Source organism: Pseudophryne corroboree, chromosome 5, assembly GCF_028390025.1.
Source record: "Pseudophryne corroboree isolate aPseCor3 chromosome 5, aPseCor3.hap2, whole genome shotgun sequence".
Taxonomy (NCBI): Eukaryota; Metazoa; Chordata; class Amphibia; order Anura; family Myobatrachidae; genus Pseudophryne; species Pseudophryne corroboree.
In genome coordinates this window covers 334,191,246-334,767,961 of record NC_086448.1, presented here as the reverse complement: position 1 = coordinate 334,767,961, position 576,716 = coordinate 334,191,246, and the positions used below count along the sequence as shown (strand labels likewise).

Genomic DNA, 576,716 nt, shown 5'->3' with positions numbered 1-576,716 from the left:
CAAATTAAACCTGCATCATATCTGCAGCGACAATTGTGCTGTCATTGACACACAATGTGACAGGAAAGATTGGCACAGGCCAGAAACAATTGTTTGTTTGTTATTCAATCGTTAAAAGACACATTTGTAAATTCTGTACCTGATAACATGCAGCAGATAGGACAGAATGCATAGCAAGCTATGTTAAATCACTGTATAAATATCTGTGATAGTCATTGTATGTATTTTTGTTTGATTCATAGTAATCCTGGCAACCTGTATACAGAATGGTGCAAGACTCCAAAAAGACTCCAATTTACAAGGGAAAAGGTCTTCATTAACCCTTTCATCGCTGCTATCCAGCAAAATCTACATAGCATCCCTAAAGACTGATATATGGACAAATCCTCAAGGAGTTTTCCAGTTTCACAAGAAAGGGGAAGGTTTTCATTAACCCTTTCATCACAAGTAATCATTACTTGTCTTTCAAACTACATGTACACTCCCACAACAGTGTACAGCACATCTCATCACTGTGATTATACAGAACTGTCTCATCCCTTCATATACCTTAATCACATATATGTAAACATTTGTCTGAGATATATTTTATATCATTGCATATATACCTTGTAAATATTTTATGTTTTTTTTATATATTACACAATAGATACTACCTATGCTTCCTTCGTAAAAGCTTCAAAAGTAATTAAATATCTAATACAGGATGGTATACCACGTTATAACAAATTGGGCCGAGATTATTAAGTGGGATGAATAATTCTCTTAATAAAGACTGTCACAAGTCTAAGATAATTATTTGTAGCATAACAGGGTCACTGTATATGCACATGGCTGCATATAAAATAATATTGGATGGAATTAGATATATTTAAAGCCATTCCTAAATGATATTTAATATCTGTTTGAAGCAAAATTATATTCATTTATTGTATTGATAGGATGTTACTATATACACATCAAAAGCATTTTAAATAATTATTAGTCAAAATATAGGTAGGATAGAAAACGCCTTTATATGGGTTAAACTGGTATAAGTTTATGTAAGATTGAGATGTATAAATAGGTACAAGGTAGAATAAGGAGATTTAAGACTGCATGGTAATTTATTCAGTGAGGAAATACAGAACAGAGTAGGTGTACTACTCACAGCCATTTGTGGTACTATTGCCCGAAGACAATTAAGACCTACTATTAACAAGCAAGGAAAGAAAGAAAGAAAGAAAAAAAAAAAAAGACTGTTTCATATATGCCTGTTCTATTCAAAATCACAACCTGTTTGTGCAAAAGCAATATGGACACTGGTCACAACTGCGGCATTGGATAAACGCAAAGGAAACAGAACTGCTAAAGACTGTATAAAGACTATTACTATTACTGAGGGTCGTCACAAGTACTGAATGTTCAAGACACAGCACTCGACGTACACAGCCCTCTGCCTCAAACAGCGAAATGGCAAGCAAAGGAGCAGCTGCTACGAAGAATTCTACTTCTAGTAATGGTGCAAATGTTGCAAACGCAAGGCCATAATGCAAACGCAAGGCATCTCCAATTGCAAGCAAACCACGCAGATGACAGTCTTATCCCAGTAAATTGCTACATACAAGAACAGCAAAAATGTCCAAACGTACTGATCCAGATACAGAAAAAAGGTCTACAATTGGGCTATGGTATTCCAAATGTCTGTAGAAATTAGTTTTCCTCATGAATACTGAATAAAAACCTCAGTTTTGTCTGCTTTAGTTAAAAGTAGAATAAGGTTAGGTAAGCTAAGAATTTTTAGAGATTTTTAAAATCATAATGGTTATTATTATTACACTTATGGTATATATTATGGTTACAACGAAAGTTATGTTTGAAGGAATATTTTGAAATGTATTTGGAAGCAATTACGCTAGTTTAATGTGTGGCCAATCAAAAGAATTTCTCATGGCCACAAGGGGGCGACTGTTGCCTTATAGGTAATTGTCTGCACTTAGTATAATATTAGGGCAATGGATATTGTCTGAATCAAAATATAATTCATTATAAATAGGCGATGTTACCATAGTGGACAGTATACTGGATATATATAGTAAGGAATAGATATGAAATAAGTTTGAATGTATGAGGTAATGTTTAGCTGATTTAAGAGATTAGGTTTGTGTATGTGTTTATATAGATATACTGTATATTTGTGTTTTACAGCAAGATGGTAAAAAATAGTGTAGGGAACAGGTTTATTCTGCTCTAGTCATAAATAAGGCCAGAGAGGTTACAGTAAGATCAAGAGTCATTGTAGAGAAAAGGTATTAGGCCATAAATGATAATAGGTATGTGACAGAGCTCTGTTGGTCATTGGAATTCACAGGTGTGCTTACAGTAGATCAGAATCTACTGGTTTGTCTATTGTCCAGTGAAGGTTAAAAGCTAGGGAGTATAAATTAACTACTATGAAAAGAGATCACATCCATTGATAAAACATTGTGTAACCGACCCCAGGAAAACTTGTCAATACAACAGAACTTTGGATGAAAAGACATTCCAGATTTTACAATACTATACTTGCTTAAGGCAGTGTGGACACCACACTTTTATGACACCATGCCTCCGTGAACAGGACACGACAGCCCAGTTCAATGTTTGTTTTATTACACCTTGGAATCTGACAAACCTATAATTACCTATTCCATTGGAAACTATGAGAATATGATAGTTTGAATTGGTAAAATATGAGATAAAAGGACCAGACTTGTAGTTAGGAGTTAGAAGGAAGAGGGAGAGGGAGAAGAAGAAGGAGAAGGAAGGAAGTCAGTCAGGAGGAGAAGTCATGGAGAACATGCAGAAGGAATGATTCTTGGGATGGCAATCTTTAACTTGCAAGTATACATTTTATGTTAGCAATTGAAACTGTTTGTGAAACTTATGTCATGTTGTTTTATGTTATGTAACGAAGGAAGCATATATAATTATAATTAGTATATATATCACTACTGTGTATATCTTATTCTGTACGATTTGATCTGCCTGTAAATAAAGAATCATATAAAAAGAGCGGTAATATTCAAGCTTGAACTCTCTTTAAGGAATCTTAACTTAATAACTTCATAAGTCATATGTATAAGGACTGCATATATGTATCAGCCAATTAGTTTGTAAGCCTGACATAATATATTTGCAGATATATATGATAAATGCATATTAATTGAAATATATCCATATATTAAATACCATATATGATATATTAAATATTAATATTCATAAATATGATTCCATAAATCAATATCAGTTACCACCCAGAAACACCCACTTCCTGTCAATCATTCTCCGATCAACAGTGCGACTGAAAAGCTTCGTTCGCCCGTGAGTAAAATAGCATAGTTTTGTGTAAAATTGCTTAGCGCGTGCGCCCTGCGGTGCATAGGCATACACAGAACTGCCGGATTTTAGCCTATTAGCAATTCTGCTAAAAATAACAGCGAGCGAACAACTCGGAATGACCCCCATTAATGGGTTGATTCTGAGTTGGGAGTAAAACTAAAAAAAAGGAGTAACTTTGCACCTGGACAAACCATGTTGCCAGGGGCATATTAAGAAAGGAGGGTGCCTACGTGCAATCCCCATCTGAACACCCTCCTCCAGGGCTGGACTGGCCATCTGGCACTTCTGGCACATTCCAGAAGGGCCGATGGGAAGGTTGGCCGATCCGGTCCCTCAGAGAGCCGGGAAGGCCACGCACAGCGCAGCCTCCGGCTCTCTGGTTCAGCCGCCTCTACCGGTCTCCATGGAAATGGGGGCATGCCGCGAGTCCCCGCCCCTGGGCTCATGGCGCGCCCCTTCCCCCAGCAAGCGTTGCCATAGTAATGGGGGCATGCCATGAGTCCATACCCCCAAGACTCATGGCATGCTCCCGTAAATCATGGTGGCGCGCCCTGTGACAAGCGCGCGTGCCCCCGTGACGAGCGTGCGTGCCCCCGAATGCCCGGACCAATTTACATCCCCAGTCCGTCGCTGCCCTCCTCTGTAGCCAGCAGCGCAGTAGCTTCTGAGCACTAGGATCACTAGGAGACCCTAGCGCTATGCCAAAATCAAGTGCACATGCACAGGACCCGGAAAAATGGTGCGGCAGACATTTTCCCAGTGATTTTGCTACTGTACATGCGCGAAATGCCGGGAAAATGTCTGCGGCATAATTGCACTGCTACCACCGACGTGGGACTCCGGAACTGTAAGTATTCAAAACACGGGTGCAGGGTGTGCGGTGTGAGCCTCACTGGACCCAGGGGACCATGTGTACTGCACACCTTGCACCTATTATAGATATGCCCCTGCATGTTGCAATGCAATGGGTGCAAATACATTTATTTTTGTTGTCCATAAAGTAAATACAGGCTGTTTTCTCAAATAACACACAAATGCTGGACCATACTTACCAAATTTCTGGCTGCCACCTTGTAAAAAATGTTTATGTATGCAGCCAACTTGGGGCCTAATTCAGACCTGATCGCAGCAGCAAAAGTGTTCTCTAATAGACAAAACCATGGGGGTCATTCCGAGTTGTTCGCTCGCTGCCGGTTTTAGCAGAATTGCGATCAGGCTAAAAACCGGCAGTTCTGCGTATGGGCGCTAAGTAATTTCACACAAAACTAAGCAATATTACACAGGGCCGAGCGACGCTTTTCAGTCGCTCTGCTGATCGGTGAGTGATTGACAGGAAGTGGGTGTTTCTGGGCGGTAACTGAGCGTTTTCTGGGAGTGTGCTAAAAAACGTAGGCGTGCCAGCCAAAAACGCAGGAGTGGCTGGGGAAAATAAGATTTTACTCACCGATAAATCTATTTCTCGTAGTCCGTAGTGGATGCTGGGGACTCCGTCAGGACCATGGGGAATAGCGGCTCCGCAGGAGACAGGGCACAAAAAGTAAAAGCTTTTGGACCTAGGTGGTGTGCACTGGCTCCTCCCCCTATGACCCTCCTCCAAGCCTCAGTTAGGATACTGTGCCCGGACGAGCGTACACAATAAGGAAGGATTTTGAATCCCGGGTAAGACTCATACCAGCCACACCAATCACACCGTACAACTTGTGATCTGAACCCAGTTAACAGTATGATAACAGAGGAGCCTCTGAAAAGATGGCTCACTACAACAAAAACCCGATTTTGTTAACAATAACTATGTACAAGTATTGCAGACAATCCGCACTTGGGATGGGCGCCCAGCATCCACTACGGACTACGAGAAATAGATTTATCGGTGAGTAAAATCTTATTTTCTCTAACGTCCTAAGTGGATGCTGGGGGCTCCGTCAGGACCATGGGGATTATACCAAAGCTCCCAAACGGGCGGGAGAGTGCGGATGACTCTGCAGCACCGAATGAGAGAACTCCAGTTCCTCCTCAGCCAGGGTATCAAATTTGTAGAATTTAGCAAACGTGTTTACCCCTGACCAAGTAGCTGCTCGGCAAAGTTGTAAAGCCGAGACCCCTCGGGCAGCCGCCCAAGATGAGCCCACTTTTCTTGTGGAATGGGCTTTTACAGATTTTGGCTGTGGCAGGCCTGCCACAGAATGTGCAAGCTGAATTGTACTACAAATCCAACGCGCAATAGTCTGCTTAGAAGCAGGAGCACCCAGCTTGTTGGGTGCATACAGGATAAACAGCGAGTCAGATTTCCTGACTCCAGCCGTCCTGGAAACATATATTTTCAGGGCCCTGACTACGTCCAGCAACTTGGAGTCCTCCAAGTCCCTAGTAGCCGCAGGCACCCACAATAGGTTGGTTTAGGTGAAACGCTGAAACCACCTTAGGAAGAAATTGAGGACGAGTCCTCAATTCCGCCCTATCCGAATGAAATATCAGGTAAGGGCTTTTATAGGATAAAGCCGCCAATTCAGATACTCGCCTGGCAGAAGCCAGGGCCAACAACATTACCACTTTCCATGTGAGATATTTTAATTCCACCGTGGCAAGTGGCTCAAACCAATGTGATTTTAGGAATCCCAAAACTACATTGAGATCCCAAGGTGCCACTGGGGGCACAAAGGGAGGCTGTATATGCAGTACCCCTTTTACAAAAGTCTGAACTTCAGGAAATGAAGCCAATTCTCTCTGAAAGAAAATCGACAAGGCCGAAATTTGAACCTTAATGGACCCTAACTTTAGGCCCATGGACAGTCCTGTTTGCAGGAAATGTAGGAAACGACCTAGTTGAAATTCCTCTGTCGGGGCCTTCTTGGTCTCGCACCACGCAACATATTTTCGCCAAATACGGTGATAATGCTGTGCGGTTACATCCTTCCTAGCTTTAATCAGGGTAGGAATAACTTCATCTGGAATGCCTTTTTCCTTCAGAATCCGGCGTTCAACCGCCATGCCGTCAAACGCAGCCGCGGTAAGTCTTGGAACAGACAGGGTCCCTGCTGAAGCAGGTCCCTTCTTAGCGGCAGAGGCCACGGGTCCTCTGTGAGCATCTCTTGAAGTTCCGGGTACCAAGTCCTTCTTGGCCAATCCGGAGCCACTAGTATAGTTCTTACTCCTCTCCGTCTTATAATTCTCAGTACCTTGGGTAAGAGAGGCAGAGGAGGGAACACATACACCGACTGGAACACCCAAGGTGTTACCAGAGCGTCCACAGCTATTGCCTGCGGGTCCCTTGACCTGGCGCAATACCTGTCTAGTTTTTTGTTGAGGCGTGACGCCATCATGTCCACCTTTGGTTTTTCCCAACGGTTCACAATCATGAGGAAGACTTCCGGATGAAGTCCCCACTCTCCCGGGTGTAGGTCGTGTCTGCTGAGGAAGTCTGCTTCCCAGTTGTCCACTCCCGGAATGAACACTGCTGACAGTGCTATCACATGATTTTCCGCCCATTTCAGAATCCTTGCAGCTTCTGTCATTGCCCTCCTGCTTCTTGTGCCGCCCTGCCTGTTTATGTGGGCGACTGCTGTGATGTTGTCCGACTGGATCAACACCGGCTGACCCTGAAGCAGAGGCTTTGCTAGGCTTAGAGCATTGTAAATTGCCCTTAGTTCCAGTATATTTATGTGAAGTGAAGTCTCCAGGCTTGACCACACTCCCTGGAAGTTTCTTCCTTGTGTGACTGCTCCCCAGCCTCTCAGGCTGGCATCCGTGGTCACCAGGATCCAGTCCTGAATGCCGAATCTGCGGCCCTCTAGGAGATGAGCACTTTGCAGCCACCACAGAAGAGATACCCTTGTCCTTGGAGACAGGGTTATTTTCTGATGCATCTGAAGATGCGATCCGGACCATTTGTCCAGCAGATCCCACTGAAAAATTCTTGCGTGGAATCTGCCGAATGGAATCGCTTCGTAAGAAGCCACCATTTTTCCCAGGACCCTTGTGCATTGATGCACTGACACCTTTCCTGGTTTTAGGAGGTTCCTGACTAGCTCGGATAACTCCCTGGCTTTCTCCTCCGGGAGAAACACCTTTTTCTGGACTGTGTCCAGAATCATCCCTAGGAACAGCAGACGTGTCGTCGGAATCAGCTGCGATTTTGGAATATTTAAAATCCACCCGTGCTGTTGTAGTACTTCTTGAGATAGTGCTACTCCGACTTCTAACTGTTCTCTGGACCTTGCCCTTATTAGGAGATCGTCCAAGTAAGGGATAATTAATACGCCTTTTCTTCGAAGAAGAATCATCATTTCGGCCATTACCTTGGTAAAGACCCGGGGTGCCGTGGACAATCCAAACGGCAGCGTCTGAAACTGATAATGACAGTTCTGTATTACGAACCTGAGATACCCTTGGTGAGAAGGGCAAATCGGGATATGGAGATAGGCATCCTTGATGTCCAGAGACACCATATAGTCCCCTTCTTCCAGGTTCGCTATCACTGCTCTGAGTGATTCCATCTTGAATTTGAACCTTTTGATATAAGTGTTCAAAGATTTTAGATTTAAAATCGGTCTCACCGAACCGTCTGGTTTCGGTACCACAAACAGTGTGGAGTAATATCCCTTCCCTTGTTGTAGGAGGGGCACTTTTATTATCACCTGTTGGGAGTACAGCTTGTGAATGGCTCCCAATACCGCCTCCCTGTCGGAGGGAGCTATTGGTAAAGCAGACTTCAGGAACCGGCGAGGGGGAGACGTCTCGAATTCCAATTTGTACCCCTGAGATACTACTTGCAGGATCCAGGGGTTCACTTGCGAGTGAGCCCACTGCGCGCTGAAATTTCTGAGACGACCTCCCACCGTACCTGAGTCTGCTTGTAAGGACCCAGCGTCATGCTGAGGACTTGGCAGAAGCGGAAGAGGGCTTCTGTTCTTGGGAAGAAGCTGTCTGCTGCAGTCTTTTTCCCCTTCCTCTACCCCGGGGCAGATATGACTGTCCTTTTGTCCGCTTGCCTTTATGGGAACGAAAGGACTGATGCTGAAAAGACGGTGTCTTTTTCTGTTGAGAGGTGACTTGAGGTAAAAATGTGGATTTCCCAGCCGTTGCCGTGGTTACCAGGTCTGATAGACCGACCCCAAATAACTCCTCCCCTTTATACGGCAATACCTCCATGTGCCGTTTTGAATCCGCATCACCTGACCACTGTCGCGTCCATAACCCTCTTCTGGCAGAAATGGACAGCGCACTTACTCTTGATGCCAGAGTGCAAATATCTCTCTGTGCATCTCGCATATATAAAAATGCATCTTTTAATTGCTCAATAGTCAATAAAATACTGTCCCTATCCAGGGTATCAATATTCTCAGTCAGGGAGTCCGACCACGCCACCCCAGCACTGCACATCCAGGCTGAGGCGATTGCTGGTCGCAGTATAACACCAGTATGTGTGTATATACTTTTAAGGATATTTTCCAGCCTCCTATCTGCTGGCTCCTTAAGGGCGGCCGTTTCTGGAGACGGTAACGCCACTTGTTTTGATAAGCGTGTGAGCGCCTTATCTACCCTAGGGGGTGTTTCCCAACGAGCCCTAACCTCTGGTGGGAAGGGATATAGTGCCAATAATTTTTTAGAAATTAGCAGTTTTTTGTCGGGGGTAACCCACGCTTCATCACACACTTCATTCAATTCATCTGATTCAGGAAAAACTACGGGTAGTTTTTTCACACCCCACATAATACCCCTTTTCGTGGTACTTGCAGTATCAGAGATGTGCAAAACCTCCTTCATTGCCGTGATCATGTAACGTGTGGCCCTACTGGAAAATACGTTTGTTTCTTCACCGTCGACACTGGAGTCAGTGTCTGTGTCTGGGTCCGTGTCGACCCACTGAGGTAACGGGCGTTTTATAGCCCCTGACGGTGTTTGAGACGCCTGGACAGGCACTAACTGAGCTGCCGGCTGTCTCATGTCGTCAACAGTTTTCTGTAACGTGCCGACACTGTCACGTAATTCCTTAATTACGGCCATCCATTCAGGTGTCGACTCCCTAGGGGGTGACATCACCATTATAGGCAATTGCTCCGCCTCCACATCATTTTCCTCCTCATACATGTCGACACACACGTACCGACACCCAGCACACACACAGGGAATGCTCTGATAGAGGACAGGACCCCACTTAGCCCCTTGGGGAGACAGAGGGAGCGTTTGCCAGCACACACCAGAGCGCTATATATGTATAGGGACAACCTTACAATAAGTGTCTATCCCTTATAGCTGCTTATATCTGTTATTTTGCCAAATAAGTGCCCCCCTCTCTTTTTTACCCTGTTTCTGTAGTGCAGGATGCAGGGGAGATTCTGGGAGCCTTCCTACCAGCGGAGCTGTGTGGGAAAAATGGCGCTGTGTGCTGAGGAGATAGGCCCCGCCCCCTTCACGGCGGGCTCTTCTCCCGCTTTTTTCTGGAAAACTGGCAGGGGTTAAATACATCCATATAGCCCAGGAGCTATATGTGATGTATTTTTTGCCAAATAAGGTAAATTCATTGCTTCCCAGGGCGCCCCCCCCCCCAGCGCCCTGCACCCTCAGTGACCGAAGTGTGAAGTGTGCTGAGAGCAATGGCGCACAGCTGCAGTGCTGTGCGCTACCTTATGAAGACAGGAAAGTCTTCTGCCGCCGATTTATGGACCTCTTCTTGCTTCAGCATCTGTAAGGGGGCCGGCGGCGCGGCTCCGGGACCCATCCATGGCTGGGCCTGTGATCGTCCCTCTGGAGCTAATGTCCAGTAGCCAAGAAGCCCAATCCACTCTGCACGCAGGTGAGTTCGCTTCTTCTCCCCTTAGTCCCACGCTGCAGTGAGCCTGTTGCCAGCAGGACTCACTGAAAATAAAAAAACCTAAGTATACTTTTACTTCTAAGCAGCTCAGGAGAGCCACCTAGATTGCACCCTTCTCGGCCGGGCACAAAGATCTAACTGAGGCTTGGAGGAGGGTCATAGGGGGAGGAGCCAGTGCACACCACCTAGGTCCAAAAGCTTTTACTTTTTGTGCCCTGTCTCCTGCGGAGCCGCTATTCCCCATGGTCCTGACAGAGTCCCCAGCATCCACTTAGGACGTTAGAGAAATGGGGGAGTGGCTGGCCGAACGCACGGCGTGTTTGTGACGTCAAACCAGGAACCAAACAGTCAGCAGTGATCGCAATCTAGGAGTAGGTCTGGAGCTACTCAGAAACTGCAGGGAAATATTTAATAGCAGAACTGCTAACCTTTCGTTAGCAAATCTGCTAAGCTAAGATACACTCCCAGAGGGCGGCGGCCTAGCGTGTGCATTGCTGCTAGAAGCAGCTAGCGAGCGAACAACTCGGAATGAGGGCCCATGTGCACTGCAGGTGTGGCAGATATAACGTGCAGAGAGAGTTAGATTTGGGTGGGTTATATTGTTTCTGTGCAGGGTAAATACTGGCTGCTTTATTTTTACACTGCAATTTAGATTTCAGATTGAACACACCGCACCAAATCTAACTCTCTCTGCACATATAAAAGAAAATATATCGGAGCGCTTGTGATTATGTGGACGCACACCTAAAATGAAAAAATAAAATAATCATATGTTTACAGCTCTTTTAGAAATATTTTTTTTAAATATCCACATGAAACAAGAGGTTTCCTTTAATAGCCTTTGATAGAAGGTACTGGTTATTTCTAACTGTCCCTCACTATTGTACCGGTGCGGCGCTTAGCTGGTGCTGGCCGCTTTGTACTACAAGCTGCTTCCCGGCTGGCGGCTTCCCTCAGGCGTTAGGTAACGTCTCGTGCTGGCCGTCTTCAGCGGGCAGCTTCTTTTCTGTAGCCGATTGCAGCTGGGATCAGACGCCTAGACCTAGGCGCTGTGCTGTCTCCTGCTGGTTCCCCCGTTCCTCCCGTATAGTTAGATTCACTGGCTCCAGGATCTGCATATGTTATATTTGCCCCGGGTGTAGTATGAGTGGCTGGCGGCCGGGATCCCGGGGGCCAGCATACCGGTGCCGGGATCCCAACTACCGGCATACCAACAGCTGGGCGAGCGCTAAAGAGCCCCCTGTGGGCTTGCTGCGCTCGCCATGCTGCTGACACGGTGGCGAGCTGCGCCTGCCACGCTATTTATTCTACCTCCAGGGGGGTCGTGGACCCCCAAGAGGGAGAATATGTGTAGGTATGCCGGCAGTCGGGATCCCAGCCGGCGGCATACTGAAGACCACCCATTTGCCCCACCTGAAATGCACATGGTTTTGCCAATTAGAGAACAATTTTGCTGCTGCGATCAGGTCTGAATTAGGCCCTTGGATGCATAGAGGGAGAGTAGTTTGGGAGGGGAATCTATGTTTGTGGGTGGTGCAGGGTCGCGGAGAAGCGAATCGCGTCATCTCCCCACCACCTTTTTGTTTTTGTTTTTTTTGGGGGGGGAGGTTTTCAGGCAGATCCAGGAAGGGTGGGGGTTACGGCCATCTGGCCATCTCTGGGAGACTTGCCTTCTCTTCAGGGGTCGGCAGTGCCACACGATTTTCAGGAGCCTTCCGGCCATACAGGCAGAGAAGGCAAGTATGTGCTGGGGTGTAGTATGGCTGACCGGCGGTCAGGAGACCGCCGGTCAGCATACCGACGGCGGGGAGGGGCGAGTGCAGCAAGCCCCTTGCAGGCTCGCTGCGCTCGCCACGCTGCGGGCGCCACAGGTTCTATTCCCACTCTATGGGTGTCGTGGACACCCACGAGTGGAAATAGTCCCTGTTGGTCGGCATGCCGACCATCGGGATAGTGAGGGGTCGGGATGCTGGAGGAGGTCATGTGACTGTCGGTCTCCCGACCGCCGGTCACATGAATACCACCCATGTGCTGGACTGGTATATTTTTCACTGAAATTTAGACTTGAGTTTGGACAAATCAACCCCTATGATATATATTTTTTTCTCATTAGAGTGGAAAGACCACATAGCAAAATATGTCAAAGGGAGCCTATTGTTGTGTATTCACTCTATGTACCTGAACATTTATTTGTTAACAGAATATATTATTGGTGAATGTTTTTTATTTATTTTGTTTTAGTAAAATCAGAAATTAATAATAAAAAATATATAGATTCTTTTAAGATTGTTTTTTTTTGTTTGTTTTGTTGTTGTCATATTTATCAAAATAAAACTGACAATACTCACAGCAGGTATAAGAGGCTTGTGCTTGAAGAACATCTGCAGCCACGGAGCAGGAAGATATGATGAGTCCATTATCAATACTGTATTTTGTTTCTGTCAGTGAAGTATTTAAATAATTACAACAATGCACTTGTCTATTCTAGTACACGTTTGATTGAACCAACTCAACCAGCAGATTATTATTTTTGTGTAGGGGGAAAGTTGGAAACTTTTCCTTCAACTGAACGGTTTTCAACACTGTCCGCTTACTTCTGTAAGTTAAAGAAAAAAGACATTAAAGAAAAACAATGTTGGGGGTCCATCTAACTATCTAACCAGTACTTGCACTTTCAGCCGGGAAGCGGTTAACAGTCGGGATCCTGGCAATCTCAATACAGACGCCGGAATCCCGACAAGCTGTGAATTGCCGACGCTAGAATACCGGCGGCACAGGCTATTCTCCCTCTGTGGGTGTCCACGACACCCATAGAGGGAGAATATACCCTATATCCTGTAGCGTGGCAAGCGCGGTGAGACCCCAAGGAGCTTTCTAGCGCTTGCCCCGCTGTAGGCATACTGGTGGCTGGGATGACGCTGTCGGTATACTGACGGTCAGCACCCCCCGGCCGATGGTATATCATGCTGAATCCTTTAAGCCTAGTGCTGGTTACCCCAAATCAGGGGAAAAGCAACTTGAGCCCCTACCCACCCATCCCCGATTTCAGTGTAACTAACATCAGGTTTTAAAATCCTGAGCTGGTGGAACCATAAATGTGGTAATGGCAATGGAGGTGTCCCGCACAATGATTCCAGGCAGTCCCAGGTCAGTTTGCAACAGGGCTGTTTTTTCACAGGGGTTCAGACTCCACTTCTTGACCAGCATAATCCTCAGGACCGTAGGCCGATATCTTGGAATCCACAGAAAGGGGGTGGCAATATCACAATTGTAGCCGCAAATTGCCCTTACCTCAGACTGGGGTGACGGTTCATCTTTCAGCAGGACAACGACCCTAAGCACACAGCCAAGATATCAAAGGAGTGGCTTGAGGACAACTCTGTGAATGTCCTTGAGTAGGCCAGCCAGAGCCCAGACTTAAATCCGATTGAACATCTCTGGAGCATACCTGCCTACTCTTCCGGAACGACCATGAGGCTCCTGAAAATCGGGTGGCGCTCCCGGCCTCCTGGAAGAGTGGGCAAGTCTCCCGGCCGAGCGCCCACCACCTGCAACCCCCCCGCATCCACTAGCAAACCTCCGGCGGCGCAGTTCAAAGTGGGCGGTCTGGGGGTCAGAAGACGTGATTCGCATCATCCAGGCCCCGCCCCCTGTCTTGCAATGCCAATATTATTGGCATTGCTAGACAGGGGGCGGGGCCACAATGATGTGATCATGTGACCATGCCCCCAATCCCTCCCCTAAATGTCATCCTCCATCATCGCCACGCCCCTACTGCTCCGACCAGGCTGCCTCCTCGCGGAGTGGGCAGCCAGATTGTCGTTAAGTATGCTCTGGAGAGATCTGAAAATGGCTGTGCACGCACGCTTCCCATCCAACCTGATTGAGCTTGAGAGGTGCTGCAAAAAGGAATGGGCAAAACTGCCCAAAGATAGATGTGCCAAGCTTGTGGCATCATATTCAAAAAGACTTGAGACTGTAATTGCTACCAAAGATGCATCAACAAAGTATTGAGCAAAGGCTGTGAATACTTATGTACATGTGATTTCTTAGTTTTTTATTTTTAATAAATTAGCAAAAGTCACAAAAAACTTTTTTCACATTGTCATTATGGGGTGTTGTGTGTAGAATTTTGAGGGATAAAGGGAATTCACTCCATTTTGGAATACGGCTGTAACATAACAAAATGTGTAAAAAGTGAAGCGCTGTGAATACTTTCTGGATGTAATATATATACACTGCTCAAAAAAATAAAGGGAACACTTAAACAACACAATGTAACTCCAAGTCAATCACACTTCTGTGAAATCAAACTGTCCACTTAGGAAGCAACACTGATTGAAAATCAATTTCACATGCTGTTGTGCAAATGGAATAGACAACAGGTGGGAATTATAGGCAATTAGCAAGACATCCCCAATAAAGGAGTTGTTCTGCAGGTGGTGACCACAGACCACTTCTCAGCTCCTATGCTTTCTGGCTGATGTTTTGGTCACTTTTGAAAGCTGGCGGTGCTTTCACTCTAGTGGTAGCATGAGACGGAGTCTACAACCCACACAAGTGGCTCAGGTAGTGCAGCTCATCCAGGATGGCACATCAATGCGAGCTGTGGCAAGAAGGTTTGCTGTGTCTGTCAGCGTAGTGTCCAGAGCATGGAGGCGCTACCAGGAGACAGGGCAGTACATCAGGAGACGTGGAGGAGGCCGTAGGAGGGCAACAACCCAGCAGCAGGACCGTTACCTCCGCCTTTGTGCAAAGAGGAACAGGAGGAGCACTGCCAGAGCCCTACAAAATGACCTCCCGCAAGCCACAAATGTGCATGTGTCTACTCAAACAATCAGAAACAGACTCCATAAGGGTGGTATGAGGGCCCGACGTCCACATGTGGGGGTTGTGCTTACAGCCCAACACCGTGCAGGACGTTTGGCATTTGCCAGAGAACACCAAGATTGGCAAATTCGCCATTGGCGCCCTGTGCTCTTCACAGATGAAAGCAGGTTCTCACTGAGCACATGTGACAGACGTGAGAGTCTGGAGATGCCAAGGAGAAAGTTCTGCTGCCTGCAACATCCTCCAGCATGACCGGTTTGGCAGTGGGTCAGTAATGGTGTGGGGTGGCATTTCTTTGGGGGGCCGCACAGCCCTCCATGTGCTCGCCAGAGGTAGCTTGACTGCCATTAGGTACCGAGATGAGATCCTCAGACCCCTTGTGAGACCATATGCTGGTGCGGTTGGCCCTGGGTTCCTCCTAATGCAAGACAATGCTAGACTTCATGTGGCTAGAGTGTGTCAGCAGTTCCTGCAAGACGTAGGCATTGATGCTATGGACTGGCCCGCCCGTTCCCCAGACATGAATCCAATTGAGCACATCTGGGACATCATGTCTCGCTCCATCCACCAACGCCACGTTGCACCACAGACTGTCCAGGAGTTGGCGGATGCTTTAGTCCAGGTCTGGGAGGAGATCCCTCAGGAGACCATCCGCCACCTCATCAGGAGCATACCCAGGCGTTGTAGGGAGGTCATACAGGCACGTGGAGGGCACACACACTACTGAGCCTCATTTTGACTTGTTTTAAGGACATTACATCAAAGTTGGATCAGCCTGTAGTGTGTTTTTCCACTTTAATTTTGAGTGTGACTCCAAATCCAGACCTCCATGGGTTAATAAATTTGATTTCCATTGATCATTTTTGTGTGATTTTGTTGTCAGCACATTCAACTATGTAAAGAACAAAGTATTTAATAAGAATAATTCATTCATTCAGATCTATGATGTGTTATTTTAGTGTTCCCTTTTTTTTTTTTGAGCAGTATATATATATATATATATATATATATATCTGAAAGTAGAGGAAGAAACAACAGAGCGCCTATAGTGTAGTATCCCTTGAATTAGTTTTTGTCACACGCAAGAATAGTATTGCGTACCGGATTACGGCTTGACTCAATGCCTATCGGTCCCCTGGTCTTCTAGTCCACGTCTCTGTCGGAGTCTAGATAGAGTCAGGAGAAAGGGAATCGCTATATAGCGTAGTAATTACTTGGAAATTGGCATCAGCTGTTACGTCTCACATAAAATTAAATGCGTACCAGATAGAACAATAATTTATGCATATCAGTATCAATACTTAAGTCCCGGTCCTCATCAGAGGGTGATGGTCATCTGGGAACCTTTAGATGATATAGTAATGCTCCAATCAATAATTATTATAGAAAGTTCCCAATTTTATTAGGTATACAGAGGTTATATATATATAAAAAAAAAATGTAAAATGGCTTAGCTTTCAAATGACATAAGTGTCAGCAATGGTAGGTCAGCAGGTCAGTAGTTCAAGTTCTCAACGCGTTTCGCCCAGCTCAGGGCTTCATCAGGAGATTCCAGCATGCTGTGGTGAGGTCTTACTTATACCCACAGCAATTAGTGTTCAATTATGCAAATTACTTCCGGTTTGCGTCATCGGCGAAACCGGAAGTAGTAATCTACCTATTGAAATTTAACAATGTGGGGCCCCAGTGAGCATGTATCAGTGTATGATGGGCAACATCCTAATATTACTCTAATTCGCTGCACAGATCCACAGATTTGATTTTTTGCACTATCTCCCTATGTGCATCGGGTTTCTCTGTGGATCGAGAATACTCGTTGTACAGGCGGGGATAGTTTCCACTACACTGCTGCTATTATATGTCTTTTTAATATATATGTTTGTTGCACTGTGATACGTCTTCATTTTTTGTATTTTTTGTGTGTGGGGGTGTAGGGTTCAATCCCCTGTCCGAGAACCCTGGGATCAGCTCAGTGTCAGCTGCAGTAATGTGACCGGCTAGCAGTGACAGCCGTGGGGAGGGTCGCGCGTCTTGGAACGCAGGCTTCCTGTCCCGGGTGGAACGCAGGCCTGTTGTTTCCACGACGACGTGACCACTTCTGCCGGGGGGATGTCACGCTCGTCGGGTCCCAGCTGCGGACGCTGGCCAGAGCGCGGGAGGCTTGAACGGTGTGGATTGGAGCCAGGGGGTTTAAATTGTGGGTAAGTTTGTGATTGTAGTATCTGTCTTATCTGCTGTAAGGTTCTGAGGACGGAGTGCTGTCCCCGAAAGTACTCAACTTCAATACAGATTTGTTCTTTGCTCACAAACGTCGACTCTGAGTGCCATTTCTTATATGGAGTTGTAAATTGGACTATGCTGCACCAGGGCATGCTGTTCAAGTTAAGTGAGTGCCGGCAATATATGGATGTATGTGATTGTGCTGCATAGCACATGTTGCAGGGCACCTGTTCTGTGTATACCGCTGTTACCCTCTAGAGACTGTATTCCTCTATCTACACTGTGTTGGACGTATCTATTCTGATTGTTTGGTGAACTTGCTGTGCTGATGGAGCCGGATATAGCGAGTCCAGCTCCTGCTGACCATGCTGGTGGTATTGGAGCTACCGCGACCCCTTTGGGAGAGACTTTTAGTTTTAGTAGCATTGAAGTGGAAAGAATTTTGTCTAAAGAAGTGTTATCAGTGGAGGATGTGGCGTTTAATGCGGATGACATATATCGCCAGTTATTGAGGTTAAAACGCTGTGAAATTGATTTTTTTGCTGCATAGCATTTCTTTATCTGACTATTACAGAGACCGGAAAATCCCTCGGGGGTTTAGGGTGAAAAATGTCCCCACAATAGGACGTAACAATCCGGACTTTGTCCGTAAATGGGTTGCCATACTCAATAAGTGTGCCTTCGACCTCATCATCTTAGTGGTGGAAGAGGCTAATAGAGAATTACATAGCACAAGACAGAAAATTGCCACCTATGAGAGGGAGCATAAGAATACGCTGGAGGAGGACACCAGTTGCAATTGGCTGCAAAGACTGGAATCCCAGTGTGATCAATACCGTAGGGAGCTCCTGAAATTCAAAAGGAGTAAAAGGTTTGCAGTGGATGCCGACTACGATGAGAATCGTGTGTATAATTGGCTGGGTGGGGGTGGCAGTCAAGGTAATTCTATTTCCTTGTCCAAACGTAGACCATGGCAGAGGAATAGATCTAATCAACGTAATACTGATAATAGATCCAGTACTGATAGTGATTTTGTGGTTTCCGAATCCGATGAGGGTAACAGGTCCGGTGCAGTCCCTTTAGGTGCAGCAAAAAAGGATACGTCAAAGACCAAAGACGACCTCCCACCCGCAGGGGTGGCCAGAACCAGAGGGACCAGAAAAGTTCAAGACAAGAAGAAAACTTAATCTTCAATCTCTCGGATAGGACCTTGAGCCCGTTAGAATTACAAGTTCTGAATAGGGGTCTCAGTTTTGTACCTACAAATTTCTTTAATGAATTCAATTGGAAACGGGATCTCCATCAGTTTTCTCGCAAACTGAGACTTAAAGAACATTTTCATGGGAAGCAATTTGATAGTGGTAACCCAGTCTTTTCTTCGTTTTTGAAAAAATCATCCAGATCTACATTTGATCCGGTTTCAAATAATCCATCTATTAGAACATTTAGCCGATTATTGGATGAATCAGTTAATAAATTTTCTCAGGTACCACATCAAATTAAACCTAACTTATCTAAATCTGAGTTTAGGGCTTTACAACAACTTAAATCCTATGAAGATATTACGATCAGACCTGCAGATAAGGGGGGCGCCATAGTCGTCCAGAACCTGGGGACTATAAGAATGAAGTTATGGCGCAACTTTCAGATCATTCTGTTTACAAGAAATTACAGAGTGACCCCACTTCTAAATTTCAGAGCGAGTTATTTGCCATTCTCAAAGAGGCAGTTCAAAGTCACAAAATTACCAGTAAGATCTGTTAAGTATTATGTGTGAAGTATCCTAGAGTCCCAGTACTCTACACGATTCCTAAATTGCATAAGGATAGCCAGAAACCCCCTGGAAGGCCGATCATCTTGGCCAGAGACTCTTTATACACGAATGTCTCTCAGTTGTTGGACTGTGTACTGCAACCCCGTCTCATGGCCCAGGACACTTTCCTCAAAGATACTACTACCTTTTTGAAGCTCTTAGATGATTTCCAGGATGTCCCACCTGGAACTCTATTGTGCTGTTTGGATATTAGTAGTTTGTACACTAGTATTCCTCATGAGGGGGGTCTAGATGCCATGAGGGGATTTATACAGTCTTGTGTTCCACAGGGGGAGTTTGATCATGCCCTGTTTATGCAATTGCTTGAGTTGACGTTATGCCGGAATTATTTTATCTTTGATGGTTGTTTTTATTTGGAACTAAGGGGGTGTGCTATGGGTTCTCCCGTAGCACCTTCCTATGCAAATGTGTTTATGTTTGCGCTTGAGAGTCGGATGTTCTTCCGTAATAGCCGGTATCGGGGGAACATCCTACTCTACAAGCGCTACATAGACGATGTGTTCCTGTTATGGACGGGTGGTCAACATGAATTTGAAAACATGATGATGGATATTAATGGGTTAGACACTCCAATTAAGTTCACGTATACGTCAAGCAGTACGGATGTGAACTTCTTGGATGTTCATGTGATACTATCTAACAGTCATTTTATTACAGAGGTATATACCAAAGCGACCGACAGAAATACGCTACTGGTAGCATCCAGTCACCACCCAACGGCTTTAAAACAAGGGTTACCACTCTCCCAAATGATGGGAGTTGCTCGCATTTGCAGTAATGTCGCTACGGTTCCTTTGGAACTCGACAAAGTTGTTGATAAATTTTTGGCTCATGGTTATGAGAGGGAGACCCTTTTGGCTCAGAAGTCTAGGGTGTTGAATATGTCTAGATCTGAATTATTAAGCCCTCGTATGAGGAATCAAGACCAGATCCTGCCTTGGGCTAGTGACTATACAGTGGCAAGTCCGATAATTGAAGCACTGATAATGAACTCCCAATGTTTAGGGGTAAAAGACCAGTGGCGGCCTTTAGGCGAGGTAGCAACCTCAAAGATCTTCTTGTCCATACAGACATTACAGGTCGTAATCTACCACAGACCCCGAATGTATATAGGAAACCCTTTGGGTGCTACTCATGTAACGACTGTACTACCTGTCGCTTTATTGTTCCATGCACCAAGTTTAAACATCCACACGTTGATAAGATGTATGATATGAGGTTTGTTCTAACCTGCAACATGTCGTTTGTGGTGTACGTGGTGGTCTGTCCTTGTGGGTTATTCTACGTAGGACAGACCACGCGTAAGTTCAAGGAACGTATGAACGCGCACAGATCAGCGATACGTTTATCATTAGCAGGCAAGGAGATTGATCAACCGGTTCCCCGTCATTTTAAGCAACTTAAACATAAATTAGAGGATATTAGATATTTCATGATCGATCATGTCCCAGAATCACTCCGCGGGGGCGATAGAGCCAAGGCTTTATTGCTTAAAGAATCCCGTTGGATTGTGAGGTTGGGTACTATTAAGCCAGGGGGCCTTAATGATAAGATAAACTGGAAAAGTTTAAATTAGCTTCTGTGTCCCTTTTTTTGCTGTATGATATGCCCCCTCTCATTCAGGTGGGTGTCTGTCCATGATTATTAGTGGCATACCTGGGCAAGGGTCGTATGAGTAGTCCTTTTGGTGGATGTACAGGCCCTGTACTTTTGTCTAATATCTCTGATTATTTGATTTTTTTGCACTATCTCCCTATGTGCATCGGGTTTCTCTGTGGATCGAGAATACTCGTTGTACAGGCGGGGATAGTTTCCACTACACTGCTGCTATTATATGTCTTTTTAATATATATGTTTGTTGCACTGTGATACGTCTTCATTTTTTGTATTTTTTGTGTGTGGGGGTGTAGGGTTCAATCCCCTGTCCGAGAACCCCGGGATCAGCTCAGTGTCAGCTGCAGTAATGTGACCGGCTAGCAGTGACAGCCGTGGGGAGGGTCGCGCGTCTCGGAACGCAGGCTTCCTGTCCCGGGTGGAACGCAGGCCTGTTGTTTCCACGACGACGTAACCACTTCCGCCGGGGGGATGTCACGCTCGTCGGGTCCCAGCTGCGGACGCTGGCCAGAGCGCGAGAGGCTTGAACGGTGTGGATTGGAGCCAGGGGGTTTAAATTGTGGGTAAGTTTGTGATTGTAGTATCTGTCTTATCTGCTGTAAGGTTCTGAGGATGGGGTGCTGTCCCCGAAAGTACTCAACTTCAATACAGATTTGTTCTTTGCTCACAAACGTCGACTCTGAGTGCCATTTCTTATATGGAGTTGTAAATTGGACTATGCTGCACCAGGGCATGCTGTTCAAGTTAAGTGAGTGCCGGCAATATATGGATGTATATATATATATATATATATATATATATATATATAAAACGATTCAAAGATGGCACTCCACAGACTTATTACACAGGCATGAAACCAAAACGTACTTTTTGGTTTCATGTCTGTTTAATAAATCTGTGGAGTGCTATCTTGAAATTGTTACGTTGAAAGGATCTGCAAGGCTCTTTTTGGAAGTGCACCCGGGCATATAATGGATTGAGTGGAGTACCGGCTTTCTTTTATTTATATATATACTAGCTGAATACCCGTACTTCGCTACGGGTTGAGGATGGTAAATTAGAATTATAGTTGTTTGTTAATTTATGTTGTTTGGAGATCTAGTATATAGGCATATCTTGCTTCCCTGACCCACTTTGTGTAGTGGCCGGACCCCTTTTTGGTCCCCCAAGGGACCCTGCTCTTCCCACTATACAAGTCTGTGGCATCTTGCTGACTCCATTCCCCTCCTCACATCATGTCAGTGCCCCTGTGAAATGATCAATTTATTTACAGTTTCTTATATAGCACAGCACATTATGCATCTCCTGATATACTCTGTGCTGCTGGGGGACCTTGCTACTTCCCCTATTGTCAAAGTCGGAAAAATATCATGCTACATGTTGCCATATATTCACCTCATGCGCTTGCCCGCTGCACGTGCACATTCTCTCCCGTGCGTGCGGATACTCGCAGCTGCGTGATGGCGCCTCCTCGGCCATGCGCTCGAGCGCGTGGTATGTGCATTTACGGTAGAGTTTGTGTGCGTCTAGCGGGCGACTCAATCATTAAATAATAAAACCAAATAGTATGTTTTATAGATAATGTTCCCCTTAATAATAACTGTAAGTTTGTTTAATGTAACTGGTCGCTGGACAGAGAAATTCCTCTTTGCATGATACGAAGGGTCAGACAGGGTTTGAGCAGTGGTGTTTGGTACCTAACTAAAGAACATTTTATTAGGAACAATCCGGTGCTGGTTAGGTAAAGATTAATCGCTCCTGCGTATAGTTATGTCTATTAGTAGTTTCTGGACACTTACTATATTTGCGGTTCATTATCCATGCGGCGGGAATTCTCAGATTCCCTCCCACCTGAGCAGTTTGATATAGTCACAGCCCACCTGTTCAAACTAACCTATGACCTTTTGTTATAATGTGGAGGGACATTCCTGTGTCCAATGAACAATAAGATTGTAGGGCCCTTTGTAGTACACTGTATGTTGTGTATATAAGGGTCACTGTCCCCAGACCGGCCAGTACTCTCTCTCTCTTCAACATTTATCTCTGATAATTGGAGGACTGGATCCGGTTGCGCTAGCGAGTGTTCCCCGTATGGTATGTTTCTCTGTGGCCACTTTGTTACCCGATTTTAATGTTAGCCATTCATTCTTAGTCGATGTAATTGTGTTTGCGATCGTTCGCTATTGTGTATATTTCTGTTTAGTTATTCTGTTAGATTTTAATGTTAGCCTGTAGTGTATGAACTGTTAACTGTTATTTTTCCCTTTTGCTTAGTTAAATATTGTTAGTAAAGGTGTTGGAACCTTAGCAAGGAGTGTGTCTCACCATTTGTTATCAAGGGTTGCTGAGCATCTCAATCGCTCAAACAGCTAGCTTACAGACCAAGGTTAATCAGTGTTATATCATTGCAGTATCTCAACACTAAGATTTACAGTATAAGCATACTCTGTGTAAGGTTTAAAAGGTTATTATCTGTGTGTACGCTCGCTGTGTGAATTCCATACTCACAGCGCAGCGTGTGTACGTAACTTGCGTACCACGTGCGAGGTCTTTGTACGCAAATAGCGTACGAAGTGCGTAGCACGTGCACGAGGGACAGCGGCCATTACGGCTTCACGATATTAGTAAATAGCTTGTGTTCCAAGGTATAAAATCAGCTTTGTCAATTGGGGCCTCGTCCGTCCTCCACATATCCGCACTAGCAAACACAGACTTTATCCGTCAGCAAAGGGCGGGAACGCAGTATCCCTTCGTATCCGTATTGGTGGTGAGGGATACAGTGGTGCTGACTAGATAAGCGTCTGTTACGCTACGCTGTAGGAGTGCTGGGGTGGAATCCGAAACCGGAAGGTAGGAAGGTAAGAACAAAACGCTATTACTTTTTAAAACGGTTTATTTCTGTTTTGCGTACGTACACACACACACACACGCACGCACACACCTACATTTTTGCGACTCACTCTCTTGTTGCCATTAGAATCGATTATTAGAGACGTGCTGAGGAAATCTGGTGTTATTTAGTTGAGATTATAAAGGATAATTTTTAAGGGAATAATTGTAAAGGACACGCACACAGCATAGTAAATACTGTGTGGTGTACGGTAAGCGATTACAGTTGAACATCGTTTACATTTATAGAAGCGTGTTAGTTGCGTTGCTGTGGGCATATCTGGACTTTGTGCATACGTGTCTCGGGCAACGTGCGAGATTACGTACGCAACACAAAGGCATACGCACGTGGCGTGTTTACGCAACGTGGCGTACGGATACGCCCACCGAAACTCAAATCACACGATAACATTGTTTTAGTGGGGGCGGTATAGTATAGCCACCTGATAATAGCACAGGTTTGTTCAGTTTCCAAAAAGCTTAGTTAAAAGAGAACCTTCTTCTACTGCAAAACCCAGGGATTGAACTACTGCCTGTATGAAAGGAATTTCTGTACAGAAAGATCAGTGTGTATATGAGTGAGTAGGAGTGAGTGTGGAAATAAAGGTATTATTTTGTGAACCCAGAAATCGGGATCCCGTCGGAGACCACATCAGGTGAGTGGACACTTGGTGGCGTGGGACTGGCTTGCCCGCGTTAACATTATACAAGGTAAAAGGAGCAAGTAGTATCCGCAGACAAAAGGACTGCGAAGGTTTAAGCGCAGCCCGGGGGGGTTTGCGTATTACCCATATAGATTGAGCTCCGGCTGAAGGTTTCGCAGCCTAAACAACTGATTCCGTTGGTCGTACAGCGTATAAATATTAAGTTACTTATGCGCAGTGCGACTGGACCGCACGTAATTGTGTGCATTAGTTTGTTACCTTGATACCCATTAAAATTTACTGTGGGATCATAAACGCTATTTGTACATTCTAACGTGATTTGTGTAGGTTTTTGTTATTTTAAAGGAGTTTCGCTGTTCACTCAGGAAATCTCCAACAACCAATACTTACTGGGGAGGGTAGCATACTCCCACACGCCCCAGTAAATAGAGGTTACAAAAAGATCCCGCGGATTGGGTACGTCCAGTGGTGGGCACATTGCTGGAACTCGTACTGGCCAATTGGGGCATAAAGTGAGTGAAGGCACTAGTTGAACTTTCACCGTCGCCTTACCGCGGGCAACTTGGTTTGTTTGTAAGGATTCGCTGAGACAGCAATATCTGCAAACAATGGGGGCCAGTTGTTCAAAGAAGGGACGTCCAACAAGGGTTCACGTTGGTATTTGTTGGCCCAAAGGGTCAGCGCGGTATATAATGTGTGAAAAATACGGATCACACACACAGGTATTTTGCAAAGAATGGGAATGAATGACAGAGGATGATGGGGAGCAGTTTCCCCGGGTAGGCAGTTTGAACCCTGAGGTATTGCAGAATCTAAGAAAAAGGATAGGCCAAATAAAATCTGCAAAGCAGAGGATTAGACATTATGATTGTTTACAGGTATGGCAACAGGAAAGTGAAATACAACAGGAATTAGCTCAGAAAGCAAATTCAAATCCTGGTAGGAGTCTGATAGCAACGGCACCACCACCGTATATAGTAGGGGACAAAGTGGCTGCAGAGAATGACATGCGGGTGTACGATAAGGGTGCACTTAACCAATGTAGTAATGATAAGAATAAAATGAAAGTTAATGCAAATGTTGATACTAACGCTAACCCATGCAAGTTGTATCCCATTTTAAACTTCCCCCAGGAATACGACCAGGAAGATGAGCCCACTACGATTTCAGCTCTCTCTCTAGCGGCCACCATAAACGATACTTCAGTGGGCATCGCCCAACCAGTAAGAGTGGTATCAAAGGCACATAGTTCAGGGACAGGTGAGGTTGTATCTAGAGGTAAGTACGGCACTGTACAATATGCTGAAACTGTTGCACCACCCACTGTAGAATCAACCCAGAGTGAAGTAATTAATATTAATCCTGTTAGAGTGATAGCGGTCCCCAATGGGAAGACCGACACAAATGGGGTCACACCCATCAGGAATATTGCAATGCACTGTCCCTGGTCCCGAGCAGAATTAAGAACAATTTTGTCTGAATTTCCTGATCCCAGAAAAGATTTAGCTGCATGTCAGAGGTTCATTAAGGACCTGGGTAACTCCACTGAACCCAACAACAAAGACTGGCGGACACTACTGAGGGCATGTCTGCCCTCTAGTATTGACCTTGTGAAATTTATAGCTGACTGTAAATTAGATGAAGAAGTACCCCTTACGGATGAGTATAATCAAGATAATGTAACCAGGATCAATCTGCAGCTGGGAATATACTTCCCAGCTGTGGTAAAATGGAATAAAATTTTCTCCATCAAACAAACGGAAGGAGAAACTGCCTCTGACTATTTCCACCGGGCACTGGAGGAAATGGCTAAATATACTGGGATCGTGGAAATTGAGGCAAATGTACACCATAGAGAGGTAGCGGTGTCCGTCTTGATGGACGGTTTAAAGGAGGTATTAAGGAATAGGGTGCAAACCACTCAACCTAACTGGAGAGGTATGTCGGTGGCCGCCTTAAGAGAGACTGCTGTTGGGCACGACAGGAACATCACAAGACGCAGGGAGTCACAGAGTGATAAACTGATGGCTATAAGTATCCAAGCCCTTACAACAAGGCCGCCTCAGTCTAAATCTCAGACCCCTGGTGGTAAGCCGCATATGGTAAAATGTTACAATTGTAATAGGGAAGGTCATTTTGCACGTAACTGCACCAGTAATCCACACAATGCATATAAAAACCCTAGACAACGACATGACATACGAGATTGGGATCAAGGACCGCAAAGACGGAGATATGAGCCACACGCAGGGGAAACGAGAAGGTATCCCCCAAGAAGAGACTGGCAAGTCTCTGATAATTCCCATTTACCTCCTTCACAGGTAATAGCTGCCAGCGCAATGCAGGGAGTTCACCACGCACCATAGGGGTGGGGCCACACCTGTAGTCTGCAGCCAGTGAAATTAATTGCGAGCCTTGGAAATGAACCTGAGGTCACAATTGATGTAGCTGGTAAATCTCTAAATTTCCTTGTAGATACGGGGGCGGCCAAGTCAGTGATAAATTCGACCGTGGGCATGAGAACCACTGGTAAAACAATTCCAGCCATGGGAGTAATAGGAGTAGTGCGACAATACCCTTTAAGCAAACCAGCAGAGATTACGATAGGGCCTTTGCATACCAAGCATTCTTTTCTGCTGGCTGCATCGGCTCCGACTAATCTCCTAGGGAGAGATTTACTGTGCAAAATGGGATGCGTCATATACTGTACTCCTGAAGGTGTGTTCTTGGACATACCCGAAAACCACGCTCAGGAAGCGCAGGATATGCTAGACTCCCCAACAAGATTAATGTCACACACTGTTGTTGTAAATAGGTGTCCGTCCAAGGTAGAGGAAATGATTTCCCAGATACCGGAATCACTTTGGACCAAGGATGGACAAGACACTGGATTGATGAGAAACGTAGCCCCAGTAGTTGTGCAAGTAAAAGATGGTAGGATAGCTCCAAAAATCCCACAATACCCTCTGAAGCCAGAGGTGGAGTTAGGAGTTTACCCTGTAATAGAGCGCTTGCTACAACAGGGCATTCTGGTAAGAACGTCCAGCACTGCCAATAGTCCCATCTTCCCTGTTAAAAAGAGTGGGGGGAGGGGTTACAGATTAGTGCAGGATCTAAGAGGGATCAACAAAATAGTTGAGAGTCAATTCCCTGTAGTGCCAAATCCAGCTGTCATCCTTATGCAAATCCCTCCCACTGCCAAATTTTTCACTGTGATTGACCTCTGCTCCGCTTTCTTCTCGGTACCTCTGCACCCTGACAGCCAATACTTATTCGCATTCACATACAGAGGAGTTCAGTACACTTGGACTCGATTACCACAAGGTTTCATAGACAGTCCAAGTATTTTCTCACAGGCCCTGCATGATTGTTTACAGTCTTTCCAACCAGAGAGTGGATCAATATTGATACAGTATGTGGATGATTTACTGCTGTGTTCAGATTCACTGGAAGCGTCCCTGAGAGATACGAAACAACTCCTGTTTCATCTTTCAGACACAGGACACAAGGTTTCCAAGGACAAGTTACAATTATGCCAGATCCGTGTGAAGTATTTGGGACACTGTTTAACACAAGGACTGAGACACCTTACCGCTGATAGAATTCAAGCAATTCGCGACATGACCCTGCCACAAACCCAGCAACAGATTAGAACGTTCTTAGGAATGTGTGGGTATTGCCGTAACTGGATCCCAGGTTTTTCCATACTGGCCCTACCTTTGCAGGAGATGGTCTCATCAAGCAAACCTGATCGGATTTCGCACACAGACGAATCCGAGATGGCATTTGAGAGACTCAAACAGTGCCTAACGCAGGCACCGGCATTAGGTATGCCAGACTATGGGAAACCCTTTGAGCTGTATGGAACAGAGAGTGCTGGGTGCGCAGCAGGTGTCTTAACCCAGAAGCATGGTGATGCCAGCAGGCCGGTAGCCTACTATAGCGCTCAGCTAGATACGGTAGCGCGATCCCTCCCCACATGCTTGCGAAGTGTTGCAGCAATAGCATTGCTAGTCACAAAGAGCGAAGATGTAGTGCTAGGACACAACCTCACAATTCATACACCACATGCAGTGTCAGCCTTACTGAATTCGGCCCAAACCAGACACGTCTCATCAGCGCGGTTTACAAGATGGGAATTGGCATTGATGGCCCCCGTAAACATCACCATAAGGAGATGCAGCGCATTAAATCCTGCAACGTATCTCCCAGGTGTGCCTGGACAGGCACAAATGGTGGAGGATGAGAGTGATGGTGAAAGAGGATTTAATACAGGAGATGACACGCATGATTGTATGGAATATTTGACCCAAAATTTCACGGCAAGGCCTGACATCAGTGACAACCCACTGGAAGATGTAGATTTTACTTTCTACACTGACGGTAGTTGTCACAGACAGACGGACTCGGGAGACTTGTGTACTGGATACGCAGTCGTAGATGACCAAGGTACCATAGAAGCGGAACCGCTAGGCCCACCACACTCAGCACAAGTTGCTGAACTGGTTGCCCTAACCAGAGCATGTGAATTGGCTAAGGGCAAATCAGCCAATATTTACACAGATTCTAGGTACGCCTTCGGAGTAGTCCATGATTTCGGGGCCCTATGGCGCCTCAGAAATTTCATGACGGCAGCTGGCACACCCGTAGCGCATGCAGCCCACATCAAAAGACTTCTAACAGCGATACAGGAACCCGACAGAGTGGCTGTTATCAAGTGTAAAGCTCACACATTGTCAGGAATCCGCATTCTCCATTGCATCACTTCCAGTGAACAGGCGTCTCCTGGCTTCAGTCCTCTGTTTTCAGAGTATTCCCTGTGAATTGGACCTGTGGAACTACAGGTCCCAGCAGTTCCAGTCTTCAGTCTCCTGCAGCCCACAGCTCACTGTGCTCCACCTAACCAGCTCTATCGTTTGGTAATCACTGGTTTCAGCCAGCAGCGTGGAGTACACAGTGATTCTAGTTAACCAGCATTAACTCCCGGTGCACTACTGATCCCAGCCAGCAACCAGCAGTGCATTGCATTAACTGTCTACAGAATCATTCTCCCGGTTAATCACCATCTGCAGTTAATTCTCAGCTGATCTGGGCACCCAATCCGGGAGGGTGTGTTCTCACAGAGATTCATCCTATCATCACAGAGCAAGGTGTATAAACTCCAGTTCCTAGCTCATTCACATCGCCTTGGACAACACGTCACATCCCGTGAACAGGTGGCTCCTGTTTGCAATCCTCTGTCTTCAGAGATTTCCTTGTGTGTTAGACCTGTGGAACAACAGGTCCCAGCCGTTCCAGGTTCCAGCAGTTCCGGTGTTCCTGTGGAACTACAAGTTCCAGCAATCACTCCAGCTCTCCTGCTACATTCGGTGTGTCAAGTCTCCAGTGGTTCCCTGTGTTCCAGTCTCCAGTGGTTCCCTGTGTTCCAGTCTCCAGTGGTTCCCTGTGTTCCAGCCTCCAGTGGTTCCCTGTGTTCCAGCCTCCAGTGGTTCCCTGTGTTCCAGCCTCCAGTGGTTCCCTGTGTTCCAGCCTCCAGTGGTTCCCTGTGTTCCAGTCTCCAGATCCCCTGTGTTCCTGGATATTCTCCTGTACCTGTTACTTCCGTGGAACTACAAGTACCAGCACCAGCAATACCTTTCTGGCTTCACACCTTCTACATCTGCAGTGTGCTCCAGCCTACAGCAGTAGAGACTCCCTCTCCAGGTGCATTCCGTCATCTCACCTGTGATTCAGCCTGCATGCTGATTGTGCACTTCCAACAGCACAGTGAACATTACCATCCAGTCTCCTGCATTTCTACCAGGTTTGCTACCATCATTTCACCTCTGCTGGCTCCACGTTTTAATTACTCTGGTTCCATTTCTGCATTACAAACTCTGCCATAGACTTTCAGTTTCAAACCATACTATTCCATTGCCATTACCATTGCCGTTACCATTGTCATTTCCATTGCATTCGTTTGTTTACTTTCTGCTGCATTATTATCTGGACTTTTCTGTTATTAATAAATCTACATTGTGCACATGCGCAGAAACCCAGTACTGCCTCCTCACTTCATTCTTCCATCCTACCTCCACTGACCCACTAGCGCCCCCTCCGGGGACACAAACCAGACCGAACCTGACAGTTTGTCCAAGGCCCATGGACTCGGATGGTGGTCAGAATGTGGGGTCAGGGGCCTTACAAAATCTGGTCTCCCGTTTGGATGGTCAAGAGGTGCGCAGCAGCAGATGTTCCAGTTCCTACAGGGAATGTCTATCCGTTTGGATACTTTGCAACAATCCCTTCCAAGTTCTGTTGTTTCTCCAGTTCCTGTTCAAGTCAAGCCTGCTCCAGTCATTTCAACTTTCCCTGCACAATCCGTTCCTGTGGATGGCTGTTGCTCAAATCAGTCCTATGGCAGTCCCTTCACAGCGAATTCTCCTGAGAGAGCGACTTCCTCCTTTGAAAGCTTCAAGACTCCTTTGTTGTCTGCTGTGAACTCTGAACCACTAAGCACTCTTTATCATCTATTGGAACAACTTCAAAGTCTCCTAACAAAAATCATTCCGATAATGCCTGAAATCCTGAGTGGTGCTTTAAACGCAGTGAAGAGTACTGCTCAAAGTATTGAGACTAGTGCGACCTCCGTGTCAACTTTTTTTCAAACTAAAGTCTCTCCTCTTGTGCAAAGAGAGGGCAGATTCCAGAGCTACCCGCGCTCCAAACTCACGGAAGCTGAACGCCGGCATCGCAAGCAGCTTCACCTCTGCTTTTACTGTGGAAGTCCTAGTCATCTTATTAAGGACTGTTCCTTCCGCAACTCAAAAGTTGGTGACAGGTCCCAACATCAAAGTGTTTTCACCTGCAAACCTTCCAACGTATCCTCTGCAGTTTCAAGTTCCTTTACCCGGGACAGGAGTGTCCAAAAAGTATACGATTGGGGTCCTGTGACAAATAGACCCAATCCCAAGTTCAGAAATCAACAGAGACTATCTATGTTACCCATAACTAAAGTAGTTTCTGTGCCTACAGCCCGAGAAGGGGCATCCGTGCCTACAGCCCGAGAAGGGGCATCTGTGCCTACAGCCCGAGAAGGGGCGTCTGTGCCTACAGCCCGAGAAGGGGCGTCTGTGCCTACAGCCCGAGAAGGGGCGTCTGTGCCTACAGCCCGAGAAGGGGCATCCGTGCCTACAGCCCGAGAAGGGGCATCCGTGCCTACAGCCCGAGAAGGGGCTTCCGTGCCTACAGCCCGAGAAGGGGCATCCGTGCCTACAGCCCCAGGTGGGGCATCTAATGTTGTGACCCCAGAAGGGGTATCTGATGTTCAGGTTCCAGAAGTGGCATCCGGGCATGCAGCTCAAAGAAGTGTGTCTGATCTATTAACCCCAGGAAGGGTCTTTAGAGTTTCAGCCTCAAGTGAGGAATCCAGGGCCAAGATCCCAGGAGGAATTCTTAAAGTCACAGATACAGACATGAACTTTTGTTTGCCAACTTCAGAGAGTGCTACCAGCTCAGTACCACTCCAAAAGGGATCATCAGAACATCCGGATTCTGTCTATACAGAATCAAGTGTCAATGGACCTAGCCCGGTTCCAGCCGTCGGTCCAAAGTCTCCACTGGTTCCAGCCAGCCTGAGTGGCGCCAATGATGGGCTACCTCCTTCGGTTCCAGCCGATTCCAGAATCCTCGGAGCAAATCCGGTCCTATCCGTCAGTCCGAGGACTCCACCGGTTCCTACCGCTTCAAGCTCTTCCGGACCCAATCCGGTCCCATCCGTCTGTCCGGATCAGCCTCCTCTGGTTCCAGCCAGCCCGAGTAGCTCTGTTTCCAATGCTGAGCTACCTCCTTCGGTTCCAGCCGATTCCAGCATCCTCGGATCAAATCCGGTCCTATCCGTCACTCCAAGGACTCCTCCGGTTCCAGCCAGTTCAAGCTTTTCTGGACCCAATCTGGTCCCATCCGTCTGTCCAGATCAGCCTCCTTCAGTTCAAGTCAAGTCAAGTAGTCCTGTACAAATCCCGGATCCATCCATTTGTCTAAAGTTGCCATCGGTTCCTGCCGATTACAGTTCCTCTGAACCCGGTGTGGTTCTCTCCGGTGTTTCAAGTAAACAACTCCTGTCGCTATGTCCAGAGTCTACAGTTCTTGCAGATATTGCAGTTGCCTCAATCCAGATGGAGGCTCTAAGCATCTCACCCCAAGATGAAGCTTCTAGCGTTCGGTCAACCTCAGCTCAGAATTCCCGTCGGTCAATCCAGGAGATGACGTCCTCTCTCCACCCTCGAGCATTTCAAGTTGATTCTACTCCTGCTTCTGAATGCTTATTTCAGTCCTCAACTCTCAAGTGTCCTACATTGTCTTCCGAGACTTCAACTGACATTCAGCCTTCCAAGTGTCCACCAGATACAAAAGCTCCAGTCTACTTTGATGGTGACTATGCTCAGTTTCGTGCAGTGGCGAGCCAATACCTCGCTTTTACTGAGTCTGAACCTTCAGTGACTATTTCTCCAGCCAATGCAATCAGATACTTCCTCCTGTTCTTCAAAGGTAGAGCACTGGACTGGGCGAATCCTCTCATTGAATCTAAAGATCCGCTACTGAGTGATCTTCCCGCTTTCTGCGAAGCCGTAAAACAGGAGTTTGCTCCAAAGTTTATGCATTCAGAGTCATCTGGGCATTCTGGCCAATTTGCCAACAGTTTGTCTACTGCTAAATCCTCTCCAACATCTCTTTCTGTGCAAGATCAGGATACATTAGACCAAGCTATTAAAGATTTCCAAGCTGTAAAGTCAAGACAAGGTTCTCAGACTTCAGATTTGAAAGTTGCATATACTCCCGTGTCTCCATCCTACAGCAACACTTCTGAAAGTGAGTTTGTTGATGACGACTCAAGTTACTTTATGGGGGGTTCTATACTTCCGAGCTATGCCTTCTCCCAGGAAGAAAATTCTGTCTCAAATGACCATGAATGGTCTACTTGTTCTGAAGATGAAAGTTGGGAAGACTTTTGAGGACCTCTGCTTTTGTGTATTCCTAAGCTCTTTTTCAAGGATCCTCCAAGTTCCAGCGTGGGTGTTCGGTGCCCACCCATAAAAGGGGGGGTACTGTCAGGAATCCGCATTCTCCATTGCATCACTTCCAGTGAACAGGCGTCTCCTGGCTTCAGTCCTCTGTTTTCAGAGTATTCCCTGTGAATTGGACCTGTGGAACTACAGGTCCCAGCAGTTCCAGTCTTCAGTCTCCTGCAGCCCACAGCTCACTGTGCTCCACCTAACCAGCTCTATCGTTTGGTAATCACTGGTTTCAGCCAGCAGCGTGGAGTACACAGTGATTCTAGTTAACCAGCATTAACTCCCGGTGCACTACTGATCCCAGCCAGCAACCAGCAGTGCATTGCATTAACTGTCTACAGAATCATTCTCCCGGTTAATCACCATCTGCAGTTAATTCTCAGCTGATCTGGGCACCCAATCCGGGAGGGTGTGTTCTCACAGAGATTCATCCTATCATCACAGAGCAAGGTGTATAAACTCCAGTTCCTAGCTCATTCACATCGCCTTGGACAACACGTCACATCCCGTGAACAGGTGGCTCCTGTTTGCAATCCTCTGTCTTCAGAGATTTCCTTGTGTGTTAGACCTGTGGAACAACAGGTCCCAGCCGTTCCAGGTTCCAGCAGTTCCGGTGTTCCTGTGGAACTACAAGTTCCAGCAATCACTCCAGCTCTCCTGCTACATTCGGTGTGTCAAGTCTCCAGTGGTTCCCTGTGTTCCAGTCTCCAGTGGTTCCCTGTGTTCCAGTCTCCAGTGGTTCCCTGTGTTCCAGTCTCCAGTGGTTCCCTGTGTTCCAGCCTCCAGTGGTTCCCTGTGTTCCAGCCTCCAGTGGTTCCCTGTGTTCCAGCCTCCAGTGGTTCCCTGTGTTCCAGCCTCCAGTGGTTCCCTGTGTTCCAGTCTCCAGATCCCCTGTGTTCCTGGATATTCTCCTGTACCTGTTACTTCCGTGGAACTACAAGTACCAGCACCAGCAATACCTTTCTGGCTTCACACCTTCTACATCTGCAGTGTGCTCCAGCCTACAGCAGTAGAGACTCCCTCTCCAGGTGCATTCCGTCATCTCACCTGTGATTCAGCCTGCATGCTGATTGTGCACTTCCAACAGCACAGTGAACATTACCATCCAGTCTCCTGCATTTCTACCAGGTTTGCTACCATCATTTCACCTCTGCTGGCTCCACGTTTTAATTACTCTGGTTCCATTTCTGCATTACAAACTCTGCCATAGACTTTCAGTTTCAAACCATACTATTCCATTGCCATTACCATTGCCGTTACCATTGTCATTTCCATTGCATTCGTTTGTTTACTTTCTGCTGCATTATTATCTGGACTTTTCTGTTATTAATAAATCTACATTGTGCACATGCGCAGAAACCCAGTACTGCCTCCTCACTTCATTCTTCCATCCTACCTCCACTGACCCACTAGCGCCCCCTCCGGGGACACAAACCAGACCGAACCTGACACACATATAGCCAAGACCCGGTATCACTTGGTAACAGCCGAGCAGACGAAGCTGCTAAATCAGCAGCTAGCAACCCCATACAAACAGACAGTACACAACTGATGGTATTTAATACTGTAAACACACAGAAATTGTGTGAAATGCAAAATTTGTGTTCCCCAGAGGAAAAGGCAGTTTGGAGGTCAAAAGGATATGGCCAGGAGTCCTCAGGACTCTGGACAGATGGACAGGGTAAGCCAGTGGCACCCAGATCATACCTTCCAAGTCTAGCGGAAGCGGCACATGGGCTGACTCATCTAGGCAAAGAAGGAATGTGTAAGTTGGTAAGAGCTTATTGGTGCGCCCCAGGATTTTCTTCCCATGCGGGTAAAAGAGCGATGACATGTCTCACCTGCTTGAGGAAGAATATCGGAAAGGCAATACCGACAGAGCCATCCCATATCCCTCCGACAGATGGCCCTTTTCAGGTAATACAAATTGATTTCATACAATTGCCACCTTGTAGAAATTTAAAATATGTATTGGTCTGTATTGATGTGTTCTCAAATTGGGTTGAAGCATTTCCCGCGGCCACAAATACCGCTGTATTTACTGCAAAGAAAATCGTGCAGGAATTTGTGTGTAGGTATGGTATCCCTAGAATCATTGAAAGTGATAGGGGTACCCATTTTACAGGTGAAGTCTTTCCAACAATGTGTAAGTTGATGGGAATTAATAGTAAGCTGCACACTCCGTACCGCCCCCAGGCGAGTGCGAAGGTGGAAAGAGTAAACAGCACTATTAAAAATAAATTGAGCAAGGTAATGACTGAAACAGGACTGTTATGGCCCGAAGCTTTGCCAATTGTACTATACAGCATCAGAACCACTCCCAGGTCCCCTCTTAATCTGTCTCCTTTTGAAATTCTGTTTGGTCGACAACCCCATGTTATGATTAACCCCCAGGATGATTTGAAATGTAACAATGAAGTAACCGTAAAGTATTTGGTTAAGATGAGTAAGCAATTGAGGAATCAGAATGATAATCTAAAGTTGGTGATTCCTGATCTGCCAGACAGTAATTGTCATGACATTGAACCTGGGGATTATGTAATGATACGGAATTTTCTACGCTCAGGTTGCCTTATTGACAGATGGGAAGGACCATATCAAGTCTTATTGACCAGCACAACAGCATTAAAGGTTGCCGAGAGAGAGACTTGGGTCCATTCGTCTCATTGTAAAAAGGTCACTGACCCAGAGGGGTCCCGTGATAAAGAACAGACGGTAGAGGTTGTATCACTAGAGTGTCTGTTCGGGGAGGATAGAGACGACACCTGAGCGCTGAGAATAATAAGACCGGAAGCTTGTCGAGACAGATTTCTTTTTCCCATTTGTTATTTTCTCCAGTTCCCACCTCCCTCCTATTTCCTTTCCCCTTTCTTATTTTTCTCCTTTTACTCCTCTAAGATGAACTTGCCCCAAGAGACTGTGATCCGGATTTTCCTGTTGACCATGATGTTGACCAGAGCAGTCTGTTTCGGTGAGAGTACCATGGAGGTCGAGAAAGGATCTGGAATGGGTTCTGATGACCAGGATGCAGGCGTAAATTTCCAAGAGCAACATAATCTCCGAGCAAAGGCGAGTATCAGAAAACGATCTGGTAGCATTGACAATAGAAGAAATTGTAAAGGATTGTTAGCTGAAGAGAACTGCATCTGTAGGCATTGTGACAATATAGTTGAGGATGGGTGCATCAAGAAGTGTCAGTCCAGTTTTAATGTCCACCTGGACCGGCATCCATTGAGTGACTATCACTCCTTAGTGGGTAAAGTGTTAAACCAGACAGACTGTTGGGTATGCTCTCAAGTACCTCAAGGTCATAGCAAATCAGGACTAGTACCATTCCCTTTAACTGTAGGAGAGGTACTTGAGCTAAGTGGTGGGAGGACGGTGGACAAGAGGTTTAATATCTCTAGTCCTCCTAGTTTGAAGCTCCACCAATATCATGTGGATAGGTCCTTAGTGTGCTTTAACATTTCCAATCCCCGAAAGCCGGGAAATTGGGAAGTGTCATGGAGTAATCAAACCATGACCTTTTCACACAGAGCCGACAGAATGCCCATAGACACAGAACTTATACGCCAGATAGCCGACCATGGAAAATATTTCCGGTATAGGTACACTCTAGGAAGTAGGACCATGCGAGTTGGAGAAGTATCACCAGGATACTGTGCACATATCATACAACCTGATACGTGTACTAAAAAGATGGGAGAATTAGGGTTAGGAGATTTCACATAGAAAATTTGTAACATGGTAATGTCATACTCCGTCCCATATGTTCTCCCCGATGATGCATATTTCATATGCGGGAGGAAGGCGTATAAGTGGCTTGCCCCAAACTCAGAGGGATTGTGCTATATTGGAAAAGTACTGCCTGAAGTAATGACTGTATCCCATAACAAAATGAAAGATATTCACCGCAGTGTCCAAGCTCCTTATACTCACACTCATTACGAGCACGTCGTTAAACGGCACCTGATAGAGAGGACAGAGCATTCAGCCTCTGATCTGATCCATGAATCCACCGGGATTCAATTCCTACTCGCGTTAGATATCACTCGTACCGCCAGAGGAGTGGTAAATTATAGATACATATCTGCGCTTGCAAATTTATTAGACAATATCACCGAAATGTATGACGACACATTCAGGTACACTGGGAAAGAGTTACAAGCCTACAAAACAGAACTGGTTCAGCATAGGATGATTCTTAATTACCTCACAGCTGTGACAGGCGGGTATTGTGTTACCCTAGCAACTCAATATGGAATAAAGTGTTGCACGTACATTACAAACAGCACAGAGGACCCAGCCGAGGTCATAGACCAAAAGATGGATGACATTTTACAATTAAAGTGGGAGTTTCGAAGGAAACACAATCTCACACTTGCTGCTGTGGGTAATGAGCTGACCAGTTGGGTGTCATGGTTGAACCCACGAAATTGGTTCTCGTGCTTAGGAGAATGGGCCCAAAGTATTATTATGGATGTAGGGAAATTTCTTTTGTGTATTATGGGAGTCGTCATATTGGTTGGCCTGATATTTAGATGCGTTCGGGTTTTAACGAAGAGTAAAAGTAATACCAGGGTGATGAGTCTAAGGAGCGAGGACACTGTACTAACAACAACTAATTTGATTTATGACCCAACGATAGAGACAATGTTGTGATGAAAATGTGATTCCACGGTCCGTTTCTTTCACCCGTTTCTCCTTTGTTTTCCTCCAAGGCACGAAGACATCCGCTTGGAAGAAGAATTTGACAACCTCTTTTATACAGACCATTGATGAACTATGCTACAAGCCCCAATTTCCCTAGTGACTTTAACTTTTACGATTACCCAACACTTTAGAGACTGTAACTTTATGGACAATGGAACAACTTTTGCTCGTTATTTATAGCAAAAGCACCGAGAGACATCAGACAACATGTACATCAAGACAAGACGTCAGACAAGACCTCAATCGGCGAATGCATATTAAACTCACATAGTTTACGACTGCATTTATAATAATTGCTTCTTATCTTCACCTCTACAACCTTCAGGTAATGACACACATAGTCGATAGGGAATATAGATACAGATATCAGCACTCACATATCCCCCCATTCATGTATCATCAACTAAATGTGCTCCCCCATTTGTTGCAACCAAAAGCCGAAAAGAGCTCGGTAAAGTTTGACAGCCCATCCACAGACCCGTAATACGGGATAAGAAGGAATTCAAATGTATACTTCGCAATACCTCGAAGCTTGATTTAAAACACGTACGGCACAATGATACATGACCCCTCAAACATGGATTCATACACACATGCTTCTACTATCTCACTAGGTCATACTTTTTTCCCACCTGCTCCTCTCCTCCCTTTACCCAATCATAAAATGGTATTTACATTATGACATATATTTTTCTTTTTTTGAACTGTTTTAGGAAGTGGCAGTTATTGATGACTGCCAAAGGGTGGACTGTCAAAGTCGGAAAAATATCATGCTACACGTTGCCATATAATCACCTCATGCGCTTGCCCGCTGCACGTGCACATTCTCTCCCGTGCGTGCGGATACTCGCAGCTGCGTGATGGCGCCTCCTCGGCCATGCGCTCGAGCGCGTGGTATGTGCATTTACGGTAGAGTTTGTGTGCGTCTAGCGGGCGACTCAATCGTTAAATAATAAAACCAAATAGTATGTTTTATAGATAATGTTCCCCTTAATAATAACTGTAAGTTTGTTTAATGTAACTGGTCGCTGGACAGAGAAATTCCTCTTTGCATGATACGAAGGGTCAGACAGGGTTTGAGCAGTGGTGTTTGGTACCTAACTAAAGAACATTTTATTAGGAACAATCCGGTGCTGGTTAGGTAAAGATTAATCGCTCCTGCGTATAGTTATGTCTATTAGTAGTTTCTGGACACTTACTATATTTGCGGTTCATTATCCATGCGGCGGGAATTCTCAGATTCCCTCCCACCTGAGCAGTTTGATATAGTCACAGCCCACCTGTTCAAACTAACCTATGACCTTTTGTTATAATGCGGAGGGACATTCCTGTGTCCAATGAACAATAAGATTGTAGGGCCCTTTGTAGTACACTGTATGTTGTGTATATAAGGGTCACTGTCCCCAGACTGGCCAGTACTCTCTCTCTCTTCAACATTTATCTCTGATAATTGGAGGACTGGATCCGGTTGCGCTAGCGAGTGTTCCCCGTATGGTATGTTTCTCTGTGGCCACTTTGTTACCCGATTTTAATGTTAGCCATTCATTCTTAGTCGATGTAATTGTGTTTGCGATCGTTCGCTATTGTGTATATTTCTGTTTAGTTATTCTGTTAGATTTTAATGTTAGCCTGTAGTGTATGAACTGTTAACTGTTATTTTTCCCTTTTGCTTAGTTAAATATTGTTAGTAAAGGTGTTGGAACCTTAGCAAGGAGTGTGTCTCACCATTTGTTATCAAGGGTTGCTGAGCATCTCAATCGCTCAAACAGCTAGCTTACAGACCAAGGTTAATCAGTGTTATATCATTGCAGTATCTCAACACTAAGATTTACAGTATAAGCATACTCTGTGTAAGGTTTAAAAGGTTATTATCTGTGTGTACGCTCGCTGTGTGAATTCCATACTCACAGCGCAGCGTGTGTACGTAACTTGCGTACCACATGCGAGGTCTTTGTACGCAAATAGCGTACGAAGTGCGTAGCACGTGCACGAGGGACAGCGGCCATTACGGCTTCACGATATTAGTAAATAGCTTGTGTTCTAAGGTATAAAATCAGCTTTGTCACTATATAACTCTGTTTGTGGGTCCGTGCTACCTCCATTCCCCTCCTCACATCATGTCAGTGCCCCTGTCACATGCAGCCCTGTCCTGCCTGACATATCATGCATCTCCTAATATACTCTGTGCTGCTGGGGACCCTGCTCCTCCCACAATATAACTCTCAGCATGTGGCTGCCTGCTACCTCCATTCCCCTCCTCACATCATGTCACTGCCACTGTTACATGCAGCCCTGTCATCACTGACATATCATGCATGTCCCGACATACTCTGTGCTGCTGTTCCCCCTATTCCGGAGTTATGCTGTCTGCTGATATACCCTGTGCAGCTCCTCCCCACCCCCCCTTCTTCATGACCCTCACCTGGGTGTGCAATGTGTGCAGGGAGGGGATGCAGGGTGAGCAGTAGGAGTGCATTGTGTGTGAGAAAGGGGTGCGGGATAAGTGGTACTGTAGAAGAGTAGTGTGTGCAGAGAGGGGGTGCAGAATGAGGGGTGTACCTGTGCCCAGCGTGGGAAGCCCTGCTACCTGCAATGCTGAGGAGAAGAAATGTCGGGGAAGTGGAGGAGTAGGACAGCGCTCCAGAAGGTAAGTAATTATTGGACTAATTAGGCAAATTTGAAACTTCCAATTTCTTAATTAGTAATTGAGAGGGGTGTCCAGGAGGTTACAAAGCAAGTCCCAACAATTTTCCCTAAAAATAAGGATTTTTTGGAAAAAATAGGATTTTAATTACCTACCGGTAAATCCTTTTCTCATAGTCCGTAGGCGATACTGGGAATCTATTTAATACCATGGGGTATAGACGGGTCCACTAGGAGACATGGGCACTTTAAGAAATTGATAGTGTGCGCTGGCTCCTCCCTCTATGCCCCTCCTACCAGACTCAGTCTAGGAAACTGTGCCCGAGGACACAGATATACTTTGAGAGAAGGATATAAAAGGACAGTGGTGAGATTCCGAACCAGCACACACAAAACAAGAGGAAAGCCATGCTAACCAAACTTGAAACCAGGAACAGCAACAGCAACAGCTGAACCAAACAACATTACTTAACCAAGTAACAGTGCAGGAAGAACAAAGCACTGGGCGGGTGACCAGTGTCCCCTACGGACTATGAGAAAAGGATTTACCGGTAGGTAATTAAAATCCTATTTTCTCTTACTTCCTAGGGAATACTGGGAATCCATTTAGTACCATGGGGAAGTACCAAAGCTCCCAAACCGGGTGGGAGAGTGCTGAGGTTCCTGCAGAACTGATTGACCAAACTGAAGGTCCTCAGAGGCCAAAGTATCGAACTTGTAAAACTTAGCAAACGTGTTTGAACCTGACCAAGTAGCTGCTCGGCAGAGCTGTAAAGCCGAGACACCTCGGGCAGCCCCTCAAGAAGAACCCACTCACCGAGTAGAGTGGGCCTGTACAGATTTTGCCGTGGAATAAGCATGCTGGATAGTGAGCCTGATCCAGCGTGCAATTGACTGCTTCGAAGTAGGACACCCAATCTTATTGAGATCATAAAGAACAAACAGCGAGTCCGATTTTCTGTGACGAGCTGTTCGTTTTACATACACCTTCAAAGCCCTCACAACATCCAAAGACTTTAAAGTAGTAGAGGTGTCGGTAACAAACGGTACCACAATAAGTTGGTTGATACGAAAAGCAGACACCACTTTAGGAAGAAATTGCTGACGTCCTGAGTTCAGCTCTGTCCTCATGGAAAATTAAGTAGGGGCTCTTGTGAGACAATTCCCCCAGTCTTGCTGAAGGAAAGGCCAACAATGTGATGGTCTTCCACGTAAGATACTTAAGTCTACCTCCTGTAATGGTTAAAACCAGTCCGATTGGAGGAACTGCAACACCAAATTAAGGTCCCAAGGTGCGTGGGAGGCACAAAGGGAGGTTGGATGTGCAGAACACCTTTCAAGAATGTCTGGGCCTCAGGGAGAGAAGCCAATTGTTTCTGAAAGAAAATAGACAAGGCCGAAATCTGGACTTTTATGGAGCCTAGACGTAGGCCCACATCCACACCCGACTGCAGAAAAAGCAGGAAACGTCCCACATGAAGTTCCATCGCAGAATATTTTCTGTTCTCACACCAAGAGACGTATTTCTTCCAAATACGGTGGTAATGTTTAGACGTTACCCCATTCCTGGCTTGGATCATAGTCGGGATGACCATATCAGGGTTCCCTCTCCTGGCTAGAATCAGCCGTTCAACTTCCATGCCATTAAACGTAGCCGTGTTAAGTCTTGCTAGACGAACTGGCCCTGTTGCAGAAGATCCTCGCGAAGAGGTAGAGGCCACGGATCTTCGAGGAGCATCTCCAGAAGATCCGCGTACCAGGCCCTTCTTGGCCAGACCGGAGCAATGAGTATTGCTTGAACCTTTTCCCTTTTTATTCCTTTTAGAAATCTTGGGATCAGAGGAAGTGGAGGAAACACGTACACCATCTGCTAGACCCATGGAGTTGTTAGAGCGTCTACTGCCACTGTCTGTGGGTCTCTCGACCTGGAACAATACAGCTTGAGCTTCTTGTTGAGATGAGAGGCCATCATGTTGATTTGGGTATATCCCCACCAACGTGTCAACCACCTGAACACTTCTGGGTGAAGGCCCCACTCCCCCGGGTGCAGGTCGTGTCTGCTGAGGAAGTCTGCTTCCCAGTTGTCTACTCCCGGAATGAAGACCGCCGACAATGCCACGGCGTGTTTTTCCGCCCAGAGGAGAGTTCTTGACACCTCTGACATTGCTGCTCTGCTTTTCATTCCGCCCAGTCGGTTTATGCACGTCACTGCCGTCACATTGTCCGACTGGACCTGAATGGCCCGATCTTGAAGAAGAGATGAGGCCTGCAGAAGGGCATTGTATATAGCCCTGAGTTGCAGGATGTTGATTGGAAGGACGACTTCCTGACTTGACCATCTTTCCTGAAACTGCACCCCCTGGGTGACTGCTCCCCAACCTCTGAGGCTTGCGCCTGTGGTTAGCAGAATCCCATTCTGAATCCCGAACCATAGACCCTCAATTAGGTGAGAAGTCTGAAGCCAACACAGAAGTGAGATCCTGGCTTTTGGTGACAGACGGATCCTCTGGTGCATGTGAAGATGCGATCCGGACCACTTGTCGAACAGATCGAGCTGGAGGGGTCTTGCGTGAAACCTTCTGTACTGAAGCGCCTTGTAAGAGGCCACCATTTTCCCCAGAAGGCGAATGCACAAATGCACCAAGATCCGGGTTGGCTTCAGGACATCCCGAACCAACGACTGGATTACCAATGCCTTTTCCAATGGAAGGAACACCTTCTGAGACTGTGTGCAGTATCATTCCCAGGAAAAGAAGCCTCCGTGTTAACTCTAGGTGAGATTTCGGTAGGTTCAGAATCCACCCGTGATCCAGGAGTAGTCTGGTTGAGAGGCCAATGCTATACAACAACCGCTGCCTTGATGGTGCATTGATCAGAAGATCGTCCAGGTACGGAATTATGTTCACTCCCTGTTTGCAGAGTAGAAACATACGACAGACGGATCCTCTGGTGCATGCGATCCGGACCATTTTTCCAACAGATTGAGCTGGAAGGGTCTTGCGTGAAACCTTCTGTACTGAAGTGCCTCGTAAGAGGCCACCATTTTCTCCAGAAGGCAAATGCATAGATGCAAAGATATCCGGGTTGGCTTCAGGACATCCCGAACCATTGACTGGATTACTAATGCCTTTTCCACTGGTAGGAACACCTTCTGCGACTCCGTGTCCAATATCATTCCCAGGAATGGAAGACTCCGTGCTGGCTCTAAGTGAGATTTCGTAAGGTTCAGAATCCACCCATGATACTGGAGAATTTTGGTTGAGAGACCAATGCTGTCCAGAAGATTATCCAGGTACGGAATTATGTTCACTCCCTGTTTTCTGAGGAGAAACATCATCTCTGCCATCACCTTGGTTAACACCCTCGGTGTCGTGGAGAGACCAAATAGCAGGGCCTGGAACTGGTAGTGACAGTCCTGCAGTGCAAACCGTAGATAAGTCTGATGAGGCGGCCTGATCGGAATGTGAAGGTATGCATCCTTGATGTCCAGATACACTAGGAATTCCCCCTCCTCCAGACCTGAGATCACCACTCTCAGAGACTCCATCTTGAATTTGAACACTCTTAAGTATGGGTTCAACGACTTGAGGTTCAGAATCGGTCTTACCAAACCATTCAGTTTCGGTACTACAAACAAGCTGGAATAGTACCCGTTGTTTCGCAGGTGGGGTAGAACTCGAACAATGACCTGAGTCTGTACCAGTCTGTGAATGGTGTCCTGTAAGGTTTTACTTGCCTCTTGTGAAACTGGTAAGCCTGATTTGATGAATCTGTGAGGTGGAAGCTCCTTGAACTCCAGTCTGTAGGCATGATCCCGTCCAGACGTGACTGAAGAATTTTAGCCGGGCTCCCACCTGACAATCTTCCAGGCGTCACTGTCCACCGTCATGCAGAAGGCTTTGAGGAAGCAGTACTAGAGTTCTGTTCCTGTGAACCGGCAGATGCTGGTTTGCATGGTTTACCTCTAGTGCCTCTGATGGCGGTAGAAGAACCTCTGGCCTTACCCCTAAACTTGGCAGTCTGAATGGACTGCAGATTTGGTCCTGAGTAGGCCTTCCTAGTTGGGGGACCTGCAGAAGGAAGATATGTAAACTTACCCGCCGTAGGTTTGGAAATCCATTTGTCTAGTTCATCTCCAAATAAGGCCTCCCCTGTGAAAGGTAGGCCGTCCATGGCTTTCCTGGAGTCCGCAACCGCAGTCCACTGATACAGCCATAGATCCCTGCGTGCAGACACTGCCATAGCCGTAGTAAGTGCATTAAGCAAGCCTATTTCTTTTATGGCTTCCACCATAAAGTTTGCAGAGTCCTGTATATGTTGCAGGAGCAAGACAACCTCCTCCTGAGGTAAGGTGTTCAAACCCTCAATCAGATTACCTGACCATTTAGCAATGGTTTTTGTAATCCACCCACATGCTATAGTGGGTCTTTGAGCCACCCCAGCAGCTGTATACAACGATTTGAGCGTAGTCTCAATTTTGCGGTCAGCCACATCTTTTAGGGAGGCTGCATCCGGGACAGGCAATACAATTTTTCGTGAGAGCCTGGATACCGATGCATCCACTATTGGTGGATTTTCCCATTTCTTCCTATCGTCAGGAGGGAAAGGGAAAGATGATAACAACCGTTTAGGGATTTAAATTTTTTTTATCAGGATTAACCCACGGTTCTTCAAACAGGGTATTTAGTTCCTTTGACGCAGGAAAAGTGGCTGAGGATTTCTTCTTTATATTAAAATAAGCTTCCTCGGTCTCCTCTGTCACTTTATCAGGGAGATGCAGCACCCCTCTGATAGCCTCTATGAGAGCCTCTATTCCCTTTGACAGAGTACCATCCCCCACCTCTGAGTCCACATCCCCCTCCTCCATGTCTGACCCCTCATCTTCCGAGTCAGACTGCAGGACATGGGCCAAAGTACGTTTTTGTGGACAAATGGCGAGGGACTGAGACGCTAGATTGGGTACTGAGTCTTTTTCATCAACTCATCTATACACTGCCTTAAGTATTGCGTCTCTTTCTCATTTCGAGATAATTTAGTAGAAATGGAGGAAATCATTCCCCTAATGGAGCCCATCCATGCTGGTTCAGCCCCACTAGCCTGTGAAGGGACACTACACTGAGTACACACTAATGAACCCCCTAGGGAAGAGGAACACTGTGCCTTACATGAAACACACTCTTTGTCTGACATACTGTATAGTAACAGCACGCACACAGGAAAAGGTTAAATGCACAATGAACCCACAAAGAGCCCTTCCAGGGAGACACAGAGAGAGTCTGGAGCCAGCACACAGCGCCCTTATCGCTAATGCCAAGCTTAGCCGATATTAGGGACTTAGTACAATAATAATTGCCCCCCCCCCCCCCCCCGCTATGATGCTCTGGTGCCGCTGAGGTAATCTGGAGTCTCTCCGGAGGAGCTGCGCGTCCCTGTCAGTCAGCGTCTGTGTCAGCTGCAGAGGGAGAATGGTGCTGGTGAGCTGCTGGGTCTGCTCATAGTGAAGCCCCGCCCCTTCAATGGCACGCAGTCTTCCCGCTCTTTTTTTATACTGGCTGTATGTTTCTATGTGCATAAAATGGAGACAGACTCCTTTTATGGCCTTGTTGACAGTCTGGTTACTGTGTCCACTGTTCAGCATCTGTACACAGACGGGAGACGCAGTCCGCCCCAGTTAGAAGCCGTGCATCTCCGTACCCTCATGCCGCCATAATGGCCGGTGACCAGCTAACCGGAACGCTGGGTTAGTACTCACCACTTTTCTGTCTTCTGGCTCTGTTAGGGGTGGCAACGTGCTGCGGGAATGTACTGAGTCTGGTAGGAGGGGAATAGAGGGAGGAGCCAGCACACACTATCAATTTCTTAAAGTGCCCATGGCTCTTAGTGGACCCATCTATACCCCATGGTACTAAATGGATTCCCAGTATCCCTTAGGACGCAAGAGAAATTGGATTTGCTCTGGTGGTGCTCCAAAAAATTGAATGGTGCGGGGAAAAAAGTAAACCTTATACCTAATTGAATATCAAAACTGTCACACATGTGAAAAAAAACCTGCGATGCAAGATTTTTGGAATTTGTTCCCAGTTAAATATGCTCCAGTACCTGTCAGTGATGCAATAAGGGCATTGACATTGCATCAGAATGTCTGCAAGTATGGGCAGTCCCATCAAACATAGGTGGCCATCATTTGGCAATTTCTACAACTAATTGGAGAGGAAGTACAGATGTAGCTATGCTCATTCATCCTGTGGCTTGGTCGCATGGGCACAAGCACCGTGCCGAGGTGCGGGTGTGACTTAGTAAGCCGAGCTGCAGCTTAGTGCACCGCCAATGTATTCCTATGGGCGCACGTACTTAGAGACATGCACCTGTCCTAAATGCGGGCACACTTGCTGCGTGTGGATTACCACAAATACAGCAAGCTGCAGGCTGGATGAGCGTGGCTACATCTGTAGTTTAAATTTAGTGCAATTTATTTCAGACTGGGTGGTAGAATGTCTTGTAAAACCAATAGTAAATTTCCCCCACAGTAACTATAATTGGTCATTTGTAAAGTCCACTGTTCAGCTGTACACTGTAATAAATATGAAGTTACCTTGTATATTAGCCTATATAAGTAGTCTAGATTTTTAATTTTTGACCACATTGCTACACATCTTGCTACACTTAAAGAGTTCAGTGGGTTACTTGCCGAGTTGCCACCCTTAGTGTGGGTACATATTAGATTAGGTCATCAGTGACATAGCCACACCTGGTGTTCTGCACGTCAGATGTGCTGACCCGAAAGACGACGGCATACTCCTTGATGCGACCATTGGGGGTAATTCCAAGTTGATCGCAGCAGGATTTTTGTTAGCAATTGGACACAACCATGTGCACTGCAGGGGAGGCAGATATAACATGTGCAGAGAGAGTTAGATTTGGGTGGGGTGTGTTCAATCTGCAATCTAATTTGCAGTGTAAAAATAAAGCAGCCAGTATTTACCCTGCACATAAATAAAATAACCCACCCAAATCTAACTCTTTCTGCACATGTTATATCTGCCTCCCCTGCAGTGCACATGGTTTTGCCCAATTGCTATCAAAAATCCTGCTGCGATCAACTTGGAATTACCCCCATTGAACTATGTATCACGGGGCTGCACGAGCCCCGCAACACTCCAGGGTACCATGCCACCCAGTGTGGGTGTACAATGTTGAAGGGAATATATAGACCAGGCATTCCCAACCATGGTCCGCAAGGCACACTAACAGTGCAGGTTTTAGTGATATCCAGGCTTCAGCACAGGTGACTTAATTAGTTGCTCAGTTAATTTGATTTAACCATCTGTGCTGCAGCCTGGATATCACTAAAACCTGAACTGTTGGTGTGCCTTGAGGACCATGGTTGGGAATGCCTGATATAGGGGGTCATTCCGAGTTGTTCGCTCGCTAGCTGTTTTTAGCAGCAGTGCAAACGCTAAGCCGCCACCCTCTGGGAGTGTATCTTTGCTTAGCAGAAGTGTGAACGAAAGGATCGCAGCGCTGCTACAAAAAAAGATTGTGCAGTTTCTGAGTAGCTCGAGATTTACTCCTAGCTAGCGATCACTTCAGACTGTTTAGTTCCTGTTTTGACGTCACAAACACGCCTTGCGTTCTGCCAGCCACTCCCCCGTTTCCCCCGCCACTCCTGCGGTTTTATCTGGCATGCCTGTGAAACTACGTCGGCTTTTGTGAAAGTACGACGCGCTTGCGCAGTGCGCACCATACGCATGCGCAGAAAATAGGATTTTGGTACTTACCAGGTAAATCCTTTTCTTTACATCCATAGGGGGCTCTGGAGTACTCTTGGGATATGGACGGCTTTAGCAAGAACAGGGCACTGAATATTTAAATTTAGAACTCTCCTCCCCTCCATATCCCAGAGTACCTCAGTGTTTTTTATTGAGCCGAACAGGAGCTATAGAGAAGTTGACAATGGAGAATTACATATAACATAACGGACAACAATAAAGTTGACACATAACGTTACTGACAACTAAACAGTTGACACCATAACCGATAGAACTTAAAACTTTGAACCAGTCGGTGAGAATGTGTTACCATAAGATCCCCTGAACTTACCACAAACCAGGTAAAACTGCTCTGGGTGGGCGTCCAGTGCCCCCTATGGATTCAAAGAAAAGGATTTACCTGGTAAGTACCAAAATCCTATTTTCTTTTTCATCCACTAGGGGTCACTGGAGTACTCTTGGGACATACCAAAGCTTCCCCCGTGGGCGGGAGAGCTGTTTGGCACCTGTAACACTAGGCGGCCAAAACTAGATGCTGATGCCGCAAACGTATCAAACTTGTAAAAGCGCACAAACGTGTGCACTGATGACCATGTAGCCACACGGCAAAGCTGCATCGTAGAAGCCCCACGACCATCTGCCCATGAAGTTCCCACAGAACGTGTTGAATGAGCTGTTATTGATCTAGGCGGCTGTAACCTAGCATGAAGGTAAGCCTGACGTATGGTCAGTTTAATCCATCTGCTTAGAAGCTGGCCAACCCATCTTGGCAGCATCATAGAGAACAAACAACATATCCATCTTACGAACTGTAGACGTTCGGGATACATAAGCGCATAGTGCGCGTACTGCATCCAAAGTTCCAGAATCTTCTGTTAACACAGGAACTACTATTGGTTGATTGATGTGAAAAGATGACACTACCTTTGGCAAGAAAGCGGGATTCGTCCGAAGTTCCGCTCTGTCATCATGAAACACCAAATACGGTGGCTTGCATGACAAAGCACCCAAATCTGAAACACGGCTTGCCGAAGCTAAGGCTAGGAGAAAAATAGTTTTCCAAGTGAGAAACTTAATATCCACTTGTTGTAAGGGTTCAAAATATGAAGACTGCAAGAAATCTAAAACCAGATTCAAGTCCCATGGCGCTGTAGGTGGAATGAATGGAGGCTGAACTCTGAGTACACCTTGCAGAAAGGTGTGTACAGACGGCAATAGAGCCAATCGTCTTTGAAAGTAAATTGACAAAGCAGATACCTGCACCTTTAGTGTAGATAAACGCAGTCCTCCATCTAACCCCGTCTGTAGAAATAACAAAAGACGAGATAATTTGAAAGATGATGTCGGAAACTTCTGAGCTTCACACCAACCTATATAGGCACGCCAAATTCTGTAATAATGAGCTGCCGTAACTGGCTTCCTAGCTCGTAACATGGTTGGTATAACCGATTCTAGAATGCCCTCTTTCTTAAGAGGGCGGTCTCAAAAGCCACCCCGTCAAACGCAGCCGCGCTAAATTGGGGTAAAGGAACGGACCCTGTTGTAACAGGTCCGGACGTAGTGGGAGTGGCCAAGGATCGTCTGCGAGTAGTCCGCGGAGATCCGAGAACCAAGCTCTCCGAGGCCAATGAGGCGCCACTAGTATGACTGTGGCGGACTCTCTTTTGATCCGTTTTAGCAACAGAGGGAGCAGCGGAAACGGTGGAAACAGATACACGAGGCTGTACGGCCTTGCGATTGTGAGAGCATCCACCGCCACTGCCTTTGGATCTCGTGTTCTGGACACATACTGGGGCGTTTGGTGATTGTGGTGAGATGCCATCAGGTCCACTTGAGGGTAACCCCACCTCTGGACCAACATGTGAAACACTTTTGGATTTAATGCCCATTCTCCTGGATGAAAATCCCGACGGCTGAGATAATCCGCCTCCCAGTTGTCCACTCCCGGAATGAACACTGCCGACAATATCAATTGGTGATGCTCGGCCCAATTGAGGATTCGAGCTACTTCCCGCATTGCCATGCGGCTTCTCGTTCCTCCTTGTTTGTTGAGAGATTCTGGAGCCAGCACACAGCGCCCTTATCGCTAATGCCAAGCTTAGCCGATATTAGGGACTTAGTACAATAATAATCGCCCTCCCCCCCCGCTATGATACTCTGGTACCGCTGAGGTAATCTGGAGTCTCTAACTCTTTCTGCACATGTTATATCTGCCTCCCCTGCAGTGCACATGGTTTTGCCCAATTGCTATCAAAAATCCTGCTGCGATCAACTTGGAATTACCCCCACTGAACGATGTATCACGGGGCTGCACGAGCCCCGCAACACTCCAGGGCACCATGCCACCCAGTTTGGTAGAACACTGCTATAGAGGTTTATACACAATACACATTCTATTAGACTCCTGCATATGCTTTAAGAAACCTGTAATTACTGATATGTAGTTTGAATTATTACAGTTTTCAATATTTGTATACTTTAGGCTTCTTTCAACTATAAGACATGTCTGTTCTAGAAGAATGTTAAATCTACAGTCAATGATCAACTAAAATACAAGAACACTTTACTCCATGCATTCCAGTTTCCTGCCACAATACAAAAATATACTGGTAGGTTAATTAGCTCCCAAAGAAAATTAATGTTAGTGCATATGTGTGTGGGTGTACAATGTTGAAGGGAATATATAGACCAGGCATTCCCAACCATGGTCCTCAAGGCACACTAACAGTGCTGGTTTTAGTGATATCCAGGCTTCAGCACAGGTGACTTAATTAGTTGCTCAGTTAATTTGATTTAACCATCTGTGCTGCAGCCTGGATATCACTAAAACCTGAACTGTTGGTGTGCCTTGAGGACCGTGGTTGGGAATGCCTGATATAGGGGGTCATTCCGAGTTGTTCGCTCGCTAGCTGTTTTTAGCAGCAGTGCAAATGCTAAGCCGCCACCCTCTGAGAGTGTATCTTAGCTTAGCAGAAGTGTGAACGAAAGGATCGCAGCGCTGCTACAAAAAAAGATTGTGCAGTTTCTGAGTAGCTCGAGATTTACTCCTAGCTAGCGATCACTTCAGACTGTTTAGTTCCTGTTTTGACGTCACAAACACGCCTTGCGTTCTGCCACCCACTTCCCCGTTTCCCCCGCCACTCCTGCGTTTTTATCTGGCACGCCTGCGTTTTTCAACACACTCCCTGAAAACGGTCAGTTGCCACACAGTAACACCCACTTCCTGTCAATCACTCTGCGGCGAGCAGTGCGACTGAAAAGCGTCGCTAGACCTTGTGTGAAACTACGTCGGCTTTTGTGAAAGTACGACGCGCTTGCGCAGTGTGCACCATACGCATGCGCAGAATATAGGATTTTGATACTTACCAGGTAAATCCTTTTCTTTGAATCCATAGGGGGCACTGGAGTACTCTTGGGATATGGACGGCTTTAGCAAGAACAGGGCACTGAATATTTAAATTTAGAACTCTCCTCCCCTCCATATCCCATAGTACCTCATTGTTTTTTACTGAGCCGAACAGGAGCTATAGAGAGGTTGACAATGGAGAATTACATATAACATAACGGACAACAATAAAGTTGACATATAACGTTACTGACAACTAAACAGTTGACACCATAACCGATAGAACTTGAAACTTTGAACCAGTCGGTGAGAATGTGTTACCATAAGATCCCCTGAACTTACCACAAACCAGGTAAAACTGCTCTGGGTGGGCGTCCAGTGCCCCCTATGGATTCAAAGAAAAGGATTTACCTGGTAAGTACCAAAATCCTATTTTCTTTTTCATCCACTAGGGGTCACTGGAGTACTCTTGGGACGTACCAAAGCTTTCCCCGTGGACGGGAGAGCTGTTTGGCACCTGTAACACTAGGCGGCCAAAACTAGATGCTGATGCCGCAAACGTATCAAACTTGTAAAAGCGCACAAACGTGTGCACTGATGACCATGTAGCCACACGGCAAAGCTGCGTCGTAGAAGCCCCACGACCAGCTGCCCATGAAGTTCCCACAGAACGTGTTGAATTAGCTGTTATTGATGTAGGCGGCTGTAACCTAGCATGAAGGTAAGCCTGACGTATGGTCAGTTTAATCCATCTGGATAAGGTCTGCTTAGAAGCTGGCCAACCCATCTTGGCAGCATCATAGAGAACAAACAACGTATCCATCTTACGAACTGTAGACGTTCGGGATACATAAACGCGCAGTGCGCGTACTGCTTCCAAAGTTCCAGAATCTTCTGTTAACACAGGAACTATTGGTTGATTGATGTGAAAAGATGACACTACCTTTGGCAAGAAAGCGGGATTCGTCCGAAGTTCCGCTCTGTCATCATGAAACACCAAATACGGTGGCTTGCATGACAAGGCACCCAAATCTGAAACACGGCTTGCCGAAGCTAAGGCTAGGAGAAAAATAGTTTTCCAAGTGAGAAACTTAATATCCACTTGTTGTAAGGGTTCAAAATATGAAGACTGCAAGAAATCTAAAACCAGATTCAAGTCCCATGGCGCTGTAAGTGGAATGAATGGAGGCTGTACTCTGAGTACACCTTGCAGAAAGGTGTGTACAGACGGCAATAGAGTCAATCGTCTTTGAAAGTAAATTGACAAAGCAGATACCTACACCTTTAGTGTAGATAAACGCAGTCCTCCATCTAACCCCTTCTGTAGAAATAACAAAAGACGGGATAACTTGAAAGATGATGTCGGAAACTTCCGAGCTTCACACCAACCTATATAGGCACGCCAAATTCTGTAATAATGAGCTGCCGTAACTGGCTTCCTAGCTCGTAACATGGTTGGTATAACCGATTCTGGAATGCCCTCTTTTCTTAAGAGGGCGGTCTCAACAGCCACCCCGTCAAACGCAGCCGCGCTAAATTGTGGTAAAGGAACGGACCTTGTTGTAACAGGTCCGGACATAGTGGGAGTGGCCAAGGATCGTCTGCGAGTAGTCCGCGGAGATCCGAGAACCAAGCTCTCCGAGGCCAATGAGGCGCCACTAGTATGACTGTGGCGGACTCTCTTTTGATCCGTTTTAGCAACAGAGGGAGCAGCGGAAATGGTGGAAACAGATACACGAGGCTGTACGGCCAGGCGATTGTGAAAGCACCCACCGCCACTGCCTTTGGATCTCGCGTTCTGGACACATACTGGGGCGTTTGGTGATTGTGGCGAGATGCCATCAGGTCCACCTCTGGACCAACATGTGAAACACTTCTGGATTTAATGTCCATTCTCCTGGATGAAAATCCCGACGGCTGAGATAATCCGCCTCCCAGTTGTCCACTCCCGGAATGAACACTGCCGACAATATCACTTGGTGATGCTCGGCTCAATTGAGGATTCGAGCTACTTCCCGCATTGCCATGCGGCTTCTCGTTCCTCCTTGTTTGTTGATGTATGCGACCGCCGTCGTGTTGTCTGGCTGCACCTGGACAGTCTGCGACCAAAGCATGTGCACTGCTTGTCGTAGCGCATTGTAAATTGCCCGGAGTTCCAGGACATTTATAGACAGCAATCTTTCGTGATCCGCCCAAAGACCCTGGAGCTGACAATTTTGAACTACAGCTCCCCAACCTCTGAGACTCGCGTCTGTCGTTAGAATTATCCAATTCCAGGTGCCGAACCGTTTCCCTGCGGTTAGATTGTGTACTTTGAGCCACCAAAGTAGAGATACCCTGGCCCGTGGCGACAACCTCACCCTGTGGTGAATCTGCAGATGCGAGCCCAACCACTGTGCGAGCACATCCAGTTGAAAAGGACGTGAGTGAAATCTTCCGAACTGAAGCGCTTCGAAAGCCGCCACCATTGTGCCTAAGAGGCGAATGCACAAATGTCCCGAGACTGTGCGTGGCTTGAGCACCAATTGTACCAGATGACGAATGACCTGTACTTTCTGTTCTGGTAGGTAAATTCTTTGATTTACCGTATCGAGAATCATACCTAGGAATTGAAGTCGTTGAGACGGAATTAGATGTGATTTCTTGAAGTTGACAATCCAACCGTGCTGAACTAGTACATTGTACGTTAGCAACTGTCAAAGTCAGAAAAATATCTCTATGCACACTACCATATTTGCACCTCACACAGGTCCGTGCTGCGCATGCGTACGCTCTCCCGTACGTGCGCATACTCACAGTCGCGGGCACCCGCAGGCGCACGGTATGCGTATTTACGGTAGAGTTTATGTGATCGTAGCGTGCGACTCAATCGTTACATATTTTCACTATATAATGTATTTTGTAGATCATGGTCCCTTTGATAGATTCTGAAAGTTTGGTTAATATAGCATGTTCCTGAACAGAGAGATCCCTCTTTGTATTGTACGAAGGGTCTAACAGGGGTCATACAGTGGTGTTTGGTACCCATCGGAAGAGTATTTAAATAGCAATATTCCGGTGTTGGTTTGGAGCGGATTAATCGCTCATGCGAATAGTTATGGACATAAGAAGTTTATGTCCATTTACTATTATTTGTTCTTATTTAGTCATGCGGCGGGAAACTCAGTATCCCACCCACCTGAACAGTTGGAAGCAGTCACAGCCCACCTGTATGAATCAACCTATGACCTTTTGTTATAATGCGAAGCCGAATTCCTGTGTCCAATGAACAATGAGATTGTAGGGACCATTGAATTGTATTGTGTGTGGGGCATAAATAGGCAGGCCGACCATATCCAGTTCACTCTCTTCAACGGTTCTCATTGCTGATAATCGGGAGCTGGATATCGAGGCGCATGCGATCGTTTCCCCTTGTGCGTAAGTGTTTCTCCGCAACTATATTGATCTTCTTGTTATTGTGGGCCAATCTCTCTCAATTTCTCTCTCTCTCTCTCTCCTTCTCTTTCTCTCTCATTTTCCCTTAAATTGTATTGTATCGTATTTCCTGTGTAGTTATCTGGTTAGGTAGTCTATGTTATATTGTAGTGTATGACTTGTATTGTGTTTAACTCTTTTGCAAGTATAGCATTCATAATATATATTTTAGGCGTTGGACCCTGAGCACGGTATCTGTGTGTTTCTTATAGTATTAAGTATTCTCAGAGCGTCGGTGACGCTCGAACAGCTTTAAAGGTAATAAGGTTATACTGTGTTGCATTTACACTCTAACATTACACAAAGGTTTTACTGCACAATACACTGTTTATGGTTTAGATACAAAGGTTTAATATAGTGAGCGTCAGCGCCGCTGGTGATCTCCTCGTGGTCCCGAGCGTCCGCTACGCTATAGCGAATCATTACGTTAGTCAACAGCCAATAACGTGCCTGCCTGTGATCTCTTGGCCGTGAGTGAACGTGACGCTTGAGCGTCTCGATCACGGCAAAGCGATTGTTACGCAACTAGCGTACCCTTACGGTACTTCATACGTAAATAGCGTACAGTGTTCTTAGACCTCATAAAGGGTATTATATACGATAAATATTTAGCTTTATCAATTGGCGGCTCGCCCGTCCTTCACATATCTACACTAGGTAATTTCAGCAGACATTATCTAGCAGCAAAGGGCGGGAGATCATATTCCTCGTAGTGCTGTTTGGATAAGCGTCTGCTTCTCTTAGTAAAGGGTGCTGAAGGAATCCGGGAACCGGAGGTAAGAACAAAACAATAGTGTCTTTTTAAAACTTTATTTTTCTGTCTTGCGTACACACGCACGCACACATATATATCTGCATTTCTTTTTCATTTGTGTATTTTCGTATATCACTCTTCTGTTTGCCAGTTTTATAGTTGATAAACGTGCTTAGAGAGAGTTGTCACTATTTCATAGTTTAAGAGTAAAGATAATATAGTTAAAGTATAGACAAACACACAGCTGTGCCTGAGAGACAAGGCGAAGTCAGTGTGGTGCGTGGTAGATGATAAAGGATCATCTACATTGATAAACGTATAAATTGTGTTACGGTGGATCTTTGCTTTGCGTACACGTGTCTCTAACAAAAGACTGAGACTTGCGTACGCAATCCAAGGGCCGACGCACGCAGCGTATATTACGCAACGGAGCGTACGGGTACGCCCACGTAACTCAAATCACAAGTTTTTTTTTTTCCTCTCCTCTCAACGCGATAAGTAGCGCCACGCGGTAAATAACGCCAGGCGATAAATCGCACAAATTTATTTTAAATTCGAAATTTAAATTAATAGATCCTTCTCCTAATTTGTAACACATCTGGTCTAAAGAGAAATTTCTGCGCAGAAATAGAAATAGAAACAAAAGTGTACATGTGGTGAGTGAGTGTGTTGTATACAATTTTACAGGTTGAACCACAAGAAAAGTCGAGTTCTCGTGAGGTACATGCGTGTAAGTGACGTACATGGTGGCTAGGGAGGCATCCCTGGTTAAAACATACAATTTGAGCATTAGAGTGTAGCAGACCAGGAGGTCATACTGTAACAGACCAGGAGGTCATAACAGACCAGCAGGTTCAGGTACAGCAGACAAGGAAGTCCGCTATACAGTCCACAGGCACAACACCAAGAAAGGGTTGGTGCAACACCCATATAGGCCATATAAGCTCTGGCTGAAGGAATTCGCAGCCGAAATTTTCGATTCCACTGGTCGCTCAGTACATAAGATTAGTTGCTTGTGTACTAAACGATTGTACCGCACGTAATTGTGTGCATTAGTAAACCTGACCGGTACTATTTGTGTACGAAGGTCATAAACGCTATTTGTACATTCTAACGTGATTTGTGTAATTTTTTTTATTTTAAGGGAAGTTCGCTGCTCACTCAGGAACTATCCAGCAACCAATAGTTATTGGAAAGAGTAAGTGTTCTTCGGAGCACCCTCACAGGTTCCAGTAAATAGAGGTTCAGGTCGCAGGGGCCCTAGTTCGAGTACGCCAGCACCATATCGGTGTGATCAGGTCGTATTGGTCGGCGTGGGCGAGTGAGTGGGGTACTCGGTAAACCGCCACCGTCAGCCTATTTTGGACATTTGGTTTGCATAAGGGTTGGTTGAATAAAGCAACACCTTCGAACTATGGGGGCCACTTGTTCAGGTAGGGGGCGATCAACCTCGGTTCGGGTTGATTCAGTGAACCGACCAATTGGGTCGGCAAGGTATGTAATGTGTGAGAAATACGGAAGTCACACAGAAGCTTTATGTGATGAATGGGAGAGAATGACAGTACATGACGGGGAGAAATTCCCAAGAGTAGGTAGCTTCAGCACAGAAGTGTTAACGAATTTAAGGAGAAGGATATGTCTCATTAAATCAACAAAGAGACGAATCAAACATTACGATTATTTGCAGTTGTGGCAACAGGAGGGTGACATACAGAGAGGATTGGCTCAGGCGGCGGGATCTGGCTCAATCAGAAAACTGATAGCCACGGCCCCACCGCCACCATACATATCAGGAGAGAAATTGGTTGCGGAGAATGACGCACTAAGGTGTAACACACAAACACTTAGCAACTGTATAAATGTTAAAGATAATGTTAACCAATTAACCAATGCAAGTATTAACCCGTGCAAGTTGTACCCTGTTTTGAACTTTCCTCAGGAGTGTGATCAAGAAGACGAATCAGCAACAATTTCAGCGCTCTCTCTAGCAGCCACCATAGCAGAGACCACAGTAGGCACAGCTCCACCCACGAGATTAGTAACAAAGGCCCCTAGCGGAGGGATAGGTGAGGTCGTATCTACAGGTAAGTACGGCACCATACACTATGCTGAAGCCATTTCACCACAGGCTGTAGAACCCACACAGAGTGATGTTGTTAGAGTTACTCCTGTTAGGGTAATAGCTGTTCCAAATGGGAAAACTGACACATCAGGAGTCACCCCTGTGAGGAACATTGCCATGTATAGCCCATTTTCCCGAATGGAATTAAGGACCATAGTGTCAGAATTCCCTGACCCTAGAAAAGACTTAGTTGCCAGTCAAAAATACATCAGAGACTTAGGTAACACTGTAGAGCCCAACAATAAAGACTGGCAGATATTGCTGAGAGCATGTTTACCCTCCAATGTTGACGCAACTCAATTTTTAGCTGATTGCGGATTAGATCAGGATGTACCTCTTACAGATGTGTACAACAAAGATAATGTAAAAAGAATAAACTTACAGTTAAAAGAGTATTTCCCAGCGGTAGTCAGATGGAACAAGATATTCTCCATTAAACAGAAGGAGTCAGAGACAGCTGCAGAGTATTTTCACAGAGCATTATCAGAAATGGCAAAATACACAGGCATAGAGGACATTAAAACAAACATAAACCATCGAGAAGTAGCAGTATCGGTACTGATGGATGGTTTAAAAGAATCATTAAAGACTAGGGTACAGACCACACAACCATGTTGGCGAGGTCTGTCTGTGGCTACTTTGAGAGAGGCTGCTATTGATCACGATAGGAACATCACCAGACACAGGGAACAACAAAGTGATAAGTTAATGGCCGTAAGTATACAGGCCCTGACCACAAGGCAGCCTTTGATTGTATCACCAAACCCTGTGGGTAAGTCAAGTGTGGTTACTTGTTATTCTTGTCATAAACAGGGACACATGGCACGAGATTGTAGAGTAAAGAATGTACGAAACTCATACCAACCCCCTAGACAACGACACGACACACGACATTGGGAGCAAGGTCCGCAGAAACGGAGTTATGAGCCACATGCAGGGGAAACAAAAAGATACCCCCCGAACAGAGACTGGCAAGCCTCTGGTAGCTCCCAATTAACTCCATCACAAGTAGTTGCTGCCAGCGGGATTCAGGGAGGTCACCATACCCAATAGGGGTGTGGCCATACCTGTAATCTGCAGCCAGTAAAATTGATTGCAAGTCTTGGAAGTGAACCAGAAATTGCAATCAATGTAGCTGGTAAATCATTAAACTTTCTTGTAGACACAGGGGCGGCCAAATCAGTGATAAATTCGACAGTTGGCATGAGGACCACTGGTAGGACAATTCCAGCCGTGGGAGTAACAGGAGTAGTCCAGCATTACCCTGTTAGCAAACCAGCAGAGATTACAATAGGGCCTTTACATACCAAGCATTCCTTTTTGCTGGCTGCATCGGCACCGACCAATCTCCTGGGAAGAGACTTACTGTGTAAAATGGGGTGCGTCATTTATTGTACTCCTGAAGGTGTATTCTTGGACATACCTGAGAATCACGCTCAGGAAGTACGAGACATGTTAGACTCCCCGTCAAAATTAATGTCACATACCACTATGACAAATAGGACTCCCTCCCAAGTAGAAGAAATGACATCTCAGATACCAGAGTCACTTTGGACTAAAGATGGACAGGACACTGGATTAATGGCAAACGTAGCTCCGGTAGTTGTACAAGTAAAAGACGGTAGGATAGCTCCAAAAATCCCACAGTACCCTCTGAAGCCAGAAGTGGAGTTAGGAGTTTACCCAGTAATAGAGCGCTTGCTACAACAGGGCATTCTGGTAAGAACGTCCAGCACTGATAATAGTCCCATCTTCCCTGTGAAAAAGAGTGGGGGGAGGGGTTACCGGCTAGTGCAGGATCTAAGGGGGATTAACAAAATAGTTGAGAGTCAGTTCCCCGTAGTGCCAAATCCAGCTGTCATCCTAATGCAAATCCCTCCCACTGCGAAATTTTTCACTGTTATTGACCTCTGCTCCGCTTTCTTTTCGGTACCTCTGCACCCTGACAGTCAATATTTGTTTGCATTCACATACAGAGGAGTCCAATACACATGGACTCGATTACCACAAGGATTCATAGATAGCCCAAGTATATTTTCTCAGGCTTTGCATGATTGTTTACAGTCTTTCCAACCAGTGAGTGGATCAGTATTAATACAGTACGTGGATGATCTACTACTGTGTTCTGATTCATTGGAGGCATCCCTGAAGGATACGAAACAGCTCCTGTTTCATCTATCAGACACAGGACACAAGGTTTCCAAAGACAAGTTGCAATTATGCCAAACTAAGGTAAAATATTTGGGACATTGTTTAACACAAGGACTGAGACACCTGACCGCTGATAGAATTCAAGCAATTAGAGACATGACTCTGCCACAAACCCAGCAACAGATCAGAACATTTTTAGGAATGTGTGGGTATTGCCGTAATTGGATCCCAGGGTTTTCCATTTTAGCGTTACCTTTGCAGGAGATGGTCTCCTCAAACAAACCTGATCGGATTTCGCATACAGACGAGTCTGAGGCAGCATTTGAGAGACTTAAACAGTGCCTAACGCAGGCACCAGCATTAGGTATGCCGGACTATGGAAAACCCTTTGAACTATACGGAACAGAAAGTGCTGGTTGCGCGGCAGGCGTACTAACCCAAAAGCACGGTGATGCCAGCAGGCCAGTAGCATATTACAGCGCTCAGCTAGACACGGTAGCGCGATCCCTCCCCACATGCTTGCGAAGCGTTGCTGCGATAGCATTGCTAGTAACGAAAAGCGAAGACGTCGTGCTAGGTCACAACCTCACAATTCATACACCACATGCAGTGTCAGCCTTGTTAAATTCTGCCCAAACCAGGCACGTCTCATCAGCGCGGTTTACAAGATGGGAATTGGCACTAATGGCCCCCGTAAACATCACCATAAGGAGATGCAGTGCATTAAATCCTGCAACATATCTCCCAAGTGTGTCTGGACAGACCCAAAGGGTGGAGGATGAGAGTACTGGGGAAGGAGGATTTAATACAAAGGAAGACACTCATGATTGTATGGAATATTTGACCCAAAATTTTACCGCAAGGCCTGACATCAGTGACAACCCACTGAAAGATGCAGAACTTACGTTCTACACGGACGGTAGTTGTCATAGACAGTCAGACTCGGGAGACTTGTGTACTGGATACGCAGTCGTAGATGACCAAGGCACCATAGAAGCGGAACCGCTAGGCCCACCTCACTCAGCCCAGGTTGCTGAACTGGTCGCCCTAACCAGAGCATGTGAATTGGCTAAGGGCAAATCAGCCAATATCTATACCGATTCTAGATACGCATTCGGGGTAGTCCATGATTTCGGAGCCCTATGGCGCCTCCGAAATTTCATGACGGCAGCTGGTACACCGGTAGCGCATGCAGCTCACATAAAAAGGCTTCTAACAGCGATACAGGAACCCGACAGAGTGGCTGTTATCAAATGTAAAGCACATACATATAGCCAAGACCCAGTATCGCTTGGTAACAGCCGAGCAGATGAAGCAGCTAAGTTAGCAGCTGCTACCCCCAGACAGACAGACACCACACAACTGATGGTATTTAATACCATCAACACACAGAAGTTGTGTGAGATGCAAAATTTGTGTTCCACACAGGAAAAGGCAGTCTGGAGGGCAAAGGGATATGGCCAGGAGTCCTCAGGACTCTGGACGGATGGACAAGGTAAACCGGTGGCCCCCAGAGCATACCTTCCATGTTTAGCTGAGGCAGCTCACGGGCTGACTCATCTGGGCAGGGAAGGGATGTGCAAGTTGGTAAGAGCATATTGGTGTGCCCCAGGATTCTCCTCTCATGCGAGTAAAAGAGCCATGTCATGCCTTACCTGTTTGAGAAAGAATATTGGAAAGGCAATACCTACAGAACCATCCCATATCCCACCTGCCGGCGGCCCTTTCCAGGTAATACAGATTGACTTCATTCAATTACCCCCTTGTCGAAATTTGAAATATGTACTTGTTTGTATAGATGTTTTTTCAAATTGGGTCGAAGCATTTCCGGCGGCCACAAATACCGCTATGTTTACTGCTAAGAAAATTGTGCAGGAATTTGTATGTAGATATGGTATCCCTAGAATTATCGAAAGTGATAGGGGTACCCATTTTACAGGTGATGTCTTTCAAGGAATGTGTAAATTGATGGGAATTGATAGCAAGCTGCACACTCCATACCGTCCACAGGCGAGTGCGAAAGTGGAAAGAGTGAACAGCACTATTAAAAATAAACTGAGTAAAGTGATGGCAGAGACAGGATTGACATGGCCAGAAGCTTTACCCATTGTACTGTACAGCATCAGAACCACTCCCAGGTCCCCTCTTAATCTGTCTCCCTTTGAAATCTTGTTTGGTCGACAACCGCATGTTATGATTAACCCTCAGGATGATTTGAAGTGTAACAATGAAGTGACTGTAAAATACTTGATTAACATGAGTAAACAGTTAAGGAATCAAAATGATAATCTGAAGTTAGTGATTCCTGATTTACCAGATAGTAATTGTCATGACATTGAACCTGGGGATTATGTAATGATACGGAATTTTCTACGCTCAGGTTGCCTTATTGACAGATGGGAAGGACCATACCAGGTCTTATTGACTAGCACTACAGCATTGAAGGTTGCTGAGAGAGAGACTTGGGTTCATTCGTCCCACTGTAAGAAGGTCGTTGATCCAGAGAAGTCCTGTGATAAGGAACAGACGGTAGAGGTTGTATCACTAGAGTGTCTGTTCCAGGAGGACTAAGGCGGCACCTGAGCATCGAGAACCACAAGATCAAAAGCAGTTGTCGATCCCCTGTTCCCTTTTATTGTTTTTCTCCAACTTCCCATCCCATCTCCCTCAATTATTTTTTTTTTCCCCCTTCTCATTCTTCTTCGTCTCCTCCTATAAGATGGACTTGCGCCAAGAGACTGTGATCCGGATTTTCCTGTTGACCATGATGTTGACCAGAGCAGTCTGTTCCGGCGAGAGTACCATGGAGGTCGAGAGAGGTTCTGGAATGGGTTCTGATGATAAAGATGGAGGCGTAGTTTTCCAAGAACAACTTAACCAACAAGTAAAGGCGAGTATCAGAAAACGATCCGATAGCATTGACCATAGAAGGAATTGTGAAGGATTGTTAGCTGAAGAAAACTGTATCGGTAGGCTCTGTAACAATGTCATTGAGGATGGGTGCATTAAGAAATGCCAATCCAGTTTTAATATCCATATGGACCGGCATCCATTGAGTGACTATCACTCCTTAGTGGGTAATGTGTTAAACAAAACGGATTGTTGGGTATGCTCTCAAGTACCTCAGGGTCATAGCAAATCAGGGCTAGTACCATTTCCTTTAACGATAGAGGAGGTACTTGAGTTAAATGGTGGGAGACCGGTGGACCGGAGGTTTAATATCTCCAGCCCTCCTAGTTTGAAGCTCCACCAATACCATGTGGATAGGTCCCTATTATGTTTCAACATCTCCAATCCCCGAAAGCCGGGAAATTGGGAAGTGTCATGGAGTAACCACACCATGACCTTTTCGCATAGAGCAGATAGAATGCCTACAGATACAGAGCTTGTACGCCACATAGCCAGTAGAGGAAAATCTTTCCGGTATAGGTATACCTTAGGAAATAGGATTACTAGAGTTGGAGAGGTATCACCAGGATACTGTGCACATATCGTACAACCTGATACGTGTACTAAGCAGATGGAAGAATTAGGGTTAGGAGATTTCACATGGAAGGTGTGTAATATGGTTATGTCCTACTCCGTCCCATATGTTCTCCCCGATGATGCATATTTCATATGCGGGAGAAAGGCGTACAAGTGGCTTGCCCCAAACTCTGAAGGATTGTGTTATATTGGAAAAGTACTGCCTGAAGTAATGACTGTATCACATGACAAAATGAAAGACATACACCGTGGTGCCCAAGCTCCTTATACTCACACCCATTACGAGCACGTTGTTAAAAGGCACCTGATAGAGAAGACAGAGCATCCGGCCTCTGATCTGATAAGTGAATCCACCGGGATTCAATTCTTAATCGCGTTAGATTTCACCCGCACCGCTAGAGGAGTGCTGAATTATAAATACATTTCTGCGCTCGCCAATTTGTTAGATAATATCACTGAAATGTATGATGACACGTTTAGGTATACTGTAAGAGAACTTCAGACTTACAAAACAGAACTGGTACAGCATAGAATGGTTCTCAATTACCTCACAGCAGTGACAGGCGGATATTGTGTCACACTGGCAACACAATACGGCGTGAAATGTTGCACATATATTACGAATAGCACCGAGGATCCGGTCGAGGTCATAGACCAAAAGATGGACGATATTCTCCAATTGAAGTGGGAATTTCGCAGGAGACACAATCTCACTCTTGCTGCTGTAGGTAATGAGCTGACTGGTTGGGTGTCATGGTTGAACCCGCGAAATTGGTTTTCTGGTTTAGGAGAATGGGCTCAAGGAGTCATAATGGATGTTGGGAAGTTTCTCCTATGTATCTTAGGTGTTGTCATATCGATTGGATTGATATTTAGATGCGGTCAGGCTTTAATGAAGTGCAAACATCGTACAAGGGTAATGAGTTTGAGGAGTGAGGAAACTGTAATTCCAATGGACTTGATTTATGACCCAAATGTAGAAACAATGATGTGATGAAAATGCGATTTCTACGGTCCGTTTCTTTCACCTGTTTTTCAGTTTTCTCCAAGGTAACAAGACCCACTTGGACGAGGAATTTGATGAGCCGATATACAGACAACAGAGGGATTAAAGAAGAAGTTTGACAACCTGATACATAGATTTTTGATGAACTATGCCATGGATCCCCAGTTTCCCTAGAAATTTTAAAATTACGCTAGCCCAACACTTTTGTAAATCTATGGACATTGACAGCTTTGCTCGCACCTTATGAGCAAAAGCACAAAGAAGACTGCATTCAACAGACACCAAACAAGACCTCAATCGACGACTGTACATTTACCTGACATAGAATACCACCGCATTTACCGTAATTATGTCTTTTCTTCATTTCTACAACCTTCAGGTAATGACACACATAGTCGATAGGGAATACAGGCACAGATATCAGCAATCACATATCTCCCCCATTCATGTATCATCAACTAAAATGTGCTCCCCCATTTTGTTACAACCAAAGCCGAAAAGAGCTCGGTAAAGTTTGACAGCCCATCCACAGACCCGTACCACGGGATAAGAAGGAATTCACATGTATACTTCGCAATACCTCGAAGCTTGATTTAAAACACGTACGGCACGATGATACATGACCCCCAAGCACGGATTCATACACACATGCTTCTGCTATCTCACTAGGTCATACCCTTTTCCTACCATCTCCTCTCCTCCCTTACCCAACCATGTAAATGTATTAACCCCTAACATATATTTTTCTCTTTTTGAAATGTTTTCAGGAAGTGGCAGTTATTGTTGACTGCCAAAGGGTGGACTGTCAAAGTCAGAAAAATATCTCTATGCACACTACCATATTTGCACCTCACACAGGTCCGTGCTGCGCATGCGTACGCTCTCCCGTACGTGCGCATACTCACAGTCGCGGGCACCCGCAGGCGCACGGTATGCGTATTTACGGTAGAGTTTATGTGATCGTAGCGTGCGACTCAATCGTTACATATTTTCACTATATAATGTATTTTGTAGATCATGGTCCCTTTGATAGATTCTGAAAGTTTGGTTAATATAGCATGTTCCTGAACAGAGAGATCCCTCTTTGTATTGTACGAAGGGTCTAACAGGGGTCATACAGTGGTGTTTGGTACCCATCGGAAGAGTATTTAAATAGCAATATTCCGGTGTTGGTTTGGAGCGGATTAATCGCTCGTGCGAATAGTTATGGACATAAGAAGTTTATGTCCATTTACTATTATTTGTTCTTATTTAGTCATGCGGCGGGAAACTCAGTATCCCACCCACCTGAACAGTTGGAAGCAGTCACAGCCCACCTGTATGAATCAACCTATGACCTTTTGTTATAATGCGAAGCCGAATTCCTGTGTCCAATGAACAATGAGATTGTAGGGACCATTGAATTGTATTGTGTGTGGGGCATAAATAGGCAGGCCGACCATATCCAGTTCACTCTCTTCAACGGTTCTCATTGCTGATAATCGGGAGCTGGATATCGAGGCGCATGCAATCGTTTCCCCTTGTGCGTAAGTGTTTCTCCGCAACTATATTGATCTTCTTGTTATTGTGGGCCAATCTCTCTCAATTTCTCTCTCTCTCTCTCTCCTTCTCTTTCTCTCTCATTTTCCCTTAAATTGTATTGTATCGTATTTCCTGTGTAGTTATCTGGTTAGGTAGTCTATGTTATATTGTAGTGTATGACTTGTATTGTGTTTAACTCTTTTGCAAGTATAGCATTCATAATATATATTTTAGGCGTTGGACCCTGAGCACGGTATCTGTGTGTTTCTTATAGTATTAAGTATTCTCAGAGCGTCGGTGACGCTCGAACAGCTTTAAAGGTAATAAGGTTATACTGTGTTGCATTTACACTCTAACATTACACAAAGGTTTTACTGCACAATACACTGTTTATGGTTTAGATACAAAGGTTTAATATAGTGAGCGTCAGCGCCGCTGGTGATCTCCTCGTGGTCCCGAGCGTCCGCTACGCTATAGCGAATCATTACGTTAGTCAACAGCCAATAACGTGCCTGCCTGTGATCTCTTGGCCGTGAGTGAACGTGACGCTTGAGCGTCTCGATCACGGCAAAGCGATTGTTACGCAACTAGCGTACCCTTACGGTACTTCATACGTAAATAGCGTACAGTGTTCTTAGACCTCATAAAGGGTATTATATACGATAAATATTTAGCTTTATCACAACGCATGTTGGAGGAGCATCTTTTGAGCTTTGATGAGCAGATCGTCCAAGTACGGAACTATTATCACTCCCAGGGATCTGAGATGAGCTATCATCACAGACATCACTTTGGTGAATACCCGAGGCGCTGACGAGAGGCCAAACGGTAGAGCCTGAAACTGGTAATGGTTCTGCCGTATCGCAAAACGCAAGAACCTCTGATGAGGTGGCCAAATCGGAATGTGTAAGTATGCATCCTTGAGATCTAGCGCAATCATGAATTTCTGTGGCTATAAACCTGCAATTACTGACCGCAGAGATTCCATCTTGAATCTGTAGTAAGTGACGTACTGATTGAGACCCTTTAAGTTCAATATTGGCCTGACGGAGCCATCCGACTTTGGTACCACAAACAGACTGGAATAATAACCCTGACCTTGTTGGTGTACAGGGACCGGAATCAAAACTGCTGAATCCAGCAGGGACTGAATGGCAATTTGCAGAACTGCCCTCTTGTCATCCGACAGAGGCAGTCCTGTCTTGAAAAACCGCAGTGGCGGAAGACAGTCAAACTCTATTTTGTAACCTTTTAACACTAAATTGTGGATCCACCCATCTGTGGATGTATGGAACCACGCCAAATGGAACGTCTGAAGGCGTGCTCCCACATTTGGAGATACGAGATGGGCTGGGAGCCCGTCATGCCACTGGCTTGTCAGTGACCTTAGCGTCCTGATGACTGGTGTTGGTTTGTTGGAAACCACGTCCGCGACCGCGTCTACCAGGCGTGGCTGTTCCTCTACCACGGCCTCGAAAGGGCTGAGGTCTAAAGTATTTGAACGCCGGGCCAGAGTATTTCCGTCTAGGTACCGTTGGAGGCAATGGTTGGAAAACAGACTTTCCTCCCGTGGCCTCAGAAATCCATTTGTCCAATTCAGGACCAAACAACTTCTCGCCACCGTAAGGTAACGCCTCTATACCTCTTTTGACCTCTGCCTCCGCTTGCCAAGAACGCAGCCAGAGTGCTCATCGTGCTGTAACTAGCGACGATGAAATGCGGAAAGTGAGCTGACAGACGTCAGTAGAAGCTGTACATAGATACTCAGCAGCTTCACAGATTTGATCAGCGAGAAGTATAAGGTGATCGTCATGTAGGGCAGACTTGAGTTCTGTTATCCATACCATTAGTGCCTTAGTTACCCAAATGCCAACCAACCCAGGTCTAAGCAACACTCCTGCTGCTATATACATGGACTTTAGCATAGCTTCTATTTTACGGTCTGAAGGGTCTTTAAGCGTAGTAGCAGTTGGTATTGGTATGGTTCATTTTTTTGTAAGTTTTGACACAGACAAATCCACCATTGGCGGATTCTCCCATGTACATGTCACAGACTCTGGAAACGGGTAACTAGACTTAAATCTGCGAGGTATAGAAAACCGTTTATCTGGATTCTTTCGTGTTTCTACTAACATCTTATTAAGAGATTCCGAAACAGGAAAACACATTGGAGATCTCTGTCGTTTAGTAAAGACGACTGCATCATTTGTCAGAGGCTCCTCAGTTTCCGTAAACTTCAGAGACTGACGCACCGCTCTGATGAGATTATCAATGCCTGGGCTGTCAAAATCTTCACTATCTGACTGCTGGTCTACTTCGCCCTCCACACCCTCATCTTGTGCAGTGAGGTCTGGCATAGAATCGTCAGAATGCAACATAGCAGAAACTGGTAAATCATAAGTCAAATGAAATGTATCCCTTCTACCCAAAATGGACTTGGACTTTTGGCAAGGCTGAGACCCCTCCGGTAGTTCTAGCGGTCTCACCCTAGACTCAGATCTTGCCGCTTCCTGCTCTTGTCGAGCGGCGGCCAATTCTGATTGCAATCCAGCCATGACATCTGTTAGCATAGCCCATGGAGGGTCCGGTACTGAAACCGGAGCAGAAATTGTATTCGTAGCTGAATCCACAAAACACACTGTACATGTGGTAGATCCATCCGGTAACACACTCTTACAGACCTTGCAGTGAAACTGCTTTTTAGTTTTTGCTGGTGTCTTACTCATTATGCAGACAGACAATACAATACACAGAGACAGACAACTTGCACGACTCAGTAAAATAGTACTAAGGTGTGTCTATATAGATATCTGGCCAAGTGCAGTGCACGTGGCCAGTACTACATGAAATCTGCTCCCAAATTCCCACTAACACCCCTGCGCCTCCGGTGGAGTAGAGATGTAGGACAGGAACGTTTTGGAATCACAAACAGGAAGAACATGAAGCATGGTTAAAATGGCCCCCATGCCATGTTTACACTTATAATCACAGTACAGGTTATAAATTGTAAAAACATATATAACCTGGAAATATGCTGTTTAATAACAAATCCTGTTAATAAAGGCTTAATAGCCTATGCTTCTTATAACCAATGCAGCCTTTCATACTGCTGCTGCTATGGGTACAGTTCTCCCCCCCGTGCAGCTGCGCTGGGTGAGAGACTTCTTCCCCCCCCCCCGTGCTCCGTGTACCGCTGTCTATTCCAGCGGGGAGCGGGTACACGGAGCCGGGGAACTTACAAGTAACCGGGTAGCGGGAGCCGGGGAGCGCGCTCCATAGAGCCGTGGAGCGGCAGCTCTGGAGTAGAGAAATGCGGCCGGCGTGGGCTCTGAGCGGCGAGGCTGAGCGGCTTTGGCGTCCGCTCACAAGATCAATTAGCGGCGGCGCGGGCGGCGCACATAGCAGCGGGCGGCGCCATACAGAACAGTGTCCCCACACAGCGGGGTGGCAGCGTGAGCTGACCGCCCCGTCCCTCAACATACCTGGACGCCTGTGGTGACGGGCTATGACGGGGCTTCTTCTGCAAGCTCCGCCCAGCCTTTCCTGCAGGTTGTCTGCACGTGGCTGTGAGGGTGCTCTGTAGTGAGGACCGACATGCCAGTAGCTGCTTGTAGCAGCTTCCACTATCCCGGACCCACGCCTGTTGGAAGGGGGGAAGGGATGTGAATAAAGTTGTAAAAAGAAAAATCAAAATAAAATATTCAAAATAAGTGTGGGAGCTCCACACAAGCCTTGTTAGTGCGTGAGCACAGAAAAAACACTGAGGTACTCTGGGATATGGAGGGGAGGAGAGTTCTAAATTTAAATATTCAGTGCCCTGTTCTTGCTAAATCCGTCCATATCCCAAGAGTACTCCAGTGACCCCTAGTGGATGAAAAAGAAATGCAGATTTTTTGCCTGATCGCTGCGCTGCAAACAACGGCAGCTATCGATCAACTCGCAATGACCCCCATACACTGTAAGATTCACTGGGGCAGCGACTGATGTGAATGGCCTAATATTCTCTGTAAAGCGCTGTGGAATATGCGTGCACTATGGCCCTCATTCCGAGTTGATCGGTCGCAAGGCGAATTTAGCAGAGTTACACACGCTAAGCCGCCGCCTACTGGGAGTGAATCTTAGCTTCTTAAAATTGCGACCGATGTATTCGCAATATTGCGATTACTAACTACTTAGCAGTTTCAGAGTAGCTCCAGACTTACTCTGCCTGTGCGTTCAGTTCAGTGCTTGTCGTTCCTGGTTGACGTCACAAACACACCCAGCGTTCGCCCAGGCACTCCCACCGTTTCTCCGGCCACTCCTGCGTTTTTTCCGGAAACGGTAGCGTTTTCAGCCACACGCCCCTGAAACGCCGTGTTTCCGCCCAGTAACACCCATTTCCTGTCAATCACATTACGTTCGCCGGAGCGAAGAAAAAGCCGTGAGTAAAAATACTTTCTTCATAGTAAAGTTACTTGGCGCAGTCGCAGTGCGAACATTGCGCATGCGTACTAAGCGGATTTTCACTGCGATTCGATGAAAAATACCGAGCGAACAACTCGGAATGAGGGCCCATATAAATAAATAGTAAAGCAAGAAATAAATATGGATTCTTTGTTTTGCTTGATGGGAAGTTAAATGCAATTTGTAATCTAAAACTTACTTTGCAGTTCTGTGAGATCTCTCCAGGCAGCTGTGTCAACAGTGAACTGTCAGTTTTGTAGAGGACAAAACTGTAATAGGATGGTGTCCTCACTTCAGTTTGGTATGTTGAAATCAAGATTTATATTACTGTAATAGACAGCAATAGTGATGAGACAATTTCCTTGTACTAATTAAACAGAATTTCAAAGCATTGATGATTCAAATTGCATCAACAAACTCCCAGGCTACCAAGTTCATTTGGGAGGTGGGCTGCAGGTGGGAGACTAGGAGTCTAACAGACCCTCACTACTAGAAGAGTTGGCGATATGCAAACCTTCACATGACCATACGGTGGATGGAACTTCCCCTAATGCCAGGTACACACTAGAGTGACGGGGATGCGTTTCGATGTCGGAACGAATCCCTGTCAGCCCGGATTGTGTGTACACACTGGGGTGATGCTAATGAAGGTCAGAACAAACATGTTCCATCCCTCATTAGCATACTAGAGGATGCTAGCAACAACGCTTGTTTTTTTGAGCAGAACACACAACCAAGCGTCCATCGCTAGTGACAGCTGGAGCACGCAATCATGCATACACACTGAGCAATGTAGCCAAAATGTTGTTACGAAACAGATATCGTGCCTACATCGCTCTAGTGCAGGGGTGGGCAATTATTTCAGCTGGGGGGCCGCTTAACACTTCCAGCGAATATTCGAGGGCCACACAAAAAATACTCAAAAAGAGTCCCCTTTTTACACATTACGGCAGACAGCGTGCCCTTTTTTACACATTAAGGCAGACAGCGTGCCCTTTTTACACATTACGGCAGACAGAGTCCCCTTATAACACATTACGGCAGACAGCATCCCCTTTTTACACATTACGGCAGACAGCATCCCCTTTTTTACACATTACAACAGACAGCGTGCCCTTTTTACACATTACAGCAGACAGCGTCCCCTTTTTACACATTACGGCAGACAGCGTCCCCTTTTTACACATTACGGCAGACAGCATACCCTTTTTTACACATTACAACAGACAGCGTGCCCTTTTTACACATTACAGCAGACAGCGTCCCCTTTTTACACATTACGGCAGACAGCGTCCCCTTTTTACACATTACGGCAGACAGCATACCCTTTTTTACACATTACAACAGACAGGGTGCCCTTTTTACACATTACAGCAGACAGCGTCCCCTTTTTACACATTACGGCAGACAGCGTTCCCTTTTTACACATTACAGCAGACAGCGTCCCCATTTTTACACATTACGGCAGACAGCGCCCCCATTTTTACACATCAGCTTAAGCACTGATCCAGGGGCTGACTGGACAGGGGGTTTACCTGTTTTTCACACTGGCAGACGATCCCCGCTGTCCGATGGTCGCGCTGCTGCTGGCCGAAGTCACTGCTGCTGTGGCCTCTGCCTGCTCCTGCTCCCACTCGCTGCCCGCCGCTCCTGCTTACTTGCCCGCACCCCCCCCCCCCCCCCGGTGCCGCCCGGCGCATAACAGGGGAAATACCGGTCAGCTGACCCTGTGACGTGACTGGGATTTCCTCAGCGGCGCCGCATCTGTGAGCAGTATAGCGCAATGACAAGCGGCTCAGCCTGTCGGGCCGCTTGTCATTGCACTCTAATGGGGCACAGCGGGCCAGGCAGGATCAGTCCGTGGGCCGCATTCGGCTCACGGGCCGCATGTTGCCCACCCCTACTCTAGTGTGTACCCGGCATAAGACTTAAAGCAGATTTCCCTTTTTAATACTATCTCTGGGATCCAGGAATTTAATAATTCCTGCGTTTCTATAATGGGTGCAGTGGGAGCGGTGCACACGGGCCCTTGAGTCCAGAGGGGGCCCACACCGCAGCCATTCTTTTAATACTCACCCCTCCGGAGTCCCGCACGGACGTCACCGGCACTGTTAAAACCCTGTGAAAATGGTGCAGCGGCCATTTTCACGGAGTTTTGCGCATGCGCAGTAGAGAAATCTCTGGGAAAATGGCCACCGTGCCATTTTCCCGTATATCTGCGCATGCACAGTAGAGTCTGAGCCCTCTAGTGCTCAGACTCTACAGCGCTCCTGCAGAGAGGAGAAGGCCCGTACGGAGGAGGCAGCACACGGGCCTCCTCCTCTCTTAAAGCGCCCCTGTACAGTATATATAAATACTGCGCAAAGGTTTTAGGTAGGTGTGGAAAAAGTGCTGAAAAGTGAGAATGCTTTAAAAAATAGAAATGTTAATAGTTTAATTTTATCAATTAACAAAATGCAAAGTGAATGAACATAAGTGAAAACTAAATCAAATCACCCTTTGCCTTCAAAACAGGATAAATTATTCTAGGTACACTTGCACACAGTTTTTGAACTCGGTAGGGTGGTTGTTCCAAACATCTTGGAGAGCTAACAACAGATCTTCTGTGGATGTTGGCTTGCTCAAATACTTCTGTCTCTTCATTTAATCCCAGACAGACTCGATGATGTTGAGATCAGGGCTCAAAAACCAAAGGCTAAATATAGTTTGTACTATAATTGAAACTACTGAGGAGGAAAGGGATCTAGGAGACACTATTTCACATAATTTAAAGGCAGGAAAGCAATGCAACAAAGCAATGAGAAAGGAAAGTCACATGCCTGGTTGCATAGGGAGAAGAATTAGCAGCAGATAAAAAAAGAAGTAATAATGCCCCTGTATATGTCATTGGTATGGCCCTATCTGGAATACTGTGTCCAGTTCTGTAGATCATGGTGGTCATTCCAACCTGTTCGCACACAGCGTTTTTTCACTGCGGTGCGAACGGGTGTGGAATGCGCATGCGCGGCGGCCGCAGTGTGTGTGCGCGACGTTGCCCTAGCGACAGGAGTTGCCGGGTTACGTCGTTGCTACCGACCAAAGCGGTCGCCTAAGAAGATTGACAGGAAGAAGGCATTCCAGGGCGGATCCGGACCGTTTGGAGCCGTTTTCGGGGAGTGGTGAATAAAACTCATGCGTGTCCAGGACAATGGAGGGCCGAGGTGTGACGTCAAAGCCGGGCCCATCATTGCTGGATCCATCACACAGGGTAAGTATGTCCAGGGCTGGTCTACTTCTGCTTGAATTTTTTTTTGCTTAGTAGGGCTGCACAAGCGTTCGCAGTCCTGCTAAACTAAAATACACTGCCCCATAGGCATGTTCTAGTTGATCACAGCAGCAGCAAAAAGTTGCTGGCTGCGATCAACTCGGAATCACCACCCATATCTCCAGAAGGATGTAAATACATTTGTATATTTAAATACATTAGAGAGCATACAAAGAAGGGCAACTACATCATAAAACTTACCTGGAAAGACTAAAAGATCTTAACATGTATAGTTTAGAGCAGAGAAGGGAAAGAGGGGACATGATAAAAACCTTAAATTATACCAAAAGTTTTATCAAAGTACAGGAGGTAAACATTCTTCTAAAGAGAAGCATTAGAACTCAATAATTAAAAGAAAAATTACTTCACAGAAAGGGTAGTGGATAATTGGAATAGTCTTCCATCAGAGGTGGTAGAGGCTAAGACAGTCGAGTAATTTAAACACCCTCAGGATAGGCATATTAAATATCTTTAAAAAGAACTAAGCATCAAAAAGGGTTAAGATTACCGACAGGATAAAAAAAGGGGCAGACTAGATGGGCCAAGTGGTTCTTCTCTGACGTCAAATTCTATGTTACTGTTGCCTGCAGATACTCATAATTGTACCACTCTCCAGCCCTTCGGTGAACAAACTGCCTTCAGTTACAACCCAATAATTCTTAAATTTTGACTCATCAGTACAGATCACTTGCTGACATTTTTCTGCACCCCAGTTCCTATGTTTTCATGCAAAGTTGAGTCACTTGGCCTTGTTTCCACATCGAAGGTATGGCTTTTTGGCTGCAATTCTTCCATGAAGACCACTTTTTGCCAGACTTCTCCTAACAGCAGATGGGTGTACTTGGGTCCCACTGGTTTCTGCCAGTTCTGAACTGCTGGCACTGCTGAACATTGTCGAAGTCAAAAATATTACATACACATCACATACAAACAGATGGGTCGCTGTGCGTGAACATACATGCAGCGTGAACAGTGATATATGGTAGCATACGCATGCACACAGACAAGCCACAAAGATATATTCAACCACACATAAATTAAACATGTCAAGCACCAGACATTATAATGTATTTATATAATAGAGTTTAACATCAGCTATATATGTATTATTGGAATGGAATATGATAAACATTTCATGCTTGGTGTCAAAATGATCAGGGGAATGAGTGTGTTGGAATGAGTGTGTTGGTTTGATGGCAGTGGGTAGGTTGTAGCACATTGCAACAATTAGTTATGATTGAATGTATGAATATGAAGCCACAATTCAAAAGGGAACAAAGAACTTCCTGAAAGACAGCATGGCTAATCTTTATGATGGCATCTTCAAGGCTGGACGTTGCTTGCATATGAACTGACCAATGACACATCATGAATGAGAGATCTCCCTCCCCTGGACCAATAACAGAAGACTCAGTCCCAGACATGTACTTCCCCCAATACACAGTATATAGGTATTTCCCCTCACCCAAGAAGTTCTGTTTTTTGTTGCTGTTGGTGCAGATTCAAAGATGGAGCGGACTGTGCATTGAGCAAGGGATAGGGTAAGTATGTTGGCTGTGATTGATCCTTATGTAACTACAACTGCTTCTTTTGTAATTGTAACTCTGTAACCATATATATACTGTACATGTGTTATATTGTATGCATACCCTTTTAATATCAAATATATATATCTCTGAGCGTTGGACCTCAGTAATACAATGTGTGCGAGTGCTTATTTTCTCTTAAGGGATGTAGTGTTTGCGATGTACAGCGCACTTTTATCGTATATGGAAATAAGATGCGCCTTGCGTCCGCAGCATATATTAACTCTGGCATTTTAAATATTTATTAGAAATAATCAGTAATTCTCAACATCTTCCAATTTCAAAGGGAAGTAAGCATGATGTGTCTTTCATAGTTACATAGTTATATAGTTGTTGAGGTTGAAAAAAGACAAATGTCCATCGAGTTCAACCTGTATTATAATTTTTATATTAATTAAATGCTGTATCCCTGGATATTTTTTTCCGCTAGGAATTTATCTAATCCATTTTCAAACTTATTATAGTCCACCATTACTACCTTCTCTGGCAGAGAATTCCAAATCCTTGCTGTTCTTACTGTGAAGAACCCTTTTCTCCATTGAGTATGGAATGTTATTTCTTCTAAACTCAGGGGGTGTCCTTGTGTCCTATGTAGTGTTTTTTTGATAAACAAATTGTTTGATAAATCCTTGTATTGTCCCTTAATGTATTTATAAATATTAATAATGTCCCCTCTCAGTTGCCTCTTTCCTAGTGTGAACATATCTAACCTTTTAAGTCTTTCCTCATAAACCAGTGCCTCTAACCCCTTAACCAGTTTAGTGGCTCGTCTCTGAACACTTTCGAGTTCCAAGATATCTTTTTTATATATATTTTTCATCTGATACACTAAGTTTCCTTGGCCGAACACTGCGTCTATGGTCATCAACGTTGCTTATTTCATTGTGCTTCAATGCTGAGAAATACAGGCAGTTACTTAACCATCATGCAATACCATCAGGGAGGTGTCAACTGGCTGCAAATTTATTCTGCAACAGGACAACAACCCCAAACATACAGCCAAAGTCATTAAGAACTATCTTCAGTGTAAAGAAGAACAAGGAGTACTGGAAGTGATGATATGGCCCCCACAGAGCCATGATCTCAACATCATCATGTCTGTAAGGGATTACATGAAGAGATAGAAGGATTTGAGCAAGCGTACAGCCACAGAAGATCTTAGTTCTTCAAGATGTTTTGAACAACCTCCCTGCCAAGTTCTTTCAAAAACTGTGTGCAAGCAGGGCCGGATTAAGCCTTTTGGGGGCCCGTGGCACCTAAGAGAGGGATCCCTCATATCAACACTGCCTCCCTGGTGTTGTGGTGCCCGCTGTATGTGTGCCTCTTCTTCCTGCACCTCCATGAATTCAGCAGTGCAGGTCATATATATATATATATATATATATATATATATAGATATATAGATATCTATGTATATAGATAGCTATCTATATGGATGGATATATCAGTCAGTCCAGCCTCCCTCTCCCTGTCACCAACCTTCAGATGCACAGCGCCAAAGTCTGCTTGTCATCGGCGCCAGCGGAGTAAGGGAGTGAGTGAGAGCAAACAGGTACAAGTTACTTCTCTCCAGGCTCCTCCGCCGCAGCAGCTCCCTGCGCTGCTTTGGACAATTGCGGCGATGCTGCTGAGTGTTGATGGTGACAGAGCTTGGAAAAGTGGAGCTCGTCCCTGTGCAGCAGCTCCGGTGAGGGGACACCTGACAAGGAGGGCCCAGGGTTACTGACCCCCTAGCCCAGTGGTTCTCAACCCCGGTCCCCAAGTACCCCCAACAGTTCATGTTTTCCAGGTCTCCTCACAGGATTGCAAGTTAAATAATTTGATCCACCTGTGGGTCTTTTAAATTGTGTCAGTGAGTAATGAATACACCTGTTCAACTGCTAGGTGACCTGGAAAACATGAACTGTTGGGGGTACTTTAGGACAGAGGTTGAGAACCACTGCCCTAGCCCACCCCCTTCCGGCTCGATGTGTGGCTCGGCTGCCCGCAATCTCCTCTCCCACCACGGGCCGTCTCCTTCCTGCAAGTCGCACAGGCAGTCAGAGAGCTGGTCACTGGAAGTACAGCACATAGTAGGCGCGGCGCTGTCAGTATGACGGCTGCTAGTACCTGCTGTCACGGCTTTGCAGATCGGTGTTTAAGGACCGATCTGTAGTGTGCGGCGGGGGCCCTCTTAGATTGGGGCATCGGGGGACTTACCCTGTGACCCCCCCTTAATCCGGCTCTGTGTGCAAGTCTACCTAGAAGAATTGATTCTGTTTTAAAAGTGTCACGCTTGAGGGTTGGATCTGGCTTGCTCCAGCTCTTGCTCACAGGGGCCGATTCAGATCTGATCACTAGGCTGACTTTTCTCACAGCCTACGATCAGATCTGAACTGCCCATGCGTATGCACCGCAATGCGCAGACGTGATGGACTGCAGCAACAGGGATCACCCATAAGCGACGGGATGGTGCGAAATTTCTGAATGCATCTGCGATCGCAAGGAGATTGACAGGAAGAGGGCATTTGTGGGTGTCAACTGACCGTTTTCAGGGAGTGTCTGGAAAAACGCAGGCTTGTCCAAGCATTGGAAGGGAGGGTGTCTGGCGTCAAATCCGGTCCCGGACAGACTGTAGTGATCGCAGCGGCTGAGTAAGTCCTGGGCTGCGCAGAGACTGCACAAAATCAGTTTGTGCAGCTCTGCTACACATGCGGTCGCACACTTGCACAGTTAAAATACCCTCCCCCTGTAGGCGGCGACTATCCAGTTGTAGGGCTGCAAAAGTCGCTGCCCAGCGATCAGGTCTGAATTACCCCCATAGAGTGATACTAGATAGTGGTACAGTAGGTTGGCACTGGAGAATTATTTTGGTGACTTGGAAGTGGATTGCCCGAAGGTGTGCCGGTTGTATGGATCCCGGCGTCTGTCTCTTGACTGCCGGGATCCCAACAGCTGGGATGTCATACTGATCCCCATGGGGTTATTACCACTTCTCCATATGCATGAAAAGGCATTGCATGAAGAAATCACAGATTTCTCCAGAGGCACATTTCTATTCTCCTAATAATGCTGCTGCCAGGGTGTACTGTCAACTTGCTAAGCGACAAAAGCTCATCTTTTCATCACTTATCAAATAACACTTATTAGGGTATATTTATTAAAGCTGGGAGAGAGATAAAACATACTTGCCTACTTTTGAAACTAGTTTCAGAGAGATTGTAGGTGTTACCAGAACGCACCTCGCTGCGCCGACTAGGGGATGTGTCATGTTCCGCATAAGTGCGTGTCTAGCTCCACCTATGGGCGTATCTATTTCCACTCAGGGGTGTATCCTGCAGTTGAAGGTGAAAACTATGTAGGGCAATGCACTCTGGGAGACCAGTAACTGAATGGAGGCAGAACAGGACATCTCAGAAGACTCCAGTGTATCACTCAGACTGGGAAAGGGCTGCGGTGGTGGGAGGAGCTTTGTGCCATTCTTATTCTGTGGATGAACAATATCTTGCTTTCACCTTTATAAATTGTTAAACAGCGTACAGAAACAGATGCAAGTGAAGCAACTGGAAGTGGAATGAAACTGCAACTGAACCGTAGCGGGAACCAGAATGGAACTGGAATCGAAGTGGAACTGGTATATAATTGGAGCTGGACTGGAACTGGTTGGTGTCTGAAACCAGATGGTGACTGGAACGAAACCAGATGATGACTGGATTGGAGGGGGCAGGTGACTGGACTGGAGTCAACAGGTGACCGGACTGGAACCAGTGTGGCACTCTGGGACTGGGCTGGAAGCAATATGGCACGCTAGGACTGGGCTGGAACCGGTCTAGCCCTCTGAGACCAGGCTGGAATTGGTATAGTACTCTGGAACAGGCTAGAACCGATATAGCACTCTGGGACCAGGCTGGAACCGATATAGCACTCGAGGACCGGGCTGGAACTGGTATAGCTGCAAAGTTCATAGAAGCTCAGTACAGAGCTTTTAGTACAATCTGTTTTTTATTAATGAAGAAAAGCAAGCATACAGCTGAGACTGTCAAGGCTGCAAATAGATACACACAAAGAACATGCAATATTCCATTGAACATAACTGTACAATCATAAATACAGTTGTCAGTATAAGAGCAGAGGATAAACAGGTAACATCAATACAACCGTATGGAGAATATTGATAAAAAAGAGAGAAGTAGGGAAGACAAAAGAAAGACAAAGAGAGGAAAGCAGAAGACAAAGGGAGGGGGGTAGGGAGCATGCTATGACGCTGACGAGAATCAGACAGGGGGGGAGGCAAGGTGGGTCTGGTAATCAAGTGTATTTTTAAAGGCCAACCAATTACTCCAAGTAGCGGTGAAATTTAACGAGGGTGATTTCATAAAGGACGACAGATCGTCCATTAACATATAATTGTCAATCCCCTGAAACCAGCGGGAGATAGGAGGGCAGGAGGTGGTTCTCCAATAACAGGGTATTATTGCTTTTGCAGCGTTCATCAAATGCCGAAGCAGTGAGGTTTTATAAAGTGAGATAGGCATCTCCATCAGGTTAAACAACCAGAACTCGGGTGTGTTGGGCAGTGTAAGGCCAGTGATTTTTGAACATACAGCACAACTCCACCATATGTGAAGAGGGGTGCCCGGTTCCTGGTTGCAGTGCCAGCAAGTGGAGGGTATGTTGGGATGCATCTGGTGAACCTGTACTGGACATCTATACCAACGAGCTAAGACTTTGTATTGGGTAGCTAGCACTTGGAGGGAAGATCAGGTAGCAAAAGTATGAGTAAAGCTACAGGTCCATTGGTCCTCCGTCAAATCTCTATGCAACTCGCTTTGCCAAGCCGAGACATAAGAGGGATGACCATCAGTCGCAACAGTGAGACATAAACAATACAGCTGCGATATTAGATGCCTAGGGGGGTTAGGAGTCAGGCATAAAGATTCAAATTTGGTGGGGGCATATGACAGAGCGCTTTTCCCAAAAGAATAAATAAAGTGTCTAGCCTGCAAATAAAACCAAAAAGGTATTAGCCGGGAGGCCATATTTCCGCTGGAGATCTTCAAAGGAGCAAATGCTAGAATTTGCGACCAAGTGGCAGATACGTGATATACCCGCATTTTACCAGGAGGGTAATCTATATGGCGGCATACCAGGGGGGAAATCAGGGTTGTTAAACAGGGGTGTAGATAGAGGAGTTCCTGATTTAAATTCCAAACGGTTCCTATATCTTTGCCAACAATGGAGTGTAGGGCTCAGAGTAGGGTTTGTAAGGCGAGGGCATCTAGACATCCACGGGATGACACCCGATGGGACAGGAGCTGCGTGACCCATGATAGGTGGCCATTGTTTCACAACAGGAGACTTGGACATCTCAATAATCCTAGCAAGGTGAATGGCATGGTAGTACATTAGAAAGCAGGGAAGCTGAAGGCCACCTTGAGCTCGGCTTCGAATTAAAGTGGCTCGAGATATGCGGGGTCCAAGCGATCCCCAAATGAATCGACCCACCATGCTCTGTAAGTCCCTAAAAAAGGAAGACGGTATGGTAATCGGTAAAGATTGTAGTAAATACAAAACTTTAGGGAGAACACTAATTTTTGTTACATTCAATCTACCCAACCAGGACAGCCGCAGTAGGGACCAATTTTGAAAGTCCACCTTAAGTTGTTTCAAAAGTGGGGGGAAATTAAGTTGGAACAGGGAGTCGGTATCAAGAGATAAGAGGATCCCTAGATATTTTAGCTGGGTCGGATGCCAGAGGAAAGGAAATGAGCCTTTAAGGCCGTCTACCATAGAGGGGGGCGCTGAAACATTTATTGGTACGGATTTTGCATAGTTTATTTTGAAATCAGAGACATGACTGAATCTGCTAAATTCATGCATAAGGGCAGGGAGAGAGGTCACCGGAGTAGTTATGGTAGCAAGAAGATTGTCAGCAAATAAGGCCAATTTATATTCGGAGTCACCAAGCCGGAGACCCCTGATATTCTCATTTGAGCGGATCGCCCTCGCCACTGCCTCCATACATAAAAAAAAAACAAGGGGAGATAAAGGACATCCCTGATGTGTACCATTCTGAATCACAAATGGATCCGATAAAGCCCCATAAACACGAACTTGCGCGGAGGGATTGTTATAAAGAGCATGTATCCTATGCAAGCAGTACGGCCCTAATCCTAGACGACGGAGAAGACCCTCCATGAACTGCAAATTAATCCTATCAAAGGCCTTCTCCGCATCTGTGGACAAAAGAATCATAGTCTCACCATCGCGGACGGCGTGATGGATAAGGTCAATGATTTTTGTTGTGTTATCCTTCGCCTCCCGTCCCCTCACAAAGCCCACTTGGTCCCCATGGATCAGAGTCGGCAAGAAGGAATTCAGCCTGTTAGCAACCCTTTTAGCATAGAGCTTGATATCATTGTTCAGCAAGGAGATGGGGCGATAACTGGAGCAAAGAGTGGGGTCCTTCCCCTCCTTGGGGATTATAGAAATATGTGCACCCAAAGATTGGGGGGGAAACACAGTCTCAGCGGTAATTGCATTATATGCTTTCAAAAATAGTGGCATGAGGGATGACTGGAAAGATTTATAGTAGCTCACTGGGAAGCCGTCCGGGCCCGGGCTTTTCCCAAGAGGGGTAGCAGAGAGGGCTAGTTCCAATTCCTCAATAGCAAAGGGCCGTTCAAGAAACTCTACACCATCACTTGATAACTGAGGGTAATCTACAGAAGAAAGATACTCATTGACCGCCTCCACAGATGAAAGGACGTCAGATGGAGATTGGGCCTGTCTTAAGTTATAGAGATCCATAAAGTAAGATTGAAAGGCCCTCGCTATTTGCGGAAAGGTATGGACCCCACTTCCCTCTGAGTCTTGAACTGAGTGGACATAAGACTTTTGACATTGAGATTTCAGGGCTTTTGCTAACATAGAGCCGGGTTTATCACCCCATAGATAAAATTTGTGGCGGTATCGCTATAGTTCAAATTTGTTTTTTCCCTGCATACGTTTTTTAAATGCTAGTCTCGCCTCAGTGAGATCACGCAGCACCTGTCCATCAAGCGACTGCTTGTGAGACAGCTCCAAAGATTGGATACAGGTCAAAAGCAGCCGTCGTTGAGCCTCTTTGTCCTATTTCAGCTGGGAACCCAATTGGACACATTTACCTCTAACTACGCATTTGTGTGCCTCCCAGACCATAACAGCGGACGTATCAGGCAAGTCGTTAAGGGAGATGTATTCAGTAATCGTTTGGAGTAAGCTGTCCTTAAGTCGTGTATCATGGAGCAAAGTCTCATTAAAATTCCATGACCACGGCCGTGCCTGGGTAGTAGGGAGACAAATGGAAGCAAATGTAGGAGCGTGGTCCGACCAATTAATCTGGCCGATACAACTATCAGTGAAGAACTGCAATTGTTTATGGTCCAATAAGAAGAAATCAAGACGAGAATAAGAAGCATGAGGGGTAGAATAAAAAGTGTAGTCCCTGACTGTGGGGTGGTGTAATCTCCAAAGATCAACTAACTGACTATCGTGTAGAAGTTGACGTACCCTACGATGGTCCCTGGAAGAATGATGCAGAGGCCCAGTAGAGCAGTCAAGTGCGGGGTCTAGTGTCCAATTAAAGTCTCCCCCTAGTAGTAAACAACCCTCCCTCAAAGGCTCTAAGAGTCGCATAACCTTGGTCAAAAACTTCCTTTGATGTTGGTTGGGTGAGTAGACATTAACCAGGGTATAAACTTGGTCAAAAATCTTACATTTTAGAACCTGGCATCTTACAGCTATTAAGACATGGTGGGAAGTGTCTGAGACAACTAGGTGACGAGATAGGAGTATGGCCACACCCAAAGACTTACCTAGAGGGTTATCACTACAAAACCGGTGGGGAAAATTACGGTTTCTAAGGGTAGGGGCAGCGTCCTGTTTAAAATGAGTCTCCTGCACAAAGGCCACGTCAACCCTCTCCGAGTAGAGTTCCCTCAAGAGAGTAGAACGTTTTTCAGGGATATTTAATCCTTTGACATTATAAGAGCAAAGTTTCAATGTCCTCGCTGTCAATGAGGCCATGGTAGATTGGGAAGGAAGCGCGGAAGATGTACAGGAGAACCCATTAGGAGATGTAACGAAAAATGGAGAGTCGACCCCACCAAGGGACCACAAGAAACAATCAAGCGTGAGAAGGGGGACGGGAAAAGGAGAAAGGGAAAAAGACAGACAGAAAGAATAGAAAAAGATAGAATCCAAGAAAACATACAAAGAACAACAAGAATCAAAATAAATGGAAAGCACAAATGTCCGCTATTGGATAGCACGGGTAAAACCTGTTCACCCATGAACCAATAAAAAGGTGCGGACTGACCCAACTGGGGCGTGACAGCTGCGACCACCACCCAGGGCTCCGAGAGCTACAATAGCTACAAAACAATAAACTAACGATGGCTAAATCCTGCAAAGAAAAGATTAATACAAAGTGTCCTGCTGGGGGTAAACCCAGAAGCAAAGAGCGGCATGTGAACCATGAAAAAAAAAAACAACAACAAAAAAAAAGGCAACACAATATAAGGGCAAAAACATGGCAAGGAGAAAAGACATTAACCAGCATGAACAACATAGCAAAACCTAATTGCCTAACGTATAAGAAACATACGCAGAAAATACTTAGTTCAACAGTCGACGTGGCTTCAAACCTTATAAGTAAATCCTGGAGCAAACAGCAGGAAGGAGTCCAAGAACTTCATACGGAAGAACAACGGCATTCAGGTACCCGGGGCCTCCGGGAGAGATTGTGGTGAAGCCTGGCCTTTCTTAGGATTGCGGACTGGTACCCAAGGTGCCCGCGCTGGAGGAGGTGTAGGAGGATCCAACCTACAATGTAGTTGTGTCCATTCTGAGAGGGGAGGCTTGTTGATGGAAAGGGCAGAACAAAAGCGATCCAAGTCATCCGGAGACTGCAAGCTAAGAGTACGACCTTCATGAGAGGCTTGGATGCTCAAAGGAAAGCCCTAACGAAAATGAATACTCTTGTGCTTTAAGGCATCCGTAAGCAGTTTAAGGAGCCGTCTGTGCTGAAGGGTATTCCAAGACAGGTGTTAGGCGCCGGGGTCCGCTCGTCTGCGCGGCCCGGCGCCTAGCAACTAGGGAAGCCGTGCGCGTACAGCCGCCGGCTCCCTAGCAACGCTAGACGCCGGGCGCGCTGAGCCGCACGGACCCTAGCAACGGGGACGCCACTGGCGGACCGCGTTCCCCGTTGCTGGGTCCTGTTCAATTAATAGGTGCACCTGATCTCTGGCCGTGCAGCAAGGCAGCTGCACGGCATTCATTCTAATCAGCTCTGTCAGCAGCTGATTGGAGGACTCCTGTTTAAATACACTCTCAGGGCTTCTCACAGACGCCGGTAATAGCTTCCTGCATGCTGTCTTTGTTTGCTGAGAGTCTGTTTCCAGTCTTGCTGTATCCGGTCGTTCCAGTCCTCTGAAGTCCTGTACTCGGGAGTTATCATCTCGTCCCTGGAGTCCTGACCGATCACCGTTTAACATCCAGTGGTGTTCGTGAGTCGCGGCTCTGCCGTGTGTAGTGGCTTGGCCGCTTTACCCTTTATTATTTGTGTTTGGAGCATTTTGCAGAGGGTTCCGCTTCCACAGGTCCACTCTGGTATCCGGCGGTGCCGGGTAGGAGTATTGGACAAGTGGATTTTGGTTGTCCTTTTCCCTGGCGGTTTTTCCGCACATACCTTAGGTTTTTTTAGTTAGCTCGTAGCCCCTGGCCTGTTGTTAGCTAGAGGTCCTCTTGTTATCATCCTGCCTCGGATTTCCCTTTGTCTCTCATTAAGACCGGGGGGCATCGGAGTTGGGCAGACATAATCCGCCCTTCAAACGCGGCTGCCAAGAGCTCAAGAAACCATAGTCTCGCAAGGGATTTCCGATAGCACGGGTGAGACAACAGAGTTAGGGCGCCAGGGGCTATTATTCTTTCCTGCTCCCGTTCCCAGCATTCCATTCCAGTGCTCCGGTCATTGTCATAAGATCTCCTCTGGCCAGGAGTGCTGGAATCATAACATTATTACCGGCCATACCAAAACTTAAAATTAAACAGGGTTTAATTTTTTCTTATTCAGTTTTGTGAGAGTTTATCGGCCTCATGAATCCTACAGGTTTAGGGCCAAATCCTGGTCAGCTCTTAGTCAGCCAGATTCAAGAACTTACTCAGATGGTTCAGGAGCTTTCTCTTCGGGTGAAGTCGCAGGAAGATCTTTTGCGAGCTTCCCCGAAGGTAGTTCCTGAACCAAAGATGCATTTGCCTGACCGTTTTTCTGGTGATAGGAAAGAGTTTTTTAATTTTAAAGAATCCTGTAAACTTTATTTTCGTTTAAGACCGATTTCCTCGGGTACTGAATCTCAGCGGGTCGGGATTATTATTTCTTTGCTCCAGGGGGATCCTCAGACCTGGGCATTTGGTTTAAAAGCAGAGGATCCGGCATTGTTGTCAGTGGACGCTTTTCTTGGGTCTTTAGGGCTCTTGTATGATGACCCTGATAGAGAGGCATCCGCTGAAAGTCAGTTGCGCGCTCTCAGACAGGGTAGAAATCCTGCGGAGGTTTATTGTACGGAGTTTCGCCGTTGGTCAAACGACTGTGGCTGGAATGACCCAGCCCTGCGCAGTCAGTTTCGCCTCGGCTTATCAGAGTCTATAAAAGACAGTCTCCTTCAGTACCCCGCTCCTGAGACTCTCGATAAGCTCATGGAGCTTTCTATTAAGATAGATCGTCGTCTCAGAGAGCGGAGGGCTGAAAAAGGAGCACCTGTAAGGTCAAGTCCGTGTGTATATTCCATTCCTGAGGACGTAGAGGAGCCCATGCAGATGGGTCTCTCCCGGCTGTCTCCTGAAGAAAGAGCCAGAAGGCAAAATTCTGGTCTTTGCCTGTACTGTGGGGGTAAGGGACATTTTTCTCGTAATTGTCCGAACAAGTCGGGAAACGCTTTGACCAGGTGAATTGTGAGGGGGTTCACCTAGGTCTGCAGCTTATCTCCTCGAATAACTCCCTTTTAGTCCCAGTTAAAGTTTCCTTTGGCAGCCTCGGTTCTTCGGTGTCGGCTTTTGTTGACAGTGGAGCTGCAGGAAACTTTATGGATTTAACTTGGGCTAAGGCCTTAGGCATTCCTCAGTTACCTTTGGGTAGGTGTGTCACCATGCATGGCTTAGATGGGAGTCCACTGTCCAATGGGGTTATTTCTCTCCGTACACCCCCTGTATTACTTACAGTAGGAGCTCTACATTCTGAAAAAATCGAGTTCTTCCTTACTCATTGCCCAGCAGTTCCAGTAGTTCTGGGTCACCCTTGGCTGGCCTTTCATAATCCCACCATTGATTGGCGGTCGGGGGAGATTTCACAATGGGGTACCTTTTGTGATAGGAAATGTATTACGTTTCCAGTCAGAGTAGCAGCTGCCATTCCTGAACTCATTCCTGTGGAATACCAGGAGTTTGCTGATGTGTTCTCCAAAGGCAATGCGGACATTCTGCCTCCTCATCGGCCGTATGATTGTGCTATTGAGCTTATTCCTGGTGCCGCATTACCAAAGGGAAGATTATATGCTTTATCCGGGCCAGAAACTGCGGCCATGAATGATTATGTTAAGGAGAGCCTAGGGAAAGGATTTATTAGACCATCAAAATCTCCTTTAAGTGCAGGTTTCTTCTTTGTGGTGAAAAAGGATGGCTCGCTTAGACCTTGCATTGACTTTAGAGCCCTGAATAAGATCTCAGTTAAAAATACTTATACTTTGCCGCTGATATCTGTACTCTTTGATCAGCTACGTTCGGCTGTGATTTTTTCTAAAATTGACCTTAGAGGAGCGTACAACCTCATCCGAATCAAATCTGGAGATGAGTGGAAGACGGCCTTCAGTACTCAGTCAGGTCACTACGAGTACCTGGTGATGCCGTTCGGCTTGTCCAATGCTCCAGCAGTTTTTCAAGACCTCATTAATGATGTGCTCCGTGACTTCCTAGGGAAATTCGTGGTCGTTTACTTAGACGACATCCTGATTTATTCTGAATCAATGGAACAACATGTTACCCAGGTGCGTCTGGTTCTTCAGAAGTTACGTGAGAATCATTTATATGCCAAGCTGGAGAAGTGTGAGTTTCATGTCACGGAGGTATCTTTTTTAGGGTACATTATTTCCCCTCAGGGATTTTCCATGGAACCAAAGAAGCTCCAGGCCATCCTTAGTTGGGCGCAACCCACCAATTTAAAAGCAATTCAGCGCTTTTTAGGGTTTGCGAATTATTATAGGAGGTTCATTCATTCTTTTTCTGACCTGGTTGCTCCCATTGTAGCTCTGACAAAGAAAGGAGCGGATCCTACCAACTGGTCGCGTGAAGCAGAGTTGTCCTTTCGGGCCTTGAAACAAGCCTTTGTCTCGGCTCCAGTCCTCAGACATCCCAATCTGGAATTGCCCTTTGTTGTGGAGGTTGATGCCTCGGAGGTTGGAGTGGGGGCTATCCTTTCTCAAAAGGATCCGGAGTCTCTGGAGTTACATCCTTGTGCCTTTATGTCCAGGAAATTCTCCTCCGCTGAATCCAACTATGACGTTGGTAATCGGGAGTTACTGGCGATAAAGTGGGCTTTCGAGGAGTGGAGGCATTGGCTGGAGGGAGCAAAACATACCATTTCAGTATTGACTGACCATAAAAACCTGCAATACATCGAATCAGCTAAGCGGCTTAATGCCCGGCAGGCACGTTGGGCTTTATTTTTTACTCGTTTCAAATTCATAATCACTTTCAGGCCTGGTTCCAGGAATACCAAGGCTGATGCCCTGTCACGCAGTTTTCTTCCGGTTCACAATAACAGTCCTGTTACTCCCATACTTCCATCTTCGGTCATTTGGGCAGGCCTCACACAAGATTTATTTACCCAGTTAAAACAGCTTCAACACCAAGCTCCTGGAAATACTCCTGCTGGTCGTCTTTACGTCCCTGAGTTTTTGAGAGCTACTGTTTTGACTGAATTCCATGATAACAAAGTTTCCGGGCATCCAGGAATCTCTAAGACTTTGGAGTTAGTCTCCCGCTCAGTATGGTGGCCTGGTCTTTCTAAAGACGTTAAGGAGTTTGTTTTTTCATGTCAGGTTTGTGCACAGCATAAGGTTCCCCGTTCCTTGCCTATCGGGGAACTTATGCCCTTAAATGTCCCTCTCAGGCCATGGTCTCATATTTGCATGGATTTTGTGGTAGACCTTCCCCTTTCAGCCGGATTCCGAGTCATATGGGTGGTAGTGGACTGTTTTAGCAAGATGGCTCATTTCATTGCTCTTCCCCGACTGCCATCTGCCCAAGGGTTGGCAGTTTTGTTTCTCCGCCATGTTTTCAGACTTCATGGGTTGCCTACTGATATTGTTTCTGATCGGGGTCCACAATTCATCGCACAATTCTGGAAGTGTTTTTGTGCTTCATTAAAGATGAAATTGTCGTTAACATCCGGTTACCACCCACAATCCAACGGGCAAACCGAGCGAGTTAACCAATCATTGAAACAGTATTTGCGTTTGTATTCAGCCAAACTCCAGAATGATTGGTCCGAGTTTCTTCCGTTGGCGGAGTTTGCTTACAATAATTCCTGTCATTCCTCCACTAAAGTGTCTCCATTCTTTTCAGTTTTTGGTTTTCACCCCAGAGCTAATTCTTTTTTTCATCATTCCTCAGTCTCCCCGCTAACCTTAACCTCCCATCTCAGAGCCATTTGGAAAAAAGTGCACCTTGCTCTCAGAAAAGCGGCCTTTCGAGAAAAGAAATTTTCTGACAGGCTCCGACGTCCTTGCACTTTTAAGGTGGGAGATAGGGTATGGTTGTCGACTCGTAACATCAGGCTTCGACAATCCTCGGCTAGATTGGGACCCAAATTTATTGGGCCATTTCTTATTATTAAAAGAGTCAACCCAGTTGCCTTCCGGTTACGTTTACCAAGATCTCTTAGGATTGGAAATACGTTTCATTGCTCCCTGTTGAAACTATACGTTTCTTCCAGTAGATTTCCAAGGAGGATCTCTCAGGGTAGATCTCCGGTGGATGTACATGGACAACAGGAGTTCTTGGTGGAGAAGGTTCTCGATTCCAAATTGTCCCGGGGCCGGCTTTATTTTCTGGTGCACTGGAGAGGCTATGGTCCGGAGGAAAGGTCTTGGGTCTTGGATAAGGATCTTCATGCCCCGAGGCTCAAGAGGGCATTTTTTCGGGAATTTCCTCGGAAACCTGGCTTTGGGGGTTCCTTGACCCCTCCTCAAGGGGGGGTACTGTTAGGCGCCGGGGTCCGCTCGTCTGCGCGGCCCGGCGCCTAGCAACTAGGGACGCCGTGCGCGTACAGCCGCCGGCTCCCTAGCAACGCTAGACGCCGGGCGCGCTGAGCTGCACGGACCCTAGCAACGGGGACGCCACTGGCGGACCGCGTTCCTCGTTGCTGGGTCCTGCTCAATTAATAGGTGCACCTGATCTCTGGCCGTGCAGCAAGGCAGCTGCACGGCATTCATTCTAATCAGCTCTGTCAGCAGCTGATTGGAGGACTCCTGTTTAAATACACTCTCAGGGCTTCTCACAGACGCCGGTAATAGCTTCCTGCATGCTGTCTTTGTTTGCTGAGAGTCTGTTTCCAGTCTTGCTGTATCCGGTCGTTCCAGTCCTCTGAAGTCCTGTACTCGGGAGTTATCATCTCGTCCCTGGAGTCCTGACCGATCACCGTTTAACATCCAGTGGTGTTCGTGAGTCACGGCTCTGCCGTGTGTAGCGGCTCGGCCGCTTTACCCTTTATTATTTGTGTTTGGAGCATTTTGCGGAGGGTTCCGCTTCCACAGGTCCACTCTGGTATCCGGCGGTGCCGGGTAGGAGTATTGGACAAGTGGATTTTGGTTGTCCTTTTCCCTGGCGGTTATTCCGCACATACTTTAGGTTTTTTTTAGTTAGCTCGTAGCCCCTGGCCTGTTGTTAGCTAGAGGTCCTCTTGTTATCATCCTGCCTCGGATTTCCCTTTGTCTCTCATTAAGACCGGGGGGCATCGGAGTTGGGCAGACATAATCCGCCCTTCAAACGCGGCTGCCAAGGGCTCAAGAAACCATAGTCTCGCAAGGGATTTCCGATAGCACGGGTGAGACAACAGAGTTAGGGCGCCAGGGGCTATTATTCTTTCCTGCTCCCGTTCCCAGCATTCCATTCCAGTGCTCCGGTCATTGTCATAAGATCTCCTCTGGCCAGGAGTGCTGGAATCATAACAACAGGTCAGGGAAGATTTGGACTTTGGAACCACTGAATTCAATTCCGTCTAACTTCCTCGCCTTTGCCAGTATATCCTCCTTGACATGGTAATAATGGAGACGACAGATAATATCTCTGGGAGCTTCAGAGGGAAGGCCTTTTGGACGCAGCGTGCGGTGTGCGCGATCAAAGAGAATGACATTGTCCGGTTCAGCATCAGTGATTTCGTTAAAACTCTTGGTGAGCACGTCCACAATGCCTGACCCTTGTACACCCTCAGGGATGCCCCGTATCCGAAGATTGTTTCTTATCCCCCTGTTGTCCAAATCGTCCATACGACGCTGAAGTGCCCGGAGTTCTTGGGCATGTGTAAGAACAGTATCTGGTAAGAATCCAAATCATCGACATGGTCTTCCACGTCCGACACACGATGAGTCATTTGGAAAAAATCGGCTTGAAGTGCTGAGACCTCTGCCTTAACTGTAGCGCTAATTCTCTTTTCCAAATCCAAAAAGTCAGATTTCGTAGGGAGATCCTTTTTGGTAGGAAGGGATCTAAGATGTTTTAAGAGATCGACCATGGTGAGTTCCGGAGAAGCATCAGACCCACTCTGAGGCAACGACGCCATGATGTCGGCTGTATCAGCAGGAGAGGAGTCAGCAATGGAACAATTATCGTCGCTCTGGGTGTCGTGTCCAGGGACAAGGTAACGGAGTAAATTAGACTGTGAGGTTGCGGATGCGGACGACTTGGTGTGAGACGTCCGCCCACTTTTCCTGGTTCTTCCCATCAAAAAGGAGACGTCCACATACGTAGTGAAATACAGCAGGACTAGGCGCAGGTAGAGCTATAAACAGAACATTAGTATATATAGGAGATCCCGGTCACGGCCACAGGACGCCCCGCCCCATACTGCGTGGGTGAGTTAGGGGGTCATGGCATTAGAATGAAACATGAGTGTCACAGCTGGAGCAAGGAGACATTGCACCGGGAATGAGCAGTAGTAACAAAAAAAAAACAACAAAAAAAATGGTGCTGTTGTAGGGGTCTCAGGGTATGCACATATCTTCTGGAGGGTGATAAATCAAATAAAAAGGAATATTTAGAGCACCACAGAAACAGTAGTAATGGAGGAGATCAGAGCTCCAAATCTTCAAAGTATCCCTGTAATCCCCTGCAAGAGGCTGGCAGGGGTAGAGCACAACAGAGCCTGGAGGGAGTTCAGGGAAAGCATGTAATCAGGAGCAGCAGTGTTTTGCAATGTGGTGCTGCAGTAGGACCAGGAGCAAGAGAGTGTGGGGGCCTGCAGTCCTTGAGGCAGGGCTCACCTGGCACTTTGGAGATGAGGAGAGCGAGGAGCGCACCGGATCTCTGCAAAGATGGCCGCCGGGCGTCCCGCAGCTCCGTCCAGCCACTGAAGATCCAGGTGATTCTATGCTGCGGGTGCAGGCTGGGACAGCAGGAGACCTCCTTCTGGGACGGCCAGCGGCAGCACAGATGCCAGGAGAGAGCCGCATCCTGAGATCGCGGCACCGGAAGTACACGCCTGCCCGGAGAAATCGAGGTCCAGAGGTAGGCTGCAGTCCGCGGGAGCGCCGGAGCTGGCTCCCCGACTCCGCGGCACAGACCAGACCTCACCAGGAGTGCAGGGGAGACAGGGAGGGCGGCAGCTATAGGAAAGGCACCCAGGGAAGGGAGATTTAAAGCCTTTAAAGTAATAGGCTGCAGGAGCCCACAGCAAACAGGACTGCTTCCCTCAGCAGCCAAACCACGCCCCCCTCAGTACAGAGCTTTTACTTCAGGAGAAGAGATGGTTGTACTGGCCTTTTGTGCTAGTCAGGAAGTAGAACTTATAGGGCTGAGCATGAGGTGATTGGATGCTTGGTCAGCTGGTGTTAGAGCAGTGTCCGAATTGGCTATGGAGAGTCAGCTGAATTCTTCATGGTTGTGTCCCTGCCTGGGTTTGGAGGGAACTCTGGAGTTCAGTCTGTGAGTCTAGATAATGAGTGAGAGCAGAGTCTGTGGAGAGACACACTTAGGATCAGGGCCGGTGCTAAGCTGTTCGGCGCCCCCCTGCAAACTATACCTTTGCACCCTCCCATACTTTGTTGCATACTGAAAAAGGGGTGTGGTTTCACAAGGGATGGGTGTGGCCACACAATAGTACCCTCATTTCAAATAACGCCACACAGTAGCACAATCGTATTCACATTACACCGCACGTAGTAGTGCTGCTTATAATGCTGCTTATACATAATGCTCCCAGTAGTGATGCTTCTTATACACATAATGCGCCCTGTAATAGTGCTGCTTATACACATTATGCCCCCAGTAGTGCTGCTTCCACATAATACCCCTTGTAATAATAACAACCAAGGTAGTAGTGCTACTTATACACATAATTCCCCACAGTAGTGGTGACGCTTATACACATAATGCTCCCAGTAGTAGCGCTGCTGACACATAATGCTCCCTGTAGTCATGCCACTTATACACATAATACCCATAGTAGTAGTGCTGCTTATACACATAATGCCCTCAGTAGTAATGCAGCTTATGCATAATGCCCCCTGTAGTAGTGCCACTTATACACATAACGCGCACTGTAGTAGTGCCGCTTACACACACAATGCCCCCTGTAAGAGTGATGCTTGCACGCGTACTTCCTCCTGTAGCAGTGATGATTACACACGTGACACCCCCTGTAGCAGTGACGCTTGCATGCATAACGCCCCCTGTAGCAGTGCTGCTTACATGCATAACACCCCCTGTAGCAGTGACGTTTAGACACATAATGCCCCCTGTAGCAGTGCTGCTTACACGCATAACACCTTCTGTAGGAGTGACACTTACACACATAATGCCCCCTGTTGTAGTGATGCTTTTACACCTAACACCATGTAGAGTGGTGATTACACACATAACGCCACCTGTAGTAGTGACGCTTTTACACATAGCGCCCCCTGTAGTAGTGACAATTACACACATAACGCACCCTTAAGTAGTGACGCTTTTACACATAGCGCCCCCAGTAGTAGTGATGATTACGCATATAACTCCCCCCGTAGTAGTGATGCTAACACACATTATGCTCACACAGTTACACATACACATACTTTATACATACACACACAGGTACACACACATACACATATATACAAACATACATACCCAGATACACATATATACACACTTTTACTCACTCACTCTCTTTCTATCCACTTACCTAAGGAAGTCTGGCTGGCCGGAGCTGTAGCAGCTCATCCTCCTATGTAGCAGGCTACAGCCTGGTCCTCTGTAGATTCGCCCCTTTTTAGGCCTCACACACTGCGCTGTATTAGAGGACGGGGAGAGGAGGCTTCATGCTGAACAGGGATGCAGAGCAGGGAGAGCGCCTCTCCAACCTACTTAGAATCATACATTCGGGCTGCTTAGGATCATACACAGAATGCTGTGCAGAGGTAGCATTTATAGACTTCACTGACAGCTGTGCACAAGGGGGGTCATTCCGAGTTGATCGCACGGTAGCAGTTTTTTGCAGCCATGCGATCAGATAGTCGCTGCCTAAGGGGGAGTGTACTTCAGCTTAGCAAGATTACAAACGCTTTTGCAGGGAAGCTGTTAACAACCTGTTTGTGCAGTTTCTGAGTAGCTCTGAACTTAGTCACTGCGATCACTTCTGCCTGTCTGGTCCCGGAAATTGACGTCAGACGACCGTCCTGCAAACGCCGTGGCACGCTTGCGTTTGCCTCAACACTCCCAGAAAACAGTCAGTTGCCTCCCAGTTACGCCTTCCTGCTGTCAATCTTCTAGCGTTCACCACTGCAAACTCCTCCATCATAGCTGCCGTCGCTGCCTAGCGACGTCCGCCCCCAGGCAACGACGCGCCTGCACATTAGAGGCCACGCGCATGCACAGTACGGACTCCTTCGCACGGCTACGATAAAAAGCAGTGTGCGACCGGGTTGGAATGACCCCCAAGGAGCAGAGAGACCAGCTGCTGAACACAGGATCCCACAGATACTCACACAGGGGAATTCTCATACAGGTGGCTAATCAGCAAGTAACACAGACTACAACTTGTGAGCTGCAGGAGTGATGGCAGAGGTAAGACACAAGACATGGGGAATTTTGTCAGGATTGTGACAGAAGGCAAAGGATGGTAACACCAAATATTGATTTGGTTTAGATTTCTTTTCTGTTCATTATTTTTGCATTTTGTTAATTGATAAAAATAAACTTAACACTTCTGTATTTGAAAGCATTCTTACTTTGCAGCATTTTTTCAACACCTGCCTAAAACTTTTGCACAGTACTATAAATATATATAAGACACAGGAGATTCAGCGCTCAATAAATCATGTAAATTATATTGCTCGGTTGCCTTCTTCCAAAGCAATGTAAAAATTCCAAAATCCCAGAGGATACAGACAGCAATCGGAGTCTTCTTAATAAGAAGCTTTATTTCTCTATCTTTCAGGGGACATGGCTCTTTTTGTCAGGAGATAGAATACAAATGCACAAACAGTTCACAAACAGTTTAAAAAGCACCCACACGCAGGTAGCACATCTGACATGAGTGGCTGGTTAGGCACACTAGAACAGATACAAAGGATTATAAATGAAAGTTCTTAAACAAGAACTGGAATTTTTGTGATCACCCCGCAAGCGAATGTTCAGGGACCTGCAGTAATTACGAATACCTCTGACTGATTGACAGACAGAGGCGTTCGCGGGGCGTCAACGCTCCATTTCGAATTAGACGGAGCACTGCAGGGGTGGCGGTGGCAGGGAAATGGGGGTGCAACGGGGGTCATGACGTCGGCTTTATCGGGGCGGCTACGTGTTGTCACACGCAGCCAATCCAATCTGAAAAATGGTGCCGGGCTTCATGCTGTTGCAGCCAGGCTGCGCCGGCAGGAGGCTTCCATAATTTCTGCAATCACTCTGAAATTGCGATCGCATCACAATTTAAGTATGATCGCAGTGGATGGGCGGCGTACAACATTCTGGACGGCCTTGCCCTGCAATGGGCAGCCCCTAGCATGCTAAAAAGCAGAATTTGCAATCCTTATTGAATGAGGTCCTCTGTTAGCTAAAGTTATGCATCTTGTTTAAAGTTGCAGTATATTTTGAGACCACTAGATGGTGCTTGTATAGGTATATGTCAGTGGTTCCCAAACTTTTTTAATCATGGCGCCCTAGAGCACAGGTTCTCAAACTCGGTCCATGTTTTGCAGGTCACCTGTACATTTTTAAAATGTGACCGTTGGTGATACACAGTGCACCTGCTGGGTGACATGGAAAATGTGAACCGTGTGTGGTCCTGAGGACCGAGTTTGAGAACCACTGCCCTAGAGTATCAGAATTTTTTTCACGGCACCCCTAGGCCAAAAGCTTATTTGAGAATTTTAGAAAACAATAAGTAAATTATGTTTATGAGCTTAAAGTGGTCCTGGGGAGGTGGTGGAACTCACCCCCCCCCCCCCCCACCCCAACTCTGAAGGGATTGTTGCAAAAAAAGGGGCATGGTCTCAAAAAAGAAAGTAGAAGCTACCCCCAGTAGTTATGCCCCCAGTACAGATGCCCCCAGTAGAAGCTGCCCCCCGTTGTTATGCCCCCAGTAAAAGCTGCCCCCTGTAGTTATGCCACCAGCAGAAGCTGCCCGCAGTACAGATGCCCCCTGTAGTTATGCCCCCAGTAGAATCTGCCCCCTAGTAGCGCCACCTTCACACACTAAAAAAAACCCAAAAACAAATAAACCACACAATACCCGCTCCTGCTTCCAGACCGCTGACCTCTGTCTGGTGCCCGCTCCTCTAAACTATGGGAGTGACATCATGACGTCTTTCCCATAGCGCCGCACAGCCGCACACAGCGGAAACCAGAGCTCAGAGTGAGCTCTGGCTGCCGCTGAGGAGAAGGTGTCGGCGCCCGCTGGTAACAGAACCTCAGCGGGCGCCCGACATCTTCATGTGGCTCACATTCTGGGTTAGGTGAGCTAGAGGAGGCAGAACTGCGTTCCGTCTCCAACTGGAACTGACGGAACGCAGTTCTGCCCCGTTCCGGCTCACTTTAAACTCTGTTTATGTGTCATCCTTAGTTTCTTTAGTGTGTTGCAGGACAATATTTGCTTCTGTTTGTCCACAAGCACTGGTTTTGTCTATTACTTTGACCAAAAATAGTTTGAATTGGTCCAGGACCACTAATCCAAGGCACCCCTGCTAGTGTCCAGAGGGACCCCAGGGTGCCTAGGCACACAGTTTGGGAACCACTTGTATATGAGCATCTAAGTGTCAGAAGAAAGGAAAAATTCTTATAAAGGTAATATTTGAAAATGTTGAAACTGATTGGCTAGAGATAAGGATAATAGGATTTTAATTACCTACCGGTAAATCCTTTTCTCGTAGTCCGTAGCGGATGCTGGGGTCCATATTAGTACCATGGGGTATAGACGGGTCCACCAGGAGCCATTGGCACTTTAAGAGTTTAACACTGTGGGCTGGCTCCTCCCTCTATGCCCCTCCTACCAGACTCAGTCTAAAAACTGTGCCCGAGGAGACGACATACTTTGAGAGAAGGAATTACACAGATAGTGGCGAGATTCATACCAGCTCACACAACATACAAATCCGGCCAACATGCCGGAAAACTCAGCAACAGCTGAAACAGTACTTAAAACAGTAAAGAACGCAGAACTTACCTAGAAACCAGGCAGTACTGAACAATAAAATCTATGCAGGAAACGAAGCACTAGGCGGGCGCCCAGCATCCTCTTTGGACTACGGGAAAAGGATTTACCGGTAGGTAATTAAAATCCTATTTTCTCTTACGTCCTAGAGGATGCTGGGGTCCATATTAGTACCATGGGATTTACCAAAGCTCCCAGTATGGGAGGGAGAGCGCAGAGGTTCCTGCAATACTGCTTGACCAAACTTGAGGTCATCAGAGGCCAAAGTATCGAACTGGTAAAACTTAGCAAACGTGTTCGAACCAGACCAAGCAGCAGCTCGGCAAAGCTGTAAGGCTGAGAAACCCCGGGCAGCCACCCCAGAAGAACCCACCTTACGAGTAGAGTGGGCCTTAACCGATTTCAGACACGGCAATCCTGCCGTAGAATACGCATGCTGGATAGTGAACCTGATCCAGCGCGAAATCGACTGCTTAGAAGCAGGACACCCAATCTTCTTGGGATTGTAGAGGACAAAAAGAGAGTTAAAGATGGACAAAGCAGAGATTTGGACCTTGATGGATCCCAATCTCAGGTCCACATCCACTCCCGCTTGCAGGAAAAGGAGAAACCGTCCAAGGTGAAACTCCACCGCAGGAAATTTTCTAGATTCACACCAAGAAACATATTTCCTCCAAATACGGTGGTAATGTCTTGACATTACCCCCTTCTTAGCCTGAATCAGGGTAGGAATGACTTCACTCGGGATACCTTTCCGAGCTAAGATCTGGCGTTCAACCGCCATGCCGTCAAACGTAGCCGCGGTAAATCTTGATAGGCGAATGGCCCCTGCAGTAGCAGATACTCCTGAAGAGGTAAGGGCTTTGGATCTTCCAGCAGAAGATCCAGGAGATCCGCATACCAAGCCCTCCTTGGCCAGTCCGGAGCAATGAGGATTGCCAAAACCTTTGTTCTTCTTACCAGCTGAAGAACCTGTGGAATCAGAGGAAGTGGAGGGAACACATACACTGACTGGAACACCCACGGTGTTACCATTGCGTCCACCGCCACTGCCTGAGGGTCTCTTGACCTGGAACAGTACCTCCCCAGCTTCTTGTTGAGGTGGGAGGCCATCATGTCTATGTGAGGAACCCCCCACCAACCGGTAACCTTCTCGAACACCTCCGGATGGAGGCCCCACTCCCCTGGATGGAGATCGTGTCTGCTGAGGAAGTCCGCTTCCCAGTTGACTACACCCGGAATGAAGATTGCTGGCATCACTACAGCGTGCCTTTCCGCCCAGAGGAGGATTCTTAAAACCTCTGACATTGCGGCCCTGCTCTTCGTTCCACCTTGTCGGTTTATGTAGGCCATGGTGGTCACGTTGTCCGACTGAACCTGAACAGCCCGATCCTGTAGAAGGTGTGCTGCTTGCACAAGGGCGTTGTACACGGCCCTTAGCTCCAGGATGTTTACTGGGAGAAGGGATTCCTGATTCAACCACCTTCCTTGGAAGGTTTCCCCCAGAGCGACTGCTCCATAACCTCTTAGACTTGCGTCCGTGGTTAAAAGGATCGAGTCCTGAATTCCGAACCTTCTGCCTTCCAGAAGGTGCGGAAGTTGAAGCCACCAGAGGAGTGAAAACCTGGCTTTCGGAGACAGGCGTATCCTCTTATGCATGTGTAGGTGAGAGCCCAACTACTGGTCCAATAGGTCCAGCTGAAAAGGGCGAGCATGAAACCTGCCATACTGCAGAGCCTTGTAGGCAGCAACCATCTTCCCCAGAAGGCGGATGCATTGATGAACCGATACCCGGGTAGGCTTTAAGACATCCCGGACCAATGATTGAATCACCAATGCTTTCTCCACTGGGAGAAATACCCTCTGCACTTCCGTGTCGAGGATCATTCCCAGGAAAGACAGCCTCCTTGTCGGCTCCAGATGGGACTTTGGAAGGTTCAGGATCCAACCGTGCTTCCTGAGCATCTGTGTTGTGAGCTCGATGGATCGCAACAACCTCTCCCTGGACGACGCCTTGATCAGAAGATCGTCCATATATGGAATTATGTTCACCCCCTGCTTGCTGCGGAGAACCATCATCTCCGTCATCAGCTTGGTGAAAATCCTTGGTGCTGTGGAGAGGCCAAACGGCAGCGCCTGGAACTGATAGTGATCGTCCAACAGTGCCTGATGCAGCGACCAAATGGGAATGTGGAGGTAAGCATCCTTGATGTCGAGAGACACCAGAAACTCCGCCCTCCATCAGTCCTGAGATGACAGCTCTCAGAGATTCCATCTTGAATTTGAACTCCCTGAGATAAGGGTTCAAAGATTTAAAGTTTAGAATAGGCCGTACCGAACCATCCAGTTTCGGTACCACAAAAAGGTTCGAATAATAACGCTTGTTCCACTGCTGAGGTGGAACTGGAACAATGACCTCTGACACCACCAATTTTCTGATGGCCTCCAGAAAAATTGTCCTGTCTGCCAGCAGAGCTGGCAAGCCCGACCTGAAAAAACGGTGAGGTCGGGGATCCTGAAACTCCAGCCTGTACCCCCTGGACACTATATCCAGGACCCAGGGGTCCAGGCCAGACGACACCCAGACGTGGCTGAACTGCCGCAGTCTTGCCCCTACCTGACCCTTCTCCAGGCCTAGCTGTCCACCATCATGCGGAGGACTTAGGGGTATCAGAAGCGGGATTCTGGGTTTGGGAACTTGTGGGAGCAGGTTTCTTTCCTTTGGCATGACCACCCCTAAAGAAGGTGTGTGAAGGCTTGTTCTTTCTAGGCCTCGCAGGCCGAAAGGACTGTGACGTGGCTGGCGTAAAAGGCTTCTTCGTAGCTGGTGCAGCTGAGGGGAGAAAAGGAGACTTACCCGCGGTAGCCATGGCAATCAACGCAACCAGTGCCTCCCCAAAGAGAGCCTGACCTGTGTAGGGTAGGGACTCCACGCTCTTTCTGGATTCCGCATCCGCAGACCATTGGCGTAGCCAGAGACCCCTGCGAGCCGACACTGACATGGAGGAGATCCCCGCAGCCATGGAACCCAGGTCCTTCATGGAATCCACCAGGAATCCTGCAGAATCCTGAATATGGCATAAAAATAAATCAACGTCACCTCTATCCAGCGAAGCCGACTCCTCCTGCAGAGTTATAGAGCACCTGGCAATAGCTTTTGCAATCCAAGCACAGGCGATAGTAGGCCGTAATATAGCCCCTGAAGCCGTGTAAATGGATTTTAGCGTAGCATCCACCTTGCGATCTGCCGGATCCTTCAGCGCGGTAGATTCTGGGACTGGCAACACCACCTGTTTGGACAGCCAGGAAATGGAGGCGTCGACTATCGGCAGGGACTCCTGTTTCTTTCTATCCTCCACTGGGAAGGGAAAAGCAACCAAGACCCTCTTAGGGATCTGAAATTTCTTTTCCGGAGTTTCCCAGGCTTTTTCAAAGATAGAGTTTAATTCTTTGGATGCCGGGAAGGTGAGGGGGGCTTCTTATTATCTGTAAAAAATGCCTCCTCCACCTGTTCAAGAGCTGTGTCAGAAATGTGTGTAAAACATCCCTTAGCTTCGATCATCAACTGAACCCCCTTAGCAAGTGATGCTGTCCCACTGGACACATCCCCGTCACCGTCTGCATCATCAGAGTCAGTGCCTGTGTCATCCTGCATAAGCATTGCAGGTGCACGTTTCTGAGAATGTACCGCAGGGGACACAGAGGAAGCAGTATCAGACCATAGAAGATTGCAGGACCTGAGTGGCATGCTCAGTCCTAGCAACCCTATCAGAAATCTGAGAAATAGTCCCCATCAGAGAGACTAACCAATCTGGCTCTCTGACTGGGATCTGCGCTACAACAGTGCAATCCTGATTACATGGAATGGAGTCCTCCTGGGAAGACAAATCCTCTGCAGCGTATGAAAGTGTCCCTAGACATGTTGTCACACACACCAAACACCCCACAAACACACAGGGTATTTACTAGACAAAGTTTCTCCCCCAAGAATGGCAGTGAGACACAGAGATTGGAGCCAACCCCCACAGCGCTATTATAGGTATAGGGAGACCCTAACCCGCGCTGACTGTGTCCCTTAATAGGAGACACAGTCTTTACACAGCCTCCTCTCCCTTCTACAACCCCCTGGTACCATACAGATTGTTGTAGGTGCTCTGGAGGGACCTGGACATCCGCTGGCGCTGTCTTCCCGCTCCTGAAGATTATACTGGCCTGAGGAAACTGTTCTGGCTGAGATCCGCGGACCCCGACAGGCAGGAAAAGGACAGTGTAGGGTAATGTGCAGGCGCTCCCACCCGTTAGCCGCCCTCTTCACACTGACCCCCCGCTTGCAAGGGGGGACAGTGACTAACTCGCAAACTTCTGCACTCTGAGGGGGTGGCGGCTGGCTGCCGGGGTGAGCGCTCCCCAGTGGCGGGGCGCAATCTATCCCCTCTGGGGCTCTATGTCCAGTCAGCGGAGGCAGTGGCTCAAGACCCCTCAGGAAGGACACTGCTATCCCCTCAGTCCCTCGATGCAGGGAGGCTGTTGCCAGCAGCCTTCCTGTAAAACACCAAACTCTACAAAAAAACTTTTCTAAAGAAGCTCAGTAGAGCTCCCCTAGCTGTGACCGGCTCCTCCGGGCACATTTTCTAAACTGAGACTGGTAGGAGGGGCATAGAGGGAGGAGCCAGCCCACACGATTAAACTCTTAAAGTGCCAATGGCTCCTGGTGGACCCATCTATACCCCATGGTACTAATATGGACCCCAGCATCCTCTAGGACGTAAGAGAAATAAGGATTCTACATTCTAAATAGATTTGTACATAGAGTGTGATATGGCATTGTAGCCAGACATTTTAGCAATACCTGCTGGCCTGGGACAAAATTATAGTTTTCCAATCACTCAGCAAACATTATTTTTAAAAACAAAGGAATATATATTTTAAACTATTTCAAAGTCTGACTTTTATAAGTTCTCATCAATATAAATAAAAACATAAGCTTATCAAGTGCTCACCAACCTTTTCCCTATAACACAGCAGATCCTGTGCTCCTGATTCTCTCTCTCCTCCTCACAACAGCTCCCTATTGCTTTGTAGACCCCATTAGAAGCACTAAGGAAGATGTAATGGAGAAGCCTGAAAGATCCTTTTTTTTTTTCTTTTCGGGATGAGATTTAATTTTCAAGCTTACTGTTTGCAAACTAATTGCATGTCAATGTACAAGGTGCAATCTATTTAATAAAGGAACAAATATCACACTTATAACACAATAAGATTAAACTACTAAAACAGTAGAACATTAATATAAAGATTCAGGGTCCTATGTATCGCAGCACTGCACGTCTTTGGACCCAGTCGCTTACAATGACATGCCTGCATCTGCTTAGCCACTCCCCTGTTACTCCCAGGAACGCCCATTGAATTCTACAGACCGTGCATACGATCCTGTTCTGCGTCTCTGCATCTCTGCTAACAATCAGGAAGCATGCGCTGTGAGACTGGGATGCATTCGCAGACTTAAAACAATGTTCAACTGCATACAGCATTGACACAGAATCAGACCCATACAGCCAGATGTGTTGAAGCCTGAGTTGGCTGGAGGTGTGAGTTCCCAGCTGAACTTGGATGTTTTAAAGCGGCAATCATGTACAAGGCAAAACCATGCCTTTACATGAGACTTAAAAAAAAAACTCTGAGATTGGCCGGGAACACACACCTTCGTCCAGAGGCGGATTGGCCATAGGGCTTACAGGGAAGATCCCCGGTGAGCCGACGCACCCGCGGGCCTGTTTTGTTTGAGGACATGTGGTCCTATTTATAGACATAATGAATAAGATGCAAAATTATTTGCATATATGAAAATTTCTTTGCCACTTAGCCTGTGATTGCAGATGATCTAGTGCAGTAATTTTCAACCTTTTTTTACTCGCGGCACACTGAACAATATTTTAAAATTGCCAAGGCATACCATAAGTTCCCCACAGAAAAAAACAAAACACACACATTGGCCCTCACAGTAAAAAAAAAAATCCACACATACATTGGCCTACACAGAAAAAACAATCACATTGCTCCCCACATAAACCATGTTGCTCAATACAAAAATCCTATTGCTACCCACATAAATCAATTACATTGCTCCCCACAAAATCATGTTGCTCACACATAAATCAATCACATTTCTTCCCACATAAATACTATTGCTCCCCACATGAATTATTCACATTGTTCCCCGCATAAATCCTTATTCTCCCCACATAAATCCTATTGTTCCCCACAGGAGAAATAAAAAAACAAATATTAGCCCCTACCGGTCAGCTGTCCTCCTTCCTGTCCCTCAGTGGCGGGGGTTGTTCATAGTGGATTGCTGCCAATACTGAGCAGCGGGCAGTCGGGCAGGTGTGAAAGTGGGTGGGCAAGTAAAGCTGTGTATGCAGGCAGGAACCGGAAGATGTGTATGCAGGCGGGTGGGCTGGCTGGGTGGTGAGATGTGGCGGCCGTGACCTATGATATTACACCGCCGCGTCTACAAGGCATAGGTCACAGCCGGAGCACGACTAATCCTCTGAGAAGAGCCCGGGCTAACAGTTCACTATGAAGGTGCAGGAAGCTGCTCTGGCTCCGCGGCACACTTTGCAGCTGGTCGCGGCACACTAGTGTGCCACGGCACACTGGTTGAAAAAGCCTGATCTAGTGTATGCTGTGTCTGCCTGCTTGGCTGACATATAAGATTGAGTGAATAGTGATTGGGATACGCGGCTGGTGTAATAAGCAAGACAATATATCTTTCTAAAGAATTATATAGTTTCCTAAATTCTAAAGGCGTATCCTATAATGTGCTCATAATATTTAATTTTATTTCCTTTTAACTTCCCCCTTGATGCTGGACATGTCCACTATCTGGAAAGTCTTGGGGGGAGGGTGCTGCTGCCATGGCCCATCTAGACCTTACACCTCTGGTGCTGCCCATGTGGGGCCACTAGTACAAATTTTCCAGGGCCGCTTTTTGTTCCCAATCCGCCCTTGCCTTCGTCCAACTTGGACTTTATTACATCTAACCCATAGGGCGAGATTCTAATGTTTATACAGCTGACAGCCACTAGATGGTGTCAAACAGAGCTATTCTAATGTAGCTCTGTTTGGGCACGATCGGCTGCCGGCGTCTACATTTCAGCTCGCACCAGTCAGGGATGGCGAGCTGAAATGTGTAAAAGTGATCCGTGATCTGGGCACTCAAACTGAACTTTTCCCAATCGCGTCCATTAGTTTAATCAGGTTTAGCTGCTTTATGCGGCTAAACCTGACACTAATGGGCACAGTCAGCGCGATAGGGGACATCAAATTAATATTGCTCCGGCCATCTCCCGTTACTTTAGACAGGAGATCACAGTAACATAGTTTCTGAGGTTGAAAAAAGACAATTTGTCCATCGAATTCAACCTGTTTATGGTCTCCAACGCGGTATTATTTTTAGGACTAAAATGATCTATTGTGAATATCGCCGTTGTGTTATTTTTTCTCTTTTGTTAACGATAGTGCGCGATCTACCCACCATAACCCTGTATATCCTTATCCATTAGGAATTTATCTAGTCCATTCTTAAAAGTATTGACCGAGTCTGCCATTACTACTCTCTCAGGCAGGGAATTCCAAACACGTATTGTCCGTACTGTGAAGAAACCTTTTCACGTCTGTGTGCGAAATCTCCTCTCCTCTAATCTAAGCGAGTGTCCACGTGTCCTCTGTTTCGATCTTATCAAAAACAGATCCTCCGCAAGCTCTGTATATTGTCCCCTTATATATTTGTAAGTGTTAATCATGTCCCCTTTTAATCTCCTCTTTTCCATCCCCTTAATCAGTTTGGTCGCCCGTCTCTGAACCTTTTCTAGTTCCAGGATATCCTTTTTGTAGTATGGTGCCCAAAATTGTGCAATATTCAAGATGTGGCCTCGCTAGGGATTTATATAATGGGAGTATAACACTCTCATCTCTTGTATCAATTCCCCGCTTAATGCATGCTAATACCTTGTTTGCCCTTTTTGCTGCATTCCTACTTTGGGTACTGCTGCTAAGTTCTATGTGAACACCTAAGTCTTTTTCCAGTACAGAATCCCCTAATTCTACCCCATTTAGTGTGTAGGTGGTATTTTTTTCTTTGCTACCAAAGTGCATTACCTTACACTTGTCTGTATTGAACCTCAATATCCATTTGGCTGCCCTTGCTTCCAGTTTAAATAAATCGTTCTGAAGAGACTCAGGATCCCCCACCAAATTTATAACCATACAGTTTGGTATCGTCTGCAAAAATTGACACCATGCTCTCTAGACCTACTGTTAGATCATTTATGAACAGTGCTTAAAGTGGTCCTAGAGAGGTGGTGGAACTCACCCCCCCTCCCCACGGCGCCCATGTAATAAAGGTATTGCTGAAAAAAAGGTGTGGTCTCAAAAAGAAAGGGGCGTGGTCACACAATAGTAATAATGCCCACAGTAGTAGCACCCCGTAATACACATAATGCCCACCGCAGTAGCGCTTCTTATACAATGCCCACAGTAGTAGTGCTCCTTATGCAATGTCCACTGCACTCGTAGTGCTCACAGTGGTAGTGTCCCTTATATTATAGACCCCATAGTAGTGGTGCCCCTTATGCAATGCCCGCAATAGTAGTACCCCTTATGTCCCCAGGAGTGATGCCCCTTATGAAGTGCCCCCTTTACAATGCCCTCATTAGTAGGGCCCCCAGTAGTAATGCCCTTAATGGTAAAGTCCCTGTGTAGTATTGCCCCCAGTAGTAATGTTGCCTGTAGTAATGCCCCCAGTTGTTTAGCCCCCTGTAGTTTATCCCTAGTAGTTATGTCCCCCAATGCTAATGCCCCTGCAGTTATGACCCCAGTAGTTTACCCCCCTTTAGTTTAGCTTCCCATTGGTAATGCCCCCAGTAGTTTAGCCCTCATGTAGTTTGACCCATATAGTTTAGCCCCCAGTAGTAATGCCCTAAGTAGTTGAGCCCCTGTAGTTATGCCCCCTGTAGTTTGCCCCCAAGTAGTAATAGCCCCCCTGTAGTTTACCCCCAAGTAGTAATGCCCCTGTAGTCATGCCCCCAGTAGTAATGCCCCTGTAGTTATTCCCCCAGTAGTAATGCCCTCCTGTAGTTTGCCCCCAGTAGTTAGCCCCTTTGTAGTTTGGCCCCTTGTAGTTTTCCCCCAGTAGCTTGCCCCTTGTAGTTTGCCCCCAGTAGCTTGCCCCTTGTAGTTTGCTCCCTTGTAGCTCGTCCCAGTAGTTTGCCCCCTTGTAGATGGCCCCCAGTAATAATGTCCCCCAGTAGTTGCTCCCCAGTAGTAATGCCCCCAGTAGATATGCACCACAGGAGAATGCCCCCAGTAGATGCACCTCAGTAGTAATGCCCCCAGTAGATGCTCCGCTACAAAAGAAAAAAAAACAGACAAAACACAGACCATACTCACCAAGCCCAGCTCCGTGTCCGGCCGCTGCATCCCTCTGGGCACCCGCTCCTCGGCACTATGGGAGAGACGTCCCAGTGACAGCGCCGGAAGCCGGAGCTCAATACTGAGCTCCTGTCTCTGGCTGCCGCTGTAGTGAGGGAGACAGGCGCACGCTGGTAACACAATCTCAGCGGGCGCCCGTCATCTCCCTGCAGCAATGGGGACACATCGCCGGGTTAGGTGAGCCTGAGGAGGCGGAACTGCGTTCCGTCTCCAAGTGGAACTGAAGGAACGCAGTTCCACCCCGTTACGGCTCACTTTAACCTGTTTATGAAAATGTTAAACAGTAGTGGTCCAAGTACAGACCCTTGTGGCACACCACTAAGTAGTTCAGTCCAATTTCAAAAAGTTCCATTTACCACAACTCGCTGCTCCCTATTATCTAACCAATTTCTAACCCAAGTGCATATTGTGCTCCCTAGCGCCAGTTCTTGTAACTTATAGATAAGTCTCATGTGCGGTACTGTGTCGAAAGCTTTAGCAAGGTATAAAAAGATTACATCCACTTCCTTACCCTGATCTAGGTTCACACTGTTTCAGAAAAGCCTAGTAAGTTTGATTGATGTGATCTATCTTTCACAAATCCATGTTGGTTCCTATTAATAACCTTATTGGCTTCAAGGAACTTCTGTATACTATCCCTTAAAATACCTTCCAGTACTTTCCCCACTATAGATGTAAGACTAACTGGTCTATAGTTACCCGGTTCAGATTTACTTCCCTTTTTGAATATTGGCACTACTTCCGCTATACGCCAATCTTTTGGAGTGAGTCAATGAAAATCAAATATAGGGGTCTAGCTAATTCGGAGTGTAGCTCCATGAGAACCCTTGGGTGAATTCCGTCGGGATCAGGTGATTTTGTTAATTTGTTAACTACTGGAAGTAGTTGTTGAATCAGTATAATCAGAGTGCACCTCATTACACAGGTTTTGTTCTACATTTCAGATATAGTTGCATGACTTGTTTTATGCACTAAAAGTCCTTTCTGAAACGAGGCTTCAATTTAACAACTGAAATGTATATTTACTTCAGAAATATGATACCACGGGGAAGCTGCAAGAGTTGCTGACACCGGGCCAGTGTCAGAACAGGAGACAAGCGCCCCAGCAATCAAGGCTCAGAGGGAGCCACAGATCAAGAGGAGCACCACACGGTCGCCGATTCAGGTGAGAGGAGGTTCAAATGAGCGGCAGAGACTGGGGCAAGTAGGCACCAGGGATAAGCAGAAGAGAGCACTGGAAAGGGTGTTTTAAAGTATGCCTGGACAGGAACTTGGGTCAATGGCGTCATCCCCCACACACACACCATTCTAGTTCAGGATTTTGATACCAGGGGGAAAACTGAGGGCAATGCTGGAGCGGACTGATGTCAGAATGGGAGAGATGTTACAGGTGTTCTCCATTGCTGAACCTGCAGAAAGTGGGTCCAGCAATCAAGGTACAGAGGAAGCCATAGGTCAGGAGTAGCATTGCACAGCCATGGATCCAGGCAAGAAAAGGTCCAAACAAATGGAGGCAACTGAGGCACAAGCAGACACCAGGAATAGTCAGGAGAAAGATGTCTAGATAGGGTGTTATAAAGAACACCTGGACAGGAGGTCAGGTCAATGGCATCCATACCTCCTAACAGTCCCGATTTTCTCAGGACAGTCCCGTTTTTTTGGGACTGTCCTGCTGTCCCAGCCGCAGGCTGCAGTGTCCTGCAGTGTGTATGTGTGGGTGAAGCAGGGGGGGCGGGGGAGGGGGGGAGGGGGGGCAGTTGGGAGGCTCCTGTCACTCACTGCTCTGCCTAGCAGAATAGCGGTGAATAGACGCAGTCTATTCACAGGAGACAAAGGGATGGGAAACGGAGGCGTGGCTCGCGATCATGGCACTCCTGCAAAGTCACGCCTCTTTTCTATAGGTCACGTAAACATTTTGGACGGTTAGTTCCATGTTCTTATCTTCCGATGTTGGGAGGTGTGGGCATCTGTTCCCCTCAGCCATACCCCTCTAGTTCTCGCATTTGATAGCGCACTATAAAGTAAATTGCATAACGAATGCCATAAGCGTGCGCAGCACATTTTATTAGTGGCTGCACCACCGGAGGGGCGTGTCTAGCACCGCCTATTGGGCATGGCTAGCAACAAATTTTGGGTGTGGTTAGCACTATTTTACAATTAGTTCAAGTGGGAGAGCATAAGAATGCAAAAATAAGGGGGAGCCCTGAATGGGATGCAGGCATTGGCACTGGCATGTGAACAAAGTTAATGTTACATAAAGCATTTTAACTGGATCGGTATTATATCCACATACAAATATATATAGATTCACATAAAATAGATTAACATAATATACATTGAAATATCCAGCGCCACATAAAATACATAAAATATTTTTTTTTTTGAAAAGCCAGATCTTAGCGGAGGTAGGAAACACAGCATTAGGATGATTTGTGTCAGTCTTTGTAGTGAATAAAATACTGACAAACTTAAGTGTAACATTTGCAGCATATCACTAAGCAGCTTTACAGTAATTTCTAGTTACCTGAGTGATGCCACACCATCATCTCCTGCCTGTGTCTCTCTGCCACACTATCATCTCCAGCCTGCATCTCTCTGCCACACCTTCTCCTGTCTGCATCTCTCACCATCCGCCTCACTTTGTTTCTCTCAACCTTCCCCTTCACTCTATGCCTCTCAGTCTTCCATCCTTCACTCTGTGCCTCTCAGCCTGCTTCCTTTTCACTCTGTCTCTCACATCCTCTCATCCTTCACTCTGCATCTCAGCCTGCTCCCCCTTCACTCTGTGCCTCAGCCTCCCCACCCTTCTCTCTATGCTTCAGAATGTTCCCCCTTCACTCTGTGTCTCTCAGCCTGCTCCCTCTTCACTCTGTGCCTCTCAGCCTGCTCCCTCTTCACTCTGTGCCTCTCAGCCTGCTCCCTCTTCACTCTGTGCCTCTCAGCCTGCTCCCTCTTCACTCTGTGCCTTTCAGCCTGCTTCCTCTTCACTCTGTGCCTCTCAGCCTGCTCCCCCTTCACTCTGTGCCTATCAGCCAGCTCCCCCTTTACTCTGTGCCTCTCAGACAGCTCCCCCTTCACTCTGTGCCTCTCAGCCAGCTCCCCCTTCACTCTGTGCCTCTCAGCCTGCTCCCCATTCACTCTGTGCCTATCAGCCTGCTCCCCCTTCACTCTGTGCCTCTCAGCCAGCTCCCCCTTTACTCTGTGCCTCTCAGCCAGCTCCCCCTTCACTCTGTGCCTCTCAGCCTGCTCCTCCTTCACTCTGTGCCTCTCAGCCAGCTCCCCCTTCATTCTGTGCCTCTCAGCCTGCTCCCCTTTCACTGTGTGCCTCTCAGCCTGCCTCCCCTTCACTCTGTGCCTCTCAGCCAGCTCCCCCTTCATTATGTGCCTCTCAGCCTGCTACCTCTTCACTCTGTGCCTCTCAGCCAGCTCCCTCTTCATTATGTGCCTCTCAGCCTGCTCCCCCTTCACTCTGTGCCTCTCAGCCTGTTCCTCCTTCACTCTGTGCCTCTCAGCCTGCTTCCCCTTCACTCTGTGTCTCTCAGCCAGCTCCCCCTTCACTCTGTGCCTCTCAGCCTGCCCCCCTTTCACTCTGTGCCTCTCAGCCAGCTCCCCCTTCATTCTGTGCCTCTCAGCCTGCCTCCCCTTCACTCTGTGCCTCTCAGCCAGCTCCCCCTTCACTCTGTGCCTCTCAGCCTGCCTCCTCTTCACTCTGTGCCTCTCAGCCTGCTCCCCTTCACTCTGTGCCTCTCAGCCAGCTCCCCCTTCATTCTGTGCCTCTCAGCCAGCTCCCCCTTCACTCTGTGCCTCTCAGCCTGCCTCCCTTTCACTCTGTGCCTCTCAGCCAGCTCCCCCTTCACTCTGTGCCTCTCAGCCAGCTCCCCCTTCATTATGTGCCTCTCAGCCTGCTCCCTCTTCACTCTGTGCCTCTCAGCCAGCTCCCTCTTCACTCTATGCCTCTCAGCCTGCCCCCTCCTTCACTGTCTCTCAGCTTTCCCATTCACTCTTTCAGCCTGCATCTCCCTTCCCTCTTTCTGCGTCTCTCAGTATCCTCCCCTCTCCCCCTCCATTCACTGGTAGCTTCCCTCATCTGAGCCAGCGGACAGTGAGGCCAGGTGCCGCATCCCTCGCTCCAGTAGTCAGACAGGGCGGGAGCCGTGATATAATGCCGGGCAGTGTAGTAGTGAGAGTGGCAGGCTCTCCGGAAGCAATTCAAATGCGGCACCAGCCTCTAGCCAATCAGGAGCCGCGGTCCGGCAGCCAATCGGGAGCAACGGTACGAGAGCTCCGATTGGCTGGGCGACCGGGAGCTGCATTTTAAGTGCCACCGGAAAGTCTGTCACTCTCGCAAGTGCCCGTCCATGTACTCCGCTGCCACCAGGGCCCCCTTGTCGGTCAGGGCCTGGGACAATAGTCCCAACATTTGTATCTGCTTGTGGGGGGTGCCAGACATTAGGTGGTGCCTGTGTGCACCAGGCATCCCCCCCGTGCGCACACCTATGCAGAATGCAATGGACATGATTTGACATCTCCAACTGCAAATCTAACTTTCCTCATATAAGACATGCACTTTCTGCTTCAGTATACTGTGCATTCTGCTGTACTGAATGTAGCAAAGAATCTTTTCTTATATCTGCAAAGAAAATAGTTTTGGGCCATATTAATAATTTTGCACCTCATGTGGCCAAACATTTCTTCCACTCACTGCATCAATTATTTTCTACCTAAGCAAAAGTAATACCTGTACTGTTTCAGTTAGTATTATGTTTTATTTGTCTCCAACTGTAGCAATCAACAAGTGGACATGTAACACATAACTAGTCATTTCAGTTGTATTTGATGCGTTACATGTCAGTTTGCCACTTCTGTACAATAGACTAATGAATAACATAAGCAAATTAATATGGAGAAAAAAAAATACATATTTAATAAACCTCCATTAATTCTTCCCTTAGCATTCTGATTAAACTTGATCAGCTGGTGAAATATGCCTCTGACTGTATTATACACCTTCTGATGTTTACAAAGATATTAAACGTGGGTACATAATTACGCAATATGCCACACATCGTAATGACCATTATACGTTATGCCACACACCATAATACCCATTATACATCCCACCCTATATTATAAAGGAGAATAGAGACTGCATTTACTAAGTATATTAGCCTGACCAAATAGGCTTTTTCTGAATACTGCTTTTTGGAGTGCTGGGAATTGCTATTCATAATAACAAATGCTGCTACCTTAACATCTATGGGGGTCATTCAGATCTGATTGCTAGGCAGCGATTTTTGCTGTTCTGCATTCAGATAGTCACCGCCTACTGGGGGAGTGTATTTTCGCTGTGCAAGTGTGCAATCACATGTGTAGCAGAGCTGCACAAACTGATTTTGTGCAGTCTCTGTGCAACCAAGGACTTACTCAGCCGCTGCGAGCACATCAGGCTCTTCAGGGCCGGAGCTGACTTCAGACACCCTCCCTGAAAACGTTTGATCCCGCCTGCGTTTTTCCAGAAAACGGTCAGTTGCCACCCACAAACGGCCTCTTCCTGTCAGTCTCCTTGCAAACGCCCATGCGAATGGATCCTCTGCAACATCCTGTCGCTGACCGGTAATCCCCGTTGCAGCCGGGTGACGCACCGGCGCAGTTCAGATCTGATCACCCGCTGTGTGAAAATGCACATCAGCGATCAGATCTGAATGACCCCCTATATAAGTAGCTGCTTTGTTGATACAGCTTAAGACTACCTTTTGAGCAGAAAAGTAACTGTGCTTTATAACAGTTGTAGAATAACCAGAGACAGATTTAGACCTCATGGGACCCTAGGCAAGATACCGGTTTGGGGCCACCTCCCTCAAACAATCCATAGGCATTCATGTACCAAAAATGCCTTGGTACACGCTCAGTCTACCGATAATTGCCCAAGTCCATGAACAATGGCATTGAGCACAAATCTGAATAAGGCCCTAGGTCTTTTGGTAAACCGACCACCCATATACAGTGGATGAAACCATTTTGTATGTCCAAACATTTCTCATCCTATCAAAGAACATCGCTTAAAGAACACTGTCACTAGTTCTTAATAAGTCTATAGGCTGCATTCTCAGGATTACTGATTCAAGATCTTGTATTTCTTGGATTGGACAGGATCTAGGTGTATAGATGAGTGTGTAATGAAGACTGCAATTCCACCTTACACAGCACTTGAAAACTGTATACTCTGAGCCTGGCTGAGGCAGGTGAGTGGAAAAGAGAGAGAGGCAGGCAGCAGAGGCTGGGCTGAAACAGGTGAGTATAATAGAAAGAGGAGGAAGTGTAGGCTGTGCTGAGGTAGGTGAGTGTAAGAGAGAGAGAGAGAGGAGGTAGTATAGGCTGTGCTGAGGTAGGTGAGTGTAACAGAGAGAGGAGGTAGTATAGGCTGTGCTGAGGTAGGTGAGTGTAAGAGAGAGAGGAGGTAGTATAAGCTGTGCTGAGGTAGGTGAGTGTAAGAGAGAGAGAGAGGAGGTAGTATAGGCTGTGCTGAGGTAGGTGAGTGTGACAGAGAGAGGAGGTAGTATAGGCTGTGCTGAGGTAGGTGAGTGTAAGAGAGAGAGGAGGTAGTATAAGCTGTGCTGAGGTAGGTGAGTGGAAAATAAATAGAGACACGCAGCAGTGACTAGGCTGAGGGAGGTGAGTGGAACAGAGAGAGATAGAGATGCATGCAGCAGAGGCTGGGCTGAGGTAGGTGAGTGGAAAAGAGAGAGAGGCAGGCAGCAGAGGCTGGGCTGAAACAGGTGAGTATAATAGAGAGAGGAGGAAGTGTAGGCTGTGCTGAGGTAGGTGAGTGTAAGAGAGAGAGGAGGTAGTATAAGCTGTGCTGAGGTAGGTGAGTGGAAAATAAATAGAGACACGCAGCAGTGACTAGGCTGAGGGAGGTGAGTGGAACAGAGAGAGATAGAGATGCATGCAGCAGAGGCTGGGCTGAGGTAGGTGAGTGTAATAGAAAGATGCATGCAGCAGAGGCTGGGCTGAGGTAGGTGAGTGTAATAGAAAGATGCATGCAGCAGAGACTGGGCTGAGGTAGGTGAGTGTAATAGAGAGAGGAATGCAGCAGAGGCTGGGCTGAGACAGGTGAGTGTAATAGAGAGGCATGCAGCAGAGACTGGGCTGAGGTAGGTGATTGTAATCAGTGGTGCCGAGGGAGGGGGGGGGGGGGGAGAGGGTACAAATTACCCGGGCCCAGATCTGATGGAGGGGCCCAGTGAGAGTCCAGAAGGGGCCCAGGCCCCCTCTCCCTTACCTGGCGGCAGCAGCAGCTGCAGCTCTTCTCCTCAGCCCAGCACACGCAGCTATGTACTAGGCTGCAGTGTGGCAATGGAGGTGCTTAAAATAGTATTTTTTTCTAAGGGCGCTTGACCACACCTCCTGTGATTAGGCCACGCCCCCTTAAAGTACCTGGGCCCGGCTCTCGACTTCCCTAAGTGTATTAGAGAGATGCATACAGCAGAGGCTGGGCTGAGACAGGTGAGTGTAATATAGAGATGCAAGTAGCAGAGGATGGACTGAGGTAGGTGAGTGCAATAGAGAGAGGCATGCAGCTGAGGCTGTACTGAGGTAGGTGTATAGGCAGCAATAGTAGGAGCAGGAGGGCATGGAGAGTCAAGTGTGAGGGTGTCAGTAAGAACAAGATGGGAATTAGTAACACGCAGGAGAAGTCTTATCAGATGAAGAATCAGGTGTGTGGCAGCAGTGCTCTTCGAGCGTGCAGAGCCAGGTGTGATGGGCGGGTGTGTAGGAAGTTAGTCGCAGTGACTCTTCTCACCAGCACTGCCTTGTCCTGCTCAGTGACCCAGCTCCGTCTCTTCCAGCCGAAGATATTGCAAATGTTGCTGTAGCCGGTCTCGCTTTTCATTCCTGTTTCCAGGGCCTCTGTGCTCCAGTACTACCAGCTTCTGTAGTGTGACATCATCCTTCGAAGCATGCTGGGAAATGTAGTCTGTGCTGGATGAATGTCCATCCACTGCGGTGCCGCCTCTATGGGCGATAGATTTGGGTGGGGTGCGTGTGTTCAAACTGAAATTTAAATTGCAGTGTAAAAATAAAGAAGCCAGTATTTACCCTGCACAGAAACAAACTAACCCACCCACCTCTAACTATCTCTACACATGTTATATCCATGGCTCAGCACAAATGGTTAAATCAAATTGCATAAACCTAAAACCTGGACCGTTGGGGTGCCTTGAGGACTGCGCTTGAGAACCTCTGCTTTAATCACTGCAGACTAGTTAAAACTTTCAGTATATATGCTGTGCTGGTAACTGGACAGCATTCAAAGATGTGTAAAAGCAGTAATACAGTACCTACAGTAGTGTGTGATTATTGCTTTACACATCTTTTAGTGCTGTTTAGTATCCAGCATTGATAATCTATTTAGAAAGGGCATCTAAGGAATTTGCTTCTCTTTAACGCAGTGCCTGGACCAATTTTTGTGTGTGAATAAAAAAATAAAAGTATATACTGTGTGTATATATATATATTTCCAGTTATTTATATAGCGCACACATATTCCGCAGGGCTTTACAGAGTCTATTTGCCCAATCACATCAGTCTCTGCCCCAGTGGAGCTTACAATCTATATTCCCACCACATGTACATGCATGAGCACACATTCAAACTAGGGTTAATTTGTGTTGGGATCCAATTGACCTACCAGTATATTTTTGGATTGTGGGAGGAAACCGGAGTACCCGGAGGAAACCCACCAAGTACGGGGAGAATATACAAACTCCGCACTGGTAGGGCCATGGTGGGAATCAAACCCATAACCTCAGTGCTGTGAGGCAGTAATTCTAACCATTACACCATCCATTTTATATATATATATATATATATATATATATATATATATAGTGCATCCAGAGAGTATTCACAGGGCTTCACTTTTTAAACTTTTTGTTATGTTACAACCTTATTCCAAAATGGAATAAAAGGAGATTTATGGTAGACTTACCATTGTTAAATCTCTTTCTGTGAGGTACACTGGATTCTACAGGGAATAACATCGGGATGTAGAGTTGGATCTTGATCCGAGGCACCAACAGGCTAAAGCTTTGACTGTTCCCAGGATGCACTGCACTGCCTCCTCTATAGCCCTGCCTCCAGGCACTGGAGCTCATTTTTGTTAACCAGTCCAATGCAGTAGCAGGTAAGAGAGACGGTAGATGTTAGTCACATAGAACCACATTCTAACGACAGGAGAAGGGACCAACGGCTAATGCCGTACAAACCCAAAGAAGCACCCTGTGGAATCCAGTGTACCTCGCAGAAAGAGATTTAACAATGGTAAGTCTACCATAAATCTCCTTTTCTGCAATGGGGTACACTGGGATTCCACAGGGAATAACATTGGGGATGTCCTAAAGCAGTTCCTCATGGGAGGGGACACACTGTAGTGGGCACAAGAACCCGGCATCCAAAGGAAGCATCCTGGGAAGCAGAAGTATCAAAGGCATAGAACCTGATGAACGTGTTCACAGAGGACCATGTAGCTGCCTTGCACAATTGTTCAGCGACGCGCCATGGCAGGCCACCCAAGAAGGTCCAACCGACCAAGTAGAATGGGCCTTGATAGCAGCAGGAGCGGGGAGACCAGCCTGCGCATAAGCTTGTGCAATCACCATTCTAATCCATCTGGCCAAGGTCTGCTTATTCGCAGGCCAGCCACGTTTGTGAAAACTAAAAAGTACAAAAAGGGAATCTGACCTCCTGATAGAGGTAGTCCTTTCCACGTAAAAACGGAGAGCCCATGACACATCCAAAGATCTTTCTTTGGAGGACAGACCAGAAGAGATGAATGCTGGAACCACAATCTCCTGGTTAAGGTGAAAAGATGATACCACCTTAGGCAAATAACCAGGGCGAGTTCGAAGAACAGCCCGGTCACGGTGAAAAATCAGAAAGGGTGGACGACAGGATAAAGCGCTTAAGTTCGACACCTTCCTAGCACAGGCAATAGACAACAGAAATATGACCTTAAGCGTAAGGCATTTAAGGTCCACAGACTCAAGAGGTTCAAATGGAGACTCTTACAGAGCATGTAAGATGACAGACAGATCCCATGGAGTCACAGGAGGGACATAGGGAGGCTGAATCCGTAGAACACCCTGAGTGAAAGTGTGAACGCAATTTTTCTCTGAAACCACACCGACGAGGCAGATATATGAACCTTGAGGGAGGCCAGATGAAGGCCCAAGTCTAGGCCCTGTTAAAGAAAAGCCAAAAGTCTAAAAGTTTTGAAAGTATATGCATCATAATTCTTAGCAGCACACCATGTGAAGTAAGAATTCCAGACCCTGTAATAAATCCGAGCCAAAGCCGGTTTACGGGCTTTCAACATAGTTTGATTAACCGCCTCAGAGAATCCCTTTGCTCTCAGGAGTGATACTTTAAGAGCCATGCCGTCAAAGCCAGTCTGGCCAGGTCCGGGTAGACACAAGGGCCCTGAAAGAGAAGGTCTGTGCGTTGAGGAAGTAGAAGAGGACGCTCTATCGAGAGAGAAAAAGGTTACCAATGGTGTCTGGGGCGCTAGATTCACTGGTCGTGCTTAGGTGGATTGTGAGCTGAACACGTGACTCTTAAAAGAAATGAAAATGTACACATAGCATAATACTGTATCACTGATTTCTAGTGATGTTGACACAATAAAGTTGGACTCGTACCAAAAGATGGATAAATTATGCTTTTGATGTGAAATCAATCACTGTAATGTCCACACAATGTTGCTCACACTTCACCCAAACGGTACAAAACCTCCCAGGTACACTCAAAATGGATGCATATATGGGAAGAAAAGCTCCATATAGTGTGATAACGTAACATAAATATGTCAAATAGAATGAATATTATGGAGACTCTTACAATCCAATAAAAGTTTTAAGGCACAAATGGGTCTCTTGATTATAGAACAATGGACACCGTCAATGGCTTAAAATCCTCATCATCCTGAGAGTTAAGGTTCACCCCGATAGGTTCCCCGAAGATATATGAGGAAAAAAGGGCTCCAAATAGTGTAACACCATTTATTTAAAACACAAATAAAAACATGAACATGGGCTGGTAATGGACTCTCACCATACAAAAGATGTTTCAAAGGCAAGTTTAACAGAAGATGGCCAGGCGTCCCCAGGAATCGTCATCAAACAAGCAGGTAAGTCGTTCCAATCACCGCCCAGTACCTCCACCAACGCGTTTCGATAACTAACTGTTATCTTTCTCGAGAGACCCCACAGGTCTGAGAACCAATGCCTTCTGGGCCACGCTGGAGCGACTAGAAGTAGTATTCCGCCTTCTTACTTAAACTTCTGTATTACCCTGGGCAGGAGTGACACTGGAGGGAACACGTATGGCAGCCGAAAGTTCCATGGAATTGCCAGTGCGTCCACGAACGCTACTTGAGGATCCCTTGTCCTTGCTCCTGAAAACCGGAACCTTGTGATTGTGTCAAAATGCCATCAGGTCTACATCTGGTAGGCCCCACTTGTCCACTAGGAGTTGAAAGACTTCAGGATGAAGACTCCACTCTTCGGCGTGCACGTCCTGACGACTGAGGAAGTTCGCTTCCCAGTTGAGGACTCCCGGAATGAACACTGCCGATATGGCTGGCAGATGGCATTCCATCCATTGGAGGATTTTTGACACTTCCATCATTGCCATGCGACTTCGAGTGCCACCTTGATGATTTATGTACACCACCGTGGTGGCATTGTCCGACTGTACTTGAACAGGCCTGTTCTGTACCAGAGGCAGGGCCAGAGTCAACGCATTGAACACTGCCCGCAATTCCAGAATGTTTATCAGGAGGAGTGATTCCTCCCTGGTCCACCGACCCTGGAGAGAGTGTTGCTCCAACACCGTGCCCCAACCTCCGTTGTCAAGGAGGACCCAGTTAGAGATCCAGAAAGGATGGCCCCTGCTCAACTGTTGGTCTTGTAGTCACCAGCTTTTGTGCTGTATTGGATAAAATTCTGATTTTTTCCTGAATATATTTTTATTATCCTGTTCTATATCAAACAACTTCACTATCTCATTGCCCTCTTGCTCTAGTTCTAAAAGTATCCCCAGAGCTACTTGATCTGTTGTATCCAAAAGGATGGGAAACTGATTATCCTCTTTATTTTTCAATATTTTATTTGTAAAATATCTTTTGCGACACAGATCCCTGGTAAACCTGTTAAGCTCAATAACTAGTACTTTATATGATGTTTTAGTATATATTTTTTTGTTGTGTGGGACGTGTTCCCTGCAATATATTGATATAGAGTCTATCTAGCTGGCTACAAAAGAGCATATATGCATGTACACCTGCAGCACACCTGCCTTCTATAATAAAGGAGAGAAGCTGATTGGAGGGAACTTTGTTTAAATATAGGTGTGCTCAGTGTTGGTGATTACCTTCTGATGAAACCGTTAAAATTTTATAACGGAGAAACGCGTTAAGGGCACTCTGCTAAGTGCTTTGAAAAATCCTTAATCCGGACCGTGAGACAGACCATATTGCCGCAAGCCCGGTTAATCAGTGTCACTGTGACCGACTGCAAAGTCTACCGTGCTGTCTTGAGCTCTGGAAATGAGAGGTCGGACGGCTCCAGCCAGGGAAATCCAGCGGCACGCTGCCGCAGCTGGGTGCCGGAACACTTGCCTATATCACACACTGGACCTACAGGCTTTGGTAAGGAGAAGCAGTACGGCATTAACAGGGAAATCTCAGCTACATGGTACTGCAATTAAGCGTTACGCATTGACATACCACGTTCTGCCTGTACAAACCGTAACAAGGATAAACTGAACGGTTGCACTGTGGGAGTGCAGCGGCAAGTCGCCACGGCTTTGGGCTGCTCCTCGATAAGGGTGGACGTAACATCTAGGTCGTGGAGAGGTGAGATTTAGCCCTTTATTGACTATCATTAATCCTGAGCTATGGTACAGTAGATGTGACCGTGGATGAAAGGACTTTTTCCCTGTGCGGCATTTTGAGTCTGTCAATTAAAACATCCACAGTCTGTTTATAAACATCTGATTAAGGGAGAATATTGCTGCTTTTCTCCCCCTTTATCTGAACACCAGTTGTTATTTTCAAATTATTGCTGCTAACAAATTTAATATCAGCTGTTGTGGATAAAGAATCTAGAACACACCGGTGTGGGACATTTAGATACAATTTAACCACAAAGTGGAAACTACAAGGAGTGTCTGAAGCCAAAACAGATAATGAGAGGCAGCTGCCAATAGTTATAACATCATGAACTGATATATTATCTATCAAATGATATCCTCCCTTGTAGCAATGTTGTAGCAATATTAATTACATTGGCCCTCATTCCGAGTTGATCGGTCGCAAGGCGAATTTAGCAGAGTTACACACGCTAAGCCGCCGCCTACTGGGAGTGAATCTTAGCTTCTTAAAATTGCGACCGATGTATTCGCAATAATGCGATTACTAACTACTTAGCAGTTTCAGAGTAGCTCCAGACTTACTCTGCCTGTGCGATCATTTCAGTGCTTGTCGTTCCTGGTTGACGTCACAAACACACCCAGCGTTCGCCCAGGCACTCCCACCGTTTCTCCGGCCACTCCTGCGTTTTTTCCGGAAACGGTAGCGTTTTCAGCCACACGCCCCTGAAACGCCGTGTTTCCGCCCAGTAACACCCATTTCCTGTCAATCACATTACGATCGCCGGAGCGAAGAAAAAGCCGTGAGTAAAAATACTTTCTTCATAGTAAAGTTACTTGGCGCAGTCGCAGTGCGAACATTGCGCATGCGTACTAAGCGGATTTTCACTGCGATGCGATGAAAAATACCGAGCGAACAACTCGGAATGAGGGCCCTTGTTTCAATAGCCTTTTTAGCAACAAAATGCTTAGGTCTATGTACAGCACCGGTAAGAGTGTAAATAGACTTCAGGCATCCCTCCACACGCTTATCTGTCAGTTCCTTCAGTGAGGTGACAGTGGTGACAGGCAGAGTAGAGGACACCACAAGACGGGCGACATGAGAGTCCACCAGCGGTGGAGTTTCCCCCTTGTTGCTCAACTCCGCAGGGATAGGATAACGAGCTAGCATCTTTTTAGACAGGGAAAACTTATTTCCTGGAGAAGACCAGGATTTCTGACGTATGTCAATTAAGAGGTCAGAATGTGGTAAAACTACTTTAGCAACCTTCTGACTTTTAAACTTATCAGGTTTCTTAGATGTAACAGGAGGCTCAATGTCATCATCAATTTGAAGAATCAGCTTGATAGCCTCCACAAGGTCAGGAACATCAACCTGGGTTGCAGATTTCTCATCAGAAGCAACTGTATCAGTGTCTGACGGATCAGTATATTCCCCATCCTCATCGGAAGAATTATCCAAAATATTTGTGGATTGTGAGGAAGAAATGGCCCGCTTAGAGGACCTCTTGGCCCCAGAGGGACGTGGGGTGGACTTCCGTCTAACCAAAGTCTGATTTAATTGCTGTAACTGGGTAGACAAAGTATCCGCCCATGGCGGATTAACTACAGGGACAATATGTGGCTGTAATGGCATGAGACGCGTTACAAGCGTAGTCAGCATATTTGAAAAAGCTGCCCAAGGTGGGCCTTGATTGACTACAGGTGCCACAGATGGACTGGGAGATGTATGACCCCCAGTGCCTGAACCAGCAGCTAACACTTCCCCCACTGGTGAATCTGTGACGACAGCACTGCATGAGGCAGGAGCGTCCGCGGTTGTCCCACCCTGTGTAGCAGACATCATGTGGGATGTAGCCTTAGGATGTTATAGTACAATATAGCCAGACAAACACAAAAAAACCCAGCAAAAAATCGCCTGTGTTTTGTGACAGTAAATACAGAGAGCACAAATAGAGGATTTATGTGGTGTGGGGTGACTGAAAAACACAGTGAGAAATACAAACAGTATACCCTGTGTAGCTCTATATATTATATGAGACCCTGATGCACCTAGTTCCGCAGGGTACAGAATATAGTTATATCAGACGTGTGATACACAAGAGTGGAATCCACACAGCAGCTATAGGCACACTCAGTCACAGGTACAATGCAGGAATTATCACATATAACAATAAAACTGCACTGGACTAGTAATTACATATAGGTAGGTATGTATACAGATATTACAATGCACAGTAAACACTGGATGTACATCACAGAATACTTGTACTAAATATTCAGATAGCAGTACACTTGTTCTTAACTAACACTGTCTAAAAGGACATGTAGAATACTTAAGTGTCTGTAAAAGCACAGCGCTGATGATACAGGCGGCTTTACAGAGGAGACAGTGCCCAGCAGTCCCGGAGATCAGCCCAGCTGTGTAATGGCGCCAAAATCTCTTCATGGAGTGAGGCAGAGAGAGAGAGAGATGCAGCTCCAGGGCGAAAACACCAGCAGTAGATGGCACCTGGTACTGGGGGAGGGGCTACAGGTCAGCACCTTATCCCCTCTGCTAGACTTCACCAGCGGGTACTGTGGAGCCTTTTGCAAATGGATTTTAAAAAATCCGACCTGTGCTCCTTGCCCTGGTGGATATAGTGGGGTCCCTATGCGGAACAGTGTCCACACCATCGGCGCGGTCCATCTCCTGGGACCGTGACCGGATCGCGATTTACCTTACCTCCCCACTTCAAGTGCAACCACGCGATCCTGGAGAATAACAGCGGTGGTGTGCCTGAAGAAAACCGGTGTGTCTCCGCTGCAAATACCCGGGAACCAGGCTGCAGGAGTATGCAGCGTTGCTGAGGGAGGTGATGGAGCTGCAGCATGTCAAAAAGACATAGAAAGTGCTGTGGCCCTTGAAGTCTTCTAAAAAAGCTCTTTTCAGGGCTGCCTAGCGCAGCCCCACCTGTTAGTGACCTGCACTACAGGCACCAACTTACAAACTGAGCTCCAGTGCCTGAAGGCGGGGCTATAGAGGAGGCGGTGCAGTGCATCCTGGGAACAGTTAAAGCTTTAGCCTGTTGGTGCCTCGGATCAAGATCCAACTCTACACCCCAATGTTATTCTCTGTGGAATACCAGTGTACCCTGCTGCAGAAATTTATCCCTCAAAATTCCACACATAATACCCCATAATGACAACGTGAAAAAAGTTTTTTTGAGATTTTTGCAAATTTATAAAAAATAAAAAACTAAGAAATCACATGTACATAAGTAATCACAGCCTTTGCCATGAAGCTCAAAATTTAACTCAGGTGAATCCTGTTTCCACTAATCATCCTTGAGATGGTCCTACAGCTTAATTGGAGTCCACCTGTGGTAAATTCAGTTGATTGGACATGATTTGGAAAAGCACACACCTCTCTATATAAGGTTCCACACTTGACAGTGCATGTCTAAGCACAAACCAAGCATCAAGTCAAAGGAATTGTCTGTGGACCTCCTAGACAGGATTGTTTCAACGAACAAATCTGGGGAAGGGTACAGAAAAATATCTGCTGCTTTGATGGTCCCAACGAGCACAGTGGCCTCCATCACCCATAAATGGAAGAAGTTCGGAACCACCAGGACTCTTCCTAGAGCTGGCCTGCCGTCTAAACTGAGCGATCGGGGGAGAAGAGCCCTAGTCAGGGAGGTGACCAAGAACCCGATGGTCACTCTGTCAGAGCTACAGCATTCCTCTGTGGAGAGAGAACCTTCCAGAAGGACAACCATCTCTTCAGCAATCCACCAATCAGGCCTGTATGGTAGAGTGGCCAGACGGATCCACTCCTTAGTAAAAAGCACATGGCAGCCCGCCTGGAGTTTGCCAAAATGCACCTTAAGGACTCTCAGACCGTGAGAAACAAAAATCTCTGATCTGATGAGACAAAGATTGAACTCTTTGGCGTGAATGCCAGGTGTCAAGTTTGGAGGAAACCAGGCACAGCTCATCACCAGGCCAATACCATCCACACAGTGAAGCATGGTGGTGGCAGCATCATGCTGTGGGGATGTTTTTCAGCAGCAGGAACTGGGAGACTAGTCAGGATAGAGTAAAATATGAATACAGCAATATATAGAGACATCCTGGATGAAAACCTGCTCCAGAGCGCTCTTGACCTCTAGACTGGGGCAACGGTTCATCTTTCAGCAGGACAACGACCCTATGCACACAGCCAAGATATCCAAGGAGTGGCTTCAGGACAACTCTGTGAATGTCCTTAAGTGGCCCAACCAGAGCCTAGACTTGAATCCGATTGAACATCTCTGGAGAGATCTGAAAATGGCTGTGCACCAGCGCTTCCCTTCCAACCTGATGGAGCTTGAGAGGTGCTGCAAAGAGGAATGGGCGAAACTGCCCAAAGATAGGTATGCCAAGCTTGTGGCATCATATTCAAAAAGACTTGAGGCTGTAATTGCTGCCAAAGGTGCATCAACAAAGTATTGAGCAAAGGCTGTGAATACTTATGTACATCTGATTTCTTAGTTTTTTAATTTTAATAATTTTTCAAAAATCTATGTAATGCGATATATATATAGGCCCCCTGTACTGATTATAAATGGGAAATGTGTAAATGTTTAAGGGGAATGTAGTGTTGTTCAGTACTAGTATTGTAACATTGTATATGAGTGTTTTGTCATTGGGTATCCACTGAAGGAATGGATGCTGTAGTGGAGGTACAAGGGCCCCCTTGCATGTGGGGACTTGAGAGACTCTTCTAGATGCCCTCGAGAGGAGATCGTTGGGGGAGCGCGAAGAGAAGGGGACCTAACGGTTCAGCCGTGAGGAAGCTAGAGACTGGTGACGCAGAGACCGGAGCGTCTAAGTACCTTGGTGAGCGGCTGGGCCGGAACAACGGAGCACGAACACTGGCATACGGCTATACCGCTGCAGCGACCACGGCATCAGGGGACCCGGAGTCGGGGAAATAGCGGAGGAGAAAGACGGACTCCCTACAGGAGAAACATCCATCAGAGCCGCCCAGGGGGAGGAGCTATTCAACGGAGGTCTTCTTTCCACTGATCTCTATGCAAGGAGGCGTGAGTAACCGCTGAGAGGCCGCCTATTAGGAGGAGGACCCCATAGAGATAACCACCCTTCCTCAGTGTCAGTGTCAGCCAGCATACCCAGCCGAGGGAGAGAGACATATAATATCTGGGGGAGAGTACAGAGCACCCCAGTGGTACTGCTTCACTGCACAGAGTTATATATATATGTTAGCAGAGGTACAGCAGCCTATACAAAAGTTACCCCTGCCAATCCCCTATGGCGGATATGATATCACAAGTCACCCTCTGAGTGAATATTGTAGGGAGATTAGGACTCTCCATCCATTAGATTTTAATGCCTAGGAGGAGCATCAGCATTGGAGGTAGGCAAGGAAAGTGAGCCTCGGCCAATAGGGTACTGAACTATCCACCCCGATTGGGGTCTTAGAAAAATATAGCTCTATAGCTCTATACTGCCTAGCTCCACCTTATAGGAGAACGTCCATATTGAACTCATGCAACGGTATATCTATGCATGGCATTATTTAGATTGAATTGTATAGTGGATACATATACAACATCCCGCCCCGAGAGGATCAGCATTACAGGTTTGGAGATATACAGAGAGCTGTCCAGATCACTTAGGTGACAGTTGATATTTATTACCCTGCAGGGGCCAGTTCACTGACGGATACAATAGGAGATCTAGGAGAACTTCACCCTTTCCTATGACCACCCTATGGAGATATAATTATAAACGTCAACACACAGGAAACAGCTACTACTTAACATATTCTACAGGGCCCCAACGTGTGCACCAACGAACCATGCAAGTGTAGGGGATGGACAGAAAACTATTGTTGCTATTGCACGCGTCTCAATGATAAAGATACTATTCGGGTCACGGGTGTTGTTTCATGTCTAACCTGTTTCCTATGTTTTTTTTGTAGTGCATGCAGAAATTAATGTATACACAGATAGTATAATATTATTAACATGTACTGCGAAATAGTTATAACTGTGAAAACCAAAATATACTTACTAATTGCGGATTAGAAAAGTGATAGTATGTTATTCATATTTACTTAACTTACCTTTATATCGGAATTCCGGAGAAGCTCATTAGAACGGGTCTGGAAGACAATGGTAAAGAAATGAGTGGATTGGAGAATGGCGCCCTTCTATCTCTACATAAAATGTGATCTTTATAGATATAAAAGAGTAGGTCAACGATATACGTTCCTTTATGTGGCTTGTATCATCAGCATGTATTATGTCAGATTCCTCTTCTATCCACACAGCATTCTTTCTTTTGTTCAATTTCCTCTCGGATAGTAGGAGAACCGGTCAAAGTTCTCAAACTCGCATAGATGTAATGGCAATCACAGGCAGCCACCCGGGTTAACAGCTCCCTGGAACCGGCAATCACCCTCGTCCACAATCGTCTGGATAGTCCTCCTCACAACACCAACGCGTTTCAGGTCTATTCCAGACCCTTTTTCAAGGTAAGTGTCTTTATTGTCTGGAAGACAATAAAGACACATATAGGTAATGTTAAAGGGAAAGTATATGCTGTATAACCCTTGCTGTATAAAACAAAATTAGTATAACTTCATACTAAGGGCTTTCCCAAGCTAGCCCACCCCAAAATCGTTTGGGTAGAGGCACACCTTAGACTTAATTATTGGTACCCTCATTTTTCTTTGGAGTCAGGAGTAGAGGGGTACATTTGGAGGCACTGCTGAGATATTAACTACCCAGGATCCCCAGGGTACTACCCCAATAAAGGAAATATCATGGAAAAAGTGACCAGTGCTGATATTTATAGGTGGTGTCGGGAGAAGGGGGTAGAACCCTCATGCAGTTTTGGGTTAGCAGGAAAACTGTCTATGGTCAGTGATAAAACCGTCGTTCGGGCTGTAGGACATTTATATGGCCTCAGCCATCCCTGCCCGGTAGATCGGTGGAAAGGGCAGAATGGAGACACATTTGCTCTGTTGATGAGCAATAGACACCCTTTAGATCCAACCTTAATACCAAGTATGTTGGTAGTGGAGGGTGTCCCCGGAGGCAAGATTCAGTTGGTATGGCCGAAGAGTATGGAGGAAGAAGCTACGTCTGAGGAAGATAGGGGTAATGGAGTTTCAGTCACGGGGGAGTGCTCCTACACTACTAGAGCTATGAAGGAACCCCCTGAAAGTACAGTTGAACCCCTTGGGACCGGGGTTGAGACAATGGTGGATAAGATGGTCAGCCAACTCGAGAGATGGCACTATGAAGGTGGCTATCGCCGGTTAAGGATTTTCTCTGGAATTTCACCTGTGCCAGCTGGAGAAGAAACCTATGATACCTGGAGAGAGGCAGCTATTCAACACTCGGAGGAGTGGCAATGCCCTGAACATATTAAGAAGCAGCGTATAGTAGAAAGTCTTCGGGGACCCGCTATGGGGGTGATCCAGGCTACTCGGCGCAGTAAATCGACAGCTACACTTCAAGACTATATTGAAGCTTTAGATTTTTCCTATGGTACACTAGAAGATGTAGGAGATCTGCTATCAAGATTGCATCGTACCTATCAGGAGCCAGGGGAAACACTGACTCAGTAGATTTACAGAGTTGATAGGTTGATTTACAAAATTGTGGAAAAAGGCGGTATTGCTAAGGAGACAGTGGATGAGAGCCGAATGAAACAAGTACTGAAAGGAGCTCTGACCAACAATCCAGTGGCACAGCGGCTTAGGTGTACCCGTACGTCTGGGCCCCCTCCCTCATTGACCGAACTAGTAAAGGAAGTTAAGCTAGAGGAGGTGCAGACAGAGACTAGAGAGAAAACAATCAAGAGAGTTAAGGCTATAATCCCTGCTCCAACTCCTACCGTTGTAGATGACAGATTGTTTAAATTACTAGAGGACCAAAATAAAAAAATAGATCAATTAATCGCTCTCCAGAGCCAAGCCACATCTAGGCCCTCCTGGCCCTCAGAATCGGGTATAGGAAGGAGTTGTGGAAGGGGCAGTCGAGGTCCCATAATATGTTATAGCTGTGTACAGCCCGGGCACAGATCGTTTGAATGTCCAGTGACGGTAACAGAAAGGAAAGAAAGATCACAGCAATTTGGTCGGACACGAAATGACCAGTTGGAAAACTCCAGCAGGAGTACTGTGAACCCCTCACAGGCTCCCCAATAATAAATGTGCGAGCAATGGGGAGTGCCCAGTGGTCCGATACCATCCCTGATCGATTAATGGGGCAGGCACCACTAGTAAAAGCCCTGATAAATGGCCGTGATTGTATGGTACTGATGGATAGTGGGTCGCAGGTATCAATCGTAATCGAATCATGGTATCAGGAGAATTTGTCGGATGTTTCCATCCAACCCCTTAGTGGGCTCACGGTCTGGGGTCTAAGCGAGCAGAAATATCCATACTTGGGCTATATTGTAACCCATATTACCCTAGAACCAGGACTCATTACACCAAATGAGTCTGTATTACTGGTCGCCTTGGTCTGTCCTGATTCCCCAGGGGACAATGGCCAATTGTCAGCTATCGTGGGAACCAACACTCATATCAGGCCCGGCGCTACCCGCTCAGCGAAGGGATGCAGTGCAGGGAGGCGCTGGGACGGAGAGGCGCTCCCCATGCTCTGCATCCCTTCCCTGCTGCGCCGTCCTGGCGCCCCTGCTGCTGCTGCTGTGTCTGTCACTGTAATGACAGTCACTGGCAGCGATGCCTGCAGCGTGAAAAGCCTCCTCCCTCCCCTCCCCTCACCTGTGTGACAGCGGCTGTGTACGGGACGGAAGGGGGCGGGGCTAAACGGGATGGAAGGGGGTGGAGCTAAATGGCCCAGAAGGGGCGGAGCTACACGGACCAGGCTGCTGTACCGAGGGAGACTGGCTTAGGTAAGTAGAGGGTGAGAGAGAAGTGTGTGTTTGTATATATGGTGGGTGTGTATGTGTGTGTGTGTATATGGTGGGTGTGTGTGTGTGTGTGCATACGGTGTGTGTGTGTGTATATGGTGGGTGTGTATGTGTGTGTATATATGTGTGAATTGTGTGTGTGTGTGTGTGTGTGTGTGTGTGTGTGTGTGAGGTATGTCTGTGTACGCACACTTTATGGATGGTAGTACTGGGGGGGCATTACGTATAATGACGCTATTACTGGGAGGGGGCATTACATGTAAGGACGCTACTACTACTGGGGGGCATTTTGTGAAACAACGCTACTACTGGAGGGGCCATTACGTATAAGGACGATACTACTACTAGGGGGGAATTACGTATAAGGACACTACTACTACTGGGGGTGCACAACGTATAAGGACGCTACTGCTACAGGGGGGCATTACGCGTAATGACGCTACTACTACTGGGGGGGCCATTACGTATAAGGACGATACTACTACTAGGGGGGAATTACGTATAAGGACGCTTCTACTACTGGGGGTGCACAACGTATAAGGACGCTACTGCTACAGGGGGGGGCATTACGCGTAATTACGCTACTACTACTGTGGGGGGCATTACGTATAAGGACGATACTACTACTAGGGGGGAATTACGTATAAGGACGCTTCTACTACTGGGGGTGCACTACGTATAAGGACGCTACTGCTACAGGGGGGGCATTACGCATAATGACGCTACTACTACTGGGGGGGGCATTACGTATAAGGACGATACTACTACTAGGGGGGAATTACGTATAAGGACGCTTCTACTACTGGGGGTGCACTACGTATAAGGACGCTACTGCTATAGGGGGGGCATTACGCGTAATGACGCTACTACTACTGGGGGGGGCATTACGTATAAGGACGATACTACTACTAGGGGGGAATTACGTATAAGGACGCTTCTACTACTGGGGGTGCACTACGTATAAGGACGCTACTGCTACAGGGGGGGCATTACGCGTAATGACGCTACTACTACTGGGGGGGGGGGGCATTACGTATAAGGACGATACTACTACTAGGGGGGAATTACGTATAAGGACGCTTCTACTACTGGGGGTGCACTACGTATAAGGACGCTACTACTACTGGGGGAGCATTACGTATAAGGACGCGTCTACTACTGGGGGCGCACTACATATAAGGATGCTACTACTACTGGGGGGGCATTATGTATAAGGATACTACTACTACTGGGGTGCATTACATATGACGCTACTACTATGGGTGGGGCATTATGTATAAGAGGAATAAGATTGTGCTACATTGTGGCGTAATTTTAAATGGGGGTACTATTGTGTAGCCATGCCCCTTACTTGTGAGCCCACACCTCTTTTCCCGGCGCGAATATGGGAGGGCGCAAATTTATAGTTTGCAGGGGGGCGCCGAACACCCTAGCACCGGCCCTGACTCATATGTTCAGAAACCTAGGAAAGTGGTGTGAAAAACAAGAACGAGGACACCAGGTAGAGCCGAGAAACTCGTTAAGTCTGGGTAGAAACCCATGTCATCTAATAGAGAGCCGTATCCACCTAGCAGTTGCTGACTTCCCTCAAGAGACCGACCAAGTATCCACCCTTGGGAATATCGATTCTTGTTTTCAGGGAAGCGACGTCGATAGTGAAAATAAACACCTATTAATGTAGCAGCTGCGTTTAAGAGAGGAGGTGTTTTCCAAAAGTGATTGGGACTTGGGGACGGCCTCTGGAGTGGAACATCGCATCAAATTGACTGATAACACACCGTTTAGGGAAAGATCGCGCAGATTGGCCCCCGCTGATTTCGAGGATGTGCGGGTGCATCTTCGTAATCTGCTGGAAAACAAACGTTATTGCAGATTCCGAGAGCCAGTATGCCTCCCCTATTGTGGTGGCTCGAAAGAAGACTGGAGAAATTCGTTTATGTATAGACTATCGCACTTTGAATAGTCGGACTGTGCCGGATAAATACACTGTGCCAAAAGTGGATGAAGCATTGGATTGCCTCCACGGGAGTAAGTGGTTCTCTGTTCTGGATCTACAGTGTGGATATTATCAGATACCGATGAGTGTAGGCAGGGCCGGTGCTAGGGTGTTCGGCGCCCCCCTGCAAACTATAAAATTGCGCCCTCCCATATTCCGTTGGCGTGCGCCGGGAAAAGGGGTGTGGTCTCACAAGTAAGGGACATGGCCACACAATAGTACCCCCATTTAAAATTACGCCACAATGTAGCACAATCTTATTAATCTTATACGTAATGCCCCACCCGTAGTAGTAGCGTCCTTATATGTAATGCACCCCAGTAGTAGTAGCACCCTTATACATAATGCACTCACAGTAGTAGTAGCATCCTTATACATAATGCCCCCAGTAGTAGTAGCATCCTTATACGTAGTGCCCCCCCAGTAGTAGTAGCATCCTTATACATAATGCACCCAGAGTAGTAGTAGCATCCTTATACGTAGTGCACCCCCAGTAGTAGATGCGTCCTTATATACGTAATGCCCCCCCCAGTAGTAGAAGCGTCCTTATACGTAGTGTACCCCCAGTAGTAGAAGCGTCCTTGTACGTAATTCCCTCCTAGTAGTAGTAGCGTCCTTATACGTAATGCCCCCCCACAGTACTAGTAGCGTCCTTATACGTAATGCCCCCCCCCAGTAGTAGCATCTTTACATGTAATGCCCCCCCCCGTAGTAGTAGCGTCCTTATGCATAATGCCCCCCAGTAGTAGCATCCTTATACGTAATGCCCCCCCAGTAATAGTAGCGTCCTTATATATAATGCCCCCAAGTAGTAGTAGCGTTCTTATACGTAATGCCTCCCCCCAGCAGTAGTAGCGTCCTTATACGTAGTGCACCCCCAGTAGTAAAAGCGTCCTTATACGTAATTCCCCCTAATAGTAGTATCGTCCATATACGTAATGCCCCACAGTAGTAGTAGCGTCCTTATACATAATGCACCCCCAGTAGAAGCCTCCTTATATGTAATTCCCCCGTAGTAGTAGTAGCGTCCTTATAAGTAATGCCCCCCCCCAGCAGTAGTAGCGTTGTTACGCGTAATGCCCCCCCTGTAGTAGCGTCCTTATACGTAATGCACCCTCCCAGTAGTAGTAGCGTCGTTATGCGTAAAGCCCCCCCTGTAGTAGTAGCATCCTTATACGTAGTGCACCCACAGTAGTAGTAACATCCTTATACGTAATTCCCCCCTAGTAGTAGTATCGTCCTTATAAATAATGGCCACCCCAGTAGTAGCGTAGTTTCACGTAATGCCCCCCTGTAGTAGTAGCGTCCTTATACGTAATGCCCCCCCAGTAGTAGTATCGTCCTTGCATGTAATGGCCTCCCCCAGTAGTAGCGTCATTATACGTAATGCCCCCCCAATACTAGCATCCATAAAGTGCGCGTACGCAGACATACCTCACACACACAATTCACACATATATACACAAACATACACACCCACCCACCATATGCACACATACACACACACACACACACACACACACACACACACCACTTACCTAAGCCAGTCTCCCTCTGTACTGCAGCCTGGTCAGTGTAGCTCCGCCCCTTCTGTCCCGTTTAGCCCCGCCCCCTTTCGGCCCGTTTAGCTCCGCCCCCTTCTGTCCCATACTCAGCCCGTCAGCCGCTGTCACACGGGGAGGGGAGGCAGGAGGTTTTTCATTCAGCAGGCGCTGCTGCCAGTGACTGTCATACCGTGACAGTCACAGCAGCAGCAGGGGGACAGGACGGCGCAGCAGTGAAGGGATTCAGAGCAGGGGGAGCGCCTCTCTGTCCCAGCGCCTCCCTGCACTGCATCCCTTCGCTGAGCGGGTAGCGCCGGGCCTGAGTGTAGGTGATAGGGCCAAAACAGCTTTCATCTGTCCGATAGGATTCTTTGAGTTCCTGAAGATGCCCCAAGGAATAAAAGGAGCCCCAGCTACATTCCAGAGGACTATGGAACAAACCGTCGGTGACATGTGTTACCGGGAGGTTTTGGTGTACCTGGACGACATCATTGTATTTGGCAAAGATTTGAAGGAACACAATGAACGATTACTCAAAGTGCTTGATCAACTACAGGCTAGAGGGTTAAAGTTGTCCATAGAAAAGTGTAAATTGTGCAGATCGTCTGTCAAATACCTGGGACATATAGTGAGTTGACAAGGGATAGCCACCGACCCTGATAAAGTGGCCACAGTAAAGAACTGGCCCAGACCCGACAATCTCAAAGAATTGAGATCTTTTTTAGGATTTTGCGGGTATTACAGGAAATTTGTGCCTCACTATTCCAAGGTGGCCAAGCCTTTAACCGAACTAACCAGAGGATATCCGCCGGTCACCACAAACCGGAATAAACAGCGAGAAGGAGCCGATGTCTATTATAAACCCCGGGAGTCGTTTGGGACTAGGTGGACCATTCAGTGTGAGGAAGCATTTGCTACGCTGAAGGAACGTCTCACCCAGTCTCCAGTGTTAGCATATGCTCGGCCTGACTTACCTTATGAGGTACATATAGACGCCTCGTTCGAAGGTCTTGGAGGAGTCCTATATCAAAGACAGGAACAACAATTGAGGCCCATTGCTTATGTAAGCAGAGGACTATCCATTAGCAAAAGAAACTATCCGGTGCATAAATTGGAGTTCCTGGCATTGAAATGGGTAGTTAGCGAGAAATTTCATGACTATCTCTATGGGGCTCAATTCCTGGTACAAACAGATAACAATCCCTTAACTTATGTACAGTCCTCGGCCAAATTGGATGCTACTGGTCACAGGTGGCTTGCAGCATTAACCAATTATGACTTTACAATAAAGTATCGTCCTGGGGTAAATAATCAGGATGCGGACACCTTGTCTCGAATGCCACATGAAGAAGCACAAGAATCCGTTGAGAAGTGGGTTGAAGTGCCAGCAGCCACAGTGAAAGGCTTGTGTCAACATATCAGCATAGATAGATATAGTGAGGTGGCAGCAATCATTACTACCGGGGCTTCAGAGTTAGCTCTACCACCATCCTATTGCTGGATAGGAAGTATTGAACTGGAAGTACTGGGGATGGTAACATATGAACAGTTGGCTAAAGAGCAAAGAAGTGACCCTGATATATGTCCCATTTTCCGGCAAATAGAAGATCCTCTCTTACCCCTCTGTCGTTCACAGCTGTACCCCAAAGCCAAAGTATTATTACGACAAATAAAGTGGTTGACTGTGAGGAAAGGAGTGTTATATCGACAGGTTCTTAAATCTGACGGACATATCAAATTGCAGATATTACTGCCTACAAAATATAAACAGTTAGTGTTGGAGTCACTTCATGACCAACATGGTCATTTGGGATATGAAAAGACCCAAGGGCTGGTATCTGATCGTTTTTTGGGGGCATATATGAATCGAGACATAGACCACTTCTGTCGTACATGTGGGAATTGTATTCTCAGGAAAACCCTGCCGGCTCATGTCGCTCCAATGATAAATATTACTAGTTCAGGGCCCATGGATCTGATATGTGTTGATTTCCTTACCCTTGATGGGCCCGGAAGACAGGACTGTCATATACTCATAGTAACCGACCATTTTACTAGATATGCGCAGGCATATGTAACTGTTAACCAAACTGCATTAACCGTAGCTAGAACCCTGTGGGAAAAGTTTTTTGTGCATTACGGGTTACCAGCTAGGATTCATTCGGATCAAGGCAGAGAATTTGAGAGTCGATTGATTCAATAACTGTGTCAGTGCTGTGGGATCAAGAAATCTCGCACTACCCCGTACCATCCACAAGGGGACCCTCAGCCTGAGAGGTTCAATCGAACATTGTTAAGTAAGATTTTAAACCTACCGGTAAATCTATTTCTCCTAGTCCGTAGAGGATGCTGGGGACTCCGTAAGGACCATGGGGGTATAGACGGGCTCCGCAGGAGATAGGGCACCTAAAAAGAACTTTGACTATGGGTGTGCACTGGCTCCTCCCTCTATGCCCCTCCTCCAGACCTCAGTTAGAGAACTGTGCCCAGAGGAGATGGACAATACAAGGCAGGATTTAGAAATCCAAGCCCTTTTAAGATTCATACCAGCCCACACCAATCATACCATGTAACCTGGATCATACATAACCAGTTAACCGTATGAACAACAACAGTAACGGTCCAAGACCGATTTCAACTGTAACATAACCCTTATGTAAGCAACAACTATATACAAGTCTTGCAGAGTTTCCGCACTGGGACGGGCGCCCAGCATCCTCTACGGACTAGGAGAAATAGATTTACCGGTAGGTTTAAAATCTTATTTTCTCTTACGTCCTAGAGGATGCTGGGGACTCCGTAAGGACCATGGGGTTTATATCAAAGCATCCAATCGGGCGGGAGAGTGCGTATGACTCTGCAGCACCGACTGAGCAAACGCTAGGTCCTCATCAGCCAGGGTATCAAACTTGTAGAATTTAGCAAAAGTGTTTGACCCCGACCAAGTCGCCGCTCGGCAAAGTTGTAATGCCGAGACGCCTCGGGCAGCCGCCCAAGAAGAGCCCACCTTCCTAGTGGAATGGGCCTTAACCGAATTTGGTACCGGCAATCCAGCCGTAGAGTGAGCCTGCTGAATCGTATTACAGATCCAGCGAGCAATAGTCTGCTTCGAAGCAGGTGCGCCAATCTTTTTGGCCGCATACAGGACAAACAGGGCCTCTGTTTTCCTAATTCTAGCCGTCCTGGCTACATAAATCTTTAAGGCCCTGACTACGTCCAGGGATCTGGAATCCTCCAGGTCACTTGTAGCCACAGGCACCACAATAGGTTGATTCACATGGAATGAAGAAACCACCTTAGGCAAAAATTGCGGACGTGTCCTCAATTCAGCTCGATCCACATGAAAAATCAAGTAAGGGCTTTTGTGTGACAAAGCCGCCAATTCTGATACTCGCCTTGCCGATGCCAAGGCCAACAACATGACCACCTTCCAAGTAAGAAATTTCAACTCAACCTTGTTAAGCGGCTCAAACCAGTGTGATTTTAGAAACTGCAACACCACGTTGAGGTCCCACGGTGCCACTGGAGGCACAAAAGGAGGCTGGATGTGTAGCACTCCCTTTACAAACATCTGGACTACTGGAAGAGAAGCTAATTCCTTCTGAAAGAAAATCGAGAGGGCAAATCTGAACCTTAACAGAGCCTAATTTCAGGCCCATATCCACTCCTGTCTGTAGGAAGTGGAGAAAACGACCCAGATGAAAATCTTCCGTAGGTGCATTCTTGGTCTCACACCAAGACACATACTTTCGCCAGATACGGTGATAATGCTTAACCGTCACCTCCTTCCTAGCCTTTATTAAAGTAGGGATGACCTCTTCCGGAATCCCCTTTTTCGCTAGGATTCGGCGTTCAACCGCCATGCCATCAAACGTAACCGCGGTAAGTCCTAAAATACACAGGGCCCCTGTTGCAACAGGTCTTCCCTCTGAGGAAGAGGCCAGGGATCTCCTGTGAGCATCTCTTGTAGATCTGAGTACCAGGCCCTTCGAGGCCAGTCTGGGACAACGAGTTTCATCTGTACTCTTCTTTGCCTTATGATCCTCAACACTTTTGTGATGAGAGGAAGAGGAGGAAACACGTAGACCGATTTGAACACCCACGGTGTTATCAGAGCGTCTACTGCCACTGCCTGAGGGTCCCGAGACCTGGCACAATACCTCCGAAGCTTTTTGTTGAGGCGTGACGCCATCATGTCTATTTGAGGAGTTCCCCAAAGACGTGTTATGTCTGCAAAGACTTCTTGATGAAGTCCCCACTCTCCTGGATGGAGATCGTGTCTGCTGAGGAAGTCTGCTTCCCAGTTGTCCACTCCCGGAATGAAGACAGCCGACAGAGCGGTTACATGATTTTCCACCCAGCGAAGAATCCTGGTGGTTTCCGCCATCGCGACTCTGCTTTTTGTCCCGCCTTGGCGGTTCACATCAGCCACTGCTGTGACATTGTCTGATTGAATCAGAACCGGTAGGTTTCGAAGAAGACTCTCCGCTTGTCGAAGGCCGTTGTAAATAGCCCTGAGTTCCAACACATTGATGTGTAGACAGGACTCCTGGTCTGACCAAAGTCCCTGAAAGTTTTTTCCCTGTGTGACCGCTCCCCATCCTCGGAGGCTCGCGTCCGTGGTAACCAGGATCCAGTCCTGAATCCCGAACCTGCGACCCTCCAGCAGGTGAGCACTTTGCAACCACCACAGGAGAGACACTCTGGCCCCTGGGGACAGAGTTATTTTCCGATGTAAGTGCAGATGGGACCCGGACCACTTGTCCAGAAGGTCCCATTGAAAAGTCCTTGCATGGAACCTTCCGAAGGGAATGGCCTCGTAGGCCGCCACCATTTTTCCCAGAACTCAAGTGCATTGGTGAACTGACACCCTTTTCGGTTTTAGTAGCTCTCTGACCATGTTCTGGATGTCCTGGGCTTTCTCTATTGGGAGGAAGACCTTCATTTGTTCCGTATCCAATATCATACCTAGGAACGGTAGTCGAGTTGTCGGAATCAACTGTGACTTCGGTAGATTTAGAATCCAACCATGTTGCTGGAGCACTCTCAGAGAGAGTGCCACACTGCTCAGCAATTTCTCCCTTGATCTCGCTTTTATCAGGAGATCGTCCAAGTATGGGATAATTGTGACTCCATGCCTGCGCAGGACCACCATCATTTCCGCCATTATCTTGGTGAAAATCCTCGGGCCGTGGAAAGTCCAAACGGCAACGTCTGAAATTGGTAATGACAATCCTGTACAGCGAATCTCAGGTATTCCTGATGGGGGGCATATATGGGGACATGACGGTACGCATCCTTTATGTCCAGAGACACCATAAACTCTCCCTCCTCCATGTTGGCTATTATCGCTCTGAGTGATTCCATTTTGAATTTGAATCTTTTTATGTACAGGTTTAGGGATTTCAGATTCAAAATAGGTCGGTTTCGGGACCACAAATAGGGTTGAGTAGTAACCTCTTCCCTGCTGGTGCAGGGGAACCTTGATTATCACTTGCTGTATACACAGCGTTTGAATTTCAGCTAACACTACATCCCTTTCCGATGTGGAAGCTGGTAGGGCCGATTTGAAAAATCGGCGCGGGCGCACCTCGTCGAATCCAGTTTGTACCCCTGGGAAACTATTTCCAACACCCAGGGATTCAGGTCTGATCTGACCCAGGCCTGACTGAAGGGCCGAAGACGTGCCCGCACCGGTGCGGACTCCCTCAGGGGAGCCCAAGCGTCATGCTGTGGGTTTTGGAGCAGCCGGGGAGGACTTTTGTTCCTGGGCACCTGCCGAAGCAGGTGCTCTTTTGCCTCTGCCCTTACCTCTGACGAGGAAATAGGATCCCCGACCTCTTTTGGACTTGTGCGACCGAAAGGACTGCATCTGATAGGGTGTTACTTTCTTTTGCTGTTGGGGAATATATGGTAAAAAAATGTATTTACCTGCTGTAGCTGTGGAAACCAGGTCCGTCAGCCCATCCCCAAACAATACATCACCCTTATAGGGTAGTACTTCCATATGTTTTTTGGAATCCGCATCACTCATCCATTGGCGAGTCCATAAGGATCTTCTCGCTGAGATAGACATGGCATTGGCCCTAGAAGCCAGCAATCCAATGTCCCTTTGAGCATCCCTCATAAATAAGACTGCGTCTTTTATATGGGCTAGAGTTAAGAATATAGTATCCTTATCCATGTTATCAAATTGATCTGTCAGCTCATCGGTCCAAGCTGCAATTGCGCTACACACCCATGCCGACGCAATTGTCGGTCTTAGCACAGCCCCCGTATGAGAATAAATACACTTTAAGGTAGTTTCTTGCCTGCGATCTGCAGGGTCCTTAAGGGCCGCTGTGTCAGGAGACGGTAGCGCCACTTTCTTGGACAAGCGCGTCAGGGCCTTGTCCACAGTGGGAGATGATTCCCAAATCTCCCTGTCCTGCTTAGGGAAGGGGTATGCCATATAAATTCTTTTGGGGATCTGCGGTCTCTTTTCCGGAGTCTCCCAAGCTTTTCCAAAGAAATCATTTAATTCATGAGATGTGGGAAAATTAATAATCTGTTTCTTTTCCTTAAACATGTGTACCCTTGTGTCGGGGACCGAGGGTTCCTCCTCAATATGCAACACGTCCCTTATTGCCACAATCATACACTGAATGGTTTTAGTCACCCTAGGGTGCAATTTTACTTCGTCATAGTCGACACTGGAATCAGAATCCGTGTCGGTAGTAGTGTCTTGTGTTAAGGGACGCTTTTGAGACCCCGACGGGCCCTGTGAGTCGGTCCAAGCCGAGGATTGACCCCCTGATGTCCCCCCTAATTCAGCCTTATCAAGCCTTTTATGTAAAGATGCCACACTTGCATTCAACATATGCCACATGTCCATCCAATCCGGAGTCGGCACAACCGACGGGGACACACCACTCATTTGCTCCACCGCCTCCTTGGAGAAGCCTTCCGCCTCAGACATGTCGACACACACGTACCGACACCCCACACACACAGGGATTAACCTATAAGGGGACAAAACCCCAACCAGGCCCTTAGGAGAGACAGAGAGAGAGTATGCCAGCACACACCAGCGCTTAAAAACACTGGAATATATATACCAGATAGCGCTTTTTATATATATAGCCTTAATTCCCACTCACTGCGTTCCAAAGTGCCCCCCTCCTCTTTTTTCCAGCCTGTGAAGGTTCAGCAGGGGAGAGATCAGGGAGCCAGCTTTTCCTCATGCAGTTTCTGTGGAGAAAATGGCGCTGGTTAGTGCTGAGGATCAAGCCCCGCCCACCCGACGGCGGGCTTCGGTCCCAGTAAACTTATATAAAAAATGGCGGGGGATTTGTGGATTTACTGTGCCACAGCCTAATCCTGCTTATATTGCCACCAAGTGAGGAATATTGCTGCCCAGGGCTCCCCCCCTTGCGCCCTGCACCCTTCAGTGCCTGCTTGTGTGTGAGTACTGGGAGCAATGGCGCGAAGCTTACCGCTGCGCGCTTACCTCATGAAGATCTGATGTCTTCTGCCGCCTGATGTCTTCTTGCCTTCTCATACTCACCTGGCTTCTATCTTCGGCATCTGTGAGGAGGACGGCGGCGCGGCTCCGGGACGAACCCCAGGTGAGACCTGTGTTCCGACTCCCCTTTGAAGCTAATGGTGTCCAGTAGCCTTAGAAACAGTGCCCAACTTAACAAGCCAGCTCTGTTTCTCTCTCCTCAGTCCCACAATGCAGGGAGCCTGTTGCCAACAGGACTCCCTGAAAATAAAAAACCTAACAAAATTCTTTATAACAGAAAACTCTGGAGAACTCTCTGCATTGTACCCTTTCTCCTCTGGGCACAAGATCTAACTGAGGTCTGGAGGAGGGGCATAGAGGGAGGAGCCAGTGCACACCCATAGTCAAAGTTCTTTTTAGGTGCCCTATCTCCTGCGGAGCCCGTCTATACCCCCATGGTCCTTACGGAGTCCTCAGCATCCTCTAGGACGTAAGAGAAAGCAAGTTAGGGACATTGGACTCACACCGGAAACATAAATGGCGCCGATATGTAGTCCCTTTAGTACATGCATATAACTGCACTAGGAATGAGTCCACAGGGTATACACTCTAGTACCTCATGCTTGGTCGGGAAGCTAGATTGCCTATAGACGTTTGCTTAGGAATCCGGAGCAACACAGCTTCTCACTCGTCCCACAGTGATTATGTCAAGCAGCTGCGCCAGCAGCTTCAAGAGGCCTATCAACTGGCTGCCGAGACAGCAGGTAAATTGGGAAAAAGAAACAAGGCTCAATTTGATAGTCAGGTCAAAGAACATCGATTGGTGCCTGGAGACAGAGTCCTAATCCGAGCCCTAGGATTACCAAAAAAACAGAAGTTGCAGAATAGATGGAGATCCACCCCATATATAGTAATGAAGCAGTTGCCTGACATCCCGGTGTACCAACTGATGGCGGCTGATGGACAGGGAACTATGGTAACTTACCATAGAAAGCATCTGCTCCCTATTGCCCAAGACATTCGATGGGAGGAGATCGGCCACCCTAGCGACCTGGATGTTCATGCATCTGATATTAGGCCAGAGAATAGGGGAAACACGAGAGAGGAGAATGAGGGTAATTCGGATAAATATGCCCCGGGATATTACTATAGAGATATTGACTATAGCGGGGCGGAAACTGACAATAAGCAGTTGGAAACTGAAATATGTAACTTATCCAACCGGTGGGAACTCGAGGATGAAGAGAGTGATAGGATACTTACCTATGAACAGCTGGGGATTCCAACGGAAATTCCACTTATAGTGCATCCCAATATGGCAATGTCATGGCCCTATTTTGGGTATTTTTCAGGTCCATGTCAACTAGATGGTGATGTCCACGTTTGAAATTTGAGGTACGTGTACTCACCATGGGGGAGAATGTAATGCGATATATATATAGGCCCCCTGTACTGATTATATAATGGGAAATGTGTAAATGTTTAAGGGGAATGTAGTGTTGTTCAGTGCTAGTATTGTAACATTGTATATGAGTTTTTTGTCATTGGGTATCCACTGAAGGAATGGATGCTGTAGTGGAGGTACAAGGGCCCCCTTGCATGTGGGGACTTGAGAGACTCTTCTAGATGCCCTCGAGAGGAGATCGTTGGGGGAGCACGAGGAGAAGGGGACCTAACGGTTCAGCCGTGAGGAAGCTAGAGACTGGTGACGCAGAGACCGGAGCGGCTAAGTACCTCGGTGAGCGGCTGGGCCGGAGCAACGGAGCACGAACACTGGCATACGGCTATACCGCTGCAGCGACCACGGCATCAGGGGACCCGGAGTCGGGGAAATAGCAGAGGAGAAAGACGGACTCCCTACAGGAGAAGCATCCATCAGAGCCGCCCAGGGGGAGGAGCTATTCAACGGAGGTCTTCTTTCCACTGATCTCTATGCAAGGAGGCGTGAGTATCCGCTGAGAGGCCGCCTAGTAGGAGGAGGACCCCATAGAGATAACCACCCCTCCCCAGTGTTAGTGTCAGCCAGCATACCCAGCCGCAGGGAGAGAGACATATAGTATCTGGGGGAGAGTACACAGCACCCCAGTGGTACTGCTTCACTGCACAGAGTTATATATATATGTTAGCAGAGGTACAGCAGCCTATACAAAAGTTACCCCTGCCAATCCCCTATGGCGGATATGATATCACAAGTCACCCTCTGAGTGAACATTGTAGGGAGATTAGGACTCCCCGTCCATTATATTTGAATGCCTAGGAGGAGCATCAGCGCTGGAGGTAGGCAAGGAAAGTGAGCCTCGGCCAATAGGGTACTAAACTATCCACCCCGATTGGGGTCTTAGAAAAATATAGCTCTATACTGCCTAGCTCCACCTTATAGGAGACCGTCCATATTGAACTCATGCAACGGTATATCTATGCATGGCATTATTTAGATTGAATTGTATAGTGGATACATATACAACATCCCGCCCTGAGAGGATCAGCATTACAGGTTTGGAGATATACAGAGAGCTGTCCAGATCACTTAGGTGACAGTTGATATTTATTACCCTGCAGGGGCCAGTTCACTGACGGATACAATAGGAGATCTAGGAGAACTTCACCCTTTCCTATAACTGTAGACCACCCTATGGATATATAATTATAAACGTCAACACACAGGAAACAGCTACTACTTAACATATTCTACAGGGCCCCAACGTGTGCACCAACGAACCATGCAAGTGTAGGGGATGGACAGAAAACTATTGTTGCTATTGCGCGCGCCTCAATGATAAAGGTACTATTCGGGTCACGGGTGTTGTTTCATGTCTAACCTGTTTCCTATGTTTTTTTTGTAGTGCATGCAGAAATTAATGTATACACAGATAGTATAATATTATTAACATGTACTGCGAAATAGTTATAACTGTGAAAACCAAAATATACTTACTAATTGCGGATTAGAAAAGTGATAGTATGTTATTCATATTTACTTAACTTACCTTTATATCGGAATTCCGGAGAAGCTCATTAGAACGGGTCTGGAAGACAATAAAGGGGTACATTTACTAAGCAGTGATAAGAGCAGAGAAGTGAGCCAGTGGAGAAGTTGCCCATGGCAACCAATCAGCACTGAAGTAACATCTATAATTTGCATACTATAAAATGATACAGAGCTGCTGATTGGTTGATGGGGAAATTTCTGCACTGGCTCAGTTCTCCACTGTTATCACTGCTTAGTAAATGTACCCCAAAGACACATATAGGTAATGTTAAAGGGAAAGTATATGCTGTATAACCCTTGCTGTATAAAACAAAATTAGTATAACTTCATACTAAGGGCTTTCCCAAGCTAGCCCACCCCAAAATCGCTTGGGTGGAGGCACACCTTAGACTTAATTATTGGTACCCTCATTTTTCTTTGGAGTCAGGAGTAGAGAGGGATACATCTAAAAAAAAACTTTTTTCACGTTGTCATTATGGGGTATTGTGTTTAGAATTTTGAGGTAAAAATGAAATTATTCCAGTTTGGAATAAGGCTGTAACATAACAAAATGTGGAAAATGTGAAGCGCTGTGAATACTTTCCAGATGCACTTTATATATATATATATATATATATATATATACTGCTCATAAAAATAAAGGGAACACTAAAATAACACATCCTAGATCTGAATGAATTAAATATTCTTATTAAATACTTTGTTCTTTACATAGTTGAATGTGCTGACAACAAAATCACACAAAAATTATCTATGGAAATCAAATTTATTAACCCATGGAGGTCTGGATTTGGAGTCACACTCAAAATTAAAGTGGAAAAACACACTACAGGCTGATCCAACTTTGATGTAATGTCCTTAAAACAAGTCAAAATGAGGCTCAGTAGTGTGTGTGGCTGCCACGTGCCTCCATACAACGCCTGGGAATGCTCCTGATGAGGTGGCGGATGGTCTCCTGAGGGTTCTCCTCCCAGACCTGGACTAAAGCATCCGCCAACTCCTGGACAGTCTGTGGAGAAAGGGCACCTAAAAAGAACTTTGACTATGGGTGTGCACTGGCTCCTCCCTCTATGCCCCTCCTCCAGACCTCAGTTAGATCTTGTGCCCAGAGGAGAAAGGGTACAATGCAGAGAGTTCTCCAGAGTTTTCTGTTATAAAGAATTGTGTTAGGTTTTTTATTTTCAGGGAGTCCTGTTGGCAACAGGCTCCCTGCATTGTGGGACTGAGGAGAGAGAAACAGAGCTGGCTTGTCAAGTTGGGCTCTGTTTCTAAGGCTACTGGACACCATTAGCTTCAGAGGGAGTCGGAACACAGGTCTCACCTGGGGTTCGTCCCGGAGCCGCGCCGCCGTCCTCCTCACAGATGCCGAAGATAGAAGCCAGGTCAACGTTTCGGGGCTCAATCTCCCCGTCATCAGGACGACAAAATTGTTGTTCTGATGACGGGGAGATTGAGCCCCAAAATGTTGATTTGATGGATTAAATTGCACCGTTGTACACCACATCGGAAGTCTCCTGAGTGCCGCCTTCTTACCATTTGTTGTATAGCAGACTGCCTAGCCTGTCATGAGGGCACCAGAGCATTTCCCTGTATAGCCGTATACAAAGGAGTGCCGGACCCTTCTATATACTGTGTGTGTGTGTGTGTGTGTGTGTGTGTGTGTGTGTGTGTGTGTATATATAAAAACATACAGCAGCAGCCGGCACTCCTATAATCAGCACAACATGCTCAGGTGCCACAGTCAGAGCAATGTAGAAAATCCAACAGAACACGGCACTCAGAGACAGCAATGTTAGAAAATACTTTTGTATTGCAGTGTCAACAATTGTTTCTGAGCAACACACTCCGTCGTCAGGACAGCATGATAACAGCAGAGTAATAGACAAACAAACATTTACCACCCTAAATACCTGTAAAACCACGATGCCACTGCCCACCGCGTTCGAGCCCGCACACCGATCCCCGGGCTGACTTCCGCCATCCACTTCCGCTCCCAGCGTCGGCCGTCACCTAGGAGACCACGTTGTGCGTTCCACCTGCCGGCGGTTTGCATTCCAGGAGGAGGCAGGATATCACCTCTCGAGGACAGGGGAGGCTAAAACGAGAACGGCAGGGGTTAAGCATCACAGTAGTATAATACAACAAACAAAACAATACATTACATACATATAGCAAGCAAAGAGAATATGCAGCTCAGGCCACCAAGGATAGCCCAACAGTAACGAATATACTATCTATACATAAAGAAGAGTACCTATTTATAATAATGAATTCCAATTAATTTTTTCATTCAGACCCCCAGGGGTGCTGGTTCCAAGTCTGGTGATCCACCTGGTTTCTTTTACTAGTAGATATTTAGCTCTATCCCATCCCCTCAAACTAAGGGGGACGTGATCGATCATAAAATATCGGAGAGATTCAAGAGTATGACCTGACTGTTTAAAATGTTTCGCAACTGGCTGGTCTATACTTTTGCCCTCCAAGATTAATTTGATAGCGGATCTATGTGCCGCCATCCATTCAGAAAATTTGCGAATCGTTTGGTCAACATAAAATAAACCACAAGGACAAACAATAATATACACCACATACGAAGTGGAACATGTCAACACAAACCTGATGTCATACTGTTTGTTACAATGGGGATGTTTAAATGCTTTGCAGTGCAGCATGTACCTGCAAGTGGTACAGCCGCTGCACCGATAACAGCCAGGGGCTTTGTAACACACATTGGGATTGTTCAATTTACCCATTCCGGTAATATCTGTTCTGACAACTCTGTCTCTAAAGTTCCTCCGGCGACGGAAGGACATCAGAGGAGTGGATCTATGGAATATTTTAAGGTCAGGATCAGAGGAAACAATTGGCCATAAGGCCTTAGTTGCTCTCCTGTTAACTGGACTGGAGGTAGTGAAGTCACTGGGAAACGGGATCCTTTTAGTGAGATGTTTAATAGTGGGATCTAGCAAACATTGTCGGGACATTTTTAACACTTCCTCTTTTTGGATTTTAAGGTTAGTGAGGTCATAACCACGAGAGGCAAACTTATAAATCAGCGAATCAAGCTCTTCAGGGATTTTGGACGGATTAGAAGCAATCCGTGCGCCACTCTCATCATCTGAGAGCACGGTAACCCTTTCTTAAGCGTCTCTGGATGATGGCTAGAAGCCAGCAGCAGAGTGTTGCGATCTGTGGGTTTATGAAAGACCTCTGTACACATCTTGCCCTCCAGCAACTTATTATTCACATCTAGGAAGTGTACTTCCACATTACTGTAGACATATGTAAATTTAATTGGGGACTCAGAACCATTAATCCTATCCATGAGATTCACAAGAGTATCCTGACCTCCCCCCCATAACATAAAAATATTGTCTATATAGCGGCAATACATCAAAATATTGTCGCTAATATCCGAATTGTCAAAAAAGATCTTACATTCTTGATCGAACATAAAGATATTAGCATATGATGGGGCCACCCTGGACCCCATCGCACATCCTCTACGCTGTAAGTAAAAAAAAAACATCAAACAAAAAATAATTACGTTTCAGTGTTAACTCAAGTAAGGACAAGAATAGATCATGATCAAACAAATACAGGGGGAGCTCGGCCATCAGGAAATTCTTCATAGCTTGTAGTCCCTCAGCATGGGGGATCGCCGTATAGAGTCTACACACATCCAGACAGCATAGTAAAGTTCCTTCAGGAATATTAGAAAGACCTTGGATCTTTTTAAGAAAGGAGGTAGTATCTTTCAAAAATGTTTCCTGATGAACGAGTAGAGGTTGTAAGATGGAATCCAACAGTTTGGCTACAGACCGATATAGTGAATCAGGGGCCGAGATAATCGGACGTTCCGTGGGTCTTACAGAGTTCTTGTGCAGCTTAGGGAGCGTATATAAAATAGGCACTTTTGGATGTTTGGTGATTAAAGCTTTATGGACTTTATCTGGAAGTTTCCCAGACTCTTTAGCTGTTTTGAGAGTCCCCTCAGGTTCTTTCTGAAACCTGATCATGGGGTCTATAGACATCTTCTGGTATACCCCATTATCACACAATTGAGAATAGATCTCATCTCTATAGTACTGTAAGTCCAATATGACAACGGCCCCGCTTTTATCGGCGGGCCTGATCACAATATTGTTGTAGGACGCAAGGGCATTAAGGGCCTGGGTTTCCACTTTAGACAGATTAAATTTCATCTTAGCAGGTGCAGCTGTAAATTTTGTAATCGAATCATCAAGGAGTCTATGGAATGACTTCAAAGATGCATTTGTGGAAACTGGATCAAATGTAGATCGAGATGAGCGTTTGAAAAAATTAGAGAAAATGGAGGAATCCATGGTTTCCGGTGTATTCTGGAAATATTCTTTGAGTCTTAATTTCCGAGAGAAGGAATGGAGATCTTTTGTCCAATTAAAGGAGTCATACAGATTGGTAGGAACGAAGCTGAGTCCTTTGCTGAGAACTGAAATTTCTGCTTCTTCCAATATGCGTTGTGAAAGATTAAAGCTCAGCGATGGTTAATTCTGGGTTACGGCTCTTACTTCTTTTGTTCTGGCCACCCCGACGGGTGGCAGAGATGTTGTAGGGTTTGTGGTTACCCGGGTGCGCTCCCCTAAAGGGGCATCCCTACTACCTGAACCATCATCGCCTTCTGAAGCCGCAAACTCACTATCAGAACTTGATCGGGGCATATTTCTATCCTGTGCAAAGGATTTTTTGTGCCACGGTCTTCTTGCTCTCGGAAATTTTCGATGTGCATTGGAGGGTTCACCCCCTGACAACCAGCGGTACACCTGGTAGTCTTCATAATCCGCATCCACGGACATTTTCTTGTTCCTCTTGAATTTCAACAGCTCCTTTTTATACTGAAGACATTGTGATTCGAGTTTCCTCATCCAGTCCATTGACGTGTCCTCTTCCAGGGTCTTAATGTGATCTCGTTCAAATGCACCAATTTTGGATCTGGTAGCTATTAATTCTTTATCAAGTTATGATAGTGAGTTTGCGGCTTCAGAAGGCGATGATGGTTCAGGTAGTAGGGATGCCCCTTTAGGGGAGTGCACCCGGGTAACCGCAAACCCTACAACATCTCTACCACCCGTCGGGGTGGCCCGAACAAAAGGAGTAAGAGCCGTAACCCAGAAACAACACCATCGCTGATCTTTAATCTTTCACAACGCATATTGGAAGAAGCAGAAATTTCAGTCCTCAGCAAAGGACTCAGCTTCGTTCCTACCAATCTGTATGACTCCTTTAATTGGACAAAAGATCTCCATTCCTTCTCTCGGAAATTAAGACTCAAAGAATATTTCCAGAATACACCGGAAACCATGGATTCCTCCATTTTCTCTAATTTTTTCAAACGCTCATCTCTATCTACATTTGATCCGGTTTCCACAAATGCATCTTTGAAGTCATTCCATAGACTCCTTGATGATTCGATTACAAAATGTACAGCTGCACCTGCTAAGATGAAATTTAATCTGTCTAAAGTGGAAACCAAGGCCCTTAATGCCCTTGCGTCCTACAACGATATTGTGATCAGGCCCGCCGATAAAGGCGGGCCTGATCACATTGTCGTATTGGACTTACAGTACTATAGAGATGAGATCTATTCTCAATTGTCTGATAATGAAGTATACCAGAAGATGTCTATAGACCCCACGATCAGGTTTCAGAAAGAACTTGAGGGGATGCTCAAAACAGCTAAAGAGTCTGGGAAACTTCCAGATAAAGTCCATAAAGCTTTAATCACCAAACATCCAAAAGTGCCTATTTTATATACACTCCCTAAGCTGCACAAGAACTCTGTAAGACCCCCTGGACGTCCGATTATCTCGGCCCCTGATTCACTATATCGGTCTGTAGCTGAGCTGTTGGATTCCATCTTGCAACCTCTACTCGTTCATCAATCAACTTTACTATGCTGTCTGGATGTGTGTAGACTCTATACGGCGATCCCCCATGCTGAGGGACTACAAGCTATGAAGAATTTCCTGATGGCCGAGCTCCCTCCGTATTTGTTTGATCATGATCTATTCTTGTCCTTACTTGAGTTAACACTGAAACGCAATTATTTTTTGTTTGATGGCTCTTTTTTCTTACAGCATAGAGGATGTGCGATGGGGTCCGGGTGGCCCCATCGTATGCTAATATCTTTATGTTCGATCAAGAACGTAAGATCTTTTTTTGACAATTCGGATATTAGCGACAATATTTTGATGTATTGCCGCTATATAGACGATATTTTTATGTTATGGGGTGGAGGTCAGGATACTCTTGTGAATCTCATGGATAGGATTAATGGTTCTGAGTCCCCAATTAAATTTACATATGTCTACAGTAATGTGGAAGTACACTTCCTAGATGTGAATATTAAGTTGCTGGAGGGCAAGATGTGTACAGAGGCCTTTCATAAACCCACAGATCGCAACACTCTGCTACTGGCTTCTAGCCATCATCCAGAGATGCTTAAGAAAGGGTTACCGCGCTCTTAGATGATGAGAGTGGCACGGATTGCTTCTAATCCGTCCAAAATCCCTGAAGAGCTTGATTCGCTGATTTATAAGTTTGCCTCTCGTGGTTATGACCTCACTAACCTTAAAATCCAAAAAGAGGAAGTGTTAAAAATGTCCCGCCAATCTTTGCTAGATCCCACTATTAAACATCTCACTAAAAGGATCCCATTTCCTAGTGACTTCACTACCTCCAGTCCAGTTATCAGGAGAGCAACTATGGCCTTATGTCCAATTGTTTCCTCTGATCCTGACCTTAAAATATTCCATAGATCCACTCCTCTGATGTCCTTCCGTCGCGGGAGGAACATTAGAGCAGAATTGTCAGAACAGATATTACCGGAATGGGTAAATTGAACAATCCCAATGTGTGTTACAAAGCCCCTGGCTATTATCGGTGCAGCGGCTGTACCACTTGCAGGTACATGCTGCACTGCAAAGCATTTAAACATCCCCATTGTAACAAACAGTATGACATCAGGTTTGTGTTGACATGTTCCACTTCGTATGTGGTGTATATTATTGTTTGTCCCTGTGGTTTATTTTATGTTGGCCAAACGATTCACAAATTTTCTGAACGGAGATAGATAGATCCGCCATCAAATTAATCTTGGAGAGCAAAAGTATAGACCAGCCAGTGGCGAAACATTTTAAACAGTCAGGTCATACTCTTGAATCTCTCCGATATTTTATGATCAATCACGTCCCCCTTAGTTTGAGGGGAGGGGATAGAGCTAAATATCTACTAGTAAAAGAAGCCAGGTGGATCACCAGACTTGGAACCAGCACCCCTGGGGGTCTGAATGAAAAAATTAATTGGAATTCGTTATTATAAATAGGTACTCTTCTTTATGTGTAGATAGTATATTCGTTACTGTTGGGCTATCCTTGGTGGCCTGAGCTGCATATTCTCTTTGCTTGCTATATGTATGTAATGTATTGTTTTGTTTGTTGTATTATACTACTGTGATGCTTAACCCCTGCTGTTCTCGTTTGAGCCCCCCCTCTAGTCGAGAGGTGATATCCTGCCTCCTCCTGGTCCTGGAATGCAAACCTCCGGCAGGTGGAACGCACAACGTGGTCTCCTAGGTGACGGCAGGCGCTGGGAGCAGAAGTGGATGGCGGAAGTCAGCCCGGGGATCGGTGTGCGGGCTCAAACGCGGTGGGCAGTGGCATCGTGGTTTTACAGGTATTTAGGGGGGTAAATGTTTGTTTGTCTGTTACTCTGCTGTTATCATGCTGTCCTGACGACGGAGTGTGTTGCTCCGAAACAATTGTTGACACTGGAATACAAAAGTATTTTCTAACATTGCTGTCTCTGAGTGCCGTGTTCTATTGGATTTTCTAATATATATATCGACTTCGTCAGAGGGCTGGAGTCTGTAGACAGACTCCAGCCCTCTGACGAAGTCGATGACGAAACGCGTTGGGACGGAGTCTAGTGACGTTGAGGATCACCGTAGCTGCTGAACGAGGAGTCTCGGACGTGTGTGTTTCCTGCCCGTGAGTCACAGAGAAATCAGTTGCCGGCGGGTGGAGGTTTCCAGTGCGATTGAGTGACACCTGTTCCATCTATTGCCCGGTGATTGTTTGTGGAATCATGTGGTAACCAGCCCACACTGGTTGCCGTCTGGTACGAATGTAAAACATTTGTTTTAAACACTTTGTGTTTTTAAAATAAAAAAGGTTTATGCACTATGGAGCGCCCCCTTTATATGTTCTATTGACAGATGTGTTTCTCCGGTGGAGTCGGATTGTTTGAACGGGAGCAGCGGTCCTGAAGTTTCACAGGAGGATCTAGTGCTTTTTTGAGCGACTACTGAGTAGCTGCGGTTCCACTTTGAAATATATTCATATATTCCATATGTGCTAATACTCCAGACTTTATCGACCAGCGCTATATCTTTTATGTTTGTAAATATATATATATATATATATATAGAGAAATAGAGACCTAGGCGCTATAGTACAGACGTGCGGTATAAGATGTAAGAAGGAAAAAACTCGTTTAAACTCTTTTAAGAGTAGCAGCTCGTAATACAAGATTAGTGCATGGTATACACATATAGTAAAATTAGGTAGTGGAGAGTACAAGCGCTAATGAGTATAGTGATGGTTAAAATGGAATTAATTAGGTGGATCACAAGATTATTAAAAATGGCCTTAGGCACTTATCTGATAAAAACAAAACTTCAATCCGGTGTTCATCATTTTGGAAATCATGTAAAAGAAGAAACAGCAAACATAGTGTGTATCGTTCACAAATAAAAATAGAGCAATTTTGCTATAAAAAGGTACCAATATTTTAGGGAATTTTTGCTATTCCCAATAAAACATAGTGTGTATCGTTCACAGATAAAAATAAAGCAATTTTGCTATAAAAAGGTACCAATATTTTAGGGAATTTTTGCTATTCCCAATAAAATTATAATCTGTAGCTTCACGACATAAAATACAGATTTTAATGAACAATACAAAACACGGCTAGACAACACACGTACAAGATTCTAAAATCTTAAAAGCTTATCTGTCCATTCTATGTGCAAGGGAATCAGTAACCAATTGTTCCATGGACACAGGATAGCCAAAGTTTATGCGTACAGGATAAAAGTAGTTCAAATGCTTATCTGTCCATCAATAGGAGTTTCAGCAGCAAACGGTCCCAACGCGTTTCGTCCTTCAAGGTGAAGGACGAAACGCGTTGGGACCGTTTGCTGCTGAAACTCCTATTGATGGACAGATAAGCATTTGAACTACTTTTATCCTGTACGCATAAACTTTGGCTATCCTGTGTCCATGGAACAATTGGTTACTGATTCCCTTGCACATAGAATGGACAGATAAGCTTTTAAGATTTTAGAATCTTGTACGTGTGTTGTCTAGCCGTGTTTTGTATTGTTCATTAAAATCTGTATTTTATGTCGTGAAGCTACAGATTATAATTTTATTGGGAATAGCAAAAATTCCCTAAAATATTGGTACCTTTTTATAGCAAAATTGCTTTATTTTTATCTGTGAACGATACACACTATGTTTTATTGGGAATAGCAAAAATTCCCTAAAATATTGGTACCTTTTTATAGCAAAATTGCTCTATTTTTATTTGTGAACGATACACACTATGTTTGCTGTTTCTTCTTTTACATGATTTCCAAAATGATGAACACCGGATTGAAGTTTTGTTTTTATCAGATAAGTGCCTAAGGCCATTTTTAATAATCTTGTGATCCACCTAATTAATTCCATTTTAACCATCACTATACTCATTAGCGCTTGTACTCTCCACTACCTAATATATATATATATATATATATACATAGCATCCCAAGCCTGCTTTTATGCAGTAGAGTCTATCTGCTGTTTAGCAGTATTCCAGATTTTTTGCTGCAAGGATATCCCAACATGTAGAGGCAGCAAATATCATTACATTAAACAGGGTTCAGTATGAGTTATCGATGGATGGGATGCCGGCGATCAGTATACCGACAGTGGCATCCCGACCATCAGAATTCCGCCAGCCCCCCATTAAGCCACCTAACCCTCACCTTTTCCCTACCCTAACCCTCCCTTGTGGGTGCCTACCCCCAACCTTCCCCGCTGGATGCCTAACCCTAACCTCCCCTTCTGTGTGCCTAACCCTAACCTTCCATTCCTGGTCCCTAACCCTAACCTTCCCGTAGCTGTACCCTGACCCTAACCCCTGTTGCGCTGCCTAAACCTAACCACCACCACCCACCCCCTGTCCCCCTGCGGCAGGGCGGCAGCGAGTCCCGCTATCTGAATGATCAGGATGCTGATTGTATGTATTTTGATGCCGGAATTCCCCTCGGTGTCGGTATATGGATGCCGGGTTTGTGTCCTCCCTCTGGATCACGGCGTTGATATATCGACAGCCGGGATCCCATTAGTCGGGAAGCTAACTGCTTCGCCATTAAGCACTACAGCATGAAACAATGTAGGAGTAATGTTTCCTGTGCTGCCAAGAGCCAACAATGGCAGAGTGCAGTTCAGCTGCATACTATACCACTTGGCTAGCAGACTGCTACAGGTGCTTGGGAGGTGCAGGCAGGAAATGCTGCGCCTTGTAGTCCCACCCCCGCTACATAGCAACAGTCTCCCTGTAATGTAAAACAATGCACAGGGATTGCTCAGTCACTGTCTCACATGGAACACAGATTAGGAGAGACCCTGGCTGACTTCTGCACCCTTCTCCCTCCGCCTGGATGCCCTGAGCTGCCGATCACCTGCTGTCCCTGACTCACGCTCCTGCCACCGTCTTCCAGCAGAGTGCGGAACCACGTCCCATTCTGATTTTTTATCCGCAATAGAGGCCGCGTGAGAAAGAGTCCAACTGTGTGGAAGACCAGCCAGGGCAGTGAGACTGGGGCAGGCTGGGAGGGGGATGCACAGACAGGCCCTCCCCTTCCGCTCCGATTTGAAAACAGAAAGCATGTATTGCTTCTCTGGGAACGGAGCCTAGTGGATCCAGGGCTGGATTCTGAGGGGGCCGTCCACGGGCCCCTTGGGATCTGCCGGACCGTAGGCGGGCGCCTAGGTCCCCTTGTGGGCAATCTGGCCCTGAGAATAACGCTATACTAACAGAACAGCTGGACATTTCCTTATATTGTTGCTACTGTATAGGAGACAGCATTAAGACAGTTATAGCCATAAACCTACAGATTGTCTGTGCATATCTGAAACTTAAGCTGGATACACTGATGACTTTTTTAATGATGTAGCTGATTCTGAAGGATCGGGACTATAAAATTGTTCCCATCGTCCAGTGTGTACGCACTATCGCATGCTCCCGTGAGTCGTTCATCGTGTCTTCAGGTTGGTTGCATGCAGCTAAATCTGATGATATCGTCAACGAAAGGATGTGGCAAACTGACAATATCTTTAGCAAGACTGCATAGTGTGTACGCAGTATATTGTTTGTCTGGGAGTTCAAAGGAAATTGTTGACGACAATGCATCGTTTGCTGGTCATCTAATGTGTACACAGCTTTAGAAAGTAACAATATTTTAAGTCTCATGATTGCTGGTCTTTCTATATATATTTCTTTAACATATATTTTTTTCTGAATTTCATTATAAAATTATTTTTCTTTTAATTATAATTTTTATGTAATTGTATACCATCTGGTGTGTTTTGTCTATTTTGTATTAAATAACTTGCAGTATTAAATAACCTGCTCCCAAGTGCTGTTTCCCCTTTTCTCTTTTTGGGTATATATATTAAGGGCCGAGAATCCCTTAGAAAACAGCTGCAGAGACAACAGGAGATTTAAGACACCTTATCAGTGTTAGGTATTTTGTGTGTTGGAGTATATAATACTGCACAATTAGGGGAGCAGCTTGTCCTTTGTTTTTTAGATTTGATTTGGACACTGTGAAGGGCAGATGTCTAACCTATGAACCTTGCTTACTAGTAAATTCACTGCAGGAGCAAATTAAGGATTTGTACATTTTCCATATATGTACACTATGTAGACAAAAGTGATTGGACACCCCCCCCCCCCATTTCCTCGCACGCGCGCTCGCAAGCAAAGTGGTGTGGGTACATGGCGCTGATTAGATCATTTGCTAATTGTTTGAAGAGGGGATCATAGTATGCTGTGCAATATCATGTTTCCAGGGAGGCACTGGACTGGCATACAGACAATTCAGTAATCCGGATGGACTGGCCAGCTCAGACGGCAGATCTTAACCCAAATGAAAACCTCTGGGGCTAATTTGAGCGATAGGTGCGTTCTAGACCGACTCGACCTTCTTTAGTGTTGTAGTTAGTCACTGTACTTACAGCAGAATGGCAAAACATACTGCCTGCTGTTGTCTAGGAACCTCTGGACACTTTGTCAAGAAGGGTGTCTGCAGTAGTAATCACTGCATATGCTGGACCTACAAAGTACCGACATCAATAAAATGTCATTGATCTATTTGCTGTCAGTGACCAATCACTTTTGTCTATATAGTGTACATTATATTTCTCTGACGTCCTAAGTGGATGCTGGGACTCCGTAAGGACCATGGGGATTAGCGGCTCCGCAGGAGACTGGGCACAACTAAAGAAAGCTTTAGGACTACCTGGTGTGCACTGGCTCCTCCCACTAAGACCCTCCTCCAGACCTCAGTTAGATTATTGTGCCCGGCTGAGCTGGATGCACACTAGGGGCTCTCCTGAGCTCCTAGAAAGAAAGTATATTTTAGTTTTTTTATTTTACAGTGAGATCTGCTGGCAACAGACTCACTGCAGCGAGGGACTAAGGGGAGAAGAAGCGAACCTACCTAACTGGTGGTAGCTTGGGCTTCAAGGCTACTGGACACCATTAGCTCCAGAGGGATCGACCGCATGGAACCGGCCATTGATGTTCGGTCCCGGAGCCGCGCCGCCGGCCCCCTTACAGAGCCAGAAGCAAGAAGTGTTCCGGGAAATCGGCGGCAGAAGACTTCAGTCTTTACCAAGGTAGCGCACAGCACTGCAGCTGTGCGCCATTGCTCCTCATGCACACCTCACACTCCGGTCACTGATGGGTGCAGGGCGCTGGGGGGGGGGCGCCCTGAGCAGCAATATAAACACCTTGCCTGGCAAAATCATCACAATATATAGCCCCAGAGGCTATTTATGTGATAAATACCCCTGCCAGAATCCATAAAAAAGCGGGAGAAAAGTCTGCGAAAATGGGGCGGAGCTATCTCCCTCAGCACACTGGCGCCATTTTCTCTTCACAGTGCAGCTGGAAGACAGCTCCCCAGGCTCTCCCCTGTAGTTTTCAGGCTCAAAGGGTTAAAAAGAGAGGGGGGGCACTAAATTTAGGCGCAATATTGTTTATACAAGCAGCTATTGGGGGAAAAATCACTCAGTTATAGTGTTAATCCCTGCATTATATAGCGCTCTGGTGTGTGCTGGCATACTCTCTCTCTGTCTCCCCAAAGGACTTTGTGGGGTCCTGTCCTCAGTCAGAGCATTCCCTGTGTGTGTGCTATGTGTCGGTACGGCTGTGTCGACATGTGGGATGAGGAAGGTTACGTGGAGGTGGAGCAGAGGCCGATAAATGGGATGTCGCCCCCTGTGGGGCCGACACCAGAGTGGATGGATAGGTGGAAGGTATTAACCGACAATGTCAACTCCTTACATAGAAGGCTGGATGACGTAAAACAGCTGTGGGACAGCCGGCTTCTCAGCCCGCGCCTGCCCAGGCGTCTCAAAGGCCATCAGGGGCTCAAAAAAGCGCCCGTTACCTCAGATGGCAGACACAGATGTCGACACGGAGTCTGACTCCAGTGTCGACGAGGTTGAGACATATACACAATCCACTAGGAACATCCGTTACATGATCTCGGCAATGAAAAATGTGTTACGCATTTCTGACATGAACCCAAGTACCACATAAAAGGGGTTTTATTTTTGGGGAGAAAAAGCAGCCAGTGTTTTGTTCCCCCATCAGATGAATGAATGAAGTGTGTAAAGTAGCGTGGGTTCCCCAGATAAGAAACTGGAAATTTCTAAAAAGTTACTGATGGCGTACCCTTTCCCGCCAGAGGATAGGTCACGTTGGGAGATATCCCTTAGGGTGGATAAGGCGCTCACACGTTTGTCAAAAAAGGTGGCACTGCCGTCTTAGGATACGGCCACCTTGAAGGAGCCTGCTGATAAAAAGCAGGAGGCTATCCTGAAGTCTGTATATACACACTCAGGTTATATACTGAGACCTGCAATTGCCTCAGCATAAATAGTGCTGCTGCAGCGTGGTCTGATACCCAGTCAGATAATATTAATACTCTAAGACAGGGATAATAGTTTGCTAACATAGAGCATATTAAAGACGTCGTCTTAGATATAAAGGATGCACAGAGGGATATTTGCCGACTGGCATCCAGAATTAATGCAATGTCCATTCTGCCAGGAGGGTATTAGAAACCCGGCAGTGGACAGGTGATGCTGCCTATAAAAGGCACATGGAGATTCTGCCTTATAAGGGTGAGGAATTGTTTGGGGATGGTCTCTGGGACCTCGTATCCACAGCAACAGCTGGGAAGAAAAATTTTTACCTCAGGTTTCCTCACAGCCTAAGAAAGCACTGTATTTTCAGGTACAGTCCTTTCGGCTTCAGAAAAGCAAGCGGGTCAAAAGCGCTTCCTTTCTGCACAGAGACAAGGGAAGAAGGAAAAAGTTGCACCAGCAGCCAGTTCCCAGGATCAAAAATCTTCCCCCGCTTCCTCTGAGTCCACCGCATGACGTTGGGGCTCCACAGGTGGAGACAGGTGCGGTAGGGGCGCGTCTCAAGAACTTCAGGGACCAGTGGGCTTGCCCACAGGTGGATCCCTAGGTTCTGCAAATAGTATCACAGGGATACAGGCTGGAGTTCGAGGCGACTCCCCCTCGCCGTTACCTCACATCAGCCTTGCCTGTTGCCCTCGGAGAAAGGTAGTACTGGCGGCAATTCACAAGCTGTACTTCCAGCAGGTGAAATCAAGGTACCCCTCCTTCAACAAGGCCGGGGTTACTATTCCAAAATGTTGTGGTACCGAAACCAGACGGTTCGGTGAGACCCATTCTAAAATTGAAAGCCTTGAACACTTATATACGAAGGTTCAAGTTCAAAATGGAATCGCTCAGGGCGATTATTGCAAGCCTGGAGAATTTCATGGTATCACTGGACATCAAGGATGCTTACCTGCATGTCCCTATTTACCCTCTTCACCAGGAGTACCTCAAAATTGTGGTACAGGATTGTCATTACCAATTCCAGATGTTGCCGTTGGTCTGTCCCCAGCACCGAGGTATTTACCAAGGTAATGGCCGAAATAATTATCCCGTACTTGGACGATCTCCTTATAAAGGCGAGGTCCAGGGAGCAGTTGTTCGGCGGAGTAGCACTATCTCGGGAAGTGCTTCAACAGCACGGCTGGATTCTGAATATTCCAAAGTCGCAGCTGGTTCCTACGACGCGTCTACTGTTCCTGGGTATGGTTCTGGACACAGAACAGGATAAAAAGGGTTTCTCCCGGAGGAGAAGTCCAAGGAGTTGTCGTCTCTAGACAAAGACCTCCTAATACGTATACAGGTGTCGGTGCATTAATGCACGCGAGCCCTGGGAAGGATGGTAGCTTCTTACGAAGAAATTCCATTCGCCAGGTCCCATGCAAGGATTTTCCAGTGGGATCTGTTGGACAAGTGGTCCGGGTCGCATCTTCAGATGCATCGGCGGATAACCCTGTCTCCAAGGGCCAGGGTGTCGCTGTTGTGGTGGCTGCAGAGTGCTCATCTTCTAGGGGGCCGCAGATTCGGCATACAGGACTGGGTCCTGGTGACCACGGATGCCAGCCTTCGAGGCTGGTGGGCAGTCACACAGGGAAGAAACTTCCAAGGCTATGGAAAAGTCAGGAGACTTCCCTACACATAAATATTCTGGAACTAAGGGCCATTTACAATGCCCTAAATCAGGCTAGACCCCTGCTTCAACACCGGCCGGTGCTGATCCAGTCAGACAACATCACGGCGGTCGCTCATGTAAACCGACAGGGCGGCACAAGAAGCAGGATGGCGTTGGCAGAAGCCACAAGGATTCTCCGATGGGCGGAAAATCATGTGTTAGCACTGGCAGCAGTGTTCATTCCCGGAGTGGACAACTGAGAAGCAGACTTTCTCAGAGGACACGACCTCCACCCGGGAGAGTGGGGACTTCATCCAGAAGTTTTCCAAATGATTGCACACCGTTGGGAAAGGCCACAGGTGGACATGATGGCGTCCCGCCTCAACAAAAAGCTACAAAGATATTGCGCCAGGTCAAGGGACCCTCAGGCGATAGCTGTGGACGCTCTGGTAACACCGTGGGTGTACCAGTCGGTGTATGTGTTCCCTTCTCTGCCTCTCTTACCCAGGGTAATGAGAATAATAAGAAGGAGAGGAGTAAGAACTATACTCATTGTTCCGGGTTGGCCAAGAAGAGCTTGGTAACCAGAACTCCAAGAAATGATCTCAGAGGACCCATGGCCTCTGCCGCTCAGACAGGACCTGCTGCAGCAGGGGGCCTGTCTGTTCCAAGACCTACCGCGGCTGCGTTTGACGGCATGGCGGTTGAACGCCGGATCCTGAAGGAAAAGGGCATTCCGGAGGAAGTTATCCCTACGCTATTTAAAGCTAGGAAAGAAGTGAACGCAAACCATTATCACCGCATATGGTGGAAATATGTTGCGTGCTGTGAGGCCAGGAAGGCCCCAAAGGAGAAATTTCAGCTAGGTCGATTTCTGCACTTCCTACAGTCAGAGGTGACTATGGGCCTAAAATTGGGTTCCATGAAGGTCCAGATTTCGGCTCTATCGATTTTCTTCCAAAATAGAACTGGCTTCACTGCCTGAAGTTCGGACTTTTGTTAAGGGAGTGCTGCATAGTCAGCCCCCGTTTGTGCCTCAAGTGGCACCGTGGGATCTCAACGTGGTGTTGGATTTCCTGAAGTCGCATTGGGTTGAGCCACTTAAATCCGTGGAGCTACAATACCTCACGTGGAAAGTGGTCATGCTGTGGGCCGTGGCGTCGGCCAGGCGTGTTTCAGAATTGGCGGCTTTGTCATACAAAAGCCCTTATCTGTTTTTATATGGATAAGGCGGAATTGAGGACTCGTTCCCAATTCCTTCCTAAGGTGGTATCAGTTTTTCATGTGAACCAACCTATTGTGGTGCCTGCGGCTACTTGGGACTTGGAGGATTCCAAGTTACTGGACGTAGTCAGGGCCCTGAAAAGTATATGTTTCCAGGACGGCTGGAGTCAGGAAAACTGACTCGCTATTTATCCTATATGCACCCAACAAGCTGGGTGCTCCTGCTTCTAAGCAGACTATTGCTCGCTGGATCTGTAGCACGATTCAACTTGCACATGCTGTGGCTGGACTGCCGCACCCTAAATCTGTAAAAGCCCATTCCACGAGGAAAGTGGGCTCATCTTGGGCGGCTGCCCGAGGAATCTCGGCTTTACAACTTTGCCGAGCTGTTACTTGGTCGGGTTCAAACATTTTTGCAACAGTCTACAAGTTTGATACCCTGGCTGAGGAGGACCTAGAGTTTGCTCATTCGGTGCTGCAGAGTCATCCGCACTCTCCCGCCCGTTTGGGAGCTTTGGTATAATCCCCATGGTCCTTACGGAGTCCCAGCATCCACTTAGGACGTCAGAGAAAATAAGATTTTACTCACCGGTTAATCTATTTCTCGTAGTCCGTAGTGGATGCTGGGCGCCCATCCCAAGTGCGGATTGTCTGCAATACTTGTTTATAGTTATTGCCTAACTAAAGGGTTATTGTTGAGCCATCTGTTGAGAGGCTCAGTTATATTTCATACTATTAACTGGGTATAGTATCACGAGTTATACGGTGTGATTGGTGTGGCTGGTATGAGTCTTACCCGGGATTCAAAATCCTTCCTATTTGTGTCAGCTCTTCCGGGCACAGTATCCTAACTGAGGTCTGGAGGAGGGTCTTAGGTCTGGAGGAGCCAGTACACACCAGGTAGTCCTAAAGCTTTCTTTAGTTGTGCCCAGTCTCCTGCGGAGCCGCTAATCCCCATGGTCCTTACGGAGTCCCAGCATCCACTACGGACTACGAGAAATAGATTTACCGGTGAGTAAAATCTTATTATAAAAGTGTAAAAATAGCCAGCACTCCAAGTGTAAAGAAAACTACTTGCCCTGGTGCCCTCCAGGGTGAATTAATACTAGAGATGAGCGGGTTCGGTTCGTCGAGATCCGAACCCCCCCGAACTTCACCTATTTTACACGGTTCCGAGGCAGCCTCGGATCTTCCCGCCTAGCTCGGTTAACCCGAGCGCGCCCGAACGTCATCATCCCGCTGTCGTATTCTCGCGAGATTTGTATTGCATATAAAGAGCCGCGCGTTGCCGCCATTTTCACTCGTGCATTGGAGATGATAGCGAGAGGACGTGCCTGCGTTCTCTCAGTTTCTGTGTTCAGTGTGCTGCAAATATGTGCTCAGTGTGCTGCAAATATCTGTGCTCAGTGTGCTGCAAATATCTGTGCTCAGTGTGCTGCAAATATCTACGTTCTCTGCCTGAAAACGCTCCATATCTGTACTGCATTGTAGTATATAGTAGGAGGACAGTGCAGAATTTTGCTGACCACCAGTATATATATAGCAGTACGGTACAGTAGCCATTGCTCTACCTCTGTGTCGTCAAGTATACTATCCATCCATATCTGTGCTGCATTGTAGTTGTGCGCAGTATATACTAGGAGGACAGTGCAGAATTTTGCTGACCACCAGTATATATATAGCAGTACGGTACAGTAGTCCATTGCTCTACCTCTGTGTCGTCAAGTATACTATCCATCCATACCTGTGCTGCATAGTAGTTGTGCGCAGTATATAGTAGGAGGACAGTGCAGAATTTTGCTGACCACCAGTATATATATAGCAGTACGGTACAGTAGTCCATTGCTCTACCTCTGTGTCGTCAAGTATACTATCCATCCATACCTGTGCTGCATTGTAGTTGTGCGCAGTATATAGTAGGAGGACAGTGCAGAATTTTGCAGACCACCAGTATATATATAGCAGTACGGTACAGTAGTCCATTGCTCTACCTCTGTGTCGTCAAGTATACTATCCATCCATACCTGTGCTGCATTGTAGTTGTGCGCAGTATATAGTAGGAGGACAGTGCAGAATTTTGCAGACCACCAGCATATATATAGCAGTACGGTACAGTAGTCCATTGCTCTACCTCTGTGTCGTCAAGTATACTATCCATCCATACCTATGCTGCATTGTAGTTGTGCGCAGTATATAGTAGGAGGACAGTGCAGAATTTTGCTGACCACCAGTATATATATAGCAGTACGGTACAGTAGTCCATTGCTCTACCTCTGTGTCGTCAAGTATACTATCCATCCATACCTGTGCTGCATTGTAGTTGTGCGCAGTATATAGTAGGAGGATAGTGCAGTATTTTGCTGACCACCAGTATATATATAGCAGTACGGTACAGTAGTCCATTGCTCTACCTCTGTGTCGTCAAGTATACTATCCATCCATACCTGTGCTGCATTGTAGTTGTGCGCAGTATATAGTAGGAGGACAGTGCAGAATTTTGCTGACCACCAGTATATATATAGCAGTACGGTACAGTAGTCCATTGCTCTACCTCTGTGCCGTCAAGTATACTGTCCATCCATACCTGTGCTGCACTGTAGATGTGCGCAGTATATAGTAGGAGGACAGTGCAGAATTTTGCTGACCACCAGTATATAAATAGCAGTACGGTACAGTAGTCCATTGCTCTACCTCTATGTCGTCAAGTATACAATCCCTATCTGTGCTGCATTGTAGTTGTGCGCAGTATATAGTAGGAGGACAGTGCAGAAATTTGCTGACCACCAGTATATATATAGCAGTACGGTACAGTAGTCCATTGCTCTACCTCTGTGTCGTCAAGTATACTATCCATCCATACCTGTGCTGCATTGTAGTTGTGCGCAGTATATAGTAGGAGGACAGTGCAGAATTTTGCTGACCACCAGTATATATATAGCAGTACGGTACAGTAGTCCATTGCTCTACCTCTGTGCCGTCAAGTATACTATCCATCCATACCTGTGCTGCACTGTAGATGTGCGCAGTATATAGTAGGAGGACAGTGCAGAATTTTGCTGACCACCAGTATATAAATAGCAGTACGGTACAGTAGTCCATTGCTCTACCTCTATGTCGTCAAGTATACAATCCCTATCTGTGCTGCATTGTAGTTGTGCGCAGTATATAGTAGGAGGACAGTGCAGAAATTTGCTGACCACCAGTATATATATAGCAGTACGGTACAGTAGTCCATTGCTCTACCTCTGTGTCGTCAAGTATACTATCCATCCATACCTATGCTGCATTGTAGTTGTGCGCAGTATATAGTAGGAGGACAGTGCAGAATTTTGCTGACCACCAGTATATATATAGCAGTATGGTACAGAAGGCCATTGCTTTACCTCTGTGTCGTCAAGTATACTATCCATATCTGTGCTGCATTGTAGTTGTGCGCAGTATATAGTAGTACAGTGCAGAATTTTGTTGACCACCAGTATATATATAGCAGTACGGTACAGTAGGCCATTGCTCTACCTCTGTGTCGTCAAGTATACAGTCCATATCTGTGCTGCATTGTAGTTGTGCGCAGTATATAGTAGGACAGTGCAGAATTTTGCTGACCACCAGTATATATATAGCAGTACGGTACAGTAGTCCATTGCTCTACCTCTGTGCCGTCAAGTATACTATCCATCCATACCTGTGCTGCATTGTAGATGTGCGCAGTATATAGTAGGAGGACAGTGCAGAATTTTGCTGACCACCAGTATATATATAGCAGTACGGTACAGTAGTCCATTGCTCTACCTCTGTGTAGTCAAGTATACAATCCCTATCTGTGCTGCATTGTAGTTATGCGCAGTATATAGTAGGAGGACAGTGCAGAATTTTGCTGACCACCTGTATATATATAGCAGTACGGTACAGCAGTCCATTGCTCTACCTCTGTGTCGTCAAGTATACTATCCATCCATATCTGTGCTGCATTGTAGTTGTGCGCAGTATATAGTAGGAGGACAGTGCATAATTTTGCTGACCACCAGTATATATATAGCAGTACGGTACAGTAGTCCATTGCTCTACCTCTGTGTCGTCAAGTATACTATCCATCCATACCTGTGCTGCATTGTAGTTGTGCGCAGTATATAGTAGGAGGACAGTGCAGAATTTTGCTGACCACCAGTTTATATATAGCAGTACAGTACAGTAGGCCATTGCTCTACCTCTGTGTCGTCAAGTATACAATCCATATCTGTGCTGCATTGTAGTTGTGCGCAGTATATAGTAGGAGGACAGTGCAGAATTTTGCTGACCACCAGTATATATATAGCAGTACGGTACAGTAGTCCATTGCTCTACCTCTGTGTCGTCAAGTATACTATCCATCCATACCTGTGCTGCATTGTAGTTGTGTGCAGTATATAGTAGGAGGACAGTGCAGAATTTTGCTGACCACCAGTACATATATAGCAGTACGGTACAGAAGGCCATTGCTTTACCTCTGTGTCGTCAAGTATACTATCCATATCTGTGCTGCATTGTAGTTGTGCGCAGTATATAGTAGGAGGACAGTGCAGAAATTTGCTGACCACCAGTATATATATAGCAGTACGGTACAGTAGTCCATTGCTCTACCTCTGTGTCGTCAAGTATACTATCCATCCATACCTGTGCTGCATTGTAGTTGTGCACAGTATATAGTAGGAGGACAGTGCAGAATTTTGCTGACCACCAGTATATATATAGCAGTACGGTACAGTAGTCCATTGCTCTACCTCTGTGTCGTCAAGTATACTATCCATCCATACCTGTGCTGCATTGTAGTTGTGCGCAGTATATAGTAGGAGGACAGTGCAGAATTTTGCTGACCACCAGTATATATATAGCAGTACGGTACAGTAGTCCATTGCTCTACCTCTGTGTCATCAAGTATACTATCCATCCATACCATGCTGCATTTTAGTTGTGCGCAGTATATAGTAGGAGGACAGTGCAGAATTTTGCTGACCACCAGTATATATATAGCAGTACGGTACAGTAGGCCATTACTATTGATATATTACTGGCATATAATTCCACACATTAAAAAATGGAGAACAAAAATGTGGAGGGTAAAATAGGGAAAGATCAAGATCCACTTCCACCTCGTGCTGTAGCTGCTGCCACTAGTCATGGCCGAGACGATGAAATGCCATCAATGTCGTCTGCCAAGGCCGATGCCCAATGTCATAGTAGAGAGCATGTAAAATCCAAAAAACAAAAGTTCAGTAAAATGACCCAAAAATCAAAATTAAATTAAAAGCATCTGATGAGAAGCGTAAACTTGCCAATATACCATTTACGACATGGAGTGGCAAGGAACAGCTGAGGCCCTGGCCTATGTTCATGGCTAGTGGTTCAGCTTCACATGAGGATGGAAGCACTCATCCTCCCGCTAGAAAAATGAAAAGACTTAAGCTGGCAAAAGCACAGCAAAGAACTGTACGTTCTTCTAAATCACAAATTCCCAAGGAGAGTCCAATTGTGTCGGTTGCGATGCCTGACCTTGCCAACACTGAACGGGAAGAGGTGGCGCCTTCCACCATTTGCACGCTCCCTGCAAGTGCTGGAAGGAGCACCCGCAGTCCAGTTCCTGATAGTCAAATTGAAGATGTCACTGTTGAAGTACACCAGGATGAGGATATGGGTGTTGCTGGCGCTGAGGAGGAAATTGACAAGGAAGATTCTGATGGTGAGGTGGTTTGTTTAAGTCAGGCACCCGGGGAGACACCTGTTGTCCGTGGGACGAATATGGCCATTGACATGCCTGGTCAAATTACAAAAAAAATCACCTCTTCGGTGTGGAATTATTGTAACAGAAATGCGGACAACAGGTGTCAAGCCGTGTGTTGCCTTTGTCAAGCTGTAATAAGTAGGGGTAAGGACGTTAACCACCTAGGAACATCCTCCCTTATACGTCACCTGGAGCGCATTCATCAGAAGTCATTGACAAGTTCAAAAACTTTGGGTGACAGCGGAAGCAGTCCACTGACAACTAAATCCCTTCCTCTTGTAACCAAGCTCCTGCAAACCACATCACCAACTCCCTCCAGTGTCAATTTCCTCCTTAGACAGGAACGCCAATAGTCCTGCAGGCCATGTCACTGGCAAGTCTGACAAGTCCTCTCCTGCCTGGGATTCCTCCGATGGATCCTTGAGTGTAACGCCTACTGCTGCTGGCGCTGCTGTTGTTGCTGCTGGGAGTCGATCGTCATCCCAGAGGGGAAGTCGGAAGACCACTTGTACTACTTCCAGTAAGCAATTGACTTTCCAACAGTCCTTTGCGAGGAAGATGAAAATATCACAGCAGTCATCCTGCTGCAAAGCGGATAACTCAGGTCTTGGCAGCTTCGGTGGTGTTAAACGTGTGTCCGGTATCTACCGTTAATTCACAGGGAATTAGAGAATTGATTGAGGTACTGTGTCCCCGGTACCAAATACCATCTAGGTTCCATTTCTCTAGGCAGGCGATACCGAGAATGTACGCAGACCTCAGAAAAAGAGTCAACAGTGTCCTAAAAAATGCAGTTGTACCCAATGTCCACTTAACCACGGACATGTGGACAAGTGGAGCAGGGCAGACTCAGGACTATATGACTGTGACAGCCCACTGGGTAGATGTATTGCCTCCCGCAGCAAGAACAGCAGTGGCGGCACCAGTAGCAGCACCTCACAAACGCCAACTCGTTCCTAGGCAGGCTACGCTTTGTATCACCGCTTTTCATAAGAGGCACACAGCTGACAACCTCTTACGGAAACTGAGGAATATCATCGCAAAATGGCTTACCCCAATTGGACTCTCCTGGGGATTTGTGACATCGGACAACGCCACCAATATTGTGCGTGCATTACATCTGGGAAAATTCCAGCACGTCCCATGTTTTGCACATACATTGAATTTGGTGGTGCAGAATTTTTTTAAAAACGACAGGGGCGTGCAAGAGATGTTGTCGGTGGCCCGAAGAATTGCGGGCCACTTTCGGCATTCAGCCACCACGTGCCGAAGACTGGAGCACCAGCAAACACTCCTGAACCTGCCCCGCCATCATCTGAAGCAAGAGGTGGCAACGCGGTGGAATTCAACCGTCTAAATGCTTCAGAGGATGAAGGAGCAGCAAAAGGTCATTCAAGCCTATACATCTGCCTACGATATAGGCAAAGGAAGGGGAATGCACCTGACTCAAGCGCATTGGAGAATGATTTCAACGTTGTGCAAGGTTCTGCAACCCTTTGAACTTGCCACACGTGAAGTCAGTTCAGACACTGCCAGCCTAAGTCAGGTCATTCCCCTCATCAGGCTTTTGCAGAAGCAGCTGGAGAGATTGAAGGAGCAGCTAAAACGGAGCAATTCCGCTAGGCATGTGGGACTTGTGGATGGAGCCCTTAGTTCGCTTAACCAGGATTCACGGGTGGTCAATCTGATGAAATCAGAGCACTACATTTTGGCCACCGTGCTCGATCCTAGGTTTAAAGCCTACGTTGAATCTCCCTTTCCGGCAGACACAAGTCTGCAGAGGTGCAAAGACCTGCTGGTGAGACACTTGTCAAGTCAAGCGGAACGTGACCCGTCAACAGCTCCTCCTTCACATTCTCTCGCAACTGGGGCTGCGAGGAAAAGGCTAAGAATTCCGAGCCCACCCGCTGGCGGTGATGCAGGGCAGTCTGGAGCGAGTGCTGACATCTGGTCCAGACTGAAGGACCTGCCAACGATTACTGACATGTCATCTACTGTCACTGCATATGATTCTGTCACCATTGAAAGAATGGTGGAGGATTATATGAGTGACCGCATCCAAGTAGGCACGTCAGACACGTATACTGGCAGGAAAAAGAGGCAATTTGGAGGCCCTTGCACAAACTGGCTTTATTTTACCTAAGTTGCCCCCCCCCCCTCCAGTGTGTACTCCGAAAGAGTGTTTAGTGCAGCCGCTCACCTTGTCAGCAATCGGCGTACGAGGTTGCTTCCAGAAAATGTGGAGAAGATGATGTTCATCAAAATGAATTATAATCAATTCCTCCGTGGAGACATTCACCAGCAATTGCCTCCAGAAAGTACACAGGGACCTGAGATGGTGGATTCCAGTGGGGACGAATTAATAATCTGTGAGGAGGGGGATGTACACAGTGAAAGGGGTGAGGAATCGGACGATGAGGAGGAGGTGGACATCTTGCCTCTGTAGAGCCAGTTTGTGGAAGGAGAGATTGATTGCTTCTTTTTGGTGGGGGCCCAAACCAACCAGTCATTTCAGTCACAGTCGTGTGGCAGACCCTGTCGCTGAAATGATGGGTTTGTTAAAGTGTGCATGTCCTGTTTATACAACATAAGGGTGGAAGGAGGGTGGGTGGGAGGGCCCAAGGACAATTCCATCTTGCACCTCTTTTTTCTTTAATTTATCTGTGCATCATGTGATGTTTGGGGCCAATTTTTTTCAAGTGCCATCCTGTATGACACTGCAGTGCCACTCCTAGATGGGCCAGGTGTTTGTGCCGGCCACTTGGGTCGCTTAACTTAGTCATCCAGCGACCTCGGTGCACCTCTTTTTTTCTTTGCATCATGTGCTGTTTGGGGACTATTTTTTTAAGTGCCATCCTGTCTGACACTGCAGTGCCACTCCTAGATGGGCCAGGTGTTTGTGTCGGCCACTTGGGTCGCTTAGCTTAGCCATCCAGCGACCTTGGTGCACCTCTTTTTTTCTTTGCATTATGTGCTGTTTGGGGACTATTTTTTTAAGTGCCATCCTGTCTGACACTGCAGTGCCACTCCTAGATGGGCCAGGTGTTTGTGCCGGCCACTTGGGTCGCTTAGTTTAGTCATCCAGCGACCTCTGTGCAAATTTTAGGACTAAAAATAATATTGTGAGGTGTGAGGTGTTCAGAATAGACTGGAAATGAGTGGAAATTATGGTTATTGAGGTTAATAATACTATGGGATCAAAATGACCCCCAAATTCTATGATTTAAGCTGTTTTTGAGGGTTTTTTTTTAAAAAAAACACCCGAATCCAAAACACACCCGAATCCGACAAAAAATTTTCAGGGAGGTTTTGCCAAAACGCGTCCCAATCCAAAACACGGCCGCGGAACCGAATCCAAATCCAAAACACAAAACCCGAAAAATGTCCGATGCACATCACTAATTAATACCAGTAACATCCAGTTGCAAACGGTGGCACTCATAGGTCTTTCATCCAACAATCCTCAAACCGTTCGATGTTTCAGTTGAACAGAACACAAGGTTTGAGTATTTTTGACTGATAGATCTGCGACCATTTGCAACTGTATAAGGGGGGTACTCACGGGAGAGATGTGTGCTGAGCGATCTTAACACAGACCGCTCAGCACACATCTCTCACCCCGCTCAGCACAGCGCGATGTGCTGAGCGAGGGGGAAAGCCGACAGGGGGCCGCTCACTTCACACAACGGTGAAGTGAGCGACCCGCTAGATTGAGCCTGCATGCAGCTCAATCTAGCATCGGCGATAGCGATGCGGCTATCGCTGGAGGGCATACACACGGCAGATCCGTGCTTAAAATCTAAGCAATCTAGCAAGATTGCTTAGATTTTAAGCACGGATCTCTCCGTGTGTACCCCCCTATACAGTTGTGCTCATAAGTTTACATACCCTAGCAGAATTTGTGATTTTCTGGCCATTTGTCAGAGAATATGAATGATAACTCACAAACTTTTCTTTCACTCATGGTTAGTGGTTGGGTGAAGCCATTTATTGTCAAACAACTGTGTTTACTCTTTTTAAATCATAATGACAACAGAAACTACAGGGCAGTTTCACCATCCTTGCTCTACATTAGGGGTGGGCAACATACGGCCCGCAAACCGATCCTGCCCGGCCCACTACCTCCCACCAGCGCGCAATCACAAGTGGCCCGACAGGCTGAGCTGTTTGTGATTGCGCTGCAGCACCTCCAAAGCTGCTGCCGGCGCCGCTGAGGAAATCCTGGGCGCGGGTCTCGCGGTCGAGTCACGTGATGCCTCAAGTCAGCCGGTCTGCTGACCGATGTATTTCATTTTTTTACAGAGGACGGGAGCTCAGCCAGGTTCACACGCGTACGCAGGGGGGGTTCCCGAGTACCTAGAACCCCCCCCCCGATCCATTTTTTTTTAAATGTTATCACGAAGCCTCTGAGGCAGCAGTTCCTCCTATTGCAGAGAGGCTGGCTGAACGTACAGTAGGGGGAGCTAGCGGCAGAAGCAGCATGCAGCTCCTCCCAGGCAGATCTCCCAGTGGTGCTTTGCAAGAGAGCTGGCCGGACCATGTGCCGGTGAACAAATGTCCGTGGTGTGTGTCAGGTGCGGGTGGCTTTCTTTTCCTGCTGGCCAGGTGAGGCTCTGTGCTAATGCTGTTTGTTTAACTGGTGGTGGGGAGAGATGTGTGTGGTGTGTGTGTGTGTGTGTGTGTGTGGGAAATGTCTAACGCAGGGGAGGATGGTGTGTGTTTGTGTTTCACTGGGGGTCATCTGTGTCATGTTTCACTGGGGGAAGGAGTGTGTGTGTGTTTTACTGGGGGTCTGTCTTGTTTCACAAGTAGGGAGGGAGTGTGTGTGTGTTTCACTCGTGGGGAGGGGGTCTGTCATGTTTCACTGGGTGTGTGTGTGTGTTTTACTCGGGTCTATCATGTTTCACAAGTGGGGAGTGTGTGTGTGCTTCACTCGTGGGGAGGGGGTCTGTCATGTTTCACTGGTGGGGAGGGTGTGAGTGTATGTGTGTGTTTCACTGGTGGGGAGGGGGTCTGTCATGTTTCACTGGTGGGGAGGGTGTGAGTGTATGTGTGTGTTTCACTGGTGGGGAGGGGGTCTGTCATGTTTCACTGGTGGGGAGGGTGTGAGTGTATGTGTGTGTTTCACTGGTGGGGAGGGGGTATGTCATGTTTCACTGGTGGGGAGGGTGTGAGTGTATGTGTGTGTTTCACTCGTGGGGAGGGGGTCTGTCATGTTTCACTGGTGGGGGTGTTTCAGTAGGGGTCTGTCATGTTTCACTGGGGGTGGAGGGTGTGTGTGTGTGTGTGTTTTACTCGGGGTCTGTCATGTTTCACAAGTGGGGAGTGTGTGTGTGCTTCACTCGTGGGGAGGGGGTCTGTCATGTTTCACTGGTGGGGAGGGTGTGTGTGTTTCACGGGGGGGGGGGGGGTTACTGAGGGTCTGTCATGTTTCATTGGTAGAGGGGGGGTGTATGTTTCACTGGGGTCTGTGTCATGTCTCACTGGCGGGGAGTGGGGTGTCATGTTTCACATGGGGGTCTGTGTTTGTCATGTTTTACTGGGTGGGGGGAGAGTGTGTCATGTTTCACTGGGAATCTGCGTGTATCGTTTCACTGTGGGGGGGAGGGTGTGCGTCTATCATGGTTCACGGGGGGGGGGGGGGTGTCTGTTTCACTGGGAGTCTGCTTCATGTTTCACTTACTTTGGGGGTGGGGTGGTGTGTGTTTGTGTCATGTTCCACTGGGTGTGTGTGTTCGTATTTTTATGACATCCGTGTTCCCCTTTCTCAGAGGAACATATCTTTTATTAACCACACTATGGGGTAAATGTATGACACTACGATATGGCATTAGCGCAAGTTATGTCCGGGTCACTCGACCCGGACTATTCCAACTCAACCCTTTTACACCAGCCAGCAACACGGGTTATGCGCGCTCATGTGCAATAACCCGTGTTACTAGCTGGTGGTGTAAAAGTGGTATAAGTATTTGGAAACCCCCCTTTCAAAATCCTGCGTTTGCCACTGAGGTTGTGTCTGCCGCGGTTGAGGCAGCTGCGTAGTCCTAACGTGAGAGTGGGAGACTGGCTGCTGGGCTGGCTGCCTGTAGCTCCTGCAGCTCCTCAGGTAGTTCTCGCATGGGGTTTTAATGGAGCCGGACGAGGTGCAAGGGTAGCGCCAAAGGAGAACAGGCTGAACCAGTGACTGGCTGTCTCCGGTGCTCTCACTGACTGCAGTATTAGTCAGTTCTGTGCCTCACAAATCGGGGAGACTCGGTCGACGGGTGGGGGAGGTAATTTATAATAAATTAAGATGGCTGGGTGTGGCACATACTGCCCCTATCATGCTGCTAATATTATCAATAACAGCATAATACTGGGTGATGTCTTTGTTTTCAGCACTGTTTTGTTTTCTTTTGGGATTTTTTTAAATACTGGCTTATAGTGGTTTTTATACATTGTATGTTTATTTGTGACTGCGGGGAAAGGGTGGCGGGAGCGGCCCTCCGATATTCATTAGAAACTGTTCGGTGGCCCCTCAGCTTAAATAATTGCCCACCCCTGCTCTACATACATCATTATCTCAGACATTTCATTCCTATGTATTATCCCCTTTATATTAGTGGGCTGGTCTGGGTATTGTAATTGGTTCTTTTTGGTATTGCCTCCTTTTTCAAGTGTGCTTGAGGTATATTAGGGGGCCTGTTAGGCATTGACTGTTTTGATACTAATACATGCTAACAGATGCATATTGTTGCAAAAGCTGTCTTTGCTGTATATCCTGATGATGATCCGGATGGATCGAAACGTCGATTGAATTATCTTTTCCAGGTGTACTGATAAGTATGAATTAAAACCAATGCTTTTTTAAGCGCCAAAAACTTTTTTTCTGGTGAGTGCCCCCTTATTTTGTATGTATATATATATATATACAGCTTCGGATCGGCACTCACCCTTCTCCTTGAAAAAGGGGTGCTTGCGCCCCGAAACGTTGGATGGAATTGTTTTTCTTGTAATATGGATTAAACACTGTTCACTTTAAACCACTCTTGAGTCAGTCCCTGAGTGCCGCTGCATGCTAGGAACCGTTGGATATATATATATATATATATATATATATATATAAAACATATGACACCCTAATGTATGTATATTGGTTGCTATGAGTAAAAACACTTAATTTTTTAAAATCTTTAATAAACCTACCCCCAAGAGAGGATGGGGACTGGGGAGAGAGACAGGGGTAGGGGCAGATAGGGACTGGGCAGAGAAATAGAGAGGGGTCTGTTCCGGGTATAACACAATCCACAACATGTGATATGATACCGTTTCATTATTTTATATTCTCCTGCATGTGTATTACAAAGTATATACTTAATGTAGTGGGAGGAAGCACTCACTATACATATAGAGCAGCAGTGTCCACTCAGTGTGATTCCTGCTCCTGCCTGTACACGTTGTCACTCACTACCACATAGCATGTGTGTGTAATACCCCCCATACCAGGAGCTTCCTGCCCCGGGCACTGTCTCCCAGAGGTTACATTACAGCTGCTTACACCTCATCATACACTGGCTAGCGGCTGCATTCCTCTCCCTGCCCGGGACAGTGCTGGTACCTCCCCCTATCCCCCATACATCCATCTCCTCCTCCTCTCCCCTCCCTGCTGACCCCCCTGAGTACCACTTGTGTCTCTTCTCTCCCGGGTCACCAGCACTCCGTCATGGCTGTGAAGAAGAGTTCGGGCCCGGCTACCAGGCGTAGCGGATTGCCGGTGAGCCGCTGGCCGGTGCTGGCGCTGCAGGCCGCCTTCTTGGTCAGCTTTGTGACCTGTAACGACGCCCCGCCGGTGCCCGGAGAGCCGCAGCTGCACATAGAGCGGACCTGGGAGCCGGAGCTGTGCCGGCGCCGTGTGCAGGACGGAGACTTCGTGCGCTACCACTACCACGGATCCTTCCCGGACGGCACGAAGTTCGACTCCAGGTATGGGGCGGAGCTAATGTGATTTACTAACCTCTGTGTGCCTGTATCTGTGTTATCGCCTCTGTCCTCCTCATCACTCCTCTACTCCAGTGTCAGGGCGACAGGCTAGTGTCACATGCACAGCTAATGTCACTTTCTGAGACTGTGCTGTACTCCAGCATGGGGATGGGTGACAGGCCTGTAACATATCCCCCTCTGCATAATACTCGTAAAATGTAACTCTAACATACTGCACAGTGCAGCACAAATAAGAAGCGCTGCAATGGCGCTATTCCCCAGGCAGGGCACAAGCTCTCAGTATAGCTGTCACTCAGGTACAGTACCAGTATATATACCTACTGTACTAGCTGCCTCTCTAGAAACTGTGCTCATTCATTTTTCTCTGTGTAGTAACCTTTGTGCACTAAATTCATGGACTTCCCACAGGCTATTACATTTGTGTTTTATTATAAAATATATACCGTTAGTCAGGCTAGAAAGTATATTTAGCAGAACCGTAGCTTCTTGTAGAACTGAAGTGCCACAGTTGCAGTAACTCCCCCCCCCCCCCCCCTCAATTAGGGGCAAGCTGAAACATGATTCCTCCAGATTGTCCACGTCCTCACATGTGCTGTGCTTTTCACATAGAGATGCTGAGTGTTTAGAGAGAATGCTTTTTGCAGGGCCAGCCTAGAATTCCTGTGGGACAATATTTTCGCAGGGCTGCATTGGTTATTTAAGCTCATAATGCAGATGCTATAATGTACTTTTAAACACACACAATCTATTCCGTATTTAGATTGAGTTGAGAGGTTTCTGCAATATGGTTAAAGTAGGAAGAGGGATCCATAAAATACGATTTTCCGGTGAAACATTCTCTGTTGAGGGTATGTATTTTTATTTAATTGTCACTGTTACCAGGTCACATATGAAGACTGGCATCGTGCATGTTTTGTAAATTTTTTTGGCATTGTTGCTTAAATATTAAGGTCCAAATTCAAGTAGCCGCATTAACTGTTAACATTGGTGCACGTAGACAACCACAGAGGTTTTTTTCTTAGGGTGTGTACACACGGTGAGATTTTTTCTTACGAATTTGACTATATAGTCAAAATCGTAAGAAAAGTTAGTGCAGATCGCAAGGGGAAAGTCACCTTGCGATCCCGATTCGATGCCGATGCGCAGTCCCGCGCTGTCGGCATCGCAAGAATAGATAGACTGGGCAGGCAAGTCAATTTTGACTATCTCTATAGAAGAGATAGTCAAAATTGACACTTAGCCAAAATCGCACATTATAAATGCAGCTTTTTGTTTGCAATCCTGAGTAGGTGAAAAGTCAAGCCCCATACACATGGTGCGATTTGTCCTTACAATTTTTATTATAGTCAAAATCGTAACAAAGGTTAGTGCAAATCCCACCATGGAGGTCATTCCGAGTTGATTGCTAGCTGCCGATGTTCACTGCAGAGCGATCATGTAAAAAAAATGGCAAAACTACGCAATGCGCACACGTGGCGTACGGGTACAAAGAACGTCGTTGTTTTGCACTGCTTATAGCGACGATTTCATTCGCACAGCCAAACGCAAGGAGATTGACAGGAAGTGGGAGTTTATGGGTGTCAACTGACCGTTTTCAGGGAGTGTTTGGAAAAACGCAGGCATGTCCAGGCGTTTGCAGGGCGGGTATCTGACATCAATTCCGAGACCTTTGTCGCTGCAATCATCACACAGAATAAGTAACTACAGGGCTGGTCTTGTTCTGCACAAAATGTGTTTATACCCACTCGGCTGCACAGGCGTTTGTACATTTGCAAAACGAAAATACACTCCCCCGTGGGTGACGACTATGCGTTTGCATGGCTGCTAAAAGTAGCTAGCGAACGATCAACTCGGAATGAGGGCCCATGTGTATGCTCTTGTGATGCCGATGCGTGTTCCCGCGGGATCGCAATCGAAAAGGGGGGGTACACAACACAGGGAGATGTGTGCTGAGTGATCTATCACAGACCACTCAGCACACATCTCTCCCTCCGCTTAAGGTGCATACATACGGTGAAATTCGGGCTAACCCCGATTCTCACTATGCGTGGCTAGGTCGGCATCGCAAGCATATAGTGACTGTGCTTGCGATACTGACTATGTGCGATTTTGGCTAAGTGTCAATTTTTAATATTTTTTCTATGAGATATTAAAAATTTACTTGCCTGCACAGTCTATCTAGACTTGCGATGCCGACCGCACGGGACCGCGCATCGGCATCGAATCGGGATCGCAAGGTGACTTTCACCTTGTGATCGGCACTAACTTATACTTACGATTTTGACTATATAGTCAAAATCGTAAGAAAATATCTCACCGCGTGTACACACCATTAGCACTCAGCGCGATGTGTTCTGAGCAGAGGGGGGTGAGGACGGGGATGGAGCCGCTTACTTCACACAGTGGTGAGGTGAGCGATCTAACTAGATTTGGCTGGCAATAGCGACACGCGGAACGTGCATCGCTGTCACCGGCACCCTACACACGGAGTGATGTGTGCTTAATTTCTAATCTAGTCAGATTGTTTAGAAATTAAGTAACAATCGCTCCGTGTGTATCCCCCTTCAGTGCGATGAGTGTGCTGAGCGAGGGGGGGATGAGGGAACAGGGGGATGCTCGCTTCACCCAGCGGTGAAGTGAGCGATCTAACTAGATTGTGCCTGCATGCAGGCCAATCTAGAACCGGGCCGCGCATCGCTATCGCTATGAGGCATACACACGGAGAGATCCGTGCTTAATTTGTAAGCAATCTAGTCAGATTGCTTAGAAATTAAGCACAGATCTCTCTGTGTATACCCCGTAAGAAAAAATAGACTGCGCAGGCAGGGCCGATATTGGCAAGATCGGAGGCTTATGCCTCCAGGCAGTTTCTAGCTGATATCAGCCATAAGCTGAAATCACACCGTGTGTACACACCATCAGGAAAATTCCCTTTATAAAAGTAAAAATGTCAGGACTTGGCACAGAACCTCTAGGACAGGGATTCCCAACCACGGTCCTCAAGGCACACTCAGGGCTAAAACACACGAGCCGGCTTTTGCCGGACGGGAAAAAGCCGGATGGCTTTTTCCCGTGCCGGCATTGTAATGAACAGTGTGAGGTGTAGTGTCCTTACACACTGCACGGCCCCGGCCCGGCTGCCGGGTTGCAGCCGGAACTATCCACTGGAAGGTCCGGCTGCCGGGCCGTCTTTGCAGCCAGTAAACCGTGTGTGTGTGAAGGGGAGCTTTCACACACAACGTTTTTTTCCCGAGCCGTGTCTGATGCTGCGTATGCGCACAGCATCACACACGGCTCAAAGCCGTCCTGTGTGACAGACTCTGCCGGTTTCTCCCGGATGGCAAAAAGCCGGACAAAGTTAATCCGGCTTTTTGCCATCTGGTGTAAACCGGGTAGTGTGTTACAGCCCTTAGTGTGCCTTGAGGACAGTGGTTGGGAATGCCTGCTCTAGGACAACCTGAGTAATAATTCACTCAGACATTTAAATAGCATAATGATGTCATGTTTGGGGTGATAGAAACATAGAATTTGTGGCAGATAAGTGTCTGTGGGCTGCATGGGGCCAGATGTGGGAGTTGGATGCTGGGGCTGGAGAGGAAGCAGAAGTAGGCTGGATGCATCCTAATTTAACAGCTGCCACATTACTAATTCCTTTATTTAATTACAATTCCGTGTAGTGCAGGGGTTCTCAAACTCGGTCCTCAGGACCCCACACAGTGAATGTTTTGCAGGTAACCCAGCAGGTACACAGGTGTATTAATTACCCACAGACACATTTTAAAAGGTCCACAGCTGGAGCTAATTATTTCACTTGCGATTTTGTGAGGAGACCTGCAAAACATGCACTGTGTGGGGTCCTGGGGACCGAGTTTGAGAACCTGTGGTGTAGTGATAAAGCCCATTTCATATCCGAATGGGCATATTAACAAATAGTATTGTTTAAATTGGGATATGGGATATCAGTGTATATTTTGTATGAAAAATACTATTTCTCTGACGTCCTAGTGGATGCTGGGAACTCCGTAAGGACCATGGGGAATAGCGGCTCCGCAGGAGACTGGGCACAAAAGTAAAGCTTTAGGACTACCTGGTGTGCACTGGCTCCTCCCCCTATGACCCTCCTCCAAGCCTCAGTTAGATTTTTGTGCCCGGCCGAGAAGGGTGCACACTAGGGGCTCTCCTGAGCTTCTTAGTGAAAGTTTAGTTTTAGGTTTTTTATTTTCAGTGAGACCTGCTGGCAACAGGCTCACTGCATCGAGGGACTAAGGGGAGAAGAAGCGAACCTGCCTGCTTGCAGCCAGCTTGGGCTTCTTAGGCTACTGGACACCATTAGCTCCAGAGGGACCGAACACAGGCCCAGCCTCGGAGCTCGGTCCCAGAGCCGCGCCGCCGGCCCCCTTACAGAGCCAGAAGCAAGAAGAGGTCCGGAAAAATCGGCGGCAGAAGACATCAGTCTTCAACAAGGTAGCGCACAGCACTGCAGCTGTGCGCCATTGTTACTCAGGCACACTTCACACTTCGGTCACTGAGGGTGCAGGGCGCTAGGGGGGGGCGCCCTGAGCAGCAATGTAAACACCTTGGCTGGCATAAATACACCACATATAACCCCCAGGGCTATATGGATGTATTTTAACCCCTGCCAGAACTCACCAAAAAGCGGGAGAAAAGGCCGCCGAGAAGGGGGCGGAGCCTATCTCCTCAGCACACGGGCGCCATTTTCCATCACAGCTCCGCTGGAAGGACGTCTCCCTGACTCTCCCCTGCAGTCCTGCACTACAGAAAAGGGTAAAAAAGAGAGGGGGGCACTAATTTGGCGCAGTTTTAATACTAACAGCAGCTATAAAGGGAAAAGCACATTTTATAGTGGTATTCCTGTCTATATATAGCGCTCTGGTGTGTGCTGGCATACTCTCCCTCTGTCTCCCCAAAGGGCTAGTGGGGTCCTGTCCTCTATCAGAGCATTCCCTGTGTGTGTGCGGTGTGTCGGTACGATTGTGTCGACATGTTTGAGGAGGAAAATGAGATGGAGGCGGAGCAATTGCCTATTATAGAGTTGTCACCCCCTAGGGAGTCGACACCTGAGTGGATGAGCTTATGGAAGGAATTGCGTGACAGTGTCAGCTCTTTACGACAGACAGTTGACGACATGAGACAGCCGGCTACTCAGCTTGTGCCTGTCCAGGGGTCTCAAACGCCATCAGGGGCTTTAAAACGCCCGTTACCTCAAATGGCAGACACAGACACGGATACTGACTCCAGTGTCGATGATGAGGAGAAAAACGTGACTTCCACTAGGGCCACACGTTACATGATTGAAACAATGAAAAATGTATTGCATATCTCTGATAATACAAGTACCACTAAAAAGGGTATTATGTTTGGTGAGAAAAAACTGCCTGTAGTTTTTCCTGTATCCGAGGAATTAAATGAAGTGTGTGATGAGGCGTGGGTTTCCCCCGATAAAAAACTGATAATTCCTAAAAGGTTATTGGCATCGTACCCTTTCCCGCCAGAGGATAGGGCACGTTGGGAAACACCCCCTAGGGTGGATAAAGCGCTCACACGCTTGTCTAAACAGGTAGCACTACCCTCTCCTGATACGGCCGCCCTAAAGGAACCTGCCGATAGAAAGCTGGAGAATATCCTAAAATGTATATACACTCACACGGGTGTTATACTGCGACCAGCAATCGCCTCAGCCTGGATGTGCAGTGCGGGCCTGGCGTGGTCGGATTCCTTGACTGAAAATATTGATACCCTAGATAGGGACAGTATATTACTGACTATAGAGCATTTGAAGGATGCATTTCTATATATGCGTGATGCACAGAGGGATATTTGCCGACTGGCATCAAGAGTTAGCGCTGTCCATTTCTGCAAGAAGAGGTTTATGCACGCGGCAGTGGTCAGGTGATGCGGATTCTAAAAGGCACATGGAAGTATTGCCTTATAAGGGGGAGGAGTTATTTGGGGTAGGTCTATCAGACCTGGTAGCCACGGCAACTGCTGGAAAATCCACATTTTTACCCCAGGTAGCTTCTCAACCTAAGAAGACGCCGTATTATCAGGCGCAGTCCTTTCGGCCCCATAAGGGCAAGCGGGCAAAAGGCGCCTCATTTCTGCCCCGTGGCAGAGGGAGAGGAAAAAGGCTGCAACAAACAGCCAGTTCCCAGGAACAAAAGCCCTCTCCCGCCTCCGCAAAGTCCTCAGCATGACGCTGGGGCTTTACAAGCGGACTCAGGCACGGTGGGGGCCCGTCTCAAGAAGTTCAGTGCGCAGTGGGCCCACTCGCAAGTGGACCCCTGGATCCTTCAGGTGGTATCTCAGGGGTACAAATTGGAATTCGAGACGTCTCCCCCTCGCCGTTTTCTAAAGTCTGCTTTACCGACGTCTCCCTCAGACAGGGAGGCAGTATTGGAACCCATTCACAAGCTATATTCCCAGCAGGTGATAATCAAGGTACCCCTCCTACAACAGGGAAAGGGGTACTATTCCACACTATTTGTGGTACCAAAGCCGGACGGCTCGGTGAGACCAATTTTAAACCTAAAATCCTTGAACACTTACATACAAAGGTTCAAATTCAAGATGGAGTCACTCAGAGCAGTGATTGCAAACCTGGAAGAAGGGGACTATATGGTGTCTCTGGACATCAAAGATGCTTACCTACATGTCCCAATTTACCCTTCTCACCAAGGGTACCTCAGGTTTGTGGTACAGAACTGTCACTATCAGTTTCAGACGCTGCCGTTTGGATTGTCCACGGCACCCCGGGTCTTTACCAAGGTAATGGCCGAAATGATGATACTCCTTCGAAGGAAGGGAGTTTTAGTTATCCCTTACTTGGACGATCTCCTGATAAGGGCAAGATCCAGGGAACAGTTGGAAGTCGGAGTAGCACTATCTCAGATAGTGCTGCGCCAGCACGGTTGGATTCTCAATATTCCAAAATCGCAGCTGATCCCGACGACACGACTTCTATTCCTAGGGATGATCCTGGACACAGTCCAGAAAAAGGTGTTTCTCCCGGAGGAGAAAGCCAGGGAGTTATCCGAACTAGTCAGAAATCTCCTAAAACCAGGCCAAGTCTCAGTGCATCAATGCACAAGGGTCCTGGGAAAGATGGTGGCTTCTTACGAAGCAATCCCATTCGGCAGATTCCACGCAAGAACCTTCCAGTGGGATCTGCTAGACAAATGGTCCGGGTCGCATCTTCAGATGCATCAGCGGATAATCTTGTCACCAAGGACAAGGGTGTCTCTCCTGTGGTGGTTGCAGTGCTCATCTTCTAGAGGGCCGCAGATTCGGCATTCAGGACTGGGTCCTGGTGACCACGGATGCCAGCCTGAGAGGCTGGGGAGCAGTCACACAGGGAAGAAATTTCCAGGGCTTGTGGTCAAGCCTGGAGACATTACTTCACATAAATATCCTGGAGCTAAGGGCCATCTACAATGCTCTAAGCCTAGCAAGACCTCTGCTTCAAGGTCAGCCGGTGCTGATCCAGTCAGACAACATCACGGCAGTCGCCCACGTAAACAGACAGGGCGGCACAAGAAGCAGGAGGGCAATGGCAGAAGTTGCAAGGATTCTTCGCTGGGCGGAAAATCATGTGATAGCACTGTCAGCAGTGTTCATTCCGGGAGTGGACAACTGGGAAGCAGACTTCCTCAGCAGACACGACCTCCACCCGGGAGAGTGGGGACTTCACCCAGAAGTCTTCCACATGATTGTGAACCGTTAGGAAAAACCAAAGGTGGACATGATGGCGTCCCGCCTCAACAAAAAACTAGACAGGTATTGCGCCAGGTCAAGGGACCCTCAGGCAATAGCTGTGGACGCTCTGGTAACACCGTGGGTGTACCAGTCAGTGTATGTGTTCCCTCCTCTGCCTCTCATACCCAAGGTACTGAGAATCATAAGAAGGAGAGGAGTAAGGACTATACTCGTGGCTCCGGATTGGCCAAGAAGGACTTGGTACCCGGAACTTCAAGAGATGCTCACAGAGGACCCGTGGCCTCTACCTCTAAGAAGGGACCTGCTCCAGCAGGGACCCTGTCTGTTCCAAGACTTACCGCGGCTGCGTTTGACGGCATGGCGGTTGAACGCCGGATCCTGAAGGAAAAAGGCATTCCGGATGAAGTCATCCCTACCCTGATCAAAGCCAGGAAGGATGTAACCGTACAGCATTATCACCGTATTTGGCGTAAATATGTTGCGTGGTGCGAGGCCAGGAAGGCCCCTACAGAGGAATTTCAACTGGGTCGTTTCCTGCATTTCCTGCAAACAGGACTGTCTATGGGCCTAAAATTAGGGTCCATTAAGGTTCAAATTTCGGCCCTGTCGATTTTCTTCCAGAAAGAACTGGCTTCAGTTCCTGAAGTTCAGACGTTTGTCAAGGGGGTACTGCATATACAGCCTCCTTTTGTGCCTCCAGTGGCACCTTGGGATCTCAATGTAGTTTTGGGGTTCCTAAAATCACTTTGGTTTGAACCACTCACCACTGTGGACTTAAAATATCTCACATGGAAAGTGGTAATGCTGTTGGCCCTGGCTTCAGCCAGGCGTGTCTCAGAATTGGCGGCTTTATCCTATAAAAGCCCTTACCTAATTTTTCATACGGACAGGGCAGAATTGAGGACTCGTCCTCAATTTCTCCCTAAGGTGGTTTCAGCGTTTCACTTGAACCAGCCTATTGTGGTACCTGCGGCTACTAGGGACTTGGAGGACTCCAAGTTGCTGGACGTAGTCAGGGCCCTGAAAATATATGTTTCCAGGACGGCTGGAGTCAGAAAATCTGACTCGCTGTTTATCCTGTATGCACCCAACAAGCTGGGTGCTCCTGCTTCTAAGCAGACTATTGCTCGTTGGATTTGTAGTACAATTCAGCTTGCACATTCTGTGGCAGGCCTGCCACAGCCAAAATCTGTAAAAGCCCATTCCACAAGGAAGGTGGGCTCATCTTGGGCGGCTGCCCGAGGGGTCTCGGCTTTACAACTTTGCCGAGCAGCTACTTGGTCAGGGGCAAACACGTTTGCTAAATTCTACAAATTTGATACCCTGGCTGAGGAGGACCTGGAGTTCTCTCATTCGGTGCTGCAGAGTCATCCGCACTCTCCTGCCCGTTTGGGAGCTTTGGTATAATCCCCATGGTCCTTACGGAGTTCCCAGCATCCACTAGGACGTCAAAGAAAATAAGAATTTACTTACCGATAATTCTATTTCTCGTAGTCCGTAGTGGATGCTGGGCGCCCATCCCAAGTGCGGATTGTCTGCAATACTTGTACATAGTTATTGTTACAAAAATCGGGTTATTATTGTTGTGAGCCATCTTTTCAGAGGCTCCTCTGTTATCATGCTGTTAACTGGGTTCAGATCACAGGTTGTACGGTGTGATTGGTGTGGCTGGTATGAGTCTTACCCGGGATTCAAAATCCTTCCTTATTGTGTACGCTCGTCCGGGCACAGTATCCTAACTGAGGCTTGGAGGAGGGTCATAGGGGGAGGAGCCAGTGCACACCAGGTAGTCCTAAAGCTTTACTTTTGTGCCCAGTCTCCTGTGGAGCCGCTATTCCCCATGGTCCTTACGGAGTTCCCAGCATCCACTACAGACTACGAGAAATAGAATTATCGGTAAGTAAATTCTTATTTTCTCTGACGTCCTAGTGGATGCTGGGGACTCCGTAAGGACCATGGGGAATAGACGGGTTCCGCAGGAGACTGGGCACTCTATAGAAAGATTTAGGACTATCTGGTGTGCACTGGCTCCTCCCCCTATGACCCTCCTCCAAGCCCCAGTTAGATTTCTGTGCCCGGCTGAGCTGGATGCACACTAGGGGCTCTCCTGAGCTCCTAGAAGAAAGTATAGTTTAGGTTTTTTATTTTCAGTGAGACCTGCTGGCAACAGGCTCACTGCAACGAGGGACTAAGGGGAGAAGAAGCGAACCTACCTAAGTGGTGGTAGCTTGGGCTTCTTAGGCTACTGGACACCATTAGCTCCAGAGGGATCGAACACAGGACCCGACCTCGTCGTCCGTTCCCGGAGCCGCGCCGCCGTCACCCTTACAGAGCCAGAAACAAGAAGGTGGTCCGGAAAATCGGCGGCTGAAGACTTCTGTCTTCTCCAAGGTAGCGCACAGCACTGCAGCTGTGCGCCATTGCTCCTCATGCACACCACACACTGCGGTCACTGATGGGTGCAGGGCGCTGGGGGGGGGGGCGCCCTGAGCAGCAATAGTAACACCTTGGCTGGCAAAACTAACACCATATATAGCCCCAGAGGCTATATAGGTGTATATTAACCCCTGCCAGAAACGATAAAATAGCGGGAGAAAGCCCACCGAAAAAGGGGCGGAGCCAACTCCCTCAGCACACTGGCGCCATTTTTCCCTCACAGCTCCGCTGGAAGGAAGCTCCCTGGCTCTCCTCTGCAGTCCTGCACTACAGAAAGGGTAAAAAAGAGAGGGGGGGCACAATTTAGGCGCAGTATATATATATTATAGGCAGCTATAGGGGAAAACACTCTGTATAGTGATATCCCTGTGTTATATAGCGCCCTGGTGTGTGCTGGCATACTCTCCCTCTGTCTCCCCAAAGGGCTTTGTGGGGTCCTGTCCTCTGTAAGAGCATTCCCTGTGTGTCTGCTGTGTGTCGGTACTGCTGTGTCGACATGTATGATGAGGATAATGATGTGGAGGCGGAGCAAATGCCTGTGAATGTGATGTCACCCCCTGCGGGGTCGACACCAGTGTGGATGGACTTATGGAAGGAATTACGTGACAGTGTCAGCTCCTTACATAAATAGTTTGACGACATAGGACAGCCGGCTACTCAGCTTGTGCCTGTCCAAGCGTCTCAAATGTCATCAGGGGCTATAAAACGCCCGCTACCTCAGATGACAGATACAGATGTCGACACGGATACCGACTCCAGTGTCGACGATGATGAGACGAGTGTACCCTCCAATAGATCCACCCGTTATATGATTGAGGCTATGAAAAATGTATTACACATTTCTGATGATACCCCAGGTACCACAAAAAAGGGTATTATGTTTGGTGAGAAAAAACTACCAGTAGTTTTTCCTGCATCTGACGAATTAAATGAGGTGTGTGAGGAAGCGTGGACTTCCCCAGATAAGAAATTGATCATTTCTAAACGGTTAATGGCTGCGTACCCTTTCCCGCCAGAGGATAGGTCACGCTGGGAAACACCCCCTAGGGTAGATAAAGCTCTGACACGCTTATCAAAGAAGGTGGCACTACCGTCTCCGGATACGGCCGCCCTAAAAGAACCTGCTGATAGAAAGCAGGAAAGTACCCTAAAAGCTATATACACACACACTGGCATTATATTGAGACCCGCTATTGCATCAGCTTGGATGTGCAGTGCTGCTGCTGCGTGGTCAGACTCCCTGTCGGAAAACATTGATACCATGGATAGGGACAATATTTTGCTAACGATTGACCATATAAAAGACGCGGTCTTATACATGCGTGATGCACAGAGGGATATTTGCCGGCTGGCATCAAAAATAAGCGCTATGTCCATTGCCGCCAGACGGGGGTTATGGACTAGGCAATGGTCAGGTGATGCCGACTCCAAGCGGCACATGGAAGTTTTACCCTATAAAGGGGTGGAACTTTTTGGGGAAGGTCTTTCAGACCTCGTTTCCACAGCTACTGCTGGGAAATCGACTTTTTTGCCACAGGCTACCCCACAGCAAAAGAAAGCACCGTATTATCAGGTACAGTCCTTTCGGCCCCAGAAAACTAAGCGGGCTAGAGGCTCATCCTTTCTGCCGAGGGGCAGAGGAAGGGGGAAAAAGCTGCAGCACACAGCTAGTTCCCAGGAGCAGAAGTCCTCCCCTGCGTCCGGTAAGTCCACAGCATGACGCTGGGGCTGCTCAGGCGGAATCGGGAACGGTGGGGGCACGTCTCAGGTTTTTCAGCACACAGTGGGCTCTCTCACAAGTGGATCCCTGGGTCCTTCAAGTGGTATCTCAGGGGTACAGGCTGGAATTCGAGACGTCTCCCCCCCCGCCGTTTCCTAAAATCTGCCTTGCCGGCAACTCCCTCTGCCAGGGAGGCAGTGTTGGTGGCTATTCAAAAACTGTATTCACAGAAAGTGATTGTCAAGGTACCCCTCCTTCAGCAAGGAAAGGGTTACTACTCCACAATGTTTGTGGTACCGAAACCGTACGGTTCGGTGAGACCCATCTTAAATTTAAAAGCCTTGAACACTTATATCAAAAGGTTCAAGTTCAAGATGGAATCGCTCAGGGCGGTTATTGCGAGCCTGGAGGAGGGGGATTACATGGTATCCCTGGACATCAAGGATGCGTACCTGCATGTCCCCATTTACCCTCCGCACCAGGAGTACCTCAGATTTGTGGTACAGGACTGTCACTATCAGTTCCAGACGCTGCCGTTTGGGTTATCCACGACACCGAGGGTCTTTACCAAGGTAATGGCCGAAATGATGATACTCCTTCGCAAGAAGGGAGTTTTAATTATCCCGTACTTGGACGATCTCCTGATAAAGGCGAGGTCCAAAGAACAGTTGATAGTGGGGGTGGCACTTTCTCAGGAAGTGCTACAACAGCACGGCTGGATTCTAAACATTCCAAAGTCACAGCTGGTCCCAACGACACGTCTTCTGTTCCTGGAAATGATTCTGGACACAGACCAGAAAAGAGTGTTTCTTCCACTGGAAAAAGCCGAGGAATTGTCATCTCTGGTCAGAGACATCCTAAAACCAGGAAAAGTGTCGGTACATCAATGCACACGAGTCCTGGGAAAAATGGTAGCTTCGTACGAAGCAATTCCATTCGGAAGGTTCCACGCAAGGACGTTCCAGTGGGACCTGTTGGACAAATGGTCCGGGTCCCATCTCCAGATGCAACAGCGGATAACCCTATCGGCCAGAACCAGGGTGTCGCTGCTGTGGTGGCTACAGAGGGCTCATCTACTAGAGGGCCGCAGATTCGGAATACCGGACTGGGTCCTGGTGACCACGGATGCCAGCCTTCGGGGCTGGGGGGCAGTCACAAAGGGAAGAAATTTCCAAGGACTGTGGTCAAATCAGGAGATTTCTCTTCACATAAATATCCTGGAGCTAAGGGCAATTTACAATGCCCTAAGCCAGGCAAGACCCCTGCTTCAAAACCAGCCGGTACTGATCCAGTCAGACAACATCACGGCGGTCGCCCATGTAAACAGACAGGGCGGCACGAGAAGCAGGATGGCGATGGCAGAAGCCACAAGGATTCTCAGATGGGCAGAGAATCATGTGTTAGCACTGACGGCAGTGTTCATTCCGGGAGTGGACAACTGGGAAGCAGACTTCCTCAGCAGGCACGACCTCCACCCGGGAGAATGGGGACTTCATCCAGAAGTCTTCCAAATGCTGGTCAACCGGTGGGAAAAACCACAGGTAGACATGATGGCGTCCCGCCTCAACAAGAAGTTGAAAAGATATTGCGCCCGGTCAAGAGACCCTCAGGCGATAGCGGTGGACGCTCTAGTGACACCATGGGTGTACCAGTCGGTTTATGGGTTTCCTCCTCTACCTCTCATACCCAAGGTACTGAGAATAATAAGAAGGCGAGGAGTGAAAACCATACTCGTGGTTCCGGATTGGCCAAGAAGAGCTTGGTACCCGGAACTTCAAGAGATGCTTACAGAGGACCCTTGGCCTCTGCCGCTCAGACAAGACCTGCTGCAGCAGGGACCCTGTCTGTTCCAAGACTTGCCGCGGCTGCGTTTGACGGCATGGCGGTTGAACACCGGATCCTGAAGGAAAAGGGTATTCCGGAGGAAGTCATCCCTACCCTGATCAAAGCCAGGAAGGATGTCACCGCAAGACATTATCACCGCATTTGGCGAAAATATGTTGCTTGGTGTGAGGCCATGAAGGCCCCGACGGAGGAATTTCAACTGGGTCGATTCCTGCACTTCCTGCAAGCAGGGGTGACGTTGGGCCTCAAATTGGGGTCCATAAAGGTCCAGATTTCGGCTTTGTCGATTTTCTTCCAAAAAGAACTGGCTTCACTGCCTGAAGTTCAGACTTCAGACTTTTGTCAAAGGAGTACTGCATATTCAGCCTCCTTTTGTGCCCCCAGTGGCACCTTGGGATCTCAATGTGGTTTTGGCATTCCTGAAATCACATTGGTTCGAACCACTTAAGACTGTGGATTTAAAATATCTCACATGGAAAGTGGTCATGCTGTTGGCCTTGGCGTCGGCCAGGCGGGTTTCAGAATTGGCGGCTTTGTCTTGTAGAAGCCCTTATCTGATTTTCCATATGGATAGGGCAGAATTGAGGACTCGTCCTCAGTTTCTCCCAAAGGTGGTCTCAGCTTTTCACTTGAACCAACCTATTGTGGTGCCTGCGGCTACTAGGGACTTGGAGGATTCCAAGTTGCTGGACGTAGTCAGGGCCCTAAAAATTTATATTTCCAGGACGGCTGGAGTCAGAAAGACTGACTCGCTGTTTATCCTGTATGCACCCACCAAGCTGGGTGCTCCTGCTTCTAAGCAGTCTATTGCGCGCTGGATTTGTAGCACTATTCAGCTGGCGCATTCTGCGGTAGGCTTACCGCAGCCTAAATCTGTAAAAGCCCATTCCACACGGAAGGTGGGCTCATCTTGGGCGGCTGCCCGAGGGGTCTCGGCTTTACAACTTTGCCGAGCAGCTACTTGGTCGGGGGCAAACACGTTTGCAAAATTCTACAAATTTGATACCCTGGCTGAGGAGGACCTGGAATTCTCTAATTCGGTGCTGCAGAGTCATCCGCACTCTCCCGCCCGTTTGGGAGCTTTGGTATAATCCCCATGGTCCTGACGGAGTCCCCAGCATCCACTAGGACGTCAGAGAAAATAAGAATTTACTCACCGGTAATTCTATTTCTCGTAGTCCGTAGTGGATGCTGGGCGCCCATCCCAAGTGCGGATTGTCTGCAATACCTGTACATAGTTATTGTTACAAATATCGGGTTTTGTTGTGAGCCATCTTTCAGAGGCTCCATTTATTATCATACTGTTAACCGGGGTTCCTATCACGTGTTACATGGTGTGATTGGTGTGGCTGGTATGAGTCTTACCCGGGATTCAAAAATCCTTCCTTATTGTGTCAGCTCTTCCGGGCACAGTTCCTAACTGAGGCTTGGAGGAGGGTCATAGGGGGAGGAGCCAGTGCACACCAGATAGTCCTAAATCTTTCTAAAGAGTGCCCAGTCTCCTGCGGAGCCCGTCTATTCCCCATGGTCCTTACGGAGTCCCCAGCATCCACTACGGACTACGAGAAATAGAATTACCGGTGAGAAATTCTTATTTTTCAAACTGTATATCAAATTGCCATTCTGTAATTAACAGGCCAAGTGATTGAAGTAAGCCAGAAGACATTTGTTCTGGTTATAAAAATGTGGATTTACTATACACAGCAGGAGATCATGGGTACAGGGCTCTGTCTTCCTGACCATCCCCAATGAGGAGACCACGCCCTATAACTGTACAGTTTTTGCCAGTACAGTACCATTTTTTATGGTCTGTACCGGAAAAACGGGCTCCTCTGGGTTTGTACCGGGTGCAGGGTCCAGGTGTCCGTATTTCTATAGCAGCGCTGCAGAGACACAGACTCCCTGCTGCTCAGTGACAGGCGGCTCCCTCCGTGGTTCTCCTTCCAGTGCCGGCTGCCTCCAGGAACAGCCGCTAGTATCATAGAAAGAGCAGTGTGCCTCGTCTTACAACCCCTTTACCCATGGCCACGATCCATCTACCTGTGGCCATGCCCACTGTACCAGTTTTTAACTGGGTAGTGTTGGAGGATATAGGAGACGTTACTTCCATTGAGTTAACATTCTTCTGAAGGAGGGTGACAGAATTTTTCCAAAAACTGCTCTAAAATTGTTTATTTTTTTGTTATGATTGAATTAGGCTAAGAACATTTATTTAAAGTATATCCAATACAATTTTATAAAAAAAAAAAAAAAAATTCCCCAAACATTGGTACAAACATCAATGATTGGAACATCACTACTTCATTTTTTTTTGGCAATTGCTGATCTCTGCAACTTCCGGGGTTCCACAAGGAAGGTGAGGGCTGCTTATTTTCACTTTTGCCCAGAGGTTGCTAATGTCTGCAGCCGCTGGGTGGGGAGGGGATCAGTACGAGCTCCTGCCGGACGAGATCCCACCGGTCGGAATACCGACACCGGGATCCTGACCGGCACAATCCCGACAGCCCCTTGCGGGCACAGTGCCTTGCTACACTCGGCACACTAATTTATTCTCCCTCTATGGGTGTCGTGGACACCCACAGAGGGAGAATATGTCGGGATTGTGCCGGTCGGGATCCCGGTGTCTGGATTCCAACCACCGGGATACCGTCCGGCGGGATCTTGACCGCATCCCGTGGGGAGTGCTGCCGAGCTGACTGATCAGCAGTGATCGGCAGCACAGCAGGCACTTGGGGATGGGAACCAGAAAGTAGAGGGAGCAGAGGTCCCTCCCAGAGTGACAACAGCAGACTCTCTTCCTGCATCTGCATAGGGAGCTTTCTGACCGATCGCATCAGATGCGACCATGTCAGGAAAAGCCCAGCCTGGTGTGGTCACAGCTGATGCGACCATGCAAGGCAAGTGGTTAAGAAAGGCATCTGATTAGGGAAGCCAGAATATTGATAAAGCACAGGTCTTAGTCTTCAAACAGAATGAAGCAAGTAATTAAGTGATATTCTGCAAAAAGCAGAATAATAGGTTAAATGATGCAGTATACAGGTGAAACTCAGAAAATTAAAATATCATGCAAAAGTTCATTTATTGCAGTCATTCAACTTAAAAGGTGAACTAATATATTATACAGACTCATTACATGCAAAGTGAGATATTTCAAGCCTTTATTTGTTGTAATTTTGATTATTGTGGTTTACAGTTTAAGAAAATCCCAAATCTCATAAAATTAGAATATTATATAAAATCAATAAAAAAAAGGATTTTAAATACAGAAATGTCGGCCCTCTGAAAAGTATAATCATGCATAGGTACTCAGTACTTGGTTTTGGACCCTTTTGCATGAATTACTGCCTCAATGCGGCGTGGCAGGGATTCTATCAGTCTGTGGCACTGCTGAGGTGTTATGAAAGACCAGGATGCTTCAACAGCGGCATTCACCTCTTCTGCATATTTCGGTCTCATGTCTCTCATCTTTCTCTTGGCAATGCCCCATAGATTCTCTTTTTCTTTATCCCAGGTAAGGCACTTCTGACGTTGTTTGTTGTTCAGGAGCGGCTTGACAAGAGGAATACGACATTTGAAGCCCATGTCCAGGATCCGTCTGTGTGTGGTGGCTCTTGATGCACTAACTCCAGCCTCAATCCATTCCTTGTGAAGCTCCCCCACAGTTTTGAATGGCATTTTCCTGACAAGAAAAAAAGAACTGGTCTGTTGCTCAGTGATCCAAAGTCCTCTTTTCTGATGAGAGCAACTTTTGCATCTCATTTGGAAACCAAGGTCCCGGAGTATGGAGGAAGAATGGAGAGGCACACAATAAAAGATGCTTGAAGTCCAGTGGGAAGTTTCCACAGTCTGTGTTGATTTGGGGAGCCATGTTATCTGCTGGTGTTGGTCCACTGTGCTTTATTAAGTCCAGAGTCAAGGTTGCCATCTACCAGGACATTTTAGAGCACTTCATGCTTCCTTCAGCAGACAAGTTTTATGGAGATGCTGAGTTCATTTTCCAGCAGGACTTGGCATCTGCCCACACTGCCAAAAGTACCAAAACCTGGTTCAGTGACCGTGGGATTACTGTGCTGGATTGGTCAGCAAACTCGCCTGACCTGAACCCCATAGAGAATCTATGGGGCATTGCCAAGAGAAAGATGAGAAACATGAGACCGAACAATGCAGAAAAGCTGAAGGACGCTATTGAAGCATCCTGGTCTTCCATAACACCTCAGCAGTGCCACAGGCTGATGGAATCCATGCCACGCCGCATTGAGGCAGTAATTTATGCAAAAGGGGCCCAAACTAAGTACTAAGTACATATGCACGACCATACTTTTCAGAGGGCCGACATTTCTGTATTTAAAATCCTTTTTTATTGATTTTATGTAATATTCTAATTTAATGAGGTTTTGGATTTGGGGTTATCTTAAACTGTAAGCCACAATCATCAATATTATAACAAATAAAGGCTTGAAATATCTCACTTCGCATGTAATGAGTCTATATAATATTTTAGTTTCATCTTTTAAGTTGAATTACTGAAATAAATTAACTTTTGCACGATATTCTAATATTCTTAGTTTCACCTGTAGTTCTATGGGGGGGCTGTAGCGATGGGAAAGGTGTTTTTAATCTTGCAGGTGGGAGTTACTTGTTTTCAAACAATTTTTTTCAAAGTGGCTTAAAATTATCTAAACAAAATCCCCTCTCGTTTTTATGTACCCCAAATTCATCTAGGTTGTTTAATATGTTAAAAATCTTTTGTTTTTGTTTTTTTTTATAATTTTTTCACTGTAGAGTATGTAGTAAGTGGCAGTATAAGCATTATAGTGCTAGGTACACACTATGCTGACGGATCCGGAAGTTGCCAGATACGTTGGCATAGTGTGTAATAAGCATTACAGTGCAGGGTACACATACTTGCCAATCAGCTGCTCGATATGCCGGCCCATACATCACAACTGGGTAGGCATTTGAATTTGTCTGCCTGGCTGTGATGTCATTGTCGGCAGTTCCTGCTGCCGGCAAATGGGATGGTCGGTGCTATACACAGGCAGACATGCCGATACAATGAGAGAGAGAGAATATTTCCACACCAGATTATATGTATATGTATTATGTTAAAGGAATGGTGGACTTTCAACAGGACATCTGAGTCCCTGTATTTCTTGGCCACCAATATTAGGTGCTACCCTCCAATTATCGAATAGACTGATATTATGCAAAGAGAGAAAGAAATTGGATTTGGGGTGGGTGCACACTGTCACTTAAAAAAAAAAAGGTATCATTATTTGCCTGTAGGGCTAATGTTTGTTTATTATTTACTAATCAGCCTATTTCTAGGCTAAGTGAAGCAAAGTTTGAAAGAATAGTAAAAAGAAAGAATAACGTGATAGAAAGTTATATATTTGTGAAGAAATAAAAAAAAGAGTAAATTCACATACAGATGCATGATGTAAAAGGCCCATACTCCAAGAGAGAACAAAATCCAAGCCAAAATACTAAATCATTACACTATATCCAGTATTTATATAGAGAGACCTTACAGAATTTCTATTTGAAAAACAGATAACGCTCTGTTCTCACTAAATGGCAACACTTAGAACCACTTCAGGTTACAATTGTTACAAAATAGATACTGAATGTCTTGTGGTAATAATAATAAAAATCCCTACTTATAATACATTATACAGTACATACTGTTTCCTAAATCAAAGGAATCAAATAAGTAACAACCATAAGGGAGTGCTATTTATTAATAACATCTACAAAAAAGGACAGGACACAAAATAATTTTAAATAAAAAAATAATTTTTTGTTTATTCAAAAATATATAACTTTCCATCACGTTATTCTTTCATTTTACTATTATTTCATACTTTGCTTCACTTAGCCTAGAAAACAGGATTTTATATACCTACCGGTAAATCCTTTTCTCGTAGTCCATAGAGGATGTTGGGGTCCATATAAATACCATGGGGGTATAGACGGGTCCTGTGGAGCCTTTGGCACTATAAAAACTTAATAGTGCGGGCTGGCTCCTCCCTGTATGCCCCTCCTCCAGACCTCAGTTTAGGAACTGTGCCAAGGAGACGGACATCTTCGAGAGAAGAATACTACATATATGTGGCGAGATTCACGCCAACTCCCACTGCATTTATAACCATGCAACCAGCATATAACCAAACGAAACATGCCAACATGCATGAACAAAAGGCGGCAGCAAACAGCTGTCATTACTTAACAAGTAATAACTGTGCAGGAAACAGGAGCACTGGGCGGGCGCCCAACATCCTCTACGGACTACGAGAAAAGGATTTACCGGTAGGTATATAAAATCCTGTTTTCTCTTACGTCCTAGAGGATGTTGGGGTCCATATAAATGCCATGGGGATGATACCAAAGCTCCCACTAGGGGAGGGAAAGTGCAGATGTTCCCTGCAAAACTGAATAACTAGATTGAAGGTCTTCAGAGGCCAAAGTATCAAACTTGTAGAACTTAGCAAATGTGTTTGACCCTGACCAAGTAGCTGATAGGCAAAGTTGAACAGCCGAGACACCCGGGCAGCCGCCCAGGAAGAACCCACTTTACGAGTAGAGTGAGCTTTAACCGATTTTGGTTGTGGCAAACCTGCCTTAGAATAAGCATGCTGGATCGTACATCTGATCCAGCGAGAGATAGTCTGCTTTGAAGCAGGACACCCAAAGTTTTTGGGATCATAAAGCACGAGCAGTGCTTCTGTCTTTCGAAGAGGAGCAGTGCTCTTAACGTAAATCTGCAACACCTGGACCACGTCCAAGGACTTTGCTGAAATAGACGTGTCAGTAGCCACTGGCATTACAATAGGTTGGTTAATATGAAATGCAGATACAACCTTAGGAAGAAATTGCTGACGCATACGTATATCAGCTCTATCCTCATGAAAAATTAAGTAGGGGCTCTCATGAGACAAGGCCCCCAATTCTGACACTCGCCTTGCTGATGCCAAGGCTAACAGAGTGACCGCCTTCCACGTAAGAAACTTTAAATCTACCTCCCTTAAAGGTTCAAACCAGTCCGATAGCAGGAATTGCAATACTATATCAAGATCCGAAGGCTCCGTAGGAGGCACAAAAGGAGGTTGGATGTGCAGAACACCCTGTAAGAAAGTCTGTACCTCAGGGAGTGCAGCCAATTGTTTCTGGAAAAAGATAGACAAGGCTGAAATTTGGACCTTGAGCCAGCCTAATTTTAGGCCCACATCCACACCTGACTGTAGAAAAAGAAGCAAGCGAACTAATTGGAACTTTTCCGTAGGAAGCTTCTTGGATTCACACCAAGACACATATTTTCTCCAAATACGATGGTAATGTTTCGACGTTACCACTTCTCTAGACTGAATAAGCGTAGGAATGACTTTGTCCGGAATTCCCTTCCGAGCTAAGATCTGGCGTTCGACCTCCATCCAATCAAATTTAGTTGCTGTAAGCTTGGGCAAAGAACTGGTTCCTGCCAACTCTAGTCGACTTGACAAGGAAGAAGTTTTGGAACTTTTAGAATTAAACTGAGAATGCAATAGTAAACCTTCCCCAGCCCTCTTGGGGCCTCGATCAGAACTTGTGATCTTGTTAGTGGAACCGGAGGGAATACTTCCATTAACCAACACGCCCGTGGAACCCAGTTGGGCTTTCTTGCCACTGTGTGTGGCCTTGTCCACTTGGAACAATGTGTCTAGAACCTCATTTTGAGGAAAAGCGGTCTTATGACCCTTTGAATGACATTTCAAAGGTCTTTTGTTCTTGCTGGAATCCTCCAACGGAACTTTAGTTGACGTAGACTTAGATGTCTGTTTATCCTTCTGTTTTGAATGTTTGTGCGAAGAAGCGCTCTTGGTCTTGATACCCTTCTTTGGAAGATATTTAGTCAAGTTTTCTTTTGACAGAGGCGGATCCAGGTCTGATTCTTGAACCTGCATCCCACGTGTAGAAATGACATGGTCCCTCTCAACGGGGATGATATCTAAGCGTACGGCTAACGGCGTACCCACTTCAACATCCAAAGAAGTGTACTGACTGTCAAGCTGTAGAGACTTCTCAGGAAGAGTTAGAGGTTGAATATTTAATTCCCCTACAGCTGAGCTGCAAGACAACACCTTGTCAGTGGAAACGTCCACATGTGGACTGGAAAACTCTGTAGCAGGAAAAGGCCCAGTGACCTCTGGAAGTGCATCTAATAAAACTTCCTTTTTAATCAAGTTTGGGCTAGAAACAAAGTACAAACGAGGTGTAGGCAGAGTCCTACTGGTCTTAGAGACTTTCTTTTGAAGTTTAGTCAGAGATTTAATAACTTTTCCTAATGTTTTCTAAAAAGTTAGTCAGGTGGGAGCTTTTAAGCTGGTGTTGCAATCCCTATCGGTAGTGGATTGTGGTCTCCCCCCTGACTGAACTCCCAGCTGGGAGCCCCAGCGACATGTTGACATGGATTGTGGAACAGCTGCAGTTTTCTGTTCCTGAGCAACTCCCGTTGCAGGTTTTCCTCCTCGCCCCCGACCCCTTCCTCTACCAAAAAAGGGGGTGGTGCCTCTGGCTCTTCTGCCTTCCCACCTTGAAAGGAATTTTGTTGCAGGCCAAAAAATGGTTTCTTTGCAGGAGGTGCTGCGGAAGGAAGAAAAGATGACTTACCCAATGTCGTCTTAGATATCCACTTATCTAATGAGTCCCCAAAGAGGGCTTCCCCTTCATAAGGGAGGGACTCTACATTTTTCTTAGATTCTGCGTCCGCTGCCCACTGGTTTAACCAGACACCTCTGCTCGCCGACACCGCCATAGAAGACGACCGTGCAACCATTAAACCAATGTCCTTCATGGCTCCCACCAGGAATCCCGCAAAATCCTTTATATGACCTATGGTTGTGATAAGTTCACCTTTGTCAATTGTGTCTATATTTTCTAATAGATTGTCTGCGTATTTTTCAATAGCATTTGAAACCCATGCTGCCGCAATAGTGGATCTGATAATAGTACCGCTAGCTGTATAAATAGATTTAAGCGTAGTCTCAAGCTTGCGGTCAGCTGGTTCTTTTAGCGACGCCATGCCTGGGACGGGTAAGGTAATCTTTTTTGATAATCTGGACACGGATGCGTCCACCAAGGGAGGATTTTCCCACTTTGTTCTATCATCCTCTGGAAAGGGATATGTTATCAAGATTCTTTTAGAAGATGCCTTATACACAGGTTCATCTCCTGCCTCACATCAACCCCCTTAGCCATTTCAAAGCGTTCCCTTGCACGCATAATGAATGTCGACACATACACTGATGACGACACGGGGGATGTTGATGACATCAGGGGAGCAGATGCTACCCTTTCAAAAAGCATTCAGTTCATGATTACAAACATCAGAGAGGTGTTAGAAATCACAGATACCCCTCCGGCGGAGGTGAAAAAGGCCTATTTTAATAAAAATAAGAAACCTGTGATTACTTTCCCTGTTTCGGATGAATTGAATGCTATGTTTGAAACTGCCTGGAAATGTCCAGACAAGAAATTTCAGATTCCTAAACGAATCTTAATAACATATCCCTTTCCAGAGGATGTTATAGGAGAAGGGGGCGGGGGGGGGGGGGGGGGGGGGAGTACTGTTGGTGCTTATGTAATATCTATATTATTGGTACCCTGGTACCACAATGACTTATCAGGGAGGACAGCTTCAAGGCAGTCTGTTCACAGCGGTGACTGCAGCTTAAAATGGCGCTGATGTGATGCTGGATCTGAAATGAGAAGAAGCCCCGCTCCCAACATGGCGCGGCTCTCTCGCTTTTTTATTATTTAAACTGGCCTGAGGGAATTATTGTAAACGGAGGGTTTTTCACCCCTGTTTACTACAGTGACCAGTGAGGGGGTTATAGGCAGTATAAAGTGAACTGGCGGAGCACAGCCTCCGCTATGCTCCGTTCCCCTCAGCCGCCATTAACACCAGCTTTCCGTTCTAATGGATCGCTGGAGTGTAGTACTCACCACCTTGTTACCTTCTGGCAGCTGCAAGGGGTGGCGGCTGGTGCTGCGGGAGTGAGCGTTCGCCATCGGGGGCTATGCGACCATCACCCTCAGGAGCTAATAGTGTCCTGTCAGCGGGAGCAGGAGCCATTAACTCTTTAGGAAGTTGGTTCCTGCTACTTCCCCCTGCTTCCCACGAAGCAGGGAACCTGTTGCCAGCAGCCTCCCTGTATTTTAGAACTTAGAAATATTCATTCCAGAACTCCATCTGTGGAGCTTCCTGGAAGTGCGTCCGGCTCTCTCGGCACAAATTCTAAACTGAGGTCTGGAGGAGAGGCATAGAGGGAGGAGCCAGCCCACACTATTAAGTTTTTATAGTGCTGAAGGCTCCACAGGACCCGTCTATACCCCCATGGTATTTATATGGACCCCAACATCCTCTAGGACGTATGAGAAATAGGCTAATTAGTAAATAATAAACAAACATTAGCCCTACAGGCAAATAATGGGGTGTAATGCTGATACCTTTTTTAAAAGTAAAAAGACACAAACTAAAATTGTATTTTAAACAGTAGATTAGGGGGACAGTGTGGACCCACCCCAAATCCAATTTCTTTCTCTCTTTGCATAATATCAGACATGCCGATACACCTGCAAAATATGTTGGCATTGGCTGTGCTGCAGGGCCAGCCTGATATGCCTGTGAATGACATTGTTCACAGACATATCAGGTGTACACGTCCTGCAATGCACTACTTTCTAGTCCTAGTTTTCTAGTACACTCTGGCTGGTTGGAATTAAAATCTGATAGTGGATGAGAGCAAATGACAATTACCATTTGCTCCCAAACACCGGAAAACAGACAAAAATTATCAATCAGACAAATTGATAAATTTTTGAAGTAAATGGTCAATTGCCATTTGCTCTCATCCACCTCCAGGTTTTCATTCCAACCAGCCAGATCTGAGAGATAAATCTTTAGGTGTAAAGGTGCATACACATTTGCCAAGAAAATGAGCAACGTCGCTCATTTTCCGCCTTCCTGAGCGATGCTGCTCATTTTCTCTGCAAGTGTGTATGCCGCCAGTGATGAGTGATGCGCAGCCCCACGGGTCAGCAATGATCCTCACTGTTGGCAGTGAATGCATGCTCAATATGGACTGTCGTCCAGGAGCTGCATGCACGACCGGCTGCTGCGTGACTTCACTGAGCGATATGAACGGTCATATCGCGCAGTGCGTATGCTGGGCCACCGACCACCCGCGCCGGGAGGGGGAAACACTAGATGACGTCGCTAATAGAGCACGTCGCCTAGTGTGTATGCAGCTTAAGACTGACAACAGCTACATACTTACCAAACGGTGTTTCTTTTATAGTTAGGTTGGACTACAGGGGAGGAGTCTTGCAGTGCCAAAGCCAATCGCTATGCTACCTCCTCTACTATTGTCTTTTGAAAAGGGTCTATCCAAACCTGAACAGTAAACTGGCTTTTATACAAACATCTGTTAGACTGTAAAACTGGAGAGACTTGAAATAAAGTTGTGATAATGGAGGAGGTAGTACCCTACACACAGTAGACCTTTTGTCAGTATTGCCAATGAAGGAACTTCAGACACCTTTTACGAAAATCTAAAAATCTAGACAACCACTTCCAACTGCAGGAAAATTAAATAAAATGTTTTGGGAGCTTTCACATATATATATTTAGAAGATTTTTATTTTAATCAACTTATATTTATTTTCACCAAGTTAAATTTCCAGAATTTCTATACAGTATATCACTGCTATATATAAATATATTTGGAGCCTGTATCCTTTTTGGTGTTTTTACATTATGTCCCATTGAACAGAGATGAGTTCAGGAGCTGTAAAGAGGGCTTTGTTGTATCTATACACCATAATAAAATAATTAGCTTAAATAAGTTTTCTGTTTGTTGACAACCTCATCTATAATATAATATGGCTGACTCTGTCACAGTGGTTGCCATTGCTGCATGAAAGTGCTGGTGCCTCTCTGTATACCTATTCTCTCTCTGAGCCAAGAATTTCCGCTACCACCTCACTGTAGACAAAAAAATTACCTCTCTTCCTCTGTTAACTATTGTCTCCCAACTGCCACCTGAACCTGGATTTTCCAACACTACCTAAAGCTCAACATGTCCAAAATAGAGCTTATCATCTTCCACCAGTGAGGTGGGGTGAGGCAGAGCCTTTCCCGTCATAGTAATGTTTGTGCCAGAGTTTTGACTGGATAAAGTATATGAAAAATCAAAGAATATATTAGAAATATCTTTTTTGTATTATTCTAATCATTTTTATAGTCAAAACGCTGTAGTAAAAAGTCTATGGCAGGAGAGGCACTCCTACCTTTTCCGCAGCACATCTCTGATTAAAACTCACCAAATTTTCAGGAGTTGATACCTCTGCGCTTTTGCATAACGTCCACATGAACCCTTTGGCTCATATATTGTGTATAAGTCTGGCTCTGGTACTAGCCAGTGCCTGCTGAGCCATTTACCTCACTGCACGTCCCTGTCTCCCATCCTCCTACTGTCACTGTCCAGCCTTTAGTCTCCCTCATGTTTCATCATGATTCAATGATAGCAATGTGTAAATCTAAAGCCGGGTACACAATGAGCAACCTCCCCTAGTTAGCAGTCAGCACTATATAGCTGATTGCTAATTAGGGGAGATTGCCAGTGCTACACTCTGAACGATAGCAATGACCAATATTGTTCAGTGGCGTCATCTCCTGCACTCTCCGACCATGCAGCTCAACAATATAGTTAACATTGAGCTGCATGTTTGGTAGATAATGGATGAACGAGAAGGAACCGCGTGTGTGCGCATGCTGGACGATATGAACAATAGATCTTGGAGAAAAGATTGTTATTGTTCATATCGTCCTGTGTTGTTGACAAGTGTGTATGGGGCTTTAGTTGCCTGAGGGAATCTATGCTAAAAAACAGCAGTTAATCTGTAGGTATGGTGTCCCACAATTGGATAAAAGTGCTGTATTTATCTGTGCCCTTTGTACAGTATGTAATTACAGTTGTTTCTTTGTTTAGCTTAGATCTGGGGCTCTGTTCCCCCTCAGGCCAATAAGACGTTCCTTACATTGTTTCGATTATTTGTTTTCCATAATAACCTTTAGTCCCATATAGCTAAAAGAGGAGGGGACCCCCAAGCCCTCCATCTGTAGTGTAGAGCAGGATTGCATAATGCTGCATGTCAAAGGCAGTGTGCTGAGATACGTCCATTCCTTTCCTGTAGAGTTTTACAATGCTATAGTGAGGAAGACTGCTCGGCCAGATTAACCACCCCCACTTGTCATCTGTCCCACCCCAACTCGTCTGGCCCTTAGAAAATGCACGTGACTGAACACTGGCAGACACTATGGTGGTAGGTGGCAGAGGTGTGCAAATAGACGCCAGATGATTTAACCAGTTAATTTGTTTATTCACCAGATAGAAACAGGTAGCAGGATAACACATGGTTAACAGTAATGCACAATTTAGCACGGATTGCAATTACAAAATTGCTTGCAGTAGATTTGCAAATGCAATCCATAGCAATGCAAATGCAGGAGGAGGGGCATACCACCTCCTCCATGCATTTGCAGTGCGATCACCTCTGTGATGAACATTGCAACCATCCATCGCTTACATTTTTCCTTCTTCCAATACTGTATATCAACTTCAAGAACTTAGGGCCCGATTCAGACCCGATAGCTGTTGTTTACAAGGAGAAAGAAAGGCTTGGACTTCTAGTGGCGCACGAATACAAATTGAGTTAACACATAAAATATAACTTTTATTAGTATAGTTTTAATAAGCCTGCAACTGTGAAATATTAAAAACAACATACAAGTGAAAAGACAAGGTGTAACATATATTATTAAAACCACACACTGTACTTCATGTGTTGTGCAATGGATATAGAATTAATTCTGGGTACTATGACCTCCAATTGCATTACATGTGTTTGTCAGAATGTTTATCCCCAGTAATTCCTATGAAAATATAGGTATCACACCGTGTGTTCTCCAGTAGTTGTAAATAATGATAGACTCACTGGGTACATGTGTGTCAGGTCCAGTTTAATTTAAATCAATCAATGAGCATCATTATCTCATAATGCATTAATCGTGCACAAATACACTTATGAGTATTAATAAACTGCTGGCTAGTGTCCCCTCTTCTTAATATCACTGTATCTATTGAACATGTTTTTATAGTTTTGAATAACGGCTATTAGCAGTATTAATTGCTCCATTGTAACCAGTTATGTGCTTTCACCAGATAATGCCAGAAATAATGGTTGACAAACATTCTCAGTCTCTGCTGTCAATGTTGTCAAACCAAATGTATAATTCTGTATGCTTCCCTATTATATTAACTGCAGCTGACAATATCCACCTGTACATGTAACAGTGTAATGAATTCAATTGCGATAACAGTTTGCAAACATTCTCGGTCACCGCTGTCAACGTTGCCAGATCAAGTGTACTGGTCTATATGTATTCCCAATAAATTTGCTGCTGCTGACACTATCCGCCTATTCATACAGCAGTATAGGGAATCCAATTCCATATTGAGTAAATTCACATAACCTGCTGGCTAATATTTGGCTATGCACAGTACACTGTGTTCCTTGTGGGTTAACAATAAAGGGGACACATTGCACTATTACTGCAGTGTATTGGGAATACTGGAGCTAATACATTCCCAATACACTGCAGTAATAGTGTGCACGTGCGAGGCCAAACTGCGAAAAAATCCAGCTGTTTTTTTATCGCTAGGCGTACGCAAGCTGATTGATAGGAAGCGGACGTTTGGGGATGGCAACTGCCCATTTTCTGGGAGTGTCAGGAAAAACGCAGGCGTTCCCAAGCATTTTCTGTGAGGGTGTGTGACATCAGCACTGGCCCCGAACAGCCTGTTGCTATCGCACTGTAGGAGTAAGTCTTGGGCTACGCACAGACTGCACAGACTGGAAAAAACATTAGATGGTGAGTGTGTTGCGAATGGAATTGCAGCTGACCGCTGTATGCAAAGCTATTCGCACGGCGTACGCAGATTTGCATGAGGCGGGTATTCACTCTGTTTAGGTGAGGTCTGAATCAGGCCCTTACTGTTTACTTGCTGCCTAATATATTCCACTGCCATTTATAACGAGATAATGTTATTCACTTCACCTGTCAGTGGCTTTATGTTATAGCTGATGGATGTATAACAGTGTAACATACCTCCCAACATGACCCTCTCCAGGAGGGACACAATCCTCTGCTTCGGGACTTTTCTCTTAATGTATGATTGTCTGCACCTGTGTTGAACAGGTTAATATCATACTTGCTTACCTGACCCTCTCCATGAGGGAGAAAATGCTCTGTTCCTGGACTTTCCTGGTAATGTATGATTGCCATCACCTGTGGTGAGCTAGTTAATTGATAAGAAAGGTGTTTCACCACAGGTGATGGCAATCATACATTACCAGGAAAGTCCAGGAACAGAGCATTTTCTCCCTCATGGAGAGGGTCAGGTAGGCAAGTATGGTTAATGGATGAGAAAGATGTTTCAGCACAGGTGATGGCAATCATGAATTAAGAGGGAAGTCCAGGAGCAGAGCATTCTGTCCCTCCTGGAGAGGGTCATGTTGGGAGGTATGTAATTATTTCACTTGTGATTCTGTGAGGAGACATGAAAACATGAACTGTTTGGGGTCCTGAGGACAGAGTTTGAGAACCGGTGCTCCAGAGCACTTCAAGTAGCAGTAACGATCCAGGTTTTAAGTACATCCATGCTTGGTCACAGGTGACTTAATTAATACCTCAGTCAATATGATTTAATCATCTGTGCTGAGCCATGGATATACTTAAAACCTGGACTGGACCGTCAGTGCTCCTTAGGGACTGAGTTTGGGAACCACTGCTCTGGAGATTAATACTAATGGTTCTTACACACGGTACAATTTCAGGTTATGGCCGATACCATCTAGAAACTGCCCGGAAGCATGAGCTTCCGATCTAGCCAATATCGTCCCTGCCTGCACAGTCTATTTTTTCTTATGATGACGATCCCACAGGAGCGTGCATCGGCATCGCAAGAGCATACACATGGTGCGATTTCCACTAACTTTTCTTACAATTTTGACTATATAGTCAAAATCTTTAGGACAAATCTCACCGTGTATGCACCATAAGTTGTCAAGTAGAATTGCTACCCAGAGAGTTCAGAAGACCCCTGTAGTAGGGAGCTTTCAGGAAATAAGGCAACGGGCGGTGAGCAATAAAAGATACAGATGTAATAGAGAACCAATGTAATTGAGTGTCCCTGTTTAAAGGCATGGTATGGTAAGCATATCATATACAAATAATTCAGCATTGTTTCATACTGGTTATAAACAGAAATGGTTTCTATGAGTACTCCGTGTGCAACATCCATGAGTTTCTCTGCTGTTGGTATAAACACTGGAGATGTGCACAGCAAGGACATGCAGTCAGGGGAGGCAGTGCCTCCCCTGTCATAATGATTAAAATAATAAAAAGAAGATATTTATAACACAGAGTCTGTTATAAATATCTTCTTTTATTATTTTAACCATTCCTCCCCCCCCCCCAGAAATAGAAAATCCTTTCATCATAGGGTTGGAGGCAGCGGGAGAGGTGCCTTCTGCTGCTAACATTAAAGTCCGGGCAGCGGGGGGCGGGCAGGGGGCAGGGCGAAGCAATGGGCTGTAAAAGCCCATTGAAAATGCATGGTGAAGCGGTACCTATACTGGTGCCTCAATGACAGGGGCGTGCATTCAGCCCACATGAATGCACGTTCCTGTCAGTCTCCCAGATGTGATTGGGTGGCCAGCGGGCACAGGCGGCGATGCAGCGGGCATCGTGGCGGCGGGACCCGTCGGTGAAAGGGTGGCTGGCGGCAGACCTGTATCCGAGAGGATCCAGCCCCTGCCAGCCACTCTGCAGAGTTCGGCAGAGGAGAGCGGCTTCCAATTTCAAAATGGCGCCTCAGCGCCATTTTTGGAATTCAAGATGGCCGCCGTGAGCCAATCACGGCTCGCCGCGTCATCGCTCTGCCCCCTCTGGCTGACTTATAAGTCAGTGCGAGGGAGCGGCTGTCAGTACGACGGCGGAGAAGGAGCAGAGAAGAGCTCCTGAAGCAAGAAGACGCCGTGGAAGTCCTGGATGGGCGGCGGCCATGCAAAATAGCTTAATGGCCACCGCCCACCAGGTGAAGCCAGAAGACGCCGTGGAAGTCCTGGATGGGCGGCGGCCATGCAAAAGAGCTTAGTGATTCATCCAGTGCCTCCCCAGCCACAGACCTCACCGCACGTCACTGGTGCACAGACTCTCGTGTTTAGGTTTTAGTTCTAAATCATTTGCTGTGTTCGCTAAAACCCCCACTCAAGTGTTTTGGTTTTGCATCTGGATTTCTTAAAAATTTAAATAATAGCTTATATCATGTAATTTGTACCTGTTTTTGTTCCTACAGTATTATTAACATCAATATTTTTTTTATTTTCAGTCATTTCCAGTGTGAAATGGCACCTGAAATCAGGGTGGGAGACTTGTACCCGTTTCAGACCACCAGCTATGAACACGGGAACATGAGTGTGCAGAAACTGTGTTCATGTGCGGTCTGAAAGGTGCCAGGGGAATAATACCAGGTCGAGGTACCCGGTATTTCAACCCTGGTAGTGAGCAGGGCTGAACTCGTGTTCAACCCAGCTTGCTGCGCGGTGTGAACAGGAGCAGGGTCGATGCGATATGTTTCCCATTCACAATGTGTGTACAGGCGGTGCTTGGAGATCATGTGATCTCCAAGCGCTGCCCCGGCCGCGTCACCGCTGACATCACCAACCCGACAATATGCCGGTTTGTAGATAGTGGCGGTGGGGCGCCTGAGGCGGGTCGTACCCTGGGAGCTCTCGTGTCAGGCTTCCGGGTGTGACCCGCTGCACGCGTTATGAAAGGGGTATTACATGCAATCTAAAACACGCAAGATTTTTTGTAATTTTTTTTTATCTGAGATCCGTACTTGGCAAGATGATCTGATCTGAGATTCTGTTCGAGTCAGAGCCTCAAAGTGACCCAAGCCGGGAGTTGGTTCAGCAAAACCGAACCGCACATCTCTTAATACCGGGCTAAAGTAACTATCCTTTCAAGCTTCTTTAATCCCTCTGTGTCCTGTCCTCGCATCACTGCCACTGACTGCTAGCGAGACTGCTAAATTGAGACGGTAGGGGGGCGGCTTACCTGCAATCATGCAATGAGACGCTGAAGCACAACCCCCATATGAGCACCAGTGACGTTGCAGAGCCTTCACCCCTTTTACTGCAGGCTAAGGACTTTGTCAGGACCACCTCTCAGCTGAGGCTGTTGTGACACATGTGAAAAAAGGTTAACCAAAAACAACCACCTGATCTGTCTAACAGTGATTAAACCCTACTTTTTTATCACACAATTATTATAACCTTCACCACCACCACTAAAGGGGCATACACACAGTGCAATTCTGGCTGTGAACGATTTTGGCTTAATGATTTCCCTTGAACCTCCCAGGAGTCCAGGGGATCGGTATGTGATCCCGCCACACGGGATGCCGAATGTCAGTATACCGACACTGGCAGCCTGTGCGGCAGAATGCCGGCAGGGGGGCGAGCGCAATGAAGCCCCGTGAGGGCTCGCCCAGAACCAACGCTATTGACTATACACATGGAACAATTTTGGCTATGAACGATTTTGACTGTATATTCTAGTCCTGTTTCTAGCCAAAATTGTATGGTAAGTGTACCTCTGCTTTTCTAGAATGATAGATAATGTTACCCAAACACTCTTTGTTGTTAGTTATGCAGCGTTAAAAAGTACAATGCCAGAATTTGACATGTGTGGTATCCTGGTCCGTAGGTGTGTTCAATTCCTCGTCGTAGCTGACTATCTTCAGCTGCACTACTACTGTCACACCGTGACAGAGAGGCAAGCTACTTTATCCCCTTTTGAAAGCAGACACAGACTGACCCGTAAACGATACAACACAATTTTATTGTATTACAATAAGAAGGAATTACAATAGTAACAGATACAGTGAAATACACTAACAAAATAATTTCCTTGGCTTTTGTTCAGTCATCAACAGATGTGTTAACTATAGGTGGATATATACGGCTGAGCGGAGTTTGCATACACAGTCAGTGCAGTACTCGTTTAGTAGAGTAGCAGACAGGTGCGTAAGCTTTAACTGGAACACTGCTGGGCGGAGTTTGCATAAACAGTCAATGGTGTACCAGCATTAGTTGTATACCAGACAGGTGCATAAGCTTATACTGAAAACACTGCTGGGCGGAGCTTGCATAAACAGTCAATGGTGTACCAGCATTAGTAACCTAGCAGACAGGTGAATAAGCTTTAGCTGAAATACTGCTGGGCGGAGCTCACATAAACAGTCAATGATGAACCAGCTTTTGTAGAATAGCTGATAGATGCATAAGCTTTAACTGGAACACTGCTGGGCGGAGCTTGCATAAACAGTCAATGCATTAGTAGACTAGCAGACAGATGCATAAACTTTTACTGAAACACTGCTAGGCGGAGCTTGCATAAACAGTAAATGATGTACCAGCTTTAGTAATAGAGCAGACAGGTGCATAAGCTTAAACTGGAACACTGCTGGGCGGAGCTTGCACTAACAACCAATGATGAACCAGCATCAGTAAAATAAGACACACCCCTTTTCAATTAACCTAAATGCACCAACCGAGTCACACGACCATAAATGCATTAAACCCAAATAAAATACATTTTGCATATTAAACATACAGTAAGCATACCAGAGCACACTTTGGATACAGGCTTTGCCTAACACAGGTGTGGTGGAAGACACTATGTCCTGTTACTGTAACAGCAATAAACCAGGAGGGGAGTCATTTTCACCCTCAAAATTATGAGATTCCAGTGCTAACCATAGGGGGGTAATGAGGGGAACCTACCCCCTTTTTCATGGACTAGAGCCACTGACCAGGGAGGAGCCGATAGGGCCACTGAGGAAAGGGGAGCAAATTCCCTGAAAACTTTTATGCAGGGGCACTGGGGATAAAAGGGGAGCCTACCCCATTATTACTTTGTTTGACACCGGGCACTGGTTAAGAGACGAGCCTACTCCCAACAACTTAAATAAGATGACCGAGCAGAGTATTGTAGTGGAAGGGTTGTTCGCGAGACCTCATCCCTAGCTGCGGCACTTCTGCCACCTCCGGTCCGGTCCCGCATCTTCAGCGCCACCCAGGATGCAGAGCACCGCACCGGGGATGCGCCCTTGTCCTGAGGTCGACTGAGCTCCTTTCCCGCCGGTGATGTCCTCTCCAATCGGCCTCCTCGCTCCGTCTCCCGTCTCCGGTTCTCTTCCCCTTCAACCCCCGGCCGGGGACCTTTCAGGGGTCTCCGGCTGTGGTTGTCTGTAGCGCCGCCTGTTCAATTTTCCCGTCTGAATTGCGCCACTTCCAGGGATCAGGTAACTGGGATTGTGCTGAGGGTGTAGGCTCATGCTGACGACTCTCCAGAGGCACACCACAACTCTTCTTCTACGCTATGGCTCTCGATTCCGGGGTCTTCCCAGTGGGCAGTGATGCGGGCAGCACTCCTCTGAAGCAGCGAATCCTCTGATCTTCTTCCCCTTCTCCTGGTGGACCCTCAATCCGGACACAGCATTCCAGGACTATGTCACGATGTCCAGGGCGCTCTCTCTTCTTCTCTCCACAGGGCAGCTCCTCCGATCCTTCCAGAAGAGTGGTACTTCTTCGGTTCCCTGAGACTGACTGACTCCCATGCTGCGGTGCTCTTAAAAAGGGTAAGGGCTCTACAGCCCACCCCTGACCTTCTTGATAACTGGCTCCTCAGGCCCCGGTAACAGACCACCCCTGGCCAGTCTACCCAGCAACCCAAGGGGCCAATCATGGGGTTCCAGTTTTCCGGACTGTGTTGCTGTGCAAGGTGGTTTAAATATAGAAGTCAGTGGTGCCAAACTCTGCCAGACAAGCTGACAGGGTCAGCAAAAGTGCAGGCCATGTTCTTTTTATGGGCTCTAAGGTTTTACACAAATATGAAGGGTAATTTTACACCCAAGTAACCTCTGAGAGTGAATTAATTATAAAAATGTTTTTGTACATGTAGGGGGTATTACACGTGAGCTGTAATAACATGTACTTGGGACTTAGGGGCTGATTCAGAGTTCGCTGCTGATGTGGTCCGCAGTGCAGTTTGCCTACTTCGGCAAACTGCACATGCACTGCAGATGCATCACGCCTGCACAAGCTTACACATTGTGGCCACATCCCGGAACAGGGGTGTTTTGGAAGCGTTTTTGGGGCGTCTGCGTGATGTCACATGCAGCCACTCCGATTAAAAAAGCATCGGGAGGAGGCATGACACACATGCTGTGCGGCCTTGCCCTGTGCGGGGCGGCCCCCAGCATGCAAAGAGGTGGACACAGATCTGGCTGCGTATTCACCGGTCTGCGTCCATCTCTGAATAAGGTCCTTAATGACTTATTCATTTCAGATAGAAAAATATCCACAATGCTCAAGCAGTGATCATGCTGAGCGGAAAAATGTGTGAGTCTCAGGAACCCCTTACTTTAAAAAATTGGGATCCTACTCCACTGTTTCTGGGTCCCATCACATATTATGGGGGGTGAGGGCAGGCAGCTGATGGCACGGTGCTTGTCAGGTGGCAACTTGGTCAGGGCTGGTGGAATGGCAGTTGGGATTAGGGGCAGGCAATGCTGGGGGTAGGGGGAGTAAGGGTAGATAGCATCTGGGACAGTGCTGGGGGCAAGGAGGGGTTTAGGGGACAGTGCTGGGGCTAGGGAGGAGGTAATGGTAGATAGCCTTACTGGAGGCAAGGAGTGGGTTAGGGGCAGGCAGTGCTGGATACATGGGGAGGGGTATGGGTAGATAGCAGATGGGGCAGTACTGGGGGCAAGGAGAAGGTTTGGGGGCAGGCAGTGCTTGGGTGGGGGGATAAGGGTAGATAGCAGCTGTGCAGTACTGGTGGGCTAGGAGGGGGTTAGGGGCAGCCAGTGCTGGAACCGTGCTGGCGGTAAGGGTAGATAGCAGCTAGGGCAGTACTGGGCAAGGTGGGGCTTTGGGGGCAGGCAGTGGTGGGGGTAGGGAGGGGTAAGAGTAGGTAACAGCTGGGGCAGTACTGGAGGTAACGAGGAGGTTAGGGGCACAAGATACCCAGGACTGTTAGCAGCCAATCACAAGTACCATGGTCACTGGACCATCTGTTTTCTCTCACTGTCTTCATTATTCCATACAAACGACATTTGCTAGGAGAACCATAGAGATGAAGGCAGTGTCAGGAGAAGGGGGACAAAATAAGATGCCAAGCTGAGGCATTACAGTTATTAAGGCGTACGCCATTATTCACACAGGATTATTCACAGTACAGTGCCTCACACAACACAGTACGATGCTTACTGCTGCTGCTACTCGGAGTTGTCACTCACTCCCGCTTGGAGCAGCGCGCTAGCGACCAGGGAGGAGGTAGGTCACCGTCTCAGGTGGCTCTTGGATGAGGAGGCACTGCCAGCAGTAATTGGATGGGCAGGCGCTGACAGTGGCGATTGGATGGGGAGACAGCAAGGATTGCTATTGGCTGCTGTGCACCAGGTCAGTGAGTCTCGCTCATTAATACCCCTTTCACACAGACCAAAATTTCCCGGGTTATTGCACATGAATGCGCACCAACCCGGGAAATTTCTCAGTGTGAAAGGATACAGGGTCAAAATCCCGGGATTCCTGCCCCGGCATTTCAACCCTGCAATCGACCAGGGTTGGTCCCGGGATCTTCCCGGGAACCTGGTCAGTGTGAACGGGAGCCGGGTCAATGTACCCCGGCTCCCGTTCACTCTCTTTGTAGCAGGCGGCGCTTGGAGACCATTCAGTTAACAAATTAACATGGAGAATATATAAACACAACACAAATCCATCAAACAGTGCGCAAAGAAGCTCACGTAAGCCATGCTCTTTTTTTACTTTTATGAAATATTGAAAAAAATTACTATTTTGCAAGCAGTACTTTACAGTTCCTCTTGTCTGAAAAAAAGCAACCAAACACATCTATACACCATACCACCCTGACTGCCCACCACAAAAAGTGACATATACATCTGCTTTAAAGGGGAAGTGCATAGGAAAAGCATTTTGCTTTAGGCCCTCATTTTGCTCTATCCAATGTGATGTTCTGCACTGTGGGCCTAATTAGTCGGGAATAAAGTAAGAAATAGTTGTATACATGGCCAAACCATGTTGTCATGCAAAGGGTGCAAGTACATAATATATTTTCTGCACGTGGGGCAAATACTGGCTGCTTTTGCATGTAGCCAGATCGTAGTGTGTGCCCCCCTCCATACACACACACACACACACACACACACACACACACACACACACACACACACACACACACACGCAATGAACCCCCTATATTAAATCATTCCCTCAAGAAACATCAATCCCCCCTGAGAATCCATTAACCTGTTGCTCTGCATTTAAATATAATTTCACCCTTCCAGCACCCATTGACACATTTATCCACTCTGTCAGCTCACATAAAGATCTTCCGACACAGCACCCATCAACCTATTCACCCATTAGCACCCCCACTCAGCACCTAATAACTGATTAACCCATTCATTAATAATGTCACCCTCACAACACACATAAACATATCCACTCACCCTGTCAACATTAATCTATCGATGGCATGACAATCTCCTCTAGCCCCCAGGTACACTGTCTTTGCGTAATCCTTGACTCCTCCCTCTCCTTCCAACCACACATTCAGCACCTCTCACAAACCTGTCATTGTCATCTCAAAAATATTTCCAGGATTATAGGCCCTACACACTGGCCGATTTTCTGAAAGATATGAACGATCTCGTTCATAAATGAACGAGAACTCGTTCATATCTTTCAGTGTGGAGACTCCAGCGATGAACGATGCGCGTCCCCGCGCTCGTTCATCGCTGGTCTCCCGTCGGCTGTGCATGCAGGCCAATATGGACGATCTCGTCCATATTTGCCTGCACTTCAATGCAGCCGCGTGACGGGGGGAGTGAAGAAACTTCACTCCCCCCGTCACTGCCCCCCCGCCGCCGGGTCGCTCGTCGGCCGTATCCGCCGTCGGGCAGCTCGGCGGCGGGTCGGCCAGTGAGTAGGGCCCCTTAGACCCTTTCTCACTCAGGATGCCACAAAGACCATTATCCACTCACTGATCATTTCCAGACTGGATTACTGTAATCTCCTCCTAACTGGCATCCCTGATAATTATCTCTCTCCACTACCAGAATGTAAGCTCTCACGAGCAGGGCCCTCTTCCCTGATGTGCTTATCCTTTTCTTACTTTAATAATCCTCAACTGCCCCCAAATCCTGCAGTTTTTGGCCACTCTGATACTTATTTCGGTGTCATCTGCTGATGTAGTTATGTTTAGTTACCCTGTACTTGTCCTATATTGTCTTCAACTGTAAGTCACAGTTTTTTCTGTTTTGATTTTATGCTTATGTACTCTGTAATTGGGCGCTGCGGAACCCCTGTGGCGCCATATAAATAAAGGATAATAATAATAATAATTACAGTTTTACATATGTGTTATAAAAACACAGCACTAGCCAGGGAAGTTAGGGATAGGAGGAGGAGAGAAGAGATCAAAATAGATGTGTCAGGAGAGGAGCATCTTATGATAGGAGGTCAGAAGCGAGAGGGGGCTATATTAGACAGTTTTGATTGTCAGTGATTCTCTGATTTATTTATGACAAATACTAGCAGACTAATAGCGATCTGGGGGTCATTCCGACCCGTTCGCACGCAGCGGTTCTTCACTGCGGTGTGAACGGGTCAGAACTGCGCATGGCGGCAGCCACAATGCGCACGCGTGGCGTTGCCCGCCACCGGCTGTCGCCGGGCAGTGGCCAGAACAAAGAAGAAAGTGATCGCTAGCGCGATCGCAAGAAGATTGACAGCGGGGAGGTATTCCGGGGCGTCTACTCACCGTTTTCCGGGTGTGGAGATCCGAACGCAGGCGTATCCAGGCGTTTGGAGGGCGGATGTCTGACGTCAATTCCGGGACCTTCATCGCTGGATCCGTCGCACAGGTAAGTAGGTCTGACCCTGGTCTTGTTTTGCAGGAAACTTTTTTTAGCATAGCAGGGCTGCACAAGCGATCGCAGCCCTGCTATGCTAAAATACACTCCCCCATAGGCCGCGTCAAGTTGATCGCACGAGCAGCAAAAAGTTGCTACATGCGATCAACTCGGAATGACCCCCCTGGTGAGGTAACAATGAATGTGTAATCCTGTAGATTAACCTTCATAGGAGGGGTCTAGTTCATTAGGTCGACATGGTCATTAGGTCGACATTAGTTTTTTTACTGTTTTTTGTGTCGTTTTCTTCGTAAAGTGACGGGGAACCTCAATAAGTGTGCTTGGCACAGGTTACCGTTCCCAATTGTAGTCCACGTGGATCATTAAGTATGAAAAAGGTGAAAAAAATAAAAAAAATTGTTAAAAACTCATGTCGACCTTTTTGCATGTCGACCTAGTACATATCGACCTAGTGACCATGTCGACCTAATGCATATCGACCTCAGGTGGTCGACCTAATGCTTGTCGACCTAACGACCGCCTCCCGCATAGGAGAGGAGTCCCATACCTTCCAACAGTACCTTTTTTTATGGTCTGTACCGATTTTTGACTCTCCATTAAAAGTATAAGAAAGGGAGCGTGACCACGCCCCCTTTACCCGTGGCCACACCCTTTTTTCTAATTTGTACAGATTTTTATGTGTAAAATGTTGGAGCGTACGGAGTCCGCCTTTAAAATATAGGATATTGGGGGTCATTCTGACCCGTTCGCTCGTTGCTTTTTATCGCAGCCGAGCGAACGGGTCCCCACTGCGCATGTGTGCCGTAGTGCGCTGGCGCATGCCAGACGGCCGAAGGCTGTAGCAGGGCTGCGATCGCCTCTGCCTAATTGACAGGCAGAGGCGGTCGCTGGGCGGGAAGGGGGGGCGGAACGGCGGTGTTTGGCCGCCGTTTCGTGGGTGCGGCCTCAGCGGCTGCGTGATGTCACACGCAGCCACTGCGGGCCGGGTTGCGATGAGCATCTCCCGGCCAGCACGCTAAAGCGGTGCTGGTCGGGAGCTACTCTTGAAGTGCAAAGACATCGCCCTCAATACACCATACAGCATGACATGCCTGGCGCGACTAAGCATCTTCGAGTGGTGTTAGTGTAACAACTTTTTCTTTACATTTTGTACTTTATTTGCATCACACATAGCAAAATACCACTCACTGGGTACTACAGATGCTGGGCTGCAGCTTTATCTGCAAAATAATTAGTTTAAAACACATACAAAGTCGCAGTTGAAGTACAACAAACTTGACGTGAGAACAAATCATGGCCACTGCACAGATTCAGCCTCAGTCGCACACAGATGTACAAATGTTGTGCATCAGATTTATCAGTGCAATCTAGCAAAGTAGTTTTGTCACTTCTAGTTGTTTACTATACATTGCAAGCAAAAAAATATGCTCGGCAGGGCCAAGTCTCCCAGGACCTGGTGCAACGAGAGGTGGTGTTTGAAGCCACATTGTATGGTTACAATCATGAGGTATATGCGAATGCATCATGATTGTGATTATTTGCACCTACCTGTGACACGGGAGTGTACGCACCATGAGATGCGGTTGTGTACACAGTGCCCACTTACGTTCGTGGGCACACTAGTCATTGTTATTGACTTGTTATTGTTGCGACTAGCGGCAAAGATGAGGGCTGTCACATCTGTATAGTAAACTTGCCATTGTAACTAAAGTTGAATTTAGCTTCCACCACTGGAATGGCTTAATTGTAGGTTAGTGAATGAATGAAGAGCTACAACCTACAACGCCATTGCAATGACTGGAGGGAAATGCTGTTCATGATGTTAAATCCCACAGCCAACAAGAGAAGAGGATGGGGCACTATATGAGGGGGTGGGGGAGGGGGAATCTCACTTTGATTGGCAGGATGGCAAATCTTGATGTAGTGTATATATAGAAGCAAACCAAGCAGCCATGTGCCTTATACCCTTTTCAGACTGCCTGAGGCGGGATTGCACATGGGAGCCTGACACGGGATCACATGATCTCCAAGCGCCGCCTGTCCACACACAGTGGATGGGAAAAGGGTTGCATCGAACCGGCTCCCGTTCACACCACACAGCGAGCCGGCTTGAACACGTGTTCAACCCTGCTCGCTGCCCCAGTTGGAATACTGGATCGCTCGACCCAGTATTTCAACCCTGGCACCTTTCTGACCGCACATGATCACGGGTTATGCGAGTTCATGTGACAATAACCCGTGTTCATAGCTGGCGGTCTGAAAGGGGTACAAGTGGTCCTGTTCCACAAGATTAATGACCCTCTAATAGAGTAACAAATCAGAATTCTAGTGCACAGTACGGAACCTGACCCCTTAATGTGGAGTTTGGACCCACTGGGAATTTCCCCTGTATCGGTGTGAGCCAGTCCGACCCTGTTGAAATCTGCAGACAGTTGTGTATGACCACTACTCTCTCCAGTTAGACTGTATGTAATATACCATACGTATGGAATATTATAACGAGTAATCATCTGCTCGCATAACACAACAATCACAAACTACCAGTCACACTGCAGCCCAGGAAGCAGAGGACGTAGGACCAGTAAGACAGAGACTTCGAGACTATGACAAACACTAAGAGTGTAGATAAGAAGTACTATATTGTGGATCAAATATATGTGCGCTGTGCCTACAGATGAAAAGTGCAATTTTTATCATTTAACATTTTCTAGAAGATTGATTTTATGGAGTGTTGCTGTGGTTTCAACTAATTTGAGACATTTTCATTAAGCCTTTAGAGACATTGAACAATTTGTATTGCTTTATGTATAATATTGGGGAAAAAAGACAATGTTATTCCTTTTACAAGAGGAGATATTTCAGGAACTTAATAAAATATATGTATATTACTGTATATTGGTTGATGAACTGTATAGTCTTGCTATTGCAATGGGACTGTAATTAATTGGGTCACAGGGTTGTTTACAGACCCCATAATACAAATTTGAATACATAGGTCAATCTCATTACACGCGAAGGGTGCGATGTGCCATTCCTGCAGCGTTTCAACGCCAGCAACAGCACCCGATCTCGCATCCCTCTGTCTTATATGCAGATGATGGCTATATCAGGGTGTGTCTTAGTAACACACTTGTGAGATCGCAGATCTTACTGTTTACAAAGCCTATTATTTAAACTGCCTGAATTTTCTGATACTAGGGGTTATCTCTTTATTGACATTATATATCCAATTCTCACATTCTCCAACTAACTCGGAGGGACTCTCACTGTGTGGTACCCATTTGACTCCCTTGCGCTGGTTACTTACCAACAGGGGTGTCAGTGCTGGCCGCCCAACAGCAGTAGATCCTCCTGTTCTATACTCTCTCACCTCTGGCCCATCTTCCCACCCTCTCATCCTCACGTTCACTGTCCTTTAGGACATACGGGAGGACAGTAGAAGTGGGGGTGGTCCATATGAGTCTTTGCCGCCTCCATACATAAAGATATCTACATTAATCCTAAAACATACCACCAGTGATTATTTAATTTGCCGTATGCTCCACAAGATTTGTACAAATTGTAATATTTAATTAGCAGTGTATAGGCATACACAGATAATATATGTGATACCTGAAGATTGTTTCTTATTTTTGCCTATATGTATTTATATTGATTTACTATTGTCCTAAGTCTATATTTTCGCCTACAATTACTAGCACTACTTTGATGTTATGTTAAAAAATATAGCCATATGCAATACATGATTAACAGGACAAATTTATTCCCCCAAAATTGGAAATCACTATTTACATTGGCTGACATTTGTATATATTTTGTCTATGAATATACATCCACACGTGCTACTCACTGTATGTGCCTTACTAAACATAGCACACTTATCTGTACTGCTGTATGTTCACCAGTCTTTGGACCGATTATTATTTCTTGAACACAGGCCTTTGGCTACTTGGAATGACTGATTGGAATTCCATTTTCTCTGTCTCCTTATGTATCAGGCCAGGTAAACATACACTGTATTGGTGTGTAAGAAGTTAAACTTCGAATCACATTGCACATTAAATTGACATTGCATAATGATGCGCCTGGAGATACATGTAAAATTGCTGATTAAGCAATCATACTTTATCCTTTTAGATACTGAAGTGAGTGAATTACACGGGATGCGGTCAAGATGCCGTCGGCCGGAATCCCGGCGGTCGAAATACCGACGCCGGAATCCCGACCGCCACAATCCCGACATATTCTCCCTCCGTGGGTGTCCACGACACCCGTAGAGGGAGAATATAATAGTGTGCCGAGCGTAGCGAGGCACCGTGCCCGCAGCGTGGTGAGCGAAGCGAGCCCGCAAGGGGCTGCTTTCCGCTCGCCACCCCTGTCGGGATTCTGTGGTCGGGATTCCGGCGTCGGGATTTCGACCGCCGGGATTCCGGCCGGCGGCATTTAGTACTGATCCCAATTACACAACCTGGATCAAATATATCCTAAATAGTCATTTTGCCCCTAAATGTCCATTCCTATATTTTCCAAATGGGGAATAAAGGTATGGTTCCCCAAAGAGATATATGGTCTATCTGGTATATTGATAATCCCTTTTATTTTTGTTACTGAGGTAGATCCAAGCAGGGTATGATTATGCATTTTTTACCTGACATTTTTAAGGTGTCTGTGTAAAAGTAGTATGAGGGGAAATGCAGAAGTCATGCCTAACTGAATACCTCCCACATGGTGAACTGAATTAAAGTTGACCTTTTACTGTCTTTTTTTTATTTATTTTTTACCTCTTATAACTTTATTATCGATTCTTATTTTTACAAACATTTTAATGAAAGTGAAGGGTAGAGAAGAAATAGAGGGGAGGTGGACAGCATAATTAGTTTAGCTTTAGTCCAGTATGTCCTGATAAGAACAAGGTAGCTGCTTTCCTCCTGCAAGTGCTGCTAAGTGAGCTAAAGTGGTGGAAAGTGATCTTTCCAGAGAGTAGGGGGTATATTTACTAAGGTGTGGGTTTCGGAAGTGGAGATGTTGCCCATAGCAACCAGATTTCAGCTATCATCTTCTAGAAGGTGCTAAATAAATAAGTAGAATCTGATTGGTAGCTATAGGCAACATCTCTGATTGTATAAACCCGCACCTTAGTAAACTTACCCCTAGGTATTTTATTTCATCTCCACCAGGCATGGTACAGAGAGCCTCCTGAACATATAATTTTCAGTATAAATTGTATGAATAATTGCAACTTTGTAGATCTTTGCTGTTGTTCATTGTGTAGTATAGTTTGTAATAATTGGTAATATTTCTTTTAAAAATAGATTTACTTGAACAACCAAAACTTTATTTTTCAGTTATGACCGAGGCACCACGTACAATGTATTTGTGGGAAAAGGACAAATCATTGCAGGAATGGACAAAGCCCTGGTTGGAATGTGTATAAATGAGAGGCGACTGGTGAAGATTCCACCCAATCTTGCCTATGGGAGTGAAGGAGTGAGTAAGTAATCCACCTCTGTGCCTTGTATAGGGCAATGAACTTTCTTTTATGCCCTGACTCTGTAGCAGGTTACTTTGTTAGGAGGGAGGTGCTTCTCTGACAGAATGAGCAGATAGTAGAGGTGATTTAAAGATCACAAAATGGATGCCAATATTTCAGCCAGCACGTATTATGTTTATTGAACAAGATGGCCGCACTTACGTAAGAGGAACAGTTTGAACAGACAAAAGGAAGCTATTGTCTGAGTAATGCCATTTCTCTATCGTCCTAAGTGGATGCTGGGGTTCCTGAAAGGACCATGGGGAATAGCGGCTCCGCAGGAGACAGGGCACAAAAAAGTAAAGCTTTTACCAGATCAGGTGGTGTGCACTGGCTCCTCCCCCTATGACCCTCCTCCAGACTCCAGTTAGATTTTGTGCCCGAACGAGAAGGGTGCAATCTAGGTGGCTCTCCTAAAGAGCTGCTTAGAGAAAGTTTAGCTTAGGTTTTTTACTTTACAGTGAGTCCTGCTGGCAACAGGATCACTGCAACGAGGGACTTAGGGGAGAAGTAGTGAACTCACCTGCGTGCAGAGTGGATTTGCTGCTTGGCTACTGGACACTAGCTCCAGAGGGACGATCACAGGTACAGCCTGGATGGTCACCGGAGCCGCGCCGCCGGCCCCCTTGCAGACGCTGAAGAGAGAAGAGGTCCAAAATCGGCGGCTGAAGACTCCTGAGTCTTCATAAAGGTAGCGCACAGCACTGCAGCTGTGCGCCATTTTCCTCTCAGCACACTTCACACAACAGTCACTGAGGGTGCAGAGCGCTGGGGGGGGCGCTCTGAGAGGCAAATAAAAACCTTATTAGAGGCAAAAAATACCTCACATATAGCCCACAGAGGCTATATGGAGATATTTAACCCCTGCCTAACTTCAAAAATAGCGGGAGACGAGCCCGCCGAAAAAGGGGCGGGGCCTATCTCCTCAGCACACAGCGCCATTTTCTCTCACAGAAAAGCTGGAGAGAAGGCTCCCAGGCTCTCCCCTGCACTGCACTACAGAAACAGGGTTAAAACAGAGAGGGGGGGCACTGATTTTGGCGATATTGTATATATATAAAAGATGCTATAAGGGAGAAACACTTATATAAGGTTGTCCCTATATAATTATAGCGTTTTTGGTGTGTGCTGGCAGACTCTCCCTCTGTCTCCCCAAAGGGCTAGTGGGTCCTGTCCTCTGTCAGAGCATTCCCGGTGTGTGTGCTGTGTGTCGGTACGTGTGTGTCGACATGTATGAGGACGATGTTGGTGAGGAGGCGGAGAAATTGCCTGTAATGGTGATGTCACTCTCTAGGGAGTCGACACCGGAATGGATGGCTTATTTAGAGAATTACGTGAGAATGTCAACACGCTGCAAGGTCGGTTGACGACATGAGACGGCCGACAATCTATTAGGACCGGTCCAGGCGTCTCAGAAACACCGTCAGGGGTTTTAAAAACGCCCATTTACCTCAGTCGGTCGACACAGACACAGACACGGACACTGAATACAGTGTCGACGGTGAAAAAACAAACGTATTTCTCATTAGGGCCACACGTTAAGGGCAATGAAGGAGGTGTTACGTGTTTCTGATACTACAAGTACCACAAGAAAGGGTATTATGTGGGAGTGAAAAAACTACCTGTAGTTTTTCCTGAATCAGATAAAATAAAATGAAGTGTGTGAGGATGCGTAGGGTTACCCCGATAGCAAATATTGGCGTTATACCTTTTCCCGCCAGAAATTAGGGTACGTTGGGAAACACCCCTTAGGGTGATAAGGCGCTCACACGCTTATCAAGTGGCGTTACCGTCTCCAGATACGGCCGCCCTCAAGGAGCCAGCTGATAGGAAGCTGGAAAAATATCCTAAAAAGTATATACACACATACGGTGGTTATACTGCGACCAGCGATCGCCATCAGCCTGGAGATGCAGTGCTGGGTTGGCTTGGTCGGATTCCCTGACTGAAAATATTTTATTCATGTAGAGCATTTAATAGGCATCTAAATTATCCCTTACTTGCACGACCTAAAAAGGGCAAGTTCCAGAGAACAGTTGGAGGTCGGAAGAGCACTATCTAAAGTAGTTCTTCGACGGCACGACTGGATTCTAAATATTCCAAGAATCGCAGCTGTTTTCCGACGATACGTCTGCTGTTCCTAGGGATGATTCTGGACACGGTTCAGAAAAAGGTTTTTCTTCCCGAGGAAAAAGCCAAGGAGTTATCCGACCTGTCAGGAACCTCCTAAAACCAGGAAAGGTGTCTGTACATCAATGCACAAGAGTCCTGGGAAAAATGGTGGCTTTTTACGAAGCAATTCCATTCGACAGATTCCATGCAAGAATTTTCCAAAGGGATCTGTTGGACAAATGGTCAGGGTCGCATCCTCAGATGCACCTGCGAATAACCCTGTCGCCAAGGACAAGGGTATATCTTCTGTGGTGGTTGCAAAAGGCTCATCTATTGGAGGGCCGCAGATTCGGCATACAGGATTTGATCCTGGTGACCACGGACGCCAGCCTGAGAGGCTGGGGAGCAGTCACACAAGGAAGAAACTTCCAGGGGGTATGGACGAACCTGGAAAAGTCTCTTCACATAAACATTCTGGTACTAAGAGCAATCTAAAATGCTCTAAGCCAGGCGGAACCACTCCTGCAAGGAAAACCGGTGTTGATTCAGTCGGACAACATCACGGCGGTCGCCCATGTAAACAGACAGGGCGGCACAAGAAGCAGGAGTGCAATGGCAGAAGCTGCCAAGATTCTTCGCTGGGCGGAGAATCACGTAATAGCACTGTCAGCAGTGTTCTTCCCGGGCGTGGACAACTGGGAAGCAGACTTCCTCAGCAGACACGATATTCACCCGGGAGAGTGGGGTCTTCATCCAGAAGTCTTCCACATGCTAATAAACTGTTGGGAAAGACCAATGGTAGACATGATGGCGTCTCGCCTCAACAAGAAACTGGACAAGTATTGCGCCAGGTCAAGAGATCCACAGGCAATAGCTGTGGACGCATTGGTAACACCTTGGGTGTACAAATCAGTATATGTGTTTCCTCCTCTGCCTCTCATACCAAAGGTATTGAAGATTATACGGTGAAGAGGAGTAAGAACAATACTAGTGGCTCCGGATTGGCCAAGAAGGACTTGGTACCCGGAACTTCAAGAGTTGGTCACGGACGACCCGTGCCCTCTACTTCTGAGAAGGGACCTGCTACAACAGGGTCCCTGTCTCTTTCAAGACTTACCGCGGCTGCGTTTGACGGCATGGCGGTTGAACGCCAGATCCTAAAAGGGAAAGGCATTCCAGAAGAAGTCATTCCTACCTTGATTAAGGCAAGGAAGGAAGTCACCGCGAAACATTATCACCGCATTTGGCGAAAATATGTCGCGTGGTGCGAGGATCGGAGTGTTCCGACGGAGGAATTTCAACTGGGTCGTTTCCTACATTTCCTACAATCAGGATTGTCTATGGGTCTCAAATTGAGATCTATTAAGGTTCAAATTTCGGCCCTGTCAATATTCTTCCAAAAAGAATTGGCCTCAGTTCCTGAGGTACAGACTTTTGTTAAAGGAGTACTGCATATACAGCCTCCTGTGTTGCCTCCGGTGGCACCGTGGGATCTAAATGTAGTTTTAGATTTCCTCAAATCCCATTGGTTTGAACCATTGAAAAAGGTGGATTTTAAATATCTCACATGGAAAGTGACTATGTTACTGGCCCTGGCTTCCGCCAGGAGAGTATCTGAATTGGCGGCTTTATCTTATAAAAGCCCTTATCTAATCTTCCATTCGGATAGGGCAGAACTGAGGACTCGTCCGCATTTTCTCCCTAAGGTGGTATCAGCGTTTCACCTGAACCAACCTATTGTGGTGCCTGCGGCCACTGGCGACTTGGAGGACTCCAAGTTGTTGGACGTTGTCAGAGCCTTAAAAATATACATTTCAAGGACGGCTGAAGTCAGAAAATCTGACTCGCTGTTGATACTATATGCACCCAACAAGTTGGGTGCCCCTGCTTCTAAGCAGACGATTGCTCGTTGGATTTGTAACACAATTCAACTTGCTCATTCTGTGGCAGGCCTGCCACAGCCTAAATCTGTTAAGGCCCATTCCACAAGGAAGGTGGGCTCATCTTGGGCGGCTGCCCGAGGGGTCTCGGCATTACAATTCTGCCGAGCAGCTACGTGGTCGGGGGAAAACACGTTTGTAAAATTCTACAAATTTGATACCCTGGCAAAAGAGGACTTGGAATTCTCTCATTCGGTGCTGCAGAGTCATCCGCACTCTCCCGCCCGTTTGGGAGCTTTGGTATAATCCCCATGGTCCTTTCAGGAACCCCAGCATCCACTTAGGACGATAGAGAAAATAAGAATTTACTTACCGATAATTCTATTTCTCGGAGTCCGTAGTGGATGCTGGGCGCCCATCCCAAGTGCGGATTATCTGCAATACTGTACATAGTTATTGTTAACAAATTCGGGTTATATTGTTAAGGAGCCATCTTTAAGAGGCTCTTTCTGTTATCATACTGTTAACTGGGTTTAGATCACAAGTTGTACGGTGTGATTGGTGTGGCTGGTATGAGTCTTACCCGGGATTCAAATTGCCTCCCTTATTGTGTACGCTCGTCCGGGCACAGTACCTAACTGGAGTCTGGAGGAGGGTCATAGGGGGAGGAGCCAGTGCACACCACCTGATCTGGTAAAAGCTTTACTTTTTTGTGCCCTGTCTCCTGCGGAGCCGCTATTCCCCATGGTCCTTTCAGGAACCCCAGCATCCACTACGGACTCCGAGAAATAGAATTATCGGTAAGTAAATTCTTATTATTTAATGAAACATGGCGTTACCAGACCTGTGGGGTTTGTTCACAGTTGTAAGCAAACTAAAAAAGTTAGCAATGGAACAAAAGCATGCTGCACTGCAGGTGGGGTAGATGTAACATGTGCAGAGAGAGTTAGGTGGGGTGTGTTCAAACTGAAATCTAAATTGCAGTGTTTAAATAAATCAGCCTGTATTTACCATGCACAGAAACAATATAACCCACCCAAATATAACTCTCTCTGCACATGTTACATCTGCCCCACCTGCAGTGCAAATGGGAGGTCATTCCGAGTTGTTCGCTCGCAAGGCGATTTTAGCAGAGTTGCTCACGCTAAGCCGCCGCCTACTGGGAGTGAATCTTAGCATCTTTAAAATTGCGAACGACGTATTCGCAATATTGCGATTACACACCTCGTAGCAGTTTCTGAGTAGCTTCAGACTTACTCGGCATCTGCGATCAGTTCAGTGCTTGTCGTTCCTGGTTTGACGTCACAAACACACCCAGCGTTCGCCCAGACACTCCTCCGTTTCTCCGGCCACTCCTGCGTTTTTTCCGGAAACGGTAGCGTTTTTTCCCACACGCCCATAAAACGGCCTGTTTCCGCCCAGTAACACCCATTTCCTGTCAATCACACTACGATCGCCTGAGCGAAGAAAAAGCCGTGAGTAAAAATCCAAACTTCATAGCAAATTTACTTGGCGCAGTCGCAGTGCGGACATTGCGCATGCGCACTAAGCGGAAAAACGCTGCGATGCGAAGAAATTTTCCGAGCGAACGACTCGGAATGACCTCCATGGTTTTGCCCAATTGCTAACTTTTCTGGTTTTCTGACAACTCTTAATAACCCCCACTGCTCTGCTAACTCCCAGAGTGCAGAAACTAAATTTCAGTTTTCGGAGCAAGATTACTTTAGTGAGATAAAGGGACAGAGATGTTGCTTTTCAGTCCATTGAAAGACTAAAAGGTGCATACACACTGGGCGTTTTTGCCCAGCGTGTATGCACAGCGATGATAGCTGACATCGCTGGGCTGAAAATCGCTCAGTGCATACACACTGAGCTATTTCCCCCCCTGCCCAGCGATGTCAGCGGGGGTGAACGGCTTTCCATAGCAGGACGCTTTGGAAAGCCGCTCACCCCGCTGTTCTTCTGCTGGTGATACCAGCAGATGAATGGCTGCCGCCGGTGATGAAGTGGGAGCGCGGATCAGCGCTAATCGCTCATCGCCGGGGCATACTCACTGGGCGGCTTTAAGCTGAAAGCAGCTCAACACACCAAAAGTGAGCTGCTTTCAGCACAAAATCGCCCAGTGTGTATGAGCCTTTACTTTTTGTAGCAGCTCAGAGCTTAGCAGGGATTGTGTGTTGGCCTATACTTCTATAGTTTGCAGTTTTCCTAAGAAGCCCATTCTCAGGCATACTCTGAGCAGTGTGTTATTGTTAAATCATACTTTGCTCTGTCTTAGCTTTGTGACCTGTTTTAGACCTCTTAAGGGCACTATCCTAAAGAAGTGGCAGTGTAATACTTTTCCACATACAGTAGCTATGGTGGAATAACAGGTTAGCACTGGACAGTTTATTTCTCTAACGTCCTTGAGGATGCTGGGACTCGGTAAGGACCATGGGGAATAGACGGGCTCCGCAGGAGATAGGGCACTTTAAGAAAGCTTTAGATTCTGGGTGTGCACTGGCTCCTCCCTCTATGCCCCTCCTCCAGACCTCAGTTTTACACTGTGCCCAGAGCAAGATGGGTGCACTGCAGAGAGCTCTCCAGAGTTCTCTGCCTAGAAGCATTTTTGTTTGGATTTTTCTTTCTACTTTTTACTACTTTTTCACAGGGAGCACTGCTGGCAACAGGCTCCCTGCATCGAGGGACTGAGGAGAGAGGAGCAGACCTTCTTGTCAAAGATAGGCTCTGCTTCCTCGGCTACTGGACACCATTAGCTCCAGAGGGGGTGAACGCAGGTTCTTACTGGGCGTCCACCCCCGGAGCCGCGCCGCCGTTCTCTCACAGAGCCAGAAGTACAGAAGTCAGAAGACGTCTCAGGCGGCAGAAGCCATCAGCTTCACTGAGGTAACGCACAGCACTACAGCTGTGCGTCATTGCTCCCATACACCTCACACACTCCGGTCACTGTAAGGGTGCAGGGCGCAGGGGGGGGGGGGGGGGGGGGGGGGCCTGGGCAGCAATATAAACCTCTGCATGGCAAAAAGACTATATACATGTACAGGTGGGCTCTGTACATGTATATAAAAGAGCTCCCGCCATATTTTACTAAGTTTGAGCGGGACAGAAGCCCGCCGCCGAGGGGGCGGGGCTTCTCCCTCAGCACTCACCAGCGCCATTTTCTCTCCACAGCACTGCTGAGAGGAAGCTCCCCGGACTCTCCCCTGCTTACACACGGTGAAAGGGTGCTTAAAAGAGAAGGGGGGGGGCACATAATTGGCGGTTTACATATTACACAGCGCTGCTGGGGAAAAACATTTTGTGTTGGTCTCCAGGGTTATTGCGCTGGGGTGTGTGCTGGCATACTCTCTCTCTGTCTCTCCAAAGGGCCTTGACAGGGATTCTGTCTTCAGAAAAGGGGTTCCCTGTGTGTGTGAAGTGTGTCGGTACGCGTGTGTCGACATGTTTGACGAGGAAGGCTCGCTTACTGTGGAGGGGGAGTGTTTGAATGTCAGGTCGCCGTCGGCAATGCGCGACACCGGAATGGGTGGATATGCTGAATGTCTTGAATGCAAATGTCAATCTATTGCATAAAAGGTTAGACAAGGCAGAAGCTAGGGATCAGTCAGGTACCCAGTCCATGCCTGTCCCTGTTGCGCCAGGCCCGTCGGGGTCTCAGAAGCGCACCGTATCCCAGATCGATGACACAGATACCGACACAGATTCTGACTCTAGTGTCGACTATGAAGATGCAAAATTACAGCCGAAGGTGGCAAAAGGTATTCGGTACATGATTATGGCCATTAAAGAGGTTTTGCATATTACTGAGGAACCCCCTGTCCCTGACACGAGGGTACACATGTATAAAGAGAAAAACCTGAAGTCACTTTTCCATCATCATTTGAATTAAGTGAATTGTGCGAAAAGGCTTGGGACTCTCCAGATAGGAGACCACAAGTTCCCAAAAGGATTCTTATGGCGTATCCTTTTCCACAAACTGATAGGATACGCTGGGAATCTTCACCAAAAGTGGACAAGGCGCTAACACGCTTGTCCAAAAAAGTGGCACTGCCTTCTCAGGATACGGCTTCCCTCAAGGAACCGGCTGATCGCAGGCAGGAAATTACCTTGAAGCACATTTACACTCACTCCGGTACTATTGCTAGACCGGCTATGGCGTCGGCCTGGGTTTGTAGTGCGGTTGTGGCATGGGCAGATTCCTTATCTGCGGAGATTGACACCTTAGATAGGGATGCCATTCAAATGACCATAGAGCATATCAGAGATGCTGCCTTGTATATGAGAGATGCTCAGAGAGACATTTGTTTATTAAGCTCCAGAATAAATGCTATGTCTATTTCTGCTAGGCGACTTCTGTGGACCCGGCAGTGGACGGGAGATGCCGATTCTAAGCGTCCTTGCCGTACAAGGGGGAGGAGTTGTTTGGAGACGGCCTCTCGGACCTTGTCTCTACGGCTACGGCTGGTAAGTCGAATTTCTTACCTTATGTCCCCCCGCAGCATATTAAGAAGGCACCTCATTATCAAATGCAGTCCTTTCGTTCCAATAAAAACAAGAAAGTGCGGGGATCGTCCTTTGTTACCAGAGGAAAAGGCAGGGGAAAGAAGCTGCACACAGCTAGTTCCCAAGAGCAGAAGTCCTCCCCTGCGTCTGCAAAGTCCACCGCATGACGCTGGGGCTTCCCGGGGGGAGGCAGATCTGGTGGGGGCTCGTCTTCGGTTTTTCAGCCACGTATGGGTTCAATCGCAGGTGGATCCCTGGGCAGTAGAGATTGTTGTTTAGGGATACAGGCTAGAATTCGAAGACTTGCCTCCTCGCCGGTTTTTCAAATCGGCTCTGCCGACTTCCCCGTCAGAGAGGGAGCTAGTGTTGACAGCAATCCAAAAATTGTATGTTCAACAGGTGATTGTCACAGTTCCTCATCTCCAGCAGGGAGAGGGATATTATTCAACCCTGTTTGTGGTCCCGAAACCGGACGGTTCGGTCAGGCCCATTTCTCTGACGTCCTAAGTGGATGCTGGGGACTCCGTCAGGACCATGGGCATTAGCGGCTCCGCAGGAGACAGGGCACAAAAGTAAAAGCTTTAGGACTAGGTGGTGTGCACTGGCTCCTCCCCCTATGACCCTCCTCCAAGCCTCAGTTAGGTTTTTGTGCCCGGCCGAGAAGGGTGCAATCTAGGTAGCTCTCCTGAGCTGCTTAGAATAAAAGTATAGACTTAGGTTTTTTTATTTTCAGTGAGTCCTGCTGGCAACAGGCTCACTGCATCGAGGGACTAAGGGGAGAAGAAGCGAACTCACCTGCGTGCAGAGTGGATTGGGCTTCTTGGCTACTGGACATTAGCTCCAGAGGGACGATCACAGGCCCAGCCATGGATGGGTCCCGGAGCCGCGCCGCCGGCCCCCTTACAGAGCCAGAAGAGTGAAGAGGTCCAGAAATCGGCGGCAGAAGGCATCTTGTCTTCAAGAAAGGTAGCGCACAGCACTGCAGCTGTGCGCCATTGCTCTCAGCACACTTCACACTCCGGTCACTGAGGGTGCAGGGCGCTGGGGGGGGGGCGCCCTGAGACGCAATGAAAACACTATTTATGGTAAAAAATACATCACATATAGCTCCTGGGCTATATGGATGTATTTAACCCCTGCCATTTTACCTCATAAAAAGCGGGAGAAAGGCCGCCGTGAAGGGGGCGGAGCCTATCTCCTCAGCACACAAGCGCCATTTTCCCTCACAGCTCCGCTGGAAGGACGTCTCCCTGACTCTCCCCTGCAGTCCTGCACTACAGAAACAGGGTAAAAAAGAGAGGGGGGGGCACTAATTTGGCATATAAAAACATATATAGCAGCTATAAGGGAGAAACACTTATTTATAAGGTTGTCCCTATACATATATAGCGCTCTGGCGTGTGCTGGCAAACTCTCCCTCTGTCTCCCCAAAGGGCTAGTGGGGTCCTGTCCTCTATCAGAACATTCCCTGTGTGTGTGCTGTGTGTCGGTACGCGTGTGTCGACATGTATGAGGAGGAAAATGGTGTGGAGGCGGAGCAATTGCCTGTATTAGTGATGTCACCCCCTAGGGAGTCGACACCTGACTGGATGGTCTTATTTAAGGAATTACGTGATAGTGTCAGCACTTTACAAAAAACTGTTGACGACATGAGACAGCCGGCAAGTCAGTTAGTGCCTGTCCAGGCGTCTCAAACACCGTCAGGGGCTCTAAAGCGCCCATTACCTCAGTCGGTCGACACAGACACGGACACTGACTCCAGTGTCGACGGTGAAGAAACAAACGTATTTTCCAGTAGGGCCACACGTTACATGATCACGGCAATGAAGGAGGCTTTGCATATTTCTGATACTACAAGTACCACAAAAAAGGGTATTATGTGGGGTGTGAAAAAACTACCCGTAGTTTTTCCTGAATCAGAAGAATTAAATGAAGTGTGTGATGATGCGTGGGTCTCCCCCGATAAAAAATTGCTGATATCTAAGAAATTATTGGCATTATACCCTTTCCCGCCAGAAGTTAGGGCGCGTTGGGAAACACCCCCTAGGGTGGATAAGGCACTCACACGCTTATCAAAACAAGTGGCGTTACCGTCTCCTGATACGGCCGCCCTCAAGGAGCCAGTTGATAGGAAGTCCTAAAAAGTATATACACACATACTGGTGTTATACTGCGACCAGCGATTGCCTCAGCCTGGATGTGCAGCGCTGGGGTGGCGTGGTCGGAGTCCCTGACTGAAAATATTGATACCCTTGACAGGGACAGTATTTTATTGACTATAGAGCGTTTAAAAGATGCGTTTCTATATATGCGTGATGCACAGAGGGATATTTGCACCCTGGCATCAAGAGTAAGTGCGATGTCCATTTCTGCCAGAAGATGTTTATGGACACGACAGTGGTCAGGTGATGCGGATTCCAAACGGCACATGGAAGTATTGCCGTATAAAGGGGAGGAGTTATTTGGGGTCGGTCTTTCGGACCTGGTGGCCACGGCAACAGCTGGAAAATCCACCTTTTTACCCCAACTCACCTCTCAGCAGAAAAAGACACCGTCTTTTCAGCCTCAGTCCTTTCGTCCCCATAAGGGCAAGCGGGCAAAAGGCCAGTCATATCTGCCCCGGGGTAGAGGAAAGGGAAAAAGACTGCAGCAGACAGCCTCTTCCCAGGAACAGAAGCCCTCCACCGCTTCTGCCAAGTCCTCAGCATGACGCTGGGGCCTTACAAGCGGACTCAGGTGCGGTGGGGGGTCGTCTCAAGAGTTTCAGCGCGCAGTGGGCTCACTCGCAAGTGGACCCCTGGATCCTACAGGTAGTATCCCAGGGGTACAGATTGGAATTCGAGACGTCTCCCCCTCGCAGGTTCCTGAAGTCTGCTTTACCAACGTCTCCCTCCGACAGGGAGGCAGTATTGGAAGCAATTCACAAGCTGTATTCCCAGCAGGTGATAATCAAAGTACCCCTCCTACAACAGGGAAAGGGGTATTATTCCACACTATTTGTGGTACCGAAGCCAGACGGCTCGGTGAGACCTATTCTAAATCTGAAATCTTTGAACACTTACATACAAGGTTCAAGTTCAAGATGGAGTCACTCAGAGCAGTGATAGCGAACCTGGAAGAAGGGGACTATATGGTGTCCCTGGACATCAAGGATGCTTACCTTCATGTCCCAATTTGCCCTTCTCACCAAGGGTACCTCAGGTTCGTAGTACAGAACTGTCATTATCAGTTTCAGACGCTGCCGTTTGGATTGTCCACGGCACCCCGAGTCTTTACCAAGGTAATGGCCGAAATGATGATTCTTCTTCGAAGAAAAGGCGTCTTCATTATCCCTTACTTGGACGATCTCCTGATAAGGGCAAAGTCCAGGGAACAGTTGGAGGTCGGAGTAGCACTATCTCGGGTACTGCTACAACAGCACGGGTGGATTCTAAATATTCCAAAATCGCAGCTGATCCCGACGACACGTCTACTGTTCCTAGGGATGATTCTGGACACAGTCCAGAAAAAGGTGTTTCTCCCGGAGGAGAAAGCCAGGGAGTTATCCGAGCTAGTCAGGAACCTCCTAAAACCAGGAAAAGTGTCAGTGCATCATTGCACAAGGGTCCTGGGAAAAATGGTGGCTTTTTACGAAGCGATTCCATTTGGCAGATTTCACGCAAGAACTTTTCAGTGGGATCTGTTGGACAAATGGTCCGGATCGCATCTTCAGATGCATCAGCGGATAACCCTGTCTCCGAGGACAAGGGTGTCTCTTCTGTGGTGGCTGCAGAGTGCTCATCTACTAGAGGGCCGCAGATTCGGCATTCAGGATTGGATCCTGGTGACCACGGATGCCAGCCTGAGAGGCTGGGGAGCAGTCACACAGGGAAGAAATTTCCAGGGAACGTGGTCAAGTCTAGAGACTTCTCTCCACATAAATATACTGGAGCTAAGGGCAATTTACAATGCTCTATGCCTAGCAAGACCTCTGCTTCAAGGTCAGCCGGTGCTGATCCAGTCGGACAACATCACGGCAGTCGCCCACGTAAACAGACAGGGCGGCACAAGAAGCAGGAGGGCAATGGCAGAAGCTGCAAGGATTCTTCGCTGGGCGGAAAATCATGTGATAGCACTGTCAGCAGTGTTCATTCCGGGAGTGGACAACTGGGAAGCAGACTTCCTCAGCAGGCACGACCTCCACCCGGGAGAGTGGGGACTTCACACGGAAGTCTTCCACATGATTGTGAACCATTGGGAAAAACCAAAGGTGGACATGATGGCGTTCCGCCTCAACAAAAAACTGGACAGGTATTGCGCCAGGTCAAGGGACCCTCAGGCAATAGCTGTGGACGCTCTGGTAACACCGTGGGTGTACCAGTCAGTGTATGTGTTCCCTCCTCTTCCTCTCATACCCAAGGTACTGAGAATTATAAGACGGAGAGGAGTAAGAACTATACTCGTGGCTCCGGATTGGCCAAGGAGGACTTGGTACCCGGAACTTCAAGAGATGCTCACAGAGGACCCATGGCCTCTGCCGTTAAGAAGGGACTTGCTTCAGCAAGGACCCTGTCTGTTCCAAGACTTACCGCGGCTGCGCTTGACGGCATGGCGGTTGAACGCCGGATCCTAAGGGAAAAAGGCATTCCGGAAGAGGTCATACCTACCCTGGTCAAAGCCAGGAAGGAGGTGACCGCACAACATTATCACCGCATTTGGCGAAAATATGTTGCGTGGTGTGAGGCCAGGAAGGCCCCCACGGAGGAATTTCAACTCGGTCGATTCCTGCATTTCCTGCAAACAGGAGTGTCTATGGGCCTCAAATTGGGGTCCATTAAGGTTCAAATTTCGGCCCTGTCGATTTTCTTCCAGAAAGAATTGGCTTCAGTTCCTGAAGTCCAGACATTCGTCAAGGGAGTACTGCATATACAACCCCCTTTTGTGCCTCCAGTGGCACCGTGGGATCTCAACGTAGTTCTGGGATTCCTCAAATCACATTGGTTTGAACCGCTCAAATCTGTGGATTTGAAATATCTCACATGGAAAGTGACCATGCTGTTGGCCCTGGCCTCGGCCAGGCGAGTGTCAGAATTGGCGGCTTTGTCTCACAAAAGCCCATATCTGATTTTCCATTCGGACAGGGCAGAACTGCGGACTCGTCCCCAGTTTCTCCCTAAGGTGGTGTCAGCGTTTCACCTGAACCAACCTATTGTGGTGCCTGCGGCTACTAGGGACTTGGAGGACTCCAAGTTGCTAGACGTTGTCAGGGCCCTGAAAATATATATTTCCAGGACGGCTGGAGTCAGGAAAACTGACTCGCTGTTTATCCTGTATGCACCCAACAAGCTGGGTGCTCCTGCTTCTAAGCAGACGATTGCTCGTTGGATTTGTAGTACAATTCAGCTTGCACATTCTGTGGCAGGCCTCCCACAGCCAAAATCTGTAAATGCCCATTCCACAAGGAAGGTGGACTCATCTTGGGCGGCTGCCCGAGGGGTCTCGGCTTTACAACTTTGCCGAGCTGCTACTTGGTCAGGGGCAAACACGTTTGCAAAATTCTACAAATTTGATACCCTGGCTGAGGAGGACCTGGAGTTCTCTCATTCGGTGCTGCAGAGTCATCCGCACTCTCCCGCCCGTTTGGGAGCTTTGGTATAATCCCCATGGTCCTGACGGAGTCCCCAGCATCCACTTAGGACGTCAGAGAAAATAAGAATTTACTTACCGATAATTCTATTTCTCGTAGTCCGTAGTGGATGCTGGGCGCCCATCCCAAGTGCGGATTGTCTGCAATACTTGTACATAGTTATTGTTACAAAACTCGGGTTTTTATTGTTGTGAGCCATCTTTTCAGAGGCTCCTCTGTTATCATGCTGTTAACTGGGTTCAGATCACAAGTTGTACAGTGTGATTGGTGTGGCTGGTATGAGTCTTACCCGGGATTCAAAATCTTTCCTTATTGTGTACGCTCGTCCGGGCACAGTATCCTAACTGAGGCTTGGAGGAGGGTCATAGGGGGAGGAGCCAGTGCACACCACCTAGTCCTAAAGCTTTTACTTTTGTGCCCTGTCTCCTGCGGAGCCGCTAATCCCCATGGTCCTGACGGAGTCCCCAGCATCCACTACGGACTACGAGAAATAGAATTATCGGTAAGTAAATTCTTATTTTTAAACCTGAAATCTCTGAACTTGTACTTGAAAAGGTTCAAGTTCAAAATGGAATCACTCCGGGCGGTCATCGCCAGCCTGGAGGGGGGGAATTGGATGGTGTCCCTGGATATAAAGGATGCATACCTTCATGTTCCAATATTCCCCCCCCCCCCCCCCCCCCCCCATCAGGCGGTCCTGAGATTTGCAGTGCAGGACTGTCACTACCAATTTCAGACGTTGCCGTTTGGGCTTTCCACGGCCCTGAGGGTTTTCACCAAGGTAATGGCGGAAATGATGGTGCTCCTGCGCAGGCAGGGGGTCACAATTATCCCATACTTGGACGATCTCCTAATAAAGGCGAGATCTCGGGAGAAGTTGCTGGACAGCGTGTCTCTGTCCATGAAGACGTTGCAGCTACACGGCTGGATTCTCAATATACCGAAGTCCCAGCTAATTCCTACAACGCGTCCGACCTTTCTGGGCCTGATCCTAGACATAGACCAGAAAAAGGTTTTTCTTCTGATCGAAAAGGTTCAGGAACTCATGACCATGGTCAGGAACCTATTGAAACCAAAGAAGGTTTCAGTGCATCAGTGCACGCGGGTCCTGGGGAAGATGGTGGCTTCATACGAGGCCATCCCTTTCGGCAGATTCCATGCGAGGACTTTTCAATGGGACCTCTTGGACAAGTGGTCCGGGTCCCATTTACAAATGCATCAAAGGATCACCCTGTCTCCCAGGACCAGGGTATCTCTCCTGTGGTGGCTGAACAGTGCTCACCTTCTAGAGGGTCGCAGGTTCGGCATTCAGGACTGGGTCCTGGTGACCACGGACGCAAGCCTCCGAGGCTGGGGAGCAGTGGCACTGGGAAGAAATTTCCATGGTCTCTGGTCAAGCCTGGAGACTTGTCTCCACATCAACGTCCTGGAGTTGAGGGCCATATACAACGCCCTGCGTCAAGCGGAGAACTTACTTCGGAGAAGACCGGTTCTGATTCAGTCAGACAATGTCACGGCAGTGGCTCATATAAACCGCCAAGGCGGAACAAGGAGCAGAGTGGCCATGGCAGAAGTGACCAGGATTCTACGCTGGGCGGAAGGCCATGTAAGCGCGCTGTCAGTGGTGTTCATCCCGGGGGTGGACAACTGGGAGGCGGACTTCCTCAGCAGGCACGACCTGCATCCGGGGGAGTGGGGACTTCATCAAGAAGTCTTTGCACAGATCGCGGATCGGTGGGGCCTGCCTCAAATAGACATGATGGCGTCCCGTCTCAACAAAAAGCTAAAGCGGTATTGCGCCAGGTCAAGGGACCCTCAGGCGGTAGCGGTAGACGCTCTGGTGACACCTTGGGTGTTCAGATCGGTCTATGTGTTTCCTCCTCTTCCTCTCATACCCAAGGTGTTGAGAATTGTAAGAATAAGCAGGGTCAGAACAATCCTCATTGTTCCAGATTGACCACGGAGGACTTGGTATCCGGAACTGCAAGAGTTGCTCACAGAAGATCCGTGGCCTCTTCCACTAAGGCAGGACCTGCTGCAGCAGGGGCCCTGTCTGTTCCAAGACTTACCACGGCTGCGTTTGACGGCATGGCGGTTGAATGCCGGATCCTAGCGGAAAAAGGAATTCCGGAGGAAGTCATTCCTACCCTGATCAAAGCTAGGAAAGACGTGACGTTGAAACATTATCACCGTATATGGCGGAAATATGTTTCTTGGTGTGAGGCCAGAGCTGCTCCTACGGAGGAGTTCCATTTGGGCCGTCTACTTCACTTCCTTCAAACAGGAGTGACCTTGGGCCTAAAATTAGGGTCCATAAAGGTCCAGATTTCGGCCTTATTCATTTTCTTTCAAAGAGAATTAGCCTCTCTTCCTGAGGTACAGACTTTTGTGAAGGGGGTGCTGCATATTCAGCGTCCCTTTGTGCCTCCGGTGTCGTCTTGGGATCTTAACGTGGTGTTACGTTTCCTCAAGTCACCTTGGTTTGAACCACTTAAAACTGTGGAGTTAAAATACCTCACGTGGAAAGTGGTCATGTTGTTGGCGTTAGCTTCGGCGAGACGTGTTTCAGAATTGGCGGCTTTATCGCATAAAAGCCCATACTTGGTTTTTCACGTGGATAGGGCAGAGTTGAGGACTCGTCCTCACTTTCTGCCAAAAGTGGTCTCATCTTTTCATGTGAACCAACGTATTGTCGTGCCTGTGGCTACAAGGGACTTGGAGGATTTCGAGTCCCTGGATGTAGTCAGGGATTTGAAGATTTATGTGACCAGAACGGCTCGGATCAGGAAGACTGAAGCTTTGTTTGTTCTGTATGCGGCCAACAAGGTTGGTGCCCCTGCTTCAAAGCAGACTATTGCTCGCTGGATCTGTAACACGATTCAGCAGGCGCATTCTACGGCAGGATTGCCGTTACCGAAATAGGTTAAGGCCCACTCCACTAGGGAAGTGGGCTCTTCTTGGGCGGCTGCCCGAGGGGTCTCGGCATTACAGTTGTGCCGAGCAGCTACTTGGTCGGGGACAAACACCTTTGCAAAGTTCTATAGGTTTGATACCCTGGCTGAGGAGGACCTCCTGTTTGCTCATTCGGTGCTGCAGAGTCATCCGCACTCTCCCGCCCATTTGGGAGCTTTGGTATAATCCCCATGGTCCTTACATCCTCAAGGACGTTAGAGAAAATAAGATTTTCTTACCGGTAAATCTATTTCTCGTAGTCCGTAGAGGATGCTGGGCGCCCGTCCCAAGTGCGGACTTCTTCTGCATGACTTGTATATAGTTATTGCTTACATAAGGGTTATGTTATAGTTTTCGGTGATATCGTGGCTATGTTGTTGTTCATACTGTTAACTGGGTAAGTTTATCTTAAGTTATACGGTGTGATTGGTGTGGCTGGTATGAATCTCGCCCTTAGATTTACAAAAATCCTTCCTCGTACTGTCCATCTCCTCTGGGCACAGTTTCTCTAACTGAGGTCTGGAGGAGGGGCATAGAGGGAGGAGCCAGTGCACACCCAGAATTCAAAGCTTTCTTAAAGTGCCCTATCTCCTGCGGAGCCCGTCTATTCCCCATGGTCCTTACGGAGTCCCAGCATCCTCTACGGACTACGAGAAATAGATTTACCGGTAAGTAAAATCTTATTTTTACTTCTATATGAATATTTAAATTGTAATTGGTGGTTGTTTAAATGTGTACTTGTAACATTAAGGAACCTCTTGAAATTCTTACACTCATTTTAAATAGTGACTGTACTTGCTCTTTAATGCAAATGAATTCATACTTTACACTTAGTATTCCTTTACACATACTTTTCATTCTTAAATTAGCTATTGCTGGTATGTATATGTTATATATGTGCTGCAATTTATAATTTTGCTTCCTTTGCACAGCTGGTGTCATTCCCCCAGATGCAGTGCTGCACTTTGATGTCCTTTTGGTAGATATCTGGAATCCAGAAGACACAGTCCAAGTGGAGACTTATTATAAACCAGATAATTGTACTCGCACAGTACAAGTGTCCGACTTCATTCGATACCACTACAATGGAACCTTAATGGATGGAACACTTTTTGATTCCAGGTTTACATTTTCAAACACCCTTTTTTATTATTTATATTTTGTTCAACTGTTGTTACATGTTGATTTAAAATCCTTACAGGCCACTAAGGGTAGGTACACACTAGAACGATCTTGGCACGATATGTCGTTTCCGTCCAAATCGGAACGACATATTGGCAGTATCGTTCTGTGTTCCCGAGATTGCATGCAACATCTTCTGGTTGGCCGGATGCAGCATGAGGGAAACCCAAATTAGTCACCACTCCAATGTAATTGAAATAAATGAGCGCACTCACCAGTCTTCCATGTGCAAGTATTTAATCAGACCATCACAGAAAGAGAAATCACATCAACGTTTCGGTCCTGGTTTGGACCTTTTCAAATATATTTGTTAATGTTACAAGTGCTCTACTATGAGAAAAAAACTCTGTCCTTTTGGTGATTATTATATAAAGAACTTGCAGTTTATATTCTGAAGCAAATTGTAACATAATGTTGAAGTTGACTAAAAGGGGGGAATTCAAATGTTGGAAAAGTCGGTTGGGAGTCTGTTTTTTCTTGTCTATTTGATAGGGAAAAAGACACACAACTGACTTTTCAAACAATTGAATATCCACCAAAGAATGGTATAAAACGAGATATGAATAATTAGATACGTTTCCTTTTAAAGACTCATTATGAACCACAGGAAATGTTGGACAGCACTGTTTCCTATTTCATGCCAGGTTCAAAACCACCCTTAATAGCAGAAATAATCTATATATATATGTGCGCTTTGAGATTCTCTGGAAAATGCACATGTGAAAATAGTAAATATATACATTGTGGCGTAATGGCAAGGGATGTATGTGATAGAACTGGAGGTGGAATATTATGTAATTGTGTTAGACACCAGGTTTGAAAATATCTGAAAATAACAAGCAGTGCAAACAGAAGAGAATCAGACACAGTTCCCTAATTTTGCTTACAGCCTGCACATAGGAGTTACATACAACACCTGTGCTAGTTACAATGACAGAGAAAGCTAGAGAAAAGTGACCTTGGTTGGGAGCACTCACTCCCGGAGAGTAGCTTGAAATTGTTGATATATGTATGAGTGGTGATGTAACAATGAGATAATTAAAACGTAACTTTTAATAGTGTGTATATATAAAAAACTAGGTACACCAATTGAAATTACAATAAAAAATAAAAAATACACAAATAATGAATGAATGGCTCTAAACTTTATAAGCCACACATAAAGCTAAGTCTGCGAACATATTGATGGATTACTACTGTGGTAATTTGGTGTCTGGCAAGCATATGCCCATCCTCCCGTGGAGTCAGCACAAACCCCAATTAAGTTCCATCAGTAACCTACAACACCTGGTATTCCTAAGTGGTCTCCCACTAAAGTACTGACCAGGCCCAACACTGTATTGCCTCCAAGATCAGACGGGGTTGGGCGTATCCAGTGTGGTATGGTAGTAGGTTACGTATGGAAAAGAGCAGCGGGTGCAGCTGTTATGTGACAGAATGAGGGATGTTTATTATTGTGCCAGTTTTATTGAATGCATTTGTTTAACCCGTTAAGGATATTTAGTTGACCGTCATTGCACCGATTGGCAGCCCAAACACATGGGTATGCGGAGGTTAAATCATATGGTCAGCAGGGGTTAGTGACAACAAGCCTCTGTTTTTCCTGTGCATAGCATGAGGCAGAACAAGGAAAATAGCCTATTACAATTTAAGGCATGTGTAACAAACAAACACAAAATCTGAAGAGAAGATGTCTGTTACTGCAGACTGGATCTACCTGTCAAAAAAGCATTGATTGGATAATACTTTCTGATACATCAACATTAATAAAGATATTGTCCATGTCAGATATGGTGTTAGTTTGTGTCAGAGGAAGAAACAAAGAAGACTAGCTACAATAACAGAAAAATGAATGATTGAGTGAGTGTGTTTTTATAACATCCAATGTCCCAGATACAATTGTAGCCACCTTTTTAGTATATATCGAAAGGAAAGGGGAAGGGACAAAGAATACTTGCTGCAATAGTAAACAGTCAAATACTGGCAGCCAGTACATCAGATACAATTGTTGCCATAGATTTTGCATAAACTGATACTAAGAAGCTAGGTGCAAATTTAAGACAAAAAACACACACAGCGCTGCAACTTATAGTGCCCTGCAGTATACTATAGGTATGTTCTCAACTTATACATTTAAAATATGCCAGAGAGCCTGAATAATTTAATGACCCGAGTTGCAGCTGAATACCACGGGTAATAATGCAGTTAATAATACAAAGCACCTACGGTGAATGGTTTTCATATACTTGCTGCTCACAACCAGCATCATAAATAGCCCAATGAAACATTGGCTGTATCGTTAGAAGGTGAGGACAATCTGGACAGGGAAGGGGGGAGGCATACTTATTCTACTGTGCGCCTCCCCGTCCCGTCAAGTGCCGCTGAACCGCTTGAGTCCGTGCGGTATGCAGACTGGGCGTCTCGCCCGATCTCCTCTCCTCTGCCGCTGGTCTGAGGCCGGTCACGTGAGAGCGCTCTCCGTGACCCTAATCACGTACCCAAAGTACGTTTCGCAGCAGGCTTGTTTACGGGTAGCTACCCGTGAACAAGCCTGCTGCGAAACGTACGTTGGGTACGTGATTAGGGTCACGGAGAGCGCTCTCACGTGACCGGCCTCAGACCAGCGGCAGAGGAGAGGAGATCGGGCGAGACGCCCAGTCTGCATACCGCACGGACTCAAGCGGTTCAGCGGCACTTGACTGGATGGGGAGGCGCACAGTAGAATAAGTATCCCTCCCCCCTTCCCTGTCCAGATTGTCCTCACCTTCTAACGATACAGCCAATGTTTAATTGGGCTATTTATGATGCTGGTTGTGAGCAGCAAGTATATGAAAACCATTCACCGTAGGTGCTTTGTATTATTAACTGCATTATTACCCGTGGTATTCAGCTGCAACTCGGGTCATTAAATTATTCAGGCTCTCTGGCATATTTTAAATGTATAAGTTGAGAACATACCTATAGTATACTGCAGGGCACTTTAAGTTGCAGCGCTGTGTGTGTTTTTTGTCTTAAATTTGCACCTGGCTTCTTAGTATCAGTTTATGCAAAATCTATGGCAGCAATTGTATCTGATGTACTGGCTGCCAGTATTTGACTGTTTACTATTGCAGCAAGTATTCTTTGTCCCTTCCCCTTTTCTTTTGATATATACTAAAAAGGTGGTTACAATTGTATCTGGGACATTGGATGTTATAAAAACACACTCAATCATTCATTTGTCTGTTGTTGTAGCTAGTCTTCTTTGTTTCTTCCTCTGACACAAACTAACACCATACCTGACATCTAGCATGGACAATATCTTTATTAATGTTGATGTATCAGAAAGTATTATCCAATCAATGCTTTTTTGACAGGTAGATCCAGTCTGCAGTAACAGACATCTTCTCTTCAGATTTTGTGTTTGTTTGTTACACATGCCTTAAATTGTAATAGGCTATTTTCCTTGTTCTGCCTCATGCTATGCACAGGAAAAACAGAGGCTTGTTGTCACTAACCCCTGTTGACCATGGGGGTCATTCCGAGTTGTTCGCTCGCAAGCTGCTTTTAGCAGCTTTGCACACGCTAAGCCTCCGCCTACTAGGAGTGAATCTTAGCTTATCAAAATTGCGAACGAAAGATTCGCAATATTGCGATAAGACATCTCTGTGCAGTTTCTGAGTAACTCGAGACTTACTCGGCATCTGCGATCAGTTCAGTGCTTGTCGTTCCTGGTTTGACGTCACAAACACACCCAGCGTTCGCCCAGACAATCCTCCGTTTCTTCAGCCACTCCCGCGTTTTTCCCAGAAACGGTAGCGTTTTTTCACACACACCCATAAAACGGCCAGTTTCCGCCCAGAAACACCCACTTCCTATCAATCACATTACGATCACCAGAACGAAGAAAAAAACGTGTGTAAAATTCCAAACTGCATAGCAAATTTACTTGGCGCAGTCGCAGTGCGGACATTGCGCATGCGCACTAAGCGGAAAATCGCTGCGATGCGAAGAAATTTACCGAGCGAACAACTCGGAATGACCCCCCATATGATTTAACCTCCGCATACCCATGTGTTTGGGCTGCCAATCGGTGCAATGACGGTCAACTAAATATCCTTAACGGGTTAAACAAATGCATTCAATAAAACTGGCACAATAATAAACATCCCTCATTCTGTCACACAACAGCTGCACCCGCTGCTCTTTTCCATACGTAACCTACTACCATACCACACTGGATATGCCCAACCCCGTCTGATCTTCAAGGCAATACGGTGTTGGGCCTGGTCAGTACTTTAGTGGGAGACCACTTAGGAATACCAGGTGTTGTAGGTTACTGATGGAACTTAATTGGGGTTTGTGCTGACTCCACGGGAGGATGGGCATATGCTTGCCAGACACCAAATTACCACAGTAGTAATCCATCAATATGTTTGCAGACTTAGCTTTATGTGTGGCTTATAAAGTTTAGAGCCATTCATTCATTATTTGTGTATTTTTTCTTTTTTCTTGTAATTTCAATTGGTGTACCTAGTTTTTTTAATATATACACACTATTAAAAGTTACGTTTCAATTATCTCATTGTTACATCACCACTCATACATATATCAACAATTTCAAGCTACCCCCCCCCCCCGGGAGTGAGTGCTCCCAACCAAGGTCACTTTTCTCTAGCTTTCTCTTTCTATTTTCAAATACGTTTGGACCTTTGGGAGCACTGCTGACAATCACCATTTTTTCTACCCATAGATATTTATTCTCACTGGCAGAAGGTGATAAATTTTAGACTACTGTCTAACCTGTCAGCTTTTCTCGGAGACAACATTTTATTTATTATTATTCATTATAATCCATTTAATCCTGTGCGGTATTCCCAACCCAACCCTTTTCCTAGTTACAATGACATACAGACATTTAGGGGTTTATGTAATAGCCTGCGAAATTCAGGTATGGGCGTTATTCTGCTGAGACTGCCTGTATTTTTAAAGTGTCAATCATACTTTAAATTATTGTGCTTTAAAAATATGGGCAGACTTGCTGGTACTGCGTGCCTCTGTACCTGCATCTTACATACTTATTACATATTGCCACTTAGAGCTTCTTTAAAATAATGTATGATTTTCTGTATGGATTGTTCCTTGATACTATATAGTATCCTGTGGCATTCTGCATTTCTCCACCAGAGTCTTCTTTTTTGCTTCTCTTTTGTAAAGTTAAGATTCCCACACACAGCATAATTTCTCTAACGTCCTAGTGGATGCTGGGGACTCCGTAAGGACCATGGGGATAGACGGGCTCCGCAGGAGACAGGGCACTTTAAGAAAGAATTAGGATACTGGTGTGCACTGGCTCCTCCCTCTATGTCCCTCCTCCAGACCTCAGTTTGAATTTGTGCCCGGACGAGCTGGGTGCACCTTAGTGAGCTCTCCTGAGCTTGCTAGGAAAGAAAGTATTTTGTTAGGATTTTTTATTTTCAGAGAGATCTGCTGGCAACAGACTCTCTGCTACGTGGGACTGAGGGGAGAGAAGCAGCCCTACTCACTAGAAGATAGGTCCTGCTTCTTAGGCTACTGGACACCATTAGCTCCAGAGGGATCGTACACAGGAACGCACCCTTGGTCGTCCGATCCCGGAGCCGCGCCGCCGTCCCCATCGCAGAGCCAGAAGACAGAAGCCGGCGTCAGAAGCAAGAAGACTTCGAAATCGGCGGCAGAAGACTCCAGTCTTCATATGAGGTAGCGCACAGCACTGCAGCTGTGCGCCATTGCTCCCACACTAAACCCACACACTCCGGTCACTGTAGGGTGCAGGGCGCAGGGGGGGGCGCCCTGGGCAGCAATTAGGTACCTCTTGGCAAAAGCAGCATATATACAGTTGGGCACTGTATATATGCATGAGCCCCCGCCATTATTTTTACACAAAACGCGGGACAGAAGTCCGCCGCTGAGGGGGCGGGGCTTCTTCCTCAGCACTCACCAGCGCCATTTTCTCTCCACAGCTCCGCTGAGAGGAAGCTCCCCAGGCTCTCCCCTGCAGAATCACGGTAGAAAGAGGGTAAAAAGAGAGGGGGGGGGCACATAAATTTGGCGCAAAAACAGTATATACAGCAGCTACTGGGTTAACACTAAGTTACTGTGTGACTCCTGGGTAATATAGCGCTGGGGTGTGTGCTGGCATACTCTCTCTCTGTCTCTCCAAAAGGCCTTGTGGGGGAACTGTCTTCAAATAGAGCATCCCCTGTGTGTGTGGTGTGTCGGTACGCTTGTGTCGGCATGTTTGACGAGGAAGGCTATGTGGAAACAGAGCGGGTACAAATGAATGTGGGGTCGCCGCCGACGGCGCCGACACCCGATTGGATGGATATGTGGAAGGTTTTAAATGATAATGTTAATTCCTTGCATAAAAGGTTGGATAAAGCTGAAGCCTTGGGACAGTCAGGGTCTCAACCCATGCCTGATCCTACAGCGCAGAGGCCGTCGGGGTCTCAGAAACGCCCACTATCCCAAGTTGTTGACACAGATATCGACACGGATTACGACTCCAGTGTCGATGGCGATGATGCAAAGTTGCAGCCTAAAATGGCTAAAGCCATCCGCTACATGATTATAGCAATGAAAGATGTGTTACATATCACAGAGGAAACCCCAGTCCCTGACAAGAGGGTTTATATGTATGGGGAAAAAAGGCAAGAGGTGACCTTTCCCCCTTCACATGAGTTAAATGAGTTATGTGAAAAGGCTTGGGAATCTCCAGATAGAAAACTGCAGATTTCCAAACGGATGCTTATGGCGTATCCTTTCCCGCCAACGGACAGGTTACGCTGGGAATCCTCCCCTAGGGTAGACAAAGCTTTAACACGCTTATCCAAGAGGGTAGCCCAGCCGTCACAGGATACGGCCACCCTAAAAGATGCTGCGGATAGAAAGCAGGAGGGTATCCTGAAGTCCATTTATACACATTCAGGTACCCTACTAAGGCCGGCGATTGCGTCAGCCTGGATGTGTAGTGCTGTAGCAGCATGGACAGATACCTTATCTGAGGAACTTGATACCTTGGACAAGGATACTATAGTACTGACCCTGGGGCATATAAAAGACGCTGTCCTATATATGAGAGATGCCCAAAGAGACATTAGCCTACTGGGCTCTAGAATAAATGCAATGTCGATTTCCGCCAGAAGGGTCCTGTGGACTCGGCAATGGACAGGCGATGCCGACTCAAAAAGGCACATGGAGGTTTTACCTTACAGGGGTGAGGAGTTGTTTGGGGACGGTCTCTCGGACCTGGTCTCCACAGCTACGGCTGGAAAGTCAAATTTTTTGCCATATATTCCCTCACAACCTAAGAAAGCACCGTATTATCAAATGCAGTCCTTTCGATCACATAGAGGCAAGAAAGTCCGAGGTGCGTCCTTTCTTGCCAGAGGCAGGGGTAGAGGAAAGATGCTACACAATACAGCTAGTTCCCAGGAACAGAAGTCCTCCCCGGCTTCCTCTAAATCCACCGCATGACGCTGGGGCTCCACAGGCGGAGCCAGGCCCGGTGGGGGCGCGTCTCCGAAATTTCAGCCACAAGTGGGTTCACTCACAGGTGGATCCCTGGGCTATAGAGATTGTGTCTCAGGGTTACAAGCTGGAATTCGAAGTGATGCTCCCTCACCGTTACCTCAAATCGGCCCTGCCAGCTTCCCCCATAGAGAGGGAAACAGTGTTAGCAGCAATTCACAAACTGTATCTCCAGCAGGTGGTGGTAAAGGTTCCCCTCCTTCAACAGGGAAGGGGTTACTATTCAACAATGTTTGTGGTACCGCAACCGGACGGTTCGGTCAGACCCATATTGAATTTAAAATCCCTGAACATATACCTGAAAAGGTTCAAGTTCAAGATGGAATCGCTCAGAGCGGTCATCGCAAGTCTGGAGGAAGGGGATTTTATGGTGTCTCTGGACATAAAGGATGCTTACCTTCATGTCCCCATTTATCCACCTCATCAGGAGTACCTCAGATTTGTGGTACAGGATTGTCATTACCAATTCCAGACGTTGCCGTTTGGTCTGTCCACGGCACCGAGACTATTTACCAAGGTAATGGCAGAAATGATGGTGCTCCTGCGAAAGCAGGGAGTCACAATTATCCCATACTTGGACGATCTCCTCATAAAGGCGAGGTCCAAAGAGCAGTTGCTGATCAGCGTAGCACGCTCTCGGGAAGTGTTACAACAGCACGGCTAGATTCTCCTTTCAATGGGATCTGTTGGACAAGTGGTCCGGATCGCATCTACAGGCTGATCACCCTATCCCCCAGGGCCAGGGTGTCTCTTCTGTGGTGGCTGCAGAGTGCTCACCTTCTCGAGGGCCGCAGATTCGGCATTCAGGACTGGGTCCTGGTGACCATGGATGCAAGCCTCCGAGGGTGGGGGGCAGTCACACAGGGAAGAAATTTCCAGGGTCTGTGGTCAAGTCAGGAGACTTGCCTTCACATCACAATCCTGGAACTAAGGGCCATATACAACGCCCTAAGCCAAGCGGAGGCCCTGCTTCGCAACCAATCGGTGCTGATTCAATCAGACAACATCACCGCAGTGGCTCATGTAAACCCACAAGGAGCAGGGTGGCGATGGCGGAAGCCACCAGAATTCTTCGATGGGCGGAGAATCACGTACGAGCACTGTCAGCAGTGTTCATTCCGGGAGTGGACAACTGGGAAGCAGACTTCCTCAGCAGACACGACCTCCACCCGGGAGAGTGGGGACTTCATCAAGAAGTCTTCACGCAGATTGCAAGGCGATGGGAACTGCCACAGGTGGACATGATGGCATCCCGTCTCAACAAAAAGCTACAGAGGTGTTGCGCCAGGTCAAGAGACCCTCAGGCGATAGCTGTAGACGCACTAGTGACACCGTGGGTGTTCCAGTCGGTTTATGTGTTTCCTCCTCTTCCTCTCATACCCAAGGTGCTGAGAATCATAAGAAAAAGAGGAGTGAGAACAATACTCATTGTTCCGGATTGGCCAAGAAGGACTTGGTATCCAGAGCTACAAGAAATGCTCACAGAGGACCCATGGCCTCTACCTCTAAGACAGGATCTGTTACAACAGGGGCCCTGTCTGTTCCAAGACTTACCGCGGCTGCGTTTGACGGCATGGCGGTTGAACGCCGGATCCTAGCAGAAAACGGCATTCCGGATGAGGTTATTCCTACGCTGATAAAGGCTAGGAAGGACGTGACGGCTAAACATTATCACCATATATGGCGAAAATATGTTGCTTGGTGTGAGGCCAGGAATGCCCCTACGGAGGAATTCCAGCTGGGCCGTTTCCTTCACTTCCTACAGTCGGGAGTGACTTTGGGCCTAAAATTGGGGTCCATTAAGGTCCAGATTTCGGCCCTATCCATTTTCTTTCAAAAAGAACTGGCTTCTCTTCCTGAAGTTCAGACTTTGTAAAGGGAGTGCTGCATATTCAGCCCCCGTTTGTGCCCCCAGTGGCACCTTGGGATCTTAACGTGGTGTTGAGTTTCCTGAAATCACACTGGTTTGAGCCATTTAAAACCGTGGAGTTAAAATATCTCACGTGGAAGGTGGTCATGCTATTAGCCTTGGCTTCGGCTAGGCGTGTGTCAGAATTGGCGGCTTTGTCACATAAAAGCCCCTATCTGGTTTTCCATATGGACAGGGCAGAATTGCGGACTCGTCCACAATTTCTGCCAAAAGTGGTGTCATCTTTTCATATGAACCAACCTATTGTGGTGCCTGTGGCTACTCGTGACTGGGAGGATTCTGAGTTGCTGGATGTAGTCAGGGCTTTGAAGATTTATGTAGCCAGAACGGCTAGAGTCAGGAAAACTGAGTCGCTGTTTATCCTGTATGCATCCAACAAGCTGGGTGCTCCTGCTTCAAAGCAAACTATTGCTCGCTGGATCTGTAACACGATTCAGCAGACTCATTCTGCGGCTGGATTGCCGCTTCCAAAATCAGTGAAAGCCCACTCCACAAGGAAGGTGGGCTCTTCTTGGGCGGCTGCCCGAGGGGTCTCGGCATTACAGTTTTGCCGAGCGGCTACTTGGTCAGGTTCAAACACTTTTGCAAAGTTCTACAAGTTTGATACCCTGGCTGAGGAGGACCTTGTGTTTGCTCATTCGGTGCAGCAAGTCGTCCGCACTCTCCCGCCCGTTTGGGAGCTTTGGTATAATCCCCATGGTCCTTACGGAGTCCTCAGCATCCACTAGGACGTTAGAGAAAATAAGATTTTACTTACCGGTAAATCTATTTCTCGTAGTCCGTAGTGGATGCTGGGCGCCCGTCCCAAGTGCGGACTTCTTCTGCAATACTTGTATATAGTTATTGATTAAATAAGGGTTATGTTATGGTTGCATCAGGGTTATCTGCTCTGTTGTTGTTCATACTGTTAACTGGGTAAGTTTATCACGAGTTATACGGTGTGATTGGTGTGGCTGGTATGAGTCTTACCCTGGATTCCAAAATCCTTTCCTTGTACTGTCAGCTCTTCCGGGCACAGTTTCCTTAACTGAGGTCTGGAGGAGGGACATAGAGAGAGGAGCCAGTGCATACCAGTATCCTAATTCTTTCTTAAAGTGCCCTGTCTCCTGCGAAGCCCGTCTATCCCCATGGTCATTACGGAGTCCCCAGCATCCACTACGGACTACGAGAAATAGATTTACCGGTAAGTAAAATCTTATTATTTCAAACGTTGTGGAAGTTTCCGACCGCTCGGAACAACACATCGTTAAAAAGTGCTGTGTGTGGGCATGATAATGACGCTGATACGCGCACCTGCGGGTCGTTCATCGCCTCCTCAGATCCTTTCAACATGCAGGAGGATCTGAGGAGGTGGCGAACGATGCCAGCAGCATGGACTTGCTTCCCCCGCAGTCGCTCATCGCTGCCACCATCGGCAAGAGTGTTTGCACTTACCGATGCCAGGAGGACACATCACTCCGTGTGTTGGGGCCCTTACTCTATTGTTCCAGGAATAATAGCAAATATTAAATGATGATTGTCAACTATTCTACAGATTTCCAAAATCACTGGACATGTCTCCAGGTTTGGAATGTTGGTAAATGTGTGACTGATCATTTTTTGTTTTAACAGTGCTAGCCAGGTATATTTAAAATGGTTCATTTGAAGGCAAATTAATTATGCGCCCACTAAAATTAAGATCGAGTTGCATTATATTACACAATATATTATTTTATAGCTTATAAGAGATGATAATATTATTTCTCTGACGTCCTAGTGGATGCTGGGTACTCCGTAAGGACCATGGGGAATAGCGGCTCCGCAGGAGACTGGGCACAAAAGTAAAAGCTTTAGGACTACCTGGTGTGCACTGGCTCCTCCCCCTATGACCCTCCTCCAAGCCTCAGTTAGATTTTTGTGCCCGAACGAGAAGGGTGCACACTAGGTGGCTCTCCTGAGCTGCTTAGTGAAAAAGTTTAAGTATAGGTTTTTTATTTTCAGTGAGTCCTGCTGGCAACAGGTTCACTGCACCGAGGGACTAAGGGGAGAAGAAGCGAACTCACCTGCGTGCAGAGTGGATTGGGCTTCTTAGGCTACTGGACATTAGCTCCAAAGGGACGATCACAGGCCCAGCCATGGATGGGTCCCAGAGCCGCGCCGCCGGCCCCCTTACAGAGCCAGAAGACTGAAGAGGTCCGGGAAATCGGCGGCAGAAGACGTCCTGTCTTCAATAAGGTAGCGCACAGCACCGCAGCTGTGCGCCATTGCTCTCAGCACACTTCACACTCCGGTCACTGAGGGTGCAGGGCGCTGGGGGGGGGGGCGCCCTGAGACGCAATAAAAACACCTTAGATGGCAAAAAATACATCACATATAGCTCCTGGGCTATATGGATGCATTTAACCCCTGCCAGTTTTTCCTTAAAAAAGCGGGAGAAAGGCCGCCGAGAAGGGGGCGGAGCCTATCTCCTCAGCACACAAGCGCCATTTTCCCTCACAGCTCCGCTGGAAGGACGTCTCCCTGACTTTCCCCTGCAGTCCTGCACTACAGAAACAGGGTAAAACAAGAGAGGGGGGGCACTAATTTGGCAGATTAATCAATACAGCAGCTATATAAGGGAAAAACACTTATATAAGGTTATCCCTGTATATATATAGCGCTCTGGTGTGTGCTGGCAAACTCTCCCTCTGTCTCCCCAAAGGGCTAGTGGGGTCCTGTCCTCTATCAGAGCATTCCCTGTGTGTGTGCTGTGTGTCGGTACGTTGTGTCGACATGTATGAGGAGGAAAATGGTATGGAGGCGGAGCAATTGCCTGTAATAGTGATGTCACCCCCTAGGGAGTCGACACCTGACTGGATGGTCTTATGGAAGGAATTACGTGATAGCGTCAGCACTTTACAAAAGACTGTTGACGACATGAGACAGCCGGCAAATCAGTTAGTATCTGTCCAGGCGTCTCAAACACCGTCAGGGGCTCTAAAGCGCCCGTTACCTCAGATGGTCGACACAGACCCAGACACGGACACTGACTCCAGTGTCGACGGTGAGGAAACAAACGTATTTTCCAGTAGGGCCACACGTTACATGATCACGGCAATGAAGGAGGTTTTGAACATTTCTGATACTACAAGTACCACAAAAAAGGGTATTATGTGGGGTGTGAAAAAACTACCCGTAGTTTTTCCTGAATCAGATGAATTAAATGAGGTGTGTGATAAAGCGTGGGTTTCCCCCGATAAAAAACTGCTAATTTCTAAAAAATTATTGGCATTATACCCTTTCCCGCCAGAGGTTAGGGCGCGTTGGGAAACACCCCCTAGGGTAGATAAGGCGCTCACACGCTTATCAAAACAAGTGGCGTTACCGTCTCCTGATACGGCCGCCCTCAAGGAGCCAGCTGATAGGAAGCTGGAAAATATCCTAAAAAGTATATACACACATACTGGTGTTATACTGCGACCAGCAATCGCCTCAGCCTGGATGTGCAGTGCTGGGCTGGCTTGGTCGGATTCCCTGACTGAAAATATTGATACCCTGGACAGGGACAGTATATTATTGACTATAGAGCATTTAAAGGATGCATTTCTATATATGCGAGATGCACAGAGGGATATTTGCACTCTGGCATCAAGAGTAAGTGCGCTGTCCATTTCTGCCAGAAGAGGGTTATGGACGCGACAGTGGTCAGGTGATGCGGATTCCAAACGGCATATGGAAGTATTGCCGTATAAAGGGGAGGAGTTATTTGGGGTCGGTCTATCGGACCTGGTGGCCACGGCAACGGCTGGGAAATCCACCTTTTTACCCCAGGTCACCTCTCAGCAGAAAAAGACACCGTCTTTTCAGGCTCAGTCCTTTCGTCCCCATAAGGGCAAGCGGGCAAAAGGCCACTCATATCTGCCCCGGGGCAGAGGAAGGGGAAAAAGACTGCAGCAGGCAGCCTCTTACCAGGAACAGAAGCCCTCCCCCGCTTCTGCCAAGTCCTCCGCATGACGCTGGGGTTTTACAAGCGGACTCAGGTACGGTGGGGGGTCGTCTCAAGAATTTCAGCGCGCAGTGGGCTCACTCGCAAGTGGACCCCTGGATCCTGCAGGTAGTATCTCAGGGGTACAAATTGGAATTCGAGACGTCTCCCCCTCGCCGGTTCCTGAAGTCTGCTTTACCAACGTCTCCCTCCGACAGGGAGGCGGTATTGGAAGCCATTCACAAGCTGTATTCCCAGCAGGTGATAATCAAGGTACCCCTCCTACAACAGGGAAAGGGGTATTATTCCACGCTGTTTGTGGTACCGAAGCCGGACGGCTCGGTAAGACCTATTTTAAATCTGAAATCCTTGAACACTTACATACAAAGGTTCAAATTCAAGATGGAGTCACTCAGAGCAGTGATAGCGAACCTGGAAGAAGGGGACTATATGGTGTCTCTGGACATCAAGGATGCTTACCTCCATGTCCCAATTTGCCCTTCTCACCAAGGGTACCTCAGGTTTGTGGTACAGAACTGTCACTATCAGTTTCAGACGCTGCCGTTTGGATTGTCCACGGCACCCCGGGTCTTTACCAAGGTAATGGCCGAAATGATGATTCTTCTTCGAAGAAAAGGCGTCTTAATTATCCCTTACTTGGACGATCTCCTGATAAGGGCAAGGTCCAGGGAACAGTTAGAGGTCGGAGTAGCACTATCTCAAGTAGTACTACGACAGCACGGGTGGATTCTAAATATTCCAAAATCGCAGCTGATTCCGACGACACGTCTGCTGTTCCTAGGGATGATTCTGGACACAGTACAGAAAAAGGTGTTTCTCCTGGAGGAGAAAGCCAGGGAGTTATCCGAGCTAGTCAGGAACCTCCTAAAACCAGGCCAAGTGTCAGTGCATCAATGCACAAGGGTCCTGGGAAAAATGGTGGCTTCTTACGAAGCGATTCCATTCGGCAGATTCCACGCAAGAACTTTTCAGTGGGATCTGCTGGACAAATGGTCCGGATCGCATCTTCAGATGCATCAGCGGATAACCCTGTCTCCAAGGACAAGGGTGTCTCTCCTGTGGTGGTTGCAGAGTGCTCATCTTCTAGAGGGCCGCAGATTCGGCATTCAGGACTCTGTCCTGGTGACCACGGATGCCAGCCTGAGAGGCTGGGGAGCAGTCACACAGGGAAGAAATTTCCAGGGCTTGTGGTCAAGCATGGAAACGTCATTTCACATAAATATCCTGGAACTAAGGGCCATTTACAATGCCCTAAGTCAAGCAAGGCCTCTGCTTCAGGGTCAGCTGGTGTTGATCCAGTCGGACAACATCACGGCAGTCGCCCACATAAACAGACAGGGCGGCACAAGAAGCAGGAGGGCAATGGCAGAAGTTGCAAGGATTCTTCGCTGGGCGGAAAATCATGTGATAGTACTGTCAGCAGTGTTCATTCCGGGAGTGGACAACTAGGAAGCAGACTTCCTCAGCAGACACGACCTCCACCCGGGGGAGTGGGGACTTCACCCAGAAGTCTTCCACATGATTGTGAACCGTTGGGAAAAACCAAAGGTGGACATGATGGCGTCCCGCCTCAACAAAAAACTAGACAGATATTGCGCCAGGTCAAGGGACCCTCAGGCAATAGCTGTGGACGCTCTGGTAACACCGTGGGTGTACCAGGCAGTGTATGTTTTCCCTCCTCTGCCTCTCATACCCAAGGTACTGAGAATCATAAGAAGGAGAGGAGTAAGGACTATACTCGTGGCTCCGGATTGGCCAAGAAGGACTTGGTACCCGGAACTTCAAGAGATGCTCACGGAGGACCCGTGGCCTCTACCTCTAAGAAAGGACCTGCTCCAGCAGGGACCCTGTCTGTTCCAAGACTTACCGCGGCTGCGTTTGACGGCATGGCGGTTGAACGCCGGATCCTGAAGGAAAAAGGCATTCCGGATGAAGTCATCCCTACCCTGATCAAAGCCAGGAAGGATGTAACCGTGCAACATTATCACCGTATTTGGCGTAAATATGTTGCGTGGTGTGAGGCCAGGAAGGCCCCTACAGAGGAATTTCAACTGGGTCGTTTCCTGCATTTCCTGCAAACAGGACTGTCTATGGGCCTAAAATTAGGGTCCATTAAGGTTCAAATTTCGGCCCTGTCGATTTTCTTCCAGAAAGAACTGGCTTCAGTTCCTGAAGTTCAGACGTTTGTCAAAGGGGTACTGCATATACAGCCTCCTTTTGTGCCTCCAGTGGCACCTTGGGATCTCAATGTAGTTTTGGGGTTCCTAAAATCACATTGGTTTGAACCACTCACCACTGTGGACTTAAAATATCTCACATGGAAAGTGGTAATGCTGTTAGCCCTGGCTTCAGCCAGGCGTGTCTCAGAATTGGCGGCTTTATCCTATAAAAGCCCTTACCTAATTTTTCATACGGACAGGGCAGAATTGAGGACTCGTCCTCAATTTCTCCCTAAGGTGGTTTCAGCGTTTCACTTGAACCAGCCTATTGTGGTACCTGCGGCTACTAGGGACTTGGAGGACTCCAAGTTGCTGGACGTAGTCAGGGCCCTGAAAATATATGTTTCCAGGACGGCTGGAGTCAGAAAATCTGACTCGCTGTTTATCCTGTATGCACCCAACAAGCTGGGTGCTCCTGCTTCTAAGCAGACTATTGCTCGTTGGATTTGTAGTACAATTCAGCTTGCACATTCTGTGGCAGGCCTGCCACAGCCAAAATCTGTAAAAGCCCATTCCACAAGGAAAGTGGGCTCATCTTGGGCGGCTGCCCGAGGGGTCTCGGCTTTACAACTTTGCCGAGCAGCTACTTGGTCAGGGGCAAACACGTTTGCTAAATTCTACAAATTTGATACCCTGGCTGAGGAGGACCTGGAGTTCTCTCATTCGGTGCTGCAGAGTCATCGGCACTCTCCCGCCCGTTTGGGAGCTTTGGTATAATCCCCATGGTCCTTACGGAGTTCCCAGCATCCACTAGGACGTCAGAGAAAATAAGAATTTACTTACCGATAATTCTATTTCTCGTAGTCCGTAGTGGATGCTGGGCGCCCATCCCAAGTGTGGATGGTCTGCAATACTTGTACATAGTTATTGTTACAAAAATCGGGTTATTATTGTTGTGAGCCATCTTTTCAGAGGCTCCTCTGTTATCATGCTGTTAACTGGGTTCAGATCACAGGTTGTACGGTGTGATTGGTGTGGCTGGTATGAGTCTTACCCGGGATTCAAAATCCTTCCTTATTGTGTACGCTCGTCCGGGCACAGTATCCTAACTGAGGCTTGGAGGAGGGTCATAGGGGGAGGAGCCAGTGCACACCAGGTAGTCCTAAAGCTTTTACTTTTGTGCCCAGTCTCCTGCGGAGCCGCTATTCCCCATGGTCCTTACGGAGTTCCCAGCATCCACTACGGACTACGAGAAATAGAATTATCGGTAAGTAAATTCTTATTTTTATTTTTCTTCTTAGTCACAATCGTATGAAAACTTATGACACCTATGTGGGAATTGGCTGGTTGATTCCTGGAATGGATGCTGGTCTCCTAGGAATGTGTGTTGGGGAAAAACGTATAATCACAGTTCCTCCACGTCTGGCATATGGAGAAGATGGGGATGGTAAGAACCAACCAGATTTCATCAGTGCAATGTCTACAATCATGTTCACAGTGAAATCATCAATTGACCCCAAGTTAAATTTGTATAGTTAAGTTTTCAGAATGTGTTTGACATTTCATTCTGTATGCTGCAAAGTCAGAAACGTGTCCAAACCTCCGAAAATGGCGTTTTTAGAGGTTTGACTGCATTCTGCAAAAGCATTAAGCGCCGGAAAGCGAATGTTTACAGAGCTTGGACTCAATAGGCAAGTATAGGCATCTATAGATGTTGTTGCCTAATAGAAGCCTACGTCTTCTCTTCGCCATGTCCCCTTGGAAGGATCCAACCTGATCCCTCCCGGTGTCCCCTAAGGCTCTCATATGTGCTGGCAGACAGCCGCACATGCGCAGAAGGGCTCCTAGGTCATAAACACTGAAGTCATTATAACTGGGGGTTTATGTGGGAACTAGTCTTTTTGTCATTTATGTTTTACACACCTGCATTCAGACTGGATGCAATGTTCACTTTTGGGTGTTTGAATCAATTTAAGGTAAGATGTCAGTTTTGTTAATTTATATTCTGCTGTAAGAACTGAATAAAACAGTTCTGAAACATTGAAATAATCCATGATGGTAATGTACCTTATTTGAAAAAATCAAAGCCACCTTGGAATTGTATGTATATACAGTACTCTGCAAAAGTTTTAGGCAGGTGTGGAAAAAATGCTGCAAAGTAAGAATGCTTTAAAAAATAGAAGTGTTATTCTTATCAATTAACAAAATGCAAAGTGAATAAACAGAAGAGAAATCTAAATCAAATCAATATTTGGTGTGAACACCTTTTACCTTCAAAACAGCATCAGTTCTTCTAGGTACACTTGCACACAGTTTCTGAAGGAACTCAGCAGGGAGGTTGTTCCAGACATCTTGGAGAGATAGCCATAGATCTTATGTGGTTGTAGGCTTGCTTAAATCCTTCTGTCTTTTCTTTGCAGCATTTTTTCCACACCTGCCTAAAACTCTTTGCACATAGCACTGATAAGTCTCTATAGCAGGCATTTCAAACTCAAAATCCCGCCCGGGTCAAATAGTCAAGTCATGAGTGGGCCACAAGAAAAAGAAAATTCTTATATGCAATTTTGAAAGGTTTAGTTGAAAAACCAACAATAAAGAATAATCAAAGAGATGTCAAGTATTGGGAAGAAAACAACTGTAATAGTGTGTGCTGGGAGCTGTGCTATTCCCCCTCATATATCACTGTGCGGTCCCCTCTCCTCTATATATTAATACCACATATTAGTGTGTGCTGGGAGCTGTGTTATTCCCTCTCATATACAGAGGCGTATCTAGGGTAGGGCGAGTGGGGCACGTGACCTGGGCGCCTTGGCAGGCCCAGGAGAGGGGGGCGCCGCCGGCGGCCAGGGCATCATGCCCCACTCGCCCCCGTCACGCCGAAAGCCGAAATGTGAGGGGAGGAGAGCGCACCGTCTCTCCCTCCCCTCACCGCCACTGAAAGCCCTAGGAGCGCTGCCAGCAGCGCTGCTGTGTCCGGCCTCCGGCGGCGTTAGCCAGTCAGAGCTTGCGGACCGGCTCCTGATTGGCTGCCGGTCCGCGAGCTCTGATTGGCTAGCGAACAGGCGCCACACAGCCGCCGGAGACCTGTCCTGGAGAGGCGAGGGGAAGGAGAGGCGCTCTCCTCCCCTCACATAGAACAAGCGGCGCCGGTGACTCTGTAAGTGACCGGGGGGGAGAGAGAGAGCACAGTGGGGCATGTAACTGGCACAGTGGGGCATGTAACTGGCACAGTGGGGCATGTAACTGGCACAGTGGGGCATGTAACTGGCACAGTGGGGCATGTAACTGGCACAGTGCGGCATGTATCATGCACAGTGTGGGGCATGTATCTGGCACAGTGAGGTATGTAACTGGCACAGTGGGGCAATGTAACTGGCACTGTGGGGCAATGTAACTAGCACTGTGGGGCATTGTATCTGGCACTGTGGGACAATGTAACTGGCACTGTGGGGCATGTATCTGGCACTGTGGGGCATTGTATCTGGCACTGTGGGGAAATGTAACTGGCACTGTGGGGCAGGTATCCGGCACTGTGGGACATTGTATCTGGCACTGGGGGGCAATGCAATTGGCACTGTGGGGCAATGTAACTGGCACTGTGGGGCAATGTAACTGGCACTGTGGGGCATGTATCTGGCACTGTGGGGCAATGTAACTGGCACTGTGGGACATGTATCCGGCACTGTGGGGCATGTATCCGGCACTGTGGGGCATTGTATCTGGCACTGGGGGGCATTGTATCTGGCACTGGGGGCCCCTGTATCTGGCACTGTGGGGCAATGTAACTGGCACTGTGGGGCATGTATCCGGCACTGTGGGGCATTGTATCTGGCACTGGGGGGCAATGTAACTGGCACTGGGGGGCATTGTATCTGGCACTGTGGGGCAATGTAACTGGCACTGTGGGGCATTGTATCTGGCACTGTGGGGCAATGTAACTGGCACTGTGGGGCATTGTATCTGGCACTGGGGGGCATTGTATCTGGCACTGGGGGCCCCTGTATCTGGCACTGTGGGGCAATGTAACTGGCACTGTGGGGCATGTATCCGGCACTGTGGGGCATTGTATCTGGCACTGGGGGGCAATGTAACTGGCACTGGGGGGCATTGTATCTGGCACTGTGGGGCAATGTAACTGGCACTGTGGGGCATTGTATCTGGCACTGTGGGGCAATGTAACTGGCACTGTGGGGCATTGTATCTGGCACTGTGGGGCAATGTATCTGGCACTGTGGGGCAATGTATCTGGCACTGTGGGGCAATGTATCTGGCCCTGTGGGGCAATGTAACTGGCACTGTGGGGCATGTATCTGGCACTGTGGGGCAATGTAACTGGCACTGTGGGGCATGTATCCGGCACTGTGGGGCATTGTATCTGGCACTGGGGGGCAATGTAACTGGCACTGTGCTGCATTGTATCTGGCACTGTGGGGCAATGTAACGGGCACTGTGGGGCATTGTATCTGGCACTGTGGGGCATTGTATCTGGCACTGTGGGGCATTGTATCTGGCACTGTGGGGCAATGTAACTGGCACTGTGGGGCATTGTATCTGGCACTGTGGGGCAATGTAACTGGCACTGTGGGGCATTGTATCTGGCACTGTGGGGCATTGTATCTGGCACTGTGGGACTGTGGGGCAATGTATCTGGCCCTGTGGGGCAATGTATCTGGCCCTGTGGGGCAATGTATCTGGCCCTGTGGGGCAATGTAACTGGCACTGTGGGGCATTGTATCTGGCACTGTGGGGCAATGTAACTGGCACTGTGGGCCATTTTCAGTGGCCACACCCCTTCCGGTGTGTGGACACGCCCATTTTTTTTTCGCCACACATGCTTCTTTTGCTATGTTTTTTTACATCTTGTCCTGGGCTCCAAAAACCCTAGTTACGCCTCTGCTCCTATATCACTGTGCGGTCCCCTCTCCATTGTTTTATAAGAAGTAAATTTGGGCCGCAAAAGTATGCATTGTGGGCCGCATGAGTTCGACATGTCTGCTCTAGAGGATTGCATTATAAAATACGTTCTATAGATTTCTAACAAGACAAATTAGTTCATATATACTAATAAATAACTGATACTTAGGCAGTAAGAAAGGACAGCAGGTCTTTTATAAGAATTTTAATACACCCTTTTCTTAAATTTTTTTCCCACTGCATTTTAATACTTCACCATTTCTTGTGACATTTGCACATTCAGAATTTTAATACATATCAATAAATATTTGACTTTTATATTGTTATTTGGTCCAAGTGCATCCACAAAATAGCTTTCTTTGTCCTTCTTTGTGTGATTTATGTCTGTTAAAAAGCAGTGAGTAGCACCAGTGGCGTAAGTTTGTCCCAGTTGTCTGGAGGCAAGAAAATTATTGGTGACCCCCCCCCCCCCCCCCCATATATATATATACCTCTATCTATCTATCTATCTATCTATCTATCTATCTATCTATCTATCTATCTATCTATCTGTCTTTATTTGCTCCTGCATAGCAAGCCTGCAGATTCTAACTATATGAAGATACTACAAAACCGTTGCAACTAGGCAGATCTTTGTAGGGGTCCAGCCACACACTACATAGATCTGCTCAGTCACTCATAATGCTGATTATTTTCTGACAATTAATTTGCAAGTGTCATATCCAGGATTAGAACCCACAACCTTTTACACTGGAAGCATGCACCTTACTGATGAAGATATCTGCTCTTGCATAGGAAGTATGAGAATTCTAACTATATGAAGTTATTTGTAATTGTCAGAGAAATAACTTCATATAGTTAGAATTCTCATGCTTCCTTTACAGGAGCAAATAGCTTCATCAGTAAGGTGTCTGCTTCCAGTGTATCTATAATAAAGAGGGTGTGATTTGTAAGGTGTAGTGGCTAGTGGGGAAGTCGACTACAGAAGAGATACCGGCTGCTGTCAATTAACTTAATTGATTAATGTCGCTGAACACACAGAACCGAAGGTGAAGTGCCCCCCTTCAAAGCAGGAGCCCGGCGGCAGTTGACTCCGTTGCCTCCCAGAGTTCTGCCTCTGAGTAGCACCTCATACGAGGAGATTATCTTTAGCGAGAATAATTAAACTCTATTATATGTATTTACGATGAAGGGACCTATGAGATTCTAATTATATTTCATTAGTAGTGCATTGATTCTTGTGTGTGTAAGAATTTCTAAATTGATTAGATGTCTTTCTTACAAGAAATTAAAGGACATTTTAGGTGTTACTGACTCAAGAAATGTATCCAAGATACTTTTTTTGTGTCAGGAGGAACTCCCCCCTCCTGCCCGTAAGGCTAAAATGGCAGCTGTCACACTGCCTTGCTCAAGATCAAAATACAGTAACTAGAATTTATGAAACCTTACTTATTATCTAATTCTTTAAGTGTATCTATCCTCTATACACAGTGGAAGCAGTGATTGTACTGGCTGAATCAGGCATATGAAATTGAAGTAAACAGAAGGTCACCGCACATCTTAAGTGAAGGCAGCCATTTTGTCAATTGAGCATGAATTCATGAGATGACAGGAACTAGTGACATGCGTCATTCATTTGAAAAATGATATAACATAGTCTGTATTTTCTTCTTTATGCTGTTTTAGGTAAAGATGTTCCCTCCCAGGCATCTCTCGTCTTTGATGTAGTTTTATTGGATTTGCACAACCCAAAAGATGGCGTCACCATTGAGGTCCAGTATGTACCAGAAAACTGTGAGAGGAAAACTCAGGTCGGTGACTACGTCCGATACCATTATAATGGAACACTACTGGATGGCACCTTCTTCGACTCAAGGTTTACAGATATTCATTTTTATATTATTGAAATAGTTGAATTAGGTAGTTGAGCTAATTTACCCTAATTTTTTACTACATGAATGACATGTCAAGAATAGTTTGACTTCAATAGTACATGTAAAAATAAAAGTTAATCATCTGGAACATGAGCAATAATGATAACACAGGGTTTATATATAGTCTCAATTTCTATTCATGCCAGAAATGTTGTGACCAAAATGACATTATTATCTAGTAAACGCTTGTATGTTAATAGCACTGGCTGCTATGTCTATAGTGGTGCATGCAAGGTAATTACTAACACTCCCGATGCCAGAGGAAAAGTAGCAATGTTCTTTATTACCTGGGTTTGCCTTTTAAACTATTGTTGCTCCAAAAACACAGGCTAACCTACTGGGATTGTGGCCCTGGCTGCATCTCGCAAGTTATCACATAAGGGGTATATTCAATTAGTTTCGGATCCATTCCGACATGCATTTGTCGGAATGGATCAGACAACCCCTATTCAATCCCATCTCAATTCGACTTTAAAAAAATGTTGAATTGAGATGAGACCTGTGAGCGGAGGAGAGGCTGTGAGACATATTGCTGCAGCGCTGTGCTGTAGTGCTGCTCTCCCCTGTATGTCCGCGTCTGTCCCACGTCTCCCCGCGGCTCTCCCCCCTCTCCTCCTGTAAGGTCCCTCATCTCAGTCTGACATTTTTTTATGTCGGACTGAGATGGTCGGAAACGGGGCCAAATCCTTTCGAATTTGGCCCTGTTTCCCTCAAAAGTACGTGAATCGGCAGCTATACCGCTGATTCACGTACAATTCGACAAGTCGAATTCCCAGACTTGTCAATAAAAACCCAGCTGGGATTGAATAGGTCGAATCACGATTCGACCTTAAAAAGTCGAAAACTGCCGTCTTTTCGACAGACGGCAGTTTTCGACCCTAATTGAATATACCTCTAAGTGTTGATATGTGTCCCTTTTTGTATTTTTTTAAATAATTATCCATCTTGCATGAAACTGACTCTTATGACATAAGTAAAATGTTTTGTGTCACAAAAGACATTTGGGGAGATGTATCAAGCCTCGGAGAGAGGTACAGTGGAGAAGATATCCACTTTATTTCTCCAAGGCTTGACACATCTACCCTATTGTCATGTTAATAAAATCACTGGTTGTTAGACACTGTACTACGTATGATGGTCTGTATTTTTCTGCTCATTTAAATTATATAGTTAAACATTTCTTTAAAGCTAATGAAATATCTCTCTGATATTAGTTACTCTCGAAACCACACCTATAACACATACATCGGAAAGGGTTATGTGATTGCTGGAATGGATGAAGGCTTGCTGGGAGTGTGCATGGGAGAAAGGCGGCAGGTGAAAATCCCACCACATCTTGCCTATGGTGAAGAGGGGACAGGTTGGTGATATATGTCCATATCCTAATAAAAGTACTGTTGATAAATGACACCACACATGCCTTAACTGATCACATTTGACATCAATCTCCATCTTAATACAAATATGATCTATTGTGGATCAAGATTGGCAGGTTTTTTTTATTACAGTTCCATGACCAAATTAGCTTAATAAAAGCACAATATTTTTATTTTTTAAACCATTGCAGAGAGATAACTTTCAGCGCAAGTACAACACTGTGCAGTGCTACCTATTTATACTAGCAGTAATACGATCTATATCTGGCATTATATATTGTGGTTGATGTGATAACACAGGATGACACAGACCTTATTAGCACATTTGTTAATGTATGTACCTGGGAGAGAAGTTGACAATAAAATGGTACAGTACTGTGCAGAGACCTGTATCTCCCTTGTTTCACTAAGTTGAAGTAGCCTACATCTTTAGCAACTATGAAATAAAATCTTCAAGTCAATGCTCAAAAGATTTTTAATTATTTTTAGTTTACAGGTCACTGGACCCAGGATACAGACTGACATGTCTGGTCCATCTGGTGCTAAAGCCTGTACTGCTGAGCAGGGCCGGTGTTCAGTGCCCTTCTGCAACCTGTAGATTTGAGTCTTCCCACACTTTACTAAGTGACACAGGGCACCTAGGGCTCGCTCTGAAAAAAATAAAGAAACAAGAAAAGGGCGTGGCCACACAATAGTACCCCTATTTCAAATTACGCCACACAGTAGCACAATGTTCTTCATATTACATTGCACGTAGTGCCCTTGATTCATATTACACCACATAGTAGTGCTCCTTATTGACAATACACTACACAGTAGTACCCCTTATATTTGTTACACCACACAGTATTGCCCCTTACACATAATGCTCGCAGTAGTTGCTCGCTTTATACATAATGCTCACAGTAGTGCCACTTATACACATAATGCCCACAGTAGTAGCATCCCTTATACGCATAATGCCACAGTGCACTTATAGACATAATGCCCACAGTAGTAGCGCCCCTTATTATTATTATTATTATTACATTTCTCTAACGTCCTAGTGGATACTGGGGTTCTGTACTTTTTTACCATGAGGTATAGATTGGGTCCACTGGAGCCTGGCACTTTAAAACATTTAGTGTGTGTATGTGTGTGCTGGCTCCTCCTCTCTATGCCCCTCCTACCAGACTCAGTTTAGAAAAATGTGCCCAAGGAGCCGGGTGCATTTCTCTGCAGCACCAGAAGTTTCCTTTATTTTTTTATTTGAGTTAGTTATTTTCAGGTAGCCCTGGTTGGCAACCAGGCTACTTGCTTCGTGGGACTTAGAGGGGGGACCGAATCAGGGTTAATGCATGGGTGCATGTTTCCTGAGGGTTAATGGTTCGTAATCCCAGCTGACAGGACACTGAGCTCCTGGGGTGCTGATCACACATCGTTCGTATGTGTGCCCACGCTGGCAGCTTGCCGCAATCCTCTATCAGATGTCGAAGTTCAAGGTGCGGTGAGTGTTACACCGGGGTCCTGGTTAGCGGGTTCCCGGTGCAGTTGACGGCAGGTTGCGCTGCGGTCACAGGCCACGAGCTACGGTGCCCACCGCGGACAGAACTGGCCCTCCTCAGCAGTGCTTACTGTCAGGAAAGGCTTTGTGTGCGCTGTCAGATTTTTACTATGTATAACGGAGCCAGTATAAATAATTCATATCACAGGGAACACGCACCATTGCAAGGGGCGGGGCTTCCCGGACCGGGACCAGAGGCGGGAAGGCGCCATTTCCTGGCTGCTGCGGATCAAGGCTGCATGTACGCTGCTCCTCCGGGGACCCACACTGTTACAGACTTCTGTCCTGGTACCAGGGGCTCTCCACCAGCAGCGCCGCTGCACTTATATTAGATATACACTTATATTCACACATTGGGGCTGTGTTTGTGTGCTGGTCTCCGTTTCCTCAGCGTCACTCCAGGACCTCTTTAGGGTCTGTGTGGAGGCATTTTCAGTGAGCTGCGCTGTATTTTCACTTGTGTCAATATGTCTGTGGACATGGTTATGTGTGCTGCTTGTAACTCTACCCCTTCATCAGCGGGGTCCCTCATGTGTGAACAATGCTCTTTATCTCCACAGGGGCACAGGCACGTGACTGGTTAGACAATTTTAAATGCATGATTCAGAATGTCAATTCAGAATTAGCTGCAGCTAAAAAGGAGAGACAGGTGTTGAAGCAGTCTATTGATTCTATGGCCAAAGCAGCAGATACCAGAAAGGCTTCTCAGCCCCCTCTCTCGGTTTCACATAAAGTTCACTGCCACAGGTGCTCCAGTCTGATACTGATTCTGATCAGCCTGATGTGGATGATGATGATATGGATGAGGGCAGCTTTCTGTCCCCAGGGGTGGAGGGCCTCATTTTTGCTGTTAGAAAGGTTCTTCACATCCCATATCAGGAGTCAGAACCGGATGAGGAGTTGTACTTTCATGTTAGACCAAAGACCTCAGCAACTTTTCCTGTGTCTAAAGAATTAAACTCCCTGGCCAGGGAAGCATGGTTAAACCCGGATAAGAAATTTAAAATTCCTCAGATGGTTTTAACTACCTTTCCCCAGGAAGGTCTGGGAAAAACCCCCGTCGGTCGATACATCTGTGTCCAGACCGTCTAAGAAATTGGTACTGCCGGTACCAGGGGCTATATACCTAAAAGAACCAGCTGACCATAAAATTGAGACCACTTTCAAGGCAATTTATACGGCAGCGGGTGTGGCACAGCGCCCCACAATAGTTTGTGGGTGGATTTCCAGGGCAATGGTAAAGTGGCCTGATTCTGTTATTGAAGGTTTAGACCAGGGATGGGGAACCTTCGGTCCTCTAGCTGTTGTTGAACTACACATCCCAGCATGCCCTGCAACAGTTTTAGTATGGCCAAATAACAAAACTGTAGCAAGGCTTGCTGGTATGTGTAGTTTAACAACAGCTGGAGGGCCACAAGTTCCCCACCCCTGGTTTAGACTCTTTGCCCCAGGATGAGGTCATTACTCTGCTACAACACATACAGGATGCTGCTAATTTTATGAGCGAGGCTATAAAGGAATTGTGTAAGATAAATGGCCGCAATACTGCTATGGCTGTTTCGGCACGCAGAAGCGGACGCTGATTCCAAAAAGGGTGTAGAAAATCTTCCCTTTACAGGTGATGCCTTGTTTGTGGACGAATTAAATAAATGGATCTCCCAGGCAACGGAGGGTAAGTCTACCTATCTGCCGTCGGCTGCGCCATATGCTAGACGTTCTTCTAGGACCCTCCTTGCAGTCCTTTCATGTGACGAGGTTCAGAGGCAGAGGCTGGGGCATCTCCACCACTCCAAGAGGATCTCGTGGTAAGTCCCATAAACCTGCAGCTGCTGCCTCCCTGGACCAGACCACCGGATCCCCTGAAGCGCGATGGTTGGCCCCAGCAGCAAGGCGATTTTTAGGTAGGTGCTCACCTTCAACACTTCGCCAACGTGTGGGCGAAGTCCTACCGGGATCTTTGAGTGAGGGACCTCATTTCCCAAGGATACCAGCTGGAATTTCAAGCACTTCCTCCTCACAGATTTTTCAAATCGGGCTTACCAGTTTTGCCCGCAGCAAAAGTTACCTTGCATGAGGCCATTCAAAAACTTTTGCGGACAGGGGTGGTGGTTCCTGTACCTCCTCCGTTACACAATATGGGTTTTTACTCCAGTCTTTTTGTTGTTCCAAAACCAGACGGTTCGGTGTGACCCATCTTAAACCTGAAGTCTCTAAACCCGTGGACAACTGGGAAGCGGACTTCCTCAGCAGGTACGACCTCCATCCGAGGGAATGGGGCCTACATCCCCAGGTGTTTCAACAGCTGATTCACCGGTGGGGCTGTCCGCAGATAGATCTGATGGCTTCTCGTCTCAACAAGAAGCTATGCCATTACTGTTCCAGAACAAGGGATCCGCAGGCTGTAGCAGTGGACGCGCTGACAACACCATGGACGTACCAGTTTGTGTACCTGTTCCCTCCTCTACCGCAAATCCCAAGGGTTCTAAAAAGACTAAGAAGGGAAAGCGCTCAAGCAAGTCTAATTGCCCCGGATTGGCGTTGACGGGTGTGGTATTCGGACCTCCTAACCATGGCTCTGGAGGATCCCTGGCCTCTACTGCTCCAAAACGATCTTCTTCAACAAGGTCCGTTCGTCTATCCAGACTTACAGCGGATAGGTTTCACGGCTTGGAAGTTGAGAGGGAGATTCTAACAAAAAAGGGTCTTCCCTCCCGGGTTATTTGCACCATGGTCCAAGCCAGGAAGATGGTGACATCAAACCATTATCATCGTATCTGGAAGAACTATGTTTCCTGATGTGAAAGTAGAAAGGTGTCTCCGTGGAATTTAGAACTGGTCGTTTTCTACTTTTCCTCCAAGCGGGAGTGGATATGGGCCTACGTTTAGGCTCCATCAAAGTCCAGATTTCGGTGCTCTCTATTTTCTTCCAGAAACAACTTTCCATGTTGCCGGAAGTACAAACTTTTCTAAAAGGAGTTCTTCATATGCAACCACCTTTTGTACTTCCCACAGCTTCGTGGGATCTCAATTTGGTTTTGTCCTTTCTTCAATCGGACTGGTTTGAACCCTTGCATACGCTGGAGTTAAAATTTCTCACCTGGAAAACAGTGATGTTATTGGCATTGGCGTCTGCAAGTTGTGTTGATTTTTCATGAAGACAGGGCGGAACTCAGGACCCGTCCTTAGTTTTTACCAAACGTGGTTTCAGCTTTTCATGTCAATCAACCCATTGTGGTTCTGGTGTTGTCTGACGATTCCATTGGGCCAGAGTCCTTAGATGTGGTGAGGGCTCTGAAGATTTATGTAACGAGGACGGCTCGTCATCGGAAATCTGATTCGTTGTTTGTCCTTTATGATGCCACCAAGATTGAACGTCCGGCTTCCAAGCAATCCATTGCTCGTTGGCTCAGGTTGACCATTCAACAGGCCTATACTTCGGTGGCTCTGCCTTTGCTGACGTCTATTCAGGCCCACTCAACGAGGTCTGTGGGCTCTTCCTGGGCGGCTGCCCGTGGTGTCACTGCCTTACAGTTGTGCCGAGCTGCTACTTGGTCTGGGAACATTTTTGTGAAATTTTATCGGTTCAACACCTTGGCCAAGGAGGTCCTTCAGTTTGGTCAGGCGGTGTTACAGGCGTGTCAGCACTCTGCCACCCGTTTGGGAGCTTTGGGACTTCCCCATGGTGCTAAAGTACAGAACGGGAGGGAGTATGAAGGGAGAGGTAGTACTCACAGTAGTACCACTTACACACACAATGCAAACCGTAGTAGCGCAACTTATACACATAATGCCCACAGTAGTAGCATCCCTTATACACATAATGCCCACAGTGCACTTATACACATAATGCCTACAGTAGTAGCGCCCCTTGTACATAATGCCCACAGTAGTAGTCTATCTTACATATAAAATGGCCCACAGTAGTAGTGCAGCTTAGGCCTATAATGACCACAGTAGTAGTGCAGCTTACACACATAATGCTCCCAGTAGTAGCGCCTTATATACATAATGCCATCAGTAATAATGCCCCTTATACATAATGCCCCCAGTAGTAGCGCCACCTATACACTTAATGCACACAGTAGTAGTGCCACTTATGCACATAATGCCACAGTAGTAGCACTGCTTGTACACATAATGCCACAGTAGTGCCACTTAAACACACAATGGCCACAGTAGTAGTGCTGCTTACGCACATAATGCCCACAGTGGTAGTGCCTCAGGCACACACATACCTCTTACTCTCTTTCCCTCCACTTACGTAATAGCAGCTCATCCTGTGACATACAGTACAGCAGTCCTGGCCTGGTCCCGTGTAGCTCAGTCCCCTCAATCCCATGTAGCTCTGCCCCCTTAGTCACATCTAGCTCCACCCCATTCTCAGGCCTTGATTGAGAGGGCGCTTCAAGCTGCCGGCTTCTGCCTGTCATACAGTGTGGCAGGTGCAGCGGCAGCCAGCAGCAACAGCAGACAGCAAAGTGTTGCAGAGCAGGAAGAGTGCCTCCCTGCTCTGTATCCCTTTACTAAGCAGGTTGCCTCATCACTGCTGCTGAGTACTGATTCTATGGCTCTTATAGTGATTTATTGTTCACTGTACTTACCACTATTGTTGCTATATGCATCTTATTTTAAATCCAGGGCATGGAAACATACAAAAGGTGTCTGTTAAACCTGTCAGTACTTCCCTCTATATTTACAGATCAACAATCTGATGTTATACTTATTTTGAGTCATTGCAACACATTTCATTTTACAAACATTCTCTGAATACAATTGCAGTGTGTTTCCAATTCAACTGGTTCTACAATGAAAAATTATTAGGAGTGATTCAGGTGCTGGGAGGATAAAATGAGTTTAAGAAATCCTTTGTGGTCATCATAAAATGACTAATACAGTATATTTTTCCAACTTTTTGTTTAATTGATCCTTGTTTACCTCTGGGGAGCTTTGACGGGAGATCGCAGGGGGCGATATACAAATGTCCCCCGTTTTCACACTGACCGCGCCCATAGTTGTCCCGAGTAAACTATTTGGCACAACGTGAAAAGTCCCGTTTGGGCGCCCAAACCAGGTCACTTTTCGAGCTTTTCAGCTCACCACCTTCGGGGGTAGCGAGCTGAAATGCTGATGTTGCACCAGTTGGCAGCAACATTTGAATAGCTGCTGGCGGGTGTGATCCCGGGCGGGAGGGGGCGGCACCATTTGAATCTCGCCCTATGAATGGAAGGGTTGTGTAAGTTGGGTTACAACTCCTGCCTGGGTGTTTTTTTTTGTTTGTTTTTTACCTTTCTTTATTTGTTTTTGTAATTTTTATACTCAGATGATGTAACTCACTGAAGTGGCAGTAGAAATACCATCTCAAGAAGGCATAGTTTCACACCTGCAGGTTTCCTCTCTCATTCCTGTACAGATACTGCAGTGTGACAAATGAAGCAAATGAACCTTGCCTTGTGCACTATCACACTGGGTGGTGCTGAAGTGTCTGCGGTGAATGTTTCAGCTGTGTGTCCAGCTGGGGTGGTCATCAAAAAGTCACTTTAGGATAGGATGGCAAACATTGGTAATGTCGCTGCATACAGCGTGTCCATAGCAGAGCTCCTTTGTTCAAGTGCAAGCTATGTTTGTCCACTGCACAAGTATGGTTAACAGTCAATGGTTACAGTATATGCCACTGCAAAGCATGTAACAATAGCGGTAAAATATATCATACCGATGCCACCTCTCTCTAGTAGGGAGCTGATCTCCATTGTAGGTGAGCCCTGTATAGATGGTGCGACTAGCAGCTGGATGAAGACTTGAAGCATTGGCGCAGAGTTGGAGGAGTACAAAGTGTACAAACTACAGTGAAGCAACACCTACAACTGTGCCCTAGTATTTGAAAGCCTGCAATTCACCCTCCACGCTCTTAAGAGGTCAAGGGAGAATGTGGCAGATGTACTAGGCCTTTTAGAGTGATAAAGTGGAGAGAGATAAACTAACAACCAATCAGCTCTTGTCATTTTTCAAACACAGCCTGTAACATGGCAGTTAAAAGCTGATTGTGGTTTATCAGTCTCCAAGGATTAGTACATCTGCTCCAATGAGAGCACTTCAGATGGATAGCAAACCACGATTAGAGATGTTTTTTCAATTACCATTGCACGTAAACAACAAAATGGTAGTACTTTCAAATGAGCGCAGTAAGTAATAGAGTGCTGCCCAGGTCCAAAAACAAAGGAGACAAACACAAATCTCCAGCAGTAGATACAAGAAAAAAGTGATATTGGACCCCTGGCGCACTGTAATAGTAGATGCTATTTCTTACTCCTATTACTAAATAATGGAGTCAACATGTGCTGATTATCACACAACACTAGCAATATTTATTAAAACACAATCCCCAGCTGGGAATGGACAATGGTATTAAAACAAACAGGTAATAAAACAAATATACAGAAATGCGGTGAATGGAAGGGAACCCAGTGCTTTCATAAAGTGCTTTCCGTGCTCAAAGTCCTTCTTAAATTGAGGAAAAATCTCTCACCATATTGCATAGCCGCGGTGGGCTAGCTTTAAAGAGATAGCTGAGGTCCTAGGCTGAATTGCCCAGCACCACGGCAGCAGGCGTATCGGCTTACAGTCACCGGTTCCCGAATCACCACCACGTCTGTCCTTATCCAATTAACGCGTTTCGGTCTTGTATTGGCCTTTCTCAAAGTTGGTTGGTGGTGATTCGGGAACCGGTGACTGTAAGCTGATACGCCTGCTGCGGTGGTGCTGGGCAATTCAGCCTAGGACCCCAGCTATCTCTTTAAAGCTAGCCCACCGCGGCTATGCAATATGGTGAGAGATTTTTCCTCAATTTAAGAAGGACTTTGAGCACGGAAAGCACTTTATGAAAGCACTGGGTTCCCTTCCATTCACCGCATTTCTGTATATTTGTTTTATTACCTGTTTGTTTTAATACCATTGTCCATTCCCAGCTGGGGATTGTGTTTTAATAAATATTGCTAGTGTTGTGTGATAATCAGCACATGTTGACTCCATTATTTAGTAATAGGAGTAAGAAATAGCATCTACTATTACAGTGCGCCAGGGGTCCAATATCACTTTTTTCTTGCAATTACCATTGCACATCAACGTACCTACTCCTGGGGGTACACGTATCACATGTTGAAAAATGCTTTTTTTAGAAGGTGTCCACCATTTTACCCCCATTTGTACTAGCTGAAAACCATGTGGCAGATTTTATATTTGTGCAGCATGGTACGTTGTGTTCCACAGGGAAACATCGGGGTGTAGAGTGGATCTTGATCCAGAGGCACCAACAGGCTAAAGCTTTAGGCTGTCCCAGGATGCATTGGGGCCTCCTCTATAAACCCTGCCTCCAGGCACTGGAGCTCAGTTTCGAGTTGGTGCCTGCAGCAGCAGGTCACTTAACAGGGGGGCTGTACTGGGCAGACTTAAAGGGCCGCAGTGCTGATATGTCACTGTGACATTCAGTGCTGTGGCTCCATCACCTCCCAAGCGGCGTTGCATACTCCCGCGGCCTGTTCCTAGGTACTTGCAGCGGAGACGCTCCGATTTAGGCACACGGTCGCAGATGCTCTCCTGGTTCGCGTGGCAGCTACGGGGAGGAGGTAAGAGGATGCCCCAGGTGGGAACCGCCATTAAATCACATTCCTGTCACGGTTTAGGGAGACGGACTGCGACGCTGGCGTGGACACTGTCACCGAGCAGTGACCCCACTACACTGCCAGGGCATACGAGTACAGGTCGGGTGTACTAACGCCCATTTTAATAAGACTCCAGATTTTATATTTTTAGGAAGGGGGATTTCAAATGTGATTGAAATTTGTAATCTGCTTCAGTTCCTGTCATTTGTCATTGAAGTAGAAGTGAGCTTGCAGAAGATCACAGCCATTTTGTTATCCATTGGGCTGTGGACATGTGTGCGAGTGCGACTCCTTTTTAGATATCTGTGTTCTCTTCACATAGCAGATTTGTTCACTACTGTGACCTCTGTCTTCTTTAATATAATGATATGATTATAAGGTAAACATGGCCATAGGAAGGGACCATTACCAATTTTCTGCATGAGGGTACCTTTTATGGAAGATTTGTGCATAAGCGGACATACTATTTAAAGGATAACTTCACTTTCTTTTTTTTAGTGGCAATATGTGCAAAACAGTTCTCTAGTAGAGTTTATATAATGTTAACCTCTCCTGTAGCGCTTGCCAACTGCCAACTTAGGGAGGAGTCTGTGCTCGGCACTCAGCCCTCTGCACTGGATTTACAAAATATATGTGGACTAGTCTGTTATACCTCAGTGACTTCAGGCTTATGATGTTATGGAGGATGGTGGTCCTAGGAAAATGACTGGCAATATCAAACTGTAGAAGTTGGCAAGAGCGATAGGGCAGGTAAGTGCTATCAACCCTCTAAGACAGAGGTTCTCAAACGCGGTCCTCAACGGTCCAGGTTATAAGTATTTCCATGCTTGGCCATAGGTGACTTAATTAGTACATTGGTCAATTTGTTTTAACCATCTGTGCTGGGCCATGGATATACTAAAAACCTGGACCGTTGGGGTGCCTTGAGGGCCGTGTTTAAGAACCTTTGCTCTTATAGATTCAGAATAAACTAATACATAGAAAAATAGCACATGGACATATTAAAAAGAGAGAAAACAGTTAAAGACCGAATAAAAATTCTGCACATGTAACTGTTAAATAACACAACTGAATAATGGAGTTAGCATGTAACACTTCATGCTCCCTGTAATGCTGGTTTCTGACTCTGTCTGTTTCTATGGTATTTCGCCTGAGTACAGTGTACATAAATAAAATAAACATGCAATTTTACTGACATTTGGAAAAGCATCTATTTTAATGTAAAGATCATTTACAATATTGCTACTCTTGTTGTCAAAGGAAAGATTCCAGGATCTGCAGTGTTGGTGTTTGATATCCACATCATTGATTTCCACAACCCAGATGACTCTGTCAGCATCATATCACAGTTTAAGCCAAGCAACTGTACTATACTGAGCAAGAATGGGGACTATCTGAAGTATCACTATAATGCAACGCTCATGGACGGCACTGCACTAGATTCAACGTAAGGACTCTTTATAGACAAATATTATATGGACATGTCAGTAAACCATTTGTTACAGATGTTTATGAGGTATAGTATCAAAGTAACATTAACAAGTAACATATAATCTAATAGAAATTTGACTGTGGCTGCTATGAGAATATTTTGAAGTACTATATTAGGATTTTCTCAGTGTTCTGTAGGAGCACTCATGCGGAATGTTACGGTATTCCCTCTGCCTCAGGTGCAGTGTCCCTGTTTGTCCTGCTTTGTGAGCGCACTCAGCTGATAACACTACTTTTTATGCACGCCGTGCCTGTGGCCAGTGCGCATAGACTTGGGTGATCTATGGGTTTTCCTGCAGCAGAGCCCATCACTCTCTTGCTCTAGTCCCATGTTAGACTTGTTGCCTGAGACCTACTGCAGATGTGGTAAGTCACTAGCACAACAATTGCTAGTACGATGTAGTCACATTATCAACAATTTGTTACAGATTTTTGTTTCCCTGTTTTATTTTCACCAAGACCCTGATGCTGGAAGTTATAAGCATCCAGAAATCCTTGAAACGGCAATAAAACCATGGCCTTAGTGATTATATAGTGCTTAGGATGAATCACCAGATCCTACGGGGCCAAACTAGCATAGGTTGCTGGAGACTGCCCACACTGGCATATTGTAGCTATTGTCCTTCCGCATTTTCATCTAGGGCTTAATTCCGATATTTCCGTACATCTCTTATGTTTCCAGATCTGCGCATGTACAGGTGCCGCACTGTGCAGATTTGTTTCTCCTACATCAGTAGCAGTGCCGCCCCAATAGCCACAGCATGATTGACATGTTGCTGATGTTTGGGGGCAGTGACGGGGAGTGTTTCAGAAAATGGGGGCATATTGGCCCCAATTTCTGGGTGTGCTGAAGCCAGTGGGCTTCACTGGCCCGGCAGCATGGTTTGTCCGGACATCCTGAGTAACCTGAGGGCAACTTGGATAACTGATAATCACACAGTTGATCCAACGCTGCATCCTCAGACTCAGCAGCGGATCAGAGAAGCCGGCAGGAGGCATCTAATTACACAACCTGCCTCCTGCGGCCTTAACATATTGTCACACACCTATTACATACAATGATGTGGTGGCAGTGACAGTAGCATCCACCACTGAATCGGCCCCTTAGTCCTGATCAATATACTGATCTAATGTTGAGAGAAGTGAATAATAATTTCGGTCAAACACTCAGTGAGTTTTGCACAGTGTGACATTAAACGACCATTTAAGTCTCTCTACAGTGCCTTGCTAAAGTATTCACCCCACTTTGCATTTTTCATGTTTTGTTGCCTCACAACCTGGAATAAAAATGGATTGTTTGAAGGTTTGCATAATTTCATTCACAGAACATGGCTACAACTTTGAAGATGTTGTTTTTTTTTTTTAATTGTGAAGCAAACAACAAATAGGACAAAATAACAGAAAGCTTCAGCGTGCAAAACTATTCACCCCCCTAAAGTTAGTACTTTGTAGAGCCACCTTTTGCGGCAATTACAGATGCAAGTCCCTTTGGATAAGTCTCTATGAGCTTGCCACATCTTGCCACTGGGATTTTTGCCCATTCCTCAAGGCAAAACTGCTCCAGCTCCTTCATGTTGGATGATTTCCGGTTGTGAACAGCAATCTTCAAGTCTGACAACAGATTCTCAATTGGATTGAGATCTGGGCTTTGACTAGGCCATTCCAACACATTTAAAATATTTCCCCTTGGGGGCGTGGCTATGCGGGACATGTAGTAGTCGCTCAGTGCGGGCGCTCTCCACCATATACATCCGTACTCTCCAGCCTGAGGCACCCCTCAGAGCCTAAACTAACATATATGGTGGGGAAGGTACCGGGACCCCTGAGGGACCGTTTTCGCCACCTGAGGAGTGGTGCATAGCTGTTTTTTCCACCCTTTTTTCCTGCCTCCGGGAAATCCAAGATGGCGCGATGACTTACGGTATCGACCCTGATGCTCGTCCCTGTGTACAGTGGCACCCTTTCTTTGGTGCTGCGTCCCTGTTGCTGGAGCTCTGGAAGGCTATCTGTCACCATGTGGGGAAGATATGTTTTCCTGAAATGCCAAGTACACTTGATGTCTCTGCTTTTGCCCTTTTCCTCAGATGTTCTTAAAAAAGCGGCAGACTTCATGGCACTCTATCCTAATGTTCCTATTATATGTATTGCTGACGTCAACAATATTATAGACCCTGTTCTGGATAGAGTTAGAATGTCCTCTGTTGCACCTATGACACGCAGAGGTGACTTTGCATTGTTGCTGGAGAGTTCGGGCTTGCTGGATGTATGGAGAGCTTGGTACCCATACGCGCGTCAATATTCTTGTTTTTCTCCCACATACTCGTCCTTCTCCAGAATTGATTTAGCCTTCGCTACCAAATGTTTATTACCAAAAATCACAAATGTCCAATATACCACTAGGAGCATTTCTGATCAATCCCCAATAGTATTATGTTTGGATATGGGGGACACCGGGGGTCACATATTCTGGAGGTTCAATCCTTTTTGGCTGATGCAATTAGGCACTGGAGCGGAGCTGGAGGAGATGTGGGGGGACTTTTTGGAGATAAATGAGGGCTCAGCGTCCATTCTCATACTTTGGGATGCTTTTAAGGCTTATTTACGTGGTACCCTGATTAAATCGGTGGTGACCCTAAAATCTAACTATAAACACCGGGAACAGGAATTGGAGGCAGCGTGTAGAACACTAGAATTTCAGTATCTTACTGATAATCTCTGCACTACTAGGAAGAGGTGCTTGCATGCTCAGGCTGAGTGGCGCGACTACCTGACAGACAATGCCAAATATTGTTTGCTCTATACCCAACATTCATATTATGCAACGGGAGATAGACCTGGCGGCTTTATAGCTAGATTGGCGGGTACTGACAGGGCCTCTACTACTGTGACTGCTATTTTTACTCTTGACAATGTCACCCACACCAAAACCCCTGAAATTGTGGAGGATTTTGTAGCGTATTACCAGCAGTTATATAGCTCTAGATTAACATACAATGCATCAGACATACTTAATTACCTGCATGGGATCTCAATGTCTGCTTCCTCTCCCGATGTGGTTGCTTTTTTGGACTCCCCTTTAACACTTATTGAGTTGGAATCTGCAATTAAATCATTCCCTCGGGGGAAAACACCTGGACTTGATGGGATTCCCCTAGAACTCTATAGAAAACATTTTGATTTCTATGACCCTAAACTCCTTGAATTATTCACTGAATTATTGAAACTGGGGACCCTGTCTGACTCTATGGCGGAAGCCCTGATCATTGTCCTTCTAAAACCAGATAAGGACCCAGAAAAGGTTGAATCCTACCGCCCAATTTCCCTATTAACAACTGATATCAAGATTTTAGCCAAAATTTTGGCAACCAGGTTAACCTCTGTGATTTTACAGTTGATACAAGAAGACCAGTCAGGGTTCATGCCGGGCCGGTCCACACTACCTAACATACGTAGGCTCTACACTCATCTCCAGTCCCTTCGAGAGGACTCCTGCTCCTCAGTTATCATCTCTTTGGATGCTTCTAAGGCATTTGACTCGGTGGAGGGGGAGTTCTTGTGGGGGGCACTGGATCGGTTCGGCATCGGACCTAATTCTAAAAAATGGGTTAAGCTACTCTGCCCCCATGGCGCGGGTTTCTGTAAATGGCCATGTCTCAGTCTTTCCCCTACAGAGGAGGATGAGACAGGGATGCCCTCTGTCTCCGATCCTCTTTGCGCTTGCCATAGAGCCGCTGGCTTGTATTATTAGATCCTTTCCACAAGTGGGGGTTTCCAGCTGGGGGACAGGACAGATAAAATTGCTCTATATGCAGACGATGTTCGATTATTCCATCAATATGCCCTATATTCTGGATATCATCAATACTTTTGGGGGATTTTCTGGTTTGTCCATTAATTGGGACAATACCTGTATTCTTCCTTTTAAGGGTCGCAGTCCTGCTGCACCGCCTGGAGACCTGCCGCTTTGGTGGGTGGATTCTTTCAAATACCTGGGCATATGGGTCACCAATCAATCTTCACAGTTCATTGCTTTGAATATTCAACCACAACTGGACTACCTGCAATCACGTATTAGGGTGTGGAGGAAACTACCATTTACTGTCACAGGTAGAATTAGTCTTGTTAAAATGGTTGTATTGCCTAAATTGCTTTATATTTTACAACACTCCCCTATCTACCTCTCTCAGAAAATATTTCTTAAAATTGATGGTCTTTTGTCCTCCCTTGTCTGGTCTAATCGTAGTTAGAATTAAGCTGGACACCCTAACCCCATGACCAGGGTGGTCTTGCTCTCCCTAAATTTAGGTTATACTATATGGCAGCTCAACTGTCTCATTTTATACCATGGGTTACTGATTCTAATGGGGATACATTAATATCCCATCTGTTACTTAATACTCACGCAAGTCTCACGCCACTACAGTTATTATTAAGCGATAATACTACTGTTCTCGCAATGCCGATTGTTGAACAGGCTATTATGGTATGGAGACAAGGTCATCGCATGATGCAGGGAATGGGATGGGATCCTGACACACCTCTAACTCACGCTCGTGGCTTCCACGAATTTGCTTCTCTACAACTGGGGTCGGTGTGGGGTAGCTGGGAAATTCAGTCTATTGGCCACCTATATTTATCAGGTACTTTTAAAACCTTTGAACAATTACGCACAGACTTTAACCTGCCTATGACTCATTTCTACCAATATCTCCAGCTTCGACATGCCTGCGCGTCGCAGTTTGGTGCTGCGCCACCCCTCCTCCAGATGTCTCCTGTTCATTGACTCTTAACGGCCGCTGGACAAACCAAGGTCATTTCTACTCTTTACTCCGCTCTGCTCAGTGCCCATCACTCAATTAATCTCCCTAGTCTTAGATCTAAATGAGAAGCAGATTTAGGATCTATCTCCTCAGATACCTGGGAAGAAGCCCTAGGGGCCTCTCGTACAGCTACTACTTCTGCTCGCTTTCAACAAATACATTTGTTCATACAGCATCGGGTATATATTACTCCTACTCGATTGGCTAAAATAGGTGGGCGTAGTGATTCCAGATGTCCGAAGTATGCCGCATTAGATGGTACCTTTTGGCATTTGTTGTGGTGTTGCCCTGTGGTACAAGCCTTTTGGCAAGCAGTGATAAAGATAATAATCTCTACGGGTTGTAAACGCTGGTTTACGTACAGGACTAAAAGCAACACTTTAAAAAGACATTTCATACATTCTAAATGAAGCCACTGCGGCCGCTATACTTGATCCACAACCTACGTACTTATTGCACCATTAGCGTACAGAGTCCCGTACCGTGTACGGACTTTGCGTACAAACACTGCGCTGGCTGTACAAAGTACACGCAGCGCGTACACACCCAAAGATACACCGTGAACACTTAACAGCTATGCATGCGATAGTAAAACACTTTAAACCTTAGCAGGGAAAGGAAAACACGACACCAGATTGTATTTAAACTGCTGGATTCCGACACCACAACATATTATTACTGAAAGGGGGTTACAATAACAAAGCAATACAATACAAGAGAATAATGGCTACAGTCAATAGTACATACTTGTATGTATTTCGCCGCGCTACCCAGTCTGGTCCTCGGTCATCTAGATAGATAACTTTGAGAGTCTTGTGTGACCAGGCCTGCAGCTGGCTCCTTTTATACAATCTTCCAAAACTTAACACAATGGATACTGTAATCTCTTTGTCCATTGGACACAGGGATTGTCATTTACAGTACAGGAGAGGTCATAGGTTGGTTTAAATAGGTGGGCGATGTCTGTTCAAGATGCACTTGTGGGTGGTCTCCTCTGGGTTCCCGCCGCATACCTAATGTACAGTAAATACAGTTTATATCTATATTCTGCTCCTGCACATAACTATTCGCATGAACGTGCGATCTTCTGCAAACCAACACCGGAATATTACCCTTAAAATACCCTACAGCTGGATACCAAACACCACCTTATAACCTTGTTCTGTCCCCTCCTATCCTGTAAAGGTGAATCCCTTTGTTCTGATACCATTTAAACTGTTGTAACTTGCTGGTGTTGCGAGGAGACTATGTGTACATTGTGCAGTATTTGGATTAAATATGTAATGTGTTTTGATAGCTTTTCCATGCATCCACAAACTCTACCGTAAATACTCATACCACGCGCTAATGCGCAGGACCACGGAAGCGACCATACGCAAATTGCGAATATGCGCACGCACAGCAGAACAAGTACACGCACGGAGGCCATCTGTGTGTAGTTTGTACGTGATGTGTGTACTGCAATATTTTTCCACTTTGACAGTCCACCCTTTGGCAGTCACCAATAACTGCCACTACCTAATCAATAAACAGAAAAATATCTATACAGTATCTACAGAAGTTTGGGTGGTCGGGAGAGAGTTGTAGGTGGGAAATATATGACCTAGTGGGATAGTAAAAGCATGTATATATGAATCCATGTCTGAGGGGCATGTATCATCGTGCCGTATATGTTCTACATAAGCTTCGAGGTATTGCGAAGTATACATTAAATCCTTCTCAATGCCGTATTAAGGGTCTGTAAATGGGCCAACAAACACTACCGAGCTCTTTTCGGCTTCTTGTTCCAACAAATGGGGTGCACATTTAGTTGATGATACATGGAGGGGGAAACATATGTGAGTGCTAGTATATGTGGATATCACCTGTCGACTATGTGTGCCATTAGCTGGAGGTTGCAGAGATGAAGATAAGACACATATATAAAATACATTCACATAAACATTTTGGGTAGGGCTGATGTCTTTTTCAGATGGATGTATCTGGGCAGAGGGGGAGACAAAAAAAAACGGGTGAAAGAAACAGGCCATGAAATTCATTTGCAATTCTTATCATAACACTGTCTCTATGGATGGGTCATAAATTAAATCTGCTGCTATAACAGCGCCCTCGCTCTTTAGACTCATCAAATTTGTGCCGTGCTTGCGCCGCATTAGAATTTGAACACACCTAAATATCGAACCAATAATTATGACGACTCCCAGGATACAAAGGAGAAACTTCCCCACACTCATAATGACATTCTGAGCCTACTCTCCTAAACCTGAGAACCATTTGCGTGGGTTCAACCATGAGACCCAGCTGGTCAGTTCATTACTCACAGTCGCTAAGGTAAGGTTGTGCTTCCTCCTGAACTCCCACTTCAACTGCAAGATATCGTCCATCTTTTGATCGATAATCTCCGTTGGGTCGTCAGTGCTGTTTGTAATATAAGTACAGCACTTCACACCATATTGAGTTGCCAGGGTAACACAGTACCCACCTGTCACGGCTGTGACATAATTAAGGACCATCCTGTGCTGAATCAGTTCGTTCTTGTAAGCTTGTAACTCCCTTCCCATATACCTGAAGGTGTCGTCATACATCTCAGTGATATTATCTATCAAGTTCGCTAGCGCATGGATATACCTATAATTTATAGTTCCTCTGGCAGTACGGGTAATGTCTAATGTGAGAAGGAACTGAATCCCGGTGGATTCGTGGATCAAATTAGAGGCTGCGTGCTCTGCCCTATCTATGAGGTGTCTCTTGATGATGTGTTCATAGTGAGTATGAGTATAAGGAGCCTGAGCGCTGCGGTGAACGTCTTTCATTCTATCATGGGTTATGGTCATGACCTCTGGTAGTACTTTCCCAATATAACACAATCCCTCTGAGCTCGGGGCAAGCCACTTGTACGCCTTCCTCCCACATATGAAATAGGCTTCATCTGGGAGAACATAGGGGACAAAATATAACATCACCATATTACAAATTTTCCAAGTAAAGAAACCAGTCCCTAGTTCTCCCATCTGCTCAGTACAAGTATCGGGCTGGATGATATGAGCACAATACCCTGACGATACTTTTCCAACCCACATGGTCTTGCTTCCACGAGTATACCTATACCGGAAATACCTCCCACTGTTGGCTATTTGACGTACAAGTTCAGAGTCTATGGGTATCCTATCAGCTCTGTATGAAAAGTTCATTGTCTGGTTATTCCACGTCACTTCCCAATTTCCCGGTTTTCGGTAATTGGAAATATTAAAACACAATAAGGACCTGTCTACATGATACTGGTGGAGCTTCAAACTAGGGGGCCTGGAGATATTGAATTTCTTGTCCACCGGTCTCCCACCCCGCAATTCGAGTACCTCATCTATTGCTAAAGGGTATGGTACTAATCCTGACTTACTCTGACCTTGAGGTACTTGTGAGCACACCCAGCATTCTGTCTGGTTTAAGACCTTACCCACTAGTGAGTGGTAATCACTCAACGGATGGCGGTCCATGTCGATATTAAGGTTGGACTGACATCTCTGGATGCACCCATCCTCTACTATATTCTCACAATTCCTACAAATACAATATTCATCAGACAATAACCTCTCACAGTGCCTCCGAGCTCCCTGACTACCAGAGCGCTTACTGATGCCAGCCTTTACTAAAGTGATGTGCTGCTCCTGAGATCCTACAAATTCATACTCGTCATCAGAACCCATTCCAGATCCCTGCTTGACCTCTCTAGGACCCTCACCAAAACAAACTGTCCTGATCAAAACCAGAATTACTAACAGAACCCGAAATGCAGTCCCTTGTGATCGATCCATTTCGTTAGGGGAAAAGAGGAAAATAAGAAGAAGAAAAGAAAGGAAAATGCAGGGGGAGGTGAAAAAAGAAAATGGTGCGACAACCGTTCTAGATCTTGTTACTCTCTGTGCTCAGATGCCCTTCAACAGTCCTACCTCTTAACTTTCCCGGAACAAACACTCCAGTGATACGAGATTCTCTATACTCTGCTCTTTGTCACGAGTTCTCTCCGGGTCAGCGACCTTCTTGCAGTGGGACGAATGGACCCAAGTCTCTCTTTCTGCGACCTTCAGTGCTGTCGTGCTGGTTAACAAGACTTGGTATGGTCCTTCCCACCTGTCTATGAGGCAACCTGAGCGTAAGAAATTTCGAATCATCACATAATCCCCAGGCTCAATGTCATGACAATTACTGTTCGGTAGGTCAGGGATCACCAGCTTTAAATTTCTTTGTTGATTTCTCAGCTGCTGGCTCATCCCAACCAAATACTTCACAGTCACTTCATTATTACATTTCAAATCATCCTGGGGGTCTATCATTACATGAGGTTGTCGACCAAATAGAATTTCAAAGGGTGATAAGTTAAGGGGAGACCTGGGAGTGGTTCTGATGCTGTACAACACTAGTGGCAAAGCTTCTGGCCACGACAATCCAGTCTCAGCCATTAATTTGCTCAGCTTGTTCTTAATAGTGCTGTTCACTCTCTCTACTTTTGCACTTGCCTGTGAACGGTACGGAGTATGCAGCTTGCTATTAATTCCCATCAGTTTGCACATGACCTGAAAGACTTCACCTGTAAAATGGGTACCCCTGTCACTTTCAATTATTCTAGGGATACCATATCTACACACAAATTCCTGCACAATTTTCTTTGTAGTGAACGTAGCAGTATTTGTGGCAGCAGGGAACGCTTCTACCCAGTTGGAAAATACATCAATATAAACTAACACATATTTCTCTGACGTCCTAGTGGATGCTGGGAACTCCGAAAGGACCATGGGGAATAGCGGCTCCGCAGGAGACTGGGCACAACTAAAGAAAGCTTTTAGGTCACCTGGTGTGCACTGGCTCCTCCCACTATGACCCTCCTCCAAGCCTCAGTTAGATTTTGTGCCCGGCCGAGGTTGGATGCACACTAGGGGCTCTCCTGAGCTTCTAGAAAGAAAGTATATAATTAGGTTTTTTATTTTACAGTGAGACCTGCTGGCAACAGGCTCACTGCAGCGAGGGACTAAGGGGAGAAGGTAGCGCACAGCACTGCAGCTGTGCGCCATTGCTCCTCATACACACTTCACACTCCGGTCACTGAGGGTGCAGGGCGCTAGGGGGGGGCGCCCTGAGCAGCAATAAAAACACCTTGGCTGGCAAAAATACCACAATATATAGCCCTAGAGGCTATATATGTGATAATTACCCCAGCCAGAATCCATAAAAAAGCGGGAGAATAGTCCGCGAAAAAGGGGCGGAGCTATCTCCTTCAGCACACTGGCGCCATTTCTCCCTCACAGCTCCGCTGGAAGGAAGCTCCCTGGCTCTCCCCTGCAGTCTACACTACAGAAAAGGGTAAAAAAGAGAGGGGGGGGGGGCACTAAATTTAGGCGCAGTATATATAACAGCAGCTATAGGGGACATAATTCAGTTAGTCCCTGCATTATATAGCGCTCTGGTGTGTGCTGGCATACTCTCACTCTGTCTCCCCAAAGGGCTTTGGTGGGTCCTGTCCTCTGTTAAAGCATTCCCTGTGTGTGTGCGGTGTGTCGGTACGGCTGTGTCGACATGTTTGATGAGGATAATGATGTGGAGGCGGAGCAGATGCCTATAGAAGGGATGTCACCCCCTGCGGGGCAGACACCTGAGTGGATGGACTTATGGAAGGAATTGCGTGCACGTGTTGACTCCTTACACAAAAAATTTGACGACATGCCAAATGCGGGACAGCCGGCTTCTCAGCTCGTGCCTGTCCAGGCGTCTCAAAGGCCATCGGGGGCTCTAAAACGCCCGCTACCTCAGATGGCAGACGCAGATGTCGACACGGATACTGACACCAGTGTTGACGACGATGAGTCTAGTCTAATGTCCACTAAGGCCATTCGTTGCATGATTGAAGCAATGAAAGAGGTGTTACAAATTTCTGATATAAACCCAGGTACCACTAAAAAGGGTATTATGTTTGGGGAGAAAAAACTACCCGTAGTTTTTCCCCCATCAGAAGAATTAAATGAAGTGTGTGAAGAAGCGTGGGCTTTCCCTGATAAAAGATTGGTAATCTCTAAGAAGTTACTAATGGCGTTCCCTTTCCCGCCAGAGGATAGGTCACGTTGGGAGACACCCCCTAGGGTGGATAAAGCGCTCACACGTTTGTCTAAAAAGGTGGCACTACCGTCTCCGGATACGGCCGCCCTCAAGGAACCTGCTGATAGAAAGCAGGAGGCGATCCTGAAGTCTGTATATACAAACTCAGGCATTATATTTAGACCAGCTATTGCGTCAGCATGGATGTGCAGTGCTGCCGCTGCGTGGTCAGATTCCCTGTCAGAAAATATTGACACCCTAGACAGGGACACTATATTGCTAACCATAGAGCATATAAAAGACTCAGTCTTATACATGAGAGATGCACAGAGGGAGATCTGCCGGCTGGCATCTAAAATAAGTGCATTGTCCATTTCTGCTAGGAGAGGCTTATGGACTCGCCAGTGGACAGGGGATGCAGATTCAAAAAGGCACATGGAAGTTTTGCCTTATAAGGGTGAGGAGTTATTCGGGGATGGTCTCTCGGACCTAGTTTCCACAGCAACTGCTGGGAAGTCAGCATTTTTACCCCATGTTCCCTCACAGCCTAAAAAGGCGCCGTTTTATCAGGTACAGTCCTTTCGGACTCAGAAAAACAGGCGTGGAAAAGGCGGGTCCTTTCTGTCCAGAGGCAGAGGTAGGGGAAAAAGGCTGCAACAAACAGCAGGTTCCCAGGAGCAAAAGTCCTCCCCCGCTTCTTCCAAGTCCGCCGCATGACGGTGGGGCTCCACAGGCGGAGCCAGGTACGGTGGGGGGCCGCCTCAAAAATTTCAGCGATCAGTGGGCTCGCTCACAGGTGGATCCCTGGATCCTGCAAATAGTATCTCAAGGGTACAAACTGGAAGTCGAGGCGTCTCCTCCCCACCGGTTCCTAAAATCTGCCTTGCCGACAACTCCCTCAGACAGGGAGGCTGTGCTAGAGGCAATTCACAAGCTGTATTCCCAGCAGGTGATAGTCAAGGTGCCCCTACTTCAACAAGGACGGGGTTACTATTCCACACTGTTTGTGGTACCGAAACCGGACGGTTCAGTGAGACCCATTTTAAATTTGAAATCCTTGAACACATACATAAAAAAATTCAAGTTCAAGATGGAATCGCTCAGGGCGGTTATTGCAAGCCTGGACGAGGGGGATTACATGGTATCCCTGGACATCAAGGATGCTTACCTGCATGTCCCCATTTACTATCCTCACCAGGAGTACCTCAGATTTGTGGTACAGGATTGCCATTACCAATTCCAGACGCTGCCGTTTGGACTCTCCACGGCACCGAGGGTGTTTACCAAGGTAATGGCGGAAATGATGATACTCCTTCGAAGAAAGGGAGTTTTAATTATCCCGTACTTGGACGATCTCCTAATAAAGGCGAGGTCCAAGGAGCAGTTGTTGGTGGGAGTAGCACTATCTCAGGAGGTGCTACACCAGCACGGTTGGATTCTGAATTTTCCAAAATCACAGCTGGTTCCGACGACACGTCTACTGTTCCTGGGTATGATTCTGGATACAGTCCAGAAAAAAGTGTTTCTCCCGGAGGAGAAAGCCAAGGAGCTGTCATCTCTAGTCAGAGACCTCCTGAAACCGAAACAGGTATCGGTGCATCACTGCACGCGGGTCCTGGGAAAGATGGTGGCTTCTTACGAAGCAATTCCTTTCGGCAGGTTCCATGCCAGAATCTTTCAGTGGGACCTGTTGGACCAATGGTCCGGATCGCATCTTCAGATGCATCGCCTAATAACCCTGTCTCCAAGGACCAGGGTGTCTCTGCTGTGGTGGCTGCAGAGTGCTCATCTTCTAGAGGGCCGCAGATTCGGCATACAGGACTGGGTCCTGGTGACCACGGATGCCAGCCTTCGAGGCTGGGGGCAGTCACACAGGGAAGAAACTTCCAAGGACTATGGTCGAGTCAGGAGACTTCCCTACACATAAATATTCTAGAACTAAGGGCCATTTACAATGCCCTGAGTCAGGCAAAATCCCTGCTTCTACACCAGCCGGTACTGATCCAGTCAGACAACATCACGGCAGTCGCCCATGTAAATCGACAGGGCGGCACAAGAAGCAGGATGGCAATGGCAGAAGCCACAAGGATTCTCCGATGGGCGGAAAATCACGTACTAGCACTGTCAGCAGTGTTCATTCCGGGAGTGGACAACTGGGAAGCAGACTTTCTCAGCAGGCACGACCTCCACCCGGGAGAGTGGGGACTTCATCCAGAAGTCTTCACGCTGATTGTAAATCGTTGGGAACGGCCACAGGTGGACATGATGGCGTCCCGCCTAAACAAAAAACTAGAGAGATATTGCGCCAGGTCAAGGGACCCTCAGGCGATAGCTGTGGACGCTCTAGTGACACCGTGGGTGTACCAGTCAGTTTATGTGTTCCCTCCTCTGCCTCTCATACCAAGGGTACTGAGAATAATAAGAAAACGAGGAGTAAGAACAATACTCGTGGTTCCGGATTGGCCAAGACGAGCGTGGTACCCGGAACTTCAAGAGATGATCTCAGAGGACCCATGGCCTCTGCCGCTCAGACAGGACCTGCTGCAGCAGGGGCCCTGTCTGTTCCAAGACTTACCGCGGCTGCGTTTGACGGCATGGCGGTTGAACGCCGGATCCTGAAGGAAAAGGGCATTCCGGAGGAAGTCATTCCTACGCTGATTAAAGCCAGGAAAGATGTGACTGTACAGCATTATCACCGCATATGGCGGAAATATGTTGCTTGGTGTGAGGCCAAAAAGGCCCCAACGGAGGAATTTCAACTAGGTCGATTTCTGCATTTCCTACAAGCAGGAGTGACTATGGGCCTGAAATTAGGCTCCATTAAGGTACAGATCTCGGCTCTGTCGATTTTCTTCCAGAAAGAACTGGCTTCGCTACCTGAAGTTCAGACGTTTGTGAAAGGAGTGCTGCATATTCAGCCCCCGTTTGTGCCTTCAGTGGCACCTTGGGATCTCAACGTGGTGTTGAGTTTCTTAAAATCACATTGGTTTGAGCCACTTAAAACCGTGGATCTAAAATATCTCACGTGTAAAGTGGTCATGTTACTGGCCTTGGCTTCAGCCAGGCGTGTGTCAGAATTGGCAGTTTTGTCATGTAAAAGCCCTTATCTGATTTTCCATATGGATAGGGCGGAATTGAGGACTCGTCCCCAGTTTCTCCCTAAGGTGGTATCAGCTTTTCACTTGAACCAACCTATTGTGGTGCCTGCGGCTACTAGCGACTTGGAGGATTCCAAGTTACTGGACGTAGTCAGGGCCTTGAAAATGTATGTTTCCAGGACGGCTAGAGTCAGGAAAACTGACTCGCTATTTATCCTGTATGCACCCAACAAGCTGGGTGCTCCTGCTTCTAAGCAGACTATTGCTCGCTGGATTTGTAGCACAATTCAGCTGGAGCAATCTGCGGCTGGACTGCCGCATCCTAAATCAGTAAAAGCCCATTCCACAAGGAAGGTGGGCTCATCTTGGGCGGCTGCCCGAGGGGTCTCGGCTTTACAACTTTGCCGAGCTGCTACTTGGTCAGGGGCAAACACGTTTGCAAAATTCTACAAATTTGATACCCTGGCTGAGGAGGACCTTGAGTTCTCTCATTCGGTGCTGCAGAGTCATCCGCACTCTCCCGCCCGTTTGGGAGCTTTGGTATAATCCCCATGGTCCTTTCGGAGTTCCCAGCATCCACTAGGACGTCAGAGAAAATAAGATTTTACTCACCGGTAAATCTATTTCTCGTAGTCCGTAGTGGATGCTGGGCGCCCGTCCCAAGTGCGGATTGTCTGCAATACTTGTACATAGTTATTGTTAACTAAAGGGTTATAGTTGAGCCATCTGTTGAGAGGCTCAGTTGTTTTCATACTGTTAAACTGGGTATAGTATCACGAGTTATACGGTGTGATTGGTGTGGCTGGTAAGAGTCTTACCCGGGATTCAAAATCCTTCCTTATTATGTCAGCTCGTCCGGGCACAGTGTCCTAACTGAGGCTTGGAGGAGGGTCATAGTGGGAGGAGCCAGTGCACACCAGGTGACCTAAAAGCTTTCTTTAGTTGTGCCCAGTCTCCTGCGGAGCCGCTATTCCCCATGGTCCTTTCGGAGTTCCCAGCATCCACTACGGACTACGAGAAATAGATTTACCGGTGAGTAAAATCTTATTTTTAAATTCCTACAGGGTGGTAACTGTATGAAGTCGATTTGTATTACCTGAAAAGGTCCGTCTGTAAGAGGGATATGGGATGGCTCTGTTGGTTTTGTCTTTCCAGTATTCTTCCTCATGCAAGTAAAGCATGTCATTGCTCTCTTACCTGCATGAGAAGAGAGTCCTGGCGCACACCAGTAGGCTCTTACCAATTTGCACATACCCTCTTTGCCCAGATGAGTCAGACCGTGTGCCGCCTCAGCTAGGCTTGGAAGATATGCTCTGGGGGCCACCGGCTTACCTTGTCCACCTGTCCACAGTCCTGAGGACTCCTGGCCATACCCCTTTGCCCTCCAGACTGCCCTTTCCTGTAGGGAACACAAATTTTGCATTTCGATTATTTGTGTGTTGATCGTGTTAAATGTCATCAGTGATGTGATGTTCATTTGTATGGGGGTGCTTGCTGCTGATTTAGCAGCTTCATCTGCCCTTCTGTTACCAAGTGAAATTGGGTCTTGGTTGTAAGTGTGTGCTTTGCACTTGATAACAGCCACTCTGTCTGGTTCCTGTATTGCTGTCAAAAGCCTTTTGATGTGGGACGCATGCGCTACAGGTGTGCCAGCTGCCGTCATGAAATTTCTGAGGCGCCATAGGGCCCCGAAATCATGCACTACTCCAAAGGCGTACCTAGAATCTGTGTATATATTAGCTGACTTACCCTTGGCCAATTCACATGCTCTGGTTAGGGCGACCAACTCAGCAACTTGTGATGAGTGCGGTGGGCCCAGGGGTTCAGCTTCTATGATTCCTTCATCATTTACAACTGCATATCCAGTGCACAAGTCTCCCGATTCTGTCTGTCTGTGGCAACTACTGTCAGTGTAGAAGGTAAAGTCTACTCCTTCCAGTGGGTTGTCACTGATGTCAGGTCTCGCTGTGAAAGTCTGATTCAGGTATTCCATACAATCATGCGTATCAGTATCTGCACTAAATCCTCCTTCACCAACATTCTCATCCTCCACCCTTTGTGCCTGTCCAGGCACACTTGGCAAGTAAGTTGCAGGATTTAGTGAGCTGCATCTCTTAATGGTGATGTTTACCGGGGCCATCAGTGATAATTCCCACTTTGTAAACCGAGCAGATGAGACATGTCTGGTTTGGGCTGAGTTTAGTAAGGCTGATACTGCATGAGGTGTATGAATGGTCAGGTCATGTCCTAACACTACGTCCTCGCTTTTACTCACCAGCAAAGCTATCGCTGCAACACTTCGCAAGCAAGTGGGGAGAGACCGCGCTACAGTGTCCAACTGTGCACTGTAGTAAGCTACCGGTCTGCTGACATCACCATGTCTCTGAGTTAAAATTCCTGCCGCACACCCTGCACTTTCTGTACCGTACAATTCAAAGGGCTTCTCATAATCTGGCATACCTAATACAGGTGCCTGTGATAGGCACTGTTTGAGTCTCTCAAATGCCAGTTCGGACTCATCTGCGTGCGAGATACGTTCTGGTTTGTTTGAAGAGATCATTTCTTGCAAAGGTAAAGCCAGTATAGAGAACCCTGGAATCCAGTTTCGACAGTACCCACACATTCCAAGGAAAGTGCGGATCTTTTGCTGCGTTTGTGGCAGAGTCATGTCGCGAATCACCTGTATTCTATCAGCAGTGAGGTGTCTAAGTCCTTGAGTCAAGCAATGTCCCAAATATTTGACCCTGGTCCAGCATAACTGCAACTTATCCTTTGAAACCTTGTGTTCCGTTTGGAAAAGATGAAACAGAAGCTGTTTCGTGTCTTTCAAGGACGATTCGAGTGAGTCAGAACACAACAATAAGTCATCGACATACTGTATTAGTACTGATCCGCTCTCAGGTTGAAAGGATTGTAAACAGTCATGCAAAGCCTGGGAGAAAATACTTGGGCTGTCAATAAAACCTTGGGGGAGACGAGTCCAGGTGTACTGTACTCCCCTGTATGTAAAGGCAACAAGGTACTGGCTGTCAGGGTGAAGAGGGACAGAAAAGAAAGCAGAACAGAGGTCAATGACAGTGAAGAATTTTGCAGTAGAGGGAATTTGCATGAGGATGACAGCTGGATTGGGCACTACAGGGAATTGGCTCTCAACTATCTTGTTTATCCCCCTTAGATCCTGCACTAGTCTGTAACCCCTCCCCCCACTCTTTTTCACTGGGAAGATGGGACTATTGGCGGTGCTGGACGTCCTGACTAGGATGCCCTGCTGTAGCAGCCGCTCTATGACAGGGTACACTCCTAACTCTACCTCTGGCTTCAGAGGATACTGAGGGATTTTTGGAGCTATCCTACCATCTTTTACTTGTACTACTACTGGAGCTACATTCGCCATCAATCCAGTGTCTTGTCCATCTTTGGTCCAAAGGGAACCCGGTAATTGTGAGATCATTTCCTCTACCTTTGATGGACACTTGTCTATAACAGTAGAATGCGACATTAGCCTTTGAGGGGTGTCTAATATATCTTGCACTTCTTGAGCGTGGTTCTTAGGTATATCCAAGAAGACACCCTCAGGAGTACAGTATATGACACACCGCATTTTACACAATAAATCTCTGCCGAGTAGATTAGTCGGAGCCGATGCAGCCAGTAGAAAAGAATGTTTGGTTTGCAAGGGCCCTATCGTAATCTCTGCAGGTCTACTCAAAGGGTATTGTTGCACCGTTCCTGTTACTCCCATTGCTCGAATCATTTTTCCCGTGGTTTTTATACCTGATGTGGAATTCAACACTGACCTGGCCGCCCCTGTATCTACAAGAAATGGTAATGGTACACCAGCTACATCAACCGTGACCTCAGGTTCATTGCCAAGGCTAGCAATCAATTTCACTGGCTGCAGACTACAGGTGTGGCTCAACCCCTATTGTGTATAGGTACCCTCTCGCAGCGCATTGGCAGCTATAATATGTGAGGGGGGTAGCTGTGGTTTTTCGGAGGACTGCCAGTCCCTCCTTGGTGGGTACCTCCTTGTTTCCCCTCTATGTGGCTCATAATCTCTTCTATATGGTCCCTGATCCCAATTATGTGAATTGTAGTGTGGTTCGTATTCTGGTCTAGGGGCTCGGTATACATTGTGTGTACCTTTATTCCTACAATCCTTTGCAAAATGTCCTTCCTTCTGACAATTATAACATTTTACTACACGTGGCTTACCATCAGGGATCTGGGGTTTTAGCTGATGTGGTTTTGTTGTAAGAGCATTTATACTTACTGTCATCAGCTTATCCCCCTGAGACTCCCTGTGCTTACTGATGTTACGGTCGTGCTCGATAGCGGACCCTCTCATGCAGCCACCGAGATACCTCTCCAGTTATGTAGAGAGGTTTGTACCCTTGTTCTTAATGCCTCCTCCAACCCGTCCATTAATACAGTAACAGCTGCCTCCCTGTGATGTGCATTATCTTTTATGTCCTCGATCCCAGTGTATCTAGCCATTTCCTGCAGTGCTCGATGGAAATATTCGGATGCCATTTCACCTTCCTTTTGTCTTATGGAGAAAGTTTTATTCCATTTGACAACAGTAGGGAAATACACTCCTAGTTGCAGATTGATTTGCTTTACGTTCTCCTGATTGTATTCATCAGTGAGAGGTACGTCTGCATCTAACTTACTGTCTGCTATGAATTTCGTGGTGTCAATATTTAAGGGTAAACACGCTCGTAGCACTGTTCGACAATCTTTATTTGTAGACTCATGGGCGTTACCTAACTCTTTAATGAATCTCTGGCATCCGACTAGATCTTTCCTGGGATCGGGAAATTCAGACATAATTGACCTTAACTCTGCCCGGGACCAGGGACAATGCATGGCAATGTTCCTGATGGGAGTTACTCACTGAGCGTCACTTCTCCCGTTGGGAACCGCAATCACCCTGACAGAATTTAATTCAATTACGTCCTTCTGGTTTGATTCTACAATATGGGGAGCTATTGTTTCTGCATAGTGTATGGTACCGTACTTACCTGTGGACATGACCTCACTTATCCCTCTGCTAGGGGGCCTTGCTACAACTCTTGATGGTTGGGCCGTGCCCACCTGAGTATCTTGTATGGTGGCTGCTAGAGAGAGTGCCGATATCGTGCTGGGATCATCTTCCTGCTCATAATCCTGTGGAAAATTTAAAATGGGATACAGCTGGCAAGGGTTAACGTTAGTACATTTATCAATCACATTTCTATCCTGTACCAATGCACCATTGCTTGTAGCCACTTTCTCCCCAACAATATATGGTGGTGGTGGTGAGGTCGCCATTGTTTTCCCGCTAGGTTTGGAACCTGCTGCGCGAGCTAATTCCCTTTGCACAATCCCCTCTTGCTGCCATAAATTTAAACAATCTGTATGTCTAATCCTTTGTTTTCTGGATTTTATCAGACATATCCTTATCCTTAAGTTCTGCAATACCTCCGGTTCAAAGCTGCCCACCTTAGGGAATGGTACCCTATCTTTGTCAGTCATACATAACCATTCATTGCAAAAAGCCTCCGTGTGTGAACCATACTTTTCACACATAATAAACCTTGCTGACCCTCTCGGTCTCAATTCTGACCTTCTCGGTCTCACTTCTTCAGCCTGAACCCTAGCTACCAAACCCCCACTGCTTGTGCAATTGGATCCCATCGCGGACTTTTTGCCAATAAACGCAATTCCCAATGCACACTGCAGATAGACGGTGAAAGACACTTAGCGCTTTCACTCGCTCCTTCTCCGCTGAGTACCACGACTCACTGCAATAGTGAACACTGCGTACCCAGTGAGGCCCTATCTAGTTTCTATTTACTGGAAGTGTTAGGAGTGACTTACCTTTTCCAGTAAATATCTGCCGCTGGAGATTTTCCTGAGAGAGACCAGCGAAAACTCCCTATACACTTATACACAAATCACGCTTGCGTATGCTCTATACAGCGCTAATGATACCGCGATTTTACGCAAAAGCTCGTAAAAAAGGGTATCAAGTTGCGCTATCTATCGCACCCACAAATGCGCGGTCCAATCGCACAGCGTATAGGTACTTGTTACCTATCTGCCGTACAACCACGGATCAATGTACAAACTGTGACCCTCAGCTCGGAGCGTAACAAAAAACCTTTTTACTTCAATACTACACAATGCACAATTCCCTATTACGCTCCTCTGCAAATCTCCTCACGATTTGCGTATTTCAATCTATATTAACGTGTCAGCCGCCTCACGCCACCAAGCCTCCACTCACTTGGTGTACCACACTACGGGATCCTAATATCCCTGGGTTCAAATCCACTCACTCCTACGTTCGCTCACTCAAATACACTTTGGTTTTTCTGTACAGAAAATTTTAATTCATTCAGATAGGCTCTTTTACACCAGAGGCAATACAGTTTAAACAAAAGTTTTATACTAATCTGCTTTAGAAACCGGATAGTTTTGTGCTATTGTAGCATGGCTACTGTCCCACCTTTAAACTAAACGACACTATTGTGTAATTTGTACTTAGCGCCCGCACTCGTACGCACTTTGCGTAAACACGCGACCGTGCGTGTCTCTTACGCTGTGTGCGCAGTCCTGTACTTTGTCCGAGACACGTGTACAAAACCGTGCGTCCGCAATAAAACAAATCCCACAGCTCTATAAATGTGTGCAATGCTAACTATAATCGCTCACAAGCGCAACCACTTGTTCTGTGTAACCTTTAACGACCGGGCCAGACTTGCGTGTTATGCTTTATATTTACTTCCTTAAACACTGTTATTTTAGTTTTAACTATATAGCAACAAACGTATCCGGTTTAACACAGATCTAAATGAATCTAGCAATCTGAGTCTTATGGCAACAATGTGAGAGGGTATGCAAAGTATGGGTGTGTTTTGTGTACGCTATTTGGCGCCAAAAAAATTTCACAGATTTTTAAATAGCTTTTTTCCTGTTGTTTTACGGGTTCTACCAGCACCTCTGCAAACCATACAGAGCAGACGTTATCTAATCAGCACACAAGTAGGGTTTTCAGTGTATCCACCGACCACGAAAAGGTTACGTAGGATACTTTCTGTCCACCCTTTTGCTGATAGATTAAGTCTGCTATGACCGGTTAGGCTGTGAGTATGTGGAAAATCGTATGAGCCCCCAATTGTAAACGCTGGTTTACGTACAGGACTAAAAGCAACACTTTAAAAAGACATTTCATACATTCTAAATGAAGCCACTGCGGCCGCTATACTTGATCCACAACCTACGTACTTATTACACCATTAGCGTACAGAGTCCCGTACCGTGTACAGACTTTGCGTACAAACGCCGCGCTGGCTGTACAAAGTACACGCAGCGCGTACACACCCAAAGATACACCGTGAACCCTTAACAGCTATGCATGCGATAGTAATACACTTTAAACCTTAGCAGGGAAAGGAAAACACGACACCAGATTGTATTTAAACTGCTGTGTTCCGACACCACAACATATTATTACTGAAAGGGGGTTACAATAACAAAGCAATACAATACAAGAGAATAATGGCTACAGTCAATGGTACATACTTGTATGTATTTCGCCGCGCTACCCAGTCTGGTCCTCGGTCATCTAGATAGATAACTTTGAGAGTCTTGTGTGACCAGGCCTGCAGCTGGCTCCTTTTATACAATCTTCCAAAACTTAACACAATGGATACTGTAATCTCTTTGTCCATTGGACACAGGGATTGTCATTTACAGTATAGGAGAGGTCATAGGTTGGTTTGAATAGGTGGGCGATGTCTGTTCAAGATGCACTTGTGGGTGGTCTTCTCTGGGTTCCCGCCGCATACCTAATGTACAGTAAATACAGTTTATATCTATATTCTGCTCCTGCACATAACTATTTGCAGGAACGTGCGATCTTCTGCAAACCAACACCGGAATATTACCCTTAAAATACCCTACAGCTGGATACCAAATACCACCTTATAACCTTGTTCTGTCCCCTCCTATCCTGTAAAGGTGAATCCCTTTGTTCTGATACCATTTAAACTGTTGTAACTTGCTGGTGTGATGCGAGGAAACTATGTGTAAATTGTGCACTATTTGGATTAAATATGTAATGTGTTTTGATAGCTTTTCCATGCGTCCACAAACTCTACCGTAAATACTCATACCACGCGCTAATGCACAGGACCACGGGAGCGACCATACTCAAATTGCGTATATGCGCACGCACAGCAGAACAAGTACACGCACGGAGGCCATCTGTGTGTAGTTTGTACGTGATGTGTGTACTGCAATATTTTTCGACTTTGACAGGGTATTCCGTCAGATGTTTTTATGCTCACTGTGTGTGTCCTAGCAGTGATGGGTGAGGAAAAATTGGATGTACACGCTAAACGATATATTCACAATCTCTGTGCTCTTGCTAAAGTACTGATAGCGCGTTCTTGGATGGCGACTACTGGCCCTGATGTTAATCTATGGATTCCATTGGTTAACTTGGTTGTGTCCCATGAGAAGTTTGTATACATCTCTAGAAAGGCCCCTGACAAATTTTATAAACTGTGGGATAGATGGCTCTCCTCCCGCTTAACCATCCCCTCCATGTCCCTGCAGTGTAATCTTGCCTAGTTACTTTGTTATCTATACTGCTGTATATTGTACATTAGATTATGTGTAGCTCCTGAGTCCTCTAATGGTGTACATTGATCGAATTTGCCTAAATATTTTATTTTAGCATAATACCTTTGAGCAGTTATTCTCTACTTGAGGTTTTCTACAGCTTGTCCTACAATTTAGACCACACCAGCACTCTTTACCTTTCTCTTGTTTTCATTGTTTTCTTTATTGTTTGTTTCTGCATATATAATGTGGTTCACAATCTTTATTACCATGGCAGATGTTATTCTTTGTCTGCACGTTACAAAAATGTTAATAAAAACAATAAAATTTTTTTTTTTTTAAATGTTTCCCCTTAAACCACTCGAGTGCTGCTTTAGCAGTATGCTTCGGGTCATTGTCCTGCTGGAAGGTGAACCTACGTCCCATTCTGAAATCACAGGCAGACTGAAACAGGTTTTGTTAAAGAATATCCCTGTATTTAGCATCATCCATCTTTCCCTCATCTCAAAACAGTTTCACATTCCCTGCTGCTGATGGTGTTCTTGGGGTGATGGGATGTGTTGGGTTTGCGCCAGACATAGCGTCTTCCTTTGTGGCCGAAAAGTTCAATTTTAGTCTCATCTGACCAGAGCACCTAACTTCATATATTTGGGGAGTCGTCCACATGCCTTTTGGCAAACTCAAAATGTGTCTTTTTATTTTTAACAATAAGTAATAGCTTTTTTCTGGCCACTCTTCCATAAAGCCCAGCTCTATGGAGTGTACGGCTTATTGTGGTCACATGCGCAGATACACCAGTCTCTGCTGTTGAACTCTGCAGCTCCTTCAGGGTTACCTTTGGCCTCTCTGATTAATGCCCTCCTTACCCGGTCTGTGAGTTTTGGTGGCCGGTCCTCTTCCTCTCTTGGCAGATTTGTTGTGGTACCATGTTCTTTCCATTTGAAGATTATGGATTTGATGGTGCTCCGGATTGCACCAGAACTTTTGAGGGGCTTCATTGGGGGTGAATACATATGCACATGCCAATTTTCTAATTTTTATTTATAAAAATTATTTTTATATCAATTTTTCTCATTTCACTTCACCAACTTAGACTATTTTGTGCAGATCCATCATATAAAATTCAGATGAACAAAAAAAAAATTAAATTACAGATTGTAATGTAACAAAATAGGTAAAAAGCCAAGGGGGGTGAATACTTTAGCAAGCCACTGTATGTATTGGCAGTTTTACTTACAGAAATATTCAGCTTAAATATTTTGGTTTAAGCTCATATCTTACCTTTGATAGAATTTGGAAACATTTTTATTGTAACCATTTCATTTTCATTCTTGAAGCAGTAATAGTCTTGGCTGCTTGTCTAGTTCTTTTGCAGTGAATATGTATGATAGGGATGTGTACCTAAAAGTTGAATACCATTATATATTTTTCCCCCAAACTGTATCTATACATGGCCATGGATCCTTTTACACATTTTCTACAAAAAGGCAGCATAAAACGTAATAATATAAATTTTTTTTTTTTTTTTCAATTGAGGGATATCAATTTTAAATATTAATTTCTCTTACGTCCTAGAGGATGCTGGGGACTCCGTAAGGACCATGGGGTATAGACGGGCTCCGCAGGAGACATGGGCACTTTAAGAACTTTAATGAGCGTGAACTGGCTCCTCCCTCTATGCCCCTCCTCCAGACTCCAGTTAGATCCTGTGCCCAGAGGAGACTGGTCACACACTAGGGGAGCTCTACCGAGTTTCTCTAGAAAATAGACTTTGGTGGTCATTCCGAGTTGTTCGCTCATTGCCGATTTTCTCTATATTGCGATTAGTCGCTTACTGCGCATGCGCAATGTTCGCAGTTTGTCTGCGCCAAGTAAATTTGCTAAAAAGTTAGGTATTTTACTCACGGCATAACGAGGAATTTTCATCGTTCTGGTGATCGTAGTGTGATTGACAGGAAGTGGGTGTTTTTGGGCGGAAACTGGCCGTTTTCTGGGTGTGTGCTGAAAAACGCTGCCGTTTCTGGGAAAAACGCGGGAGTGGCTGGAGAAACGGGGGAGTGTCTGGGCGAACGCTGGGTGTGTTTGTGACGTCAAACCAGGAACGGAACTGACTGAACTGATTGCAGTGGCAGAGTAAGTCTCGAGCTACTCAGAAACTGCTAAGAAATTTCTATTCGCAATTATGCAAATCTTTCGTTCGCAATTCTGCTAAGCTAAGATTCACTCCCAGTAGGCGGCGGCTTAGCGTGTGCAATGCTGCTAAAAGCAGCTAGCGAGCGAACAACTCGGAATGAGGGCCATTGTTATGTTTTTTATGTTCACGGAGCACTGCTGGCAACAGACTCCCTGCTTCGTGGGACTGAGGGGAGAGAAGCAGACCCACTTTCCTGGACTGATGGGCTCTGCTTTTTAGGCTACTGGACACCATTGGCTCCAGAGGGTCTGAACACTGGTGTCGTCTAGCTGTTCATTCCCGGAGCCACGCCGCCGTCCTCCTCGCAGAGCCGGAAGATAGAAGCCGGGTGAGTATAGGAAGAAAGAAGACTTCACAGGCGGCAGAAGACATCAGAGCTTCGGAAGGTACCGCGCAGCGGTCGCGCTGCACACCTTTGCTCCCGCACACACACGAGGCACTGCAAGGGTGCAGGGGGGGCGCCCTGGGCAGCAAAGATTACCTCATTAAAACGACTGGCAAGCTATATACACTGCATTGCAGGGTATTTAAAACCCCCGCCAGTATAAATATTAGCGGGACCGAAGCCCGCCGTCGAGGGAGCGGGGCTTCGTCTCTCAGCTCTAACCAGCGCCATTTTTCTCCACAGCTTGGCTGCAGAGACGCTGCTCCCGGACCCTGCCCTGATATCTACAAGTAACAGGGTGCAAAACAAAGGGCGGGGGGGCACAATATTTGGTGCTGATTTGATATATATATATTATATATAAAACGCGCTATACAGGTCTGGGGTATTGTTATATTTCAGATTGTGGCGGCGTTGGGTGTGAGCTGGCAAACTTCCTCTCTGTCTCTCCAAAGGACCTCCTTGTGGGTCTGTCCCCTATAATTCAGTGTGTGTGGGGGTGTCAGTACGTGTGTGTCGACATGTCTGAGGCGGAATGCTATTCGAGGGAGGAAGAGGAGCAAAATGTGATAGTGACTGCGTCGGCACCGCCGACTGCTGATTGGGTAGACATGTGGAATGTTTTGAATGCAAGTGTGGCTTTATTGCATAAAAGATTGGACAAAGCTGAGTCTCAGAATATTGCTGTGTCTCAGAACCCATCAGGGTCACAGAAACGTCCCTTTACCCAGATAGCAGACACTGATACCGGCACGGATTCCGACTCCAGTGTCGACTATGATGAGGCGAGATTACACCCACGGGTGGCCAAGAGTATTCAGTACATGATTGTAGCAATAAGGGATGTATTACATATCACAGGGGACCCTTCTGTCCCTGACACAAGGGTCTGTATGTTTAAAGAGAAGAAACGTGAGGTAACGTTTCTTCCATCTCATGAACTGAACGCTCTATTTGAAAAAGCTTGGGAAACTCGAGACAAGAGGCTGCAGATTCCCAAGAGAATTATTATGGTGTATCCTTTCCCCTCACAGGACAGGTTACGGTGGGAATCCTCTCCCTCGGTGGATAAAGTTGCCCTACCGTCCCCGGACACGGCGACACTAAAGGATCCTGCGGACCGCAAGCAGGAAACCACTTTAAAATCAATTTATGCAACTACGGGAGCCCTCCTCAGACCGGTGGTTGCGTCGGCATGGGTGAGTAGCGCTATTGCAGCTTGGGCAAATAACTTGTCATCTGACATGGACACCCTCGACAGGGATACTGTTCTGTTAACTTTGGGTCACATAAAAGACGCAGCGTTATACCTAAGGGAGGCTGCGAGGGATATTGGCCTCTTGGGTTCAAGGGCCAATGCAATGGCAATTTCAGCTAGGAGGTCGCTGTGGACCCGTCAATGGACTGGTGATGCTGACTCCAAGAGACTTATGGAGGCTCTGCCTTACAAAGGTAAAGTGTTGTTTGGGGATGGCCTCGCGGACCTGGTTTCCACAGCTACCACGGGTAAGTCTTCTTTTTTGCCTTTTGTTCCCCCACAGCAAAAGAAAACGCCTCAGTACCAGATGCAGTCCTTTCAATCTCATAAATTCAGAAAGGGGCGTGGATCGTCTTTCCTCGCCAGAGGTAGAGGAAGAGGGAAAAGAACACCAGCTACGGCTAGTTCCCAGGAGCAAAAGTCCTCTCCGGCTTGTGCCAAATCCACCGCATGACGCTGGGGCTCGCATACGGGAGTCCGCACTGGTGGAGGCACGTCTTCGGCTCTTCAGCCAGGTCTGGGTTCAGTCGGACCTGGATCCTTGGGTGCTAGGAATTGTGACCCAAGGGTACAAACTGGAGTTCGAAGACGTGCCTCCACACCGATTTTTCAAATCGGCCTTACCAGCTTCTCTCCCAGAGAGAACAATAGTTGCAGCGGCAATACAAAAGCTGTGTCAACAGCAAGTGATTATCATGGTTCCCCGGTTACAACAGGGGAAGGGGTTTTATTCAACTCTATTCGTGGTCCCGAAGCCAGACGGCTCGGTCAGACCGATTCTAAACCTAAAATCCCTAAACCTGTATATGAGGAGATTCAAATTCAAGATGGAATCTCTCCGAGCGGTGATCTCCAGTCTGGACGGGGGGAGTTTATGGTCTCACTGGATATAAAGGATGCATACCTTCATGTCCCCATATACCCTCCTCATCAGGAATTCCTGAGATTTGCTGTGCAGGATTGTCATTACCAATTTCAGACGTTGCCGTTTGGGCTTTCCACGGCCCCGAGAATTTTCACCAAGGTAATGGCAGAATGATGGTGCTCCTGCACAAGCAGGGTGTCACAATTATCCCGTACTTGGACGATCTCCTGATAAAACCGAGATCAAGAGAACAATTACTGAAAAATGTGGAACTCTCTCTGAAGGTGCTACGACAACACGGCTGGATTCTAAATTTGCAAAAGTCGCAGTTGGTTCCGACAACTCGGCTGTCGTTCTTGGGCATGATTCTGGATACGGAAAAACAGAGGGAAATCCAGAACATGGTCAAGGCTCTGCTAAAACCAAAAAGAGTATCGATTCATCAATGCACTCGAGTGTTGGGAAAGATGGTGGCGGCCTACGAGGCCATTCCGTTTGGCAGGTTTCATGGAAGAGCTTTTCCGTGGGACCTACTGAACAAGTGGTCAGGGTCCCATCTCCAAATGCATCGGTTGATATGCCTGTCCCCCAGGGCCAGGATCTCTCTCCTGTGGTGGCTCCAGGGGGCTCACCTTCTAGAGGGTCGCAGGTTCGGAATTCAGGATTGGGTTCTCGGGACCACGGACGCGAGCCTCCGAGGATGGGGAGCGGTGTCACTGACCTGGGTTCGGAGTGTTGAGAACTCGGGGGTTCTTCCGATGATCGGAAAGAGGAACCACAGCTGGGTCGGAGCAGGGATGGGCGGATGTAGGTTTTCCTCATGCAGAACTAGCCGTAGTAACTGGCGTATAATGCTGAAGAATTAAATGATTTGAGAACGATGGTGAAGCACACAGAAGAATGAAGAACTCGTGAGCGATGCTGAAGAGATGAATGAGGATTTGGGAACGATGGTGAAGCACACAGAAGAATGAAGAACTTGTGAGCGATGCTGAAGAAATGAATGATGATTTGAGAATGATGATGAAGCACACTGAAGAATGAAGAATTTGTGAGCGATGTTTGAAGAATGAGAAGCTTGTGAGCGATGTTGAAGAATGAGAAGCTTGTGAGCGATGTTGAAGAAATGAATGAGGATTTAAGATTCAGTGAAACTCTGGAAGTATGGAAGGCGTTCCACTTGGAGATATCATGTAATACAGGAAACACAGGAGGTGTCCCCCTAAGAGAAACACTGTAACTCAGAGAATGTCCCACTGAGTGATACACTGTAACGCTGGTAGCACAGTGAATGTTCCACGGAGTGATACACTGTAACGCTGGTAGCACAGTGAATGTTCCACTAGGTGATACACTGTAACGCTGGTAGCACAGTGATTGTTCCACTGAGTGATACTCTGCAAACGCTGGTACATAGGAGACGTTCAGTTAAAGAACTCACTGAACGCTGCTAGCACTGGTGATCATAGAAGAGACGATACTCAGGCGCTGGAGCTCTGCACGGCGTCTTCCTTTGAACTTCCCGCTCTCTCCCAATTGGCGGAAGGGGCCGATGACGTCACTCGCCCACCACGCTCCCGCGAACGCCAGGCGCAACGGCGGCGCCCACACCCCGGGAACCCGCCGGAGGCAGCGCCAGCAAGACGCAACAACCCGGAGCCCACCGGGGGCGGCGACCGCCGGGAGACCCAGCGCACCCGGAGCGGTAAGCGCGGCAGCCGCAGCGCCGCGAGTGTGACAGTACCCCCTCCTCTAGGAGTGGCCCCTGGACACTTTCCTGGTTTCGTGGGATGCTTAGAATGAAAGATCCGGACTAGTCGGGGAGCAGTGACTTCAGAAGCTTTGACCCAGCTCCTCTCCTCAGGACCATAACCTTTCCATTCTACCAGATACTGTAAATTCTTGTGAAGATAACGAGAGTCAAGAATAGCTTAGATTTCAAATTCTGTTCCAGCTTCAGTCTCTACCGAGGTCGGCCTAGGAGACTCTGAATGGAACCGATTTAAGATGAGGGGACGAAGAAGAGAAACATGGAACGAATTTGGTACCCGAAAGTGGGAAGGCAACCCCAATTTGCAGACAACCGGGTTCAGGACTTGCAAAACAGGGTAAGGACCAATGAACCTCGGAGCAAACTTCATAGCGGGCACTCTTAAACGAAGATTGCGGGTAGAGAGCCATACCCTGTCACCAACTTTATATTGAGGAGCTGCTCGCCGTTTTCTATCCGCAAAGAATTTGTAGCGGCCAGAGATTTTTTTGAGATTAGCATGAACCTTACTCCAGATTTGACTGAAGTGCTGGAGAGTAGAAGCTGCAGCTGGAACATCCTCCGAAGGAGAGATGGGTAATTCTGGGACTCGTGGATGGAATCCATAATTAATGAAGAATTGAGACTCACCAGTGGAAGAGTGATACAGATGGTTATGGGCAAATTCGGACCAGGGTAACAGCTCCACCCAATCGTCCTGCGAAGAAGAAAGATAAACGCGGAGAAAAGTCTCTAAATCTTGATTGATGCGTTCAGTTTGCCCATTGGTTTGTGGATGGTAAGCAGATGAGAACTTGAGTTTTATTTGTAAAGCTGAACAGAGGGCCCTCTAGAATCTAGCAGTGAACTGTACCCCTCGATCAGAGACTATCTCCCGAGGTAACCCGTGCAGGCGGAAGTGTTCCCGAATAAATAGTAAAGCCAACTTGGGAGCCGTTGGTAACCCGGACAACGGAACAAAATGTGCCATTTTAGAAAAGCGGTCAATAATCACCCAGATGGTATTGTAACCATTGGAGAGGGATAATTCGGTAACAAAGTCCATGGAAATATGGATCCAGGGTTTCTTAGGAATGGACAGTGGACGAAGCAACCCCGCAGGAGGCAGACGAAGAGTTTTGTGCTGAGCACATTGAGGACATGAGTTGACATAATCTTGTATATCCTTCTTCATGGTGTCCCACCAATATGACCTTCGTAGAAAATCACACATTTTTTGAACACCAGGATGACCGGAAAACTTGGAGATATGAGCCCACTGCAGCAACTTTGGACGAAATTCAACTGGTACAGACATTCTCCCAGGAGGAGGACCCAGAGTAGTGGGAGCTGCTGAAATAGAGACTGGACTGAGAATCAAACTCTTTTCAAAGGAATTCTCCTCATCCGAGGCCGTTAAAGAACGAGACAGAGCATCAGCCTTAGCGTTGAGAGTCCCGGCCCGGTACTTAATAACGAACGAGAATCGAGTGAAAAAGAGCGCCCATCTAGCTTGACGGGAATTCAAGCACTGGGCCGTCTTGATATACAACAAGTTCTTGTGATCGGTATAGATCGTAATTAGGTGTTTAGCACCTTCCAATAAGTACCTCCATTCTTCTAGGGCAGATTTTATTGCTAAAAGCTCCTGATCTCCAATGGCGTAGTTTCGTTCAGCAGGAGAGAACTAACGAGAATGGAAACCACATGGATGTAACTTCCCATCAGAGGAGTACTGTGAAAGAACGGCACCGATGTCTACTGAAGAAGCATCGACTTCCAAGAAGAATGGTTTAGAAAAATTTGGTTGTTGGAGTACCGGAGCAGACATGAAGGCTGATTTCAACCAGGCAAACGCTACTTCAGCTTCTGACGACCAGTGACTTGGGTCAGACCCCTTTTTGGTTAGGGCAGTAATAGGTGCAACAATGGTAGAAAATCCCTTTAGAAATTTCCGGTAGTAATTTGCAAAGCCCAGAAATCTTTGTACCGCTTTCAAGGAGAGAGGCTGAGTCCAGTCCCGAATGGCAGTGAGTTTCTCCGGATCCATGCGAAGCTCCGTACCAGAGATGACATATCCGAGGAATGGAATTGAAGGGACCTCGAAGACACATTTGGAAATCTTGCCTTAGAGACGATTCCTTCGTAGGCGAAGAAGTACTTCTTTGACCTGTACTCTGTGCTCTGCAAGATTCTTAGAGAATATCAGAATGTCATCCAAGTACACCACTATGCTTTGATATAACATATCTCGGAAGATTTCATTTACAAATCCCTGAAAAACGGCAGGGGCATTGCTGAGGCCAAACGGCATTACCAGATACTCGTAATGACCGTCCCTGGTATTGAATGCCGTCTTCCATTCGTCCCCCTGTCGGATACGTATCAAATTATAGGCTCCTCTTAAATCGAGCTTAGTGAAAACGTGGGCTCCACGAACCCTATCAAATAGCTCCGTGATTAGCGGTAGAGGGTATTTGTTCTTAACGGTGATATTGTTTAAGCCACGATAATCAATACATGGTCTTAACCCTCCGTCCTTCTTCACGAAAAAGAAACCTGCTCCAGCCGGGGAGGTAGAGGGGCGAATGAATCCTTTCAGCAGATTAGACTTGATGTAGTCCGATATAGCTTGGGTCTCGGGTTGGGATAAGCTCAATGGGACAGTCCCAGGGTCTATGCGGTGGTAACTGATCGGCCGCCTGTTCTGAAAATACGTCTGTGTACTCCCGATAGGCATCTGGAATGAGCTCCTCATCCGACTTGGAAGATGCACGGAGCGGGTAAACAGGAGTGAGACAATTAGAGTGACAAAACGAACTCCAGGACACTATTTGTGACGACTTCCAGTCGACATGAGGATTGTGAATTCTAAGCCAAGGTAGACCAAGAACAAGATCGTGAGGCATCTCCGGAATTACTAGGAACTCCAGATGTTCTTGATGCAGAGCTCCGACCTGCAGCTTGATTGGCTCTGTGCGACTTGTAATAAGACCATTAGATATTTTGATACCATTGATGGCGGTCAACGTAATAGGTCGTTTGACAGACTGTAACTGTAAACCCAGACTCTGAACACAAGAAAGAGAAATAAAGTTCCCTGCAGCCCCAGAGTCCAGCAGGGCTTTAACAGGTTTAGCTATAGACTCAGAAAACAGAGACACGGAGAGTAAACAATCCACTGTCGGAGAAGATTTAGATGTAACCCCTAACTCGACTTCTCCAAAACAAGCTAGGACTGCCCGTTTCCCGGACGGGACTTGCAGAATTTTGATAAAGTGATCCGCGGCTCCACAGTAGAGGCAGAGTTTACCCTCACGATGGCGCTGTCGTTCTTCCGGGGACAGCCGGGATCGATTGATTTGCATGGGTTCATCCGAACTTGGGGTAACTGTTTGCTTAGACGGGAGAGACCGGAATCTGGATCGATCCGACCGACTACGTTCGCCACCTCGTTCCTGCATGCGGAGATCCACCTTAACGCAGAGTGAGATCAACTGTTCTAAGGAATCTGGCAAAAATCCTTCGGAATGACGCAATGAAATTGGTGTAACTGGAAACCAAAGGATCAGATCGCTCCCACAACGGAGACACCCAATCCAACGCTGAACCTTCAAGCAAGGAAATAATGTATGCCACTTTGGCCAGATCCGTGGGGAAATTGTGTGAGAGAAGTTCAAAATGCATCTCGCATTGATTGAGAAAACCACGGCAATTCTTTGGATTCCCATTATAGCGAGAGGGAGTGGGAAGCTGAAGGCGTGACGTGGTTCCGGACAAGGATTGAACATTACTGGTGGCAACCACTGGAGCGGGTACTGGAACTGGAGCCGGAACTACAGAAGCCAGGGAAGCCTGAATTTGATCCAGCCGGCCGGATAATTCCTGGAGATACTGCATCACCTGGCCCTGTGCCGCCTCCTGACTCTGAACTCGGGAAACTAATTTTTTGATGGCACTTGATTCTGGGTTCCGATCCCCCGGGTCCATGAGGCCTGAGTATACTGTCACTGACCTGGGTTCGGAGTGTTGAGAACTCGGGGGTTCTTCCGATGATCGGAAAGAGGAACCACAGCTGGGCCGGAGCAGGGGTGGCCGGATGTAGGTTTTCCTCATGCAGAACTAGCCGTAGTAACTGGCGTATAATGCTAAAAAATTAAATGATGATTTGAGAACGATGGTGAAGCACACAGAAGAATGAAGAACTCGTGAGCGATGCTGAAGAAATGAATGAGGATTTGAGAACGATGGTGAAGCACACAGAAGAATGAAGAACTTGTGAGCGATGCTGAAGAAATGAATGATGATTTGAGAACGATGATGAAGCACACTGAAGAATAAATAATTTGTGAGCGATGTTTGAAGAATGAGAAGCTTGTGAGCGATGTTGAAGAATGAGATGCTTGTGAGCGATGTTGAAGAATGAGAAGCTTGTGAGCGATGTTGAAGAAATGAATGAGGATTTAAGATTCAGTGTAACTCTGGAAGTATGGAAGGCGTTCCACTTGGAGATATCATGTAATACAGGAAACACAGGAGGTGTCCCCCTAAGAGAAACACTGTAACTCAGAGAATGTCCCACTGAGTGATACACTGTAACGCTGGTAGCACAGTGAATGTTCCACTGAGTGATACACTGTAACGCTGGTAGCACAGTGAATGTTCCACTAGGTGATACACTGTAACGCTGGTAGCACAGTGATTGTTCCACTGAGTGATACTCTGCAAACGCTGGTACACAGGAGACGTTCAGTTAAAGAACTCACTGAACGCTGCTAGCACTGGTGATCATAGAAGAGACGATACTCAGGCGCCGGAGCTCTGCACGGCGTCTTCCTTTGAACTTCCCGCTCTCTCCCAATTGGCGGAAGGGGCTGATGACATCACTCGCCCACCACGCTCCCGCGAACGCCAGGCGCAACGGCAGCTCCCACACCCCGGGAACCCGCCAGAGGCAGCGCCAGCAAGACGCAACAACCCGGAGCCCACGCCGCGAGTGTGACAAGCGGTCACACAGGGAATAAACTTTCAGGGAATATGGTCAAGCCAGCTGGCTTGTCTGCACATAAATGTGCTGGAATTAAGGGCCATATACAACGGCCTGAGGCAGGCGGAGCACCTTCTTCGCAACCTACCGGTTCTGATCCAGTCAGACAACGTCACAGCCATGGCGCATGTAAACCGACAGGGCGGAACAAGGAGCAGAGCAGCAATGGCAGAGGCCACCAGGATTCTTCGCTGGGCGGAAAATCACGTGAGCGCCCTGTCAGCAGTATTCATTCTGGGAGTGGACAACTGGGAAGCAGACTTCTTCAGCAGACACGATCTCCATCCAGGAGAGTGGGGACTTCATCAAGAGGTCTTTGCAGAAGTGACAAGTTGCTGGGGACTCCCTCAAATAGACATGATGGCGTCACGCCTCAACAAGAAGCTTCGGACGTATTGTTCAAGGTCAAGGGACCCTCAAGCGATAGCGCTGGTAACACCATGGGTGTATCAGGCAGTGTATGTGTTCCCTCCGCTTCCACTCATCTCAAAAATATTGAGAATCATAAGAAGAATAAAATTTCAAACGATACTCATTGTTCCAGATTGGCCTTGAAGGGCCTGGTATCCAGATCTTCAGGAAATGCTCACGGAAGATCCTTGGCCTCTTCCTCTCAGAGAGGACCTGTTACAACAGGGGCCGTGTGTGTTCCAGGACTTACCGTGATTACGTTTGACGGCATGGCGGTTGAACACCAGATCCTAGCTAGGAAAGGTATTCCAGGGGAAGTCATCCCTACTCTACTTAAAGCTAGGAAGGAGGTAACGGCGAAGCACTATCACCGTATCTGGAGGAAGTATGTGTCTTGGTGTGAATCCAAGAATGCTCCTACGGAGGATTTCCAGCTGGGTCGCTTTCTCCATTTTCTACAGACAGAAGTGGATATGGGCCTGAAGTTAGGCTCCATTAAGGTGCAGATTTAGGCCTTATCAATATTCTTTCAGAAGGAATTGGCTTCTCTTCCAGAAGTGCAGACTTTTGTGAAGGGAGTACTACACATCCAACCTCCTTTTGTGCCCCCAGTGGCACCGTGGGACCTTAACGTGGTGTTACAGTTCCTTAAATCACATTGGTTTGAACCTCTTCAAACTGTTGACTTGAAATTTCTCACTTGGAAAGTGGTCATGTTATTGGCCTTGGCTTCGACAAGTCGGGTGTCAGAATTGGCGGCTTTGTCTCACAAGAGCCCCTATCTGATTTTCCATGTAGATAGAGCGGAATTGAGAACTCGTCCTCAATTTCTACCCAAGGTGGTTTCGTCGTTTCACATGAACCAACCTATCGTGGTGCCGGTGGCTACGGATGTCTTGGAGGATTCCAAGTCTCTTGATGTGGTCAGGGCTTTAAAAATCTATGTAGCCAGAACGGCTCGTATTAGGAAAACAGAGGCCCTGTATGTCCTGTATGCGGCCAACAAGATTGGCGCGCCTGCTTCCAAGCAGACTATTGCACGCTGGATCTGTAACACGATTCAGCAGGCTCATTCTACAGCTGGATTGCCGTTACCAAAATCGGTAAAGGCCCATTCCACTAGGAAGGTGGGTTCTTCTTGAGTGGCTGCCCGTGGTGTCTCGGCGCTACAGCTTTGCCGAGCTGCTACTTGGTCAGGTTCAAACACTTTTGCAAAATTCTATAAGTTTGATACCCTGGCTGATGAGGACCTCATGTTTGCTCAGTCGGTGCTGCAGAGTCATCCGCACTCTCCCGCCGGTCTGGAGCTTTGGTATAAACCCCATGGTCCTTACGGAGTCCCCAGCATCCTCTAGGACGTAAGAGAAAATAAGATTTTAAACCTACCGGAAAATCTTTTTTTCCTAGTCCGTAGAGGATGCTGGGCGCCCGTCCCAGTGCGGACTGAAATCTGCAATAATTGTACATAGTTATTGATAAGATTACACACAGGTTGTGTTACTGTTGAAATCAGGCTGTTGCTGTTTTCTGTGGTTGTTTCATACTGTTAACTGGTTTACTTATATACCATGTTGTACGGTGTGTTTGTGGTGTGAGCTGGTATGTGTCTCACCCTTGATTAACAAAATCCTTTTCCTCGAAATGTCCGTCTCCTCTGGGCACAGTTCCTATAACTGGAGTCTGGAGGAGGGGCATAGAGGGAGGAGCCAGTTCACGCCCATTAAAGGTCTTAAAGTGCCTATGTCTCCTGCGGAGCCCGTCTACACCCCATGGTCTTTACGGAGTCCCCAGCATCCTCTACGGACTAGGAGAAAAAGATTTACCGGTAGGTTTAAAATCTTATTTTTATGTGGTGTTTCTTTAGAAGAGTTGTCAAATAGTGTGCACTGTAACTCTTTTTACCCACAAATATTTGATTTAGGCTTTTAACAAGTTCCTAAAGCAGATTAGATGTGCTTTGCAGCTGACAGTCCAAAACCTTTCTAGTTTCTCTGCCTCATCCTTTGGTCATCAGCGTTGTTCTCATACCGTCACTACAGGACAGTTCATCATTTGCTTCTGAGCCACTGTATGGGAAGTGCTCTGGTCGTAGTGGAGCTACTTCCTTTACATACAATGGGGGGTATTCAGTTGTTTGAAAAGTCAGTTGGGTGTCTGTTTTTTTCCTATCTAATAGACAGGAAAAAACAGACACCCAACCGACTTTTCAAACAATTAAATTCCCCACTTTGTATTCCTTATGTTGGTCAATCATGTTGTTCTAACACAGGAGGAGATGTATCAACCCTTGAAGAGAGATACAGTACTAACCAATCCGCTTCTAATTGTCATTTTTTCAAACACAACCTGTAAAATGGCAGCTGGAAGCTGATTGGTTGATACTTTATCTCTCTCAACGTTTTCTCTCTTCACGACTTGATACATCTCCTGACAGTCACGGCATGGGATGAAGTAGTGGGGTAGGTGGCATATTAAGGTGGTTGGAGATATCCTTCGGTCTGCATGAAAGTAGAAATTATTAAACTGTATACATTTCACACGCATACTCTATCTTTGTGGATAAGTGTATTAAACCATAGTAACTTTTTTTAACTTTTATTTTCTATTTTCTATCATTATTACTGCACTATAGTCTATAGCATTATATTTAATGGTTAGCCTTTATCATAAGTGAAATTGCAGATGAATTCATACAGTTTGGATGGACTAAAATTCTCGTGTCTATGGATAGCAGAAAGCAGGCGGAGCTTGCATGCCGGAAGAAGGTAGAGCTAATTGACATAGAGGAACCCCTGCTCTGCACTCACATTTTTTTTCATTCGTGTGAAGGTTTATTACTTCTCAGTAATTATTAATTGTGATACATTTTTGTACTGCACTATGGGCCCGATTCAGGTTGGATCACAATAGACGATCCAACCGCGAAAATTACTAAAAGGATTTTCTGATTGACAGGCAGAAGCGTTCGCAGGGTGGGGGGCATGAACGCTGCGAATCCCAGGTGGAGACGGAGCGTTGCAGAAGCGGAGGCGAGGAAAGGGGGTGGGTCATCCAAATGGTGTGCGTGGTGCGGGTGTGATCGCGGCGACTGCGTGACAGCCGCTGCAATCAGGAAGAGGGCGGCGGGCCTCCTGCAATCAAGCAGAAATTGCGGAGCTATTGCAATTTCTGCTTGATCAAGGGGGGAAGGGGGGCGCGGCGGTCAGCATGCTGGGCCGCCTTGCTCAGTGATGGGCGGCCCCCAGCATGTGATCACAAGGTTTGCAAATTCTGCTACTTAGCAGAATTTGCAAACCTTACTGAACCGGACCCTATATTTTTTAGGTAATTATTTTATTTTTGTGTCTGTAGTAATAAGATGATTGTATAAAATCTATTTTGTATAAAATGCCATCTTTTCAAACAGAATTTTATAATGCCCATTTTCTTGTCCAACAGTGGGCCATAAAGTTATATGTACAGGATAAAAGTAGAGAACACTTGGATTGGAATAAATAGGTACATTCTTACTGATAATACATCTGAGACAGTAAAAGTAATTGAAGATGAGTAAGTTACAGTTGTGCAGTAACTTGCTGGTAAATAAAGGTCACTAATGCCAATTTGTTTCCTCAGGCACCAATACGGGAAAACATACAACATAGTTATAGGATCTGGACAGGTGGTACTAGGAATGGACATAGGTCTACAAGACATGTGTGTTGGAGAGAAACGCACAGTTGTTATTCCTCCACATCTGGGTTATGGAGAAGCTGGAGTAGGTGAGTAGGTGATGTAGGAACTCCATATTCAAGAATGATTATAGGGCAGGATCCTGGACACTTTCAGAAGGCAGAGATTTTGTCCTTTGCACTATGCCTGTGTGAAGCCATGTGTGACATGCTTTCATAAATAGTGCTGGATATTTTACTAAAACAAAAAAAATAAAAGTAGAAGAGACAATTTTGCAATCAGAATGCTATGTTAACACCAGCCAGGCTTTTTGTTCAGTCTGAGAACTGTGGTGGTGTGCCATATAAATGGGGGTCATTTTGCTATCCTATCACTTAAAGGGGGTAATTCTGAGTTGATCGCAGCAGGAATTTTGTTAGCAGTTGGGCAAAACCATGTGCACTGCAGTGGTGGCAGATATAACATGTGCAGAGAGAGTTAGATTTGGGTGTGGTGTGTTCAATCTGCAATCTAAATTGCAGTGTAAAAATAAAGCAGCCAGTATTTACCCTGCACAGAAACAAAATAACCCACCCAAATCTAACTCTCCCTGCAAATGTTATATCTGCCCCCCCTGCAGTGCACATGGTTTTGCCCAACTGCTAAAAAATTTCCTGCTGCTGCGATCAACTTGGAATTACCTCCAAAGATGCTAGTTCAGCCCATGTAATAGCTAATGCCACTATTTAGAGGCACCAGTTGCAGTTTGCATCATTGACAGCTGCAGGAGAGGTCCGTTAGGCCAGACAGTAGAGGTGCCATTACTTGAATGCACTAGCAGATATTAAGGAATGTTCTCTTTCTCCCACATGGCAGAGGGGGAAGTGCCTGGCAGTGCAGTATTGGTGTTTGACATTGAGCTACTGGAGTTGGTACCAGGTCTGCCTGAAGGTTACATGTTTATATGGAATGGTGAAGTCTCACCGAACCTCTTTGAAGAGATTGATAAAGACACAAATGGGGAGATATTTCTAAATGAGGTAAGTGTCCAATGTGCATGTCTGTGTGCATGTTGCGTATCACTTATGTTAAATTCTTCACTTTAAACCACACATTCTCCACTTGTCCCAGCCGTGAAAGTAAGTTCCCTGTTTTCTTGTATGTAGACCTCTCTGGAATCTTACAAATCAATAATAATAATAATAATAATATTAATAATAAGTGCTGTTGAACGCTCAAAATGTTCATACACTTTGTGAGGTATGAAAGTTAGATGTCTTGCTCTGATGAGTGTAGCCTTGTAAAATAAATACTGTCAGTCACTTTAGCCATTGTACCATGGGACCACTTTATTGAGTTACGTGACAACCTGGTGGGTCTCTGTTACGTGCAAGCTGAAGAATCTGGCAAGTTCAAAAAATGTGTCTCTTGGTTTTGCCAAAACACATCTAAAATACGTCTTGTAGCCTGGAATCTTACGCTTACTTACCTAATCATGTCACTGGTTGTAGAGTATTTATCTTACCTATAAAACTACAAACCAAGTCCTGTCCACTGCCGTTGACTACGTTCCCTCTCCAGAATTAAGTCAGCAAGCTGCAGTTTCGATTCAATGGAATTATAGAATAATTTAGTCAATTTCAGTTATTCTAGGTATTATTTATTTTTGGTATACACAATTTACATATAGAAGTATGACAAAGTCCCACTCTATTGTCCTTTCCACATAGTAACAGTACTAATAGACTCAGCCATTATTATGCCAATCAGAAAGCAAGAGAATCCCATATTAGCTACTGTAACCTCACTGCTCCTGCAGCTTTGTAGGAATCACACAGTGCTTCTCTAAAAACAAAATGCTCTAAAAAGTCAGTCCCTGCTATAGAGGAACAACAGCAACCATGTCACTACTGACATTAATAGTCTTCAATGGCAAATCTGATTTTACGTAGAACATGAATCCAAATCAGGGAAGTTTTAAAACTGAAACTTTGTTCTTCCAGTTTTCCGAATATATTCATGCCCAGGTTGAAGCTGGGAAAGGAAAACTAGCTCCTGGTTTTGATGCTGCCAAGATTATTGAAAACATGTTCAAGAATCAGGATCGAAATGAAGATGGCAAGATTACAGAAGCAGAGTTTAAATTAAAAGACCAAGAGGATAAAGAGAGACATGACGAACTGTAACCGTTTGGTGGAGATTGTGTCTGCATGCACTGTGAAAACGTGGATGATGTGTTTGTGGGGAAATAAAACCACGGGTGCTTTGATTAATGTGAGAATATGGCTGCAGAACCGAACATTCCAGAGAGAATACCAGGATGATTTCAAATTCTAATTTTAAAACTAGTTCATCTGAAGAGAATTCAGCATGATACTGTAGATTACAGGTTTCCTTTTTGCTGCTCAAAAACACAATTCCTTATTTTGCTTCCTTGATGTCCTCCACAGTTATTATATTACTATACAACATGTGGCCCTACTCAGGAAATATCAGACAGTACTTTAATTATTAATATTTGGTCACTTAACCAGCAACGTGATTTACCTTCCTACAAACACTAGGCATGTATGGGAGGGTTACTATGGCCAGCCTTCAGAAACGTTTCATGAAAAATGTTTCTTTCCCAGTGACATTAGGTGCTGACAATCAGTATTAAGTCAGGTAATATTATCTCTTAGTTTCTTCAGTGTTGTCCAAGCAAACATCCCGTCTGCTTTCCCCTCACTGGTATATTTCCTGCTCCTCATTAAGCTGCCGCTGCACTGATCAGGAAACGGCACTACTGGACAGACTGAACCCACAATGCTTCCAAGGCCCAAGTGGTTTTCTAGCGCTGCTTCTTGTAACAATCTTTTCAAAATGGCGAAGTGAGATTATAAGTATAAGAGGAACATGTGTGGAATAAGTATGGTAGAAGGTCGAAAAACCCAATAAAATGTAGTTTAACTAGAACTAATTTACAGGGAAACACATGCAGCATTTATAGGAGCACTATACGAAGTTCAATAAATACTGTATGTGAAATCAAGGAAATACAAGGCAGTCTATTTTAAAAAGCTGCTGATACCATAAAATAGATGGAAATTTAACAAGAGCTTTATAAGAAGATCCTTTAGATACAGTTGTCATTGAAAAGGAAGGTATTTTCCTATATTTAGGAACCTTCAGTAATCTAAGTGAATAATAATTGGTAGTCTCCAATTTGTGGAGATATTAGAACGATATCACATTGTGAATGTGCTATGTAGCTTTTATGAGGCATCTTGAATTTTTGGCTAACTGTTCCTTACCATGTTAAAGTCTATTTCTGTATATAAATCCTGTGAGCACTAGTGGGCCTTACACACTGGGCGATAATACTGAAAGATATGAACGATCTTGTTCATTAATGGCGTGAGCTCTCGCAATTCAGACCTGCGGTAGCTATTTTTTCAGTGTGATTTTCATTTCAAGAACAAATACTAAGGGATTTCAGAACGTCAGCTGCCCCTGCATCTATTGCACAGAAGTAGTGTAAGCAGGGCTGCATTCATTGCAGTATATGATGAAATCTTAGTTACTGTCCCTGCTTTCATGTTTGTCAATGATGTTAATTCATTTGTAATTACAGTTGAACTAACTTATACCAAGTGAACAAAAAAAAAATATATATTTATATATATTTGGATATTTTATGGTACAGTTGTACAGTATCAGCGTTTGCGTTTATTAGGACCACGTTGGTTGTTCTGTATATATTTAGAGCACAATGCTATGATGACAGAACTGCATCATTGTCTATATGAATTCATTGGTATACACACGCTGATCTAGCATCATTTGTTGTTAACAAGGCTGATTAATTACTGATCTAGTGAATACACTTATACTAGGTACACACCTGAACTATGGGTTGGCTGACGGGCCATCCAATCTAACAATTTGATTAGTGTTCTGCACAAAGGACATGTGCATATACAATTACCAATCTGCCCCCCGACGTGAATGGCCACAGGAACCGGTATTGACGTTATTGTTGGAAGTTCCTATGGCTGGTATATGGGTCAGTTAGCCAGTAGCCTGTATACACAGGCAGATGTAACAATAAAACACATGGGAAAAAATTATTTTCAGTAATTTAATAATGCAGGCGTAATATGCAATATCCCATGGGTAGGATCTTGTGGAATCCCCAATAATTATTGAAATACAGTATTTGTCTTCTGTTGAAGCTATCTATAAAGTGATATATATTCATCATTATATCTATGAACATATTATACTGTACTTTTGGGATATGTCGTATTAAGAATCTCACTGGATTCAATTACCCACAGATCTCTCAGTGAGAACATTTAATTTCAGTACAATATAGTTAGAGCTAGTACGGTCTACACATATTAGGATTATCTAATAATACAAATACAAAATGCATTCGACACACCAGCTTTGTTTTTAATCTTTATTCACTTATTTTCATTCTTCTTCACTTTCCTTACTATCTTTTATTACTTCGCTTAATTCTAAATAAAGGACAATACAAGTCTGAAAAATTATTTCAATTATATATATAATTATTAAACATTAAATGTGGCATTTTGCCTACATGTGAGAACAATATAGGGATTTTAACGAATTTTCAATAAAGAATTTAATTTTAATACAGTGTATATTGGGTTGTGTGCACCGCACAAATAACTGATTTCTCTTTTTCTTTCCCCTCTCTTTGGGGATTTGACCTCATACAGATGTAACAATATGTCTGCAAGATATATTGATATCTGCCATGCTGCACAGACAACGTTTATATGTCTGAACTACATGATCAGCTGTACATACGAGCGGACAGCCAGGACAATATGTTGTTAGTCGGCTGAACGAATATCATATCGCACAATGTGTATCCAGCATCTGATATAAAACAGTACGCAGTGAGCTACCTCCGGTTGTGTTCAGAGTACACTAAGCTGTTCTGATGTTCAAAAACCAGTGAAGTAGTAATTCACTCTTGTAAACCGCATATCAATGTACTGTGTTTAGGGATTAGTTTCACTTGTAAGAGGGCAATACTTAAAGTAGGGATTTCATCATTACACATGTTAACATATACATTTGTTGAACTACATGGAGTGCTAAATTTTGTTGAAACATTTGTATTTTCATTCATTTTTAATATGTACGAAATATTTAATTTGTTTGCTGAAGACTGTTACTAGTACCAAGATTCATTTACATTTGCCAGTTTATGGATTGTATGTCAGTTACCTAAATGTTTGTATAATGTAACTATTTTCTTTTTTTTAATCATTCTGTCAAAAACCCGGTTGAAATATTAACTCAATTATATAAAATGTTGAGAACAGGAAGATCGATTTTTATAAATAAAGTACTGAAACTCTGCACTGGTTGTGTACATAAAATGTATTCATTACTACAATATCAAAAAAATAATGTTGCAAAACTCACAATATACATTAGAACTTTAATGTTTTTTACCAAGGCTTTGCATTACTTTGCCATAAATTTTCACAAACCGCAATTATTTTGCTCTGCAGCCATAATTACCATTTTGTTCAAGCTATCATTGTATAATTTTCAAATATTCTATAAGTTATAATAATGATCTTTTTAACATATTTGGTAATCGGTCTCAAAGAGGGGGTCGTATACAATATATTTTTTAAAAGTTTCCGTTATGCCAAGGGTCGTCAGGTGGGGCTTACCTGGCCGTAAAAGGCAACATGAATTCCATCTTGTTATTATGCTTTAAAGAGCTGCATTGTTCTAGGAGGTTTTATCATTCAAAATGAGGATTTCCACAGAGTGCAGACTCCTGAGAGGTTTGGAAATAGAATCGGAACCTGTTTTATTGCATTTGGGGCCAACATAGGAACAAAAAAGAAGCTTTAATAGACCTCGTAAACTCCATGTCACTTGGATGTCTTGGTCTGTTTATCAACCCTCTGAACCTTGCAGCTGTCAAGAAGACTCAATAAATATATATATATATATATATATATATATATATATATATATATATATATATATATATATATACATACACACACTGCTCAAAAAAATAAAGGGAACACTAAAATAACACATCCTAGATCTGAATGAATGAAATATTCTTGTTAAATACTTTGTTCTTTACATAGTTGAATGTGCTGACAACAAAATCACACAAAAATTATCAATGGAAATCAAATTTATTAACCCATGGAGGTCTGGGTTTGGAGTCACACTCAAAATTAAAGTGGAAAAACACACTACAGGCTGATCCAACTTTGATGTAATGTCCTTAAAACAAGTCAAAATGAGGCTCAGTAGTGTGTGTGGCCTCCACGTGCCTGTTTGACCTCCCTACAACCCACACAAGTGGCTCAGGTAGTGCAGCTCATCCAGGATGGCACATCAATGCGAGCTGTGGCAAGAAGGTTTGCTGTGTCTGTCAGCGTAGTGTCCAGAGCATGGAGGCGCTACCAGGAGACAGGCCAGTACATCAGGAGACGTGGAGGAGGCCGTAGGAGGGAAACAATTCAGCAGCAGGACCGCTACCTCCGCCTTTGTGCAAGGAGGAACAGGAGGAGCACTGTCAGAGCCCTGCAAAATGACCTCCAGCAAGCGACAAATGTGCATGTGTCTACTCAAACGATCAGAAACAGACTCCATGAGGGTGGTATGAGGGCCCGACGTCCACAGGTGGGGGTTGTGCTTACAGCCCAACACCGTGCAGGACGTTTGGCATTTGCCAGAGAACACCAAGATTGGCAAATTCGCCACTGGCGCCCTGTGCTCTTCACAGATGAAAGCAGGTTCTCACTGAGCACATGTGACAGACGTGACAGAGTCTGGAGACGCCAAGGAGAACGTTCTGCTGCCTGCAACATCCTCCAGCATGACCGGTTTGGGTCAGTAATGGTGTGGGGTGGCATTTCTTTGGGGGCCGCACAGCCCTCCATGTGCTCGCCAGAGGTAGCCTGACTGCCATTAGGTACAGAGATGAGATCCTCAGACCCCTTGTGAGACCGTATGATGGTGCGGTTGGCCCTGGGTTCCTCCTAATGCAAGACAATGCTAGACCTCATGTGGCTGGAGTGTGTCAGCAGTTCCTGTAAGACGAAGGCATTGATGCTATGGACTGGCCCGCCCGTTCCCCAGACCTGAATCCAATTGAGCACATCTGGGACATCATGTCTTGCTCCATCCACCAACCATAGACTGTCCAGGAGTTGGCGGATGCTTTAGTCCAGGTCTGGGAGGAGATTCCTCAGGAGACCATCCACCACCTCATCAGGAGCATGCCCAGGCGTTGTAGGGAGGTCATACAGGCACGTGGAGTCCACACACACTACTGAGCCTCATTTTGACTTGTTTTAAGGACATTACATCAAAGTTGGATCAGTCTGTAGTGTGTTTTTCCACTTTAATTCTGAGTGTGACTCCAAATCCAGACCTCCATGAGTTAATAAATTTGATTTCCATTGATTATTTTTGTGTGATTTTGTTGTCAGCACATTCAACTATGTACAGAACAAAGTATTTAATAAGAATATTTCATTCATTCAGATCTAGGATGTGTTATTTTAGTGTTCCCTTTATTTTTTTGAGCAGTATATATATATATATATATACATACATACACACACACATATAAATATACATACACATATTTAATACCATTTAATCCATGATAGTTCTCTTTTAGTACAGGTTTCCCCACCCCATAACTCAAACCAAGGTTATTTTTGTGCATTGTACTCCAAAATGTACTTTAGAAGGGTATTCAACATGCGGCCCTGCGGCTACTATAAAACTACACATCCCAGCATGCCCTGCCAGTTTTACAATGCTATATTAGCAAAACTGTGGCATGCCATGTGTAGTTTCACAGCAGCCAAAGGGTCGCATGTTGTATACAGGTACTTCTGCTTTAAAAAGTTAATGAAAGTAAGTGAATACCAAATAGTTTTTTTTCTTTTTTCAATGGACTACTGTAAGGTCCACAAAAAATGGAATACATTTTTGGCAATGTTTTTATTTTTCAAATAATATAAATTCATGCAACCATGAAATTGACCTTTTTATTTTCATAGAACTTGCTTAAATGGAAGTCTATAATAAAGTGTCTGATTTTTCTTACAGGTTAATAAAACTATAAAGGACTCTCATTAGGGCTAAATTATGCAGGCACACATTCCATCAGCAGAACCAATGATAGGACAGTTAATTTCAACCAAACAACACTAAAGAACAGGGTTCTTTATACTCCTTTTCCACCAAAATGCAGAGTCCCTCCCGGGTTTTCAAACACTGTTTCGACTTGTGTCACAGTTGGGTCAGACTCTGTTCACACCCCAGGCTGGACCCAGCATATTGGTGTGTAGACCCCATTCAGGCTAGACATGTGTGCAGTCTTCTGGCGCATGGAAATGACATCTCCAAGCACCTGGTTATCCAACTCTCTGTACACTTAGCGTCTCACGCCATTCACACCGCACAGTTACCAGTATCGGATTCCCACATAATTTTTATCTGATCTTTTCCCACCAAACTTCGATCCAGGTTGCCCTAGCCAGTACCAGATTAAGGTGCACATGGGCCTGGAGCTGAAATTTATGAAGGGCCTATTGTGTGCTTCGGCAGGAGGTGCGCTTGGGCCTGGAGCTGAAATCTATGAAGGGCCTATTGTGTGCTTCGGCAGGAGGTGTGACAAGCGCTGTGGTAGGGGTGGTCTAAATAGGGTATGTGGCTATCTCCATGGAGGTCATAGCTAGTGCCTTAAACCAGGAATGTGCAGTGAGCTAATTAGCTCAGGAGGCACTGGCTAGCACCAGAGCCAGATTTACATGCAATATATGAGCCAAAGCATACATCTGGGCATTATACACAGGTGCAGCAGTATAAACTTCTAGAAATTTGGTGAGTTTTGATCAGAGATGCGCGGAAAAGATAGATGGGTGAGGCACTGCCTCCCCTGCCATACACTTTTTACTCTAGAGTTTTGACTATAAAAATGATTAGAATAATGCAAAGTAGATATTTCAAACATATTCTTTGTATTTTTTATGTACTTTATACAGTCAAAACTCTGGTTCAGACGTTAGTATGACAGGAAAGGCTCTGCCTCACCCCGCCACACGTCACTGCCTTAAACCACTTAATAGTGGAGCAGAGCAGCAGTGACCACCATGTGATACAGAGAGCTGTATCAACATGCAAAGAAGGTTGAAAGGGAAGCATCGATGGGGAAAAACTAAGCAGGTGTGGAAAGATTAGAAAAGATGGGGACAATACAGAGCAAATGGGGAAAGGAGAGCAGAGATGGGGGCAAAACAGAGCAGACAGGGAACGGAGAGCTCCTGGGACACACTTACAGACACAGACACCCCTTACTGACACAAACACAGACACACTGACACACCTTATTGACATAGACACCACTTACTGACAAACACCACTTATTGAGACACACACTGCCTCAGGCACTACTTACTGGCACACACAACACAGATAAACGTAAATGGAATGAGAGGAGACCCCGGGGCGTCGCCCCCCGTGCTTATCTGTAAGAAAGATGGGAGCATGCCGTGAGTCCACGCCAGGGCCGGCTCCAGGCATGTTCGAATAGAGCAGCCACGCAGGGCGCCACCCTTAATGGGCGCAGCGCGCTGGCGCCGCCATATTCGAACCTGGAGCCGGCCCTGTGCAGCATTGTCCTTGAATTGTGTGCGCTATACGCGCTGAGCGGCGCCGGTGGCTAACGTCAGACGCCGGCGCCGCACAGCGCACACAAGCATTTTGGACTTGGAGGCCGCCTGGCCGCCCCCGGACTTGCACCCGGACAGCAGTACTCCTCCTCCTCCCACGCCGCAGGTATTTTGGGGTGGGTGGGGGGGGAATCATTTATGGATGGCACTGTGGGGGCATTTATCTGGCACTGTGGGGGCATATCTGGAACTGTGGGGGCATTTATGTAGCACTGTGGGGGCATTTCTGGCACTGGGGTCATATCTGGCACTGTGGGGACATTTATCTGGCACTGTGGGGGCATTTATGTATCTGGAACTGTGGGGGCATTTATCTGGCACTGTTGGGGCATTTATCTAGCACTGTGGGGGCATATCTGGCACTGTGGGGGCTTTTCTGTATCTTGCACTGTAGGGGCATTTATGTATCTGGCACTGTGGGGGCATTTATCTAGCACTGTGGGGCTTTTCTGTATCTGGCACTGTAGGGGCATTTATGTATCTGGCACTGTGGGGGCATATCTGGCACTGTGGGGGCTTTTCTGTATCTGGCACTGTGGGGGCATTTATGTATCTGGCACTGTGGGGGCATTTATCTGGCACTGTGGGGCATTTATGTATCTGGAACTGTGGGGGCATATCTGGCACTATGGGGGCATTTATCTGGCACTGTGTGGGGGCATATCTGGCACTGTGGGGGCTTTTCTGTATCTGGCACTGTAGGGGCATTTATGTATCTGGCACTGTGGGGGCATTTATCTAGCACTGTGGGGGCATAGCTGGCACTGTGGGAGCTTTTCTGTATCTGGCACTGTGGGGGCATTTATGTATCTGGAACTGTGGGGGCATTTATCTGGCACTGTTGGGGCATTTATCTAGCACTGTGGGGGCATATCTGGCACTGTAGGGGCTTTTCTGTATCTGGCACTGTAGGGGCATTTATGTATCTGGCACTGTGGGGGCATTTATCTAGCACTGTGGGGGCATAGCTGGCACTGTGGGAGCTTTTCTGTATCTGGCACTGTAGGGGCATTTATGTATCTGGCACTGTAGGGGCATTTATGTATCTGGCACTGTGGAGGCATTTCTGTATCTGGCACCGTGTGGCCATTTATGTATCTGGCACTGCTGGGGGACATGTCATGTGTAGCTGGCACGGCTGGGGAGCATATCATGTAGTGTTCCCGCTAGGCATCTGTGGCTAGGCAATGTGTCTAACGTGCTCTGGCTGGCGCAAAGTGTCTAACGTGCTCTGGCTGGCGCAAAGTGTCTAACGTGCTCTGGCTGGCGCAAAGTGTCTAGGAGGTTTTACCTGGTGCAGTGTGAATTAACTGCACTACTGTGTGGTGTAATGCGAATTGCCACTATTATGTGGCCATGCACCTTCCCCACGAAGCAACGCCCCTAAATTTTTACTACGCGCCTTCGGCGAGCACTGTCCATGCTTCACCATGTAGGTAGATGAGCACCAAGCATTACAGTATGTACATCATTTTGCCCTCCTAACTTAAAAATGTGCCCTCCCTGCCCTAACAAGTGAACACTATCATGTTTAGCTGGCACTGCTGGGGGGCATATTGTGTGTAGCTGGCACTGCTGGGTGGCATATCATGTCTATCTGGCACTGCACATTATGTGTATCTGGCACTATACTGGAGACATTATGTGTATCTTACACTATACTGGAGACATTGTGTGTAAGGAACACTACTGTGGCTGTTATGTGTAAAGCTGCTAATTGTGTGCGTAGAGGGGATGTGAAAACATTTATTTATAGTCTAATAATATGAAGTTATGAGGCCACGCCCACTTTTCCTGGAGAGCGCGCGCATGGGGGGGGGGGCGTGTTTACATATTCTCGCTCAGGGTACTAGTAGGCCTGCATCATGCCCGTTAGCAGTGGCCGCGCACACAGAAATGCCATGGCCGAAAAGCAGCTCCAGCCTCCTAGTCTATGTATTAGTGCCCAACCTCCCCTTCAAGTCTGTATATGTATTAGGGTGCCCCCCTCCCTTCTTAGTCTGTATGTGTATTAGTGTGCTCCCAGTCCCCTTCTAGTCTGTACTGTATTTGCATTATTGTACCCCCCTTCTCTAATTCTTTATGTACATATTGAGTCTTGACTCCCCCCTTCCCTATAATTTGTAGTCTGCTCCCTCCCCTAGGTGTTTACCTGCTCTCCTCACTTGCAGCTCGGCTCCTCCTCCAGTCTCACCCTCTGGCTTCTGGGAATGCAATATAAATGGATAGAGGTGCTCTCTTCGGACAGCCAAGTATAGCTGTTGCAGAGTCCCTATATTGTTCAGCCGTTGTGGTGCCCATGAGGTGACTTGAGCACCAGCAGTAAAGGGGTGGAGCTGAGAGCGGCCCCTCCTCATCAGCAGCACTAAGTCTGGGGAGGAGGAGCTGAGAGTAGAGGGAAGAGCGGCTCCTCCTCCCCAGTTCGCGTCACTCAGCACAGCAGCACTACTAATAGTCTGGGGGAGGAGGCGCTCAAGAGGAGAAGGGAGAGTGGCCTCTCCTCCCGGTCCGGCCGGCACTTCAATACAGACTGCGGCACTGTCTGGCAGCGCAGCAGCAGCATACAAGTCAGTATGACTCTTGTAATGCCGGCAGCTGTGGGCCCCTTCAATGCAGCGAGCTGTGGTCCTATTTTCAATGGGGGGCCTGGAGCTGCAGCTCCATCCGCCCCATTGTTAATCCGGCCCTGGTCACAGCAATAACCCAGGTTTAAAGTTTGGTGGAAACTAGGGGGTATTCAATTAAGTGGCGTTTTTTCGACTGGTCGGAAAAAAAAATGCACTAATTCGACACAGGGTATTCAATTACGGGCTCTTTTAATCCATTTTCGTCCATGACGTTTCACTTTTTTTGTGGGTGAATCGGCATGGGCCAAATACGCACGAAATTCGCCAAAACTGCAGATACATGTGGATTTTTCGACCAGTTGAAAAAAACAGTACAGGCATTGAATAATCAAATGTAAATTCGACCTAAAAATGGGCGAAAAAATAGGATTTTAATACCTACCTGTAAATCCTTTTCTCTTAGTCCATAGAGGATGCTGGCGATGCTTCAAGAACCATGGGGGGTATAGACAGGATCCGCAGGAGACATGGACTTTAAAGGGGTGTGAACTGGCTCCTCCCTCTATGCCCCTCCTCCAGACTCCAGTTATAGGAACTGTGCCCAGGGAGACGGACATTTCGAGGAAAAGGATTTATTTAATTTTTAAAATAAGATTTTACTCACCGGTAAATCTATAATCTATTTCTCGTAGTCCGTAGTGGATGCTGGGACTCCGTAAGGACCATGGGGAATAGCAGCTCCGCAGGAGACTGGGCACAACTAAAGAAAGCTTTAGGACTACCTGGTGTGCACTGGCTACTCCCACTATGACCCTCCTCCAGACCTCAGTTAGGATACTGTGCCCGGAAGAGCTGACACAATAAGGAAGGATTTTGAATCCCGGGTAAGATTCATACCAGCCACACCAATCACACCGTATAACTCGTGATACTATACCCAGTTAACAGTATGAAATATAACTGAGCCTCTCAACAGATGGCTCAACAATAACCCTTTAGTTAGGCAATAACTATAAACAAGTATTGCAGACAATCCGCACTTGGGATGGGCGCCCAGCATCCACTACGGACTACGAGAAATAGATTTACCGGTGAGTAAAATCTTATTTTCTCTGACGTCCTAAGTGGATGCTGGGACTCCGTAAGGACCATGGGGATTATACCAAAGCTCCCAAACGGGCGGGAGAGTGCGGACGACTTGCTGCACCGAATGAGCAAACACAAGGTCCTCCTCAGCCAGGGTATCAAACTTGTAGACTCTTGCAAAAATGTTTGAACCCGACCAAGTAACAGCTCGGCAAAGTTGTAAAGCCGAGACCCCTCGGGCAGCCGCCCAAGAAGAGCCCACTTTCCTCGTGGAATGGGCTTTTACAGATTTAGGGTGCGGCAGTCCAGCTGCAGAATGTGCAAGTTGAATCGTGCCACAGATCCAGCGAGCAATAGTCTGCTTAGAAGCAGGAGCACCCAGCTTGTTGGGTGCATACAGGATAAATAGCGAGTCAGTTTTCCTGACTCCAGCCGTCCTGGAAACATATACTTTTCAGGGCCCTGACTACGTCCAGTAACTTGGAATCCTCCAAGTCCCAAGTAGCCGCAGGCACCACAATAGGTTGGTTCACATGAAAAACTGATACCACCTTAGGAAGGAATTGGGAACGAGTCCTCAATTCCGCCTTATCCATATAAAATACAGATAAGGGCTTTTGTATGACAAAGCCGCCAATTCTGATACACGCCTGGCCGACACCAAGGCCCACAGCATGACCACTTTCCACGTGAGGTATTGTAGCTCCACGGATTTAAGTGGCTCAACCCAATGCGACTTCAGGAAATCCAACACCACGTTGAGATCCCACGGTGCCACTGGAGGCACAAACGGGGGCTGACTATGCAGCACTCCCTTAACAAAAGTCTGAACTTCAGGCAGTGAAGCCAGTTCTATTTTGGAAGAAAATTGATAGAGCCGAAATCTGGACCTTAATGGAACCCAATTTTAGGCCCATAGTCACCTCTGACTGTAGGAAATGCAGAAATCGACCTAGCTGAAATTCCTCCTTTGGGGCCTTCCTGGCCTCACAGCACGCAACATATTTCCGCCATATGCGGTGATAATGGTTTGCGTTCACTTCTTTCCTAGCTTTAAATAGCGTAGGGATAACTTCCTCCGGAATGCCCTTTTCCTTCAGGATCCGGCGTTCAACCGCCATGCCGTCAAATGCAGCCGCGGTACGTCTTGGAACAGACAGGCCCCCTGCTGCAGCAGGTCCTGTCTGAGCGGCAGAGGCCATGGGTCCTCTGAGATCATTTCTTGGAGTTCTGGGTACCAAGCTCTTCTTGGCCAACCCGGAACAATGAGTATAGTTCTTACTCCTCTCCTTCTTATTATTCTCATTACCCTGGGTAAGAGAGGCAGAGAAGGGAACACATACACCGACTGGTACACCCACGGTGTTACCAGAGCGTCCACAGCTATCGCCTGAGGGTCCCTTGACCTGGCGCAATATCTTTGTAGCTTTTTGTTGAGGCGGGACGCCATCATGTCCACCTGTGGTCTTTCCCAACGGTGTACAATCATTTGGAAGACTTCTGGATGAAGTCCCCACTCTCCCGGGTGGAGGTCGTGTCTTCTGAGAAAGTCTGCTTCTCAGTTGTCCACTCCGGGAATGAACACTGCTGACAGTGCTAACACATGATTTTCCGCCCATCGGAGAATCCTTGTGGCTTCTGCCATCGCCATCCTGCTTCTTGTGCCGCCCTGTCGGTTTACATGAGCGACCGCCGTGATGTTGTCTGACTGGATCAGCACCGGCCGGTGTTGAAGCAGGGGTCTAGCCTGACTTAGGGCATTGTAAATGGCCCTTAGTTCCAGAATATTTATGTGTAGGGAAGTCTCCTGACTTTTCCATAGCATTGGAAGTTTCTTCCCTGTGTGACTGCCCCCCAGCCTCGAAGGCTGGCATCCGTGGTCACCAGGACCCCGTCCTGTATGCCGAATCTGCGGCCCCCTAGAAGATGAGCACTCTGCAGCCACCACAACAGCGACACCCTGGCCCTTGGAGACAGGGTTATCCGCCGATGCATCTGAAGATGCGACCCGGACCACTTGTCCAACAGATCCCACTGGAAGATCCTTGCATGGGACCTGGCGAATGGAATTTCTTCGTAAGAAGCTACCATCTTTCCCAGGGCTCGCGTGCATTGATGCACCGACACCTGTATTTGTATTAGGAGGTCTCTGTCTAGAGACGACAACTCCTTGGACTTCTCCTCCGGGAGAAACCCTTTTTATCCTGTTCTGTGTCCAGAACCATACCCAGGAACAGTAGTCGCGTCGTAGGAACCAGCTGCGACTTTGGAATATTCAGAATCCAGCCGTGCTGTTGTAGCACTTCCCGAGATAGTGCTACTCCGACGAACTGCTGCTCCCTGGACCTCGCCTTTATAAGGAGATCGTCCAAGTACGGGATAATTATTTCGGCCATTACCTTGGTAAATACCTCAGTGCCGGGGACAGACCAACGGCAACGTCTGGAATTGGTAATGACAATCCTGTACCACAATTTTGAGGTACTCCTGGTGAAGAGGGTAAATAGGGACATGCAGGTAAGCATCCTTGATGTCCAGTGATACCATGAAATTCTCCAGGCTTGCAATAATCGCCCTGAGCGATTCCATTTTGAACTTGAACCTTCGTATATAAGTGTTCAAGGATTTCAATTTTAGAATGGGTCTCACCGAACCGTCTGGTTTCGGTACCACAACATTTTGGAATAGTAACCCCGGACTTGTTGAAGGAGGGGGTACCTTGATTTCACCTGCTGGAAGTACCGCTTGTGAATTGCCGCCAGTACTACCTTTCTCCGAGGGCAGCAGGCAAGGCTGATGTGAGGTAACGGCGAGGGGGAGTCGCCTTGAACTCCAGCCTGTATCCCTGTGATACTACTTGCAGAACCTAGGGATCCACCTGTGGGCAAGCCCACTGGTCCCTGAAGTTCCCGAGACGCGCCCCCACCGCACCTGTCTCCACCTGTGGAGCCCCAGCGTCATGCGGTGGACTCAGAGGAAGCGGGGGAAGATTTTTGATCCTGGGAACTGGCTGTCTGGTGCAGCTTTTTCCTTCTTCCCTCGTTTCTGTGCAGAAAGGAAGCGCCTTTGACCCGCTTGCTTTTCTGAAGCCGAAAGGACTGTACCTGAAATACGGTGCTTTCTTAGGCTGTGAGGAAACCTGAGGTAAAAAATTTTCTTCCCAGCTGTTGCTGTGGATACGCGGTCCCAGAGACCATCCCCAAACAATTCCTCACCCTTATAAGGCAGAATCTCCATGTGCCCTTTAAAGACAGCATCACCTGTCCACTGCCGGGTTTCTAATACCCTCCTGGCAGAATGGACATTGCATTAATTCTGGATGCCAGCCGGCAAATATCCCTCTGTGCATCCTTCATATATAAGACGACGTCTTTAATATGCTCTATGTTAGCAAAATATTATCCCTGTCTAGGGTATTAATATTATCTGACAGGGTATCAGACCACGCTGCAGCAGCACTATTTATGCTGAGGCAATTGCAGGTCTCAGTATAGAACCTGAGTGTGTATATACAGACTTCAGGATAGCCTCCTGCTTTTGATCAGCAGGCTCCTTCAAGGTGGCCGTATCCTAAGACGGCAGTGCCACCTTTTTTGACAAACGTGTGAGCGCCTTATCCACCCTAGGGGATATCTCCCAACGTGACCTATCCTCTGGCGGGAAAGGGTACGCCATCAGTAACTTTTTAGAAATTACCAGTTTCTTATCGGGGGAACCCACGCTTCATTCACTCATCTGATGGGGGAACAAAACACTGGCTGCTTTTTCTCCCCAAAAATAAAACCCCTTTTATGTGGTACTTGGATTCATGTCAGAAATGTGTAACACATTTTTCATTGCCGAGATCATGTAACGGATGTTCCTAGTGGATTGTGTATATATCTCAACCTCGTCGACACTGGAGTCAGACTCCGTGTCGACATCTGTGTCTGCCATCTGAGGTAACGGGCGTTTTTTGAGCCCCTGATGGCCTATGAGACGCCTGGGCAGGCGCGGGCTGAGAAGCCGGCTGTCCCACAGCTGTTTTACGTCATCCAGCCTTCTATGTAAGGAGTTGACATTGTCGGTTAATACCTTCCACCTATCCATCCACTCTGGTGTCGGCCCCACAGGGGGCGACATCCCATTTATCGGCCTCTGCTCCGCCTCCACGTAACCTTCCTCATCCAACATGTCGACACAGCCGTACCGACACACCGCACACACACAGGGAATGCTCTGACTGAGGACGGGACCCCACAAAGTCCTTTGGGGAGACAGAGAGAGAGTATGCCAGCACACACCAGAGCGCTATATAACGCAGGGATTAACACTATAACTGAGTGATTTTTTCCCCCCAATAGCTGCTTGTATACATATATTGCGCCTAAATTTAGTGCCCCCCCTCTCTTTTTAACCCTTTGAGCCTGAAAACTACAGGGGAGAGCCTGGGGAGCTGTCTTCCAGCTGCACTGTGAAGAAAAAATGGCGCCAGTGTGCTGAGGGAGATAGCCCCGCCCCTTTTTTTGCGGACTTTTCTCCCGCTTTTTTATGGATTCTGGCAGGGGTAATTTATCACATATATAGCCCTGGGAATATAAATTGTGATGATTTGCCAGCCAAGGTGTCTTATATTGCCCCCCCCCCCCCCCCCAGCGCCCTGCACCCATCAGTGACCGGAGTGTGAGGTGTGCATGAGGAGCAATGGCGCACAGCTGCAGTGCTGTGCGCTACCTTGTTGAAGACAGAAGTCTTCTGCCACCGATTTTCCGGAACACTTCTTGCTTCTGGCTCTGTAAGGGGGCCGGCGGAGCGGCTCCAGGAACGAACACCAAGGTCGGGTCCTGCGGTCGATCCCTCTGGAGCTAATGGTGTCCAGTAGCCTAAGAAGCCCAAACTACCACCTGTTAGGTAGGTTCGCTTCTTCTCCCCTTAGTCCCTCGCTGCAGTGAGTCTGTTGCCAGCAGATCTCACTGTAAAATAAAAAACCTAAATATACTTTCTTTCTAGGAGCTCAGGAGAGCCCCTAGTGTGCATCCAGCTCAGCCGGGCACAAGATTCTAACTGAGGTCTGGAGGAGAGTCATAGTGGGAGGAGCCAGTGCACACCAGGTAGTCCTAAAGCTTTCTTTAGTTGTGCCCAGTCTCCTGCGGAGCCGCTATTCCCCATGGTCCTTACGGAGTCCCAGCATCCACTTAGGACGTCAGAGAAACTAAGGTGAGATACATACCAGCTCACACCTCAAACATGCCGTACAACATAGCATTCAACAACAACGCATACAACGGCATGACCAAAATCAGTCACAGACTGACTGAACTTACTCAACATGAGTGTAACCATAACCAAACTGCAGACAGAGTCCGCACTGGGACAGGTGCCCAGCATCCTCTACGGACTAAGAGAAAAGGGTTTACCGGTAGGTATTAAAATCCTATTTTCTCATACGTCCTAGAGGATGCTGGGGATGCTTCAAGAACCATGGGGTTTATACCAAAGCTCTAGAACAGGCGGGAGAGTGCGGATGACTCTGCAGCACCGATTGACCAAACAAGAGGTCCTCCCCAGCCAGGGTATCAAACTTGTAAAACTTTGCAAAGGTGTTTGAACCCGACCAAGTAGCAGCTCGGCAAAGCTGTAATGCCGAGACCCCTCGGGCAGCCGCCCAAGATGAGCCCACCTTTCTGGTAGAGTGGGCTTTCACCGATTTCGGTAACGGCAATCCTGCCGTAGATTGAGCCTGCTGAATCGTATTACAGATCCGGCGCGCAATAGTCTGCTTGGAAGCAGGAGCCCCAATCTTGTTGGGAGCCCACAGGACAAACAGAGACTCTGTTTTCCTAATCTGCGCCGTTCTGGCTACATAGATTTTCAAAGCTCTGACCACATCGAGAGATTTTGATTCCGCCAAGGCGTCAGTAGCCACTGGCACCACAATAGGCTGGTTTACGTGAAATTATGAAACCACTTTTGGCAGAAATTGCTGACGAGTTCTCAACTCCGCTCTATCAGCATGGAAGATTAAATAGGGGCTTTTGTGAGACAAAGCCGCCAACTCAGATACCCGCCTTGCGGATGCCTAGGCCAACAACATGACTACTTTCCAAGTAAGGAATTTTAACTCAACCTTACGTAAAGGTTCAAACCAATGAGATTGCAGGAACTGCAATACCACATTAAGATCCCACGGTGCCACAGGAGGCACAAATGGAGGTTGAATGTGCAGCACGCCTTTCACAAAGGTCTGAACTTCTGGAAGGGAGGCCAATTCTTTCTGAAAGAAGATTGATAAGGCCGAAATTTGTACTTTAATGGAGCCTAACTTTAGGCCCGCATCCACACCTGCTTGCAAAAAATAAGAATTTACTTACCGATAATTCTATTTCTCGGAGTCCGTAGTGGATGCTGGGGTTCCTGAAAGGACCATGGGGAATAGCGGCTCCGCAGGAGACAGGGCACAAAAAAGTAAAGCTTTACTAGGTCAGGTGGTGTGCACTGGCTCCTCCCCCCATGACCCTCCTCCAGACTCCAGTTAGGTACTGTGCCCGGACGAGCATACACAATAAGGGAGGCATTTTGAATCCCGGGTAAGACTCATACCAGCCACACCAATCACACCGTACAACTTGTGATCTAAACCCAGTTAACAGTATGACAACAGAAAGGGCCTCTTAAAGATGGCTCCTTAACAATAACCCGAATTAGTTAACAATAACTATGTACAAGTATTGCAGATAATCCGCACTTGGGATGGGCGCCCAGCATCCACTACGGACTCCGAGAAATAGAATTATCGGTAAGTAAATTCTTATTTTCTCTATCGTCCTAAGTGGATGCTGGGGTTCCTGAAAGGACCATGGGGATTATACCAAAGCTCCCAAACGGGCGGGAGAGTGCGGATGACTCTGCAGCACCGAATGAGAGAACTCCAGGTCCTCCTTTGCCAGGGTATCAAATTTGTAAAATTTTACAAACGTGTTCTCCCCCGACCACGTAGCTGCTCGGCAGAGTTGTAATGCCGAGACCCCTCGGGCAGCCGCCCAAGATGAGCCCACCTTCCTTGTGGAGTGGGCTTTTACAGTTTTAGGCTGTGGCAGGCCTGCCACAGAATGTGCAAGTTGAATTGTGTTACAAATCCAACGAGCAATCGACTGCTTAGAAGCAGGTGCGCCCAACTTGTTGGGTGCATACAATATAAACAGCGAGTCAGATTTTCTGACTCCAGCCGTCCTTGCAATGTATATTTTTAAGGCTCTGACAACGTCCAACAACTTGGAGTCCTCCAAGTCGCTAGTGGCCGCAGGCACCACAATAGGTTGGTTCAGATGAAATGCTGATACCACTTTAGGGAGAAAATGCGGACGAGTCCGCAGTTCTGCCCTATCCGAATGGAAGATTAGATAAGGACTTTTATAAGATAAAGCCGCCAATTCAGATACTCTCCTGGCAGAGGCCAGGGCTAGTAACATAGTCACTTTCAATGTGAGATATTTCAAATCCACCTTTTTCAATGGTTCAAACCAATGGGATTTGAGGAAATCTAAAACTACATTTAGATCCCACGGTGCCACCGGAGGCACCACAGGAGGCTGTATATGCAGTACTCCCTTGACAAAAGTCTGGACCTCAGGGACAGAGGCCAATTCTTTTTGGAAGAATATTGACAGGGCCGAAATTTGAACCTTAATGGATCCCAATTTGAGACCCATAGATAATCCTGATTGCAGGAAATGTAGGAAACGACCCAGTTGGAATTCCTCCGTCGGAACCCTCCGATCCTCGCACCACGCTACATATTTTCGCCAAATGCGGTGATAATGTTTCACGGTGACTTCCTTCCGTGCCTTAATCAAGGTAGGAATGACTTCTTCTGGAATGCCTTTCCCTTTTAGGATCTGGCGTTCAACCGCCATGCCGTCAAACGCAGCCGCGGTAAGTCTTGAAAAAGACAGGGACCCTGCTGTAGCAGGTCCCTTCTCAGAGGTAGAGGCCACGGTTCGTCCGTGAGCATCTCTTGAAGTTCCGGATACCAAGTCCTTCTCGGCCAATCCGGAACCACTAGTATTGTTCTTACTCTTCTTTGCCGTATGATCTTCAATACCTTTGGTATGAGCGGCAGAGGAGGAAACACATACACTGACTGGTACACCCAAGGAGTTACCAGTGCGTCCACAGCTATTGCCTGTGGATCTCTTGACCTGGCGCAATATTTGTCCAGTTTCTTGTTGAGGCGAGACGCCATCATGTCTACAATTGGTCTTTCCCAACGGTCTATTAACATGTTGAAGACTTCTGGATGTAGACCCCACTCTCCCGGATGAAGATCGTGTCTGCTGAGGAAGTCTGCTTCCCAGTTGTCCACGCCCGGGATGAACACTGCTGACAGTGCTATCACGTGATTCTCCGCCCAGCGAAGAATCTTGGCAGCTTCTGCCATTGCACTCCTGCTTCTTGTGCCGCCCTGCCTGTTTACATGGGCGACCGCCGTGATGTTGTCCGACTGAATCAACACCGGCTTTCCTTGCAGGAGAAGTTCCGCCTGGCTTAGAGCATTGTAGATTGCTCTTAGTTCCAGAATGTTTATGTGAAGAGACTTTTCCAGACTCGTCCATACTCCCTGGAAGTTTCTTCCTTGTGTGACTGCTCCCCAGCCTCTCAGGCTGGCGTCCGTGGTCACCAGGATCCAATCCTGAATGCCGAATCTGCGGCCTTCTAATAGGTGAGCCTTCTGCAACCACCACAGAAGTGACACCCTTGTCTTTGGTGACAGGGTTATTCGCAGGTGCATCTGCAGATGCGACCCTGACCATTTGTCCAACAGATCCCTTTGGAATATTCTTGCATGGAATCTGCCGAATGGAATTGCTTCGTAAGAAGCCACCATTTTTCCCAGGACTCTTGTGCATTGATGTACTGACACTTTTCCTGGTTTTAGGAGGTTCCTGACCAGATCGGATAACTCCTTGGCTTTTTCCTCTGGAAGGAAAACCTTTTTCTGAACCGTGTCCAGAATCATTCCTAGGAACAGCAGACGAGTTGAATATTCAGAATCCACCCGTGTTGTCTTAGCACCTCTTGAGATAGTGCTAAAGCTGTCTCCAGCTGTTCTCTGGACCTTGCCCTTATTAGGAGATCGTCCAAGTATGGGATAACTAATACGCCTTTTCTTCGAAGAAGAATCATCATCTCGGCCATTACCTTGGTAAAGACCCGAGGCGCCGTGGACAATCCGAACGGCAGCGTCTGAAACTGATAGTGACAGTTTTGAACAATGAACCTGAGGTACCCCTGGTGTGCGGGGTAAATCGGAACGTGTAGATACGCATCCTTGATGTCCAAGGATACCATAAAGTCCCCTTCTTCCAGGTTCGCTATCACTGCTCTGAGTGACTCCATCTTGAACTTGAACTTTTTTATGTAGAGGTTCAAGGACTTCAGATTTAGAATAGGCCTTACCGAGCCATCCGGCTTCGGTACCACAAATAGAGTGGAATAATACCCCTTTCCTTGTTGTAATAGGGGTACTTTGACTATCACCTGCTGAGCGTACAGCTTGTGAATGGCTTCCAACACCCTCTCCCTTTCGGAAGAGACGGTTGGTAAGGCAGACTTCAGGAAACGATGAGGAGGATCCGTCTCTAATTCCAACCTGTACCCTTGAGATATTATCTGCAGGATCCAGGGGTCTACCTGCGAGTGAGCCCACTGCGCGCTGTAATTTTTGAGACGGCCCCCCCACTGTCCCCGAGTCCGCTTGAGAGGCCCCAGCGTCATGCTGAGGTTTTTGCAGGAGCCGGGGAGGGCTTCTGTTCCTGGGAAGGAGCTGCCTGTTGGTGTCTCTTCCCTCTTCCTCTGCCTCGTGGCAGGTACGACAAGCCCTTTGCTCTCTTATTTTTGTAGGAGCGAAAAGGCTGCGGTTGAAAGGTCGGTGCCTTTCTCTGTTGGGGAGTGACTTGAGGTAAAAAAGTGGATTTCCCGGCAGTAGCCGTGGCCACCAAGTCTGATAGACCAACTCCAAATAACTCCTCCCCTTTATACGGCAAAACCTCCATGTGACGTTTTGAATCCGCATCGCCTGTCCACTGTCGTGTCCATAAGGCTCTTCTGGCTGAAATGGACATAGCACTCACCCGAGATGCCAGTGTGCAAATATCCCTCTGTGCATCACGCATATAGATAAATGCATCCTTTATTTGTTCTAACGACAGTAAAACATTGTCCCTATCTAGGGTATCAATATTTTCAATCAGGGATTCTGACCAAACTACTCCAGCACTGCACATCCAGGCAGTTGCTATAGCTGGTCGTAGTATAACACCTGCATGTGTGTATATATTCTTTTGAATAACTTCCATCTTTCTATCTGATGGATCCTTAAGTGCGGCCGTCTCAGGAGAGGGTAACGCCACTTGTTTGGATAAGCGTGTGAGCGCCTTGTCCACCTTAGGGGGTGTTTCCCAGCGCGCCCTAACCTCTGGCGGGAAAGGGTATAATGCCAATAACTTTTTTGAAATTATCAACTTTTTATCAGGAGCAACCCACGCTTCATCACACACGTCATTTAATTCTTCTGATTCAGGAAAAACTGTTTGTAGTTTTTTCACACCATACATAATACCCTGTTTTACGGTATCTGTAGTATCAGCTAAATGTAACGTCTCCTTCATTGCCAAAATCATATAACGTGTGGCCCTACTGGAAAATACGTTTGAATTTCTACCGTCGTCACTGGAATCAGTGCCCGTGTCTGGGTCTGTGTCGACCGACTGAGGCAAAGGGCGTTTTACAGCCCCTGACGGTGTTTGAGGCGCCTGGACAGGCATTAATTGATTGTCCGGCCGCCTCATGTCCTCAACTGACTGTTTAAGGGAAGATAAACCATCACGTAATTCCACAAATAAAGGCATCCATTCTGGTGTCGACCCCCTGGGGGGTGACATCTGCATATTTGGCAATTGCTCCGCCTCCACACCAATATCGTCCTCATACATGTCGACACCACGTACCGACACACACCGCAAACTCACAGGGAATGCTCTAATGAAGACAGGACCCACTAGCCCTTTTGGGGAGACAGAGGGAGAGTCTGCCAGCACACACCACAAAGCGCTATATATACAAGGGATATCCTTATATTAAGTGCTCCCTTATAGCTGCTTTAATATATATATATATATATAGCCATTAATGTGCCCCCCCTCTCTGTTTTACCCTGTTTCTGTAGTGCAGTGCAGGGGAGAGACCTGGGAGCCGTTCTGACCAGCGGAGCTGTGACAGAAAATGGCGCCGTGTGCTGAGGAGATAGGCCCCGCCCCTTTTTCGGCGGGTTCTTCTCCCGCTATTTTTCCAGTCAGGCAGGGGTTAAATATCTCCATATAGCCCCTATGGGCTATATGTGAGGTATTTTTAGCCTTGTATAAGGTTTATATTTGCCTCTCAGAGCGCCCCCCCCCAGCGCTCTGCACCCTCAGTGACTGCCCAGTGAAGTGTGCTGAGAGGAAAATGGCGCACAGCTGCAGTGCTGTGCGCTACCTTATGAAGACTGAGGAGTCTTCAGCCGCCGGTTTCCGGACCTCTTCACGCTTCAGCATCTGCAAGGGGGTCGGCGGCGCGGCTCCGGGACCGGACTCCACGGCTGGGCCTGTGTTCGATCCCTCTGGAGCTAATGGTGTCCAGTAGCCAAGCAGCAAATCCACTCTGCATGCAGGTGAGTTTACTACTTTCCCCCTAAGTCCCACGTTGCAGTGATCCTGTTGCCAGCAGGACTCACTGTAAAGAAAAAAACCTAAACTAAACTTTCTCTAAGCAGCTCTTTAGGAGAGCCACCTAGATTGCACCCTTCTCGTTCGGGCACAAAATCTAACTGGAGTCTGGAGGAGGGTCATGGGGGGAGGAGCCAGTGCACACCACCTGACCTAGTAAAGCTTTACTTTTTTGTGCCCTGTCTCCTGCGGAGCCGCTATTCCCCATGGTCCTTTCAGGAACCCCAGCATCCACTTAGGACGATAGAGAAAAATGGAGCAAACGCCGCAGTTGAAAATCCTCAGTAGGAGCCTTTTTGGATTCACACCAAGACACATATTTCCTCCAAATACGGTGGTAATGCTTTGCCGTTACTTCTTTCCTAGCCTGAAGAAGTGTGGGAATGACTTCTCTGGGAATACCCTTTCGGGCTAGGATTTGGCGTTCAACCGCCATGCCGTCAAACGCAGCCGCAGTAAGTCTTGATACACGCACGGTCCTTGTTGTAACAGGTCCTCCCATAGAGGAAGAGGCCGGGGATCTTCTATGAGCAACTCCTGAAGATCTGGATACCAGGCCCTCTTTGGCCAGTCTGGAACAATGAGTATTGTCTGAACCCTTGTTCTTCTTATAATCTTTATCACCTTTGGAATGAGTGGAAGTGGAGGGAACACATAGACCGACGGAAACACCCACGGTGTCACTAGGGCGTCCACCGCTATTGCTTGAGGGTCCCTCGACCTGGAACAATATCTCTGAAGTTTCTTGTTGAGGCGAGACACCATCATGTCTAACTGAGGAATTCCCCAACGACTTGTCACTTCTGCAAAGACCTCGTGATGAAGACCCCACTCTCCTGGATGGAGATTGTGTCTGCTGAGGAAGTCTGCTTCCCAGTTGTCCACTCCTGGAATGAAGACTGCTGACAGAGCGCTAGCATGTTTCTCCGCCCAGTGAAGAACTTTCGTGGCCTCAGCCTTCGCCGCTCTGCTCTTTGTTCCACCCTGGCGGTTTATGTACACCACTGCTGTTATGTTGTCTGACTGAATCAAGACGGGCAGACCGCAAAGAAGATGTTCCACTTGCAGAATGCCATTGTAAATGGCCCTTAATTCCAGAATGTTTATGTGTAGACAAGCTTCCTGGCTTGACCATTTTCCCTGAAAATTTCTCCCCTGTGTGACTGCTCCCCAGCCTCGGAGACTTGCATCTGTGGTCACCAGGATCCAATCCTGAATCCCGAACCTGCGTCCCTCCAGAAGGTGAGAACTGTGCAGACACCACAGAAGGGAGACCCTGGTCCTGGAAGATAAGATTATTTTCCGGTGCATGTCCAGGTGAGATCCGGACCACTTGTCCAACAGGTCCCACTGAAACACCCTGGCGTGGAACCTGCCATACGGAATGGCCTCGTAGGCCGCCACCATCTTCCCCAGCAACCGAGTGCATTGAAGGACTGTCACTTTTGCCGGTTTCAGAATCTGTTTTACCATGCTCTGTATTTCTAGAGCTTTTTTCACTGGAATAAAAAAACTCTCTAATTCTGTATCCAGAATCATACCCAGGAACGACAGCCGTGTCGTCGGAACCAACTGTGATTTTGGCAAGTTTAGGAGCCAACCATGTTGTTGCAGAATCGTCAGTGGGAGCGCAACATTTTTCAGCAATTGCTCCTTGGATCTCGCCTTTATGAGGAGATCGTCCAAGTACGGGATAATTGTAATTCCCTGCTTGCGCATGAGAACCATCATTTCCGCCATAACCCCGGTGAAAATCCTTGGTGCTGTGGACAGACCAAACGGCAACATCTGAAATTGGTAATGACAATCCTGAACAGCAAACCTCAGGTATGCCTGATGTGGAGGATATATGGGAACGTGTAAGTAAGCATCCTTTATGTCGACCGACACCATACTTCCCCCTCCTCCAGACTGGAGATCACTGCTTGGAGAGATTCCATCTTGAATTTGAATTTTTTTAGAAAGAAATTGAGGGATTTTAGGTTCAGAATCGGTCTGACTGAGCCATCCGGCTTCGGGACCACGAACAAACTCGGAAAAAAACCCTCCCCCTGTTGTGACGGGGGTACTGTGACAATGACTTGATTTTGACACAGCTTTAGTATTGCAGCGCATACTACCTCCCTTTCTAGATGAGAAGCTGGCAAGGCCGATTTGAAAAATCGGTGAGAGGGCATGTCTTGAAACTCTAATTTGTTCCCGTGGGTTACTATTTCTAATATCCAAGGATCCAGGTCCGAGTGCACCCAGACCTAACTGAAGAGTTTGAGACATGCCCCCACTGGTGTGGACTCCCGCAGAGGAGTCCCAGCGTCATGCGGTGGATTTGGTAGAAGCCAGAGAGGACTTCTACTCTTGGGAACTTGCCACAGCCTGTGACCTTTTTCCCTTTCCTCTTGCAGCAAGGAAGGAGGACCCTCGTCCTTTTTTGAATTTATTGGGCCGAAAGGACTGCATCTGATAGTGGGGCATTTTCTTTTGTTGCGCAGGAACATAAGGTAAAAATGACGACTTACCCACGGTAGCCGTAGATACCAGGTCAGTGAGGCAGTCACCAAACAAGACACTACCGTTAAACGGTAAAGACTCCATCGCCTTCTTAGAGTCAGCACCAGCATTCCATTGATGAATCCACAATGCTCTCCTAGCTGAGACTGCCATGGCATTGGCCCTTGATCCCAAAAGGCCAATATCCCTTACAGCTTCTTTTAAATATGCTGCAGCGTCCCTGATATGACCCAGAGTCAAAAGCACGCTATCCCTGTCTAGGGTATCTATCTCAGATGACAAGTTATCTGCCCACTTTTCAATAGCGCTACTCACCCATGCCGAAGCAACGGCAGGCCTGAGTAGCGAACCCGTAGTGACAAATAGATTTTAGTGTATTTTCCTGCTTACGATCCGCAGGATCCTTTAGGGCTGCCGCGTCAGGAGAAGGAAGCGCCAACTTTTTGGATAGACGCGATAGAGCTTTGTCCACCGTGGGGGTTGACTCCCACTTTTCCCTGTCCCCAAAAGGAAACGGATATGCCACTGGAATTCTTTTGGGAACCTGTACCTTCTTGTCAGGATTTTCCCAAGGCTTTTCAAAAAGAGCGTTCAGTTCATGAGAGGGAGGAAACGTTACCTCAGGTTTCTTTCCTTTATACATACAGACCCTAGTATCAGGAATAGCAGGGTCCTCTGTTATATGCAACACTTCTTTTATCGCCACAATCATGTACTGAATGCTTTTATCTGGCATCACTATAGTCGACACTGGTTTCAGAGTCCGTGTCGGTATCCGTATCTGCTATCTGGGTAAATGCACGTTTCTGTGACCCCGAAGGGGTCTGAGCTTGTGACAACGCATCCTCCATGGATTTCCTCCATGTCTGGTTCAGGGACTCAGATTTATCTAATCTTAGTCAACCGAGCCACATTTGCATTCAAAACACTCAACATATTTACCCAATCAGCCATCGGCAGTGCCGACACGGTCACTCCCACAGCGTTATCTGTCCCCACTCCAGCCTCCTCCTGGGAAGAGCACTCAGCCTCAGACATGTCGACACACATGTACCGACACCCACAACCACACTGAGGCTATAGGAGACAGACCCACAACAAAGCCTGTTAGAGAAACACAGAGGGAGTTCTGCCAGCTCACAACCCAGCGCCTACCCCGGTTCTGAAGCGAGTAAATTACTGCCCAGACCTGTTAGCACTTTTACTTTCAAATAATTAGCACCAAATCTCGTGCCCCCCGTTTTGCATCCTGTTACTTGTACAGCAGTGTGGGAGGCCAGGCTCAGCGCCTTTGCAGCTTCTGTGAAGAGAAAATTGCGCTGGTCAGAGCTGAGAGGGCCTTAATGGCACGCTTCAGTCCCGCTTAATTTTACATATTTATAATGGCGGGGGTCTGTAATTAGTGCCCAGGCACTTTATACACTTCTGCCAGTCGCTAATTTGAGGATTTATGCTGCCCAGGGCGCCCCCCCTGCGCCCTGCAGTGCCGTTCTTATGTGGGAGCATGGCGCGTAGCGTGGCCGCTGCACGGTACCTCAAAAAGCCGTCTTCTGCAGTAACTGAAGTCTTCTGATCTTCTTTACTCACCCGGATTCTGTCTTCCGGCTCTGCAAGGGGGTGACTGCGCGGCTCCGGGAACGAGCAGCTAGGCGTACCAAGTGATCGGACCCTCTGGAGCTAATGGTGTCCAGTAGCCTAAGAAGCAGAGCCTTTGAACTCACAGAAGTAGGTCTGTTTCTCTCCACCCAGTCCCACGAAGCAGGGAGCCTGTTGCCAGTAGGTCTCCCTGAAAATAATAAACCTAACAGTCTTTTTTTCCTGAGAAACTCTGGAGAACTCCTCAGTGTGCATCCAGTCTCACTGGGCACATAATCTAACTGGAGTCTGGAGGAGGGGCATAGATGGAGGCGCCAGTTCACACCCCTTTAAAGTCTTAAAGTGCCCATGTCTCCTGCGGACCCCGTCTATACCCCCCATGGTTCTTGAAGCATCACCAGCATCCTCTAGGACGTATGAGAAATGCAATTTTTTTTCGACTGGTCAAAAAACCTTCATTAAACTGAATACCCTCCTAGGTATTTTTTTCTGGATGCTGCAGCAAATTCCCACAATTTTCCATAACATAAAATTACCTTCTGGCCAGGAAACTATTTTAAAAAATCTGGCTAATGCTCCAACAACTCTGCAGCTGATTAGTATACAGAGCATTAATTTAATTTTTTTTTTTTTTTAAATAATCTAAAATTTCTCTTAAACATGTAAATTAGTGGCTTCTGTCTTAGTAATAATGTCTTTGTGTACACCATACCAATATACATGTATATATGTTTACACTTTAAAATTATAAAATGTGCTGCATGATTAATATTGTAAATCACTGGCAAATAAAAATTAAAATATTGATTTTGTATACTAAAAAATACAGCCCACAAATGACAAATTACAGTGGATACTGGTAGAACTTTTAATACATAAAAACACTATAGAAACAACACTTTTAAACATGCACATTATTTGGCCTTCAGTAAACATATATGCTATTACAAAACAACACCTAAAAGCAAATATGAAAATATAGATCTCATTTCAACTCTTTACATTTTTCACATGTAGGATGAAATTTATTATATAATGGAGGCTAATATAATTTTATTGCATTCGGATTATCCACATAAACTGAAGGGATTGGGATTGAAATGCCGGCAGTTGGGATGCCGGTGGTCAGAATACAGACCGCGGCATCCCAATGATCAGAATCCGGACAGTGGAAGGTAAGCACCTCCCCCCCCCCACTGGTCCCCTAACCTTCCCCGTTGGTGCCCTAAAGCTAACCTCCCTTCCCCACAGCCTAACCCTAAGCCTCCCCAGGGGCACCTAAACCTAACCCTCCCCCCCCCCTCCACGCAGCTTAAACCTAACCCTCCCCCTGCATCCTAAACCTAACCCTCTCCCCCTCCCCCTCTTAACGGTCAGACGGTCCAGCAAATACTCGTTCGGGATCCTTCGCCGGGCTGGTGACTATTCGGGATGCTGGTGTCGGCATTCCGAGTAGTGTCGGGATGCTGACTGCCGGTATCCGAACCACCAAGATGCTGACCAGACCCAGCTGAAGGCAGTGGATGTATTGCAAAAAAAGAAAAACATGGAGGTATAATATACTGTAGCAGCACAGTGCAGAAAAGTAAAGTGCTCTGAAATTCCAAAAGGTTTCTATTAAATAAATTGAAATAAAAGGAAGTTAAACTATATTCAGAAAAAGGTTAAAACAATAATAATCTGTATCCCCCCCTTCCCACTGGAGAAAACAGTTGCCATTTGTCTTCCCCATCAGTCAATGGACAGCGAGGGTTCTTCTTTAGTGCAATTTACAGGATCTTCTGTAGGATGGAGTTAGCCACATCCAGAGTCTCATCTTTTACTAGAACTATATCGTAACAGTCCATATATTTTTCTAATAATTCTTCTACCTGTAGAATGAAAAATAATTGCAAAGGATTCATTAGTCATACTTGAAAGTGTTCACTACAAAACCATACACTAATTACTAATTCTCTTTGTGGTCGCTCTCATATTTTGGTCTTCACATTTTTCAGACTTCATTTGACTGAATCTGCAAACAGGTAAATTGCTGCAGACGTTAAACCACACAGGACTTTCTATAAATGTCAAATACATTTACTGTAAGCCCTCAAGCAGGATTCTCATTTAATGTGTCTCCATGTTTATGTAAATGTTACAATGTATGTAATTGTAAAATGCCTGAATGTATTGTATACAACACTGCTGAAGGTGTTGGCATACAAGAATCAATAATACTGTATAGATTATCTAGTATGCTATGGAAGTGCCACCTGACAAACACTTGTGTGTCTGCGCTCATTACAGTCTATTGCTATAGGAAATCTTTAATATTATTTCCTAACATCCCACAGAAGTGCAAGGGAAAATCATATATGCCACTGGTTGCAAAGCGTCTTCACTCGACCATTCAGGAGGCACTTATGGCCCTCAGGGCCGGATTTACAATGGGGCTGATGGAGCTGCAGCTCCAAGCCCACCCTGAAAAATAGGCCCACGGAATCTGCAAATGTCTTTGCTGCTGTAAACAGGAATTTTTTTTTCCTGCTACGGCAGCCTGCAGCGCACCCTAGGGCCCGCCCCCTCCGGCATCACCAACACCAGCCGGACCCCCCTCACCCCCCAGCCGCAGCGCCGATCAGTGGCACAATTTTTTTTTCATGTTCGCCTCCCACGGCCGTAGTTCCGCCCCCTCGCTGCATTAGGCCACGCCCCCTCACGGCATTATGCCCGCGATCTGCTAGCCTGTTGGTAAGTGAGTCCCGCTGCTGACAGGTATTCCAATGTCAGGAAGGGAGATGAAGACATTTTTTTTTAGCCCTAACTGAAGGAGCTTCATCACCAGGCTTTCCGGCAAAAGCCCTGGTGCCAGAACAGGAAATCTATTGATCAGCATTGCAAATGAATTGTGGCTCTGTACTTGCATCCTCCTTCTCCCAAGGAGAGAACCGGTGGGCTGATTGGTGTGTGTGGCCGCCTGTCATCTGTGGCCCCGCCTACCCCACCAACTTAATGTACGTTGCCTTGTGCGCTGCGGCCGCCGGCCGCTAAACAGGTCCCGCCCCCACACCACCCGGCTGTCAGGAAGTGGTCTGCACGCCGAACTCCGCTGACGTAATCGCGCGTACCTCGGAGGAAGAGACGGTGCGGCTGCAGTGGATCCAGCAGGATTGGCGAGTATGAGTCTTCTCTAATCTCTCTGACCTCTGCCTACAAACAAAGTGCTCTTGTGATAGAGCAGTACTATCACTCCCCTCCCCCCGCACACCCCACTCACGTCACCCCCCGCCCACGGTGTACTGTGAGTAACAGATGTTGCTGGGCGATGTAATATGAGTATCGGCTAACACTGGGCTTTGTAATGTAAGTAATACACGTCGCTGTGCGGTACAATGGGAGGAATGGACGCCGCTGTGCGGTACAATGGGAGGAATGGACGCCTCTGTGCGGTACAATGGGAGGAATGGACGCCTCTGTGCGGTACAATGGGAGGAATGGACGCCTCTGTGCGGTACAATGGGAGGAATGGACGCCTCTGTGCGGTACAATGGGAGGAATGGACGCCTCTGTGCGGTACAATGGGAGGAATGGACGCCTCTGTGCGGTACAATGGGAGGAATGGACGCCTCTGTGCGGTACAATGGGAGGAATGGACGCCTCTGTGCGGTACAATGGGAGGAATGGACGCCTCTGTGCGGTACAATGGGAGGAATGGACGCCTCTGTGCGGTACAATGGGAGGAATGGACGCCTCTGTGCGGTACAATGGGAGGAATGGACGCCTCTGTGCGGTACAATGGGAGGAATGGACGCCTCTGTGCGGTACAATGGGAGGAATGGACGCCTCTGTGCGGTACAATGGGAGGAATGGACGCCTCTGTGCGGTACAATGGGAGGAATGGACGCCTCTGTGCGGTACAATGGGAGGAATGGACGCCTCTGTGCGGTACAATGGGAGGAATGGACGCCTCTGTGCGGTACAATGGGAGGAATGGACGCCTCTGTGCGGTACAATGGGAGGAATGGACGCCTCTGTGCGGTACAATGGGAGGAATGGACGCCTCTGTGCGGTACAATGGGAGGAATGGACGCCTCTGTGCGGTACAATGGGAGGAATGGACGCCTCTGTGCGGTACAATGTGAGGAATGGACGCCTCTGTGCGGTACAATGTGAGGAATGGACGCCTCTGTGCGGTACAATGTGAGGAATGGACGCCTCTGCGGTACAATGTGAGGAATGGATGCCTCTGCGCGGTGTAATGTGAGTAATGGACGCCTCTGCGCGGTGTAATGTGAGTAATGGACGCCTCTGCGCGGTACAATGTGAGTAATGGACGCCTCTGTGCGGTACAATGTGAGGAATGGACGCCTCTGCGCGGTGTAATGTGAGTAATGGACGTCTCTCTGCAGTATATTGTGAGTAATGGACGTCTCTCTGCAGTATATTGTGAGTAATGGACGCCTCTGTGCAGTCTAATGTGAGTAATGGACGCCTCTGCGCGGTGTTATGTGAGTAATGGACGCCTCTGCGCGGTGTAATGTGAGTAATGGACGCCTCTGCGCGGTGTAATGTGAGTAATGGACGCCTCTGCGCGGTGTAATGTGAGGAATGGATGCCTCTGCGCGGTGTAATGTGAGTAATGGACGCCTCTGCGCGGTGTAATGTGAGTAATGGACGCCTCTGCGCGGTACAATGTGAGTAATGGACGCCTCTGTGCGGTACAATGTGAGGAATGGACGCCTCTGCGCGGTGTAATGTGAGTAATGGACGTCTCTCTGCAGTATATTGTGAGTAATGGACGTCTCTCTGCAGTATATTGTGAGTAATGGACGCCTCTGTGCAGTCTAATGTGAGTAATGGACGCCTCTGCGCGGTGTTATGTGAGTAATGGACGCCTCTGCGCGGTGTAATGTGAGTAATGGACGCCTCTGCGCGGTGTAATGTGAGTAATGGACGCCTCTGCGCGGTGTAATGTGAGTAATGGACGCCTCTGCGCGGTGTAATGCGAGTAATGGACGCCTCTGTGCGGTGTAATGCGAGTAATGGATGCCTCTGTGCGGTGTAATGTGACTACGCTATAACGTGAATAATGTGATACCGCTGTATGGTGTAACGTGTGTGACGGATGCCACTGGACGGTGTAATGTGACGCTGCTGTACACGGTCATGTGAATAATGTGACGCTACTGTGCGGTGTAATGTGAGTAACAGATGCTGCTGTGTTCTGTAATGTGAATAATGTGACAACGGTGTCCAGTGTGATGTGAGTAACGGATGCTGCTGGGCGTTGTAATGTAAATACCGAATGTCGCAGAGCATTGTAATGTGAGTAACAGACATCACTGGGCGCTGTAATGTGAGTAACGGATGTTGAAGGGCGCTGTAATGTGACGCTACTGTGCTCTGCAATGTGAATAACGGATGCCTCTGTGCGGTGTAATGTGAGCTAGGGACGCCGCTGGGCGTTGTATTGTGAGTAACGGATGCCGCTGGGCAGTGTAATGTGAATAACAGATGCCACTGTGCGTTGTATTGTGAGTAACGGATGTCGCTGGCGGTGTAATGTGAGTATCGAATGCTGCTGGGTGATGTAATGTGCATAAAGGATGCCGCAGTGCACTGTAATGTGAACAATGGATGCCGCAGTGCAGTATAAAGGGAATAAAGGATGCCGCCGCGGGGTGTAATGTGATGCCGCTGTACACTGTAATGTAAATAATGTGATGCTGCTGTGCGGTGTAATGTGAGTAACGGACGCTGTCGTGCGCATAATGTGTACAACGGGTGCTCTGTGCAGTGTAATGGGAATAACGGATGCCTCTGTGGGGTGTAATGTGCCGCCGCTGTACGCTGTATTGTGAATAATGGACGCTGCTGTGCAGTGTAATATGAATAATGGACATTGCCGGATGGTGTAATGTGAATAACAGATGCCACTGTGCGTTGTAATGTGACTAACGGACATCGCTGGGCGGTGTAACGTGAGTAACAAATGCTGCTGGGTGACGTAATGTGCATAAAGGATGCCACAGTGCGTTGTAATGTGACAGTGCTGTGCGGTGTAATGTGAACAACGGATTCCGCTGTGCGGTTTAATGTAAGTAACGATCGTCGCTGGGAGCTGTCATAAATAAATCTATCTACACACAGAGATGGGAGAGATGTACTAAGCCTTGAAAAGTGATAAATTTCACGGTGATAAAGTACCAGCCAATCAGCTCCTGGGTGGTATTCAGTATACCGGTTGTTGGGATCCCGGCGCACAGTATACCGGCGACGGAATCCCAACACACGGCATACCGACACCTTTTCTCCCTCTTGGAGGTCCACGACACCCCCGGAGGGGCTCATTTGCGCTCACCCCACTGTCGGCAAGCCAGCAGTCGGGATCCCGGCGCCGCTATGCTGGCCGCCGGGGACTCGGCCGCCGGCAACTCATACTACACCCCAGCTCCTAACTGCCATGTTACAGGCTGGGATTGAGAAAATAAGATTTTACTTACCGGTAAATCTATTTCTCGTAGTCCGTAGAGGATGCTGTGACTCCGTAAGGACCATGAGGAATAGACGGGCTCCGCAGGAGATAGGGCACTTTAAGAAAGCTTTGGACTCTGGGTGTGCACTGGCTCCTCCCTCTATACCCCTCCTCCAGACCTCAGTTAGGGAAACTGTGCCCAGAGAAGATGGACAGTACAAGGAAGGATTTTTGTAAATCTAAGGGCGAGATCCATACCAGCCACACCAATCACACCGTATAACTTGTGATAAACTACCCAGTTAACAGTATGAACAACAACATAGCCTCAGTTCAACCGATAAACTATAACATAACCCTTATGTAAGCAATAACTATATACAAGTCTTGCAGAAGAAGTCCGCACTTGGGACAGGCGCCCAGCATCCTCTACGGACTACGAGAAATAGATTTACCGGTAAATAAAATCTTATTTTCTCTAACGTCCTTGAGATGCTGGGACTCCGTAAGGACCATGGGGATTATACCAAAGCTCCCAAACGGGCGGGAGAGTGCGGATGACTCTGCAGCACCGAATTGAGCAAACAGGAGGTCCTCCTCAGTCAGGGTATCAAACTTACAGAACTTTGCAAAGGTATTTGACCCCGACCAAGTAGCAGCTCGGCACAGCTGTAGTGCCGAGACCCCTCGGGCAGCCGCCCAAGAAGAGCCCACCTTCCTAGTGGAATGGGCCTAAACTGATTTAGGTAACGGCAATCCTGCCGTAGAATGCTCCAGCTGAATCGTGTTACAGATCCAGCGAGCAATAGTCTGCTTTGAAGTAGGGCCGCCAACCTTGTTGGCTGTATACAGGACAAACAGTGCTTCTGTTTTGCAGATCATAGCCGTTCTGGCCACGTACATTTTCAAAGCCCTGACCACATCCAGGGACTCGGAATCCTCTAAATCACGCGTAACCACAGACACGACAATAGGTTGGTTCATATGAAAGGATGAGACAACCTTTGGCAGGAATTGAGGACGGGTCCGCAATTTCGCTCTATCCATATGGACAATCAGATAGGGCTTTTAGTGATAAAAGCCTCCAATTCCGAAACTCGCCTAGCCGAAGTCAAGACTAACATGACCACCTTCCAGGTGAAATATTTCAACACCACTGACTTAAGTGGTTCAAACCAATGAGACTTAAGGAACCGTAACACCACGTTAAGGTCCCAAGGCGCCACCGGCGGTACAAAAGGAGGCTAAAAATGCCGTACTCCCTACACAAACGTTTGTACTTCAGGAAGAGAAGCCAACTCTTTTTGGAAGAAAATGGATAAGGCCGAAATTTGAACCTTTATCGATCCTAATTTTAGGCCCAAATTCACTCCAGTTTGAAGGAAGTGAAGCTGACGGACCAAAAGGAATTCCTCCGTAGGAGCATTCCTGGCCTCACATCAGGAAACATATTTTCGCATATTCGGTGATAATGTTTCAATGTCACTTCCTTCCTAGCCTTAATTAGGGTAGGAATGACCTCCGGAGGAATACCCATTACCACTAGGATCCTGCGTTGAACCGCCATGCCGTCAAACGCAGCCGTGGTAAGTCTGGGAACAGACAGGGCCCCTGCTGCAGCAGGTCCTGCCTTAGACGAAGAGGCCACGGATTCTCTGTGAGCATTTCCTGCAGATCTGGATACCAGGTCCTCCGTGTCCAATCTGCAACAATGAGAATTGGTCTCACTCCTCTTTTTCTTATTATCCTCAACACCATGGGTATGAGAGGAAGAGGAGTAAACACAGAAACTGACCGGAACACCCACGGTGTCACTAGGGCGTCCATAGCTTACTGCCTGAGGGTCTCCTGACCTGGCGCAATAACTCTGCGGCTTTGTGTTGAAGCGGGACGCCATCATGTCTATCAGTGGCAGTCTCCACCGAATTGCAATCTGTGCTAAGACTTCCTGATGAAGTCCCCACTCTCCAGGACGTAGGTCGTGTCCGCTGAGGAAGTCTGCTTCCCAGTCGTCCACTCCCGGAATGAACACTGCTGACAGTGCGCTTACATGATTCTCCGCCCAGCGAAGAATTCTGGTGGCTTCCGCCATCGCCACTCTGCTCCTTGTGCCGCCTTGGCGGTTTAGATGAGCTACTGCGGTGACGTTGTCCGACTGGATCAGAACCGGTTGGTCGCGAAGTAAGGTCTCCGCCTGACGTAGGGCGTTGTATATGGCCCTTAGTTCCAAGGAGTGAAGACAAGTCTCTTGACTTGACCAAAGACTTTGGACATTTTATTTTTCCCTGTGTGACTGCTCCCCAACCTCGGAGGCTCGCGTCCGTGGTCACCAGGATCCAGTCCTGAATGCCGAACCTGCGGCCCTATAGAAGGTGAGCATCTTGCAGCCACCACAGGAGAGATACCCTGGCCCTGGGGGAGAGGGTGATCAACTGATGAATCTGTAGATGTGACCCGGACCACTTGTCCAGTAGGTCCCATTTGAAAGACCTCGCATGGAACCTGCCGAAGGGAATGAATTTCCCCGGACTCGGGTGCAGCGATGCCGACACCTGTCTTGGTTTCAAAAAGTTCCTGACCAGAGTCATGAGTTCCTGGGCCTTCTCTATCTGAAGGTAAACCCCTTTCTGGTCTGTATCCAGAATCATACCCAAGAAGGGCAGACTAGTCATAGGAACCAACTGTGACTTCCGGATATTGAGAAACTAGCAGTGTTGCTGTGACACCTTCAGCAAAAGTGACACGCTGTTCAACAACTGCTCTTTTGATCTCGCCTCATAGGAGATCGTCCAAGTATGGGATAACTGTGACTCCTTGCTTGCGTAGGAGCACCATCATTTCTGCCAATTACCCTGAAATTGGTAATGACAATACTGTACCGCAATTGTCAGGTACGCCTGATGGGGTGGATAAATGGGAACATGAAGGTATGCAGCCTTTATGTCTAGATACACCAACAAATCTCCCCTTTCCAGGCTGGCCATGATCGCTCTGAGCGATTCCACTTTAATTTTGAACCTTTTCTAGTATAGGTTCAGAGGTTTTAATTTTAAATAGGTCTGACCGAACCGTACGTATTCGGAACTACAGCCAAGGTTGAGTAATAGCCCCTTCCTTGTTGCAGGAGGAGAACCTTGAGCACCACCTGTTGGAGATACAATGTGTGAATTGTATTGAATATAACTCCCCTTCTGGGGGAGAAAACGGTAGGTCCGATAAGGAAAAACCGGCGAGGAGGCACCTTTCGAACTCCTTTGTAACCCTGAGAACAATTTTTATTGCCCCGGGATCCACCTGTGAGTGAACTCAGATGTGGCTGAAGAGTCGAAGACGTGCTCCCCCTGGGACGGACTCCCTTAGCGGAGCTCCCGCATCCTGCGGTGGATGTAGTAGAGGCCAGGGAGGACTTCTGTTCCTGGGAACTAGCTGTGCCCCGTGCCCTACCTCTGGTAAGAAAGGACACTCCTCATACTTTTTTGTTATTCTGCGACCGAAAGGACTGCATTTGATAATGTCGTGCTTTCTTAGTCTGTGAGGGAATATAAGGCAAAAGATCAGAATTACCAGCTATAGCTGTGGAGACCAGGTCCGAGAGCCCTTCTCCACACAATTCCTCAGCCTTGTGAGGTAAACCCTCCCTATGCCTTTTAGTCAGCATCACCTGTCCATTGCATGTTCCACAGGACAAGTTTAGCAGAAATCGACATAGCGTTGACTCTAGAACCCAGAAGACTATCGTCTCTTTGGGCATGAGATATATATATATATATATATATATATATATATATATATATATATATATATATATATATATATATATATATATATATATATATATACACAAATAAATGCCAGGGTGCCCCCCTAATAGTAATGCAGTAGAGGTATCCTTCCCCACCTGTGGCTCAGGTGTTAGCAGCAAAGGAAATGAGGCGGCACTCCATGGACTTATGCAAAAAAAAATTTGTATTCAAAGCATAGTGGCAACAAATAACATTGTGTCCAAAGAAACAAAATTCAGGTATCTTACAACGTTTCAAGGCATAGCAGCCTTTTCATCAGGTAAGTAAACCCTGGTGCTGTGAAAAACAGAAAATAAAGAACCAAACCAAACCAAGAGACACTCACCTGTTAAATAGCGTGGAGTGCAAGAGAGAGGTGTTCCCGGCGTCGCTCACGTGACTCACCCGGAAGACCCGGTCACAGACGTCGGGAACACCTCTCTTGCACTCCACGCTATTTAACAGGTGAGTGTCTCTTGGTTTGGTTCTTTATTTTCTGTTTTTCACAGCACCAGGGTTTACTTACCTGATGAAAAAGCTGCTATGCCTTAAAACGGTGTAAGATACCTGCATTTTGTTTCTTTGGATACGATGTTATTTGTTGTCACTATGCCTTGAATACAATTTTTTTTTTGCATAAGTCCATGGAGTGCCGCCTCATTTCCTTCGCTGCTAACACCTGAGCCACAGGTGGGGAAGGATACCTATACATACATACATACATACATATATATATACACATACATACATACATACATACATACACATATATATATATATATACATACATATATATATACATACATACATACACATATATATATACACATACATACATACATACATACATATATATATATATGTGTGTGTGCGCGTGTGTGTATATATACACACACACACACACACACACACACTAGGGACAATAATATGTCATCCTTATCTAGGGTTTCAACCTCCGCTGATAAGTTATCTGACTACGCTGCTACTGCGCTATAAACCCATGCCGACACAATCGCCGGTCTGAGTAGTGTACCAGAATGTGTGTAAATGGACTTCAAAGTACTTTTACTGCATGCTAGCTGCAGGATCCTTGAGGATAGCTGTTAAGTCAGCGCTACCTTTTTGGTTAAACGTGTCAATGCCTTGTACACCCTAGGGGAAGATTCCCATCGTATCCTGGCCCCATTAGGGAAAGGATACTCCCTGAGAATTCTTTTTGGGAAGCTGCAGTCTCTTGTCTGGAGATTCCCGCTCTTTTTCTTCATGAGAGGAGGGAAATTTACCTCAGCTTTCTTCCCCTTAAACATGTGTACCCTCGTGTCAGGGACAGATGAGTCATATATTGAATACTTTTCTGCCAGTCTTGGCTGTACTTTGCATTAACGTAGTCGACACTGGAGTCAGACTCTGTGTCGATGTCTATTATTTTGGATAGTGAGCGTTGTGAGACTCTGAAGGTCTCTGTGACATAGGGGCAGACATGGGAAGATTCCCTGTCTGTTCTCTAATCTTTTGTAATAAGTTCATCTTAACACTTAATTTCACATATCCAATCAGGTGTCGGCGTAGTCGACGGAGACACCACGCACCCACACAGATTTGCTCCATCTCTTCCTTAGGAGAGCCTTTTACCGCAGACATGTCGACACACAAGTATCGACACACTCCACACACACAGGGAATCTCTTATCTGAAGACAGGTTCCCCCCCCAGGCCCTTTGGAGAGACAGAGAGAGAATGCCAGCACACACCCCAGCGCTATATAATCCAGGAAAAAACACAGAATGTTTACCCAGTAGCGCTGCTGTAATGTATAATCGCCAAATATGTGCCCCCCCCCCCTTTTATTCAAAACCCTCTTCACCGTGTGTCAAGCAGGGGAGAGTCCGGGGAGCTTCCTCTCAGCGGTGCTGTGGAGAGAAAATGGCGCTGGTGAGTGCTGAGAAAGAAGCCCCGCCCCCTCGGCGGCGGGCTTCTGTCCCGCTCAAACTTACTAAAATATGGCAGGGGCTCTTTTATATACATGTACAGTGCCCACCTGTACATGTATATATACTTTTTGCCATAAGAGAGGTGTTATATTGCTGCCCAGGGCGCCCCCCCTTCCCCCTGCGCCCTTACAGTGACCGGAGTATGTGAGGTGTATGGGAGCAATGACGCACAGCTGCGGTGCTGTGCGTTACCTCAGTGAAGCTCTGAAGGCTTCTGCCGCCTGAGACGTCTTCTGACTTTGTTTCTTCTGGCTCTGTGAGGAGAACGGCGGCGCGGCTCTGGGGGTGGACGCCCAGTAAGAACCTGTGTTCACCCCCTCTGGAGCTAATGGTGTCCAGTAGCCGAGGAAGCAGAGCCTATCTTAAACAAGAAGGTCTGCCCCTCTCTCCTCAGTCCCTCGATGCAGGGAGCCTGTTGCCAGCAGTGCTCCCTGTAAAAATGTAGAAAAAATCTAAACAAAAATGCTTTCTAGACAGAGAACTCAGGGAGCTCCCTGCAGTGCACCCATCTCGCTCTGGGCACAGTGTAAAACTGAGGTCTGGAGGAGGGGCATAGAGGGAGGAGCCAGTGCACACCCAGAATCCAAAGCTTTCTTAAAGTGCCCTATCTCCTGCGGAGCCCGTCTATTCCCCATGGTCCTTACGGAGTCCCAGCATCCTCAAGGACGTTAGAGAAATGACAGTTAGGAGCTGGTTGCTTGGTACTTTATCACCGTGAAATTTATCACTTTTCAAGGCTTAGTACATCTGTCCCCAAATAATTATCCAGTAAAGGAGCGCAGCACACCACACTCATTTCTTTTACTTAAAACCACTCAGGTTTAAATAAAAGCCGCTGAGGTTACCATACCACAAACAGACTGAGACCTCCCGCAATCAGCGCCAGGTGAACTGGAGCTATTTGTTACAAGGGGCTACATAATCTGAATGTGACCACACAGACTGATCCTTCCTAGCAGACCTTGGTCAAGCGGTTACACTGATTAGAACAGCCCTATTATGTATATGCTTCATTTAAGCAAAGAGGTGAAGGAGATTGAAGTGGGTAAAGGAAGGTGGGTAGCTATGCCCTCCTTGGTGCTAGTTGCACCTCACGGCACAGACCACACCCCCATATTAGTAGTCACACCCCCTGCGGCAGCCCACAATAGGCCCTTTATAAATTTCAGCTCCAGGCCCATCAGGACCTTAATCTGGCACTGATGGCCCTTATCGATTAAATTTCTCCCTTTTGTTTCTCAATCCTGTAATAAGCAGAGTTTGGCCACTAGATGGCTCTGCACTATTGCCGTTAATGTAATATAGCTTAACAAGCAAGCCGATAAATACATTTCTTTTTACACAATAAGTTATGTGTAAATATTTTACTTAAAGGGGGGACTCAGTAGCGCACACAGGGGGGTTTCCGAGTACCCAGAAACCCCACCTGAACAGTCAAATTATTTTTTTCTGAGACGGAGACAGCACAGTCTCCGTCTCAGTACAAACCGCTACCGCAGTCACAGAAGCTGCTGCTACACGGAGCTCTCCTCGGCAGAACTCCGTCTCTTTTCAAAAGCAGAAAAGTGCATGGAAATTTCTGCTCCCTCTCCTGCAGCTGCTTCTCACATTCTGCTGCCCTGGGTATTTGTGTGTGTGTGTGTGTGTTTTTATGTATGTGTACTTATATGTAAATATATATTTATATGCATACTATATCTTAGAAACAAAGTAAAGGGCGGCACTCCAATGGATTTTTAAAAATAAACAGCTCACCAAGCCAGCTTCATTTCTTTCAACGTTTCAGGTGTCTTTATTTACACCTTTCATCAGGATACAAAAATACAAAAGCACATACCTTATATAGCACCAGCGTGTACAGCACGCCACGCTCCCCCTGCTTCCGGCACCCGGCGCCGACGTCACAAACGCCGTCCCCTACTGTGACGTAGGGTATGGGCGGGATGGTAATCATGGCAACGGACCGGAGTTTAGACGCGTCGCGTCATGTTCCCGCAGGCCGTGCTGACCACGCCTAATAGGCGCGGCTGTTACCATAGCGACTTGCTAAACAACCCGCCAGTGCGCCGGGCTATCAGAATAGGGAGCCCGTGGCAACCCCGTGTGAAAATACCGCTACATACAGCGGATCTCTCCCCGTGCAGAGCAAGAAGGGCTGAGAGACATTACACTCAGTCCAAAAAGCTCTAATGAGGATATCAACGTGATAAACATAAACCCCCACCTAATGCCAGCACCAGAAGGGACAAACAAATATAAAAGATAGCCTGTTTAGAGCAAAATTTTGTGTGGCTGTGTAGATAGTAATAAGACCATACCACATCGTACATATTATAGCATACATAGATGATTGCCTTAAGGATATAAATATAAAGATAGAAACTATAAAACTAAGATCAATACCATAAGAATAGAGCCAAAATATTATAGACTAATTAATGGCCCACAACAGGTCATGTGTACATAGTCTCTAAAGACCATGGACCTGATCATGCAGGAAAAGGTACAAAGACAATGAATACTTCGAATATCTAATCCAGAAGGCAAACTCCAGTAGCGGAAGGGTACACTGAGACAAAAAGATTGTAAAGAGACAAACGATGCAGGTCAGAATAAGCAAAAATGTCATAAGAAGCAAAGGAGGGAAAGATTTTCATTTAGTCCCAAGGGGGCAACAGTGTTGAGCTCGAAGATCCAGCGTGCCTCCAACTGTAATAATTTTCTGTTCCGATCACCTCCTCTAGACATCGGAGGGACATGATCGATGAGCTTGTATCGGAGAGCAGCCATCGTATGTCGTGCCTCCCTAAAATGTCTAGCGACAGGCTGCTCCATCTCCTTCCCTTCCAAAGCCTGCCTTATGGCTGATCTATGTTGCGCTGCCCGTTCTCTGAAAGTACAGGTGGTTTTGCCAATATAAGCAAGGCCGCAGGGACATTTGATGATGTAGATCACGAATTTGGACGTGCAGGTCAAAACATGCTTAATGGGAATTTTCTTCCCTGAGTGTGGGTGTAGTACTACTGGACCCACTTCTAAGTACCTGCAAGTAGTACAACCTAAACACCTGTATGAGCCAGGTTTCTTCGTTAAAAAGTGAGAGCGTAACTCCATTTTCTCAGCCGTAGTGTCATTGTGCACCAACCAGTCTTTCAAATTACGTCCCCTCCGATGACAGTTCTGCACCCTGTATTGATTAAGGGATGGTAAAGATTTATCAGTCTTAATGATTGGCCACAATTCTCTGACCTTTCTCCTCACTACTGTGCTTGCAGTATTGTAGGTGGTAATTAACGGTATTACCTTTTCTGGGGTTTTTTCTCTCCGCTGTAGACATTGTGTACGTGGAAGTGCCAAAGCTTTTCTTTTGGCACCCTCAAGGTCCTTCAACGGGTACCCTCTCTCTAGGTATTTCCCAATCATTCCATCCAATTCTAACTCACAATCATCCTGATTACTGATGATACGTCTGGCACGAAGAAATTGTGAGAAGGGTAAACCCTTTTTCATAGCCATGGGATGGAAACTTTTGGCATGTAATAACGTATTTTTGTCAGTAGGCTTATGATACACTGATGTCTGTAGATGGTTCTCATGCCTCGTAATCTGCACATCCAGATAATGAATAACGTCAGTGCTACATTCGAACGTTTATTTAATGTTGGCATCCAGATGGTTAATTGTCTGCATCCGGTCCTTGAATTCTTCTGGAGTGCCTGCCCAAATGAGTAACAGATCATCAATGTAGCGTGTAAAGAGGATAAGTCTCTCAGCTAAGGATGGATTTTGTAGAAATAAACGCTTCTCTACATTCAGCATGTAGGCATTTGCAAAAGCCGGTGCTACATTGCTCCCCATGGCGCAACCGAGCCGCTGTAGATAAAAGTGTCCATCAAAGTAAAAAAAGTTACGTGTGAGTGTCTTCTCCAGTAAAGCAAGAAAAAATTCCACGTCTGTCCCTTTATAGATGGAATTGCCCGACAATAGAGTTCTCACAGCCTCAATACCCTCCTGATGAGGGATGTTCGTATATAAACTCACTACGTCAACGCTTGCAAGTGTACATATTTCCGGAAGCTGCGTGAGATTCTGTAATAGTAGAAGTAGCTGGGTGGTGTCCAAAAGAACCGTCGGTTCTGCTTGAATAACAGGCTGAAGAAAACTATCCAAATACTTAGAGATGTTGCTGTAAAGGGATCCCCGGGCCGAGATTATAGGGCGTCCTGGGGGGGCGTCCCGATTTTTATGGACTTTTGGCAGCGTGTACAAGAGTGGTGTTACAGGATAGTCAACCGTCAAAGCCTTCAATGTTTGCTTGTCTATGATGGCATTTTGATGGGCTTGCATCAGGATCATATCGATCTCTTGTTTGAACCTGACCGTTGGATCTGCGCCCAACTTGCAATATACAGCCTGATCGTTTAATTGACGGTAAATCTCTGCATTGTATGCTGGTAGATCTTGTAACACTATTGCTCCACCCTTGTCGGCAGCCCTTATGACTACAGATCTATTTTTGCTTAGATCTTGCAAACTCCCCTTTTGATAAGTTAGAAGAAACTCCGGATAGTTTGCCTGCTTCATGATCAACACCGTCTTCCAACATGTGAGCGTAGCTCTTGATGGCTGCGTTGTGAGTCTGCGGCTCAAAGATGGATTTAGGCCGTATAGGGTGTTTGCTGGATACAACCTCTTCCACGGCAGTATTTTTCCCATAAAATTCTTTTAATTTAATATTTCTCTGGTGCTTCCAGGAATCCACTTTCCAATCAAATCGGTTGAACCTGGTTACTGGTACAAAGGTTAACCCCTTGTTGAGTAATGAAGATTCATCTGCAGTTAAGACATGGGATGAAAGGTTAATAATGAGGTCACTTTCAGGCCTTAGCGTTTTTCTCTGCCTCTCCCCCTGCCTGCTCCGCCTTGTTTTGCCGCGGCATCTTTTCTTGGGGCAACCTTTGCCCGTGTCGTAGCCCCTAAAGGGGGTTTACCTGTGTTGGAGGTTGGCGCCTGATCAGAGTCGGTAGCCGAGCTGTCCACAGCTGACCCCTCAGTGTCCGTCAAGAACCTTCTGGTATTGCGTCTAGGGAAAAATTTCTTATTTCTTACTGGAAATTTCCCTGTGGCCCATGGGTATACAGTCTGTTCCTCATAATCTTTGTTGACAGCTGCCAACTTGGTTTTCTTGTATTTAATTAACTCCTGCCTATGGGAGTCAAGTTTGGCCTGTAATTTTTGCAACCAATCTTCCCTGGTATCATTTACTAGAAGATGTCTAGAGGTACGTTCTATCTCATTAATTTTTGATGTGGTTTCATTCAGAATTCTAGTGGATTCCTCCACGACCAAGATCATCAGGTCCAGCGAGCACTTATTCAACACCGCTGCCCACCGTCTGCAGAATTCAGGGTTCGTCCTTCCAATTGTGGGAATATTTTTTATTCTAAATCCCCTAGGGATTTTACGTTCCCTGTAATAATCAGAGATGGTGACACCATGTAAATGGTAGTCAATCTCCCTTTTACGTAACTTCAGTAAAGCAAAATAAATATCTTCTGCAGAATCGCCTCCTGCTGCGGATTGGAAGGTATCCTTTACCAACAGTGCCTCGGCCTCTGACTCTGAAAAACTTAACAAATCCCCTGTGGGTAAATTCACAGCATGAAAACCCAGGGTTTTAGATATGCCAGCTCCTGCTTCCATATTAAATAAATCTATGCACAACTGTGCATTCAATTAGTCCCAACTGGTGAACAAACACCTATTTAAAAGTGAAACACACTCACACAAATCCCAGCACTGACGTTATTCATATACAAAGTAGCGTGGTTGCCATGTCAGAAAGATACTTGCATGTCCAAGTCCTCTTCAAACAACACCAGATACGACCGGCACTCCTACAGCAGATAATGAATACCAGGGTGCCTTCCCGTGGCACTACAAGGCCCAGCAAACAGAAACAAAGTAAAGGGCGGCACTCCAATGGATTTTGAAAAATAAACAGCTCACCAAGCCAGCTTCATTTCTTTCAACGTTTCAGGTGTCTTTATTTACACCTTTCGTCAGGATACAAAAATACAAAAGCACATACCTTATATAGCACCAGCGTGTACAGCACGCCACGCTCCCCCTGCTTCCGGCACCCGGCGCCGACGTCACAAACGCAGATGAATCTTCATTACTCAACAAGGGGTTAACCTTTGTACCAGTAACCAGGTTCAACCGATTTGATTGGAAAGTGGATTCCTGGAAGCACCAGAGAAATATTAAATTAAAAGAATTTTATGGGAAAAATACTGCCGTGGAAGAGGTTGTATCCAGCAAACACCCTATACGGCCTAAATCCATCTTTGAGCCGCAGACTCACAACGCAGCCATCAAGAGCTACGCTCGCATGTTGGAAGACGGTGTTGATCATGAAGCAGGCAAACTATCCGGAGTTTCTTCTAACTTATCAAAAGGGGAGTTTCAAGCATTGCAAGATCTAAGCAAAAATAGATCTGTAGTCATAAGGGCTGCCGACAAGGGTGGAGCAATAGTGTTACAAGATCTACCAGCATACAATGCAGAGATTTACCGTCAATTAAACGATCAGGCTGTATATTGCAAGTTGGGCGCAGATCCAACGGTCAGGTTCAAACAAGAGATCGATATGATCCTGATGCAAGCCCATCAAAATGCCATCATAGACAAGCAAACATTGAAGGCTTTGACGGTTGACTATCCTGTAACACCACTCTTGTACACGCTGCCAAAAGTCCATAAAAATCGGGACGCCCCCCCAGGACGCCCTATAATCTCGGCCCGGGGATCCCTTTACAGCAACATCTCTAAGTATTTGGATAGTTTTCTTCAGCCTGTTATTCAAGCAGAACCGACGGTTCTTTTGGACACCACCCAGCTACTTCTACTATTACAGAATCTCACGCAGCTTCCGGAAATATGTACACTTGCAAGCGTTGACGTAGTGAGTTTATATACGAACATCCCTCATCAGGAGGGTATTGAGGCTGTGAGAACTCTATTGTCGGGCAATTCCATCTATAAAGGGACAGACGTGGAATTTTTTCTTGCTTTACTGGAGAAGACACTCACACGTAACTTTTTTTACTTTGATGGACACTTTTATCTACAGCGGCTCGGTTGCGCCATGGGGAGCAATGTAGCACCGGCTTTTGCAAATGCCTACATGCTGAATGTAGAGAAGCGTTTATTTCTACAAAATCCATCCTTAGCTGAGAGACTTATCCTCTTTACACGCTACATTGATGATCTGTTACTCATTTGGGCAGGCACTCCAGAAGAATTCAAGGACCGGATGCAGACAATTAACCATCTGGATGCCAACATTAAATAAACGTTCGAATGTAGCACTGACGTTATTCATTATCTGGATGTGCAGATTACGAGGCATGAGAACCATCTACAGACATCAGTGTATCATAAGCCTACTGACAAAAATACGTTATTACATGCCAAAAGTTTCCATCCCATGGCTGTGAAAAAGGGTTTACCCTTCTCACAATTTCTTCGTGCCAGACGTATCATCAGTAATCAGGATGATTGTGAGTTAGAATTGGATGGAATGATTGGGAAATACCTAGAGAGAGGGTACCCGTTGAAGGACCTTGAGGGTGCCAAAAGAAAAGCTTTGGCACTTCCACGTACACAATGTCTACAGCGGAGAGAAAAAACCCCAGAAAAGGTAATACCGTTAATTACCACCTACAATACTGCAAGCACAGTAGTGAGGAGAAAGGTCAGAGAATTGTGGCCAATCATTAAGACTGATAAATCTTTACCATCCCTTAATCAATACAGGGTGCTGAACTGTCATCGGAGGGGACGTAATTTGAAAGACTGGTTGGTGCACAATGACACTACGGCTGAGAAAATGGAGTTACGCTCTCACTTTTTAACGAAGAAACCTGGCTCATACAGGTGTTTAGGTTGTACTACTTGCAGGTACTTAGAAGTGGGTCCAGTAGTACTACACCCACACTCAGGGAAGAAAATTCCCATTAAGCATGTTTTGACCTGCACGTCCAAATTCGTGATCTACATCATCAAATGTCCCTGCGGCCTTGCTTATATTGGCAAAACCACCTGTACTTTCAGAGAACGGGCAGCGCAACATAGATCAGCCATAAGGCAGGCTTTGGAAGGGAAGGAGATGGAGCAGCCTGTCACTAGACATTTTAGGGAGGCACGACATACGATGGCTGCTCTCCGATACAAGCTCATCGATCATGTCCCTCCGATGTCTAGAGGAGGTGATCGGAACAGAAAACTATTACAGTTGGAGGCACGCTGGATCTTCGAGCTCAACACTGTTGCCCCCTTGGGACTAAATGAAAATCTTTCCCTCCTTTGCTTCTTATGACATTTTTGCTTATTCTGACCTGCATCGTTTGTCTCTTTACAATCTTTTTGTCTCAGTGTACCCTTCCGCTACTGGAGTTTGCCTTCTGGATTAGATATTCGAAGTATTCATTGTCTTTGTACCTTTTCCTGCATGATCAGGTCCATGGTCTTTAGAGACTATGTACACACGACCTGTTGTGGGCCATTAATTAGTCTATAATATTTTGGCTCTATTCTTATAGTATTGATCTTAGTTTTATAGTTTCTATCTTTATATTTATATCCTTAAGGCAATCATCTATGTATGCTATAATCTGTACGATGTGGTATGGTCTTATTACTATCTACACAGCCACACAAAATTTTGCTCTAAACAGGCTATCTTTATATTTGTTTGTCCCTTCTGGTGCTGGCATTAGGTGGGGGTTTATGTTTATCACGTTGATATCCTCATTAGAGCTTTTTGGACTGAGTGTAATGTCTCTCAGCCCTTCTTGCTCTGCACGGGGAGAGATCCGCTGTATGTAGCGGTATTTTCACACGGGGTTGCCACGGGCTCCCTATTCTGATAGCCCGGCGCACTGGCGGGTTGTTTAGCAAGTCGCTATGGTAACAGCCGCGCCTATTAGGCGTGGTCAGCACGGCCTGCGGGAACATGACGCGACGCGTCTAAACTCCGGTCCGTTGCCATGATTACCATCCCGCCCATATCCTGCGTCACAGTAGGGGACGGCGTTTGTGACGTCGGCGCCGGAAGCAGGGGGAGCGTGGCGTGCTGTACACGCTGGTGCTATATAAGGTATGTGCTTTTGTATTTTTGTATCCTGACGAAAGGTGTAAATAAAGACACCTGAAACGTTGAAAGAAATGAAGCTGGCTTGGTGAGCTGTTTATTTTTCAAAATCCATTGGAGTGCCGCCCTTTACTTTGTTTCTGTTTGCTGGGCCTTGTAGTGCCACGGGAAGGCACCCTGGTATTCATTATCTGCTGTAGGAGTGCCGGTCGTATCTGGTGTTCATACTATATATTATATATGTGTTGGGATTGGGTTACCGACTGATCCATGATTACATCCCCCCCAAAAAAATATATACACACATCTCCAAATGGTCCAGTACTCTCCATAATAAACAGTGCTTCAGCCTTGTGCCCTCACAGAGAATCAATGTACAGTGCAAAAGTGCGGCCCTCCCGGCATATCATAGAAAAATGAACACACAACCACCCGGCCGGTGTAATCAGTCAACGTTTCAAAGTGCAGCACTTTTGCACTGATATATATATAAATAAAATAAAAACCAGTTTCCCAAGTGCGCTAAATAAGACTGTATCTACAATGATTCTTTCAGTGTTGTTTCCATAAGTCAGAATTGAATACTGGAGAAGATTTGTATCTGGGAACCTGTAACGGACACCCCTCACCAAGATGGTCACCCAAACAAGAGGCCCAAGGCCAATTAGTAAAAAATTGTTTTAATAACACATGTTAAAACAAATACAGTTTTCACATAAAATTCCTCATATAGTGTTCACAAGATGTGTTTAAAATGATGACAATAAAGGATAACCAGTATGTTCGTTGTGTGGTCTTTAACTCTAGATACTCCCTCACTTTTTTCAAGGTGCGATCTTAAGAGGGAGTATCTTCACAAACTATGCTGGAAACTCCTGACTGACAAACCCAACGCGTTTCGTCTCATCGACTTCATCAGGGGTAACTTGTTTGGGGATGAATAAAAAGAATTAATTTAGTTTATAAGGACTGATGTCCAAAATTTGAAGAGCAAAGAATATAAATGGTATGAGAATTTAGAAAAAAAGGTACCTACCAAATATATAAAACAGGCTTATTTGCCATTAATAGATTTGTGTGTGGAGAATCACAACCTAAAATTGTGAATGAAAAAAACACATTAATAAATGTGTTTTATAACTACTCAAGAAATTTCTAATAAAAATGTTGGGGCATACCTTGTATATAGTGATAAAAAGGGATTCTCTTAAGTTCGCTCCTGATAGGAGCTTTCTTGGTGGTTCCTTTTAGGAATCCTAATGGTCCTAGATATAAAATTCTGCCTAATAGGGAGGAAACAAGGGATCTGATATAAGCCAATATTAGGGAGAATTGAGGGGTGTAATCTATTTTATTGATAAGTAGAACATACCTTAAAGATAATTATTCAATACTCGTTTGTGGAGCTCCTTATAGGGACTATTGATTGAGGTTCCCTTTAAAAATACTGGCAGTCAGATTTTGACGCACTGCCTAGAAAGGGGAAAATTCACATATATACCGATTATTAAAGAAAAAAGGAAATCTATATTAATGGTTCTAATGTTTACCAATAACCTGATCCATTAAGCAAATACCTGAATAAGATATCCAGATCTTACAATCAGGACTATTTCTGATTCAGGTATTAGCCCGTATATAGAATACTTCTAGGAAAAAATACTTCTAGAAAAAAAAATAATCAGAATTTAATTAATTATTAATGAAAGGTGTTTCAGTCATTTGGAGATCATATTCAAGGCATAAATAGATGTACATACCAAAAAGTATAAAGCTGATTTGACAATCACAACGCAATGAAAACCTCCTCAGTAAAACTCACAGAATGGATCTTTTAAAAAATAGAAACATTGTCACTGATTAAACAATGAAAACATTAATCAGAGAGAGCATATTTTATCAGCAAAGAGATCTCAGTAGTAATTATCTTCCAGAGATCATACAGGTAAGAAAGTTATATCCATAGTAATTCAAGTTTTCAAGAAAACTGGAAACACAGAAATAATAATAATAATTGATTCAGACTTCCAGGATATAAAGCAAACAAAAGTAATATACAAAAACATTGTTGTTTAAAAGGGACATTGTTTTATCTTTAGCAACATCAATTAAACTTATTTCTACAGGTCAAATGAACAAAAAGGTTTCCATCCATAGTGATTAGGTGAAGCCTCCAAAAGCAAAGCAAGCAGATAAAGTATAATATATAAAATGTGAACTCACCCTGAGAGTTTCTGGCTGTGAATGGAAGTGGCAGAGTGAAGCTGTAATTGCTACAGCTGTTATTTAAGCTGCTCCCATAGTTACATCACTTCCTTTAATTACAAACCATTTAGAAGTTAAATTATTCTAAATGAATGATTGAGCTTGATTTGTATGGATGCAGCTGACTTCCATTTGGGATTCCAAATGAAAGTCCTGCTTGGGTTATAATAGAGCCCACAGTGTATAATTGAAAGACTTATAGATGTTATTGAATAGCCCACACCTGGCTGGAAAAGCATACTTCCTTTATGCGTTCCAGAATGCGTTCCAGCTGGCTATTGGTTGCATTAGTACTCTGACGTTAGAAAAGAGGGATGTGTTATTATTATTATGGCCTCCGCTCACTAAGGCGGTATCCATGGTGATCTAGACGCCCCCTGTACTGAGTACAGGGCGTCTATTCCCCGTCTGGCCGCACCTTCTATTTCCTATGTGGCGCGTCACAGGCACGTGAAACACCCTGGACCCGTCGACACTTGATGCGTCGTGAGCCCACGCCGTGCCACATACCCGCGACACGCCTCCTGACGCATTACGCGTCATTAACATGCAACTGAGCAACAGTTCCCTTATTGCTTTAAACTACATGTCAATGACGCTCCACGCATGACGCATAGCGCGTCACCGGCATGCAGCTATAACCGCGTCACCGCGCCCATCTTCATCTAATGTGTGGCGCGTCCCCAGTACCTCCTTGGTGGGGCGCGGCTGTCCACTCGTACACATCCCACGGTGGTCAGCCACTTCCCTGGACACACTGGTCCGCCAGCTGCTGGCCACGCCCCTAACTCGATCCATCAAACTTGTGTATCAGACATAAAATGATAATAAAAATAATACTAAAAAGAGTAGTTTAATGTATATTTATTTGTCTTACACAAAAAACCTGTTTCGGTGGAGAATACTTTAAGAATCTATTGCTTCTGAATATATAACTATATCTAAAATGTGATACATATATATGGAATCATTTCCAATATCAATTCAATCGATTGTGATTTAAGTGTGGAATCCCATGGTGGGGACTACAGATGTATGTGTATGCTCTTCTTAATGTCTAGACTGGGACTATAAAGGGAGACTTATAGTTTCATAAAGAAACCTTTCACAATATATAAAGAAATTAAATAAGATATATTGAGTGGTGGAAAATAAACTGCTAATTGAACCCTTTATGTATGTGATTTCGATAAATTGCTGGTGTGTTGGGTTGTATTAAGTGTTGGCTAATAGTCCTTTATAATGTGCAGTCTATATTATTGATGTGAAGTGAACTAAATATTGATTCCCTAAATAAGTGTTGGCTTAGTTTAGAGCCTTTTGTGATATGTGATCTAAAATGAGTGACTTAAAGTAGCATCTCTAGAGAAAGAGAGAGAAGAAAAAAATAAAAATAATAAATAAAAATAAAGTACATGCCCCCCGCCACTCCCTCCTCTGCTTGGCTGCTTTGCATTTAAGGGCCTCAGTTTTACATCTCTGATGCAGTTGAAAAAAGATCTAAGAACAGTTGGAATCTAAACACATATTCCCTCTTGAGACTATAATATACATGTTGCTACCCACTCTATAAATACTCAGAGTTTTATTCTAAATATAAATACAGATATATTGGTTAAAGAAATTATATGATGTCTATGTTTTCATTGAGGCCGTTCGGATGAAGAGTGTTTAGAGTGAAAATCCAAAAGGATTCTCTTCTGGAGAGTAAACGTTCTTTGTCACCTCCTCTTGGACCTAATTTAATCTGTTCTAATATGGTGAATTTCAAATCTTTAACGTTAGAGTTGTGTACTTCTGCAAAGTGACGTGGTAAATTGTGATTGGTAACTTTGTTTTTTATGCCTCGTAGATGTTCCTGAATTCTAAGTTTAACATTACGTTTTGTTTTTCCTATGTAAATTAGACTGCAACTGCAAGTTATTCTGTAGATGACAAATTCACTGTTGCAGTTGACTATCTTTTAGAGTATAGTCTATTCCATTTTCATGTTTCCAGGAAAAAGTGGATTTCTCCATGAACTTGCAACATATGCAACGATTACATGGGAAACAACCTATAGTTGTGTTTTAAAATGAAATCTATGCTGTCCAGAATAAATTTTGTTTCCACCTCTGATTTATCTGAGTCAGCTGTTACAAAAGCCTGTGTTGCTTCGATCCCCTTTATATGGGGAATGGAGGAATAACAGGCCTTATATTCCTCCATTCGATTAATAACCAAAATACTAGATAAACACTGGCCTATTCTTCTAAAAGATCCGATTCTTGGACCCTCGCTCCCTCCTAAACCACAAGTAGTATTTAGAAGGGCCAAGAATCTAAAGAGTATTCTAGCACCAAGTACGATAAAATCAACAAAATCCATCATTCAACCTAGGTCAAACTTCCTAACTGAAAAAACTATAGGTTGTTTCCCATGTAATCGTTGCATATGTTGCAAGTTCATGGAGAAATCCACTTTTTCCTGGAAACATGAAAATGGAATAGACTATACTCTAAAAGATAGAGTCAACTGCAACAGTGAATTTGTCATCTACAGAATAACTTGCAGTTGCAGTCTAATGTACATAGGAAAAACAAAACGTAATGTTAAACTTAGAATTCAGGAACATCTACGAGGCATAAAAAACAAAGTTACCAATCACAATTTACCACGTCACTTTGCAGAAGTACACAACTCTAACGTTAAAGATTTGAAATTCACCATATTAGAACAGATTAAATTAGGTCCAAGAGGAGGTGACAAAGAACGTTTACTCTCCAGAAGAGAATCCTTTTGGATTTTCACTCTAAATACTCTTCATCCGAACGGCCTCAATGAAAACATAGACATCATATAATTTCTTTAACCAATATATCTGTATTTATATTTAGAATAAAACTCTGAGTATTTATAGAGTGGGTAGCAACATGTATATTATAGTCTCAAGAGGGAATATGTGTTTAGATTCCAACTGTTCTTAGATCTTTTTTCAACTGCATCAGAGATGTAAAACTGAGGCCCTTAAATGCAAAGCAGCCAAGCAGAGGAGGGAGTGGCGGGGGGCATGTACTTTATTTTTATCTATTATTTTTATTTTTTTCTTCTCTCTCTTTCTCTAGAGATGCTACTTTAAGTCACTCATTTTAGATCACATATCACAAAAGGCTCTAAACTAAGCCAACACTTATTTAGGGAATCAATATTTAGTTCACTTCACATCAATAATATAGACTGCACATTATAAAGGACTATTAGCCAACACTTAATACAACCCAACACACCAGCAATTTATCGAAATCACATACATAAAGGGTTCAATTAGCAGTTTATTTTCCACCACTCAATATATCTTATTTAATTTCTTTATATATTGTGAAAGGTTTCTTTATGAAACTATAAGTCTCCCTTTATAGTCCCAGTCTAGACATTAAGAAGAGCATACACATACATCTGTAGTCCCCACCATGGGATTCCACACTTAAATCACAATCGATTGAATTGATATTGGAAATGATTCCATATATATGTATCACATTTTAGATATAGTTATATATTCAGAAGCAATAGATTCTTAAAGTATTCTCCACCGAAACAGGTTTTTTGTGTAAGACAAATAAATATACATTAAACTACTCTTTTTAGTATTATTTTTATTATCATTTTATGTCTGATACACAAGTTTGATGGATCGAGTTAGGGGCGTGGCCAGCAGCTGGCGGACCAGTGTGTCCAGGGGCGTGGCTGACCACCGTGGGATGTGTACGAGTGGACAGCCGCGCCCCACCAAGGAGGTACTGGGGACGCGCCACACATTAGATGAAGATGGGCGCGGCTAGCTGCATGCCGGTGACGTGCTATGCGTCATGCGTGGAGCGTCATTGACATGTAGTTTAAAGCAATAAGGGAACTGTTGCTCAGTTGCGTGTTAATGACGCGTAATGCGTCAGGAGGCGTGTCGCGGGTATGTGGCACGGCGCGGGCTCACGACGCATCAAGTGTCGAGGGGTCCAGGGTGTTTCACGTGCCTGTGACGCGCCACATAGGAAATAGAAGGTGCGGCCAGACGGGGAATAGACGCCCTGTACTCAGTACAGGGGGCGTCTAGATCACCATGGATACCGCCTTAGTGAGCGGAGGCCATAATAATAATAACACATCCCTCTTTTCTAACGTCAGAGTACTAATGCAACCAATAGCCAGCTGGAACGCATACCGGAAGTATGCTTTTCCAGCCAGGTGTGGGCTATTCAAAAACATCTATAAGTCTTTCAATTATACACTGTGGGCTCTATTATAACCCAAGCAGGACTTTCATTTGGAATCCCAAATGGAAGTCAGCTGCATCCATACAAATCAAGCTCAATCATTCATTTAGAATAATTTAACTTCTAAATGGTTTGTAATTAGAGGAAGTGATGTAACTATGGGAGCAGCTTAAATAGCAGCTGTAGCAATTACAGCTTCACTCTGTCACTTCCATTCACAGCCAGAATCTCTCAGGGTGAGTTCACATTTTATATATTATACTTTATCTGCTTGCTTTGCTTTTGGAGGCTTCACCTAATCACTATGGATGGAAACCTTTTTGTTCATTTGACCTGTAGAAATAAGTTTAACTGATGTTGCTAAAGATAAAACAATGTCCCTTTCAACAACAATGTTTTTGTATATTACTTTTGTTTGCTTTATATCCTGGAAGTCTGAATCAATTATTATTATTATTTCTGTGTGTCCAGTTTTCTTGAAAACTTGAATTACTATGGATATACCGTAATTTTCTTACCTGTATGATCTCTGGAAGATAATTACTACTGAGATCTCTTTGCTGATAAAATATGCTCCCTCTGATTAATGTTTTCATTGTTTAATCAGTGACAATGTTTCTATTTTTTAAAAGATCCATTCTGTGAGTTTTACTGAGGAGGTTTTCATTGCGTTGTGATTGTCAAATCAGCTTTATACTTTTTGGTATGTACATCTATTTATGCCTTGAATATGATCTCCAAATGACTGAAACACCTTTCATTAATAATTAATTAAATTCTGATTTATTTTTTTTCTAGAAGTATTTTTTCCTAGAAGTATTCTATATACGGTCTTATACCTGAATCAGAAATAGTCCTGATTGTAAGATCTGGATATCTTATTCAGGTATTTGCTTAATGGATCAGGTTATTGGTAAACATTAGAACCATTAATATAGATTTCCTTTTTTCTTTAATAATCGGTATATATGTGAATTTTCCCCTTTCTAGGCAGTGCGTCAAAATCTGACTGCCAGTATTTTTAAAGGGAACCTCAATCAATAGTCCCTATAAGGAGCTCCACAAAGGAGTCTCGAATAATTATCTTTAAGGTATGTTCTACTTATCAATAAAATAGATTACACCCCTCAATTCTCCCTAATAGCTTATATCAGATCCCTTGTTTCCTCCCTATTAGGCAGAATTTTATATCTAGGACCATTAGGATTCCTAAAAGGAACCACCAAGAAAGCTCCTATCAGGAGCGAACTTAAGAGAATCCCTTTTTATCACTATATCCAAGGTATGCCCTGACATTTTTATTAGAAATTTCTTGAGTAGTTATAAAACACATTTATTAATGTATTTTTGCATTCACAATTTTAGGTTGTGATTCTCCACACACAAATCTATTAATGGCAAATAAGCCTGTTTTATATATTTGGCAGGTACCTTTTTTTCTAAATTCTCATACCATTTATATTCTTTGCTCTTCAAATTTTGGACATCAGTCCTTATAAACTAAATGCATTCTTTTTATTCATCCCCAAACAAGTTACCCCTGATGAAGTCGATAAGACGAAACGCGTTGGATTTGTCAGTCAGGAGTTTCCAGCATAGTTTGGGAAGATACTCCCTCTTAAGCTCGCACCTTGAAAAAGGTGAGGGAGTATCTAGAGTTAAAGACCACACAATGAACATACTGGTTATCCTTTATTGTCATCATTTTAAACACATCTTTGTGAACACTATATGAGGAATTTTATGTGAAAACTGTATTTGTTTTAACATGTTATTAAAATAATTTTTTACTAATTGGCCTTGGGCCTCTTGTTTGGGTGACCATCTTGGTGAGGGGTGTCCGTTACAGGTTCCCAGATACAAATCTTCTCCAGTATTCAATTCTGACTTATGGAAACAACACTGGGAGAATCATTGTAGATACAGTTTTATTTAGCGCACTTGGGAAACTGTTTTTTATTCTGTATGCTATTGAGGTCCTCCAACAGGGACCTCTCCCGTTGTGCTGCTTTGAATTTGGCGCAAGATAAAGATACTTTTGTGTTTTATATACATATATATATATATATATATATATATAATTTTCTTTTAAAATCATATGGAATGTTTTTTCCTTATTTTTAAGTATGCATTTGTGGAATGAATTATGCAGTTTCCACCTAAGTAGTTATATCTCTGGCTCTTTTGCTTTAAACTATAGTGGAGCTTTACAGTACTAAGGGGAGCTTTTGTATGCAATTAGGAAAGTGTTAAACACATCAGATGTGGTTTTCATATCCAAAGTACAGATTTAATATCCTGCAGTTTGTATACTGGAAATCCAGAACGCTTCCAATCTGGCATTTTGCGAACCACCAAACTTTGAGGACCCTTGCAAGAAGTACTGTGACTGGCCTAACAGGTTTGAAAAAGGTGGGTTAGTGATTATCTCTTTGCCATTGCCATGTCATCCTTATCCTGGAAGAACCCAGGACGAGAATATCTAGCCCCAAACGTATAGTACAGTGGAGGCAAAAAGACTCTCGTATGTTAAAGGTTAACGGCTAAATGCTATTCAAAGTGTTAGTACATAACCTAAAAGTGCATAGAGTACAGTTTATTTTCAGTTGGTTATGAATAGGATATCGACCAGATGGTGGCCTTCATTCATGATACACATTTGTAGTCGATTTCTGAAGGTTCATATCACTTGTTGGGTCATTGCCGGCATTATCATTGCAATTTCTTCATGAAGCTCTGGGTATGCTAACCAGCAGAATTTTCGTTACTGAGCGGTAAACAATTCTCATCAGCTTCATGAAAGGCCTATACACAACCAACAGGCCATCTGACAGCTGAGGTCTACAAACATCGACTAAGAATCATTCATGAACTAAAGGCTGCTATGCGTCAGGAAATTACAATATATTAAAAAATAATTGAAAATAAACTGTATCCCAAGCACAATTACATTATGTACTAAAATTATGAATAGCATTTCCCATGCCTTTTTTGCCTCTCCCTGTATTAATCGTGCATGTTACTATTACCAACTTCTTCATTTATGGTACATTTTCAAATGATATAAACTTTTATAAAATTTAGCAAGATTTACCACACAATGTAAGTTTCAGAGAGGAACATTGTGGTCACATTTCTTTACCTTATCATTAAGGAATCCTATTTTGAGGATATTTTCCACATTTGGCACTCCGTCAGCCATAGTTAAGTCTCCTAATGAATCGCCCAATAAAATGATGTTACTGTTATCCTTCAAATGGGAGAAATACTCTGTACTCCTCAAGGCACCATCATGTTTGTTGTAAACATGTATTAATTCTCCCTTGAAGCCCTTCATAACACCCTGAAGAAAGTCAAAATACAGTATTAGGAATTTTAATGTTGTCGTAGCAGACAGATGTGTATTACACAGCCTTGTAGAAATTCCTTATTTATCAGCAAGAAACACATGTTGTGCTTACAGTGGTGTCCATCACCCGTGCGTGATACAGTGACAGGACTACCCCCCCCCCCCCCCCCCCCCCCATTATAAAGAAAACATATCTATAGATTACCCTTAGCATTACAAAGGACATGAAACCAGTATGAATATTGCACTTTGTAATAACAGCAGAACCTACATTTTCATCGAAATCCATAAAGTTGGAGACTACTTTAACATTGGGGTGGTAGACTCCACACTGACGTATGGCTTCTTCTAGTACATCGCCCAGCCCTGCTGAAAATATGAACACGGGTATATTGTGTTCATTTAGCTTATCAAAGAAAGTTTCATAACCATCCCTGCAAGATAAAAAAAAAAAATAGTTTCATCTGTGTTACTTATTTCTGTTTCCAAACACTTAATAAATTCAACCTCATATAACACTACTTGTAATAACTATAACTATTTAAAATCACAAACATGCAGAATACTGATGCAGTCAGATGTTTTACTTGTCTAATTGCTGGGCATACATGCTACAATTATCTGGCCAATCTTCCCGATATCAGCGAATCACCCAAATAATAGTAGCATGTATGCGGCTATCCGATCGAAAATATCAATCAGTTGGGCATGCTGGAACATCTAGCATGTCCATCCGATGCAACATACTGTATTCTAAGTGCCCGGACGGCTGCATCATGCAGAGAATGCCCTACCACAGAAGACCGATGGACATTCCCCTGTTCCATCACATGGGAAGGAACAGGGAAATGTCTCTTTCCAGGGGGAGGAGTGTCGATATCACAACCAATACGCTGTGAGAGATCTCACACTGTATGCCTGTGATATTGGCACTGTCTGAGGATGACAGATAAATTGTCCGTCTGACAGGCATTTTATCTGTACATGCATCCCGGGCATAACTCTATACAACAATCCGCTATGTGATGTCTCGTCATGCAAAATGCTTTAGCCGGAGTGTGGCACCATTAACGGCTCCCACTGCAGGGGAAGGGACAGCAGGGAGAGTAGGACTAGACACAGTGAGGACAGACACCAGGATCATCTAGAAGATGGCAGTGAAGGAAAATATAAGGGGGGAGGAGAGGGGGACCTCTCGACCCAGGGAATGACAGGTCCAATAGGTTACTAGGAATAAAATAATGAAAAAGACACTTACTTGAGCATGATGTCAGAGTCCCTTACGACCTCTGCCAGTTGATCTTTCTGCAAATGCTGGCCTATTAATAATGTGTGTGACTTTGTGTACCTGAAGTAACAAACATTATTGTTAAGATGTTGTTCACCAAACTTCAACAGTTGATTTAAGATTATGAATATTTATACACTGAGCTGTCAAATTAATATGACCACCAAGTGATATTATGCAAAGTACAGCAAAGGTATACAGAGACTAATGAAGTGTATCGCTCACAATAATGGGTAAACAACACAATCTGACAGACATTGTACATGAAATTACTGTTGGCACTCGCAGCAGCAACATGGGCATTAGCAAGAGACGGTAAATTGTTGAACAGTTGGTAAAGTGTACAAAGCGCGGGCCAGCAGACAAAACTGGTTCTGAGCGCAAGGCCTGTGGTTGTCATTGGTAGTGGACGCTCGAGCGTAAATTAAACTATTGTCAGCATCGGTATTACAGTGGGTTTTCTATTCTACCCTCGAAAAGGCATTTTCAGTGTATCATATTGAGAACTTCCTGGAATAGGAACAGTTTTTCCCATTTAGTATTGTTAGAGTGGACCTGGCCGGAGACTTTTAATCAATATGCTGTTCCAAACTGTAATGCGTATGTGGTTGACCTGGTTTGTAATTTTGTTGTTTTGTACAGTGACAATAAAGTTTCTTATCTAGATGCCTTGGGGTATAGTTGGAATAAATGCTTAGGCAAGCATGGGGACTAAGAGGAAAAATTATCTGTACCAAAGACATACTATTGATTCTATGTATATGTACAAGGTGAATACATTTACCCCATTTATTGAACTACCCTCATACAATCCTTTTCTAACTATTCTCTCAAACCTTGTTTGGACTTTCCTCTTTGGAATATATAAGTAGACCTCACATCCACTAGGAAACATTGCATTTTACCTCTAGTACTGTTAGGTGGAACCACTATATAGCAAATGCAGCAAGACTGCCTGTTTATCAGAGAACTGATTTCTATGCTAAATACACTTCTGTACTCACAGAATGCTCCAAGGAGCAAACATGCTCCAAGTGATCGCAACACTTCAAGTCATAATTAGTTAATGATAATGGGGGCATCCCTACAAAGTTACCCTGCTGTTCCACAATGACAGCTTCTGGTTTGGGTTCCACAGTGGAACAAAATCCAGGAAGCACGGTGGTCGGCCAACTTATGAATCGACCTGCACTGGTGCAGACAAGGCGAGTCGGCCTGGAAGGTGGGGGAGGGCTTTCTCTGTGGCCCAATCCACCCCTGGCTATGGTAAATGTTCTTCTGTACCACTGAAGTGTTGGGGTCACTTGGAGCATGTTTGCTCCTTTGAGCATTCTGTGAGTATAGAAGTGTATTTAGCATATAAATCATTAACTAATAATGACTTTAACCTGCTTCATGTGGCAGCATGGTGCCTCATAGAAGGTGTAGTGTTCTTTCCAATCCATGGGGTGTTAGTCTGCGGTTTGTGAAACTCCATTTCCCAGCAAGCTCCAGGACCTGACACCTTACATGATCACAGAACAGACCTGAGCAGAGCTGCCAATCTCGCTAAACAGGAGACAGTCCTTTTATGTAGCCCTTCTGTTCAGGTTTTTAGTCAATGTGATTACAATACACAACTCTGCTCTGTCCTCCTCCGCTACATCTATCAACCTCTGGTACATATCTATTCTCTCGGCTACATCCATCTTCTACTACACATTTCTCTGCTCTGCTATACCACCCTCTGTTACACATATGTCCTCTTCTTCTACATCTATCACCCTTTGTTACACATCCTCCTCTGCTACATATAACTATCACCCTCTGCTACAAGTCTATCCTAATCTGCTATATCTATAGGCCCCATAGACATAAACAAACCACCAGGCTCCAGGGACATACACTCCCCAACCCACCCCACGGCCCCCTACCCAGGGACATACACTTTATTCTTTACCTGTGGGGTTCATATATATTTTTTTTTATATATTTTTTTTTTACTGTTTTGCGCCAATGTATTTTATTCTTCACTTACCAGGTCCAGTGTATTTTTTTTTCCTGTGGGGGTCAATGAGTTGTATTATTTTCTATAGGGGCCAAAGTGTATATTATTATTCTGTAGGGCAGTGGTTCTCAAACTGTGTGCCTAGGCACCCTGGGGACACTAGTAGGGGTGCTTTGGATTGGTGGTCCAGAACCAATTAATAATGTATTATTTCTGAACAGCTGTACACCAGGGAAGGGCATTGTAGCGGCATTAGCAGAATGTCACAGACGCAGCTGCAGCAAAAGATGCAAGGAAGGCTGAAGCTACGTCCAACTGAGAATCAGGCCCTATGAGGAGGAATCCTGCTCCCTTCAACAGTCCCCACCCCATTAGGGCTGCTACCATAAATTTTCCAGCCTGGTTTCCCATCCCAATCCGCCCCTGAGCGGTGCCATCAATAACATTAACAGGCATTCTAGCCGTGTCCAAAGATAAGTGTGTCTGAGGTGAATTACAATGATTGTAAAATAATGTGTATGGGGTTTACAGAACTGTTCTCTGTAGTAAAGTGTTTACTACAAAATAGGTTAGAATCTGTGTATTCTATAACAATTGCTCTTCAATTAATATTTTCTCTTCATGTCCTAGTGTCTAACCATTGAGAGGTTATCAAAAGTTCATACCAACACATCAATACACAGGGTTTGGGATTTACAAATAAATAAAACTATCATTTACTAGTGCAGAGTATCATCTTCTCCCCTTTTCCCGTATTTTTTGATAGGGCTGCCATAATGCATTCTGGGGCCCAGCACTCCCACCTTCTCTGCCCACATCTCCTCCCAGTTTTCCTCTCCCTGAAATGTGGCTGCCCCCATCCGCTATCTCCTCAGGCTATTGCTGTAAAACGTAGACAATGTCACTGGAATAAATACTGACAGAGTAACAAGTTAGCTGTGTATGTGTCAGACTTACCATTCAATCATGTATGGGTACTTTTCTTTAATTGTAAGGTTTGGGTCAATTTCAATTGCATAGTATTTCTCTTTCAGTGCATATAACTAAAAGAAATAGAAGGAGGAGTTTGCACATCAGACAGAGCAACAAAAATATTTAGTTATACATCCAAAAGCATAAAAAAAATATGTACTCTATTAGTGGAAAAGAGCATATGGCTGTTTACTGCCCATAAGATACATACACACAGGTGCCACTTTTGACAGGTGAACAGAGGAGAGACGATGCCCAGATACACACGTCTTTAAAGAAAGCACAAGATGAAGCACAGATAGTGGAAAGTAGATTATGCTTTTCCCTCTTTCACCATCCGTTTGGCTGAAATGGCTGTATGCGTGCTACCCAGCATCTCTCCAAAAGAGGTTCATGATCTCTGTATCAGTCTTTCCCACATTCACCTGAAATGTGGGGAAAAGTATCCAGAGCTACCAACTTTCCCTTATCTGGAGCTACACGGAGGAATGCATTCAAGAGTTCTTTCTATAAATCCATGCTTGGACTCCTACGTATAACAGCACTGTGATGAACCAAACTTAAGCATAGGTCCTGAATATTCAGCATACAGGGATACATAAAAACCATAGGTAAGTAAAGGTTATTGCTCTTCTTAGTTTAAATATTTGCTGATTAAATAAAGTAACAGGAAACAAGGGTATCACACTCCTACTCACACAGAGATAAGGACTACAAACCTTTTTTCGACATTCATCAGTTACATATTTGCAGTTATCAATAACATCTGTGGATAAAAAGTAAAAAAAAAAAGTTTAGCTGAAATTGTTGAATATGGTAATGGTTTTTACTTCACTATCCACCAGATGTGTACAAAAAGCACAATTGTCCACTTTCCTGATTTAAAACTAAAGGGAGCACATTATTTTCTTTCTCCAGCAGGGTCCACTGGTTATCCACAGAGGATAACATTGGGATATGATGAAGCGACAGTGGATTTGCACCATTCGGTCAAAGCTTTTCAGCCTCCCAGCATGCAACGGGCCCATCCATATATCCCCACCTCCCAGCTCAGGCAAATCAGTTTTTTATTTGGTGCAGCAGGAGCCGGACCATGGTCAGAGGGCTGCTGGTTTTTAGCAGCCCTAAGCTTTCTTATTTTATTTTTATAGTCTTACTATTTTTTCATGAGTGATCTTTCTAAAAAGCATCTTATACGTACCTTAGAAAGAGTCGCTCCAACAACTCTCTGCCAGGTCGCGACAACGCTTACCCACGAGTACAGTGCTGTTTTGGTGGGCGTCTGTGTTGGATATACTAGCAGGTCCAGCAGACGTTACCAGGCTGTGGCCGGAACACAGGGAGAAAGTAAGGCATCGGTTCCGCTTAGAAGGGGAATACGGACACAGCCGCACTGTTTTGGGAGGAGACTACCAAACAGTCGCTGACGCAGCTGCCACCTTGGGTGCACCAGCGCTAGGCCATAGGGATCAGAGGCTCCAGGAATAGTCTGAGGCCACAATCCCTAGGGTTGATGTCAGCAGTGGGGAGTCAGACGCTCTCCTGGTTGCCCCTCCCCCCGGTTCATGACCAGTTTCCTCCGAGTCTCATGCTATGAACTGTTTTCTGCTTCCGTCTCAGACGCTGTACACGAAGGGGACCCAGTCGCAGCCTAGGCGGCTGTGTGACGGGTGCATCTGTGTTCACTATAGGTTCATAGAAGGGCAGTGTACACTAGTAGCGCTTTGATTCACTCAGCGTTCGCAAATGTATTGATCGGTCCTGGAAGCGAGGAGAGTCTCTACCTTTTTGTGTATGAATAGTTAGATAAGTGCCTATTGCATGTGTGTCTGTATACTATTACTGTTTCTTTCGCTATGCGTCTGAATACGGTAGATCTGTTTAAACATGATTCAGTAATATGTTCTCCTACATACTTGAAATGTAGTTGATGATGTGCTCATTGCTTATTATGCAGTTTTTTCTAATCCGATCCTCAATGCTGGTGCATGGGTAGGGTAGGATTGTATGTCACTTCAAAACAAGCTTAAAGTGATTACAGTCACAAATTGTGTAGAACACTGTGTAAGTGTTGATTATTTATCATGTCTAAGAGCGGCAAAGGTGAGGAAGATACACTCACAGCAACACCAACACTCATATCATGTTTGTCTTGCAAAGCTGTGTTAACCTCTCAGGATCTGGTTCAGGATGGTTTGTGTGCAAATTGTTTTAGCTTTCACCAGGCTCTCTTGAAAAATACAAGGTAGATTCAGGTGCAGGTTAATCCACCTTGGGCTATGTTTGCACAGACATTATCCAATATAGCTGAAAGGATAATTCCTCCAACTCCTGTACCAAGGATATGTTACATGACTAACCCTTATGGGCCCTACACACTGCGGGATCTGCCGCCGAGCTGCCCGGCGGCGGATACGGCCGACCTGGCGTTGGGGGGAGTGAAGTTTCTTCACTCCGCCCGTCACCATAGCAGTGCAGGCAAATATGGACAAGATCATCCATATTGGCCTGCATGCACAAGCGTCGGGGCACCAGCGATGAACGAGCGCGGGGCCGCGCATCGTTCATCACTGGTGCCTCCACACTGAAAGATATGAACGGTATCTCGTTCATTAATGAACAAGATTGTTCATATCGCCCAGTGTGTAGGGCCTATTACATGCAGCTTCCCACCTGCGGTTTATCACTTCCAGCAGCCTCTCAAAAGAAACATGCTGATAAGCCAGTAGTAAGTATATTTTCATCCTCACAGGCTACACATGTTTCAGATGAGGAATCATCGGAGGATGAAAGCTCAATAAATTCTACTTCGGCATACGAAGAGGAGGAAGGTGTCAGCTCAGTGGATATAGCAGAGTTCATTAAAGCAATGAAAGCCATTCTATCCTTAGAGGATTCAGCAGAGCCTGTGTTAAAAACCAAGGCACCTGTGTTTAAACGTCCCAAAACAGTTAAGACTGAGTTTCCAGGGTCAGATCAGCTGACAGAAATCATGGAAGAGGCTTGGGCTACACCCAATAAGAAGTTTAGAATTCCTAAGAAATGGAATTCCAATTATCCTCTTCCAGCTGGGGATTGTTTAAAAAGGGAGGCGACTCCTAAAGTAGATACACATGATTCGATTAGTGCGAAAATCTACATTACCATTGCCTTCAACATCATTAAAAGATGTCACGGATAGGAGAGTGGATGGTTTTTTAAAAACCATTTTTTCCCTGTCTGGGGCAGTCATAAGGCCAGCCATGTCTTCAGCTTGGATGACAAAGGCAGTGGCTGCCTGGGCTGATGCATTGGAGGGGGATTTTTTAATAGCATCTACAGAGCAAAAATCCCATATAGCACATATAAAACAGGCTGCGATGTTCTTGGAAGAAGCAGCATTGGATATGGGTATTATTGCCTCCAGGGCATCAGCTTCAACAATAGCTGATCGCAGAGCAATTTGGCTACGTACGTGGAAAGCCGATTCAGAATCTAAGAAGGTTTTGGAATCTTTGTCTTTTTCTGGAGATATTCTTTTTGGTAGATAATTGACAGATATGTTGGCGTCAGAAGCACACTCCAAGAAGGTAAAGTTTCCTTCCACATACAATTTCAAACCTAAAGTTCCGGCTATTCGACCCTTTCGGTCTCAAGGAAAAGCTAAAGGAAAAAGTGATGGCAGGCAGTCCCAATACAACAAGTCTGGTAAGACTAAAAAGCATTGGGCTACCAGAGGACTGGTTGGTAAAACAGATAAGCCATCAGCCTGATGGTGCGGGCCTCCACTTGGGGGATCCCAGGGTGGGGGGCCGACTTCTTCAGTTTGCACAGATATGGCAGCAGTCTACAACAGATGCCTGGGTGCAGGAAGCGGTATCTCTAGGTTATGCTTTTGCCTTCAAGAAGCACCCTCCTCAAAGGTTTTATTGAACCAGCCCGTCTCTGGAGAGACGAAGGCCAGGGCTTTCCAAGAGGCAGTTGAGAAATTGCTTTAGTCAGGAGTAGTCATTCCAGTTCCTCCTGCGCAACTAGGACAGGGATTTTACTCTAGTTCAGAAACCAAATGGGTCATTTCGGCCCATTCTCAATCTCAAAGTGCTGAACAAGTACATTTGGGTACCTCTGTTTCATATGGAGACTTTACATTCCATCATTTTGGCCATGGAGCCAGGGGATTATATGGAATCCCTGGATATTATTATTATTACCAGTTATTTATATAGCGTACACATATTCTGCAGCGCTTTACAGAGAGAATTATTGTCCATTCACATCAGTCCCTGCCCCAGTGGAGATTACAATCTATGTTCCCTACCACATGCACACGCACACACATTCACGCTAGGGTTAATTTTGTTGGGAGCCAATTGACCTACCAGTATATTTTTTGGTTTGTGGGAGGAAACCGGAGCAACCGGGGAAAACCCACGCAAGTACGGGGAGAATATACAAACTCCACTCAGTTAGGGCCATGGTGGGTATTGAACCCATGACCTCAGTGCTGTGAGGCAGTAATGCTAACCATTACACCAACCGTACTGCACGATATACAGGATGCTTACCTACATGTTCCTATAGCACTGTCCCATCCGTGCCATCTCAGGTTTGCCATCCTCCAACAGCATTTTCAGTTTCAGGCCCTATCTTTTGGGTTAGACACAGCCCCCAGAGTATTTACGAAGATAATGGTGATAACGGCAGCTTATCTCCGCCAGAAGGTGATAAGAATCTTTCCATACCTCAACGATCTTTTAATCCTGGCAAAGTCGAAGGAAATGGTCTTATGTTATCTGCAACAGACAATAACGTGTCTGCAAAGGCACGGGTGGCCCATAAATTGGGCAAAATCATCTCTGGTTCCGTCACAGCGGATGACTCACTTGGGGGCTGTACTGGATTCAAGTCTTCAGAGAGTAATTTTACCTTTAAACAAGATATCCAAGTCAGTCAAGAAGTCAGGACTTGCTACTCAGTCAAAAGGTATCCATTCACGCAGCAATGCGTGTGATGGAATTGATGGTGTCAACATTCGACATCATGGGAGTATGCACAGTTCCACTCGAGGCCTCTCCAGCATCTGATTCTTGCCAAATGGAATGGGTTGCATCAGACGATAAAGACGCAAACTATGGTTCTTACAATAGAAGTAAGAAGGTCATTAGCCTAGTGGCTACAGACATCCCATCTGGACAAGGGGAGACCCTTTTGGATATCAGATTGGGAAATTCTGACAACAGATGCCAGTCTCCAGGGCTAGGGAACAGTGGCCCTCATTCCGAGTTGTTAGCTCGCTAGCTGCTTTTAGCAGCATTACACACGCTAGGCCGCCGCCCTCTGGGAGTGTATCTTAGCTTAGCAGAAAAGCTAACGAAAGATTAGCAGAATTGCTACTAAATAATTCTTTGCAGTTTCTGAGTAGCTCCGGACCTACTCACGAATTGCGATCAGCTCAGTCCGTTTAGTTCCTGGTTTGACGTCACAAACACGCCCTGCGTTCGGCCAGCCATTCCCCCGTTTCTCCAGGCACTCGCGCGTTTTTCCCTGACACGCCTGCGTTTTTTTGCAAACGCCGGGAAAACGCTGAGTTGCCGCCCAGAAACGCCCCTTTCCTGTCAATCATTTACCAAACACCAGTGCGAATGAAAAGCGCCGCAGAAGCCACAGCAAAAAAGCTAAGTTTTGTGTTAAATTACAAAGCGCATGCGCTCTGCGTACCATGCGCAGTTGGCAATAAATCGCAGCATAGCGAAAATCGGCAACTTGCGAACAACTCTGAATGACCACCAGTGTTAGGAAGGTTCTGTTTCCAGGGGAAATGGACCAAGGAAGAAGGTTGCCTGCCAATAAATATATTGGAACTATGGGCCATATACATGGCATTGATTCAGGCAAATGACATTCTTCGGGGAAAACCAGTTCATATCCACTTGGATAATGTGACGGCAGTAGCGTACCTTAACCATCACGGAGGAACTCGCAGCCGAAAAGCGATGAAGGAGGTAAGTTACATACTAAAGTGGGCAGAACTTCATCATCCAGCCTTGTCCGCAGTGCTCGTACCGGGATTCCTAAACTAGGAAGCGGATTTTCTCAGTCGACACGCCATTCAGGCAAGCGAATGGGCTCTACAACCGGAGGTCTTCCAGACTCTAGTAGACAAGTGGGCGTCCCGACAGAACAACAAAGTACTCGCATATGGGTCAAGAACTTAGGATCCCAGAGCAATCTTTGTGGATGTCCTGTCGGTGAGATGGGACTTTCCTCTGGCTTATGTGTTTCCTCCTATTACCCAGGGTGGTGAGAAAGATAAAGGAAGGAAAGGCTGCCGTGAAACTAATAGCTCCGGCTTGACCCAGGAGGCAATGGTACATAGATCTGCAGAGAATGTCGATGGATGCTCCACTCCTGCTCCCTCAACGTCCAGATCTACTGATGCAGGGTCCTTGTTATCACAGACATCTGGATCGACTGTATTTTACGGAGTGGCTCTTGAAACCTCTATCCTGAAGTCAAGAGGATTCTCACAACAGGTAATTCAAACAATGCTCAGCTCGCAAACTATATTCATTGGTGCAGTGAACGGAAAATGGACCCTAAGGGGTATATGCAATTGCGGGCGAATTCCCGAAATTGTCGAATTTTGGGTCATTTTCGCCAAAAAAAAAAAATGGTCAATGCAATTCAGTGCTTTCCGTCAAAAAAACGGACTTTCAAAATTCGACTTTTTGAAATTCGACTTTTTGCAAATTCGACTTTTTGCAAATTCGACTTTTCTGCAATGATACAAGTGCTGCAATTCGACAAAAGCATATTCAATTCAAGTTTGGAAATTCGACAGCAGTGCTTTTAGACAGTAAATTCGTCATTTTCAATCCGCCACACTTTGGAGGGTGAAAACAATAAAAAAAATTTTAAACATGTTTTTTTTTGGTGTTTTTTTTTTTTGGGAATAGCATATCTATTTATATTAGAAGGGATTAGGTACTTTTTTTTTTTTTTTTGGAGGCACAAGTATTATTTATATATTTTTTAAAATATTATTATTATTATATATTTTTTTTTTTTTTAGTGCTGGAACGGGAAAATTTTTAAAAAAAATGGCGTGGGGTCCCCCCTCCAAAGCATAACCAGCCTCGGGCTCTTCGAGCTGGTCCTGGTTCTAAAAATGCGGGGAAAAATTGGGCAGGGATCCCCCGTATTTTTAAAACCAGCACCGGGCTCTGTGCCTGGTGCTGGTGCAAAAAATACGGGGGACAAAACGAGCAGGGGTCCCCCGTATTTTTCACACCAGCATCGGGCTCCACTAGCTGGACAGATAATGCCACAGCCGGGGGTCACTTTTATACAGTGCCCTGCGGCCGTGGCATTAAATATCCAACTAGTCACCCCTGGCCGGGGTACCCTGGGGGAGTGGGGACCCCTTCAATCAAGGGGTCGTCCCCCCAGCCACCCAAGGGCCAGGGGTGAAGCCCGAGGCTGTCCCCCCCCCCCCATCCAAGGGCTGCGGATGGGAGGCTGATAGCCTTGAGTAAAATGACAAGAATATTGTTTTTTCCAGTAGTACTACAAGTCCCAGCAAGCCTCCCCCGCAAGCTGGTACTTGGAGAACCACAAGTACCAGCATGCGGGAGAAAAACGGGCCCGCTGGTACCTGTAGTACTACTGGGGAAAAAATACCCAAATAAAAACAGGACACAGACACCGTGACAGTAAAACTTTATTACACACTGCCGACACACACATACTTACCTATGTTCACACGCCGACATCGGTCCTCTTCTCCATGTAGAATCCACGGATACCTGAAAAGAAAAGTTCAATATACTCACCTCAGCCAGGGTCGAGATAAATCCACGTACTTGGCAAAAAAAGAAAACGGACACACGGACCACCGGACTGAAAGGGGTCCCATGCTGACACATGAGACCCCTTACCCCGAATGCCGGGACACCACGTGACTCCTGTCACTAAAGTCCCTTCAGCCAATCAGGAAGCGCTACTTCCGTGGCGCTCACCTGATTGGCTGTGCGCTGTCTGTGCTGTGACAGCGCATCGCACAGCTCGGTCCATTAGTTTCAATGGTGGGAACTTTGCCGTCAGCGGTGGGGTTACCCGCGGTCAGCCGCTGACCGGCGGGTGACCTCACCGCTAGCCGCTAAGTTACCACCATTGAATATAATGGACGGAGCTGTGCGATGCGCTGTCACAGCACAGACAGCGCACAGCCAATCAGGTGAGCGCCACGGAAGTAGCGCTTCCTGATTGGCTGAAGGGACTTCAGTGACAGGAGTCACGTGGTGTCCCGGCATTCGGGGTAAGGGGTCTCATGTGTCAGCATGGGACCCCTTTCAGTCCGGTGGTCCGTGTGTCCGTTTTCTTTTTTTGCCAAGTACGTGGATGTATCTCTGGACGTGGATGTACCTCTGGACGCTGGAAGGTGAGTATAATTTTTTTCACAGGTACCCTCGGATCGTCTGAGACCGTGGCAGTCGGCGTGTCAACATAGGTAAGTATGTGTGTGTCGGCAGTGTGTAATAAAGTTTTACTGTCACGGTGTCTGTGTCCTGTTTTTATTTGGGTATTTTTTTTCCAGTAGAACTACAGGTACCAGCGTGCCCGTTTTTCTCCCGCATGCTGGTACTTGTGGTTCTCCAAGTACCAGCTTGCGGGGGAGGCTTGCTGGGACTTGTAGTACTACTGGAAAAAACAATATTCTTGACATTTTACTCTAGGCTATCAGCCTCCCATCCGCAGCCATTGGATGGGGGGACACAGCCTCGGGCTTCACCCCTGGCCCTTGGGTGGCTGGGGGGGGGGGGGGGGGGACCCCTTGATTGAAGGGGTCCCCACTCCCCCAGGGTACCCCGGCCAGGGGTGACTAGTTGGATATTTAATGCCACGGCCGCAGGGCACTGCATAAAAGTGACCCCCGGCTGTGGCATTATCTGTCCAGCTAGTGGAGCCCGATGCTGGTGTAAAAAATACGGGGGACCCCTACTCTTTTTGTCCCCCGTATTTTTTGCACCAGGCGCAGAGCCCGGTGCTGGTTTTAAAAATACGGGGGATCCCTGCCCAATTTTTCCCCCGCATTTTTGGAACCAGGACCAGCTCGAAGAGCCCGAGGCTGGTTATGCTTTGGAGGGGGGACCCCACGCCATTTTTTTTCCGTGTTTTTCCCGTTTTTTTAAATCGCGGCAAAATCCGGCAAATCGGCCGTTTTTCGACCGCGGGACTGTCGAATCCGTTTTTCATTGAATATGGTGAATTCCGGCAGCCACCTGCCGGAATTCACCTGTCGAATTGTGTCGAATTTAAAAACGGCGATAATTTGCCGCGATTCGCCGTGAATTGCATATACCCCTAAGTCTTTCAGAGTTTCCGGGGTCTTAGTATTCCTTCAGACAGGAATTAATAAAAGTTTGAAGGTGGCTTCCTTAAAAGTGCAAGTGTCAGCATTGACTGTATGGTTCCAAAAGAAAATTGCCAACTTACAGGATGTGCATATTTTTTTCCAGGGAATGCTGCGCATTCAACCTCCTTTTGTCCTCCTACAGTGCATTGGGACTTAAATTTAGTCCTAAAGGCCCTTCAAGTTGCCCCATTTGAACCACTCAATAAAGTGGATCTTAAATGGTTGACAGCTAAAGTTCTCTTTTTACTGGCCACGGCGTCAGCTAGAAGAGTGTCAGATTTAGGGGCATTGCCATGTCGTTCCCCATTTCTGATTTTTTTATCCCGATAAAGCAGTTCTCAGAACTAGAGCTGGGTATCTTCCCATGGTGGTGCCTAATTTCCACCTTAATGAAGAAATTGTAGTCCCGGCTTTCCAGGTACCAAGCCTTTCCGCGGGAGAAGCATCGCTGGACGTGGTCCGTGCCTTTAGGATCTACGTGGATTCTACCGGTGTTATCAGAAAGACAGATTCTCTCTTCATTCTCTACAGATTTCACAAGAGAGGATGGCCTGCTGATAAGCAGACACTGGCAAGGTGGCTTCGGATGACTATTTCAGAAGCATATTCTCACTTTACTCGTAAGGTAGGTCCATCATGGGCAGCACAACGTGGTGCTTCAGCAGAACAGGTATGTAAGGCAACCACATGGTCTAACATTAACACATTCATTAGACATTATGCAGGGATACCTTTGCCTCTCATGACGCTGAATTTGGGCAAAGGATTCTCCTGTCCAATCAGGAGCGTCCCCACCACTAAATTGCTTTGGGGAATGCTAATATTATCCTGTAGATAACCTGTGGACCCTGCCGGAGAAATATACGTTATGGTAAGAACTTACCGTTGATAACGGTATTTCTCATAAGTTCACAGGTTCCACATGGATCCCACCCTGTCGCACCTGATTTGAGGATCCTTTTACTCACTAACCTCTTCTTTCTTGTACGGAAGGGTGTGTATGTGTGTTCTTCTCGCCTGATTAGGGCCATCTATGATGCTCCTGCCTTGAGCTTTGGGAATACAACTGATTTGCCAGAGTTCCGGGAGGCAGGGATGTATGGACGGGCCCGTTGCATGCTGGGAGGATGAAAAGCTTTGACCGATTGGTGCAAAGCCGCTGTATCATATCCCACTGTTATCCTGTGGAACCTGTGGACTTAGGAGAAATACCATTATCAACGGTAAGTTCTTACCATAACGTATATTATACAGAAAGGGATCACAGATGTTGTGTGTAAATGTTGGGGTTCAGACCACTGATAGATTTTAATTAGCAAGCATTTGGAGACCAAACAGAAACATGTAATGTGAATAGTGATATATAAAATACACTTACTGTGACAAGAGGGACATCTCTTTCCGTTGTGGGAAAATCTGCTTAAAGTCATATCAAAATCTGTTATAACCTTAAAAGAAGAAGAAAAAAAAAATCAAACATTATACCTAGTACTGTAAGTTTTAATATCTAGAAGCCTAGAATGAGACATGGTGGCCAATTATAAAACACATTACTAAAAAGTAACAACAGTCCCCAAGGGGGTACGTAATAGTTTAGAGATGTCAGGTGTAATGTCCGTGTCTTCATACAGTAAATCCAGAAAGTATTCGCAGCACTTCACTTTTTCCACATTTTGTTATGTTATAGCCTTATTCCAAAATGTAATAAATTAATTTTTTCCCCTCAAAATTCGAAACACAACACCCCATAATGACAACGTGAAACGTTTTACTGTGATTTTTGCAAATTTATTTAAAATAAAAAATGAAGAAATCACATGTACATAAGTATTCACAGCCTTTGCGATTAAGCTTAAAATTGGAGTACAAACAGAAAAAGAGGTTTGGCACTGCGCTAACAGAATACTATTCTTGCTTTACTATATATGCTGCTCAGGAAAGGGATGCGGAATCACTACCTAATACCGCTATTCAAGGTTGGAATACAAATGGATTTTATTCCCAGCGCAAGATTAGTAAAGATAAAAGACACGTAGCTAATAAAAATAATTTCTTTATTCTAAAACAAATTTCATAAATATGAATGTTTTTGTAATCATTAATATAGATATAAAAATCCCTTCAAAGTTGTATATAAAAAGGTTATGTAATTGGAACTATATGTTCAAAATGAGAGTTAATTTTAAGAAAATTTTATAAAGGAAATCCTCTATATTTCGCTATGGTAAAGTGCCATACAGCGAGAAAAAGGATATACGGTATGAAATTGAATAATAAAAACACCTATTACCGGTAAACAAAACAGACAAACTACATAAAACACATAAAACATAAATGTAGCTGGATGCCCACACGTTCAGCAATCAGTCCTAAAAAGGGCTGTCTATGTAGATTGTTACTTATATCATCTGGATGTGGAGAAAGTGCATTTAAATTACTGTCTGTTTGACACCTTGACCTCTCCAATATGCTTCAGGACTTATTTCTGAAAGGAGAACTTCCGACATGTGCATAAAAGTACACGTGTGGCTCAGTCTTATCGTAATATGCACTGTCAGGTGTCACTGGAAAGTTTTTATACCATGTAATATTGGTTTAAAAGATTTGAGTGTACCTCCGTCTTCACTGTCTTCCAAATCCTTAGTTGCTTAGATAGATATCCCGGATGAGTCGTCCCCCTAAGGCAGGTCTGTAATCTAGATATAGATTACAGATCAAATCGATCCCGCACAGTGCCGTTCAGCGCTGAAGAACGGCTGTTGCTGGATCTCCGCCGGCGGACTCCAGACTCACCTGCCTTAGGGGGACGACTCATCCGGGATATCTATCTAAGCAACTAAGGATTTGGAAGACAGTGAAGACGGAGGTACACTCAAATCTTTTAAACCAATATTACATGGCATAAAAACTTTCCAGTGACACCTGACAGTGCATATTACGATAAGACTGAGCCACACGTGTACTTTTATGCACATGTCGGAAGTTCTCCTTTCAGAAATAAGTCCTGAAGCATATTGGAGAGGTCAAGGTGTCAAACAGACAGTAATTTAAATGCACTTTCTCCACATCCAGATGATATAAGTAACAATCTACATAGACAGCCCTTTTTAGAACTGATTGCTGAACGTGTGGGCATCCAGCTACATTTATGTTTTATGTGTTTTATGTAGTTTGTCTGTTTTGTTTACCGGTAATAGGTGTTTTTATTATTCAATTTCATACCGTATATCCTTTTTCTCGCTGTATGGCACTTTACCATAGCGAAATATAGAGGATTTCCTTTATAAAATTTTCTTAAAATTAACTCTCATTTTGAACATATAGTTCCAATTACATAACCTTTTTATATACAACTTTGAAGGGATCTTTATATCTATATTAATGATTACAAAAACATTCATATTTATGAAATTTGTTTTAGAATAAAGAAATTATTTTTATTAGCTACGTGTCTTTTATCTTTACTAATCTTGCGCTGGGAATAAAATCCATTTGTATTCCAACCTTAAAATTGGAGTACACCTGCGGTAAAATAGGATTTTAATTACCTATCAGTAAATCCTTTTCTCGTAGTCCGTAGAGGATGCTGGGGTCCACATTAGTACCATGGGGTATAGACTGGTCCACTAGGAGCCATGGGCACTTTAAGAGTTTAATAGTGTGGACTGGCTCCTCCCCCTCTATGCCCCTACTACCAGACTCAGTCTAGAAACTATGCCCGAGGAGACGGACATCTTCGAGAAAAGGATATTACACAGATAGTGGAGAGATTCACACCAGCTCACACATACAAGGCAAACCAAGCTAACCACCTTGAAACTATTCAGCAACGGCTGAACAGTACTTACCCAAGTAACAAAGCAGTACTGAACCAAGTAACAACTGCAGGAAAACAAAGCGCTGGGCGCACGCCCAGCTTCCTCTACGGACTACGAGAAAAGGATTTACCGGTAAGTAATTATATTCCTATTTCTCTTACATCCTAGAGGATGCTGGGGTCCACATTAGTACCATGGGGATGTACCAAAGCTCCCAGTACGGGAGGGAGAGCGCGGAGGCTCCTGCAGAACAGATTGACCAAACTTTAGGTCATCAGAGGCCAAAGAATCGAAGTTGTAGAACTTAGCAAACGTGTTCGACCCTGACCAAATTGCTGCTCGGCAAAGTTGTAAAGCCGAGACACCCCGGGCAGCCGCCCAGGAAGAACCCACTTTACGCGTAGAGTGGGCCTTAACAGATTTTGGACACGGCATGCCTGCCGTAGAATAAGCATGCTGGATAGTGAACCTGATCCAGCGAGAAATCGTCGGCTTGGAAGCAGGACACCCAATCTTGTTGGGATCATAAAGGACAAACAGAGTACGGCTTTCTGTAATGTGAAGTCCTCTTCACATAAATCCTCAAAGCCCTCACAACATCCAAGTACTTTGAGGTAATAGAGAATTCAGTAGCCACTGGCACCACAATAGGTTGGTTGATATGAAAAGCCGACACAACCTTTGGAAGAAATTGCTGACGCGTCCTGAGCTCAGCTCTATCTTCATGGAAAATCAAGTAGGGGCTCTTGCAGGACAATGCCCCCAATTCAGACACACGCCTAGCAGAAGCTAATGTCAACAGTGTGACCGCCTTCCAAGTGAGAAACTTTACCTCAACCTCCTGTAAAAAGGCTCGAACCAATCCGATTGCAGGAACTGCAACACCAAGTTAAGATCCCAAGGTGCCATAGGAGGCACAAAGGGAGGCTGGATGTGCAGCACCCCTTTCAAGAAAGTCTGAACCTCAGGGAGGGAAGCCAACTGTTTCTGGAAGAAAATGGACAAGACCGAAATCTGGACTTTTATGGAGCCCAAACATAGGCCCACATGCACATCTGCTTGCAGGAAGAGGAGAAACCGCCCAAGTTGAAACTCCACCGTAGGAAACTTCTTGGATTCACACCAAGACACATACTTTTTCCAAATGTGATGGTAATGTTTAGACGTTACTCCTTTCCTAGCCTGTATCAGGGTAGGAACAACCTTTTTCAGAATGCCTTTCCGAGCTAAGATCTGGCGTTCAACCTCCATGCCGTCAAACGTAGCCGTGGTAAGTCTTGATAAGCGAACGGACCCTGTTGTAGAAGGCCCTCTCGAAGAGGAAGAGGCCTCGGATCTTCCAGCAGTAACTCCAGAAGATCCGCGTACCAAGCCCTTCTTTGCCAGTCCGGAGCAATGAGGATCGCCTGTACTCTTGTTCTTTTGATTTATTTTGAGAATCCTTGGGATGAGTGGAAGTGGAGGAAACACATACACTGGCTTGAACACCAACGGAGTTACCAGGGCATCTACCGCCACTGCCTGTGGGTCCCTCTTACCTGAAACAATACCTCCGAAGCTTCTTGTTGAGGCCATCATGTCTATTTGAGGTACGCCCCAAAGACTTGTCACCTCTGTGAACTCCTCTGGGTGGAGGCCCCACTCTCCTGAATGTAGATCGTGTCTGCTGAGGAAGTCCACTTCCCAGTTGTCCACTCCCGGAATGAAGATTGCTGACAGCGCCACAGCGTGTTTTTTCTGCCCACAGGATGATTATTGTTACCTCTGACACTGCAGCTCTGCTCTTCGTTCCGCCTTGTCGGTTTATGTAGGCCACTGTCGTTACATTGTCCGACTGAACTTGAATGGCTTGATCTTTTAGAAGATGTGCCGCCTGTGGAAGACCGTTGTACACGGCTCTTAGTTCCAGAATGTTTATTGAAAGGATGGATTCCAGACTTGACCACCTTCCTTGGAAGTTTTCCCTTTGAGTGACTGCTCCCCAACCTCAGACTTGTATCCGTGGTTAGAAGGATCTAATTCTGAATCCGAACCTGCGGCCCTCCAGTAGGTGAGAAGTCTGCAGCCACCAGAGTAGTGAAATTCTGGCTTTTGGTGACAGACGTATCCTCTAGTGCATGTGAAGATAAGATCCTGACCATTTGTCCAGGAGATCCAGCTGGAAAGACCGTGCATGAAATCTTCCGTACTGTAGAGCCTCGTAGGAGGCAACCATCTTCCCCAGAAGGTGAATGCACTAATGAACCGATACTCGGGCTGGCTTCAGGACAACCCGGAACATTGATTGGATCACCAATGCTTTTTCCACCGGTAGAAACACCCTCTGTACTTCCGTGTTGAGAATCATCTCCAGGAAGGACAGTCTTCTCGTCGGCTCCAAATGAGACTTTGGAAGATTCAGGATCAAACCATGAGCCCGGAGCAGTCGAGTCGTGAGAGCAATGGACTGCAACAATATCTCACTGCACGATGCTTTTATAAGCAGATCGTCCAGATATGGAATTATGTTCACACCCTGCTTGCGAAGCAGAAGCATCATCTCTGCTATTACCTTGGTGAACACCCTCGGTGCCGTGGATAGGCCGAATGGCAGTGCCTGGAACTGATAGTGACAGTCCAACAGCGCAAACCTGAGATAAGCCTGGTGTGGCGGCCAAATAGGAATGTGAAGGTATGCATCCTTGATATCCAAGGATACCAGGAATTCCCCCCTCCTCCAGACCTGAGATCACATCTTGAACTTGACGTGCTCCCACCTGCCCGACCCCCAGACTGGAAGTCCACCGTCATGCTGAGGATTTTGAGAAAAAAGAACCCAGTTTATGTTCCTGGGAACCTGCCGGTGCAGGTATTCTGGATTTTCCCCGACCACCTCTGAAAAAGGTGGAAGGGGACTTGGACTTCCTAACCTTTGCGGTCCGAAAGGACTGCATTGTAGACGCAGAGAAGGATTTCTTTGGCGTCGGAGTGGCTGAGGGAAGAAAGGTTGACTTACCCGCGGTTGCCGTGGAGATCCACGCATCCAAAGCTTCCCTAAATAGAGTCTGACCTGTAAAGGGTAGGTTCTCCACACTCTTTTTGGATTCCGCATCCGCAGACCACTGGCGCAGCCAAAGTCCCCTGCGTGCCGAGACAGCCATGGAAGACATCCGTGCAGTCAGATTACCAAGGTTATTCATGGCCTCCACAATAAAACCCACAGAATCCTGTATGTGACGTAAAAACATTTCAATGTCACTTCTATCCATAGTATCTAAATCCTCTAGTAACGTGCATGACCAATTTACTATGGCTTTAGAAATCCATGCACAAGCAATAGTGGGCCTAAGCGCAACGCCTGAAGCAGTGTATATGGATGAGTGTAGTCTCAACCTTGCGGTCTGCTGGTTCTTTCAAAGCGGTAGACCCAGGGAAAGGTAAAACCACCCCTTTTAGACAATCTTGTAACAGAAGCGTCTACTATAGGAGGGTTTCCCCACTTTTTCCTATCCTCTTCAGGGAAAGGAAAAGCAACCAGAACTCTCTTTGGGATCTGGAATTTTTTCTCAGGGTTTTTCCAGGATTTTTCAAATATTGTGTTACCTTTCCTGCGTTTAGGGAATTAAAGGGGGACTTTCATATTGTCTGTAAAGAAAGCCTCCTCGACCTGTTCAGGTACCTTGTCAGTAATGTGTAAAACATCCCGAATGGCCTCAATCATTAGCTGCACCCCTTTAGCAAAGGATGCCTTCCCCCGCAGAATGTCCCCATCACCGTCACCCATATCAGAGTCTGTATCCGTGTCGACTTGCATTACCTGGGCAAGAGCACGCTTTTGGAGGCATATACCAGGGGACTTAGATGAGGTAGTGCGAGATGAATACGACAAAACCTACATAGATTGTTTTCAAACCTGTGTTTCAGTCTCATAATGAGCTATCCCAGATGAAATCTGGGATATCATCCACTTAATAGCCACCCACTTGGGTTCGGGTTGAGACAGTGTATTGCATTTCTGAGTTCATGGAATGGACTTTTCTGGAGAAGATACATACTCTGCAGCACAAGATACAGAGTCCCTAGACATGGTAATGTGAGATATATAGCATACACACACACACACACACACACACACACACACACACACGAAAATGACAGACACCGTTTCCCCCAAGTATATTCAGAGAGACACAGAGTTATGAAGCCAGCCCACACAGCGTCACAGTAGACTGTTATAAAATAATTGCCTGGCGCTGACTGTGCAACCTTAATAGACTACATAGTAATGTACACTCTCCCCCCCTTCTATAACCCCCTGGTACTGCACAGGATAGCTGGAGTTATGTGGAGGGTCAGCGCTCCCTGTCAGCGTCTTTGTATGTGATCTGCAGGGAGAAAATGGCGGTGGTGAGCTGCTGGATCTGCTCTGAGAAGCTCCGTCCCCTAAAATGGCGCAACTTCCCGCACTTTTAAAGATTATACTGGCCTGAGGTAATCAATGCTAGCAGCAGTATAGTGTCCCTGATAGCTTCTGTGACCAGTGTAAGGGTGTCTGCGCTGGCCTAGGACGCCCCTCACAGCGCCGCATTTCTGTACCTCTGAGCCCTCCGGAGCGCAGCCGCAGCACTGTGCTCCCACCCTGATGCCGCCATTCTCACCGGATCCTCGCTTGTCGGGTCACCGGTGTCCAACTCATCACCGACATCTTCTGGCTCTGTTAGAGGGTGGCGGCAGTGCTGCGGGAGTGATCGGTCGCCTCGGGGGCTTGCGATAGACACCCTCAGGAGCTCAGTGTCCTGTCAGCGGAGATAGTGGCCATTAACCTCAGAGGGTTGGACACTACTCCCCCCCCCTAAGTCCCACGAAGCAGGCAGGCTGTTGCCAGTAGCCTCCCTTTGCCTAACTTTAAAAAAAATTATTAAAAATAAATAAGTAAATAAATAAAACTAGAAAAACTCATTTGGAGCTCCCCTAGCTGTGACCGGCTCCTTTGGGAACATTTTCTAAACTGAGTTTGGTAGGAGGGTCATAGAGGGAGGAGCCAGCCCACACTATTAAACTCGTAAAGTGCCCATGGCTCCTAGTGGACCTGTCTATATCCCATGGTACTAATGTGGACCCCAGTATCCTCTAGGACGTAAGAGAAATTCAGTTGATTGGACATGATTTGGAAAGGCACACTCCTGTCTATATAAAGTACCACACTTGACAGTGCATGTCTGAGCACAAACCAAGCATGAAGTCAAAGGAATTGTCTGTAGACCTCCGAGACAGAATTGTCTTGAGGCACAAATCTGGGGAAGGGTACAGAAAAAATAAGATTTTAAACCTACCGGTAGATCTTTTTCTCCTAGTCCGTAGAGGATGCTGGGGACTCCGTAAGGACCATGAGGAATAGACGGGCTCCGCAGGAGACATGGGCACTAAAAAGATGGTGTGCACTGGCTACTCCCTCTATGCCCCTCCTCCAGACCTCAGTTAGAGAAACTGTGCCCAGAGGAGACGGACAGTACGAGGAAAGAATTTTTGTTAATCTTAGGGCAAGATTCATACCAGCCCACACCATCCACACCGTATAACCTGGAATATACGAACCAGTTAACAGTATGAAACAAAACGGCATCAGCCCGAGACTGATCAAGACTGTAACATAACCCTTATGCAAGCAAAAACTATATACAAGTCTTGCAGATGTAGTCCGCACTGGGACGGGCGCCCAGCATCCTCTACGGACTAGGAGAAAAATAAGAATTTACTCACCGGTAATTCTATTTCTCGTAGTCCGTAGTGGATGCTGGGAACTCCGTAAGGACCATGGGGAATAGCGGGCTCCGAAGGAGGCTGGGCACTCTAGAAAGATTTATGACTACCTGGTGTGCACTGGCTCCTCCCACTATGACCCACCTCCAAGCCTCAGTTAGGACACCGTGCCCAGACGAGCATAATAAGGAAGGATTTAGAATCCCGGGTAAGACTCTTACCAGCCACACCAATCACACCGTACAACTCGTGATACTATATCCAGTTTGACAGTATGAAAACAACTGAGCCTCTCAACAGATGGCTCAACAATAACCCTTTAGTTAACAATAACTATTTACAAGTATTGCAGACAATCCGCACTTGGGATGGGCGCCCAGCATCCACTACGGACTACGAGAAATAGAATTACCGGTGAGTAAATTCTTATTTTCTCTAACGTCCTAGTGGATGCTGGGAACTCCGTAAGGACCATGGGGATTATACCAAAGCTCCCAAACGGGCGGGAGAGTGCGGATGACTCTGTAGCACCGAATGAGAGAACTCCAGGTCCTCCTCAGCCAGGGTATCAAATTTGTAGAATTTTGCAAACGTATTTGCCCCTGACCAAGTAGCTGCTCGGCAAAGTTGTAAAGCCGAGACCCCTCGGGCAGCCGCCCAAGATGAGCCCACCTTCCTTGTGGAATGGGCCTTTACAGATTTTGGCTGTGGTATGCCTGCCACAGAATGTGCAAGCTGAATTGTACTACAAATCCAGCGAGCAATAGTCTGCTTAGAAGCAGGAGCATCCAGCTTGTTGGGTGCATACAGGATAAACAGCGAGTCAGATTTTCTGACTCCAGCCGTCCTGGAAACCTATATTTTCAGGGCCCTGACAACGTCTAGCAACTTGGAGTCCTCCAATTCACTAGTAGCCGCCGGCACCACAATAGGCTGGTTCAGGTGAAACGCTGACACCACCTTAGGGAGAAATTGGGGACGAGTCCTCAACTCTGCCCTATCCATATGGAAAATCAGATAAGGGCTTTTACATGATAAAGCCGCCAATTCTGACACTCGCCTGGCTGAAGCCAAGGCTAATAACATGACCACTTTCCACGTGAGATATTTTAGATCCACGGTTTTAAGTGGCTCAAACCAATGCGATTTTAAGAAACTCAACATCACGTTGAGATCCCAAGGTGCCACTGGAGGCACAAACGGGGGCTGAATATGCAGCACTCCTTTTACAAAAGTCTGAACTTCAGGTACTGAAGCTAGTTCTTTTTGAAAGAAAATCGACAGAGCCGAGATCTGTACTTTAATGGAGCCTAGTTTTAGGCCCATATCCACTCCTGCTTGCAGGAAATGCAGAAATCGACCTAGTTGAAATTCCTCTGTTGGGGCCTTATTGGCCTAACACCATGCAACATATTTTCGTCATATACGGTGATAATGCGTTGCCGTAACATCTTTCCTGGCCTTAATAAGCGTAGGAATGACTTCTTCCGGAATACCCTTTTCCTTCAGGATCCGGTGTTCAACCGCCATGCCGTCAAACGCAGCCGCGGTAAGTCTTGGAACAGACAGGGCCCCTGCTGTAGCAGGTCCTGTCTGAGCGGTAGAGGCCACGGGTCCTCTGAGAGCATCTCTTGAAGTTCCGGGTACCACGCTCGTCTTGGCCAATCCGGAACCACGAGAATTGTGTTTACTCCTCGCTTTCTTATTATTCTCAATACCTTTGGTATGAGAGGCAGAGGAGGGAACACATAAACCGACTGGTACACCCACGGTGTCACTAGAGCGTCCACAGCTATCGCCTGAGGGTCCCTTGACCTGGCGCAATATCTTTTTAACTTTTTGTTGAGGCGGGACGCCATCATGTCCACCTGTGGTTTTTCCCAACGGTTTACCAGCATCTGGAAGACTTCTGGATGAAGTCCCCACTCTCCCGGGTGGAGGTCGTGTCTGCTGAGGAAGTCTGCTTCCCAGTTGTCCACTCCCGGAATGAACACTGCTGACAGTGCTAGTACATGATTCTCCGCCCATCGGAGAATTCTTGTGGCTTCTGCCATCGCCATCCTGCTTCTTGTGCCGCCCTGTCGATTTACATGGGCGACTGCCGTGATGTTGTCTGACTGGATCAGCACCGGCTGGTGTAGGAGCAGGGATTTTGCTTGACTTAGGGCATTGTAGATGGCCCTTAGTTCCAGAATATTTATGTGAAGGGAAGTCTCCTGACTCGACCATAGTCCTTGGAAGTTTCTTCCCTGTGTGACTGCCCCCCAGCCTCGAAGGCTGGCATCCGTGGTCACCAGGACCCAGTCCTGTATGCCGAACCTGCGGCCCTCTAGAAGATGGGCACTCTGCAGCCACCACAGTAGAGACACCCTGGTTCTTGGAGACAGGGTTATTAAGCGATGCATCTGAAGATGCGATCCGGACCACTGGTCCAACAGGTCCCACTGAAAGATTCTGGCATGGAACCTGCCGAAGGGAATCGCTTCGTAAGAAGCCACCATCTTTCCCAGGACCCGCGTGCAGCGATGCACTGATACCTGTTTTGGTTTCAGGAGGTCTCTGACTAGAGATGACAACTCCCTGGCTTTCTCCTCCGGGAGAAACACTTTTCTCTGGACTGTATCCAGAATCATACCCAGGAACAGTAGCCGTGTCGTCGGAACCAGCTGTGACTTTGGGATATTCAGAATCCAGCCGTGCTGGTGCAGGACTTCCCGAGATAGTGCTACTCCCACCAACAACTGTTCCTTGGACCTCGCTTTTATTAGGAGATCGTCCAAGTACGGGATAATTAAAACTCCCTTTCTTCGAAGGAGTATCATCATTTCCGCCATAACCTTGGTAAATACCCTCGGTGCCGTGGACAGTCCAAACGGCAGCGTCTGGAATTGGTAATGGCAATCCTGTACCACAAATCTGAGGTACTCCTGGTGAGGATGGTAAATGGGGACATGCAAGTAAGCATCCTTGATGTCCAGGGATACCATGTAATCCCCCTCGTCCAGGCTTGCAATAACCGCCCTGAGCGATTCCATCTTGAACTTGAATTTCTTTATGTATGTGTTCAAGGATTTCAAATTTAGAATGGGTCTCACCGAACCGTCCGGTTTCGGTACCACAAATAGTGTGGAATAATAACCCCGGCCTTGTTGAAGTAGGGGTACCTTGATTATCACCTGCTGGGAATACAGCTTGTGAATTGCCGCTAGCACCGCCTCCCTGTCTGAGGGAGCAATCGGCAAGGCAGATTTTAGGAACCGGTGGGGTGGGGACGCCTCGAATTCCAGCTTGTACCCCTGAGATACTATTTGCAGGATCCAGGGATCCACCTATGAGCGAACCCACTGATCGCTGAAATTTTTGAGGCGAACCCCCACCGTACCTGGCTCCGCCTGTGGAGCCCCACCGTCATGCGGCGGACTTGGAAGAAGAAGCGGGGGAGGACTTTTGCTCCTGGGAACCTGCTGTTTGTTGCAGCCTTTTTCCCCTACCTCTGCCTCTGGACAGAAAAGACCCGCCTTTTCCACGCCTGTTTTTCTGGGTCCGAAAGGACTGAACCTGATAAAACGGCGCCTTCTTAGGCTGTGAGGGGACATGGGGTAAAAATGCTGACTTCCCAGACGTTGCTGTGGAAACTAGGTCCGAGAGACCATCCCCAAATAATTCCTCACCCTTATATGGTAACACTTCCATGTGCTTTTTTGAATCTGCATCTCCTGTCCACTGGCGAGTCCATAAGCCTCTCCTAGCAGAAATGGACAATGCACTTACTTTAGATGCCAGTCGGCAGATTTCCCTCTGTGCATCTCTCATATATAAGACTGAGTCTTCTATATGGTCTATGGTTAACAGGATCGTGTCTCTGTCTAATGTGTCAATATTTTCTGACAGTTTATCTGACCATGCAGCGGCAGCACTGCACATCCAAGCTGACGCAATAGCTGGCCTAAGTATAATGTGTGTGTGTGTGTGTGTGTGTGTGTGTGTGTGTGTGTGTGTGTGTGTGTGTGTGTGTATATATACAGACTTCAGGATCGCCTCCTGCTTTCTATCAGCAGGTTCCTTGAGGGCGGCCGTATCCGGAGACGGTAGTGCCACCTTTTTAGACAAACGTGTGAGCGCTTTATCCACTCTAGGGGGTGTTTCCCAACGTGACCTATCCTCTGGCGGGAAAGGGAACGCCATTAGTACCTTCTTAGGAATTACCAATTTTTTATCAGGGAAAGCCCACGCTTCTTCACACACTTCATTTAATTCATCTGATGGGGGAAAAACTACGGGTAGTTTTTTCTCTCCAAACATAATACCCTTTTTAGTGGTACCTGTAGTTATATCAGAAATGTTTAACACCTCTTTCATTGCCTCAATCATGCAGTGAATGGCCTTAGTGGGCATCAGGTTTGACTCATCGTCGTCGACACTGGTGTCAGTATCAGTGTCGACATCTGGGTCTGCTTGAGGTAGCGGGCGTTTTAGAGCCCCTGACGACCCATGCGACGCCTGGGCAGGCACGAGCGGAGAAGTCGGCTGTCCCACATTTGGCATGTCGTCGATTTTCTTATATAAGGAGTCTATACGTGCACTCATTACTTTCCATAAGCCCATCCACTCAGGTGTCTGCCCCGCAGGGGGTGACATCCCTTCTAAAGGCATCTGCTCCGCCTCCACATCATTATCCTCATCAAACATGTCGACACAGCCGTACCGACACACCGCACACACACAAGGAATGCTCCGAATGAGGACAGGACCCACAAAAGCCCTTTGGGGGGACAGAGTGAGAGTATGCCAGCACACACCAGAGCGCTATATAATGCAGGGACTAACTGAGTTATGTCCCCTATAGCTTCTTTTTATATTATATATATATATATATATATATATATATATATATATATATATATATATATATATATATATATATATAGCGCCCAAATTTAGTGCCCCCCCCTCTCTGTTTTTACCCTGTTCTGTAGTGTAGACTGCAGGGGAGAGCCAGGGAGCTTCCTTCCAGCGGATCTGTGAAGGAGAAATGGCGCCAGTGTGTCTGAGGGAGATAGCTCCGCCCCTTTTCCGCGGCCTATTCTCCTGCTTTTTTCTGGATTCTGGCAGGGGTATTTACCACATATATAGCCTCTGGGGCTATATATTGTGGTATTTTTGCTAGCCAAGGTGTTTTTATTGCTGCTCAGGGCGCCCCCCCCAAGCGCCCTGCACCCTCAGTGACCGGAGTGTGAAGTGTGCATGAGGAGCAATGGCGCACAGCTGCAGTGCTGTGCGCTACCTTGGTGAAGACTGATGTCTTCTGCCGCTGTTTTTCCGGACCTCTTCTTGCTTCTGGCTCTGTAAGGGGGACGGCGGCGCGGCTCCGGGACCGAACACCAAGGACTGGGCCTGCGGTCGATCCCTCTGGAGCTAATGGTGTCCAGTAGCCTAAGAAGCCCAATCCGGCTGCAAGCAGGCGAGTTCGCTTCTTCTCCCCTTAGTCCCTCGCTGCAGTGAGCCTGTTGCCAGCAGGTCTCACTGAAAATAAAAAACCTAAAACTATACTTTCTTTCTAAGGGCTCAGGAGAGCCCCTAGTGTGCATCCAACCTCGGCCGGGCACGAAATCTAACGGAGGCTTGGAGGAGGGTCATAGTGGGAGGAGCCAGTGCACACCAGGTAGTCATAAATCTTTCTAGAGTGCCCAGCCTCCTTCGGAGCCCGCTATTCCCCATGGTCCTTACGGAGTTCCCAGCATCCACTAGGACGTTAGAGAAAAAAGATTTACCGGTAGGTTTAAAATCTTATTTTCTCTTATGTCCTAGAGGATGCTGGGGACTCCGTAAGGACCATGGGGATTATACCAAAGCTCCAAAACGGGCGGGAGAGTGCGGATGACTCTGCAGCACAGATTGAGCAAACATGAGGTCCTCGTCAGCCAGGGTATCAAACTTGTAGAACTTTGCAAAGGTGTTTGAACCCGACCAAGTAGCAGCTCGGCACAGCTGTAATGCCGAGACACCTTGGGCAGCCGCCTAAGAAGAGCCCACCTTCCTAGTGGAATGGGCCTTTACAGAATTTGGTAACGGCAATCCAGCCGTAGAATGAGCCTGCTGAATCGTGTTACAGATCCAGCGAGCAATACTCTGCTTCGACGCAGGAGCGCCAACCTTGTCGGCTGCATACAGGACAAACAGTGCCTCTGTTCTCCTAACCCGAGCCGTTCTGGCCACATACATTTTCAATGCCCTGTCCACATCAAGGGACTCTGAATCCTCCAAGTCCCACGTAGCCACAGGCACCACAATAGGTTGGTTCATATGAAAAGATGAAACCACCTTGGGCAAAAATTGAGGACGAGTCCGCAATTCCGCTCTATCCACATGGAAAATCAGATAGGGGCTTTTGAGAGATAAAGACGCCAACTCCGACACTCGCCTTGGCGATGCCAAGGCCAACAACATGACCACTTTCCAAGTGAGATACTTTAATTCCACCGTTTTAAGTGGTTCAAACCAGTGAGACTTAAGGAACCGCAACACCACGTTAAGGTCCCAGGGTGCCACTGGAGGTACAAAAGGAGGCTGGATATGCAGCACTCCCTTCACAAAAGTCTGTACTTCTGGGAGAGAAGCCAATTCCTTCTGAAAGAAAACAGATAGGGCCGAAATCTGAACCTTAATGGAGCCTAATTTTAGGCCCAAATTCACTCCAGTCTGTAGGAAGTGAAGGAAACGGCCCAGATGGAATTCTTCCGGAGGAGCATTCCTGGACTCACACCAAGATACATACTTCCGCCATATACGGTGATAATGTTTTGCTGTCACGTCCTTCCTAGCCTTTATCAGAGTAGGAATGACCTCATCCGGAATGCCCTTTTCCACTAGGATCCGGCGTTCAACCGCCATGCCGTCAAACGCAGCCGCGGTAAGTCTTGGAACAGACAGGGCCCCTGTTGTTCTCTAGGGAGAGACAACAAAGTCCAAAGGATAATGCACAGGCACTTATTCAACAATTATCGATAAATTGCAGAAAAACCAACCAATGAAAAAATTATTTGGCCTAAAAGAAAGGGCCCAAAAATAGCAACAGGTTGGAGGTGCGCCACTAAGCTAAGGTTGCAGTGTAATTCTAGAGGTGATTAATGTAGACCACTAGTGGGTACTACATTAAACAAAGAAGCTTAATGTGTGGCGCACTCTTATGTAATATTTGTTAATTTTAAAATATAACTTTTATTTAATTCCTTAAAATAAATCTCTATGTCCAGGCATGTGGGTATATGTAATAGCCTAAGAGTAGAACTACAAATAATAATTGCCTCTAATTTCCAATATTCAGATACTGGTGAAATTCCAGAATTGATAGGGGCAGTTAATTTACACTAATATTATCAAACTAAGTGATATATTTATGAAAAATACGTATGCTAATGGCTATCATTTTTGCCTATCAGCATGACTTATTCAGTCTCAGATCCTAGACGTGAATCTGACATGAACTATTCTCTGGAAAAAATATGTATGACTGTTTCATATGAGACCTAATTATGTTGTGAAGCTACAGTAATAAAGAGGAGGTTTGGTTGATTAATTACCTTAATATCATCCCCATGAAGATCGTTAAGGCTGCCTTCAGCTTTATAAATGCAAAGAATGTGTGTGAAAAAAATAAAAAATAAAAAAATAAATAAAAAGATTTATTTTAAGGAATGAAATAAAAGTTATATTTTAAAATTAACAAATATTACATAAAAGAGTGCGCCACACATTAAGCTTCTTTGTTTAATGTAGTACCCACTAGTGGTCTACATTAATCACCTCTAGAATTACAGGGCCCCTGTTGTAACAGGTCCTCTCTGAGAGGAAGAGGCCACGGATCTTCTGTGAGCATTTCCTGCAGATCCGGATACCAGGCCCTTCGCGGCCAATCTGGAACAATGAGAATTGTCTGTACTCCTCTTCGTCTTATGATTCTCAATATCTTAGAGATGAGGGGAAGAGGAGGAAACACATAGACCGACTGGAACACCCACGGTGTCACCAGGGCGTCTACTGCCACCGCCTGAGGGTCCCTTGACCTGGCACAATACCTCGGTAGTCGCTTACACGATTTTCCGCCCAGCGAAGAATCCTGGTGGCTTCTGCCATTGCCACTCTGCTCTTTGTTCCGCCTTGGCGGTTTACATGAGCCACTGCGGTGATGTTGTCTGACTGAATCAGAACCGGTAGGTCGCGAAGCAAATTCTCCGGACGAAGGCAGTTGTATATGGCCCTCAACTCCAGGACGTTGATGTGAAGAAAAGCCTCCTGGCTTGACCAGAGACCTTGGAAGTTTCTTCCCTGTGTGACTGCTCCCCAACCTCGGAGGCTCGCGTCCGTGGTTACCAGAACCCAGTCCTGAATGCCGAACCTGCGAACCTCTAGAAGGTGAGCACTCTGCAGCCACCACAGGAGAGATACCCTGGCCCTGGGGGACAGGGTGATCATCTGATAAATCTGTAGATGTGACCCGGACCACTTGTCCAGAAGGTCCCATTGAAAAGTCCTAGCATGGAACCTGCCAAATGGAATGGCCTCGTAAGACGCCACCATCTTTCCCAGAACTCGAGTGCAGTGATGCACCGACACCCTTTTTGGTTTCAATAGGTCCCTGACCAAATTCATGAGTTCTTGGGCCTTTTCCATCGGAAGATAAACCCTTTTCTGGTCTGTATCCAGAATCATGCCTAAGAAAGGCAAACGAGTCGTTGGAACCAGCTGTGACTTCGGGATATTGAGAATCCAGCCGTGCTGTTGCAACACCTTCAGGGAAAGTGATACTCTGTTCAGCAACTGCTATCTTGATCTCGTTTTTATTAGGAGATCGTCCAAGTACGGGATAATTGCGACACCCTGCTTGCGCAGGAGCACCATAATTTCCGCCATTACCTTGGTGAAAATCCTCGGGGCCGTGGAAAGCCCAAACGGCAACGTCTGAAATTGGTAATGACAATCCTGTACAGCAAATCTCAAGAACGCCTGATGAGACGGATATATGGGAACATGAAGGTATGCATCCTTTATGTCCAGGGACACCATATAATCCCCCCCCTTCCAGGCTGGTGATGACCGCTCTGAGCGATTCCATCTTGAACTTGAACCTTTTTAAGTATAGGTTTGAGGATTTTAAATTTAAAATGGGTCTGACCGAACCGTCCGGTTTCGGGACTACAAACAGGGTTGAGTAATACCCCATCCCCTGCTGAAGCAGGGGAACTTTGACCACCACTTGTTGAAGACACAATTTTTGAATTGCATTTAAAACTATCTCCCTCTCTGGGGGAGAAGCCGGTAGGGTCGATTTGAAAAACCGGCGAGGAGGCACCTCTTCAAATTCCAGCTTGTAACCCTGGGAAACAATTTCTATTGCCCAGGGATCCACCTGTGAGTGAACCCAGACGTGGCTGAAAAGTCGAAGACGTGCCCCCACTGGGGCGGACTCCCTCAACAGAGCCCCAGCGTCATGCGGTGGATTTTGTAGAGGCCGGGGAGGACTTCTGCTCCTGGGAACTAGCTGTGGTTGGCAGCGACCGAAAGGACTGCATCTGATAATGTGGCGTTTTCTTAGGCTGTGAGAAAACATAAGGCAAAAAAGTTGATTTTACCTGCCGTAGCTGTGGAAACTAGGTCCGTGAGACCTTCCCCAAACAATTCCTCACACTTGTAAGGTAAAACCTCCATATGCCTCTTCGAGTCGGCATCACCCGTCCATTGTCGGGTCCATAGGGCTCGTCTAGCAGAAATCGCCATAGCGTTGGCTCTGGAACCCAGTAGGCCAACGTCTCACTGAGCATCTCTCATATATAGGACAGCATCTTTAATATGACCCAGGGTCAATAAAATGGTTTCCTTATCCAGCGTATCTATATCAGCAGATAAGGTAACTGTCCACGCTGCTACAGCGCTACAAACCCAAGCCGACGCTATCGCCGGTCTGAGTAAGGTACCAGTATGTGTGTAAATTGACTTCAAGGTAGTCTCCTGCCTGCTATCAGCAGGATCTTTGAGGGTTGCCGTATCTTGAGATGGCAGCGCTACCTTTTTGGATAAGCGTGTCAATGCTTTGTCCACCCTTGGGGAGGATTCCCACCGTATCATGTCCTTAGCCGGGAAAGGATACGCCATAAGAATCCTTTTGGGAATCTGCAGTTTTTTGTCTGGAGATTCCCAAGCCTTTTCAAATAACTCGTTCAGCTCATGAGATGGGGGAAAGGTTACCTCAGGTTTCTTTTCCTTATACATGCGCACCCTCGTGTCAGGGACAGAGGGGTCATCTGTGATATGCAACATCTTTTATTGCAATAATCATATAATGAATACTTTTAGCCAATTTTGGCTGCAACTTTTCATCATCGTAGTCGACACTGGAGTCAGAATCCGTGTTAGTATCAGTGTCTACTACTTGGGATAGTGGGCGCTTTTGAGACCCAGAAGGTCCCTGCGACATAGCAAAAGGCAGGGCTAGACTCCCTGTACATTCCCTTGACTCTGCTTTGTCCAACCTTTTGTGTAATAAATTCACATTTGCATTTAAAACATTCCACATATCCAACCAGTCAGGTGTCAGCGTTGCCGACGGAGACACCACACATTTGCTCCACCTCCTCCCTAGAAGAGCCTTCCGCTTCAGACATGCTGACACATGCGTACCGACACCCCACACACTCAGGGAATTCTCTATCTGGAGACAGTTCCCCCACAAGGCCTTTAGGAGAGACAGAGAGAGAGAGTATGCCAGCGCCAATGACCCTGGAAAAAAATAAGAATTTACTTACCGATAATTCTATTTCTCATAGTCCGTAGTGGATGCTGGGGACTCCGTAAGGACCATGGGGAATAGCGGCTCCGCAGGAGACTGGGCACATCTAAAGAAAGCTTTAGGACTATCTGGTGTGCACTGGCTCCTCCCCCTATGACCCTCCTCCAAGCCTCAGTTAGGATACTGTGCCCGGACGAGCGTACACAATAAGGAAGGATTTTGAATCCCGGGTAAGACTCATACCAGCCACACCAATCACACCGTATAACCTGTGATCTGAACCCAGTTAACAGCATGATAACAGAGGAGCCTCTGAAAGATGGCTCACAACAATAATAACCCGATTTTTGTAACAATAACTATGTACAAGTATTGCAGACAATCCGCACTTGGGATGGGCGCCCAGCATCCACTACGGACTATGAGAAATAGAATTATCGGTAAGTAAATTCTTATTTTCTCTAACGTCCTAAGTGGATGCTGGGGACTCCGTAAGGACCATGGGGATTATACCAAAGCTCCCAAACGGGCGGGAGAGTGCGGATGACTCTGCAGCACCAAATGAGAGAACTCCAGGTCCTCCTCAGCCAGGATATCAATTTTGTAGAATTTTACAAACGTATTTGCTCCTGACCAAGTAGCTGCTCGGCAAAGTTGTAAAGCCGAGACCCCTCGGGCAGCCGCCCAAGATGAGCCCACCTTCCTTGTGGAGTGGGCATTTACAGATTTTTGGCTGTGGCAGGCTTGCCACAGAATGTGCAAGCTGAATTGTACTACAAATCCAACGAGCAATAGTCTGCTTAGAAGCAGGAGCACCCAGCTTGTTGGGTGCACACAGGATAAACAGCGAGTCAGATTTCCTGACTCCAGCCGTCCTGGAAACATATATTTTCAGGGCACTGACAACGTCTAGCAACTTGGAGGCCTCCAAGTCCCTAGTAGCCGCAGGCACCACCAATAGGTTGGTTCAGGTGAGACGCTGAAACCACCTTGGGGAGAAACTGAGGACGAGTCCTCAATTCCGCCCTGTCCGAATGGAAAATCAGATAAGGGCTTTTTCAGGATAAAGCCGCCAATTCTGACACGCGCCTGGCCCAGGCCAGGGCCAACAGCATGACCACTTTCCATGTGAGATATTTTAACTCCACAGATTTAAGTGGTTCAAACCAATGTGACTTTTGGAACCCAAAACAACATTGAGATCCCAAAGTGCCACTGGAGGCACAAAAGGAGGCTGTATATGCAGTACCCCTTTTACAACGTCTGAACTTCAGGGACTGAAGCTAGTTCTTTTTGGAAGAAAATTGACAGGGCCGAAATTTGAACCTTAATGGACCCCAATTTCAGGCCCATAGACACTCCTGTTTGCAGGAAATGTAGGAATCGACCCAGTTGAATTTCCTCCGTCGGGCCTTACTGGCCTCGCCCCACGCAACATATTTACGCCAATTGCGGTGATAATGTTTTTGCGGTTACATCCTTCCTGGCTTTGATCAGGATAGGGATGACTTCATCCGGAATGCCTTTTTTCCTTCAGGATCCGGCGTTCAACCGCCATGCCGTCAAACGCAGCCGCGGTAAGTCTTGGAACAGACAGGGTCCTTGCTGGAGCAGGTCCCTTCTTAGAGGTAGAGGCCACGGATCCTCCGTGAGCATCTCTTGAAGTTGCGGTTACCAAGTCCTTCTTGGCCAATCCGGAACCACGAATATAGTGCTTACTCCTCTCCATCTTATCAATCTCAGTACCTTGGGTATGAGAGGCAGAGGAGGGAACACATACCCTGACTGGTACACCCACGGTGTTACCAGAGCGTCTACAGCTTATTGCCTGAGGGTCCCTGGACCTGGCGCAATACCTGTCGAGTTTTTAATCATGTGGAAGACTTCTGGGTGAAGTCCCCACTCTCCCGGGTGGAGGTCGTGCTGAGGAAGTCTGCTTCCCAGTTGTCCACTCCCGGAATGAATACTGCTGACAGTGCTATCACATGATTTTCCGCCCAGCGAAGAATCCTTGCAGCTTCTGCCATTGCCCTCCTGCTTCTTGTGCCACCCTGTCTGTTTACGTGGGTGACTGCCGTGATGTTGTCCGACTGGATCAACACCGGCTGACCTTGAAGCAGAGGTCTTGCTAAGCTTAGAGCATTGTAAATGTCCCTTAGCTTCAGGATATTTATGTGAAGTGATGTCTCCAGGCTTGACCATAAGCCCTGGATATTCCTTTAGGAAACGGCGAGGGGGAGACGTCTCGAATTCTAATTTGTACCCCTGAGATATCGAGATATCACCTGAAGGATCCAGGGGTCTACTTGCGAGTGAGCCCACTGCGCGCTGAAATTCATTGAGACGGGCCCCCCACCGTGCCTGATTCTGCTTGTAAAGCCCCAGCGTATACTGAGGGCTTGGCAGAGGCGGGAGAGGGTTTCTGTTCCTGGGAACTGGCTGATTTCTGCAGCCTTTTTCCTCTCCCTCTGTCACGGGGCAGAAATGAGGAACCTTTTGCCCGCTTGTCCACGAAAAGACTGCGCCTGATAATACGGCGTCTTCTCATGTTGAGAGGCGACCTGGGGTACAAACATGGAATTCCCAGCTGTTGCCGTGGCCACGAGGTCTGAAAGACCGACCCCAAATAACTCCTCCCTTAATAAAGCAATACTTCCAAATGCCGTTTGGAATACGCATCACCTGACCACTGACGTGTCCATAACCCTCTACTGGTAGAAATGGACAACGCGCTTAGACTTGATGCCAGTCTGCAAATATTCCGCTGTGCATCACGCATATATAAAAATGCATCTTTTAAATGCTCTATAGGCAAAAATATACTGTCCCTATCTAGGGTATCAATATTTTCAGTCAGGGAATCCGACCACGCCAAACCAGCACTGCACATCCAGGCTGAGGCGATTGCTGGTCGCAGTATAACACCAGTATGTGTGTAAGTACCTTTTTGGATACCCTCCTGCTTTCTATCAGCAGGATCCTTAAGGGCGGCCATCTCAGGCGAAGGTAGAGCCCTTACAAGCGTGTGAGCGCTTTATCCCCCCTAGGGGGTGTTTCCCAACGCACCCTAACCTCTGGCGGGAAAGGATATAATGCCAATAACATTTTAGAAATTATCCATTGTTATCGGGGGAAACCCACGCATCATCACACACCTCATTTAATTTCTCAGATTCAGGAAAACTACAGGTAGTTTTTCCTCACCGAACATAATACCCCTTTTTTGGTGGTACTCGTATTATCAGAAATGTGTAAAACATTTTTCATTGCCTCAATCATGTAACGTGTGGCCCTACTGGAAGTCACATTCGTCTCTTCACCGTCGACACTGGAGTCAGTATCCGTGTCGGCGTCTATATCTGCCATCTGAGGTAACGGGCGCTTTAGAGCCCCTGACGGCCTATGAGACGTCTGGACAGGCACAAGCTGAGTAGCCGGCTGTCTCATGTCAACCACTGTCTTTTATACAGAGCTGACACTGTCACGTAATTCCTTCCAACAGTTCATCCACTCAGGTGTCGACCCCCTAGGGGGTGACATCACTATTACAGGCAATCTGCTCCGTCTCCACATCATTTTTCTCCTCATACATGTCGACACAAAAGTACCGACATACAGTACACGCACAGGGAATGCTCTGATAGAGGACAGGACCCCACTAGCCCTTTGGGGAGACAGAGGGAGAGTTTGCCAGCACACACCAGAGCGCTATATATATACAGGGATAACCTTATATAAGTGTTTTTCCCCTTATAGCTGCTGTATAGTTAATACTGCGCCTAATTAGTGCCCCCCTCTCTTTTTTTTAACCCTTTCTGTAGTGTAGTGACTGCAGGGGAGAGACAGGGAGCTTCCCTCCAACGGAGCTGTGAGGGAAAATGGCGCCAGTGTGCTGAGGAGATAGGCTCCGCCTCTTTTTCACGGGCTTTTCTTCTGCTTTTTTATGGATTTCTGGCAGGGGTTAAATGCATCCATATAGCCCAGGAGCTATATGTGATGCATTTTTTATTTTGCCATCCAAGGTGTTTTTATTGCGTCTCAGGGCGCCCCCCCCCAGCGCCCTGCACCCTCAGTGACCGAAGTGTGAAGTGTGCTGAGAGCAATGGCGCACAGCTGCAGTGCTGTGCGCTACCTTGTTGAAGACAGGACGTCTTCTGCCGCCGATTTTTCGGACCTCTTCTGCCTTCTGGCTCTGTAAGGGGGCCGGCGGCGCGGCTCTGGGACCCATCCAAGCTGGGCCTGTGATCGTCCCTCTGGAGCTAATGTCCAGTAGCCTAAGAAGCCCAATCCACTCTGCACGCAGGTGAGTTCGCTTCTTCTCCCCTTAGTCCCTCGATGCAGTGAGCCTGTTGCCAGCAGGTCTCACTGAAAATAAAAAACCTAATCTAAAACTTTCACTAAGAAGCTCAGGAGAGCCCCTAGTGTGCACCCTTCTCGTTCGGGCACAGAGATCTATCTGAGGCTTGGAGGAGGGTCATAGGGGGAGGAGCCAGTGCACACCAGATAGTCCTAAAGCTTTCTTTAGATGTGCCCAGTCTCCTGCGGAGCCGCTATTCCCCATGGTCCTTACGGAGTCCCCAGCATCCACTTAGGACGTTAGAGAAATACCCAGATAGCGCATATATATATATATATATATATATATATATATATATATATATATATATTTATTCACTGCGCCAAATTATGTGCCCCCCCCCCTTCTTTTAAACCCTCTGTCACCGTGTTCAGCAGGGGAGAGTCCGGGGAGCCAGCTTCTCAGCGGTGTGCTGTGGAGAAAATGGCGCTGGTGAGTGCTGAGGGACCAAGCCCCGCCCCCTCAGCGGCGGGCTTCGGTCCCGCTTGATTCCGTTTAAAAACTGGCGGGAGATCTTCAATATACAGTGCCAGTCCCAGAGGTTTAAATTGCTGCCCAGGGCGCCCCCCCTGCACCCTTACAGTGCCTGCCGTGTGTGTTTTGTGTGGGAGCAATGGCGCGCAGCGTTACCTCAGTGAAGATCTGAAGTCTTCTGCCGCCTCTCAAGTCTTCTTATCTTCTCATACTCACCCGGCTTCTATCTTCCGGCTCTGTGAGGAGGATGGCGGCGCGGCTCCGGGACGAACAGCTAGGAGAGACCTGCGTTCCGACTCCCTCTGGAGCTAATGGTGTCCAGTAGCCTAAGAAGCAGAGCCTAGCATTTAAGTAGCTCTGCTTCTCTCTCCTCAGTCCCTTGATGCAAGGAGCCTGTTGCCAGCAGGCTCCCTGAAATTAAAAAACCTAACAAATTATTTCTTTCAGGAAACTCAGGAGAGCTCCCTGTAATGCACCCAGTCTCCTCTTGGCACAGTATCAAACTGAAGTCTGGGGGAGGGGCATAGAGGGAGGAGCCAGTGCACACCCATATCTAAAGTTCTTTTTAGTGCCCATGTTTCCTGCGGAGCCCGTCTATTCCCCATGGTCCTTACGGAGTCCCCAGCATCCTCTAGGACGTAAGAGAAATATCTGCTGCTTTGAAGGTCTCAATGAGCACAGTAGCCTCCATCATCCATAAATGGAAGAAGTTTGGAACCACCAGGACTCTTCCTAGAGCTGGCCGGCCGTCTAAACTGAGCGATCGGGGGAGAAGGGCCCTAGTCAGGCTGGTGACCAAGAACACAATGGTCACTCTGTCAGAGCTACAGCATTCCTCTATGCAGAGAGAACCTTCCAGAAAGACAACCATCTCTGCAGCAATCCACCAATCAGGCCTGTATGGTAGAGTGGCCAGACAGAAGCCACTCCTTAGTAAAAAGCCAGCCTGGAGTTTGCCAAAATGCACCTGAAGGACTCTCAGACCATGAGAAACAAAATTTTCTGGTGTGATGAGACAAAGATTGAACTCTTTGGCGTGAATGCCAGGCTTCATGTTTGAAAGAAACCAGGCACCGCTCATCACCTGGCCAATACCATCCCTCCAGTGAATCATGGTGGTGGCAGCATCATGCTGTGGGGATGTTTTTCAGCAACAGGAACTGGGAGATTAGCCAGGACAGAGGGAAAGATGAATGCAGCAATGTACAGAGACATCCTGGATGAAAACCTGCTCCAGAGCGCTCTTGACCTGAGACTGGGGCGACGGTTCATCTTTCAGCAGGACAACGACCCTAGGCACATAGCCAAGATATCAAAGTACTGGCTTTAGGACAACTCTGTGAATGTTCCTGAGTGGCCCAGCCAGAGCCCAGCCTTGAATCCGATTGGACATCTCTGGAGAGATCTGAAAATGGCTGTGCACCGACGCTTCCCATCCAACCTGATGGAGTTTGAGAGGTGCTGCAAAGAGGAATAGGTTAAACTGCCAAAAGATAGGTGTGCCAAGCTTGTGGCATCATATTCAAAAAGTATTGAGACTGTAATTGCTGCCAAAGGTGCATCAACAAAGTACTGAGCAAAGGCTGTGAATACTTATGTACATGTGATTACTTAGTTTTTATTTTTAATATATTTGCACAAATCATAATAAAACATTTCACATTGTCATTATGGGGTATTGTGTGTAGAATTTTGAGGGAAAAAATGTATTTATTCAATTTTGGAATAAGGCTGTAACATAACAAAATGTGGAAAAAGTGAAGAGCTGTGAATACTTTCCAGATGCACTGTAACAAACAGCCATTGGCCAGGTCTTTATTTAGGCCATGGCACAGGTCTGGCTTTAGGCAGTGATTTATACAAATTATCTCATTACAGGTTTTGACACAGTAGTATAACCATCTACAGCAGGCTTGTCCAACCCGCGGCCCGCGGGCCGCATGCGGCCCAGGTCGGCTAGTAATGCGGCCCAGTGCAATTTTTTATTTTTTAAGAAATTCTGTTCTAAAGTTTTCTAAAGTTTCAAGTTTGGAGAGCCAGCAGCACTAGACGCGGCTCTCTGTGCTTCCGGGATGCGGGCGCAGGCACATAGCGCGTGTGACGTCATGACGTCGCACGTGCATGTGACATCACACGCGTGCACCCGGCTAGAGAGAGCACGGAGCTGGAGGCGGGAGTCTCTGGCGCCGGCGGCCGCGGCTAAACTAGCAAATCCTGGCTAAAAAAAGTAGGTGCGTGCTGTGGGCTGCTACCGGTACATGGTGTCCTTGCCAAACCCCCTTCCTTTCACTCCATACAAGACTGGGCAACACTTCAGAGGACTTCCCCCTTCTGAAATAAAAGCATTCAGGCCATCAGCTGCAAGGCACAATTCTCTGTAAGGGAGTCCGGGCAGGAGGGGCAGGAGGGGCTTACATTTCAAATGTAGTTTTTTTCTCTTTACAATAAGCACAAATCAGGACAAATCTTTATTGAATGTTTAAGAGTTTTTCTTATGTTAATGAACAAAAGACTCAGCTGGTTTCATTTCTATTAAGTAAACTTGTTACATTCATTGAGAAAATAGCAGTGGTCTCCCCTAGTGAAACAGTATACGTTGAAGGGAGAGAGGAAAAAAAAAAAAAAAAATAGCAGTCCCGACTGGAATATAAATGTGTGTCCTCTTTTGCCCTTTCCAATCCCCTACTGCAGCCTCTCCTGTTGTTTCTCTGTGGTTTGTCCTATAAATAATGTGATTTTATTTGTTTTCAGCCTTTAACTGCGCATCTTCCTGCACAACCTGTCCCGTAAGGCCTGCCACCTACAGAATTGTATTTTAAAAGCCTCAAACATCACTGTATATTAAGTAGTGATGTGCACCGGAAATTTTTCGGGTTTTGTGTTTTGGTTTTGGATTCGGTTCCGGTGGCTGAGAAACAATGTCAAACATCTCACTAACTTCATTTCCAAGTAAGTTTAATATGTTAACTATGTTTTATATGTTTTTTTTGGATGATCAGGTATCGTTACTGTTATTTTATTTTATGTGCGGCCCAAACCAAATTTTCATCTTCTAATGTGGCCCAGGGAAGGTGAAAGGTTGGACACCCCTGATCTACAGTATTTTAAAAGCGCTATTAATGCAAAAGGAGCATGTAACAGTTATGAATAATTACTCTCTATCTGAAGAAACTCTCTCTAATGTAATGTAATCATTCCTTAGCACTACAGCACGAGGGAACGCTGGCATCGTTATTACATATTGTAATTGTCAAGTCCCCCACAGCGCTATAAATGCTGTATAGAACAGGCTTGTAAGATTTCACCAGTACTTTGTTGCCATTTTTTAATATAACAAAAACACTATACATGAATTGACCTTTATGATGGTTGATTAGTAAGATGCAGTCTATGGAACTCCCAAAAAGCATCCCAGGTAAAATGTTAGGCTACTTTCCCCTTTCCTATCACTCAAACATTATTCACTTGATATGCTGGAGATGTTGGTCTGTAAACCAAAACCAATGATCTCCATAATATTTATACACAGGGCCAGATTAACAATGGGGCGGATGGAGCAGCAGTTCCAGGCCCCCCACTGAAAATAGGCCCACAGCTTGCCGCAGATAAGAGGGCCATAATCGCCAGCATTACAATGAGTCACTCTGACTCATTGTATGCTGCCGCTAGACAGTGTCTCATCCCCACCTCAGTAAATCCCGGCAGGAGGAGAAGGGGGAGTCGCTCTCCTCTTGAGCGTCTCCTCCCAACAGATTATCGAATTGCCTAGCCAGCGGTGGAGGAGAGCTGCTCTCTCCTGTACTCTCAGCTCCTCCCCCCTGGCCCACACACACCGCGGTGCGCTGGCTAGCACACCCGCCTCCCGCACCACAGACCGTACTGAAACCCCCCCGCCGCCGCCAGCCGCACCACACACCGCCCGCTGGCTGGCACCACTGACAACCTTCCCCCCGCTGCCTCCTGCACCGCACTGGCCAGCCCCCCCCCCCCCCCCTCCCCCCCAAGCCACCTCCTGCTGCCCACTCGCCTGGCTCAGTTGTGGCTGACAATTTACCTAGAGCCGCATCCTTCCCGGTACTGCATGATATAGCCGCGTATGAGAGTCCTGGGTGCCGATGCTTGCGTGGCGGGGGATGGCTGAGGTGGGCAGCCCTGGTGTGCTGATGCAGAATGATGATTGATATGTGTTCCTGGTGGGCTGGCCTGATATGGGGCTGTGGAAAACATTTTTACAAGCCTACCCTAGTTTGTTGTATTTATGCACCATTGGACCCTCGCTTCAGGCTCAGTGTCTCGCTCCGCTTCGCTCGCCACAGGTTACTATTCCAAATAGTTTGTGACATGGACCCAGGGGCTTATGGGAAAGGTCCCCTCCACGAAGAGAAACTAGACGCTACCGTCACAAGAGCAGCGTTTTCGTTCTCTTTCCTCCAATCTCACCCTGTTAATCCCCTTGTGCTGCTCTCGTCTCCTCATTATTCCTCCTGTGTTCCTCTGGTCTCCCCCGTTATTCCTCCTGTGTTCCTCTTGTCTCCCCCGTTATTCCTCCTGTGTTCCTCTTGTCTCCCCCTGTTATTCCTCCTGTGTTCCTCTTGTCTCCCCCCCCCCCCCCGTTATTCCTCCTGTGTTCCTCTTGTCGTCGTCCCCCGTTATTCCGTTCCTCTTGTCTCCCTCCCCGTTATTCCGTTTCTCTTGTTTCCTCCCCCCCATTATTCCTCCTGTGTTTCTCTTGTCCCCCCCCCCCCGTTATTCCGTTCCTCTTGTCTCCCCCCCCCCCCGTTATTCCTCCTGTGTTCCTCTTGTCGTCGTCCCCCGTTATTCCGTTCCTCTTGTCTTTCTCCCCGTTATTCCGTTTGTCTTGTTTCCTCCCCCCCATTATTCCTCCTGTGTTTCTCTTGTCCCCACCCCTCCCCCGTTATTCCGTTCCTCTGGTCTCCCCCGTTATTCTTCCTGTGTTCCTCTTGTCTCCCCCGTTATTCCTCCTGTGTTCCTCTTGTCTCCCCCCGTTATTCCCCCTGTGTTTCTCAAATGCCTCCCGTCTCCTCCTGTTCTTTCCCGGCTTTCCCTATTCATCTGAGCTAAACAACCACAGCTTTTTTTTATGTAACAATTACCAGCCCATGCTGTTTAGGAACCTCCCATTTCCCTTGTTCTTCTTTCTTCCTCCCATCTCCTCTGTTCTTCCTCCTGTTCCTACCATCTCCCCCTGTCTTCCTTCAATGTCTTCCTCCTGTCTTCTTTCAAGCTACCCTGGTTCTTCCCCTGGTGTTCATATTGTCTCCCCAGCCCTGCACCCCATGTGTATCCCTCCCTCCATGTTCCTCCCATCGATGCGAGATCAAATGTGTGGCCGTAGCTGTTTTTGTATGTGGCGGTCACCAGCCAGTGTTGTAGAGGAGCCTCTGTGCAGGCCTAGGGCAGGATGTACTAAGCATCCGCGATGTGGTACAGTACATCCCACCTCTTATCAGGTACATACCGGCATTGATAATGTTGGTATGTACCTAGAAAATCACAAAGGACAGCTCTTTCAATGAGAGCTGTCCTTTGCACATTCAGAGCGTGAAGCTGTGGCCATCGGGGGTGCTGGGAAGGATCCGATTTGATCCTTCAGAAGGAATTGCAAAGAGAAATGGCAGCAAAACTTTGAAAACATGATTTTCTACGTTTTGGCTGCATTTTCAGCTGCAGTACATCCCACCCTTAGTGAGAGAATTGGTGAGTTGAAGTATGTTTGTGGGTGACTGGAGGCAGCCAGAGAAATACGTCCTATTAAATGTCGGTGCTTCATGCACACCTTACTGTAACAGCAGTGAAGGTTGCTGCAAATTATATATATATATATATATATATAAATTTGTTATTTTTTTTATTTTTTTTTATGTGGGGTGGGTGTGTACTTGGGCCCACCACTCACTAGTTCTGTCACTGTTGTGTCCGTCCCTTTATGTGCTTTTGGAATCAGGTATGTATGCTCCTGTACCATGCATCCACAAATGAAGTCCAGTGTACAGCGCTGGCGCTATGCATAATGGTAATAATAATGTGTGCTCTTTGTATAGATATCATTTATTAATGTATAACCCTGGTCCATATTTGTCTTATCGAACCTCTTCTAGCAGTACTATGCTGCATTCCAGGGGCTACCTGGTGCAACATGTATAAGGGGCTACATGGCGCAACGTGTATAATGGGGTGTAGTACTGGTGACCGGCGGTCTCCTGACCGCCGATCACCTTACAGACGCCGGGATCCCGGCAGCATACCGACGCCGGGATCCCGGCGGGGAGGGGCGAGTGCAGTAAGCCCCTTGCGGGCTCGCTGCGCTTGCCACGCTGCGGGCTCGGTGGCGACCTGTGGTCGCCACAGGTTCTATTCCCACTCTATGGGTGTCGTGGACACCCACGAGTGGAAATAGTCCCTGTTGGTCGGCATGCCGACCATCGGGATAGTGAGCCGTCGGGCTCACGGAGGAGGTCATGTGACTGTCGGTCAGCTGACCGGCGGTCACATGAATACCACCCGTATAATGGCCTACCTGGCGCAATGTGTATAATGGCCTACCTGGTGCAATGTGTATAATGGCCTACTTGGTGCAATGTGCATAATGGCCTACTTGGTGCAATGTACATAATGGCCTACCTGGCGCAAAGTGTATAAGGGGATACCTGGCGCAGTGTATATAAGGGGCTACCTGGCGCAATGTGTATAAAGGGCTACCAGGCGTAATGTATAGAAGTGGCTACCTGTCGCAATGTTTATACAGTGTTCTGCCTGGCGCAATGTGTATAAGGGGCTCTGCCTGGCTCAATGTGTATAAGGGACTCTGCATGGTGCAGTGTGTATAAGGGGCTCTGCCTGGCGTAATGTGTATAAGGGGCTGTACCTGGTGCAATATATATATATATATATATATATATATATATATATATATATATATATATATATATATATATATATATATATATATATATATATATATATATATATACTCTTCCTGGCATGTATATGGGGTACTACTGTGAATCTAGCTCTGGTGCTAGCCAGTGCCTCCTGAGCCATTTAGCTCACCGCCCGTCCCTGTACTGTGTGGTGTAATGTGACTGATGGACACTACTGCACGGTGTAATGTGAATTGGTACTATTATGTGGCCATGCCACTTCCTGTAAAGCCACACCCCTATATTTTTACATGCGCCCATTGGCGCGCAGTGTCCCTGTTTTCAATGGGAAGAGGGGGTTTGCCAAAGGAAACGTTCACCCTGGGCGCCACAAGTACTAGAACCAGCCCTGATTACAGCATATACAGGCTGGGGGGGGTTTGGGGGCACACTAATATGCATACATACTAGGAGGGGGTGCACGCTGACGCATATACAGACTAGGAGGGGAGGGGGCACACTAATACACATACAGACTAGGAAGGGAGGGGGTCACACTAATACACATACAGACTAGAAAGGGAGGGGGTCACACTAATACACATACAGACTAGGAAGGAGGGGGCACACTAATGCGAAGCTATACAGACTAGGAGGGGAGGGGGCACATTAATGTATGTACTTTGAAGGACACACTCCTTTTCAGTGGCCATGTCCCCCCAGTAATCCTGTTTCATTTGCCATACCCCAACTTCAAAATTCCCACTTCGATGACCACTGTATTTGTGTGTGTGTATGGGTCTGCTCCTCTATTAAATGGTTGAAGGTAGGCACTAGCTATGACCTCCATGGAGATAGACACACCCATGGCAAAGGCCACACCCTATTTATACCACCCGCAGCGCTTGTCATACCTCCTGCCAAGGCACACTATAGGCCCTTCATACATTTCAGCTCCAGGCCCATGTGGACCTTAATCTGGCACTGTTTATACAATCCTCATTATGGCCTGCTCACATGTCAGTAATTATCCGGGATGTGGAAAGAAATACTGCATAGTCATCTCTTTAATTATGCTCTTTTGTAATAAGGAACATTCCAGCAAGCAAATACTGTAATGATGCCATACACTCTCTGCAACACTACTAGCCTCTGTTTTAGTAAGGAGTCTAGTAAGTCCAAGCTCCCTAACCTACAGCGCTATCAGTACATACCTGCAGTCTGGCCGCACCACCCTTTATCAGCCCACATATTATTTCTTCTACTTTTGCCGGGTCCTTTATGTGGACAGTTTTCTTTTGAAATTCTGGCATCTGAAAAGAAAAGAACATTAAAGTGTTAATCACTACATAGAAAAGTAATACATTATATTCGCACAAATTTTAAAAGGGTAAAAATATGTTATTCACCTATTTGAGAGGTGCACAAATTTATAAGTAAGAGTCAATCCGGCCCCGCCCTAAAAAAAGATGGCTGCAGCCTGAAATTGCTCCTGGAAGCCAGCAACTTTCTCTACGTTTTCGGACCCATTTTAAGGGCCCTGACAGCTGGAATTTCGCCACCACTACACTGAAGTTTCTGACTTGCTCCATGCCCAGCAAACAACAGCGCCAGCGCCAAGAGCGTGAGAGGCGCGAATCTAAGATGACCTCCTCACAAACACACTCCCAGGCTCCTTCTCCCCTTCTCCAGCAGCTCTACCTCACACTTAGGGGGTAATTCCAAGTTGATCGCAGCAGGATTTTTGTTAGCAATTGGGCAAAACCATGTGCATTGCAGGGGAGGCAGATATAACATGTGCAGAGAGAGTTAGATTTGGGTGGGTTGTGTTCAATCTGCAATCTAATTTGCAGTGTAAAAATAAAGCAGCCAGTATTTACCCTGCACAGAAACAAAATAACCCACCCAAATCTTGCTCTCTCTGCACATGTTATATCTGCCTCCCCTGCAGTGCACATGGTTTTGCCCAATTGCTATCAATAATCCTGCTGCGATCAACTTGGAATTACCCCCTTAGTCCCATGGCTCCTATATTTGCATCCTATGCAGACATTGTACAGGCTATTAAGGACACCATGGCCCCTCTGATGCAGGAACAAGTCGACTCATTCAGGCAGGCACTGCAGGAGTTTAACAGTAACATTTTACAGCTGCAGAGACAAGTGCAAACTACTGATGACAGGGTGGGAGAAGTGTTTCAGGATGTGTTTACTTTGAAGCAGCAGTATGATACCCTTTACAAACAACATTTGCGCTTTGTGGGTTTGCCAGAATCCATTAAGGGTGAGTCCTTGCCCTGTTTTATTACTACCTCCTTGCTGGAACTTTTAGACATTGTGGACGCTTGCTCCGATATGGTAGTTGAACGGGCTCATCGCCTTGAACCGCCTCATGATAACCCTAACGCCAGACCGCGTGTGGTGATCTTCCGGTGTCTTAAGTTTCTGCATTGTGGAGCTATTTGGCATGCATCCAGATGGAAGAGGTATTTGGTATAGGACGGGCACAAGCGGGTTGTTTTCCAGGACTACTTTGTGGAAGTTACGTGTGCTCGCAAGGCCTTTGCTCCTGTATGTGCTGGTCTGGTCAAGGATAACAGGCGTTTTCGCTTTATTGTTCCCGGCACGACTCCGTCTGTTTATAGAGAATTCTTTCTGTGACTTTTTCTACGTCGCAGAATACCACCACATATTAGGGACCCATGTGATGAAGTCACCTGGCTGCTGTACATGGGCCCGCATATTTGCGCAAATGTGTGCTAAGAACTTCAATTATACTCCATGTTAATTGTGAGGGTTTATATAAATTATTTTTACTATCCGTGTTCTTAGTGCTAAGAGTGTGCATCTGCATCTCTCTTCCTCCATCATAGTATTAGAAGCCTCAGCATGATAGCACCTCTTGATATCTTTAGTAATAGGATGTGCAAGCCAGGTTCCCCCCTTTCTTCCACTATATTTGTGTATATATTGTACACTGGAAGGCAAGGCTTCCTTCCTCTGGTATTGGCACTCCTCCCATTCACCCTCAGGTGTTTTAATTAGCTGGGTTCCTCCATTTCAGATCACACATTGATAAGGCCCTATTTAGAGGTAAGTCCTGAATAAATTTATAGAATGTGATAGTATTAGGAATGTTAGGGACCCATGTGATGAAGTCACCTGGCCGCGGTACATGGGCACGCATATTTGCGCAAATGTGTGCTAAGAACTTCAATTATACTCCATGTTAATTGTGAAGGTTTATTTAAATTATTTTTACTATCAGTGTTCTTAGTGCTAAGAGTGTGCATCTGCATCTCTCTTCCTCTAGCATAGTATTAGAAGCATCAGCATGATAGCACCTCTTGATATTTTTATAATAGGATATGCAGTCCAGGTCCCTCCCCCCCCCCCCCCCTTTTACCACCACATATTTACAGGAAGTCGCTGACGACGCTGACACTTAGGGGTGACTGTCCTTATTGTTGATTTTTACACTTATCTACAGTTGGCACGCCTACTTCTGAGCTCCCATAAGTGCCCGATATCCTTTTCCTTAAATTGCATTTTTCTCTATCGATTTGCTCCGTTGCAAGTTTAATTATTATTATTATGACTTGCTGTTCTTCTCTCATGCTGCTATGATGATTAATTGATATGTTGTTGGTGGTGACGATTATTCCGTACTGGTTATATGCACCCTTATTACCTTATCTGTTTTTTTTTATGCGTATCCGTTTTTTCTTTTTCATTGAGGGCGTACTGCATTTATTAGCTGCGACTCCTTTGAGCCCTTTCCTCCGTGTTATGCTTTCTGTTCATATTAAAGTGTTTCTTGTATATTGCCTGTTAGTCCTATTTCTTGGCCTGTAAGACGGCTGTTGTCTAACTGAACCCCCTCCCCATGGTTCTTCATTCCTATTTTTTTTATGTTTTTTCTCCTATACCCCTGAATGAATTGTTCCTCTCCTCTCAATCACTGTAATGCCTTACTGAGACCTGTTTACTGCCAGTTCTCTTTATCCTGCAGGTTGCACATAATACCTTTTTTTAATTTCCTGTTCTTATTGTGTATTGTTATGCTTATTATGCTGAATGATGCCTATATTCTTATGCCCTCTCTGCCATGGCCCCCCTGAAGATTAGTTCATGGAATTAACTCCCCCATTAAGCATATTTTTTTTTTTTTACTTATTTACATAAGTTACATGTCGATATTAGAATGTTGCAGGAAACGCATTTGTTACCCCTGAGATCCTTAAAGTAAATTGTATGGGTTAACCTGTTATGTCCTGGGCTTCATACTCTTCTAAGAAGAGGGATGTTGTTACCTTAATTAGTAAACGACTTTCCCCAAAAGTGATTTCTGATTACGCCGACCCTTCTACCATAACTGAGATACAAATCATGGGGGACAAGTTTCTTCTCTGTAATCCTTACGCCCCAAATGTTTATTCTACCCATTTTTTTTTTCAATTGTTGTTAGCTAAACTTTCTGTATTTTGGACTCATCCATTATTGTTGGGGGTACTTTAACATGGAGGTTTCAGAACGTATGGCTAGACAACACCCCCCAACCCGCCTTCGTACTCCCCCTTCTCTGGGTATCCCTCGGCTGGCCTCTAACCTCCGGCTGCTGGATATTTGGAGGGTGTTGCATCCCGTGTTTGTCAGCTGCTCACGCCACTTTGTCTAGAATAGACTATCTGTTGCCGTCTGAATCTGTTAACTAGAATTGAAGATTCTGGCATTGAGCCCATTGGCCTCTCAGAAAACACTCTTATATGGTTCAGTCTGGCTCCAGTTATTGATTGTGGATCTTATAGGCTGTGGCGCTTCACGGCATTCCTTGCTAATTCAGTCAAGTTAAATTTCATAATATGCTGGAAGCAAAGTGGTATGAGTGCTGAACATGTGGGTAACCCCTCCCTGTATTGGCAAACTGCTAAATCTGTCTTACGAGGTGAAATAATTACTTTTGTCTCTAAATATAGAAAGAAAAGAAAAAAGAAAATATAGTACCCAGCTTTATTTGCAGGCCCAGTAGGAGCTTACTTCCAGATATAATGATTTTAAATCCCGCCCTTCCCCTGTCGCTACGGAAGCTTATAAAAAGGTCAAAGCTCACTTTAATATCGTATTGGATCAATTTGCGGCACACCATACCTTTACTCGGAATTGTAGATTTTATAAACACGGCAATAAATCTGTACACCTTCTCTCTAATCTTATTCGCTCTCATACTACCCCAGCCTCTATTATTTCACTTAGGTCCCCTGAGGGCGCTATGATTACTACAGGACAGGATATACCCGATTTGTTTGGGACTTTTTATAAGGAGTTGTACTCAGACCCTCACATTGATGCCAACGAGAAGCGGGCTTTTTGTGATCATGTCACCCTTCACACTATCTCGCCTGAGCAAACAAACATGCTAATTGCTCCCATTACCTTGGAAGATGTAATATCCGGTAATAAGAAACTTACATCATTAAAAGCCCCGAGCCCGGATAGCTTTTCTGGTGAATCTTTCTAAATACTAAAGGATAAGATTTGCCAGTCTCTTATCTCTTTCTATAACTCCATCCTCACTGACAACTTTCTCCCCCATTATTTTAATTCCGCCATCATTAAGGTGATCCCCAAATCGGGCCGTGGCCCACTACTCCCTGCATCTTATAGGCCCATTTCTCTACTAGATATAGATTACAAGTTTATGAAAATTCTTTCTGATAGACTGAAATTGATTTTACCCACCATTATTGATCCCGACCAAACTGGTTTCATATGGGGTCGTCATTCCACTATCAATATACATAAGTTGATCTTCGTGATGCAGTCGTCTGCCTTGACACCTAGTTCTGTCCCCCGGGCTATTGTGTCATTGGATGCAAAGAAGGCATTCAACCTTGTCACGTGGGATCATCTGTATCACACTTTAACTACATTTGGTTTCCCTTCTTAGTTTACAGCTTTGTTGTCCACCTTGTATTCCTCCCTGACAACCCAGGTATCCAGCAATGGTTGTCTTTCTGCCTCCTTTGATGTGTGTAGGGCCACTCGCCAGGGGTGCCCTATGTCGCCCTTGCTTTTTGCGGCTGCATTTGAACCCCTGGCGATTGCGCTTGGGTCTTCGATGCATTTCCGTGGTATTGCCGTTGGACCTGTGGAGCTCAAGTTGTCCGCATTTGCGGATGACATGCTTCTCTTTGTAGCAAACCCCCTCTCTTCTATCCCGGCCATACTCTCTCTCCCTGTTAGCTTGTTTTGGTTCGTTTGCAGGATATAAGATTAATCTTTCTAAGTCTGAACTGATGCCAGTAGCAAACATTTCTTCTACGGATTTACACCACTCTGTGTATAGCCATTTCAGAATTACTCACACCCACTTTAACTATCTGGGTATTAAATGTCCCGATTCATTTGTCTTCCATGTATCGCCTTAATTACACTATGGTTCTTTCCCAACTGACTAATTTGCTGGATGCCTGGAAGTTGTTACCCTTGTCTCTTTTAGGATGTATTGCCTTGATAAAGAGTGTACCCTTCCCTAAATTGTCCTACCCCATTCAAATGCTCCATATTTGTTTGACCCTCTCAGATATCAAAGCTTTTACCAAATTGTGCACCTCGTTTTTATGGAAAGGAGGTCACCCTCATACTGCCGTAGCTACTTCTCGTCTTCCTAAGTCTAAAGGAGGCCTTGGCTTGCGTGATATACTCACCTTCACGAGGGCTGTGCATTTTAGATATATTAGTGATTGGTTTTTAGACCGGCACACTTACACCCACCCACAAACTGCGTCTGCTGTTTGCTCCGTGTTCCGCAGCCCCTCTCCTCCACTCTCCAAAACGCCTTATTCGTAGCTATATATTGAATAATGTGTTATTTCGTGACACTTATATGGTTTGGTGGGGCATATGCACAACTCTCTCTAGGCCTTATCACTGCTCTAAATATGCTCCCTTCCTGGGTAACCCTCTGTTTCCCCCAGGCCTGGATAACTCCTTGTTCCTTCACTGGAGGAAGAAGGGGATTGCCAATATTAAAGATGTCTTTGACCCGGGAGGAACTCTCCTACCATTTAGCAACCCTACATGAAACTTTTGATATCCCCCATAAGCAATTTTACATGTATCTTCAGGTTGTTCATTATGCCCGGCCCATTATATCAGTGTAGAGCCTCTACTTCCCCTGATGTACTCCATAACTTACTGTCTTTCCTATTGCTTCACCCGTATAAGACCAAGTACCTTAGTTTGGATCTTGTTGGTACCTCTCCCTCGCGTGCATGGAAAAGGACTCTAGAGTCTTGCAAGGTGGATATACCAACATTATCCAATCTGGATGATCTCCTTGCACACTGACTCCAATTTCTGCGCTGTACTTGGCTACAGGATGTTCATATTAAGACAATTAATAGAGCATACATTTCTCAAGCCCGTAGACAGCATGTGGTAGCGGATGATTCTGGTAACTGACTCAAATGTAAGCGCCCTACTGCGACTTTTTTTTCCACAATCTTTAGTTATGCCCCAAAATAAGGACGTTTTGGGGTAAACTAGTATTTTATATTAATGATGTTTTTCACTTACACCTTACAAGAAACCCTTTAGCTCTCTTATGTGCTAATTTAAAGAATGGGACCTTGGGCCTGATAGGAAGCTTGTTATCCCTCTCCTAACTGTAATTGTCACTTTAGCAAAGAAGGTTCTTTTATGCAACTGGACTGTACCTACCCCTCCATCTTTGGGTGCAGTAAAAACATTGTTACTTACTACACTATATTAGGATAGGCAGGCTATTATGCCAGCTTTGGAAAAAGGAGTAGTCTCCTTTTATGGGAAATGGGGACCTTACATAGATTCGCTTAAAAAAAAAGGGGGTGGGGGGACCTGGACTGCACACCCTATTGCTAAAGATATCAAGAGGTGCTATCATGCTGATGCTTCTAATACTATGCTGGAAGAAGAGAGATGCAGATGCACACTCCTAGCACTAAGAACACTGATAGTAAAAATAATTTAAATAAACCCTCACAATTAACATGGAGAATAATTGAAGTTCTTAGCACACACTTGCGCAAATATGCGGGCCCATATACCGCGGCCAGGTGACTTCATCACATGGTTCCCTAACATTCTTAATACTATCACATTCTATACAGTTATTCAGGACTTACCTCTAAATAGGGCCTTATCAATGTGTGATCTGAAAAGCAGGAACCCAGCTAATTAAAACACCTGAGGGTGAATGGGAGGGGTGCCAATTCGCTTGATTCTGATATGCAGTCCAAAATATTGAAGGTATTCGAAACCACCTCCTGGTATTTATACAGGAATATAACCCGACAGAGGTTAGTATCCTCCACCTAGACATTCCTATGACTTTCTTGTACTTAACTTGGTTTAGTGTATAGGTCGACCCTGTACAGGATATTACGTTCTTTGCTACTCAAATTGATCTCATAACACTGCAGTTTTGGTTGATTATTCATCCCCCCCCCCCTTTTTACTTCCACTCTTCTCCCCCCCCCCCCCCCCCCCCTTTTCGTATTACTAATGTCCTCATGTGTTATGTACTCAGTAGGATCACGGATCTGTGGCTCTATTTTATTGTCTGTCGTATGCTTTCACGTGATCCTATGGTCTATATATTGCATGCATTTTTTTTGTACTGTTCTGTCTTGATTCAGTTACGCTGTACTCTATTTATGTGATGCTGTAAACAGTTTCGGATTTTTGAAAAGTAATAAATATTTTTTTAAAAAGTAAGATTAAAATAAGATTTTACTCACCGGTAAATCTATTTCTCGTAGTCCGTAGTGGATGCTGGGACTCCGTAAGGACCATGGGGATTAGCGGCTCCGCAGGAGACTGGGCACAACTAAAGAAAGCTTTAGGACTACCTGGTGTGCACTGGCTCCTCCCACTAAGACCCTCCTCCAGACCTCAGTTAGGATACTGTGCCCGGAAGAGCTGACACAATAAGGAAGGATTTTGAATCCCGGGTAAGACTCATACCAGCCACACCAATCACACCGTATAACTCGTGATACTATACCCAGTTAACAGTATGAAATATAACTGAGCCTCTCAACAGATGGCTCAACAATAACCCTTTAGTTAGGCAATAACTATAAACAAGTATTGCAGACAATCCGCACTTGGGATGGGCGCCCAGCATCCACTACGGACTACGAGAAATAGATTTACCGGTGAGTAAAATCTTATTTTCTCTGACGTCCTAAGTGGATGCTGGGACTCCGTAAGGACCATGGGGATTATACCAAAGCTCCCAAACGGGCGGGAGAGTGCGGATGACTCTGCAGCACCGAATGAGCAAACTCTAGGTCCTCCTCAGCCAGGGTATCAAACTTGTAGACTCTTACAAAAATGTTTTAACCCGACCAAGTATCAGCTCGGCAAAGTTGTAAAGCCGAGACCCCTCGGGCAGCCGCCCAAGAAGAGCCCACTTTTCTCGTGGAATGGGCTTTTACAGAATTAGGGTGCGGCAGTCCAGCCGCAGAATGTGCAAGTTGAATCGTGCTACAGATCCAGCGAGCAATCGTCTGCTTAGAAGCAGGAGCACCCAGCTTGTTGGGTGCATACAGGAGAAATAGCGAGTCAGTTTTCCTGACTCCAGCTGTCCTGGAAACATATACTTTTCAGGGCCCTGACTACATCCAGTAACTTGGAATCCTCCAAGTCCCAAGTAGCCGCAGGCACCACAATAGGTTGGTTCACATTAAAAAATTCTACCACCTTAGGAAGGAATTGGGAACGAGTCCTCAATTCCGCCTTATCCATATAAAATACAGATAAGGGCTTTTGTATGACAAAGCCGCCAATTCTGATACACGCCTGGCCGACGCCAAGGCCCACAGAATGACCACTTTCCACGTGAGGAATTGTAGCTCCACGGATTTAAGTGGCTCAACCCAATGCGACTTCAGGAAATCCAACACCACGTTGAGATCCCACGGTGCCACTGGAGGCACAAACGGGGGCTGACTATGCAGCACTCCCTTAACAAAAGTCTGAACTTCAGGCAGTGAAGCCAGTTCAATTTTGGAAGAAAATCGATAGAGCCGAAATCTGGACCTTAATGGAACCCAATTTTAGGCCCATAGTCACCTCTGACTGTAGGAAGTGCAGAAATCGACCTAGCTGAAATTTCTCCTTTGGGGCCTTCCTGGCCTCACAGTACGCAACATATTTCCGCCATATGCGGTGATAATGGTTTGCTAATGGACAACAGATATTTGCTGAGTACACCGTTGGCGCTCCCACCCTTTGAACAAAAGTCACGTCGAAATCTTGATAAATACCGGCCGCAGGACCTGGTAGGGTTCTCCTATTATTCAAAATGCAGGTAGATGGATCATTCAGTGCCGCCAGGTCCTGCGGCCGGTGTTTTGCGTGAAGGGAGGAGGGAGGAATTCCGGAACCTTCCAATTTTACTCTTTTCATTGCTCCATGCTGGGAGCCCGACACGGTACGGTTCCAATTTTATTATAATGTGAATTTGCCACTTTTATTGGATACGAGAATTTTCTGCACTTTAATAAACCCACTTTTTATTCAAATTACTACACTATATGTGGTATTTCTTCTCTCTATGACGAATATCTCCATACAAGAAAAATCTTGAATTAATTTCTGGAGAAGAACATTTAGAAAGAAGAATCCTACAAGTGAAACATAGGACTTATTTTGGGACTATTTATCAAGATTTCGACGTGACTTTTGTTCAAAGGGTGGGAGCGCCAACGGTGTACTCCGCAAATATCTGTTGTCCATTAGCCATTTAGGTGATTGGGAGTCACCAGAATACACCAAGGCTGCTTCGGTCTCCACCAAGCGCTATTCTCTGTTCCATTCACATTTGTTTTCTGATAATGGTTTGCGTTCACTTCTTTCCTAGCTTCAAATAGCGTAGAGATAACTTCCTCCGGAATTCCCTTTTCCTTCAGGAACCGGCGTTCAACCGCCATGCCGTCAACGCAGCCGCGGTACGTCTTGGAACAGACAGGCCCCCTGCTGCAGCAGGTCCTGTCTGAGCGGCAGAGGCCATGGGTCCTCTGAGATCATTTCTTGGAGTTCTGGTTACCAAGCTCTTCTTGGCCAACCCGGTACAATGAGTATAGTTCTTACTCCTCTCCTTCTTATTATTCTCATTACCCTGGGTAAGAGAGGCAGAGAAGGGAACACATACACCGACTGGTACACCCACGGTGTTACCAGAGCGTCCACAGCTATCGCCTGAGGGTCCTTGACCTGGCGCAATATCTTTGTAACTTTTAGTTGAGGCGGGACGCCATCATGTCCACCTGTGGCCTTTCCCAACGGTGTACAATCATTTGGAAGACTTCTGGATGAAGTCCCCACTCTCCCGGGTGGAGGTTTCTTAGTTGTCCACTCCGGGAATGAACACTGCTGACAGTGCTAACACATGATTTTCCGCCCATCTGAGAATCCTTGTGGCTTCTGCCATCGCCATCCTGCTTCTTGTGCCGCCCTGTCGGTTTACATGAGCGACCGCCGTGATGTTGTCTGACTGGATCAGCACCGGCCGGTGTTGAAGCAAGGGTCTAGCCTGACTTAGGGCATTGTAAATGGCCCTCAGTTCCAGAATATTTATGTGTAGGGAAGTCTCCTGACTTTTCCATAGCCTTGGAAGTTCCTTCCCTGTGTGACTGCCCCCCCCAGCCTCGAAGGCTGGCATCCGTGGTCACCAGGACCCAGTCCTGTATGCCGAATCTGCGGCCCCCTAGAAGATGAGCACTCTGCAGCCACCACAACAGCGACACCCTGACCCTTGGAGACAGGGTTATCCGCCGATGCATCTGAAGATGCGACCCGGACCACTTGTCCAACAGATCCCACTGGAAAATCCTTGCATGGGACCTGGCGAATGGAATTTCTTCGTAAGAAGCTACCATCTTTCCCAGGGCTCGCGTGCATTGATGCACCGACACCTGTATACGTATTAGGAGGTCTCTGTCTAGAGACGACAACTCCTTGGACTTCTCCTCCGGGAGAAACCCTTTTTATCCTGTTCTGTGTCCAGAACCATACCCAGGAACAGTAGACGCGTCGTAGGAACCAGCTGCGACTTTGGAATATTCAGAATCCAGCCGTGCTGTTATAGCACTTCCCGAGATAGTGCTACTCCGACGAACAACTGCTCCCTGGACCTCGCCTTTATAAAGAGATCGTCCAAGTACGGGATAATTATTTCGGTCATTACCTTAGTAAATACCTCGGTGCCGGGGACAGACCAACGGCAACGTCTGGAATTGGTAATGACAATCCTGTACCACAATTTTGAGGTACTCCTGGTGAAGAGGGTAAATAGGGACATGCAGGTAATCATCCTTGATGTCCAGTGATACCATGAAATTCTCCAGGCTTGCAATAATCGCCCTGAGCGATTCCATTTTGAACTTGAACCTTCGTATATAAGTGTTCAAGGCTTTCAATTTTAGAATGGGTCTCACCGAACCGTCTGGTTTCGGTACCACAACATTTTGGAATAGTAACCCCGGCCTTGTTGAAGGAGGGGTACCTTGCTTTCACCTGCTGGAAGTACAGCTTGTGAATTGCCGACAGTACTACCTTTCTCCGAGGGCAGCCGGCAAGGCTGATGTGAGGTAACGGCGAGGGGGAGTCGCCTCGAACTCCAGCCTGTATCCCTGTGATACTATTTGCAGAACCTAGGGATCCACCTGTGGGCAAGCCCACTGGTCCCTGAAGTTCCCGAGACGCGCCCCTACCGCACCTGTCTCCACCTGTGGAGCCCCAACGTCATGCGGTGGACTCAGAGGAAGCGGGGGAAGATTTTTGATCCTGGGAACTGGCTGCTGGTGCAGCTCATTTCTTCTTCCCTTGTCTCTGTGCAGAAAGGAAGCGCCTTTGACCCGCTTGCTTTTCTGAAGCCGAAAGGACTGTACCTGAAAATACGGTGCTTTCTTAGGCTGTGAGGAAACCTGAGGTAAAAAAATTTCTTCCCAGCTGTTGCTGTGGATACGAGGTCCCAGAGACCATCCCCAAACAATTCCTCACCCTTATAAGGCAGAATCTCCATGTGCCTTTTACAGGCAGCATCACGTGTCCACTGCCGGGTTTCTAATACCCTCCTGGCAGAATGGACATTGCATTAATTCTGGATGCCAGCCGGCAAATATCCCTCTGTGCATCCTTTATATATAAGACAACGTCTTAAATATGCTCAATGTTAGCAAAATATTATCCCTGTCTTAGCGTATTAATATTATCTGACAAGGTATCAGACCACGCTGCAGCAGCCCTATTTATGCTGAGGCAATTGCAGGTCTCAGTATATAACCTGAGTGTGTAAATACAGACTTCAGGATCGCCTCCTGCTTTTTATCAGCAGGTTCCTTCAAGGTGGCCGTATCCTAAGACGGCAGTGCCACCTTTTGACAAACGTGTGAGCGCCTTATCCACCCTAAGGGATATCTCCTAACGTGACCTATCCTCTGGCGGGAAAGGGTACGCCATCAGTAACTTTTTAGAAATTACCAGTTTCTTATCGGGGGAAACCATTCATTCATCTGATGGGGGAACAAAACACTGCCTGCTTTTTCTCCCCAAAAATAAAACCCCTTTTATGTGGTACTTGGGTTCATGTCAGAAAATGCGTAACACATTTTTCATTGCCGAGATTATGTAACGGATGTTCCTAGTGGATTGTGTATATGTCTCAACCTCGTCGCCACTGGAGTCAGACTCCGTGTCGACATCTGTGTCTGCCATCTGAGGTAACGGGCGTTTTTTGAGCCCCTGATGGCCTTTGAGACGCCTGGGCAGGCGCGGGCTGAGAAGCCGGCTGTCCCACAGCTGTTACGTCATCCAGCCTTTTATGTAAGGAGTTGACACTGTCGGTTAATACCTTCCATCTACCCATCCACTCTGGTGTCGGCCCCACAGGGGGCGACATCCCATTTATCGGCCTCTGCTCCGCCTCCACGTAACCTTCCTCATCCAACATGTCGACACAGCCGTACCGACACACCGCACACACACAGGGAATGCTCTGACTGAGGACAGGACCCCACAAAGTCCTTTGGGGAGACAGAGAGAGAGTATGCCAGCACACACCAGAGCGCTATATAATGCAGGGATTAACACTATAACTGAGTGATTTTTCCCCAAATAGCTGCTTGTATACATATATTGCGCCTAAATTTAGTGCCCCCCCTCTCTTTTTAACCCTTTGAGCCTGAAAACTACAGGGGAGAGCCTGGGGAGCTGTCTTCCAGCTGCACTGTGAAGAGAAAATGGCGCCAGTGTGCTGAGGGAGAAGCCCCGCCCCTTTTTCAACTGACTTTCTCCCGCTTTTTCTGGAATACTGGCAGGGGTAATTTTACATCTATATAGCCTCTAGGACTATATATGATGTAGATTTGCCAGCCAAGGTGTCATATATTGCCCTCAGGGCGCCCCCCCCCCCCCAGCGCCCTGCACCCATCAGTGACCGGAGTGTGAGGTGTACATGAGGAGCAATGGCGCACAGCTGCAGTGCTGTGCGCTACCTTGGTGAAGACGAAGTCTTCTGCCGCCGATTTTCCGGACTCTTCATGCTTCTGGCTCTGTAAGGGGGGCGGCGGCGCGGCTCCGGGAACGAACACCAAGGTCGGGTCCTGCGGTCGATCCCTCAGGAGCTAATGGTGTCCAGTAGCCTAAGAAGCCCAAACTACCACCTGTTAGGTAGGTTCGCTTCTTCTCCCCTTAGTCCCTCGCTGCAGTGAGTCTGTTGCCAGCAGATCTCACTGTAAAATAAAAAACCTAAATATACTTTCTTTCTAGGAGCTCAGGAGAGCCCCTAGTGTGCATCCAGCTCAGCCGGGCACAAGAATCTAACTGAGGCCTGGAGGAGGGTCTTAGTGGGAGGAGCCAGTGCACACCAGGTAGTCCTAAAGCTTTCTTTAGTTGTGCCCAGTCTCCTGCGGAGCCGCTAATCCCCATGGTCCTTACGGAGTCCCAGCATCCACTTAGGACGTCAGAGAAAAACAAACTCTATACCCATGAAAGCATTTAAGTAAATTTAGTTAAAGCGGTCACCCCACCAGTGGATTTAAAAAAATAAATTAAGAAAGAGTAAGTTATTAACCAGATTAATGATTAATTAAAAGTGCTTGAATTATTTATCTGTAGGGCATGGAACACTAAAAACAATTGCTAAAAACTGTCTCATACCCATTTGTATCATTACTTGCTTTGTGCCAGTGTTACATCTGCCACGTCTCACACATAGAAAACACTATTTGAACTGCAAAGATTGCTTGCTCCCAACTATTGGCCCTTGCTCTTAACATTCAGATAAACTGTCCAAATCTAGTAAACTCAAATACGGATTCTACGTGCTCTGTAAGTTGGCACCCTACTGTATATGGTGGTTTGAAAATGAAGTGAAAAGATGGGAGTTGTCCTGTCGTAACATACACCACAATATATAAATCATTAATAAGAGATGCAAACTAAATTATATAAAATTCTGTAAGTGAAAATATAGTAAGCTGTATATATCCATAACAAAAGAAAAACATACATAAAAAATCACTTTAGCAGATAAAACAATAGAGATGATGTCCTATGCATACCTAACACTAAGTATATGTTTGCAAATCAAAGTTGTCATGTAGGTCTGAAATAACTTTAGGATCCAATTAATTACTGAATCTTCCTTTTACTACTTTTAGTTGTAAGCAGCAATGAGCAATAATTAACCATGATGGTTTTGCACGCTTGAACACTGTGGGAAGTATGTACTAACAATTTAAAGAACAGAGGAATGTGCACTGTTCTACTGCCATGTCCCTCCCCATCATACTGCTGTCCTTAAAAGACCTTCTGTAGTGTGTTATGAAGTATAACGCTTTAGTAAGTTGAAAGTTAACAACAATTCCATTCTAAGAAGAAAAAAAACAAAAAACTACAAAGCATGGCTCTCAGTACATGCCGCTTTAATTATAAAAAAAAAAAAAAGGAGTCGTCCATTTTAAAACCAAGGTGTTCTTTCCAAATAACAGTCATGCTACAAGATGCAGAAATAATTTCACCACACTTCACCAGCTATTCTGAAAAATAATGATTACATAGCTGATAGAGAAACACATCTTACTAGTCTAGGAAAATAACTTTTCTCCGTAACACACAAAATATTTTATCTGTAACTTACTAGAAGCACAATACTTTGACTGAGAGGAGTGATACCAATAAACTGCATTTAAACAAAGTATACTTGTCTGATTAAAGTAACACCTGCTAAAACCCAGGGCTGTTCCTTGTATAATCGAATAAAGTTATGATTTGAAATACTTTGTTCATGTGGGCACGATATGCATGATAAGTAATGGGAGCCCACAACACTCGTGCCCAGCAAAACAATTCATTGTCCATCGCTTTAGAAAACTCCCTTTAACTGCCTCTAAAGGGTAAATTTACTAAGGTTGGAGGTTTTTGTTTTGTTTTTTAGAACTGGTGATGTTGCCCATAGCAACCAATAAGATTCTATTATCTTCTAGAAGCAGTTAGATTAATGTTAAGTAGAATCTGGTTGTTACGAGCAACATCACAAGTTCTAAAAAAAAAAAAAAACAACCTCCTACCTAGTAAATTTACCCCTAAATGAGAGAAACAAGGGCCCAAATGTATTAAACATTAACAAGAGAAAGTGGACATGGATAACAAGAGATAAATGTGAAACAAAGTTTGTAGGAAATCCACAGGTGCACTAATTAGCAGCTTAAATAAGAATTTACTTACCGATAATTCTATTTCTCGTAGTCCGTAGTGGATGCTGGGAACTCCGTAAGGACCATGGGGATAGCGGCTCCGCAGGAGACTGGGCACATCTAAAGAAAGCTTTAGGATCACCTGGTGTGCACTGGCTCCTCCCCCTATGACCCTCCTCCAAGCCTCAGTTAGGATACTGTGCCCGGACGAGCGTACACAATAAGGAAGGATTTTGAATCCCGGGTAAGACTCATACCAGCCACACCAATCACACTGTACAACTTGTGATCTGAACCCAGTTAACAGCATGATAATAGAGGAGCCTCCAGAAAAGATGGCTCACTACAACAATAACCCGAATTTTTTTGGTAACAATAATTATGTACCAGTATTGCAGACAATCCGCACTTGGGATGGGCGCCCAGCATCCACTACGGACTACGAGAAATAGAATTATCGGTAAGTAAATTCTTATTTTCTCTGACGTCCTAGTGGATGCTGGGAACTCCGTAAGGACCATGGGGATTATACCAAAGCTCCCAAACGGGCGGGAGAGTGCGGATGACTCTGCAGCACCGAATGAGAGAACTCCAGGTCCTCCTCAGCCAGGGTATCAAATTTGTAGAATTTTACAAACGTATTTGCTCCTGACCAAGTAACTGCTCGGCAAGTTGTAAAGCCGAGACCCCTCGGGCAGCTGCCCAAGATGATCCCACCTTCCTTGTGGAGTGGGCATTTACAGATTTTTGGCTGTGGCAGGCCTGCCACAGAATGTGCAAGCTGAATTGTACTACAACTCCAACGAGCAATCGTCTGCTTAGAAGCAGGAGCACCCAGTTTGTTGGGTGCATACAGGATAAACAGCGAGTCAGATTTTCTGACTCCAGCCGTCCTGGAAACATATATTTTCAGGGCCCTGACCACGTCAAGCAACTTGGAATCCTCCAAGTCCTTAGTAGCCGCAGGTACCACAATAGGTTGGTTCATGTGAAATGCAGAAACCACCTTAGGTAGAAATTGAGGACAAGTCCTCAATTCTGCCCTGTCAGAATGAAATATTAAGTAAGGGCTTTTATATGATAAAGCCGCCAATTCTGACACACGCCTGGCTGAAGCCAGGGCTAACTCGTCACTTCCATGTGAGATATTTTAAGTCCACAGTGGTGAGTGGTTCAAACCAATGTGACTTTAGGAAACTCAACACAACATTGAGATCCCAAGGTGCCACTGGAGGCACAAAAGGAGGCTGTATATGCAGTACCCCTTTTACAAATGTCTGAACTTCAGGCACTGAAGCCAGTTCTTTTTGGAAGAAAATCAACAGGGCCGAAATTTGAACCTTAATGGACCCCAATTTTTGGCCCATAGACAGTCCTGTTTGCAGGAAATGGAGGAAACGACCCAGTTGAAATTCCTCTGTAGGGGCCTTCTTGGCCTCACCCCACGCAACAAATTTTCGCCAAATGCGGTGATAATGTTTTGTGGTTACGTCCTTCCTGGCCTTGACCAGGGTAGGGATGACTTCATCCGGAATGCCTTTTTCCTTCAGGATCCGGCGTTCAAACCGCCATGCCGTCCAACGCAGCCGCGGTAAGTCTTGGAACAGACAAGGCCCCTGCTGGAGCAGGTCCTTTCTTAGAGATAGAGGCCACGGTTCGTCCGTGAGCATCTCTTGAAGTTCCAGATACCAAGTCCTTCTTGGCCAATCCGGAACCACAAGTATAGTTCTTACTCCTCTCCTTCTTATTATTCTCAGTACTTTTGGTATGAGAGGCAGAGGAGGGAACACATACACTGACTGGTACACCCACGGCGTTACCAGAGCGTCCACCGCTATTGCCTGAGGGTCCCTTGACCTGGCGCAATATCTGTCTAGTTTTTTGTTTAGACGGGACGCCATTATGTCCACCTTTGGTTTTTCCCAACGGTTTACAATCAGGTGGAAGACTTCTGAGTGAAGTCTCCACTCTCCCGGGTGAAGGTCGTGTCTGCTGAGGAAGTCTGCTTCCCAGTTGTCCACTCCCGGAATGAACACTGCTGACAGTGCTATCACATGATTTTCCGCCCAGCGAAAATCCTTGCAGCCTCTGCCATTGCCCTCCTGCTTCTCGCGCCGCCCTGTCTGTTTACGTGGGCGACTGACGTGATGTTGTCCGATTGGATCAATACCGCCTGACCCTGAAGCAGGGGTTTCGCTTGACTTAGGGCATTGTAAATGGCCCTTAGTTCCAGAATGTTTATATGAAGAGATGTCTCCAGGCTTGACCATAAGCCCTGGAAATTCCTTCCCTGTGTGACTGCTCCCCAGCCTCGCAGGCTGGCATCCGTGGCCACCAGGACCCAGTCCCGAATGCCGAATCTGCGGCCCTCTAGAAGATGAGCACTCTGCAACCACCACAGGAGGGATTACCTTTGTCCCTGGTGACAGGGTTATCCGCTGAAGCATCTGAAGATGCGACCCGGATCATTTGTCCAGTAGGTTCCACTGTGCGTGGAATCTGCCGAATGGGATTGCTTCGTAGGAAGCCACCATTTTTACCCAGAACCCTTGTGCATTGATGCACTGGGACTTGGTTCGGTTTTAGGAGGTTCCTGACTAGCTCGGATAACTCCCTGGCTTTCTCCTCCGGGAGAAGCACCTTCTTTCTGGACTATGTCCAGAATCATCCCTAGGAACAGAAGACAAGTCGTCGGAACCAGCTGCGATTTTGGAATATTGAAAATCCAATCGTGCTGCCACAACACTACCTGATATAGTGCTACACCGATCTCCAACTGTTCCCTGGATCTTACCCTTATCAGGGAATCGTTCAAGTAAAGGATAACTAAAATTCCCTTCCTTCGAAGGAATATCATCATTTCGGTCATTACTTCAGTAAAGACCCGGGGTGCCGTGGACCATCCCTACGGCAGCGTCCGAACTGATACAGTTCTGTACCATAACCTGAAATACCCTTGGTGAGAAGGGTAAATTTTGACATGAAGGTAAGCATCCTTGATGTCCCGAGACATCATGTAGACCCCTTCTTCCAGGTTTGCAATCACTGCTCTGAGTGACTCAAATTTGAATTTGAACCTCTGTATGCAAGTGTTCAAAGATTTTAGATTTTAGAGTTTAAAATCGGTCTCACCGAGCCGTCTGGCTTCGGTACCACAATAGTGTGGAATAATACCCCGTTCCCTGTTGCAGGAGGGGTACCTTGATTATCACCTGCTGGGAATACAGCTTGTGAATGGCTTCCAAAACTGCCTCCCTGTCAGCGGGAGACGTCGGTAAAACAGACTTTTGGAAACGGCGAGGGGAATACGTCTCGAATTCCAATTTGTACCCCTGAAATATTATCTGAAGGATCCAGGGGTCTACTTGCGAGTGAGCCCACTGCGCACTGAAATTAATTGAGAACGGGACCCCACCGTGCCTGAACTTGTAAAGCCCTAGCGTCATACTGAGGGCTTGGCATAGGCGGAAAAGGGTTTCTGTTCCTTGGAACTGGCTGATCTCTGCAGCCATTTTCCTCTCCCTCTGTCACGAGCAGAAAAGAGGAACCCTTTTGTCCGCTTGCCAACCAGGACTGCGCCTGATAATACGGCGTCTTATTTTGAGAGGCGACCTGGGGTACAGCCCCTCTTTTAAGGCAATACTTCCAAATGCCGTTTGGAATCCGCATCACCTGACCACTTTACTGGAATAATTGGACAACGCACTTATACTTGATGCCAGTCGGCAAATATTCCGCTGTGCATCATGCATATATAGAAATGCATCTTTTAATTGCTCTATAGGCAATAATATACTGTCCTTATCTAGGATATCATATTTCCAGTCAGGGAATCCGACCACGCCAACCCAGCACTGCACATCCAGGCTGAGGCGATTGCTGGTCGCAGTATAACACCAGTATGTGTGTAAATACATTTTAGGATACGCTCCTGCTTTCTATCAGCAGGATCCTTAAGGGCGGCCATCTCAGGAGAGGGTAGAGCCCTTGTTTTTACAAGCGTGTGAGCGCTTTATCCACCCTAGGGGGTGTTTCCCAACGCACCCTAACCTCTGGCGGGAAAAGGTATACTGCCCATAACTTTTTTGAAATTATCAATTGTTATCGGGGGGAAACCCACGCATCATCACACACCTCATTTTATTTCTCAGATTCAGGAAAACTACAGGAAGTTTTTCCTCACCAAACATAATACCCCATTTTTTTGGTGGTATTCATATTATCAGAAAAGTGTAAACTTTTTCCATTGCCTCAATCATGCAATGTGTGGCCTTATTGGAAATCACGGTTGTCTCTTCACCGTCGACACAGGAGTCAGTACCCTTGTCGGCGTCTGTATCTGAGGTAACGGGCGCTTTAGGGCCCCTGTATGAGACGTCTGGACATGCACAAGCTGAGTAGCCGGCTGTCTCATGTCAACCACTGTCTTTAATACAAAGCTGACACTGTCACGCAATTTCAACAGTACATCCACTCAGGTGTCGACCCCCTAGGGGGTGACAACACTATTTCAGACACTCTACTCCGTCTCCTCATCATTTTTCTCCTCATACATGTCGACACCAACGTACCGACACACAGCACACACACAGGGAATGCTCTGATAGAGGACAGGACCCCACTAGCCCTTTGGGGAGACAGAGGGAGAGTTTGCCAGCACACACCAGAGCGCTATATATATACAGGGATAACCTTATATAAGTGTTTTTCCCTTTATAGCTGCTGTATTGTTATATACTGCGCCTAACTTGTGCCCCCCTCTCTTTTTTTAACCCCTTTCTGTAGTGTGACTGCAGGGGAGAGCCAGGGAGCTTCCCTCCAACTGAGCTGTGAGGGAAAATGGCGCCAGTGTGCTGAGGAGATAGGCTCCGCCCCTTTCTCGGCGTCCTTATCATCCTTTTTCTGTATGTTTTGGCAGGGGTTAAATGCATCCATATAGCCCAGGAGTTATATGTGATGCATTTATTTTAGCCATATAAGGTTTTTATATCGATTTATTGCGTCTCAGGGCGCTGCCCCCCCCAGCGCCCTGCACCCTCAGTGACCGGAGTGTGAAGTGTGCTGAGAGCAATGGCGCACAGCTGCGGTGCTGTGCGCTACCTTATCTGAAGACAGGATCGTCTTCTGCCGCCGATTTTTCCGGACCTCTTCGCTTTTCTGGCTCTGTAAGGGGGACGGCGGCGCGGCTCCGGTGACCCATCCAGGCTGAACCTGTGATCGTCCCTCTGGAGCTAATGTCCAGTAGCCTAAGAAGCCCAATCCACTCTGCACGCAGGTGAGTTCGCTTCTTCTCCCCTTAGTCCCTCGATGCAGTGAGCCTGTTGCCAGCAGGTCTCACTGAAAATAATAAACCTAAACTAAAACTTTCACAGAGAGCTCAGGAGAGCCCCTAGTGTGCACCCTTCTCGTCGGGCACAGAAATCTAACTGAGGCTTGGAGGAGGGTCATAGGGGGAGGAGCCAGTGCACACCAGGTGATCCTAAAGCTTTCTTTAGATGTGCCCAGTCTCCTGCGGAGCCGCTATCCCCATGGTCCTTACGGAGTTCCCAGCATCCACTAGGACGTCAGAGAAAATATGTGACAATCTACTTGAAGGCACTCTCACCCTTTCACTAACACCAATATGTAAAAACACAGAAATGAGATATCACTTATAAAAGCGCTTACACGATCACCATATCCTTTGTTGGATTGGAAGCCTTTCCCCTCCTCTGGATATTTCATCAATGTTCAACCAGGAGAGAGACAAAAAAGTGCATATAGTGAAGAACAATTTTTAATAAAACTTTCTAAAATACAATTAAAACATAAATCTGGACAGTCACTGCAGGATATCCTTAAACAACTGCAAAGTAGACAATTATTAGCTTTCCTTAAGAACTGGCAACGAACAGTTCTTAATAAGCATAACATGTAGCCCCAGGATCAATCACAGCATGCTCCAGGTCTTGAATGGTCATCTGGCATCCCCGTCTGCAGTCGCTTCTGGAAACCTCCTGCTCAACACCAATACAGGAGTTGGCCATGCCCGCCGCAGGAGAAGAGACTCTGGAGTTATGTATCGGATATAATGAGGAGATCACTATAACAATAGATTGATATCCGGAATAGGAAGTGACGCGACGGGTGCGGCGGAGACTCATGGGACTTGTAGGCATCAGTGATGTTTAGGAATCGGCCACGCCCGCTGCGGGACAAATGATCTGCAATGTATATGTATGATGTTAGTGATCGGAAGAGGGGACTTGTGGGATTTGTAGTGCAATTAAGAGAAACAAATCAGATGTATATGAGGAATGTGATTGGCTGCAGGGAGTTTAAAAAGGACCAGAGTCCGTATGGACATTCACTTTGGATCACATACCTTGAAAAAGACACAGGAAAATCGTGTTGAAACGCGTTGGTGTTGAGCAGAAGGTTTCCGGAAGCGACTGCAGACGGGGATGACGGCTGACCATTGAAGACCTGGAGCATGCTGTGGTTGATCTTGGGGCTAAATGTTATGCTTATTAAGAACTGTCCGTTTAAAAATAAGAAAAACCGCGCTGTTACCGGGATTTTTTTTGTGTCTGAGCAGCCCTGAGCAAGAAAAAATAGATACTAAAAATATGTTTAAGAACAAGGCGCTTGTAACAATGTATAAAATGTGTTGCAACAATTAATTGTTGCAATGCTGTAGTGCAATACCTGTAATAAAAAGGAGTTAGCAAATGTTTACAGCCCCTTTTGGATTTTTTTGTTATTGGTCCTGCCGGATTTATGTATTGCCGGCTCTTAGCTCCGTTAAAGTCTCTGTGCAGGGTGGAAGGAAATTCCTATCTGTCCCTATGCTACCCACCTTGTACTTGGTAGTGGTGGGGCGGATCTTCACTCCTGGCGGCTAGCTGTTAATTCTCCGCAAACAGCTGTTCGTTTTAGCCGTGTCTCCCGTGTGCCGAGCTGTGCGGCTGCGGACGCTCGGGACCCCGGCTTGTGAGGACGGACGGAGGATGTCTTCTTCTGTGCGCTCTGTGTGGCTGAGAGTGCACGGACCGTGTGGCAGCCACACGGTCCGTGCACACTCAGCCACACAGAGCGCACAGAAGAAGACATCCTCCGTCCGTCCTCACAAGCCGGGGTCCCGAGCGTCCGCAGCCGCACAGCTCGGCACACGGGAGACACGGCTAAAACGAACAGCTGTTTGCGGAGAATTAACAGCTAGCCGCCAGGAGTGAAGATCCGCCCCACCACTACCAAGTACAAGGTGGGTAGCATAGGGACAGATAGGAATTTCCTTCCACCCTGCACAGAGACTTTAACGGAGCTAAGAGCCGGCAATACATAAATCCGGCAGGACCAATAACAAAAAATCCAAAAGGGGCTGTAAACATTTGCTAACTCCTTTTTATTACAGGTATTGCACTACAGCATTGCAACAATTAATTGTTGCAACACATTTTATACATTGTTACAAGCGCCTTGTTCTTAAACATATTTTTAAGAACTGTCCGTTGCCAGTTCTTGAGGAAAGCCGGTAATTGTCTACTTTGCAGTTTTTTAAGGCTATCCTGCGGTGACTGTCCATATTTATGTTTTAATTGTGTTAGAAAGTTTTATTAAAAATTGTGCTTCACTATATGCACTTTGTCTCTTTCCTGGTTTAACATTGATGAAATAACGTGAGGAGGGGAGAGGCTTCCAATCCAACAAAGGATATGGTGATAGTATAAGCACTTTTATTAGTGATTCAACAAGAGATAAATGACCAGCCAACTAGCTCCTATCATTTTTCAAACACAGCCTGTGGCATAAACGTTATACCCCTTTCATACGAGTTCCATTGACCCGGTATTCAACCCGGGAATAACACTGCAACAGATATACATAGGGAAGAATTGTCCCTAAGCTGCCCCCATCTTACCTCCTCTTCAGTGATGGCGATGCTGTGGGATGGCTCCGGCTGGATGGTGGGCACAGTGTATCTGGCTGTTGGCCAGGCTGTGTGGTGCCTTGCACTATGGTGATGTTACAGGGTGACCGCGGCCAGATACAGAGCAGCTTGTCAGATGTGCTTGCTACTGAGTGAGCACAATCGCAGCTGTGCAGGAGTTGTGGAGCAGTGCGACTGGTAGTCGGATAGTGATGACACCTGCTATGGCTCTAGTATATGGAGGAGTCTCCGCTACAGTCTGTATTCAATGCATTTCACACCGCTGGGGACACTTTATTAAGAATGACTCAATGTTGGACAGGATTCCTTTTTATTTCTTCAGAATTTTTTTTTTTTTTAAATGGACCTCTAAAATGGAAGAGAGGTCACAAAAAGGAGGAACCTCATGCGGAGATTCTCCCTTAAAAATTCCAAGCGCTAGTGTCTAATGAATCACTTTGAAAAATATAATGTAGTGTATTACAGTATGTTTTATATATAGGATTTATCAGGGTCTCAAAAATGAATTAAGCTCTATTTCAATATTTAAGGCTCTAGGTTTTAAAGTTTTCATGTTGTAGATCTACTTTATTTTGCATTTATTTTAGGCATTCAAGATGTCACCTCCCCTCCAATTCGCTGAAACTTTTTGGATACCAAGAAATTTCATTCCACTCGTGTATTTGCAGTGTTTTTCGAGAAAGTATTGAGAAACGCTGTGTGCGCTCAGGTCTTTTTTGATGTTACATATATGCTCTGCTATGCATACTTTGATTTTTCTTTTCATTCATCCAATGTACTGTTGTCCACATGGACATTCTAGTAAATACACAGTTCCCTCTGTATCACAGGCGATTCGATCGCTTATTGTGTATACCAGGCATGTCCAAACCGCGGCCCTACAGCTACTGTGAAACTACATATCCCAGCATGCCCTGACACAGTTTTGCTGTCAGAGAATGCTAAAGCTGTGTCAGGGCATGCTGGGATGTGTAGTTTCTCAACAGCTGGAGGGCCTCAGTTTGGACATGCCTGGTGTATACTCTTCGATCTTGATTAGATTTAAAATTTTCAATGCTTTCTGTGCCAGCAATTCTTTGATTCTAGCATCCTTTACAGTTGAGGCAATGAAAGAACTCTCTATTTTAAACTGTTCAGATTTTTTTATAGGAATATATGTTTAGCTCATTGTTCGTTTTTGTTTTAAAATTTCTTTCTTAGTATATATAAACTTTGTCTTGTCTCCAATAAATTGCTTAAGATCTTCATCTAGATGCAGGATATGCTAGTGATTTTGAAAAAGACCCTCTATTTTACTATGATTTCTGTTGAACTGTGTTATTGTGACTTTCTGCTTTTTTTGTTTGTATTTGAGGTGTTCTTTTCCATCTAGTTTTGCGGTGTCTTCTATTTGTTAAGCAACTTGTCCTCTTTGTAGCCTTTTCCAAATATTTTTGTGTGCGTTCTTTACTCTGTCGTTTAAAATCATTCATCTCTGTGCTTGAACTCTTTTACTTTGTCCACTTGTGATATTTTGAACCCACTTCTTCTGGTGGTTACAGTGCTTAGGCATTATTTCCGATGACTTCCTTTATAGGAGAATTCTTGTTGTTAAGGCTTCCTTTCTGATGAAAATTACGAGGTTTAAAAGGAGCACGGATTTATTACTGCTACAGGATGTAAATTCCCAAACCAATCTGGTTAGTGTTAATATATCTTCTAGTTAAGCTTTTGGTCCGTCCCAGATGAAAAACACGTCATCTATATAACGTTTCCAGCAGATGAAGTTCTCCAGATAGATGTTTTTCCAGATCCAGTTGTCCTCCAATTTTGATACAAAAATTTGCATTGCTTGGTGCAAATGGTGTGCCCATAGCTGTTCCTTTAATTTGCTTGTAGTAGTCACTCCGATACCAAAAGTAATTATGATTCAATAGAAACTCTATATTGCTCACAATGAAGTTGACTTGTTGTGTTGGTATTTCAGTTTTCATTGACAAATTTTCTGTCTGTTCACATTCTTTGCTGTGGCTGATATACGTACATAAGGACTTCATATCACTGTTAAATCACTGTAAGAGAAAAAAAAAAGAGTCTGAAAACGCTGGTATTCAATTAAAAATATTTCCTTTTTATTTTAAATTAGACATGTATACAGATATATATCTCTTAAAAACCATAAACCTAAAATATATTTATGATGTTAATTATACACTCATGGCACATGAATGAGGCAGTTTTGCATGAGTCTCTTCACAGATCTAGATTTTGTATCTATGGGGTCGATTCAATTCGGCAATTTATGAATAGCTAATTCCCGGCGCTATTCATAAGTTGCCGAATTGAATCGACCCCTATGTGTAAAAAGAATGTGAAAACTAAAAATCTCTAGTCTGCAATTAAACGCATGCAAGAGAACCTTTCCAGGACAATTACACACTTGCGGCACATGAATGAGGCAGTTTTGCATGAGTCTTTTCACAGATCTGGAGTTTATATCTATTTAATTAGAGATTGATAGTTTCAAATTCTCTGCACACATAGATATAAACTCCAGCTCTGTTAAAAGACTCATGCAAAACTGCCTCATTCATGTACCGTGAGTGTATAATGCTCTTGGAAAGGTTCTCTTGCATGCGTATAATTGCAGACTAGAGATTTTTAGTTTTCACATTTTTTTTACACATAGATATAAAATCTAGATCTGTGAAGAGACTCATGCAAAACTGCCTCATTCATGTGCTACGAGTGTATAATTAACATCATAAATATATTTTAGGTTTATGTTTTTTAAGAGATATATCTGTATACATGTCTAATTTAAAATAAAAACGAAATATTTTAATTGAATACCGCACTTTGACTTTTTTTTTTTTTTTTTTAATCTAAGGGAGATGAGTAACTCCCTCAAGTGAGAGCTGCGGGTACTCCGTTTAAACGAACATTTTGATCGGCGCCAGGTATATAAAATTCTAGTATATAAGAGTCCTTCCATTTGAAACTATCCATGAATTGTAATATTTGGTTTGTGTATTTTAGATAGCGGTTTTGTTGGATAACCAATTCTTGTAAAAAATGATCCATATATATTGAGATGACTGAGCTAATGGATCTGACTCTGGACACTATGGGTCAGCCAGGTGGTTTCAGCTTATCCATATGTAGTGATAAAACACCTGGTACCTTAGGATCTTTCATTTTGAGATATTCATGTTTTTTCAGTGTCAGGATCCCGAATGCTAGGCCTTCTTCTAATTGCAATGTAAGTTTTTGTTGGTATTTTGCAGTTGGGTCCTCACTGAGTTAGTTATAAGTTGTTTTCATTGTATAAGTGATTGTGCAGTATATTAACACATAATGTACATTAATTTCATGACTTAACATTTTCACATAGCGCTCTATTTGTGTTGATACAATATCTAAGTATATTCTACTAATCTCCATTCTCCTACGTTTCCAAGGCTTACATTAAAGGTACTTTGATTGGGGTTTGGCATCATGGTGGATACTGCTCTATATTTATCAGGACCAGCCACAAAGGTTTAACTCAAAATCAGATGGGTGTGGTTCATCAAATTGACAGTATCTAGGTCGACAATGTTTAGGTCGACCACAATAGGTCGAGTCACTAGGTCGACATGGATGGAAGGTCGACAGGGGTTCTAGGTCGACATGTGCTAGGTCGACAGGTCTAAAGGTCGACATGAGGATTTTTATTTTTTTTGGTGTCGTTTTCTTCGTAGTGTGACCGGGATCCCAAATTAGTGCACCGCTTCGCTCGCCATGCTTCGGGCATGGTGCCTTCGCTTCGCTTGGCACAGATTACCGTTTCAATCGTAGTCCACGTGGATCGTTAAGTATGAAAAAATTCAAAAAAAGAAAAAATGTGAAAAACTCATGTCGACCTTTAGACCTGTCGACCTAGAAACCCTGTCGACCTTCCATCCATGTCGACCTAGTGACTGTCGGCCTATAGTGGTCGACCTCAACATTGTCGACCTAGATACTGTCGATCTTCAGACCGGATCCCAAGCAGATACCTACTGTACTGCACTATTTAACCCTTCATGAGTATTGCAGAGATACAATCACTTTCTTGCTCACTGCCTATGTGCACACAACAAGCAGCAGCTGTCTGGCAATTACATTAATTTGAGATTCTGTGTTTCTATACTTTGGTGTATTGTGTAGTTTATTATTTACTTGTATGTATCCTTAGCACTATTTTCAAGTGAACACTATTTGCCGATTTAAGACACACAATCTCAGAATTTTTGCACTTGCTCAGCAACACTGACCAGATAATATATTTTGTATTCTAGCCAGATCTCAACTATATAAACGTCTAACCCAGTGGTTCCCAAACTCAGTTCTCAAGAACCCGCAACAGTTCACGTTTTCCAGGTCTCCTCACAGAATCACAAGTGAAATTATTTGCTCCACCTGTGGATCTTTCAAAACGTGCCAGTGAGTAATTAATACACCTGTGCACCTGCTAGGTGACCTGGAAAACATGAACTGTTTGGGGGTCCTTGAGGACCAAGTTTGGGAACCACTGGTCTAACCAGCATCTGTTGGGAATTGATTTACACTGGGGTTGTAATCTATATAACATGGGTGTTGTGATGTTTATAGAAACAGGTTCTGTTACGTACTAATCATGACTTATACATTGTTGAGACTTATATTAAACAGGATGTGTGACATCTAACTGAATCTGTCGTCGTGTAGTACTCATGATCTACACGCTGATGTCTCGATTTAAAACAAAGGTTCTGATTATATACGATTTATTCCTGTTATACTGTCTGGTTGCCGGATCATTTTAAACATTAATGTTGATGTTATTGTATATTTTGCCTATGTTTGAAGGACTTCCGTTTCCTTCCTCTACTCCCTTTCGCTTCAATTAGATAGATTGTTACAAGAATGTACAAGTTTCGTAGGTTTTGCAGTTTATAATTTTTTTGCGGTTGACAAAAATTGTGTTTTAACCTCATCTATTAAAAATAAGGTTTTACTATAGGCAGAGTGCTCTTGCTGCACCTCCAAAATCTGATATCTGCACTTTATAATATACTTCTGATATATGGACAGTCCTATAAATGTTATTGCTATAAAAAAAAAAAAAATCCTAGGAATTCCAGTGTTCAGTTACACCCCTCTTCCCCTTGGGTACACTTGAAACACCCCACCCACCTATCCAAGGGCAATTTTAATCAGCATGGATCGCTGGCATTTACAGATTACATATTGGGAAAGGCACTATGATGGTAAGTCCTGAATAATTTATACTTTTTGTCAGTTTTAGGGATGGGCACAGGGCCCCCCCGAGTTGGTGTGTCCTGGCTTCCTTGGACCATCATATTGTAATACTTAATTCAGCACTTTTTTAGCACCTAATTATTTTACACTACATATGTAACTCTTTTTAACATACTAATTATTACCTCTCACCCATGTAACACTTAACACAAAGCTTAAGCTTCTTATTTCTTAACACTAACACTTTAACCTCTCACTAGAGTGGTGCCTTGGGGTGCTTATTATTGCAGTATTATATAGTGTGCATCTGCAATATTTTTCTTCTGTGTGGAACTACGAGGGTGATTCAGTTGTGCTGCACAGTTGTGTCTATATGAATGGTAGTCTATCGAAGCTATTCAATTGTAGCTCCGATCAAGACGACCATTAGCCACAGTAGACACTTTCTTGCAGCCTCCGGATGGGCGAGAAAAAAATGTGTGTTAAAAATCCATCGTTTGGGCACCCAAAGCCGGACTTTAGCCACCTAACCGAGAACTATAGACGTGTTTAGCAGTTTTGCAAGGCTAATCCCTGAGTTTCAAGCATGTTAAATGCTAATAGATGACTGATCGAAGCAACAATTGAATAGCTCTAATAGACGCCCTGCAGGGGGGTTCAGCACAATTGAATTGCCTCTACAAGTCGCAACATGATAGTGTGTGCAGTCCAAAGCCCCCCACCCCTCTTGCCAATATTCAGATAAATATATTCCCAACAAAGACTTCTGACACAAAGGACCTGATTCAGAGCCGCATCAATGCCAACGTTCATGCAGTTGCTACTGCATGAAAATCCCTAAAAATTCCAATTGCGCATCCGTGACACATAGGACATGTTGCAACTGAGATGCACGATAACAGAAAGGTCTTGGAAAAGTGCTGGGCATTCGTGACTAAACAGGAGCACAGAGATGGTTTGTCTTATAGATATCATGGGAGTGTCTCAGGCGTGTCACTGAAGTATTTGCATAAACAGATGTTCACTAGCTCACATTGGAGGCCAAACCTTCAATGGAAAATCTGCACCTCCCATAGTGCTGATGTAAGTTTCAATGGTGGCATCTACAGATGCACCAAGCGGCAATGCAGCGTCTACAGACGCCGGCAGTGGGCGTCTCCTTCCTTGCACATTTATATCCATGAATGCACACCAGTGAAGGGCTTGCAGAGGCATTTGTATAAAATCACAGACTGCAACTGCCAAAACGTGCACCTACGTCTGTGTCCATCTCTGAATCAGGCCCAAAATTACTCTACCATGTTAAATGGTCTATATGACAGAAACTATGACAAAAATTATCCATAAACCTGTAGACTTGTGGAATTCTGTTTGTCATCAATTAACTAATTGCGTATATGTACTAGATGCCAGTTTCTGGAATAAAAAAAGTGCTATTTTTACTTCATTTAGCACTTTTTATGTATTTTATTGTCAGACTTCGTCGTAGGAGAATATTGCACAACGATTCAAGTCACTGATAAATTTATTACCCAAATATAGTCAATGCGCATTAGCTGCAAGTGTGTGTGTGTGTGTGTGTGTGTGTGTGTGCCATTATACACTTTACACATAGTGCCTTAGTGTTAAACTGCTATATATCTGTACTAAGTTGACTGCTTTCCATGTCTCACATCACAGCCACATCACCTGGTTTACAGGCAGGTCCTACCTACTTTGTCTCACATCTGTCTTCTATGCATCTTCCTTATATGTCCCTCATGTCTGATTTTGTATATCTGGATGTCATGCAATTTGCTGTTAAATATATTTATTATTCTACACACGTCTACCCACTATGTACCTATTTTTGCTTGCACTTCTCATATATATCATATGTTAGAGGTTACAGAAGCTGTTAAGCAACGATGATAAACAATTCCTATTTCCCTACCACATAGACACATATACAATAGCGTTCATTTTTCTTCTGACAAAAGCCAATTAACCTATCAATATGTTTCTGTAGTGGGAGAATTTTTCTGACACCTCCTGCTCAAAACCCAAAAGTCAGAAGAATTGTGAGGCACAAACCTAGGAAACATACAAGCTCCACAAAGATAAACCCTTGGTTGGAATGGGACCCATGACCTCAGTGCACTGCTAACGCTGCACCACAATGCTGCTTTCTTCATAATTTGTCACATATCTACAGTCAAATTCACCTGCTCCAATCATGCTGTGTGGATGGCTAAATCTATTGTTTTAAGAAAAAATATACATCCCAAAAGACATGAATCTTCATGTGTGAATGTCTTGACAGGGAGGGGAAAAAAAAAATGAAAGTTTTTCATTAAAAACTTGAAAACACATGACAAGTTCACTTTAAATTGTAACTTTGGTGATGTAAGTAGTATTTTTATGGTGAATAGTCTAAAGCTCCATCTCAGCACTAACACACTGCACACACAAAACCTACTTATTGTTACAGTAGTCTGAAAGGAATACATACAGGTATGTAATCCCGGCAGGCGGGATGCCGGCTGTCAGTATCACGATGGTATCGCCACAGGATCTATTCCCACTATATGGGTGTCGTGGACACCACGAGTAGGAATAGCCCGTGAGTCGGTATTCCAGCCGTCGGCATTGTCGGCTGTAGGGATTTCGGCATTGATATCCTCAGGGCCATCTTAACAGCAGTGTAGGCCCCTGGGCACAGCAATGCACTGGGCCCCCTACCCATCCTCCAGCGGTAGGGGTGGGGGGTGCTATCAGCGGTAGCTTTGATGTCCCGCGGGCGGTAGGGGGTGTTCTATCCTCCACTCAGCATGTAGGACCTGGAGCAGTAATTTATGCTAATTACTCCTTTACTGCACATGTGGGGCTAAACTGTACAAGGGGGCATTGGGCTGAATGAAGAAGCCCTGGTACATGACTTTCGGGTGGTAGGGGGTGTTTAATACGTAGGGGAGGGGTGGATAGTGGAGTGGGCTTAATATTTATCATTTTCCGGTGGGAGGGCAGCTTGCTTCACTGCAGATAACTCAAGTTCCTGAAAATATATTTTTTAGCTTTGAATAGGATAAAAACTAGAGTCTCACCGTTCAGGAGGTACTGGGGTCTTGGGGATCAGAGTTCAGGAGCCAAAGCAATTCACCAACGAAAATCTAAAACTGCATACCAGGATTGTGGAGCTGGAGCAGGGACAAGCTGCTTGAAGGCTGATATCTCTGGATCTGGGCATAGTAGTGACAAGCTGCCAGTGTCCACCAAAAGGGGAGAGTCCCAGCTTTTGGATTAAACCCTCAGAAAAACGCTAAATCAGACAGAACTCGAGATATCTGACTGGGAAAAGCAATTAACAGGCTTGGATGGGGACCACTGCTTTCAAGTCGGATATCTCCGGTTCCCCAGGGCCGATTTTCAAAAATCTGGTACCCCTGGAAAGAGGGGACCTTCAGCTATCAGCCTAGGCCCCTTATACTCCTGGGGCCCTTGGGCAAGAGCCCATTGAGCCCATACGAAAAGACGGCCCTGGATATCCTGACAGCCAGAATCCCGGCAGCTGGCAAATTGATTGCATCCAGTCTGAAATCCTCAGTACTTATACACTGCACACACAAAACCTACATCTTATTGTTAGAGTAGCCTGAAGCTCTCCCTCAGCACTAAAAGGGGGGTACACAGTAGGCGATTTCTGCATAAAAAAAAATAAGAATTTACTTACCGATAATTCTATTTCTCGTAGTCCGTAGTGGATGCTGGGAACTCCGTAAGGACCATGGGGAATAGCGGCTCCGCAGGAGACTGGGCACAAATAGAAAGCTTTAGTACTACCTGGTGTGCACTGGCTCCTCCCTCCATGACCCTCCTCCAAGCCTCAGTTAGGATACTGTGCCCGGACGAGCGTACACAATAAGGAAGGATTTTGAATCCCGGGTAAGACTCATACCAGCCACACCAATCACACCGTATAACTTGTGATCTGAACCCAGTTAACAGTATGATAACAGAGGAGCCTCTAGAAAAGATGGCTCACTACAACAATAACCCGATTTAGTTAACAATAACTATGTACAAGTATTGCAGACAATCCGCACTTGGGATGGGCGCCCAGCATCCACTACGGACTATGAGAAATAGAATTATCGGTAAGTAAATTCTTATTTTCTCTGACGTCCTAGTGGATGCTGGGAACTCCGTAAGGACCATGGGGATTTTACCAAAGCTCCCAAACGGGCGGGAGAGTGCGGATGACTCTGCAGCACCGAATGAGAGAACTCCAGGTCCTCCTCAGCCAGGGTATCAAATTTGTAGAATTTAGCAAACGTGTTTGCCCCTGACCAAGTAGCTGCTCGGCAAAGTTGTAAAGCCGAGACCCCTCGGGCAGCCGCCCAAGATGAGCCCACTTTCCTTGTGGAATGGGCTTTTACAGATTTAGGCTGTGGCAGGCCTGCCACAGAATGAGCAAGCTGAATTGTACTACAAATCCAACGAGCAATAGTCTGCTTAGAAGCAGGAGCACCCAGCTTGTTGGGTGCATACAAGATAAACAGCGAGTCAGATTTTCTGACTCCAGCCGTCCTGGAAACATATTTTCAGGGCCCTGACTACGTCCAGCAACTTGGAGTCCTCCAAGTCCCTAGTAGCCGCAGGTACCACAATAGGCTGGTTCAGGTGAAACGCTGAAACCACCTTAGGGAGAAATTGAGGACGAGTCCTCAATTCTGCCCTATCCGTATGAAAAATTAGGTAAGGGCTTTTATAGGATAAAGCCGCCAATTCCGACACGCGCCTGGCTGACGCCAGGGCCAACAGCATTACCACTTTCCATGTGAGATATTTTAAGTCCACAGTGGTGAGTGGTTCAAACCAATGTGATTTTAGGAACCCCAAAACCACATTGAGATCCCAAGGTGCCACTGGAGGCACAAAAGGAGGCTGTATATGCAGCACCCCTTTGACAAACGTCTGAACTTCAGGAACTGAAGCCAGTTCTTTTTGGAAGAAGATCGACAGGGCCGAAATTTGAACCTTAATGGACCCTAATTTTAGGCCCATAGACAGTCCTGTTTGCAGGAAATGCAGGAACCGACCCAGTTGAAATTCCTCTTTAGGGGCCTTCCTGGCCTCGCACCACGCAACATATTTACGCCAAATACGGTGATAATGCTGCACGGTTACATCCTTCCTGGCTTTAATCAGGGTAGGGATGACTTCATCCGGAATGCCTTTTTCCTTCAGGATCCGGCGTTCAACCGCCATGCCGTCAAACGCAGCCGCGGTAAGTCTTGGAACAGACAGGGTCCCTGCTGGAGCAGGTCCCTTCGTAGAGGTAGAGGCCACGGGTCCTCCGTGAGCATCTCTTGAAGTTCCGGGTACCAAGTCCTTCTTGGCCAATCCGGAGCCACGAGTATAGTCCTTACTCCTCTCCTTCTTATGATTCTCAGTACCTTGGGTATGAGAGGCAGAGGAGGGAACACATACACTGACTGGTACACCCACGGTGTTACCAGAGCGTCCACAGCTATTGCCTGAGGGTCCCGTGACCTGGCGCAATACCTGTCTAGTTTTTTGTTGAGGCGGGACGCCATCATGTCCACCTTTGGTTTTTCCCAACGGTTCACAATCATGTGGAAGACTTCTGGGTGAAGTCCCCACTCTCCCGGGTGGAGGTCGTGCCTGCTGAGGAAGTCTGCTTCCCAGTTGTCCACTCCCGGAATGAACACTGCTGACAGTGCTATCACATGATTTTCCGCCCAGCGAAGAATCCTTGCAACTTCTGCCATTGCCCTCCTGCTTCTTGTGCCGCCCTGTCTGTTTACGTGGGCGACTGCCGTGATGTTGTCTGACTGAATCAGCACCGGCTGACCTTGAAGCAGAGGTCGTGCTAGGCTTAGAGCATTGTAGATGGCCCTTAGCTCCAGGATATTTATGTGAAGTGATGTCTCCAGGCTTGACCATAAGCCCTGGAAATTTCTTCCTTGTGTGACTGCTCCCCAGCCTCCCAGGCTGGCATCCGTGGTCACCAGGACCCAGTCCTGAATGCCGAATCTGCGGCCCTCTAGAAGATGAGCACTCTGCAACCACCACAGAAGAGACACCCTTGTCCTTGGGGACAGGGTTATCCGCTGATGCATCTGAAGATGCGATCCGGACCATTTGTCCAGCAGATCCCACTGGAACGTTCTTGCGTGGAATCTGCCGAATGGAATCGCTTCGTAGGAAGCTACCATCTTTTCCAGGACTCTTGTGCATTGATGCTGAGACTTGCCCTGGTTTCAGGAGGTTTCTGACTAGGTCGGATAACTCCCTGGCTTTTTCATCCGGAAGGAACACCTTTTTCTGGACTGTGTCCAGAATCATCCCTAGGAACAGAAGACGTGTCGTCGGAATCAGCTGCGATTTTGGGATATTTAGAATCCAGCCGTGCTGCCGTAGCACTACCTGAGAGAGTGCTACTCCGACTACTAACTGTTCTCTGGATCTTGCCCTTATCAGGAGATCGTCCAAGTAAGGGATAATTAAAACGCCTTTTCTTCGAAGAATCATCATCATTTCGGCCATTACCTTGGTAAAGACCCGGGGTGCCGTGGATAATCCAAACGGCAGCGTCTGAAACTGATAGTGACAGTTTTGTACCACAAACCTGAGGTACCCTTGATGAGAAGGGTAAATGGGGACATGGAGGTAGGCATCTTTGATGTCCAGAGACACCATATAGTCCCCCTCTTCCAGGTTCGCGATCACTGCTCTGAGTGACTCCATCTTGAACTTGAACCTTTGTATGTAAGTGTTCAAGGATTTCAGATTTAAAATAGGTCTTACCGAGCCGTCCGGCTTCGGTACCACAAACAGCGTGGAATAATACCCCTTCCCTTGTTGCAGGAGGGGTACCTTGATTATCACCTGCTGGGAATACAGCTTGTGAACTGCCTCCAATACTGCCTCCCTGTCGGAGGGAGACGTTGGTAAAGCAGACTTCAGGAACCGGCGAGGGGGAGACGTCTCGAACTCCAATTTGTACCCCTGAGATACTACTTGAAGGATCCAGGGGTCCACTTGCGAGTGAGCCCACTGCGCGCTGAAATTCTTGAGACGGGCCCCCACCGTGCCTGAGTCCGCTTGTAAGGCCCCAGCGTCATGCTGAGGACTTGGCAGAAGCGGGGGAGGGCTTTTGTTCCTGGGAATTGGCTGTCTGTTGCAGTCTTTTTCCCCTTCCTCTGCCCCGGGGCAGAAAAGAGGAACCTTTTGCCCGCTTGCCCTTATGGGGACGAAAGGACTGAGCCGGATAAGACGGCGTCTTTTTATGTTGAGAGGCGACCTGGGGTAAAAATGTGGATTTCCCAGCAGTTGCCGTGGCCACCAGGTCCGATAGACCGACCCCAAATAACTCCTCCCCTTTATAAGGCAATATTTCCATATGCCGTTTAGAGTCCGCATCACCTGACCACTGTCGCGTCCATAATCCTCTTCTGGCAGAAATGGACAGCGCACTCACTCTTGATGCCAGAGTGGAAATATCCCTCTGTGCATCTCGCATATATAGAAATGCATCTTTTAAATGCTCTATAGTCAACAATATACTGTCCCTATCCAGGGTATCAATATTTTCAGTCAGGGAATCCGACCAAGCCACCCCAGCGCTGCACATCCAGGCTGAGGCGATTGCTGGTCGCAGTATAACACCAGTATGTGTGTATATACTTTTTAGGATATTCTCCAGTTTTCTGTCACCTGGTTCCTTGAGGGCGGCCGTATCAGGAGACGGTAACGCCACTTGTTTTGATAAGCGTGTGAGCGCTTTATCCACTCTAGGGGGTGTTTCCCAACGCGCCCTAACCTCTGGCGGGAAATGGTATAATGCCAATAAGATTTTACTTACCGATAAATCTATTTCTCGTAGTCCGTAGTGGATGCTGGGACTCCGTAAGGACCATGGGGAATAGCGGCTCCGCAGGAGACAGGGCACAAGAATAAAAGCTTTAGGATCAGGTGGTGTGCACTGGCTCCTCCCCCTATGACCCTCCTCCAAGCCTCAGTTAGGATACTGTGCCCGGACGAGCGTACATAATAAGGAAGGATATTGAATCCCGGGTAAGACTCATACCAGCCACACCAATCACACCGTACAACTCGTGATCTGAACCCAGTTAACAGTATGATAAAACGAAAGGGAGCCTCTGAAAAGATGGCTCACAACAATAATAACCCAAATTTTTGTAACAATAACTATATACAAGTATTGCAGACAATCCGCACTTGGGATGGGCGCCCAGCATCCACTACGGACTACGAGAAATAGATTTATCGGTAAGTAAAATCTTATTTTCTCTGACGTCCTAGTGGATGCTGGGACTCCGTAAGGACCATGGGGATTATACCAAAGCTCCCAAACGGGCGGGAGAGTGCGGATGACTCTGCAGCACCGAATGAGAGAACTCCAGGTCCTCCTCAGCCAGGGTATCAAATTTGTAGAATTTAGCAAACGTGTTTGCCCCTGACCAAGTAGCTGCTCGGCAAAGTTGTAAAGCCAAGACCCCTCGGGCAGCCGCCCAAGATGAGCCCACTTCCTTGTGGAATGGGCTTTTACTGATTTTGGCTCTGGCAAGCCTGCCACAGAATGTGCAAGCTGAATTGTACTACAAATCCAGCGAGCAATCGTCTGCTTAGAAGCAGGAACACCCATCTTGTTGGGTGCATACAGGCTAAACAGCGAGTCAGATTTTCTGACTCCAGTCGTCCTGGAAACATATATTTTCAGGGCCCTGACAACGTCAAGCAACTTAGAGTCCTCCAAGTCCCTAGTAGCCGCAGGTACCACAATAGGTTGGTTCATGTGAAAAACAGAAAACACCTTAAGGAGAAATTGAGGACGAGTCCTCAATTCTGCCCTGTCAGAATGAAAAATTAAGTAAGGGCTTTTATATGATAAAGCCGCCCATTCTGACACACGCCTGGCTGAAGCCAGGGCTAATAGAATCTTCACCTTCCATGTGAAATATTTTAATTCCACAGTGGTGAGTGGATCACCAATGTGACTTTAGGAAACTCAAAACAACATTGAGATCCCAAGGTGCCACTGGGGGCACAAAAGGAGGCTGTATATGCAGTACCCCTTTTACAAACGTCTGAACTTCAGGCACTGAAGCCAGTTCTTTCTGGAAGAAAATCGACAGGGCCGAAATTTGAACCTTAATGGACCCTAATTTTAGGCCCATAGACAGTCCTGTTTTCAGGAAATGTAGGAAACGACCCAGTTGGAATTCCTCTGTAGGGACCTTCTTGGCCTCACACCACGCAACATATTTTCGCCAAATGCGGTGAAAATGTTTTTGCGGTTACGTCCTTCCTGGCTTCGACCAGGGTAGGGATGACTTCATCTGGAATGCCCTTTCAGGATCCGGCGTTCAACTGCCATGCCGTCAAACGCAGCCGCGGTAAGTCTTGGAACAGACAAGGCCCCTGCTGAAGCAGGTCCTTTCTTAAAGGTAGAGGCCACGGTTCTTCCGTGAGCATCTCTTGAAGTTCCGGGTACCAAGTCCTTCTTGACCCATCCGGAACCACGAGTATCGTTCTTACTCCTCTCCTTCTTATGATTCTCAGTACTTTTGGTATGAGATGCATAGGAGGGAACACATACCCTGACTGGTACACCCACAGTGTTACCAGAGCATCCACCGCTATTGCCTGAGGGTCCCTTGACCTGGCGCAATATTTGTCTAGTTTTTTGTTCAGGCGGGACGCCATCATGTCCACCTTTGGTTTTTCCCAACGGTTTACAATCATGTGGAAGACTTCCCGCTGAAGTCCCCACTCTCCCGGGTGGAGGTTATGCGTGCTGAGGAAGTTTGCTTCCCAGTTTTCCATTCCCGGAATTAACACTGCTGAGAGTGTTATCACATGATTTTTCGCCCAGCGAAGAATCCTTGCAGTTTCTGCCATTTCCCTCCTGCTTCATGTGCCGCCCTGTCTGTTTACGTGGGCGACTGCCGTGATGTTGTCCCACTGGATCAATACCGGCTGACCTTGAAGCAGAGGTCTTGCTAAGCTTAGAGCCTTGTAAATTGCCCTTAGCTCCAGTATATTTATGTGGAGAGAAGTCTCCAGACTTGATCACACTCCCTGGAAATTTTTTCCTTGTGTGACTGCTCCCCAGCCACTCAGGCTGGCATCCGTGGTCACCAGGACCCAGTCCTGAATGTCGAATCTGCGGCCCTTTCATAGATGAGCACTCTGCAGCCACCGCAGAAGAAAACACCCTTGTCCTTGGAGACAGGGTTGTCCGCTGATGCATCTGAAGATGCGATCCGGACCATTTTCCCAGCAGATTCCACTGAAAGGTTCTTGCGTGAAATCTACCGAATGAGATCGCTTTGTAAGAAACCACCATTTTTCACAGGACCCTTGTGCAATGATGCACTGATACTTTTCCTGGTTTTAGGAGGTTCCTGACTAGCTCGGATAACTCCCTGGTCTTCTTCTCCGGGAGAAAACATCCTTTTCTGGACTGTGTCCAGAATCATTCCTAGGAACATTAGACGTGTCGTCGGAAAAAGCTGCGATTTTGGAATATTTAGAATCCACTCGTGCTGTCGTAGAACTACTTGAGATAGTGCTACTCCGACCGCCAACTGTTCTCTGGACCTTGCCCTTATCAGGAAAGCGTCCATATTTCTTTTAGGAAGAATCATCATTTCGGCCATTACCATGGTAAAGACCCGGGGTGCCGTGGACAATCCAAACGGCAGCGTCTGAACTGATAGTGACAGTTCTGTACCACGAACCTGAGATACCCTTGGTGAGAAGGGCAAAATTTGGACATGTAGGTAAGCGTCCCTGATATCCAGTGACACCATATCGTCCTGGTTCGCTATCACTGCTCTGAGTGACTCCATCTTGATTTGAACCCTTGTATGTAATTGTTCAAATCTTTTAGATCTCACCGAGCCGTTTGGCTTCAGTACCACAATATAGTGTGGAATAATACCCCTTCCCTTGTTGTAGGAGGGGTACTTTTATTATCACCTGCTGGGAATACAGCCTGTGAATTTTTTTCCAATACTGCCTCCCTGTCGGAGGGAGACGTTGGTAAAGCAGACTTCAGGAACTTGTGAGGGGAAGACGTCTCGAATTTCCAATGTACACCTGGGATACTACGTGTAGGATCCAGGAGTCCACTTGCGAGTGAGCCCACTGCGTGCTGAAACTCTTGAGATGACCCCCCACCGCACCTGAGTCCGCTTGTATGGCCCCAGCGTCATGCTGCGGACTTGGCAGAAGCTGTGGAGGACTTCTGTTCCTGGGAATGGGCTGCCTGCTGCAGTCTTCTTCCCTTTCCTCTAACCCTGGGCAGATATGACTGGCCTTTTGCCCGCCTGCCTTTATGGGTACGAAAGGACTGAGACTGAAAAGACTGTGTCCTTTTCTGCTGAGATGTGACTTGGGGTAACAAAAGTGGATTTTCCAGCTGTTGCCATGGCCACCAGGTCCGATGGACCGCCCCTTTATACGGCAATACTTCCATGTGCCGTTTGGAATCTGCATCACCTGACCACTGTCGTGTCTATAAACATCGTCTGGCAGATATGGACATCACATCTACTCTTGATGCCAGAATGCAAATATCCCTCTGCGCATCTCGCATATATAGAAATGCATCCTTAAAATGCTCTATAGTCAATAAAATATTGTTCCTGTCAAGGGTATCAATATTTTCAGTCAGGAAATCCGACCAAGCCCCCCCAGCGCTGCACATCCAGGCTGAAGCGATTGCTGGTCGTAGTATAACACCAGTATGTGTGTATATACTTTTTAGGATATTTTTCAGCTTCCTATCAGCTGGCTCTTTGAGGGCGGCCGTATCTGGAGACGGTAACGCCACTTGTTTTTATAAGCGTGTGAGCGCCTTATCCACCCTAAGGTGTGTTTCCCAACTCGCCCTCACTTCTGGCGGGAAAAGGTATACCTCCAATAATTTTCTATCGGAGGAAACCCACGTATCATCACACACTTTAATTTATCTGATTCAGGAAAAACTACAAGTAGATTATTCCCACCCTACATAATACCCTTATTTGTGGTACTTGTAGTATCAGAAATATGTAACACCTCCTTCATTGCCCTTAACATGTAACGTGTGGCTCTAAAGGAAAATACGTTTGTTTCTTCACCGTCGACACTGAAGTCAGTGTCCGTGTCTGTGTCTGTGTCGACCAACTGAGGTAAATGGGCGTTTTTACAAGCCCCTGACGGTGTCTGAGACGCCTGGACAGGTACTAATTTGTTTGCCGGCCGTCTCATGTCGTCAACCGACCTTGCATCGTGTTGACATTATCACGTAATTCCTAAATAAGCCATCCATTCCGGTGTCGACTCCCTAGAGAGTGACATCACCAATACAGGCAATTTGCTCCGCCTCCTCACCAACATCGTCCTCCTACATGTCGACACACACGTACCGACACACAGCACACACACAGGGAATGCTCTGATAGAGGACAGGACCCCACTAGCCCTTTGGGGAGACAGAGGGAGAGTTTGCCAGCACACACCAAAAACGCTATAATTATACAGGGACAACCCCTTATACAAGTGTTTTCCCTTATAGCATTTTCACATATGTAATCATATCGCCAAATAAGTGCCCCCCCTCTCTGTTTTAACCCTGTTTCTGTAGTGCAGTGCAGGGGAGAGCCTGGGAGCCTTCCTCACAACAGAGCTGAGCAGGAAAATGGCGCCGTGTGCTGAGGAGAATAGGCCCCGCCCCCTAAAACGGCGGGCTCTTCTCCCGGAGTTTGTGAGATCTGGCAGGGGTTAAATACATCCATATAGCCTCAAGGGCTATATGTGATGTATTTTAGCCATAAAAAAGGTATAATACATTGCTGCCCAGGGCGCCCCCCCCAGCGCCCTGCACCCTCAGTGACCGCTGGTATGAAGTGTGCTGACAACAATGGCGCACAGCTGCAGTGCTGTGCGCTACCTTATGAAGACTGAAAGTCTTCTGCCGCCTGTTTCTGGACCTCTGGACCTCTTCAACTTCGGCATCTGCAAGGGGGGTCGGCGGCACGGCTCCGGGACGAACCCCAGGGTGAGACCTGTGGTCCGACTCCCTCTGGAGCTAATGGTGTCCAGTAGCCTAAGAAGCAAATCCATCCTGCACGCAGGTGAGTTTACTTCTCTCCCCTAAGTCCCTCATAGCAGTGAGCCTGTTGCCAGCAGGACTCACTGAAAATAAAAAACCTAACTTAAACTTTTATTCTAAGCAGCTCAGGAGAGCCACCTAGATTGCACCCTTCTCGGCCGGGCACAAAGATCTAACTGAGGCTTGGAGGAGGGTCATAGGGGGAGGAGCCAGTGCACACCACCTGATCCTAAAGCTTTTATTATTGTGCCCTGTCTCCTGCGGAGCCGCTAAACCCCATGGTCCTGACGGAGTCCCCAGCATCCACTTAGGACGTTAGAGAAACCTACTTAATGTTTGAAAATAAGTTGTTTGTTTTTGTTTTTTTACATATCACATTGTCAAGCTGTGATTTATGAAACTAAAAAGCTTCAATCACAGATTGTACAGCATTTATACAGGATATGCAAATACTGGCAATGCCCATCTAACTTAGTTTTCTAATGCAGTTTAATCTGTAAGAGATCATGTAGAATAGAGAACAAAAGATAAAATACTTCTTGAGGGCAGACCCAAATACAATACACGCTACTCCCTAACAATGAGTCGAGTAACCAGAGTGTTTAAGTCACAAGCAAAAAAAGCAACAGTTACAAAGCAGAGTAATCCTATCCACAATCACAAGAATTTAAGAAGTGTTTGCCCAAGAATTATGGGTGTGATAAAAAATGGCCTCCCTAAATATCTAAAAACAAAAAAAACATACAACGTGTACCTCGCCCATTAGGCTTTTATAATCATGTTGTTATTTTGTTGTCTTAAGTTAACTCCATCATGCATTCCTTCAAATGCTCTGTGCCCCTTTAATACAACAATCTTCCAAGTGCAGCAACTAAACTTTTTATGTTACAATTTCATAGAGTTAATAAAAACCACATTCTGCATGTGCAGGAAATTGACCAGAGACCGATCCAGGATGGGGGGAGTCGGGGCAGGCTGCCTGTGGCCGCACCATATAAACAAGGGTATGGTAGCTGAAAGGCAGATAGAAGATCCTGCATAGCTACTCTGTTTAAAACACATCAGAACAGCAGGCCACCATTCTCCACCTGCTTCGCAGGCACAGACAGTGAGCAGCTGCAGTAGTGCACAGACTGGTGGATAGCAGTGGCTACTAATCAGAGTGCAAGAGGGAGTGGGGCAATCCAAATCCCCCTCCCCCCCACCACCACCATACACAGGGCAGTCGAGAGCTGGGCTGAGCCCAGGTACTTTTCAAGGGGCGTGGCCTAATCACGGGAGTTGTGGTCATGTACCCAAAGAAAAAAATAGTCTTTTAAGCACCTCCATGGCCACACTGTAGCCTAGTACACAGCAGCGTGTTCTGAGCTTAGGAGAAGAGCTGCAGCTGCTGCTGCTGCCAGGTAAGGGGGAGGGGGCCTAGACCCCTACTGGACCCCACCATCAGATCTGGGCCCGGATAATTTGTACCCTCTACCCCCCTCTCTCTGCACCACGGACCATACACATACACCCCAGTGTCCCCTCTGATTCCACTACTGTATGGAACGTGGGGAGAAACAACTAGACATAAGATAAGCATGTGCCAATGTGCTTTACAATGGTGAGCAATAAAATAAAACTGGGGAGTAACCATCAGAATTTCCTCAAGAAGGTGTTATACTGTACATAGACTACTGCAGAGGAAGAGCAGCTTTTCTAATCATAATATATTTCTTTTAATCAGCATGTTACTCTATACGCTGCACTTCTACATATGCACTATTTGCTACTTGAAAAATGGTACTGTAGGTGTGCCTTAAAAAAAACAAAAACATTTTTGATTCAGTTGGCAGCACCCAGCAAAACTGAAAGTAGTGTACATTCCTAAACGGTCTGCTCATACTGAAGCTTTCTGCTTTTTTTCCCTCTTTCTATTTCACACGCAGGCTCGTCCATTCCTATCTGTTCTTTACCTCTGTGTGTCTATTCCTGAGAGAAGGAAAATATAGACGTCTGCACAGTTCGATAACAGAAGAGGTGGTAACAGTAGTCTGTTCACCATTGCAGCTTTACACTTTGTCCAAACTTAAATACACCCTAGCAGCCATTAAGTGCTTCTTACATTTGCATCTTGATCTTAACATAGGAATCAGACACAATGTAGCTATTAGCAACACTTGTTGCTGCGGATGATTTGCTTTTGTTATGCATTGTAGTTACCCATGTTCTAAAGCACTGACATTCCTAAAAGAATAACAAAGAACTAGAACCTACAGCAACATATTTATAATGGCAACAATCATGCATTTAGACAATTTGGAAACCTGCAATAATTTCTAACTACAAAACTCTTCATTAAAATATTATTTGACTATGCATTACTGACAAAATAAAAACAAAGAAGTATGCATACACTTCATAAATAAATACATACAAATAAATATATAAAATAATAATATAGGAATTTAGTGGAATTTCAAATTTTGTTCATATTCCAATTAGTAATATTTTAACCATTTGTACTGTACAAAACTGAGAGAAAAAAAAAGATGGAAAAAAAGAAGAAAAGAATTCACTTAAAACTGTAATAGATTTAGCTACAGAATGAACACAAATCTAGATCAAGTTATATAACCACATACAGTACTTACAGTAAATACTTAGAGTTAATTATGTCCCTAAATGTATAGCATAGCCATTACTTAGTATTACATTTCTTTGACAGTACATCTAGCTAAAACCCCTATTAAGCTGGCCATGAGCTGGTTTGATAGCACTCTGATTACAAGCCGCTTGCTTGTTTACATGGGGTTACTTGTTTACATTCTTACCACGGGACTCACTGCAGCAGCTGACAAGAGAAAAGAAAATTCTGCTTGTCTGCAATGCGCTTATATAGCTCAAGGCGTCTCCGCAATTAGACCCATTAATCCAGCCCAGCAGGCTGCACTTCTCTGACGTACTGTGAAATAACTGGGCCCAATGCCATGACTGAAATCCTGACAGGAGAGGTCAAAGGGCATGATCTATGACAACCTTTGGCTGAAGCAGAAGTAGTATCTTCTATTTTCCTCTAACAATTACGGCAGTGTACATATGATTTACACACTAGGTTTTAAACAAAACAGTTTTCTATACTAGGCTCTCTCGGAACAGGACCATTTGAAAACAGAAACCAGATTATCAGCTGTGTTTGTTTCGCATGTTTATCACCTGATTCAGCATAGTTACTGTTGCCATGAAGAGGGTTGTGACTAGCTCTAGATACACAGCAACATACAAAGCAGCAGAATCAAAACAAAGTCAAGTAGATAGTCTAGAAAGAAAAGTATCGAAAAAGAAGTAAACTCTATAATAAGATTTTACTTACCGATAAATCTATTTCTCGTAGTCCGTAGTGGATGCTGGGGACTCCGTCAGGACCATGGGGATTAGCGGCTCCGCAGGAGACAGGGCACAAAAATAAAGCTTTAGGATCAGGTGGTGTGCACTGGCTCCTCCCCCTATGACCCTCCTCCAAGCCTCAGTTAGGATACTGTGCCCGGACGAGCGTACACAATAAGGAAGGATTTTGAATCCCGGGTAAGACTCATACCAGCCACACCAATCACACCGTACAACTTGTGATCTGAACCCAGTTAACAGTATGACAACGTAGGAGCCTCTGAACAGACGGCTCACAACAAGAACAACCCGATTTTTTTGTAACAATAACTATGTACAAGTATTGCAGACAATCCGCACTTGGGATGGGCGCCCAGCATCCACTACGGACTACGAGAAATAGATTTATCGGTAAGTAAAATCTTATTTTCTCTAACGTCCTAGTGGATGCTGGGGACTCCGTCAGGACCATGGGGATTATACCAAAGCTCCCAAACGGGCGGGAGAGTGCGGATGACTCTGCAGCACCGAATGAGAGAACTCCAGGTCCTCTTTAGCCAGGGTATCAAATTTGTAGAATTTTACAAACGTGTTCTCCCCCGACCACATAGCTGCTCGGCAGAGTTGTAATGCCGAGACCCCTCGGGCAGCCGCCCAGGATGAGCCCACCTTCCTTGTGGAATGGGCCTTGACAGATTTAGGCTGTGGCAGGCCTGCCACAGAATGTGCAAGTTGAATTGTGCTACAAATCCAACGAGCAATCGTCTGCTTAGAAGCAGGAGCACCCAGCTTGTTGGGTGCATACAGTATAAACAGCGAGTCAGATTTTCTGACTCCAGCCGTCCTTGAAATATATATTTTCAATGCCCTGACAACGTCCAGCAACTTGGAATCCTCCAAATCGCTAGTAGCCGCAGGCACCACAATAGGCTGGTTCAGGTGAAACGCTGACACCACCTTAGGCAGAAAATGAGGACGCGTCCGCAGTTCTGCCCTGTCCGAATGGAAAATCAGATATGGGCTTTTATACGATAAAGCCGCCAATTCTGACACTCTCCTGGCTGAAGCCAGGGCCAGTAGCATGGTTACTTTCCATGTAAGATATTTCAAATCCGCCGATTTGAGTGGCTCAAACCAATGGGATTTGAGAAAATCCAAAACTACATTAAGGTCCCACGGAGCCACTGGGGCCACAACCGGGGGCTGTATATGTAGTACTCCTTTTACAAAAGTCTGGACTTCAGGAACTGAAGCCAATTCTTTCTGGAAGAAAATCGACAGGGCCGAAATTTGAACCTTAATGGACCCCAACTTGAGGCCCATAGACAATCCTGTTTGCAGGAAATGTAGGAATCGACCCAATTGAAATTCCTCCGTGGGGGCCTTCCTGGCCTCACACCACGCAACATATTTTCTCCAAATGCGGTGATAATGTTGTGCAGTCACCTCCTTCCTGGCTTTAACCAGTGTAGGAATGACCTCTTCTGGAATGCCTTTTTCCCTTAGAATTCGTCGTTCAACCGCCACGCCGTCAAACGCAGCCGCGGTAAGTCTTGGAATAGACACGGTCCCTGCTGAATCAGGTCCCGTCTTAGAGGTAGAGGCCACGGATTTTCCGTGAGCATCTCCTGAAGTTCCGGGTACCAAGTTCTTCTTGGCCAATCCGGAGCCACGAGTATCGTTCTTACTCCCCTTTGCCGTATAATTCTCAGTACTTTGGGTATGAGAGGCAGAGGAGGAAACGCATACACTGACTGGAACACCCACGGTGTTACCAGAGCGTCCACAGCTATTGCCTGAGGGTCTCTTGACCTGGCGCAATACCTGTCCAGTTTTTTGTTGAGGCGAGACGCCATCATATCCACCTTTTGGTTTTTCCCAACGGTTCACAATCATGTGGAAGACTTCTGGATGAAGTCCCCACTCTCCCGGGTGTAGATCGTGTCTGCTGAGGAAGTCTGCTTCCCAGTTGTCCACTCCCGGAATGAACACTGCTGACAGTGCTATCACATGATCTTCCGCCCAGCGAAGAATCCTTGCAGCTTCTGCCATTGCTCTCCTGCTTCTTGTGCCGCCCTGTCTGTTTACGTGGGCGACTGCCGTGATGTTGTCCGACTGGATCAACACCGGCTGACCCTGAAGCAGGGGTTTTGCCAGGCTTAGAGCATTGTAAATCGCTCTTAGCTCCAGTATATTTATGTGAAGAGACATCTCCAGGCTTGACCATACTCCCTGGAAGTTTCTTCCCTGTGTGACCGCTCCCCAGCCTCTCAGACTGGCATCCGTGGTCACCAGGACCCAGTCCTGTATGCCGAATCTGCGGCCTTCTAACAGATGAGCACTCTGCAACCACCACAGAAGAGACACCCTTGTCCGTGGCGATAAGGTTATCCGCTGATGCATCTGCAGATGCGATCCGGACCATTTGTCCAGCAGATCCCACTGAAAAGTTCGTGCGTGGAATCTGCCGAATGGGATTTCTTCGTAAGAAGCCACCATCTTTCCCAGGACTCTTGTGCATTGATGCACAGACACTTTTCCTGGTTTTAGGAGGTTCCTGACAAGTTCGGATAACTCCCTGGCTTTCTCCTCCGGAAGAAACACCTTTTTCTGAACCGTGTCCAGAATCATTCCCAGGAACAGCAGACGTGTTGTCGGGGTCAACTGAGATTTTGGAAAATTCAGAATCCACCCGTGTTGTTGCAGCACTACTTGGGTTAGTGCTACTCCGTCCTCCAGCTGTTCTCTGGACCTTGCCCTTATCAGGAGATCGTCCAAGTAAGGGATAATTAATACGCCTCTTCTTCGCAGAAGAATCATCATTTCGGCCAAGGTAAAGACCCGAGGTGCCGTGGACAATCCAAACGGCAGCGTCTGAAACGGATAATGACCGTTTTGCACCACGAACCTGAGGTACCCTTGATGTGAAGGGCAAATTGGGACATGCAGGTAAGCATCTTTTATGTCCGGGGACACCATAAAGTCCCCTTCTTCCAGATTCGCTATCACTGCTCTGAGTGATTCCATCTTGAACTTGAATTTTTGTATGTACAGGTTCAAAGATTTCAGATTTAGAATAGGTCTTACCGAGCCGTCCAGCTTCGGTACCACAAATAGCGTGGAGTAATACCCCTTTTCCTGTTGTAGGAGGGGTACCTTGACTATCACCTGCTGAGAAAACAGCTTGTGAATGGCTTCCAATACCGTCGCCCTGTCTGAGGGAGACGTTGGCAAAGCAGACTTTAGGAACCGGCGAGGGGGAGACTTCTCGAATTCCAACCTGTAACCCTGAGATACTACCTGCAGGATCCAGGGGTCCACCTGTGAGCAAGCCCACTTCCCGCTGAAATTCTTGAGTCGACCCCCCACCGTTCCTGAGTCCGCTTGTAAAGCCCCAGCGTCATGCTGAGGGCTTTGCAGAACCCGCGGAGGGCTTCTGTTCCTGGGAAGGAGCTGCTTGCTGCCCTCTCTTACCCTTTCCTCTGCCTCGGGGCAGATATGACTGTCCTTTTGCCCGCTTCTTATAGGACCGAAAGGACTGCGGCTGAAAAGACGGTGTCTTTTTCTGTTGGGAGGGGGTCTGAGGTAAAAAGGTGGATTTCCCGGCAGTTGCCGTGGCCACCAAATCCGATAGACCGACGCCAAATAATTCCTCCCCTTTATACGGCAATACTTCCATATGCCGTTTGGAATCCGCATCACCTGACCACTGTCGTGTCCATAAACTTCTTCTGGCAGATATGGACATCGCACTTACTCTCGATGCCAGAGTGCAAATATCCCTCTGAGCATCTCGCATATAAAGAAAAGCATCCTTTAATTGCTCTAAAGTCTGTAAAATACTGTCCCTATCCAGGGTATCAATATTTTCAGTCAGGGAATCCGACCAGACCACCCCAGCACTGCACATCCAGGCTGAGGCGATGGCTGGTCGCAGTATAACACCAGTATGTGTGTATATACTTTTTAGGGTAGTTTCCAGCCTCCTATCAGCTGGATCCTTGAGGGCGGCCGTATCAGGAGACGGTAACGCCACTTGTTTTGATAAGCGTGTGAGCGCCTTATCCACCTTAGGGGGTGTTTCCCAGCGCGCCCTAACCTCTGGCGGGAAAGGGTAGAATGCCAATAACTTTTTTGAAATTAGCACTTTTCTATCTGGGTTAACCCACGCTTCATCACATACATCATTCAATTCCTCCGATTCAGGAAAAACTACAGGTAGTTTTTTTCACCCCCCACATAATACCCCTTTTTGTGGTACTTGTAGTATCAGAGATATGCAAAGCCTCCTTCATTGCCGTGATCATATAACGTGTGGCCCTACTGGAAAATACGTTTGTTTCTTCACCGTCGACACTAGATTCAGTGTCCGTGTCTGGGTCTGTGTCGACCGACTGAGGTAAAGGGCGTTTTACAGCCCCTGACGGTGTCTGAGACGCCTGGGCAGGTACTAACTGGTTTTCCGGCCGTCTCATGTCGTCAACTGATTTTTGTAATGTGCTGACATTATCACGTAATTCCATAAACAAAGCCATCCATTCCGGTGTCAACTCCCTGGGGGGTGACATCACCATTACCGGCAATTGCTCTGCCTCCACACCAACATCGTCCTCATACATGTCGACACACACGTACCGACACACAGCAGACACACAGGGAATGCTCTATTGAAGACAGGACCCCACTAGCCCTTTGGGGAGACAGAGGGAGAGTTTGCCAGCACACACCCAAGCGCTATAATATATATGGGAACAACCCTATATAAGTGTTGTATCCTTATAGCAGCTTAAATATAGTAATATCGCCAAAAAAAGTGCCCCCCCTCTCTGTTTTACCCTGTTTCTGTAGTGCAGTGCAGGGGAGAGTCCTGGGAGCCTTCCTCACAGCGGAGCTGAGCAGGAAAATGGCGCTGTGTGCTGAGGAGAATAAGCCCCGCCCCCTATTTCGGCGGGCTCTTCTCCGGAGTTTGTGAGATCTGGCAGGGGTTAAATACATCCATATAGCCTCAAGGGCTATATGTGATGTATTTTTTAGCCATAAAAAGGTATTACACATTGCTGCCCAGGGCGCCCCCCCAGCGCCCTGCACCCTCCGTGACCGCTGTGTGAAGTGTGCTGACAACAATGGCGCACAGCTGCAGTGCTGTGCGCTACCTCAGGAAGACTGAAAAGTCTTCTGCCGCCTGCTTCTGGACCTCTTCCATCTTCGGCATCTGCAAGGGGGGTCGGCGGCGCGGCTCCGGGACCGGACTCCATGGCTGGGCCTGTGTTCGATCCCTCTGGAGCTAATGGTGTCCAGTAGCCTAAGAAGCCAATCCATCCTGCACGCAGGTGAGTTGACTTCTCTCCCCTAAGTCCCTCGATGCAGTGAGCCTGTTGCCAGCAGGACTCACTGAAAATAAAAAACCTAAAAACTTTTTCTAAGCAGTTCTTTAGGAGAGCCACCTAGATTGCACCCTGCTCGGACGGGCACAAAAACCTAACTGAGGCTTGGAGGAGGGTCATAGGGGGAGGAGCCAGTGCACACCACCTGATCCTAAAGCTTTATTTTTGTGCCCTGTCTCCTGCGGAGCCGCTAATCCCCATGGTCCTGACGGAGTCCCCAGCATCCACTACGGACTACGAGAAATAGATTTATCGGTAAGTAAAATCTTATTATAGAGTTTACTTCTTTTTCGATACTTTTCTTTCTAGACTATCTACTTGACTTTGTTTTGATTCTGCTGCTTTGTATGTTGCTGTGTATCTAGAGCTAGTCACAACCCTCTTCATGGCAACAGTAACTATGCTGAATCAGGTGATAAACATGCGAAACAAACACAGCTGATAATCTGGTTTCTGTTTTCAAATGGTCCTGTTCCGAGAGAGCCTAGTATAGAAAACGGTTTTGTTTAAAACCTAGTGTGTAAATCATATGTACACTGCCGTAATTGTTAGAGGAAAATAGAAGATACTACTTCTGCTTCAGCCAAAGGTTGTCATAGATCATGCCCTTTGACCTCTCCTGTCAGGATTTCAGTCATGGCATTGGGCCCAGTTATTTCACAGTACGTCAGAGAAGTGCAGCCTGCTGGGCTGGATTAATGGGTCTAATTGCGGAGACGCCTTGAGCTATATAAGCGCATTGCACGCAGGTGAGTTGACTTCTCTCCCCTAAGTCCCTCGATGCAGTGAGCCTGTTGCCAGCAGTACTCACTGAAAATAAAAAACCTAAAAACTTTTTCTAAGCAGCTCTTTAGGAGAGCCACCTAGATTGCACCCTGCTCGGACGGGCACAAAAACCTAACTGAGGCTTGGAGGAGGGTCATAGGGGGAGGAGCCAGTGCACACCACCTGATCCTAAAGCTTTATTTTTGTGCCCTGTCTCCTGCGGAGCCGCTAATCCCCATGGTCCTGACGGAGTCCCCAGCATCCACTAGGACGTTAGAGAAAACAATGTACAGTACTGTTTTTTATTTAAAGTTGTACTTAATTTTATTTTGATAATATTTTTGTTAAAACAAGAACATGTTTATTTTCATTACCAGAACGGCTCTATGAATATAATTGCATCTAATGATCTAGCACTTCTGTGGCACATCCAAGCAAGCAAAAAAAAATAGAAATAACATCTTACATACGCACACATAATAAATGTACTTATATACACATTACAAACACATTATATATAAAAAAAAAAGCAGGTATTCGGCACTCCCATATATATTATGGTCCAACTTGCCCGATGCCCTCCACAGCATTGCAGCAATGTAGAATAAGAGGATAGGCGGCACTCACGGACTTTCCATAAACAAAAGAGATCACCCTTTCTTGTGTCTTAACGTTTCGGTTTTATTAACCATCGTCAGAAGTAACTTCTGATGACAGTTAATAAAACCGAAACGTTAAGACACAAGAAATGGTGATCTCTTCTCTTGTTTATATATAAAATACATATATATGAAATGTATGTCTATAAGTACACACACTATATTGTGTGTGTGTGTGTGTGTGTGTGTGTGTGTGTGTGTGTGTATATACACACACACATACATATATACATACATACACACACACTTATATTTATAGAGTTTGACGCTACAGGTTTGCCAGCCGCACAGGCTCAATATATTAAATCAGTGTATCATGATCAGTAGCCCATATTCATCTCTAACATTCATATATCTGGAAGTTCTTAAATGTGTTCCGGAATATGTAAGGATGTTGGGGATGCTACATGAGAGTGAAAACCATAGACAAATACACAAAAAGTGCCTGAAGATCACGGCACTAGACTCTCATAAGGGGAACACTCAAACTGATCTTTGTTATATTGAGAACAAGGGTCTGTTCAGAGAGAAAAAGTAAAAAAACTTAACTTTTAATGTTAAATCATAAACGTGAGATAGGAATACTCAAGAATTTAAAAGGCGAAATATTTGACACACAACATTAACACACAATGTAAAAGAATCACAGGTTCCAAAAATGTGTAATATAATAATACTCTATCACAGGTACAACTATGCACCTTATTTCTAGTATAATAATGTTATATCACAAGTATGACTGTGCACCTTATATAATCGATATTTAATATGGAAAAAGATCAGGCATGGCTTTGAGAAAGTGACTTCCAGATTCTGCTGCCCCGCATCTAATGCGGGGTGAGAGATCCGTACTGGCACCAGCCAATGGACAAATAGATGAATCACCTGGGTCTTGGCATGTGGATTTTCGTTTCTGCTGTCGGCTGATGGCAAAAAGCCATGAGAGAACTACTACACAGCGAGGCCCCTGTGATAGAAGTACAAAATATAATGGCCTACTTAGGCAGATAAAAATAGTATTGTGATTAAATGGCAGCAAGTCAGATGAACACCATTCATGCCCTGCTGTTGAAAGGGGATAACACCTTTAATGCATAGAGGCAATGCCCTGCTAATGAGATTCAATTGACATCATCCGCAACAATTGCACATCAAAAGAATTTTGTAGGCATAAACAGTGTATTAAATCACACCCCTGGTTGTTGTTAAGTGACTCATTAATACAGGATAAATTTTACAGAAACAGTATTGATGCAATTGTATCCATTCACCAATTAGTGTATCATTATGTAACACATTATTGCTGAGACATAAAGGCAAAGTGTGGTGTCCTGTACGTTATTGCCACTGTGAGGCGTGTTGTGTTCTTGTTGCCTTTAGAGCAGCCGCAGGTTCAATATACACAAAAGATTTATCCTACTAGATAAACTAAATGGTTCATAGCTTTAGCAGAGATTGTTGCAGTAAATCAGGCTTTATATCTCAGAAGCAGAGATTTCACAAATCGGTGACATATGTAAACACGTAAGCATCTGGAAATTCCTGCCAAACCATATTTATCCCAAGAATAACGGTTTCTCATGCATAGAAGCAGGTGCCTTAATGTTCAAACTTTATATTGGTCACAAGGATCGAATAAAGTACAATTGTATCAAATTGCCAGTCACTGCCGTGGATTATATCAGCATGGGTTCTTGAACTAGAAAATCATGGTATACCGCATATATTTTATAACCGTCTGCCCAGTGTACTTATGCATATAAAAGGTGATTATGCCTGCTTAAGGTGCTCAGATAGATGAGCATGTAGCTGCGGCTAGCATTAGCCCTTAGTAAACAGCATCGGCTTCATAATCACGGAGGACTAGGAGACCGTATACGGAACCTGTGAGACGGGCGCCCCTGCTCTGCACAGATGGCAAGGATGCCGGGGAGAAGGCTGAAACACATTTACAAACAGATTTTTATTTTTAATTCTTAAATGTTTTAGCCCTGGAAGTACAATGTTGATTTAGATCGATTTTTTTGTCGCTTTGAAATTGATAAAAATAAAAAAAAGATGTGAATCAGCCTTTTGTAAGTAAATCACCTAGAGGGTCTATTTATTAAGCCTTGAACAGAGATAAAGTGGACGGAGATAAAGTACCAGCCAATCAGCTCCTAAATACCATGTCACAGGCTGGGTTTGAAAAGTTAGTTTAAAGATGAGGACTGCGCTCACTCATATGTGGGTATTTGGGGGTATGTAGGGAGAGGGATGGGGAAAGGATTCGGTGCAGCTAGACTGGGAGGAGTCCTGCCTCCTTGATAGGTACAAAAAGTAGGGGTTGTCAGCGCACGCAGGTATGGGGGTATGCGGATTGGGGAGAAGGAAGGGTGGGAGGGGGAGGAAAAGAGGGGGGGTGGGGATGTGGAGATGGGAAATGTGGAGTGCGGATTAGATGTGTGGTGGCTAACAACCAGGGCTGTTTCTAGCCAATTTGGCTCCCAGTGCGAGATTTAAAAACGTGCCCACCCCCCACCCCCATTGACATGAAAAAACATGTGCCCCCCCCCCCCCCCCCCGGGGCCTCATTAAAATGGGTGTGGCCTCATCTGATATCATCACGGCGACCACGGGGGGGGGGGGGAATAAAAAATCAAAAGTCCCCATTTTACACAGTACGGCAGGCACGTGTCCCCATTTTACACATTACGGCAGGCACGTGTCCCCATTTTACACAGCACGGCAGGCAAGTGTCCCCATTTTACACAGTACGGCAGGCGTCCCCATTTTACTCATTACAGCAGGCAAGAGTCCCCATTTCACACAGCACGGCAGGCAGGTGTCCCCATTTCACACAGCACGGCAGGCAGGTGTCCCCATTTCACACAGCACGGCAGGCAGGTGTCCCCATTGTACACAGCACGGCAGGAGGGAGTCCCCATTGTACACAGCACGGCAGGCAAGTGTCAAGTGTGGAGGGGGGGGGGGGGAAAGGGAGAGGGGGGGGAGAGGAAGGGAGAGAATACTTACACATGAACAGGAATCAGGATCTTCCCGCTCTTCGGGTCGGGCCGCCTCTCCTCCCTCGCGCCGGCCGTCTCCTCCTTCCAGCTTGTCTACTCCTCCTTCCTCTTCCCGAGTCCCTGCTCGGGGGGCGGGGTTTCGCAGAATGACGCGATTGCGTCGTGACGTCACGACGCAACCGCGTCATTCTGCGAAACTCTGCCCCCCAAGCAGGAGTGCTCAGGAAGAGGGAGGAGGAGGAAAAAAGGAGCCGCAAAGTGCTGCGGTGGGCGCCCCGTGCGGTTGCACGGCTCGCCCGCCGCAAGAAACGGCACTGCTAACAACGTAGTCACAAACTAAATGTATGTTCTGTACTTCTGACAAATTCCATAACTAATGGATGTTGGTAAAATTAAGTACTTGTTTAATTATAAATACCAGGGTTGTTGGAATAATAAATGCTTAGTGAGAAAATTAATGAGTGCGTATCATCAGGCGAGTCCTGCAGACTACCCTTCCGCTGTATACTATACTGTTGGTATACCAGTAATTGCAATGGCCTCCTATATGGGGGAAAATGTCAGGTAAACCTTTAGGGAACACCTTTACTATAGACTCTAAATGAGCCTATGTACCTTGTGTATGTTCACCTCTCGTGATGGGTATAGTATATAGTTATAAGGTTATGGTGCTGCTAGGCAGCTAGGTGTTTGACTAAAACGGCGTCCCGCTAGTCATACCTATTGGCTGTGAAAATACCAGTGGGAAACAGGGTAACGGGCTTGTTGTTAATACTTACCGCCGGGGATGCGTTATGTGCACCTGTCCCGGCTCAGCTTCCGTCCCTTTTCCCTCTGGTGTGCCGCTGGTCTCCTTAGGTGCGTGTCTGCAGTACACAGTCCAAGTCGGCTGCCACTGATCTCCCCGGCTCGTTCTCCGCTACTTCTGGTTTTCGCGGTCACGTGTCCTGTGTGTTGTTTCACAGGCTTTCTATCTCTGGCCAGGGAGGGAGAAAATAAGAATTTACTTACCGATAATTCTATTTCTCGTAGTCCGTAGTGGATGCTGGGGACTCCGTCAGGACCATGGGGATTAGCGGCTCCGCAGGAGACAGGGCACAAAAGTAAAAGCTTTAGGATCAGGTGGTGTGCACTGGCTCCTCCCCCTATGACCCTCCTCCAAGCCTCAGTTAGGATACTGTGCCCGGACGAGCGTACACAATAAGGAAGGATTTTGAATCCCGGGTAAGACTCATACCAGCCACACCAATCACACTGTACAACCTGTGATCTGAACCCAGTTAACAGCATGATAACAGCGGAGCCTCTGAAAAGATGGCTCACAACAATAATAACCCGATTTTTGTAACAATAACTATGTGCAAGTATTGCAGACAATCCGCACTTGGGATGGGCGCCCAGCATCCACTACGGACTACGAGAAATAGAATTATCGGTAAGTAAATTCTTATTTTCTCTGACGTCCTAAGTGGATGCTGGGGACTCCGTCAGGACCATGGGGATTATACCAAAGCTCCCAAACGGGCGGGAGAGTGCGGATGACTCTGCAGCACCGAATGAGAGAACTCCAGGTCCTCCTCAGTCAGGGTGTGCCCCTGACCAAGTATCAGCTCGGCAAAGTTGTAAAGCCGAGACCCCTCGGGCAGCCGCCCAAGATGAGCCCACCTTCCTTGTGGAATGGGCATTTACATATTTTGGCTGTGGCAGGCCTGCCACAGAATGTGCAAGCTGAATTGTACTACACATCCAACTAGCAATCGTCTGCTTAGAAGCACGAGCACCCAGTTTGTTGGGTGCATACAGGATAACAGCAAGTCAGTCTTCCTGACTCCAGCCGTCCTGGAAACTATATTTTCAGGGCCCTGACAACATCTAGCAACTTGGAGTCCTCCAAGTCCCTAGTAGCCGCAGGTACCACAATAAGCTGGTTCGGGTGAAACACTGACACCACCTTAGGGAGAAACTGGGGATGAGTCCGCAGCTCTGCCCTGTCCGAATGGACAATCAGATATGGGCTTTTTGAGACAAACGCCGCCAATTCTGACACTCGCCTGGCCGAGGCCAGGGCCAACAGCATGGTCACTTTCCCTGTGAGATATTTCAAATCCACAGATTTGAGCGGTTTAAACCAATGTGATTTTAGGAATCCCAGAACTACGTTGAGATCCCACAGTGCCACTGGAGGCACAAAAAGGGGGTTGTATATGCAGTACTCCCTTGACAAACTTCTGGACTTCAGGAACTGAAGCCAATTCTTTCTGGAAGAAAATCGACAGGGCCGAAATTTGAACCTTAATGGACCCTAATTTGAGGCCCATAGACACTCCTGTTTGCAGGAAATGCAGGAAACGACCGAGTTGAAATTTCTTCATGGGGCCTTCCTGGCCTCACACCACGCAACATATTTTCGCCACATGTGGTGATAATGTTGTGCGGTCACCTCCTTCCTGGCTTTGACCAGGGTAGGAATGACCTCTTCCGGAATGCCTTTTTCCCTTAGGATCCGGCGTTCAACCGCCATGCCGTCAAACGCAGCCGCGGTAAGTCTTGGAACAGACATGGTACTTGCTGAAGCAAGTCCCTTCTTAGCGGCAGAGGCCATGAGTCCTCTGTGAGCATCTCTTGAAGTTCCGGGTACCAAGTCCTTCTTGGCCAATCCGGAGCCACGAGTATAGTTCTTACTCCTCTACGTCTTATAATTCTCAATACCTTGGGTATGAGAAGCAGAGGAGGGAAGACATACACCGACTGGTACACCCACGGTGTTACCAGAACGTCCACAGCTATTGCCTGAGGGTCTTTTGACCTGGCGCAATACTTGTCCAGTTTTTTGTTGAGGCGGGACGCCATCATGTCCACCTTTGGTCTTTTCCAACGGTTCACAATCATGTGGAAGACTTCCCGATGAAGTCCCCACTCTCCCGGGTGGAGGTTGTGCCTGCTGAGGAAGTCTGCTTCCCAGTTGTCCACTCCCGGAATGAACACTGCTGACAGTGCTATCACACGATTTTCCGCCCAGCGAAAAATCCTTGCAGTTTCTGCCATTGCCCTCCTGCTTCTTGTGCCGCCCTGTCTGTTTACGTGGGCGACTGCCGTGATGTTGTCCCACTGGATCAATACCGGCTGACCTTGAAGCAGAGGTCTTGCTAAGCTTAGAGCATTGTAAATTGCCCTTAGCTCCAGTATATTTATGTGGAGAAAAATCTCCAGACTTGATCACACTCCCTGGAAATTTTTTCCCTGTGTGACTGCTCCCCAGCCTCTCAGGCTGGCCTCCGTGGTCACCAGCATCCAATCCTGAATGCCGAATCTGCGGCCCTCTAGAAGATGAGCACTCTGTAACCACCACAGGAGAGACACCCCTGTCCCTGGAGACAGGGTTATCCGCTGATGCATCTGAAAATGCGATCCGGACCATTTGTCCAGCAGATCCCACTGAAAAGTTCTTGCGTGGAATCTGCCGAATGGAATCGCTTCGTAATAAGCCACCATTTTTCCCAGGACTCTTGTGCAATGATGCACTGACACTTTTCCTGGTTTTAGGAGGTTCCTGACTAGCTCGGATAACTCCCTGGCTTTCTCCTCCGGGAGAAACACCTTTTTCTGGACTGTGTCCAGAACCATCCCTAGGAACAGCAGACGTGTCGTCGGAAACGGCTGCGATTTTGGATATTTAGAATCCACCCGTGCTGTCGTAGAACTACTTGAGATAGTGCTACTCCGACTTCCAACTGTTCTCTGGACCTTGCCCTTATCAGGAGATCGTCCAAGTAAGGGATAATTAAGACGCCTTTTCTTTGAAGAAGAATCATCATTTCGGCCATTACTTTGGTAAAGACCCGGGGTGCCGTGGACAATCCAAACGGCAGCGTCTGAAACTGATAGTGACAGTTCCGTACCACGAACCTGAGGTACCCTTGGTGAGAAGGGCAATTTGGGACATGGAGGTAAGCATCCTTGATGTCCAGGGACACCATATAGTCCCCTTCTTCCTGGTTCGCTATCACTGCTCTGAGTGACTCCATCTTGATTTCAACCTTTGTATGTAAGTGTTCAAAGATTTCCCATTTAGAATAGGTCTCACCGAGCCGTCTGGCTTCAGTACCACAATATAGTGTGGAATAATACCCCTTTCCTTGTTGTAGGAGGGGTACTTTGATTATCACCTGCTGGGAATACAGCTTGTGAATTGTTTCCAATACTGCCTCCCTGTCTGAGGAAGACGTTGGTAAAGCAGACATCAGGAGCCTGCGAGGGGGAGACGTCTCGAATTTCCAGTCTGTACCCCTGGGATACTACTTGTAGGATCCAGGGGTCCACTTGCGAGTGAGCCCACTACGCGCTGAAACTCTTGAGACGACCCCCCACCGCACTTGAGTCCGCTTGTACGGCCCCAGCGTCATGCTGAGGACTTGGCAGAAGCTGTGGAGGGCTTCTGTTCCTGGGAATGGGCTGCCTGCTGCAGTCTTCTTCCCTTTACTCTATCCCTGGGCAGATATGACTGGCCTTTTGCCCGCTTGCCCTTATGGGGACGAAAGGACTGAGGCTGAAAAGACGGTGTCTTTTTCTGCTGAGATGTGATTTGGGGTAAAAAAGGTGGATTTTCCAGCTGTTGCCGAGGCCACCAGGTCCGATGGACCGACCCTTTATACGGCAATACTTCCATGTGCCGTTTTGAATCTGCATCACCTGACCACTGTCGTGTCCATAAACATCTTCTGGCAGATATGGACATCGCACTTACTCTTGATGCCAGAGTGCAAATATCCCTCTGTGCATCTCGCATATATAGAAATGCATCCTTTAAATGCTCTATAGTCAATAAAATACTGTCCCTGTCAAGGGTATCAATATTTTCAGTCAGGGAATCCGACCAAGCCACCCCAGCGCTGCTCATCCAGGCTGAGGCGATCGCTGGTCGCAGTATAACACCAGTATGTGTGTATATACCTTTTTAGGATATTTTCCAGCCTCTCAGCTGGCTCCTTGAGGGCGGCCCTATCTGGAGACGGTACCGCCACTTGTTTTGATAAGCGTGTGAGCGCCTTATCCACCCTAAAGGGTGTTTCCCAACGCGCCCTAACTTCTGGCGGGAAAGGGTATACCTCCAATAATTTTCTATCGGGGGAAACCCACGCATCATCACACACTTCATTTAATTTATCTGATTCAGGAAAAACTACAGGTAGTTTTTTCACACCCCACATAATACCCTTCTTGTGGTACTTGTAGTATCAGAAATATGTAACACCTCCTTCATTGCCCTTAACATGTAACGTGTGGCCCTAAAGGAAAATACGTTTGTTTCTTCACCGTCGACACTGGAGTCAGTGTCTGTCTGTGTCGACCGACTGAGGTAAATGAGCGTTTTACAGCCCCCGACGGTGTTTGAGACGCCTGGACAGGTACTAATTTGTTTGCCGGCCGTCTCATGTCGTCAACCGACCTTGCAGCGTGTTGACATTATCACGTAATTCCTTAAATAAGCCATCCATTCCGGTGTCGACTCCCTAGAGAGTGACATCACCATTTCAGGCAATTGCTCCGCCTCCTCACCAACATCGTCCTCATACATGTCGAGACACACGTACCGACACAGCACACACACAGGGAATGCTCTGATAGAGGACAGGACCCCACTAGCCCTTTGGGGAGACAGAGGGAGAGTTTGCCAGCACACACCAAAAACGCTATAATTATACAGGGACAACCTTTATATAAGTGTTTTTCCCTTATAGCATTTTAATATATATATATACATATCGCCAAATAAGTGCCCCCCCTCTCTGTTTTAACCCTGTTTCTGTAGTGCAGTGCAGGGGAGAGCCTGGGAGCCTTCCCACCAGCATTTCTGTGAGGGAAAATGGCGCTGTGTGCTGAGGAGAATAGGCCCCGCCCCCTTTTCGGCGGGCTTCTTCTCCCGTTTTTCTGAGACCTGGCAGGGGTTAAATACATCCATATAGCCCCCAGGGGCTATATGTGATGTATTTTTAGCCAGAATAAGGTACTATCATTGCTGCCCAGGGCGCCCCCCCCCAGCGCCCTGCACCCTCAGTGACCGCTGCTATGAAGTGTGCTGACAACAATGGCGCACAGCTGCAGTGCTGTGCGCTACCTTATGAAGACTGAAGAGTCTTCTGCCGCCGTTTCTGGACCTTCACTTTTCGGCATCTGCAAGGGGGGTCGGCGGCGCGGCTCCGGGACGAACCCCAGGGTGAGACCTGTGTTCCGACTCCCTCTGGAGCTAATGGTGTCCAGTAGCCTAAGAAGCCAATCCATCCTGCACGCAGGTGAGTTCACTTCTCTCCCCTAAGTCCCTCGTAGCAGTGAGCCTGTTGCCAGCAGGACTCACTGAAAATAAAAAACCTTTTACTCTAAGCAGCTCTTTAGGAGAGCCACCTAGATTGCACCCTTCTCGGCCGGGCACAAAAATCTAACTGAGGCTTGGAGGAGGGTCATAGGGGGAGGAGCCAGTGCACACCACCTGATCCTAAAGCTTTTACTTTTGTGCCCTGTCTCCTGCGGAGCCGCTAATCCCCATGGTCCTGACGGAGTCCCCAGCATCCACTTAGGACGTCAGAGAAATAAACGTTCAGGGTGTAAGTGTCCTTAATCGTTTGTGGGCTTCGGTCCAACGCGTTTCAGCAACTCTGTGCCTTTTTCTAGGATTACGTGCCCTGTGTTGTCTGCTCCATTTACACATCCTGATGTGGATTCATTGGTTGTCGTTCGTGCCGCCCTGTTTTCTATTTGATTACACTAAACTTGTGAAATGTCAATCAATTGTAGCTCTGTCAGTCTCATTCTAGCGCTGCTGAGACTTGTTATGCATTTACAACAACATGATGGTATATGTGTGAACAATACGGGGAAATGAGCAGGGGAAAAAAATATATATAGGTGGATAGGAGGGAGGGGGGAGGTGGAAGGGACCTATTAGGAAAAAATAAGAATTTACTTACCGATAATTCTATTTCTCGGAGTCCGTAGTGGATGCTGGGGTTCCTGAAAGGACCATGGGGAATAGCGGCTCCGCAGGAGACAGGGCACAAAAAAGTAAAGCTTTTACCAGATCAGGTGGTGTGCACTGGCTCCTCCCCCTATGACCCTCCTCCAGACTCCAGTTAGGTACTGTGCCCGGACGAGCGTACACAATAAGGGAGGCAATTTGAATCCCGGGTAAGACTCATACCAGCCACACCAATCACACCGTACAACTTGTGATCTAAACCCAGTTAACAGTATGATAACAGAAAGAGCCTCTTAAAGATGGCTCCTTAACAATATAACCCGAATTTGTTAACAATAACCATGTACAGTATTGCAGATAATCCGCACTTGGGATGGGCGCCCAGCATCCACTACGGACTCCGAGAAATAGAATTATCGGTAAGTAAATTCTTATTTTCTCTATCGTCCTAAGTGGATGCTGGGGTTCCTGAAAGGACCATGGGGATTATACCAAAGCTCCCAAACGGGCGGGAGAGTGCGGATGACTCTGCAGCACCGAATGAGAGAATTCCAAGTCCTCTTTTGCCAGGGTATCAAATTTGTAGAATTTTACAAACGTGTTTTCCCCCGACCACGTAGCTGCTCGGCAGAATTGTAATGCCGAGACCCCTCGGGCAGCCGCCCAAGATGAGCCCACCTTCCTTGTGGAATGGGCCTTAACAGATTTAGGCTGTGGCAGGCCTGCCACAGAATGAGCAAGTTGAATTGTGTTACAAATCCAACGAGCAATCGTCTGCTTAGAAGCAGGGGCACCCAACTTGTTGGGTGCATATAGTATCAACAGCGAGTCAGATTTTCTGACTTCAGCCGTCCTTGAAATGTATATTTTTAAGGCTCTGACAACGTCCAACAACTTGGAGTCCTCCAAGTCGCCAGTGGCCGCAGGCACCACAATAGGTTGGTTCAGGTGAAACGCTGATACCACCTTAGGGAGAAAATGCGGACGAGTCCTCAGTTCTGCCCTATCCGAATGGAAGATTAGATAAGGGCTTTTATAAGATAAAGCCGCCAATTCAGATACTCTCCTGGCGGAAGCCAGGGCCAGTAACATAGTCACTTTCCATGTGAGATATTTAAAATCCACCTTTTTCAATGGTTCAAACCAATGGGATTTGAGGAAATCTAAAACTACATTTAGATCCCACGGTGCCACCGGAGGCAACACAGGAGGCTGTATATGCAGTACTCCTTTAACAAAAGTCTGTACCTCAGGAACTGAGGCCAATTCTTTTTGGAAGAATATTGACAGGGCCGAAATTTGAACCTTAATAGATCTCAATTTGAGACCCATAGACAATCCTGATTGTAGGAAATGTAGGAAACGACCCAGTTGAAATTCCTCCGTCGGAACACTCCGATCCTCGCACCACGCGACATATTTTCGCCAAATGCGGTGATAATGTTTCGCAGTGACTTCCTTCCTTGCCTTAATCAAGGTAGGAATGACTTCTTCTGGAATGCCTTTCCCTTTTAGGATCTGGCGTTCAACCGCCATGCCGTCAAACGCAGCCGCGGTAAGTCTTGAAAGAGACAGGGACCCTGTTGTAGCAGGTCCCTTCTCAGAAGTAGAGGGCACGGGTCGTCCGTGACCAACTCTTGAAGTTCCGGGTACCAAGTCCTTCTTGGCCAATCCGGAGCCACTAGTATTGTTCTTACTCCTCTTCACCGTATAATCTTCAATACCTTTGGTATGAGAGGCAGAGGAGGAAACACATATACTGATTTGTACACCCAAGGTGTTACCAGTGCGTCCACAGCTATTGCCTGTGGATCTCTTGACCTGGCGCAATACTTGTCCAGTTTCTTGTTGAGGCGAGACGCCATCATGTCTACCATTGGTCTTTCCCAACAGTTTATTAGCATGTGGAAGACTTCTGGATGAAGACCCCACTCTCCCGGGTGAATATCGTGTCTGCTGAGGAAGTCTGCTTCCCAGTTGTCCACGCCCGGGAAGAACACTGCTGACAGTGCTATTACGTGATTTTCCGCCCAGCGAAGAATCTTGGCAGCTTCTGCCATTGCACTCCTGCTTCTTGTGCCGCCCTGTCTGTTTACATGGGCGACCGCCGTGATGTTGTCCGACTGAATCAACACCGGTTTTCCTTGCAGGAGTGGTTCCGCCTGGCTTAGAGCATTTTAGATTGCTCTTAGTACCAGAATGTTTATGTGAAGAGACTTTTCCAGGTTCGTCCATACCCCCTGGAAGTTTCTTCCTTGTGTGACTGCTCCCCAGCCTCTCAGGCTGGCGTCCGTGGTCACCAGGATCAAATCCTGTATGCCGAATCTGCGGCCCTCCAATAGATGAGCCTTTTGCAACCACCACAGAAGATATACCCTTGTCCTTGGCGACAGGGTTATTCGCAGGTGCATCTGAGGATGCGACCCTGACCATTTGTCCAACAGATCCCTTTGGAAAATTCTTGCATGGTATCTGCCGAATGGAATTGCTTCGTAAAAAGCCACCATTTTTCCCAGGACTCTTGTGCATTGATGTACAGACACCTTTCCTGGTTTTAGGAGGTTCCTGACAGGTCGGATAACTCCTTGGCTTTTTCCTCGGGAAGAAAAACCTTTTTCTGAACCGTGTCCAGAATCATCCCTAGGAACAGCAGACGTATCGTCGGAAAACAGCTGCGATTCTTGGAATATTTAGAATCCAGTCGTGCCGTCGAAGAACTACTTTAGATAGTGCTCTTCCGACCTCCAACTGTTCTCTGGAACTTGCCCTTTTTAGGTCGTGCAAGTAAGGGATAATTTAGATGCCTTTTTTCTTTGAAGAAACATCTTTTCGGCCATTACCTTGGTAAAAAGGCCCGGGGTGCCGTGGATAATTCAAACGGCATCGTCTGAAACTGATATTGACAGTTCTGTACCACGAACCAGAGGTACCCTTGATGAGAAGGACAAAATTTGGACATGGAGGTAATCCTTGATGTCCAGGGACACCATATAGTCCCCTTTTTTCCGGTTCGCTATCACTGCTCTGAGTGACTTTATCTCGATTTGAACCTTTTATGTAAGTGTTCAAAACATTTTAGATTTAGACTATGTGTCACCAAGCCGTCTGGCTTCAGTACCACCATATAGTGTGGAAAAATAATACCCTTTTCCTTGTCGTAGGAGGGGTACTTTGATTATCACCTGCTGGATATACAGCTTGTGAATTGTTTCCAATGCTGCCTCCCTGTCGGAGGGAGCCGTTGGTAAAGCAGACTTCAGGAACCTGCGAGGAGAAGATGTCTCGACTCTCCAATCTTTACCCCTGGGATAATACTCGTACGATCTAGGGGTCAACTTGCGAGTGATCCCACTGCGCCCTGAGACTCTTGAGACTACCCCCCCACCTTGAGTCCGCTTGCACGGCCCCAGCGTCATGCTGAGGACTTGGCAGACGCGGTGGAGGGCTTCTTTTCCTGGGAAAGGGCTGCCTGCTGCAGTCTACTTCCCTTACCTCTATGTCTGGGCAGATATGACTGGCCTTTTGCCTGCATGCCCTCATGGGAAAGGAAAGATTGAGGCTGAAAAGACGGTGTCTTTTTTAGCTGAGATGTAACTTGGGGTAAAAAAGGTTGGATTTCCCAGCTGTTGCTGTGGTCCCCAGGTCCGATGGACCGACCCCCAAATAACTCCTTCCCTTTATACAGCAATACTTCCATCTGCCGTATGGGATCTGTATCACCTGACCACTGTCGTGTCCCTGACATCTTCTGGGAGATATGGACAACGCACTTATCTTGATGCCAGAGAGCAAATATCCCTCTGTGCATCTCACATACATATATATAGAATGCATCCTATTAAATGCTCTACATGAATAAAATATTTTCAGTCAGGGAATCCGACCAAGCCAACCCAGCACTGCATCTCCAGGCTGATGGCGATCGCTGGTCGCAGTATAACCACCGTATGTGTGTATATACTTTTTAGGATATTTTTCCAGCTTCCTATCAGCTGGCTCCTTGAGGGCGGCCGTATCTGGAGACGGTAACGCCACTTGATAAGCGTGTGAGCGCCTTATCACCCTAAGGGGTGTTTCCCAACGTACCCTAATTTCTGGCGGGAAAGGGTATAACGCCAATATTTGCTATCGGGGTAACCCTACGCATCCTCACACACTTCATTTTATTTTATCTGATTCAGGAAAAACTACAGGTAGTTTTTTCACTCCCACATAATACCCTTTCTTGTGGTACTTGTAGTATCAGAAACACGTAACACCTCCTTCATTGCCCTTAACGTGTGGCCCTAATGAGAAATACGTTTGTTTATTCACCGTCGACACTGTATTCAGTGTCCGTGTCTGTGTCGACCGACTGAGGTAAATGGGCGTTTTTAAAACCCCTGACGGTGTTTCTGAGACGCCTGGACCGGTCCTAATAGATTGTCGGCCGTCTCATGTCGTCAACCGACCTTGCAGCGTGTTGACATTCTCACGTAATTCTCTAAATAAGCCATCCATTCCGGTGTCGACTCCCTAGAGAGTGACATCACCATTACAGGCAATTTCTCCGCCTCCTCACCAACATCGTCCTCATACATGTCGACACACACGTACCGACACATAGCACACACACCGGGAATGCTCTGACAGAGGACAGGACCCACTAGCCCTTTGGGGAGACAGAGGGAGAGTCTGCCAGCACACACCAAAAACGCTATAATTATATAGGGACAACCTTATATAAGTGTTTCTCCCTTATAGCATCTTTTATATATATACAATATCGCCAAAATCAGTGCCCCCCCTCTCTGTTTTAACCCTGTTTCTGTAGTGCAGTGCAGGGGAGAGCCTGGGAGCCTTCTCTCCAGCTTTTCTGTGAGAGAAAATGGCGCTGTGTGCTGAGGAGATAGGCCCCGCCCCTTTTTCGGCGGGCTCGTCTCCCGCTATTTTTGAAGTTAGGCAGGGGTTAAATATCTCCATATAGCCTCTGTGGGCTATATGTGAGGTATTTTTTTGCCTCTAATAAGGTTTTTATTTGCCTCTCAGAGCGCCCCCCCCAGCGCTCTGCACCCTCAGTGACTGTTGTGTGAAGTGTGCTGAGAGGAAAATGGCGCACAGCTGCAGTGCTGTGCGCTACCTTTATGAAGACTCAGGAGTCTTCAGCCGCCGATTTTGGACCTCTTCTCTCTTCAGCGTCTGCAAGGGGGCCGGCGGCGCGGCTCCGGTGACCATCCAGGCTGTACCTGTGATCGTCCCTCTGGAGCTAGTGTCCAGTAGCCAAGCAGCAAATCCACTCTGCACGCAGGTGAGTTCACTACTTCTCCCCTAAGTCCCTCGTTGCAGTGATCCTGTTGCCAGCAGGACTCACTGTAAAGTAAAAAACCTAAGCTAAACTTTCTCTAAGCAGCTCTTTAGGAGAGCCACCTAGATTGCACCCTTCTCGTTCGGGCACAAAATCTAACTGGAGTCTGGAGGAGGGTCATAGGGGGAGGAGCCAGTGCACACCACCTGATCTGGTAAAAGCTTTACTTTTTTGTGCCCTGTCTCCTGCGGAGCCGCTATTCCCCATGGTCCTTTCAGGAACCCCAGCATCCACTTAGGAAGATAGAGAAACAATGATAAAAGAAAGGGAGGAGGGGGGGCGGAAGTGGGGGGATAGAGGAATGGATATATATTTCTGACACCACCAATTTTCTGATGACCTCCAGAAGAATTGTCACCTGAAGAATGTGTTCGAAGGTTTATTCTTTCTAGGCCTCACGGGCCAAAAGGACTGACGTGGTAGATGAAAAAGTTTTCTTCGTAGCCGGTGCCGCAGAGGGGAGAAAAGGAGACTTACCCGCAGTACCCGTGGCAATCCACGCATCCAGCGCCTCCCCAAAGAGAGCCTGATCCTTGTATGGTAGGCCCTCCACCCACTTCCTGGATTCTGCGTCCGCAGACCAGTTGCGCAGCTAGAGATCCCTGCGAGCCGAGACAGACATGGAGGAGATCCCCGCGGCCATGGAACCCAGGTCTTTCATGGAATCCACCAGGAACCCTGCAGAATCCTGAATGTTGCGTAAAAATAAATGTCACCTTTGTCCAGCGTAGTCGAATCCTCCTGTAGAGTGATTGACCACCTGGCAATAGCTTTATCAATCCAAGCACAGGCTATAGTAGGCCGCAATATTGCCCCTGAAGCAGTGTAAATGGATTTCAGCGTAGCATCCACCTTGCGATCTGCCAGGTCCTTTAACGCGGTAGATCCCGGAACCAGTAATAACACCTGTTTGGACAGCCTAGAGACAGAGGCGTCGACTATCGGCGGAGACTCCCATCTCATCCTATCATCCTCTGGGAAGGGAAAAGCCACCAAGACTCTCTTGGGAATCTGGAATTTCTTTTCCGGAGTTTCCCATGCCTTTTCAAAGATAGCATTTAATTCTTTGGATGCCGGGAAGGTGAGGGGGAGCTTCTTATTATCTGTAAAGAAGGCCTCCTCCACCTGTTCCGGAGCTGTATCTGAAATGTGTAAAACATCCCTAACAGCCTCAATCATCAACTGCACCCCCTTGGCAAGTGATGCTGTCCGCCTCAACACATCCCCGTCACCGTCTGCAGTGTCAGTGTCATCCTGCATAATTGCAAGTGCACGTTTGTGAGAATGCAACGCAGGGGACCCCGAGGAGGCAGTATCAGACCATACAACCATAGAGGACTGGAGGACCTGAGTGGCATGCTCAGTCCTAGCAACTCTATCAGAAATCTGAGAAATAGTCCCCCTCAGAGAGACTAACCATTCTGGCTCCCTAGCTGGGATCTGTGCTAAAACAATGCAATCCTGATTACATGGAATGGAGTCTTCCTAGGAAGACAAATCCCCTGCAGCATATGAAACAGCGTCCCTAGACATGTTGTCACACACACTCAAACACCCCACAAACGCACAGGGTATTATGTAGACAGAGTTTCCACCCCAAGAATGGCAGAGAGACACAGAGATTGGAGCCAACCCACACACAGCGCTATTAAAAAGGTACAGGGAGTCCCTAACCAGCGCTGACTGTGTCCCTTAATAGGTGACACAGCCTGTATACAGCCCCCCCCCCCTTCTACAACCCCATTGGTACCGTACAGATAGCTGGAGATTGCTCCGGAGGGACCTGGATCCACTTGGCAGTGAGTGCAGGCAGGAAAAATGGCGCTGAACGCTGCTGGGTCTGCTCCGAGAAGCTCAATGGCGCTGTCTTCCCGCTCTCTGAAAGATTATACTGGCCAGAGGAGTTGTGCTGGCCTGGATCCGCAGACCCCGACAGACTTGTAGTGGACAGTGTAGGGTCCGGCGCTGGCCCCGGGCTCCCCTCCCAGCGCCGCACCGCAGTACCACTGAGCCTTCCAGGAGCGCGGTTAAGACCGCGTTCCTACCCTCTGGCCCCCTTCTTCACACTGTCCCCCCGCTTGCAAGGGGGGACAATGACTCACTCGCCACATCTTCAGCTCCCTGAGGGGGTGGCGGCCGGCTGCCGGGGCGAGCGTTCCCCTGCGGCGTGGCGCGATCAGACCCCTCTGGAGCTTAACGTTCAGTCAGCGGGAGCAGTGGCTCAAGACCCCGCAGGGCGGACACTGCTCCCCCACTCAGTCCCTCGCTGCAGGGAGGCTGTCGCCAGCAGCCTCCCTGTAAAACAAAAAACTCTGAAAAGAAAGAAAAAAAAACTTTTTTCCTAAGAGAACTCTGTAGAGCTACCCTAGCTGTGACCGGCTCCCCCGGGCACATTTTCTAAACTGAGTCTGGTAGGAGGGGCATAGAGGGAGGAGCCAGCCCACACTATTAAACTCTGAAAGTGCCAATGGCTCCTGGTGGACCAGTCTATACCCCATGGTACTAATATGGACCCCAGCATCCTCTAGGACGTAAGAGAAATAAGACATACAGAAACTTATGGGCCCTACACACTGGCCGATATTTTGAAAGATATGAACGATCTCGTTCATAAATGAACGAGATCTCGTTCATATCTTTCAGTGTGGAGACTTAAGCGATGAACGATGCGCGTCCCCGCGCTCGTTCATCGCTGGTCTCCTGTCGGCTGTGCATGCAGGCCAATATGGACGATCTCGTCCATATTTGCCTGCACGTCTATGGAGCCGGGTGACGGGGGGAGTGAAGAATCTTCACTCCCCCCGTCACTGCCCCCCCGCCGCCGGGTCGCTCGTCGGCCGTATCGGCCGTCGGGCACCTCGGCCAGTGAGTAGGGCCCATTATGTGGTTCACATAGTTCGAGGAATTAGTGATCAACAAAATATTTATTTAACACAAAAACACACATATGCATTTGCAACAAGAAGTAATATAACAAGTCTCAGCAGCGCTAGAATGAAACTGACAGAGATACAATTGATTGACATTTCACAAGTTTAGTGTAATCAAATAGAAAACAGGGCGGCACGAACGACAACCAATGAATCCACATCAGGAAGTGTAAATGAAGCAGACTACACAGGGCACGTAATCCTAGAAAAAGGTAGAGTTGCTGAAACACGTTGGACCGAAGCCCACGAACGATTAAGGACACTTACACCCTGAACGTTTATTTCTCCCTCCCTGGCCAGAGATAGGAATGCTGTGGAACACACAGGACAGCGCCAGATCACGTGACCGCAAAAAATGAGTTTCATAGTAAGAACTTACCTATGTTAAAACTCTTTCTGTGAGGTACACTGGGCTCCACAAGGATTGGACAATGGGGTGTAGAGTAGGATCTTGATCCAAGGCACCAACAGGCTCAAAGCTTTGACTGTTCCCAGAATGCACAGCGCCGCCTCCTATATCACCCCGCCTCCCAGCACAAGAGCTCAGTTTTTAGTTAACCAGCCCAATGCAGTAGCAAGAAAAGAGACGACAACGGTTAGTAGCCACATACACCACACTCTCACGACAGGAGAAGTGTCAGCGGCTAATGCCATACCAACCCAAAGAAGCTAAGTGCGTCAGGGTGGGCGCCTTGTGGAGCCCAGTGTACCTCGCAGAAAGAGTTTTAACAAAGGTAAGTTCTTACCATAAAACTCGTTTTCTGCTGCGGGGTACACTGGGCTCCACAAGGATTGGACAATGGGGATGTCCTAAAGCAGTTCCTTATGGGAGGGGACGCACTGTAGCGGGCACAAGAACCCGGCGTCCAAAGCAAGCATCCTGGGAAGCAGCAGTATCGAAGGCATAGAACCTTATGAAGGTGTTCCCTGAGGACCACGTAGCCGCCTTGCACAACCGATCAAGGGTCGCACCACGTTGGGCCGCCCAAGAAGGTCCAACAGACCGAGTAGAATGGGCCTTAATGTGATCAGGAGCAGAGAGACCAGCCTTCACATAAGCATGTGCAATCACCATTCTAATCCATCTGGCAAGAGTTTGCTTGTGAGCAGGCCAGCCACGTTTGTGAAATCCAAACAAAACAAAGAGAGAATCAGATTTTCGAATAGAAGCAGTTCTCTTCACATAGATACGGAGAGCCCGTACCACATCCAAAGACCGCTCTTTGGGAGACAAATCAGGAGAGACAAAGGCCGGAACCACAATCTCCTGATTAAGGTGGAACGAAGAAACCACCTTAGGTAAATATCCGGGATGAGTTCTAAGAACCGCCCTCTCACGGTGAAAAATCAGATATGGGGAACTACAAGACAAGGTACCCAGATCCGACACTCTTCTAGCAGAGGCAATAGCCAGCAAGAACACCACCTTAAGGGAAAGCCACTTAAGGTCAGCTGAACCAAGAGGTTCAAATGGAGGCTCCTGCAACGCCTCCAAAACCACCAACAAGTCCCAAGGAGCCACAGGCGGGACATAGGGAGGTTGGATACGCAACACACCCTGAGTGAAAGTATGAACATCAGATAAAGTCGCAATTTTTCTCTGAAACCATACCGACAAGGCAGAAATATGAACCTTGAGGGAGGCCAGACGCAGGCCTAAATCTAGGCCTTGCTGCAGAAAAGCCAAAAGTTTAGCTGTACTAAACTTGGAAGCATCATAATTGTTAGATTCGCACCAAACACAGTAGGAATGCCAGACCCTATGATAAATCCGAGCAGAAGCCGGTTTCCGGGCCCGCAACGTAGTTTTAATGACCCCTTCAGAAGACCCTTTAGCCCTCAAGACGGAAGCTTCAAGAGCCACGCCGTCACAGATAGCCGGGCTAGGTCCTGGTAGACACAGGGGCCCTGAACGAGGAGGTCTGGGCGTTGTGGAAGTAGAATTGGACGCTCCGACGATAGGCCCTGCAGGTCTGAGAACCAGTGCCGTCTGGAGCTATGAGAAGCAGATTTCCTTTTTCTTGCTTGTACATTCCGAATTACCCTGGGCAGGAGCTACATCGGAGGGAACACATACGGCAGCCAAAACCTCCACGGTACCGCCAGCGCATCCACGAATGCTACTTGAGAATCCCTTGTACTTGCTCCGAAGACCGGAACCTTGTGATTGTGTCGAGACGGCATCAGATCCACGTGTGGAAGACCCCACTTTTCCACGAGGAGTTGAAACACTTCTGGATGGAGGCCCCACTCGCCGGCATGCATGTCCTGACGACTGAGAAAGTCCGCTTCCCAATTCAGGACTCCCGGAATGAATATTGCCGATATGGCCGGTAGATGGCGTTCCGCCCAACGTAGAATCCGTGAGACTACCTTCATTGCCAAACGGCTTCGAGTGCCGCCTTGATGATTTATGTAAACCACTGTGGTGGCGTTGTCCAACTGTACTTGAACAGGACGGTTCTGAATTAAATGCTGGGCCAGGTTCAACGCATTGAAGACCGTCCGCAATTCCAGAATGTTGATCGAGAGGAGAGATTCCTTCTTGGTCCACCGACCCTGAAGGGAGTGTTGCTCCAGCACCGCGCCCCAACCTCTTAGACTGGCATCTGTCGTCAACAGGACCCAGTTGGATATCCAGAAGGGACGACCCCTGCACAGTTGTTGGTCCCGGAGCCACCAGTGTAGCGACAGACGGACCTCCGGAGTCAAGAAGATCATTTGAGATCTGATCCGGTGAGGCAGGCCGTCCCATTTGGCTAGAATCAGCCTCTGGAGGGGGCGAGAATGGAATTGAGCATACTCCACCATGTCGAATGCTGATACCATTAGGCCCAGCACCTGTATTGCCAAATGTATCGACACTTGCGGACGAGAAAGGAAGCAACGAATCCTGTCCTGAATCTTCAGGACTTTCTCCTGAGACAAGAACAACCTCTGGTTGTGAGTGTCCAACAACGCTCCCAGGTGCACCATGCTCTGAGCAGGGACCAGGGAGGATTTCTTCCAGTTGATGAGCCACCCGTGGGCTTGTAGAAATCGGACCGTCATATCCAGATGACTCAGGAGAAGATCTGGGGAATTTGCCTGGATTAACAAGTCGTCCAGATACGGCAGTAACCTGACCCCTTGACGGCGTAGTACCACCGTCATCACCGCCATAACTTTGGTGAAGACTCGCGGAGCAGTTGTTAAACCAAAAGGTAACGCCCGAAACTGGTAATGTAGGTTGCCAATAGCGAACCTCAGGTATTGTTATGTGACACTGCTATAGGAATATGCAGGTAAGCATCCTGTATGTCCAGGGAGACCATGTAGTCCCCAGGTTCCAAGGCCAGAACTATAGAGCGAAGGGTTTCCATACGGAACTTGGAAACCTTCACCAACCTGTTCAATGCCTTGAGGTTGAGAATGGGCCGGGAGGACCCATTCGGTTTCGGGACTAGAAATAGCGGAGAATAGTACCCCCGGCCCCTCTGAGCAAGAGGCACCTGTACGACTACTCCTGTATCCAGGAGGGTCTGTACCACAGAGTATAGAGTTTTTGCCTTTTACTGGTCCAAAGGGACGTCTGTTTGGCAAAATCGATGAGGGGGTCGGTATTTGAAGGCTATGGCGTAACCTTGAGTGACGACTTCCCGTACCCAGGCATCTGAAGTGGTCTTCAATCATTCCTGGGTATACCCTAGAAGCCGGCCCCCCACCCTGGGATCCCCCAGGGGGAGGCCCGCCCCGTCATGCGGCCAGGCTTATCGGTCTTGGCAGCTGGCTGACGGGCAGCCCAGGCTCTTTTGGGCTTCGGCTTACCAGGTTTGGAAGTGCGGGCCTGCTTATGGTACACCTGACCTTTTGCTTTACCTGAAGGACAAAAGGGGCGAAAGGATGTACCTTTAGCCTTCGACACAGAAGGAGCGGTATTAGGCAGACAGGCAGTTTTGGCAGTAGCCAAGTCAGCCACAATCTTATTTAAGTCCTCCCCAAACAGAATATCTCCCTTGAAAAGGAGTACCTCCAGGGTTTTTCTAGAGTCCAGATCCACAGACCAGGATCTCAGCCACAATATCCGGCGAGCCAGGACTGACGTAGTAGAGGACTTGGCTGCTAGGATACCGGCATCAGAAGCCGCCTCTTTAATATATCGAGTAGCTGTGACAATATATGACAAGCATTGTCTAGCATGGTCAGAAGAGATTTCAGCTTCTAACTCCAAGGCCCATGCTTCAATAGCCTCGGCAGCCCATGTAGCTGCAATAGTGGACCTTTGTGCAGCACCCGTGAGGGTGTAAATCTCTTTCAGACAACCCTCCACATGTTTATCCGTAGGCTCTTTTAGAGACGTGACAGGTAGAGCTGAGTAAACCACCATCCTAGCCACATGCGAGTCTACTGGAGGAGGCGTTTCCCAATTTTTAGACAGCTCTGGCACGAGGGGATAGCAAGCCAGCATCTTCTTTTGAGGCACAAACTTCGTACCCGGGTTTTCCCAGGGTTCCTGACGTATATATCCACTAGGTGGTCAGAGGGAGGTAAAACTTGCTTAACCACCTTCTGACGCTTGAACCTATCTGGTTTCTTAGGAGAGACGGATGGCTCGGGATCATCCGTAATCTGCAGAATTAACTTAATAGCCTCCAAAAGATCAGGAACATCCACATGTGAACTACCCTCCCCATCAGCCGTATCCGAGTCAGAACCTGAGGGGTCAGTATATGTGCCGTCTTCATCAGACGAGGTGTCAGTGACAGCAGTGGATTGTGAGGAGATGAACGCTCGCTTAGAGGACCTTTTGGACTTAGGCGAGCGTTGGTCAGACTTTTTAGTAGTCAAGAACTGGTTCAACTTCTTTAATTGAGCAGATAAATCGCCCGCCCATGGCGGGTTAGCTGCAGGGACCACATACGGTTGTACTGGCATTGGGGGTCCCATAGGGGGAGTTAGTTTATGAACTAGCGTATGTAGAAGCGTGGAAAAAGCGGCCCACGGTGGGTCAGTATGTGCCTCCGTTGCCACAGTCCCACTGGGGGGCAAGGAGCCCCCAGAACCAGAGCAGACAGCTGCTATATTCTCCTCATATGGCCCCGTGGCGTCAGCAACACCGGCAGTGTGTTCAGCCCCAGAACCGTTACCCTCAGAAGCAGACATGATATAACTTGCAGTATGAGGTTAACACAGTACAATTATCAGCAGCACTATACCTCTGAACCCAAACCCCTGCGCAGTGTAGTCAGCACTAGCAGAGATAAAAGAGAGATATGGTGACTAAATCACAGAGAAAAATACCTAATACAGTATATCTTTGTGAAAATCCTATATTAGTTAACACCTGACGCACCAAGCCCCCTCAGGTTATGCAATATACGGATAGCAGATTGAGTGAAAGACACAAGATGGACACCACTCAGCTATCAAATGCACACACAGAAAGTCACAGTTTGTACAATGCAGAGGTTATTACTGACAATAATACTGCACTGGACTAGCTTACACAGCTATATAACAACAATAGATATAACAGTACACAGTAAGAACTGGATGTATATCACGGGGTAATTGCACTATAAAACCCTGACTAAGTGCACTCTTTCTTAACTATCACTGTCTAAAAATAAGATTTTACTTACCGGTAAATCTATTTCTCGTAGTTCGTAGAGGATGCTGGGGACTCCGTAAGGACCATGGGGATAGACTGGCTCCGCAGAAGACATGGGCACTTTAAGAAAGAATTTAGTTCCTGGTGTGCACGGGCTCCTCCCTCTATGCCCCTCCTCCAGACCATCAGTTCAAGACCGATGCAACTATAACATAACCCTTATTGAAGCAATAACTATATACAAGTATTGCAGAAGAAGTCCGCACTTGGGACGGGCGCCCAGCATCCTCTACGGACTACGAGAAATAGATTTACCGGTAAGTAAAATCTTATTTTCTCTAACGTCCTAGAGGATGCTGGGGACTCCGTAAGGACCATGGGGATTATACCAAAGCTCCGAAACGGGCAGGAGAGTGCGGATGACTCTGCAGCACCGATTGAGCAAACATGAGGTCCTCCTCAGCCAGGGTATCAAACTTGTAGAATTTTGCAAAAGTGTTTGAACCCGACCAAGTAGCAGCTCTACACAGCTGTAGTGCCGAGACCCCCCGGGCAGCCGCCCGAGAGCCAACCTTCCTAGTGGAATGGGCCTTGACCGATTTTGGTAACTGCAAACCAGCCGTAGAATGCACTTGCTGAATCGTGTTACAAATCCAGCGAGCAATAGTTTGCTTTGAAGCAGGGGCACCAATCTTGTTGGATGCATACAGGACAAACAGCGCTTCAGTTTTCTTGACTCTAGCCGTTCTGGCTACGTAAATTTTCAAAGCCCTGACCACATCAAGTAACTCGGAATCCTCCAAGTCACGTGTAGCCACAGGCACCACAATAGGTTGGTTCATATGAAAAGATGAAACCACTTTTGGCAGAAATTGCGAACAGGTCCGCAATTCTGCTCTATCCATATGAAAAACCAAATAGGGGCTTTTATGTGACCAAGCCGCTAATTCAGACACTCGCCTAGCCGAAGCCAAGGCTAATAACATGCCCACCTTCCACGTGAGATATTTCAACTCCACCGTTTTAAGTGGTTCAAACCAGTGTGACTTTAGGAAACTTAACACCACGTTAAGCTCCCAAGGTGCCAGCGGAGGCACAAAAGGAGGCTGAATATGCAGCACTCCTTTTACAAAAGTCTGAACTTCTGGGAGAGAAGCCAATTCTTTTTGAAAGATAATGGATAGGGCCGAAATCTGGACCTTAATGGAATCTAATTTAAGGCCCAAATTCACTCCAGTTTGTAGGAAGTGAAGGAAACGACCCAGATGGAATTCTTCCGTAGGAGCATTCTTGGTCTCACACCAAGAAACATATTTTCGCCATATACGGTGATAATGTTTTGCGGTTACTTCCTTCCTAGCCTTTATCAGCGTAGGGATAACCTCAACCGGAATAACTTTTTCTGCTAGTATCCGGCATTCAACCGCCATGCCGTCAAACGCAGCCGCGGTAAGTCTTGGAACAGACAGGGTCCCTGTTGCAACAGGTCCTGTCTTAGAGAAAGAGGCCACGGATCTTCTGTGATCAGTTCCTGCAGATCTGTATACCAGGTCCGTCTTGGCCAATCTGGAACAATGAGGATTGTTCTCACTCCTTTTCTTCTTACTATCTTCAACACCTTTGGTATGAGAGGAAGAGGAGGAAATACATAGACTGACCGGAACACCCACGGTGTCACTAGGGCGTCTACCGCTACTGCCTGAGGGTCTCTTGACCTGGCGCAATACCTCTGTAGCTTTTTGTTGAGGCGGGACGCCATCATGTCTATCTGTGGCAGTTCCCACCGACTCACAATCTGTGCAAAGAATTCTGGATGAAGTCCCCACTCTCCCGGGTGTAGGTCGTGTCTGCTGAGGAAGTCTGCTTCCCAGTTGTCCACTCCCGGAATGAACACTGCTGACAGTGTGCTTACATGATTCTCCGCCCAGCGAAGAATTCTGGTGGCTTCCGCCATTGCCACTCTGCTCCTTGTGCCGCCTTGGCGGTTTACATGAGCCATTGCGGTGATGTTGTCTGACTGGATCAGAACTGGTCGGTCGCGAAGTAAGGTCTCCGCTTGACGTAGGGCGTTGTATATGGCCCTTAGCTCCAGGATGTTGATGTGAAGACAAGTATCTTGACTTACAATGTCTCTAAATCTTTAAATATATTTCAACCTTTTAAGACACAAAGAGATACTGACATAGCATAATACTGTTATAACATTAAATTTGTTTAATATGGAGAGGGAGATCCAGACTCGTACCAGAAATGGTGGTCTACCGTGGTAGACAAATGCGCATTGGATCAAGAGCGGATCACCATCCGTGTTTGCTGGAGTTCTTATATAAACACATATCTCTCTCTTCCTTATTTCATCAACCGTAATGACATGTGAATGAAATGGATCTCAAATAGTGTTATACCATTTAAAATTTATTGCCACATAAAAACATAAAAAAAACCTTTGACAGATGGGTTCTCACCAGACAAGATGGTCTACCGGAATAAGTAGAGAGCTCTACCGGAATAAGTGAGAGCTCTCACTTGGCTGTGTATGACAACTCCTGGGGACGCCTGGCTGTTTTCTCATATAACAAACGCTTTTGTCTACTTATTCCGGTAGACCATCTTGTCTGGTGAGAACCCATCTGTCAAAGGGTTTTTTTATGTTTTTATGTGGCAATACATTTTAAATGGTATAACACTATTTGAGATCCATTTCATTCACATGTCATTACGGTTGATGAAATAAGGAAGAGAGAGATATATGTTTTATATAAGAACTCCAGCAAACACGGATGGTGATCCGCTCTTGATCCAATGCGCATTTGTCTACCACGGTAGACCACCATTTCTGGTACGAGTCTGGATCTCCCTCTCCATATTAAACAAATTTAATGTTATAACAGTATTATGCTATGTCAGTATCTCTTTGTGTCTTAAAAGGTTGAAATATATTTAAAGATTTAGAGACATTGAAAGCGCCTGAGAATCAGGGTGGTAACTATTTTTTACATTGTTCATTTAAAGTGGAGGTGACACTTTCTCTACCACCTATTTTCCTAGGCTGCTTTGTTGAGGCGCACAGTTTGTGATCTATTATTGTAATTCAGAAGTATCTTGACTTGACCAAAGACCCTGGAAATTTTTTCCCTGTGTGACTGCTCCCCAACCTCGGAGGCTTGCGTCCGTGGTCACCAGGATCCAGTCCTGAATGCCGAATCTGCGGCCCTCGAGAAGGTGAGCACTCTGCAGCCACCACAGTAGTGACACCCTGGCCCTGGGGGACAGGGTGATCAACCGATGCATCTGAAGATGTGACCCGGACCACTTGTCCAGTAGGTCCCATTGGAAAGTCCTCGCCAGGAACCTGCCGAAGGGAATGGCCTCGTATGACGCCACCATCTTTCCCAGGACTCGAGTGCAATGATGCACTGACACCTGTTTTGGTTTCAATAGGTTCTTGACCAGAGTCATGAGTTCCTGGGCCTTCTCTATGGGGAGATAAACCCTCTTCTGGTCCGTGTCCAGAATCATGCCCAAGAAGGGCAGACGAGTCGTAGGAACCAACTGCGACTTTGGATTATTGAGAATCCAGCCGTGTTGCTGTAACACTTTCAGTGAAAGATACGCTGTTCAGCAACTGCTCTCTTGATCTCGCTTTTATGAGGAGATCGTCCAAGTACGGGATAATTGTGACACCTTGCTTCCGCAGGAGCACCATCATTTCCGCCATTACCTTGGTGAAAATCCTCGGAGCCGTTAAGAGACCAAACGGCAACGTCTGAAATTGGTAATGACAATCCTGTACCGCAAATTTTAGGTACGCCTGATGAGGTGGATAAATGGGGACATGAAGGTACGCATCCTTTATGTCTAGTGACACCATAAAATCCCCCCCTTCCAGGCTTGCGATGACCGCTCTTAGCGATTCCATCTTGAACTTAAACCTTTTCAAGTATAGGTTCAGAGATATTAAATTCAATATGGGTCTGACCGAACCGTCTGGTTTCGGGACCACAAACATGGTCGAATAATAACCCTTTCCCTGTTGAAGGAGGGGAACCTTGACCACCACCTGCTGAAGATACAATTTTTGTATTGCGTTTAACACTATTTCCCTCTCTTGGGGGGAAGATGGTAGGGCCGATTTGAAATACCGGCAAGGAGGCACCTCTTCGAATTCCAGCTTGTAACCCTGAGACACAATTTCTATTGCCCAAGGATCCACCTGGGAGTGAACCCACATGTGGCTGAAATTCCGAAGACGTGCCCCCACAGGGCCCGGCTCCGCCAGTGGAGCCCCAGCGTCATGCGGTGGATTTTGTAGAGGCCGGTGAGGACTTCTGTTCCTGAGAACTAGCTGCGTTGTGCAGCTTCTTTCCTCTGCTCCTACCTCTGGCAAGAAAGGACGCACCTCGGACTTTGTTTCTTTGTGAACGAAAGGACTGCATTTGATAATGCGGTGCTCTCTTAGGCTGTGAGGGAACATAAGGCAAAAAATTTGACTTTCCGGCTGTAGCTGTGGAGACCAGGTCTGAGAGACCTTCCCCGAACAATTCCTCACCCCTGTAAGGTAAAACCTCCATATGCCTTTTTGAGTCGGCATCACCTGTCCATTGCCGAGTCCACAGGACCCTTCTGGCAGAAATCGACATAGCGTTTATTCTAGAACCCAGTAGACTAATGTCTCTTTGAGCATCTCTCATATATAGGACAGCGTCTTTTATATGCCCCAGGGTCAATAATACAGTATCCTTATCTAGGGTATCCAATACCTCAGATAAGGTATCCTTCCATGCCGCTACAGCACTACACACCCAGGCCGACGCAATTGCCGGTCTTAGTAAGGTACCCGAATGTGTATAAATTGACTTCAGGGTAACCTCCTGTTTGCGATCAGCAGCATCTTTGAGGGTAGCCGTATCCTGGGACGGCAGGGCTACCTTTTTGGATAAGCGTGTTAAAGCTTTGTCCACCCTAGGGGAGGATTCCCATCGTAACCTATCCGTTGGCGGGAAAGGATACGCCATAAGAATCCGTTTGGAAATCTGCAGTTTTTTATCTGGAGATTCCTAAGCTTTTTCACATAACTCATTCAGTTCGTGTGAGGGGAGAAAAGTTACCTCAGGCTTCTTTCCCTTATACATATACACCCTCGTGTCAGGGACAGGGGTTAACTCTGTGATGTGCAAAACATCCTTTATTGCTATAATCATATATCGAAAGGGATTTAGCCAATTTTGGCTGTAACTTTGCATCATCGTAATCGACACTGGAGTCAGAATCCGTGTCGGTATCTGTGTCAACAATTTGGGATAGTGGGCGCTTATGAGACCCTGACGGTCCCTGCGACATAGGGTCAGGCATGGGTTGAGACCCTGACTGCCCCAATGCATCAGCCTTGTCAAATCTTTTATGCAAGGAATTAACATTATCATTTAAAACCTTCCACATATCCATCCAATCAGGTGTCTGCGCCGTCGGCGGAGACACCACATTCATTTGCTCCCGCTCCTCTCCCACATAGCCTTCCTCATCAGACATGTCGACACAAGCGTACCGACACACCACACACACAGGGAATGTCCTTTCTGAAGACAGTTCCCCCACCAGGCCCTTTGGAGAGACAGAGAGAGAGTATGCCAGCACACACCCCAGCGCTATAATATCCCAGAAATAACACAGTAACTTAATGTTAACCAGATAGCTGCTGTATGTTATAGTTTTTGCGCCTAATTATGTGCCCCCCCCCCCCCCCCCTCTTTTCAACCCTCTTCTACCGTGTATCAGCAGGGGAGAGACCGGGGAGCATCCTCTCAGCGGTGCTGTGGAGAAAAAATAAGAATTTACTCACCGGTAATTCTATTTCTCGTAGTCCGTAGTGGATGCTGGGAACTCCGTAAGGACCATGGGGAATAGCGGCTCCGCAGGAGACTGGGCACAACTAAGAAAGATTTAGGACTACCTGGTGTGCACTGGCTCCTCCCTCTATGCCCCTCCTCCAGACCTCCGTTAGGAAAGTGTGCCCGGAAGAGCTGACACAATAAGGAAAGGATTTTGAAACCCGGGTAAGACTCATACCAGCCACACCAATCACACCGTACAACTCGTGATACTATACCCAGTTAACAGTATGAATAACAACTGAGCCTCTCAACAGATGGTTTCAAACAATAACCCTTTAGTTAGGCAATAACTATATACAAGTATTGCAGACAATCCGCACTTGGGATGGGCGCACAGCATCCACTACGGACTACGAGAAATAGAATTACCGGTGAGTAAATTCTTATTTTCTCGGACGTCCTAGTGGATGCTGGGAACTCCGTAAGGACCATGGGTATTATACCAAAGCTCCCAAACGGGCGGGAGAGTGCGGATGACTCTGCAGCACCGAATGAGCAAACTCAAGGTCCTCCTTAGCCAGGGTATCAAACTTGTAGAATTTAGCAAACGTGTTTGAACCTGACCAAGTAGCCGCTCTGCAAAGTTGTAAAGCAGAGACCCCTCGGGCAGCCGCCCAAGAAGAGCCCACTTTCCACGTGGAATGGGCTTTTACAGATTTAGGATGCGGCAGTCCAGCCGCAGAATGCGCAAGTTGAATCGTACTACAGATCCAGCGAGCAATAGACTGCTTTGAAGCAGGAGCACCCAGATTGTTGGGCGCATACAGGATAAATAGCGAGTCAGTTTTCCTGACTCCAGCCGTCCTGGAAACATAGATTTTCAGGGCCCTGACTACGTCCAGCAACTTGGAATCCTCCAAGTCCTTAGTAGCCGCAGGCACCACAATAGGTTGGTTCAAATGAAAAGCCGACACCACCTTAGGAAGAAATTGGGGACGAGTCCTCAATTCCGCCCTATCCATATGAAAAATCAGATTAGGGCTTTTACATGACAAAGCCGCCAATTCTGACACACGCCTGGCCAAAGCCAAGGCCAACAGCATGACCACTTTCCACGTGAGATATTTTAGTTCCACGGTTTTAAGTGACTCAAACCAATGTGACTTAAGGAAATCCAACACCACGTTGAGATCCCAAGGTGCCACAGGAGGCACAAAAGGGGGCTGAATATGCAGCACTCCTTTAACAAACGTCTGAACTTCAGGCAGTGAAGCCAGTTCTTTTTGGAAGAAAATCGACAGAGCCGAAATCTGGACCTTAATGGAACCTAATTTGAGGCCCATAGTCACCCCTGACTGTAGGAAGTGCAGAATTCGAGCCAGCTGAAATTCCTCCGTTGGGGCCCTTCTGGCCTCACACCACGCAACATTTTCGCCATATGCGGTGATAATGGTTTGCGGTCACCTCCTTCCTAGCTTTAATCAGCGTAGGGATGACTTCCTCCGGAATGCCCTTTTCCTTCAGGATCCGGCGTTCAACCGCCATGCCGTGAAACGCAGTCGCGGTAAGTCTTGGAACAGACAGGGCCCCTGCTGCAGCAGGTCCTGTCTGAGCGGCAGAGGCCATGGGTCCTCTGATAAAATTTCTTGAAGTTCTGGGTACCAAGCTCTTCTTGGCCAATCCGGAACCACAAGTATAGTTCTTACTCCTCTCCTTCTTATTATTCTCAGTACCTTGGGTATGAGAGGCAGAGGAGGGAACACATAAACCGACTGGTACACCCACGGTGTCACTAGAGCGTCCACAGCTATCGCCTGAGGGTCCCTTGACCTGGCGCAATATCTTTTTAGCTTTTTGTTGAGGCGGGACGCCATCATGTCCACCTGTGGCCTTTCCCAAAGCTGTACAACCATTTGGAAGACTTCTGCATGAAGTCCCCACTCTCCCGGGTGGAGGTCGTGCCTGCTGAGGAAGTCTGCTTCCCAGTTGTCCACTCCCGGAATGAACACTGCTGACAGTGCTAACACAATTTTCCGCCCATCGGAGAATCCTTGTGGCTTCTGCCATCGCCATCCTGCTTCTTGTGCCGCCCTGACGGTTTACATGGGCGACCGCCGTGATGTTGTCTGACTGGATCAGCACCGGCTGGTGTTGAAGCAGGGGTCTTGCCTGACTTAGGGCATTGTAAATGGCCCTTAGTTCCAGAATATTTATGTGTAGGGAAGTCTCCTGACTTGTCCATAGTCCTTGGAAGTTTCTTCCCTGTGTGACTGCCCCCCAACCTCGAAGGCTGGCATCCGTGGTCACCAGGACCCAGTCCTGTATGCCGAATTTGCGGCCCTCTAGAAGATGAGCACTCTGCAGCCACCACAACAGCGACACCCTGGTCCTTGGAGACAGGGTTATCAGCCAATGCATCTGAAGATGCGATCCGGACCACTTGTCCAACAGATCCCACTGAAAGATCCTTGCATGGAACCTTCCGAATGGAATCGCTTCGTAAGAAGCCACCATCTTTCCCAGGACTCGCGTGCAGTGGTGCACCGACACCTGTTTTGGTTTTAGGAGGTCTCTGACTAGAGATGACAACTCCTTGGCCTTCTCCTCCGGGAGAAACACCTTTTTCTGTTCTGTGTCCAGAACCATCCCCAGGAACAGCAGACGCGTTGTAGGAACCAGCTGCGACTTTGGAATATTCAGGATCCAGCCGTGCTGTTGTAGCACTTCCCGAGCTAGTGCTACTCCGATCAACAACTGTTCCCTGGACCTCGCCTTTATAAGGAGATCGTCCAAGTACGGGATAATTATAACTCCCTTTTTCCGAAGGAGTATCATCATTTCGGCCATTACCTTGGTAAATACCCTCGGTGCCGTGGACAGACCAAACGGCAACGTCTGGCATTGGTAATGACGGTCCTGTACCACAAATCTGAGGTACTCCTGGTGAGGAGGGTAAATGGGGACATGCAGGTAAGCATCCTTGATGTCCAGTGATACCATGTAATCCCCCTCGTCCAGGCTTGCAATCACCGCCCTGAGCGATTCCATCTTGAACTTGAACCCTCTTATATAAGTGTTCAAGGATTTTAAAATGGGTCTCACCGAACCGTCCGGTTTCGGTACCACAAACATTGTGGAATAGTAACCCCAGCCTTGTTGAAGGAGGGGTACCTTGATTATCACCTGCTGAGAATACAGCTTGTGAATCGCCTCCAGCACTGCCTCCCTGTCCGGGGGAGCTGCCGGCAAGGCAGATTTGAGGAAACGGCGAGGGGGAGACGTCTCGAATTCCAGCTTGTACCCCTGAGATACTACTTGTAGAATCCAGGGATCCACCCGTGAGCGAGCCCACTGGTCGCTGAAGTTCTTGAGACGGGCCCCCACCGTACCTGGCTCCGCCTGTGGAGCCCCAGCGTCATGCGGTGGATTTAGAGGAAGCGGGGGAAGGACTTTTGTTCCTGGGAACTGGCTGTATGTTGCAGCTTTTTCCCTCTACCTCTGCCTCTGGGCAGAAAGGACGCGCCTCTAACCCGCTTGCCTTTCTGGGGCCGAAAGGACTGTACCTGATAATACGGTGCTTTCTTTGGCTGTGAGGGAACATGGGGTAAAAATGCTGACTTCCCAGCTGTCGCTGTGGAAACGAGGTCCGAGAGACCATCCCCAAACAACTCCTCACCCTTGTAAGGCAAAACTTCCATGTGCCTTTTAGAATCTGCATCTCCTGTCCACTGCCGAGTCCACAATCCTCTCCTGGCAGAAATGGACATTGCGTTTATTTTAGATGCCAGCCGGCAAATATCCCTCTGTGCATCTCTCATGTATAAGACAGCGTCTTTAATATGCTCTACGGTTAGCAATATAGTGTCCCTGTCTAGGGTATCAATGTTTTCCGACAGGGAATCTGACCACGCAGCTGCAGCACTGCACATCCATGCTGAAGCAATAGCCGGTCTCAGTATAATTCCTGAGTGTGTATATACAGACTTCAGGATAGCCTCCTGCTTTCTATCCGCAGGCTCCTTTAGGGCGGCCGTGTCCGGAGACGGTAGTGCCACCTTTTTTGACAGACGTGTGAGCGCTTTATCCACCCTAGGGGATGTCTCCCAACGTGACCTGTCCTCTGGCGGGAAAGGGTACGCCATTAGTAACTTTTTAGAAATTACCAGTTTCTTATCAGGGGAAGCCCACGCTTCTTCACACACTTCATTTAATTCATCAGATGGGGGAAAAACCACTGGTAGCTTTTTCTCCCCAAACATAATACCCTTTTTTGTGGTACCTGGGGTAATATTAGAAATGTGCAACACATTTTTCATTGCCGTAATCATATAACGAGTGGCTCTATTGGAATGTACACTAGTCTCATCGTCGTCGACACTGGAGTCAGTATCCGTGTCGACATCTGTGTCTGCCATCTGAGGTAGTGGGCGTTTTAGAGCCCCTGATGGCTTTTGAGACGCCTGGGCAGGCACGGGCAGAGAAGCCGGCTGTCCCACATCTGTTATATCGTCAAACCTTTTATGTAAGGAGTTGACACTGTCGCGTAATTCTTTCCACATGTCCATCCATTCAGGTGTCGACCCCGCAGGGGGTGACATCACATTTATCGGCACCTGCTCCGCCTCCACATAAGCCTCCTCACCAAACATGTCGACACAGCCGTACCGACACACCGCACATACACAGGGAATGCTCTGACTGAGGACAGGACCCCACAAAGTCCTTTGGGGAGACAGAGAGAGAGTATGCCAGCACACACCAGAGCGCTATATAATGCAGGGATACACACTACACACAGTGATTTTCCCCCTATAGCTGCTATAATACACAGTTTGCGCCTAAATTTAGTGCCCCCCCTCTCTTTTTTAACCCTATTGAGCCTGGAAACTGCAGGGGAGAGCCTTGGGAGCGTCCTTCCAGCGGAGCTGTGAGAGGAAATGGCGCCAGTGTGCTGAGGGAGATAGCCCTGCCCCCTTCACGGCGGACTTCTCCCGCTTTTTTCAGGATATTTGTGGCAGGGGATTTTACACATATATAGTCTTACTGACTATATTATGTGTTTATTTGCCAGCTAAGGTACTCTTATTGCAGCCCCCCCCCCCCCCCAGCGCCCTGCACCCATCAGTGACCGGAGTGTGTGGTGTGCATGAGGAGCAATGGCGCACAGCTGCATTGCTGTGCGCTACCTTAATGAAGACCGGAGTCTTCAGCCACCGATTTCCTGGACGTTCTTCTTGCTTCTGGCTCTGCAAGGGGGACGGCGGCGCGGCTCCGGGACCGGACGACTGAGGCTGGGCCTGTGTTCGATCCCTCTGGAGCTTATGGTGTCCAGTAGCCTAAGAAGCCCAAGCTATCTGCAAGCAGGTAGGTTCGCTTCTTCTCCCCTCAGTCCCTTGTAGCAGTGAGTCTGTTGCCAGCAGATCTCACTGAAAATAAAAAACCTAATTATACTTTCTTTTCTAAGAGCTCAGGAGAGCCCCTAGTGTGCATCCAGCTCGGCCGGGCACAAAATTCTAACTGGGGTCTGGAGGAGGTGCATAGAGGGAGGAGCCAGTGCACACCAGGTAGTCCTAAATCTTTCTTAGTTGTGCCCAGTCTCCTGCGGAGCCGCTATTCCCCATAGTCCTTACGGAGTTCCCAGCATCCACTAGGACGTCAGAGAAAATGGCGCTGGTGAGTGCTGAGGGAGAAGCCCCGCCCCCTCGGCGGCGGGCTTCTGTCCCGCTTAAACTGTAATTTTGGCGGGGGCTCATACATATATACAGTGCCCAGCTGTATATATGTGTTCTTTTTGCCAATATGAGGACCCAAATGCTGCCCCCCCCCTGCGCCCTGCACCCTTACAGTGACCGGAGTATGTGAGGTGTGCGGAGCAATGGCGCACAGTTGCAGTGCTGTGCGTTACCTCTAGTGAAGATCATGAAGTCTTCTGCCGCCTGTGAAGTCTTCTTTTCTTCTCATACTCACCCTGCTTCTATCTTCCGGCTCTGCGAGGGGGACGGCGGAGCGGCTCTGGGACGGACGGCGATGGTGAGATCCTGCGTACCAATCCCTCTGGAGCTAATGGTGTCCAGTAGCCTAAGAAGCAGGCCCTAGCTTCAGAGAGTAGGGCTGCTTCTCTCCCCTCAGTCCCTCGAAGCAGGGAGTCTGTTGCCAGCAGAGCTCCCTGAAAATAAAAAACCTAACAAAATACTTTCTATCAGTAAACTCAGGAGAGCTCACTGAAAAGCACCCAGCTCGTTTGGGCACAGTATCAAACTGAGGTCTGGAGGAGGGGCATAGAGGGAGGAGCCAGTGCACACCAGGACCTAAATTCTCTTTCTTAAAGTGCCCATGTCTCCTGCGGAGCCCGTCTATCCCCATGGTCCTTACGGAGTCCCCAGCATCCTCTAGGACGTTAGAGAAAAGGCAGGTAGAATACTTAAGTGTCATGTAAAGGCACAGCGCTGACAACCAGGCGGCTTTACATAGGAGGATTTGCCCAAGCAGTCCCAGGAACAGTGAGCTGAGGGATAATGGCGCCGCAGACACTGACAGGGAGTGAGGAAAAATAAGAATTTACTTACCGGTAATTCTATTTCTCGTAGTCCGTAGTGGATGCTGGGGACTCCGTAAGGACCATGGGGAATAGACGGCTCCGCAGGAGACTGGGCACACTAAAAGAAAGATTTGGTACTACCTGGTGTGCACTGGCTCCTCCCTCTATGCCCCTCCTCCAGACCTCAGTTAGGATACTGTGCCCGGAAGAGCTGACACAATAAGGAAGGATTTTGAATCCCGGGTAAGACTCATACCAGCCACACCAATCACACCGTATAACTCGTGATATTTAACCCAGTTAACAGTATGAATAACACCTGAGCCTCTCAACAGATGGCTCAACAATAACCCTATAGTTAGGCAATAACTATATACAAGTATTGCAGACAATCCGCACTTGGGATGGGCGCCCAGCATCCACTACGGACTACGAGAAATAGAATTACCGGTGAGTAAATTCTTATTTTCTCTGACGTCCTAGTGGATGCTGGGGACTCCGTAAGGACCATGGAGATTATACCAGAGCTCCCAAACGGGCGGGAGAGTGCGGATGACTCTGCAGCACCGAATGAGAGAACTCAAGGTCCTCCTCAGCCAGGATATCAAATTTGTAGAATTTAGCAAACGTGTTTGCCCCTGACCAAGTAGCAGCTCGGCAAAGTTGTAAAGCCGAGACCCCTCGGGCAGCCGCCCAAGATGAGCCCACCTTCCTCGTGGAATGGGCTTTCACTGATTTAGGATGCGGTAATCCAGCCGCAGAATGAGCCAGCTGAATTGTGCTACAAATCCAGCGAGCAATAGTCTGCTTAGAAGCAGGAGCACCTATTTTGTTGGGTGCATACAGGATAAAAAGCGAGTCAGTTTTCCTGACTCCAGCCGTCCTGGAAACATAAATTTTCAAGGCCCTGACTACGTCCAGTAACTTGGAATCCTCCAAGTCCTTAGTAGCCGCAGGCACCACAATAGGTTGGTTCAAGTGAAAAGCTGATACCACCTTAGGGAGAAACTGGGGACGAGTCCTCAATTCTGCCCTATCCATATGGAAAATCAGATAAGGGCTTTTACACGACAAAGCCACCAATTCTGACACACGCCTGGCCGAAGCCAAGGCCAATAACATGACCACTTTCCACGTGAGATATTTGAGATCCACGGTTTTAAGTGGTTCAAACCAATGTGATTTTAGGAAACTCAACACCACATTGAGATCCCAAGGTGCCACAGGAGGCACAAAAGGGGGCTGAATATGAAGCACTCCCTTTACAAAAGTCTGAACTTCAGGCAGTGAAGCCAGTTCTTTCTGGAAGAAAATCGACAGAGCCGAAATCTGGACCTTAATGGAACCCAATTTTAGGCCCATAGTCACTCCTGACTGTAGGAAGTGCAGAAAACGACCCAGCTGAAATTCCTCTGTAGGGGCCTTCCTGGCCTCACACCACGCAACATATTTTCGCCAAATGCGGTGATAATGGTTTGCGGTTACTTCTTTCCTGGCTTTTATCAGCGTAGGAATGACTTCCTCCGGAATGCCCTTTTCCTTTAGGATCCGGAATTCAACCGCCATGCCGTCAAACGCAGCCGCGGTAAGTCTTGGAACAGACAGGGCCCCTGCTGTAGCAGATCCTGTCTGAGCGGTAGAGGCCATGGGTCCTCTGATAAAATTTCTTGAAGTTCCGGGTACCAAGCTCTTCTTGGCCAATCCGGAACCACGAGTATCGTTCTTACTCCTCGCCTTCTTATTATTCTCAGTACCTTTGGTATGAGGGGCAGAGGAGGGAACACATAGACCGACTGGTATACCCACGGTGTCACTAGAGCGTCCACAGCTATCGCCTGAGGGTCCCTTGACCTTGCGCAATATCTCTTTAGCTTCTTGTTGAGGCGGGACGCCATCATGTCCACCTGTGGCCTTTCCCAGCGGTTTACCAACAGTAGGAAGACTTCTGGATGAAGTCCCCACTCTCCCGGGTGTAGGTCGTGTCTGCTGAGGAAGTCTGCTTCCCAGTTGTCCACTCCCGGAATGAACACTGCTGACAGTGCTAGTACGTGATTTTCCGCCCATCGGAGAATCCTTGTGGCTTCTGCCATGGCCACCCTGCTTCTTGCGCCGCCCTGTCGGTTTACATGGGCGACTGCCGTGATGTTGTCTGATTTAATCAGAACCGGCTGGTTTTGAAGCAGGGGCCTCGCCTGACTTAGGGCATTGTAAATGGCCCTCAGTTCCAGAATGTTTATGTGTAGGGACGACTCCTGACTTGACCAAAGTCCCTGGAAATTTCTTCCCTGTGTGACTGCGCCCCAGCCCCGAAGGCTGGCATCCGTGGTCACCAGGATCCAGTCCTGTATGCCGAATCTGCGGCCCACTAGAAGATGAGCACTCTGCAGCCACCACAGTAGAGACACCCTGGTCTTTGGAGACAGGGTTATCAGATGATGCATCTGAAGATGCGATCCCGACCACTTGTCCAAGAGGTCCCACTGGAAGGTCCTTGTATGGAACCTGCCGAATGGAATTGCTTCGTACGAAGCCACCATTTTTCCCAGGACTCGTGTGCAGTGATGCACCGATACCCGTTTTGGTTTTAGGAGGTCTCTGACTAGAGATGACAGCTCCTTGGCTTTCTCCTGCGGGAGAAACACTTTTTTCTGTTCTGTGTCCAGAATCATCCCCAGGAACAGTAAGCGTGTGGAAGGAACCAGTTGTGACTTTGGGATGTTTAAAATCCAGCCATGCTGTTGTAGCACTTCCCGAGATAGTGCTACTCCGACCAGTAACTGCTCCCTGGACCTCGCCTTTATTAGGAGATCGTCCAAGTACGGGATAATTAAAACTCCCTTTTTTCGAAGGAGTATCATCATTTCTGCCATTACCTTGGTAAACACCCTCGGTGCCGTGGACAGTCCAAACGGTAGTGTCTGGAATTGGTAATGGCAATCCTGTACCACAAATCTGGGTTACTCCTGGTGAGGAAGGTAAATTGGGACATGCAGGTAAGCATCCTTGATGTCCAGGGATACCATGTAATCCCCCTCGTCCAGGCTTGCAATAACCGCCCTGAGCGATTCCATCTTGAACTTTGATTTTTTTATGTATGTGTTCAAGGATTTCAAATTTAAAATGGGTCTCACCGAACCGTCCGGTTTCGGTACCACAAACAGTGTGGAATAGTAACCCCGTCCTTGTTGAAGTAGGGGTACTTTGACTATCATCTGCTGGGAATACAGCTTGTGAATTGCCTCTAGTACAGCCTCCCTGCTCGAGGGAATTGTCGGTAAGGCCGATTTTGAGGAAACGGCGAGGGGGAGTCGCCTTGAATTCCAGCTTGTACCCCTGAGATACTACTTGAAGGATCCAGGGATCCACCCGTGAGCGAACCCACTGATCGCTGAAATTTTTGAGGCGGCCTCCCACCATACCTGGCTCCGCCTGAGGAGCCCCACCGTCATGCGGCGGATTTGGAAGAAGCGGGGGAGGACTTTTGTTCCTGGGAACCTGCTGCGTGGTGCAGCTTTTTTCCCCTTCCTCTGCCTCTAGACAGAAAGGACCCGCCTTTTCCCCGCCTGTTTTTCTGGGGTCGAAAGGACTGCACCTGATAGTACGGCGCTTTCTTAGGCTGTGAGGGGACATGGGGTAAAAATGCTGACTTCCCAGCTGTTGCTGTGGAAACAAGGTCTGAGAGACCATCCCCGAATAACTCCTCACCCTTATAAGGCAAAACTTCCATGTGCCTTTTAGAATCTGCATCCCCTGTCCACTGCCGAGTCCATAAGCTTCTCCTAGCAGAAATGGACAATGCACTTATTCTAGATGCCAGCCGGCAGATCTCCCTCTGTGCATCTCTCATGTACAAGACTGAGTCTTTTATATGCTCTACGGTAAGCAATATAGTGTCCCTGTCCAGGGTGTCAATATTTTCTGACAGGGAATCTGACCAAGCAGCAGCAGCAGCACTGCACATCCACGCTGAAGCAATAGCTGGTCTCAGTATAACACCAGTGTGTGTATATATAGACTTTAGGATAGCCTCCTGCTTTCTATCAGCAGGTTCCTTTAGGGCGGCCGTATCCGGAGACGGTAGTGCCACCTTTTTAGACAAACGTGTGAGCGCTTTATCCACCCTAGGGGGAGTTTCCCAACGTGACCTATCCTCTGGCGAGAAAGGGAACGCCATTAGTAATTTTTTTGAAATCACCAATTTCTTATCAGGGAAAGCCCACGCTTCTTCACACACTTCATTTAATTCTTCAGATGGGGGAAAAACTATTGGTAGTTTTTTCTCCCCAAACATAATACCCTTTTTTGAGGTACCTGGGTTTATATCAGAAAGGTGTAAAACCTCTTTCATTGCCTATATCATGCCATGAATGGCCCTAGTGGACATTAAATTTGACTCATCGTCGTCGACACTGGTATCAGTATCCGTGTCGACATCTGTGTCTGCCATCTGAGGTAGTGGGCGTTTTAGAGCCCTGATGGCCTTTGAATTGCCTGGGCAGGCACGGGCTGAGAAGCCGGCTGTCCCGCATTTGGCATGTCGTCAAATTTTTTATGTAAGGAGTCGACACTTGCACGTAATTCCTTCCATAAGTCCATCCACTCAGGTGTCTGCCCCGCAGGGGGTGACATCACATTTATAGGCATCTGCTCCGCCTCCACATAAGTCTCCTCATCAAACATGTCGACACAGCCGTACCGACACACCGCACACACACACAGGGAATGCTCTTAAAGGAGACAGGACCCCACAAAAGCCCTTTGGGGAGACAGAGAGAGAGTATGCCAGCACACACCAGAGCGCTATATAATGCAGGGACTAACTGAATTATGTCCCCTATAGCTGCTATAATATTTACTGCGCCTCAAATCTGTGCCCCCCTCTCTCTTTTATACCCTTTTCTGTAGTGTAGACTGCAGGGGAGAGTCAGGGAGCTTCCTTCCAGCGGAACTGTGAGGGAATAATGGCGCCAGTGTGCTGAGGGAGATGGCTCCGCCCCTTTTTCGGCGGACTTTTCTCCCGTTTTTTTCTGTATTCTGGCAGGGGTAATTACCACATATATAGCCTCAGGGGCTATATATTGTGGGTATTTTGCCAGCCAAGGTGATATTATTGCTGCTCAGGGCGCCCCCCCCCAGCGCCCTGCACCCTCAGTGACCGGAGTGTGAAGTGTGTATGAGGAGCAATGGCGCACAGCTGCAGTGCTGTGCGCTACCTTGGTGAAGACTGAAGTCTTCTGCCGCCGATTTTCCGGACCATCTTCTTGCTTCTGGCTCTGTAAGGGGGACGGCGGCGCGGCTCCGGGAACGAACACCAAGGACGGGTCCTGCGGTCGATCCCTCTGGAACTAATGGTGTCCAGCAGCCTAAGAAGCCCAAGCTAGCTGCAAGCAGGTAGGTTCGCTTCTTCTCCCCTTAGTCCCTCGTTGCAGTGAGCCTGTTGCCAGCAGGTCTCACTGTAAAATAAAAAACCTAATATATACTTTCTTTCTAGGAGCTCAGGAGAGCCCCTAGTGTGCATCCAGCTCGGCCGGGCACAGAAATCTAACTGAGGTCTGGAGGAGGGGCATAGAGGGAGGAGCCAGTGCACACCAGGTAGTACCAAATCTTTCTTTTAGTGTGCCCAGTCTCCTGCGGAGCCGTCTATTCCCCATGGTCCTTACGGAGTCCCCAGCATCCACTAGGACGTCAGAGAAAGACAGATATGCAGCTCCAGGGTGGGAACACTTGCTAAAAATGGCGCCCTGGGGCTGGGGGAGGGGCTTCAGGTCTAAGCCTTATCCCCTCTGCTGGCAAAACCACCGGGTACTGTGGGCGATATAAGAATTGGTTTAGAGAGAAAACCTGACCTGCGCCCATTTCCTGGTGATCTAATGGGATCGCCTGTATCCACAGTGTCCACCGCCAGCGTGCGCGGCCCGCCTCCCACTGACCGCGCTGGAACGCGGTAAAGACCGGGTCCCGCAAGCGGGACCCACTTACCACCTCCCGAAGCGCGGCCACGCGATCCTGTAGAGCCCCAGCCATGTGTGTCAAATGTGAAGAAAACCGGAGCCTCCGCTGTAGGTACCCGGCAACCAGTGCTCGGGAGTGTACAGCGCCGCTGGGGAGAGCTGGAGCTGCAGCAGTGAATGTCACAAGACATTTACCACCGCTGCTGCCCTTGAAGTCTTCACTTTTTACCTCATAAAAAGCTTTTCTTAGGGCTGCTTGGAGCAGCCCCTCTGTTAAGTGCCTGCATACTGCAGCACCAACTTACAAAACTGAGCTCCTGTGATGGGAGGCGGGGTGATATAGGAGGCGGCGCTGTGCATTCTGGGAACAGTCAAAGCTTTGACCCTGTTGGTGCCTCGTATCAAGATCCTACTCTACACCCCATTGTCCAATCCTTGTGGAGCCCAGTGTACCCCGCAGCAGAAACTTGAAGTAGCGGAGAACGAGCCAGGGAGATCAGAGGCAGCCGAGCTGGGACTGTGTACCGCAGACATGCACCTAAGGAGACAAGCGGCACACCAGAGGGAAAAGGGACGGAAGCTGAGCCGGGGCAGGTGCACATAACGTATACCCGGCGGTAAGTATTAACAACAAGCCCGTTACCCTGTTTCCCACTGGTATTTTCACAGCCAATAGGTATGACTAGCGGGACGCAGTTTTAGTCAAACACCTAGCAGCACCATAACCTTATAACTATATATTATACCCATCACGAGTGGTGAACATACACAAGGTTCATAGGCTCATTTAGAGTCTATGGTAAAGGTGTTCCCTAAAGGTTTACCTGACATTTTTCCCCATATAGGGGACCATTGCAATTACTGGTATACCAACAGTATAGTATACAGCGGAAGGGTAGTCTGCAGGACTCACCTGATGATACAAACTCATTTATTTTCTCACTAAGCATTTATTATTCCAACAACCCTGGTATTTATAATAAAACAAGTACTTAATTTTACCAACATCATTAGTTATGGAATTTGTCAGAAGTACAGAACATACATTTAGTTTGTGACTACGTTGTTAGCCACCACACATCTAATCCGCACTCCACATTTCCCATCTCCACATCCCCCCCCCCCCCCCTTCCTTCTCCCCAGTCCACATACCTGCGTGCGCTGACAACCCCTACTTTTTGGGTTTGAAATGTGACAGAAGCTGGTTGGCTGGTACTTTATCTCCATTGTTTGCTTAGTAAATAGACCACTCACCGCGTCACACTTTATAATAAATAGGCAGCTAGGCAAACACAAAAATCCACAGTTCTTGTATTGCTGAAGTTCCCTCCTCAGCAAGCACCTTTGGTCACCTGACGTAGGTTTCCAGCAATTTAGGGACAATGGTCCATATAGTCTCCAACTGGCCATTGTAGAAGTTAAAAGGTCTCTCAGGGGACCAGAGCGTTTATCTATTCAAATTGGTACCAAGTCTGGGCCTGCACCTACTCTCTAGTATCAGCCACAGTTCTACAATGAGCGCTCTTCAGTGCTTCCATTCGGTGGGGTCAAATATCCTTTCTGTGCTGCCTGGGAGGATCCAAAACTCCACGGTATGAACAAATGGCAAACTAGCACAACCTAACCAGTTGTTGTCACTAGCACATATATGTAAGCCAATAAAGCTGTCTGACAACCTCTACAAGTACAAAAAAAAAAAAGTATATAAATCCTTAAAGCATGCTAGTTATTCAGTGTTGTTAGCATCCGTTAACACTTGTTACCCTTGGCTGTACAGACAGGTTCTATATTTAGTTATGTGCTTAAAATATTTCACTACCAGCCTTTGGTAAACAAGGATAATGACTTTCGCAGATACAAGCTTTGTCGAGTTGCAGGAAAAAAATGAAGAAATCAAAAAAGCAAAACCTGCAAAGTAACAAACCCGCAAACCAACATTTACTGTATATGTATAATACACGCTAATTGTATAAAAAAAAGAAAAAAAGTTCTGCGCTATAAATTTAGCAGCTCCATTTGGTTGAAACCAATATAAGTTAAGCATATGGAGCACTTTGTGTTTTTGTGTGTTTATCAAATGCTGAAAAGAAAAAAATTACAGGTTAAAAACAATTGTGGATTTAGATGCACTTCAAAGTGCCTTGCAATGTTTAAGCTCTTTTTGAAGGGTTTGTATGAAAAGTCCTGGTCTCCAATATTGTAACCGCACCGGTATGTTCCAGACACAGCGATAAGGGTCCCCAGCAGGTAGTCTAACTATACCTATCCTACGTTTGGGTCCTGATGTTACGTCTGTAGCAGTTCATACAGCTGCGATAGCCGGCGTCTCCCTTTTCCTTCCCGACCAGAAGTTGGCCGGGCGCCACGGAACGTCACTTCCGGGTGACGTGGTGACGGGACTTCAAGATCGACGCGTTTCATGCACGGCGGCACTTTGTCTCGGATCTGAGAGGGATAGTTAGACTACCTGCTGGGGACCCTTATCGCTGTGTCTGGAACATACCGGTGCGGTTACAATATTGGAGACCAGGACTTTTCATACAAACCCTTCAAAAAGAGCTTAAACATTGCAAGGCACTTTGAAGTGCATCTAAATCCACAATTGTTTTTAACCTGTAATCTATTTATTTTTTCAGCATTTGATACACACACACAAAAACAAAGCGCTCCATATACTTAACTTATAATACACGCTAAAAGTGTGCCGTTTCAGAAATACTGCCACCCTTAGGGGGTAATTCCACACACCTTATATACCCACAAAGCCAGCGCACGTACTTCATGGGCTATGTGCTGCCGAAGTGAAATGTAGAAGGTGGTCAAAATAATGAAACTCTACAGAGTATAACCTCTGTCGAGTTTGCTCTGTTGGATAAGGTCAGATATCTTGAATTCAGTTTTTAGCAATATACTCAACATACTGTATTTCCCAGTGCTATAAAAATCAGAAAGGAATATACATTTCACAAGTAAATTATGTGATGGTATTCACAAATCTAGTTAAAAATATTTCATATATTTTTGTGAGTGACAATCTGTTGGAAATACACGTTTATGTACATAGAAGTAGTAGGTACTGTGACTCATGAGGGATTATCACCATTTGCTTAGTCTAAAAGGTTTTAATTCCTCCTTGTTTTATGGGTGATGTACATTTTTAGTCCTCCAATGTTCCCCAGCTCCACATCTAAAACCACATCATCCTAAAACCTGGATTCTAACGTATTCTGTCAACCTTCTTCCAAAATGATCTGACACCAGCTAGTAAGAGTTTTGCATGGGTCTATTAGTTGTAATGCATGGTCACATTTACTCTGAGAAGCATAGACTTGTTCTTGATAACTCTGTGCTCCCGATATAGTGGCAGTTCTACGGAAACAACGTTTTATCAGGACAACAATGCCACCTGTCATGTTTTCAGGGCAAAGCTGGACTGGTATACAGAAAATCCCATAACCCAGATGGAGTGGCCAGCTCAGAGTCCAGATATTTACCCCATTGAGAAGCTCTGGGACGAAATGGCGCAACGGGTGCGTTCTAGGCCGACTCAACCTTCTTTAGTGTCACAGTTGGCCTCTGTACTTTAGGTGGAATGGCAAAACATACCGCCTGCTGTTGTCCAAAAACTTGTGGACAGTTTGCCAAGAAGGGTTCCTGCAGTAATCACTGCACGTGGTGGACCTACAAAGTACCAATGTCAATAAAATCTCGATCTATTTCCTGTCAGTGTCTAATCACTTTCGTAAACATAGCGTAGCTGGTTGACCCAAAGAGCTGGATGTGTGGGGCACTGTTCCCTAACAGCCGGATTGTATTACAGAGTATACAGAAGGAAAGAAGTCTAGGCCTTGGAGTGCTTAGGGTTCTGCTGGACTAAAGAACATTACACCTGAGAGTTTTGCCTCTGGATAAGCATACTGGTGGTGATGACTGACTGAAACGAACAGGACCTGTGGTGTGAAGTGTTGAATCCTCCCAGGGACACACTGAGAAGAACCAATTAGCTGCAGGCAGCTCATGGGGGGTACGAGTTGCTGTTGCCGCCCTCGTGGCCCCTTCTAGTGTCAAACCCGCATATTTTTTGCCCAGAGCCCAATATGACCGTCAATCCGGTGGCACCATAAGTGTGGCACATAACTGTACTTACTCGCAGGTGTGAGCTGTTCGCAGCTAATTGGAATCCCCCTCTAAATGAGACCTGTTATCTTGCCTGTGTGATCCATAATGAGGTGATCTCTTGCTCTATAAGCAGGTATTTCAGGTAGCTTTCATTTTGGGACAAAATCAGCTTCTCAGAAAGTATAATAATTCAACTGCTTATCCAATGAGACAAATCAATTGTGCCACGACATGGAAAATTTTGTGCAGTACATGCTTGGGTTAGAAAGGCAACGGACTCCATACTTTATGGGGTTGGTGGTCTTGTTTCTTAACTATAGGAGTTTAAACTTCCACTTTTTGAGTGTCGGACCTTTATTATATGGAAAAAAAAAATTATATATATATATATATATATATATATATATATATATATATATTATATTATAGAGCTATAAATAAAAAAACTAAAAAAAAAAAATATATATATATATATATATATATATATATATATATATATATATATATATATATATATAAAATGATGTTAGTGATGAAGGAGGTGCCAATGGTGTTATTGTACAAGGTCAACACCTGTTTTTTTTTTTTCTTCAAAAAGTACAACTGATTGTGGTAAGTAAATAGGACACTGGTATGCAACAACTATTGTTACTTGTTGATAATAAATTGTTGCAGTAAAAGATGAGAGGTTATTATACTCAGTTTTCATAGCTGACAAGATAATATAGCTGGAATAAATACGGTAAAAAGTGTGTATCCTTAGTTATATGACAGAGGAAACAAACCTTTAGTCCCAGATGGGATTACAAGTGTTACTTTACATGTGGTAAGAAGTGTACCACAGTTTTAGCAAACTGTAGCAGACAGTAAAGGGGGTGACACAAGGAGTGATGTTCAGCTATTTTCTAAGCAATCTGACTAGATTGCTTAGAAATTAGCTGAACATCGCTCCGTGTGTATGGGTGCCAGCGACAGCGATCGCGCTGTGCTGAGCGAGGGGAGAGATGTGTGCTAAGCGGTCTGTGCTATACCGCTCAGCACACATCTCCGAGGAAATCTCCCCGTCAGTACGGCCCTTAAATCTCAGTGACAAAGTATCTTTGTAAGAAATACAATAATGGTCAGCACTACGACATGGCAAGTGCAAGGAGATTCAGTTTGCTAATGTGCTGGATTAACTAATCTTTTTGGATAGTTCTGCCATGACTATATGGTCAGCAGAAAATTATGGTTGGAAAGAATCTTGAGGTGTAACATTTTGCGGTAACAATATGGTTAAAAAAGGGGCAGAGTGGTTCTTGTCGTTCTTCAGTAAACGACAATCTGTCATTAAATTATGTTTCTATGTGTATGGCCAGCTTAAGTCGCAAAAGTAGTTGCATTAGCAGTATCAATTTAAAAAAAAAAAAAAAAAAAAATGATGGTAATTTAACAGCTTTAAGCCATACAAAAAAGGTAGCCATAACATCACAAACAATTATGACCAAAAAGTGTGTACTGTACAAGGCAGCATAAAATTCTATGCATAAGGGATTCTCATATATCTATATGTGTTTTGTGTTTAACAACCGATTCATTCGTTGTCAAGGACAAAATGAGTCATGTGACAAATATTTAACAGACAGATTTATTGAGAATATACAAAAGGTATTTTCAGTTGTGATAAAAATAGGATTTTAATTACCTACTGGTAAATCCTTTTCTCGTAGACCGTAGAGGATGCTGGGGTCCACATTAGTACCATGGGGTATAGACGGGTCCACTAGGAGCCATTGGCACTTTAAGAGTTTGAGAGTGTGGGCTGGCTCCTCCCTGTATGCCCCTCCTACCAGACTCAGTTTAGAAGGTGTGCCCGAGGAGACGGACATCTTCGAGAAAAGGATATTACACAGATAGTGGCGAGATTCACACCAGCTCACACATACAAGGCAAACCAAGCTAACCAGCTTGAAAAATCAGCAACTGCTGAACAATATTACTTAACCAAGTAACCAAACAGTACTTAACCAAGAACTAAGCAGTAGTGAATTATGTAACCACTGCAGGCTCACAAGGCGCCTGGCGGGCGCCCAGCATCCTCTACGGACTACAAGAAAAAGATTTACCGGTAGGTAATTAAAATTCTATTTTCTCTGGCAGGGTCCACAGGATAACAATGGGATATGATGGAGCGACAGCGGATTGGCACCAAACGATCAAAAGCTTTCAGGCCTCCCAGGATACAACGGGCCCATCCATATATCCCTGCCCACTGGCTCAGGCAAATCAGTTTTTTGTTTGGTGCGACAGGAGCCGGACCATGGTCAGAGGGCTGCTGTTCCTTAAGCAATCCTAAGCTTTCTTATGTTATTTTTTAGTCTTACTAGTTTTTTTGAGTGATCTTTTCTAAACAGCGTCTTATACGCTTAGAAAGAGTCACTCCAACAACTCCCCGCCGGGCAGCGACAACGCTTACCCACGAGTACAGTGCTGTTTCGGCGGGCATCTGTCGGATATACTAGCAGGTCCAGCAGACATTACCAGGCTGTGGCCGGAGCACGGAGAGAAGGTAAGGCATCAATTCCGCTTAGGAGATGGAATACGGACATAGCTGCACTGTATTGGGAGGAGACTACCAAACAGTAGCTGACGCAGCTGCCACCGCGGGTGCACCAGCGCTACGCCTTAAGGATCTCAGGCACCAGGAATAGTATGAGGACGTGACCCGTAGAGTTGATGTCCGCAGGGGGAGTTAGACGCTCTCCTGGTCGCCCCTCCTCCCCGGTTCATGACCAGTTTCCGCCGGTCTCCCGCCGTGAACTGTTTACTAGCTTCCATCCCAGTCGCTACCACGAGGGGACTCGGTCGCAGCATAGGCCGCTGCGGCTGTGTTCACTAAGCGCTACCTCTAGGAGACCCAGTCGCAGCTTTGGCGGCTGTGTGACCAGTGCGTCTGTGTTCACTATAGGTTCCCGGAGTGACAGTGTACACTAGTAGCGTGTGGATCCACTCAGCGTTCGCTAAACGTAATGATCGATACTGGATGCGAGGCGAGTCTCCCTGTATCCCACTCTACTGAGTACAGGCTATACAGCACTAAATTTCTATCTACTTTTTCATTATGAATAGTTAAGCGGCTATTGCATATGAGTGTGTACATTTACTGTGGTTTTCTTCGCATTGCGTCTGAATACGTTAGATCTGTGTAAAACAGGATTCAGTAATATGTACTCCTACATACTTTTAAATGTGTGTTTGTAGTTGATAATGTGCTCATATGACTAATATATAACATGTGACTGACTGCTAGTGTGATTGCTGACTTTACTATGTTTGTCAGTTGTTTTTCTGATCCTCAATGCTGGTGTATGGGTAGGGTCAGATTAATCACTTTAACCTTCTGAAGTGATATCACAGTCACAAATTGTGTAGTACACTGTGAAAGCGCTGATTATCATGTCTAAAGGGCCCTACAGACACTGCGATCCGCCGCCGAGCTGCCCAACCGCCAATACGGCAGACGGGTGACCCGGTGGCGGGGAGGGGCAGTGACGGGGGGGGGAGTGAAGTTTCTTCACTCCCCCTGTCACCCGGCGAGTGAAGTTTCTTCACTCCCCTGTCACCCGGCTCCATACAAGTGCAGGCAAATATGGACGAGATCGTCCATATTGGCCTGCATGCACAGCCGACAGAGCACCAGCGATGACAGAGCGTGGGGCCGCGCATCGTTCATTGCTGAGGACTCCACACTCAAAGATATGAACGTTATCTCGTTCAATAATGAACGAGATCGTTCATATCTTTGAAGATTGTCGGCCAGTGTGTAGGGCCTATAAGAGCGACAAAAGTGACGAAGGTACACTTACAGTACACCAACACTCTTATCATGTTTGTCTTGCAAAACTATTATCCTCTCAGGATCTGGTTAAGGATGGTTTATGTGTAAATTGTTTTGCTTTTCAGCAAAATACAAGGCAGATGGATCCACCTTGGGCTATGTTTGCACAGACCTTGTCCAGTATAGCTGAACGGGTAATTCCTACAGCTTCTTTACCAGGAATGGGGTACACTATTAACCCATACATGCAGCTCCCTACCTACAGTAGATCAATTCCCCCAGCAGCTTCTCATATGAAACAAGCTGATAAACCGATGGTAAGTAAACCTTCACAGGCTACACAAGATGATTTATCGGAAGATGAAAACTCAATTTACTCTACTTTGGCATACAAAGAGGAGGAATAAGGTCTCAGCTCAGTGGATATAGCTGAATTAATTAGAGCAATGAAGGCCATTATATCCTTAGAGGATTCAGCAGAGCCTGTGTTAAAAACCAAGGCACCTGTATTTAAACGTCCCAAAACAGTTAAGACTGAGTTTCCAGGGTCAGACCAGCTGACGGAAATCATGGAAGAGGCTTGGGCTACACCCAATAAAAAAATAAAATAAAATAGAATTCCCAGGAAATGGGATTCCAATTATCCTTTTCCAGCAGGGGACTGTTTAAAAAGGGAGGTGGCTCCTAAAATAGATACGCACGTGATTCGAATAGTGCGAAAATCTATATTGCCTTTACCGTCAACATCATTAAATGATGTCACGGATAGGAGAGTGGATGGTTTTCTGAAGACCATATTTTCTCTGTCGGGGGCAGTCATAAGGCCAGCCATGGCTTCAGCTTGGATGGCAAAGGCAGTGGCTGCCTGGGCTGATGCACTGGAAGAGGATGTTTTCTCAGCTTCTAGAGAACAAAAATCCTATATAGCTCATATTAAACAGGCTGCAGTATTCTTGGAAGAAGCGGCATTAGATATGGGTACTATTGCTTCTAGGGCATCAGCCTCAACAATAGCTGCTCGCAGAGCACTTTGGTTACGTACGTGGAAAGCTGATTCAAAATCTAAGAAGGTTTTGGAATCTTTGCCTTTTGCTGGAAATATTCTTTTTGGTAAAGAATTGACAGATATTCTGGAGTCAGAAGCAGACTCCAAGAAGGTTAAGTTTCCTTCCACATATAACCCCAAACCTAAGGGTCCAGTTTTTCGGCCTTTTCGGTCGCAAGGAAAAGCGAAGGGAAAAGGTGATCGTAAGCAGCCCCAATACAATAAATTAGGTAAGTCAAAGAAGCATTGGGCTACCAGAGGGCCAGCTTCCAAACCAGAAGATAAGCCATCAGCCTGATGGTGCGGGCCTCCTCCTGGGGGGCCCCAGGATAGGGGGCCGGTTTCTTCAGTTTGCACAGATCTGAAAGCAGTCTACAACAGATGCCTGGGTGCAAAAAGCAGTATCTCTAGGATATGTTTTCCCTTCAAGAAGCATCCTCCTCGAAGGTTCTTCTGCACCAGCCCGTCTCGGGTGGAGGCAAAGGCAAGGGCCTTGCAAGAAGCAGTTCAGAAATTGCTTCAGTCAGGAATAGTCATTCCAGTTCCTCCTGCACAACGGGGACAGGGATTTTACTCCAACTTGTTTTTGGTTCAGAAGCCATTTGGGAACAGAGGTTCCACATGGAGACATTACGTTCCATCATTTTGCCCATGGAACCAGGGGATTATATGGTATCCCTGGATATTCAGGATGCATACCTACATGTTCCTATAGCACTGTCCCATCAGTGTTCTCAGGTTCGCTATCCTCCAGCAGCATTTTCAGTTCAAGGCCTTACTCTTTGGGTTAGCCACAGCCACCAAAGTATTTATCAAAATCATGGTGGTTATGGCAGCTTATTTCCGCAAGCAGGGGATAAGAATTATTCCATACCTCGACGACCTTTTAATCCTGGCACAATCACAGGAATTGCTCTTGTGCCATCTCCAACAGACAATAACATGTCTATAGAATCACGAATGGCTCATAAATTGGGCAAAGTCGTCTCTGGTTCCGTCACAACGTATGACTCACTTGGGGGCAGTACTGGATTCAAGTCTGCAGAAAGTATTTTTACCTCAGAACAAGATATCCAAGAACTCAGGAGTTGTTACACAGTCAAACAGTATCAATTCACGTAGCAATGCGAGTGATGGGTTTGATGGTGTCAACATTCGACATGGTGGAATATGCACAATTCCACTCGAGTCCTCTGCAGCGTCTGATTCTGGCCAGATGGAATGGAGTACATCAGACAAAGAAACAGACGATGGTACTTCCAGTAAAAGGTAAGAAAGTAATTAGCCTGGTTGCTACAGACATCCCATCTAGACAAGGGGAGACCCTTTTGGCTATCAGATTGGGAGATCCTGACAACAGATAACAGTCTTCAGGGCTGGGGAGCAGTGTCCAGAAAATGATGGTTCCAGGTAGGGAGGCCAATCCCGGGCCATTTTTTCAATCCCGGGATTGAAAAACGCTCAATCCCGGGATTCCCGGGATTGCAGTAGGGATCAGTGAAGAAGGGTGTAGGAAACCGCACTAGAGGGTAGGTGGTGGTGCGGTAGGGTGTAGGTAGCGGCGCGGAAGGCAGGGAGGGTGTAGGTAGTGGTGCCAGAGGGTGTAGGTAGCTGGGCGGGAGGATGTAGGTAGCGGTGCGGGAGGGTGTAGGTAGCTGGGCAGGAGGATGTAGGTAGCGGTGCGAGAGGGTGTAGGTAGCGGGGAGGGTTGGTAGCGGCGCGGGAGGGAGGCTGGGTGTAAGTAATATCACTTACTATTAGGTGGACGGCAGCCATGGGCACACTGAACGCGGCGGCATTTCAAATGAAGCGCCGCCCGCCAGCCAACCAGAGCTGGCGGACCGGCAGCCAATCTGGGAAGCGGTCGCTCCTGATTGGCTGGCGGCCGGCGCCACATTTGAAGTGCCGCCACGTTCAGCGTTTGTCTATGGCTGCCGCCCGCCTAATTGTAAGTAGTATTACTTACACACCCACCCTCCCGCGCATGCGCAGTGTAATCCCGTGAATCCTGGGATTGGAGGCTCCAATCCCGGGATTCAAATCCCGGCATTTTTAGGCCCAAATACCGGGATCCCGCCGATCCCGATCCCGGGATTGGCCTCCCCAGTTCCAGGGACAATGGACCATAGAAGAAAGTTGCCTACCAATAAACCTGTTAGAACTTTGGCCCATATACACATGGCACCGATTCAGGCAAAGGACACTCTTCAAGGAAAACCAGTCCAGATCCGCTCGGACAATGCAACAGCAGTAGCGTACTTCAATCATCAGGGAGGAACCCGCAGTCAAACAGCAATGAAGGAGGTAAGTCACATTCTAAAGTGGGCAGAACACCATCTCCCAGCCTTGTCCGCAGTATTCGTTCTGGGAGTCCTAAACTGGGAAGCGGATTTTCTCAGTCGACACGCCATTCAGGCAAGCGAATGGGCTCAACACCCAGAGGTTTTTCAGACTCTAGTAGACAAGTGGGGATAGCCAGAGATAGATCTCATGGCGTCCCATCTGAACAACAAAGTGCCCGCATACGGCTCAAGAACAAAGGATCCCAAGGCGATCTTTGTGGACACCTTGTCAGTGAAATGGGACTTTCATCTGGCGTATCTGTTTCCTCCGATCATCCTGTTACCTAGGGTGGTGAGGAAAATAAAGCAAGCAAAGGGTGCCGTGATTCTAATAGCCCAGAAGGCATTGGTATACAGATCTGCAGAGAATGTCGATGGATGCTCCACTTCTGCTCCCTCAATGTCCAGATCTACTGACATCTGGATCGGCTGTCTTTGACAGCGTGGCTCTTGAAACCTCTATCCTGAAGTCAAGAGGATTCTCACAACAGGTAATTCAAACAATGCTCAGAGCAAGGAAACCCTCCGCAGCTCGTATTTACGACCGAATATGGCAGGCCTATATTCATGGTGCAGTGAAAGAAGTATGGACGCGAAATCTTTCAGAGTTTCCAGGGTCTTCGCTTTCCTTCAGGCAGGAATGGATAAAGATTTGAAGGTGGCTTCCTTGAGAGTTCAAGTATCAGCATTGACTGTATGGTTCCAAAATAAAATTGCCAATTTACAGGATGTGCGTACTTTTTTCCAGGGAATGCTGCACATTTAACCTCCTTTTGTTCCTCCTACAGCATCTTGGGACTTAAGTCTAGTACTGAAAGCTCTCCAAGTTCCTCCGTTTGAACCACTCAATAAAGTGGATCTTAAATGGTTGACAGCTAAAGTTCTCTTTCTACTGACTATGGCATCAGCTAGAAAAGTGTCAGATTTAGGAGCGCTGTCATGTCGTTCTCCTTTTCTGATTTTTTTTTTTATCCAGATAAAGCAGTTCTTAGAACTAGGGCCCTCATTCCGAGTTGATCGCTTGCTAGCTACTTTTAGCAGCATTGCACACGCTAGGCCGCCACCCTCTGGGAGTGTACCTTAGCTTAGCAGAATTGCGAACGAAAGATTAGCAGTTCTGCTATTAAATATTTTCCTGCAGTTTCTGAGTAGCTCTAGACCTACTCCTAGATTGCGATCACCTCAGTGCGTTTAGTTCCTGGTTTGACGTCACAAACATGCCCTCCGTTCGGCCAGCCACTCCCCCGTTTCTCCAGCCACTCCTGCGTTTTAGCCTGACACGCCTGCGTTTTGTAGCACACTCCCGGAAAACGCTCAGTTTCTGCCCAAAAACACCCACTTCCTGTCAATCACTCACCGATCAGCAGAGCGACTGAAAAGCATCGCTCGGACCTGTGTAAAATTGCATAGTTTTGTGTGAAAATACTTAGCGCGTGCGCCCTGCGGCCCATACGCATGCGCAGAATCTGTGAAAAATAAAAACAGCGCTAAGAATAAATCTAAAAACAGGTGTTTTCATAAGAATGAATCACATACGTTTAATGTTACTCAACATACATATATATAAAAATTCTCTAACAAATGTAAACCATACTAAATGGAGCCTCTATAGCCAGTCTCTGACCACCGACAATTTGATATATATATAGGCACACCTATTAGTATTAGTAATGTCCCTGTGACCGGTCACAATATCAACAGGATCCTTAGTTTTAGATATGCAGATGTGTCCAATCTTGTGGTATAATTACCAGATGTTTAGTGGATTGGCCGGGTATCCCACCTAGCGAAGGTCCAGAGGCTGTCTCCGATCCGACACAGATGTTTGGTGGTTTTCCCTCTATTAATTTTCCACGTCCATAGATTGAAGAGTGTCAAAGATGGTAATGACTGCAAAGGTATCCTGAAGGTGGCTTTGAAGTGTCAGGGTCAAGGCTGGTCCCCTTGCGCGTTTCGCTGGCGTTTGGCAGCTTTATCAAAGGTGCTCTTACTGTGCTCATATGGCTCTTATATAGGGATATCAATTATCCATACCTAAAAACACCTGTTCACATTTCATTATGTTTATAAACACAAAATAATCTTATCTATACATATATAGCAGCAAGAAGGCAGACATCTTTTAAGCTGCTATATATGTATAGATCAGATTATTTTGTGTTGGGTGTTATATATAGGTGTGCCTATATATATCAAATTGTCGGTGGTCAGAGACTGGCTATAGAGGCTCCATTTAGTATGATTTACATTTGTGAGAGAATTTTTATATATATGTATGTTGAGTAACATTAAACGTATGTGATTCATTCTTATGAAAAGACCTGTTTTTAGATTTATTCTTAGCGCTGTTTTTATTTTTCACACATTGTAATTTCCAGTTTATGAGAGATTGACTGTCTCTCACTTTAACAGCAGCTTAGAGAACCAGCACAGTCATAGCGCCAGAACCTGTATTAAGTAATTAATACAAATACATTATTTTTGCACATGCGCAGAATCGCCCATTTTTAGCCTGAACGCTATTCTGCTAAAAACGGCAGCGAGCGAACAACTCAGACTGACCACCTAGGTCTGGGTATCTTCCTAAGATGGTGTCTAAATTCCTCCTTAATGAAGAAATTGTAGTCCCGGCTTTTCAGGTATCGGGACTTTCTGCGGGAGATGCGTCGCTGGACGTGGTCCGTGCCTTAAGGATCTACGTGGATCGTACCAGTGCCATCAGAAAGACAGATTCTCTCTTCATTCTCTACAGATTTCACAAGAGAGGATGGCCTCTTACTAAACAGACGCTGGCAAGATGGCTTCGAATGACGATTTCAGAAGCATATTCCGGCTAATGTCTCTGCTCACTCTACTCGTAAAGTAGGTCGTTCATGGGCAGCACAACATGGTGCTTCAGCAGAACAGATATGTAAAGGCAGCCACATGGTCTTCCATCAACACATTCATTAGACATTATGCTTTGGATACTTTTGCCTCTCATGACGCTGAATTCAGGCGTAAGGTTCTCCTGTCCAATCAGGAGCGTCCCCACCACTAAATTGATTTGGGAAATCCCATTGTTATCCTGTGGATAACCTGTGGACCCTGCCGGAGAAATATACGTTATGGTAAGAACTTACAGTTGATAACGGTATTTCTCCTAAGTCCACAGGTTCCACAGGGATCCCACCCTGACGCACCTGATTTGAGGATCTTTCTACTCACTAACCTCTTCCTTCTTGTATGGAAGGGTGTGCATGTGTGTTCTTCTCGCCTGATTAGGGCTCTACATGATGCTCCTGCCTAGTGCTTTGGAATACAACTGATTTGCCGAGCCAATGGGCGGGGATATATGGACGGGCCCGTTGCATCCTGGGAGGCCTGAAAGCTTTGGTGCCAACCCGCTGTCGCTCCATCATATCCCATTGTTATCCTGTGGACTTAGGTGAAATACAGTTATCAACGGTAAGTTCTTACCATAACGGAGGCTCCTGCAGAACTGACTGACCAAACTTCAGGTCCTCAGAGGCCAAAGTACTGAACTTGTAGAACTTTGCAAACGTGTTCGACCCAGACCAAGTAGCCGCTTAGCAAAGTTGTAAAGCCGAGACACCCTGGGTAGCTGCCTAGGAAGAACCCACCTTATGATTAGAGTGGGCCTTAACAGATGTAGGACACGGCAATCCTGCCGTAGAATACGCATGCTGGATAGTGAACCTGATCCAGCTAGAGATCGTCTGCTTAGAAGCACGACACCCAAGTTTCTTGGGATCATACAGGACAAAACAGAGTCCGATTCTCTGTGACGAGCAGTCCACTTCATATAGATTTTGAGAGCCCTTACAACATCCAAGGACTTTGATGAAAATGAGGAGTCAGTAGCAACAGGCACCACAATAGGTTGGTTAATATGAAATGCCGATACAACCTTCGGAAGGAACTGCTGACGTGTCCGGAGCTCAGCTCTATCTTCATGGAAGATCAAGTAGGGGCTCTTACAAGACACAGCCCCCAACTTCGACACACGTCTAGCAGAAGCTAAGGCCAACAACGTGACAGCCTTCCACGTGAGAAACTTGACCTGAACCTCCGGTAGAGGTTCGAACCAATCCGATTGGAGGAACTGTAACACCACGTTAAGATCCCAGGGCGCCGTAGGCAGCCCAAAGGAAGGCTGGATGTGCAGAACCCCTTTCAAAAAAGTCTGAACCACAGGGAGGGAAGCCAACTGTTTCTGGAATAAAATGGATAGAGCCGAAATCTGGACCTTTACGGATTCCAACCTCAGGCCCATATCCACACCTGCAATAGGATGGTAATGTTTAGACGTTACTCCTTTCCTAGCCTGTATCAGGGTAGGAATAACCTGGCTCGGAATGCCCTTCCGAGCTAATATCTGGCATTCAACCTCCATGCCGTCAAACGTAGCTGCGGTAAGTCTGGATAAGCGAACGGCCCCTGCTGCAGCAGGTCCTCCCGAAGAGGAAGAGGCCTCGGCTCTTCTAGCAGTAGATCCAGAAGATCTGCGTACCAAGCCCTTCTTGGCCAGTACGGAGCAATGGGGATTGCCTGAACTCTTGTTCTCCTTATGAGTTTTAGATCTCTTGGAATGAGTGGAAGTGGAGGAAACACGTACACCGACTGGAACACCCACAAATTCACTAGGGCATCCACCGCCACAGCTTGCGGGTACCTCGACCTGGAACAATACCGCCGAAGCTTCTTGTTGAGATGAGAGGCCATCAAGTCTATTTGAGATACACCCTAAAGGTCTGTTACCTCTGTGAACACCTCCGGATGGAGTCCCCACTCTCCTGGATGGAGATCGTGTCTGCTGAGGAAGTCCGCTTCCCAGTTGTCTACTCCGGAATGAAGATTGCAGACAGCGCCACCGCGTGCTTTCTGCCCAGAGGATGATTCTTGTTACCTCTGACATTGCAGCTCTGCTCTTCGTTTCGCCCTGTCGGTTTATGTAGGCCACAGTCGTTACATTGTCCAACTGCACTTGAATGGCTCGATCTCACAGAAGATGAGCCATTTGGAGAGGACCGTTGTAGACGGCTCTTAGTTCCAAAATGTTTATTTGAAGACTGGATTCCAGGCTTGACCACCTTCCTTGGAAGGTTTTCCCCTGAGTGACTGCGCGCCAGCACCGGAGACTTGCATCCGTGGTAAGAAGGACCCAGTCCTGAATCCCGAACCTGCGGCCCTCCAGAAGGCGAGGCATTTGCAGCCACCAGAGAAGTGAAATCCTGGCTTTTGGCAACAGACGTATCCTCTGATGCATGTGTAGGCGAGAACCCGACCATTTGTCTAGGAGATCCAGTTGGAAGGACCGAGCATGAAACCTTCCGTACTGTAGAGCCTCGTAGGAGGCAACCATCTTCCCCAGAAGGCGAATGCACTGATGAACCGATACCCGGGCTGGTTTCAGGACATCCCGGACCATTGTTTGAATCACCAACGCTTTCTCCTCCGGCAGAAACACCCACTGCATTTTGTGTCGAGGATCATACCCAGAAAAGACAATCTCCTTCTCGATTCCAAATGTGACTTTGGACGGTTCAGGATCCAACAGTGTTCCCTGAGCAGATGAGTCGTGAGAACAATGGACTGTAACAACGTCTTCCGGGATGATGCCTTTATCAGCAGATCGTCCAGATATGGGATTATGTTCACCCCCTGTCTGCGGAGGAGAACCATAATCTCGGCCATCACCTTGGTGAACACCCTCGGTGCTGTGGAGAGGCCGAATGGCAGTGCCTGAAATTGATAGTGACTGTCTAACAGTGCAAATCTGAGATAAGCCTGGTGTGGCGGCCAAATCGGAATGTGGAGGTACGCATCCTTGATATCCAGGGATACCAGGAATTCTCCCTCCTCTAGACCTGAAATCACTGCTCTGAGAGACTCCATTTTGAATTTGGAGGTAAGGCTTCAACGATTTCAAGTTCAGAATTGGTCTGACCGAACCATCCGGTTTCGGTACCACGAAAAGGTTTGAATAATAACCCTTGTTTTGCATACGAGGTGGAACTGAGACAATGACCTGTGACTTTTACAATTTTAGTATGGCCTCCTGTAGGATAGCCCTGTCTGTCAGCAAAGCTGGCAAGTCTGATTTGAAGAATTGGTGAGGCGGGAGTTTTTGAAACGCCAGTCTGTACCCCTGGGACACAATATCCTGTACCCAGGGATCCAGGCCAGACGACACCCAGACGTGTCTGAAACGTCTGAGTCTCGCACCCACCAGCCCGTCCTCCAGGCTGTGCAGTCCACCATCATGCTGAGGATTTTGAGGAACCAGAAGCAGGTTTCTGGTCCTGTGAGCCTGCGGGTGCAGGCTTTTTGGATTTTGCACAACCACCTCTAAAGAAAGTGGTAGGCGGCTTGGACTTTTTTGCCTTAGCGGTCCAAAAGGACTGAGACACAGCTGAAGAAAATGGGTTTCTTCGTAGAAGGTGTAGCAGAGGGAAGGAAAGGTGACTTACTCGCGGTTGCTGTGGAAATCCACGCATCCAACTGTTACCCAGAAAAGAGCCTGACCTGTGTAGGGTAGGTTCTCCACACTTCTCCTGGATTCCGCGTCTGCAGACCATTGGCATAGCCAGAGTCCCCTGCGAGCTGATACAGACATGGATGATATCCGTGCAGTTAGCGTCCCCAGGTCCTTCATGGATTCCACCATGAACCCTGCAGAATCCTGTATGTTACGTAGAAACAATTCAATGTCACTTCTATCCATTGTATCCAAATCCTCTAGTAATGTGCCTGACCACTTTACTATGGCTTTAGAAATCCATGCACAGGCAATTGTGGGCCTTAACGCCACTCCTGAAGCAGTGTATATGGATTTGAGCATAGTGTCAATCTTACGATCAGCCGGTTCTTTTAACGCGGTAGATCCAGGAACAGGTAAAACCACCTTTTTAGACAGTCTGGAGACAGATGCATCAACTATGGGGGAGTTTTCCCATTTTTTCCTATCCCCGTCAGGGAAGGGAAAAGCAACCAGAACACTTTTTGGGATCTGGAATTTTTTCTCCGGGTTTTCTCAGGATTTTTCAAATATAGCGTTTAATTTTTTTGAAGCAGGGAAGGTTAGCGAGGCTTTCTTATTGTCAGTGAAGTAAGCCTCCTCAACCTGCTCAGGTGGTGTGTCATTAATGTTTAACATCTCTAATGGCCTCAACCATGAGCTGCACCCCCTTTGCAAGGGATGCCGCCCCCCTCAGCACGTCCCCATCACCGTCAGCTGTATCAGAGTCGGTGCTGAATGCTGCTGGGTCCGCTCTGAGGAGAAGCTCCGCCCCCTGAACATGGCGCCGCTTCCCGCTCTTCAATTCTTTATACCGGCCTGAGGATTTCTGCTGGCAGTGTAACCGAGGTCCCTGACAGACTTGCTGACCAGTGTAGGGCATCGGCGCTGGCTCAGGGCGCCCCTCACAGCGCCGCACTATGTACCGTTGAGCCTCCGGAGCGCAGTTAATACTGCGCTCCCACCCTGTTGCCGCCATCTTCACACCGGCTCCCCGCTTCTGAGGGGGCCGGTGACTCACTCGCCACCAGAATTTTTCTGGCTCTGTTAGGGGGTGGCGGCATGCTGCGGGAGTAAGCGGTCGCATGGGGCGGCTAACGATCACCTTCAGGATCTAATGTCCTGTCAGCGGAGATAGTGGCTCAAAACCCCTCAGGGCAGACACTACTCCCCCCCCCCCCCCCCCCTCCTAAGTCTCATGAAGCAGGGAGGCTGTTGCCAGTGCCTCCCTGTACCTAACTTTACTCTTGGAAAAATAATAAAACTAAAGAAGCTCGAGGAGCTCCCCTAGCTGTGACTGGCTCCTCCAGGCATATTTTCTAAACTGAGTCTGGTTGGAGGGGTATAGAGGGAGGAGCCAGCCCACACTCTCAAACTCTTAAAGTGCCAATGGCTCCTAGTGGACCAGTCTATACCCCCATGGTACTAATGTGGACCCCAGCATCCTCTAGGACGTAAGAGAAAAAACATATGACCTCTAATACTAGTCTGAGACTACTAAGCATTGTAAATTAATGAACCCACTGGTCACAACATGGACTAAAGAGAACTTGTTATGATTTTCCCTATATAACGGTAAAACAAGTAATAAAATCCATATTATGTTTCTATAGAGAAGCATGGCATGTAGACTTTATCAGTGGTGAAGTTCTAAATACAGAACCTGTAATGGAAGATATATTTATGGGTAGCAGGTGCAAGTCTCTTTTTCAAGGTCAACTGGCTGAAGGATGTGACTGCAGTCACTGGCATTACTTGTTGTACTTACAGGCTATACATAGTGCAGAAATAGGTTGTACTGTATGTGTTTGTCGAAAATAACAAAATTCTGTATTGCAGTACCACTGTAGAAATGTCTCAAACATGATGGGGGCATATCGTCAGGACCCAGGGTATGACATTCATGATTAGTAAGCAGTGCTTGTAATATAATAAATTTACCATGATGGCATTTCTCCTAATCAGACCAATAGGGGTTAGTCTGGAGAGTATATATATTTTTATTAACTTTTTTCAGCATATCCAATTTGATTATCTCCCAAAAATTCCTTTTCAGGTTCAGTAAAACTTGGGTGTTTTCAGGGATTTTGCTTTGCCTGCCTGAGGCAGGAGAAACAAAATCCCTGATATGCCACGTCTCACGCGGGCTTATCAAGGCCAACTGAATAGCCCCTAGCAAGACAATTACCCACGATCAATGATCACTAGTAATTGAATACCCCCCTTTGACACTGCTCCCCACCTATAGAACTCTTCAACTCGCCTTGTCAGACTCACCCTTCAACCAAAATTCTTCAAAGACATCCTCAAAATAAGTCTCTTCATGCTTACCTAACTGCCCCCTGTTGTACAACATATACTCTCTCCCTCTTCTACCTTTAACCTCCACCCTTATTTGTGCCCCATCTGCTCCTACTGCCTCTCACTTCCCCTTACATCTAGAATAAAAGCTCTCAGAAGCAGGATTCTTTTCACCTCGTCTTATGTCCAAAATTGTGCCTTCCTGTGATGCCGATGCTATTGCCAATTGGTAATTTCACCTCTCCCAGTGGCACATGCCTACTATTCGGCACATTGTATTCCTATATTATTATTTACCACATCATGCTTTAAAATATGTGATGCCTTGTAAATACACAAAAAATAAGAATTTACTTACCGATAATTCTATTTCTCGGAGTCCGTAGTGGATGCTGGGGTTCCTGAAAGGACCATGGGGAATAGCGGCTCCGCAGGAGACAGGGCACAAAAAGTAAAGCTTTAGGATCAGGTGGTGTGCACTGGCTCCTCCCCCTATGACCCTCCTCCAAGCCAGTTAGGTACTGTGCCCGGACGAGCGTACACAATAAGGGAGGAATTTTGAATCCCGGGTAAGACTCATACCAGCCACACCAATCACACCGTACAACTTGTGATCTAAACCCAGTTAACAGTATGATAACAGTGGAGCCTCTGAAAAGATGGCTCACAACAATAATAACCCGATTTTTGTAACTATGTACAAGTATTGCAGATAATCCGCACTTGGGATGGGCGCCCAGCATCCACTACGGACTCCGAGAAATAGAATTATCGGTAAGTAAATTCTTATTTTCTCTATCGTCCTAGTGGATGCTGGGGTTCCTGAAAGGACCATGGGGATTATACCAAAGCTCCCAAACGGGCGGGAGAGTGCGGATGACTCTGCAGCACCGAATGAGAGAACTCCAGGTCCTCTTTTGCCAGGATATCAAATTTGTAGAATTTTACAAACGTGTTCTCCCCTGACCACGTAGCTGCTCGGCAGAGTTGTAATGCCGAGACCTCTCGGGCAGCCGCCCAAGATGAGCCCACCTTCCTTGTGGAATGGGCCTTAACCGATTTAGACTGTGGCAGGCCTGCCTCAGAATGTGCAAGTTGAATTGTGTTACAAATCCAACGAGCAATCGACTGCTTAGAAGCAGGCGCACCCAACTTGTTGGGTGCATACAGTATAAACAGCGAGTCAGATTTTCTGACTCCAGCTGTCCTGGAATATATTTTCAGGGCCCTGACAACTTCTAGCAAGTTGGAGTCCTCCAAGTCCCTAGTAGGTGCAAGGCACCACAATAAGCTGGTTCAGGTAAAACACTGACACCACCTTAGGGAGAGAACTGGGGACGAGTCCGCAGCTCTGCCCTGTCCGAATGGACAAACAGATATGGGCTTTTTTGAGAAAAAACCACCAATATGACACTCGCCTGGTCCAGGCCAGGGCCAAGAGCATGGTCACTTTTTATGTGAGATGCTGCAAATCCACATATTTGACTGGTTTTAAACCAATGTGATTTGAGAATCCCAGAACTACGTTGAGATCCCACAGTGCCACTGGAGGCACAAAAAAGGGGTTTGTATATGCAATACTCCCTTGACAAACTTCTGGACTTCAGGAACTGAAGCCAATTCTTTCTGGAAGAAAATTTACAGGGCCGAATTTGACCCTTAATGGACCCCAATTTGAGGCCCATAGACACTCCTGTTTGCAGGAAATGCAGGAAACGACCGAGTTGAAATTTCTTTGTGGGGCCTTCCTGGCCTCACACCACGCAACAAATTTTCGCCACACGTGGTGATAATGTTGTGCGGTCACCTCCTTTCTGGCTTTGACCAGGGTAGGAATGACCTCTTCCGGAATGCCTTTTTTCCCTTAGGATCCGGCTTTCCATCGCCATGCCGACAAACGCAGCTGCGGTAAGTCTTGGAACAGACATGGTACTTGCTGAAGCAAGTCCCTTCTTAGCGGCAGAGGCCATAAGACCTCTGTAAGCATCTCTTGAAGTTCCGGGTACCAAGTCCTTCTTGGCCCATCCGGAGCCATGAGTATAGTTCTTACTCCTCTACGTCTTATAATTCTCAGCACCTTAGGTATGAGAAGCAGAGGAGGGAACACATACACCGACTGGTACACCCACGGTGTTACCAGAACGTCCACATCTATTGCCTGAGGGTCCCTTGACCTGGCGCAATACCTGTCCCGTTTTTTGTTCAGACGGGACGCCATCATGTCCACCTTTGGTATTTCCCAACGGTTTACAATCATGTGGAAAAAACTTCTCAATTAAGTTTCCACTCTCCCGGGTGGAGGTCGTGCTGAGGAAGTCTGCTTCCCAGTTTCCATTCCCGGGATGAAAAACTGCTGACAGTGTTATCACATGATTTTCCGCCCAGCGAAAAGTCCTTGCAGTTTCTGCCATTGCCCTCCTGCTTCTTGTGTCGCCCTGTCTGTTTACGTGGGCGACTGCCGTGATGTTTTTCCCACTGGATCAATACCGGCTGACCTTGAAGCAGAGGTCTTGCTAAGCTTAGAGCATTATAAATTTACCCTTAGCTCCAGTATATTTATGTGGAGAAAAGTCTCCATACTTGATCACACTCCCTGGAAATTTTTCCCTTGTGTGACTGCTCCCCAGCCTCTCAGGCTGGGCTCCGTGGTTACCAGCATCCAATCCTGAATGCCGAATCTGCGGCCCTCTAGAAGATGAGCACTCTATAACCACCACAGGAGAGACACCCTTGTCCTTGGATATTGGGTTATCCGCTGATGCATCTGAAGATGCGATCCGGACCATTTGTCCAGCAGATCCCACTGAAAAGTTCTTACGTGAAATCTGCCGAATGGAATTGCTTCGTAGGAAGCCACCATTTTTACCAGGACCCTTGTGCAATGATGCACTGTTTTTAGGAGGTTCCTGACTTGCTCGGATAACTCCCTGGCTTTCTCTTCCGGGAGAAACACCTTTTTCTGGACTGTGTCCAGAATCATCCCTAGGCACAGCAGACGTGTCGTCGGGATCAGCTGCGATTTTGGAATATTTAGAATCCACCCGTGCTGATTGTAGCAGTATCCGAGATAGTGCTACTCCGACCTCCAACTGTTCCCTGGACTATGCCCCTATCAGGAGATCGTCCAAGTAAGGGATAATTAAGACGCCTTTTCTTCGAAGAAGAATCATCAATTCGGCCATTACCTTGGTAAAGACCCCGGGGTGCCGTGGACAATCCAAACGGCAGCGTCTGAAACTGATAGTGACAGTTCTGCACCACGAACCTGAGGTACCCTTAGTGAGAAGGGCAAATTTGGGACATAGAGGTAAGCATCCCTGATGTCCCGGGACACTATATAGTCCCCTTCTTCCTGGTTCGTTATCACTGCTCTGAGTGACTTCATCTTAATTTGAACCTTTGTAAGTGTTCAAAAAAAAAATTTTTAGAATAAGTCTCACCTAGCCTTCTGGCTTCAGTACCACAATATAGTGTGGAATAATACCCCTTTTCTGTAGTAGGAGGGGTAATTTAATTGTCACCTGCTGGGAACACAGCTTGTGAATTTTTTCCCATACTACCTCCTTGTCGGAGGGAGACTTGGTAAAGCAGACTTCAGGAGCCTGCGAAGGGGAAACGTCTCGACATTCCCATCTGTACCCCCGGGATACTACATGTAGGATCCAGGGGTCCTGTACGGTCTCAGCGCCATGCTGAGAACTTGTCAGACGCGGTGGAACGCTTCTGTTCCTGGGAATAGGCTGCCTGTTGCAGTCTTCTTCCCTTTCCTCTATCCCTGGGCAGATATGATCTTATAGGGACGAGAGGACTGAGGCTGAAAAGACGGTGTCCTTTTCTGCAGAGATGTGACTTAGGGTAAAAAACGGTGGATTTTCCAGCAGTTGCCGTGACCACCAGGTCCGATGGACCGACCCCAAACAAGTCCTCTTCCTTTATACGGCCATACTGTGCCGTTTGGAATCTGCATCACCTGACCACTGTCGTGTCCATAACATCTTCTGGCAGTTATGGACATCGCGTTTATTCATGATGCCAGAGTGCAAATATCCCTCTGTGCATCTCGCATATATAGAAATGCTCTATAGTCAATAAAATACTGTCCCTGTCAAGGGTATCAATATTTTTAGTCAGGGAATCCGACCAAGCCACCCTAGCTCTGCACATCCAGGCTGAGGCGATCGCTGGCCGCAGTATAACACCAGTATGTGTGTATATACTTTTTATTATATTTTCCAGCCTTGTCAGCTGGTCCTTGAGGACGGCCCTATCTATAGACGGTACCGCCACTTGTTTCGATAAGCGTGTGAGCGCCTTATCCACCTTAAGGGGTGTTTCCCAACGCGCCCTAACTTCTGGCGGGAAAGGGTATACCGCCCATAATTTTCTATCGGGGGGAACCCACGCATCATCACACACTTTATTTAATTTATCTGATTCAGGAAAAACTATGGTAGTTTTTTCACATCCCACATAATACCCTCTTTTGTGGTACTTGTAGTATCAGAAATACGTAACACCTCCTTCATTGCCTTTAACGTGTGGCCCTAATAAGGAATACGTTTGTTTATTCACCGTCGACACTGGATTCAGTGTCCCTGTCTGTGTCTGTGTCGACCGACTAAAGTAAACGGGCGTTTTAAAAACCCTTGACGGTGTTTTTGAGACGTCTGGACCGTACTAATTGTTTGTCGGCCGTCTCATGTCGTCAACCGACCTTGCAGCGTGTTGACATTATCACGTAATTTCCTAAATAAGCCATCCATTCCGGTGTCGACTCCCTAGAGAGTGACATCACCATTACAGGCAATTGCTCCGCCTCCTCACCAACATCGTCCTCCTACCTGTCGACACACACGTACCGACACACAGCACACACACAGGGAATGCTCTGATAGAGGACAGGACCCACTAGCCCTTTGGAGAGACAGAGGGAGAGTTTGCCAGCACACACCAAAAACGCTATAATTATATAGGGACAACCTTATATAAGTGTTTTCCCTTATAGCATCTTAATATATATATAAGCATATCGCCAAATTAGTGCCCCCCCTCTCTGTTTTAACCCTGTTTCTGTAGTGCAGTGCAGGGGAGAGCCTGGGAGCCTTCCCTCCAGCCTTTCTGTGAGGGAAAATGGCGCTGTGTGCTGAGGAGATAGGCCCCGCCCCTTTTTCGGGCGGCCTCGTCTCCCGCTCTTAACGGATTCTGGCAGGGGTTAAATATCTCCATATAGCCTCCGGAGGCTATATGTGAGGTATTTTTAGCCAAAATAGGTATTCATTTGCCTCCCAGGGCGCCCCCCTCCCAGCGCCCTGCACCCTCAGTGACTGCCGTGTGAAGTGTGCTGAGAGGAAAATGGCGCACAGCTGCAGTGCTGTGCGCTACCTTTAGAAGACTGAGGAGTCTTCTGCCGCCGATTCTGGACCTCTTCTTACTTCAGCATCTGCAAGGGGGCCGGCGGCAAGGCTCCGGTGACCATCCAGGCTGTACCTGTGATCGTCCCTCTGGAGCTGATGTCCAGTAGCCAAGAAGCCAATCCATCCTGCACGCAGGTGAGTTCACTTCTTCTCCCCTAAGTCCCTCGTTGCAGTGATCCTGTTGCCAGCAGGACTCACTGTAAAATAAAAAACCTAAGCTAAACTTTCCTAAGCAGCTCTTTAGGAGAGCCACCTAGATTGCACCCTTCTCGGCCGGGCACAAAATCTAACTGGCTTGGAGGAGGGTCATAGGGGGAGGAGCCAGTGCACACCACCTGATCCTAAAGCTTTACTTTTTGTGCCCTGTCTCCTGCGGAGCCGCTATTCCCCATGGTCCTTTCAGGAACCCCAGCATCCACTAGGACGATAGAGAAATGCAAATGTTAATGTCGGTTTCATGTCTCACCTTGTGTACAGCACATATCACGTGCAGCTGTCATTATATGCCTCTCTATATCCTCTTATGCAATCACCCTCTGACAAACTCTGTAATACACTAGATACACCAGTACAACTGGTTGTATAATTCTGGTTTCTTTATAGTATAGTATTTCAATAACTGGATGTCATTTGTTTACAATAGGATGTTGTAAACCATTTCAGCACACTGCAAATATACCAAACTTGTCAACCATTCATCACCTCATAATGAGTAAGTAGATGTGACTATATTATGAGTTTAATATTAATTTGTAACACCGTGTGGGATTGCTTGGCATAACATGAAAATAAGAATTTACTTACCGATAATTCTATTTCTCATAGTCCGTAGTGGATGCTGGGAACTCCGAAAGGACCATGGGGAATAGCGGCTCCGCAGGAGACTGGGCACAAAAGTAAAAGCTTTAGGACTAGCTGGTGTGCACTGGCTCCTCCCCCTATGACCCTCCTCCAAGCCTCAGTTAGGATACTGTGCCCGGACGAGCGTAAACAATAAGGAAGGATTTTGAATCCCGGGTAAGACTCATACCAGCCACACCAATCACACCGTACAACCTGTGATCTGAACCCAGTTAACAGCATGATAACAGAGGAGCCTCTGAAAAGATGGCTCACAACAATAATAACCCGATTTTTGTAACTATGTACAAGTATTGCAGACAATCCGCACTTGGGATGGGCGCCCAGCATCCACTACGGACTATGAGAAATAGAATTATCGGTAAGTAAATTCTTATTTTCTTTGACGTCCTAGTGGATGCTGGGAACTCCGAAAGGACCATGGGGATTATACCAAAGCTCCCAAACGGGCGGGAGAGTGCGGATGACTCTGCAGAATGAGAGAACTCCAGGTCCTCCTCAGCCAGGGTATCAATTTTGTAGAATTTTACAAACGTATTTGCTCCTGACCAAGTAGCTGCTCGGCAAAGTTGTAAAGCCGAGACCCCTCGGGCAGCCGCCCAAGATGAGCCCATCTTCCTTGTGGAGTGGGCATTTACAGATTTTTGGCTGTGGCAGGCCTGCCACAGAATGTGCAAGCTGAATTGTACTACAAATGCAACGAGCAATAGTCTGCTTAGAAGCAGGAGCACCCAGCTTGTTGGGTGCATACAGGATAAACAGCGAGTCAGATTTTCTGACTCCAGCCGTCCTGGAAACATATTTTCAGGGCCCTGACAACGTCTAGCAACTTGGAGTCCTCCAAGTCCCTAGTAGCCGCAGGCACCACAATAGGTTGGTTCAGGTGAAACGCTGAAACCACCTTAGGGAGAAACTGAGGACGAGTCCTCAATTCCGCCATGTCCGAATGGAAAATCAGATAAGGGCTTTTACAGGATAAAGCCGCCAATTCTGACACGCGCCTGGCCCAGGCCAGGGCCAACAGCATGACCACTTTCCATGTGAGATATTTTAACTCCACAGATTTAAGTGGTTCAAACCAATGTGACTTTTTGGAACCCAAAAACTACATTGAGATCCCAAGGTGCCACTGGAGGCACAAAAGGAGGCTGTATATGCAGTACCCCTTTTACAACGTCTGAACTTCAGGGACTGAAGCTAGTTCTTTTTGGAAGAAAATTGACAGGGCCGAAATTTGAACCTTAATGGACCCCAATTTCAGGCCCATAGACACTCCTGTTTGCAGGAAATGTAGGAATCGACCCAGTTGAATTTCCTCCGTCGGGCCTTACTGGCCTCGCACCACGCAACATATTTTCGCCAAATGCGGTGATAATGTGTTGCGGTTACATCCTTCCTGGCTTTGATCAGGATAGGGATGACTTCATCCGGAATGCCTTTTTTCCTTCAGGATCCGGCGTTCAACCGCCATGCCGTCAAACGCAGTCGCGGTAAGTCTTGGAACAGACAGGGTCCTTGCTGAAGCAGGTCCCTTCTTAGAGGTAGAGGCCACGGATCCTCCGTGAGCATCTTTTGAAGTTCCGGTTACCAAGTCCTTCTTGGCCAATCCGGAGCCACGAATATCGTGCTTACTCCTCTCCATCTTATCAATCTCAGTACCTTGGGTATGAGAGGCAGATGAGGGAACACATACCAGAGCGTCTACAGCTATTGCCTGAGGGTCCCTTGACCTGGCGCAATACCTGTCGAGTTTTTCCCAACGGTTTATAATCATGTGGAAGACTTCTGGGTGAAGTCCCCACTCTCCCGGGTGGAGGTCGTGTCTGCTGAGGAAGTCTGCTTCCAAGTTGTCCACTCCCGGAATTGCTGACAGTGCTATCACATGATTTTCCGCCCAGCGAAGAATCCTTGCAGCTTCTGCCATTGCCCTCCTGCTTCTTGTGCCACCCTGTCTGTTTACGTGGGTGACTGCCGTGATGTTGTCCGACTGGATCAACACCGGCTGACCTTGAAGCAGAGGTCTTGCTAAGCTTAGAGCATTGTAAATGGCCCTTAGCTTCAGGATATTTATGTGAAGTGATGTCTCCAGGCTTGACCATAAGCCCTGGAAATTCCTTCCCTGTGTGACTGCTCCCCAGCCTCGCAGGCTGGCATCCGTGGTCACCAGGACCCAGTCCTGAATGCCGAAACTGCGGCCCTCTAGAAGATGAGCACTCTGCAACCACCACAGGAGGGACACCCTTGTTCTTGGTGACAGGGTTATCCGCTGATGCATCTGAAGATGCGACCCGGACCATTTGTCCAGCAGGTCCCACTGGAAAGTTCTTGCGTGGAATCTGCCGAATGGGATTGCTTCGTAGGAAGCCACCTATTTTACCCAGAACCCTTGTGCATTGATGCACTGAGACATGGCTCGGTTTTAGGAGGTTCCTGACTAGCTCGGATAACACCCTGGCTTTCTCCTCCGGGAGAAACACCTTTTTCTGGACTGTGTCCAGGATCATCCCTAGGAACAGAAGACGAGTCGTCGGAACCAGCTGCGATTTTGGAATATTGAGAATCCAATCGTGCTGCCGCAACACTACCTGAGATAGTGCTACACCGACCTCCAACTGTTCCCTGGATCTTACCCTTATCAGGGAATCGTCCAAGTAAGGGATAACTAAAATTCCCTTCCTTCGAAGGAATATCATCATTTCGGCCATTACCTTGGTAAAGACCCGGGGTGCCGTGGACCATCCATACGGCAGCGTCTGAACTGATAGTGACAGTTCTGTACCATAAACCTGAGGTACCCTTGGTGAGAAGGGTAAATTTGGACATGAAGGTAAGCATCCTTGATGTCCCGAGACATCATGTAGTCCCCTTCTTCCAGGTTCGCAATCACTGCTCTGAGTGACTCAATCTTGAATTTGAACCTCTGTATGTAAGTGTTCAAAGATTTTAGATTTAGAATCGGTCTCACCGAGCCGTCCGGCTTCGGTACCACAACAGTGTGGAATAATACCCCGTTCCCTGTTGCAGGAGGGGTACCTTGATTATCACCTGCTGGGAATACAGCTTGTGAATGGCTTCCAAAACTGTCTCCCTGTCAGAAGGAGACATCGGTAAAGCCGACTTTAGGAAACGGCGAGGGGGAGACGTCTCGAATTCCAATTTGTACCCCTGAGATATCACCTGAAGGATCCAGGGGTCTACTTGCGAGTGAGCCCACTGCGCGCTGAAATTCATTGAGACGGGCCCCCCACCGTGCCTGATTCTGCTTGTAAAGCCCCAGCGTCATACTGAGGGCTTGGCAGAGGCGGGAGAGGGTTTCTGTTCCTGGGAACTGGCTGATTTCTGCAGCCTTTTTCCTCTCCCTCTGTCACGGGGCAGAAATGAGGAACCTTTTGCCCGCTTGTCCACGAAAAGACTGCGCCTGATAATACGGCGTCTTCTCATGTTGAGAGGCGACCTGGGGTACAAACGTGGATTTCCCAGCTGTTGCCGTGGCCACCAGGTCTGAAAGACCGACCCCAAATAACTCCTCCCCTTAATAAGGCAATACTTCCAAATGCCGTTTGAAATCCACATCACCTGACCACTGTCGTGTCCATAACCCTCTACTGGTAGAAATGGACAACGCACTTAGACTTGATGCCAGTCGGCAAATATTCCGCTGTGCATCACGCATATATAGAAATGCATCTTTTAAATCCTCTATAGGCAAAAATATACTGTCCCTATCTAGGGTATCAATATTTTCAGTCAGGGAATCCGACCACGCCAACCCAGCACTGCACATCCAGGCTGAGGCGATTGCTGGTCGCAGTATAACACCAGTATGTGTGTAAATACATTTTAGGATACCCTCCTGCTTTCTATCAGCAGGATCCTTAAGGGCGGCCATCTCAGGAGAGGGTAGAGCCCTTACAAGCGTGTGAGCGCTTTATCCACCCTAGGGGGTGTTTCCCAACGCACCCTAACCTCTGGCGGGAAAGGATATAATGCCAATAACATTTTAGAAATTATCAGTTGTTATCGGGGGAAACCCACGCATCATCACACTACTCATTTAATTTCTCAGATTCAGGAAAACTACAGGTAGTTTTTCCTCACCGAACATAATACCCTTTTTGGTGGTACTCGTATTATCAGAAATGTGTAAAACATTTTTCATTGCCTCCATCATGTAACGTGTGGCCCTACTGGAAGTCACATTTGTCTCTTCACCGTCGACACTGGAGTCAGTATCCGTGTCGGCGTCTATATCTGCCATCTGAGGTAACGGGCGCTTTAGAGCCCCTGACGGCCTATGAGATGTCTGGACAGGCACAAGCTGAGTAGCCGGCTGTCTCATGTCAACCACTGTCTTTTATACAGAGCTGACACTGTCACGTAATTCCTTCCAACAGTTCATCCACTCAGGTGTCGACCCCCTAGGGGGTGACATCACTATTACAGGCAATCTGCTCCGTCTCCACATCATTTTTCTCCTCATACATGTCGACACAAACGTACCGACATACAGCACACACACACACACAGGGAATGCTCTGATAGAGGACAGGACCCCACTAGCCCTTTGGGGAGACAGAGGGAGAGTTTGCCAGCACCCACCAGAGCGCTATATATATATATAAAGGGATAACCTTATATAAGTGTGTTTCCCCTTATAGCTGCTGTATCTTTAATACTGCGCTTAATTAGTGCCCCCCCTCTCTTTTTTAACCCTTTCTGTAGTGTAGTGACTGCAGGGGAGAGCCAGGGAGCTTCCCTCCAACGGAGTTGTGAGGGAAAATGGCGCCAGTGTGCTGAGGAGATAAGGCCGCCGATAAGGGGGCGGAGCCTATCTCCCGTTTTTCTATGTATTCTGGCAGGGGTTAAATGCATCCATATAGCCCAGGAGCTATATGTGATGTATTTTTTGCCATCTAAGGTATTTTTATTGCGTCTCAGGGCGCCCCCCCCCAGCGCCCTGCACCCTCAGTGACCGGAGTGTGAAGTGTGCTGAGAGCAATGGCGCACAGCTGCGGTGCTGTGCGCTACCTTATTGAAGACAGGACGTCTTCTGCCGCCGATTTTCCGGACCTCTTCTGCTCTTCTGGCTCTGTAAGGGGGACGGCGGCGCGGCTCTGGGACCCATCCATGGCTGGGCCTGTGATCGTCCCTCTGGAGCTAATGTCCAGTAGCCTAAGAAGCCCAATCCACTCTGCACGCAGGTGAGTTCGCTTCTTCTCCCCTTAGTCCCTCGATGCAGTGAGCCTGTTGCCAGCAGGACTCACTGAAAATAAAAAAACCTAATTTAAACTTTTACTCTAAGCAGCTCAGGAGAGCCACCTAGATTGCACCCTTCTCGTTCGGGCACAAAAATCTAACTGAGGCTTGGAGGAGGGTCATAGGGGGAGGAGCCAGTGCACACCAGTTAGTCCTAAAGCTTTTACTTTTGTGCCCAGTCTCCTGCGGAGCCGCTATTCCCCATGGTCCTTTCGGAGTTCCCAGCATCCACTAGGACGTCAGAGAAATACAAGTTGTTGTTTTTAGTGATCCGTAATTAAGGAATAATTACTGGTAACAAATGGTGAGAGCAAACAAATTAACTATATACAGACTTTTTCCAATAGCAAAATTTAAACCAAACTGCATTCAAAACACACAGATTACTGACAAGAGATGCAATGATGAAAATGAAACATGTATTTCCTGCGGGATGCGTTCAGTATCCCGGCATTCGGAATCAAGACATGGAATACAATGCCTGCGTCTATATCCCAAACGAGGAACTGCTGCCACTCAGAGGTAAACTGCGAGGTGGATTAGGGTGCAGGAAGGGAGGGTTAGGGTGGTCAGGGATTAGGGTTAGGTACTTCACTGTTTAGGTCTCGGGATTCCCAGCGCCATGATAATGCAGTCGGTATTTGCACTGCCGGCATCCTGGCCATCGGGATATCATATGTATTCCATTTCCTTAAAAAGAAAGTACTCTGTGTTATGATCAGGCTTTGTAACCTGCCAGGTAGAGTACAGTTAGGGCCAGCGTTGACCAAATTGCGCCCTAGGCAAGATTTTAACAGGATCCCAGGTACCACATCAATTCTACAGTCACTAAGCAGTACCGTATATATCTCCTCCACACCCAGTGCAGAAGCTCCATCTCATCCTTCCCCTCTTCAAACACCTCCTCCTCACTGGCTGAGTCCAGGACATCCTTCACTTACACTTCCATAATCCTGGACTAGAGAGTACTTCACAGCTGCCCACTTGGGTCCATTCACGCTACGGGAGAGCGCTTGGGGGAAGCCCAGCACCTCCGTTGGGTGCTAGGCACGCCCCCAATAGTGACGTCTGTGGGGGCCACACCACTCACTTTAATGAGGATTTAAGCCGCGCCCCCTTTTGGGGTGTGAGCCCCCACAGATCGGCGCCCTGCCCTCAGATATTCCTAGGGGGGACACTAACATGATATAGTTCTAGAAAAATAAGCAGGTTACAATAAAATGTTTTGGAATACTACCTTTCCTAAATTTTCCAACCAAATACAGTATAATGTTACACCAAGAAATACATTGGTGCAATATAAGATTGTGTCTTATATAAATGACAAACAAGAATAATGTAAGGGAATAGGTAAACGTTATAGGTGATGGGGTGGGTGGAAATGTCGTGATCTCACACATATGAAGCCATAGGATCACAAGAGAAGGTGAGGTTACAAAGTGCAAGAGTGAGTAAAGAATATAATGGCAATTCTAATGGGGAGAAATCAATCAGAAGGGGATGTAGCTCCCATGATGAGTGCCAGGAGCTATTCAATTGACTGCATCCCACCCGGCACTTAAGTCGGGAGATGCAGTTTACCGTGACTAATACCCAGGTCTTTATTGTGGTAAACTGCATTTCCCAACTTAAGTGCCGGGCAGGATGCAGTTACTGTACATGGTAACAAAGCAACTAGTCCCAAGGCACTACTTGCGGGTTTACAGTGCGGGCAACTCAATAGCTCTAGGCATGCATCCTAGAAGCTACATCCCCTCACTTCTAATTTTAATAAAGCCAATTACATAAATATAAATATATATATATATATATATATATATATATATATATATATATATATATATATATATATATACACATACATACATACACACACACACTTACGAAAAGTCTTAATTTAAAATGTTTGTTCAATTACATACATTTCTCAGAGAGACCATTATATTGATTATGGCCTTAGGATTTCTAGAATTCATTCTAGCACTCTGCATTAATTTTAGACATGATGTATTACACAATAAAAAGGTTTCCCTTAAAAATGTGAATAAGCCCTCCTCACCAATTAGCTGCAGGGTGCTAGAATGAATACTACTGTAGCTTTCACAGCTCATGGAAGTAATTACAAGTTGGACAAAGGCAGTGCTATCACTCGTACATACTTTCTGAAGGGGTGTCAGTGGTGCCATGATGCTTTAGGCCTGAGGACAAACCCAAGAAAACCAGACTGTTAGTGAGACTTCTTAACCAATGTACTTTTAAAGAATAATATGAATTATAATTTGTAATCTCCCTATTAAATTAATAAATAAAGAACTCTCCAGAAAAAAATAAAAAACATTCATTTTGAAATGCTTAACACAGAACTTCTGTGTTGCGCTTACTAAGATGTCAAGTCATTTGTATACATTTTATAACTTAATCAATAATTTTCAGACCAACAGTATTTTGTATGGCGATCCAATAATGGTTTAGAATTTTAATTTAACAGCATAAACCTGTGAGGCTTTGAAGAAAGCATATGTAATGTGAAGACTAGTATACTTTCTAACCAAACATAAGAAAGCAGTGCCCCATGGAAAGAGCTAGTGCAGTGTAAGCACTTTACGCCCCCCCCCCCCCCCAAAAAAAAAAGCAAATTCAAACAAATATATAAACAAGAGCTATATGCAATGGTAAGGGCATAATCTGATACACATTCGACAATGTTACTAGAGAAATTAATGTTGCAAGCGCGTGTGGTATGTAACAAGACTCAACTATCATTCAAGTAACAGAAACAAGAAGGCAGTGGAAGAGGCTAAATGTATGTCCTGCAATGAGCAGACATGACCGTTGGGTATACAAGGTCAGCAACACCTCAGGCAAGAAAATGTCTGAAAAAGTAATAGCTAAGGCTGCCCATACACCATAAAGGTCGGTACAAACTACAATAATTGTTTATTTGAGTGACAAAATAGGATTTTGGTTACCTACCGGTAAATCCTTTTCTCGTAGTCCATAGAGGATGTTGGGGTCCACATTAGTACCATGGGGTATAGACTGGTCCACCAGGAGCCATTGGCACTTTAAGAGTTTGAGAGTGTGGTCTGGCTCCTCCCTCTATGGCCTTCCTACCAGACTCAGTTTAGAAACTGTACCCGAGGAGAAGGCATACTTCGAGAGAAGGATTATACACAGATAGTGTCGAGATTCATACCAGCTCACACATACAAGGCACGTCAAGCCAACGTAGCTTGAACATTCAGCAACTGCTGAAACATTACTTACCAAGTAACAACGCAGTACTCAACTAAAACGAAGTGGTACTGAACCAAATAACATTTGCAGGAAAACGAAGTGCTGGGCGGGCGCCCAGCATCCTCTACGGACTACGAGAGAAGTATTTACCAGTAGGTAACCAAAATCCTATTTTCTCTTATGTCCTAGAGGATGCTGGAGTCCACATTAGTACCATGGGGATGTACCAAAGCTCCAAGAACGGGAGGGAGAGCGCGGAGGCTCCAGCAGAACTGATTGACTGAACTTCAGATCATCAGAGGCCAAAAGTATCGAATTTGTAAAACTTTGCAAACGTGCTCCCAGACCAAGTTGCAGCTCGGCAAAGTTGCACTGCCGAGATACCCTGGGCAGCCGCCCAGGAAGACCCCACCTTACGAGTAGAGTGGGCCTTAACAGATCTTGGACACGGAAGTCCTGCCGTAGAATAAGCATGCTGGATAGTGAACCTGATCCAGCGAGAGATCGTCTGCTAAGAAGCAGGACACCCAATTTCTTGGGATCATATAGGACAAACAGAGTCCGACTTTCTGTGACGAGAAGTTCTCTTCACATATATCTTCAGAGTCCTTACGACATCCAAGGACTTTGATGTAATTGAGGAGTCAGTAGCCACTGGCACCACAATAGGTTGGTTGATATGAAACGCCGACACAACATTCGGAAGAAACTGCTGACGTGTCCGGAGCTCAGCTCTATCTTCGTGGAAGATCAAGAAAGGGCTTTTACAGGATAAAGCCCCAGCTCGGACACACGTCTAGCAGAAGGATAGGGGTATTGGGAAATGTGTTCCCTCAAGCGCTGATCCCTTTACACAGAAATAGGTATGGGAAGGAAAATGCAATACGTTCTTTATCTTGAAGTGGACGTCCAGAAAAGAATCCGTCCTTAAATAGTGTGTATTTCCTTAAACCGGTTTGCATATGAAACGAGAAAAAAGGTATCATGTGTAGTACATTCACAAATTTAATAGTACATAACACACATGGAATTACACATCTAACATTCAACAAAGATTCAACAAAGATACATCTGACAATAGGGACTCGCACGGTCCTGTTAAGGGGAGAGTCAGAATAAATTACCAGCGGGTCTGAGAACCGGTGGTGTAACAGTTCTCAAACAAGTTCTTTAAAGGTTACCAATCGTCTCTCCGGAAAAGTCTATTGGAGCCAGTTTCTGGTAATCACTCAGCAATCCAGATATAGCAACAGGAGCTGCAAAGTCCGCTATTAGTCCCTCAATAACCAACGCGTTTCCACCCGATTTAATACGGGTCTTTCTCAAGGTGAAGTCTTCACCTTGAGTAATTCCATGTGTGTTATGTACTATTAAATTTGTGAATGTACTACACATGATACCTTTTTTCTCGTTTCATATGCAAACCGGTTTAAGGAAATACACACTATTTAAGGATGGATTCTTTTCTGGACGTCCACTTCAAGATAAGGAACGTATTGCATTTTCCTACCCATACCTATTTCTGTGTAAAGGGATCAGAGCTTGAGGGAACACATTCCCCAATACCCCTATCCTACTGTATTGCATTTGGAGTAACGTGGAGAGATACTCCGTGGGGTTTGTTTGTACCTCTAAGCTGCTTTTGGTATTATTGCGCAATTTTAAGGTTACCCGAAAAGAGCACTTTTGGTTTTGTAACACGTCTAGCAGAAGCTAAGGCCAACGTGACCGCCTTCCATGTAAGAAACTTGACCTCTACCTCCTGTAGAGGCTCAAGCCAATCCGACTGGAGGAACTGCAACACCACGTTAAGGTCCCAGGGCGCCGTAGGCGGTACAAAGGGAGGTTGGATATGCAGAAAACCCTTCAAAAAGGTCTGAACCTCAGGGAGGGCAGCCAATTGTTTCTGAAAGAAAATGAATAGGGCCGAAATCTGGACCTTTACAGAACCCAACCTCAGGCCCATATCCACTCCTGCTTGCAGGAGTAGGAGGAAACGTCCCAGTTGAAACTCCACCGTAGGAAACTTCTTGGATTCACACCAAGAGACATATTTCTTCCAAATACGATGGTAATGTTTAGACGTTACCCCTTTACTAGCCTGTATGAGGGTAGGAATAACCTTCTTCGGAATACCCTTCCGAGCAATTATCAGGCACTCAACTTCCATGCCGTCAAACGTAGCCGCGGTAAGTCTTGATATGCGAACGGCCCCTGCTGCAGCAGGTCCTCCCGAAGAGGAAGAAGCCTCGGCTCTTCTTGCAGTAGATTCAGAAAGTCTGCGTACCAAGCCCTTCTTGGCCAGTATGGGGCAATGAGGATCGCTTGAACCCTTGTTCTCCTTATGAGCTTTAGGATTCTTGGGATGAGTGGGAGTGGTGGAAACACGTACACTGACTGGAACACCCACGGAGACACCGGGGCGTCCACTGCAACTGCCTGTGGGTCCCTCGACGTGGAATAATAACGCTGAAGCTTCTTGTTGAGACGAGAGGCCATCATGTCTACTTGGGGCAAACCACAAAGGTCTGTTATTTCCTTGAACACCTCTGGATGGAGACCCCACTCCCCTGGAGATCGTGTCTGCTGAGGAAGTCTGCTTCCCAGTTGTCTACTCCCGGAATGAAGATGGCTGACAGCGCCAACGCGTGCTTTTCTGTCCAGAGGAGTATTCTTGTCACCTCTGACATTGCCGCTCTGATCTTCGTTCCGCCCTGTCGGTTTACGTAAGCCACTGTTACGTTGTCCGACTGCACTTGAATGGCCCGATTTCTCAGAAGAGGGGCCGCTTGAAGAAGACCGTTGTAGATGGCTCTTAGTTCCAGGATGTTGATGGGCAGGCCGGCTTCCAGGCTTGAACACCGTCCTTGGAAGGTTACTCCTTGAGTGACTGCTCCCCAGCCCCTGAGACTCGCATCTGTGGTTAGAAGGACCCAGTCCTGAATCCCGAACCTGCGGCCCTCCAGAAGGTGAGGCAATTGGAGCCACCAGAGGAGTGAAATCCTTGCCCTTGGCGACAGACGAATTCTCTGGTGCATGTGGAGGCGAGATCCCGACCTCTTGTCCAGGAGATCCAGTTGGAAGGTCCGAGCGTGGAACCTTCCGTACTGGAGAGCCTCGTAAGAGGCCACCATCTTTCCCAATAGGCAAATGCATTGATGAACCGACAACCGGGGTGGCTTCAGGACATCCCGGACTATAGCTTGTATCACCAACGCCTTTTCCTGCTGAAGAAACACCCGCTGCACTTCCGTATCCAGGATCATTCCCAGAAATGACAACCTCTGGGTTGGTTCCAAATGTGACTTTGGAAGGTTCAGAATCCAACCGTGACTCTGGAGCAGTTGTGTTGTGAGAACAATGGACTGCAGTAGCTTCTCCGTGGACGATGCCTTTATCAGCAGATCGTCCAGATATGGAATGATGTTCACCCCTTGCTTGCGGAGGAGACTCATCATTTCCGCCATCACCTTGGTAAACACCCTCGGTGCTGTTGAGAGGCCGAATGGCAGGGCCTGGAACTGAAAAGGACAGTCCAGCAATGCGAAACGGAGATAAGCCCGAGGTACGCATCCTTGATATCCAGTGATAATAAGAATTTACTTACCGATAATTCTATTTCTCGTAGTCCGTAGTGGATGCTGGGGACTCCGTCAGGACCATGGGGAATAGCGGCTCCGCAGGAGACAGGGCACAAAAATAAAGCTTTAGGATCAGGTGGTGTGTACTGGCTCCTCCCCCTATGACCCTCCTCCAAGCCTCAGTTAGGATACTGTGCCCGGACGAGCGTACACAATAAGGAAGGATATTGAACCCCGGGTAAGACTCATACCAGCCACACCAATCACACCGTATAACTTGTGATCTGAACCCAGTTAACAGTATGACAAACGTAGGAGCCTCTGAACAGACGGCTCACAACAAATAACAACCCGATTTTTTTGTAACAATAACTATGTACAAGTATTGCAGACAATCCGCACTTGGGATGGGCGCCCAGCATCCACTACGGACTACGAGAAATAGAATTACTGGTAAGTAAATTCTTATTTTCTCTAACGTCCTAAGTGGATGCTGGGGACTCCGTAAGGACCATGGGGATTATACCAAAGCTCCCAAACGGGCGGGAGAGTGCGGATGACTCTGCAGCACCGAATGAGAGAACTCAAGGTCCTCCTCAGCCAGGGTATCAAATTTGTAGAATTTTGCAAACGTATTTGCCCCTGACCAAGTAGCAGCTCGGCAGAGTTGTAATGCCGAGACTCCCCGGGCAGCCGCCCAGGATGAGCCCACTTTCCTTGTGGAATGGGCCTTGACAGATTTAGGTTGTGGCAAGCCTGCCACAGAATGTGCAAGTTGAATTGTGCTACAAATCCAACGAGCAATCGTCTGCTTAGAAGCAGGAGCACCAATCTTGTTGGGTGCATACAATATAAGCAGTGAGTCAGACTTTCTGACTCCCGCCGTTCTTGAAATATATATTTTCAATGCCCGGACCACGTCCAACAACTTGGAATCCTCCAACTCGTTAGTAGCCGCAGGCACCACAATAGGCTGGTTCAGGTGAAACGCTGACACCACCTTAGGCAGAAAATGAGGACGCGTCCGCAGTTCTGCCCTGTCCGTATGGAAAATCAGATATGGGCTCTTATATGATAAAGCCGCCAATTCTGATACTCTCCTGGCAGAAGCCAGGGCCAGTAGCATGGTTACTTTCCATGTGAGATACTTCAGCTCCACCGATTTGAGCGGCTCAAACCAATGGGATTTGAGAAAATCCAAGACTACATTAAGATCCCACGGTGCCACTGGGGGCACAACCGGGGGCTGTATATGTAGTACTCCTTTTACAAAGGTCTGGACTTCAGGAACTGAAGCCAATTCTTTCTGGAAGAAAATCGACGGGGTCCATTAAGGTTCAAATTTCGGCCCTAATTTGAGGCCCATAGACAATCCTGTTTGCAGGAAATGTAGGAATCGACCCAGTTGAAATTCCTCCGTGGGGGCCTTCCTGGCCTCACACCACGCAACATATTTTCTCCAAATGCGGTGATAATGTTGTGCAGTCACCTCCTTCCTGGCTTTTACCAGTGTAGGAATGACCTCTTCCGGAATGCCTTTTTCCTTTAGAATTCGGCGTTCAACCGCCATGCCGTCAAACGCAGCCGCGGTAAGTCTTGGAATAGACACGGTCCCTGCTGAAGCAGGTCCCGTCTTAGAGGTAGAGGCCACGGATCCTCCGTGAGCATCTCTTGAAGTTCCGGGTACCAAGTTCTTTTTGGCCAATCCGGAGCCACTAGTATCGTTCTTACTCCCTTCTGCCGTATAATTCTCAGTACTTTTGGTATGAGAGGCAGAGGAGGGAACACATAGACTGACTGGAACACCCACGGTGTTACCAGAGCGTCCACAGCTATTGCCTGAGGATCTCTTGACCTGGCGCAATACCTGTCCAGTTTTTTGTTGAGGCGGGACGCCATCATATCCACCATTGGTTTTTCCCAACGGTTCACAATCATGTGGAAGACTTCTGGATGAAGTCCCCACTCTCCCGGGTGTAGATCGTGTCTGCTGAGGAAGTCTGCTTCCCAGTTGTCCACTCCCGGAATGAATACTGCTGACAGTGCTATCACATGATCTTCCGCCCAGCGAAGAATCCTTGCAGCTTCTGCCATTGCTGTCCTGCTTCTTGTGCCGCCCTGTCTGTTTACGTGGGCGACTGCCGTGATGTTGTCCGACTGGATCAACACCGGCTGACCCTGAAGCAGGGGTTTTGCCAGACTTAGAGCATTGTAAATCGCTCTTAGCTCCAGTATATTTATGTGAAGAGACATCTCCAGGCTTGACCATACTCCCTGGAAGTTTCTTCCTTGTGTGACCGCTCCCCAGCCTCTCAGACTGGCATCCGTGGTCACCAGGACCCAGTCCTGTATACCGAATCTGCGGCCCTCTAACAGATGAGCACTCTGCAACCACCACAGAAGAGACACCCTTGTCCGTGGCGATAAGGTTATCCGCTGATGCATCTGCAGATGCGATCCGGACCATTTGTCCAGCAGATCCCACTGAAAATAAGAATTTACTTACCGATAATTCTATTTCTCGGAGTCCGTAGTGGATGCTGGGGTTCCTGAAAGGACCATGGGGAATAGCGGCTCCGCAGGAGACAGGGCACAAAAGTAAAGCTTTTACAGGTCAGGTGGTGTGTACTGGCTCCTCCCCCCATGACCCTCCTCCAGACTCCAGTTAGGTACTGTGCCCGGACGAGCGTACACAATAAGGGAGGATTTTGAATCCCGGGTAAGACTCATACCAGCCACACCAATCACACCGTACAACTTGTGATCTAAACCCAGTTAACAGTATGATAACAGAGGAGCCTCTGAAAGATGGCTTCCTAAACAATAACCCGAATTAGTTAACAATAACTATGTACAAGTATTGCAGATAATCCGCACTTGGGATGGGCGCCCAGCATCCACTACGGACTCCGAGAAATAGAATTATCGGTAAGTAAATTCTTATTTTCTCTATCGTCCTAAGTGGATGCTGGGGTTCCTGAAAGGACCATGGGGATTATACCAAAGCTCCCAAACGGGCGGGAGAGTGCGGATGACTCTGCAGCACCGAATGAGAGAACTCCAGGTCCTCCTTTGCCAGGGTATCAAATTTGTAAAAATTTACAAACGTGTTCTCCCCTGACCACGTAGCTGCTCGGCAGAGTTGTAATGCCGAGACCCCTCGGGCAGGCGCCCAAGATGAGCCCACCTTCCTTGCGGAATGGGCCTTAACAGATTTAGGCTGTGGCAGGCCTGCCACAGAATGTACAAGTTGAATTTTGTTACAAATCCAACGAGCAATCGACTGCTTAGAAGCAGGTGCACCCAACTTGTTGGGTGCATACAGTATAAACAGCGAGTCAGATTTCCTGACTCCAGCCGTCCTTTAAATGTATATTTTTAAGGCTCTGACAACGTCCAACAACTTGGAGTCCTTCAAGTCGTCTGTAGCCGCAGGCACTACAATAGGCTGGTTCAGGTGAAACGCTGATACCACCTTAGGGAGAAAATGCGGACGCGTCCGCCGCTCTGCCCTATGTCGAATGGAAAATTAAATAAGGGCTTTTATAAAACAAAGCCGCCAGTTCAGATACTCTCCCGGCCGAAGCCAGGGCCAGTAACATAGTCACTTTCCATGTGAGATATTTCAAATCCACATTCTTTAGTGGTTCAAACCAATTGGATTTGAGGAAATCTAAAACTACATTTAGATCCCACGGTGCCACCTTAGGCACCACAGGAGGCTGTATATGCAGTACTCCTTTGATAAAAATCTGGACCTCAGGGACTGAGGCCAATTCTTTTTGGAAGAATATTGATATGGCCGAAATTTGAACCTTAATAGATCCCAATTTGAGACCCATAGACAATCCTGATTGCAGGAAATGTAGGAAAACGACCCAGTTGAAATTCCTCCATCGGAGCACTCCGCTGCTCGCACCACGCAACATATTTTCGCCAAATACGGCGATAATGCTTCGCGGTGACTTCCTTCCTTGCCTTTATCAAGGTAGGAATGACTTCTTCCGGAATGCCTTTTCCTTTTAGGATCTGGCATTCAAACGCCATGCCGTCAAACGCAGCCACGGTAAGTCTTGAAAAAGACAAGGACCCTGCTGAAGCAGGTCCCTTCTCAGAAGTAGAGGCCACGGATCGTCCGTGACCATCTCTTGAAGTTCCGGGTACCAAGTCCTTCTTGGCCAATCCGGAGCCACTAGTCTTACTCCTCTTTGCCGTATAATCCTCAATACCTTTGGTATGAGAGGCAGAGGAGGAAACACATATACCGACTGGTACACCCAAGGTGTTACCAGCGCGTCCACAGCTATTGCCTGCGGATCTCTTGACCTGGCGCAATATCTGTCCAGTGTTTTGTTGAGGCGAGACGCCATCATGTCCACCATTGGTTTTACCCAACGGTTTAATAGCATGTGGAAAACTTCTGGATGAAGTCCCCACTCTCCCGGGTGAAGGTCGTGTCTGCTGAGGAAGTCTGCTTCCCAGTTGTCCACGCCCGGGATGAATACTGCTGACAGTGCTATCACGTGATTCTCCGCCCAGCGAAGGATCCTGGCAGCTTCTGCCATTGCCCTCCTGCTTCTTGTGCCGCCCTGTCTGTTTACATGGGCGACTGCCGTGATGTTGTCCGACTGGATCAACACCGGTCTTCCTTGAAGCAGAGGTTCCGCCTGGCTTAGAGCATTGTAGATTGCTCTTAGTTCCAGAATGCTTATGTGAAGAGACTTTTTCAGGCTCGACCACACTCCCTGGAAATTTCTTCCCTGTGTGACTGCTCCCCAGCCTCTCAGGCTGGCATCCGTGGTCACCAGGATCCAATCCTGCATGCCGAATCTGCGGCCCTCCAATAGATGAGCCTCCTGCAACCACCACAGAAGGGATACCCTTGTCCTCGGCGACAGGGTTATCCGCAGGTGCATCTGAAGATGCGACCCTGACCATTTGTCCAACAGATCCCTTTGCATGGAATCTGCCGAAAGGGATTGCTTCGTAAGAAGCTACCATTTTTTCCCAGGACTCTTGTGCATTGATGTACAGACACCTTTCCTGGTTTTAGGAGGTTCCTGACCAGGTCAGATAACTCCTTGGCTTTTTCTTCGGGAAGAAAAACCTTTTTCTGAACTGTGTCCAGAATCATCCCCAGGAACAGCAGACGAGTTGTCGGCATTAATTGGGATTTTGGAATATTCAGAATCCATCCGTGCTGCTTTAGCACCTCTTGAGATAGTGCTAAACCCATCTCTAGCTGTTCTCTGGACCTTGCCCTTATTAGGAGATCGTCCAAGTATGGGATAATTAATACGCCTTTTCTTCGAAGAAGAAATATTATCTCGGCCATTACCTTTGTAAAGCCCCGAGGTGCCGTGGACAAACCAAACGGCAGCGTCTGAAACTGATAGTGACAGTTTTGTACAACGAACCTGAGGTACCCCTGGTGTGAGGGGTAATTGGAACGTGGAGATACGCATCCTTGATGTCCAAGGATACCATAAAGTCCCCTTCTTCCAGGTTCGCTATCACTGCTCTGAGTGACTCCATCTTGAACTTGAACTTCTTTATGTACAGGTTCAAGGACTTCAGATTTAGAATAGGCCTTACCGAGCCATCCGGCTTCGGTACCACAAAAAGAGTGGAATAATACCCCTTCCCTTGTTGTAGAAGAGGTACCTTGACTATCACCTGCTGAGAATACAGCTTGTGAATGGCTTCCAAAACCGTCTCCCTTTCTGAGGGGGACGTTGGTAAAGCAGACTTCAGGAAACGGCGAGGTGGCTCTGTCTCTAATTTCAACCTGTACCCCTGAGATATTATCTGCAGGATCCAGGGATTTACCTGCGAGTGAGCCCACTGCGCGCTGTAATTCTTGAGACGACCGCCTACCGCCCCCGAGTCCGCTTGCGAAGCCCCAGCGTCATGCTGAGGCTTTTGTAGAAGCCGGGGAGGGCTTCTGTTCCTGGGAAGGAGCTGCCTGTTGCTGTCTCTTCCCTCGTCCTCTGCCTCGTGGCAGATATGAATAGCCCTTTGCTCTCTTATTTTTAAAGGAACGAAAGGGCTGCGGTTGAAAGGTCGGTGCCTTTTTCTGTTGGGGAGTGACTTGAGGTAGAAAGGTGGATTTCCCGGCCGTAGCCGTGGCCACCAAATCCGATAGACCGACCCCAAATAACTCCTCTACGCATCGCCTGTCCACTGTCGTGTCCATAAAGCTCTTCTGGCCGAAATGGACATAGCACTTACCCGTGATGCCAGTGTGCAGATATCTCCCTGTGCATCACGCATATAAAGAAATGCATCCTTTATTTGTTCTAACGACAGTAAAATATTGTCCCTGTCCAGGGTATCAATATTTTCGATCAGGGACTCTGACCAAACTACCCCAGCACTGCACATCCAGGCAGTCGCAATAGCTGGTCGTAGTATAACACCTGCATGTGTGTATATACCTTTTTGGATATTTTCCATCCTCCTATCTGATGGATCTTTAAGTGCGGCCGTCTCAGGAGAGGGTAACGCCACTTGTTTTGATAAGCGTGTTAGCGCTTTGTCCACCCTAGGAGGTGTTTCCCAGCGCTCCCTAACCTCTGGCGGGAAAGGGTATAAAGCCAATAACTTCTTTGAAATTAGCAGTTTTTTATCGGGGCACCCCACGCTTCATCACACACGTCATTTAATTCTTCTGATTCGGTAAAAACTACTGGTAGTTTTTTCACACCCCACATAATACCCTGTTTAGTGGTACCTGTAGTATCAGCTAAATGTAACATCTCCTTTATTGCCAAAATCATATAACGTGTGGCCCTACTGGAAAATACGGTTGATTCGTCACCTTCACCACCGGAATCAGTGCCTGTGTCTGGGTCTGTGTCGACCGACTGAGGCAAGGGGCGTTTTACAGCCCCTGACGGTGTTTGAGGCGCCTGGACAGGCACTAATTGAGTGTCCGGCCGCCTCATGTCGGCAAACGACTGCTTAAGCGAGTTGACGCTATCCCGTAATTCCACAAATAAAGGCATCCATTCTGGTGTCGACCCCCTAGGAGGTGACATCCTCATATTTGGCAATTGCTCCGCCTCCACACCAATAACGTCCTCATACATGTCGACACACACGTACCGACACACAGCAGACACACAGGGAATGCTCTATACGAAGACAGGACCCACTAGCCCTTTGGGGAGACAGAGGGAGAGTCTGCCAGCACACACCAAAAAGCGCTATATATGACAGGGATAGCCTTATGATTAAGTGCTCCCTTATAGCTGCTTTTATATTAATATATATTGCCATTTATTTTGCCCCCCCTCTCTGTTATACCCTGTTTCTGTAGTGCAGTGCAGGGGAGAGACCTGGGAGCCTTCCTGACCAGCGGAGCTGTGACAGAAAATGGCGCCGTGTGCTGAGGAGATAGGCCCCGCCCCTTTTTCGGCGGGCTCGTCTCCCGCTATTTAGTACATTTAGGCAGGGGTAAATATCTCCATATAGCCTCTGGGGCTATATGTGAGGTATTTTTAGCCTTTTTAAAGGTTTTCATTTGCCTCCCAGGGCGCCCCCCTCCCAGCGCCCTGCACCCTCAGTGACTGCCGTGTGAAGTGTGCTGAGAGGAAAATGGCGCACAGCTGCAGTGCTGTGCGCTACCTTAAGAAGACTGCAGGAGTCTTCAGCCGCCGATTCTGGACCTCTTCTTGCTTCAGCATCTGTGAGGGGGCCGGCGGCGTGGCTCCGGTGACCATCCAGGCTGTACCTGTGATCGTCCCTCTGGAGCTTCATGTCCAGTAGCCAAGAAGCCAATCCATCCTGCACGCAGGTGAGTTCACTTCTTCTCCCCTCTGTCCCTCGTTGCAGTGATCCTGTTGCCAGCAGGAATCACTGTAAAATAAAAAACCTAAGCTAAACTCTCTAAGCAGCTCTTTATGAGAGCCACCTAGAATTGCACCCTTCTCGGCCGGGCACAAAAATCTAACTGGAGTCTGGAGGAGGGTCATGGGGGGAGGAGCCAGTACACACCACCTGACCTGTAAAAGCTTTACTTTTGTGCCCTGTCTCCTGCGGAGCCGCTATTCCCCATGGTCCTTTCAGGAACCCCAGCATCCACTTAGGACGATAGAGAAAAGTTCGTGCGTGGAATCTGCCGAATGGAATCGCTTCGTAAGAAGCCACCATCTTTCCCAGGACTCTTGTGCATTGATGTACAGACACTGTCCCTGGTTTTAGGAGGTTCCTGACAAGTTCGGATAACTCCCTGGCTTTCTCCTCCGGAAGAAACACCTTTTTTTGAACCGTGTCCAGAATCATTCCCAGGAACAGCAGACGTGTTGTCGGGGTCAACTGAGATTTTGGAAAATTCAGAATCCACCCGTGTTGTTGCAGCACTACTTGGGTTAGTGCTACTCCGTCCTCCAGCTGTTCTCTGGACCTTGCCCTTATCAGGAGATCGTCCAAGTAAGGGATAATTAATACGCCTCTTCTTCGCAGAAGAATCATCATTTCGGCCATTACCTTGGTAAAGACCCGAGGTGCCGTGGACAATCCAAACGGCAGCGTCTGAAACTGATAATGACAGTTTTGCACCACGAACCTGAGGTACCCTTGATGTGAAGGGCAAATTGGGACATGCAGGTAAGCATCCTTTATGTCCAGGGACACCATAAAGTCCCCTTCTTCCAGATTCGCTATCACTGCTCTGAGTGACTCCATCTTGAACTTGAATTTTTGTATGTACAGGTTCAAAGATTTCAGATTTAGAATAGGTCTTACCGAGCCGTCCGGCTTCGGTACCACAAATAGCGTGGAGTAATACCCCTTTCCCTGTTGTAGGAGGGGTACCTTGACTATCACCTGCTGAGCAAACAGCTTGTGAATGGCTTCCAATACCGTCGCCCTGTCTGAGGGAGACGTTGGCAAAGCAGACTTTAGGAACCGGCGAGGGGGAGACTTCTCGAATTCCAACCTGTAACCATGAGATACTACCTGCAGAATCCAGGGGTCCACCTGTGAGCAAGCCCACTGTGCGCTGAAATTCTTGAGTCGACCCCCCACCGTTCCTGAGTCCGCTTGTAAGGCCCCAGCGTCATGCTGAGGGCTTTGCAGAACCCTGGGAGGGCTTCTGTTCCTGGGCAGGGGCTGCTTGCTGCCCTCTCTTACCCCTTCCTCTGCCCCTAGGCAGATATGACTGTCCTTTTGTCCGCTTGTTCTTATAGGACCGAAAGGACTGCGGCTGAAAAGACGGTGTCTTTTTCTGTTGGGAGGGGGTCTGAGGTAAAAAGGTGGATTTTCCGGCAGTTGCCGTGGCCACCAGATCCGATAGACCGACGCCAAATAATTCCTCCCCTTTATACGGCAATACTTCCATATGTCGTTTGAAATCCGCATCACCTGACCACTGTCGCGTCCATAAACTCCTTCTGGCAGATATGGACATCGCATTTACTCTCGATGCCAGAGTGCAAATATCTCTCTGCGCATCTCGCATATAAAGGAAAGCATCCTTTAATTGCTCTATAGTCAATAAAATACTGTCCCTATCCAGGGTATCAATATTTTCAGTCAGGGAATCCAACCAGACAACCCCAGCACTGCACATCCAGGCTGAGGCGATGGCCGGTCGCAGTATAACACCAGTATGTGTGTATATACTTTTTAGGGTAGTTTCCAGTCTCCTATCTGCTGGATCCTTGAGGGCGGCCGTATCCGGAGACGGTAACGCCACTTGTTTTGATAAGCGTGTGAGCGCCTTATCCACCCTAGGGGGTGTTTCCCAGCGCGCCCTAACCTCTGGCGGGAAAGGGTATAATGCTAATAACTTTTTTGAAATTAGCATTTTTCTATCTGGGTTAAACCACGCTTCATCACATACATCATTTAATTCCTCTGATTCAGGAAAAACTACAGGTAGTTTTTTCACCCCCCACATAATACCCCTTTTTGTGGTACTTGCAGCATCAGAGATATGCAAAGCCTCCTTCATTGCCGTGATCATATAACGTGTGGCCCTACTTGAAAATACGTTTGTTTCATCACCGTCGACACTAGATTCAGTGTCTGTGTCTGGGTCTGTGTCGACCGACTGAGGTAAAGGGCGCTTTACAGCCCCTGACGGTGTCTGAGACGCCTGGGCAGGTACTAACTGGTTTGCCGGCCGTCTCAGGTCGTCAACTGATTTTTGTAATGTGCTGACATTATCACGTAATTCCATAAACAAAGCCATCCATTCCGGTGTCGACTCCCTGGGGGGTGACATCACCATTATCGGCAATTGCTCTGCCTCCACGCCAACATCGTCCTCATACATGTCGACACACACGTACCGACACACAGCAGACACACAGGGAATGCTCTTATCGAAGACAGGACCCCACTAGCCCTTTGGGGAGACAGAGGGAGAGTTTGCCAGCACACACCCAAGCACTATAATATATATGGGAACAACCTTATATAAGTGTTGTTCCTAATAGCAGCTTAAATATATCCAGTATATCGCCAAAAAATGCCCCCCCCTCTCTGTTTTACCCTGTTTCTGTAGTGCAGTGCAGGGGAGAGTCCTGGGAGCCTTCCTCACAGCGGAGCTGAGCAGGAAAATGGCGCTGTGTGCTGAGGAGAATAAGCCCCGCCCCCTATTTCGGCGGGCTTTCCTCCCGTGGATTTAGATAATTGGCATGGGTTAAATACATACATATAGCCTTAATGGCTATATGTGATGTATTCTTTTGCCTTAAGGTAATAAAATATTGCTGCCCAGGGCGCCCCCAGCAGCGCCCTGCACCCTCCGTGACCGCTTGGTGTGAAGTGTGTGACAACAATGGCGCACAGCTGCAGTGCTGTGCGCTACCTTCATGAAGACTGAAGAGCCTTCTGCCGCCTGTTTCCGGACCTTCAATCTTCAGCATCTGTAAGGGGGGTCGGCGGCGCGGCTCCGGGACGAACCCCAGGGTGAGACCTGTGTTCCGACTCCCTCTGGAGCTAATGGTGTCCAGTAGCCTAAGAATCCAATCCATCCTGCACGCAGGTGAGTTGAAATTCTCTCCCCTAAGTCCCTCGATGCAGTGAGCCTGTTGCCAGCAGGACTCACTGAAAATAAAAAAACCTAAAAAACTTTTTCTAAGCAGCTCTTTAAGAGAGCCACCTAGATTGCACCCTGCTCGGACGGGCACAAAAACCTAACTGAGGCTTGGAGGAGGGTCATAGGGGGAGGAGCCAGTACACACCACCTGATCCTAAAGCTTTATTTTTGTGCCCTGTCTCCTGCGGAGCCGCTATTCCCCATGGTCCTGACGGAGTCCCCAGCATCCACTTAGGACGTTAGAGAAACCAGGAATTCCCCCTCTTCCAGACCCGATATCACCACCCTGAGAGACTCCATCTTGAACTCCCTTAGAATGGGGTTCAATGATTTTAGGTTCAGAAGGGGCCTGACCGAACCATCCGGTTTCGGTACCACAAAAAGGTTTGAATAGTAACCTTTGGTCAGCATGTGAGGTGGCACTGGCACAATGACCTGTGCCTCCACCAGATTTTGGACAGCGTCTTGCAGTACCGTGCTGTCCTCCAACAGAGTTGGTAAGCCTGACTTGAAAAAGTGATGAGGAGGGAGACTTTGAAATTCCAGCCTGTAACCCTGAGACTATCACCCAGGAATCCAGGCCGGACGATACCCAGACATGACTAAAGTGTCACCACCGGGGCGTGCAGTCCACCGTCATACGGAGGACTTTGGCATACCCGAAGTAGGCTTTTGTTCCTGGGAACCTGCAGCCGCAGGTTTCTTGGACTTAATCCGACCTCCCCTAAAGAAGGTGTTGGATGTTCTGGCCTTGCTGGCCTTGTTAGGCCGAAAGGACTGCGGTGCAGATGAAGAGAAAGATTTCTTCGGAGCAGGTGCTGCTGAAAGAAGAAACAGAGACTTACCCGCTGTAGCGGTGGATATCCACGCATCTAGAGCATCCCCAAAGAGAGCCTGACCTGTATAGGGTAGGGACTCCACACTCCTTCTGGATTCCGCGTCAGCCGACCACTGGCGCAGCCACAGTCCCCAACGAGCTGAAACAGACATGGAAGAAATTCCCGCAGCCATGGAACCCAGGTCTTTCATGGATTCTACCTGCAGAATCATGTATGTTGCGTAAATACAAAGCAACGTCATCCCTATCCATAGTATCCAAATCCTCAAGTAAGGTAGCCGACCACTTTACTATTGCCTTTGCAATCCATGCAGTAGCAATAGTGGGACGTAATATGGCCCCTGAAGCAGTATACATTGATTTAATGGTGTTATCAATTTTCTTATCAGCCGGCTCCTTTAAGGAGGTAGATCCTGGAACAGGTAAAACCACCTTCTTTGAGAGTCTGGACACAGAGGCGTCAACAACCGGCGGGTTTTCCCATTTTTTCCTATCCTCCTCAGGGAAAGGAAATGCCACCTGGACCCTTTTAGGGACCTGGAATTTTTCAAAATATAGCATTCAATTCCTTTGACGCAGGGAAGGTTAGCGAGGCTTTTTTATTTTCAGTGAAAAAAGCCTCCTCAACCTGCTCAGGTGTGGTATCATTAACATTTAACACATCCCCGATAGCCTCTATCAACAATTGCACCCCATTTGCAAGAGATGCGGACCCCCGCAACACATCCCCATCACCATCTGTAGTGTCAGAATCGGTATCCGTGTCGTCTTGTGTGACATGCACAAGCGCACGTTTGTGGGGGTATATAGCGGGGCGTCCTGAGGTACCAGAAACAAACCATACTGCCATAGAGTTCTGTAATACCTGGGTTGCAGATTCATTACTTGCAACCTTGTCAGAAATGTGAGAAATCCAAGATTTGATAGAGGAAAACCACTCAGGTTCCCTTGCTGGTATCTGTGCTAAACCAGTGCTATCCTGATTACATGGAATGGGATCATCCTGGGAGGATAAATCCTCTGCAGCATATGACACAGTGTCCCTGGACATAGCTAAAGGAGACCACCAAACACACACACGTGGGGGCAGACAGAGTTCCCCCCCCCCAACAATGGCAAGAGAGACACTGAGATCGGAGCCAACACACACCACAGCGCTTTCAGTAAAGGGAGACCCCTTACCAGCGCAGACTGTGTCCCTTAATAGGAGACACAATCGTTTCACAGCCTCCCCTCCCTTCTACAACCCCCTGGTACCGTGTACTGATAGCTGGAGTTGCTGTGGAGGGACCTGTTCTTCCATCCAGCGCTGTGCAGGCAGGAAAATGGCGCTGGAACGCTGCTGGGTCCGCTCTGAGAAGCTCCGCCCCCTTAATGGCGCTGTCTTCCCACTCTTCACAGATTATACTGGCCTGAGGAGAAATGTGCTGGCTGAGATCCGCGGACCCCGACAGACTTGCTGACCAGTGTGGGGGTAAGCGCTGGCCCAGGGCGCCCCTCACAGCGCCGCACCATGTGTCTCTGTACCTTCATAGGAGCGCAGTTAATACTGCGCTCCCTCCCCTGTGCCGCCATCTTCACAGCGCCCCCCCGCTTGCTAGGGGGGTCGGTGTCTCACTCACCACTCTTCAGCTCTGTAAGGGGTTGGCGGCATGCTGCTGGGGCGAGCGGGCCCCTGTGGCAGAGAACGATCCAACCCCTCTGGAGCTCAGTGTCCAGTCAGCAGAGTCAGTGGCTCAGACCCCACAGGGCGGACACTGCTCCCCCCCTTAGTCCCACGCTGCAGGCAGGCTGTTGACAACAGCCTCCTGTAAAAAAATAAACTCTAAACTAACTTTAACTAAAAAAGCTCAGTAGAGCTCCCCTAGCTGTGACCGGCTCCTCCGGGGCACATTTTCTAAACTGAGTCTGGTAGGAGGGCCATAGAGGGAGGAGCCAGCCCACACTCTTAAACTCTTAAAGTGCCAATGGCTCCTGGTGGACCCGTCTATACCCCATGGTACTAATGTGGACCCCAGCATCCTCTAGGACGTAAGAGAAAGGATATATCAGTAGCAGGTCGGCAGGTGTGTACACCAGATAGGACTGTGAACGATGTCATTCACAGACATACTGTGTTGGCCCCGCAAGCGCAGTCGATGCCCATATATTTGAAATATATATTGATGTATCTGCATGTGTGTACAGGCGACCTGCTGACCGCCAGTACACTGGCTGCAGGGACCACAGACACTGACATCACAACTGGGAGTTCCAAGTCCCACCCAGTTGTGATGTCTGCACAGACACATCGAGCGGCCAGTTAGTAAGTGTGTATGCTTACCCAGCCTAAGCTTTTCTGTCGAATCAACCAATTCACTGGTTGGAATAAAAATCTGGTAATGGATCGGAGCAAATGACAATCGACCATTGATTTGGTCGATTGTTATTTGCTCCCATCCATTACCAGAATTTTGTTCCAACGAGCAGACTGGTTGATTGGACAGTAAATCTTAGGCTTGGTACACACTGGGCAATACTGTATAATGTGATGGTTTAGTGTTGGGCAATGAAAAGTGCTAATGCGATCAGTGGTAAGGCATGGCAAGTGTATACGGTCAACTCATAAATGAAAGTCCAAGAGCCTAGTAGCAGGTGATAACCTGTAGCAAGGACCTAAAGTAGATATAAGCCAAAGCTACACTAAAGGGGGTACACACAGAGAGATCCGTGCTTAAATTCTAAGCAATCTGACTAGATTGCTTAGAAGTTAAGCACGGATCTCTTCGTGTGTATGCCCCACAGCAACAGCGATGCGCAGCCAATCTAGCACATCACTCATTTCACTGCTGGGTAAAATGAGTGCCCCCCCCTTCCCCTCTCTCGCTCAGCACACATCGCGCTGAGTGCTGAGCAGGGGAGAGATGTGAAAAAGCAAGGAAATCTACCAAACAAATGGAAGATCGGGCGCTTTCAGGTGCTGTGTCTCTAATGCTGCTGCTATGAACGTTTGGGGATAGTCACACCCCAACCATACAACAAAAGAAACCAAAGGGAAAAAATTGCAGCGCTAATTGGAATATTGTATAACAATTCTAATGAGAAGGATTGAGTGAAAAAATTCTTCAATTTAATAAAATATAAATTTAGGCCTCATTAAAAATTGGATACAAAATCCACAAAAAAATTTTTAAGACAATAAAACCAACAAATGTGGGTCAATTATTCATAACTGCCAATCACATTAGCATCTGTTCCTATTGTTGAACCTGGAACATATAGCAGATGGAGACAGACTGACAGCGCAGTCACACCAATACACTTTACCCAAAGACCGCTAGAGGTGTAGTCCCTTAAGAGTGTCTCTGATGTTTTACTCGAAACCAGCCAGGTTTGGGATCCTCATTTAGTACTGTGTCCTCCTTTATAGAGATGGGGTTGATGGTGTTCCTAGTTGTTGGATGTTTGTCCCGTTTTTTTCTGCAGATGGCAAAGTCCAGTATTTGGTCCGGATGTGATAAGGCAGCAAAAAATGACAATTGTTGACCCAAGTAGCCTCCTCCTAAAGCGTTTCGCTGCGAACTGCAGCTTTATCAAAGGTGACTTAGGTAGGCAACTAACAGGATATTTATACCTTAGGTAATTACCAAACACTGAACAGCTGTTTCACTCAATCCTTCAATTTAATCAAATTCCTCATAAAAACCTTCAAATTAACCCTTCTATGGGTTTTAGATGTATTCCTAGGACAGACTCCGATATCTAAATTGTGTTATTTGGGGAAATTTAATCCAAAAACGAATCAATTTGTTATGGGCAAACCCCTACCTATTGTAGTACTTCCGGGTCACGGGGGCATATGTTCCAATAACAAATATCTATTTCCACCACATACTTTCATAAATCTTGAATACAGGGGTTCTCCTCATGCCCACATACCCTCGCTTCAATCAGCACAGCACCCATAAAAGATATATAAATTACGAGCAAGAAAACTCACTTTAGTCTCGTGTTCTAAATCGGCACTGCTGTTACATTTCCGCCCCGTGGAGCGCATTTGCGTTCCACCATTCAGTTTAACGGAACATGTCCCTAGACATCATCCGTCTTTCCGGTCATGTGACCCCCGTTTCCACGATGACTGTGGGAATTGTAGTAAAGTGCAGGGTAAAACTAGTGTATAACCCACGTGACGGAGCAGTCACGCCCGTTGGCATAGTAACCCGCAATCAATTCATTCAGTTTTTATGATCCAATTGTAAGAACAAATATTATAAAGATATATTTTAGTCACATCTCTTTGTTTCGGGAAGGGTTTAATCATTCGAACATCTCTAAAAATACTTATAGAAATAAACAAATATCCTACTCGTCTCCTCGACTCTTATACTTATATTACTGTACCTACAGCTATAGTGAACCAATTGGTATCATGTTTATTATCATATTATTTCAGTATACAGAAAAAAGAGAAAAAGAAAAAAAGAAGGGGGGGGGGGGGGGGGGCATGCGAACTCATACTTTATTTTCTCCAAAAATTTATTTACCAATATGAAAACTTCCATAAAATATATACATTTTTTATTATTAGTCTAATTTTATTTTTATTTTAATTTGGATTTCTCATTGTTTATCATTTATATTCTTATTTTTATTGTTATTATGCAGGTGATTTATCTTCAGATCCATCTTTACTCCAATGGGAATAATAGCGTTTCTTATTTTTAGTATGAGGAAAGGAAAGGAAGGAGGAAAGGGAAGGAGGAAAAATGGGAGAAATCGGCTGCATCCTTATAATAAGAATTTACTTACCGATAATTCTATTTCTCGTAGTCCGTAGTGGATGCTGGGGACTCCGTAAGGACCATGGGGAATAGCGGCTCCGCAGGAGACTGGGCACAAAAGTAAAGCTTTAGAACTACCTGGTGTGCACTGGCTCCTCCCCCTATGACCCTCCTCCAAGCCTCAGTTAGGATACTGTGCCCGGACGAGCGTACACAATAAGGAAGGATTTTGAATCCCGGGTAAGACTCATACCAGCCACACCAATCACACCATATAACTTGTGATCTAAACCCAGTTAACAGCATGATAACAGAGGAGCCTCTAGAAAAGATGGCTCACTACAGCAATAACCCGATTTTTTGGTAACAATAACTATGTACAAGTATTGCAGACAATCCGCACTTGGGATGGGCGCCCAGCATCCACTACGGACTACGAGAAATAGAATTATCGGTAAGTAAATTCTTATTTTCTCTAACGTCCTAAGTGGATGCTGGGGACTCCGTAAGTACCATGGGGATTATACCAAAGCTCCCAAACGGGCGGGAGAGTGCGGATGACTCTGCAGCACCAAATGAGAGAACTCCAGGTCCTCCTCAGCCAGGGTATCAAATTTGTAGAATTTTACAAACGTATTTGCTCCTGACCAAGTAGCTGCTCGGCAAAGTTGTAAAGCCGAGACCCCTCGGGCAGCCGCCCAAGATGAGCCCACCTTCCTTGTGGAATGGGCTTTTACAGATTTTGGCTGTGGCAGGCCTGCCACAGAATGTGCAAGCTGAATTGTACTACAAATGCAACGAGCAATAGTCTGCTTAGAAGCAGGAGCACCCAGCTTGTTGGGTGCATACAGAATAAACAACGAGTCAGATATTCTGACTCCAGCCGTCCTGGAAACCTATATTTCCAGGGCTCTGACAACGTCTAGCAACTTGGAGTCCTCCAAGTCCCTAGTAGCCGCAGGCACCACAATAGGTTTATTCAGGTGAAACGCTGAAAACCACCTTAGGGAGAAACTGAGGACAAGTCCTCAATTCCGCCCTGTCCGAATGGAAAATCAGATGAGGGCTTTTACAGGATAAAGCCGCCAATTCTGACACGCACCTGGCCCAGGCCAGGGCCAACAGCATGACCACTTTCCATGTGAGATATTTTAACTCCACATATTTAAGTGGTTCAAACCAATGTGACTTTTGGAACCCCAAAACTACATTTAGATCCCAAGGTGCCACTGGAGGCACAAAAGGAGGCTGTATATACAGTACCCCTTTCACAAACGTCTGAACTTCAGGGACTGAAGCTAGTTCTTTTTGGAAGAAAATTGACAGGGCCGAAATTTGAACCTTAATGGACCCCCACATTTCAGGCCCATAGACACTCCTGTTTGCAGGAAATGTAGGAATCGACCTAGTTGAAAAATTCCTCCGTCGGGGCCTTACTGGCCTCGCACCACGCAACATATTTTCGCCAAATGCGGTGATAATGTTTTGCGGTTATATCTTTCCTGGCTTTGATCAGGATAGGAATGACTTCATCCGGAATGCCTTTCTCCTTCAGGATCCGGCGTTCAACCGCCATGCCGTCAAACGCAGCCGCGGTAAGTCTTGGAAAAGACAGGGTCCTTGCTGGAGCAGGTCCCTTCTTAGAGGTAGAGGCCACGGATCCTCCGTGAGCATCTCTTGAAGTTCCGGTTACCAAGTCCTTCTTGGCCAATCCGGAGCCACGAATATAGTGCTTACTCCTCTCCATCTTATAATTCTCAGTACCTTGGGTATGAGAGGCAGAGGAGGGAACACATACACTGACTGGTACACCCACTGTGTTACCAGAGCGTCCACAGCTATGCCTGAGGGTCCCTTGACCTGGCGCAATACTTGTCGAGTTTTATAAACATGTGGAAGACTTCTGGGTGAAGTCCCCACTCTCCCGGGTGGAGGTCGTGTCTGCTGAGGAAGTCTGCTTCCCAGTTGTCCACTCCCGGAATGAATACTGCTGACAGTGCTATCACATGATTTTCCGCCCAGCGAAGAATCCTTGCAGCTTCTGCCATTGCCCCCCTGCTTCTTGTGTCACCCTGTCTGTTTACGTGGGTGACTGCCGTGATGTTGTCCGAATGGATCAACTCCGGGTGACCTTGAAGCAGAGGTCTTGCTGAGCTTAGAGCATTGTAAATGGCCCTTAGCTTCAGGATATTTATGTGAAGTGATGTCTCCAGGCTTGACCATAAGCTCTGGAAATTACTTCCCTGTGTGACTGCTCCCCAGCCTCGCAGGCTGGCATCCGTGGTCACCAGGACCCAGTCCTGAATGTACGGCCCTCTAGAAGATGAGCACTCTGCAACCACCACAGGAGAGACACCCTTGTGCTTGGTGACAGGGTAATCCGCTGATGCATCTGAAGATGCGACCCGGACCATTTGTCCAGCAGGTCCCACTGGAAAGTTCTCGCGTGGAATCTGCCGAATGGGATTGCTTCGTAGGAAGCCACCATTTTTCCCAGAACCATTTCATTGATGTACTGAGACATGGCTCGGTTATAGGAGGTTCCCGACTAGCTCGGATAACTCCCTGACTTTCTCCTCCGGGAGAAACACCTTTTTCTGGACGGTGTCCAGGATCATCCCTAGGAACAGAAGACGAGTCGTCGGAATCAGCTGCGATTTTGGAATATTGAGAATCCAATCGTGCTGCCGCAACACTACCTGAGATAGTGCTACACCGACCTCCAACTGTTCCCTGGATCTTACCCTTATCAGGGAATCGTCCAAGTAAGGGATAACTAAAATTCCCTTCCTTCGAAGGAGTATCATCATTTCGGCCATTACCTTGGTAAAGACCCGGGGTGCCGTGGACCATCCATACGGCAGCGTCTGAAAATGATAGTGACAGTTCTGTACCATAAACCTGAGGTACCCTTGGTGAGAAGGGTAAATTGGGACATGAAGGTAAGCATCCTTGATGTCCCGAGACATCATGTAGTCCCCTTCTTCCAGGTTCGCAATCACTGCTGAGTGACTCAATCTTGAATTTGAACCTCCGTATGTAAGTGTTCAAGATTTTAGATTTAGAATCGGTCTCACCGAGCCGTCCGGCTTCGGTACCACAACAGTGTGGAATAATACCCCGTTCCCTGTTGCAGGAGGGGTACCTTGATTATCACCTGCTGGGAATACAGTTTGTGAATGGCTTCCAAAACTGCCTCCCTGTCAGAAGGAGACATCGGTAAAGCCGACTTTAGGAAACGGCGAGGGGGAGACGTCTCGAATTCCAATTTGTACCCCTGAGATATCACCTGAAGGATCCAGGGGTCTACTTGCGAGTGAGCCCACTGCGCGCTGAAATTCATTGAGACGGGCCCCCACCGTGCCTGATTCTGCTTGTAAAGCCCCAGCGTCATACTGAGGGCTTGGCAGAGGCGGGAGAGGGCTTCTGTTCCTAGGAACTGGCTGATTTCTGCAGCCTTTTTCCTCTCCCTCTGTCACGGGGCAGAAATGAGGAACCTTTTGCCCGCTTGCCCACGAAAAGACTGCGCCTGATAATACGGCGTCTTCTTATGTTGAGAGGCGACCTGGGGTACAAACGTGGATTTCCCAGCTGTTGCCGTGGCCACCAGGTCTGAAAGACCGACCCCAAATAACTCCTCCCCTTAATAAGGCAATACTTCCAAATGCCGTTTGGAATCCGCATCACCTGACCACTGTCGTGTCCATAACCCTCTACTGGCAGAAATGGACAACGCACTTAGACTTGATGCCAGTCGGCAAATATTCCGCTGTGCATCACGCATATATAGAAATGCATCTTTTAAATGCTCTATAGGCAATAATATACTGTCCCTATCTAGGGTATCAATATTTTCAGTCAGGGAATCCGACCACGCCAACCCAGCACTGCACATCCAGGCTGAGGCGATTGCTGGTCGCAGTATAACACCAGTATGTGTGTAAATACATTTTAGGATACCCTCCTGCTTTCTATCAGCAGGATCCTTAAGGGCGGCCATCTCAGGAGAGGGTAGAGCCCTTGTTCTTACAAGCGTGTGAGCGCTTTATCCACCCTAGGGGGTGTTTCCCAACGCACCCTAACCTCTGGCGGGAAAGGATATAATGCCAATAACATTCTAGAAATTATCAGTTGTTATCGGGGGAAACCCACGCATCATCACACACCTCATTTAATTTCTCAGATTCAGGAAAACTACAGGTAGTTTTTCCTCACCGAACATAATACCCCTTTTTGGTGGTACTCGTATTATCAGAAATGTGTAAAACATTTTTCATTGCCTCAATCATGTAACGTGTGGCCCTACTGGAAGTCACATTTGTCTCTTCACCGTCGACACTGGGGTCAGTATCCGTGTCGGCGTCTATATCTGCCATCTGAGGTAACGGGCGCTTTAGAGCCCCTGACGGCCTATGAGACGTCTGGACAGGCACAAGCTGAGTAGCCGGCTGTCTCATGTCAACCACTGTCTTTTATACAGAGCTGACACTGTCACGTAATTCCTTCCAACAGTTCATCCACTCAGGTGTCAACCCCCTAGGGGGTGACATCACTATTACAGGCAATCTGCTCCGTCTCCACATCATTTTTCTCCTCATACATGTCGACACAAACGTACCGACACACAGCACACACACAGGGAATGCTCTGATAAAGGACAGGACCCCACTAGCCCTTTGGGGAGACAGAGGGAGAGTTTGCCAGCACACACCAGAGCGCTATATATATATATATATATATACAGGGATAACCTTATATAAGTGTTTTTCCCCTTATAGCTGCTGTATTTTTAATACTGCGCGTAATTAGTGCCCCCCTCTCTTTTTTTAACCCTTTCTGTAGTGTAGTGACTGCAGGGGAGAGCCAGGGAGCTTCCCTCCAATGGAGCTGTGAGGAAAATGGCGCCAGTGTGCTGAGGAGATAGGCTCCGCCCCCTTATCGGCGGCCTTATCTCCCGTTTTTCTGTGTATTTTGGCAGGGGTTAAATTCATCCATATAGCCCAGGAGCTATATGTGATGAATTTTTTTGCCATCCAAGGTGTTTTTATTGCGTCTCAGGGCGCCCCCCCCCAGCGCCCTGCACCCTCAGTGACCGGAGTGTGAAGTGTGCTGAGAGCAATGGCGCACAGCTGCAGTGCGCTACCTTGTTGAAGACAGGACGTCTTCTGCCGCCGATTTTCCGGACCTCTTCTGTCTTCTGGCTCTGTAAGGGGGCCGGCGGCGCGGCTCTGGGACCTATCCATGGCTGGGCCTGTGATCGGTCCCTCTGGAGCTAATGTCCAGTAGCCTAAGAAGCCCAATCCACTCTGCACGCAGGTGAGTTCGCTTCTTCTCCCCTTAGTCCCTCGATGCAGTGAGCCGTTGCCAGCAGGTCTCACTGAACATAAAAAACCTAAAACTAAACTTTTCACTAAGCAGCTCAGGAGAGCCACCTAGTGTGCACCCTTCTCGTTCGGGCACAAAAATCTAACTGAGGCTTGGAGGAGGGTCATAGGGGGAGGAGCCAGTGCACACCAGGTAGTTCTAAAGCTTTACTTTTGTGCCCAGTCTCCTGCGGAGCCGCTATTCACCATGGTCCTTACGGAGTCCCCAGCATCCACTTAGGACGTTAGAGAAATGTGGAATACAATGTATCCACAAAAATATTTTCTTTTAACGAATAGAAAATTACTGTCTCTATTTTATGCAGCCTAACCTGTCATCCACCCGGACCAATACTTCAACTAGACATAAAGTAGATTCGGGGAGTATATTCGCTTTATAAACTCTTAATCATAGTATGTTTTAATGTGGGGAGCAGTGCGATCCTATTTTAGCTTATTCTTCCAGTATATATATATATCAATCAGATCACAGTATTTAATTCCACTGCCTCATTGAGGCCCTCAGGGAATATACTGTTCATCTGATACATCCAAAAGACCTCCTGTCTACATAATCTTTTGTATCAGATGAACAGTATATTCCCTGAGGGCCTCAATGAGGCAGTGGAATTAAATACTGTGATCTGATTGATATATATATATACTGGAAGAATAAGCTAAAATAGGATCGCACTGCTCCCCACATTAAAACATATTATGATTAAGAGTTTATAAAGCTAATATACTCCCCGAATCTACTTTATGTCTAGTTGAAGTATTGGTCCGGGTGGATGACAGGTTAGGCTGCATAAAATAGAGACAGTAATTTTCTATTCGTTAAAAGAAAATATTTTTGTGGATACATTGTATTCCACATATAAGGATGCAGCCGATTTCTCCCATTTTTCCTCCTTCCTTTCCTTTCCTTTCCTCATACTAAAAATAAGAAACGCTATTATTCCCATTGGAGTAAAGAGGGATCTGAAGATAAATCACCTGCATAATAACAATAAAAATAAGAATATAAATGATAAACAATGAGAAATCCAAATTAAAATAAAAATAAAATTAGACTAATAATAAAAAATGTATATATTTTATGGAAGTTTTCATATTAGTAAATACATTTTTGGAGAAAATAAAGTATGAGTTCGCATCCCCCCCCCTTTTTTTTTCTTTTTTCTTTTTCTCTTTTTTCTGTATACTGAAATAATATGATAATAAACATGATACCAATTGGATCACTATAGCTGTAGGTACAGTAATATAAGTATAAGAGTCGAGGAGACGAGTAGGATATTTGTTTATTTCTATAAGTATTTTTAGAGATGTTCGAATGATTAAACCCTTCCCGAAACAAAGAGATGTGACTAAAATATATCTTTATAATATTTGTTCTTACAATTGGATCATAAAAACTGAATGAATTGATTGCGGGTTACTATGCCAACGGGCGTGACTGCTCCGTCACGTGGGTTATACACTAGTTTTACCCTGCACTTTACTACAATTCCCAGAGTCAACGGGGAAACGAGGGTCACATGACCGGAAAGACGGATGATGTCTAGGGACATGTTCCGTTAAACTGAATGGTGGAACGCAAATGCGCTCCACGGGGCGGAAATGTAACAGCAGTGCCGATTTAGAACACGAGACTAAAGTGAGTTTTCTTGCTCGTAATTTTATATATATTTTATGGGTGCTGTGCTGATTGAAGCGAGGGTATGTGGGCATGAGGAGAACCCCTGTATTCAAGATTTATGAAAGTATGTGGTGGAAATAGATATTTGTTATTGGAACATATGCCCCCGTGACCCGGAAGTACTACAATAGGTAGGGGTTTGCCCATAACAAATTGATTCGTTTTTGGATTAAATTTCCCTAAATAACACAATTTAGATATCGGAGTCTGTCCTAGGAATACATCTAAAACCCATAGAAGGGTTAATTTGAAGGTTTTTATGAGGAATTTGATTAAATTGAAGGATTGAGTGAAACAGCTGTTCAGTGTTTGGTAATTACCTAAGGTATAAATATCCTGTTAGTTGCCTACCTAAGTCACCTTTGATAAAGCTGCAGTTCGCAGCGAAACGCGTCAGCAGGAGGCTACTTGGGTCAACAATTGTGTCATTTTTTGCTGCCTTATCACATCCGGACCAAATACTGGACTTTGCCATCTGCAGAAAAAACGGGACAAACATCCAACAACTAGGAACACCATCAACCCCATCTCTATAAAGAGGACACCGTACTAAATGAGGATCCCAAACCTGCCTGGTTTCGAGTAAAACATCAGGGACTACACCTCTAGCGGTCTTTGGGTAAAGTGCTGTCAGTCTGTCTCCATCTGCTATATGTTCCAGGTTCAACAATAGGAACGGATGCTAATGTGATTGGCAGTTATGAATAATTGACCCACATTTGTTGGTTTTATTGTCTTAAAAAAATTTTTTGTGGATTTTGTATCCAATTTTTAATGAGGCCTAAATTTATGTTTTATTAAATTGAAGAATTTTTTCACTCAATCCTTCTCATTAGAATTGTTATACAATATTCCAATTAGCGCTGCTATTTTTTCCCTTTGGTTTCTTTTGTTGTATGGTTGAGGTGTGACTATCCCCAAACGTTCATAGCAGCAGCATTAGAGACACAGCACCTGAAAGCGCCCGATCTTCCATTTGTTTGGTAGATTTCCTTGCTTTTTCACATCTCTCCCCTGCTCAGCACTCAGCGCGATGTGTGCTGAGCGAGAGAGGGGAAGGGGGGGGCACTCATTTTACCCAGCAGTGAAATGAGTGATGTGCTAGATTGGCCGCGCATCGCTGTTGCTGTGGGGCATACACACGGAGAGATCCGTGCTTAACTTCTAAGCAATCTAGTCAGATTGCTTAGAATTTAAGCACGGATCTCTCTGTGTGTACCCCCTTTAGTGTAGCTTTGGCTTATATCTACTTTAGGTCCTTGCTACAGGTTATCACCTGCTACTAGGCTCTTGGACTTTCATTTATGAGTTGACCGTATACACTTGCCATGCCTTACCACTGATCGCATTAGCACTTTTCATTTTTTCACTCAATCCTTCTCATTAGAATTGTTATACAATATTCCAATTAGCGCTGCTATTTTTTCCCTTTAGGGGAGAGATGTGGGCTGAGCATTCGTGCTAGATCACTCAGCACATATCTCTGGGTCTATCTCCCCGTGTGTACGGCCCTATAGGTTCTGTCTTTAGAGCAATCTTGAGGACAGGTGTGTGGAAGTGAAATGACACTGTCAAGTTAGTCATTATCAAACAAGGATGTCTGCTACGATACTTAGGACTATTCATTTCCGGTATGGACAGCTTCAAATGGTCAACATGACAATAGTCGACATGAGTTATTTTAAAGATATTATGTTCAACTATTTCATACTTTGCAATCCACGTGGACTACGATTGGGAAAACTAACCTTGCCTGAACGCTGACAATGCGAGGGGACTCAGTGCACTAATTAGGGGTTCCATATGCTGCAAGGTAAAATTTGGCACCAACAAAACATGAAAAACACATGTCGAACTTTTGAACCTATCGACCATGTCAACCTATTATACCATAACCTCTGTAATCATGGCAACAACCCAGAAATCCTGGCCAGAGGTATGCTGCGAATGCAGGGTAATGTGCAGGGCAGATACAGGCTAATTCCGGAGAAGGAATAACTGCACTGGAGATGGAAACATAGGGCTTGATTCAATTCAGCACGGATTGAATAGTGGCGGGAATTAGCTTCCGATGCTTTTCAATTCAGCGTGCTGTCATGTCGCGGAAGGCCAGTTCTCACGGACTAAACAGGGTGTTTTGCCATGAGAACCGGCATTCTCCATCTTAAGTGCCTGGTGCGCTGCTGTTTCCACCTCGCTAATGGCAGAAATCAGCATCGCGCCAGCACTTTTGTCATATTTCTGCTTGCACCCCTCCATCGTCGAGTGTCACAGAATCGAGCCCACAGTCAGGTAATCAATTATTCCCTTCATACGTCCATTTATGCTTGGTATCGGTAAACCCAATATTCGGAAAGATCCAGCTATAAATGCAAAACAAGACTGGTGTGGGTATAAACATACCTCAGGTCACTCATCATTAATTTATTCAGAGATCTAACAGGTGTCCTGAAGAGAAGATAATATGTGGGAAATGAGCAGATAGTGACAGATTTCTAATTCAGGTGCCAGAACTCAGTTAAAATGCGGACAAACCAGACTAATATAGTGCACCATTTTGGTGCTCTAATATATAGAGCTCCAAAATGGGACACTTTTTGCTCATTTCTGCTCACCACCTCGGGGAGGCTCCCAGCAGAAATGTTGGCACTGGCAGTGATCGTGACCGAATGCCATAACAATTGAATTGCTGCAGTCAGGCACCATCTAGTGGCAGGTACCTAAAAAACAAATGATTCGCCCCCATCATGTCTAAAATTAGGTCCACCAAAATTAAAATATGCCCTCCTCACCGATCAACACCTTGCACCTAGAGTAAATACTAATGGAGGAAATTCAATTGCTGACGAAGGGTGAAAATCGCCGTTATCGTGGCATTTAATCGCTGCAACAACACCCTATCTTACACCTTTTCCCCAGCTGAAAGTAAGATCACACAAAAGTGCTCGGTACCGTATGGGGCAGCAGCAAACACTTTTGTGTGAGTTAGGGCTGCCATACAACGCAGCTACTGTCACACTGATTCGGCCAGGCAAAATTATCTGTCACCAATTGAATTAGCCACAGGACTGGGAAAAGTAACAAAATAAGCACTGTGGAGTTCATTCCTTTGAAAACAAGCTGCCCTATCACTCCATCATACAGCTAGGGGTCATGTTTAATCAGACCTACAAGATACAAACACAACTGACCTTATCATGCATAATACAGGAAAAAAATACTTGCCATCTCTATGATTTTTGTTTTCCTTCCAGTTTTCTTCTTGACTGTGAAGATATATTGCGCCAGTACCACTCCCGCAACTGCAGCGCACATCCCTGCGCTGGCCACTGCGCCCATTTTAGCTACAGACGTTCTGTCCATGTCCAATGAAGTCACACTCACCTAATATTTGGGTAAGTGGGTGTATTTATATGTCCTGATGCTTAAATCAAATATACATAAGTATATATGCATGAGCGTAGATTAACCAATGAACAACGTGTAAATTTGTATCTGCAGATATACATATACCAATGGGATAGTACTATAGTCTTACATATATGCAGAATATACATACACAGGTATATGCAGAATATACATACACAGGTATACCCAGATGACGCTACCAGTGTAACGAGGTTTAATTGTACCCCGTGTGCTGTGATCAGAGACACAGAGCAAGCTCCTCTGATAAATAACACTGCAGGGCTGCAAGTCAGGCAGAGCAACTGCGCTGAGCTGGTAGCGTGGCTGTTGCCTGCAGAGCCGTGGGTGATGCCGGAACAGGAGCAGCGGCTGCCATGCAGCTTCCCACCTCACTGTCCCGGAGCCAGTGTCACTGTATACCACTGTGCGGCTGTTTGAGTGA

At 46.6% G+C, this 576,716-nt stretch overlaps 2 protein-coding genes, 2 long non-coding RNA genes and 2 pseudogenes across 12 annotated transcripts; 3 read left to right on the top strand and 3 right to left on the bottom strand.

Moving 5' to 3' along the window:
- The first annotated feature begins 170,235 nt into the window (after window positions 1-170,235).
- FKBP9 (FKBP prolyl isomerase 9) lies at window positions 170,236-314,464 on the top strand. Of its 3 annotated transcripts, none has more exons than XM_063922549.1 (10): window positions 170,236-170,365; window positions 217,951-218,096; window positions 236,141-236,330; window positions 253,293-253,438; window positions 258,592-258,781; window positions 260,054-260,199; window positions 270,674-270,860; window positions 309,045-309,190; window positions 309,957-310,120; window positions 311,084-314,464. In XM_063922549.1, exons 1-10 carry the CDS (start codon window positions 170,241-170,243, stop codon window positions 311,264-311,266), a joined length of 1,623 nt encoding a protein of 540 aa, XP_063778619.1. In that variant the 5' UTR covers window positions 170,236-170,240; the 3' UTR covers window positions 311,267-314,464. The 3 variants fall into 3 exon arrangements, with proteins under 3 accessions (XP_063778619.1, XP_063778621.1, XP_063778618.1); XM_063922551.1 differs by lacking the exon at window positions 170,236-170,365 and adding an exon at window positions 173,287-173,722 and having other exon boundaries at window positions 313,811-314,464; XM_063922548.1 differs by lacking the exon at window positions 170,236-170,365 and adding an exon at window positions 173,288-173,722.
- On the bottom strand, window positions 237,666-237,784 carry LOC134931465 (5S ribosomal RNA; annotated as a pseudogene).
- LOC134930506 (5S ribosomal RNA) lies at window positions 240,589-240,707 on the top strand (annotated as a pseudogene).
- Window positions 314,465-339,664: 25,200 nt separating the features above from the next.
- NT5C3A (5'-nucleotidase, cytosolic IIIA) lies at window positions 339,665-576,444 on the bottom strand. Of its 6 annotated transcripts, XM_063922543.1 has the most exons (10): window positions 576,092-576,178; window positions 544,492-544,530; window positions 416,489-416,587; window positions 384,601-384,670; window positions 374,548-374,594; window positions 373,814-373,899; window positions 370,840-370,929; window positions 369,853-370,015; window positions 369,375-369,575; window positions 339,665-340,201 (listed from the first exon to the last, which is right to left on the bottom strand). In XM_063922543.1, the coding sequence occupies exons 2-10, from the start codon at window positions 544,516-544,518 to the stop codon at window positions 340,100-340,102; spliced, it is 885 nt and encodes a 294-aa protein (XP_063778613.1). In that variant the 5' UTR covers window positions 544,519-544,530; window positions 576,092-576,178; the 3' UTR covers window positions 339,665-340,099. The 6 variants fall into 6 exon arrangements, with proteins under 6 accessions (XP_063778613.1, XP_063778612.1, XP_063778617.1 ...); XM_063922542.1 differs by lacking the exon at window positions 544,492-544,530 and having other exon boundaries at window positions 576,092-576,444; XM_063922547.1 differs by lacking the exons at window positions 544,492-544,530; window positions 576,092-576,178 and adding an exon at window positions 512,146-512,168.
- LOC134927712 (uncharacterized) lies at window positions 360,407-361,999 on the bottom strand. Its single transcript, XR_010177713.1, has 6 exons — window positions 361,941-361,999; window positions 361,478-361,548; window positions 361,090-361,190; window positions 360,896-361,000; window positions 360,754-360,811; window positions 360,407-360,642 (listed from the first exon to the last, which is right to left on the bottom strand). It is a non-coding gene; the product is annotated as an uncharacterized LOC134927712 (long non-coding RNA).
- On the top strand, window positions 366,423-368,026 carry LOC134929041 (uncharacterized). Of its 2 annotated transcripts, none has more exons than XR_010178228.1 (6): window positions 366,423-366,468; window positions 366,865-366,935; window positions 367,223-367,323; window positions 367,414-367,514; window positions 367,598-367,659; window positions 367,767-368,026. It is a non-coding gene; the product is annotated as an uncharacterized LOC134929041 (long non-coding RNA). The 2 variants fall into 2 exon arrangements; XR_010178227.1 differs by having other exon boundaries at window positions 367,410-367,514.
- Window positions 576,445-576,716: the final 272 nt, after the last annotated feature.

What these genes read in the sequence shown, in the direction of transcription:
- FKBP9 (XM_063922548.1), top strand. Translation starts at nt 173,463, where the DNA reads ATGGCTGTGAAGAAGAGTTCGGGCCCGGCTACCAGGCGTAGCGGATTG. An exon ending in GGCACTGCACTAGATTCAAC is followed by an intron (nt 270,861 to 309,044) that starts GTAAGGACTCTT and finishes TTGTTTCCTCAG; the next exon opens with GCACCAATACGGGAAAACAT. An exon ending in GGGAGATATTTCTAAATGAG is followed by an intron (nt 310,121 to 311,083) that starts GTAAGTGTCCAA and finishes TTGTTCTTCCAG; the next exon opens with TTTTCCGAATATATTCATGC.
- NT5C3A (XM_063922542.1), bottom strand. Translation starts at nt 576,229, where the DNA reads ATGGACAGAACGTCTGTAGCTAAAATGGGCGCAGTGGCCAGCGCAGGG. An exon ending in CTGATGAATGTCGAAAAAAG is followed by an intron (nt 373,900 to 374,547) that starts GTTTGTAGTCCT and finishes TATTTCTTTTAG; the next exon opens with TTATATGCACTGAAAGAGAA. An exon ending in GACTCTGACATCATGCTCAA is followed by an intron (nt 370,016 to 370,839) that starts GTAAGTGTCTTT and finishes TTTATCTTGCAG; the next exon opens with GGATGGTTATGAAACTTTCT.